Source organism: Anser brachyrhynchus (assembly GCF_964034855.1).
Source record: "Anser brachyrhynchus genome assembly, chromosome: 9".
Classification (NCBI taxonomy): Eukaryota; Metazoa; Chordata; class Aves; order Anseriformes; family Anatidae; genus Anser; species Anser brachyrhynchus.
The window spans coordinates 12,528,962-13,099,244 of NC_137703.1; the positions used below are offsets into that span (position 1 = coordinate 12,528,962).

The 570,283-nt window shown below is 46.8% G+C and overlaps 12 protein-coding genes and 5 long non-coding RNA genes across 45 annotated transcripts; 7 read left to right on the top strand and 10 right to left on the bottom strand.

Annotated features, from left to right (window-relative positions):
• Window positions 1–7,286: 7,286 nt before the first annotated feature.
• Window positions 7,287–63,859, bottom strand: MB21D2 (Mab-21 domain containing 2). Of its 2 annotated transcripts, XM_080604189.1 has the most exons (3): window positions 63,615–63,732; window positions 11,354–11,469; window positions 7,287–10,970 (listed from the first exon to the last, which is right to left on the bottom strand). In XM_080604189.1, the coding sequence occupies exon 3, from the start codon at window positions 10,966–10,968 to the stop codon at window positions 9,706–9,708; it is 1,263 nt and encodes a 420-aa protein (XP_080460315.1). In that variant the 5' UTR covers window positions 10,969–10,970; window positions 11,354–11,469; window positions 63,615–63,732; the 3' UTR covers window positions 7,287–9,705. The 2 variants fall into 2 exon arrangements, with proteins under 2 accessions (XP_080460315.1, XP_080460314.1); XM_080604188.1 differs by lacking the exon at window positions 11,354–11,469 and having other exon boundaries at window positions 63,615–63,859.
• A 29,942-nt stretch (window positions 63,860–93,801) lies between these two features.
• Window positions 93,802–100,124, bottom strand: LOC308199924. Its single transcript, XR_013955093.1, has 3 exons — window positions 99,080–100,124; window positions 97,741–97,909; window positions 93,802–93,904 (listed from the first exon to the last, which is right to left on the bottom strand). It is a non-coding gene; the product is annotated as an uncharacterized lncRNA (long non-coding RNA).
• Window positions 100,125–102,356: 2,232 nt separating this feature from the next.
• LOC308200183 (uncharacterized protein) lies at window positions 102,357–199,068 on the top strand. The gene is given in 139 exon segments (XM_080605443.1): window positions 102,357–102,653; window positions 105,878–108,023; window positions 109,526–109,575; window positions 109,663–109,812; window positions 111,463–111,725; window positions 112,399–112,480; window positions 114,629–114,694; window positions 114,959–115,203; window positions 116,609–116,892; window positions 117,567–117,844; window positions 119,021–119,616; window positions 119,832–120,396; window positions 120,995–121,194; window positions 121,290–121,670; window positions 122,699–122,985; window positions 123,702–123,973; window positions 125,102–125,251; window positions 125,858–126,114; window positions 126,218–126,302; window positions 126,424–126,492; window positions 126,606–126,847; window positions 126,942–127,225; window positions 127,335–127,612; window positions 127,858–128,453; window positions 128,669–129,233; window positions 129,394–129,593; window positions 129,695–130,075; window positions 130,414–130,700; window positions 131,226–131,497; window positions 131,773–131,856; window positions 132,328–132,420; window positions 132,825–133,066; window positions 133,161–133,444; window positions 133,554–133,831; window positions 134,077–134,672; window positions 134,888–135,452; window positions 135,613–135,812; window positions 135,914–136,294; window positions 136,633–136,919; window positions 137,445–137,716; window positions 138,562–138,711; window positions 139,320–139,576; window positions 139,680–139,764; window positions 139,886–139,954; window positions 140,068–140,309; window positions 140,404–140,674; window positions 140,676–141,074; window positions 141,320–141,915; window positions 142,131–142,695; window positions 142,856–143,055; window positions 143,157–143,537; window positions 143,876–144,162; window positions 144,688–144,959; window positions 145,235–145,318; window positions 145,790–145,882; window positions 146,287–146,528; window positions 146,623–146,906; window positions 147,016–147,293; window positions 147,539–148,134; window positions 148,350–148,914; window positions 149,075–149,274; window positions 149,376–149,756; window positions 150,095–150,381; window positions 150,907–151,178; window positions 152,024–152,173; window positions 152,782–153,038; window positions 153,142–153,226; window positions 153,348–153,416; window positions 153,530–153,771; window positions 153,866–154,149; window positions 154,259–154,536; window positions 154,782–155,377; window positions 155,593–156,157; window positions 156,318–156,517; window positions 156,619–156,999; window positions 157,338–157,624; window positions 158,150–158,421; window positions 158,697–158,780; window positions 159,252–159,344; window positions 159,749–159,990; window positions 160,085–160,368; window positions 160,478–160,755; window positions 161,001–161,596; window positions 161,812–162,376; window positions 162,537–162,736; window positions 162,838–163,218; window positions 163,557–163,843; window positions 164,369–164,640; window positions 165,486–165,635; window positions 166,243–166,499; window positions 166,603–166,687; window positions 166,809–166,877; window positions 166,991–167,232; window positions 167,327–167,610; window positions 167,720–167,997; window positions 168,243–168,838; window positions 169,054–169,618; window positions 169,779–169,978; window positions 170,080–170,460; window positions 170,799–171,085; window positions 171,611–171,882; window positions 172,728–172,877; window positions 173,486–173,742; window positions 173,846–173,930; window positions 174,052–174,120; window positions 174,403–174,468; window positions 174,927–175,013; window positions 175,314–175,400; window positions 175,700–175,780; window positions 176,081–176,167; window positions 176,468–176,554; window positions 176,854–176,934; window positions 177,235–177,321; window positions 177,622–177,708; window positions 178,008–178,088; window positions 178,390–178,485; window positions 179,583–179,830; window positions 180,113–180,290; window positions 181,192–181,300; window positions 181,815–181,906; window positions 182,536–182,712; window positions 183,168–183,370; window positions 183,654–183,798; window positions 184,560–184,798; window positions 185,465–185,629; window positions 186,083–186,207; window positions 186,862–187,130; window positions 188,199–188,407; window positions 188,850–188,991; window positions 190,239–190,489; window positions 191,117–191,246; window positions 192,261–192,429; window positions 193,673–193,849; window positions 195,150–195,280; window positions 196,030–196,229; window positions 196,874–197,012; window positions 197,326–197,457; window positions 198,016–198,121; window positions 198,456–199,068. Coding segments are annotated over 138 exon segments (33,786 nt in total). The 5' UTR covers window positions 102,357–102,653; window positions 105,878–107,955; the 3' UTR covers window positions 198,613–199,068.
• Window positions 199,069–200,968: 1,900 nt separating this feature from the next.
• PLAAT1 (phospholipase A and acyltransferase 1) lies at window positions 200,969–204,432 on the top strand. Of its 4 annotated transcripts, none has more exons than XM_080604819.1 (4): window positions 200,969–201,114; window positions 201,533–201,751; window positions 202,291–202,539; window positions 202,913–204,432. In XM_080604819.1, the coding sequence occupies exons 2-4, from the start codon at window positions 201,613–201,615 to the stop codon at window positions 203,071–203,073; spliced, it is 549 nt and encodes a 182-aa protein (XP_080460945.1). In that variant the 5' UTR covers window positions 200,969–201,114; window positions 201,533–201,612; the 3' UTR covers window positions 203,074–204,432. The 4 variants fall into 4 exon arrangements, with proteins under 4 accessions (XP_080460945.1, XP_080460947.1, XP_080460944.1 ...); XM_080604821.1 differs by having other exon boundaries at window positions 200,975–201,114; window positions 202,291–202,559; XM_080604818.1 differs by having other exon boundaries at window positions 200,982–201,114; window positions 201,530–201,751.
• A 138-nt stretch (window positions 204,433–204,570) lies between these two features.
• Window positions 204,571–236,041, bottom strand: ATP13A5 (ATPase 13A5). Its single transcript, XM_080604800.1, has 30 exons — window positions 235,790–236,041; window positions 231,656–231,829; window positions 230,526–230,672; window positions 230,248–230,318; window positions 230,091–230,171; window positions 229,469–229,538; window positions 227,536–227,670; window positions 225,122–225,194; window positions 224,182–224,313; window positions 223,387–223,557; window positions 223,015–223,172; window positions 222,597–222,785; window positions 222,289–222,350; window positions 219,650–219,800; window positions 218,326–218,409; window positions 217,092–217,248; window positions 215,566–215,683; window positions 214,900–215,024; window positions 214,588–214,751; window positions 213,732–213,851; window positions 212,883–212,962; window positions 212,575–212,617; window positions 211,662–211,771; window positions 210,758–210,854; window positions 210,100–210,172; window positions 209,329–209,503; window positions 208,631–208,818; window positions 207,047–207,135; window positions 206,163–206,243; window positions 204,571–205,494 (listed from the first exon to the last, which is right to left on the bottom strand). Exons 1-30 carry the CDS (start codon window positions 235,850–235,852, stop codon window positions 205,300–205,302), a joined length of 3,576 nt encoding a protein of 1,191 aa, XP_080460926.1. The 5' UTR covers window positions 235,853–236,041; the 3' UTR covers window positions 204,571–205,299.
• A 316-nt stretch (window positions 236,042–236,357) lies between these two features.
• On the top strand, window positions 236,358–243,786 carry LOC308199930. Of its 2 annotated transcripts, XR_013955095.1 has the most exons (3): window positions 236,358–236,696; window positions 237,659–238,198; window positions 241,701–243,786. It is a non-coding gene; the product is annotated as an uncharacterized lncRNA (long non-coding RNA). The 2 variants fall into 2 exon arrangements; XR_013955096.1 differs by lacking the exon at window positions 241,701–243,786 and having other exon boundaries at window positions 237,659–241,499.
• Window positions 243,787–244,146: 360 nt separating this feature from the next.
• LOC308199926 (putative cation-transporting ATPase 13A4) lies at window positions 244,147–287,099 on the bottom strand. 13 transcript variants are annotated; one of them, XM_080604809.1, is made up of 34 exons: window positions 286,781–287,012; window positions 286,241–286,326; window positions 285,428–285,786; window positions 284,731–284,818; window positions 284,132–284,279; window positions 276,012–276,185; window positions 273,453–273,590; window positions 271,572–271,642; window positions 271,400–271,480; window positions 270,463–270,532; window positions 269,511–269,645; window positions 269,015–269,087; window positions 268,217–268,348; window positions 266,818–266,988; window positions 266,224–266,381; window positions 263,039–263,227; window positions 262,702–262,763; window positions 261,847–261,997; window positions 260,330–260,416; window positions 259,484–259,637; window positions 258,774–258,885; window positions 256,753–256,877; window positions 255,621–255,784; window positions 254,482–254,604; window positions 253,774–253,853; window positions 253,370–253,412; window positions 252,365–252,474; window positions 251,027–251,123; window positions 250,213–250,285; window positions 249,486–249,660; window positions 248,817–249,031; window positions 247,537–247,625; window positions 245,803–245,883; window positions 244,147–245,322 (listed from the first exon to the last, which is right to left on the bottom strand). In XM_080604809.1, exons 5-34 carry the CDS (start codon window positions 284,198–284,200, stop codon window positions 245,101–245,103), a joined length of 3,624 nt encoding a protein of 1,207 aa, XP_080460935.1. In that variant the 5' UTR covers window positions 284,201–284,279; window positions 284,731–284,818; window positions 285,428–285,786; window positions 286,241–286,326; window positions 286,781–287,012; the 3' UTR covers window positions 244,147–245,100. The 13 variants fall into 13 exon arrangements, with proteins under 13 accessions (XP_080460935.1, XP_080460934.1, XP_080460936.1 ...); XM_080604808.1 differs by having other exon boundaries at window positions 286,739–287,012; XM_080604810.1 differs by lacking the exon at window positions 286,241–286,326 and having other exon boundaries at window positions 286,968–287,099.
• Window positions 287,073–340,252, top strand: OPA1 (OPA1 mitochondrial dynamin like GTPase). 4 transcript variants are annotated; one of them, XM_080604814.1, is made up of 31 exons: window positions 287,082–287,264; window positions 291,117–291,435; window positions 291,755–291,851; window positions 292,970–293,077; window positions 294,304–294,357; window positions 295,016–295,083; window positions 300,661–300,771; window positions 305,511–305,564; window positions 306,024–306,128; window positions 307,069–307,155; window positions 308,089–308,202; window positions 308,566–308,646; window positions 309,077–309,151; window positions 309,457–309,528; window positions 309,683–309,782; window positions 310,346–310,476; window positions 310,981–311,053; window positions 311,145–311,217; window positions 311,530–311,645; window positions 312,296–312,360; window positions 312,986–313,062; window positions 314,396–314,561; window positions 315,136–315,288; window positions 315,775–315,883; window positions 316,469–316,548; window positions 317,868–318,008; window positions 319,077–319,193; window positions 320,357–320,450; window positions 320,901–321,011; window positions 337,604–337,695; window positions 338,228–340,252. In XM_080604814.1, exons 1-30 carry the CDS (start codon window positions 287,236–287,238, stop codon window positions 337,666–337,668), a joined length of 3,045 nt encoding a protein of 1,014 aa, XP_080460940.1. In that variant the 5' UTR covers window positions 287,082–287,235; the 3' UTR covers window positions 337,669–337,695; window positions 338,228–340,252. The 4 variants fall into 4 exon arrangements, with proteins under 4 accessions (XP_080460941.1, XP_080460940.1, XP_080460942.1 ...); XM_080604815.1 differs by lacking the exon at window positions 294,304–294,357 and having other exon boundaries at window positions 287,073–287,264; XM_080604816.1 differs by lacking the exon at window positions 300,661–300,771.
• Window positions 338,450–359,153, bottom strand: LOC308199931. 2 transcript variants are annotated; one of them, XR_013955097.1, is made up of 3 exons: window positions 359,023–359,153; window positions 355,109–355,279; window positions 338,450–353,346 (listed from the first exon to the last, which is right to left on the bottom strand). It is a non-coding gene; the product is annotated as an uncharacterized lncRNA (long non-coding RNA). The 2 variants fall into 2 exon arrangements; XR_013955098.1 differs by having other exon boundaries at window positions 338,450–355,016.
• On the top strand, window positions 355,274–403,851 carry LOC308199929. Its single transcript, XR_013955094.1, has 12 exons — window positions 355,274–356,141; window positions 357,071–357,170; window positions 359,094–359,273; window positions 368,572–368,649; window positions 370,786–370,869; window positions 373,071–373,121; window positions 375,009–379,279; window positions 379,857–379,979; window positions 383,335–383,645; window positions 390,456–398,600; window positions 398,937–399,105; window positions 402,498–403,851. It is a non-coding gene; the product is annotated as an uncharacterized lncRNA (long non-coding RNA).
• A 12,002-nt stretch (window positions 403,852–415,853) lies between these two features.
• On the top strand, window positions 415,854–426,418 carry LOC308199766. The gene is made up of 2 exons (XR_013954917.1): window positions 415,854–419,800; window positions 419,987–426,418. It is a non-coding gene; the product is annotated as an uncharacterized lncRNA (long non-coding RNA).
• Window positions 426,419–451,545: 25,127 nt separating this feature from the next.
• HES1 (hes family bHLH transcription factor 1) lies at window positions 451,546–453,256 on the top strand. Of its 2 annotated transcripts, XM_080604489.1 has the most exons (4): window positions 451,546–451,749; window positions 451,840–451,935; window positions 452,022–452,109; window positions 452,527–453,256. In XM_080604489.1, exons 1-4 carry the CDS (start codon window positions 451,642–451,644, stop codon window positions 453,009–453,011), a joined length of 777 nt encoding a protein of 258 aa, XP_080460615.1. In that variant the 5' UTR covers window positions 451,546–451,641; the 3' UTR covers window positions 453,012–453,256. The 2 variants fall into 2 exon arrangements, with proteins under 2 accessions (XP_080460615.1, XP_080460614.1); XM_080604488.1 differs by having other exon boundaries at window positions 451,546–451,935.
• A 21,366-nt stretch (window positions 453,257–474,622) lies between these two features.
• Window positions 474,623–477,900, bottom strand: LOC308199936 (uncharacterized protein). The gene has a single exon (XM_080604846.1). It carries the CDS (start codon window positions 477,889–477,891, stop codon window positions 474,943–474,945), a length of 2,949 nt encoding a protein of 982 aa, XP_080460972.1. The 5' UTR covers window positions 477,892–477,900; the 3' UTR covers window positions 474,623–474,942.
• A 2,537-nt stretch (window positions 477,901–480,437) lies between these two features.
• LOC308199944 (uncharacterized protein) lies at window positions 480,438–483,743 on the bottom strand. Its single transcript, XM_080604891.1, has 2 exons — window positions 482,736–483,743; window positions 480,438–482,276 (listed from the first exon to the last, which is right to left on the bottom strand). The coding sequence occupies exons 1-2, from the start codon at window positions 483,006–483,008 to the stop codon at window positions 480,651–480,653; spliced, it is 1,899 nt and encodes a 632-aa protein (XP_080461017.1). The 5' UTR covers window positions 483,009–483,743; the 3' UTR covers window positions 480,438–480,650.
• A 135-nt stretch (window positions 483,744–483,878) lies between these two features.
• Window positions 483,879–500,346, bottom strand: LOC308199947 (uncharacterized protein). Of its 2 annotated transcripts, none has more exons than XM_080604901.1 (2): window positions 500,207–500,346; window positions 483,879–486,744 (listed from the first exon to the last, which is right to left on the bottom strand). In XM_080604901.1, exons 1-2 carry the CDS (start codon window positions 500,232–500,234, stop codon window positions 485,021–485,023), a joined length of 1,752 nt encoding a protein of 583 aa, XP_080461027.1. In that variant the 5' UTR covers window positions 500,235–500,346; the 3' UTR covers window positions 483,879–485,020. The 2 variants fall into 2 exon arrangements, with proteins under 2 accessions (XP_080461027.1, XP_080461028.1); XM_080604902.1 differs by lacking the exon at window positions 500,207–500,346 and adding an exon at window positions 487,894–490,740.
• LOC308199942 (uncharacterized protein) lies at window positions 495,929–500,198 on the bottom strand. Its single transcript, XM_080604889.1, is given in 2 exon segments — window positions 495,929–496,108; window positions 496,111–500,198. Coding segments are annotated over 2 exon segments (1,950 nt in total). The 5' UTR covers window positions 498,014–500,198; the 3' UTR covers window positions 495,929–496,061.
• On the bottom strand, window positions 500,246–559,450 carry ATP13A3 (ATPase 13A3). Of its 6 annotated transcripts, none has more exons than XM_080604834.1 (35): window positions 558,673–559,154; window positions 558,360–558,409; window positions 538,277–538,370; window positions 535,818–535,991; window positions 534,781–534,951; window positions 534,387–534,457; window positions 530,473–530,553; window positions 529,566–529,635; window positions 528,600–528,734; window positions 527,714–527,786; window positions 526,855–526,986; window positions 525,702–525,881; window positions 524,675–524,832; window positions 523,828–524,016; window positions 522,833–522,894; window positions 522,105–522,255; window positions 521,522–521,638; window positions 519,927–519,944; window positions 519,676–519,829; window positions 519,461–519,581; window positions 518,593–518,717; window positions 517,594–517,772; window positions 517,008–517,130; window positions 516,846–516,925; window positions 515,999–516,041; window positions 515,794–515,903; window positions 514,849–514,945; window positions 513,937–514,009; window positions 512,872–513,049; window positions 512,000–512,187; window positions 510,847–510,935; window positions 510,334–510,414; window positions 506,864–506,953; window positions 505,198–505,366; window positions 500,246–500,384 (listed from the first exon to the last, which is right to left on the bottom strand). In XM_080604834.1, the coding sequence occupies exons 1-35, from the start codon at window positions 559,099–559,101 to the stop codon at window positions 500,368–500,370; spliced, it is 4,272 nt and encodes a 1,423-aa protein (XP_080460960.1). In that variant the 5' UTR covers window positions 559,102–559,154; the 3' UTR covers window positions 500,246–500,367. The 6 variants fall into 6 exon arrangements, with proteins under 6 accessions (XP_080460960.1, XP_080460964.1, XP_080460963.1 ...); XM_080604838.1 differs by lacking the exons at window positions 500,246–500,384; window positions 558,673–559,154 and adding exons at window positions 546,088–546,223; window positions 559,255–559,450 and having other exon boundaries at window positions 500,982–505,366; XM_080604837.1 differs by lacking the exons at window positions 500,246–500,384; window positions 558,673–559,154 and adding an exon at window positions 559,255–559,450 and having other exon boundaries at window positions 500,982–505,366.
• Between the last annotated feature and the right edge of the window lie 10,833 nt (window positions 559,451–570,283).

A 570,283-nucleotide genomic window follows, 5' to 3' on the forward strand; every position in this document is an offset into this window, starting at 1 on the left:
TTACTCCAGCTTGCAGATGGAGTAAGAAACGGATCCCAGACCCTCGGGGCCTGTCATAACATTGTTCTCCCTCTATGCTTCAGCTGTGTGTTCAGAGCTAATGAATTGGCTTTTAACACAAGCAAATTCCAGGTCCGGCCACTGGTAACCCTGAGTTCACACAGGTCCTGTTAAACTGCTACGAGCAGCAGGTGCTCAGCTACTGGGGCAGGCAGGGCCCAGGTTCAGGATGAGCAGGGGGTCAGCAAATTACAGTGCCAGGCTGTGCACGGGGTGCCCAGGAGCTATACAGAAGGATTTAATGCCCCCGTATGAGTCCAGCCCATGATTTGTAGCAGGGGCACATGTGCCTGATCCGGTCCATGTCAGGGTAGGGGTCAGTAGGCACTAAGCAGCTGGGGGTGACAACCCACTGGCTGTGTCACAGTGTGCCCACCTGCACTTGGGAGTGTGCACAACCCTCACTTGTCCCAAAAAGAGAGGTGTTATTTTGCTAATTTTGGCTGCTGCTACCATCTCCAGTTTCTGCAACTCTTTTTTTTTTTTTCCTTAAGATATGCAAACCATGAGAAAACAACAGGAAATGCTGGCAATCATTTAGCAAATTGAGCAGTCAATCTTATTCCTTTGCTCACTTGAGCAGGCGTGCTCTCTGGTGAGTATTAGTGTTTGCATAAGGAACATTAGAGCTGCACTTAGCAGTTTCAGCCGCTGCAGTTCCCGCTATTGATTGCTACCATTCAAGCCCAGCTCTAATGCATGTCAGCAGACATAAGCTAGGAGGCAGCTATGTCCCCACTGGGAGCAATGATATATTATCGCTCTCTTCAAATGAACCTGGAGAAATTCTATATATATTTAACAGAAATTCCTGGCTCTACCTGACTGCTAGGGAATTTCAGTGGCTGCAGTAGTACAAATCAACATAACGTGTGAGGAGAATGAAAATCGGGTACTAAAAGTGAGTTATGCATACAGGAGATTATTCTACAAATAAATTCATGAATTCTACCCCACCCACTTCCCCCATCCCCCTCTTCTTTGAATTCAGGCTGGTAAACGTGGACATTTGCTGAAGTCCTGTGTGTAAAACAGAACAGCAGAAATCTTCCCCATCGTCACCCTGGCCATCAAAATGTTTGATCTTGCCAGGCACGTGAAAGGACAAGGCCACAGGCAGACAACAGCAGGCTATTTCCAGTAAGAACCGGGCACCTGCAGCGCTGCTGCGAGGCTTTGTTCCTATTTAGATTTGTAAGCAGAGTGGATATTTCCAAGCTGGAGAATGTTGTGCAGTCGAGAGATACCTGAGCTGGCGCTAAAAGAGCTCTTCCCAGAAACAGAAGCTGCATGGGGTCTAATTAGTGCTGCTGAAGGGAAAAGCAGATCAGCGTGCATGGAGAGTGGCAGCAGCAGAGCCGCCCTGGCTGCTGGTCCCGCATGGAGCTGTGCTGTGTGGGCACACCGGCTCTTTCTTCAGCAGGGACCGCGCTTGCTGGGAAGATGCACTCAGAGTTACTTGGGAGGCAGCTCGCTGGATGTGGTTAGCTGAGGTCTTCGTGATAAATAAATCCCACCCCCGGTCACAAATAAACTGCAGAAATTCATAACCCCCCGAGCTTTGTGCAAAGATATGTTTAGGTCTTTAAGCCATGTGCAGCTGTATAGCCGGAGTTTTTCATGCCTGAAATAAAAGCAGTTGACAGGATTGGGCCACTGGGACAGCCAGGCTCCAAGCGGACACGATCACCCAGGCGTCCCCTCTACTCTGCTCCCAGTGCCTCCAGAGCACAGCTGAGACCCTTCTGTGCATGCTGGTGTGCGAAGGCACGGCAGGGCAGGAAGGGCAAACCAGGCAGGACCTCCTCTACAGACACCATAAAGACCCCCTGGCACATCATATGGGAATTGCTTACCGTGCCTTGCCCTCTAACTGCTGCACTGCACTGTCTTCCTGGCTTTTTTAGGCATAAGCACTGAGGTGGGAAATATCTCCTGCAGAGCTTCTCTAATCAGAACTTCCAAGACATTGATATAGCAAGAAACTGGAAGACTAAAAGCTTATGAAGTTCATTTTCCCTCTCAGCTTTGCCCTGTGGAGGGACTGTCCGCAATGCACTGGCTTTTAAATGGTTTGAGTTTTTCCAAGGGAAAGGAGGCATTTTTGAGAGTGTATTTTTTTTAAACATCCACAGCTGTGTGGGCTTATATCAGACTGCAGGCAAGAGACCTGCACTGTGTCTTGAGGGGGGAAGTGACAAGACCTGAGCTGATTCTCAGCCTTCAAAGCACAGCCTGTTTTCCACGAAACCCAGCTGCTCCCATTTTTGCTGTGCAGCTCTCAGGCTGATTGCAGGGATGGGCAAAATAATCCTCATTACTCTGGTTTGCACTGTTCCAGCACTGCCCAGGCATGCACAGGTCTGGGCTTCTTACAGTCTTATGTCTCCTGCAATAGGGTCCAAACTCACTCAGTTCCTCCAAGACAGAGCCATGGTGTCCCCAGTGCAGTAAGATGCACAAGAGGAAAGCTCCAGGAACACAGGAGAGGTGTAAAGGTAACAGCCAGGAGCCTGGCTGGACTTCATGTGTGGAGGAGCCTGTGTCTGCTCCACAGAGCTCTGCTTGCTCTCTTCCCGTACTGATTTCTTTTATTTATTAACAAATACACTTCTCCGGGCTAGGAAACAGCCCACGTGACAAGTCATGTTCCCCCGAGGGGAATCCAGCCTGGAAGAACACCCATGTCTGTAATGGCCCAGTACTGGGCATTATTCAGCCATAAAGCAGCTCCCATCAGCATCCACTGTCCTACTCCCTTTCCCAGTGATTTCAGAGGAAGATGCACATTCCTTTCAACCACAGAGCACTGAAGAGGAAAAACAGGCTGCTGGCTTATTATGACCACACCTCTCTTTTCCAGAAAGCACCAAAACATTCTTCCCTCCTCGCAGTCCCACTGCTGGGTTTCCACCTGCCGGGTGGGCTGCAAAGGGAACAGCCCAGAGGACTGACTGGGTTGTCCTCGTAGCTTGCGTTTCTTTTGAGAGCGTGATTTCTGTGTGTGCTGGACCAGCATGCCTGGCAGCCCTGTGCATCAGAAGAGCAAGCCAGCACCTCTGAATTATTTACTCCAGCTCACATGGACTTGTATTTCTCTTCCTTTTCTGCACAGTCACCATGACGCTCGCCACTCCATGAATAAGCTGGAGAGCCAGATGACACAGACGATGAGGTTGCTGTAGATGATTATAACAAAAAATGACAATGTATTTGCAATCCAGCTCCTCTGAGCAGCATCTTATTTCCTTTTAATTCATTATTGTGTAGCAGAACACCTCTGGAGAGTTTATTTAAAGATGTTTTGAAGGGGAGCATGGGGCAGGTTGGGTGCAATAGGGAGGGACCAGTTGGGCAGCGTTTGCTTTCCATCCCTCCTTGATGCTGGGTTTCACACTCTCTATCTTCAGCGTGGATTTTGATGCTGAGTAGAGCTGTGCCTTGGGGAAAGAACAACTGAAGAACTAGCCTCGTACTACTGACCTGGTAACATACACCTCGGTGGACTTATGGGTCCTTTAGTCACAATTGGCTGATGGTGTTTCAGGACCCTGTGGTTCAGTTTCTACACTTCCCTTTAATTGATGGTCTTGTGCTTTCTCTGGAGGCCTTCTGTAACAACTTCACACCATTGCTCCTTCCATTTCTGTTAGTAGCAGAGACAACGTTTGTGGAGCTAGCTAAAATATTTAGCAATTTAACATCTAAATATACTCAGAGCTGTCCAGGGGTTAACGACATCACTTACAGATGCCAGTTTTGCCACCAGTGGTCAACAAAATAATGTAATGAATCTAACACTGTGCACATTGATCGAGAATAGACAAAACCATTGGCAAACAGAGGGAACCTCAGAGGAAAACTAAAAGGAGGTTGCAGGTTTGGGTGTTTTTGCACATGTACTGCACAGCATGGGAGGCAGAGGGGAAACACGGCCCTCACAGAGACATTGTTCCTGGTCCTCGTTCCTCATTGCCCTGACTCTTGTGCATTAGCTCAGTGGCTGCTGTGTGACACTCACAAGCTCCTGGACACAAGCGTGCCCTCCTGGCAGCACTGGTCGTGGAGTCTTCTCATGGTCACTACACAGGTCACGCTGCTGATGGCAACAGTTAGATTTTGCAGTGGGCTCCCTCAAGGAAGGATCTTCTCGTCTGTGCTGTTTCAGCATCTCTTGCAGTATCTCTTGACGTGGGAGGTGCAGGATGCTGCCCCCCAGCCTGCCGTCATCTGCGGATTCAGACTCAGTGCACCCTGCAAGCACAACAGCCGTGTCTGCTCTGATAGTGCTGACTTACCCTGCAAAGGAGGCACAAGGTCGGGAAGGGGAGCTGGCTGGCTTGCACAACAGCACCTTGGCCTTTCTTCTCTAATCAGCTGAAGCCGTTAGCAGTGGCTATTAACATACTGTGCGCATGAGCCTTGGCACACAGGAGGCAGGAGAAGGACACAAGGTCATTCGCACCTCAGGAAAAAAAAAAAAAAGTCCATTCCTTTCTTCTCACAGTTTTGTTGTGAATTGGTTGGACAGATCGTAAAATCCTCTCCCTGTCCTGCCAATGTCATGATGGGATGAAAAGTAGAAAGGAGCTTTGGAGATAAACAGATGCGTTAATTAAAGTGTCTAACAACCTAAGCTAAATCTAAGATTTGTACTCACTGGGGTAGACAAAATCAGCTCACCTCTCTCCTCACCACCTCCCAAACAGAAAGCTGAAACAAAGGGGTCAGAGGAGATGAGAATCAGGGACAGAAATATCTGCTTGGGTGCAACTTTCACCTTGCACTACAGCTTGCTTAACACTTGAGAATCATGCATATCTTCAAATGGCTTCTCTCTTCCTAGCAAGACCGCATCCATGCCTTGATTATTGATTATTCCTAACGCACAAAATCTGAGGAGGAGAGACAAGTCAACTTGAAAAGCCTGATGCCAAGTCAGTTGAAGAGCCTGATGCCCCCTGCATGCACCCACATCTCTCTGCTTGGCAAACCAGGCTGTCTGGTGAGTGAACGAGTGTGTGTTCCTCTACCACAGAAGATCAGTAAGATAAAAATAACCCCCAAAAGCCCACATTCAGCTTGGAAGCACAGTGCTGAGCCAGGGACAATGATAATGGGAAGACACAATAGTTCCTCACATCAGCCCTAAAATTATAGATTACAAATGGGCAATGGGAGGAGAAGGGATGGCGGACTATTTTGTCACTATTCTAAAAGCATTCAGAGGAAATAAATTGGGATCCATTTGACAGACAGTTCTCAAAATGTGCTAAATATAAAGCTGAATTTCCCTAAATATAAAACATGACAGCAAGAGACCAGCAACTTTCTACTATATATACATATATATATTTTGCACCCTTACCCCCTCCACACTCTGCCCCCTTGTTTAGCCTTTGCCCCATGATGGTTATTTTCCTTTCTGGAGAGCTTAATCAGGAGCTATTAAAGACAGTAACTCTCTAAGCTGTATAATGTTAAAAGTCCATTAGCTCACCCCAAGCAAGCTGGCAGGAGGGAGATGATGTACTTGCTGAAGTTGAACAAGCTATTTGCATGCTGAATATTTCTAATCACCGAGCAGTGCCAGGAGAATCTGAACATCACTGCACTCACTTGCCCAGTGACCTTTCAAACGCACTCGCTTTAATACAAAACCAAGTGGCAAAATGTATCCTGTGCTGAACCTGCAAAAAGGGACTTTTTTTTTATTTAATCAATTCTAGGTTACAGCTATGCACATGCTACCAAAAATTGAAGAAATAATCATTAGCAAAGCCTATCTTCCCTTTCCCTCTGCCACATTCACTTGCACTATGCACAGTTGCTTGCATTATGCATAGGTTAATAAAAGATGACAGATGTCTGCTTACTTTTCACCTGATCACAATCAAGTTGATCCTGCAAAGAATACACACTCAGTTTCAAGCACATTTTCAAGTCCCAGTGGACTTGAATGGGATTTGAAGTCTGTCCCACGGCCCTCCAGTCCCAACTTTTGGGCTTCAGTCACTGACCTGTCTTTTTGTAGCAGACACAAGTCTGCCTCGCAATGTGCTATCATCCTCCATAAGGACACCAAATGCAGAAGGGTGCAGAGCTCAGGTGCCCCTGCCAAGACCAGAACTGCCGTGGCTGCCAGAGCAAGGTTGCTCCCCACTGGAACAAAGCAGTCAGGGAAAGCCCAAGAATTTAAATCAAAATTAGAGCTATTTCTCACAGTGACAGGAGGAAAATAGGAAAGGCAGACCTTCAAAGAATAGCTCTTTCTTTGCCTAGTGGATGGTTAAATTACCAGTATATTGCTGAACCTCCTGCAATGAGTGACTGATGCCCAGCTGTAGCTTTCTAGTTACGGCACTGACATTTCTGCAGACTGGAGTAGTGGAAAACATGAAGAAACTGATTTATCACAGCCAGCCAGAAGTGACCGAGGCTTCACATAGCATGCTCGAAGGAACAGAGATTGCAGCCTTTCACAAAGCTCTTGGGCTCTCTGTTGTCTCCCTGTGCTCTGAGTACTCCCTGCCAAGCTGGTGTTTCTGCCAGCAGCTCAGGTATATAGCCTTGCACAGACAGTCTCCCAGAAGTGACAACTGGAACCAGTTAAATGAGCTGTTTCTCCCATCGTGCTACTGGCCAGAAGCCCTAGGGAAACTGCAAAGGCAAAAGCTTGTCCCAGGAGTAGGACCACAGCCAGGATGCCCAGTGGGATGGGGCGCTCTAAAATGCTTGTGCGAAGCACTTTCTAGAACACCCCAATAGGAAAAGCACTGCAGTCCCCTCGAAACTTGCAGGAGGTAGTGAAGAATAATAGGTCTTTGCTATCTAAACTGCCTGAGTGCTCTAAATCCCACACAGAGACCTATGCATTTTGCAAGTCTGCCCTGATGTGTACTAGGAGGCAAGAAGGGATTAGGAGAGGGAGAAAACTGAGCCTCTGACAGACAGAGCACACAATGCCTCTCTGGGCTGACAACATTCTTCATTAAGTAGCGCTGTAAGTTTGTGGAAAGGAGCAAATACTAGGCTGCGAATCAAAAGCACCTGGAGATTAGGATTCTGCCTCCTTGGAAGACAGACAACCCAGGCAGATGATACAATGCTTCCCCAGACCCACCTGGGAAACTGCTTTCCAGTCTGGTAAAAGGCCAAGTCTACATTCCCCCCACAGAAAAAAACACACACACCTTTTCCTCATAGCGCATGAAGACAAAGATGGATACTTTTCAACATGTTTTTTAATTAAAACTGAAAAGAAAGGAGCACACACCAGAGCTTGACGTGGGCTAGCCAAACCGCTGGTCATCGGGACGCTGAAGTGGCATGAGGAAGGCTGAGAGCTGTGCTCCTGCGCAACGCAGGAGCAGCGCCACAGACGCTGGGGCGCCTGGGAAAGCACCCTGCCTGCCGGAGGGCTTTCTGCTGAGCAGATCTCTCACATGGCGATGGGGAATTGCATCCTGGAGCCCAGCCTCTTTTCCCAACAGACAGAAAGAAGTCCTGGAGACAGGGGAAAAGACGGTTTCGATGAAATCTGCATTTTCGAAGCGCTTCTGGAGAGGATTCCCAGATGGTTCTTTTGCCCCCGCTGGCAGGCTACACGGGCTTACAGAGACTCATCTTTGGCAGTAGCCGCGCTGGTAGGACCCAGTTCTGCTTCCACTGAAGTCAATTCACGTCCTTCCCCGGCCATAACTGCAGCTGCACCGGGGCTCACCATCACCAGCCGATTGTGCTTTAAGGTTAAATCCTCATCCAACATCCATCTAGCCAACAGCTCCTGAGAGCTTCTTCATGCTCGTGTGTACCAGTAGATTCAGGTAAATGTGAACATCTTGGCTGCAGCAATGAGATAAACTTTTCAAGCATGCCCAAGAGATGGAGGAGCCAAAAATTAATTTTAAGTTGTGACCTGGGCACTAGATAAGGTATTGAAACCTCCCTGCTATCTAATAAAGCAATGCAGTTTCCAAAGCTGCTGGTGTGTTGCTCCACCAGCCTGGTTTCTTTACTGGACAGGCTGGGCTAAAGAAGTGACACATTTTTCACACACAATTTTTATCTGTTAGAATTTACTAGATACGCTCCTCATTTGTCTGCCACATATTTAAAAAATACTTCAACCTGCTCTAATAATCACATTTTAAAACATGCATCAAGTTTGGATCAGAACAGCTTCTCTGGGAAAATCAGTAAGCCCAAACTGCTGATTTAAGGCCTAAACATCAGTCACTGGCCAGCCAGCCACAAAAAGCCACTCTATCCTTGAAGCTGGAATCCTTGGAATTATTTTTATGCTTGGAATTATTATCCTTGGTATGGTTATTATCCTTGGAATTTTTTTTTTTGGCTCAGACTAACCCTTGTTAGTGTTGCACTACAAGTTTATGTGCAAACAACTTCTGCAAACACGAGACCAAGGTAAGATCTCGTATGTCCCAGGGTAAGTCAGAAAAGTCCACAAGAGTCACGGGACTAGTAACTGCCGTAAGGGATCAGGCCTAATGCATGCATCAGAGAAGCAAGGTAGCTCCTTTGCTCGAGGTCTGGCTGATTCACTTTGCACACACCACTGCTTTAGCATTAAGTCCTTATCTAATGGCAAATCTGTTTCAACAACATGCAATACATATCAATGCAATATGCACTGCAACACACAATACGCATCCAAAGAAATATGCCAATGCAAAAATCTGACTTCTCAAACATAGCAGGGCTAACAAGGAAGTCTTTTACAAAAGACAATCAAGAAATCACCTGAAACCATGAGACCCAAAGGGCCTCAAGCAACCGGTACCTAATAACAGATGCTAATTCATGAAAGAAACATAAACAGTGGGGCTGAGGTAATGGCAGAGATTTCATTAGTGCAATTAACATTTATAATGGTATGTTCTTTAATAGAATTTAAATAAGGCTTTGAATAATTACACACACTAAAACTAACATTCCATAACCTTATTCCGCATGGAAAAGCAGCAGAAACAACCCTCTGGACTGTACAGGGTCCAATTATGAACAATTACATTCAAAAAGTAGATCAAAACAGAAACAACTCTTCCCCCCAAAAGCATCAACATCTCTAAAGTCAACCTCCTCCCCTAGCGTGAGAAATGTGAAAACAGATGAACTGGGCTTCAGCCCAGTAGATTTGGCCTCATCAAATTACCAGGAGTGCTTTCCAACCCAGAGTCTCTCTCATTTCTTTAGGGTCATGGAAGCTCAAGGAAAAAAACATGTGAATTTCCTAAGCAGCAGAAGGTGAGTGCTCCCTTCTGGGGGCCCAACAGTGTATATTAATTATGGAAGCTTGAAAAAAAATCTATATAACACTGGTATATGTGTTTATGGTGCCTGTCCTCCTTTAGAAACTACTCACAGACAACGGGGATGGGTGCATGAAAAAAAAAAATCAAAGCAGCATATGAAATACTAATATACTGTTTCAAAATCTGCACCGTCCTGCAGAACCAGGAATTATAATTTATTCAGATTGTTCTCAACAGATCCAATCTACGCTGGATATGTAAAAAACAAGAGACTAAGTCATCAAGGAAAACCAACTGAAAAAAACTGCACACTGTTTTGTTTTTAAAAAATGAAACAAAAGAAAAAATCCCAAGAAACATTGATGAAAGCTCAGAAAAATTTGTCGTCGATTCTGAAGTGGGGCCTTGTGACATCATCTGGGTTAATGAAGACAGAGATGGACTTCCCTGGGTTCTCAGTCACTAGCTGCTGCAACTTTTTGGCTAGTCGGTCATCGGGCTGGTTGGGGTCCCCTCCGTCTGACTGCGGGGAGGGGATGCTGGTGGTGCTGCCTCGCCGCTGGAGCTCTAGCGTGAGCCGGTTGGCTGCTTTGACGTGCTCGATGGCAGTTCGAAGGTGTTCGGCAGGGTCTGAGCGGACCGAGGACAGCTTCCGCGCATGCAGCATGACGGTTTCTTCAGAGAGGTGCTCCAGCATGTTGCACTGGGGGATGAAGTAGTTAGGGCACATCTTGTTGACCAAGCAGTGCTGGAGGTCATCAATGAGACCCAGGAGGAAGTGGGCGGCGTAATCCTCCTGGGCCAAGTAATTGGCCGGTAGCCTGTCACACGCCCACAGCATCATGCTCCGCAAGTGATACGGACTGATGGCTTTGGGGCGGGACAGCAACTTGATGATGATAGCTTTGCAGGCCTGATAGGCTTGCATGAGGCTGCTGGAGATGCACTTCTTCAGCTGCACTTCACTTCTGGCAAATGACAGCCTCCATTCATTGTCCTTCTTCCCCTTGTAGGAACATGCAGGCACTAAGTAAAATCCACTTATGACTTCCTCCTCTGTGATCTTCCCATCCCAGAAGTGGTTCTCCATCAGCCAGCTCTGGGCCACAGCTGGCCAGCCTTTGAAGGACACCACAGGAACAATGTCGTACAGCATGCGGCTGCTGCCCACTCCCAAAATGATGGATATGATAGTCCCATTCTTTTCTACCTTCTCCACCTTTGGCATCCCTCGCTGTGGCTTTTTCTGGATCTCAGAGAGGACAATGCTAATGGAGTCATAGAACCAGTCTGCGACTTTCGTTGGGGAGAAGAAGTAATTGGTAGCTCCGTTGATATGGTCCACGATCGTGCAGCAGTCCTTCCATTTGCTGATGGTTCCCTCGTCAAAGAGCCGCAGGCTCAGCCAGGAGTGGCACAACGCTGAGTGGCGCATGTCCAGCGTGACTGGTTGGTTGCGGTCATGCAGCTTCAGCGCGGGCACAAGCAGGGTGAAGTCCATGTCATAGTCTGTGCCTCGGGCATACACATTCAGCTCATCAAGGTCAATGTCCACTACACCTTCCCGCACACCGCCTGAGAGCAGCAGGTACTCATTGGCTACAGGCAGCTTCTGGTCAAGTTTCTGAACCATGCCTGCAAAAAGAGAGAAAGAGGAATCCTTCCATGAGAAGGCAAACAGATTTGGGATACAGGATTTAAATAGGGCTAAAACCCATCCCATGCTCAGCAGGAAAATAACCCCACCGGAGATATCTATCACTGTTAATGCGACACAAACGTACATCGGGCCAACTTTTAGTCCACCCAACTCAAGGCAGGGCCATCCCTGCACTCCTGGGAATGGCTGAAGTCCATCCTAAACATCATATCAGGAGCAATGGAAAAAAGCAAAAGCCTCTGTAAAAACACAGCAACACCGTTTTGAGGAATAAATTCAGAAGGGAAAACATCTTGTGGCAATATTTGGTGTTCCTGTCCAATCCTCCATGTGAAATTTCTTGTAAAATATACTTTACCTGTTTTATTGCTTCCAAGAGCACCGGACCCAGTTCATTTTCTGCCATGAACTGGGATGATTTTCCTGCCAGGCAGGTAAGGGCATAACCTTCTTCATTTCATGCAGCTCCAGAGGCTGCAAGAGAAGGAAATAGCTCTGGAGGAGTGCTAAGAAACTTTTCCTGCTAAGACCTGAGCTAATCCCATTTTGCGATCTTGCCACATGCTGCCCCATTCATCCTTAAAGGATAATAACCAAGAAAAGCTTCTGTCAACCTCAAAGACATTTTCTAAGGCTAAGATACACAGCAAATGACATTACCCTATGGAACACAAAGCCTTGCGCAGGCCAAGTAAGTGGCAGTCACTCCTTCCTTGCACCCAGAAGACTGGGATTTCTAAAGGGTACCTAAATCAATATGACTTCTGGAGACAGTACTGACACAGCTTCCAAACCCTAATGTTGAACCAGTGCAAGCAGTGCACTGCTTTAGACCCTAGTCGATCCTCAGTGCTGTATACCCCAGTCGCAAGTTGTGTTTGAGACCCAGAGGGTGGAGGCTGGGTCAATCACATCACAAGGACGGGGAGCAGTTGCTTTTTTCCAAGCATACAAGTCAGCACCAACCCTTATTGTGGGGCAGCACAGCTATTCAGGATTTGTGGTGTCCCAATGGCCCATCCTGCCTCTACACTGATCCAGAATTTTTCACTCAGGACTGTGATCTGTGGCACCCACCACACAGATCTGTAGATGTTCCTGGGCAAGACAGACAAGACATGACCATCCTATAGTACAAACTGTTCAAACCGACAAAATTCAATAAAGGATGCATTTTTTCTAAATATATATATATATTTTAATTTGAGGGATGAAAAACGTCCTGTGAAGTTCTGTAGTGTCCCCTTTGCATCAAAACTTCTATCCTATGTTACAGTCAGAACCTCTGACTGAAAAAGATCATATAATTTTCTGAAAGGTAGAGATTCTGCACTGGGGAATCTACGCTAGGATGAGTTGCTCTCTGTGACCAGAAGAGATCCTCTGTTCTTATTCAGAAGCAATAAGGCTGATGAACTGACCTCATTCAATCAACAGCAAGTGAGACTGAAGTCTTGCCTTTTTACACGCTCCAAGGTCATCTGCTGGGAAAACAATAATGAAGCTCCAGGACACGTATGATCTACCTCCAAAGCCAGATAAGAGCAGGAGCCACTCCTGCAATGTTAATTCGAATGCCAGCTTACAGTGCCCCCGACTTCACTGGCACAAAGCAGAGCTTGCACTGGACAAAGCCTGGGCAGCCGGCTCTACTGCCAGAGGGGCTGCAAAATGCCAGGTAGCAGAGAAGAGGCTTCTACTCCTGGTGAGTGGAAAACATTTTAGTAAGAACTATCCCACAGAGTTAGAGCCACAGCTGTCCAAGCACTGTCACGCAGACACCCCCACAGAAGAGACACTTCTCTTCCCTATAGGAGAGAAAGAAAAGGAGAACACCAATTTCAAACATCCTTGCAATAGGAAATGCTTTCTGCCCACAGAACGCTCTTCACACTTCCTCTAGAGAGAGGATGTTTGTTGTGCTCTTCATTAAGTCCAGTTTGCAAGGCTGAAGACTCCTGAAAGGGAAAGGTGCAGTACACTGCCAGTAAGTCACTTGCTCTTCTCCCTCCAGAACTCTAGATCTACCAACAAAGGAGGAACATAAAAAAATAATCAGGCAATGGCTACAGGAAACGATCCAATACATCATCAAAACCTCTCTACCTGGATGGCTGCAGAGTTTAAATTCAAACCCTTGAGCCATGCCTGTCACAAATTTTCCCCTTCAGGGCTTTGACCAGGAACATCTACAGCTCTGCCACAAAGCTAGAGAAGGAATTTCTGCTAACAGGTCACAGCAGCATCGCTGATCCAATTAAAGCTGTGGAACAAGGGGTAGAGATGAGGTCCCTTTGAGGAAAATATATTTAGAATAAGCATAGAGTGTTCTATAAATAGCTGGGACAGCCAAAATCAGGATTCAGTAAGGCTTTTGGGGTTTGCGGTATGTTCAAACTGACCCCCTTACTCACAAATCTATTCGATATGTGAAAGGATTTCAAGGAATCCCGTTAGCCAGCACTGCATGGCATACACTACCCTGGCACAAAGCTTTCGTCCCAAGTTCCAGCAACCCAAAAGCAAGCTGCGAGAACCACGTGTATGCACAGCAGAAGCAGGTACTCCAGCTCAGCAAGCACGCAAGTGCAAGTATGTAGAAAAGTAATCAAGATTGGTACTTGACCCAAGTACTTAAGAGAAGAGCACCAGAGAGCCATTGGGATTCTCATCTTCCTATCTTCGTACCATGAGCAGCCAGGAGGGGTTACAGATAACCTTGGGGAAGTTGTAGAAGCCCCATGGAGTTGTCTGTAAGGACTGAACCCAGAACTTGTAGGGTCAAACACAGGATTTTTATCTTAGCAGAAGCACCAGCTCTCATGGCATCAGAGGAGGTTCATAGCTATTTAAGAAGACTCTTGCTGCTACTAGGGAAAACAATTTGCAACCATACCTTGCATAATGTTCTTTTGAAAAGGTTGTTTGGCAAAGCTGGCATCTCGCTAAGAGATCTGTGTTCAGTTACCACTTCTGTCTGAAGTGCCTTAAAGAAGCTGTTTTCTTAGTTGTGTAACCAGTTTAAGACATTCCCAAGATACAAAACTCAGCATCATAACAAGTAACTGAGTAACTAGGCTTACAAGCATGAGGAAAGCAGAGAATACGACAAAATAAGAAGGAGAAACTGTAGGCCAGGCTTGCTGGTTAGTTTTCTAAGCAGTGAATTCAGAGTGGTGCAGGTGAGCAAATGAGGTCTAGAGAGGTTTTCATTTCTTTGCTGTTCCTTCAGTGGCAGGAAAATAGGATTTATTTTTACTCCAAGCACTGAAATACAAGGAGAAGGAAAAAAAAAGGACAGAGAAAAGATATTTTAATTTTACATAACAACTAGATTTGGGATACATCCTTGAATGAACTGGGACTCCGATGCACATGACACAGAGACTGTTCTGTCCATTAAAAGAAAAAAAAAGAAGAAAAAAAAAAAGCAATGCAAAGATGTTCTCCAGCCACTACAGAATTTCAGATGAACTGATTTCACAGTCTTCACAGTGTGTGCTGGGATCTGCTGCTATTTCACGACCAGTTTTGTGTAAATAAGGAGGAACTTACAGACCTGTCTTAGAAGAAACTGACCACAAGAAAAAATTACACAAAAACTTATTTCTAACATATGCATTTCCTTATTTTGGGTTCCTTCTTGATGCCTTCCTTCCTGAGGCCTTATATACGCAGCTGTTACCATTAAAAGAAAATGTGAGCAGAAAATACCAGTATGTTAGCCTGACCTAGTCTCATCAAACTCAGTGCGGAGATGTCCAGGGCAGTCACTGAATTAAGGGACGCTTCTGCTGCATGTGAAATTGAGAGGCCAAAAAAGCACTGGGGTGCTCAGAAAGGCTTCACAAAGGAGGAGCTTTCAGAACCTCGCATGCAGCAGAAACGTATCACAGGAGTGCTTCTGGGAGCCGAGCCTGACCCAGGCACTAACTCTGCACTGCTCCCTGCTGCACCTTACACCCCAGTGCCTGCAGTTGCAGACACCTTGCTCACATTCCACATCAGCCTGCTGGGGAGGAGACAGCCCAAAGACTGCACGGCCTCCACTTTCCTCCTGCACAGCCTGTGGTGCTCCCTGCAAGCTATGGGGACCCAGAGTTACTGTAACATCCCTGTCCTTGCAGGCTTTCGATGCCAGGAAAGGAGGTGTTTGCAAGCTTGCTCAGGAAGCTAATGTGGACCCTCACATACCGTCTTCAAATTCTTCAGACCACAGGTGTGTTCTATACATCAACAGCACAGGAAGCAACAAGAGGCTACTAAACCAGAAAGATACCAAGAAGGACCCCAGGTTAACAGCAAGGGGCTGCAGCCCACAGGCAGCTGCACAAGGGAGTTGAGCAAGTAAAAGCGATGTTAGCCAGCTGCTGCTCCTCATTGCCAAGCTTTCTCTGCTCACCTCTGGACTTCCCCATCTAATCTGATCTGAGAATTTCTGCACAGCGCCAGCTGTTACAAATAACTGCAGCACAGAACAAACATGCCCAGTTCCTGCCTTTTGGCCCCGCACCGGAGTTGAGAAGAAGCCCGTGGGTCCCCTGTCCAACCACACTCGGGCACAAAGCGCTGTGGGTTCAGCCCAGGGACAGGGTGCAGCCCGTGAGGGATCGGAGGAACTTTGATACTCAGATGCTTTACATACTTAACACGCGTACATCGACAGAGGGCTGGGAAGGGAGGACTGGACAAAACTGGCAGTATCCTTCACCCAGCTCCTTTCTTTCACACACACCAGGAAAAAGTCTACAGAATTAAAACTGTGGGTTTCTCTTGTGAAATCCAACACCCAAGCTGGTATTCTCACCGATATCTTCTTGCCCCAGCTCCGTTTTACTTTGCAGGTAACTTGATTTCCACAAAGCAAGGGAGTCGGATGCTCATTTCCTCAATCAATAGCAATGGTGTGGTGTTCTAGCACTCATCATTGGTTGACCTTGCCTTTAAAGCCTGCCCTCTCCAAACCATTAGCCTGCGCTCTAACACAAGTCTCCGGTTACTTGCAGCCAGCATTGCGCAGACCTGCCTACTGTCTTAAGCAACATTTTTTAGCGATCGCATTGAAAGAGAAAGAAAGAGAGTATCAGACTGCTGCAACTGCAGCCTCAACACCTGGGAAGAAACATAGCTACCTCCCCCTCAAAAGAAATCAGCCTAAATCCCCCCTGACATCAACAGGGCTCTATATGTACATTCTTCTGTAGAGCCACCCAGGGTAGACCCATCCAAGGTGCCAGGGACAAGCGAACTCCCACACCAGGAAGCTCTCCAGAGGGGTTCCAGGAAGGAACCACGTCTCTGAGGAGACAGAAATGCTGGCAGCAGTTTTGATTCAACAGATCTCATTTGCCCTCAGTTGTTCAGCACTTGCAGCAAGAGTCCCATGCACGGACGCCTGGTCTGTAGAACTGCATGCCCCAGCTCCAGGCGTGTTTTCTGAGATATGCAGAAATATCTAACAGGGAAACTAGCTATGCTTTATTGGGAAGAATAGCTGAGCCCACCTGTTGGCAGGAGCTGACTTACCAGCTGTCAAAAGCAGGGGTAGGGTTCATTCCTTCCACTAGGGTGGCCAAACAACACTATGCTGGGTGCCTGCCACCCTCATCCCTTGGCAGCCTAGGAAGCAGCCATGTACAACTGATCATCCTTGTATAATGAACTCTTCTACAGGAAGGGCTAGGAATCACCCACATACACCACTTTGCCTCCCTTCTTTACCCTGGTTAATCTGTCCAAAGGACCCAGCGGAATCAGGGCTCTCGAGTCCATCCCAGCTGTACCTAGTTCAATGCTTAACCTTGGGTCTGTTTTTTCTTCTGTATAAAACCACTGCCCCCCTTAGCACCAAAAGCTAAGGAATTTTGACCTCCAGGATGCTCAAAAAGTTCTTGGAATTGCTCAGACAGCATTGAACGCACACCAGATGTTACCAGCAGAGAACCAATTTGTACACTCATGATAAATCTCCGGATCTCTCACTTCGGCCAGCAAATTCTTAACCTTGACTGCCGAAAGGAATCCTATGAAACCCCAAGCCAGTCAAAACCAAAAAGCTTTTGTCATTTTCAGTAAAGACACTAGATAGGCACTCTGCAGTTTCTGGACAATTCTGCTGCAAACAGCAGATCCTGTAGAAAAGGAACATTGTTCAAAGGCAAGCTCCCTGCAGAGGTCTCCCAGCTATGCCCAAGCGACGCGTGCTGAATGTGAGGGGCTTCTTTAAGACAGGGATGAGAGGCTAACTCTGGCGCAGCTGGCTTGCACCGATTCTTCTGTTTCTCCTGCTAATTGCAAATCTATTTATGAGCAGCACGAGTTGCTGTTACGCAGAACTGAAAGAGTCAGCTCTTTCGCAGTGTCTTGAGTTACGAAGCACTTTGTGAGATGGCTCTTGGCGGAAGCAGGCAGGGGGTGGGAGGGGAGCGGGGAGACTGCACCGTGTGATACCATTTAGTCAAACATGGGAGGCGAGCGAGGGAAGCTGCTCTTTGCAGGCTGATACACCAGTGTCCTACTGATTTTGCTCCTTTTAGAAATCTTGTGATACAGTGACAGAACACACTGCAGGGGCCCAGCACCCCCTTGTAAAAGAAACCAGCTTCTTTTTCCAAAGTCTCATTTAAAAACAATCTTAAAAATAGTGTCCCACTTTTTGTGTTTTTTTTTTTTTTTTTTTTGGCTCCCATGTGCACTAGTGGAAGTCACCCAGCTAGCTGAAATTCTGTATGCCAATGCAAAGGGGTATTTCATAGTGCATTGGGGAGGGGGGAGGGAAGGAGAGAGAAAAATGAAAAGAAAGAAAAAAAAGAGAAAATTTTAAAAAAGAGAAAAGAGAAAAGAAAAAAAGAGGAAAAGAAAAAAAAGAAGAAAAGGAAGAAAAACAGAAAAGAAAAAAATATGTTGGGTTTCCTGCCTGCCGATTGGCTTATCCAATGGACTTACAACAGAGTTACATTAGCCAAACTGCAATCAGAGGGTCTGAAAGCCTAGCAAAGAATATGAAGTGCAGGTGAAATAATTGTTTGAATATGTGTGATGGTGACCGAGAGCAGCTGACAAGCAGAAGAAAGATGGGAAAGAAACTATCTGGGTTTTCCCAAACTAGAGGAAGTATTTACAGCTTTGTCTTTAACAGCCCTGACAGACTTATCTGGGAATGTCTCGCTGCTTTGTAAATCATTCATGCTTTCGGTAGAGTCAGTGCCTTGCAGCACTGCTTCACAAGGTCCATGGTGCCAGAAAGCATTTCCTTTTGCTGGTGTGGCAGGAAATGGAGAAACTCACCTAACCGCAGCACCTTCCACAGGTCGCTCATGAGTTTACAAGGCACAGCCAGTCAACTTTTCTCCACACTGGGAAAGCTAGCTTATTTAGGCTTTGTATGCCTGACTTAACGTGTTAAGGTGTTAATGTGTTAAGGTTAAAAGGTGTTAATGTCACACCTGGGTGACCCCTGGGATTGCTGGGCCCTACAAGAAATGAGGTGGCCAACCCTGCATGTTGCACAAAAAGTGACTTCTCTGTGGATGTCTTCACAGGAAAATACCTCAACAGCCCTAGCTGCTAAAGTAGCTCCACTCCACTGCCAGGTTGTTCAATGCAATGGAGTTCTCCCCAGAATTTCATCTCACCTTCAGGATATTCCACCTGGAGAAGCCAACACTGATCTCACCACTTTACAAAGGGCATCGATGACACTGGAAAATAACTGCAAGCAGGACAGGGGAAGGCTTTGGAGACTGCACAGGAGAAAAAAACCCTGATCCTCCTTCAAGCTCCCATCCAGACCTGGCTACTCAGCGCCAGGTGCCTCTCACAGACGATGCAGCAGCGCTCCAGCAGTGAGCAAAAAGAGAGCAAAGCCCTTCCCTTCCCTTCCCTTCCCAACCCAGGAACTCCTCGTGCTGCAAGCCAGTCGGACAGGCACGTGTACATGATGGGCAGAACGTGACTCCAAGGTTGCAAAAGCACTTTGGGCCCCTCTGGGATGGCTTTCTGTTCTTAGTTCCTGCCTAGTCTCCATTTGCCTGTCCCGACAGGGGTCAGATGCTACAACACTTCATGCTCCGGTGCCGGCCGTGGGCTATGCCCAGAGGAATGCCAGCACACCCTCACGTCCTGTAAATAACGCAAGAGCCTCCATCATAAATGCACTGCGAGCTGTTCCTGGCAGGCTTCCTGCTTGCAGTTATCTAGCACACTGGGAATTTTCTCCCCAGCTGCCTAACCACCAGCCAGTTTTCTGTTCCCGTGGACCAGGTGTTTTCTACAAAGACAAGTCACAGTCCGAGCAAATCACAGCACTATTCCTTATGAACTGGGCCTGAACATACACTGCCCATCCTCAGTGCCTGCCTGTTCTGTAGTAACAGCTCTGCCTTGTTGCAGAGCAGCACGTTTGTCCTTGACTGGAAAAACTGTCACTAAATTATACAGGAAAACTTCCTTGTGGGGTGTATATGGCTACAGGAAGCCATAAGAAAGCTGACGGATAACCACAGTTGTAATTCAATTTACTGTTCTGGATTGTGTCCTGAAATCCATCACACATGGCTCCTGGGGTCAATGACATGATCAGAATGGCATCCCATTCAGTCACTATCAACCTCTTCATCTGCCTATGACTAAAATCTGTTTAGCTTTTTTTTTTTTTTTTTTTAAATTATACCATGGGATAGGTTAGAAAAGGGGGAACAAAGGATGATTCCAAGAAACCAACCAACTCTCAAAAGAGCTCTGGACACAGGAAAGCTCCGTTCTCTAAATGCCAAAGGAAAGCACGTGTCTTCAGAAGCCCTTCTGAGGCATCTGGTGGAGAAGACATGATGCAAATCCTCTCCCCATCCCCTAGAATTCATTGGACTGTGCATACATCCCTGGCCTGGCCCCTCTGACAGATCCCATATCCAAAAACTGGGACAAGCCAAGACAAACAGGCCAAACACATCTGAGCCACCCAATGCCAGAACTACAAACCAGTCTGCTTTGTCCCTGCAGATCAGCACAGATTAGACTAGCAAGACAAGGCAGGGAATGCAAATACTCGGTCAAAAAGCGCTGAATTCAAAAAGGCTTAAACACTACCGTGCTGCCTGACACCATGAAGCTGACAGCAAGCTTCCCTGCAGTACTAACCAATTTCCCACTCACCACAGAGAACATTGCCAAAGCCATGTGGAACCTGATCGACTAAAATATCTATACAGAATGTATTTGTTAAGGCCCCATGTACAGCATTAGCTGCACGAAAGAAAATTGCTGCTTGGCTTTGACATTCACGCATACACATTGCCAGAGGAAGAAGTTATAGGCCAGATCTTCTGCTAGCAGAAAACATAGCAGCTCCCCTGAAGTGTGTGGGAACACTTGGCAGAAATTGCAGGGGCATTCCTCCTCCCTTTCCATGGGAGACAGACAGAGGAAAACCTTAGCTTTCCAAACCTGCTTGCACATGTCCCATTGCTCCTACCCTCCTGCCCCAGCCTCATCTTGCAGTGGTTGCATTTGACAGCCCACGAAAGCAAGCAGAAGGAAGGGAATGGATGACCTTTTTTCTAACAGTGACTGTCAGTCCCTAAATTCTCAGATTTTAGAGTCGCTTATGTGCGGCTGAGCACTGTTATCTGCTAAAGAGCATAGCAGGAAGCACTGTGTGGATTCCAGCTCCATCGAGTGCCAAGCCCTCAGCCCTAGCAGCTGTCAAGGATCTCTTATCCCCGCAGCACAGGCAGAGGCCAGGAAGCAGAGAGCTGGGACAATTTCAGCAAGAGAGCAAAACAATCTCTGCTACGACACAGCAGAACCTGGGCCACCTTGAATGAATGCACGCACAAAATTGTCACCGTCTGGCACAGGACTCCGAGGGTGCAGAGCACTGCGATTTAAGAAAGCAGCAGTGAGAAGTCACGTAGCCAGGTGGCCCTGCAGGATCCTCTGCCAGGTGTGAAGTGTTTGGTGGGGAGGAGGAGCAGGGGGAGCTCTGGCAAGGGCTGGCAGCGCTCACAGCTACCTGACGCCCCGCAAACATCTGCGGTGAGACAAGGGATGTGGTTTTGGAGCAGTGCTCTGCTACCAGGAACAGGATTTGGAATGCTAGTGCCAGTCCAGGCATGAGGCACTCACGGTCCTTTGCACAGCACTCTCACTCAGTTTTGCCTGCTCTGCTCACTTGGGAGAAATTCCAGGAGACCAGCCCCACATCTGTCACAAAGCCTCTTCATGCTCACCTGGTGTGAAACAGAGCCTCACAGAGGCATTTAGTTAGAGCGGGCCTGGTGATCTCCCACCTCACCAGGACGACAGTTAAATTGTGAGGTGACTGGACAGAAGGGAAAAGCAAAATTGTTGCTGATCACATAGACAATTCACAAAATATGTTCCACAAAGACATTCTCTCTGAAGTCCTTTCTCATCTAAAAAAATAGTGGAGTGTGGACATAAGCAAGATTTGGGTTCAGAGAACTGTCAGAAAGTTATGCAGAACACCTCATGGAGGTGCTCGAGGCCAGGCTGGATGGGATTTGGGCAAGCTGGGCTGGTGGGAGGTGTCCCTGCCCATGGAAGGGGGTTGGAATTAGATGATCCTTACAGGACTTCCAACCCACACCATTCTATGATTCTATGAAATTCCCTAATATTTCTGTAGCAATAATGAAAAATGCTGAAAAGCTTTGTTGACAAGTGCTGATAAAGAGAAGTTAGGCTTAGAAGAAGCAGGCACATGGAGGATGCAGAACTTTCACATGAAATCAGTCATCAGAAAACTCACTTATATTTTATAGATGTTGTTGTGAAAACACTTTACAAAATTTCCCCATGGACGCTCAGCTCCTGCAGGGCCTTGCCATTCTTTGTATGAAAACACTTCCCAGTCAGCACAACAGGAGTGGATGTTGTCAGAACACAGCCCTGCTACAAAGGAAGCAACAACTGATAGTGTCCTCACTAGTTTCCCACTGACAGCTAGCCCCTCTCCCCATGATTAATGGACAAACAAAGAAGATTATAGACCTAAATTTGCTAACAGTTAATATAATTAATTGCACACGGTTGAAGCAGGAACATGTGGGTGTGGGATGGCCCTATAACAAGGATGTTCGTTCCTGAAGTCAGACAAAGCTGATGTACAGCTCATGCCCCGAAGACATCTGAGCATAATCCTACTTATTTGTTCCTGGCTGCATTTGGGGAAAAGCCTGGCAGAGGCAGAAAGAGAGAAATACTGATTTTTAGCTGAAGCCAATCAGCAACAAAACACAAGCCATACACTGAGCTGCACTGGCCTTCTGGATGGGAAAGATGCTGCTGTGACAGGCAGCTCCACTCACTAATCACCGGTCCTGCTCTGCGTGTGCAGCCCCAACGTGTCACCCCGACGGGCAGATGGAGAGCTTTGCCACAGCACTGGGGCTACAAAGAGCACTAGAGCACAAACAGGCCCACGTGCAGGAAAGAAAAGGAGGCTAAAGTCTTGCCTGGCAAGGAATAATGGGGGATTTGCTTCCTTGCTGTTCTCATCCTGGGATTTTGTATACATCTCCAGATACCTGCTGTCCTCTGGACACCTTCAGACCTCAATTATGTAATTTCTTCTACTCAAACACACGCTGCTCTGCTCTCCCTGCCTCACAAAACAACCCACCAGGAGGAGCACTGTCATTAGGCAAAAAAAAAAACAAAACATCTCAGATTTGCTTCTTCACCAGGGATGGAAGGTCTCATACTGAATAGAGCTTGGGGCATCTCCAAGCTACGCTCAGACATCAGCCAACCTTCACCCACAGGCATAGCCTACAGGAGCACAAAAGCATGCCAATTCCCGAAGAGGCAATGTTTGCTTGCGCTCAGATATGGCATTGGTATTCCCTGCCTACAGACAGAAGCATCTTCTAGAAGGACCCTGTAAAGTAGAATTAGCTGCTAAACCACAACTTCCTGCCCAAAATTATATTCTGAGTAAGCAAAAACTATCCCACAGAGCCTTGGGTTTGAGAAAGAAACACTATTCTACCCCTTGGCAAAAAGATGGCTTATGAAATCACGATGCTAATAAACATCTCTTTGCTTTACTGAGACATCCTGCTTTGCTGCTGGCTCTTAAGAGAATAACATCGAGGTTCAAATCCCCATTCAGACTAGTTATCCAGCCACCTTAACAATAAGACAGGAAACATTCCCCCTTAGTATTGACACATTCATTCTTGTTCTATGTATGAAATCCCCACAGGAGTTGTAAAAAAAAAAAAAAACAATAATCCAGGAAAATCGGGACATGCAATCACCTCTTCCGTCAATAGATGGCACAAACGCATCAGTGTGCCCGGGCTGCAGAGCTCAGCACGCCCCTGGGATTTGAGCAGAGAGAAAAAGAATCGGTGAAAAACAAAAGGCGATAGTTTTCACACTGCAGCATGGGCAAGGGAAGAAGCCACATGCAGGCACACAAACATCTTTCCCTGCCACCTGCTAGGGTTTAAAATGAAGAGAAAGCCAGCTCTGACACAATTATCACTACAAGGGAGAAGATGAGACCTATAGTACCAGGCTGTCTCCTACCAAACCACATTTGGTATACAATTTTCATCCACTGTATGTTAGAAGTCTTCAGGTAGCACACAGAGCATGGGGTGAGAGCAGGATGCAAGTCTAAGCATGGATAAGCCAGAAGACAGACAGCAAACCTGTCCACAAATCCTATTTAATGCCAGATTTCCAGCCTATGAGGACTGAAGGGAAAGGCCAGCGTTCTTCCCAAGCCATCTGTACAGGGAGCCTTTTGTGCCATTTCTCTGAGTATTTGTGCCGCTTTAGCAGCAGCATAACAGAGCCGGCAATGTGCACTGTGGCTTCAAAGCAGAACAATGGCTGGTTATAGAAGCACTGTTAACAATTTATTGCTAATGCATTTTAATAAGTTACGGAAAAAGCACTGCTCCAAATGAATCACAGGTAAATGTAGTTCAACATTTAGATTTTCTATTTCTCCACTGAAAAACAAGCAAACTCACAGCGAGCACCCATGCAGAGGCACAGCTCGTACGTTCGATGCCAGCAGGTACTTCATTTTAAGGAAGAGATCCCTTGGATGATTCTGACTAAACACTGAAAGATGAGGCCAGCACTCAACCAGTCAGTTTCCCTTATTTATTCTCATCCTCAGAGCAGAGCGAATACAACAAAAGTAATCTAGGAGCACTCTAAATTAAATGCAGACGGGGTCATCTACGAACACGCATACATCCACGCTATGTATTTGAGGAGCAGCACTGGGATTTTGGAGCTGTTTCAAGGCAATAAATTGAGAGCCTTCCCAGAGATGGTGGAGAGGAAGGGGAAGCATTAAGAAAAAAAAACAACATGGTCCTTGTAAAGCAGCATTTGTATGTTTAAGACCAGTCTATAAAATTTCTGAACTAAATAAACTCAGGTCTCCTACAAACCCTTCTGAAGCTGCATTTACACAGCTATTGGTACACCCACATGTCAGGTTTAAGCAGCAGAAACCTTCGTGGGTGACACCAACATGTTTCTCCACGTACCCCAGGATGCTCCCCACTCTAGAACCACCGCTCAGAGGCTCTCATGGGAGATGCTGCTGGCATCTCTCTCCTGCTGGCTCAAGGCAAACATTACCACAGGTGATCTATACAACAAGCCCACTTCAAGGTCCAGAACCCATGGTACTGGAACGTAACACCTGCACAGCTTGCCATGGGTTCACTGATGCTCTAGGGCAGGAGCGGGAGATCACTCGCTGCTAGGAGGCTGGGTAGAAGGAGCAGTTCACAGCCGACAGGAGGAAATATTCTCGTTTGGGAGGTCAGGGTGGCAGGGACATTAAAGGTCCCTGAGGGCAGTCACACAACTGCCGAGTACCAGAGGAACCAGAAGATGCAAATGAAATGGCAAGAGCGAACTGAGCCCTCACATAGCCCCAGAACCTGCAGATTCCCTGAGGAACAATTGTTGAACTCTGGGTTTAAAGCAAAATCGTGGCAGCTCGGAAGAGTATTTCAGCTCACAAGCCTGAGACCAGAGTTTGTGTAAGAGAAGAAATAAATGTGGAAACAAGTGAAGCAAAGATTGCTTAAGGCAAGGAGGAAATACAGGAATCAGGCTTCAGGGGAGCCCGCACTGCGGAAGAGCAATCACTTGATTGCGTGAAGGACAAATGCCGGGTGATGGCTGGCTCTTGCCCACTTGAGATGCTCGGCATGTAAACAGCTCTGGTTTAGCAAGCCCCCAGACCACAGCTGCATTCCCCATGTCAGCAGCTTAAGGGACAGCAGCCGCTCTCATCCCCCCCCAGCTCAGCTGAGCTGACCTGAATCCATGGCCATCATGCAAGCCCTGTGTTCCCTGCAAGCAGAGGCGCTCATCCTGCTTTTCCCAACGTGCAGCCAGCTAGATCAGAGGCAGCTCTGCCAACTACTGTGTTCAAAGCCTGTAACAGGAGCTCAAGTATGAACCTGGCCCATAGAAACACACAAGAAACTCGGGGTTTGTTGCTACCTTTGCCTCGAGGCTACAAGCTGCCAAACTGCATTTCCAGACTTCCTTCCTCAGAAAAATAAAACTGGGATTCTCACAGCATCATCTACTGACTCCAGAAGTTGAAGCTTTAATGAGAGCATAAAATTTAATATCACTCTTGATTAAAAACAGAAACAAAAACTGCAATTATGAGCTGGCAACACTGCATGGCACCCAACTGGTATTTTGCCCCCTGCACTGGAGAAAGACAGGAGCACGCCACAACTGCACCAGAATTGCACCAGCTCAGGTACAAATCACCTTGGCCCTTGAATACTCTGGGCAGAGTTGGTGTGTGATGGTGGAGAGCCTGCCCCTCTGCTGCTGCGACAGCAGCACGGCATGCCAGCAGTCTCCAGGATAACAGGGAAGGCATTTTTACCACCTCTCTGTTGCTGCAACTGCCTGCCTCCCCAATGCTGATCCCACTCAGCGCCCTGCAGTCCTTGTGCACACACTGCGAGGTCACACACACACACACACACACACACAAGCCATCCAAGGCAAGGGCTGGGACAGAAAGCTGCACGCTGTGTGTTGCACGCATTTTCTTCCCGTTTTATTGTCTTTTAAAAGCTGTTAAGACGAAGGGGGGAAGAAAAAGAATCGATAGATGGAGGAGTTGCAATCTCTTATGAGTATCTGGAGAGCCTGGCTCTCAGCTATTTTCAGCAAATTAGCGTGGGGCTCTTACACCCTTACTTCTGCTCTCTGCGAGGTGAAAGCAGGACCACCGCCAGCTCCGTGACTCACACAAACACAAGGAAGCAAACATTAAACAAACCGCCTGCTTGCTCTTTCCCAGGGCTTATTCACACCCTTCGCAACTATTTGATCTGCCTGCTCCAGCGCATCCCCAGTCGGTTCACACAGAACCGCTGGCAGAGTTCAAGCCAGATCTCAAACTTTCCAGTGAACAAAGGGGAAAAAAGAGAAACATCTGAACTTTTATGACGGTAGCTATCAACGGCCCCTGGCAGTTGGGCAGAAATCATCATCATGTTCTGCTTCAAACCGTTTCTGGCTATGACACAGAAGACCCATTCTTATCCACCACCTCCGCGTACTAACGTAACAGACACCTACAGACCTTTGCGTCCCAGAGATTTCAAATCTTGAGCCATAAATATGCGTTTGCATTGTGTTTGGGTCCTGTCACTAAGCAAAGACATGCTGGAGGTGCTTGACAAGTTTTCAACACTCAGCATTTGGTCATGTTACCAATTCCTGCCAGCCTTCTGCATCTGTCCTTTTGCTGAAGACCCCAGTTTCTGAAGTCATAAGACTGTGCAAAAGTCTCAACTTAAATTTATGGAAAAAATGAGCAATTTCCATCCATCACAGCTGCAAATAACCAAAAATACCCTGAAGGAGATGAAGCTCAGAAAGATTAAAAAAAGCTGAAGAAAACAGAACAGAAGTAAAAATACACCAGGAGCTTTTATTTTTAGAGTCAAACTTACAGCTTCTGAGTGCCACAGGTTTTGCAAACCAGCTCACTGCTCTTCCCTGTGAGGTTTCCCTTGTTTGGCTGGCATCAGCTCTCTCTACAAATTTACTTGGTAAAACAATGGCAAAGTAAAACTCACTGGGCAGAAAGGTGGCACTGCTAGGAAAGGGGCAGAAGGAACATCACTGATAGTTATCCCCTGGGACGGTGATGCCCTGGGAAAACACACCAAAAGGGGATCTGTCTGCAGCCCTAGGGATGGCAAGAGCCTTGCATGTGCCTCCCAGGACAGACAGCTTCCTTCTCTGGGGAGGAGTGATGCAGTGCATGCAGGGCTCTGCACACCTCCAGGCTCCTCCACCTTCAGCTGAACACCCCAGCACATCCCCCGGGCCGCTGACTAAAGGAAGGGGAGAAGACCATCAGCACCCGACTTGACTCAGCTCTCAGGGCTGGCAGACTCCTGCTGACACCCACAGCACGGGAGCAGCAAACCTCTGTAATGCCACGCTCTGACGCCAACAGCTGCAGCCTGCAGCACTGCTTGGGGATTATCCTCCTGTGACCCCCTCCAGCTCCGTTCTTTGATCTGCCCACCCGGCTCCACGGGCTGGCACAAGGCCAGGCTCCCCAGCCTCCCTTCCCCGTTACTCCATCTGGCCAAGTCCTGGCCTTTCTCAGCACGCAGCTGATGCAGCGGGCACGGGCACTCAGCCCCAGCGCCCAGTCCCTGCTCTCCCGTCCTTCAGACGCCCTTACAAAGGGCTCCTCCAAAGCTCTGAGAGGCTGTGACAAAAGGATGTTTTGGACACGAGGCTCCTTGCGATCACTCGTCTGTCTTTCCACGTGTCTAGGTGCACGCAGGGAGCCAAGAGGCTCCCTGCCTTGCTATTTCTGGATGCAGGCAGACCCTCCTCTGCCTGTGCCACTGAAGATGTCTGAAATAGCAGACAGGCCAGCTCCTGGCATTTGGTTACCTTCCAGGCTCTCTGTTTAGCTTCCATCCAGTGATAACGGATCCCTGCCAAGAAACTTAGTTGTCAAGGAGACACCTTTCAAACAACAGTTCGGTAGAAACTCTGTTATTGTCAAGGGTAGCACATCTCCGAGGTAGAACACGGAGGTTAACTGCCTGCTAGCTCAATTGCAGTTGGAAGAGATGGAAGAGAAAGCCAAAAAGGAGTTGGCAGCTGAGCCAAACCCTGGAGATCGTAATTTCACACACATACAGGATGCTTTGGAGGCAACTGCAGAGGTCACCAAACAGGCCTGTGCCCCTCCTGGCTGCCATGGCTCAGCCTCCCTCTCGCTCTCCCACACTCCAGAATGCAAAGAAACAGATCCCAGCCTTTAGCTGACACAGACTGTCTCTCCTCTGGGAACTGTCTAGGGCCTTGCATCCTACAGGTGGCAATATTTAACTTAGAAATAGATCTAAACAGGAGCACCCATCTGGAGAGAGCACAGGACCAGACAGGTAGGGATCAGTGCTCAGCAGACAGTTGGCAGGCGCTTCCTAACAAAAGACATAGCCAAAGGGTATGCAAAGAACATGCAATTCTCTAGCTCCTGCATGTTTGCTCCCAGTCCTAGCAGAGGACAGATCTTCAGGGCAATAAAAACTGCTTTCTCATTTGCCTGCCTTCAGCAATACCACTTTCTATTTCCTCTTCTATGTTCCCACCTTCAGGGGCTGGGTTAGCTAGGAGGGAGCAATGGAAGTCCCATTTGCCACTTCTAGCCCTCTAACTGCAAATAAAGCCACCTCACAGCAGCATCACTAGCTACCAAAAGCTTCACAAACAGTGAAAAAGCAGCCAGAAAACAGCAGCCAGAAACAAAGAACATATGTGGGCAACTGGGGAGAGTTACCCAAACGTAACCTTCAAAAACAGGCAGAAACGAAGCAGTCACAGGGAAGGAAGATATCTGCAAAACCACCAGGAGTCAGCTGATGCATTTCTAATTGCCTGAAATGACAGCTCCTGACAGCATAAAGCTAATCTTTTATCTCTTGAGAGGAGTTTCAAAGGTAGGAGACATTTCCTGGCATAAGGAAAAAGCTAAGCTGGGAATTCAGGTTATAAGGCACACAACAGAGAGGGAGCCATTTTAAAGTCCACAAGCACTTACTACAACACGTAGCTTTATTTGGTGCAGCCTCTTCCGTATAAAACATGTAAAAATAGCAATTGGTAAGACATGAAAATCACAGACAGCAGGCCTGTGCTAGAGACATTTAAAGGGAATGATAATCTGATGTTACGGTTTCAAGTAGTGATTTAAGACTCCATAATTAATTATTTGCTCTCTGCCAGCCATGAATGAGGAGGGAAGTACCAAGGTTTATAGCTCCATTCTTGAGATAAAGCAAGCCTGAAAATTCAGTGGATGGCGATGAACAAAATTCATCAAAGAACTCAGTCTGTGAAGCTGAGAATTTCTTTCTTACATCAATTTTTTGCTCAGTCTCCCACCATCATACAGAGTTAGGCAGTTAAGCCTCTCATTGTCTGGTAGCTGCAATTCAGCACCAATTCTTCACATGGCAAGGTCTTCTTTGAAGAAACTTCTACTAAAGAAGAAGAAAGTATTAGCAGATAAATTGTTAAATACTTTTTACTGGATATATTTATTGAAGTCCAAGGGCCATTCAGCCTACAGAAGCAAATCAAGAAGTACAAGAAAATTTGATTTTTTTTTCTTTTAGGAAAGATCAGTTGCTACACCTTCACACTTCCCTCCCAGTAACGTGAACTTAGGATCCCTGCGAAATTGTATAAACTCTACAAGTCATCACCACAAGAACTGCTATCTTCTCAGCACCATGGTGAAAACATGGTGACATGTCATCTCAAGTGACACCCTGGGAAAATGGGTTCACAACCATCCCCCAAAGCTACTATCTCCATTGGTAAGCCAATGGAGGCCTCAGAAGAATTAGTGCTCAGTGGAGGGATAAAGAAACCCCAGTGTGGAGAAAGGAACCTGAGAAATGTGACTCTAGTGAAACGGTGGGTCTTATAAATAAATTGGAAACGAAAGGTAAAAATTGTGCCTCTCTATGTTAAATAAATATCAAACAAATCCACAGAGCTGTACAGATGATGAATACATTATGATCAGGATTTAAACATTCTGAAAATTTGACTTCTTTTTGAGTTGAAACAAAGGCCAAAAACCTCTGAAATTATTCACAAAGGGAAGAATCTAAAAATATTTCAGATAGCTGGGTATAGGAAATAGAAAATACGCAAAATGCTTTTAAAACAACTTGAGTGCTCTGTTCCAGAAAAGAAATGTCAAGTCTTGTTATTTTTCCTTTCCAACGGAAACTGAGGCAAAGCAGTTTTGTGAGTTACTCTGTTCAGATGGAAAATGGTCAAATGTTTTTGTAACAGCTGTGTTTATCAGGTGTTTAAAACAAGGGAGCTGAATAGGATGCTCCCATGACTGAAAGGCTGAATGTTCAGCCGTGAGCAGCACAGGCAAGCGTTTCCCTTTTGTAAAGCACCGAAGGACACGTGCATAGCTTCCTCTTCCCTCGCTTTTGCACACGAGAGAGGTAGTGCCCATGTGGATGGACAGAACTGGGATCCTGTCCAGCAATACCAGAAGCCTAGGCTTGGCTTGGCTACCAGGCTTGGCTGCCCCAACACACATGGGATAAAGGCGAACAAGCTGGAATCCAGCCTGGAGCACTTTGCCAAAGCTGTTTGCCAGGGGGAAATCCCAAAAGAGTATGGCCTGGATCCAAGGATGTGGGGAGAGAGAATTAAAGAAGTCCATCTGAAGTTGACCGAATTTCCTTCTCTTCCAACTGCTACGCAGTGTCCTCAGGACTGACGTGAAATAGCTGTGGATCTTTCTGTGAAACAGGTATCAGGACAAGGAGGACACTTCACTGGAGAAACAAAGGAGAATGGAGCAGAAATATGTTTGTGAGCTTGTCCTACCCTCAGCACAAGCCACTCCTTGCACTCTTGCCGGTCTGGCCCCACAAACCCCTGTCTCCATGTGAACACACAGGAGGTCAGCGTCTTGCACACCTAGGCAACATACGACGTGGGCAGGCAGCACCGGCACAGGACTTAAGCCAGACTTGGTGCCAAGACAGACACCAGACAGCTGATTCAGAACGACAGAGCCAGTTGGATTGTCCCCAGAGCAGGAACGGGCCCATACCTTTCTAATCCTGGGAAATGCAACAAAATGAGAGTTTGGAATCCATGGCTCACACCAGGGGTTGGCCCTCTCTGCTCAAAAAAAAGCCCTGGAGAAAATCATTCAGAAAGAAATGAGATAGGGAGGCCAACCAAAAGTAATCAGCAGACGCCAGCCAGAAGGCAGAATTATCCTAGCCGTTAGTGGTGTGCTGAGTTTCAGCTGCAGATGAAGGCCACAAACTTTGACAGTAGGGGAAAATTCGCTTCAGGGCCCCCGACAAGCCAATCCCAAACCACAAAGTTAGGTTCATTTAACAAACAAAACACATTACAACTAGCCTCTTCTCAGGCTTAACTTAGGATTTTCATTTATCTATTTATTTATTTATTTAGTCATTTTTTTGTGAATTTATAGCCTTCAGGAAGCTTGTTTCTCCCAGCCACAAGCCCTGGAGGAACTGAATATTCTTCACCTTTTATGAACAAAGTTAATTGCATTGGGCTGAACAAGCAAAATGACAATCAGGCAAACATCAGCATGTTCTCAAGGCTCAAAGATCCAGAGGGGTGGCAGCAGAAACGAAGAGCTGAAAAGCATGTGGTGTCTGCATCCCCAGCACTCAACAGATCACTTTCAAGAGATACCTCTGGCCCTTCTTTACATGGCCAATTATCCCTGCTCATGCATGTGTGCTGGCAGATACCAATCCTCTTCCTCGGTATGAGAAGCAAGCAGCAGTCCCAAAATAGCTCTACCAATATCCAAGAGATTTCTCTCAGAGTCAGGTACAAGTCAGTGTGAGCAAGGACACTGAACATAGCCTGTAGCAAGCCTGTAGCTCTCCTTCCCTGGATCAATTTATTAATTTCTCCTGTGCTGGTGATTATGAAGAGGGGGAAGGGGATGGGGAGACAGAGACAAGGCCCTTGTGTGCCATGAAATTAAATGCATAGCAGCAGCCATCATTAATGATGCATTATGGAATAACAAAGGGAGCCCGGCTGATTGACAGTCCCTAACAAGTTGTGTATAATAAACACTTCTCTCCAGACAGAACGTTCCTGATTATGGGATATGTTCCCCTCATGTTACTGGCGGATCCATTGTGATAGATGTGCCCCACTTCAAAGGGGAGAGACACCCAAAACAAAAGGAGGATTGACTGTGAGACGCTTGACTGGAGGAGGCAGGAGGCCACCTTGCTGAGGTCTGTACCGAGCGAAATGCACAAGGCCAAGAAGTTGTCCAGGAAAATAAATGGCTGTGAAGCAAGCATGAACATCAAGGTGAAATATCACCCTGCAGTACCGAAGTAAATCCTCCAAATGCCACTACAATTGCTGTGGATTTAGCTTTCTCAGAGCAGGATCAGGAGTGTGCTTTTATGATCTCCTCTGACAGGGGGAGTATTAGCACAGCTCTACACCTGCATCCTAAGAGCGGCACCCCAGTGGAGGAGACAGACTCCCTGCCTTCCCTTGGCACCAGCCTGGTTTGGGATTGACAGATCTCCAAGCCTGGAGCCTTGGCACTGCGCAGGGCCTGCCCACACCTCTCTGGTTACAGACCCAGCCGGCTCGTGCTGACCAACATTCCCGGGCCCCGGTGTCTCAGCTGCCCTGAACAGCCCAAATCCCTCTCCCCTGACACCACTTAGTGCAACCACTGCTGCCTCCTTCCCACACCCTTCTGGCAGTGCTCTCCTGCCCTTCCACTCGACCCCAAAGGCCAGAGGCTGCACAGAGCTCGCACAGGCTGCTGCTGCCCAAGCTACGCCATAGCCCCTGAAGCAAAGAGTAAGCCGCACAGGCAGGGTCCATCAGCAGGGCAGTCCAAGCAGAGGCTGTAGGGTCTTCACAGGACTAGGACAGACACCACCACTCAGACTATGCAGAACTGCTCCAGTTCAGACTCCCCCAACCCCATCCCACCAGCCCAGAAGGTATCTCCAGCAGGAAGAGGCAATTCCTACACCAATTCCTCAGCTACTAGCATTAAGGCTACAGCTCAGCTTAGTTGGGGCAATTGTATTTCCTGGAGGGGACAAATTTCCTTAAGGGGAAAGACAACATCTCTGTAGGTTTTGAACATCTTGGACCTTGCCCCTCAGGACTGAATCCAAACTGAAATGGGATGGAAGGACACAAGCTCAAGAGATGCAGAGGGAGCACTCCTAACCCTGGAAAGTTCATAATCAGAAAGGTGCCTGAGCAAACCCCCCTGACCAAGCCTATTTCCAGGCTGCCTGCAAGGCAGAGGTTAGGCCCTGTAGCACGTGATGAGGAAGTTTGCTGGCAGACGTTGAGAAGAGGGCGTACACTCTGAGTTTCCTAGAGAGCAATTAAAAGCGAAAGGCAGGAAATTTGCCGCTCTGTAATTAATGCCCGTGAGAAGTCAGAACGGAGGGTGACATCACTGCAGTTAATTACAACTAGGGGGAAGGGTAGGACTAATCATTATCCTGACCCTGTGATCCATATCTGACTTACTGCAATCATGCTCCCCGCTGGATTTCACAGGGAGAACGTTTCCCATGCTCAGAAGCATGCTCCAGATGGCTCTGCTCATGCCAAGCATGTGTGAAGCCAGCCCTCACGTATTTCACATGGATGTTAAAACAGGAGAGCAGCCAGTAGTGGGGTCTGGGGACAGACAACAGGGCTGCCCATGGGTGCTGCAGCAGGCCACACACCCCCTTGAAGCTCCTGCTGTAAGATCCTGCAAGGCACTGAGGAGCAGCCAGGCCTGACCTTTCTTCCCCATCCAGCTCTTAACTGCCTAAATCCCTTTTTCCACATCCAGCCCAGATCTGGCATTACTACAGCAGCCAGAAATAAACAGACATCTGGCACCAAATGCAAGTGAAGCACTTCTGCACCCCTTGTGCCAAGACAATTCTCCCCAAGCTGTCACCATCGGTGCCCTGGAAGCTGCTATTTCCACTTCCACACACAGGATGGATGGGAGCTCTCTGCAGCTCATTGCCATGGCTGGGTAGGTGGGTCTCACAGAGCAACGAAAGCCAGAAAAAGCAGGAATTGCACAAGGAAGGTCTGCTCTCATCTGCCACCAAGGCCTGGGAACACACTATTGCCACGTCTTGTTTTCCTGATCAGCCCAAGGAAGGGACTCTGGTTCACTGTAGGAAAAACTCCAAGGTAGCTCCCTTTCTGAAAAATAATTGTCATCATGCTGCACAAGGTCACAAAGTCCGTGGGGTACCAGGTTTTCAGACAAGGTCTTCAGCTGCCCTGTTCAGCCATTGCAGCCAATCCTTGGAATCTTTTCAGCCCTCTGGCTTGGTGGCATTTGGCTCTCCCACTGCCATGCAAAAGGATACAAGACTCTTGTCAAGCGGTCTGCAGAAACACAACACCACAGCAAAGAATCCCTCTGAAAAAGGAACTAAAACAAGGTGGATGGCACGCTACCTTGTGCCCTCTGCCACCCTGGACAGACATGATCCTAGTGTGCAATGTGAAGGAAATGATTTGCAAAACTGTTTCAGAGAAACAGCGTATCGCTACCTAGAACTGTCGGTTCCAAAGAAATCTGCATGAGGCTAAAAGTTACCCAGCTTTTACAGACAGAAAAAGAAAAGCCAGACCCTGAGGGAAGGGAAGGGGAAGTTGCATGTTTTTACTTTTATTAAGAAGATTGTTCTTTGCAGAGAGTGTGACGTTAGTATCCATAGCCACTATTTTGGCACTGCATGAAAGCAACAGGCTCAAAGCAGAAGCAGGGAAAGTAGCCACTCTCTGATGAACTTTTCAAGTGCAGCAAGTTAAATGTGACAGCATAAAGAAAGAAAACCCACTGTCCTCTACTTTGTCTTGATACAGGCGGTGTTATTAACACAGAGAAATGATTTTTAAACTCCTTTTTAAAGTCTGCGTATATGCAGCACTCCACAGAACCTGCCAAAAATATTTAAGTATCGCATTGAAAGACTGTCAGAGACCCCACATATCTTTAAGTCAATGAAAACCTCCTGGTATTATTTAGATACGCTTCAATAATGCTACAAAGATTAAAAATATGATGCAAATCTACAGAATGGCTTCAAAGTAAGACATTAGTTTATTCAGAAAGCCACACTAACAGGCCTGTAATAAATAACTGTTTGTCTGCAAAGGTTCATTACAAATTCTTTTAAAAATCTTTTTCACATTCTCCTCCCCTTTCCCTATTCTGGTTTGCAGAAAGACTGTAGGAATCCCTGGGATTAAGGGAGAACTCACAATCCAGTAGCATGCAATATTCAACCAGTCCTAAGGCTATTACAGCACAGTGCTCCCATGCAGAGATAAGCAATGGTTTAGAAAAATATGTTAGCAGTTCTAAACATCAAGATGATTTCACACCCCAATGGAAAATATGCAGGCTAATATCGCAGCAGTCATTATGGCATTCAGCATACAGTCATGCTAAAATCCACAGAAGAATACGGCTACATTCCTTCACACGCTAAGAAGAGTGATCCAGAGACCACTGAAACCAATATGATTTTTTTTCCCCTTAAGTGGGACCTGGACTGGAGCCTATAAAACATTAAAATCTGCAAGCTTCCACAAGACGTGGAGGTGAAAAACAGCTGCATGGGCACTGCTGAGATACAGAAGCACAAGGGCAATTTGTAACACAAACTACAGTATGTGCTTATTTTCTTTCCTACTAGATGGGAAGAACTGAGTAGAGAATGGGGTCAGCAATAAGGTCACATAGCTGGGCATTGCAAATAACTAATAAATATGAATAAATAACTGAACTCATGATTAACTAGGGAATGAAGCTAAAGTAAAACCAACCGCATCGCTTTTGCAAAGGCCAGAAAGGTCATACATGGAGCTTTTGAGAATGGAGTCAAATTTTAATGGGATGTTTTGAGAAGGGAGTTGAGGTGAAACTAGTAAGTAGTCCTAAACAAGTGCAATAGTTTTTCTTCATGAAAGAGCTTTAGGTTGCAAATTTTTGTAGCACATAGACTAGCATTGTATTACTTCCAAGCACACAGACTCCCTGAAGGTACAGAAACACAGTAAGGTAACCTAACACACAGATATGACCTTAAAAATCAACCTAGCCATCTGCCTCACCTGCTGTTGGAGGAGGAGAGGCTGACCCAGCATGTGTTTGAAACTTTCACCCAGAGCCCCAAGGTGGGTGATGAGCTGACAGGGAGCAGAGCGAGTGCTGGGGAAAAGAAAGGCACACCTATCAGAAGAAAACTGGAACAGAAACCCAGTCACATTGACGTGCTGTGTGAACAGTTTGTGCAGGAAGAAAAAAGCTCAGCAGTGAATGCCATCAGGATACCTTTGCCTAGCAGTCCAGGGCAAAACTTGTCCAACAGCAGCAGCTAACTCTTCACAGACCAGCGCTCCCAACAGGGGAAGCCTCCTCCTTTGATGAAATTTTGCAGCAAGGACACGAAAACCTGAAGCTCCTCTAGGAAGAAGCCCTTTCACCGGAGATCCAAAGCATCTATTGACTGGTGGGTGACATTCCTGTCTACTAAGAAACAGCAGATAAACTTGATGAAAAGCAATTAGCAGAGGGCAGAGTGGTGGAGGAAAACCAACGAGAAGTTATCAAGCTGCAAAACACAACAGTGAGCACATCACAGACGCTCACACAGGTATAAAAAGGAAAAAAAAAAAAGCAGCAAAAGAGCTGATCTGTCTGCACAACTGAACTGCTGTGCCATTTATTTTTAAACACCCTTATTGCTCATGATACTTGTGTCTGCCTTTCCTCTTTTCTCTCTCACCTGCACCGGAGCAGCAGCCCTACTTGCGTGAAACCTGTAAGCTCCAGCACTCATTAGGACGATGCCTCACGCAAGCAGGCGCCGACTGGGATGTCTGCACGACACGTCTGTGCAAAAGGCAAAAGTGACAGGGGTGGGAGAGAGATCTTGACAAAGCAACGGTCAGTGTTCAACACCAGTGGAAAAACAATCCTGGGTCAGTTCATCTGCCGCAGACTGTCTGACCGTGGCAAGTAGGAGAAACGTCAGGGGAAGGTGTGAAGCAGCGGAGAAAACTTAGAGCAATACCTCCTCTGATACACCTTCCCCAGCTTCAGGCAGCGAGTGGCTTTAAGGTTTCGGCATGCAGACTTCTAAATACTAAATAGCTCCTGGCAGATGAATTCTCTCTGAATTTGCACAATTCCTTTTAAACCTGTTTATATTTTGTCCTTTACATGCCCAGGACAAAAAGCTCCATTCTGTAACCACAGGCCATGGGAATTGTGTGTATTTCGCTGGCCACCCAGTAAGTTTATTGGTGCCTGTCATTCCTCTGTGGTGCAGAAAACGGACAGAAGCCCTGTCATAATCACCTTCTCCACACCACTCACTACCATTCCGGTCAGGGGACAAAGGAGGCTGGCACAAAGAAGAGACTCATCTTAAAACAGAGGAGCAAACGCCACAGGTCAGGAGTTCATTATTTTAAGCTGCGGCTTTTCTAGAGAATTATCTCTATGGTTTGGGCCTCTCTACTGCTGCTTTAGAAGGAAGAGGGAGATTATATTCAGGCCCAGGCCTGGCAATCAGAAAGAATCGTCTCTCCCAGCCAATGCCAGGTCCGGGCAGAGTGCTTCTGTGAGCGATATCAGCATTATCAGCCCAGACAAATCCCATTGCATAACGGAGGATGGGGCAAAGGGAGGAAGGCACCAGGGCACGCACATCCCTTCTAGCACTGCTGGCTAATTAGATCTTGCTCTAGGGGAAAGAACTGACAAACTTGCTCTGTCTGGTCCATGCACTGCTAAATTGAAGCTGATATTTGAGGGATTTGTAAGAAGAGCTGTAATAGAAGCATGCTGTCATGGCAAAAGGGATGATACAGGGATTTGTTAGCAAAAAAACAGTTTCTTTGTCCAGCCCACCCTGCAGAGAGCTGGAAGAAGAAGAGGATGGGAGCCCATCCATGGTTAGGGCTTTAGTTGGTCTTGCTTTAAAGAATCTGGATGTCAGCAAAAATAAATTCATGCTTGGCCAACTCTAAGCTGCCTCAAAAGCTAGCTTGTTGTCCCGTACTCCCACGGGTGTATTCTACTCCCACCTGAAGAAAAATCTGTGGACAATAATCTCAGCCCTAATAAAAGCATTATTTTTTTCTTTTTTTGTTGAAGCAGAATAATAGATCTAAGATCTATTTCTCCGGGTGATTTGTTTCCTTCCTACATCCTGACCAAGTCTACCCACACAGTAGCACTTTCATTTAACAGCTCAGGTCAAGCAAGAAGAAGCAACTCCAGAAACAGCTCTAGACTAAACACAGCTCTGAAATAAGAAATAGCTAGCCAAATGGCAAGCAGGGTGCCGAGATGTTCCTCTGCTCATCACATACTGGCCAATGTGAATGGCAAAACTAACACCTGAGAGCACACCGAGCCATAACTGACAGTTTCACATCCAGCCTTCAGCCTGTCGGGCTACAGCAAGGCGAGGCAGCGGCTCTCAGGGCACCATTGCAACCCTTTGCTCTTCCCAGCAGCACCACAGCAGCGTGGACCAAACTGTCTTGAAAGGCAGAGTGAAGAGAGAGCACTGCTGCACAGAGATTTCATTTCCATAAAGCCAACAGCAGTGTGGGTATTAGAGGTGATTTTTCCATCCAGGACATTTCAGGCCCAAGGCTAGCACTTCAAGAAAGGGACAGAGAAGAGCAATACTTCACAGGTTTTGTTTCTCCAGCCTCTCCTTTCAAGTGTCCTCTAAGTCCCCAGCATGCAGTAGAGAGTCCATACTTAGTGGTGGTGCATACAAATCTTAACTACAGACTCAGAACCGGCTGGGGATTGATAGAGAAAAGAACAAGCAAGCCTGGCTTGTTCCAAAACAAACTCAGCACAGGTTGCATTCCTGGTGATCCTGTCAGCTTGGAAGACACCACACGATCCTAACCAAATCCATGGTGTCTATTCCCCTGTCCCTAGGACAGAACATAGTACGTTGTATAACTATGCTGCATAATGTTCGTGTTGCCAGAAAACCTGCTTTAGTGAAAAAAAAAAATATAATTTATTCAAGGTACTTTGCAGTATAAAAACTTCTCTTTTCCACAAAGGTGACTGGGTAGTATTATCATCTCTACTAGGCAGTGTCGTAACCTCCTCCAAATACACCTGTAACGTCTGCTCCCATCTAGTTTTCTTGTTTAGGTTTACTCCTGCTAAGCAATATTTTTCAAGAAAGAGGAGAGCTCCTGATGGTAACACATATAATCAAGCCTTTTCCAGACCGCCCATTACGGTCTATCAGCCTGGACTCCTACCCACTGGGTAGACAAGAGTAACCCATTTTACCTGTGTTTTTTCTGTCCCCATTAATACTAAAACTAAACCAGCCTCTGGAATGTGCTGCAACCTAGCACTGAGGGACCTGCCACTCACGTGTACCCACTTTTATTCATTTACTATAAGGAAACTTTGACCTTCATTCCCTTCCTTCTTGTCTTTGCTTATAGCTTTGCCCTGAAGCTACGCAAACATAGTGCATAAGTGGTACAGTAGCCATCTGCATAATAAGATCAGCTTGTAGTAATATCACGTATTTAATGACAGAACAGCTTCATCCCTGACCTCGGGAAGTTTCCTGGTAGCATCATTCTCCGGCTCAGCTGCTCACTTCGCCCACAGACTTTTACATGCACGCTGCTTTTGACGGCTGCCTCCATCAGTTACATCCTTGGCTTTGTGTTCCTCTCCCTTGATGAGCTCTTGCAGATATTACACCCTTTTGTGCTGGCTTCAAGCAGCCCTCTGTTGTTTATAGGCACTTTTTGCCTCCTCTGGAGCTTTGAGATACATTAGTGTGCTGGGTTTTCCCTCCCATTCCTCTTGCTAAGGCTGAACCTGTCTCCATAGGTCCTTCAAAACACCTCAGGATGCTCCACGACATGAGAGAGAAGGGGGATAAAAACAGAGGGTGGAGAAACACAGGTTTTTTCTATTTATTTTTTTTTTCTCTCAGTCTGCACTCAGAGGGTCCTCCACAAGGTGTGGGACAATTGTGCCTACCAGGGAAATTCAGTTTAGCTACTTAATGGTCTCCCTGCTCAATATTTCAAGTGTTTAATTCAGGAACAAACTCCTATTTAGCTCATAAGATTAACTCAGCTCCAGCCTCTCTTGCTCTTTGCTTTATCAGCCTCACTTGCCCCTCTTCTAACAGTGTTTGGCTGTCACACTTTTTCCTGGCACTGCCGCAGCTTAGCCCTGCTGACTTGCTCAACTTCATAGACCAGGCTATTTGTAACGTTACTTTGTAGAGCCATCTCTTCCCTCCAGGTTATGCCTCCTGTTACAATTTATGAAGGTGTTTGGTGGCTCCTATACTCCTTCCTCACCTCTATCATGTAATAATATGCCTATCCCCAAATCAGAAAATCCCATCAGTTTTAGTCACATCGTCATGCTCCAGTCCCACCTACACTAAGAAGGTCCCCATTTTTCCTCCACTGGGTGATTTCATCAGACTTGCACCTTGGGAGAGAAACTGAAAGGCCAGTGAGATTCCCGACCGGTTCTATAAGGCTGTATGAGAAATTTTTCAGGGACTGTGTACCTGCTGCTTCCAGCTGTGCTGCGAGCCGTAATCACTAGGGGCGCATGCACAAAGACCTTGGCCATCTCATTCAATTCACTCTGGAATTTCTCTCTCGTCTTGAAAGCCTCTGCTTGGTTCAGCTTGGTTTCCATCCCATTCCCTCACATAGAGACACCTTTGTGTCTGTTACACCCCAAGCAGACTTTTCCTGTCCAACTCGGTCAGTTCTGCACATACCCACCGGCAGGCTCACATCACTGCACAAGGCCATGTCTCTTCTCTCCCACAGCTGCCTGCTTGTTACCTCTGGTTAAGGCAGAGCCATTCCCATCCTGAACAAACATCCCAGGTTTATAGACCTCACACTGTCTCCCAGATGGTCATTTCTCTGACAGCTCCTCCCTAGCTAAGGGAGGATATCAAGGAGGAATACACAGGAGACTCCAAATCCACAACATAAGAATGCCTCCCAACCACCTCATTGGTGCAGGTGGGTGCTACAGCCATAGGATTATGCCTTAAGACACTTCTAAGGGCCTGGGAAAACTCTCAGGGTGCCATCTGCCTCTGCACTCTGCAGCTGAGCTCACGAAAGGGTCTGAGATCAATGGTTCCCCTTGGCATTTTTGCCATGCTGTTTACCAGACAGCTTTTGTTTCCAGATATGATAGTTAGAGGGAAACCTAATACTCATGCGTGCACCTGCTGACACAACAGGAAGACTGTGAAGCAGTAGACATGTGCAACCTGATCTCCTGCATCAACTGGCCCAGGCTGAGCACGAAGCTTAAACCCATTAGAGGGGTCTTCGCTGTGACTAAGCAGCACAATGAGATTAGACAGGAGGAGTGGGGGCCAAGGGGAGGGCCCCGCAGCCCTGGGCTTATGGCCACAAGATATTAGGCACTACACATATGAAAAACAAAATGCACATGGGAGGTAGGGCAGGCTTTGGGTCCAGATGACAAGGTAATTTTTTTTCTGCAGAAGTCGTGTTCGGTTTGCTGCAGCCCAGAGCGTGGTTGTATATGGGTAGAAGAAGACTCGTGCAGGAGAGGAGAGTGCAGCATCGGGGTCAGGACAGCAGAGGCACCTACCCTGAGGCAGAGAGGAGAGCGTGGCTACCAGGGAGATTTGCCTCCTCTCCGAAAGGGGCCCAAGGGGATTCTGAGGCTTCTGGATTTAAATCCTGGCAGGGGTCAGTGCCAGCTTCTTTTCAATATCCCCTAAGAAGGTCAACATGATAAAAGCTCACCCCCTCAGTGCTCAACAATCAGCAATTACCAACCACTTGAACAGCAGCAATAGGTTCTCCTCCTCTCCCCGAGTTTTATTACCCTGCAAGTCTGTGAGTGGGTTCAAAGGAACAGATGTCTTCATTGTGCCTTCCCCCTCCTTTTGCTCACAGGAAGAGGTGGGGCAGGGAGAAATGAATTTTCTCCAAATTACGTCCTTAGCCCACTGCATCCTCTCCACTATTCAATGGTCACAGAGCTAGGAAGGGAACTGCAAACTCCTGGTACTGCTGCAAGTTATTCAGAGCACAAGTGACTGGAAACTTTCACACTGAATACACAAACAGCCTCTTTATCCAAACAGCACCCACGCTTCCATTTTAAATCTTGGTGGTGAAAGTAAACACAGGCTTGGTAAATACATTTTACTTCATCTTTACATCCACCCAGGCTTGGGTTTTGTGCTAACAGGGCGGTTTTTAACCTACCAGTTCACACCTCAGCCTGCAATATGCAGCATTACACTGTTTAGCATCAAAGTGTGCACGCTGTTCTGAATGACATTAAAGGGACCACAAAGTACTCCAATATTTAAGAGAATTTGGTAGCAACCCAGAAGTAAGGTCTTCTGCCAGCACAGCCAAAAGGTACAAGAGATGCGTGTGACTCATGATTAACAGAGCTTTGCCACTTAAACACTCACCGTATAAGCCCAGTCAATTTGCCACTTGGTGCCACCTTTTGCTTAGACACAGGTGAACGTAGGAAAGAGCCTTCCTGGCATAAACTGTGAGCAGCTTCGCAAGATTTTGCTGACAGTGCCTGGCCTTACTGACCTGAAAGAAGAGCAAGCTTCCTGCTTTGAAAGCACCAGCCCCTGCACTTTAAGCAGAAGGAAAGTCTTTAGCGGCTGGGTAGAGAACATCAGACACAACATCAAACACTGAAGAAATGAGAGAGGCGCAGCTGGGACCCCAAGAACCTTATTTAATAATTACATAGAAAGTGGCAAGCCAGACCATGCAAACACTGCTCCCCGAGCTGTCGGGGTCTACAGGCACAGAGCTGAGGGAGCACCACATGCTGCTTGAAGGACCACCGTCTCCCACAGGACACCAAGACTGCACCCAGTGGTCTGTGGCAGCCCAACGCTTGGTCTCTCCCAGTTTACTGGGAGAGGTACCAAGGGCATTGAGCAGAGATCGCTGTGTCAGCTGCTCTGCTCACTGGCACTGCAGATCTGGTTTACAGTCTACAGTCCAAACCCGAGGAACAATAGGAAGAAATCCTAATTTGTAGTGAAGGCAGGCAGCGCTGCTGAGCCACAGAGAAAGCTCCAACAGAGGCAGACACAGAGAGGAACTGTTGTGTCAAGGTGCAAACAGCTTTCCCACGGGAACATAATGACAACTCTGCACTTCTCATCTCCACCCCTTTCTGACTCAGCAGTCACAGAAACAAACCACAGCTCTTCCTACAGTTCCCTTTATTAAGGGCAGAATATGGTATGGATTTCAGCAGAAGACTTGACAGAACTGGAGCTCTTCTTGGACTAAGAAGGGGAGACAAGCCCTACCACCACCACCTGTACTTCTCTTTGATGCTTCTATGCGCCAGGCTACTAGCACCCGGCGCTCTGGATGATGGAGGCAGCTGGTGGTACCCTGCAAAAGTTTTGCATAAATGGGACTTCTGACCATCACAGACACAAAAATGTAGAATCCCCATTCCCCAGTGCCAAGATTTGCTACTCTGTGTACACCAGAAACTCCCTCTGTGCAGTAAAACGTCTGGTTCAGTTGTTCATCAGTCGAACTTAACACTTCCTTATTATGGGTTGCCAAACCACCAGTTTCTGCTCTTCGGGACTCCCCAGGCACCAAGAGCAGCACACAGGTCCTTGGACTTAACCCCTGAATAAAAGTTTAAACTGGTTTGGAGTTGAAATGCCCCAATTTACAACATCAACGCTATAGTCCAAAGAGCTACCTGCTAAGATATGGACTAAATGCAACTAAGCACTTGTCATTTCCTGCACTTCTCAGTCTCTATATAAGCAAGTCTTAAACAAACAAATATGCAGTTACAGTGCAAGACTTCAGGCAGCTGCCCAGTCCCATCTTTGCCATGAGTCTGTGTATATATATAGGCGCCCCCCCACCCCCAAAAAATAAAAACTTACTCCAGCAGCTCTCTGGGAGGCTGCCAACTATGACTGCAAAGAGAAAAATAGGTGAGCTAAATCACACATCTATTTATGAAAACAATTTCCTCCATCTCAGCAGAAGGTGGAAGGAAATACAGTTGGCCAATAAGACCCCAGTGATCTCTATGCTGATGGTATTTGACAATAAAGTAACACCTGGAAGGGGAGAAACCGTGTTAATTTGGGCACAGACTGTCTGTAAGTATCTCCATGTACTAACCAGGACTATTGCAAGACGTCTGTGTGCATCTCTCATCCCACCATTCTCCTAGACCTTTGCTAAATCAAAAGGAACTGTACTTGCCATGGCTGCAGTTACAGACGCAGCCCAGCCATTTGATCAAGTTATTACCCTTCTAAACTCGAAAGCCAGCTGAGAGTTCTGGAAGATGTTTTGGCACCACTTTTAGCTGAATCATGTAGTAATATAAACCACATCTGTTCCACGCACGTGATCTGGAAAGCATCTTTTCTTCAACAATTTCACAGGAGGAGAAGGTAAAATTGATAGCAGCTTGGCTTGTGGCCTTGAGCACACAGCAGACTGAGGGAATCAGCTTTTCTAGTCCAGGCTGCAAAAGAGAAATCAATCTAGTTTATTCTCCATAACTCACTAAACCACCTCAATTATCGCTGCAGACAGTGAGCACAGCCCTGCCAAGCTCCTCAGCAGAACTTCCAGGAACAAGTAGGACAACCTCCGAAAGACGATCAGCAGGGATTTTTGCTCAGGTATGAAGAAAAGCAACCAAAGAAACAGTCAAAGGCAACAGCTCAGTCAATGGTTAAAACAACCCAATGAAAGCAAAAGTTAACAAAGGATCACAAGCTGCCGGGCTACTTAAAATGCCACTGCTACTTATATCCTAAGGACATGCTTCAAAGCAAAGGAAACTGTGTCCTATTAATTGTTGCACAGACTTGAGTACTAGAGGGCTCTGTCCCCAACCAAGACTACTGATTGTTACTGGCAATATAAACTAAAAGCCTCTGATTTTCAACATCATATGCTAGTTCAAGCGCTACTGCCAAACATTAACTTGACACTTTTGGGATGGCACTACTGGATGCGTATCGGATGAACCCATATTGCTGGTTCATTTTCTGCCAAGACCCCACTGGAGAGTGTGGGCGCTCCTCTGACTGCAGCACCGGGAGCTACGTGAAGATGTCTGTCAGCAGAACATTCTTCTGGGGCAGAAATCTTGGGTAGCAAAGCCAGCTATCGTGTCGTCTCTTTTTTGAAGCCTGACATTTGGAAATCTGGCATGTACAACATCCCCTGTGGTAAAGATAAGGTGTATGCATCTGTCCTCCAGAAGAAAAGTCTAAGAGATGGAAGAGCCCGAGCTCCTTGCAGAGCACTCAGTACCACCAGGCACTGTACACCATTTCAGGTCTCTCAGCTCTTCAATAGACAGATTAAAATTCCTTGTTGCATTGTCACGGAAAGAAAAACAAAGAAAAAAAGAGAGATTAAAAAGCTTTGCTCACTCACAGGCCTCCTTAAAGAAAAACAGCAAAGAGTTAAGTAAGGACTGACCACAGCTTAGGTTTCGTCCTCATCAACCTTGGCTGCATGCTTTCAATACCAATGAAGACAAGAGTTAGAAACAGAAGAAAAATAAAGTAAGAACAGGCAGATAAGGGGATTTCACAATGATCTAAGCCAAGAGATGCTGCCCTATGCTGTCCTTGAAACAAAAAGTGAGAGATCTTTTCAGAGACATCACTAGAAGCATGAAATTGATCTGTCTAGGAGCATTTTAGGTTGAAAAAACATTATAAACTGAATAATATTATTATTAATAAAAATAATAATAAATCTTCCTTTCCTCTTGCATTTGGCACTGAAAACAAAGCAAGCTTGCAGAAAACGAGTAAAACCTTCCAGTGAACCACAAAGAAGTTTTGTTTGTTTTTTTCTTTTTCTTTTTTTTTTTTCAAGGGCATCTTTTTATTATAAAGTGCTATGGTATAGAGAAAACTGATCCAGTCTGCACAGCAAGTAATATGTGTCTCAAACCATAGTGGACAGAGTGATCAAGGAATGAATGCCGTTCAAAATGACTTCAAGAATGGCCTTATAAGCAATATGGGGGGGGGGGGGGGGGGGAAGGATCAAACACCTTTCTCGGCATCTTACAGGCCATGACACCATTTGTTTCAGTTAAGCTGCAAAACACCTGTGAAAGGACACAAATGCATTTCTGTCACAAATTGGAGCTTCCCGATACTGCTTTACACGACAGATTTGTTTCCCTTACAGAAGCAACAACCAGGAATCCCTGAAAAGCCCAGCCCGGTTAAAAGGACGTTAAGTAAACTCTCAGTCTGTCTCTCTTTGCATAACGCACTGCACATGGTTACTCCTACGTAACTTGCCCAGTTAAATAGCACAACCAATCTGAAGCGATCAAATTCAAAAGATCAAATTCAAATGCTGACATTATTTATTAATTTGATATCACTTTCAAACTACCTGAACTAAATTAGCTGTTTAAGCCAAAAGCAAGAGCTGCTCCGTATTAATCTGAGAAAAAATGCATGTTGCCTGGAACAAGACTCCGGGTTGTTAACCCACTGTACATGAAGCACACGCATCCTGGCTGCTATGCCATCAATTTCAACCATCCAGTGTTTATAGTGAGCCTTCCTGCACCACAGAGATGACCCCTAGCCTACCCGGGTCTTTGGTATTCAGATCTAACTAACCATCCTGATGGGCAGCTGAAGAATGAAGGACACGCTTGGAATTGCCAACCTAAAACATGGAAAAACTCTGAGTTCCCTCCTTATTCCCAAATAAATCTCCCCTTTTTGAATGTCTACTGTTTGTTAGTTCAAGATTCTCTACATAATGGGAGGGGCTGGAAATTCATTTTAATTTTTCTTAAACGTATGAGAAATAATGAACCTCCCCCAAAGCCTCCAAGCTGAATTACCCTCTTTCCAGGAATTAGGAATTTGTACAAAAGTATTCTTGACCTGCCAAAACAGCAGTTTGGAAGAATGCTACATAGCAGCAAAGAAATGGCAGACGACAAAAAGTCTGTTTGCACATTATATGCTTTATGATACAGTGCCATGTACATGCCATGAATCACAGTCCGCCAAATGCCTTCATTACTTGGCTCGTGTATTCGTATCCAACCAAAGCACATCAATTAGCTCTCCTTTCCAAACAGCTAAACACATAATAGTTATTTATGGCTAGAGACATTTTGTTTCAAAATAGCCCAATGCAAAATTTGCAGCATTGAAGCTAAACAATAAGATACTAGTTTGCAAGTAATCCTGCTGGCCTAGGAGATCAGAATTCCTGAATTGTTACCTTTTTATTATTGGAAAGGAAAGAAATTTGCTTTTACAGGAAACAATGAGTACGTAGTTTGGACGGACAGCAATCACACCTCCAGATGGATGGAGAAAAAGAGGGTGGGAGGCAGGGTGAAGACACAACCCCTCCCGCCTCTGAGATGGAAATAACCCGTACTGTTTGCAAACAGCCTTTACATCAGAAGGCTGAGGATGGACAAGTGAACAGACATCTCCTTGGTCTGTGCAGACAGATGCCACCGGGGCAGATGAAGCTCTCCCTGTGTGGCAGAACATGCTTGTGCTGTGTCAGTCTGGTGGCTCTGTCGGATACAAGTGCACTTCAGGTGTCCACAGCAATTCAGTATCAAGTCACACTGTAGTCTGGGTGAGCACTGCGTGTACACATCATTTAGGAGTGCTTTTGGCAATTTGCAGGTGAGGAAAATACGGGTGCTGGCAAAAGCAGCTCATAAATAAACAAGACTATTTAAATATAAAATAAAATGCAATGAAATGCACTCTGTGGCCACAGCAAGTCACTTAAGAATTATGAGACGCTTCCTGACAGATTGCTGGTAAGCACAGACTATTTCACCCTCCTTTAGACAGCTAACAGGATCCAGCCCTTCCCACCACTTAAAATTCAATACTGTCAGAGACTGCCGACTCCTCTGTACATCGGAAGCAATGGGGGAAGCGAACAAAGCTGCTTTACTTTCCTCTAATCTTTCTCCCTTGTGTGGCTGCACCAGATGGTGCCGTGCTGCAGGTTGGAGGGAGATAATAAGCCCAGAGGAAACAAAATGGTAATATTAGGTTATAAAACAGCTGACCTTCAAATATGACGTCAGCTTGTGTTTAATTGATGGGACAGGTCCAGACAGACAGACACATGCACACCGGGATGGCTGTGTGCAGCACCTTCCTTTCTAATATGGGAAGAAGCCATACGGCAGCACTGTTAAAATGGTCTGTTCAAACTTTACAGGTGTGAGAACAAGCAGAGAAAAAGACAGTCTCCATTTCTCTCGAGATGGGCAGACCCACTCAGGGAAAGCATTCTTGCTGAGAGTGGTTTTCCTTTAACCCCTGGTTCAGCATCTCCATTCTCTGCCGTCGCCTGCCTCTCCCACTGCAAGCAAAGTAAAATAACCCTACAGTTAGAGAGCACTGATCTTCTGTAAGAGGAAAATTATCAAATACAAGACGGTTTTAAGTATCTGGCTACTCTGGCCCAGAGCTTTACTTCCAGCTGCCATCACTGCAAACACTGCTAGTGGTTTTATATACCTCGTTGAGGGCTGGGGATATCTTGCTTCGGTCAAGCACTGGCTCGGGAGAACTCTGCCACAGCATGCAGTAAAATTCTGCAGTCTTGTTTGGTAGCTGGCCTCAAGAATTTCCCACCAGGCTAATGCTGAATGATGACTTTGTGTGATGCCCAGCTTTAGGATAAAGAAAGCAAACCACACTACACATGGACACTGGCCCAGCCACCCGTCCAATAGCGCACGGGTCCCCCACCAAACCTTCTTGTCCCACAAACAGCCCTGTAACTCCTCGTTGTCCTCAGAAACCAAGAGTTGTCACAGGCTGCTGGCAGGGGAAATGCCTTCCCAGGAACTCGGGAGTTTTGCACAGAGCTTGGAACTGGGACAGCAGTGATTTAACATCTACCATTAAAAGCAGTTTAAAATTTAATGGTCAGAGCATAATAAATCCTATCCTTACATTTTCAGCTTGCAAGCCAGGCCACCGGTAGGACAGAAATAGCTTTGCTGCAAGGCAATCAAGAACAATTTCAAGAACAAAAGTATTTTACAGAGAACACAAACCTTGGATTGTCTCAAACCATGGCCTTCTCCAGCACCTTTGATGCTAAGACACGGAGTCAGGAAAGGAGGTACTCAAGCAACCAGTAGTTGCCAGTTAGATTAGGTACAGACAAGAAATGAGGAATCAATCCTGAACTGTAGTGCAAAACTGGAGCACTGTCCTCCTTGGTGCAGAACAGAATAGCAACAACCCTAAAAATAACCTTACATTTTACTTCAGGGGTCTCATTTGGGTCTAGTCTACTTCTCATTCTGTTCTTAGCATCTCAGACAGCTGGAATCACTGCCAGGTTACTAAGCAGGGCACTAACACCTGCACGTACAGGCGCTGCATGCTCACAGTTTGGGCGGCACTCCCAGATCATTGCTGGAGGGATGCTGGCCACACGGTTGTTCTGCTGCGCTGAGGACACAAACTGTTTTGCCTTCCTGTGTCAGCAGGTTTCTAAAGCCGACAGGAGGAGGAACCTTTCACCTATCCACCAGACGCACAGACCCATCCCTTCACCCCCTGCTGCCATACCTGTAGCTGGAAAACAAAACCACAGACTCGCGCCACCTTGCTGTGCAAGGCACCAACAAGGCAAAGACACACAACACAGGGCTGTGGACAAAGCCAAGCAAGTGGTGGGGTTTGTGTGACCAGCTTAGCTCCTGACCTTTTCACGTCCTTCAACAGGAAGGATTCAAGTGGATGGATGATAAAAATGAGGCTGCTTTAGCACGGAGAGGACATCAAAAAGAGGTTTTCAAAAGCAATACCACCTCCATCCTACGCACGCACTTTCTCCTCTTACCTCCTTAGGTCAATTGCCCCTGTAATTTAGGGCGATACACCACTAACTACAGCCTCTTTAATATCCCAGTCACTAAAGTTTTAATGCCTTAAAAACAAAGGGATTGGGAGAGGGGGTGGTGAAGGGAGTGGTGTGAAGCTGTGCTGTGCCAGGGAAGAGAAGAGGCCTCTCTGCAGCGTTTTGATGTAGGCTCCTGCTGTTCTAATGGAACCTTACCCAGAAAAATAAATCTTTAATTAAAGAAGGCTGCAAACAACCACAATGGGGCTTTTTCGTGGCGATACGAACCCTACTGCAGTTTCTAAAGCTCTTGGTTGAACAGAGAGCGAGCTGCGGCAGCCCCACATGGTGCTGAAGTCCGCATTCCTAAAATTCCCCGGCACAGGCAGGCATGCTCAGAGAAGGCTGCTCGGTGGCTCAGGGGTTATTAGCTGAGAGTTCAGGTTCAGATGTGCCACGGGACAGAGGTCAGGGCTCCTTGTCCCTCCAGGGTTTGCTTTTGGAAGTCTTCAAGTATTCTCAGCCTGGCACTCTCAGTGTCCTTTCCTCACCCACTATTGCACAAAGCAGTTTCTGCTTGCATTCCTCCAGCCGTTACAGCCCAAGCAAATGCTGTAAGGTCTCCGGGGCAGAAGTGCAGGAGATCTGGACTGCAGCAGCCTCCTGGGAGGTCTCATGAAAACAGCAGCAAGCAGCTTCCACCCTACTCCCCCCCATAACCACTACATCAGCGTGAGGGAGGAGGATCGTGTTAATGCAGCAGGAATCAACAAGCCCGCTTGTTTCTCATTCCAAAGCGAAGACAAAGGTGGGGTTTGTTCAGCTAGGCGATACAGCCAAGGCTTGCAAGGAAGGCAGGAAAATATGTGGGCATTTTAAAATTTTGTTTTGGACCTCGTCCCTTCAAATGGAATGTGTAGGGGAGTATTTTATGGAAAAAAACACGGACAAAAAATGGAAATGCAGATGAAAAATACCTGGAAGTGCTCTACACCTGTTCAGTAACACTGCTCCTCTAGAGAGAAAGGTGAGTGGGAGGAAGGGACAAAGCAGAAAACAAAATCCAGTGCTTTAAGCTTACTTTATCCTAACTTCAGAATGGGAAGGAGTCAATAAAAACTTCAGAGTTTTAGAGAAGAAGAGAAATGGAAATAAACATTTAATTTCCGGGCACATTTTAGAAAAAATACGGCACACTAACACTGGAAAAAACAGAGCTGAAATGTAGCAGGGAAGCCTGGCTGTAAAATAATAAGATATGAGTGAACGAAGGTCCTTAAATTCCCCATGCTTCCAGCAGAGGAACACAAACAGCAAGTGGAGAAAATGAACTGCAAAGGTAGACATTTAATTTCTATTATATGGTAGAAGTTCCCTGACAAATCAGCTTTGACAAATGTGCTAGTCAAATTGCACAATCCTCGTTTTTAAGCTATTCATATGCAGTGTTTAACAGGAACACTTTCAGCCATAGACTCTGAGCTGTATTTGGTAGCTACAGTGCTAATAATAAACTGTTAAAATATCTTGCTCATTCAGCTGACCAACTCCCTTAAAACGTCTTGTGGAAGAAGCCAATGTGCTGTTTGACCAGGAAATGGGTTGTCTTGGAGATATCTTCACAGTCAACAAAAGCTCAGTCAGTCACTTTGAGTGATGCTACCTAGCAATCTGCACATTAACTTCAAAGAGAAAATGAGGATATCAAAGCCACTGAAAGAGAAATCAACACCTGAAAGAAACATGCTGCTCGTCTCCCATGCACTGCTAGCTGAAGGAAAAGCTGCAGCAAGAGGAGAGCTTTGATCTCAAAATGTGCTGCTACCTCCCAGTGTAATTAGGTCACAAGGAGGCTAATGGTGTTCCTGCACATATAGCCATTTAGGTGAAAATTACAATCTATGCTGTTCTTTCAGAACCAGTTTCAGGTCAGACTTGCAGCCATCACTCCTTAAAAAGAAAGTTACCGCAAGGTTAGACAAAGAGGCAATCCAGAAGTGCCACCTAGTTTTGGCTAAACTGCAAGAATTAGGAAGATTTTAGTACTACAAAGCATGCAGCAGCTCTACAGCACTGGGCATCATTTTACAGACTACCAAATATTTGCTTCCAAAATAAATCCCTAAAAGCAGGTTATTACGTAACCAGATAAGAAAAGATGCTTATATCCTAGACCTTTAATGGGATGCTAAAAAGAGATGCCATTCTCCCAAATAAAAAGTGGAGCCAGTCCTGCCCAGCTCAAAGATGCATCAAACTCCCCATCACCAGCACTAGACACAGAGACAAAATGTCATGACAGAAAGTAAGTTGAAAGCCAGCAAGATTAGATTCATGCTAATGCAAATATTACCCCATGCTTGGAATTCAGGATTGTGAACGATGGGCATGAGGTCTCTAATCTCCCCCCAAATGCCTTACCATGCAACAGGCCTTCTGTTGGGCTTTCTCCTCCCCCAAAAGACAGATTGGTGCACTAGCAGGTGCTGGATCTAGAGAAACATGGACCAACACCATCCACAAAGCATCCTAAATTCCATTTAGCACACGCTCTGATGATCCACCATAGTCCAGAACTGATGGATGTTTATTCCCCTCCTGAGCTCCTGCGAGGTCATTGGTACAGGCAGCCTTGAGGTCTGCCGGAGATGGTGTTCCCCCAAGGCCTTATGCAAGCACAGAGATGCACTTAATGGATCAACATCTCTGCTAACTCAATAGCGTCTGAAACCACGAATCCATTAACTGTGGGCCTGCATATTTGTAGCACAGAACTGCTGCATAATTTTCTTAATAGTGCCACATATGACTTGGGAGTAGGCCAATTCCTAGGCAAACAGGGATGTATGCAAATGCTTAGAAACGTCAGGAAGAAAGACACAGTCCCTGTATAGAGCATTCCTGTCATCAGCTCCAGTTAAGGGGAAAAAGAAAAGCCTTGTCCCAGCTGTAATGAAGGGTCCCCCTGGTAGCAAGAAAAGTGGCTTTGCTCAGAGAATATTTGCATCTCAGCTGAATTAGTTAATGTGTGTTGAACACTCTGAAAATTGTGAAGTAGTATATAAATGCTAAGGATTGTTATTTATTATTGTTTTGGTGCACAACAGCGGAAAGCACTGCCATTTACAGACGCAAATTAAGAACAACAGGAGGTCTATGGACATGCTGTGGGTCTGGGGATTTTGTTCATTTGTCTCTCCCCATTCCTACAGAAGCCTCTTCAATAGGACTGCTGCAAGCCTCATCAAGCAGGGCTGTGTGCCACAGTGGAACAGCTTTGCCGAGATGGGACAAGCCCTCCACCTGCAAACCTCAGCGGCACCATCTCTCTACACACACCTCTCTCCTACACTCCAAAGCACTGTCATCGATGCCCTTGATTACCAGAATGTTGTCACCTAAATTATTTGGTTTGGGCAAAGTAAGAAATGCATACGTACATACATAAAGACACGTACACATTCCCAGGGTAACGAAAGGGTTAGTCACAAAGAGCTGAGAGCTCCGAGTGACACGCACTGGCACATTAGAGTGAGGTGATTCATACACACAAGTGATGTCTGACAAGACCGGTCTCAGCATAAGAGCAAATTTTTAGACATCAATTTCTTTACCTGCATTGTTAAGAAGCAGCTTAGATACAAAGATGATTCTAAACCTCCTGTCTGCGGCTTTGGTGAGGGAGTAAGAGGGACTGTCTGGCTTTTAAAGCAACTCAGGAGTGCTCATGTTTCCAGAGCCAGAATTTATATTTAAGAAGATCAAAATCACTTTTTTCCCTTTAATTTTCCAGACTAACTTGTAGCTTTAATGTCTCCAGCTCTGAGTCAAAGAATGCTGTGCTTAAATAGCACATACGACCCCCCCCTTCCCCAAGATAATTAAAATAACTGCAGAGATATTGTCATTCTTTGGTGTTGCAAGTCTGCCAAAGTGGCTGTTTTCAGATAATGCTTCTGCCTCACCTGCGTGCTTTACACATTCACAAAGTTCAGAGGGTATTGGGGAAACCTGGGAGTACAGGGTCAAGCTTTTACAGACAAGTTAGCACATAAAACAAACCCCTCTGACAGATGCTCAGGCAAATTCTATTATCTCCTTTTTCTCAATACTGCACTTAGATGTGCATTACAGATTGCACACAGGAGGAAAAAAAAAAACACCAGGCATTTAATTCAAACGGTGCAGCTTGTTCAGAGATATTGCATTTGCAGAGAGTTGCATTTTCCTTAAGCTAGTGATTGCTTACTTGGTTGCCCTACTGTCTATGATATACAGACATTTCGGCAACTTAAGCTTGGAGGGCCAAATATCAAGGGGCCGATATCAATACCTGATCTGCCATTCACCACGCTTTATGCAACTTCCAAAAGGCAAATTGCAGAGGCAGAAGGCAACAGAGCCCCTGAAGAGTTGTTACAGCAACATTCCCTCCTCTATTTGCAGAGCTGAAAATTGTTTTATGAATACCATTCAACCCAAAGATTAAAATAAACAGTAATTCACTGTCCATGCTGGAACAGAAGCAAGCTGTGCTGGTTGTATGGCAGGGACTGACCACGGGAGAATAGCTGTACAGCTTATCCCTGTGTACGGATCCGCATCCATACCCAGGCTTCAGAACTATATATAACAGAACAGTGAGCTAAGGCACCTCTGAATCAATAAAATCACACCACTCTGAATGCTGGCAAAGGAAGAAGCGTATTTGGAAGCACATTAGGATATCTATCTCATCCCTTCTCCCAAGACAAGCCTTATTCCATCTGAATGAAATCGGCTAGCTCCTGTGCTTGCACTCAGCTCCAGATTCCTCAGTGCACCAGGCAGTGCTGGACAACCACATTCAAGAGTGGCAACATACAAAAAGAGTTCACACGGATCAGTCACAAAGTACCTACAAGAGCTCACAAGCTCCTGCAGAATGTCCTCTAGAGCAGGTTCCTGTCACACGGAGCTAGGGACAGAGATTAGAGTTATCAGCTTTGACACTCAGCAGGACTGTGTCACAAAGGATTAAAACATTATATCATGAGGTGTCAGCAGACGTAGCTTTCCTGCTGTTACACCACTAAGTTATACATTAATTAGTGAGGCACAAAACAAACATGAAGTATCTCCAAGCACCTGCCCCATGGATCAGGCCCAGCCAGAGCTATTAGCACAGGATTCCTTTCCAAGAGGAAGTTCCACTGGGTCCCAGGATCACCCAAAGCATCACCAAGAGAGCCATTAAAATGCAAATGTAGAAGCCTGAAGGGAAAAACACTGAAGTTGATTGCATTGTTTGCCTTAATATTTTTGAGAGTTCTGTAATGCAATCCCTTCCTCACAGTCTCAGCATCTGATTTTCTAAACCAGGTCATATATGCACCAGTGAATAAAAACATCCTTTCTTGAGAGAGGTGTGCAACAGCATCAAAAGACCCTACAACACGAGCAGGAGAGCTGAAATAAGTAATTGTAGAACAGAAAAATCACATGGCCTAACTGTTTTTGCTACAGAGCGAGAACCAACTTACCTATTTCTGGATGCAACTGCTGAGAAATGTTCCCTAGCTACTCAGCAATTCAGGACCAAATCATTTATGAACCCTCACTCCATCAGTGGTCTGACTGAAAGCCACAGTAGAGAAGATCTAAGAAGACCAACAACATCCCACACATAAACCTCTACTTTTCATCTAAATCATGACCTAAGAAAGGTGTCATAGGACACAATAATGATTCTGTCCCAATTTCTTACAGCTACCTCAGCAGCATTTCTAGCTTCAGCTCTGTCTGGCATTTTCCCCTTGCTTGGCATTGCCAGATTCTGCCAAATTACATCAGCATACAGCCTGTACCCAGGTTGTATTCTTTAAACTAATTTACCAGAGTTTTGGGATCCCTTCAGAATAAAATGAGATTACTTGCTACAACTGCCTAACCCAGTCAGGTTGTAATATCTCTCCCAGAAGCTGAGCTGTACTTGATCCCAAAGCCACCACTAGATCAACACATGATGGCAGAGCAACTACCTGTCGTCACTACTGGAAGACTCCCTGAAGCTCTCAAAAGCAGACTTCCATTTCCAGCTGTAGTCTCAGAGGGTTGCACGGTTAAAGTACTCTAAGATGAAGAACAGCAACACCACAACCTTTCACCAACTGCTGAAGCACAGGAGACAGGGGAAGCCTTGTAGTAGCACTGAGGTCTCACATTATTAGCCTCAGAAAGTTGCTGTGTGAACTGGGGGACAGCTCAAAATGGAACATAGTTCTAGGGTGTCTGGAGTCAGTATTTAAGCGTGATTTTCTTTGGGTGAAATGGATACCACCCACCTCCTGTTCTACCAGCCGAAACCACCCAGAGCAGTGCAAACTTCTGCCCAGAGCCCTAAACATGAGCGGGCGGGAGTAGCTGCCACTGCTGTTTCAAAGGCGAGGATGTTAGGAACCTTAAAGGAATGAACTCCCCCCATTCGGTGCTGTGCAAATTGTACTTTTTACAACAGCATGCTCACAACAAAATGCATTAACCACCTTCTAATTAAATACTTTCAATTAGATTAAAATTATACTGTCCGACAGATTAAATATAATGCATTAACAGGACTGTAATAACTTCCTTAGCATCAAGTGTTTATTAAAAGCTCAAAAGTCAAATATGCTGGGGGGGAGGGGGGAAATTAATCTTCCTCAAACTGAATACTACAGCAGATGTTAATTCCAGAAAGTCACTGAAATGGTGCTTTGAAAGAACTAAAGGAAGTCTGTCTGACAAGGGTGTACATGATTCAGGAACCTGCCAGGTTGGCTGAAGTACTAATCCACTAGGTCCAGGACAATTCCTCTTTGCAATGAAAGGGAATATAGCAAAGTGGTAGAAATGAAAGCAGACAGCAGAGTTCTCTGCAATAAAAAGAAAGGAAAATCCATAGCAGCATCTGTCAATTGGAACGTCAGCTGCTGCTGAAAGATTTATTCTGAATGTCTCATAATCTGCCTTCCAGTTGCATTAACAAAAGAAAGAAGCCAAATCCCATATTTTTCGCAGTTAGACAGGAAGACAGGGTTGTGCTAACAGAAGTCATAAAACTTCGCCAGATATAAAATCCATAGGTAGGATGGGGAACCTATGAAGTATAGCTGCAGCTTCCAATAGAGCTTCACTTCAGCCTGCTGAACTCACACCCCATTACTAGTGATCTGAACAAGACTTGGGCGAAGAACTTGAGATATTTATCTAAAGGTCATTTTTCAGCTCTCTCACCCTTGCTCCCATGCATGAACACCTCTCTTTTCTCAATAAGGGAAGTTCTGCAAGTGCAGCATCCAAAGCAGTCTTCCGCTTTATCTCCCGTGGTAGATTGTCTGTTTTTCCTAAGAAAACCAGGGGAGATACCCTTTCCTTACCCACAGCTCCATCTACTCTAGTGCTTGTGTCATACCCTACAGATTGGCAAATTAAAGAAACCTCTACATGTACGTTCTGCGATGAATGGACTGTTGGTCTCAGGAAATTTTAACTCCTCTTTCAGAGGCTATCTCACCAAGATACCAATGGACAGAACTGATGGTTTTATTTTAGCATACAGAACTTAACCCAGCCCAGCTCTCAGTTGCTAAAGGAAAACCCAGCTCAGGAGGGATGTCACCCTGCATAATGCATTCAATTCTTAAAGCTCACTTTTCATAGCAAATAAACTACAGCTCTTGCTTTCCAAGTTAGCACCTACATAGTCCAACGACCAGGTTCATACACTAGCATCACCTAGACGTAAGTAATGGATTCAGTGGCAGACTATTTTTCTTAGACTCCAAGAGAATTGAGAGGTCCATGCCAGGACCTCTACCTGCAGCTGCCACTGCAGGGTCTCACAAAGACATGCCTGGAGCTCCGTTGTCACCTCAGTCACTGTTCAGAGCATCATGCTGAGGCAACCCTGGCGATTTGAAGCCCCCTCGACTGGAAGTGAGAGCTCATCTCTCAGTCTAAACCACATTTTTTTCTAGACTGTTCCCATCTAACTTACCTTGCAGAGTACAGACATGGAGGGTCTGTGTGGACAGAGAAAAGAGAACAGGGATGGGTTTCAGAGACGTACCTGGGAAAACTGTCTTTGCAGCCAAAGGATTGGCTGCACAGGGGCAAAACTGTATGGAACAAGGCCTGAGAAAAGATGCAAAAGTTTTGTCTGTACAAGAAATTGTTAAAGTCATCAGGAACCTGGCTTTTGACAAATCAAAATGAAGAAAGACAATCCACGCTATCCAAAAAACTTGCACAGTTTAGGGGCTCCCTTTGAGAAGACCAGGCCGAACTAGCACCTAGCCTCCTCCAGGCTGGACTGTGCGTGCAGGCTGCTCTGCCTCTCTGACTACACATCTGTCTTGTAAATCACCAAAGCTACAGAAAAACATGCCCTCCAGCCCTCCTGAGCAGTGCTGTACGTGCCTTTGTTTAGCTTCACCTATAATCAGCTGCCGAAAAGAAAGTTGAACAACTGGTTTCTGACTAGAGCTGCTCCAAATGTTCCAGCATTCGTGCAAAGTCATGTAGAAGAAAAATGGAAAAGTCAAAAACCCAACAACTCGTGTATCCTGGTTACCATCCTCCACTATAATTATAAAATTGCCCTTAAAACATAATTACATAATTGGGCTTGGCAAGCATTCACCCAAATCTTTTACAAATATTTCCCCAGACTGAAGGAACAGGCGGTGGGCAGCCTGACAAGCCTGCCATGCGAATTTGTGCCCTTAGGACATGTTCCTAGCTATTACACTAAATACTTTGCATCACAGCCTAATGTTTCAAAACAGTAGTTGAGCAAGTGAAGTACCGGTGTCTTAAAATAAATTGAGAGAAAATGTTCAAGCTATTTGCACCGCACATGGCGAGCGACCCCCCTTCGAACAAAGAGACGAGGAGGCTAGCGGTCCTTTTTGAACTGGTAACAGAGACAGAATCCCCAGGGGAGGTGAAATTGGTTAGCTTCTGATAGCTACAGCCAACTGGAAGCTATCGACGCCTTGCTAGGGTTATACCGCCAGCGTAGCACCCTGTCCCTTAAAATAAAACAAAGAAAAGAAAACACGACCTCAAATGCAAGCAGAGAAACCTGTGGTCTGCAGGGAGTGGGGACCCACCAGAAGCCAGAAATGAAATCTGCAGTACAGTAGGGCTGGTTTTAGCAGCTGTGCATTATGCATTCAGCAGCATGGAGAATGCCAGCAGGGAGCCTTTATTAACATAGGCCTCTGAGTATACAGTGTGCTCCTGTCATGATTGGCCTCTCTTGAGAAAAGGTGCACACATACAAAAGACTTAACCCCAGAGAGATCACACCAATCCTGTTGCTATTTCATCAGCCCGACGCCACAACAGAAACAAGAGAATTTCTGTGATTTATCATAGATGAACAGGCAACAGTTCCAACAATGCCTGAAATCTAGACTATAATGGAAGGTTTCATCGGCAAGTTATACCAAGTAGAGAATGGGAAAAAACGCCACACAAACCCACACAGAGTCACACTACCAACGTTGTCCTGATATACAGACCTCCAGCGCAAGGGAGGCCACGAAATGCCTCTCTTGCAGAAGATGCTAATAAAAGCAAGCTGTTGTCAGGACACCTGTGTCCTCAGCACAGCAATCTGCACCTCCACCACGTTTTAGAGGCCCCGCAGTCCAAGAAGCAGCTGGAAGCCCTGCTGCAGATGCAGGGGCCAGCAGGGTAACTCCATGTGGGAAGCGGGTACTGGCAGCAGAAGGCTTTTGCTGGCACCAGCTCTGCCTCCGCCACAACTTGCCTCCATCGCAAACACTTGCTGGCACACCCAGCTCAGCACCGGGAAAACACCCCAGAAAAGAGGAATCATCAAACCTCAGCGCCAGGAAACGCTCCGAGCATAGGCTCTCCACCTCTCCCGTATCAGGTGCTGATACAGGCTCTCTTGAGGTCTTGTCAGCAGCTCGGAGTGGCAGCTGGCTGCCAGTCCCTGACGTGCAGCCTGTCGGCAGCCCAGGCCCAGCGCTGGGGTGTGCAGCTCCTGTCCTGTCCCACACAAGTGAGGTGCAGCCGCTGGAGCACCAAAAGAGGGGCACCAACTGGAACTAGTCCTTTCCCCGATTCGGGGGGGGGAGAGAGCAACAAGAGCAAAGGGAAGGGCATGAAATGCCCTGAGCATCCCCGTTCTGACCCTACAGAGCAGAAAAGGTCTCATGATAGGAAATAGAAACAAAATGCCAGCCTGAAGAGCTCAAGAACTGCTCTAGACAACTGACTGCTAGTGCGTGCCTAGAGTGGAGGAACGGTCTGTATCTGTTCATAACTCCTTGCTCTATTATTTTTGTCTCCTCTTGTTAAGAAGTAAAACGTGAGAGTCAGTATCCCTAACAGCAGGAGCTGCTGTGAGACAGCAACAGCACTAAAAATTTCAAGAGGCTGTTTAATATGCAATGTTCTAGTTCCCAAGAGCATAATATATGTTTTCCCCCCCCCTTTTTTTTTTTTAAGCCTAGCACATTTGCACTTTACAGCACTTTTTTATTTAGGTGCTGAACAGAAAGAGACAGGTAGTCTTTATTAAATAAGTTTCCAGGAAGTACTTGTACTGCAGGAACAATGCTCTCAAGGTTAGGTACCCCTAAAAGGTTTTGCAATATTAATGCTGTGCTCTCATCACAATTGCAGCAAGTGCTTTAAAAACCAAAATAGCATCATCTGTAACATTATCACTCAATAAAAATAACCCTTTATCACTCCTTAAGCACAAAAAACCACCAGAGTCACGGACAGACTAAGTAATCAGCTCTTTTTGCGACTGGCAGGCAGAGACTTGGTCTCCCAGTCAATCCCAGCCAGCCCATCATCTACGACACAAGACTCTCCTCCACTCCTTTTCTTGATTAATGCAGCCTCCCCTCCCTTGAGGCTCAGTTATACCTGTGTTGGAGACAAGTAATTATCAGGCACAGATCAGCACGAGTATGGGAGGTTACCCAGCACAGGCACGAAAAGCCACCTGTTGTTTCAGGGCAGGGTGCTGGCAGGACCATATGGTTGGTTTTGGTGATTAAGTATGGGATGCCCACGGATAGTCTACATGCAAAAAATAATTCCCCCAACCAATAGCCAGGTCATTTACAGCCCTATTCTAATGCTTGGGGCACAACATTTTGGACAAAGGTATGGCAAGCAGAACCTCTCCCTAATTTTATCGCAGCACAGCTCTTGAGATCTCCCATAGTTCAGTCATTAATAGCTGTGCAAGACAGCACACGGAAGAAAATGAGTTAATATAAACAGAAAGCCAAGATCTGAGCGAGAGGGCAAGCCACACAGAGTACAAACATCTGAGAATCTGTGCAAAGTCTGCTCGCCTATCAGTCATCCATGAATTACGGACCAATGTAATTAAATCAGAAAAGCTACGTTTAATTTTCCTATCATCACCCGATGAGATAAGAGCAGTACGTATGGGAGGGATCAGGCACAGGGGAAAGAGCCATTTATTAATAAGTTAAATCATTTTTAGATTTAAGAGCCTCTCTGGCTAAGATAGGTCTGATCTACAAATGTAACTTCTGGGTCTAAGGCAGACGACTCAGATACCCCGTCTCTATTTCTGTCGTGGGCTTGGTCCTGAGGTCTTGCTTTTTACAGAAACACGTCTCATTGCTAACTGTGAGATGTAACTTCAATAGAAATATAGCTTCTGTTTAAACCCATTTTTAGTCTATACATTGAAAATTGAAGAATGCTTATCTCCCACCGGTTACATTAACAGATAGCCATGTTAATCTATGCTATTCCTAAACAACCCAAAGCTGTTTTCATGAACAGCAAGCCCTTAGGGTGCACCCGCAGAAATACAAGGTACACCACAACCTATTCTTTCTTCTATTGCCTATTCCTGCCAGTGAGACAGGAAAAAATGCCGTGGTCCCTGTCCCCTGCAAAGACAAGCAATGCTTTAACACGATCACATCAAGCTTTTCCTACCTACCAGCCAAACACTGAGAACTGCTGTTCTCACTGTTTTCTGTCCTCTCTGCTTCATCTCATCAAGCCCTTCTTCCTCAGCCAGTTATTTAAAGCCCTGATAGAAAAATGTATCACATCATAATAGTGGACAACTTCCATGGGATCAGGTTTTCAATAACAAAAATCCTACAGACTTTGTTGCAACCAGGGCTTTACCATGTAACTTTTTTTAAACAGGAAGGGAAAAACATTTATAACAGCAACTATAAATATACATGCTACTGACTTTTCAACTTGTTGTCCTTGTTCTCAAGCTAAATTTAGTCTGTTATATCCTGTCCAGCCCTTGGTGAAAAAGCAATAAACAAAATAGTCTGTGCAAATCCCAGAGCAGACAATTATACTTATCCGGGTACTTTATAAGATAACCCGCTGAACAGGTAAATGGTCATTTGGTGAGCGTAGGTATGTTCATGGCTACAGAGAAAGTGGTCTATTTCTGGGATAGGATACCCCCACGATACAGAAAATAATTATGATCACAATGGGATAGCTCTGTGCTGCTGAATGAGAAAAGTGATGTAGGTTATTCACTGTGTACACACAGACCATACATTTGGCTTGTGCCACATATGCTTCAAGGGTCTACGTGCACCTCTGAGCCACAAAGAACCATTCCCTGGCCACACCTGCTGATTACCCGTGTTCTTATTTTACACCCAGAAACGGCTGGGATATCGATTCAAATCCAGAAGACTGATTTAAACTCTAACCTGCAAGCGAAGAGCATCCTTTTGTATCTTGAGGGCTCTCGTTCCTATGAGTTATCTCTTAGTCAAAATAAGGTAAATATTTATCAGGAAATTAATGCCTACAGAACCAGAGTTGTTCGTCATTCCGCTGCTAATCTTAATAAGCCTTAGTCATGCCAGAGCCCAGGTGATTTCTGCAAGGGCCAACGCGTCTCACCCCGGTTTCAGGATCCCTGCCCGCGATTCAAAGTTTCGCGCAGACGAGGACTCCCCCGCCACAATCTGACTTGCTCCACTCGCCGCAAGTTTTGCAACCCAGGCAAGAACCGCAGCTCAGAGGATGCTCCTGCTCAAGCATCAGCCGGTCTAATAACCAAAACGAGTGGAAAAAAATAAATAAAAATAAAAACCTGTGTTTCCTACAGCTTGGATAGCTGGGGGGAAAAACAATACAGGCTCGGGCTCGCCTCGCCTGCAGCCCTGCTGGCTCGGCGTACTCCTCCAGCACCGGCCGGCTCTGCCACCCTGCTTTTCCTCTCTGCTTGTACACACAGCACTGCCGAAGGGGAGGTGGAAGGGCCAGGAAAAAACAGTTTGCTAGCGGTGAGAGCGGCCCCGCGGCCGGAGAGCCCGCAGCGGGGGAAGGCTCTGCCGGTGCTGTACGGCCGGGAGCCCTGCCCCGAGGTCCCCGAGGTCCCCCAGGTCCCCGAGGTCCCCCAGGTCCCCGAGGTCCCCCAGGTCCCCGAGCGGCACCGCCACCGCCCCCGGTCCCTGCCCTACCCAGCATGGAGAAGATGAAGTCCTTCGCCGTGTGGATCTCCAGGGCTCTCTGGTCGTCGTACTCCCTCTGGTCGTGCTTGGTGAATTCCTGGATGAGTTTATTCAATTCCTCCACCCTCGCTCCCGATCGGAAATCCAGCTCCGGGAAGGGAGGCTTGCTGGTAGTGCCGGCGGACCCTGCCTTGCTGGCGAGAGGCGCCGCCATCTTCATGCAAAAAAAAAAAAAAAAAAAAAAAAAGGGAAAGAAAGGCTGGGGGGGGGGGGGGGGGGGGGGGCGGAAAAAAAAACCCACACACACGCACACGGGAGGGGTTTGCAATGGTGCAATGGAAGAAGGCGGGCGGGCAGCCCGGGCGCGGAGGCTGCGTGCGCGGGGAGGTGCGGAGCGGCGCCGGGAGGTGCGGAGCGGGGCCGGGCACGGCGCTCAACAAGCGGCCGCGCTGCCCCCGCCCGCCCGCGGCCCCGCCGAGCCGCCCGCCGGGCTGGGGGCCGGCCTGAGCCGTGCCGAGCCGTGCCGAGCCGTGCCGGGTCGGGCTGAGCCGTGCCGAGTCGGGCTGAGCCGTGCCGGAGCGGCGTGGGGGCCGCCTGCTGCCGGGGGCGGTGGGTTTTGGGGGGTGGTGCGGCGGCTGGGGTCGGAGCTCCGGCTCAGAATCTGATGCCTTTATTTATTTGTTTGTTTGTTTGTTTGTTTGTTTTTAATTTAAATTGAATTGTAAACTTCAGTAAAAGCCTTGTCCTGCAAGTGGGTTAATAATCGGCTTGGAACTCTGCTCTTCCCCCGTGTTCCCAGAGGCATTCTGTGCTTATTCCTTTCTGGCTCCATAAGGCATCCCGTAGGTTTTGTGTGTATATATATGTACACACACACACATGCATACATGAAGTCATTTTATTGTATGTTCGTGAAGCAAAGACCAAGACAAAGTATCCTCACTGCTGCACCAACACCGTGAGCTCCACAGACAAAGGGTAGGGGAGGTGGGGTGTCTGAAGACTTCAAAGTCCAGCAGCTTGTGCCAAGGACCCAAACCTCTGATCTCCATCCATTCCCCCACTGTCAAGACAGCATGCTTTCCTTCGGTATGTGTTTTTGACACCTACTGACTTTTCAACCTGAAGTTACATCCTCCCCTTAGCCTGATATTCTGACCCTGGTCCCATCACGGAGCATATATAGCATGATCTGTTATCTACCTTGCTGCATCCATTTGTCTTCCTGCCCAGGGAACCCACAAATACATTGTTAGCTTCTGCAGGGCACTTCAGTGCTATGGCACTGATGCAAACTGCATCAAAAAGTATTATCCTCTGAAGCTTGGCAGAAAACAAAGCTTTTGTCTCAGTCCCAGACAAAGGTAAACTCTCTGTACCAAATTCTGGAGTGAGGCATTCAGACAAAAACCAGGAAGGTGGAACTAAGCGTTCACAGGCTGGTTTCCCTGATGCATGGTAAATGCAGATATTAGCGTTTAGACCTGTGCTCAGGGCTGTGGCCTGGTTCCACAGGACCACTAACCTTGGTCAGAAATGGGAGCTCAGCACCCCTGGCAGTGGGACCTTATCTGAAACAAGAATGAAAATCAAGGGTAGATTTGGCCCCTGTGGCAGAAACCACAGCCTATTCAAAGGAGAACAGGCACCGCCTGTGGCTTTGTTCTGTATTGCCTTACACAGACTCTGAGGGCACTGATATCTCATTATCTACGAAATTATGTCCCAAAGGCAAAGGTAGGAGTGCCGGAGTGTGCATCCACATGCCCTCTGCTGGGTGCACGGGCCTCACTTTGCACAGACGCCACGCACAGCCAACTGTGACACACATGGACTTCATTCTCCGTGCGAGCCTTTGGAGACCAGCTGCATTGCCACATGAACCTGTTTGACTTTGACCAAGCACCTTTCCTTCATCTCCCTCCCCAGCAAAGCCTACAAATAAAACCAATTTACTGATGGTGTTAACACACTGTGGGACCTGAATTGCAGAGGAGCAATTAGAGGTGTTTGGTGGTGGTGGCCTACCCAGAGTGGTGTTGCTAACCTGGCTCAGCCCATGCGCACCCATGCTGCCCTGCTGTAGTCTGTCTGAGCGCTCAGAACCTCTTGCTTCCTGCCCCTCAGGTTTTGAGAGCCCTGTTGCTATTTCTCTGCAGTGTTTTTGTCTGGGGTGTCAATCTCATGCAGGCAGACAGCTCCCTCTTGTGATAACACCGCTCCCCATCATCAGCATGCACAGAAGTCGCATTAACTCCTGAACCCCAAACCATGCCGAGACCTTCTGTTTTGTTCTAGGTCTCGTATGCCTGCTATAACCACTTCTAGTTGTGTGGGGACCTTGTTCCACTTCTGTGTAGTGCAAACTGCCAGCTGCTATGGTGCATGCGTAGCTGGCACCACTTGGTGAAGTAGCTGGACCTTTAGATATGAGCTGTGCTTTTCAGCCCTAACTCTCCTGCCTCATCTCTTTCAAGCTGATGTTCTCCACAGGCTTCATGGACTGGCGGGCTTTCTCCTCTACCTGTATCTTGGTTGCTGCATCATATTTCAGTACTGGAACTTCCAGTAGTCTCTTCATGAGTGTTTTGTCTCAGATCCTGTCCTTCAGTGGGTCTCCAAATGGTCAGACCAACTCTCCACCCACATCAGTCTCAGACATACTTCCATTCTCTTTTTTTTACCTCCGTTCAAAATGGTTAAAGCCCATTCAGTAAGTTTTATAGCTAGCTTTGACTGCCTGAATTCACGAAATGCCTATGGAAAACACAAAGTACTTCAGAGACAACAAATGCCAGTAGCAATGGAGATCTCAGTTTCACTGTCTTTTTTCATGGCACCCCTGCCTGAAATTATAGTCATTTTCATATTTCCAGAAGGTTTCCATTAGACAAGGGTGTCAACTGCTCCATGTTTCTTGCTCGTCTGGAATTTGGTTTGTTTCTGGTACCATGCATTATTCAGACATTTGTCAGACCCAAAGCATGTGTTCATTTAGTGTCTGAGCTCAAACCAACACTGCTCACCAAGAGCACTGAGCAGTCAGATTGCATTTTCTTCAGGAGTCTGACAGGTACTGAACCTCTCTGTCCCCACCCCAGTGCTAACAGAAATTCACCTTCAAGAAAAGCATTGTACTTGCAAAACAAGGAGCCTCCTTACTGTCTTCCTCAGAAACCTCTGAATGGGCTTGGGTCCCTCAGTGGCAAGTGGGATCTGCTGCACTGTCATATGCTTGTTAATACCCTTGAAACTGCATCACTTTGCAATTTTCCCTCATCACATCAGTGCAATTTAAAATCTCTGAATAAATACACAGTTAATTCAAGTCTTACGTAAATCAAGCACTGGGGATTATTTGAGCAAATAAATGAGAATGAGATTGCAAGTACGGTTGGCCAGGGGTTTTTCTACCAAATCTTTTTTCTTTCTGAAACAGAACTTTTTGTGGAAACACAGCAGCATCCCTAGAGCTCTTTCTGTGGGCATTATCTGGGACCTTGGAAGAACCTATGGCCTCTCAATAGTGGGTCCAAGACTTACCAGTAAGGATACTCACCTTATTTAGGATAGGGATTGAACACCCTGACTACTAAGCTGTTCCTTGCCTGCACTGGAAGCTGTGCCCTCCCTTTTACACATATCCCTCCTTTCTCCTATGTTTTCTCTTTCCTTCAGTGTCTTCCTCTTTTGCTCCTGCAAAACAGATTTCCCCATCTTTTTCTCCAGCAGAACAGATACCCTCTTTTCTGCTCAGTGCCACTTCCAGCACTTAGCAACAGAATAGGCCACAGAGAAATGAATCGAAAGAGAAGAAATAACTGTTCTCACTTCTGTTGCATGACCTGAGACCTCAAAATGCTTTTCACACTTGAATAGGCTTTCTCAAAAAACTGCTGGATAGCAAGTGAGTATTAATACCACCATCCTAAGACTGAGGAAACAGGTCTGCAGTAGCTATGAAGACCAACTGGCCCAGGATACCCAGGGAGAAAGAGCAGACAGCCAGGGCCTGACCCTTGGTGCATCTCACTGAGGTGCTGAAAACTGGTAGGGGAAATTAATTGGAGCAAGACACAGAAATAGCATGGAGTCAGATAAATCGTCTTAGGCTATTTCACTGCAATTGAAATTATGGTATGCCACAGAATGAGCTAGTTTCATCCCTCACTTCATAGGAACTGTACGCAGATTTTCTGAGGCTACAAGTAGACTTGAGGAGCATATTTCCTTTCTGTCCTTAGCACTGAAGCAGCTGTAGCTCAAAGCCTCATGTGGCAAGGGGCTTCACCAGAAACAAAATTATTGACTGGAAATGCTCTATTTCTCCTGCCTGGTGGCTGCAATTGATGCCTCATGTTTTTGTGGTACATCCGAAGGTGTTCAAGGGCCCTTTTTGCCTTGTGTTGCAGAAACCTGGTCCTGGCCTATAGAAGAGGCTGTCTGAATGGATTAGAAGAGTGACATGGAGCAGGGAAGTGAGCCGTGCACAGGCAGGGAGATGCTCAGTGGCAGCCTGGATCCTGCTGTGCCATCCCCCTCCCTCCTTCACTGGCTCTGCTCCTCCAACAGATAGCTGAGCCCAATACAAATTTTCCCTCCTTTCCCAGCACTTTCCCACACTCCTCTTTTTTCCTCCCTGCTCACTTCTTCTGCGTGGCCTTAATTCCCAGACCTGTGACAATCCCGGGAGTAGGGAGCCAGAGCAGCTGAAACCAAAGCTGATTTCACATTTATTGGGAGCTCACTTCCATTATCCTGCCCTGGTAATACCTTGTGTACTTCTGCCGCTTTGCTGATCTTCAGATCTTTCCCTCCACTAGCAGCCCCTAGGTTGGCTCTGGAGTGGGGCCTTTCGGGGGTCCCAGGCAGGACCTCACCAAAGCATTCCCCGTGCTTCTCTACATCAGGACTTCCTCATACTGGTGCTAGAAACTTTGCTTCTGCTGCACACACTCTAAAAATGTCTTCAAAATGGCAGATACAGCTAGCAGGCTTTAGGCTCCCCAAGGCTGGGATCAAAAAAGACCAGGTTTAGTGCAGACTCAGGGCAAAAAGAGACTTTCTGATGAAGTCTGGCAAGACTTGAGGGAACTGTACCGAACATAAACTCATGCAGCCCCACCAGAGCACACCCAGACTTGGGAGATCTGAATCAGTCAAGGAAATGGGCTTCTGCCCTGTATCCACAGGGCTCCCCCTCCCATTTCCCAATTTACAGAGCAAAGTCAGTGTCCTTTTGGCCCGTGGACCCCATTCATTTTACCACCTGGAACTGTCTCCACGTGGCGACATGTGTGGTACCAGCTGTGAAAGTCTGCCAGCCAAAGCAGCATGGATTCTGTTCAGCTCTGTCCCTCTCCAAACACCTGGTGCCCAAGATACTTCCCAGAGACCATGAGATGCTTCCCCTGCCATTGTTCTCTCTCCAGACACCAGAGACTATTTCTCAGAGTCTGTAAGTAAAAATCTGGGTGGTTGCAGGCACAATTGCTGTATACAGAGGATTGTAATAGATCAATAGCACCCAGCACATACCACAGTCTCGAGACTGTTTTAAAAAGGGATTTGTTGCCTCCTTGACAGACTTAAACTTTTCCTCCAGATTAAAAAAAGAATATGTCCCTCCCATGAAGAGTTGTGATGTACATCCTGTCAGCAGAACACAGCATCGAGCCATCCACATGGCACTGGAGCTGTGCTCATTAAAACATTTTGAAACAATGGGATTGCATCTGTCATAGCCAACCTCAAAGTATCCATACTCAGGATGCTTATAACATTTTCTAAAAAAATAGCAGACACTTAGAGCATATCCCAAGCAAGAAATCTATCATTGCAGCTCATATATCTACCAAGGCTTTTGAAGCAGGGTTCTGAGAAGTAGACTCCTGATTCTCAACTAACTACAAACACTAAATATTTAAAGATCTCAGACAAATCATTTACTGTTCTTAGTGTCCTTTAAATATATACATACATATATATATATACTGGTCATCTGTTTATCTCATTGTTTAACATAACTAGATTGTACAATGGCTCCTTTGAAGTTGATATGATAAAGTTAATAGACTCTAAGTGGGTTGGCTCAGGGCCTCTGTAAGCAATGTTTGGAAATATTTCTGCTGCTCATTTCCATGGTTTATGTCAATTTTCTGTCATTAGTTTTATTTATAAATTGGGATTATCTCAAATAGTAAAATTTGGATTCAGATCTGAGCAGTGTTGGGAGTTGTAGTGCTGCACTGGAGCTACAGCTCTGGTACAGGGATATGTCCAGAGCATGAAACACCTGATCCATGTGCAAATTCCCCCCTACACAGAGAGGATACAGATTTGGTGTTTGCTTTTTGTTCCATATAGAATAAATAAATTCTGGTTGGGCAGATTGGAGAATACAAACAGAAAGACACATTCCCTTTCACATCTCCATGCATTATGTATGGCTTGACTACACTCATTGATGTTCGTTTGTAGTTAATTACTTGTATTACAGTAATATCAAAAGCCACAAATGAGAATCAGGGTCCCATTGTACTGGAAATCAGATATAAACATAATGAAGAACTGGTCATTAGCACTCCTGTTTTATTTCACTGTATATACTCAGAGATCTCACTCAACAACTCGCTTCCTACTCCCAGAGCTTAGAAAAATTACCAGCGAGTCTGTGCCTGCAGTGATGGATAGATCCAGGGTGAGAAAAACCAATTACACCATTTCTCCTGCATCATCCCGCTGCTCACAGGGTGGCTGCCGGCAGCAGTTTAAGCCCCACATCAAACTCTGCAGCTCTTGAGCAGATTTCAACATGGCACCCAGCATGCAGACTGTCAAATAGCAACTGTCCTTGTGATTTAGACATACCTGCTACTTCTTTGGAGCCTCATTAAGAGCAATCCCAGACTAAGAGCAATCCCAGACTATGGGACAGTGGTGGTAGTTGTAAAAGATGGGCATTTTTTCCAAGTTTCCCCAGCTACTCTTCTGTGTCCCTGAAGAATGCACTACTTACAAGTTGGCAGAAAGCAGTGGGAAAACAGGAGGTTTGCAGGAAATGCTACAATTCCCTGTAACAGCATCCACACAGAAAATGCAGTCCCTTGGTCATGTGTTAAAAGCCAATACTCCCTTTCCTCTGCCTTTCCCCACCTTGTGCTCCCCGTTAGAATATCCTAATCTGTAACTGATTGTCAAGCCACTGATTTCTCAGTTTCCCATTCCTTAGGATGAGGAGCTAAAAGATTTCTGAGTGTATTTCTATAAAAATACATTAGCATAAATGAAATCCAGGAGACCTGAGCTCTGTCATGTATTTAACTGCTCTACTTCACACATCTTCTACTTCTACCTTTCCACATCTGATGACAAAAGGGAGATTCCCTGGCCACTGCAGACACATTGTTAAGAGCTTTTTTTTCTTTCCTTTTTTTTTTTTTTTTTTTTTTCTGTTGCTGAGAAGCAGAATTCAGCAAAACTCTAGCTGGCAAAAAGTTTCATTCATGGAAGAAGGGAAGACCTGAGATGAAGAGAAACAAAAGACAACAAAAATCTATAATGAAAAAAATCTCCTGTAATGGTTGTTGCAGACTGCCAATGTGTCACATAAAACATTTTAGTGGTCTCTAATAAGGGGTAGGCGTTCGTGTCCTGAACACAGGACTTGTCTGTCTGCCAAGACAGACACTTGCAAATGAAAAATAATGAAAAAATGAGGGGGAAAAGGAAAAGATACGGAAAATCAAGGGTATTGTGCTTTTCACTACAGAAAGTTATTATTGTGCCAGGACCTGGACATGAATGGGGTTTTCTAGTTTTAGTTCAACTTATAAATCAAATAACTAAAATAATTTTTCTACTTTGAGTACTGGGCATGCTATTTCCTGCTTGCTGGAATGATCTGCATTTCCTGATAAGTGTTTCGTGCTAGCAGCTGGCCATACAAATACCTGAAATACACACGGATCCCTTGGAAATGCAGAACATTCTTTGGTTCAAGGTTATCAATCACCTTTTGTCCCATGGACATTCAATGCATGGATGTGCAGTGTTGGGATATTTGCCACAGTGACACTTTTGAAACATTTTCCTAATTGAATTATCCAAACAAAAAAACAAAAACAAAACAAAAACAAAACTGAACAAAACCATATCCTTTGGTTCTAGAATCCACCTATGGCTCCTGTTCTGACAGTTTGGCATGTTGTCTCCTGAGAAGAAAATCAAATAAAGTCACCATGTTTTTCCTTCCCTCCCCAGCTACTTTGCAGACACAGGCAAATCCTGATGTTGCTCCTGTCAGCTTTCTTTCCTATCCCCTACTATGAACATGCAAGAGGTGAATGACGATGGATGCCTGGACATTTGCTCTTACTTTTGTTGTTCTCAGCCCAGCAGACACTTGCATCTGACAGCCTTAGCTGCATGGCTTCAACTCAGGGGAACTGCGGCATAGCGCTAGTGTCAGGCGCTGTTCAGCATGTCTCCCTCCCATCAGGTGGTAAAATAACAAATCTGCTGAAAAGCCTACAACTACAGTCAGCAAGGAGTTTTCCTTCAGGGATTGTATTAATAACAACAGAGCAAAAGCAGTTAGCATAAGCAGAAAAGGGAACAGAAATGCTCATTAGAAATGGAAAAGTCTCAAAACAGATATTGTGTAGCCACTACACTAAGTCTCTTGACCAGTGAGTTTGGAAGAGGAGCTCAGCACCACTCCTAAAATATACCAAGTCCATGACAGCACTCTACCATGCTCTGAATCCAAGAATCCCCCAGGAAAAAAAAATGTGGGGAAGGAAGGAGGAAAGAAAATAGAAAAAAAAAGAATAATAAAAAAAGCAGCAGCTTAAGCAAGGCAGATGCCACTGGATATAGCTTTGCTCCAGGGCTCAGTTCTGGGTACAGCATTCCTGTCACTGTCATTTGCTTGCTGGAGAAATGACATCTCCTCATCATAAGCCCCATCCCCTGCAGCACCAACGTCATTAGGGAGACTGGAGCAGTAGGATATGACCTGGAGGCCTGAGTGCCGTGAGCACCCTCAACAAGTAGGAAAAGTGATGGCTATAGAGAAAACTCCCCAGAGCTAGAAGGGAATACAAGAGTCTCCATCACAAACTGGACAGCCATAAGTGTTCCAGCTGACACCATTAGAGATAACCTTGATGTTGACTGAATTTGCAGCAAACGACTGCACCATGGAGACCCAGAAAACTTTACAGTTCCATGGTGCTATTGATGTCTGTGAGGTGGGAGTGAGGGTGCAGAGCAGGGTTCAGGGAGTCCAATTCTGTTAGGCTGATGAGTACTAGGGGAGAAAGAAACAAGCTGTGGACAGCAAAGTCCACCCAGGAGGGGTCTGTAGTTGCAGCTAAGGGACCAGGCTGCTTAGCTAAAGGAAGCAAACAAGGAATTGATCAGTTGCTGCTGTATGACACATGCAGTCAAGGCTTCTTGCATGCAAGCTTCCAGGGTACAATCAAACACCATTAGCAACTTATACTGTTAGTCCGTGTACTCATGTAATCCTAAGTAAAGCAAGCTCTTTGCACCTCCCTAGAGCTAGAGAGTTTAGGTAGGGTCAAGGGTATGCCAGTGGGAACTCTATGCAGGATCAAAATCTCAGGGTTTTTCTGCCATTTTTGCTATGTGCAATGCATTTTCATGGGGTTATGAGGATGCTTTCCTGTGATTTCATGCTGTCTTTCTTTCTCAGAAACAAGATCACTGTTCTCTGCTGTCTATTTTTGCCTTTCTTACCCTAATGAGTGTGCATTATAAACAGAGGTGTACAGCATAAATAGACCCCCCTGGAAGTATTTGTAAATAAAAGGCTCTTGGAAACCTTTTATAGGGAAGCCCTATAGACATTAATAGATAGTGAACACTCTTCTATAGGCATTGTTTTTCCATTAGTCTATACAATTCAATAGCGAATTACATTCCTGCTATCAAATCCCAAAGGATGATTCAGAAAACCATTAGAAAGGATCTAATTCTCTGTAATTTTCTGTAGTAATTGAGATAAAAGCCTTTCAGGGTGTCCTCTATTACTGTTCATGGGAATTTTCCATGGGAAAATAAATGATCAGTTTAAATTCTCCTTGGTTACTTAAGCAACGTAACACCAGTAAATTCTGGACATTTATTCAGATAAAATTTCCTTTCATTTCTGTGGGAAATTGGCTTAATTTTGGGAGACAGTGGGGGCCAAGGATTAGGTCTACTCTTTGTGATTTTTACAGCTGGACATCAAACTCCACCTTCTGCTTGACCCAAACAACCACAGTGATTTTGCCACTTCTTTCCTGTGGGCTGGCAGGGAGCGTGTGCTTTGTGGAGGCATTGCACTCCATTAACACATGCAGGCTCAGTATTGCAGCGAACCCTGAGCTCTGAGGCCCATGGTATGTCTGGACACCCTCAGAATGTTAATTGAAACACCGCTACTATTTTTTCCAATCGTGATTGAAAGACCTTTTGAGGAGCAACTTTGCTTTGTGCCTACCTGTGTCTTGTCCAGGAAACAGAGATGATGTTTCTACAACATTGTGCCGAGCTCCTGAGAAACCCAAATGTTTCTTTGTCCCTTTTCTCTCTGTTTGCTGCATCACAAGAGGCACTAATGGCCTCTGCAGGGAACTCACTGCAGAGCCTGGGGAAAAGGTCACACATATGAGAGAAGACAAGGTCATAAAAGCCATGGTGACACATGAAAGACCTTAAAGACAAAGATCACTCTTGTGCCATGCTTTGTGGGAGCTCCCCTTGTGAGGTTGTGACCTGTATTTTGGACTACATAAAGTAGACAGTCAGACCTCTGTGAAATCCTGACCTTGCTGACAACAGCAAGAGCTTGTTTGCTGACTTCCCTGGGTTTCTGGTATGAGGGGTTTGTCCACGGACCTACCATGAGCCCCCTCCAGGTACTGCCCTCTGCACATCCTCATGCTTTTTCCTCCAGCCTTCTCCATTCCACCCTGTCCTCCACCACTCTTTGAGGTTAACAGGAAGCTGCTCACAGTAAAATTACAATTATGGCTTCTTCTCGTTTCTCAATCCTACATCTCTTCAGAGCCAAGTGTTTTAATATTGCTGGCTTCTTTACATGCAGCTTACAGCTAGCTCTCCTTTGGAAAAGCCAGAGATGAAGCTGGGTAGAGAATAAATCACTTTAGCTTTAGTCTTCTTCTCTGATTCTTGGATCTGTATTTTTCCCTATCTAATTGTCTGCCTCCCAGACACAGTGTAAAAGGAAGTTATTCCTATAACCAGAAAATGGGCTAATAAAACAAGAAAGTCATTAGAAGCTAGAAGTTGTGAGAAGCCACCCCTTGCCTTACTGAAGAACAGAAGCCTGCAGAAATGTCTTATCAGAGATGATCATCACCTCTGCTTCCAGCAGGGCTTTGGAGGTGTTGGATACACTCATCAGCCACAAGACTTTCTGCTGGAGTTACTGCATCAATTAGCCACATAAAAACATCATACTCTCCCCACTTCAAGCAGATCCTTCCTCTCAGTGCATGGGGCCCTCCTCATCTTTATCCCACAGTCATTTATCTTTTCTGGTGATGCACTGCACAATTCCTGGCCTGTCACTGATATCGGTGACCTGTCTTGCCTCACAGTATCACTGTATCACAGATTTCTAGGTTGGAAGAGACCTCAAGATCATCGAGTCCAACCTCCGACCTAACACTAAGTACTCCACTAAACCATATCACTAAGCTCTACATCTAAACGTCTTTTAAAGACCTCCAGGGATGGTGACTCCACCACCTCCCTGGGCAGCCCGTTCCAATGCTTAATAACCCTTTCGGTAAAGAAGTACTTCCTAACATCCAACCTAAAACTCCCCTGTCTGCAGGGGGACTGCAACTTTAGCCCATTCCCCCTCATCCTGTCACCAGGCACGTAGGAGAACAGACCAACCCCCACCTCTCTACAGCCTCCTTTAAGGTACCTATAGAGAGCGATGAGGTCGCCCCTGAGCCTCCTCTTCTCCAGGCTGAACAAGCCCAGCTCCCTCAGCCGCTCCTCGTAAGACTTGTTCTCCAGACCCCTCACCAGCTTGGTCGCCCTTCTCTGGACTCGCTCGAGCACCTCCATGTCCTTCCTGTAGCGAGGGGCCCAAAACTGAACACAGTACTCGAGGTGCGGCCTCACCAGAGCCGAGTACAGGGGCACAATCACTTCCCTAGACCTGCTGCCTCCACGCACCAAAGTGTGGCTTTGATTACATCGGTGCCCCAGCCACTCTAAATCCCAGCCACTTAGCAACAAACTTAAAGTAGGTCACAATGACTTGGGAAACAAATAGCTTACAAAGCTAAATCTTCAACATGTCAATGGCAGCACTGTATAAGCAAGTAAAGCGTAAATCCTCGCAGCACCACTACAGGATGTCATTGTAATATTCCAGAGACCAAGGAAGAACAGAGCGCTCTCTGAATGAGCTCTTTCTGGTTTTATTAATTTTAAAGGCTTTTGCTCTGCACTTTATGAAATTACCATAACTTGTGAACAGTGCTCCTTCTTCATTTGTCACTGGAAGAGTGAGTGGGTAGGGAAAGGACTCAAGGATTTTCTGTTTTACTCCATACTAAATTCTTCTGTGAACTTAGGCAAGCCACCACACCGTGAGTGTCTCAGTTTCCCCATCTGCCAAGCACAGGCATTATTTGCTCTGCAGGCAAATTGAGCGCTGCTGACCCTAATTCAGTAAAGTCCTTAACAGTCTGCCTACCTTGGAGCTCTTGTTGAAGTCTTTTGGGAACTTTGCTGTGGCTGTTGACCACAGTAGACATTATGATGCTCCAAATCCTCCCAGCCTCCTGCTCCCCACCTCTTCCCCTGTTAAATTGGAGGACTCAGAGCATCTTAAAGTGCACTGTGGTCAACAAGCACATTTTCTTCTCTACATTAATTTGTATTAGGAGCTTGCAAATGGATATAAAATCCTCATTTCACAATGATTTTTTTCCCATGTTTAGAGTGACAGAATTCAGACTGCACCAGTGGTTTTTTTCAGAGTTTCCATTGGGCTTGTTTTAGCTAGCTGTATAAACATTCATTCAGCTGTAGCAAAACCTTCACAAATCATTTCCTGTTATTTTTACAGACAGGTGTTTTGTTCCCACGTGACAGTGAGACCCCACAGTTTCAAATACCTACTGCCCATAGCTGATGTTTGCCTTAGTGCACTGTGTAGGTACACAAGAACTTTCATAGTATTTTTTGTGTGACTTTTCCTGCACGCAGCTCCTTCAGCAGTTACTTTACATGAATGAATTTCATTTAAAAAAAAAAAAAAAGTTTTGAGATTTTGAGCTGAAAAGCACTGTGTAAGCGCCTAGGGTTATTTTCAATTAACAATATCTAATTCCATGCGCACCATGAATCACATTTTTCCTCCCTCTTTAGAGCCAACATATTAATCCTTTGAAACAAAAATGGCTGCATTTTAATGAGAGTTTAAAAGGGTGAAAGTTCTGCTCTAGTACACGGAGCATAATAGATTATTGTTGTGATGTATATCTTCCATCCGCTCACTTTAATGTTCAGAATAATATCTGGAAAGCAGCCCATTTTATCTCTGGTCTCTCCCCATTCACTCCACTTAGCTTTCAGCGTGTGTATTGCAGTTAATTTGAAGCTGATATGTGTTATTCCTTATGGGCAGTACGTTACCATAACACCAAGAAAGATTACAGGGTTGTCCTCTGCACGTTGGCTTGCACAACGAATCTCAGAGAAGTCCTTTTAATTGTGTTTTCCTACATTACTTGGAAGTACTAGAACATAAATGAATCCCTGGTTAGATGAAGTCCTCAGCTGAAGACACTGGGCATGGAAAAGCCTTCCTTTGCAGGTCTGCAGTGGGTTAGCCCACATCTGTCCTCCTTCAGGGGCAGCTCAAGTCACATCCAGGCAATGCTGACTAGCAGGAGCTCCCTCCCAGACAGACCCCCACCCCTCTGACAAGTGTCTGATGTTCTCATTTATTTCCATAGCTCCTGTAAAAGTAGTCAAGATAATCAGGAAGGCCCCAGAGGGAGCCTGTCACCTCTCCTGATGTGGGTTGGAGGGGAAGGGAAGGGATAACCTTGTCCACCCGTGAAGCATGGTAATACCTGGCAAGCAGCAGGAAATTGCCTATCCCATTCATGCAGGACACCAAAACTGATACCTTGTCCATGCACCTGCCTTCATAGGGGTGTGAGAAAAAAGGGAGATGTTTACCAGTACCTCTGTGTGCCCTTTTATCCAGCTGTGCTCTGCTCTAGAGCTGAGAAGCCCTGGTAGGCATTTGTGTTGCAGATGGGGAGGGAAGAAATGTCTATGGAGGAGGCATTTCTGAAGACTTGTTTTGCATTGCATGGTCAGAGGAGAAGGCCATGAGAAACAGGCCCACTGAGCTGTTCATGTCCTGCACACAGATTAAGTGATAGAAAATAAACATGAGAAAACAGATACAGGACATCACAAAACCGATAAGTAATAAGGAAAGATGACCACAGGACTGCTTCCCAATCTGTTTGCCAGTGAGGCAAATTCTGCTTACAAAGAACCTCGGAAGGTCACCATGATTTCCTCTTGGCCCACCTGTAACTAAAACAATAGCATGCATGCATATTTGATTAAACCTGATCAGCTTCCCTATCTCCATTAACTGGACGTGCACCATGGCACGTCCTAATGTAGGCACTATATTGTGTCACCTGATGTCACCAACACATTCTCTCATCCCACCGTGTACTTCTCAACTGGTTGTACCTAGAAGCAAGGGCACGGCAAGGAAACAGTCTCAGACTTAGAACTGTCTGTTGTAGTGTAAAGATGCTTTTATACAGTTATTTTGTATTTTCAGTATCCTGGCTGCAGTAACAAAAGCTCTGCTAAAACATCAGTTTAGGCATCAGAAAATCCACTGGAACAGCTTTAGAAACCTCAACAGTTCAGTTGCAAATTTTACTGTTTTTATGGTTTGTATCAGACTTCTGTATATCAGCTAGGCCCTATGTAAACAGGAAATAAAAGGATTTCCTCATATATAGAGCTCTGAACTAAAGTAGATGAAGCAGGTGGATGAAACTACAGTGGCTGTGAGCCCAGTGTGATAGCAATTCAGTGCAGATGTTTACTTTTCCCACTGATGTATAGACAAACACAATCTGATTTTAAACAGTGTCTTGAGCTGGGCAGAACTGGTTTCTTAATTCTGAGGACAAAGGGAGAATTGAGGTAGATTGTATAATGCTACCCCAAGGTTTAAGGAAAGAGCCTGCCCTTCTGCAGAAAAACAAACTGAATGAACTGACCATCTCTCAACTTCCTTTGATGACTCTGCTCAGGGCATGTTAACAACAACATTCCTATAGGAGAAGAAAATGAAGAGTTTGAGCACGCAGAAGAAAGACTCTATCAGATGCTCATGGAAGAGTAAAGCAGACACCGGACTTGGTTGCAGAATGCTGTGGATAAAACTCCAACAAATCATGCCTTCAGCCAGGGCAACCCAGGGATATTACAAGCAAAAGTTATTGAGTCATTGACGTCTGCTGCATTGTATTGCACAGGAAAGCAGACGCAGGCAGGTCCATAATGCAGGGTTGTTACAGAGATGGATAGATGACTGGCTGACCGACATTTTGGCTATAATACACAGTGGTACTGCTGATCTGTTATCTATGCTCTCCACAGGTAATTTAGCTCCCAACTCCTAGAGCTATCTTGTTCTTACTTTCTCAGTTCTGCTCAGTTATTGTTAATGGACTGTGACTTTTTAGTTTGTTTTGTTTTAAGTATATTTACTCAATTTCCAGCAGGAAAGCTGTAATAGAAACTGTGCCTTGCAGTGTGTTGGGGAGTGGACACTGACAGCTGTGTGTTATAGCCAAAAGATTGATCAGCCCCTCAGTTGTCTGCCCATCTCCCCATACAGCCCCATACAATGAAGATGTCACGGGTAAGTTAAACCTCACTTTCTTGCTGGCATGTTTCTCTAACAACACTAGCTTCCTTTCTCTTAACGAGCCTACGTAGTGTTGGGATGCTCCACTACAGCCTGGCATCCTCCAGCAGAACTGTGTGAGCCTGCCAGAGGAAAGGAAGTTTCAAAGCTGTTATCAGTCTACTTGAGGGTCCCTAAATTCAGAGGGGAATACAGTCTGCAACTACGTGCTCTGCAGTGAAAGCAGAGGGTGAAAAACACCTCTGAATTTAAAATACAGTTTTGTATGTGCAAATCTCTGCAGATACAAGAATTTGTACCTGCTCAGTTACCAAAATTAAGGACAGGATGGAAGAATAGTTATAATTATGACAACCTGTGAATTTCATTCACACCCAGGGGCCCTCAGATGTTCTGTAGTTATTTATGAGGTAAGAGCATGAGGTAAGCAGACTTATGCAAGGTCCTCATGCGATTTTGCTTCTCTGCCTCATCCACATATCCTGTCTGCAATCTCTCACTTCTGTCACTTGTGTCCAAATCAACTCAGGATAGGAGAGAAGCAGTAGACAGGAAAGGACAATGCTACCAGTGTTAGTATGCTAATTTGTAATGATGGCTGGATTCTTGTGGCTCATTTAGACAGAATCAAATGAAAATTAATTTGCTATTGGCAGTTAACCCTGTAGGCATAACATACACCTTGCAAGACCTGATCCTGATATCACTCAGAGATATCAGGAGATTTCAGATGCGTTTTTCATTGAGTTCAACAGAATTTCTCTGGATTTAGCAAGGAAGATCAGTCCTTGCTTTCAGCATGCTGTTTAAAATAACACATGAAAAATTTCCTCTCCATTGTAGCAGAACAAAAGCCCTTCTTACTGCTGTAGCTGGAGAAGCTTTGGGGCAAAATGCACGTCGGCATGTTACCCTCAACTGTCTGATTTCCCTGCTTAAGAGATGAGCAAACTAGGAGTCATCAACTTCAGCTCATCACAGGAGTCAGAGCACCTGTCCCTTTGCACTATGCGTTCTGCATGAGACGAAAGAAAAAGCAAGCAGATCAGTGCTTGTGGAGCACAGCAGCTAACTGAAACAGAGTCTCACAACACCCCTGGCCTGGCTTGGCCAGTCCCTGTTGGCCCAGATTGGCATCTCCATTAGTTCAGATAATGTGCTTAAGCACACTGCTCCTGCTCCCCCCTAACCAGCTTCTTCCCCTACAGCAGAGATGTTTGGCTCTTAATAAGTGGGTAGGATGTTTTATTATTTCATTGGGGTGAAAAAGAAACTGGAAGACAAGACTTTAGAGCATCACTTCCAGGCTGTGTTTCAGCATAGCAAGTGTTTAGCAGCAATGCACACTCACCCCAGCCCTACTGATGATTCCCACTCGCTGCAGTGAAGCCCTCGAGTTGTACTACAGTCTGAGAATCTGCTTAGTGGCCCAGCTATGAATATACAGCTTCACTCTTTAGCCTTTTTCTTCTTCTTACAGACAGATCAGTTCCCTATTCTTAGCATGGGCCTCACAAACAGTTGCACTGATACAACCAAGTGGGTTGTATCTTCCTGCCCTAGAGCAGGAAGAGATGTAGGCATGGCAATTCCCTAAACTGTTGTCTTTGCCACATCTTCAGGACAGGAAACCCTTACCCTTAACAAGATTTCAAAGGACTGGACTGAGTTTACCTGTACACAAAAGCCTAGCACAAGAGAGAGGTGCGTTTTTAAAAAGCTGATCAACAAAGCTTCAACGGTGTTTCTTGGAAGTGTTTTATGCTTCCACACAGGAGTCAAATGCATAAATTCAAACCCCACTGTATATGATGCTGTACAAAAAAATAAAATAAAATAAAATAAAAAATAAAAAAATCAAAAGGAGGATCTCTGCTTCAGAGAGCTCTCATACAAGCATAAGGCAAGAGTCTGTGAAGAAACAATTGGCCAGCGTGACAGATGGAGAGTCCTGCACCCACATTCACCCAACACCACTTTCCCATTGGTGCTGCAGGAAAGGAGACTTCTAAAGAAGTGAAAATCACAAGTTTGTTTTATTTTTCTTCCAGTAATGTGGAAGGCTTGTAGAAATTTCAGATTTCTGTCATCTGTCATAGGCTGACTGACAGATGAATAGTCTTAGCAGACCTTACAACAGATCTAAATTTTTTTGTGAGACTCAGGACATAAGGTAGGCATCCTCCTGCAGTCACACCGTCTTTGAGTCTGATCACCTTTGACCAACCTGGATGACTCCTTCTCCTCTTTTCTTAGAGCTGAGTACTGAAAGCTACAGAAACAGAGACAGGCTTTGGCAATGCTTTATTGGCATGGCCAATAAAAACACACACTTGTATACAGAGTGAAAGACCTAGGAAGTTTTCCAGAGTCTCAAAAGGCCAATATTTGCCTTGCAATACTTCTAACTGCCATGAAATGCTTCATGTTTATTGTAGAGCAGCAGTAAGTGTTGGGATTATGAGCACTAATAACTGTATTTATTCACAGGCCTATCACCCATAAATAAAATATAACCTTTCCTTGTACTACAGGGAACTAACTTCACAGCAAAACTCTATTGACACCTTGCTTATGGCTACAGTGTCACTAACACCAGCCAGCTAAAGCTCTTAGAAGGCTCTGATGCTTCAGCCAGATGCCAAAAGGAGGATTTAGAAGACTACATTTAAGCACCTTTGGAAAGGTTTCCTGGCAGAATTAAGACACGTTATTTAGGAAGACCCACCACCAATTTTGGAGCTGATCTAACAATCACTGAAGACCTTGAAGTAAATCTGAGGACTTCACTCTGCTGTGGATGAGTTCCCATGAGGCAGAACCCAGGATGAAGTAACAGTGTCAGCACGATGGAGAAAGTATAATAAAAGGGGATACATGAGGCTCCTGGCAAAACACTGCAGGCAGGATGTCAGTGAGACTGTTTGGAGTTGGGGGTTGAGAATGGGGCTCTAATCAATAGCCTTGAACAACATAGGAGCCATTTCCTACAGCCTACTTAAATCACCTGAATTTCAAGAGGTGCTGCTTCCACAGACAACCAAAGAGTAATGTATTTAAGAAGGTAAGTAACGGTACACTGTTTTAGCAGTCTTGGCTCAGCAGAAATGCCTAAACTCAGAGATAGGCTATGATGAAGTTTGAATCCAGAAGCAACATTATTCATCTGTCAAGAGAAATGGGCCCAGAGCTAAAGTTCAAAGCTGTGTAGGAGGATGCAGCCATGAAGCACACAACAACAAGACCCCCAGCACAGCAACACTGGGTGCTGGCCTAAGCAGATGGAAAATGGGGAGGTGAGAACAGGGACTGCCTGGACAGGAGCCCCACTTTGTTCCTTGCAGCAGGGCCCATACAATGGGCAATGCTGCATGCTGCAATGCTGGCTGTAGAAGCTTAATTTGGGGATTTTCTCCCAGAAGTCTGACCTAATGAGACACAGCAATGTTTGCATGCTGCTTCTACAGCTACCTTGTCATTAGAGATGCTTATTTCCCAGGTGGGCATGTGGTTTTCTATCTCTCTGGGTTAGGAAAACAATGTGATTACACAGTGAATTCAAGCCTGCTGAGTTTTAGGGAGAGGTAGTGTCTGATATGCATCATTTATAAATGGACATCGTATTGCCATTGCATAGGCAACACTATCAATTTCTCTTCTGCATGATTTTTTTTCTTTAGCATTTCATAAATTCCTTCCATTTTTCTTAATACTTAAAGCCCAGAGTGAATCAATACTAGTATTAACATTGCAAAAAGAAAGTATCCCCAGCAGAAACACAGAAACAATTGGTCATTTTGCTTAAGAGCCAGACTATTTGTACTGGTGACCACAGGAACAAGTGTAATCTGTCAACAGATTTTCACTTTCATGCAGATACATTTCTTTTTTCATTTAATTTTCATTTGCTTTTTACTTTTTTCATTTACTCACCTTGCACTTGACTGTGACAGTGGATATCTCATATTTAAAACATAAATCTGTGAGTCTTGGATTTTACTGTAAAACCATGCAAAACTGTCTTATTTCTAAGGCTTGCCCATTAAAATTTCACAGATGAGAAATTTAAACACTAGGCTTATGCAGACCTGAGCTATAAACAACCCCTCTGGATTGGAAAGGCCCTGGTTTTCAGACACTTTACTCAGAAAGGCTTTGGGCTTTAAATGCCCATAGTTGAGAAATGGAAATTATGTTGTTAGTTGCTAGATGGAGATATGCCAGCTATTTTCTGTTTTGCTTCCATTTCACTGGGCTAGAGGATCATTGAACCAGGGTGGCCTTGAATTTGGATCGAGAGCTCACTTCAGCACTTGTCTGCGGAAGGCCTGCTGCTTCAGGTGAACGGGCACCGTGCTTTGTACAACAGTTCAAACCTCAGGCAAGGGTGAAGTCTACCCCCTTTTTGGCAATCAGATCCCATTCGAGATGGCAGGGTGAGCTCCACAACTCACACTCCTCTCTCCAAATTCTGCTTACATCCCAGCCAACCTCCTTTCCTTCCCTCAGAGAACCCCTCATTGCTTCTACTTCCACAAAGCAGTGTGTCCTCTCCCCTGCAGCATCCCATATTCGTGCCCTACATGCTTTTGCAAGGATTTTCGGATTGCCTCCCTCATTAAGACACAGTGAAGGTCTCCTCCTTGTGTCCCAGAAACACCAACTCCACGCTGCCCTTACAGGCTGCCGTGATACTGAGTACCAGCAGTCCTGCAGGCTCTCTGGGTGACATTTCTCACTCTTGTTCTGCAGACATCTCCTAAGGGCTTTCCTGCTGTCCCCTCCATGTAGTATGATAACTGGACTCCTCTAGCTCTAAGTGGATCATTTCCTCTCTCATTTGTCTCATCTCACAGCAGCCTGGAGGTCTGCTCCCATTTATTTTAGTCTCACACAAAGCTGATTTCCTTGTTTCCGTTTGATTTAACTTCATTCCCAGACAATTTATGTTTTCCCTTGTTAGGGAGACCAGTTCTTGGATTAAATGAAACCAAGCTGTTATTACTGGTGTAATTTTTTCCCCACTCCTCACTCACTGGGACACTGGATAGCCTGTCTCCACCGGTAAACTGACAACTGTCTTTAGTCAGGGTACCCTGACCTATGTGCAGTGAGCACAACTCCCTCTGCAGCTTACAAAAAGCTTGTAGGCTCCTGCACAGCTTGAGCTGGAGGATGGATTTCAAGCATACACAAAAGCCAACAGCCCTGCTTTCAAGCAGGGAGCAGACAGGCCAAGAGATGCTTGCCCCAGCACACAGGGAGTGCCTGGGGAGCTGCTGCGGGGGAGTTCTCAGGGGACCACAGGGCAGGACTACAGCACACTTCACACAATACAACTGGAGGCCTCCTGAGGGGAAAAAAAACCTCATGGTCTCCTGCCTAATCTTGTTCTTCTGATGACCCAACATAGCAATTAGTTTAGTAAATTTCCAGACTGCTCTATTAGTGCCACAGGAGCAGAAGCCAACTGGGTTCATGGGTTGGAGAGCTCAGCTTTCAGCCCGTTGTCCTAACGGCCTGCCGTTCCCTGCGTGGCACTGGAAGCGCTCTGCTGCTGGTGGCGTTTGGGAATGACAACTGCGTACTGCTGCAAAGCGTTGGAGAAGGCCATGTGCTGGTGAAGGTGGAACTGCCTCGTGGCAATCGGGCAGCATGGCCCTGCTCCTCCTCTCCCTGCTCCCTGAGCATGGCCTCAGTTCACCGGATCTGTGTACAAGGAATGGCAGAGCAAATGGGAGACACAAATGTGCTTCCAGGGCTGCTACAGAGCCACCTGAGGGTGCAGCCTCACTCCTTACTCAGTTTGCACTGAAGACAATGCAACTTGGACAGACATAGACATTATTCCTCCACCTCTGTAATACATCTCTAGGATCTGCAGACTGGGCTGACAAGGATGTTACAAGGCTGATTTACTGGTAGGGGAGTAACATGCTTTGCTCCCATGAGGGAATGTATAGTTCATGCCCCACCAACAGAAATTCTGAGCAGAATATTACTCCCTACATCTTGCTGTAACTAAAAGAGCCAGGGAGAGCTGCTCCCTCCCCCTCCTCATGCTTTAAGACAGGGATTATGGTGTCTAAGGAACCATGAAGGAGAAACTCTCTCGACAGTATTTCTAGTCTTCTCTGCAGTCTGTTCTTGCCACTGTCCTGACAAGTGTAAATCATGTTTCAGTGTAAGTCTGGACCCAGTACATCTGTCATGTCCTGGTGGCAATGTTGGCTAGGCTGTCTGTAAATCCACTGAGAATAATGTATTTGTGCTGCAGGATGACATCCCATAATGAGATTGCGATATTCCGTAGCCTATGATTTGCTATTTGTGACAAAGACAGATTTCATGAACAGCAAGGCTGCTGGGAGACCTGCTGGGCTCAGGGGACATTCATAAACTGGGGATATTGCTCACCTATTCAGCGATAACTCAGGTACACAGGAGGCAGTTTCTTATTGCTTTCTAGACCAATTGCTAAACCCCATTAGCTACAAATCTGGCCACATATTTGCATTCAAAACACCACACAACACAAAATAACTAACTGTAGAAAAGCACAGTCAAGAACTGCATGTATTTACGTGCCGGCCTATCATATCAATCCAACTACATTTAATATAGCAAGTATAATAGTAAAAAAAAAAAAATCATTTCCATGTCTTGAACAACTCTGTTTATTCTCCTCAGAGATTTAGACAATTAATCCCTTTCATAATGAAATTCTGCTTCTTTCTTTGCTCCCAGTTGTAGCTTATTTATGGAAAGCTTAAAAAAATTCTTCATCCTTATTTATGGAAATACACATATGCCATGTTCTTCCCTTCTGTGGTGCGAGCAGAAGTTGTATAAGACTGCATTTATGCATATGTACAAATCTGCACATACCTTCATGCTACTCTAGCCCTCTTAGCTGACAATACAAATTAAACCTAACTTATTTTCCCTATTTCATTGGGAATTGTGATATAAATCATACTTGAGACTAGGTGCCTAAGCAGTTTGCAACTCTAAAATTAAATAAATGGATGTACGTATTAAATTCTGCAGAAGATGCGCTGGTATTAGAAAGGTTTTAGTATACATCATTAAATGTTGTGGTTTAATTGCTTTTTGGCAAAGCATGATGCAACAAAACCTGAAAATTGCTGTAGAGTAAAAAACTCACCTTCTGCTACCAGGGAATGAGCACCAAGAGAAATGACAGACGGATCCTACTTTATGGACACCGAGAAAACATCTGCTTTATTTTCACTTGAACTGAAGTTTAACAGTGTTACTGCTGATTGCAATTTGTGGAAGAGGAGAATCGGGCCCATGGTTTAGAGAAGACCTTAATCAGCCCAAACTTAGTAAAGCAGATGAATGAATACATCTACCTCATTTTATGAAAGCAGACTCAGAAATGCTGTCTTGTTCAAAGCCAAACAGCTAAGAGGAAAAATGTTTAAATTCAGCCTCTCTGTGGAGTTTAGCAGAATTAGGAACTCAGCCTAAGTCTCTTGAGCCTCAGGCTTGTTTCTCTGGCACTGAGATCAGCTGTCTCGTCTTAATTTGGCAGGGGGCTGGAACTAGATGATCTTTAAGGTCCCTTCCAACCCAAGGCATTCTATTTAAATGCACAGTCCTTTTAAATGACTGTTTTATCCTACTAGACTTCCTGTTCTCCTTCATTTACATCAACATACGTAGAAACATGGCATAGAGTGTCATGTAAGTCAATAAAATAAAATAGAAGCCAGGGTACAGCAAAAACCCCAAATCCCCTATCCATGCACAGCCCATGGCAAGAGAAATGGATGGAGTGATTGCTATGTTACCAGCAGCTGAGCGCCTTATTATTCTGAACTGAAAATTGAGTTAGAGTCATTGTGAAGTTGATGCTGCCTGGACTACCACATAGTTGTACTCAGTTTATTCCGAGTGTGCTTCTAGCCCTAATTTCCCACAACTGGATCACAGACATCCCATTTTACAGGTGGATAAAAATATGAGAAAGCAAAGTGAAGCCATCTGTCTGTGGACATACAAACACGTATGTAACAATAGAGAACAGATCTCAGTGTCTCCCAAGCCTGTCCTATCAGTCCCTGCAGGTAAAGCTGCACACACTTCACCTGTTCTGGGCACTGTGCATTCACATGTACAAGTAAATGTATTTCTGTTGTTTATTTCCTCTGCTTCCCACCGTCACGTATCTTGCTCTCCCAACACAACAGCTGGCCACAGCTGCAGATGGGTATGAAATGCTTACACGTGACTCAGTACATTTTGGAAAGCTGCCACCTTCCAGTATTGTCCCACAGATGAGGGCATCCAGGGTCAAATCCTACAATTGGCGGAGTGGACAGGGCTTCCCTGACTTCAGCACTGCTGTGTCTCCTGAACCACAGTAGGCACTTAGCTCATTCTCTATAGCCTCCATCAGGCAAAGGGCTTCTAAAATAGCTTAAAAGAACCATTGATGAGTTTTAACATAAAAGGTAGAATCAGGCCAGCAAAGCTGACCGTTTAAATCCAGCAGGTCACTGACTCTTTTGTGTTGATCTGAACCAGCATAATCAAAACCTGGCTGGGTTGCACTGGTGGTCTCTCCATCACATGTTACTTGCCATCTCAATTTCAGAGTGTTTCAGAGAACACTCCCACCCCTTCCTGCCCTGCTCTATGAAGAAACAGTTGGTTTGAATAATCAGATCCTTTTTTTTTTTTACAACATTCTCTCAGAAATCCCAAATGCCAGAGACTGCACATCAGCACATACAATCTCAGCCATTCACTGACTGACTGAATATGACATACTGTTTACAAATGAATACTACATATATTTCTGCCCTGTAAAAACAAAACCAAAACCAAAAAAAAAAAAAGTAGTGTAGTGACACTGCAGTGACAGCCCAGTACATCTGCAGAAGTTGTATTCAAGAAATACTACCTGCAAAGGGTGAGTTTGTCTGTAAAGAAGAAGTTTGTACAGTCCCTGGGCATGGTTTCAAGCCAGTGTTTGCATGAAAAGTCCACGAGGTTTTGCAAAGCAGGTAACAGAAGGACCTTGTAGTGTGTTTTGTGACCCATATTTCAGGCTTATTACTACCAAAGGACAGAAGCTCCCTGTTGCATTACAGATCTTCAGCAAAATATCATGGCCACCACCACTAAAAACACTAATGCTTGATTTATTGCTGGAATCTGGAAAAATGTTAATCCACTGATGTCTCAATTTTTACCATGCCTGCCCAGACCTTTGCCTCAAGCTAATTTCTGTTGCCTTTGGGGGCGATGAAGTAGTTGTGCTACTGTATGTTAGGTGACAGAGATCCTGTTGCAAAGTTGGTTCTTTTGCCCCAGTGAGTGTTTTGCAAAAGAGAAGAAAGTGAGGGTAAAATCTTAGAAAATAATCCAGGAAGACAGACTTCAAAAACCCAGGATACTGCTGAAGACCTCATGGAACGTTTTGAGCCTCCCTTTTGCAGCCAGGCCCTCTCATTTCTACATTTGATCAATGCAGCAGGCCTAAAACTTTGTAGCAAATACGTTCAAAAACTGGTGTTTTCTCCTCTATTAATGGTTGCCACAAATGATGCAATGTTTGGAGCAGCGTCTATGCTACTTACACATTTTTTATTTTAAATCAAGTTTAAATCACTAGGCTGCCTCACATATTCAGCTTCATGTGTTCTGATCTCCATGTTGATAGCTCAGCACGGGTATGCAGAAGCTGTCCCAAACAGAGCCAGTGAGAACAGTGGGAAGGGAAGGCAACGAGCGCTGGCCAGACAGGCATAGATGGTAATTTGGGATGATGAGCTAAGTAAATTAGCTGGATGCTTCTGTAATATGATCAGTGACAAAATGGAACTGACAAATGCACTGCTATGGTAGTAACAACAGTAATTCACTTGTGATGACTGCATGTGGATCTCCCAAAATTAGTTTTCCATGTTGTTTGCAGTCTCAGGTAAGTAGTAGTTTATCAGTGACATATTTTCTGATTATATTTCTTAAGTTTTTTCCACTGCTATAAGCACTTGTGATACTTGTTCTTAGTGATATCTCCACCTGCAGAGGATTGCTGTGTGGCAAGAAGCACTAGACTATTCATCAGGTTGTAGAGCAGTGCACTGCCACATAAACAGGCCTGTGCCTCTTAAGAGATTCCTGCCAACCTTGTGGGACCTGTGCCTGCTTGCATCAGCTCTTAATTCACCCTGAAGAAAGCTTAATGATGGGCTGGATTTGTTCTTAGTACAACTCTCTCGACTTCAGCAGAGTTTCCTTTGCAGTGAACTCGTCCTGACACACTCACATTGTGCAGCCAAGCACAGCAGCAGAGGCTCTGGCTGGCAGGCCATAATCAAATCCCATTTCAAGTAACCTGGCCAGCCTCCTGCCAGGGGGTTGGAGCAAGGAGAGATGCAGCATGCCAAAGCCATCTCCTGCAGAACAGCATTCTTCCCTATTATTTAGTTATACTGATACTGACAAATGTATTTTTGAATCCTTAATTTCTGCTATCTGTGGCTACATCATCAGTGAATTGAGTGTTCTCTTCCTTTCAGAACTTCCCATGAATAAGGTTCTCCCTTTCCTCAGAAAAACTGGTGAGCTCTCTCCTTACCCCGAAGCAAGGGAAACTTGCCATTGCCAAAGAAGAAAATGCTGGGCTTTGCTTATGGAATTCTGATGAAGAAAAGGAGTACCTTTTTACGAGGCACAGAAAATACTTGTAGGAGTTTGTGCCTTCCCCCCACCAAGGAATAAGCCTTCCCCAGTTGTTCCTGTCCCCTCCCTCCTAATCAGTACCAATGAAAAGAGTAAGCAACGAAGGGCCATGGCATTCCTGTAACAGCCCAGCCATTACCCAAGTCAGAGGAGAAAGACTTGGTTGAGTGAAGTTTCCACGTGATGAAAGAGTGATTCCAGGTCTCTCCTGCTTCCTAACAGAGAAGGACTCACAGAATGCGTATCTCAATGATCGCCTAGTTGCTGTGGTTGCAGAAGCACTGGGTTTTGTCATTTTTGCAGCTTCCTTCAGGTCTGCATTCCTATTCTCTGTTGCTGAGAAATAAAGAGATTTGGGAGACAGCCCAGACTTCCTGAATTGTAGCAGTAGGTGTCTAAAACCTACTCCTGAATTCCTGACAGCATTCTACAAATACTCTGCGTTGTATGAACCACAACAACATTCAGTTTGCTCTCTCTGTCTGATCTGTATTCAGATTTTCTGTGCTCTGTTTCTCATGAATGCACCAGAGTAGTCAGTGTGAGTTCCCAAGGTGATGGACTGGAAGCTGTGTCTTGGAACCCATGATTTAGAAAACACCAGCAAAATACCTTTTGATCATTGGGTCGGGATCAGATATGTTTTGCTGTCCTTTTTTTTTTTTTCATGATTTTTCACTTTTTATCATTTAAAATTAAATTTAGCTGTGGTTTAAAAGACCGTCATTATAACTGGGAGAAGTGTTACTGTCCAGTATTGCAGGTACAAAGATGAAGCTTAGTAATAACTCCTTGCTTCTAGGTAAACAGAACTGTGATTTACAAGCTTGTAAGGCTTGACTGTACTCAGAGTCACAGTTCAAGTACTCAAGTATTCGGCAGTACTCAACATTCACAGCTAACTGTGAAACATTAGAGGGAAGGGCTGGTGAAGAGGGACAAGGAACGGAAAGCCTGCTCCACTGAATCTGTTCAGCTTGTCTGCAGCTGATGGTCTGCTGCTGGCGTTTCCAGATTAGGTTCCAAAAGATCACAAGCTCCATCAAAGGCAAGTTCCTTTTACAACATAAATGCTGATGTGTGGCAGGCAATAGTAACGATAGTACTTCAGACAAAGCAGGGTATATTTTACTATGAGACTATGGTACCAAGAACTGATTCAGACAAGTAAAATCTGGAAATGCGTGGAGGAACTAAGAACCGATCAGACTGCTAAAACCACATATGTGGAAATGGATACAGGTGGGATCTTAGCCTGAATGGAAACATGCAGTTCTCCCGGCAGAAATCAACCAGAAAGCCTGCCTATCACATACCGCTGCTAGACTTTGAGTAGCAACATCCAAAAACACAGCAAAGGCTTGTGTCTGGAGAAATAATATTGTTGCCCTTTGCATCCTATGGACCGGAAAGAAATGAGATACAATAAAACCCAACAACATTGTTTGGGGTTTTGTTGTTGCTGTTCTGGGAGTGGCCTTTCAGAGTATATGAACACCAGGGCTGGCTCATGGCAGTCCCATGGCCCCTGATGATTGACACTTGGCTAGTGTCAGCCCAGTTTGCACTGCCACCTCACGGTGCAACCCAGCAAGAGCAGTGGTTTGGTTGCTACTGGAAGATCTGTAGGAAAAGACCCTGCCAGTCCTTCTTAAATTAAAATCCTAGATGGTGGAGGCAAACGAATCTGCACTAGAACAGTGAAAGCAGCAAGGCTAAATGAGCACTGGTGGAAATAAAAAATCTCGTTTTTGTCTCTAATTTACGTTCAGAAGTAGAAATGGCAAGAGACCTTTCAGAACAATGAATGTACTTTGTTGCAGTCCAAGGCAAGCAGAAACGAGGGCTACATTCAGCTGGTGAATGGTCTCCTACAAAAGGTTCCTGAGCATTCATGCAGGCTTGAGCTGTTGGAAAATGTGCTGGTCTGCTACAGGCTGGCAACAGTTCGGACTCCTTTCTCTTGCCATTCCTCTGTCATCATTTTCAAGAGGCATCCCCCTGAGGCAGTCAGGGTGGTCCCTGATGGAGTACCATGGCCAAGTTGGAACTGTGCTGGAGACCATGGAGACCACGGCCAAGTTGGAAGCGTGCTGAGGTCAAGAATTCCTTTCACCAACGTGTTACTATGAGACTTCACCTACTGATGCAGAGGAGTTGGCTGGTTCAGTGCATGCCTGTTTTTCTGCTGTGGATAAATCCCTCTGCCCTTTTACCATCCACAGGGATACAGAGGAAACTGTGCACCACCACACATCTGTACTGCAGCATCAGCAGGCCTTGCTGAGGTTGGGACAATCACATGCCATATTTAACTAGCGGCTTTCTTTTGCCATCTCATTGTTATTCAAGAGTCTATAATTGGAAGGCTGTAGAGTGGGGGTTATTTGAGAGCTGATGCCTCCCACTAGGGAACCAAGATATAGATTTTCTGATTACCTACGTCCATCCTTTTCCAAAGGCTTATACAGCCAGCACTTTCTTACGACTACAAGTTTCCTTGAGAGAAAAATATATTCTAACAAGCAACCCTTAATCTTTCAACCACTGCTACACAGAAGTCTTAGAATAAGAGTTCCTGCAGTATAACACTTTTGAAATGTATGTGCCAGGAGTGATAAAAAAGCTTTTATATACTCGGAAAACAAATCTGTTTCAGTTGGGTGCACTCAGACATTCCTCCTGATTTGTTTAGCATACATCTTCTGTCCAGTCTGTCTGAACAGAGACCAACGTAATGAAGCCCAAAGATGTAAAGATTTTAGATCTTCTTGTTATGTTGTGGATGAAGCAAATCTTCAGTGGGGTGGTGATCATCAGACAACAGAAAAAAACACATCTATATGTGCCTTGATTTATTGCATAGCAGCCATATGGCAAGGTTTGTAGTTCCTGAATAGATAGCAGATTTTTTTTATTTTTCAGAAGTTGTCACATGGGAAATCCATGAAGAATCCTTACAGCTAAGAGGCAGGTGGCTGACAGCTACCATACCACACATGCTGCTGTCAGATGGAAATATCCCCACGAGCTGCAGCTCTCTGCTCCATAGTAGCGACCAGTTCCTGCCTGCCTCATCTAGCTTGGTTCTTTTTCTGCTGTGCAGTCCTGCTCTCTGGTTTAGGTCATCTCCAAGGCAGACACAGTTATGTAGGAGCTGGCAGCACCTTCACCTTCAAGCACTGATTATTTTCCTCATGTTTTGGGGATGAGTTTTTTAACTCCTTCTTCCCTATTGTCATCATTTATTGATAGACAGTGTCAGCTTGTTTGTCGAGTTATCGTGTGGCTTGTATACTTTCATATTTATGGAAGAAGACAAACCCATCTTACATATTAACATTTATTTGACTACAAAAATAAGTTCTTCACACTCAATGACCTGTGTTCTTCCCCACCCCTCCAGGCAGAAGCCTCACCCAAAATATAACTCATGTTTATTGTCCTGTCAATCTATGCAGTCTTGTTAGACTGAGGGAGGGTTTCATAGGCAAAGGCAGGGCTCTAAGTAATTCTTTTGGTTCCCCAGTGTACAGATTTAGTGGAGACGTTCTGCTTGACTGCTGTTGTGGTGATACATTGGCAGAAAGGGGCTCTGTAAGGAAGAATAGATCAAGTCCTGATGGTTTCCTAGGTCAAAGGCAGTGAACAAGCTGCACCACCTAGCAAACTGGAAACCACCGCATTTTATGGAGTTATGACAAGCTGCAGCAAAACTGCATTAATCAGACAAGGATTTATTGCCACCCACAGACAGTGTGACTCTGCTGAGATCAGGCTTCACATAAGACAAGGTGTAGTACAAAAGCACTTTGGCAGAAAGGCAGTGCCCAGAAGACCTTGCAGTCCTAATACGCATCTGAGAGAATGAAAGGATTTGTCTCTATACTAAAGACAGATGATGGAGCAGATGTACCTCCAGACTGTACACTGCAGCTCAGGACCCCAAACCAGCTGATAACACTCAGTGTTAAAATCACCATTTGGACAGGCAAGAATAGCACCCTACAACATTTTCTTGAGCTAGCACACCTCTCATCCTGACTTACCAGATCTGTCCTATCTCAGTATGGCTAGATCACTTTCTTATAATTTCTTTGCATCTGAGTTAGCAAGACCAAGCCAACATCTGGATGTACACTACAATATCCACCCATCACTATATAAGTAGGATGCAAGAATTAGGATTTAACCCTGGGTCTTCTGTCCAGTATCTACCTGAAGGTAAACTTTCAAGTTGTGCCCAGTGAAGAGGAGTGTGTTTCATGGTTGAGGAGCTGATGGAGGGGAATACCCAGTTGCAATCATTTCACCACCAACTCGTTTTAGTCTGAGGGATGTTGAACTTTCCTGCTGGCAATCGCTGGGCTATAAAACTGTGATGCTTATTTAGCAATCACTGTAGTAAAATTAGATAATATGAATACATTTTATTGCTCAGCATCATCCATCATCATGTACGTCACTTAAAGAATCTTGATAAAAAGAGATGAAGAAACACTCTTGGATAAAAAGCTTTTTTTTTCCTAGAAGTTTAAAACCTTTTCAGCAATTTGTGGAAATTTCTTAGATGATCTTTTATGTAGCATGTAAAAGATAATCTTTTATAAATTACTGTAATTATTAATCTTTTATAAGTTACTGTAAAACTTACTAAAGAATCTTTTATACAATGTATTTCATCTCTATACATCTCACAGTATGTCTATAGTATGTCTCTATATTGAGACTAGTTTTTACCCATAGGTTTCAGGAGGTGCTATTGAGCGGCAATGGTGCCATGTTAAGGACCCTACCATGACATACCAGGAAATGCTGAAAAATATTTAAGCTGCCTAAACTGCATCACCCATCACTTTCAATATTGAATGACTACAGTGCTTCTGTTATACCCCTGCTCCGCTTCATTAACCTGGCAACCAGATAACTGCTAAGTTTTCATTCCCTAACAATAAGGTTACCATTATTTTTGAGTTTTCACTTTACATTATGCTCTAAGTCATGCAATGGCAAAGGGAAGCATTTAAGATAATCACGCTACTGTAGAAGACTCCTTTTATCTTTGTACTTTCAGCTGCAATCTGAGGCAATCAGAGAATATGACTCAGGGCATATCTACGCAATGCAGAGATTTTCAGTCTACCATTGATTCACTGCATACAGGAAGTTTCCCCAATGCAAAAAAAAAGAGATTAAGAACAGTTTCCAGAGCTGAGACCTCTACTACTGTAGTCTGGGTCTTGTAGTTCTTTGAAAGCACCAGAGAAAACGTTATTCAACTACAACGAGTTAAATACTGTTATGCATGGACAAATATTTTAAAGGGCATCCTTTTCTTATTCCTAGTCAAAGGCAGCCTAAAATACCAACAGATACCTGGCAGAAATTGAAAGCCTTCCATTTTGAAGTGCCAGGTGATCAGGACACTTCACTTCTGACTAGCTAGAAATTACCTTGAAGCTTATTTTTCAGAAACCAGCAGGAGCTCAGCACCTGAATATCTTGAAAAGGAAATAGCTAGAATGACTACTTACTTTTGAGTGAAACTCTCTGCTGCTTTCTTCAATTACTAATGATATAACCAACCTGAACAGTTTGGGCCAACACTTCCCATAGGATTTCAAGCCCCACGTTTGGTTCTTATGGCATACTCCAGCCAAAACAATGGTTAGTTGAAAGAAACTCCCAGAAAATGAGACGGGGAGTTTGGCCTGTATTTTTAAAATTCTACTGACCTTTTCCTCATTAGAGGCTAATTCTATTTTCACCTTTCAAAAAGAGGCTTATAATTTGGATGGGAGGGATGTGTACTTACCAGAACTATGCTTTTTGACACCACATCTGTCCAACTTCACTAAGAATCAGGCTTCTGGCCAGAATACAGTTTGGCCAGATCCCTGTAACTGAGTTCCCTATTTCGGCTACATTAAGTACATTCAGCAAGCTCCAGCCCAACTGTATATGGGCAAAGTCTCATTTGCCCAGCACCAAAAACGCTGTTAGGGAATAAACAGGTAAGTTATGAGGAATCACTGCTGGCATCCTGCCTCCTATTTACCAAGAGAAAGAGAGCGTCTAGTTCTGTTCTGGGCATAGAGCCACATGGAAGACGTATTGGGACAGAGACCAGTGCAGCAGCTGGAAAGAAAATGAAACTGCAAACAGCAGGAGTTGGAAATATGATTGTACAGAAATAGCAAGGGCGGAACCAGGGGACATCCCATGGAAAGAGCATGAAAAATGCGTATTGGTGTAGAAGTGGGGACAGATCTTGGAAAGCAGTCTAGGACTGGCATAAGGTAAGGACATTAAAGAGCAACCTGAGGCAGGGTGAGAGGAAGGGCAGAACATGGCTCAGGCACATAGAAGGTGAAAGAAAGGACACTGTACTGCCCAAGGTCTGCTCTCAGCAAACAGCAGCAAAAGCAATGGCATAGTAAATAGACCAGCTCACGGGTGAGAAACTAACAAATGCCACCAGTAATGCCATAGTACATCAGTGCTCACCAGTCCCACCTCACCAGTAACTTTAAGGTATCATTACAGGAAAACTTGAGGAAGTACTTCTCATTTTAGTGTGCTCTAACAGAAGAGAAAAATATGACACGGAAGTTTCTACTATATGCATAAATTTGTTAAAAAAAGCAAAAACAAAAGCTCCCCAAAATAATTAAATTCATGTTCTCATACCATTTATAGAATCCAAAGCTTTGTACTTTGATAATGATAAAATTTAAAACTACCTTTTCTACTGTAGTTTGGCCTCATTTTCCATGCACATTGACATTTAATTGCTTTATCACATATTATTTATCCAACAATATAATGTTTTCCAATACTCTAAACATCTACCTATTCTCTTCTATCCATACTTTCAGCAACTTTCTTTACATTTTGGTTCCAGACTAAAATATCATACTTGAACTGAGCAAAACAGCTTAGCAGACTACAGCTCCCATGCACCCCAGCTTTCGCCCAAAAATCATATCAACCCTTCCTTTTATGATATTGAATTCTGCTGACTGTACAGTGTGAATACCCAGTCTTTCAGAAACCTTCCTTTGCCCTGTCATTATCCTTTAAGTATGGACTGTATTTTGGTAACAGAAGTATGACTGTATATTTGACTTAAGTGAATATGCACTGCAGATATTTGTGCATCATCTTCCTTATCTAACATGGCCATAAATCTGTGTCACCTCGACACCTCATCAGTCACAATTTTATGGTGTACTCCAAATCATTGCTCAGAATATTAAAGACTGTACGCCCAAGAACTAAGTCTAACTTAACGGAAACACACCCACACTGTGACAATCCCTTGTTTTTAGCTACCTTCTGGGGTTGCATGTCTACCATTTGCAGCACTGGATTTATCTAGGCATTAGTGCAGACTGGCCCTACTGGATGTCCTCCTCCCTGTGCTCTTACCTTTGTTTTAGGTGGCCTCCTCAGTGTCTGGTGGTGTCCAGAGACAGCAGAGGTCACAAAAGTTAGCAGGAATAGCATCAAACAAGTAGACTAGTGAAACCAGTGTCTTTCCTCAGTTACTGGCTGCAGTCCTGATGACAGTGATTGACTCCATGGATTTGGCTTCAGTCTGTTAAAGAAAATTACTCGTGAAATTCATTCTTAAAATTTGGAGAGAAAAGAGAGGACTGTGCCTAAAGATACTAATGAGGAAACAAAAATGTTTGCCAAACATGATGGAAGGTTATCCTCAGTTTCATAGCCTTCCAGGACTAGAATCAGCAAAATGCTCAAGAGACCTCAAAGCCATTTGAAGCCTTGCCTAGGCTCACTCAGACCAATAGGGCTAAACATAGACCCGACAGAAGACACTCTTAAATGTCTCACTGAAGCAGGTCTGAATTGCAAAAAATTGGAGACAATCTTAAACAGTATGTCCTGGAAAAGGAATCAAAAGGCAAAGGCCATAACGTCTGTCTGTCTGTCTCAGTCTTTGAAAACTGCTCATGCTTTTCAGGCTTATGTAAGCCAAGTTCAGACATTAACATCTAACAGGATAACAGAAACAATAAATCTTGTTTTACTCATTTTATCTGCAGTACCAAAGCAGCCAATAGATTTGCACATATCACATGTAGTGACTTGTGATAAAGAAATCATTTGCTGTGTGAGTGGCAGGAACCAGATGATCCTGATTGCAGCGAGCTAACCACTGGGCCCTGCTGTTCTAATGGCATGTATCACACCTCACCACCTCAAATGCCAGGTGTGGTGACAATGGAACTTGGACTTGAGGAAGAAGTTACTGCCACGGTGCTCGCTGAAGAACAGATCCCCGAACAATCTGAACTAACACAACAGATCAAAGTCAGACCAGACACTGAAAACAAAACTACAAAGCAACTCCAGCACGAACAGAAAATTGCTATCGCATTACAGTAAGATCTACTAAACACACAAGCCCCAGAGGGAATTATATAATAGGTAAAACAACCTCAACCCGGAAGATTTTTTGCTTCATTTAATTCATTGCCAAATAACAAACTTCTAATCACCAATTCAGGAACTGTAAAAAAGAGAACATAAATAATCAAATGCTTAAGCAGGCACCTTTCCTCTCCCTTCCCCATGCTCAGTTCACAAACATCTATCTTCTGCCTCCACCATCTCAGCACCCCTGGCTCTCACTGCACGTTATGCTCTGCCCAGCCACCTCCTGCTCTGAGGAAGCTGGGGTGCTGCGTGCTCGTGCTGTGGTTTCCTTTCACCGCCCTGACGTACCGCTCTTATCTTCACGTACCGCTCTTATCTTCCCTTCTGATCCGCTTCCCTGGACTGCGGCACAGACCACACCGAGCAACTCCTGTCAGCAAGGGCACTGCACCGCCCGCTGCAGCCGGGGCCTGTCACGCTCCCAGCCCTGAGCTGTTTCTGGTGGGTCCAGGACAGTTCCTGACACCCCCAGCTGAGCTGTGAGTCAGCAGAAACAGGGCAGGATGAGGTCCGGTGGGGAGAAGCAGGGTCAGACACAGCCAAGACATGGGATGGAGTGGGATGAGGTGGCTGGCAGCCCACAGGGCACACGGCTGGGCAGAGTAGGGACGTGACAAGGCCCGAGCATGGCCACAGGCTGGGCTGGAATGGGGCTGAGGGCAGGGCTTTTGGGTGGAGGCCTCAGGTGAGGCTAGTCAGGGCGCATAAGTGCTCTTCTTATCCCCAACACTGATCAGCTTTTTCTTTTTTTTTTTTTTTTTTCAGACTTTTTAGTACCAAAACCTCTCTTACCACCCACTTCTGTTATTCACATCTCTGTGACACCTCTCAGCCCCCTGATTGGCACAGGTGAACATACCTTAGCAAGGCCGGCTCTCCCAATGGTTTACCACCGTGAATCCCAGAGGTGATTTACCCTCAACTCACCAATTTTATGCTTAGAAAAGCCAAGCAGTCTGGTAGTGTCTCAACTACCAGCCTTCCAGAAAGAAGCCTCACCCTTCTCTGCACTTCGCAGTGCTTGGAGTTTTCTTGCCTAGACAGCTGGAGCAATGAAATTAAATCACCTTCAAGTCTTAAACATTGCTTCTCTGCTGAGGTACCCACAGCTGGCATCACTGCTGCTGTTTCATTTTGGTGTTTTACAGCTCAGGTGAGTGCTTTGAACTAGCCTGGTAATTTCACTCACATTTTTATTCTGTGGGCCTGCTCATCATCTGTGAAAAATAAAATACCTTTTGGGCTAGAAACACAGACTGACTTCTGTGGGAAACCAAGGAAGATGAGCTCACTCCATTGAGCAGATGCTTGATATGAAGACCTGGCTTCCTTTCCACTGTGACCTCTGCCAAATCCTGTAATCTCATGCTGTTCCATCCTGGCAAATGGGAATAAATCAACAGCTCTGAAATTTGGTCTGTGCAAAGCTTTTTAAGAAATAAGGAGCAAGCCCATGTGGTGAATGTAACTAGAGTAATTTATTACATTTGGCCTTTAAGCACAGCAATCTGGAGATTTCTGCTCCTTGCTGTCTTAATGCAGAGAGCCCAGAAGAATGTGTTAGTGCCTCTAGTTGCTTAGAAGATTTTTCTAAGTATTCTTGTCTTATTATTTTCTTCACTTTATTTCTTTTCTGTATTTACATGTTAACACAAGGGAATAAAAAGGCTATGGGATAAAATGAAAGCTCTTTTCCATAATAAAATTGTAACTAATTAGTATACTTTTTTTTTTTTCATAAATCTTTTCTCATGCTCCTCATTCTGTGATGGATATATATTACCAACTATATATAAAACAGTTTTCACAATGGGAATGCTCAAACACAGGAATCAGAGAGGGACTCAGAAAGGCCATGGTATTTCCATCATGATTGGACAAGGCCCAGTCTAACTTGACATAATTTTGAAGTTACCTGGTCTTTAAGCAGGGAGTAAACCTGGTGACTTTCAGAGTTCCCTTCCTTCTTAAATTATTGCAGGATTCTGCATTTTCTATGTGTTGGCATGGGATTATTCAGCTGGAGAATGTTGGCTGACGTAATTCTAGCTGAATCAAAACATTGCCACATTTTTACACATACAGTTACACACATGGGCATACTATCCTGAAATAAAGGTAGTATGTTGTGATATTATTGATTTGCTTTGGAAACTATTGTAGTATTGTTTATATTCTCTATGCACAAGAAAAGAAGGAAGAAGTAAGATTGTATGTGGCAGATACATTTTTTCTGCACGAGGAATAACTGCAGGGGTACGATGAAAGTATTTTCCAGCTCTGTATTGTTAAATATGAAAAGGTTGCTTATTTCTACAGAAACATCTAAATTTCTGGGTTCATGCAAGTTTTTTAGTATAATGGCAATATATCCTTCTGATAATCTTAATAGCCATTCATCTTGTAACACTTATAGAGATACTACAAATCAATGATGCTCAGCAAGAACCGGACGTCTTTGCTGTTTGCTTCCAAGGTTTGGTGTTCAATCCCAGGCTGCATGCTTCACTCGTGATCTGTCTTTCAACACTGAGAAGCAACATTGGCCTCTCGCCCTCCCTCTACCTGCTGAACTCTAATGTAACATATCCAGAGGCTTTCTTCTTTGGCCCCCATCCACAGTTGTCAGTACTCTTTCTCAACAGATTATATCATATTTAAAGGTTAAAAGAACTCTCACTCTCTGTCTGTCTCTCTCTCTGATCATAAAAGCAATATATATGCATATGTTCTGGTTGATAACCAACATTTACTTCATAGCAGCATGGTAATTGATATTCTTCATGTTTAATCTGTATTTGTTCGACTTTGATTATCCAATTATTTTCAGACTCAGTGGCAAAGAAGGAAGCTTGGAGGTCTGAAATGTTTTGTTTAAATTTTGACCAGCAGAACCCAAAGCAAATTATTTTAGCATGTTCAAAATACAATTATGTTTTCTACATTGTCACATTTTGAGCTTACTCAGTCTGATAGAAAATGCTATCCAACTGTCTTTAGTTTCTGGAGAAGGAAATACCATGCATATGATAAAATCATCATCATCATATGTGGTTAGCTTTACTTGCTAAACTTTGTTCACAAAAATATGGATATATATGTATGCAAACACACTCGTATGTGAGCTAGAGTCTGAAATGCTTTGCTGATGAGGAACCTTGCTTACTTGCTGAGACAAGCCTTGTTTTCCTCTATAGCTCAAAACTCAAATACTCTATTTATAAATACAGTTGACTCTAAAGCATACAGTAGAATGCTGATCTCTCACTCCACACTGTTGATGACACAGGTGGTCTCCTTTCAGTTTAGTTCATTTCAGACATAGAGCTTGCAGAACAAAGTACAAATAGCAGTGCATTTCACAAGCTTCATATCTTGCTAGGGTCTTACTTTGTGATCTGAGAATGGACTGAGCAACAGGTTAATGTCCCTCTCTCTCTCCACTTGTAAAAGCAGTAGGAATTGCCAATCTGGGATTTTAAATTTTATTTTTAGATCAACTCAGTCACCTCTTGGTCGGTTTTCCTGTAGGGATGTGATCTAGTTAGTGGTGAGCAGTAGTGGTTCCAGTAGTTGTGGGAAAAGTAGGATTTAGATCAGCAAAGTCTATATGAAAAAATGTTGACAAGTTTCTTCATTTTTACATAATTTATAACTGCACATCTCTATTTAAATAAAAAGGAAATTGTACTAGAAGATTTTTGTGAAGCAACTGCAGTAACCAGTTTTAATAGCTTAATTGCAGGAGCCATTGGATATTCAGAGAGCTCTCATACTGTAAGAAGTGTCCATACCTTAGGACCATACCTTGAGAAGAAGAAAAGTGTTATCCAGGAGTAACAGATGGAAGAAGTCACCTTTCTCAAACCGACTAGGAAGAGGTAAGAGGTTTGCAGGATTACTCGGGACACAAGGAAGGGGATGGAAAGCAAAGAGCTGCACCAATTCGTTTTTGTGATATATATGAAAAATCAACCAAGGACAAACAGCTGTTTAAAATTGACTTCAAGTAAGGCTTGCTAACACTGGAGTTCTGAGAATGGGAGGAACAATGCAGGCTTCGTCAGCTTCAAAGTAGCTCACTACAGTGAGCAGAAAATTCAAACAAACTTCAGCATTCATTAAGCCAACCTGAGATTTCTGAATTTAGACACAGCTGTGTCTGTAATACCAATTTTATTATAGAAAAGGAGCCAGGAGTCCCTTTAATTTACACTAGAATGAATTAGGACCAGCACCACCAACATACAGTACAACATTCGAAGTGAAACTGTGCAAGAGCAGAATCAGACCTTTGCAGTAATGTAAACTCTTTATCTCTGTAGGTAACTTAATTTAACAAATGATATGATTCAAATAGAATGCACTACTCTACCTCTGAAAGAAACTACTGTTAGAGACTGGTCTTTGAACTCCCCAGGTTTGTTACATATTATAGATCCAAGTCAATAAATATACTATACATCAAATGATATACAGATGTGAGATCACTGAACTTCAGGAAGCCGGAGACAGCTGATTGGATTATCACTGAACAATAAAATATTTTTTAAAAATCCCTGCACAAAGCAGGCAGTGTAAAGAGAACAGTTTCCTTTTGCCAGAGATCTGCTCCCAAAATATATATTCAAAGGTATCCTTTATATCTCTTCAACATATAATATACTAATCAACAGACCTGGGAAAACTTCTGGATTTTTATATACTGATTTACTAATCTCATAATTGCAAGTGTAGCACCCTAAAATTAGAAATAAACTAGTTTTGCCTATCACGGTCTTTACTTTAGACAAATACCCATTGGAATGCCAGCAAAAACATTGTCTCATGTTAAGAGGAAAAACGTTATATTCTCCTCTTTGGTATGCTGGAAATTAAATACATTGTGAGTGTATTTCAATTCAAATATAAGAAAGGCCTTAAAAGTTATAACTTACGTAATACATTTTCTGTATGGTACACATTTGTAAGCACCTAATAAGCTCATGAATATTACCTTAAAAATGTATTTCTGTTAGGTTACAGTGTAAGAGTACTGTTTGCACACAGGAGTTTTGTTCAGAGTCAATTGACAGCTGAGAATATTGACAAAAAGCTGTTACCTTTTTATTTCTGATAGCTCTGCACTGTTCAAAATGTAAAAAAAGAGAATGAAATTTTTATTATTAAAAGTGCATCTATACTCTAATAATGCTATATTTCAATTTCAATATCATTGCAACTATCAGATCAAGAAGTCAGTTTAAATTTCTAAACTAAGCTTCTGATTGGAAAGCCAGCAGTTAGAAAAACAACTTCATTTATTTCTCTACAGAACAGAAGTACACTTTACTCATCGAAGAAACATCCCTTTATTTTCTAGCAACAGATTTTTTTTGTATGTACTTCCTTCTCAGCCTATCAAAACTTGTTGCTCAACAGAGCAAAGGTGGGATTAATTGCACTGATGTGTAATCTAAGTTTCCCTGATTATGGCTTTATGGGTCTTGATTGTTTGTTTCATAACTCCCTAGTGGGGGTTTACCAAAGTGCTGACTTGGGGGTAGCTCCAACCAGAGTCCAAGACAGAAAGCTTTTTCAAAGAACCAGAGGTCTGTCGATGCCTTCTCAGACACAACGTCAATAAAAGCAAAGCAGAGCCCAGAGGGCACTGGGAGTTCCAGAAACTGTGACAGAGGTCTTGCGTGTTGCAGAAACTGATTCACTCTTTTGTTAGGAGAGAGGAGGAACTTACTTATTGCCTGAATAGAAACAAAACGTGAAATTATAGGAAGATCCTTCTACTCACACAAATTGTATCAATTTATCTAAAATTGATGCAGAAACCCAATGAAGTTAAATTTTTACAAAGCCCAATGAGATACACTTCTATTGCCTGAAAATCAGATAAAGGTGTTTAATTTATATGTGCAAGTTTACTGAGCCATATATATTCCAAATTAAGAGAATCTGTGCAGGGTTCTGCCATTTGAAACACACCATTTTGTTAATCTAATTAAAATTTCTTCTAAATATAGCTTCAGAAAGAGTAGACCCTGGAATATACCTGTGCTGCAAAAGCATTCGAACAGGATAACCAGGACTTCATATCAGGAAGTGACATTTCGGCTGTGTGCTAGGTAGCAGTTTCCTTTGATGTCACTATGAGGTTCAACTAGCCCAAACTTGTTAGCTTAGAGGAAAGAGATTTTGTGTAATTTTCCTCATTCTTTAGTCTTGCCAAGCTTCCTATTTTTATACTGTCTACAACATCACAGGTTGAACATAAACAACACAGTAAAGTGAAATTGCTATTCATTGGAGAACATCAGGACTCAAGAAAAATAAAATGGAGTAACAAGGTTTAGATACTTGTGGACAGTAGATATGCTGGAATAAATGTGCAGCAAAAGCAGCAAAAGCTGAACTAGACAGTACCATCTAGAATTAATCAATTGTTGTTTTTTTTTTTTTTTTTTACATTTTTACTGTTTGATTTTTCTTGCTTGGGACATTTTATTTTATTTTATTATTTTTTTTGTCTTTATAGTGCTGTTCCTTTGCTGGGGTATTGAGCTGTTTTTGTCTCCTGGGGCATGTAGCTTCATTCTGCAAACATTAAAAGAGAGTCTCTTTAAGAGTCCCTTTCTGACCACCAGCCAGAAATAAAGTTGTATGCGTTATATTTCAGTATATTTTTGTCCTGTTGAGGATATTGCAGCTCACACTGTTCATTGAAAAGCCTTACTATTTGCATCTTCTGCAGATTTTGTGTTGGAGATCCATTTGTGTCACCTAAAGATGTGCCTGTCAACAGACAGAACGGAGGAGAATTTCTAATGTTGGCTGCAAATTTGGGAGAAATTTGATGTTTGATTTCAAAAAGAAATATAGCAGTATAGAGTATTAGGAAGCCAGTCATAGGGATTAGCTACTAGGTATGTGTCAATTGCATCCTTGGTTTAAGGCAGAATTAAAATACAACTTCTTTGTAAGATTTTCTGTGAATGCCATCCCTTGGAAAGAATTTTAGCTTCATTGTATTAGAAATGAAGAACTGCTGTTCTTCTTCAGGTTGCTGTGCAGTCCAGGCCGGTATTTTTATATAAATGGTTGCATCTCGCAGATTCTTTTCAGGGATACAAAGCATGCCCATGGAAAAGAGAAACATCAGGCCTACAAGGTGATCAGCTTGACTATCGGGACTGCAAAATACTATCACAGCCCAATGGAGTCAAATGGCAAGTCCTTTCCTTTTCATATTCTCCATATGTAAAAGAGGATATTAATATTTGTCCCTCCCTGAAAAGCCAGCAGTACTCCAGTTTGTCATTCACAGAGTACCTGAGCTGGCATCAAACAGGAGTGGCAAGGTGATGGAAAAGGCCACGCAGCATGGCTGGGAGCAGCCTGTTTTGACTGCAGTGTTCATGGTGCTGCAGTGCCGACATTTGCCATGGATGAGGAGGGCTCAAAAACATTGCATCATCGGGATGTAAGGATTTATAAGATGTTGATTTCTTTCCAAAGTGGGCAGCATCTCCTGTCCACGGAAGACTTTTGTGTCTGCTTGCAGATGGACTCACATCTTGTTAGAATCCTACAGAGCAGCATCAGTTTCATGAATGAGGAATCTGTAAACCATCTGCAGAAGGAAAGCATCAGCATACGTGGAGGGTAACTGCTACTCATTATAGCACTAGGGACAGCCATTGCCCAGTTACCACTTGCTGGACCAACATCTCAGCAGCCCTGCTGCTAATGCAGTGTGTTCAATGCAAACTTTATCTGAAGGTCACTTATATTCCACTCCTTGCACTGAGGTCTTCTCAACTGAACTGGAAAATTGTAGCCAATGGTTTTATGCAGCGAATAAGTCTCCTCTGTCTCTAAATCACAGAAATGCTCTTCCTTATGTACTGATTGGCAAAAATACAGATATTTTCTAAGGAAAGGATTTTCTTTGGAGAGGGAAGCTTACCAGTCAAGCAAACATCAGCTGCCCCCATATGCTGACTTTTTGATGAGCTTGTGTGGGGCATGAGTTTGTACCAGAATACAACCCCAGGAAAGAGAAATTAACTTCAAATATATTTATGTTTCTGCTCAGCCTCCTCTGTTCCTTCCTTTTTCTCCTGTTTCTGCAAGCAGCCTCCTCAGTTATTCCTTAATGACAAGTGAATATATTTTGTGCTGAGTAAGGGGAAAGGGAGTTGAAGAAATCCCAGACATTTAAATAGTGAAACCATAATGACCTTAATCCTGAGATTTACCATCACAAATGGAACGTGGTTGTAACCAAGAGGCCTCTCTTCCAGAAATCCCTACTGCCAGAGCCACCTACCTTTAGATAAAAAAACTAATAATAACAATAAAAAGTTGTGGTCTGGGTTTTCCAGGCAATGCAAAGTAACATTGTATACGCTCTGATTTTCCTTTGATTCTCATCACTAATAAAATCTAGGTGACATAAAAAATGTAGCTTCCTTCAAGCCATTTCTTTACAGACTCCAATGCAAGGGATGAAGAACAGTGAAGGCCCAAGTGGTAGAGGGAATGATCAAACTTCTTTTTCTCTGCCTACAACTAACAGAGACTTTATTCACAAGGCCCAGAAAATTATCTTTGATTTTTCAGCAGGGCAATATGCTGGCAATAATATTTCAGCATCTTCATGAATTTTGCCAATGACAATCTGACTGTTCTGAGTAAATTAAAAGCTTGTGGTCTGCTGCGCTGAATGTTAGTTTCAGAAAGGCAGAAAATACAGTGAATATAAGAAACCCCACTTACACTAGCAATAAAAGCTGGGCAGAAGTTTTAAAATTAAGAAAGTTGTCTTGCTATCTATCTATCTAGCTCTATACATATAAACCTATAAAAATGCAAACTAAAGTTTTAAATATACAAAAGCAGCAATAAAAATTTCCAAAATCAAATCAATTTCTCCAATAGGCAACAAAGGGCGTCAAAACAACTCGCACAGAATAGGAGCTTTCCATTAATATGTGCTTTCCTTGAGGAAGATAACCCAGGGAGCCCAGATGGTACAGGATTGGTCAGAATTTTACAATCGCCTCCGCCCTGTGGTCAATATATTCTTCCGTTTCACCGTTGGTCGTCCTCATTTCCCTCTTGCTGAGTACAGCTGGTGGATTATTATGTAGACTGTACCACACAGAAGACTTAACTCTGTCTTCTAGTATGGGGACCCTCTGGCACTTACAATGCACTTTAATTTTATTTTGTCTTTCAGTGCTGAATACCACAGGGTAAGTAGCACAATGCTGAATGTACCTTAGTTCAGGAAGCTTAGCTACTCTTAATGATAAATATCCTTTCTTCACCTTTTAAACATGGAATGTTGTACAATTAAACTGTATCATTTTTAAAAAGAGGAAATAATAGATTTTTTTTTTCCTAATTCTGCACTGGCTGCTGTCTGTGAGAGAAATTTGTAACACAAATTTCTAATGGCACATCTGAAGAGGAGAGATCTTGACAAAATATCTGTTGTAGTTATCAAATGTTTGACTCTCTAAGTTTATCTACAGTATCATTTGCCTTAGGACTTGCCTGATGTGTAACAGTTTAAATAGCACTGAGTGGAGACTAAATGGCAACTTGTCACAGCTTTCCCTTTCTTGTGGAGGAGGAAATCCAAGAAGGAAAACAGAGAAAAGGTTCTTACTTTATCTCTCTTCACACCTCTTTCCTTATTGAGCTTTAGCTCAATCTGTCTTCTAATTGCTTGGTGGATTTAATTGATGAACTAGCTACTGTTCGTGTGATATTTAGTCCTAATCTCCCTAGTCTATCTGAATCTCTCTGCTTAGATTTTGATGGTCTGTTGGGACATTCACTGTGATGGATTTGCTTAAGGATAGATTTTCTATACTGTGTCAAGTACAAGAAGGGTAATTGGGGTGGAGGGCACCACAGAGGCTGGAGCTGGACCCTGCCTCCTGATGCTGTGGACCACCGTCAGAACATGTCAGAACTGCTTTGTAGCCTTGCAGTCCTGGAAATCCCTTTCCTATAAAAAAACACCCAAATAAAAGAGCCATCTATGCTGTGATCTGTGATGGGATTTCAGTCTTGTGTCAGCTCATGTCTGCAGTATTTTTTAGCACCATAAGGAATATACATCTATGTATATGTATATGTGTATGTGTATGTGTATGTGTATGTATATGTATATGTATATGTATATGTATATGTATATGTATATGTATATGTATATGTAATGCTCCTTGCCCTGCAGCATTTTCAGGGTAAGTTAGAAGAAGAACTGAATGAGATGACAGCTTGTGGTCATAAGAGATATGCTGTGGTTAAAGGAAATAGCCTTCCAACAAACAACATTGTTATACAGTACACCAGTTTATTGGCATTTACACACTCTTTTGCAAGAGTGGGGATGACAATGCCATGAGCAAGTTCACAGCGAGTTTTTTTATGTTATCCTGGTATTGTCTGAGCATAGCTGCATCCAGCCATCCCTCCTGTAGATCCCTGTACCTAGAACTGGTCTTTCTATTCAAAGGGATACAGAGCAGAGGATACTTCTACACTCAGATAAGGTGAACATATCCCACCTTTTACTCACTCTCAGAACTTTTTCATGAAGGAGTAAGGACAGATGGGAAGAGAAGGAATCAGATATGGATGAGGCCCTGGGTCTGGGCAGTAATTCAGTAAGAACACCTAAAAACGTACATTGTTCCTGACATTCTTTCTTAAACTGTTTCATTGTGTGTTTTTTTCTTGGCAGTCTCAGACAAAGACCAACTGGTGGCTTGAGAACATGGGATCCTGAAACAGGTAACTGCTTGTCCTTAGCACTATTGATGTCCAAGGCTGTTTTGAATATACTGTATCCTTTTCCTTACTTTAATGTGTGTGTTTCAGCTTACCTCACGAGATGTGATTTTAATAACAACTCAAGACCATTTTGTGACTGGACCCAACCTTGCAATGTGAACCAGGGTGTGTGGATACGAACCAAGCATGACACTCCAACTGATGGAACGGGTCCTGATGGAGACTATCCTGATGGAAGTAAGTGCTTGTTTGTGGTATTGTTAATTTCCTTTTGAAGACAGCCTGACTATCTATCTTCTTTCTATTTTATGAAGAGATTCATGAAATCCTTTGAAATGTGTCAGTTTGGTTGACATGTGTCTTTGGCTTTTCACCATGCTCAGTCACAGGTAAATTAAACTAAGTTGCACCATCGTGTGTTGGAAATCTGCACTGGTAAGTGCAGTAGAAGAAAGCAGAAGAATGTTAGCTACCTCATGCTTAAGACCTCACAGAGAAGGCAGTGACATGCAACAGATCATTATTCACAAGAAATTTTGTGGTCAAGTTACAGTGATACCTGCTAATGACAATAAATGTAATGAGTGCAGTACTGACACTAGGTAATGTTCATGATAGCAAAGTTTTACAAGATCAAGTCAGAAATTAAAGAATGCCTTTAAAAGGCTTGTACTCAGCTACATGTGATTGAAAAACTGAGGTCTAAAGTGCTCATGTCATCAAAAGAGTGCTTAGCATGGCTCCACCTCTACCTGTATGAACCATTATCCTTGTACTAGCAGATCTATTTATAGGAAATCAGTCTGCAGTGATATTTTTTTCTGTAATTATCCTGAGATTGGAATGGTCACCTTCTGCCAGACTCAGTTAGTAAGCAGATTAGGACAGTAGCAGTTTGGATTTTTAGTATTTTGTTGAAAGAAGAAGTGAAATACTTTAAACAGAGATTCACACAACTAAATAATAATGTCTTTTTTTTTTTTTTCCCCAATTGGCACAGACCATATAACTTCAAATATTACTTAAATTTTCTTACCGTCAACAAAGTCCTAAAACTTTTTAATGAGTATTAGATAATTTTTGTGGAGAAATACTCTACAATCTCTACAATGTAGAAATGGTCTTTTTTTTTTTTTTTTTTTTGGATTTCTTTCCACAGTCAGATGGGAGAAACTTGACTAACTGCATTGAGGAAATGTAGCTTTGATCTTAGTACATGGAAGTGACGGGAAGTAAAAAGCTTCAGCCCTAGAAAAGTAAAATGAGTTCTCATATTGAACCAATTCAAACTAAAGTATTTCAAATCCTAAAAGCAAATATTGTGAGATTCTGAATTTTGAGAAGTTTCAGTCATTTTGATAATGTCAAACCTGAACATTTTAATGGAAATCTCTGTATTTCTTTTTTTCTATCCCTCCTGTTTTGAGACAAAAACAAATGTTGAGGGGTTGGATTTTTCCTTGTGCCAGGGATTTGCTTATCTTGAGACCAAAATACTTAGAGGAAAATATATATCCTGCAAGAGAAGTTGTACAGCAGATTGCATAGCAGATCACATTATTTTCCTTTGAGGAAAGAAGAAACTGAACAACCGTCAGTGGGGCACTGTATCTGGATGTGCTGTCTCTTGAAAGAGGTCTAAATTTTGTTTGTGATGCCAAAATAACCGTTCATGTGAGATAAGATATATTTTCTTTGCTGTCTAATTTACACTCCACTTTAGATAGCTATGCAATGCTAACTATTGCAATGTAAATTACAAATCCCTTCTACTTGGCTTCTTTGTAGTGTTGATGCACTTGAGTTCTTCCGGAGTTGTACTTCGGTTTTAAGTTACACCTTACAAGTTACAAAGATTCAGCCCTATTTTTTTTTTTCACTCTGCAGAAGGCTATTTCATCTACCAAGAAGCAAGTAATCTGATCCCATTTGACACTAACAGACTTGAGAGCCCAGATGTTGTGGTTTCTGGAAAAGTATGCATAGACTTCTGGTACTATATGTTTGGGTCAGAAGAAATGAATGAGTTGAGAGTGATTATCCAAGACAGCACAGGGGAGTCTGTGGCATGGAGTCGGAAGGGAAACCAGAGTTCCTCTTGGAATTATGGTGCTGTCATTCATACTTTTCCAACACAGAGAAGGATAAAGGTAATATATTTTCAGAATAAATTTCTTTGTGCAGTGTCAGCATTAATGTTTGTTCTCCCTTTGCAAGCTGTAAAAGATTGTGCATGTAAGCTAGAAAATATAACCAAGAATTTCTTGTTTTACTTTTTGTAAATATAATATCCAAATGCTCTGTGCCAATGAACCAAGAGAAGAAACAAACAACCCTGAGTTTTATTAGTGTTTTTAGCTAATGGGTAAAATATATTTACTTTTCTCTCTCTTTCCTTTCTTCCCACCCTCCCTCCTTCCCTCATTTCATTGTGAAGACAAGGACTTTAGGTGCCTAACTTAAGTGCAGGTTTTTCTGTTGCAAGCTTAGGTTTAAACTTTGGGATGCTGCCTACATTCAACTCTTCTATAGAATCCAGACAACTAATCTTAATAAGTCATCAATCAAAAAATAAATTAAATTAAATTAAATTAAAATAAAATAAAATAAAACAAGCAGAGTGCAGTGTTTCATCAAGTCCTTACCTTGCTACAGAATATATATTTTAGACTTCTGAGGAAAGCTAGGAAAACTGTTCCACCCTCAGTTCACCTGATGTCCTTAGAGATAGACCGGACAGAGTATTTTGAAAACAGGTTGAGGGAAATTCTGTCACATTTGCCTGAGTAATTGTTGCAATGATTCACTTTACATCCTGCCTAGGTCATTTTTGAGGCTGTCCGAGGACTGACAGAGTATGGGGATACAGCACTGGACAATGTGAGAGTAAGGGATGGATCCTGTGGTAAGTTTTATATTTGTGCCTTAGCATACACTCCTTCCTCATCTCTGTTTAAGCTGTTGACCATTATTCAATTCCATATACAGTATCAAAACTCCTTGTAATTCCAAACCACAAAAGAAATGGCAAAAGCTTTACAGCTCACTTCATTTAAATGTTATCTGTTTTGGTGTAGATTCTTCCCAAATCTTTCCTCACTACCTCAAATGTAGAGAATAAGCTATCCGCTTCTCTGCAAATGTGATCATTTTCACACAGTTCAACAAACTTTAAGTTTGAAGTCCGTCTCTAAACCCACCCAAGGATATGAACATTGGTCATGAATTACAGATTAAATGATCTAATCAACATTTTACAGCAAACCTCTGTTCATATGAGCTCAGTAAATAAACAGAACTTCCATATGTAGCAATAAATAAATAAATAATGGTGAGTCAATAATGCTGAATTGCACTACATATACTGTCTATGAATCAGCAGTTTGAACTCGATTCCTGATCCTCTAACAAATCAGCCAAGACTTGCACAAGCTGTGAATGATTTGGATTCAGAAATGAATTACTGTTACATTCCATCTTTACTGTTATGAATGCAAAACTTATAAAATGTGAATTCTACAAGGAACCTGCTTAATATGGTATAGAAAATGTCATTAGGTATAAATAGGTCTCTCTGTGAAACACTACTCATATAATGATGATAAAATGGTTCAAACTACACTAGGCAGGATTTTTGGAGGGTGAAGAGTTCCATTCGGGTCCACACCCTCAGAATATGTAATTTTCTTTAAAATTCTGTGCATAATACTTGGGGCTCTTTTGGAGAGCCAGTTGTTCATCTCTTCCAGGCTTATTACCACACAATTCAGCCACTGGATGGTGCACTAAATGTAACTCCAAGAGGCGAGAGAAGTGCTCCTCCCTCTGTTCAACTGTGTGGCTACTAATACGATCAGTTCAGTGAATTATTAGGTCTTGTTAAAAATAAAATAAAATAAAATAAATCCTCCCAACTTTTTGCTTCTAGAAAAATGCACAATGGAATAAACATTTTAATCAGACTCATAAAAATCTAAATGTATGTCCATTTGTCACATGAAAAATTAGTTTCCAAGGCAATTTTAACAATCAGTCTTTGGGTTATATGTTTGGTACTCATATTGTCACTTGCAGAACTTCTTCACCTTACATCTCGAGAGACAATCTTAGAAAGAGGTTTTCTTTTGTTCCTTTTCTCAACTCTACAACAAAGTTAACTTAAAGCTCGAGAGTAAAAAAAGAACAAAAATAAATTTTTGTGCTGCATATGCGAAATCTTCAGTTGCGCCAGACTAGGGAACTGGATGTGAAGAAGTGGGCATATAAGAAGGAGGTGTGCAAGAAGCCAGTGCATGCAAAGCAGCTGATCCCATTTTGCAAGCAGTTTATTAAAATGTGTCTTCAGCTTTGAAGTTAGAGATCATCAAGTGAATGGGATCATTTTATACAGAGCTTTATCAGTATATACTGAACATCAGTTTATGTGAAGTCTATTGTCTTTTTCTAAATTATAATCATAAGTATCCTGCAAAACCCCCCACTTCCAGCTGAGTCTGAATCACATGGTGAGCACAAAAAAGTATGTAGTTGCTGTATCATAATTTACAAATCTCTACCTTGTCCTCTTATGACTTTTCTATACTATAACTAGACTTGTTTTCTATACTATAAATGATTTTTTTTTATAAATAATGCTATTAGTAATGTCAATAATAAGGTTGGATGGGGCTTTTGGCAACCTGATCTCGTGGAACGTGTCCCTGCCCACGGCAGGGGGGTTGGAATTAGATGATCCTTAAGGGTCCCTTCCAGCCCCAACTATTCTATGATTCCATGAAACACGCATCCAATTGTAAATACACTTACAGTTCCAGAGAAGCATGCGGGGACAAGCTTAGTCACTGTCACCAAGCTAACAGTCAGATGAGCTCCTAAGAACTCAAAGGACCTACGTGTACTCATTTTTAAATATAGGTCATTCCACTTGCTTCAGTGAAAATCTTCTAAGTTTAAGCTGGTGAAGAGTAAGTTGAAATTCGTGTATGTTGGTTAGTATGTAGTGTTTACGGAGTAATGTTATAACTCATTGTTACCTTGTCTTCTCCATTGACAGATGCAGTTTCCACCCCTGTACCACCAACACCTACACCAACAGAACCTATACCACCTCCACTGACAGGTAATTTTATCCAGTCACATATGCTAGTCAAAGCATTTTAGAAAGGCATTTCTACCAGTGCTACTTAAATGCTTTAGTTAATTTCTCTGTGCGTGTTTCTATGGCACTGCCGTATGAATCTGTTTTTTTCTGTTTCTGTCCTTCCGTATGTAATCTATAAAATGAGGGTGACTGTGTTTTCCCACTGCACAATGCAGGTATGTGGTGGCTTTTCTGGATGCACCAATATGTTGATGAGAACATATTCCTTTTTCCTATCTCCAGAAGCAATTTGTAGCATACATGGGGATCCTCATTATTACACATTTGACAAGCAGCGTCATGACTTCATGGGTACCTGCACCTACACCCTGTCCAAGCTGTGTGAGAGCAACAGCTCGCTGCCCTACTTCAATGTGGAAGCAGCCAATGAACACAGGGGAAGCAACACTCATGTGTCCTATGTGCAGTACGTGGATGTCGATGTGTATGGCTACAGGATCAATCTGGGTAAAAACAGAGTTGTTAAGGTAAGGCTGAATGACACTATCCCCAGTAATTCAAGAAATTGTAGTGCAATGACTACAAGCATACAGTGATATTTAGGGGGCAGTCAAATATTTAGGACTAGTAGTACTATAGAGTCCTTAAAGTAAACATTGGGATTTCGGAACTGAAAACACAGATTAAAATGTTGTACTATGTTGCTAGGAGGCAGGATCAGAGCTGATGCTCCAGATAGCTTTGGTGGGCTAGCCTACCTTTCAGGCTTGCCCCCCATTCGCAAACTTATTCTGCAGCAGGGAATAAAAAGGCCGTTCATTAACTGAGTCTGAGCTGGTGATTATTTTCCAGGCCCATGTGGTGGCCTATAAAGCTGCATGCTTATCCGTGATTTCTATTTATTCCACATAACTGCTAGCTTCACTTAATATCTGGCATTTGCCATAAAACAGGGCCAGATGAGAGTCCCAGAGAGTATCTGATGACTCTCCTCAAGCTGAATGTATCACTTGGCCAGCTACTGTATTTTAAGACTTCTTTTTGGCACATTTCCATGAAGGGCCAAGGTAGCAGATACATGTTTGATTCAAAACCCACAATAAATGAATAGCTCACCTTATTTGATTAACACCCTTCTTACTAAAAAAAAAAATAATAAAATAAAATTGCAGTGATCTATGTGAGAGGAGATAAAGGTTTAAATATACACAGAGACCTTTCCCATCTGATCTTTGAAGCACAGTGAATTTGATATCCACATTTCTCCAACAGTTCCTCTTTTATATCTTTCCATTGTATTTACATTTTTCATTACATATGTTCCTAAGTAAACTAAACTTTCTTATGTATATAATAAGAACAAACGTTCAAAGTAAATATTAATTTTATTAAATTAAAAAAAAAAAAACTTTATTTGAACATGTGGTTTCTGTTGTTTGGCATCTCATGTGAAAATGAAGAAGAAAGAGAAAAAAAAAGAAAAGAAAAAAGAAAAAGAAAAAAAAAACTTTTTCAAAATTTGTCCAGTCTGAGACTCCATTCTAGCTACATCTTTTGAATATTATACCATGTTCTTGTTTTATCCAAAATTAAAAGGTCTGCCAGCAGTTACTCCTGAAAGACCCTGCTAAGTTTTGGACTTTTTCCAGCTGGGTCTGGTTCACCAAGCTTGTTTTGACCACAGTCGGGACCTCAAAGCTAAGTAGTTGCATTGCTAGGTCTTAATGCCTTAGATCATTTGTCCATATACAGCATTCATGTTACATAAAACTTTAAATAAAAAACAATAACACTATGGTATGAGTTCTTAATGCTTGTCCAGGCTCACCGTGCAAATCCTACGCTCAGTATAGGAACATGGTCTAAGAGGATCACCATTAGAAATACTTCTTTTAAAGTGATTTTAAGGATTGCTCTTCTCTGTCCCTGCAGGTTGATGGAGTCATTCAGGTGCTCCCTCTGACCTTGGTGCACCCTGTCAGTATTTCCTTAAGCGGGCAGTATGTTGTGGTCGCTACTGACTTTGGGCTGAATGTCAAGTTTGATGGAGATCACAGAGCAGAAATCACTCTTCCCAGTACCTATATGTCAAAAGTCTGTGGAATATGTGGAAACTATAACGGAAACAAAACAGATGACTTTCTTAACCCAGATGGAGGGATGGAAACAAACTCGGCCAGCCTTGGAAACAGTTGGCAAGTTTATAATGACTCAAGGTAGGACTCCAATCAGAATGTTTGGCCTTAGCTATTGGTTATGCAATGAGCAGTATTTTACGCAACTTTTGTATGTAGGCCAAAAATGTCAGGAACAAGGAATAAAATATGTTCTTGTCAGTGAAGTTCCTTCACATATCTGGGTAAACTTTCCTAGTAAATTCAACAGTGCTTAAAAAGAGAAAACTTGAATATAACACCTGCAGATGCCTACTAGAATTTCAGTTACTGTTATAGTATATTAATGCTAATACTTAAAGATCCTGTTTGAACTCTTCTGAGATACTTCACCATTTATTTTATAATTATACAGTATGTTATTTAATGATGACAGATGTTTAACTTTGAATGCTTTTATTTTTTGTTTGCTCTTCCTAGGTGTCTGCCATGTCTAAATCTTGTTTAAACTTAAAAAAAAAAAAAAAGAACCCAAAATGAATGAATTAATGTGGGTTGTTTTTTTTTTTACAGGCCTCACAGAAGTTATAAGGTTGAGATCATATTAAAATCTGAATCTCTATCCTAATTGTTTGAAATGTTGAGCTTTAAAATATGTCATCCTCAGCCTGGGGCCAGCCCTGCAGTTTTGTTAGATGCAATTTGAAAAGCATCTTGGATGCAATTGCATGCAAAGTTTGCCAGTAAATTTTTACACATCATTTTTTCCACACCAGGTGCTTGCCAGATGATGGCCATACCCCAAATTGCACTGATGCTGAAAAACATATCATCCAAAGCAATGACTACTGTGGTCTGGTCACTGATCCCAGTGGTCCATTCCAGAACTGCCATTCAATAGTTGATCCACAGAGTTATTTTGATGCCTGCCAATATGATCTGTGTGAACTTCATTTGAGCAATGCAGCCCTTTGTCAAAACCTGCAGGCTTATGCGGACGTGTGCCAAGCAGCAGGAGTCCAGCTACAACCATGGAGAAATGCAACCTTCTGCCGTATGTATCAAAGATTACTGGAAATTACCACTTGTCAGAAGGATATAATTAGGACTGCCTGAGGAAAGAGCATTATAAGATACTGTTTTAAATTCCTGTAACACTGTGAATCTTGACTGATTAGGATAAAGATTTCAGAATTATGTGTAGTCCTCAATTTGAGTCCTTTAGGAAGACTTCACTGAAACTACTTAAGCTGTTTCTGGATGAAGGGAAAAAAACACTTCCTAGTCCATCTTCAAATAGAGTTGAGGGCTTTTCCATTGAAATCGTATAGTGTCCCTATATCTTTGTTGAGGGGTATTACGTATGTCAGGGACATTTGACTTAGAGTTTTTTTTGCCTTCTGAGGAAGTTGTAGCTAACTTAAGTGTCTTTGAGAAAAAACAAAACAAAACAACAACTTGTTTTGCAAATGCTTAGTTGACATATGAGAGTTTCACGCACTCTACTTGCAGAGACACTGAGCTATCTTCCGCCATTCTGTAGAAAATCAGCTGGGTCAGATTTAATTGATGGGACAATGGACAGAGAGGTGTATAATGTAATTCTGTCATCTCTGTCTGCTTAGGAAAACAGGCTAAAACAGAGCAAGGTTATGTCATTAAAAACTGAACCACAATGAGTAAGTATGCAAAAGCTGGAAAAAGATTGTTCAAGAAATGTTAATTCCAACACCTTATCACTTGAAAATCTCAGTCTTTAAAACCTCTAATTAGCTTTTTTTTTTTTACATGCCCTATGTCTAACAAGGTCTAAAAATAGAATAGGGCACTTGTACATCCTGATTATTTAACAAACATTAAACATATTGAGGAAATTAAAAAAATATAAATCAAGAAGCTACAAGACTAGAATTCAATACCAGACCTATATGGCACATATCAAGGACAAATAAAATGACAGTAACATCCTCAGCCCAGTGCAAGTAACCAAAGAAAACACCTACAAGAGTAAGAGGTCTCCTAAGAAATTCTCACCGTGAGGGAGACATTAAAAAGCTCAAAGCTCAAACTAAATTAAAGGATGTTTAAAAAGGAAAGGCATGCATTAGATTGCCAGACAAATCCAGGATGTCCTCAAAATTTCAGAACAAAATAGAATATGTAATTAAACAACCCCAATATTTCAATAATTAAAAGATAAACCTGTGTATTACTATTTTTCATAATACAGCACTAGCCTGTCCAGCCAACAGTCACTACGAGCCCTGTGCTGCAGCCTGCCCTGCGACCTGTGTTGACCCATTAGCACCCTATAAGTGCAGCCTGCCGTGCGTGGAGGGTTGTGTGTGCGACAGCGGGTACCTGCTCTACAACGACCGATGTGTGCCCAGCCAGCAGTGCGGGTGCTGGCACAATGGGCAGCACTACCCAGTGGGCTCGGAGTTCTGGACGGACAACACCTGCTCCACAAAGTGCACGTGTCCCGCACGGGGAGGCAAAGTCCAGTGCTCCAGCGCCTCATGCCCTGCGGGCCAGTACTGTGGTGTGCAGAATGGGAAACCCGAGTGCCTCGAACACTCCTACGGCATCTGCCACGTCCACGGTGACCCTCACTACGTTACCTTTGACAAGGTGACGCACGACTTCATGGGGAACTGCACCTACACGCTGGCCAAAGTGTGCTCCAACAGCTCCGTGCCCTACTTCAATGTTGAGGCAAAGAACGAGCATCGTGGCAACCCCCACGTGTCCTACGTGCGCGAAGTCCTGGTCGAGGTGTACGGAGAGCGCATTGCAATAGTCAAGCAGGAGAGGAGCCAAGTGCTGGTAAGGAGCTGGGCTGGCACAAGCACGGTGGGTCTGCAAGGCAGGGCTGGCTTTTCTTGGTAGGTTCTTGCATGTACTAGGGAAGAGGGGTCCGCAGAGTGCAGCAGACATATGGCCGGGCAAGCTGCAGGGGTGTCTGTGCGAGTGGGGCTCGTGGTCCCGTGGGGCTGAGTGCCCCAGAGAGACCACGGTCCATTGCGGTGCGTCTGCCCTAGGTGAACGATGTGCGCCGGACCTTGCCGGTGAGTGCAGCAGGAGGTGCCATCAGAGTGAGCACAAGCGGCCGCTACATCGTCCTGGAGACGGACTTCAACCTCAGAGTGTCCTACGACGCCGACCACTCGGTGGAGGTGAGGGTGCCCACCACCTACTCCAACCTGACCTGCGGCATGTGCGGGAACTTCAACAGCCGGCGAGAGGACGATTACATGATGCCCGACGGGCAGCAAGCCGCAGACTCCAATGCGCTGGGGGAGAGCTGGAAGGTGCCGGACGGTGACCCGTCTTGCGGTGTGCCCGTCCCCCCGGAACCCTGCAGTGCAGAAGAGGAGAAGCTCTACCAATCGGAGCAGTTCTGTGGCATACTGACTGCCGGACCAGGCTCTTTTGAGAGCTGCCATGCCGTGATCAACCCCCAGAGCTACTTTGAGACCTGCTCCTATGACCTTTGTGCCCTGAGTGGCAGCCAGGAGGTCCTGTGTGGTGCCCTGGAGGCCTATGCTGATGCGTGCCAGGCAGCCGGCGTGACTCTTCTCCCCTGGAGGAATGCCACCTTCTGCCGTGAGTTTCTGTACAGAGCTGAATCTTTGAATAGTTCCCTTGCTGTCTCAGGAGGCTGCTTTCAGGCACTAACTGACATACAGTTTAGAGATCTTAAATTCTTCACATATTCCCCCACAAAATATGAGCAGATAATGTTCTACAAAATACATCTCATTAATTTTTACTGCCAGAAATGTGAGGAGAACTCTGTTCATTATCCCTGGAATCTATGTCAAATAACTAGCAGCAGGTCACTGATAACGTGGAATCACATCTGAGATTTATAGGTTGTTTTGCCTTTAACAGGTTTGTTCCTTTCCAGTGTACATTTAATGACTTCCATAATTCACATACCAGCTAAGTAGTAGACCTAACATAGCATTAGTTTTCATTTGGATTTTAGGTTGCTAAACATCAAGGATATATGTTAACATTCAAGCCTTTTTCTGGTAGAGTGTTTTTCGTTTTTGCTTTCTGATTTCAAAACAGGAAAGAAAATTTAGTCTCCCATGAAGTTTCTGATAAATTATTGTCACTAGTTCAAAATAATCCCATTTTGCATCGTGGATGTATGTGAGCTGTGATCATCAATGAAGAGCCTTTTACTGTTTTTCAGCTGTTGCCTGTCCTCCTAATAGCCATTATAATCCATGCACCAGTGCTTGTCCTGCAACCTGCACTGACCCTCTTGCATCAAAGAACTGCAGCAAACCTTGTGTAGAGGGATGTGAATGCAACAATGGCTTTGTCATCAGCGGGGGACAGTGTGTGTCCATGAACAACTGTGGCTGTCTTCTCAATGACAAATATTATGAGGTTTGTCTTAGCACATAGTTATGGGGCTTTTTTCACAGTTCATCGTTAACTCTTAACTTTTTAAAATTTTATTATTATTTTGTCATTTCTAACAGAAAGGAGAAGCTTTTTGGCAAACAGACTGTGCAGGCCAATGTGTATGTACTGGAAGTGGGACTATAAATTGTAATTCCAACACATGCAAAGCAAGCGAAGTTTGCAAGGTGCAGAATGGACTCCTAGGATGTTATCCATTGAACCCCAGCACCTGCCACATTTTTGGGGATCCACATTATGTAACCTTTGATGGGAGACTGTACCATTTCCAAGGAGACTGCAATTATACAGTTGTTGAGGCATGCACAAATTCTTCTGAACAGTTTTCAGTGACAACCAGAAATAAACATAGAGGAAACCCGAACTGGACAGCCTTGGACTCAGTTGCTGTCACACTGAAAAATCTTCATATTGTTGTGAGGAGAAATAAAGAGACCTATGTAAGTGTTCTACTTTAAGCACAATCTATCATATCTGTGCACAGCATTTTCCAACCAGAAGAACTGAATCAGGTTTCTCTACTTCATTCACCTTCAAGACTACATATGCCAGAAGGCACATAAGTATTTTTTTCAAAAAGTCAGAAATCAGCATAGCGCCATTATGCATTATGTCCAGTCGAATCATGTCTGCATGAGGTTTTAGGAAAAACAGCTCCATCTGTAACTTCATCCTTAAATAGAAAGCTTTTGCTGAACTAAATCTCAGTCTGGATTTTACTGTTCTGGTCTTTAAATCAGAAGTAATATTTTTGCTATACACTCTCAGACCCATACATACCAGAGATAGCTTTAAGTTAGCTAGTCCAAGTATTGCTATGTGTGTAGCTGTGACAATACAGTGCTCAACTTGTGCTATAAACCCATATTCATTGAATCATAGAACAACTTGGGTTGGAAGGGACCTTAAAGATCATCCAGTCCCAAACCCCCTGCTATGGGTAGGGATGCCACCCACTAGATTAAATTCCCCAGGGCCTTGCCCAGCCTGGTCTTGAGCACCTCCAGAGACGGAGCATCCACAACCTCTCTGGGCAACCTGTTCCAGTGCCTCACCACTCTCTGAGTAAAGAATTTCCTCCTAACAGCTAATATAAATCTCCCTCTTTCAGTTTGAAACCGTTCTCTTTTGTCCTATCATTAACTTCCCGAGCAAAAAGTTACTCTCTATCTTTTTATATGCCAACTTTAAGTATTGAAAAGCTGCAATGAGGCCTCCCTGGAGCCTTTTCTTCTTCAGGTTGAATAAACCTATCTCTCTCAGCCTTCATTCATAAAAGAATATTCAATATATGAGATAAGTATCTAGCTGATTAGTCCCTGGCCAACTTCAAACTTTTTTGTCTATCTTGCTCCTTAGAATAAGGCTGACTTGGTGAAGAAAGCTACAGTATTAGCAGTGTAGACCGCTCCTTTGTTACTGGGAGCTTTATTGACTAACCTGTTTGTGTGGGCTTTGTTTTCTTTAGGTGGATGGATTTCAGGTTTCTCTTCCTGTGGATCTGAAGCATGGAACAAGAGTAGCTGTAAAAGGACATTATGTAGTCATTGATACCTCTCTAGGGATCCAGGTGAAGTTTGATGGCGACCAGGAGCTTTTTATTCAGGTTGATGAAAGTCTCAAAGGACAGCTGTGTGGTCTGTGTGGGACATTCAATGACAACCAGCTGGATGATTTTCTTAAACCAGACAAAGTCCTAGAACAGGATCCAAATAAATTTGGTGACAGCTGGCTAGTGAAGGATGACAACTGGATGTAAGTATCCAATAATATTAAAGGAAACAGCAAAATACCTGGAACACAGAGCTTCTACTTAAGAGATTAACACACATAATATACATTTCATAGAAACCTTTTTTTGATATTACTTGTTGGCTAGAATTTTCACCTTTGAAAAATTCCACATCTCAGTAGAAAGCACTTTATTTTTAAAACTACTCTTCAGTGGTTTTCAATATGAACTTTGTACATTTTATTTGAAATTGGGCTCCTTTTTTGCATGTTAACTTGATTTCTTCTTGTTTCTCTATGCTAAAATATCTCCTTTATATCATCCAACTACAAGAAAGTTAAATATATGCCTCAGATTCACCTCCTAACGTAATTCTACATTGATTAAGATAAGCACTGTCTATTAATGCTTTCATACACAAATTAGCTATCTTACTATCCACAATAGTGAATTGAAATTATCTTCCTTTTGTTAGATATCTGGTTAGCTGGTTTCTTTTGCCTTCAGTCTATGGATGGGTAGTCATACCTTAACAATTCACTATTGTACTCTTAATGGGGAATTGTGAGTCAAATTGTAATATTTCTCACCTTTGGGTTTGACAAACTAAAGATGAGAATACATAGCAAATCCACAGAATTTGGCATAGAGTTCTATTATTGTTGAGGTGTACCTTACAGTGTAGAGCAAAATATAAATATGTATTATATAACCATGATGCTGTTTATTTTTGATGCAGATGTAATCCAGTTGCAGTTGTACCACCCACCTGTGACACAGAAAAAGAGAAAGAATATGAAGAAGTCTGTAAAATTATTTTGAAAAATAGTGGGCCTTTTGCAGTCTGTCATTGGTACATTCCACCACAGCTGTACTTTGAGAGCTGTGTCTATGACCTGTGTGCCACAGAGGGGAATTCTGAACAATTTTGCAAAATTTTAGAGGCATATGCTGCTGCCTGTGAGCTTGGAGGTGTAAATCTGGGAGAATGGAGGAAAGGTACCATCTGTGGTAAGTCACAAGGCCATTTAGCCAATAGCAATGCAATTAAATCCTCATGTTACAAATATAAACTCAAATGACTAAAAAACTGAGAAGAATTTCAGAGAAGGTGATTCAGGAAGACATAGAAAACTTTTGATTGCTCAGTGTCTTACAAAATCAAGCTTCTAATCTATGCATTTAATGGTCTTTCAGTGTTCACTTTAAGCCACAATGTTTGAACATTTTTGACTTCAGAGAATTTTTCAGAATTGGGTCATGAAAGCCAACATATGCTGGCAGTTAAGTGATGAGCCAGGGAAAATTAAGCACTTACTGTTTTCTTTCAAACCAACTTGTTATTTTTTCCAAAAAAAATCACCATTCTGGCTTTAATAAAATATTTTTTTTTTGTTTTTGAGAAGTGTTAATACAACATTTACACCACTAGTCTACAGTTCCAGGTTTTAATCAAGCATGTCAAATAACTTTAGAAGTGTATAAACCAGAGCTTAAAATTAATAAGGGAAAATCCTGCAACTTGACTTGAGCTCCATTTAGCCTCTGAGTCATTACACTGTTAGGGCCTTATTATCTAGGTAGACTAGTTAACATAGAAGTAAGGCTAGAGACATGAAACTGCTTCTACAACTACCAGAGGTGATCACCAGAAACAGAAGAAATGACAGCCTGAGTCTATGACATGAAAAGACATTCCATAACCTCTTTCAAATCTGAGATAATATTTCGTATCACAATTTAGAAACTGTAAAAGAAATGTTAGGCCATTCTCATAATGATGTCTAGATTTCTACCCAAGCTGCACTTTGAGAGCCAGCTGAATACCATTGTGCCAAATAGGAGAGCTTTGAGCAATTTGCAGTGACCAAGGATTAAAACACAGCCTAAAAATAGAGGATATTAGTGCATTATGATAATAATTAAGTAATGGACTTGTAAAGAACAGATGTTCTCAGATACATTTTGACATTTAATAACCAGTGTTTCTGTACGGATTGCTTCTACTCACTCTGTTATAACATCTACCAATCTTTAATGGATATGAGTACATGAGATCTAGAAGGACATTATCAGAACAGTGAAAAGATTCCAGGCCTCATCGTGGAAACTGTTTTTTTCTATCTGCAACATCTACAGCTGCACCAACAGCCTGCAATATATCCTGCACATTTGATGTTGACTTCTGTGGATGGGAACAGGCGATCAATGACAACTTTGACTGGAAAAGGAACAAGGGGCCAACACCCTCACCAGACACCGGCCCTTCCTATGACCACACAACAGGAGGTAGGAACAGCAACCAGTATCTGGCTGTGCTTCAGATAGAGCAGTCTCTGAGAAGACTGCAAAAAGCCTCTTTTAATAGGAAATCCAGGCAACATGTTTCCAGGGCTTTATCCAGAGCCTTCTGCAGCAGTCAGGAATTTGTCTTGGGATAAATGACCAGTGCAGCATGTGGACGAGTGTGTAACATGTTTGCATAGTTACCTGCAGATAGGCTTCAGCAAAGACATACCCAGGCTGAGATTGGATCACTTCAGTTCCTGACCCATAATTTAGGATGCTAGCCTTTCCCTAGGGAGGAGAACAGTGTAATCTGCTGGAAATCCATCTGGGGACAGGAAATTTAATGGTGGTGCTGGGTGAAGGAAAGCTGTAGTATTATAGACTGACTAAAGGTCCATATCCTAACACCCATACACTCACTGGCCAGTGATGTCTAGACTTCTATTCTGGAGAGAACAGCGTTCCACTTCAAGTACCACAAACACTATGTGCAGACTGCTGTCTTCATGTCTCCCACAAAAATGCAGCTGCATTCAAAATGTAACTGAGGTATTTTGTGTTGCCCTGATTCAGCAATATGAGAACTTACCACTCTGCTATTTCCAGATGGCTATTACATATACCTGCAAGGAAGTGAGCACAAGCCAACTGACATAGCTCGCTTGGTCAGTCCAGTGTGTGGTTCGGAAGGACCGCACTGCTTCCGCTTCTGGTATCACATGTACGGGGTGGCTGAAGCAATGGCCCTGCGGGTGTACGTAGCTCACAATGAAACATCAACGCTGGAATGGAAAGAAGCTGGAAACAAAGGGGACAGATGGCATTTAGTAGAGGTCACGGTGCACAGCAAAGGAAACATGCAGGTAAGGGCAGAGGCTCTAACTGCCATCTGAGACAGAGTGTGCTTTGAAATGGCACACAATGTTTGTGGCTGGAGCTAATGCTGGAAACCATCCCTTCCCTTAGATCGTCCTCGAAGGCATGATAGGTGAAGATTTCCGCAGCGACGTGGCACTGGATGACCTGTCCATTGAAAAAGGATACTGCCCAGGTACCTCATCACCCGGCTTGGGAAAGGGCAGCTTGCTTGTCGGGGCAGTCAATGTAGTTTCTGCCGTGAAGAGGATCTGGTCAAGGGGATTGATTTGCATGTGCCATTGTGTCTCTCGTAGGCGATTTGACTACAACGCCTGTCCCCAGCACATCAGCGCCTGGGACACCAACACCCTCGCCAGGCTCAGGTGAGTGGAGCAGACGAGTCATGGGGCTGCAGCGCTCTGGGCAGGGTGGGCTGTGGAGAGGAGGTGGCAGGAGGTGCATCACTGAACGTTTCCTCTGGTCCTTCCTCTGCCAGGGACCTGTGTGGTGGAAGGAGACCCTCACTACCACACGTTTGACAACCAAATACACCACTTCATGGGCACCTGCACCTACACCCTGTCCAAGCTGTGTGAGAGCAACAGCTCGCTGCCCTACTTCAACGTGGAAGCGGCCAATGAGCACAGGGGAGGCAACACTCGCGTGTCCTACGTCCAGTACGTGGACGTCGATGTGTATGGCCAGCGCATAAGGCTGGGGAAGGGCGGCGTGGTGACGGTAAGCGCAGGGGGGAGCAACGTCGGGGCTGTGTCAGGACAGAGAACGTTGCAAACGGGTTGCTCCAACTCTCTCTTGGTTTCTGTCCTTGCAGGTCAACGGAGTGGCAGAGGTGCTGCCCTGCACCCCATCGGCAGGCGTGCAGGTCTCGTCCAGCGGGTTCTACACTGTGGTCGCGACAGACTTTGGCTTGAGAGTGAAGTTTGATGGGAACCATCTGGTGGAGGTGACGCTTCCGAGCACCTTTGGGCAGAAGGTTTGTGGCATGTGTGGGAACTACAACGGGATGGCAGCAGACGATTTCCTGAACCCGGACGGGGTGCTGGAGCCAGACTCCACCAGCCTGGGTAACAGCTGGCAGGTGTCCAACGACAGCAGGTGCGTGTGGCCCCCGCGTAGGCCTGGGGACGCGTCGGGCAAGGGGAGGGGGAGGCACCAGGAGAAGCCCACAGATAACCCCGGGGCCCTTCTCCCTGCCTTTCCACAGCTGCTCAGCCGGACAGCCCGCCCCGCCAGCCTGTAGTGAGGCCGACAAGCAAGTCATTGCCAGCAGCCGCTTCTGCGGACTCCTCACTGACAGCAGCAGCCCGTTTCAGGTGTGCCACGCTGTGCTGAGTCCCAGCGGTTACTTCGACACCTGCCTTTACGACCTGTGTGAGCTGGGGCTGGATGGCGAGGCCCTGTGCAACAGCTTGCAGGCCTATGCGGATGCCTGCCAGGCGCTTGGTGTCAAGCTCCCTGCGTGGAGGAACGCAACATTCTGCCGTAAGTCAGAAGCAGGGAAGCACCCCGTTTCCCTGGGCCGGCTAGCCACCGTGGCAGGGAGCACCCTTTGTCTGTCAGATCCCCCTAGTGGTCCTTTCCCTGCAGAAGGCATCACGTGGGAGCAGCTGGTGGGAGCGGGGTGATGATGACAGTTGCCAAAACATGTGGTGGAGCCTGGCTACTTTGAGGGCATTCTGAGTGTAGGGTTACCGATGGTTTCACTGCTACTCCTTTTGCCTTGGCAGCCATCACCTGTCCAGCCAACAGTCACTACGAGCCCTGTGCTGCAGCCTGCCCTGCGACCTGTGTTGACCCTATGGCTCCCGTCACCTGCAGCCTGCCGTGCGTGGAGGGTTGTGTGTGCGACAGCGGGTACCTGCTCTACAACGACCGATGTGTGCCCAGCCAGCAGTGCGGGTGCTGGCACAATGGGCAGCACTACCCGGTGGGCTCGGAGTTCTGGACGGACAACACCTGCTCCACAAAGTGCACGTGTCCCGCACGGGGAGGCAAAGTCCAGTGCTCCAGCGCCTCATGCCCTGCGGGCCAGTACTGTGGTGTGCAGAATGGGAAACCCGAGTGCCTCGAACACTCCTACGGCATCTGCCACGTCCACGGTGACCCTCACTACGTTACCTTTGACAAGGTGACGCACGACTTCATGGGGAACTGCACCTACACGCTGGCCAAAGTGTGCTCCAACAGCTCCGTGCCCTACTTCAATGTTGAGGCAAAGAACGAGCATCGTGGCAACCCCCACGTGTCCTACGTGCGCGAAGTCCTGGTCGAGGTGTACGGAGAGCGCATTGCAATAGTCAAGCAGGAGAGGAGCCAAGTGCTGGTAAGGAGCTGGGCTGGCACAAGCACGGTGGGTCTGCAAGGCAGGGCTGGCTTTTCTTGGTAGGTTCTTGCATGTACTAGGGAAGAGGGGTCCCCAGAGTGCAGCAGACATATGGCCGGGCAAGCTGCAGGGGTGTCTGTGCGAGTGGGGCTCGTGGTCCCGTGGGGCTGAGTGCCCCAGAGAGACGACGGTCCATTGCGGTGCGTCTGCCCTAGGTGAACGATGTGCGCCGGACCTTGCCGGTGAGTGCAGCAGGAGGTGCCATCAGAGTGAGCACAAGCGGCCGCTACATCGTCCTGGAGACGGACTTCAACCTCAGAGTGTCCTACGACGCCGACCACTCGGTGGAGGTGAGGGTGCCCACCACCTACTCCAACCTGACCTGCGGCATGTGCGGGAACTTCAACAGCCGGCGAGAGGACGATTACATGATGCCCGACGGGCAGCAAGCCGCAGACTCCAATGCGCTGGGGGAGAGCTGGAAGGTGCCGGACGGTGACCCCTCTTGCGGTGTGCCCGTCCCCCCGGAACCCTGCAGTGCAGAAGAGGAGAAGCTCTACCAATCGGAGCAGTTCTGTGGCATACTGACTGCCGGACCAGGCTCTTTTGAGAGCTGCCATGCCGTGATCAACCCCCAGAGCTACTTTGAGACCTGCTCCTATGACCTTTGTGCCCTGAGTGGCAGCCAGGAGGTCCTGTGTGGTGCCCTGGAGGCCTATGCTGATGCGTGCCAGGCAGCCGGCGTGACTCTTCTCCCCTGGAGGAATGCCACCTTCTGCCGTGAGTACCTGCCTTGGATTTGCAGAGGAAAGCGGGCCTCTCCCTGTGCCCAGTTCCTCTGGCAAAGCACCGATCAACGATTCGTTGGTCTTCCCCTTCCCAGAAGGTAGCCCCTTACTGGCGGGCTTTGCAGGTCCTAATTGTCCCCTTCCCGTTGCAGCCCTGCGGTGCCCTGCCAACAGCTACTATGACCCTTGCATGACTGGCTGTCCTGCCACCTGCGTTGACCGACAAGCCCCGCAGAACTGCTCCAAGCCCTGCATGGAGGGCTGCGCGTGCACCTCTGGCTTCCTCCTCAGCGGAGACACCTGCGTGCCCGAGGCCAACTGTGGCTGCCTCTTTGAGGGCAACTACTACAGCGTGAGTGAAAACCCTGTTGTGGCTCGCTCCCCTCCCGAGGCACTGCTTTGCCTCTACTTCCCTGCCTGACGTGATGGGGCTCCGGGTTTCTCTGCCTGCAGGAAGGAGAGCACTTTGTGAACGAGAACTGCACGAGACAGTGCCGATGTGAAGCCAACGGCCAGATGGTTTGCTCTGTGTTGTCCTGTGGTGAGGAGGAGGTCTGCAAGATCCAGGACGGCCAGCGGGGCTGTTACCCGGCCAGCACAGCTCTCTGCCACATCTACGGCGACCCGCATTACAGCACCTTCGATGGGAAGCTTCACCACTTCCAGGGCTCCTGCAACTACACAGTGGTGACGGCCTGTGACAACTCCTCCCTCGGCTTCAGCGTCACCACGCGCAACGAACATCGGGGCAGCAAGAGCTGGACGGCTCTGAACTCGGTGGCACTGTCCGTGGATGGCCTCCACATTGCACTGCGCAAGAACAAGGAAGTCTACGTAAGCGCCCCTCACTTTTAGGCCTGGGAACACAGATATCCAAAGTACCATTAGTAGCACGGTTCCCCCAGAAGAGCTTGATGTTGCCTGAACCTGCTGGCGTGCTCACACGAGAGCACAGCGAGTCTCTGAGTGGGGCAGATAGGACTGCTGGCGCAGCAACAGAGTTTCTGCCTGCTGTCCCGAGCTTTCTGTGTGCTGTCCGTGGGGTAGCTGCTGTTCTCGTAGGGCTGGGCGCGGTTTCTCATGCCATCAGCGCTTGTGACTCGGTGGGCCCTGGCACCACCAGCGGAGGGCCCGTCTTTATGCTTGTGTCTCCCGCTCTCCTCCCTGTTCAGATCAACGGTGCTCTGGCCTCCCTGCCTGCTTCTCCAGCCCCAGGTGTGAACGTTTCCCTGAGTGGCTCCTACGTGCAAGTCTCTACCAAGCTGGGCCTGCAGGTGCAGTTCAACGGGGACCATGAGCTCCTTGTGAGGGTGTCCGAGAAGCACTGGGGCAAGCTGTGTGGGCTGTGTGGAACATACACCGGGAGACAAGAGGACGACTTCACACGACCCGATGGCGTCGTCGTGCCTCACATCAATGACTTTGGAGACAGCTGGAGGGTGCCGGATGACGAGTGGCCGTGAGTCCTTGTTGTGTCGCGTAGATGACGAGCAAAGGGGAGCATGAGAGAGGGGAGCTGTGAGCGGCCCGAGGAGGGAGGGTTGGTAGCGGCAGGCAAGGGGCGGGGGGCAGGAGGCAGTTGCGGGAAAGCGCGAGGGAGCGCATGGAGGCTCCACAGCAGCAGGCCCGTGGCCCTTGTGTCTCACCTCTGTGCTGCATCCACCCGTGGGATGTGCTGTCTGCAGCTGGATTCCAGACATGTGGCTGTTCCCCTTTGTCCTCAAGGCTGGCTTGCTAGTGGCAGTGCCCGGGCCACACCACACGGTCAGGGTGCGTGCTGCTGTCTCCCCGTAGGCGCTGTGCCCTGGGGCCCTCGGTGACCTCCATGCCGGGCCCTGTGTCCCACTCCACACACCGCATCTCGCTGCTCCTGACCTTGGAGAGGGTGGGCCAGGGCATGAGCATGGTGCTATTGCCAAGCTGGTGTGGTCACAGGTTCCTCAGCCATCTGCTTCTGTGTCTCTGATGTCTGTCTGCTTTGCAGGTGTGAGACAACCCCTGAACCATCTCCGCCCTGCTCCCCCTCTGCGGAGGAGGCAGCTAACAAGGAGTGTGCAATCCTCACGCAACCCAGTGGCCCGTTCCAGCCATGCCACGCAGTTCTGCCACCCGAGACGTACTTTGAGAGCTGTGTCTATGACCATTGTGCCACGGGTGGCAGCACGGAGCAGCTCTGCAATGCCCTGGGTGCCTATGCTGCAGCCTGTGCTGAGGCAGGTGTTGCTCTGGGAGACTGGAGTGATGGCACTGTCTGTGGTGAGTGTCCCGTTGATCTCGTTTGGGGTGCGGGTTCAAGGAATAGGGCGGCACGGGTTGCTCTGTGTATCACCAGATGTTGTTGGGACAGTATACTGGTCATGCTGGGATGCATCTAACTTTGTTTAGCGAGACTCCTTGTGACAGGGATACTGTGGCATTCTTGACCTTCACTCCTTTTGCCATGGTATTTCGTTGTCTGGGAAGGGTGGAATAACTGCATGGAAGAAATCACCATTATGAAACACAGCTTCTATACCTCTTTCTCATTGTAGGTCCAACAGTTCCTCCAACCTCGACCCCCTTGCCAGGTACCACAACGCAGCCTCCCCACACAACATCACCTGGGACAAGCACAGGTATGTTTAATTCTTGTCCATGTTTTTTTACTGGCTGTGGTAAGCGCTGGGCTGAAGTACCTTCACTTGGTTGGCCTCCTCACCTGGCCATGAGCATACCAGGGATGTAGGTGTGCCGTGTGGGACACTGGGCAAACACGGTAGCCATCACCAGCAAGACCCACATGGTGCTCAGGTTCTGTCCTGTCCCATGCCCACCTTCTGCTCGTGGCAACTGTTCAGGTCCTTTCCTTTAAAGCCCCCGTTTGAAGGACAGAGGGGCTGTAGGGAAGGGGCTATGCTTCTCCTTTTATCACCCAGCTACGCTGGTGGCACAGCCTGGGAGTAGTGTGCCTCTTTTTGAGGAGTGATCCCTGTGTGCTTTCTTCCCTGGGCTTCTCTTGTCATGGCGTTGGGGTGTTTGGGCAGGGTGGACCAGCTGCCTGGAACAAAATTCCCATGTTGACACAGACCTCTTCTGCCTATCCGTAGGCCCGCTGCCTCCAACAGCCTCGACTCCGTTGCCAGACAGCACAACACAGCCTACACACACACTGCCACCAACCACACCTGGGCCAAGCTCAGGTATCGGAGCCTTCCACCCCCTTTTTTGCAGTTGTTATTAGCTGCTTCAGTTGTCTTCACTACTGTTAGAGGACAAACGGAGCATTTGCGTTGGAGGGGCTGTTACTTTCTTTGTGCCACTCAATTGCTGTGGTAACAGACATTGACTACTTGGACCCTTTCTAAGCTGTTACGGTGGGATCACTGCTCTGGGCACCAGTGCCTGAAGCATTGAGGGGTATAAGTGATATGGAGTGGCACTGTAACAAAAAGTCCAGTGTTGACACAGATTTCCACTAGCTCTGTCTCCCGGAGAACAGCATAGACGAGTTAAGGGGCTGCAGCGTTCTGGGCAGGGTGGGCTGTGGAGAGGAGGTGGCAGGAGGTGCATCACTGAACGTTTCCTCTGGTCCTTCCTCTGTCAGGGACCTGTGTGGTGGAAGGAGACCCTCACTACCACACGTTTGACAACCAAATACACCACTTCATGGGCACCTGCACCTACACCCTGTCCAAGCTGTGTGAGAGCAACAGCTCGCTGCCCTACTTCAACGTGGAAGCGGCCAATGAGCACAGGGGAGGCAACACTCGCGTGTCCTACGTCCAGTACGTGGACGTCGATGTGTATGGCCAGCGCATAAGGCTGGGGAAGGGCGGCGTGGTGACGGTAAGCGCAGGGGGGAGCAACGTCGGGGCTGTGTCAGGACAGAGAACGTTGCAAACGGGTTGCTCCAACTCTCTCTTGGTTTCTGTCCTTGCAGGTCAACGGAGTGGCAGAGGTGCTGCCCTGCACCCCATCGGCAGGCGTGCAGGTCTCGTCCAGCGGGTTCTACACTGTGGTCGCGACAGACTTTGGCTTGAGAGTGAAGTTTGATGGGAACCATCTGGTGGAGGTGACGCTTCCGAGCACCTTTGGGCAGAAGGTTTGTGGCATGTGTGGGAACTACAACGGGATGGCAGCAGACGATTTCCTGAACCCGGACGGGGTGCTGGAGCCAGACTCCACCAGCCTGGGTAACAGCTGGCAGGTGTCCAACGACAGCAGGTGCGTGTGGCCCCCGCGTAGGCCTGGGGACGCGTCGGGCAAGGGGAGGGGGAGGCACCAGGAGAAGCCCACAGATAACCCCGGGGCCCTTCTCCCTGCCTTTCCACAGCTGCTCAGCCGGACAGCCCGCCCCGCCAGCCTGTAGTGAGGCCGACAAGCAAGTCATTGCCAGCAGCCGCTTCTGCGGACTCCTCACTGACAGCAGCAGCCCGTTTCAGGTGTGCCACGCTGTGCTGAGTCCCAGCGGTTACTTCGACACCTGCCTTTACGACCTGTGTGAGCTGGGGCTGGATGGCGAGGCCCTGTGCAACAGCTTGCAGGCCTATGCGGATGCCTGCCAGGCGCTTGGTGTCAAGCTCCCTGCGTGGAGGAACGCAACATTCTGCCGTAAGTCAGAAGCAGGGAAGCACCCCGTTTCCCTGGGCCGGCTAGCCACCGTGGCAGGGAGCACCCTTTGTCTGTCAGATCCCCCTAGTGGTCCTTTCCCTGCAGAAGTCATCACGTGGGAGCAGCTGGTGGGAGCGGGGTGATGATGACAGTTGCCAAAACATGTGGTGGAGCCTGGCTACTTTGAGGGCATTCTGAGTGTAGGGTTACCGATGGTTTCACTGCTACTCCTTTTGCCTTGGCAGCCATCACCTGTCCAGCCAACAGTCACTACGAGCCCTGTGCTGCAGCCTGCCCTGCGACCTGTGTTGACCCATTAGCACCCTATAAGTGCAGCCTGCCGTGCGTGGAGGGTTGTGTGTGCGACAGCGGGTACCTGCTCTACAACGACCGATGTGTGCCCAGCCAGCAGTGCGGGTGCTGGCACAATGGGCAGCACTACCCGGTGGGCTCGGAGTTCTGGACGGACAACACCTGCTCCACAAAGTGCACGTGTCCTGCACGGGGAGGCAAAGTCCAGTGCTCCAGCGCCTCATGCCCTGCGGGCCAGTACTGTGGTGTGCAGAATGGGAAACCCGAGTGCCTCGAACACTCCTACGGCATCTGCCACGTCCACGGTGACCCTCACTACGTTACCTTTGACAAGGTGACGCACGACTTCATGGGGAACTGCACCTACACGCTGGCCAAAGTGTGCTCCAACAGCTCCGTGCCCTACTTCAATGTTGAGGCAAAGAACGAGCATCGTGGCAACCCCCACGTGTCCTACGTGCGCGAAGTCCTGGTCGAGGTGTACGGAGAGCGCATTGCAATAGTCAAGCAGGAGAGGAGCCAAGTGCTGGTAAGGAGCTGGGCTGGCACAAGCACGGTGGGTCTGCAAGGCAGGGCTGGCTTTTCTTGGTAGGTTCTTGCATGTACTAGGGAAGAGGGGTCCGCAGAGTGCAGCAGACATATGGCCGGGCAAGCTGCAGGGGTGTCTGTGCGAGTGGGGCTCGTGGTCCCGTGGGGCTGAGTGCCCCAGAGAGACCACGGTCCATTGCGGTGCGTCTGCCCTAGGTGAACGATGTGCGCCGGACCTTGCCGGTGAGTGCAGCAGGAGGTGCCATCAGAGTGAGCACAAGCGGCCGCTACATCGTCCTGGAGACGGACTTCAACCTCAGAGTGTCCTACGACGCCGACCACTCGGTGGAGGTGAGGGTGCCCACCACCTACTCCAACCTGACCTGCGGCATGTGCGGGAACTTCAACAGCCGGCGAGAGGACGATTACATGATGCCCGACGGGCAGCAAGCCGCAGACTCCAATGCGCTGGGGGAGAGCTGGAAGGTGCCGGACGGTGACCCGTCTTGCGGTGTGCCCGTCCCCCCGGAACCCTGCAGTGCAGAAGAGGAGAAGCTCTACCAATCGGAGCAGTTCTGTGGCATACTGACTGCCGGACCAGGCTCTTTTGAGAGCTGCCATGCCGTGATCAACCCCCAGAGCTACTTTGAGACCTGCTCCTATGACCTTTGTGCCCTGAGTGGCAGCCAGGAGGTCCTGTGTGGTGCCCTGGAGGCCTATGCTGATGCGTGCCAGGCAGCCGGCGTGACTCTTCTCCCCTGGAGGAATGCCACCTTCTGCCGTGAGTACCTGCCTTGGATTTGCAGAGGAAAGCGGGCCTCTCCCTGTGCCCAGTTCCTCTGGCAAAGCACCGATCAACGATTCATTGGTCTTCCCCTTCCCAGAAGGTAGCCCCTTACTGGCGGGCTTTGCAGGTCCTAACTGTCCCCTTCCCGTTGCAGCCCTGCGGTGCCCTGCCAACAGCTACTATGACCCTTGCATGACTGGCTGTCCTGCCACCTGCGTTGACCGACAAGCCCCGCAGAACTGCTCCAAGCCCTGCATGGAGGGCTGCGCGTGCACCTCTGGCTTCCTCCTCAGCGGAGACACCTGCGTGCCCGAGGCCAACTGTGGCTGCCTCTTTGAGGGCAACTACTACAGCGTGAGTGAAAACCCTGTTGTGGCTCGCTCCCCTCCCGAGGCACTGCTTTGCCTCTACTTCCCTGCCTGACGTGATGGGGCTCCGGGTTTCTCTGCCTGCAGGAAGGAGAGCACTTTGTGAACGAGAACTGCACGAGACAGTGCCGATGTGAAGCCAACGGCCAGATGGTTTGCTCTGTGTTGTCCTGTGGTGAGGAGGAGGTCTGCAAGATCCAGGACGGCCAGCGGGGCTGTTACCCGGCCAGCACAGCTCTCTGCCACATCTACGGCGACCCGCATTACAGCACCTTCGATGGGAAGCTTCACCACTTCCAGGGCTCCTGCAACTACACAGTGGTGACGGCCTGTGACAACTCCTCCCTCGGCTTCAGCGTCACCACGCGCAACGAACATCGGGGCAGCAAGAGCTGGACGGCTCTGAACTCGGTGGCACTGTCCGTGGAAGGCCTCCACATTGCACTGCGCAAGAACAAGGAAGTCTACGTAAGCGCCCCTCACTTTTAGGCCTGGGAACACAGATATCCAAAGTACCATTAGTAGCACGGTTCCCCCAGAAGAGCTTGATGTTGCCTGAACCTGCTGGCGTGCTCACACGAGAGCACAGCGAGTCTCTGAGTGGGGCAGATAGGACTGCTGGCGCAGCAACAGAGTTTCTGCCTGCTGTCCCGAGCTTTCTGTGTGCTGTCCGTGGGGTAGCTGCTGTTCTCGTAGGGCTGGGCGCGGTTTCTCATGCCATCAGCGCTTGTGACTCGGTGGGCCCTGGCACCAGCAGTGGAGGGCCCGTCTTTATGCTTGTGTCTCCCGCTCTCCTCCCTGTTCAGATCAACGGTGCTCTGGCCTCCCTGCCTGCTTCTCCAGCCCCAGGTGTGAACGTTTCCCTGAGTGGCTCCTACGTGCAAGTCTCTACCAAGCTGGGCCTGCAGGTGCAGTTCAACGGGGACCATGAGCTCCTTGTGAGGGTGTCCGAGAAGCACTGGGGCAAGCTGTGTGGGCTGTGTGGAACATACACCGGGAGACAAGAGGACGACTTTACACGACCCGATGGCGTCGTCGTGCCTCACATCAATGACTTTGGAGACAGCTGGAGGGTGCCGGATGACGAGTGGCCGTGAGTCCTTGTTGTGTCGCGTAGATGACGAGCAAAGGGGAGCATGAGAGAGGGGAGCTGTGAGCGGCCCGAGGAGGGAGGGTTGGTAGCGGCAGGCAAGGGGCGGGGGGCAGGAGACAGTTGCGGGAAAGCGCGAGGGAGCGCATGGAGGCTCCACAGCAGCAGGCCCGTGGCCCTTGTGTCTCACCTCTGTGCTGCATCCACCCGTGGGATGAGCTGTCTGCAGCTGGATTCCAGACATGTGGCTGTTCCCCTTTGTCCTCAAGGCTGGCTTGCTAGTGGCAGTGCCCGGGCCACACCACACGGTCAGGGTGCGTGGTGCTGTCTCCCCGTAGGCGCTGTGCCCTGGGGCCCTCGGTGACCTCCATGCCAGGCCCTGTGTCCCACTCCACACACCGCATCTCGCTGCTCCTGACCTTGGAGAGGGTGGGCCAGGGCATGAGCATGGTGCTATTGCCAAGCTGGTGTGGTCACAGGTTCCTCAGCCATCTGCTTCTGTGTCTCTGATGTCTGTCTGCTTTGCAGGTGTGAGACAACCCCTGAACCATCTCCGCCCTGCTCCCCCTCTGCGGAGGAGGCAGCTAACAAGGAGTGTGCAATCCTCACGCAACCCAGTGGCCCGTTCCAGCCATGCCACGCAGTTCTGCCACCCGAGACGTACTTTGAGAGCTGTGTCTATGACCATTGTGCCACGGGTGGCAGCACGGAGCAGCTCTGCAATGCCCTGGGTGCCTATGCTGCAGCCTGTGCTGAGGCAGGTGTTGCTCTGGGAGACTGGAGTGATGGCACTGTCTGTGGTGAGTGTCCCATTTGGGTGTGTTTTCATGACTGAGCTGTGACAATCTCCCGCACAGATTCTGTGGGAACGAAAAGTCAGAGATAATGGGTGTTCTTTTCTTTTACATTCCTTGTCCTTAAGTCCTGCGGCTAAGGTTTAAGATCCTGGACCCTCTCATTGCCACAGGAAATCTGCTGGGTGTGCACAATACTTTCCAGACTTGCAGTCCGGGAAGGCTTGTCTTCTCTTCCAGAGGTGTCCTACCCATAATGTTCTTGTGTTCTTGACAGCATTGCTCGTCCTTAGTACGGAAGTGGCCTGTCCAGGGTGTAGTGTCATCAGCGTTTTGGCATTAGAAAGGCAGACGTTGCTTGAGGGATGTTGGGAGATGGCATCCCACTGCCCATCAAAGATGACTAAGACCTTACTGATGACTGTCCCTCTCTTACTTGAAGTGCTGCTTCACAGATGAGTCAGAATGGCCCTGAAGTTGTAGGAAATCATTGATAGTATCCAGCCCAAGACAGAGCCCCTGACCTTCTGGGAGGCATAGCAAGGTACCACCTGTAGAGGTGGAGAGAAGAAGGGGGAACCCAGAGAAGGGAGAGAGGAAGAAGTCTTCACCAATGAACACCGGGGAATGCCCGGGATGGGGACAATGTCTTGGGAGCAGCCTTGCTCCTCAGCCTGTCTGTCCTCGGGTTGCTCTCTACTACACCAGGATGCTGCCTACTTGCACTTGGGTGGCCATCCTCACCTGGCCATGAGCACGCCAGGGGTGTAGGTGTGCCCTGCAGGACACTGGGAAAAGGTGGCCCCACCCTTACTTTAGAAACTCTGCTTTCCTTTCTGCACCGTATCCAGCTCCCCCAACAGCCTGCAATTTCTCCTGCACATTTGACGTCGACTTCTGTGAGTGGGTCCAGGAGGAGTCCAGCAGCATCGACTGGATAAGACACAAGGGGCCAACACCATCGCCAGATACCGGCCCTTCCTTCGACCACACGACAGGAGGTAGGAGCAGCAGCCAGCTTGTGGCGGTCATTCAGGCCGAGGGGTGTCCTTAGGAAGATGGCAACAAACGTTTTCCAACAGCAAATACAGGCCGAATGTATCCTGGGTTTGATCCAGAGCCGTTTGTAGCAGTCTCCCCCAGGGCCAGAGCCTTCCTTTAGGAAGCTTTTCAGGCGTGGAATCAGTCTGTGGTACTGCCAGGACAGGCAAGGTTCTGTCGTGCAAGGGGAAAAGTAATGCAAAGCTTGATGGCAGACTGTCTTGGGGGAACAGGAACGGGTCTCTTCTAGGAGACACTGGCTTCTCCAGAAGCCAACGATGAGTGGGCCCCAAAGCTGCAGAGCCATGCTAGGGTGATGGCGGTGCTTCGGAGGTGATGCCATTGCCCTGCTCAAACCATAGAGCTGGCATGTCCTCTGGGAGCACGGTTTGTAGGTAGACTTGGGGCTGGGCGGTTGTGGCTAGTGAAGGAGCTCTCTTTGCTCTTCCCTCCTTTTGCCTGCCTTGAACTGCAGCAGGAGGTGCTCCCACGACTGTGCCTGGGTTGTCCCTGGGTGCTTTGTCTAGATTTGATGGTGTGCGACAGTGTGGCTGGCACTTTGTTTCAGACGGCTACTACATCTACCTGCATGGGAGCGACTATTACCCGTACTTGGTGTCTCAGCTGGTCAGTCCGGTGTGCAATTCAACGGGACCGCACTGCTTCCGCTTCTGGTACCACATGTACGGGGTGGCTGAAGAAATGGCCCTGCGGGTGTCCGTGACGAAGGACAAAGAACAAGTGCTGGTTTGGGAAAGAACTGGGAACCACGGGGACAGATGGCACTTGGGAGAGGTCACGGTGCACAGCACAGGAAACATGCAGGTAAGGGCAGAGGCTCTAACTGCCATCTGAGACAGAGTGTGCTTTGAAATGGCACACAATGTTTGTGGCTGGAGCTAATGCTGGAAACCATCCCTTCCCTTAGATTGTCCTCGAGGGACAATGGGGGGAAGATTTCCGCAGCGACGTGGCACTGGATGACCTGTCCATTGAAAAAGGATACTGCCCAGGTACCTCATCACCCGGCTTGGGAAAGGGCAGCTTGCTTGTCGGGGCAGTCAATGTAGTTTCTGCCGTGAAGAGGATCTGGTCAAGGGGATTGATTTGCATGTGCCATTGTGTCTCTCGTAGGCGATTTGACTACAACGCCTGTCCCCAGCACATCAGCGCCTGGGACACCAACACCCTCGCCAGGCTCAGGTGAGTGGAGCAGACGAGTCATGGGGCTGCAGCGCTCTGGGCAGGGTGGGCTGTGGAGAGGAGGTGGCAGGAGGTGCATCACTGAACGTTTCCTCTGGTCCTTCCTCTGCCAGGGACCTGTGTGGTGGAAGGAGACCCTCACTACCACACGTTTGACAACCAAATACACCACTTCATGGGCACCTGCACCTACACCCTGTCCAAGCTGTGTGAGAGCAACAGCTCGCTGCCCTACTTCAACGTGGAAGCGGCCAATGAGCACAGGGGAGGCAACACTCGCGTGTCCTACGTCCAGTACGTGGACATCGATGTGTATGGCCAGCGCATAAGGCTGGGGAAGGGCGGCGTGGTGACGGTAAGCGCAGGGGGGAGCAACGTCGGGGCTGTGTCAGGACAGAGAACGTTGCAAACGGGTTGCTCCAACTCTCTCTTGGTTTCTGTCCTTGCAGGTCAACGGAGTGGCAGAGGTGCTGCCCTGCACCCCATCGGCAGGCGTGCAGGTCTCGTCCAGCGGGTTCTACACTGTGGTCGCGACAGACTTTGGCTTGAGAGTGAAGTTTGATGGGAACCATCTGGTGGAGGTGACGCTTCCGAGCACCTTTGGGCAGAAGGTTTGTGGCATGTGTGGGAACTACAACGGGATGGCAGCAGACGATTTCCTGAACCCGGACGGGGTGCTGGAGCCAGACTCCACCAGCCTGGGTAACAGCTGGCAGGTGTCCAATGACAGCAGGTGCGTGTGGCCCCCGCGTAGGCCTGGGGACGCGTCGGGCAAGGGGAGGGGGAGGCACCAGGAGAAGCCCACAGATAACCCCGGGGCCCTTCTCCCTGCCTTTCCACAGCTGCTCAGCCGGACAGCCCGCCCCGCCAGCCTGTAGTGAGGCCGACAAGCAAGTCATTGCCAGCAGCCGCTTCTGCGGACTCCTCACTGACAGCAGCAGCCCGTTTCAGGTGTGCCACGCTGTGCTGAGTCCCAGCGGTTACTTCGACACCTGCCTTTACGACCTGTGTGAGCTGGGGCTGGATGGCGAGGCCCTGTGCAACAGCTTGCAGGCCTATGCGGATGCCTGCCAGGCGCTTGGTGTCAAGCTCCCTGCGTGGAGGAACGCAACATTCTGCCGTAAGTCAGAAGCAGGGAAGCACCCCGTTTCCCTGGGCCGGCTAGCCACCGTGGCAGGGAGCACCCTTTGTCTGTCAGATCCCCCTAGTGGTCCTTTCCCTGCAGAAGGCATCACGTGGGAGCAGCTGGTGGGAGCGGGGTGATGATGACAGTTGCCAAAACATGTGGTGGAGCCTGGCTACTTTGAGGGCATTCTGAGTGTAGGGTTACCGATGGTTTCACTGCTACTCCTTTTGCCTTGGCAGCCATCACCTGTCCAGCCAACAGTCACTACGAGCCCTGTGCTGCAGCCTGCCCTGCGACCTGTGTTGACCCTATGGCTCCCGTCACCTGCAGCCTGCCGTGCGTGGAGGGTTGTGTGTGCGACAGCGGGTACCTGCTCTACAACGACCGATGTGTGCCCAGCCAGCAGTGCGGGTGCTGGCACAATGGGCAGCACTACCCGGTGGGCTCGGAGTTCTGGACGGACAACACCTGCTCCACAAAGTGCACGTGTCCCGCACGGGGAGGCAAAGTCCAGTGCTCCAGCGCCTCATGCCCTGCGGGCCAGTACTGTGGTGTGCAGAATGGGAAACCCGAGTGCCTCGAACACTCCTACGGCATCTGCCACGTCCACGGTGACCCTCACTACGTTACCTTTGACAAGGTGACGCACGACTTCATGGGGAACTGCACCTACACGCTGGCCAAAGTGTGCTCCAACAGCTCCGTGCCCTACTTCAATGTTGAGGCAAAGAACGAGCATCGTGGCAACCCCCACGTGTCCTACGTGCGCGAAGTCCTGGTCGAGGTGTACGGAGAGCGCATTGCAATAGTCAAGCAGGAGAGGAGCCAAGTGCTGGTAAGGAGCTGGGCTGGCACAAGCACGGTGGGTCTGCAAGGCAGGGCTGGCTTTTCTTGGTAGGTTCTTGCATGTACTAGGGAAGAGGGGTCCGCAGAGTGCAGCAGACATATGGCCGGGCAAGCTGCAGGGGTGTCTGTGCGAGTGGGGCTCGTGGTCCCGTGGGGCTGAGTGCCCCAGAGAGACCACGGTCCATTGCGGTGCGTCTGCCCTAGGTGAACGATGTGCGCCGGACCTTGCCGGTGAGTGCAGCAGGAGGTGCCATCAGAGTGAGCACAAGCGGCCGCTACATCGTCCTGGAGACGGACTTCAACCTCAGAGTGTCCTACGACGCCGACCACTCGGTGGAGGTGAGGGTGCCCACCACCTACTCCAACCTGACCTGCGGCATGTGCGGGAACTTCAACAGCCGGCGAGAGGACGATTACATGATGCCCGACGGGCAGCAAGCCGCAGACTCCAATGCGCTGGGGGAGAGCTGGAAGGTGCCGGACGGTGACCCGTCTTGCGGTGTGCCCGTCCCCCCGGAACCCTGCAGTGCAGAAGAGGAGAAGCTCTACCAATCGGAGCAGTTCTGTGGCATACTGACTGCCGGACCAGGCTCTTTTGAGAGCTGCCATGCCGTGATCAACCCCCAGAGCTACTTTGAGACCTGCTCCTATGACCTTTGTGCCCTGAGTGGCAGCCAGGAGGTCCTGTGTGGTGCCCTGGAGGCCTATGCTGATGCGTGCCAGGCAGCCGGCGTGACTCTTCTCCCCTGGAGGAATGCCACCTTCTGCCGTGAGTACCTGCCTTGGATTTGCAGAGGAAAGCGGGCCTCTCCCTGTGCCCAGTTCCTCTGGCAAAGCACCGATCAACGATTCATTGGTCTTCCCCTTCCCAGAAGGTAGCCCCTTACTGGCGGGCTTTGCAGGTCCTAACTGTCCCCTTCCCGTTGCAGCCCTGCGGTGCCCTGCCAACAGCTACTATGACCCTTGCATGACTGGCTGTCCTGCCACCTGCGTTGACCGACAAGCCCCGCAGAACTGCTCCAAGCCCTGCATGGAGGGCTGCGCGTGCACCTCTGGCTTCCTCCTCAGCGGAGACACCTGCGTGCCCGAGGCCAACTGTGGCTGCCTCTTTGAGGGCAACTACTACAGCGTGAGTGAAAACCCTGTTGTGGCTCGCTCCCCTCCCGAGGCACTGCTTTGCCTCTACTTCCCTGCCTGACGTGATGGGGTTCCGGGTTTCTCTGCCTGCAGGAAGGAGAGCACTTTGTGAACGAGAACTGCACGAGACAGTGCCGATGTGAAGCCAACGGCCAGATGGTTTGCTCTGTGTTGTCCTGTGGTGAGGAGGAGGTCTGCAAGATCCAGGACGGCCAGCGGGGCTGTTACCCGGCCAGCACAGCTCTCTGCCACATCTACGGCGACCCGCATTACAGCACCTTCGATGGGAAGCTTCACCACTTCCAGGGCTCCTGCAACTACACAGTGGTGACGGCCTGTGACAACTCCTCCCTCGGCTTCAGCGTCACCACGCGCAACGAACATCGGGGCAGCAAGAGCTGGACGGCTCTGAACTCGGTGGCACTGTCCGTGGAAGGCCTCCACATTGCACTGCGCAAGAACAAGGAAGTCTACGTAAGCGCCCCTCACTTTTAGGCCTGGGAACACAGATATCCAAAGTACCATTAGTAGCACGGTTCCCCCAGAAGAGCTTGATGTTGCCTGAACCTGCTGGCGTGCTCACACGAGAGCACAGCGAGTCTCTGAGTGGGGCAGATAGGACTGCTGGCGCAGCAACAGAGTTTCTGCCTGCTGTCCCGAGCTTTCTGTGTGCTGTCCGTGGGGTAGCTGCTGTTCTCGTAGGGCTGGGCGCGGTTTCTCATGCCATCAGCGCTTGTGACTCGGTGGGCCCTGGCACCACCAGCGGAGGGCCCGTCTTTATGCTTGTGTCTCCCGCTCTCCTCCCTGTTCAGATCAACGGTGCTCTGGCCTCCCTGCCTGCTTCTCCAGCCCCAGGTGTGAACGTTTCCCTGAGTGGCTCCTACGTGCAAGTCTCTACCAAGCTGGGCCTGCAGGTGCAGTTCAACGGGGACCATGAGCTCCTTGTGAGGGTGTCCGAGAAGCACTGGGGCAAGCTGTGTGGGCTGTGTGGAACATACACCGGGAGACAAGAGGACGACTTCACACGACCCGATGGCGTCGTCGTGCCTCACATCAATGACTTTGGAGACAGCTGGAGGGTGCCGGATGACGAGTGGCCGTGAGTCCTTGTTGTGTCGCGTAGATGACGAGCAAAGGGGAGCATGAGAGAGGGGAGCTGTGAGCGGCCCGAGGAGGGAGGGTTGGTAGCGGCAGGCAAGGGGCGGGGGGCAGGAGGCAGTTGCGGGAAAGCGCGAGGGAGCGCATGGAGGCTCCACAGCAGCAGGCCCGTGGCCCTTGTGTCTCACCTCTGTGCTGCATCCACCCGTGGGATGTGCTGTCTGCAGCTGGATTCCAGACATGTGGCTGTTCCCCTTTGTCCTCAAGGCTGGCTTGCTAGTGGCAGTGCCCGGGCCACACCACACGGTCAGGGTGCGTGGTGCTGTCTCCCCGTAGGCGCTGTGCCCTGGGGCCCTCGGTGACCTCCATGCCGGGCCCTGTGTCCCACTCCACACACCGCATCTCGCTGCTCCTGACCTTGGAGAGGGTGGGCCAGGGCATGAGCATGGTGCTATTGCCAAGCTGGTGTGGTCACAGGTTCCTCAGCCATCTGCTTCTGTGTCTCTGATGTCTGTCTGCTTTGCAGGTGTGAGACAACCCCTGAACCATCTCCGCCCTGCTCCCCCTCTGCGGAGGAGGCAGCTAACAAGGAGTGTGCAATCCTCACGCAACCCAGTGGCCCGTTCCAGCCATGCCACGCAGTTCTGCCACCCGAGACGTACTTTGAGAGCTGTGTCTATGACCATTGTGCCACGGGTGGCAGCACGGAGCAGCTCTGCAATGCCCTGGGTGCCTATGCTGCAGCCTGTGCTGAGGCAGGTGTTGCTCTGGGAGACTGGAGTGATGGCACTGTCTGTGGTGAGTGTCCCGTTGATCTCGTTTGGGGTGCGGGTTCAAGGAATAGGGCGGCACGGGTTGCTCTGTGTATCACCAGATGTTGTTGGGACAGTATACTGGTCATGCTGGGATGCATCTAACTTTGTTTAGCGAGACTCCTTGTGACAGGGATACTGTGGCATTCTTGACCTTCACTCCTTTTGCCATGGTATTTCGTTGTCTGGGAAGGGTGGAATAACTGCATGGAAGAAATCACCATTATGAAACACAGCTTCTATACCTCTTTCTCATTGTAGGTCCAACAGTTCCTCCAACCTCGACCCCCTTGCCAGGTACCACAACGCAGCCTCCCCACACAACATCACCTGGGACAAGCACAGGTATGTTTAATTCTTGTCCATGTTTTTTTACTGGCTGTGGTAAGCGCTGGGCTGAAGTACCTTCACTTGGTTGGCCTCCTCACCTGGCCATGAGCATACCAGGGATGTAGGTGTGCCGTGTGGGACACTGGGCAAACACGGTAGCCATCACCAGCAAGACCCACATGGTGCTCAGGTTCTGTCCTGTCCCATGCCCACCTTCTGCTCGTGGCAACTGTTCAGGTCCTTTCCTTTAAAGCCCCCGTTTGAAGGACAGAGGGGCTGTAGGGAAGGGGCTATGCTTCTCCTTTTATCACCCAGCTACGCTGGTGGCACAGCCTGGGAGTAGTGTGCCTCTTTTTGAGGAGTGATCCCTGTGTGCTTTCTTCCCTGGGCTTCTCTTGTCATGGCGTTGGGGTGTTTGGGCAGGGTGGACCAGCTGCCTGGAACAAAATTCCCATGTTGACACAGACCTCTTCTGCCTATCCGTAGGCCCGCTGCCTCCAACAGCCTCGACTCCGTTGCCAGACAGCACAACACAGCCTACACACACACTGCCACCAACCACACCTGGGCCAAGCTCAGGTATCGGAGCCTTCCACCCCCTTTTTTGCAGTTGTTATTAGCTGCTTCAGTTGTCTTCACTACTGTTAGAGGACAAACGGAGCATTTGCGTTGGAGGGGCTGTTACTTTCTTTGTGCCACTCAATTGCTGTGGTAACAGACATTGACTACTTGGACCCTTTCTAAGCTGTTACGGTGGGATCACTGCTCTGGGCACCAGTGCCTGAAGCATTGAGGGGTATAAGTGATATGGAGTGGCACTGTAACAAAAAGTCCAGTGTTGACACAGATTTCCACTAGCTCTGTCTCCCGGAGAACAGCATAGACGAGTTAAGGGGCTGCAGCGTTCTGGGCAGGGTGGGCTGTGGAGAGGAGGTGGCAGGAGGTGCATCACTGAACGTTTCCTCTGGTCCTTCCTCTGTCAGGGACCTGTGTGGTGGAAGGAGACCCTCACTACCACACGTTTGACAACCAAATACACCACTTCATGGGCACCTGCACCTACACCCTGTCCAAGCTGTGTGAGAGCAACAGCTCGCTGCCCTACTTCAACGTGGAAGCGGCCAATGAGCACAGGGGAGGCAACACTCGCGTGTCCTACGTCCAGTACGTGGACATCAATGTGTATGGCCAGCGCATAAGGCTGGGGAAGGGCGGCGTGGTGACGGTAAGCGCAGGGGGGAGCAACGTCGGGGCTGTGTCAGGACAGAGAACGTTGCAAACGGGTTGCTCCAACTCTCTCTTGGTTTCTGTCCTTGCAGGTCAACGGAGTGGCAGAGGTGCTGCCCTGCACCCCATCGGCAGGCGTGCAGGTCTCATCCAGCGGGTTCTACACTGTGGTCGCGACAGACTTTGGCTTGAGAGTGAAGTTTGATGGGAACCATCTGGTGGAGGTGACGCTTCCGAGCACCTTTGGGCAGAAGGTTTGTGGCATGTGTGGGAACTACAACGGGATGGCAGCAGACGATTTCCTGAACCCGGACGGGGTGCTGGAGCCAGACTCCACCAGCCTGGGTAACAGCTGGCAGGTGTCCAACGACAGCAGGTGCGTGTGGCCCCCGCGTAGGCCTGGGGACGCGTCGGGCAAGGGGAGGGGGAGGCACCAGGAGAAGCCCACAGATAACCCCGGGGCCCTTCTCCCTGCCTTTCCACAGCTGCTCAGCCGGACAGCCCGCCCCGCCAGCCTGTAGTGAGGCCGACAAGCAAGTCATTGCCAGCAGCCGCTTCTGCGGACTCCTCACTGACAGCAGCAGCCCGTTTCAGGTGTGCCACGCTGTGCTGAGTCCCAGCGGTTACTTCGACACCTGCCTTTACGACCTGTGTGAGCTGGGGCTGGATGGCGAGGCCCTGTGCAACAGCTTGCAGGCCTATGCGGATGCCTGCCAGGCGCTTGGTGTCAAGCTCCCTGCGTGGAGGAACGCAACATTCTGCCGTAAGTCAGAAGCAGGGAAGCACCCCGTTTCCCTGGGCCGGCTAGCCACCGTGGCAGGGAGCACCCTTTGTCTGTCAGATCCCCCTAGTGGTCCTTTCCCTGCAGAAGTCATCACGTGGGAGCAGCTGGTGGGAGCGGGGTGATGATGACAGTTGCCAAAACATGTGGTGGAGCCTGGCTACTTTGAGGGCATTCTGAGTGTAGGGTTACCGATGGTTTCACTGCTACTCCTTTTGCCTTGGCAGCCATCACCTGTCCAGCCAACAGTCACTACGAGCCCTGTGCTGCAGCCTGCCCTGCGACCTGTGTTGACCCATTAGCACCCTATAAGTGCAGCCTGCCGTGCGTGGAGGGTTGTGTGTGCGACAGCGGGTACCTGCTCTACAACGACCGATGTGTGCCCAGCCAGCAGTGCGGGTGCTGGCACAATGGGCAGCACTACCCGGTGGGCTCGGAGTTCTGGACGGACAACACCTGCTCCACAAAGTGCACGTGTCCTGCACGGGGAGGCAAAGTCCAGTGCTCCAGCGCCTCATGCCCTGCGGGCCAGTACTGTGGTGTGCAGAATGGGAAACCCGAGTGCCTCGAACACTCCTACGGCATCTGCCACGTCCACGGTGACCCTCACTACGTTACCTTTGACAAGGTGACGCACGACTTCATGGGGAACTGCACCTACACGCTGGCCAAAGTGTGCTCCAACAGCTCCGTGCCCTACTTCAATGTTGAGGCAAAGAACGAGCATCGTGGCAACCCCCACGTGTCCTACGTGCGCGAAGTCCTGGTCGAGGTGTACGGAGAGCGCATTGCAATAGTCAAGCAGGAGAGGAGCCAAGTGCTGGTAAGGAGCTGGGCTGGCACAAGCACGGTGGGTCTGCAAGGCAGGGCTGGCTTTTCTTGGTAGGTTCTTGCATGTACTAGGGAAGAGGGGTCCGCAGAGTGCAGCAGACATATGGCCGGGCAAGCTGCAGGGGTGTCTGTGCGAGTGGGGCTCGTGGTCCCGTGGGGCTGAGTGCCCCAGAGAGACCACGGTCCATTGCGGTGCGTCTGCCCTAGGTGAACGATGTGCGCCGGACCTTGCCGGTGAGTGCAGCAGGAGGTGCCATCAGAGTGAGCACAAGCGGCCGCTACATCGTCCTGGAGACGGACTTCAACCTCAGAGTGTCCTACGACGCCGACCACTCGGTGGAGGTGAGGGTGCCCACCACCTACTCCAACCTGACCTGCGGCATGTGCGGGAACTTCAACAGCCGGCGAGAGGACGATTACATGATGCCCGACGGGCAGCAAGCCGCAGACTCCAATGCGCTGGGGGAGAGCTGGAAGGTGCCGGACGGTGACCCCTCTTGCGGTGTGCCCGTCCCCCCGGAACCCTGCAGTGCAGAAGAGGAGAAGCTCTACCAATCGGAGCAGTTCTGTGGCATACTGACTGCCGGACCAGGCTCTTTTGAGAGCTGCCATGCCGTGATCAACCCCCAGAGCTACTTTGAGACCTGCTCCTATGACCTTTGTGCCCTGAGTGGCAGCCAGGAGGTCCTGTGTGGTGCCCTGGAGGCCTATGCTGATGCGTGCCAGGCAGCCGGCGTGACTCTTCTCCCCTGGAGGAATGCCACCTTCTGCCGTGAGTACCTGCCTTGGATTTGCAGAGGAAAGCGGGCCTCTCCCTGTGCCCAGTACCTCTGGCAAAGCACCGATCAACGATTCATTGGTCTTCCCCTTCCCAGAAGGTAGCCCCTTACTGGCGGGCTTTGCAGGTCCTAACTGTCCCCTTCCCGTTGCAGCCCTGCGGTGCCCTGCCAACAGCTACTATGACCCTTGCATGACTGGCTGTCCTGCCACCTGCGTTGACCGACAAGCCCCGCAGAACTGCTCCAAGCCCTGCATGGAGGGCTGCGCGTGCACCTCTGGCTTCCTCCTCAGCGGAGACACCTGCGTGCCCGAGGCCAACTGTGGCTGCCTCTTTGAGGGCAACTACTACAGCGTGAGTGAAAACCCTGTTGTGGCTCGCTCCCCTCCCGAGGCACTGCTTTGCCTCTACTTCCCTGCCTGACGTGATGGGGCTCCGGGTTTCTCTGCCTGCAGGAAGGAGAGCACTTTGTGAACGAGAACTGCACGAGACAGTGCCGATGTGAAGCCAACGGCCAGATGGTTTGCTCTGTGTTGTCCTGTGGTGAGGAGGAGGTCTGCAAGATCCAGGACGGCCAGCGGGGCTGTTACCCGGCCAGCACAGCTCTCTGCCACATCTATGGCGACCCGCATTACAGCACCTTCGATGGGAAGCTTCACCACTTCCAGGGCTCCTGCAACTACACAGTGGTGACGGCCTGTGACAACTCCTCCCTCGGCTTCAGCGTCACCACGCGCAACGAACATCGGGGCAGCAAGAGCTGGACGGCTCTGAACTCGGTGGCACTGTCCGTGGAAGGCCTCCACATTGCACTGCGCAAGAACAAGGAAGTCTACGTAAGCGCCCCTCACTTTTAGGCCTGGGAACACAGATATCCAAAGTACCATTAGTAGCACGGTTCCCCCAGAAGAGCTTGATGTTGCCTGAACCTGCTGGCGTGCTCACACGAGAGCACAGCGAGTCTCTGAGTGGGGCAGATAGGACTGCTGGCGCAGCAACAGAGTTTCTGCCTGCTGTCCCGAGCTTTCTGTGTGCTGTCCGTGGGGTAGCTGCTGTTCTCGTAGGGCTGGGCGCGGTTTCTCATGCCATCAGCGCTTGTGACTCGGTGGGCCCTGGCACCAGCAGTGGAGGGCCCGTCTTTATGCTTGTGTCTCCCGCTCTCCTCCCTGTTCAGATCAACGGTGCTCTGGCCTCCCTGCCTGCTTCTCCAGCCCCAGGTGTGAACGTTTCCCTGAGTGGCTCCTACGTGCAAGTCTCTACCAAGCTGGGCCTGCAGGTGCAGTTCAACGGGGACCATGAGCTCCTTGTGAGGGTGTCCGAGAAGCACTGGGGCAAGCTGTGTGGGCTGTGTGGAACATACACCGGGAGACAAGAGGACGACTTTACACGACCCGATGGCGTCGTCGTGCCTCACATCAATGACTTTGGAGACAGCTGGAGGGTGCCGGATGACGAGTGGCCGTGAGTCCTTGTTGTGTCGCGTAGATGACGAGCAAAGGGGAGCATGAGAGAGGGGAGCTGTGAGCGGCCCGAGGAGGGAGGGTTGGTAGCGGCAGGCAAGGGGCGGGGGGCAGGAGACAGTTGCGGGAAAGCGCGAGGGAGCGCATGGAGGCTCCACAGCAGCAGGCCCGTGGCCCTTGTGTCTCACCTCTGTGCTGCATCCACCCGTGGGATGAGCTGTCTGCAGCTGGATTCCAGACATGTGGCTGTTCCCCTTTGTCCTCAAGGCTGGCTTGCTAGTGGCAGTGCCCGGGCCACACCACACGGTCAGGGTGCGTGGTGCTGTCTCCCCGTAGGCGCTGTGCCCTGGGGCCCTCGGTGACCTCCATGCCAGGCCCTGTGTCCCACTCCACACACCGCATCTCGCTGCTCCTGACCTTGGAGAGGGTGGGCCAGGGCATGAGCATGGTGCTATTGCCAAGCTGGTGTGGTCACAGGTTCCTCAGCCATCTGCTTCTGTGTCTCTGATGTCTGTCTGCTTTGCAGGTGTGAGACAACCCCTGAACCATCTCCGCCCTGCTCCCCCTCTGCGGAGGAGGCAGCTAACAAGGAGTGTGCAATCCTCACGCAACCCAGTGGCCCGTTCCAGCCATGCCACGCAGTTCTGCCACCCGAGACGTACTTTGAGAGCTGTGTCTATGACCATTGTGCCACGGGTGGCAGCACGGAGCAGCTCTGCAATGCCCTGGGTGCCTATGCTGCAGCCTGTGCTGAGGCAGGTGTTGCTCTGGGAGACTGGAGTGATGGCACTGTCTGTGGTGAGTGTCCCATTTGGGTGTGTTTTCATGACTGAGCTGTGACAATCTCCCGCACAGATTCTGTGGGAACGAAAAGTCAGAGATAATGGGTGTTCTTTTCTTTTACATTCCTTGTCCTTAAGTCCTGCGGCTAAGGTTTAAGATCCTGGACCCTCTCATTGCCACAGGAAATCTGCTGGGTGTGCACAATACTTTCCAGACTTGCAGTCCGGGAAGGCTTGTCTTCTCTTCCAGAGGTGTCCTACCCATAATGTTCTTGTGTTCTTGACAGCATTGCTCGTCCTTAGTACGGAAGTGGCCTGTCCAGGGTGTAGTGTCATCAGCGTTTTGGCATTAGAAAGGCAGACGTTGCTTGAGGGATGTTGGGAGATGGCATCCCACTGCCCATCAAAGATGACTAAGACCTTACTGATGACTGTCCCTCTCTTACTTGAAGTGCTGCTTCACAGATGAGTCAGAATGGCCCTGAAGTTGTAGGAAATCATTGATAGTATCCAGCCCAAGACAGAGCCCCTGACCTTCTGGGAGGCATAGCAAGGTACCACCTGTAGAGGTGGAGAGAAGAAGGGGGAACCCAGAGAAGGGAGAGAGGAAGAAGTCTTCACCAATGAACACCGGGGAATGCCCGGGATGGGGACAATGTCTTGGGAGCAGCCTTGCTCCTCAGCCTGTCTGTCCTCGGGTTGCTCTCTACTACACCAGGATGCTGCCTACTTGCACTTGGGTGGCCATCCTCACCTGGCCATGAGCACGCCAGGGGTGTAGGTGTGCCCTGCAGGACACTGGGAAAAGGTGGCCCCACCCTTACTTTAGAAACTCTGCTTTCCTTTCTGCACCGTATCCAGCTCCCCCAACAGCCTGCAATTTCTCCTGCACATTTGACGTCGACTTCTGTGAGTGGGTCCAGGAGGAGTCCAGCAGCATCGACTGGATAAGACACAAGGGGCCAACACCATCGCCAGATACCGGCCCTTCCTTCGACCACACGACAGGAGGTAGGAGCAGCAGCCAGCTTGTGGCGGTCATTCAGGCCGAGGGGTGTCCTTAGGAAGATGGCAACAAACGTTTTCCAACAGCAAATACAGGCCGAATGTATCCTGGGTTTGATCCAGAGCCGTTTGTAGCAGTCTCCCCCAGGGCCAGAGCCTTCCTTTAGGAAGCTTTTCAGGCGTGGAATCAGTCTGTGGTACTGCCAGGACAGGCAAGGTTCTGTCGTGCAAGGGGAAAAGTAATGCAAAGCTTGATGGCAGACTGTCTTGGGGGAACAGGAACGGGTCTCTTCTAGGAGACACTGGCTTCTCCAGAAGCCAACGATGAGTGGGCCCCAAAGCTGCAGAGCCATGCTAGGGTGATGGCGGTGCTTCGGAGGTGATGCCATTGCCCTGCTCAAACCATAGAGCTGGCATGTCCTCTGGGAGCACGGTTTGTAGGTAGACTTGGGGCTGGGCGGTTGTGGCTAGTGAAGGAGCTCTCTTTGCTCTTCCCTCCTTTTGCCTGCCTTGAACTGCAGCAGGAGGTGCTCCCACGACTGTGCCTGGGTTGTCCCTGGGTGCTTTGTCTAGATTTGATGGTGTGCGACAGTGTGGCTGGCACTTTGTTTCAGACGGCTACTACATCTACCTGCATGGGAGCGACTATTACCCGTACTTGGTGTCTCAGCTGGTCAGTCCGGTGTGCAATTCAACGGGACCGCACTGCTTCCGCTTCTGGTACCACATGTACGGGGTGGCTGAAGAAATGGCCCTGCGGGTGTCCGTGACGAAGGACAAAGAACAAGTGCTGGTTTGGGAAAGAACTGGGAACCACGGGGACAGATGGCACTTGGGAGAGGTCACGGTGCACAGCACAGGAAACATGCAGGTAAGGGCAGAGGCTCTAACTGCCATCTGAGACAGAGTGTGCTTTGAAATGGCACACAATGTTTGTGGCTGGAGCTAATGCTGGAAACCATCCCTTCCCTTAGATTGTCCTCGAGGGACAATGGGGGGAAGATTTCCGCAGCGACGTGGCACTGGATGACCTGTCCATTGAAAAAGGATACTGCCCAGGTACCTCATCACCCGGCTTGGGAAAGGGCAGCTTGCTTGTCGGGGCAGTCAATGTAGTTTCTGCCGTGAAGAGGATCTGGTCAAGGGGATTGATTTGCATGTGCCATTGTGTCTCTCGTAGGCGATTTGACTACAACGCCTGTCCCCAGCACATCAGCGCCTGGGACACCAACACCCTCGCCAGGCTCAGGTGAGTGGAGCAGACGAGTCATGGGGCTGCAGCGCTCTGGGCAGGGTGGGCTGTGGAGAGGAGGTGGCAGGAGGTGCATCACTGAACGTTTCCTCTGGTCCTTCCTCTGCCAGGGACCTGTGTGGTGGAAGGAGACCCTCACTACCACACGTTTGACAACCAAATACACCACTTCATGGGCACCTGCACCTACACCCTGTCCAAGCTGTGTGAGAGCAACAGCTCGCTGCCCTACTTCAACGTGGAAGCGGCCAATGAGCACAGGGGAGGCAACACTCGCGTGTCCTACGTCCAGTACGTGGACATCGATGTGTATGGCCAGCGCATAAGGCTGGGGAAGGGCGGCGTGGTGACGGTAAGCGCAGGGGGGAGCAACGTCGGGGCTGTGTCAGGACAGAGAACGTTGCAAACGGGTTGCTCCAACTCTCTCTTGGTTTCTGTCCTTGCAGGTCAACGGAGTGGCAGAGGTGCTGCCCTGCACCCCATCGGCAGGCGTGCAGGTCTCGTCCAGCGGGTTCTACACTGTGGTCGCGACAGACTTTGGCTTGAGAGTGAAGTTTGATGGGAACCATCTGGTGGAGGTGACGCTTCCGAGCACCTTTGGGCAGAAGGTTTGTGGCATGTGTGGGAACTACAACGGGATGGCAGCAGACGATTTCCTGAACCCGGACGGGGTGCTGGAGCCAGACTCCACCAGCCTGGGTAACAGCTGGCAGGTGTCCAACGACAGCAGGTGCGTGTGGCCCCCGCGTAGGCCTGGGGACGCGTCGGGCAAGGGGAGGGGGAGGCACCAGGAGAAGCCCACAGATAACCCCGGGGCCCTTCTCCCTGCCTTTCCACAGCTGCTCAGCCGGACAGCCCGCCCCGCCAGCCTGTAGTGAGGCCGACAAGCAAGTCATTGCCAGCAGCCGCTTCTGCGGACTCCTCACTGACAGCAGCAGCCCGTTTCAGGTGTGCCACGCTGTGCTGAGTCCCAGCGGTTACTTCGACACCTGCCTTTACGACCTGTGTGAGCTGGGGCTGGATGGCGAGGCCCTGTGCAACAGCTTGCAGGCCTATGCGGATGCCTGCCAGGCGCTTGGTGTCAAGCTCCCTGCGTGGAGGAACGCAACATTCTGCCGTAAGTCAGAAGCAGGGAAGCACCCCGTTTCCCTGGGCCGGCTAGCCACCGTGGCAGGGAGCACCCTTTGTCTGTCAGATCCCCCTAGTGGTCCTTTCCCTGCAGAAGGCATCACGTGGGAGCAGCTGGTGGGAGCGGGGTGATGATGACAGTTGCCAAAACATGTGGTGGAGCCTGGCTACTTTGAGGGCATTCTGAGTGTAGGGTTACCGATGGTTTCACTGCTACTCCTTTTGCCTTGGCAGCCATCACCTGTCCAGCCAACAGTCACTACGAGCCCTGTGCTGCAGCCTGCCCTGCGACCTGTGTTGACCCTATGGCTCCCGTCACCTGCAGCCTGCCGTGCGTGGAGGGTTGTGTGTGCGACAGCGGGTACCTGCTCTACAACGACCGATGTGTGCCCAGCCAGCAGTGCGGGTGCTGGCACAATGGGCAGCACTACCCGGTGGGCTCGGAGTTCTGGACGGACAACACCTGCTCCACAAAGTGCACGTGTCCCGCACGGGGAGGCAAAGTCCAGTGCTCCAGCGCCTCATGCCCTGCGGGCCAGTACTGTGGTGTGCAGAATGGGAAACCCGAGTGCCTCGAACACTCCTACGGCATCTGCCACGTCCACGGTGACCCTCACTACGTTACCTTTGACAAGGTGACGCACGACTTCATGGGGAACTGCACCTACACGCTGGCCAAAGTGTGCTCCAACAGCTCCGTGCCCTACTTCAATGTTGAGGCAAAGAACGAGCATCGTGGCAACCCCCACGTGTCCTACGTGCGCGAAGTCCTGGTCGAGGTGTACGGAGAGCGCATTGCAATAGTCAAGCAGGAGAGGAGCCAAGTGCTGGTAAGGAGCTGGGCTGGCACAAGCACGGTGGGTCTGCAAGGCAGGGCTGGCTTTTCTTGGTAGGTTCTTGCATGTACTAGGGAAGAGGGGTCCGCAGAGTGCAGCAGACATATGGCCGGGCAAGCTGCAGGGGTGTCTGTGCGAGTGGGGCTCGTGGTCCCGTGGGGCTGAGTGCCCCAGAGAGACCACGGTCCATTGCGGTGCGTCTGCCCTAGGTGAACGATGTGCGCCGGACCTTGCCGGTGAGTGCAGCAGGAGGTGCCATCAGAGTGAGCACAAGCGGCCGCTACATCGTCCTGGAGACGGACTTCAACCTCAGAGTGTCCTACGACGCCGACCACTCGGTGGAGGTGAGGGTGCCCACCACCTACTCCAACCTGACCTGCGGCATGTGCGGGAACTTCAACAGCCGGCGAGAGGACGATTACATGATGCCCGACGGGCAGCAAGCCGCAGACTCCAATGCGCTGGGGGAGAGCTGGAAGGTGCCGGACGGTGACCCGTCTTGCGGTGTGCCCGTCCCCCCGGAACCCTGCAGTGCAGAAGAGGAGAAGCTCTACCAATCGGAGCAGTTCTGTGGCATACTGACTGCCGGACCAGGCTCTTTTGAGAGCTGCCATGCCGTGATCAACCCCCAGAGCTACTTTGAGACCTGCTCCTATGACCTTTGTGCCCTGAGTGGCAGCCAGGAGGTCCTGTGTGGTGCCCTGGAGGCCTATGCTGATGCGTGCCAGGCAGCCGGCGTGACTCTTCTCCCCTGGAGGAATGCCACCTTCTGCCGTGAGTACCTGCCTTGGATTTGCAGAGGAAAGCGGGCCTCTCCCTGTGCCCAGTTCCTCTGGCAAAGCACCGATCAACGATTCATTGGTCTTCCCCTTCCCAGAAGGTAGCCCCTTACTGGCGGGCTTTGCAGGTCCTAACTGTCCCCTTCCCGTTGCAGCCCTGCGGTGCCCTGCCAACAGCTACTATGACCCTTGCATGACTGGCTGTCCTGCCACCTGCGTTGACCGACAAGCCCCGCAGAACTGCTCCAAGCCCTGCATGGAGGGCTGCGCGTGCACCTCTGGCTTCCTCCTCAGCGGAGACACCTGCGTGCCCGAGGCCAACTGTGGCTGCCTCTTTGAGGGCAACTACTACAGCGTGAGTGAAAACCCTGTTGTGGCTCGCTCCCCTCCCGAGGCACTGCTTTGCCTCTACTTCCCTGCCTGACGTGATGGGGCTCCGGGTTTCTCTGCCTGCAGGAAGGAGAGCACTTTGTGAACGAGAACTGCACGAGACAGTGCCGATGTGAAGCCAACGGCCAGATGGTTTGCTCTGTGTTGTCCTGTGGTGAGGAGGAGGTCTGCAAGATCCAGGACGGCCAGCGGGGCTGTTACCCGGCCAGCACAGCTCTCTGCCACATCTACGGCGACCCGCATTACAGCACCTTCGATGGGAAGCTTCACCACTTCCAGGGCTCCTGCAACTACACAGTGGTGACGGCCTGTGACAACTCCTCCCTCGGCTTCAGCGTCACCACGCGCAACGAACATCGGGGCAGCAAGAGCTGGACGGCTCTGAACTCGGTGGCACTGTCCGTGGATGGCCTCCACATTGCACTGCGCAAGAACAAGGAAGTCTACGTAAGCGCCCCTCACTTTTAGGCCTGGGAACACAGATATCCAAAGTACCATTAGTAGCACGGTTCCCCCAGAAGAGCTTGATGTTGCCTGAACCTGCTGGCGTGCTCACACGAGAGCACAGCGAGTCTCTGAGTGGGGCAGATAGGACTGCTGGCGCAGCAACAGAGTTTCTGCCTGCTGTCCCGAGCTTTCTGTGTGCTGTCCGTGGGGTAGCTGCTGTTCTCGTAGGGCTGGGCGCGGTTTCTCATGCCATCAGCGCTTGTGACTCGGTGGGCCCTGGCACCACCAGCGGAGGGCCCGTCTTTATGCTTGTGTCTCCCGCTCTCCTCCCTGTTCAGATCAACGGTGCTCTGGCCTCCCTGCCTGCTTCTCCAGCCCCAGGTGTGAACGTTTCCCTGAGTGGCTCCTACGTGCAAGTCTCTACCAAGCTGGGCCTGCAGGTGCAGTTCAACGGGGACCATGAGCTCCTTGTGAGGGTGTCCGAGAAGCACTGGGGCAAGCTGTGTGGGCTGTGTGGAACATACACCGGGAGACAAGAGGACGACTTCACACGACCCGATGGCGTCGTCGTGCCTCACATCAATGACTTTGGAGACAGCTGGAGGGTGCCGGATGACGAGTGGCCGTGAGTCCTTGTTGTGTCGCGTAGATGACGAGCAAAGGGGAGCATGAGAGAGGGGAGCTGTGAGCGGCCCGAGGAGGGAGGGTTGGTAGCGGCAGGCAAGGGGCGGGGGGCAGGAGGCAGTTGCGGGAAAGCGCGAGGGAGCGCATGGAGGCTCCACAGCAGCAGGCCCGTGGCCCTTGTGTCTCACCTCTGTGCTGCATCCACCCGTGGGATGTGCTGTCTGCAGCTGGATTCCAGACATGTGGCTGTTCCCCTTTGTCCTCAAGGCTGGCTTGCTAGTGGCAGTGCCCGGGCCACACCACACGGTCAGGGTGCGTGGTGCTGTCTCCCCGTAGGCGCTGTGCCCTGGGGCCCTCGGTGACCTCCATGCCGGGCCCTGTGTCCCACTCCACACACCGCATCTCGCTGCTCCTGACCTTGGAGAGGGTGGGCCAGGGCATGAGCATGGTGCTATTGCCAAGCTGGTGTGGTCACAGGTTCCTCAGCCATCTGCTTCTGTGTCTCTGATGTCTGTCTGCTTTGCAGGTGTGAGACAACCCCTGAACCATCTCCGCCCTGCTCCCCCTCTGCGGAGGAGGCAGCTAACAAGGAGTGTGCAATCCTCACGCAACCCAGTGGCCCGTTCCAGCCATGCCACGCAGTTCTGCCACCCGAGACGTACTTTGAGAGCTGTGTCTATGACCATTGTGCCACGGGTGGCAGCACGGAGCAGCTCTGCAATGCCCTGGGTGCCTATGCTGCAGCCTGTGCTGAGGCAGGTGTTGCTCTGGGAGACTGGAGTGATGGCACTGTCTGTGGTGAGTGTCCCGTTGATCTCGTTTGGGGTGCGGGTTCAAGGAATAGGGCGGCACGGGTTGCTCTGTGTATCACCAGATGTTGTTGGGACAGTATACTGGTCATGCTGGGATGCATCTAACTTTGTTTAGCGAGACTCCTTGTGACAGGGATACTGTGGCATTCTTGACCTTCACTCCTTTTGCCATGGTATTTCGTTGTCTGGGAAGGGTGGAATAACTGCATGGAAGAAATCACCATTATGAAACACAGCTTCTATACCTCTTTCTCATTGTAGGTCCAACAGTTCCTCCAACCTCGACCCCCTTGCCAGGTACCACAACGCAGCCTCCCCACACAACATCACCTGGGACAAGCACAGGTATGTTTAATTCTTGTCCATGTTTTTTTACTGGCTGTGGTAAGCGCTGGGCTGAAGTACCTTCACTTGGTTGGCCTCCTCACCTGGCCATGAGCATACCAGGGATGTAGGTGTGCCGTGTGGGACACTGGGCAAACACGGTAGCCATCACCAGCAAGACCCACATGGTGCTCAGGTTCTGTCCTGTCCCATGCCCACCTTCTGCTCGTGGCAACTGTTCAGGTCCTTTCCTTTAAAGCCCCCGTTTGAAGGACAGAGGGGCTGTAGGGAAGGGGCTATGCTTCTCCTTTTATCACCCAGCTACGCTGGTGGCACAGCCTGGGAGTAGTGTGCCTCTTTTTGAGGAGTGATCCCTGTGTGCTTTCTTCCCTGGGCTTCTCTTGTCATGGCGTTGGGGTGTTTGGGCAGGGTGGACCAGCTGCCTGGAACAAAATTCCCATGTTGACACAGACCTCTTCTGCCTATCCGTAGGCCCGCTGCCTCCAACAGCCTCGACTCCGTTGCCAGACAGCACAACACAGCCTACACACACACTGCCACCAACCACACCTGGGCCAAGCTCAGGTATCGGAGCCTTCCACCCCTTTTTTTGCAGTTGTTATTAGCTGCTTCAGTTGTCTTCACTACTGTTAGAGGACAAACGGAGCATTTGCGTTGGAGGGGCTGTTACTTTCTTTGTGCCACTCAATTGCTGTGGTAACAGACATTGACTACTTGGACCCTTTCTAAGCTGTTACGGTGGGATCACTGCTCTGGGCACCAGTGCCTGAAGCATTGAGGGGTATAAGTGATATGGAGTGGCACTGTAACAAAAAGTCCAGTGTTGACACAGATTTCCACTAGCTCTGTCTCCCGGAGAACAGCATAGACGAGTTAAGGGGCTGCAGCGTTCTGGGCAGGGTGGGCTGTGGAGAGGAGGTGGCAGGAGGTGCATCACTGAACGTTTCCTCTGGTCCTTCCTCTGTCAGGGACCTGTGTGGTGGAAGGAGACCCTCACTACCACACGTTTGACAACCAAATACACCACTTCATGGGCACCTGCACCTACACCCTGTCCAAGCTGTGTGAGAGCAACAGCTCGCTGCCCTACTTCAACGTGGAAGCGGCCAATGAGCACAGGGGAGGCAACACTCGCGTGTCCTACGTCCAGTACGTGGACGTCGATGTGTATGGCCAGCGCATAAGGCTGGGGAAGGGCGGCGTGGTGACGGTAAGCGCAGGGGGGAGCAACGTCGGGGCTGTGTCAGGACAGAGAACGTTGCAAACGGGTTGCTCCAACTCTCTCTTGGTTTCTGTCCTTGCAGGTCAACGGAGTGGCAGAGGTGCTGCCCTGCACCCCATCGGCAGGCGTGCAGGTCTCGTCCAGCGGGTTCTACACTGTGGTCGCGACAGACTTTGGCTTGAGAGTGAAGTTTGATGGGAACCATCTGGTGGAGGTGACGCTTCCGAGCACCTTTGGGCAGAAGGTTTGTGGCATGTGTGGGAACTACAACGGGATGGCAGCAGACGATTTCCTGAACCCGGACGGGGTGCTGGAGCCAGACTCCACCAGCCTGGGTAACAGCTGGCAGGTGTCCAACGACAGCAGGTGCGTGTGGCCCCCGCGTAGGCCTGGGGACGCGTCGGGCAAGGGGAGGGGGAGGCACCAGGAGAAGCCCACAGATAACCCCGGGGCCCTTCTCCCTGCCTTTCCACAGCTGCTCAGCCGGACAGCCCGCCCCGCCAGCCTGTAGTGAGGCCGACAAGCAAGTCATTGCCAGCAGCCGCTTCTGCGGACTCCTCACTGGCAGCAGCAGCCCGTTTCAGGTGTGCCACGCTGTGCTGAGTCCCAGCGGTTACTTCGACACCTGCCTTTACGACCTGTGTGAGCTGGGGCTGGATGGCGAGGCCCTGTGCAACAGCTTGCAGGCCTATGCGGATGCCTGCCAGGCGCTTGGTGTCAAGCTCCCTGCGTGGAGGAACGCAACATTCTGCCGTAAGTCAGAAGCAGGGAAGCACCCCGTTTCCCTGGGCCGGCTAGCCACCGTGGCAGGGAGCACCCTTTGTCTGTCAGATCCCCCTAGTGGTCCTTTCCCTGCAGAAGTCATCACGTGGGAGCAGCTGGTGGGAGCGGGGTGATGATGACAGTTGCCAAAACATGTGGTGGAGCCTGGCTACTTTGAGGGCATTCTGAGTGTAGGGTTACCGATGGTTTCACTGCTACTCCTTTTGCCTTGGCAGCCATCACCTGTCCAGCCAACAGTCACTACGAGCCCTGTGCTGCAGCCTGCCCTGCGACCTGTGTTGACCCATTAGCACCCTATAAGTGCAGCCTGCCGTGCGTGGAGGGTTGTGTGTGCGACAGCGGGTACCTGCTCTACAACGACCGATGTGTGCCCAGCCAGCAGTGCGGGTGCTGGCACAATGGGCAGCACTACCCGGTGGGCTCGGAGTTCTGGACGGACAACACCTGCTCCACAAAGTGCACGTGTCCCGCACGCGGAGGCAAAGTCCAGTGCTCCAGCGCCTCATGCCCTGCGGGCCAGTACTGTGGTGTGCAGAATGGGAAACCTGAGTGCCTCGAACACTCCTACGGCATCTGCCACGTCCACGGTGATCCTCACTACGTTACCTTTGACAAGGTGACGCACGACTTCATGGGGAACTGCACCTACACGCTGGCCAAAGTGTGCTCCAACAGCTCCGTGCCCTACTTCAATGTTGAGGCAAAGAACGAGCATCGTGGCAACCCCCACGTGTCCTACGTGCGCGAAGTCCTGGTCGAGGTGTACGGAGAGCGCATTGCAATAGTCAAGCAGGAGAGGAGCCAAGTGCTGGTAAGGAGCTGGGCTGGCACAAGCACGGTGGGTCTGCAAGGCAGGGCTGGCTTTTCTTGGTAGGTTCTTGCATGTACTAGGGAAGAGGGGTCCGCAGAGTGCAGCAGACATATGGCCGGGCAAGCTGCAGGGGTGTCTGTGCGAGTGGGGCTCGTGGTCCCGTGGGGCTGAGTGCCCCAGAGAGACCACGGTCCATTGCGGTGCGTCTGCCCTAGGTGAACGATGTGCGCCGGACCTTGCCGGTGAGTGCAGCAGGAGGTGCCATCAGAGTGAGCACAAGCGGCCGCTACATCGTCCTGGAGACGGACTTCAACCTCAGAGTGTCCTACGACGCCGACCACTCGGTGGAGGTGAGGGTGCCCACCACCTACTCCAACCTGACCTGCGGCATGTGCGGGAACTTCAACAGCCGGCGAGAGGACGATTACATGATGCCCGACGGGCAGCAAGCCGCAGACTCCAATGCGCTGGGGGAGAGCTGGAAGGTGCCGGACGGTGACCCCTCTTGCGGTGTGCCCGTCCCCCCGGAACCCTGCAGTGCAGAAGAGGAGAAGCTCTACCAATCGGAGCAGTTCTGTGGCATACTGACTGCCGGACCAGGCTCTTTTGAGAGCTGCCATGCCGTGATCAACCCCCAGAGCTACTTTGAGACCTGCTCCTATGACCTTTGTGCCCTGAGTGGCAGCCAGGAGGTCCTGTGTGGTGCCCTGGAGGCCTATGCTGATGCGTGCCAGGCAGCCGGCGTGACTCTTCTCCCCTGGAGGAATGCCACCTTCTGCCGTGAGTACCTGCCTTGGATTTGCAGAGGAAAGCGGGCCTCTCCCTGTGCCCAGTTCCTCTGGCAAAGCACCGATCAACGATTCATTGGTCTTCCCCTTCCCAGAAGGTAGCCCCTTACTGGCGGGCTTTGCAGGTCCTAACTGTCCCCTTCCCGTTGCAGCCCTGCGGTGCCCTGCCAACAGCTACTATGACCCTTGCATGACTGGCTGTCCTGCCACCTGCGTTGACCGACAAGCCCCGCAGAACTGCTCCAAGCCCTGCATGGAGGGCTGCGCGTGCACCTCTGGCTTCCTCCTCAGCGGAGACACCTGCGTGCCCGAGGCCAACTGTGGCTGCCTCTTTGAGGGCAACTACTACAGCGTGAGTGAAAACCCTGTTGTGGCTCGCTCCCCTCCCAAGGCACTGCTTTGCCTCTACTTCCCTGCCTGACGTGATGGGGCTCCGGGTTTCTCTGCCTGCAGGAAGGAGAGCACTTTGTGAACGAGAACTGCACGAGACAGTGCCGATGTGAAGCCAACGGCCAGATGGTTTGCTCTGTGTTGTCCTGTGGTGAGGAGGAGGTCTGCAAGATCCAGGACGGCCAGCGGGGCTGTTACCCGGCCAGCACAGCTCTCTGCCACATCTACGGCGACCCGCATTACAGCACCTTCGATGGGAAGCTTCACCACTTCCAGGGCTCCTGCAACTACACAGTGGTGACGGCCTGTGACAACTCCTCCCTCGGCTTCAGCGTCACCACGCGCAACGAACATCGGGGCAGCAAGAGCTGGACGGCTCTGAACTCGGTGGCACTGTCCGTGGAAGGCCTCCACATTGCACTGCGCAAGAACAAGGAAGTCTACGTAAGCGCCCCTCACTTTTAGGCCTGGGAACACAGATATCCAAAGTACCATTAGTAGCACGGTTCCCCCAGAAGAGCTTGATGTTGCCTGAACCTGCTGGCGTGCTCACACGAGAGCACAGCGAGTCTCTGAGTGGGGCAGATAGGACTGCTGGCGCAGCAACAGAGTTTCTGCCTGCTGTCCCGAGCTTTCTGTGTGCTGTCCGTGGGGTAGCTGCTGTTCTCGTAGGGCTGGGCGCGGTTTCTCATGCCATCAGCGCTTGTGACTCGGTGGGCCCTGGCACCAGCAGTGGAGGGCCCGTCTTTATGTTTGTGTCTCCCGCTCTCCTCCCTGTTCAGATCAACGGTGCTCTGGCCTCCCTGCCTGCTTCTCCAGCCCCAGGTGTGAACGTTTCCCTGAGTGGCTCCTACGTGCAAGTCTCTACCAAGCTGGGCCTGCAGGTGCAGTTCAACGGGGACCATGAGCTCCTTGTGAGGGTGTCCGAGAAGCACTGGGGCAAGCTGTGTGGGCTGTGTGGAACATACACCGGGAGACAAGAGGACGACTTCACACGACCCGATGGCGTCGTCGTGCCTCACATCAATGACTTTGGAGACAGCTGGAGGGTGCCGGATGACGAGTGGCCGTGAGTCCTTGTTGTGTCGCGTAGATGACGAGCAAAGGGGAGCATGAGAGAGGGGAGCTGTGAGCGGCCCGAGGAGGGAGGGTTGGTAGCGGCAGGCAAGGGGCGGGGGGCAGGAGGCAGTTGCGGGAAAGCGCGAGGGAGCGCATGGAGGCTCCACAGCAGCAGGCCCGTGGCCCTTGTGTCTCACCTCTGTGCTGCATCCACCCGTGGGATGTGCTGTCTGCAGCTGGATTCCAGACATGTGGCTGTTCCCCTTTGTCCTCAAGGCTGGCTTGCTAGTGGCAGTGCCCGGGCCACACCACACGGTCAGGGTGCGTGGTGCTGTCTCCCCGTAGGCGCTGTGCCCTGGGGCCCTCGGTGACCTCCATGCCGGGCCCTGTGTCCCACTCCACACACCGCATCTCGCTGCTCCTGACCTTGGAGAGGGTGGGCCAGGGCATGAGCATGGTGCTATTGCCAAGCTGGTGTGGTCACAGGTTCCTCAGCCATCTGCTTCTGTGTCTCTGATGTCTGTCTGCTTTGCAGGTGTGAGACAACCCCTGAACCATCTCCGCCCTGCTCCCCCTCTGCGGAGGAGGCAGCTAACAAGGAGTGTGCAATCCTCATGCAACCCAGTGGCCCGTTCCAGCCATGCCACGCAGTTCTGCCACCCGAGACGTACTTTGAGAGCTGTGTCTATGACCATTGTGCCACGGGTGGCAGCACGGAGCAGCTCTGCAATGCCCTGGGTGCCTATGCTGCAGCCTGTGCTGAGGCAGGTGTTGCTCTGGGAGACTGGAGTGATGGCACTGTCTGTGGTGAGTGTCCCATTTGGGTGTGTTTTCATGACTGAGCTGTGACGATCTCCCGCACAGATTCTGTGGGAACGAAAAGTCAGAGATAATGGGTGTTCTTTTCTTTTACATTCCTTGTCCTTAAGTCCTGCGGCTAAGGTTTAAGATCCTGGACCCTCTCATTGCCACAGGAAATCTGCTGGGTGTGCACAATACTTTCCAGACTTGCAGTCCGGGAAGGCTTGTCTTCTCTTCCAGAGGTGTCCTACCCATAATGTTCTTGTGTTCTTGACAGCATTGCTCGTCCTTAGTACGGAAGTGGCCTGTCCAGGGTGTAGTGTCATCAGCGTTTTGGCATTAGAAAGGCAGACGTTGCTTGAGGGATGTTGGGAGATGGCATCCCACTGCCCATCAAAGATGACTAAGACCTTACTGATGACTGTCCCTCTCTTACTTGAAGTGCTGCTTCACAGATGAGTCAGAATGGCCCTGAAGTTGTAGGAAATCATTGATAGTATCCAGCCCAAGACAGAGCCCCTGACCTTCTGGGAGGCATAGCAAGGTACCACCTGTAGAGGTGGAGAGAAGAAGGGGGAACCCAGAGAAGGGAGAGAGGAAGAAGCCTTCACCAATGAACACCGGGGAATGCCCGGGATGGGGACAATGTCTTGGGAGCAGCCTTGCTCCTCAGCCTGTCTGTCCTCGGGTTGCTCTCTACTACACCAGGATGCTGCCTACTTGCACTTGGGTGGCCATCCTCACCTGGCCATGAGCACGCCAGGGGTGTAGGTGTGCCCTGCAGGACACTGGGAAAAGGTGGCCCCACCCTTACTTTAGAAACTCTGCTTTCCTTTCTGCACCGTATCCAGCTCCCCCAACAGCCTGCAATTTCTCCTGCACATTTGACGTCGACTTCTGTGAGTGGGTCCAGGAGGAGTCCAGCAGCATCGACTGGATAAGACACAAGGGGCCAACACCATCGCCAGATACCGGCCCTTCCTTCGACCACACGACAGGAGGTAGGAGCAGCAGCCAGCTTGTGGCGGTCATTCAGGCCGAGGGGTGTCCTTAGGAAGATGGCAACAAACGTTTTCCAACAGCAAATACAGGCCGAATGTATCCTGGGTTTGATCCAGAGCCGTTTGTAGCAGTCTCCCCCAGGGCCAGAGCCTTCCTTTAGGAAGCTTTTCAGGCGTGGAATCAGTCTGTGGTACTGCCAGGACAGGCAAGGTTCTGTCGTGCAAGGGGAAAAGTAATGCAAAGCTTGATGGCAGACTGTCTTGGGGGAACAGGAACGGGTCTCTTCTAGGAGACACTGGCTTCTCCAGAAGCCAACGATGAGTGGGCCCCAAAGCTGCAGAGCCATGCTAGGGTGATGGCGGTGCTTCGGAGGTGATGCCATTGCCCTGCTCAAACCATAGAGCTGGCATGTCCTCTGGGAGCACGGTTTGTAGGTAGACTTGGGGCTGGGCGGTTGTGGCTAGTGAAGGAGCTCTCTTTGCCTTCCCTCCTTTTGCCTGCCTTGAACTGCAGCAGGAGGTGCTCCCACGACTGTGCCTGGGTTGTCCCTGGGTGCTTTGTCTAGATTTGATGGTGTGCGACAGTGTGGCTGGCACTTTGTTTCAGACGGCTACTACATCTACCTGCATGGGAGCGACTATTACCCGTACTTGGTGTCTCAGCTGGTCAGTCCGGTGTGCAATTCAACGGGACCGCACTGCTTCCGCTTCTGGTACCACATGTACGGGGTGGCTGAAGAAATGGCCCTGCGGGTGTCCGTGACGAAGGACAAAGAACAAGTGCTGGTTTGGGAAAGAACTGGGAACCACGGGGACAGATGGCACTTGGGAGAGGTCACGGTGCACAGCACAGGAAACATGCAGGTAAGGGCAGAGGCTCTAACTGCCATCTGAGACAGAGTGTGCTTTGAAATGGCACACAATGTTTGTGGCTGGAGCTAATGCTGGAAACCATCCCTTCCCTTAGATTGTCCTCGAGGGACAATGGGGGGAAGATTTCCGCAGCGACGTGGCACTGGATGACCTGTCCATTGAAAAAGGATACTGCCCAGGTACCTCATCACCCGGCTTGGGAAAGGGCAGCTTGCTTGTCGGGGCAGTCAATGTAGTTTCTGCCGTGAAGAGGATCTGGTCAAGGGGATTGATTTGCATGTGCCATTGTGTCTCTCGTAGGCGATTTGACTACAACGCCTGTCCCCAGCACATCAGCGCCTGGGACACCAACACCCTCGCCAGGCTCAGGTGAGTGGAGCAGACGAGTCATGGGGCTGCAGCGCTCTGGGCAGGGTGGGCTGTGGAGAGGAGGTGGCAGGAGGTGCATCACTGAACGTTTCCTCTGGTCCTTCCTCTGCCAGGGACCTGTGTGGTGGAAGGAGACCCTCACTACCACACGTTTGACAACCAAATACACCACTTCATGGGCACCTGCACCTACACCCTGTCCAAGCTGTGTGAGAGCAACAGCTCGCTGCCCTACTTCAACGTGGAAGCGGCCAATGAGCACAGGGGAGGCAACACTCGCGTGTCCTACGTCCAGTACGTGGACATCGATGTGTATGGCCAGCGCATAAGGCTGGGGAAGGGCGGCGTGGTGACGGTAAGCGCAGGGGGGAGCAACGTCGGGGCTGTGTCAGGACAGAGAACGTTGCAAACGGGTTGCTCCAACTCTCTCTTGGTTTCTGTCCTTGCAGGTCAACGGAGTGGCAGAGGTGCTGCCCTGCACCCCATCGGCAGGCGTGCAGGTCTCGTCCAGCGGGTTCTACACTGTGGTCGCGACAGACTTTGGCTTGAGAGTGAAGTTTGATGGGAACCATCTGGTGGAGGTGACGCTTCCGAGCACCTTTGGGCAGAAGGTTTGTGGCATGTGTGGGAACTACAACGGGATGGCAGCAGACGATTTCCTGAACCCGGACGGGGTGCTGGAGCCAGACTCCACCAGCCTGGGTAACAGCTGGCAGGTGTCCAACGACAGCAGGTGCGTGTGGCCCCCGCGTAGGCCTGGGGACGCGTCGGGCAAGGGGAGGGGGAGGCACCAGGAGAAGCCCACAGATAACCCCGGGGCCCTTCTCCCTGCCTTTCCACAGCTGCTCAGCCGGACAGCCCGCCCCGCCAGCCTGTAGTGAGGCCGACAAGCAAGTCATTGCCAGCAGCCGCTTCTGCGGACTCCTCACTGACAGCAGCAGCCCGTTTCAGGTGTGCCACGCTGTGCTGAGTCCCAGCGGTTACTTCGACACCTGCCTTTACGACCTGTGTGAGCTGGGGCTGGATGGCGAGGCCCTGTGCAACAGCTTGCAGGCCTATGCGGATGCCTGCCAGGCGCTTGGTGTCAAGCTCCCTGCGTGGAGGAACGCAACATTCTGCCGTAAGTCAGAAGCAGGGAAGCACCCCGTTTCCCTGGGCCGGCTAGCCACCGTGGCAGGGAGCACCCTTTGTCTGTCAGATCCCCCTAGTGGTCCTTTCCCTGCAGAAGGCATCACGTGGGAGCAGCTGGTGGGAGCGGGGTGATGATGACAGTTGCCAAAACATGTGGTGGAGCCTGGCTACTTTGAGGGCATTCTGAGTGTAGGGTTACCGATGGTTTCACTGCTACTCCTTTTGCCTTGGCAGCCATCACCTGTCCAGCCAACAGTCACTACGAGCCCTGTGCTGCAGCCTGCCCTGCGACCTGTGTTGACCCTATGGCTCCCGTCACCTGCAGCCTGCCGTGCGTGGAGGGTTGTGTGTGCGACAGCGGGTACCTGCTCTACAACGACCGATGTGTGCCCAGCCAGCAGTGCGGGTGCTGGCACAATGGGCAGCACTACCCGGTGGGCTCGGAGTTCTGGACGGACAACACCTGCTCCACAAAGTGCACGTGTCCCGCACGCGGAGGCAAAGTCCAGTGCTCCAGCGCCTCATGCCCTGCGGGCCAGTACTGTGGTGTGCAGAATGGGAAACCCGAGTGCCTCGAACACTCCTACGGCATCTGCCACGTCCACGGTGACCCTCACTACGTTACCTTTGACAAGGTGACGCACGACTTCATGGGGAACTGCACCTACACGCTGGCCAAAGTGTGCTCCAACAGCTCCGTGCCCTACTTCAATGTTGAGGCAAAGAACGAGCATCGTGGCAACCCCCACGTGTCCTACGTGCGCGAAGTCCTGGTCGAGGTGTACGGAGAGCGCATTGCAATAGTCAAGCAGGAGAGGAGCCAAGTGCTGGTAAGGAGCTGGGCTGGCACAAGCACGGTGGGTCTGCAAGGCAGGGCTGGCTTTTCTTGGTAGGTTCTTGCATGTACTAGGGAAGAGGGGTCCGCAGAGTGCAGCAGACATATGGCCGGGCAAGCTGCAGGGGTGTCTGTGCGAGTGGGGCTCGTGGTCCCGTGGGGCTGAGTGCCCCAGAGAGACCACGGTCCATTGCGGTGCGTCTGCCCTAGGTGAACGATGTGCGCCGGACCTTGCCGGTGAGTGCAGCAGGAGGTGCCATCAGAGTGAGCACAAGCGGCCGCTACATCGTCCTGGAGACGGACTTCAACCTCAGAGTGTCCTACGACGCCGACCACTCGGTGGAGGTGAGGGTGCCCACCACCTACTCCAACCTGACCTGCGGCATGTGCGGGAACTTCAACAGCCGGCGAGAGGACGATTACATGATGCCCGACGGGCAGCAAGCCGCAGACTCCAATGCGCTGGGGGAGAGCTGGAAGGTGCCGGACGGTGACCCGTCTTGCGGTGTGCCCGTCCCCCCGGAACCCTGCAGTGCAGAAGAGGAGAAGCTCTACCAATCGGAGCAGTTCTGTGGCATACTGACTGCCGGACCAGGCTCTTTTGAGAGCTGCCATGCCGTGATCAACCCCCAGAGCTACTTTGAGACCTGCTCCTATGACCTTTGTGCCCTGAGTGGCAGCCAGGAGGTCCTGTGTGGTGCCCTGGAGGCCTATGCTGATGCGTGCCAGGCAGCCGGCGTGACTCTTCTCCCCTGGAGGAATGCCACCTTCTGCCGTGAGTACCTGCCTTGGATTTGCAGAGGAAAGCGGGCCTCTCCCTGTGCCCAGTTCCTCTGGCAAAGCACCGATCAACGATTCATTGGTCTTCCCCTTCCCAGAAGGTAGCCCCTTACTGGCGGGCTTTGCAGGTCCTAACTGTCCCCTTCCCGTTGCAGCCCTGCGGTGCCCTGCCAACAGCTACTATGACCCTTGCATGACTGGCTGTCCTGCCACCTGCGTTGACCGACAAGCCCCGCAGAACTGCTCCAAGCCCTGCATGGAGGGCTGCGCGTGCACCTCTGGCTTCCTCCTCAGCGGAGACACCTGCGTGCCCGAGGCCAACTGTGGCTGCCTCTTTGAGGGCAACTACTACAGCGTGAGTGAAAACCCTGTTGTGGCTCGCTCCCCTCCCGAGGCACTGCTTTGCCTCTACTTCCCTGCCTGACGTGATGGGGTTCCGGGTTTCTCTGCCTGCAGGAAGGAGAGCACTTTGTGAACGAGAACTGCACGAGACAGTGCCGATGTGAAGCCAACGGCCAGATGGTTTGCTCTGTGTTGTCCTGTGGTGAGGAGGAGGTCTGCAAGATCCAGGACGGCCAGCGGGGCTGTTACCCGGCCAGCACAGCTCTCTGCCACATCTACGGCGACCCGCATTACAGCACCTTCGATGGGAAGCTTCACCACTTCCAGGGCTCCTGCAACTACACAGTGGTGACGGCCTGTGACAACTCCTCCCTCGGCTTCAGCGTCACCACGCGCAACGAACATCGGGGCAGCAAGAGCTGGACGGCTCTGAACTCGGTGGCACTGTCCGTGGAAGGCCTCCACATTGCACTGCGCAAGAACAAGGAAGTCTACGTAAGCGCCCCTCACTTTTAGGCCTGGGAACACAGATATCCAAAGTACCATTAGTAGCACGGTTCCCCCAGAAGAGCTTGATGTTGCCTGAACCTGCTGGCGTGCTCACACGAGAGCACAGCGAGTCTCTGAGTGGGGCAGATAGGACTGCTGGCGCAGCAACAGAGTTTCTGCCTGCTGTCCCGAGCTTTCTGTGTGCTGTCCGTGGGGTAGCTGCTGTTCTCGTAGGGCTGGGCGCGGTTTCTCATGCCATCAGCGCTTGTGACTCGGTGGGCCCTGGCACCACCAGCGGAGGGCCCGTCTTTATGCTTGTGTCTCCCGCTCTCCTCCCTGTTCAGATCAACGGTGCTCTGGCCTCCCTGCCTGCTTCTCCAGCCCCAGGTGTGAACGTTTCCCTGAGTGGCTCCTACGTGCAAGTCTCTACCAAGCTGGGCCTGCAGGTGCAGTTCAACGGGGACCATGAGCTCCTTGTGAGGGTGTCCGAGAAGCACTGGGGCAAGCTGTGTGGGCTGTGTGGAACATACACCGGGAGACAAGAGGACGACTTCACACGACCCGATGGCGTCGTCGTGCCTCACATCAATGACTTTGGAGACAGCTGGAGGGTGCCGGATGACGAGTGGCCGTGAGTCCTTGTTGTGTCGCGTAGATGACGAGCAAAGGGGAGCATGAGAGAGGGGAGCTGTGAGCGGCCCGAGGAGGGAGGGTTGGTAGCGGCAGGCAAGGGGCGGGGGGCAGGAGGCAGTTGCGGGAAAGCGCGAGGGAGCGCATGGAGGCTCCACAGCAGCAGGCCCGTGGCCCTTGTGTCTCACCTCTGTGCTGCATCCACCCGTGGGATGTGCTGTCTGCAGCTGGATTCCAGACATGTGGCTGTTCCCCTTTGTCCTCAAGGCTGGCTTGCTAGTGGCAGTGCCCGGGCCACACCACACGGTCAGGGTGCGTGGTGCTGTCTCCCCGTAGGCGCTGTGCCCTGGGGCCCTCGGTGACCTCCATGCCGGGCCCTGTGTCCCACTCCACACACCGCATCTCGCTGCTCCTGACCTTGGAGAGGGTGGGCCAGGGCATGAGCATGGTGCTATTGCCAAGCTGGTGTGGTCACAGGTTCCTCAGCCATCTGCTTCTGTGTCTCTGATGTCTGTCTGCTTTGCAGGTGTGAGACAACCCCTGAACCATCTCCGCCCTGCTCCCCCTCTGCGGAGGAGGCAGCTAACAAGGAGTGTGCAATCCTCACGCAACCCAGTGGCCCGTTCCAGCCATGCCACGCAGTTCTGCCACCCGAGACGTACTTTGAGAGCTGTGTCTATGACCATTGTGCCACGGGTGGCAGCACGGAGCAGCTCTGCAATGCCCTGGGTGCCTATGCTGCAGCCTGTGCTGAGGCAGGTGTTGCTCTGGGAGACTGGAGTGATGGCACTGTCTGTGGTGAGTGTCCCATTTGGGTGTGTTTTCATGACTGAGCTGTGACGATCTCCCGCACAGATTCTGTGGGAACGAAAAGTCAGAGATAATGGGTGTTCTTTTCTTTTACATTCCTTGTCCTTAAGTCCTGCGGCTAAGGTTTAAGATCCTGGACCCTCTCATTGCCACAGGAAATCTGCTGGGTGTGCACAATACTTTCCAGACTTGCAGTCCGGGAAGGCTTGTCTTCTCTTCCAGAGGTGTCCTACCCATAATGTTCTTGTGTTCTTGACAGCATTGCTCGTCCTTAGTACGGAAGTGGCCTGTCCAGGGTGTAGTGTCATCAGCGTTTTGGCATTAGAAAGGCAGACGTTGCTTGAGGGATGTTGGGAGATGGCATCCCACTGCCCATCAAAGATGACTAAGACCTTACTGATGACTGTCCCTCTCTTACTTGAAGTGCTGCTTCACAGATGAGTCAGAATGGCCCTGAAGTTGTAGGAAATCATTGATAGTATCCAGCCCAAGACAGAGCCCCTGACCTTCTGGGAGGCATAGCAAGGTACCACCTGTAGAGGTGGAGAGAAGAAGGGGGAACCCAGAGAAGGGAGAGAGGAAGAAGCCTTCACCAATGAACACCGGGGAATGCCCGGGATGGGGACAATGTCTTGGGAGCAGCCTTGCTCCTCAGCCTGTCTGTCCTCGGGTTGCTCTCTACTACACCAGGATGCTGCCTACTTGCACTTGGGTGGCCATCCTCACCTGGCCATGAGCACGCCAGGGGTGTAGGTGTGCCCTGCAGGACACTGGGAAAAGGTGGCCCCACCCTTACTTTAGAAACTCTGCTTTCCTTTCTGCACCGTATCCAGCTCCCCCAACAGCCTGCAATTTCTCCTGCACATTTGACGTCGACTTCTGTGAGTGGGTCCAGGAGGAGTCCAGCAGCATCGACTGGATAAGACACAAGGGGCCAACACCATCGCCAGATACCGGCCCTTCCTTCGACCACACGACAGGAGGTAGGAGCAGCAGCCAGCTTGTGGCGGTCATTCAGGCCGAGGGGTGTCCTTAGGAAGATGGCAACAAACGTTTTCCAACAGCAAATACAGGCCGAATGTATCCTGGGTTTGATCCAGAGCCGTTTGTAGCAGTCTCCCCCAGGGCCAGAGCCTTCCTTTAGGAAGCTTTTCAGGCGTGGAATCAGTCTGTGGTACTGCCAGGACAGGCAAGGTTCTGTCGTGCAAGGGGAAAAGTAATGCAAAGCTTGATGGCAGACTGTCTTGGGGGAACAGGAACGGGTCTCTTCTAGGAGACACTGGCTTCTCCAGAAGCCAACGATGAGTGGGCCCCAAAGCTGCAGAGCCATGCTAGGGTGATGGCGGTGCTTCGGAGGTGATGCCATTGCCCTGCTCAAACCATAGAGCTGGCATGTCCTCTGGGAGCACGGTTTGTAGGTAGACTTGGGGCTGGGCGGTTGTGGCTAGTGAAGGAGCTCTCTTTGCTCTTCCCTCCTTTTGCCTGCCTTGAACTGCAGCAGGAGGTGCTCCCACGACTGTGCCTGGGTTGTCCCTGGGTGCTTTGTCTAGATTTGATGGTGTGCGACAGTGTGGCTGGCACTTTGTTTCAGACGGCTACTACATCTACCTGCATGGGAGCGACTATTACCCGTACTTGGTGTCTCAGCTGGTCAGTCCGGTGTGCAATTCAACGGGACCGCACTGCTTCCGCTTCTGGTACCACATGTACGGGGTGGCTGAAGAAATGGCCCTGCGGGTGTCCGTGACGAAGGACAAAGAACAAGTGCTGGTTTGGGAAAGAACTGGGAACCACGGGGACAGATGGCACTTGGGAGAGGTCACGGTGCACAGCACAGGAAACATGCAGGTAAGGGCAGAGGCTCTAACTGCCATCTGAGACAGAGTGTGCTTTGAAATGGCACACAATGTTTGTGGCTGGAGCTAATGCTGGAAACCATCCCTTCCCTTAGATTGTCCTCGAGGGACAATGGGGGGAAGATTTCCGCAGCGACGTGGCACTGGATGACCTGTCCATTGAAAAAGGATACTGCCCAGGTACCTCATCACCCGGCTTGGGAAAGGGCAGCTTGCTTGTCGGGGCAGTCAATGTAGTTTCTGCCGTGAAGAGGATCTGGTCAAGGGGATTGATTTGCATGTGCCATTGTGTCTCTCGTAGGCGATTTGACTACAACGCCTGTCCCCAGCACATCAGCGCCTGGGACACCAACACCCTCGCCAGGCTCAGGTGAGTGGAGCAGACGAGTCATGGGGCTGCAGCGCTCTGGGCAGGGTGGGCTGTGGAGAGGAGGTGGCAAAGGTGCCTAACTGCACAGTGCACTGGGTCTGACTTGAATGGAAGTACCTTCTTGTGGGGAGACTCTTTTTGACAGTGATACAAAGTCATTCTTGCCGTACACACAGTTTTCCATAGTGTTTGTATAATCGGGAAGGGTGGAGGAGCTGCCTGAAAGAAATCCTCATTCTGAAAAGCAGCTTCTATACCTCCATCTTGTTCTACATCCAACAGGTCCTACTACCTTGCCAGATATTACTACACAGCCTCCCCGGACAACAAAACCTGGAGGAAACACAGGTATGGTTGTCCCCTGTTCATCTTTTCTACAAGCTGTGGTAAGCACGGGGCTAGAGTACTTAACTTTGTAGGCCGTTCTAAAGCATACCAGGGATGCAGGCATGCCATATGGGACACTAGGAAAAGATCATGGCCAGCAAGAAAAAGACTAGCAAGGAGCTCAGGAACTGTCACCTGTGCCAATCTCCTACTGCCTGAGGCAACACTACTGTTTGCTTCCTTTGAGGTCCATAAACAGGGGCTAGAAAAACTGTAGTAAAGGGGCTGTGCTTCTTTTTACAACCCAGCTATGCTGGTGGGAGAGCACTCGAGACGTGTGAGTTTTTCCGAAAAGCCACTGTGTGATTGCAGCTGTAGGCTTGTCTTGTCATGGTGTTGGGGTGTTTGGGCAGGGTGGAGCAGCAGCCTGGAACAAAACTCCCGTGCTGATGCACATCTCCTCTAATTCTCTCTTGCAGTGGCTCCATCAACCCCCAAACCTGGGACCCCCTTGCCAGTCACCACAACACAGCCTCCACACACGTCAACTCCCACACCAAGCTCAGGTACTGTCACATTCTTGGCCCTACTCCCACTGCCTGTGGCAACTCTAACATTTGCTTTCTTTGCGGCCAGTGGCCAGGGGTTGGTGGAAAGTCTGTAGTAAAGGGACTGTGCATCTTGTTTACCACCCAGCTATGCAGGTGGAGAGAACTTGAGAGGTGCAAGTTTTTCAGAAGACTCACTGTGTGATTGCAGCTGTGGGCTTCTCTTGTCATGGTGTTGGGGTGTTTGGGCAGGGTGGAGCAGCTGCCTGGAACAAAACTCCTGTATTGATGTAGACCTCCTCTAATTTTCTCTTGCAGTGGCTCCATCAACCCCCAAACCTGGGACCCCCTTGCCAGTCACCACAACGCAACCTCCACACACATCAACGCTCACTCCGAGCTCAGGTACTATCATGTTCCATGTCCAGCATCTACTGCCGGTGGCAACTGTACCGTTTGCTTTCATTGAGGCCAATAGCTAGGGGATGGTGGAAAGGCTCTAGTAAAGGGGCTGTGCTCTTTGTTTACACCCCAGCTATGCTGGTGGGAGAACACTCGTGAGGTGCAAGTTTTTCAGAAGACTCACTGTGATTGCAGCTGTGGGCTTCTCTCATCATGGTGTTGGGGTGTTTGGGCGCAGTTGACCAGCTGCCTGGAACTAACCTCTCATGTTGATGCACATCTCCTCTAATTCTCTCTTGCAGTGGCTCCATCAACACCTAGGACCCCCTTGCCAGTCACCACAACGCAACATCCACAAACGTCAACATCCACTCCGAGCTCAGGTAGTGTCATGATCTGGGCCAATCTCCTACTGCCTGAGGCAACACTACTGTTTGCTTTCATTGAGGCCAATAGCCAGGGGCTGATGGAAAAAGTATGGTAAAGTGGATGTGCTTCTTGTTTACCACCCAGCTATGCAGGTGGAGAGCACTCGAGAGGTGCAAGTTTTTCAGAAGACTCACTGTGTGATTGCAGCTGTGGGCTTCTCTTGTCCTGGTGTTGGGGTGTTTGGGCAGGGTGGAGCAGCAGCCTGGAACAAAACTCCCGTGCTGATGCACATCTCCTCTAATTCTCTCTTGCAGTGGCTCCATCAACCCCCAAACCTGGGACCTCCTTGCCAGTCACCACAACACAGCCTCCACACACGTCAACTCCCACACCAAGCTCAGGTACTGTCACATTCTTGGCCCTACTCCCACTGCCTGTGGCAACTCTAACATTTGCTTTCTTTGCGGCCAGTGGCCAGGGGTTGGTGGAAAGTCTGTAGTAAAGGGACTGTGCATCTTGTTTACCACCCAGCTATGCAGGTGGAGAGAACTTGAGAGGTGCAAGTTTTTCAGAAGACTCACTGTGTGATTGCAGCTGTGGGCTTCTCTTGTCATGGTGTTGGGGTGTTTGGGCAGGGTGGAGCAGCTGCCTGGAACAAAACTCCTGTATTGATGTAGACCTCCTCTAATTTTCTCTTGCAGTGGCTCCATCAACCCCCAAACCTGGGACCCCCTTGCCAGTCACCACAACGCAACCTCCACACACATCAACGCTCACTCCGAGCTCAGGTACTATCATGTTCCATGTCCAGCATCTACTGCCGGTGGCAACTGTACCGTTTGCTTTCATTGAGGCCAATAGCTAGGGGATGGTGGAAAGGCTCTAGTAAAGGGGCTGTGCTCTTTGTTTACACCCCAGCTATGCTGGTGGGAGAACACTCGTGAGGTGCAAGTTTTTCAGAAGACTCACTGTGATTGCAGCTGTGGGCTTCTCTCATCATGGTGTTGGGGTGTTTGGGCGCAGTTGACCAGCTGCCTGGAACTAACCTCTCATGTTGATGCACATCTCCTCTAATTCTCTCTTGCAGTGGCTCCATCAACACCTAGGACCCCCTTGCCAGTCACCACAACGCAACATCCACACACGTCAACATCCACTCCGAGCTCAGGTAGTGTCATGATCTGGGCCAATCTCCTACTGCCTGAGGCAACACTACTGTTTGCTTTCATTGAGGCCAATAGCCAGGGGCTGATGGAAAAAGTATGGTAAAGTAGATGTGCTTCTTGTTTACCACCCAGCTATGCAGGTGGAGAGCACTCGAGAGGTGCAAGTTTTTCAGAAGACTCACTGTGTGATTGCAGCTGTGGGCTTCTCTTGTCCTGGTGTTGGGGTGTTTGGGCAGGGTGGAGCAGCAGCCTGGAACAAAACTCCCGTGCTGATGCACATCTCCTCTAATTCTCTCTTGCAGTGGCTCCATCAACCCCCAAACCTGGGACCTCCTTGCCAGTCACCACAACACAGCCTCCACACACGTCAACTCCCACACCAAGCTCAGGTACTGTCACATTCTTGGCCCTACTCCCACTGCCTGTGGCAACTCTAACATTTGCTTTCTTTGCGGCCAGTGGCCAGGGGTTGGTGGAAAGTCTGTAGTAAAGGGACTGTGCATCTTGTTTACCACCCAGCTATGCAGGTGGAGAGAACTTGAGAGGTGCAAGTTTTTCAGAAGACTCACTGTGTGATTGCAGCTGTGGGCTTCTCTTGTCATGGTGTTGGGGTGTTTGGGCAGGGTGGAGCAGCTGCCTGGAACAAAACTCCTGTATTGATGTAGACCTCCTCTAATTTTCTCTTGCAGTGGCTCCATCAACCCCCAAACCTGGGACCCCCTTGCCAGTCACCACAACGCAACCTCCACACACATCAACGCTCACTCCGAGCTCAGGTACTATCATGTTCCATGTCCAGCATCTACTGCCGGTGGCAACTGTACCGTTTGCTTTCATTGAGGCCAATAGCTAGGGGATGGTGGAAAGGCTCTAGTAAAGGGGCTGTGCTCTTTGTTTACACCCCAGCTATGCTGGTGGGAGAACACTCGTGAGGTGCAAGTTTTTCAGAAGACTCACTGTGATTGCAGCTGTGGGCTTCTCTCATCATGGTGTTGGGGTGTTTGGGCGCAGTTGACCAGCTGCCTGGAACTAACCTCTCATGTTGATGCACATCTCCTCTAATTCTCTCTTGCAGTGGCTCCATCAACACCTAGGACCCCCTTGCCAGTCACCACAACGCAACATCCACAAACGTCAACATCCATTCCGAGCTCAGGTACTATCATGTTCTGGGCCTATGACCTACTGCCTGAGGCAACACTACTGTTTGCTTTCTTTGAGGCCCGTGGCCAGGGGTTGGTGGAAAGTCTGTAGTAAAGGGACTGTGCATCTTGTTTACCACCCAGCTATGCTGGTGGGAGAGCACTCGAGTGGTGCAAGTCTTTCAGAAGACTTGCTGTGTGATTGCTTCTGTGGGCTTCTCTTGTCATGGTGTTGGGGTGTTTGGGCAGGGTGGAGCAGCTGCCTGGAACAAAACTCCCGTGCTGATGCACACCTTCTCTAATTCTCTCTTGCAGTGGCTCCATCAACCCCCAAACCTGGGACCCCCTTGCCAGTCACCACAACACAGCCTGCACACACTCCATCACCACCAAGACCTACACCAAGTTCAGGTATAGTGTTTCTTGTTTAAACATCTGTTATCTCCAGTTTCTATACTGTCCATTTGCTTGAAGGCCCAGTGGCAAGTGTACTTTGTCTCCTGTAACTGGCCTTAGATTCTGCTTGTGTCACGGTCGAGTGCTGATGTTATTTCTGAAATGTCACTTTGGAACCACTGCTTTGGCACCCTGTTGCCGTCATGCAGGGTGTTCTATTAAGCATGAACCAGCTGTTTGGAATGAAACTCCCATGCTGACATAGATCTCTCACTCTCTCTTGTGGTAGGCCCAATTACCCCAAGACCCACAGTTTCCTTGCCAGACACCACAACACAGCCTTCACATACAACAGCACCATCCACACTCCAGCCAAGCTCGGGTATTGTTGTTTTCAGTACCCGTCTCTTATTTCCTGCTTTAACTGTTCAGTTTTCTTACCTCAGTTCTCACAGCCAAGTGAATTTTAATAATGGAAGGTCAGAGCTTTCCCTTGCATCATGCTGTCTGAGTGGTCAGACAGTTGTTCAGTGCAGAGTCTATATGTCACTATGGAAACCTTGCTCCAGATCCCATTTGAGGTAGCTTCAGGGATTTTAGTATCAGTAGACCAGCTGCTTGGTATAACTATTCTATATACCCTTTATTGCCATGTGTGTAAATATTTTAATTAACATTTTCTGTATCAAGTTTTCAACTGTTATATATATGGTTTTGCTTGTAGTATTTTGAAATTTAATTTAACTTCTAAGTCTAGCTTTTATTTTGGATATAATCCAATTATATGGTGCTGGAAAAGGCAGAGTCATTGTGGTAATTTTAATTTTATTACTTAGAAAATACACTAAAATGTCAATAAAGATAAATATAAACTGCTTCCTTCCTCCAGTTTTAGGCACTAAACAGAATCAGGGTGACTTTCAGTTAAAGTAGAATGGTGTTTTCTCCTGTGGAAAGTTTGCATGCCTCTTTTGCACTCTGTTCTTGACTGATTCCACCACTATTACATCTAAGCAGTAATTATGAAATAAAATAAAATGTATGATGGGAACAAAGTTACTGCAGCGGTCAGAGCAGAGATTCAAATGGAACTATTCTGTCTTTCTTCCTAGGCCATGCCTCCTGCAGTGCCTCTGGAGATCCACATTATAACACTTTTGATCACAGAATTCATCATTTCATGGGAAATTGCACTTACACCCTCTCCAAAGTGTGCAACGTTTCTCAGAGGATTCCATATTTTGATGTGTCCACAACAAATGAGCACAGAGGAGCCAATACCAAAGTCTCTTACGTGAAATCAGTGCAAGTGGAAGTCTATGGCAATCAGATTTCTATGCTGAAAAACAAGAAAGTGAATGTAAGAAAATACTTGTTTAAAAGGCAATATTTTTCAACTGACATACAGATAATGACTTTTTTTTCTGATTGTAGAGTTCATAGAGATTTTTCTATTTTTTTCATTTGTTAAATATACCTCTTATAATGAGATTTCAAAAAAAAATTGCTCATATGAAATATTATTTAATTGCTTCCTGTTCTCCTTGTGCACAAGATCATATTGTCCACTAAACTCTTCTACCTGCTGGTATTTGTAGGAGTTCTAGCAGCAGTACGTTAACTTTTACAACTTGCTTTACAGGTGAATGGCAGGAGAATGAACCTGCCCGTATTTATTGAAAGGAAGATCAGTATTCAAAGTAGTGGTGGATATGTTCTCTTGGAAACTGACTTTGGACTGTGGGTGAGATACGATGGAAATCACTATGCAGAAGTCTCTGTGCCCTCTGATTACAGTGGTCTGCTCTGTGGCCTGTGTGGTAAGTCACAGGCTTAGTCGCTTCTTAGTGAGTTGTATAGACTCGTGATTACTCGAACTTTTTCCTTAGCATGTCATAATTACTCTACACAAACCTAGTCCTTATCAAAGGGACTAGAATTTACAGCAGAGAGGAAAAGTTGCAAAAGTTTTTCAGTTTCTATCCACTGCTATAAAATTCCTGGTAATATGTTATCTGTCTGGAATGCTGTGAGGTATAACTACAAATAACATTTTTAGCCAGATTAAAAAAAAAAACCAACAACAACAACAAAAAAACCACTTTAATTCTACAGTGTATATTTGTAAGAGTAAATATTTGCATGCATCTACTCAAGAATTCTACAAGTACATTTTTCTGTTACTTACATTCTGATGATAATGCCTGAACCTGAGCAGATATAGTTGGAACAACATTCTGAAATCTGGATGACTACATGAAACATACTTCAGGATGGAAATGGGATTGTAGAAATTGCATGAGTAGCTTATGTTAGGAGTTTCTGATTATTCTTTGATCTGGATCATCTGAAATTTCCTAGTTCGAGTCTCTCTATTTCAGTGTTTTGCACTTTCAATTCAGAAACCTATCTAAGGATGTAATGGTGCAAATGACACCATTTGAATTTTAGTCCACCAATATTAGAGATTTATTTTTTTTAACTAAGCAGTTCTTTCTGGTATACAATTTGATCTAAGTCTCTGAAAGCCAGCCCTTATCAGTGGTCAAAGTCTAAAACACAAGTGAGCTCTTCTTATGTTGTCCAGTATAAATTGATGTTGCATATATACTCTCACTAGTTCATTGCAGTGTATTTTACAGCCTGAAACCTAGCTTTGTTCTACCTAGGTGTTAAATTCATGTATCCCATAAATCTTTTTTTTTTTTTTTATCCTCTCAGGCAATTTCAATGGTGATCCAAATGATGACAACATAAAGCCCAACGGTGACGTTGCAAGTAGTTCCAATGAACTTGGAGAAAGCTGGCTTGTGCCTGAGAATAACACCATGTATGTAATGGAATCCAAGCACGTTTGCTAATCAAACTCTATAAAATCAAATATCTATCCACTTGCTGGCGTTGTCATCCAGTACCATTTTGCATCTTCCAACTGCTGGTTAGAAGTAGGGAGCTCCCCCTTCACATTGAACAGGGAATGAGAAGAGGGCTTGTATCCTTTAAGCCTTTTTTTTTTTTTTTTTTTTTCCAAAGAACTGTGTGCTGAGTAGGGGTGGGGACTGGGGGTGGGGGATTTCAGTTCAGTTCTCTGGAAATCATTAGCTGATTGTATCCCATAGCTCCTTTTTCACTTAAGAATAAATCTTTAATTAGCCCAAATGGCATTGAAAAGGGATTCCATTCAGAGATGGGCTTTACATCAACCTTTCAAAGAAGCTGGATAAAAATCTTGTGACGGTAACAAAATACACCCTGTTGTGCAGTGTTATCATGTGTCAATCTTCCACCATAGATCTAATAGTAAGAGATGTAAATAAACACTTTATTTTGTTTGCTTTCCCCAGTTGCTCCAGTGGGATAGAAGAAAAATGCAATGCTGATCTGGAGAATGACGCAAAGAAGAACACTGCATGTGGCATGATCACAGACCCAAAAGGTATTCTGTTTGTAGCCCACTTTGAGCCATGTGATGGGGCACTTTTACTTGTGATGTCTGCTCTCTTTTGCCCATTGTTCTGAGCTCATACTGGAAACATATAAAACCTCCAATTCTGGTGGCCAAAATAAAATTCATAGGTCAAGATATGTCAACTATTCAGACAGTACCAAGGAGTCCTTGAAAATTTTCTGGGAATGTTCACAGGGAGTCATAGCTGTTCTTTGATTCATAGTGACTTTCATTCTGCTTTCTAAATGAAATAGTTCAGAGGGCACTGTCATTTCGTGTAGTACAGATACTTTATCTGAAATTCTGTAGATATTCCCTGCATTGGAGATCCCCTGCAATTGTCTAGAATTAGTGGCTTGCCTAGCCAGGAACTCCTATTTTTTGTAAACTATGTTGTGTCAATCCTGCAGAAACAAGAGACAAGAAACAAGCCTGATACAGAGAGCCAAGTTTCATTGCATGTGCTCAGTTTCAAGGGTTGGTTTAACTTACTAAACAGACAAAGTCAGGCTGGAGCACTCAATATTTTTGCCAAGACAGAACATAGATGGTGGTGGTGATGAATTCCTCACTTTTTTTTTTTCTGTCCTTCTACATATCTTTCTTAATTTACACAGGACTCTTCAAGGATTGCCACACCAAAGTGCCTCCAGAAAATTTCTTTGAAAGCTGTGTTTATGACATGTGTTTCACTGAAGGACAGGAAACATCCTTATGCTATGGACTGCAGGCCTATGCTGAGTCATGTAACAATGCTGGAATATGTATAGAGTGGAGAAATGCTACTCTTTGCCGTGAGTGTTGTGATTTACAAATATTTATTCTAGATTTAACTTAAAAAATATGCACATTCTTCTCTACCTTTCATGTATGTTATTTCATTTTATGTAATGCTTTGAGTATAGTCTATCTTTTGTCATGTCCTGGGCCTGCTTCAGCTTACATACTATTCCAGTATTAATATAATTCACTAATTTGCATGAACTTTTGGATACATTTGGGTCTAATCCTTCAAGCTTTAATAATTTCCTATTTGTGACTTGGAAAGGTTTGATTATATATATATATATACAGGTAGGTGTATCTTGTGTGAGCTTCTGCACTGGGAGAATAACTGTTGCTTTGCTCTACTGAAAACCACCATCCTCAATGCAAATACAGCTGATATTTCCAAGGCTCCATAAACAAGTGCTCATTGACATCTTTCAAGATCCTTTCAAGCGATCTTATTTTTTCCTTTTGTCTTTAGCAATGTCCTGTCCTGGAGGCAGCATCTACAAGAGCTGTGGTACCAGGTGTCCCTCTACTTGTGTGAGCACCTCAACCGTCACTTCTTGTAGTTCCTTACCAGTGGAAGGTTGCTTCTGTAAGGAAGGCTATGTTCTGAGTGGAGACACGTGCGTGCCAGAAAGCAGCTGTGGCTGTGTTGATGAAAAAAACCAGTACCACCAGGCAAGTTACTCCAGACATTTTTTAAAGAAAGAATTGAAAGAACAGGGTATCTCAATTGTTATCACTGTGAGGAAAAAATAAATATATATTAATAACACTAGCACAATTATTATTTACACTGTTAATAATAGCAAAATAGATTCACTTTGAGAGCCTTCTTGATCAGTGAGCTGTGTGATCATATATATCACACACATTCAAATGCTAGTAATTTGATTGTCTTTTATGATATTACCTGCCTATTTATCTTGTAGTATATAGTTCTACATTTTTTTTCCCTCAGCTGGGTGAAAGCTGGTTCAACAGTTATCCCTGCAATGAACGCTGCACCTGCAATGCTAAAAACAAAATTGTATGCTCACCCTGGGAGTGTGGAGTACGAGAGGAATGCAGTGTCAAGGATGGCGTGCTGGGCTGTCATTCCAACGGTAAGTCCTCCCAGAAAATTCTGAGAGTCTGTGTCAATTCCATAATCAGATCTGTCTGCTCCCCCTAGCTTTCTCATAAATATCTTTTCATGTGTGGTGGCAAAGATAGTTTCAACTAACTGCTGCCAGTGGTAAGAGACAAAAAGACATGATGATCTGTCTTGCAATCACAGATCCTCTTCAGCTGTAATTTATGTCAGCAAAAATTGATGCTGCTCAAAAGCTTGTAAGGTCACTTGGGTTCTTTTTGTCTTGATAATACAAATTAAAATCCCAAATCACCAGTGCTGTGAGTTCTAAATTTAGGAGTAATTGAAAAGAACTTCTATTTCTGAGAGCCTGTGTGTTGGCAAGTTCTTTAAATATCTAGATATATAGATGCATATTTATTTACATTTATATTTATACTTATATTTGCACAAATAATTAAGTGGTTTTTTATTGCTACATAGGAAAGCTCTGGATTACTCTTAACCACCATGCATCGTAGCTACAACAGCATATGGAAACAGATAAAGAGGTGTTTTTGCTGCAATGTTGCCAGTTTATACATAATTTACGAACTAAATTTAGGAGACACTTTCTGGAAAATTTTCATTTCCAAATAATTGCCATTGTCATGAACCTGAAATACCTCTACAAAAGTTTCTCCACATAATAATAATCAGGATTAGGTTGCTGTGCTAATGCAAATGTCTTTCATCAGTTGCGTCCATGGGGAAATCCAGTCCAAAGTCCTTAGATAATTTTTTCACTTTCAGGCCAAGCAACGTGTCAGGTAGCAGGAGATCCCCATTATTTCACTTTTGATGGATTGATGTACACCTTTGTGGGTACCTGCACCTACACCTTGGTTGAGGTCGTCAGCGAGAGTGTCAACAATATAACCATCCTTGGCAAGAATGAAGACCGAGGGCTACGAGGGGCCACATACCTGAAGGAAGTCTACATAGATCTGTATGGTGTACGAATCACCCTTCAGAAAAGCAAAGGAATCCTGGTAGGTGGTAGTACTCTTTATACCGGCAAGGAGTATCTTAAAATTAGCTCACTACAGCAGCTGTAGGAAAAAGGACCTCTGTGTTTCATAAGGAACACGTATGCATATCCTTAATCCTTACAGGCAACTCCATTATCTTGATGTTGTGGGGAAATACAATTTCTGACTGTTCCCAAGGCTTCCGTTCTGGGTTTACTGTTCTATTGGCTATGTCTTGGGGATGGAGCCCAGAGCCTCCGGAGCTGAGAACTGTCACCTGAACTAAAGAACAGCCCTCTCCGTTTCAATACCTGTCATCAACCCAATCACCTATAGCTAGCTGACACGAGCAGAGGAAAATACAGCTGTGCCATATTGGTCTGGAATAGCACTGGGGATACATGGCAGTACTAAAAGCAGGGAATCCCCCCTATGGGAGGGTAAGAGCTTGCTCAGTACCACAGATCTTTTCAGCTCCCTGTTAAAGGCACAGGCTATGAGTCATGCCCAGCTCACCTCAGCTAAAAAGCTGATTTCTGCAACCCATAGTTGGCATGTGCAATAGTGGAAATGTAAAGGATCTAAAACTGTCACAGAGTCATCTTCAGCACTCCAACGAATATAGATTGTGAACAGAAAAACTTTCATGGAAGAATGTCCACACTGACAAATGATTTATGTCTCCAGTTAAACAATGAGAGAGTCTACACTCCAGTGGAGAACAGGCTGCGGGGCGTGTCCATTGGAAATGTTGGCAAATACATAGTAGTGGAAACTGACTTTGGTGTGGTAGTGAAATATGATGGCGATCACTATCTGGAAATCACCCTCCCACAATCTTACTTCTCAAAGGTAAGATTTACTGTGTAAACATACTGGCGCTCTTTCAGAACTGCTGCTTTGGTTATTTAATTTTCATTTGCTTTCTTCCTTCCTGTATTTTGCTTTTGCATCTTTCTTTGTAGCTGTATTAACACACTTTTCTTCTACTATTTTTTTTCTCTTCGCAACAATTTCCATGTATTTTAAAGGAGTACTTGAACAAGATGACACAGCTAGGGGAATACATCCAGTTTAAAGAATTAAATGGTTTGAAGTCTTAGGGTATCACAGATTTATTGCAGTGACTATTTATTTTTCTATTGGTGCAGCCAGACATCAGTGAGTATGTCTGAAATGTCTAATGCAAGGATGGTTGTTGTTAGTGTTTTGACCACATCATTCCATAGGCAATGAGTAAGACGTTACTGGGGAAGCTGGGGTAGAACAGATTGTGTTTAGAATATGGTTCTTGTTCATTTGCAGGTACATGGTATGTGTGGTAACTTCAATGACAACCGTGAAGATGATCTGTCCTTGCCCAATGGTACAATTGTCAGTATCACACAGTTTGGCAATAGCTGGAAAGTGGAAAAAGACAGTGATGCAGGGTAAGCATAACTTCATACCTTCCATCTTCCTTTGAAAAACAGTCTTTCTTTAATTATTTTGGCCATTTTGCTACTTTCTAACATGTGAACTATAATATATGAGATTTTCCTCTTCAGTTTGAAGCTCAAAGAAAAAGTCATCACTACAGGAAACCACTGTACAGGCCAGATGGAAACCACAGCCATTCTAATGATCTACATACACACTTGGGGAACTAGGCTTTGGGGTAGTCCACAGTGTGAACATAGACTATGTTTAATTTACACTGAAAACACTTAGAGCAGGAGGATGGTGTTGGGGAACAGTGAGGGTCAGCTGAAGGACATGCCCAAGAGTGACAGACAGGGTTAGCCAAGGGTCCAGATCACCACACAAGTTCGCAGTGACACATCAGGTCTGCAGTCAAGCTGGGAAGTCAGTCCTCTAGTCAGGGTCAGGTTTAAGGGGAGTAACCAAGGTCAGAAAGAGCATGGTGATTGCCAGGCAGGTTTACTGCTGCTACTCTTTCAGTCATAGACAGAAGGCAGCAGTCTCCAGCACTATTTATTTAGAACCTTTCTGTAGCAACAAACATTTCAGTTTCTGTCTCAGTCTCATATATGTCCCATATGTCCTTGAAACTCAAATGCAGCTGTTTCTGTGCTTACATGCAGTTGTTTATCAGACTCAAGAGAAGATGATGTTCCTCCTTGCACTGCTGTGAATAAACCGGTCATTGAAAGCCAGTGCGATGTCCTAAAATCAGACAAATTCAAAGCATGTCATAGTCTGGTCAATCCTGAAGACTTCATAAAGATCTGCATCTATGACATGTGCCAGTATAACGGCATGAAGTCCACTCTCTGCGACATAGTTCAATTTTATGTGGACACCTGTAGGAATCAAGGCATCACCATTATATGGAGGAACAGCACATTCTGTCGTAAGTGCAAAAGCGAGTGAAAAATCAGAAGCTTGGATGGCTGATAGCATAAAAATGAATTAGCGGTATTAGGTGGACAAGTTACATAAAAGATAATTAAACCAAAATTCTCATAAAATGTAATTCTATTATTATGATTTTATGACTTGGTTGCGGTGCTGAATTGTGTTCAGGTTGAACTAAACCCATTGATTACTCAGGACTAGACAAGTAATGGATAGTAGTGTGGAGTTAGAATGGTTTTAGTAGCCAAATGAATGTCATGAGATACTGCCTCACTCCATTCATTCAACAAAGCTACCAACTAATTATGAAAAAAAAAAGATTACAGGATGGTAGGTTTAGGGGTTTTGACGTTCCCTCCTCCCCCACCCCCATTCCCAATTTAGTTTTACATTGTAGAATTAATTGTCACACAGTTGTGGAGGACAAACCAGTTATCTGATTAAAAAAGAAGCCAGATGAATTTGAATTCCTCAGAAATTCCTTACTGCCTCCTTGCCACAAACTGGGGAAAATACTGGACAGAGGAACACTCTCTGCTACCCTGTTTCTTGATCTGTCCTCTTATGCATCTCTAGCCATTGGCAGAAGTAGGATATAGACCTAGATTAATTTTCAGTCTGACAATACACGTTTGTTGTTCTTGCACATGTTTATGTCTGTGGTTAAGCTAGACATACTCCTGTTTTGCATCACTGGAGGGACAAACCTAAGAAATTTTCCCTAATGATTCATATTTCTAAAAGTGCTTAGAGAGGCATTTGCAACTGAATATGAATGACCTAGCCCCAGGTGCTACTAGTTCAGACGTGCCTGTAATAAAACTCAATCAGCAGCTCCGTTGAGGGTCCTGGTTTTTTTTGTTTGTTTGTTTTTGCTTTTGTTTTGTTTTTTAATGAAATAGCAAAACTAAAAGATATCAACTGATTGATGATGAAAATCAGCTATAAGAAGGCAATCGTACACTACCATTTTACAGGCCAAGCTGCGGCTTTCAGGCAGGCACAAGTTTGCAGTTTCTAAATGTATTTAATAACACGGGTTCTTTTCCTTTCACCCACACAGCATTGCCCTGTCCAACCCACAGCCATTACACAAACTGTGCCTCCGCCTGCCCATCAACATGCAATGACATTTTTGCCTCTTCCCTTTGTGAGAAGACGGAAGAGTGCACAGAGGGCTGTGAATGTGATAATAATTATGTGCTCAGTAATGGAAAGTGTGTACCTCTCAGCAATTGTGGCTGCAGGGATGATGACAACAATTACTACAGTGTAAGTAGTTTGTGGAGCAAATCTCTGACTGCAAAGCTTGTAGGAAATTGGTCCCCTGTCCAACTGACTGAGAGAGAGAAAAATCTTCAGTCTACCACTTAAAACACCTTTCATCTGTTTAGTAAACTGCAGGCTCAAGTATTAGGAAATGCAGGAGCACTTTGCACCTGAGGCCAAAATTAAGGCATATTGGAAAATAATCAGTTGATCAGAGTTAATAAGGTAACCTATCCTAGTCCTGTTTTATGTTCCAATTCTAACATGAAAAACTGAGGTGTTCCCCCCCCCAGGCTTTTAGTGAGACTATACCTGGATTAACCAGTTGTGGAATGGCCAGCAGGACAAGTTGCACCTAACCAGCCCCCACACCTTTTGCTATTGACCTTCTACTGCATTGCAATGCTGAGCACCTTGGTAACATATTAACATAACTTGTGTCCAGGCTGGGGAGACCTGGATAACTCCACACTGTGCCAAAAGATGTCAGTGTCAGAACAATGGTGTCATCGAATGTACAAGCTATAGCTGTGATTCTGAAGAAACCTGCGTGATCAAAAGTGGAAAATACAAGTGCAATCCAACAGGTATGTGCAGGCAAGTTTTCACTTGCTATTCCATGAAGGCTGGAGAAGGAGGAGGGATGTAGGTGTCTGCTCCTTCCCTGGCCCTTCCAGCCTTTTCCACATGGAAAGGCAGGTGTGCCAGTGCTATTGATGACACATTATTGACCACAAGAAGGCCTCAGTTCTCAGAACAGGAAGTTCCAGTACAAGACAGAGAATTTTAGAGAGGAGTGGAACAAGGGTTTGAAAGTTTATATACATTTATAAAATTGGCAGTTCGGTCTGACTGGTTTAAAATTATAACTCAGGTATGCCTGTGAATCCTTTGGCAATAATCCACCTTTTTTTTCATTGCATGTTGACTTGAAAACACACCAAAAAAATAAAGGCAAAACGGGACAGAACAGATCTCAACATATACTTAGTAGGCCAGTCAAAGAACTTTGGTGCTTTTCAGACAGTACTTGCTTTGGCTAAGCTGCTATTTTCGGGTGTCTACCCTGCTGTGTTATAGCTAATTCCATATTCCCAAGGTAAATTGGACTGTTTAGTAGGTAGCTTGTTCCTTGTTGACTCTGTACTACAATTTTGAAGAATAGGATGGCATAGGTCCTACTATACTGATGATCGGTACAAAAGCATAGTACAAACTGATCTCCCCCCTGCTCCCTTTTTGCAAAATACCACAGCAGAGACACTTCAGCAGTGTTAAAGACAGCTTTGCTCTTTGGATAATGGTTGGCACTCAATGGTCAATGAGAATACTTAGGCAATACTCACTGCATCTGATTGTTAGGTCTGGTGAACCCAATGATCAATTTGGTAACCTCAAAAGAAATCAGTGTGACAGCAGTGTTGCATTTCAAAATTACACACTTCTTGTCATGTTCCAATAATTTTGTAGCAACACATTGCTGAGGATTATGCAACTGACATCTCTAAGAGCTGACTGCAAGCCATGCTGTGTGGCAAAGTCATTCCTCTGCAGAGGACCAATGTGCACAGCTTAGTGCCTATGAAGCCTATAAACCCTAATGCTGTGCTTCAGTTCAATTGGCTCTCGCTGGTTTTCAGCAGAGGATTGAGTTTCTCTGGTTGGCTCTCTGAGTGCCCATTCACTAGGGTGATGCCTGAGCACCTATCTTTATTTTAAGAGAACTGCATGCTAGCATCAATTGTTTTTATCTAACCTATATTAAACTGATCCATGGATAGGACCTTGCAAAGGTGCATGCAGACTGAACAGTAATGAAACTCTTCTCCTTTAGGTTTTGGGACATGCCGCATCATGGGTGATCCACACTATGTCACCTTTGATGGTTTGGTGCACCACTTTCAAGGGAAATACACATATATTGTGGCTCAGACCATCCCTGATCTACATGATACTCTGACACCGTTCAGCATCGAAGGCACGAACTATCCTCTTCATCGAAATTCACGCATTACTTACCTGAAAGAGATTCTCATCAACGTTTACAATCACAAAGTGAGATTCAGGGAGGACAAGCAGATATTGGTAAGTCTCTTACTGACTGCAAAGCACAAAGGTTCTCTCTTGGAATAAAACACATTAGAGTAATAATTGTCTGTTTTGAAGAACTTAAGTATTAAAGCTAACTGCATTATTAGAGCAATGCTATGGGGCAACAAAAATGTGATTTCAGTTGTGTTGATATTTTTTTCTCTACAGCTGTGAAAGATACAATTCTACTTAAAATAAATGAATGAATAAATAAATTGATATTTAGGAATTAAATACCAAATCTCCAAGACTTGCAATAAAGCCACATAAAATTTTATCAGTTGTAGGGAAAAGTGTGAATTATGCTAGGAAAATTTTATTTCCATCCTCTTCATTGATATGTAAAAGTGTACATTAGCTCATACACACACTTTTTAGCTCAGTAATGGAAAATTCTTAGGATTATATGAGAACTGTGTCCAGAGCACTTTCCTTAATATATGATTTCGTTACTTTAAAAAAAATGAATACTGAGGGTTTTTTTTACCTGGTTCAATTACTGAATATATCTAACATAAAACTAGGAAAGACGAATGTTCATTTGTAATGTTTTCCTGTATTGAAGCCACATCTGAATTTGGCTGGTATATTATGAGTTATAACTTATTCTTTCCCTTTTAGTTGGATGGTGTGAGGGTGAGACCCCCTGTTCGTCCCCATGAAGGTATTCATATATATCAGAGGACAAGAAGAATTTATCTGGAGACAGATTTTGGCTTATATGTGAGCTTTGATGGCAATCAAAATGCAGGTAAGTGATGCTAAGATAATCTGCAGGAGTATTTATGCCCCAAGTCAAAAAATGTTCTCATTCTAAAGGAAGTCTAAACCCAAGGGAAAATTAGAAACCTTTACCCTTTAAGCCTGTGGCTTTTTGTGGTATGAACTTCCAGAAAAATTAAACAAAAATATTTCTCAAGAAAGTGTAAAATTGGCATTTATCTGGATGCACCTGAATTTAGGAGAAATTGGATGTAGAATCAGACTGTTCTACTATTTTTCATGTAAAGTGAGGCCTGAGTGATGTAAACAGAAGCAAACTACTTTAAACTACTGATCAGGATGATGGGGCGAAGTCTGGATCTGCCCCTTTGCCAGCTTAACCCAGTCACAGGACTGAGGTCCTCAAGCTAAAAACTGTGACTGCATACTTTTACATGCTTCCTCTCAAGTCTATTCCTGATAATAACATTCTGTAGCATTTCTAAGTAGGACTTTTATATCATGTACCTGATGTACATACAACTCATTAATGTATGTTGAACATGCATTACCTCCTCTGTTCAAAGCAGAGCTACCCGATTCACAACATAATATAGTGATGTTATTTCTGATCATTTCAAATCCTAAAATTCCTAATACAGAAAGGATGTGTCTCTTTTATAGGAATTCTGTTTCTCAACAAGCAAGTGGATAGTAAGTGAAGGGCAAAGATGGGTCGTGCATTCAGTTTGTTGCAAGGCTGTATGCACTAAGAGCACTCAGGTGGAGATGTCGTGCCATAACATTGGAGATTCCCTATTGGCAGGAATAAATTACTTTTTTCATGATCCATATTGCAGAGCACAGAAAACAATCCTGTGAATCCACATATGAACAGTAGTTTAGGACAGTGTTTATAGTGATGTATGAGGCCCACATCACAGTAGCAACTATAATCTGAATTGTGGAAGTACTTTGCACTTCTTTCCACCTCTTCCATACCCTTGGAAGGAAATATTTCTGTGTAATGGCTTTTTTATTTCTTTCTTCTGAACTTTCCTAGATTTAAAGCTGGCCAACACCTACAAGGACAAAGTAGAAGGTTTGTGTGGTGACTTTGATGGGAGACCTAGAAACGACTTCACAAACCCAAATGGCGTTTTGCTGAAGAATGTGAATACATTTGGTGAGAGCTGGAAAGTTCCTCTGAAAAGAAAAACCTCTCGTCTCAGGTACTTAATTTTCTACTCAATACCCATGGCAAGCACAGCCACTGGAAGTCAGTGAACTAAACCATACTTAATATCCAGGACTAACTGCGCTGTCTGATTTCTGTTATTTCTTCTTTCCTTGGTCTGTGTGAAGGGAATTTTCCTGCTCATCACTACAGTGAACTATAACTGCCCCTCTATCTAGCCAAAAAAGGCCTGAACTATCACTGCATTACTCCAGTTCAGTGTCCTTATTTGGCATCACAGCCATTACAACTGCTAGGGGACAGAGATGAATAAGGTCTCTACCAAGCTCGTGGATCCTGGCAAAGATAAAGTGCATGATTTGCTGTATGGACCTGAGGGAGGGCAGATCCCGGTTCAATGTCATCCCTCCCTCGGGAACATGAAAGTATCTCTGAAATCATCAAAATGAATTCACAGTTCCTCTCAGAAGAGGTTCTTTAAGAGTCTAATTTCCTTACTTTCATGACTACACTGTGTTTTCTTCCAATACATAAAAAGTTGGGACAGTCTTTTGAGTAAAAATGAATGCGATATTTGTGGTCAGGCCAATTCTGCGCTAATAAGACTATACAGAACCTTGAAACAGGGAATTAAGTTTCCTTCTCTCCTTCTACTTTCTCAGTTTTCTTTTAAAGGCTTTTGGAGGTTTCCTAGCCAGTAACAGAACTTTTTTGTCTGTAAGTAAATAGAAGTGTATTAGTTGTCAGAATATAATTTGGCTGCAAAAACTCGTCTAGCAGAATAGTAGAAAGCAGTATGTAGGCTAATGTCAAGCATAAAGAGGCTGTGGAAGCCATGCCTAGAGAATAATTCTGGCACTTCAGGCATGCAGCCAGTTCTTCAGTGAAAGTGAGAATATCTCCAAGGAATGGTGGCTTACTCCAGTTATATCATTCTGACTAACATTCAAGTTTTATTGAATGGATTGGATAAAAGAGGCACGGATGAAACCTGTGTCATGCAGAATGTACAAGGAGATGAGTACAGCTATCATTTTTGAATTAAAAATCCACAAATCTCTGAAATGGTAGGAAGTGTTCTAGTACATTTTTTGCTTTATCTATTTCCTTATATCAAATAGATTTGCTTTATCTATTTCCTTCCCATTGCCATAAGCCATGAGAGAGAAATAAACTAGCACTTCTACCACAAGGCAGAAATACTCTTGTGGTGTTACTGGTACAATGAATGCTGGATGTACAGAGAACTGATGGTTTCATAATGAATTCATTTTCAGACGAGCTGTCACTCTAGAAGATGAGTCTGAGGAGGTACAAGATACAGGACTCTTCCAAGGCTGCAGTGAAAATCAGCTGATACAAGAAAACAGAACTTCTGATTGTCAAATTCTGACTAAGTCAAATGGTCCTTTTGCAAAGTGTCATTCTGAAGTCTCACCAGATTTCTATTCCATGTAAGTGTCTACTGCAAACAATCTAGTCTGTTTTTTCCCCATTTCCAAAACAGCTTTGCAGCTTGTTTCTGATAAGAACTGTACATCTTCAGTTTTCAGGAATTGAGGATATTAGGTGTCTTTGGAGAACTGGGGCCCAGTGCTTCCATCATTGATATATTTAGTACCCCTTATTTGCTTTTAAAGAATTGTGACAATCCATCTTTCCATCTATTAAGAGTTTCACTTTTCTGCTCGCTCTAGAAAGTAGCTTTCCTATTTTCCTAGAGAGATAAAGCAGTAGTGTTAAACATTATATCTGTAAACTGGAATTCCCAGTGTTCTTGAAGTTCTCCTCCACATTCAGTACTTGGCTCTATTAGATTCCTTTTAGCAATTCTAGCTTCATAAAATGTATTCTTCAAGCTATAGCCACAAAGGCTGAAGCTGTTAGCAATACTTCTTGAGTCTTTCATGGAGCAGTGCTAAAAATAGGTTAGTGGAGAATAATTAACATGGTATCTGCAATAAAATCCCTTCTGTTCATCTGGCCTCCTATGTACACAGTTCCTATACACCTCCTTTTGAACTGTATGAAACCTGTCGGTTCATCCACACTTTAATCATTCATCCATCATCGGTCATAAAATTGCCAAGTCGCTACCAGTTTTCTTAAGTCATATAGTTGTAACTAACATTTAAAGATAGTCCCACTTCAAGTCTCTCTTAGCTGTCAGAAGAATGTGAAGGTATCTTAAGCCAAACAAACTAGATGACTGTCTTCAAGTTATATACCCTGATTCTTAATGTAAGTCTATCTTTCTCCTCACTCTAGAGAGATTCTGAGATACCATGTATTTGCAGATCCTATTCACCTCAGTTCTCAATGCCTTTTAAAATCAGGCCATTGATATTCAAATGATGATCAAAGTTGAGAAGGTAGCACTAGCAAACAATGCTGAGTAAACCAGAATTCTGCACAACTATTCAATGTATATGAACATGGGGAGGGCACCCAAATATTGAAAGAAGTGAGTAGTCCAGATATAAGACCCAGCAGCACTAAGAAGTGATCCATAAGCAAGATGTAGATATGCTAGTCAGAAACACAAGCAGATAGCAAAAAATAACTTACTTGTTGTTACAAGAAGTCAGTTACCTGCTTATTGCTTCTGTGTGTATGAGTACATCACATAATAGCAGCAGCAGCACAACAAATGACCTGATCAAATGGAAGTAACTCAGAGTCAGGCAAAAAAGCAGCTGAAGATAAGCAATAACAAAGGTATTGGGCATGAACGCTTTCTCATGTTGCAAACAGGAGCTGCATCTTTGATATGTGTGTGGACAGAGACGACACTACTACCTTATGTCGCAGTCTGGAGGAGTACGTGCTGGCTTGTCAGGAGAAAGGAGTCAATATGGAAGGCTGGAGGCAACAGACAGATTGTGGTAAGCACAGGAAAAAAACACAATGTGGTTTCTGCCTAAAAGTCTCTAAAGCTGAGATTTTAGGCATTTCCTAGAAGCACCATATTTCAAAGCTTCTTAGCTTTGATAACATGTTGAGTCACACTTCAATCATTGCTCATAGTTTAGTGCACACCCATACTCTTCTGTCCCCTCCTCTGAGTCTTATGTTGATGTTTTGCATTTAGACCCCAGTTTAGAAAGTTACTTAGGAAAGCAGAGCAGTCAGCTCCCCTGTCACAAGAAGTTTTATGAGAGAAAAAAATGTCCCCATTCCTAACTTTTCTTTAAGACTTAAAAAAAAAAAAAAAAAAAGCTAAATGAAATCTTACAATAATCTCAAATCCTTTTTACCATTTTTTTTTTTCCAAGTTGGGATAGTCATCAAACCATACCCACCCTGCATCACCCATGGTTAGGTGACTTTGTATTCTTGATGAAACACACTTCTCAGAGCTGTGAAAGCTCTGGTACTTTCAAGGATAGCTACCCTGAATGTGTGAGAAGTTATTTGAAATCATTGAAATCTCAGACTGAGAGCACAGCATACCAATAACTTTCACAATGCACTTCCTGATTTTGGAGTGACTCGCTTATGTCAGTAGCATCAGATATGTATGAACTTCTCTGTGTATGTTCATCATTTTGCCTCCTACAAAGTGGATCTGAAAAGACAACATAGAACTAACACACAGCAACCTGTTATAACTGGACTCTCCTTATTCTTACAGAGATGCCGTGTCCAGCCAACAGCAAATACAGCTCATGCATGTCTGCATGCCCAGCATCCTGCAGCGACTTGACCAGCCCCTCTGAGTGTGAATGGCCTTGTGCTGAAGGCTGTGAATGTCTCCCTGGCTATGTTCTTAGTGGTTTTGAATGTGTGCCTTATAGTCAGTGTGGCTGCACATACCTCAACAAATATTATGAGGTACAGTATCTCAGCGGGCCAGACAGCTCTGGCAGTGCTAAACAATATTTTCTTCTGCTAATTATTTTGACAATCTCACTGTTCTCAGCACGTAACTTTACATTAGAAACAGAGAACGATTTGTTTAATAATATTCCGGTCTCTGGAGGAAGGGGAGAGAGAATAGACCCCTCAGTCTGCCTCTGAAACTTTGCTTGCCAGAATACTCAAGGCGGGCACTTGAGGGAAGCATATGATTACTCTCTGACCTCCATGTTAATTCTTCACCTTTATCATACTAAAAAACAGCCTCATACTTTTCCACATTGTCTTGAAGGCCCAATGGGATGCATCTGCCACTTTATTTCCAGCAACCATTAAACATTGTTGGTTGCCCACGTACCCAATCTGGGGCTAGGATTTCACACCCCAAACTCTTCTTTTGCTTTCTTTCTTGAGCCTTCTTTAAGTTTCAAAGAGCTGGGTTAATAGGCTGTTTGCTTGCTTTCTTACTACAAGCTTCTGAAATATATATATATATATATGCCATGTTGCCATTCATCAGGAAGACATTAGAGAGAGTAGCATGGGTCCCCAGCGCTCCATACATATTTTCCTGGCTGATTTTGTTTGGTATTTTTCAACGTTTAACTGCTGTCTTCCAGATTGGAGAAATATTCATCACTGATGACTGCTCTCAGAGATGTCAGTGCACGGAAAGCTCCACTGTCTCCTGCACTACAATAGAGTGTGGTTCTGATGAAATCTGCAACGTTTCAAACTACGCTCGTGGGTGCTACAAGAGTGAGTCAACCACTAACCCTATCACCTTGTCTTTCATGCTAAGTCTTGACTTACTGCTTATAGGGCATTACTGGATCTGGGATAGATGGAATAATTTGAACAGAAGAAAATCCTTTAATAAGCATACAGGGGATCTTTGATGGTCTATCGTAGAAAGTGTTTCTCTCCTGTACTCCTGTTGTCAAGTACAAAATAATAGGTCTTAAAATACAGGGCATGTCCAGCATTAGCAGTCAGTGTAATCTAACCAAGAACAGTTCTCTCAGGGTTGGATTCTCTGAGATTCTCAAGTGTTTCTCCTTTCTTTTTCTAGTTGGACCATGTATGCCAAGTCCTTGTCAGAATGATGGAGTTTGCTCTGAAACAACCAATGGTACCTCTCGCAGCTTCTACTGTGAATGTTCTGAGCTGTACACGGGACAAAGCTGCGACGTTGAAAGAATAGGTAATAAAACTATTTTGGATTTCACCCTGCATTACACACACCACTATCAAAAACATGTGCTATTATGGAGAAGACTGAACTGACTTTTAATTTCTGTGCTGTAAATCAGTAACCCAGGCAGGTGTCAGATCAGACTGGGACCTCATCACATCTTTTTATGGACATCTTGTAATTTAGTCACAGGCAGGACAGAGGCTGACCCTAGAAATAATTACACTGCATGTCCTATCCAAGCCCTTGACACTATTTCTTGGACTACATGTTAGGTGTTGTACCACTGACTAGGTGGTACTGGTGAATCCAAGCAGAAAGAAGGGGGTGAGACCCCTCAGCAAAGAGATGCAAGAAGGGATGACAGCAGGGATGACCATACAGGGCCTGGGTTGGACACCACTCCCGACAGCCACGTTAGTCAGAGAACACAGTATAAACCAAGCAGATAGGCATGTCTGCTTGCTGCCCAGATTCCATAGCGAGCAGCTTTACACTTGGGATTGAGAAAAATCTTCCATTCACAGCACTCTTAGCTTACACTAACAGGGCTCATTTCTTCTTCAGATCTAACAGGGACTTCTGAGAATCATACAGTTGCCATTGCTGTTGGAGTTTCGGCAGGTGTGATTGTTGTCCTCATTCTCATCTCCACCGCAGTGTACCTGCACAGGTAAGCCTTTTCCCATATTTGCTACATTCAGCACAGTCAAAATGCAAACTCCTTTTAGCACCTGTAAACTCTCAAAATTCCCCCTAGTCCCATACTTTCAGGACCAGAAAGGAAGTACAGCATTCAGGATCTCATACGAGGAATGTGAGGGAAAACAGCCTTTTCTACAGCGATGAACATATGCTCTTCCTATTGCATAAGGCATATGAACCATTATCACAAAACTTAGCTTTCTCCAAAATCTGACATTATACATGCTCACACCACTGTTTAACCTCCCACTACAGATAAGAATAGAAATTAAAGACGGTTGTTGCTATTTGTTTTTGTGCAGAAGGAAGAGAAAGATGTGTACGGTTGCCAAAGCAGGGGATTCATCTTCCAACCAGTCCAGGGATACATCGGATGACAACGTATATGAACAAGATTATGGCTGCATAGTGAACACTGCATTTGATCAAGATGAATCTGCACACGATACATACCTATAGTTAGCATATTTTTTAATTTTTAATTTTTTAATTTTTTTAATTTCTTTGTATTACTTTCTGTTCTTGTATCTTAATAGTGTATCTAATACTTTGAGAAGAAACAATAATAAATATTATTGCATTTGCTGAAGATCTTAGAAATTTTGTCTACACTATCTATCAGATTTCATGTGTTAGACCCAAACTGAAATAAGTCTTAATGCACATTACCGCTGTGTTATCCTCAGAAGCCATTTGAATAACACTAAGTCCAGATAGAATTCAGCAGCACAAGTGAGCTGCACACTATCACATACATGCCTCTGATAGATGCACAAACTATGGACTGATGAGGTCAGAATTAATTATAGCATCCCAGGCAGGTCTTCTTGAAATTATTTTACCCAAAATATTCAATGGGAGGGGATTGGTTGATTGAGCTGGACACAGTTCTTGCTCCTCTTCTGACAAGGCATGGTTGACTGGGGAGAGAAATATTTAAGACACCGAGCTTATCTGGTGACAGATGACCCCCCCCCCCCCCCCCCCCATTCTCCCCACTGGGAGTGCCACTCTGAAAGAAGCAGTTGTTTGAATGACAGCTGCCTCCTTGCTGTCAGGACAGAGCGGATGAGAGCAAAGATTGTCATCAGCCCCTCTCTGTGGATGCTAATGGTAAGCAAGAGCATAACTTAACAAAAACTCTCTGAATAAACAGATCCTGTCATAAATTCTCCTTGGGGTCTTAGCAAATTCTGAAGCTGCCACGCTGAATGTGGTTAGAGATTTGCATCAGCTCAGTCCTGGATCATGCTAAGGACTCCCCAGTAGCAAGTTGTTTGCAGCAAGGCCTAACAACATTGTACTGGTATTGGATAGAGGTAATTTTCATCCAAGAAGCTCCTATGGTGCTATGTTTTAGAGTTGGGGGAGGAAAGTGTTGATAACACACCAAGGTTTTAGTCATTCCTCTGCAGTGCTTACACAGAGCCAAGGTCTTCTCTGTTTCTCACATTGCCCCACCAGCAAGTACCAGAAGCAGGGAAACCATACAGGCAGGACAGCTGACCCCAATGACCATAGGGATATCCCATACTGTCTGATGTCATTCTCAGCAATAAAAGCTGGGGTAAAGGAGGAGGAAGAAGGAGGGACAGTGCGGGCTTCCTGTTATTTCTGACACAATGCTGGTTCTTTTTGATTTGCCCCTTCTTTCTCTGCCTACTATATCCAGAATCTCACGCGTGCTGTCAGCCAGAAGAGTATTTGTAATGTCCATGGACAGTCAGGTGGATAAAAGGCCATTCAAGAACATGCCAGCAGTCCATACGTGCACAACCCAGCTATTGAGGAACAGATGTGAATGGAAAGGGGCTTTCAGTCTCATTACATAATGAAAACAAGTTAGTGCGAGGGACCTACCTGTGCACAAATGAGCTATCAACCTTATGCTGCAGTTTCACCACATTCATAAAGGCATCTTTCCTGCCTGTTCAGCAGCAGCTTCCTATTGCTCTCCCATACTTGCTAACAGTGCAATTCTGTGAATGCTGAGCAGTGCTGACCACGCTCACCTCCTGTTGTAGCTGGCAGGAGCACAGCACAATCCATACCCTAGAGGATCACAGCCCTAACTCTCCAATGCAACATGGCTCATCTGTGCCCAGACAGAGTAGATTTCTGGGTTTCCATGGATCCGCTTTGCTATTTCAATACCATAGGAATCACCTTGGTTTTCTACTGCAGGGCCCTGTAAATACTTCAGATTTGAAATGGGGTAAAAGAGAAAGCAGAACTGCAACCCAGTGCTCCACTGACTCAACAACTTCATGTCGATAGAAGCCAGGAAAACGAGAAATGTGACGCTGCTCTGATCCTCTAAGTCAACCATCTCTCTCACCTGACTTTCAAAATGCTGGGCTTTAAATAGACTGCTTAGTTCAACTTATCCAGAGCATGCTTTTGTTGGTAGTGAACCCTGCTTTTTAGCAAACTGTGGCGGCCGTAGCCAAGGGGACAGCCACATCTGCTCAGACTCACCCACTCCTCATCTCAGAGGACTCTTGCTGGGCACAGTGCACCGTGAGACTCCTTCTGTGTCCGGAGAGAAATCCCTGGGCCACAATACGAGAGACACATCGAAAGCTATCCTACATATCTCTTTGCCCTAAAACGGCAATTGGAATTGACTTTGAGCTCCACCTCCCTCGCTTCTCTTTACCAGCACAGTGAAACAGCAGCTCTGCATCGCCTGCCCCTCTCCAGAGGTCTCGGGGTGGGAAGGATGCCCACCTACCCCTCCTCCAGGAGCAGCCCTGCGGGGGGACCGGCCCGGGGGCTTTGCAGGCGGGCAGCTCCCCGGGGACAAGCACGGGGATGGTGCCAGCGCCGCCTGCTCGGAGCCGGCCCGGCTGCTGGTTATTTATAGCGGCCGGGAGGAGCCAGGGAACGGGGCCGGCCTCCGCCGCCAGCCTCGCCCCGGGCCGCAGCCTGGGCACGGCGGCAGCAGGACGGGAGCTGGGGGTGAGCGGGGAGCCGGGAGAGCTTGGGGGGGGGGGGGGGGGGGGGGGGTGGAAGATGGAGATGGGGCTGCCGGCAGGATGCGGCCCCTCGGGGAGATGCAGCCCCCCCGGGGTGCCGCAGGGCAGCGGGAGAGCTGCAACCGCAGCCCCCCGGGGGCTGCCACCCTCCAGCGGAGCCGGCCCCATGGGGCTGTTTTTGGGAGAGCTTCCGAAGGGCTTGGGGGTGGCGGGGGGAGCAGCTCGGCGCCCTTATCCCGGGAGAGGGCCGTGCGGCGAGTGCTGAGAGCTGGCCACAGCCCGCGGTGGCTTCACCCTTTGCCCTCATGGCGTTGCAGGACGGGGTGGATTTCATTTCATGCCCTGTGCCAGCACGTATGTGCCTTGCCCTAATGATCTCCCGCCCTGCCGCTCCCCAGCAGATGCCCTCTGCACGCCCCAGACATCTGCAACGCGTCTCGCGTTGAGCCAGAGCGGCACGTGGTGACCCGGCACGGTGAAGATGGCAGCCCCCGAGAGGTTCAGTGCTGCCCACCCTGGTGACCCCCAGCCCGGGGACCTGATTGAGATCTTCCGGCCGGCTTACCAGCACTGGGCCCTCTACCTGGGGGACGGGTACATCATCAACGTGACGCCCGTCGGTAAGGCTGGCGCAGCCCAGCGGGGTGCAGTTTTGGGGTGACTGGGGCCCTGCCTCCCTCCCGGCACAGGTGGTTGGCCCCACATGGCCTCAGCTCTCCTGGCAGCTCCGTGGTGGAAGTGGGGAAGAGAGCAAGGAAGGGGCAGGGGGTGCAGATATGGCTGCGTTGCCGTGGGCCCATCTTTTAACCCCTGGTGACTTTAAATCCCATGCGGTGAAGCAGGGATGGGCTGGGTCTCCAGACCTTCTCTACCACTTGGGAACATGCTCAGCACCAGCCTGTGTGAGGGGCTTGGGCACTAGGGGAGGCTTGTGGCTCAGGGTGGGGGAATTGCAGTCTGAAGGGCTGTGTGGGCCCCCCCCCCCAGGTCCTTTTGGGTTTTTGCTGTCACCTTCACTGCTCCTGGAGATACACATGTACTCAGGGGCCCTGAGCAAATGCTACAGATGGCAAAAAAAAAAAAAAAAAAAAAACTCATTTAGAGTCTCAGGGGGGCTGTATGGGGCTGGCCTGGCTCACCCTGTGCCTGCCTCCCCCAGATGAGGGGCCCCCGGCCACGCTGGGCAGCGCCAAGTCAGTGTTCAGCCGAAAGGCCCGGGTGAGGATGCAGCTCCTGAAGGACGTGGTGGGAAATGACACTTACCAGATCAACAACAAGTACGACGGCACCTACGCTCCCCTTCCTGTGGAGGAGATCATCCGGCAGGCTGAGTACCTCATCAACCAGGAGGTGTCCTACGACCTGCTGGGCAACAACTGCGAGCACTTCGTGACGCTGCTGCGCTACGGTGAGGGGGTCTCTGAGCAGGTAGGTGACGTGGGGTAGCCTCCTTGCAGAGTCTGCACAGAAATTCCTGCAGCACAGCCCCCAGACTGCATGGGGACAGCAAAGCCCCAGGGCAGGGCCCAAACCATCACAGCCTCACCACAGCCCCTGGGCCAGGTGATTTGCTATGGTCTGTGTGCAGCCTGGCAGTGGCCCTCTTGCTCAGCCCAAAGGTAAGGGCATGGGGAACACCCCTGTCCCCTTCTACTTATAGGGCAATTGTCTCTTGCATTCACTTCATTGCCTTGATTAGCTCTGCCTGCTCTTCATTAGCGTGCCTGGAGGAGAAAATGCTCATCACGTTGCCAGCCTGTGTTTTGCTTCCCCCTTTGCAGGCCAACCGAGCAATCAGTGCCATCGGGTTTGTAACCGCTGCCGCCGGTGCCTTCTCCCTGCTGGGCTTGTTACGGAGCCGATCCAGAGAGAGGCAGTACTGAGGGGCTGCCGGCAGGACACGGGACATGTGGTGGCCGTGGCCACCACCGAGACTCACTAACTGACTGCGTGACCCTTGCTGAGGGCAGCGCTAGCCTGTTTGCCACAGCTGCTTTCATGACGCTGCCTGCGATGACTTTTGTGCTGGTCTGGGAGCACTTGCAAGCAAATTCTCCATCCTCACAGCCCAGGGCTCTGCTGAGGGCTGGTACAGACTTCCAGCACACGCGTTTCTACAGCCTGGATCCTCTGGGCCTTCTGTGAATAACCTTTCTTAACCTGTGTGAAGAAACATTTTTACTTTTTTAAACATTTTTTTTCTTAAACAGAAGCAATGCAAAACTATTGCTGACGGCTGTTGTGTGCCTTCCGAGGGCCCATCCTGGTGGAACCCCGCTGCTGAGCCAGCGGGAGAGGCACATCCCATGTCTCAGAGCTTGCGCTGCGGTTCCCAAGCTCTGAGCCCCTCATGCGAGGTCTGGAGGTGTGGGGGGAGCAGGGCCTACGAGCTGCCTCCCTCAGTGTTTAAAATGGGTGCTTTGGTTTGGGTGTGATGGTGCCTGGCTCTGTTTTCTCCTGCCTGTGAAACTGTCCTTTTGCCTGGCCTCCCTGACTCCCTTTGGGATCCAGAGGCCCCTGGTTTGGCGGTCTGACAAAATCCCCGGGCAGCTTTTCCTCTGGCAGCTGTTTGCCCACACTGGCACCGCTGTGCCACTGAAGTTTCAGTCTCCATCTGTGTAAGTGCAGGAGTTGTTGACATAGGACGTGACCAAGCTTACTCCTTGGTCTGCCAAAAGGCTGAGGTTCAAAGAAAGGGCACCGTGGACTGCAGGGGCAGCTGGGAGCCTGCCTTTGGCTCTGCCATGACAAGACACGGAGTCCAACCAGCGCGTTGCTCCAGCAGGAGGAAGAGCCTCCCCCAGCCAGCAGGATGGCAAAGCCAGTGTCCCTGCACGCCTGCAGAGTGAGCTGTGCATCCCCAAACCTACAGAGCCCCACCATCTGCCAGGCACAGTGTCAATGTGTGGCTGCTTAGGAAAAGTGTGGTTTATTGTTCTTTATGGAGAATGTTTGGCTTGCACGTTTGGAACTGTGCTATTTGCGGGTTGCATACTGAAAAAAAAAAAAGGAAATCCTGTGTTGCCTTCACCACACGCAACTGCCTGGACTGTTATAAGAGATGGGAGCAAAAGCTGTCTGTAAGCAGCTTGCTATTTTTGTCTGCTCTTAACATGTATATAACTGGATCAGAAGCTTTTTTTAAACAGCAGTTGTTTCAATGTTTGAAATAACAAGGCCAAGCCTTCTGGTCGTATTTTGTAGTGCTCTCTATTGTTGCAATTAAATAAGATTCTTTTTAATATGGGAAAATGTATTATAATAAAACTGAACCTGGACATCCTATTTTGGGTCCTGTAAATGTAGCCAGAAGTTCTTTTGAGGCTGAACAACGTGAGGATGACAGAGCAAGCACAGCTGGGCTTGGCTTCCTGTACCGTGCAGCAGCGAGCACCAGCGCACATTAGTGGCTGCCTCTTGGCATGACCTGGTGAAAGCAGGCAGCTGTGGCTTAGCCCTGCTTTCTGCCCAGTGTGCCCTGAAAGTGGCGGTGCCATGTGGCACCAAACGGAGGCCAGAAGCTGGCTGTGACAGGGCACCAAGTGTGGGCAGGGGGGCAGCTTTTCCTTCCTCCCCCTTCAGCAGGGCATCTCCCTGCCCAGCCCCAGCTTGCTGCAATGCTTGAGCTTAAACCTTCCCGGCACTCCGCACGTTATATCTGGAGAGGGAGGGTTAGGTCAGGACAGTATGTGCACCCTCTCACAGCTGTAACTTGCTCTGGAGTGGAAGAAAACCAGAATTACATCATACGTGGAATTTTCTTGTAGTGCTTGGAAGCTGCGGAATTTAATTTATAGCAGGATTTTGCAATTGCACATGTGCTCCTCGTTACGGTCAAGGTTAGGTCACTAATGGGGCCATCTAGCTCAGGGGGTGCATTGACAGGGTCTGGTGGAACAGCAGCCGCAGCCACCGCTTCACTGTGCTCAGTATTGCCGGGCCTTTGTAGGAGGTGCTGGCAAAGCTGGAGAGCTGCTGTTGCCATGGAGTAGAGTCAGAGCTGTTATTTTACCAGCAAGTGAGAGAATAATCCTCGCCCTTGTTCCAGGGCACAGCCAGCCTGCCTCTGAATGGAGGGGTTGTTCAGGGAGTTCAGAAATCTGAGTGATGCAAGTACAAGCTGGTCAGTGCAGGCACGGCAGCCCCATGCCCAGCTGCAGGCTCTCCCCTAGTCCCCATGCTCGTAGCTGGGGTTAACGTAAACCTCAGCCATGCGTTTGGCTGCAAAGTCCTTTGTGTTTACTGGAGGCCAGTTTGGATCCCTCTGCAGCATCCTCTGCCATTTTCGGTACTGGCTCTTCGACTGGTACCCAAAGCAGGCTTTAATCAGCATCCAGAGGTGCTTGTTCTGCAGAAGAACATCCTGTGGAGTGAGATGGCACAGCATCAGTGGAGAGGGACCAAAGCCAGCTCCCGTGCCATGTGCCAGCTCCATTATATCAGGAGAACACCAATCTCAGGCTGTTCTGCTGAAGGGGATAACCAAGGGACAAGTTTATATTTCCTCCTGGGGCTGTGGGACACCTGGGAACGTGCTGCCCTGCAGGGGACAAGACCTGGCATTGGACACAACCCACCACTCCCACCTGGGATGGCCCAGCCAGCCCTGACCCACAACATGCCACTTTGTGAGCCCCTGGACCTGCTTTAGGGCTTAGCCATTGCTGCACAAGCTGGTGCAGCTTCTGGCCTGGCTGCTTGCAGGATAAGAGGGAAATGGTTTTAAAATCAGGGCCAAACGCCAGACCCATGCTGCTCCCTCCTGGGCAGCTGTACGGCATTGCTCACTCTATAAAGGCTTAAGGGATGGGGTCTAAATTTTCTCTGGAGATGTATCAAGTGTATTTGATCAACATACAGTGAGTCAAGTCTTGAGGAAGAAAAAGAGAGAAGAAGGAAAAAAAAAAAAGACCCTGAGGATTTGTGCTTCTGCAGGAGGAGAGCATGGCTGCAAATGGGGGAAGAAAGTCCCAAATGGATGCTGCTCCTGCTGCTCACACAGGGGAGCAGTCGGTAAACAAATGCACTCACCTCTGTAAAAAAAGATACACAGAAGGTGGCCAGGAGCATCAGTAAGACATAAACTCTCCAGATCACAGGAGTGCACAGAAACTGTTGGAAAAGACAGGAGCAGCAATTAGGTTTGAATGCCTTGCCAAGATTTGCATCTGTTCCTAATGATTTGAGGGGCTGACTAACATGTTCCCGATGGCACGCATGGAGGAAGCAGTAGGCAGCAACAGTAATTCCTTGTCACAGAGATCTTGGAGGGTCTGATGCCAGCTTCCCCCTCGCACATAGCTCCTTGACATCTCCACTACTGACACTGCTGCTGAAACCAGCAGATTGGGTGCGCAGGGCAGGATTTGGTGCCCAAATATTCTGGGGAGCCACAGCCGATGCGCAATGTATGCATGTCCACACTAACGGCAGATCTCTGCCTGCCTCCATCCGCTGTCAGACAGCTGGGTTCCCGTTATTGGGGCGGCACAGCTGGTGGCAGCCACCTGTCCTGTGCCCTGGCCAGGCAGAGGCAGGCACAGCCCCACGGGAGCTCACCCTGCTCCAGGAGGGGTGGCAGCAGCAGCCATCCCTGCGTGCTTGCTGCTCCAGCCAGCAAACCTCCAACGTGCAAACCCACACTCCGTGCCGTTGTGCTTTTCTGTTAGGAAGAACAGCTCAGCACGATATAAAGCGCTTTTTCTTCTTCTCCCCATCACCACCCTGTCTGCAGGGGGGAGGAGGATTGCCTCGTTAATCAAGCCCTTGTTGGAGGGATGTTCGAGAAGTCTGAAAGGGCTGCCCAGTCAGCATCAAATCAGCAAATTCACTTCCAAGATGACTGTAGCTGTGGCTTGTGCTCTATTTGTCTATGTAAAGGGCAAGCAAAAAATGCATGTTTTGTTTGGGCTTACCTGCATGCCACGGTACACGGCATCAAAGTCGGCAAAAAAGAGGAAGAGGCAGACTGCAAGCTGGAGGGCCAGGAGGACAGAAAACACGTCTGGGGAAACAAGAGCATTGGTGGGCCAGGGAAAGGTCGGTTTTGATGACCAGACTCTGCAAATAGGTTGATGGGAGCCCCAAATACCAATACTGTAAAACTGCCAGCCTATAATTTTTTAATTTTTTTATTTTTGTTATTGTTGTGGGCTTTTTTTTTATGTGCCTAGAAGAGCTGTGGAATTAAAACCTAGAGGAGCTACTACTCCCCAGCAGCCTGTTGCAAAGCTCACCACCTGCACTGTTTTTCTTGCACAAGTGATTTGGCACTTTCAGATTCCTAAACAAGCACAGGGATCTGCCTCAAAATGGCTCTGCTGTGAGCCGCCCCAGCATCCTTCCCCTGTGCTCCCTGCTCCACCTGCTCAGCTGGGCACCTGGACAGCAGGCAGCGGAGAAGGCAGCTTGCTGTTGTGGCTGGGTGCTGTGCGACTGACAAGTCTGGAGGTGGACAATGCTTGTGTCTTGCATGGGGAGAGCTTGTCTGGATTTGCATCCTTTTCCAAAGGAGCAGGAGGCCATAAAGTAATGGCAAATGGCTCAGGGGTCCAGAGGTGCCAAAATCTTGGCAATTAGCAGGACCTGAGCACATAAAACTAGCTGGCAAATTGGGTCAACAGCTTCCTGCAACCTTCCTCACTACCAGGGTGGAGAGGTGACAGGGCTGAGTGGGTGGCAAAAAGAAGGGAATTGCTCTTTGCTTCCTCCTAGTGATTGTTCCTGAACAGGGATGAAGCACAGAGGTGTGAGCAGATTCCTCAGCTGAGAGTCCTCTCTGCCCCAGGCTGGCTGCTTGAAGGGCAGCTTCTTCTGGCCTCACCTCTCTTCTGCGGGTGATCAGGGCTCAGCAAAATGGGTTTGGGACCTGCCTTTTGACAAAATACCTAATGAAATCAGCTCTGCTAAGGTTAAGCAAAATCCTGTCCTCTCATCCATGAGTAAAAAGCTGCAATTGCAAAAGAGCTATCAGTCAGCTGGAGCCTGGTAGGGGTAAATCATGTCTGCAAAACTCAAACAGAAAATGAAAGGTTTCTGCGAGAGGATTTTAACAGTGATATTATCACAAGGTTTTCTTTCTCATCTCTAGGAATGGAAGTCAGGCAAGGTAAGACCGCATCTCAGAGGAGCTCTTTTTGATGTGGGATTTTGAAACAAATACATCTGATCCTTATATGCTATCTGTGTTCTCAGTAATACACAGTTCTGCACTAAACCCAGTACATCATCTTCTGGAAAGCACATACTTTCCAAGATGCAGTCTCCTTTTTCAGCTCTGCTGCTTCTTTTCTCAAGGAGGAAGCTAACACATGCAGTGCTCAGTGTGCTTTTTTAGAGACGGGGAAGTAGGAGCTTGGATACACAACAGTTATATTGCATGCCAGTCACCGGCAAGGGTACAAAAAAAGCCATGGCATCCCTTCCCTGGCAGCCTCTCCTGCCATGGTTATTTTGGGGCAGGGAGCCTGCAAAGTGCACACAACTCCAGCTCTACTCACAGTTGGTGTAGATGGGCTTCCGGAAGGGCTTTCCCTTGGAAAAGACAAAGGCCACAATGATGCAGTTGATAGTGGTCAATGGCCACAGTGTCGTGTCTTCGTAACTGAGGACAGTGCTCTGGGCACTGCTGGTACCATTCCCCTTGGGGCTGGTGGCGAGCACGCTCTGGTTCCCCAGAGAGCAATGTCTGTAAGGTAACGCTCAGCATTCTGTCCCTGCTTTCTCCTGCAAGAGTGAGCAGCAACAGCAATTCCCTCCTCTCTCCTACCCAGCTTACCGTAACAGCCAGATATCACCCACAGGAATGAAAAACATATTTAAAAAACGAACAAACAAAATCACAAAAAACAACTTAATCCCTGCCCCGCGCCAAAATCTCGTCTCCCAGGCGAGCAGTGAGAGCAGTGCTCAGGACACAGAGATGAGGAAGCATGCCCCAGCTGCCCGCGCACCATGCTGGCACACCATGCTCCCAAACCTGCAACCATTTTAAAGCCAAGCTGGGTTCAAGAAAACCCCAGCCTCCGGGCTGTGTTTGGGTTTGTGTTTTTTGTTTGTTTGTTTGTTTTTTCCAGCAGAGCTTTGCAGCCAGGGGAGGGCTGCAGAGCGGAGCAGCGAGCCGCCATGTGCCCGAGGCTGGGCTGGCCCCACAACGAGAGCTGCGGGCTGGGTGTCCCGGGCGAGGAGAGCGACTCACCTCCGGCTGGCCAGCGCTACATACCAGGGCTGCTGCTTCACCAGAAGGAAGCCACAGGTCTGCATGGTTACAGTGAAGCACACGTTGAGGACAACAGAGAGCAGCAAGGGAGGAGAGATGAGCTGGCCAGGGGGGCGGTAGGGTGCCAGCTTTGGATAAGCTTCGGTCAAGCTCACTGGAGAGAAACCAGTGGTGTTTGTGGTCAGTGGCAGTGCAGCCCACCAGCAGCCCTCTGCACTCACTGGGCAAACAGAGCCACATGCAGATCCCCCATCCCAACATCATGGGTGAGAAATGCATGCCTGGGTCTAACGAGCAGGCAAGAAAGGGCTTTATGTCCACTGTTTTCCATCTGAACCCTCTCTGAATCCCCACCCCAGGGAAACACTCAGGGAAGATGGAGAACATCACCCCCACTTGCAGGCAGGGATTCCCATGGGAGCCCAAGAGCCATACTGGATCTCATGCTGGGACCATGCTGGAGCTGGAGTTACACTGAGCCCCGCTAGAAGCCACCAGAGCAACCTCTGCTCTTCGCATCGAGTCTTGCATCCGAACCCTATCAACTCTGTAGATTCCTGTAGCTGTGTTTGCAAAGGACTATGAGCCAAATGACACGCTCTGTGCCCAAGGGATTGCTCTACCACCGATGGTTATGGTGTTATTGACAGCAGAACTTGGCTTCTCGTTTTAATTTTTGTAGGAAAAAGAAGTTGACTATTTATACTCAGGCTCTCCAACAGACACAGCGGGCTTCCCCATGCTGCTTACTTGTTAGGCAAACCAGAAGGGTAATGACAACGTCTTGTATCAAATACTGGTGATTCCCAAAGATTTGCAGCTGCTGGAACAAAAACACAGAAGAGCCCACCTGATTACCAATGTCAATTTTGAGGACACCAACTGTAGCACCAAATGCCACTTCAGAGCAGCAGCATGCCAGCAACAGCATCCTCACCGCCCTGATGCAACCTTTGAGCACGAGCAAGCCCTTGCAGGTGACCCAGTGGGATGTGAATGTTTTTCCACCCTTCTTCCAGCAGACAGCAGTACCTATGGACCACCCAGACCAGGTCACACACCCCCAACCTGCAGTAACTGCAAGCACAGCCAGAGCTTCACGTTGTGCCAGGCTTGAAACATCTTTGGGTAGGCGAGACATGGACACAGTTGGTACAACCAAACTAGTGGCTGTGGAAGCAGGGTTATTTCATCATTCGTTTCAACTGTTCTGATATTAACTGAAATACTTCATGTAGTAAATTATTATTCAATTATCCAGCTTTTCACATCTTCAAAACTTTATCCTTACTCTATCTTATTCCTTGAAATCCCGTATGCCTTCTCTCCCCTGCTGAGTAATACCACTGAAGATAAAAACCTGTAGTGAGTACAGCATGGTGATAAAAGATTGGCATTAAACACTTACCCAAAACAGCAGAGCAGTACCAACAAACTGAATCAGGCCATACAGGGTCAGGTATTTAACCACAGCAAAGGAAGAAACCAAAGCAGCTCGACCTTCCCTGCTCAAACACAAAACAAAGCTAAAAAAACCCGTAACCCACCCAGTACTGGGGTTTTAGTGCCACAGGTTGTTTCTGCTTCTATGGAGAGTAACTCCTTTTGTTTAGAATCCTTAAGAAGAATGGAAAATAGTTTAAATTCCATAGGCATATTTTGGCCTTAAGATAATGCAGAGCCACCTAAGCACCCCTCATCTGCAATGTTTTGTTTCTTTGTGTTTATTCTCCAGCTACAATTTTAATACCTGGCTTAAGCTGCTGCTTTTTCATTTATAATTTGTTCAACAGTTCTGGGAATCAAGTGCATTGCTACATAAAGAAGTAATTGTCTTTTCATACATTTGGCTAAATGGCATTATTCCTGGCTGCTCAATGACTGCATACAGCATATGGATATCAAATTTTTAAAGTAATGACAAGCAAATCTGTCCTGTGGTCACTGCAATCCCTGCCCTCTTGTGTAACTCTACTCCTGTACTTGTTCCAAAAATATCGGCCTCTATGGGCAACACTCACAGTATTGGAATTTAAGGATTTAAAAAAAAAAAAAAAAAAGCCCCTTATGCTTTATTTTATGCAGTTACTGGGAAACAACTAGGTTTGGTTCATCAGCATCTTTCAGAGTAGCACGTGGACACAGCTGTGTGTGTACGTATATGTTTTTATACACACATATTATAGCCATAAATATTTAGTTTTCATTACCAATCTGTCTCAGGAACCTGCACATGGCTGTGCAACTCCCACTTGCGACCCCGCACACCAAGCTCAGTGCAGGCAGCAGCACCCCAAGACAGCACAACTGACCTGATCAGCTCCGGCACACACTGGATGTTGGGGATCTGGGAGGTGAAAGGTGAGGCCACTGATGCCTCCTGCTCTGACAGTGATATCCCCGCATGGGCCATTTTCAAAGCCTGAAATCCACAGAAGAAGGAAGCTGGAGATGCGTTCCCCCCTCCCACACACACACACACTTTCAGTGGTGCTTCACAATTTTTGCTTCAAGTGTCCTTTGTAATTGATCTTCCTCTATTCTGTGGCCCATCTGATCTCATTTTCCAGGTATCTTTCATTCCCTACAGCTTAAATACTTTGTTTGTTCATTTAATCCCATTGTACCTATTTACAGTTCTTTGAACTACCCTGTATGCTCTGTCTCCCACACTGGAGTTTGTGCATACCTATCCTGTTAAACAATCTGCTAAGCTATTTAAATTAGCATTTTATCCTCTTTCTACTCCTTTCAATCTCCTGTTCATATTTCTTTTATTGCTTTCTTATAAGATCCCCATAACCCAGCCTTGTCACCTCTGCTTTAGTGCTCAGGAGTGGGCTATGGATGACTTTCACCAAACTAGCTAATGCATTGTTATAAAATTATATTATGATAACACATTTATCACAATAATATAATAGATAATAGAATAATTATTTTTTTAATCATTAAGGCCCTCCAATTTGCAATTGTAAAATCTGAGCAAATGTGTAAGAAGTATGCTTATTCTAATATCTGGAGAAAAAAAAGCCTTCTATTATTGTGTGTGTTGGTATGTAAAAACACACATAGGTAGTATTTTACAACACGCTGACCAAGTATACCCACAGGCTAACGTGGGAAATGCTGGTGACAAGTTGTGCCGGGCAGCGTCTCACCACAGTGCGCTTTAGGTTGAAAGAGGTAAAATTTAAGGAAAGCAGCAGATTTGCTCATACATACCCCACAGTCGTTGGCTCCGTCACCGCACATGCCCACGTAGTAACTGTTGGAGGAAAAGGAGGGAAAACACTGATGAAAGGAGGGAAAATGGGAGAGAGGGAAGGTGTTTGTAGGTGCTGGAGGTTGGCTCAGTGTTCTTATCTCAGCCCTGTTTCATGCAGCTTTCCATGCTGTGATGGAGCAGGGGCCGAGGCCACAGCAAGGCCTGCATGGGGCAGGGGGCCTGGGGCAGCACCAGCAGGGCCAGTTACACTTCAGAGAACACCTTCCCTCAGTTGGATACAAAAAGAAAGCCAACAGAACCTTACTTGAGTTTCTGGAGCTCTTCAACAAGGCTGGATTTCTGGCCAGGAGACATTCTAGCAAAGACAGTCGCATTCACCAGTATCTGCAGGACAGAGCAATGGGCTGCCTCAGGTGGGCGTTTGTGCCCTGCCACCCCACTGAGGCAGGATCAGGCCTCCCCGAGGGGTGCCTGACACAGTCCTCTAATGCAGTCTCCCTGCCCCGACCATGGTTTTGTTACACTTAGGATAAGGTTTCTCCTAACGCCACCTTTAGCCAGCTCAGGTTTCCGCCTCGCCCCTCCGTGGGAGACCAGCGGTCACCACACGCACTGCGGCAGCCGTGGAGCAGCCAGGCCTCATACCTCCTCCCCTGGTGCGGCACAGATGGCTGGTGACAGTGGCAATAACACTGCTCAGCCGGGGGGTTTTCCAAGCTGTCCAGAGAAGTCCCTCTCCCAGCACCAGCTCTTTAACGGGAGGGTGACAGGCACTGAAGATTTCTGCTGATGGGTGTGGGTATTTCATGTTCCTGTTGTCACTGCTGAACAGAAGACGTTGCCAGCTCTGGCAGCAGTACATGGGAATGGGGTTGATGTTTTTAATTAAACTGAAATGGAGGAGGTGACTGTGGAGTAACTCCACTGTGCAGCTGCTCACAGCACCTCAGCTACCCTGGTCAGCCGAGGACTCAGCAAATACAGAAAGCCAGCTGTTTGGGCTGACCTTGAGGCAAGCCGGGAGGCTGCTGAGTTGTCAGAAGTGACAACGCTACAGGTACTGACAGAAAAATACCTTTCTCCAGCCAGAACACTACTGTCCTTTACACATAACAGGGAGGACGAGCAAGCACTTTGTTTCCTCTGAACTTACTTTTGGCAGCAAGCTGTAGAAGTGCTTTACGAGAACCTGGTAGGATTTCCCATTCATGGCAAAATGGTAGTTGCAGCTTTCTCCATCCAAGCTGATCTTTTCCTGGGCATTAGCACATACCTCCGAGAAATAAGAAAGAATTTAATCTCAGACTGAGGTCACCACAAAGCCGTGGACCCCAGGACTGACCCATCTCTGGAACTGCCCCTGTCCTGGTGACGACAGGCCCCGAGGTGTCACTCAGCCCATGACAAGGGCAGCATCCCTGCCCTTGGGCAGCAATCCCCCTCCTGCTTTGTATCCAGCTCTGCTGATGGCCCCCAACACACCGCACTGTTGCCCACCACACAAACAGGGACACAGCATCATTTCTGCAGTCCTTTCCTGTAACTTCAGGCCTGGCAGTGCTTGATTTTCTAGCTGTGTTCCCGCAGCTAGAAAATAGCTGTTGCCAATACCTGTTAGCCACAGATGGCTAGTTTAAACACTGAAGTTTGGTCCAGCAAATAATCTAACAGACAAGTATTTTTAAATGCATTAATTAGGCACACTTCAAGCATGAAGGAAGCAGCCACTGCATCTGCAGAGCATTACCACTTATTCATGTAGTTATTTTGTACGCTGTCCTGAGCAAAGAGTCTCTGTATTAATTGTTTCTCCCTAGCAGATGAATGGTCCATATCGCACCCCATATACCCTGAGGTAAGTAGGAACCAGCCCCTTTTACTTCCTCCCTTCCTCAAAGCTGCCTCAAAATGCTCAGCAAGGAACCCATACCCCAAAAGCCAGCTATTAGACATCAAAGCTTTGTTAATTCATCCTGGCACCTGACAGCAACCCCCCCAGCTGCACATACAGGGGCAGCAGCTGTGCTTGCTTTGCTGTCTTCTGCCAGCTGCCAGGCAATGGAAGCTGGAGTGGAGCCCTCTGGTTCACTTGCTTCGATGATGATGGCTTTGCTGGCCTTGGGAATCATTTCCGCGCTCCTGGCCACTGTGACTGCTGTCTGGAGGTTGTCCCCTGCCAATGATAACAGAGAGGCTGGCCCTTTGTGTCCTCTGTCATGCCCCAGGTGGGGGCTGTGGAGCTGCCGTGCAATGGGGATGCTGGAGGAGCGAGCCCTTCCTGCGCTGCTCCTGTTCACCGTGGCTGGAGCTGGGGGATTCACCTGTGACCATGACGCTCCTGATGCGGGCGGCAGCCAGCTCCCGCAGCACAGGCTTCGTCTCCTGCTTCAGGCGATTCTCCATCACCAGGAGGCCCAGGAACACCAGCCCGGACTCTGCCTCCTCTCTTGGGGCAAGGACAGAAACACAGGTGCTGCTGTGCTCAGCTGGAAACAGGCTTGGCTATGCAGTGAAATGCAACTGGCACAAGTTCAGTGCTCAACAAGCACCAGCGTTTCTGCAGCTTCAGCCAAGCCACGGGTCCCCTGCCTTGCGGTCCCCTGGAAGGAGCAGCCCAGCCAAGGTGTGCACAGGGAGGGGGAAGAGATCTGCAGGACCAGGCTGGCTGAAACCTGCAGGCTACAGCATTCAGTATGGCTTTCTATCACAGTCCCAATCCATGACCATACTGAAGCACAATTACCAGCTTTCATTGCCCTTTTATAACAGCTTCGGAAATTCAGCTCAGTGAGCTTTGCAAGAGCAGTAGTTAATTGCAAGGCAATTAACAGCATAATCACCATCTGCTGAGAGGAAGGTGTGATGCAGCTCAGCTTCCCCATACGCTTCCGTAAGCAAGAGAGGAGGGGGAGGGCTGGGTCAGGTCCTAACGAGTTGGTAAGGAAGCAAGCCCGCAGCGATGCTAGCAGCTCCTCAGCACATCTTACCTCTCCAGGTCACTCACGTCTACATGCTTTCCTAGGCTTAGCACTTTATGGGCCAGTGCGATAACTCTGAAGCCTTGGCTTGTGTACATCTTAAGCTCCTTTAAAAAATCAGCTGGGACTGTTTACAGGAGAAAAGTGTCATGGTTAGAATATTCCATCCTTGCTGACTGCTCCTCTGGGGTTAAGCCTGCCCTTTAACACACTGTAGAGCCTTACAGCGCTCAGCTTTGTCATAGAAGTCAGCTAAGGCTGTGTAACTGACTGTTCAAATAAGTGATCTGTGCATCCATTTTCTACTTCTTAAATGCATATTAAGGTGCAGGTAGGTATGATGCATTACCAGGCAGAGAAAAAAGGACTGATTCCATCATTCTGACCTGAACTTTACAGCATACATGCTGAGTACTGCTCAGGGAGTTGTTTTTATGTTAATGCCTTAGTGGAAAATTTCTCTAAAATCCTAAATTTTCAATTCTGATGGTTCCAGTAAAAAGGGGGGGGGGGGGGGGGGGGGGCAAAAAAAAACCTCTAAAAGCAGAGTTCCTTTTAACTTCGCAGTATTTTGTAATCACTACATACTGCAATCACAGCTTTACAGTGTGGTACCTAATTATTTATTAAGCTGTAATCAATACAAGAACAATCAAGACAGGAGGAGAGGAGCTATTTGGAAACCTGAGAAAGTGGAACAATGTTTTTTAAGATATCTTTCCTGCTGATGCTAAATTGTTTGGAGGTTTGTGTCATTGGAACTTACATAGCTTTAAACTAAGTTTTTCCATTGCCCCTCAAAACCATTTTCACCTGTTTTCAGGTCATTGCCATCTCAAATAAGAAACAACAGAGACACAGACCACTGGTTGGCACCCTTCCGAAGTATTCAGTGAACATGACCCAAGTTTTATGTTTGCAGGCAAATTGGAGAACAAGCCTATAATATTGCTCTCACACACACAGAAGAAAAGCCTATGTTTACTTGCAGAGGGAGGACAGAAGTCCTGGCTTGAGTGTTAATAGCAATTATCCTTAATAACAGTAATTTGCATGTCCACAGCAAGTTTCCCATTGCTGAGATTTAAAGCCTTTGTGAGCTGGGTCAATAACTCTATGCTGAATTTACAGGTCAATAAATTAACAGAAAATTTAAGGACTCATGCAGCACAACAGAGCAGCTGTGACACATGCAATTACCGCTATCCCACACCTTCTCTGGGTATTTTGACATACCAATGTTATTTACGAGCTGTATCTTCAGCTGATGCCTGTCAGCTGGGTGATGTATAGCGGCTGAACCACAGGCTGTGCATCTCACTAGCTGCTGGGCTGTGTGCATCCTAACTCACAAACAAGCTTATTTGTATAGTTAACTAATGATATTTAGCTTCTGTACTGACCCCAGGCTTGTTTCTGGGTTGAATTGTACATATGTAGTAGCAGAGTGAGTGCTGCAAACCTTGCTAACACAAGGTCTGGTTTGGATTAAGTCCAAACAAAGACTGTAAAGGTGCCCTTCCCCACATCTGTACCAGTTTCTTGTCTGCATAAGCTGGACACTATTTCTGGTGCTCCTTTCATGTACAGGTCATACTGTTCCTCTCCAATCTTCTGTGAAACAACAGACATCCTCTGCAATCCAGAGGAAAATGGGAATTGATGTAGGATTGCTATTCCTTCCACAGGAGCCTGTAAGAGGTTGGGAAAGGGAGATGTTACTTAGGAGGTTGATTCATAGATTACACAAAGCAAATCCATCCTGAGCTTCAGCTCATTTGAGCCTTTCTGGCTTAGGTGATTTATTATTGTTAGGAGACAATTTTAGTATTTTCTGGCTATAGGATCAGATCACCGATAACAAGTTTAGGAACCACAGTTTCAAAAACAGTGGCTTCCCAGCATACTTCCCAGGAACCTCAGTGTTTTTCTTAATATTCAACTTGTTTTCTGGGCTTTATCCCAGGTTTTCTCTTAGCAACCACATACTGATGCAATATTCCTGGAGTTACAGACAGAGGAACTGAAAATTGATGTTACAGTGACATTACCAAGGGAACAGAGCAATGCTAGAAATAAGATTGTTTTCCGTGTTGCCACAGCACTGTCTTTGTGGTACTGCTGACAGAAATCACCCCTCTTCTGCTGGGAAGAAGCTGTCTGGGTTGATGCACAGGCTGGAAATGTAACAATTTTCAGCCATCAAAACACGGAGCTCCTGCCTGGATTTTCGAGAGATGGGGTGAAGCAAACACCACCATGCTTTGGGGTGAGGCTGGTGAATCTGTCAGTAGGGTTGCACAACCATTAGCAGCAAACTTATGGTCCATGTTCCTAGCTGCAGTGCCCCAACCTTACAGTGCCTCTTCCTGCAGATAAAGTCCTGCTTTAGACATTTTTCTAGATTGCAAGTTTTCTTTACACTGGTCTCCAGTTAGACTTGTCATATAGCTTCATTATGTCAGCAGTTTTATTGGGTGAGGAAGCAGGAGTCTGTATCTGTTATTAGTGCAAATAGCAGAGCTGGAAATGAGAGAGTTTTAGGCACAAGAGCCCTTCTGGAAGCTCAGGAGCAGCTCCCCCAATTTAATCAGAATCTGCTTTTCTGGTCCTCAGCTTCCAGGCACTCTGTTTGCAGGGAAGATGCACCACAGGACCAAGAGTGGAGGAAAGGCATATTGCCCAGGTAAACAGTGCATGTACTAGAAGCTTCACAAGCTGGATGTTGAAAGCACAAAATTATTCATTCCCAGAAAGAGCCGGACTCACACTGCTGGCCTTCGGCCCCGGTCTAACGACACAGGTGTGAAGAGTACCAGCCCCATCCTGAGATGTGTTGGACTCTTCTATCTCCTGTACAGGGAAAAAAAGCATTATTTCTGACGCTTCATGTTTTGTATTTTTTGGCTTCACACCTGTCTGTTAAAAACAGGGATGGCAGCACATGACAGCATGTTTCCCCTTTGCTGTTGCCACCCAGCTGCCACAGTGTTTTGTTGTAATCTATGAGGTCTTTCTATCCATCATCACTGACAACCTCCCTGCAGTCCTGTCCTTAGCAGAAGCCTACAGGGCACTGCATCTTTAGACTTGATGAGAGCAAAAAACCTGTGTCAAATTTTGTTTTCTCTAAATTCAAGTCCCGCAGAAATTTAATGTCATAGCAACGAAAGGAAAAGAGAACTAATCCCTATCTAGCTGGTTTTATCTTCCAGTCTCCTGCTTTAAAAGACTCTCACTGATGTTCTGTGCAGAAACAGGGTGGCAGTTTTAGGTGTAGGATGCTTTAGCCCTCCACCTTTGCTACTTTGTGTACTGCCAAGGTTCATTCCCTCTCATTGTCCCCTTCTGCTGTTGTGCAGCTCTGCTGCTCCTTGTCCTTCCATCAGCCCGATGCCTTCCCGCAGTGCTTCTGCGAGAGCTGCATCTGTTTTATGTATTGATTCAAGTCTCTTGAGGAAAAGCTTGAAGGAGAAGAGATGATGGGGCAGTTAACTGCAGTGACCCCAGGGCCCTTGCAGGCTGGGATGGGGAGAAGCAGCACCTTTCCTTCCCATGCCTTTCCTCTCCTGCCCCCCCAGCACAACCCTCCCCATCACTGCAGGTGTGCCCCGAGGCTCAGCCTCTCACCCCTTCCCCAGCTGTCTGTCTTGCTGTTCATTCAGCCTTAGGCTCCAGCCCTGGCTTCTCCATAGGGATGTCCCTTTGCTAATCAGGGAAAACAGCCCTCAGCACAAGGGCACAGAAACCTGCCCGCATGCTTCCTCGGCTGACCTGTGCTGTGCACGTAGCCAGCAGCGCAGTCTGAGCCCCTGCTTCCAGCAGCAATGCTCCCCCTCTGCTTCATTACAGTCCAACATTTCCAGACCAAATTAAAAGAGCAAACACAGGCTTCCCTGAGGAAAATGATTGCTGGACTATCAAAAAAAACAGTTACAGTGCTGCAAATCTGCCATGAGGTTAGGAGGGATAACAGCAAATTCCAGCTGTTGTGACCAGGAGTGAAAGGGGTTCCCCTACAGACATGCCTTTGAGCTTGGCCTTGACCCGGGGGCTGTGCTTTGGAGGTTGCAGAGGACACGAGTCACGTTACCCAGTGCGTGCCCTCAAACATTTTCAGGTCCAGTGGATCTCCTTGAATCTTCTTATCCAAAACCACCAGGGAATGGCAGCTCGCCATGGCTCCGCACAGAGGTCCCCAGGGCAGAGGAGTGCTGGATGGAAACTTGTGAATTTCCTGAAACCTGGTTAAAAGCAGAAGGTTAGTGGGACTGATAACAAGAAGGATGCAGAGAAGCCCCCAGCTAGCACATACAGGTGCAGCTTTGCTGCATTTAGTGCAGCAAAGAGCATTTAGAGCCCCAAAACAGCAAGCAACGTGCTGTCCTACCCTTCCTTCTGATAACAGCTCAGGGGCACTAAGAAGGCCAAAATGTTCCCAGTAATTAATTGTCAAGAGTTCAGCTTGATGCAAAGTAACTGAGAAGGGAAAACAGAGGGGCTGGTACAGGCCTGCTTAGCAATTGCTGTTTGGTATTAGAGCAGAGAAGACGCTATCAGGAAGAAAACAACTTGCAGCAGAGATCTCCAAGGCATTTAGCAATATGGCCTTGGAGAGCCTCCACTTCCACGGGTAGATCTTCCATCTGCAAACCCACAGACACCAGATGCTTGTCCCTCACCTTGGTTTTAAAAAACGGGTAAGCCAGACTTCTATTGAGTTACTTGAGGCACACTATTAAAGATCCATGTCCCGATTTATTTCTGTGGAAAGCCTTGAGATTTATTCCCTCCCTGGCCCTGCAGTACAGGCTGAGCACGTGTGCAGCTGGGCTGGGTGAAGACTCTGTTATTTCACCACGAAAGTTATTTCTCAAAGTCTTCTCACAGACACATTTTTTCCTTCTAAGAAACTGGCTGGCTGACAAGCTGTGTCTGCCAGACCAGAACACAGCCCATTACCATTTAGGCTGGCATGTTAAGGAGTAATTTAAATAAATTTTATTTACCTTTGATCACCACTAGCATCCCCTGTTTCTAGAACAGGCACAGTGAAATGCATCTGGAAGCAAGCAGCATGACAGCTCGCAGCTCTATTAAAAGGAACAATGAATCCCAGGACCTGTCATCCCTCTGGGCCATCAGAGTCTGTTCTGTTTCCAGCAAATTATACCTTGTTCTCAGGCTGGTCATAATTGGCTTATTAATTAATTAATACTTGAGAGACACCGTGAAAATGCTAAACAACGTAAAACCAACAAACATTTGTATCTTATTAAACATACAATAGGATATTTTGCAAGTGGAATGAAATTCCTTTACTGTCATTGCCTCATGGTATTCAGATTAGCTGACAGCTAGTCTTATAATGTGTTTAAGAATGTGAATATTTAAGAAAGAGTAATTATGTAAATACACTAATGAGATCAACACAGCCAGCGATAGCTCCTCCTTGCATTCTGGCAAACCACCAGCACTGGTTCCCAGCTGGGCATAGATTTGACATGTCAGCAAAGACAGACTTATGTTCTGACACCTCACAGAGTTCCTTATTACAAGGATTTACTCTAATATACCGGTCCAATTTTGCTCTGCTGCCCACATGAGCAGATACTACCTGCCAGGCTACCTTGGTGGAAATCTCTCTGGCATTTGCCTGCTTCCTGGGGGGCTCCCAGCCCATCCAACATCCCTTGCTCAGCATGGCCTCCCTGGGGCACTGGATGGGCACCAAGAAGGGACCATGCTATCTGCCTGCAGTTTGGCCCTGCTGGAAGAGTATTTTATCAGTTGACACTTATTAATCTCTTCTCATTAATTTGCATCAGATAGCAATTTTCTCTCTGTCCTTTGAGGAAGTATTGGGAATGTGATTTTTCTCCCACAATGAATTCATCCTATCATTCATTATAGCATGATTATCTCTGTGGTGTTGAGGTATCTTATATATTAACAGCACCTAATGAAATCCAGGAGTAGATATGGGTGTGTGATTTGTCCTGGCCACTGCAAAAGATTAATATTTTGAGTTGGCTTAACATGCAAGTTGCACTTCAGAACTGAAGTCTGTTATTGTATTTTAATAATATGAATTAAATAGTATAACCTGGATATGGTCAAGTTTAATATTTGCGTACTAGATATATCTTGAGGCTTTCAGTGCTCCTTGGGCTTGGATTTGAGATGGAGCATGCCAGGGCTATGAGGGAGTCTGTAAGGACACCTAAGCTTTTCAGGTCTGATCTGTGGTCTCATGGATTTTTGCAGTGTTTACAGAAGGTAGGCGAGATTTGACAGGCACTGAAGATAGCAACACTTCATTTCAACAGAAGGAGCATTATCCTAACCCTTAAAGGATGAAAGGTTTATTGAACAGATTAAGAATATTTATTGAACTATGCTGTGAATGACATAATTGAAAAGCTCTGTGCATATTCTCCAAATCCCCACGGAGTAATTAAAAGCACTCACACTGCTGCTGGCTTCTCAACCACGCGTTTGTCTTGAATTATCAGCCACACTCTCCACTACACCAGCCACTGTATTTGCAAGGAAGGAGCTGAGCAGAGGGCAGGGATCTTCACCTCCCTGTCTCCCCCAAGCTACCCACCTCTTGCTGCATGTTCTTTGCTGTCTCTCCCTATCCCATGCAACCACCTCCCTGCCAACCTGACTGCTGGGCAATACCTCTGCACTGGAGATGGGTTCCCTCTAAAGAAAATCCTTCCTTACCGGCTTCCCTCAGAAGGGAGGACACCCCACAGGTCCAGTCCATCTTCTGTCAGTGTGCCTGTCTAAAATGAGATAAATAGCTGTTACCCTTTTCCTTCCCACCCCTTCCCCTGACACATCCCCAGAGCTCCTTTCTGGGCAGGGTAAGGAAAGCCTCATGCCCCCAGTGTCACCCTGCCCCACAGGCACCTGCAGAGGATGTTTTCATGGGGGCAGGTGAGGGGAGATTGGGGAGAAATAAAAATAAGAAATAAAATAACCGCTGTGCATTCCCCCAGCACCTTTGAGTGCCCCAGGAAGTGCCTTACTTTGTCAAAGCAAACAAGGTTGATCTGCCCGCAGATATTAATCCTCTGTGGAGTGATGCAGAAAATCTTCTTTTTCTTCAGCCTCCTTTGGGCATAAACAGTGCCTGTGGTCAAGGCAGCGGGGATCGCGGGAGGCACAGCCACGGTGAGGAGGAGGAGGGCCATAGCCACTACTTCTGCCACCGGTTTCTGCAAGCAGCCAGAGCAACAGGCGGTGGGAGGGGGGCAAAAGCCCCCTGGGGTCCCTCCTGCCACAGAGCAATGCACCCCAAGCTCTGACCATGGATTTATTCTCCTTCTTTCTGTCCCATCCCCCCACGCACACACTTCTGGCATCAGCAGACTTGACTGCAGAAGCAGAAGATATTCCAGCGGCCTCAGAGCTGGCACACAGCCTAGGGGCATTGACTGTACTTACTTGATGGTACGTGAACACGCACACGGTGTAGATCAGTCCCAGCACACCGATGGCAGAGAGGCCTATGATGAACTTGAAGGCATCTCTGTAGAGCTGGAAGTTCATGGGCTTGGGGTAGAGGATGGATCTCACCAAGTCACCTTTAGCGGTGTTGAACCCTGCGTGAAGACACGAGCCTTACGTCGCATCGGTGACAAAGCGGTGGCATGGCGAGCCAGTTCTGTCAGAAACGGATGGCACTGCACAGGCCTCAGCTATCAGGTGGCAACGAGGACCGCTCGGGTGTGGCAGAGCTACAAGGAGACACCAGCTCTCCTATCAGCCTCATGGGAAGCCATTTTCCCCAATCTGGTCAAAAAACAAAGGACTTACCAGTTTGCAGCACCACGGCTCTCACTGGCCCTCTGCCAGTTGGCTTCGTCTGTATGACTTCAGTCCCACAGAAGAGGACGTGTCTCCGGTAGTCCTCCATGCTGTGGGTTTTCCAGGGCATCGGACTCTCCGTGAGAGGCAAGGGGGTTTTAGTAACCGGAATACTTTCACCTGAGAACAGCAGCATGCAGCTTCACTTAAAGGGGATTTAAAAGTCTTATCAGATTGTGCATATTAAAAAATAACAGCGCCCTTTTAGGTGCTTAAACTTACCTGACTAATGAGCTTGCTTAAGTACTTACAGATGTGGATTTGTGGTGACAGCCTTTACAGTTTTCATGTCAGAGTCCATCTGATGGCTTCTCTGAGCATTTTCTGTCAATGGGCTTGGGACAAATTGCACCCGTGGCCCAAGTTCAGGCCTTGCAGTGGCTCAGTGTTTACTATAATGCTGACTCATGTGCTCATACATGGCCTGCTTGAACCAAATCACTGCAAGATCAGAATCCAAAAAGCCAGAAAATGCATATTCATTGTATTTGAATTATTTCACTTTCTGCTCCTGACTGTATTTTAATCCTCCTTCTGTGTGTGTGTGGATAAGAAATATATATTACACAATGGCAGTGTTCAAAAGCCCAAGACAACTGTGAATTATTCAAGCCACAGTTTTCCCACCTCCTGCTGCACACTATTCTAATAAATAGTAAACAATTTGCTGTCAGAACAGAGAGACACATCTCCCTGACAGAGAACCTGCACAGGGTGTTAACATTTCAAACTCCAAGGCTGCACCTGTGAGCATCCCTTCATTCACAACGCAGCTCCCATCAATCAGGACGGCATCACATGGCAGAGAGAGCTTTTTTCTGTCTAAAAGAAACACATCTCCTGGGACTAAGTAACGAGACTCCAGCTCTTTGCAACCTGTAGAATAATATGAAAATGGACTTAATTTGTGCTCAAATTCTGAGCTATAAAAAAACAAGTTTCAAAGCACACAGCATCCCAAAACTTCTACGCTGCATGATTTAAGACCAGTGCCTTTTAGAAATAAAACTGGCTGAAAAGCAACAGCACAAAGGTAAGCCTTTGTCTGAACGTCTTCCTCCAAGTGGGTGTCTGCAGTTTTACTGGCTTAGTGTCCACAAAATGCTGACCTCAAAAACCTATCTAAGGCCCTTACATCTCCCATCAACCCTAGGAATTGCATATCCGAGCACCTTTGGGAGGCAAAAATACTATAACCCCTATTTTATGGGCAAGGAACTGAGACACAGGGAAGGAAGCGTGTACCTCAGTGGGAGCCATATATCCAGACTCCACTCCTCAAGACTCGCTCGCAAGCTACTGACAAGCTTGTGAAAGTAGCCTGGATCAGGGCAGGGAAGCAGATCTCTGAAGGCCAGAGTTGTTATCTGGTTGCTTGTTTGGGAAATTAAGTTTTCCAAGCTTTTCTCAACTCTCAACACAAATTACTAGGCTTGCCTGTATCATTACAGATGCTGCAGATACCGGTGATAATGACACAGATGCATCATTACCGCATCGCATAGGCTGTGCCCACAGTTCTCGCTGTCCTGCCCAGCTCACCTCCCTCTGCCCTATTCTCCCTGCAGCTCGCCCTTCACGTTTCAGCCATGGAAACCAAGAGGAGCTGTACAATTCCAGATACATTTCAACACATCAGTTAATTACACAGGCCTGTGAGGAAAATGAGACTCAGATGACTCACCTTCTCTCTTCATGCAGACTGTAACCTGGACTTTGTTATGCTCCTCAACAAGGTCATGCAGCTTAGTAGACTGCTGTTGATGGGAAAGTGATAGCAGTGTTGAAACACCAACACTCAAGCTGAGCAGCATGTTACAATTCACTGATCATGTTAATATCATAGAAACTGAGCTCTGCTGAGTTATCCAGGGGAGTTTTCACATCTCTCTTTAGAAGTCAGGATGCTGATTCATAGTTAACCTAGAACGAGCTGCTGTAGAAACTTGGACCAAATTTTCAATTTGCTTTGACTCATTCCATTGTAACCTCCCTTGTCTTTCCTGGGGCTATCCCTGCTTCATAACAGAGCAAGTCTCCTCAGCTGCAACACTGCTACCTGCAGCCCCTTAGTAAGGGGCTTCTTTTTGCTCAACAGTCTTATCCTTGCTAGGAGGCTTCCAACAAAACAACCCAGTTGTAAAGACTGCCATTACAACACTGCCGTTGCGAGAAGAAAAATTCTAATTTGACTGGGTGTCTGTGCTTTGCGTGTTTTTGCAATCTAATGCGGACAATTATGTACCCTGAGATAATGATGAAGTCAGCTGTCATTGCAAGACCATTAGAGAGAATGCACTATCTTGATTTAGAAGTTGCAATTGAAAAAAAAAAAAAAAAACTAATCCCCAAGTGTGGATTTCTTCATTAGCATTGTTCTTCTGAGGATGTCAAACCAGTTTGAAGAATATCCGGAGGCCCCAAACATTGTAATTTTTCCTGCCAAAGTTATCAGTCACACAATAAAACTGGCCTTGCCAAGAAAAGCTGAACGGACCATATCTGTTCTTGGTGCTCTGCAATACCAGGGCACGACATCACCACTTTAGGGATAAAGGTACTCTTAAAGGGATGCAAGTGCTTGTTCAACACGGGAGTGCTATTCATCCTACATGACACATACAGATTTTAGCCTGAGATACAGAAATGGCATTCATGGCCAACACACCTGTGCTGGCAAGAGCCCCAGCTATTCACAAAGTGCTCGCTGAGACCGGCATGAGGCTGGAACAAGGCAGCAATACAAGCATGCCCTTGGCAGCGAGGGTGCGTGGTGCATGGAGTGCCGTGTCAGCAGAGCACTGCAGTAAGCACACGCTGCCCAAAGGCCCTCAAGCCCAGAGACCCACACAGGAGCATGCTGTGCCCCCCAGCAGCCCATGGAAAAGAGGGGTCAGCTCAGCCCACAGCTAACTCCCCCGAAGACAAATCATTACCTCCCCCAGGGAGCATTTCGCAGAGCAGCCTGCTGTATGCCTGGCTCAAGAAGCCATTCCCATGGCTGAATCTGGCCCCTGACCAGTCATTTAGTGCAGGAAGACTGGTCTGAGCAGTGCCTTTGGAGACAACGTGAGCTATGCCTATCTTTGAAGCAGCACACAAGTGCTCGGGCTGGCTTTGAGCAGGACTGCCAGCCCCTCACACCCCATGGCTGCCTTCCCGACACCCCAGCACCACCTGCAACATGTCACTCCATCCATGGGAGCTGTGCTCCTCAGCACTGTCCACTAATCCCTGCATTCTTCCTGCAGATTAACAAAACATTCACCAGGACTCAGTTCCTTTTTGCTTTTAGATCTTGACAATGCAGAGGAATGCAGTAAGTAAAATCCAGAACAGTCTAAAAATGTTGCCTGCCAGACTTCTGTTCCTATCACTTTACTTTTTCTCTGTATTTTCATTTGTATATTTTCTCTTTTCTTCCTTATCACACCTTTTTTACCATGTGGTTTTTGCCTTCCTTGTTTATTTAAAATGAGCTCAGAGGCTAAGGAAGTGGTTTCCAAATTCCCTGCAAGTGTTCTGCACTTTCAGCAGGAAGCTGCAGACACCTCACCTGCCTGAATGCGGAGACTCAATGGCATGCAGCCACTGTGTAAGGCTCACCTTGATCTATGTTTCTCTGCCACAGAGGCTGAAGATTTCAGCCATCACAGATGAGTGCTTTAGGTCAAAAGGTGAATGAGCTGAGACTACTAGAAAATGCTTCTAAGCAGTAAAATCTGTGACAGAAGTGTTGAACAGCTTTGAGAATTAAAAAAAAAAAAAGTCACGCTTCTTTTTGCTGTTAAGACCCCACTATTCAGCGGACCTTAAAGGAAGTCAAGTCTCCTGAAATTACAGTAGCAACCAGACTCATGGGTGCAGTCCACCGTCTTAAAGTCCTATGAACCCCACGTGTCAAGACTTCAGTCCTCTTTAATTCTTGGGAAGATCAAGACCACTAGGTCTTTACTTTTTACTCTTCTGTAGTAACAAATCTGCAGCAATACATCAGAATACAGAGTAATAAAAAAGAAAAAAATACCCAGAAAGAGCACAGAAATAGCTACTTATTGTGGCTGTGAAGTAGTCGCTAGCAGGCCGCACGGCACTCACCTGTCGAAGGTCATACACGGTTAGGCCAACAGAAATGATCGACAGGACTATGATAGCCACCGAATATTCAATGTAGCCTTGGCTCAGCCACAGCGTGAGGGTGAAGGCTTGGAATACATAGAAGGGGTTTAAAATCTGCAAACAGAAATGTAACAGTTGTCAGGGGATGGATATAACACTGGGCAGCAGAGACGGGGTGTAGGAAGAAGGGAGAACATTTCACTACTGTGTCTAGGAGACTTCAACACCAACTTGAAGGATTGTTTTGCCATCACAAGACAATGTTTTCATGGTTGTTTTAGAGCATTAATAGCCCCCCATCTCTGAGTTTACCAGCTTACATGTTACTCGTGGTATTTGTAATTAAAAGCTGTTGCTAACCAGTAACTGTGCAGCAGCAACTAGGATGGCAACTTAAAGTCAGTCTTAAGGGACTTTTAGTCAGTTGGTTTCTCACTGTATCTAACAAAGGTGACCTTAACATTGCTGTTTCTAAGTAATCTCTACACAGATGGGAGAGAAAGAGGGAAGAAGAATGAATTGCAGTAATTGTCTTTAATATTTTGTGATGTAAGAATGTCAGTGTGGATATACTTACTTACAAGAAGAAAAATCTCAGAAAAAAAATAAGGGTCTGTGGGGCCATCAGTCTCAGACTACAGCTAAATTGAAGGCTTGATTTTCTCTCACTTTCATACTTTTGGCTACTCTACCTTGTGACAGTTCTACAATACTGGTCATCACTCACTATAATGCATTATGCTAAAACAGGCAACAAGCCCCACTGAAATTCAACTCAGAATATAATTGTGGTTATTGTGGTACCTAACTAACAACAAAAGAGTTAGATTAAATTTTTCAGAGAATTGCCCACTATGCGGTGTGTCTGAAGGAGTGACAGACTTTTCTGTAGAACTGATATAACTAAAATAGCCACCGAAAGAGCTGTCTGCATAAGGATTAGAATTGAATTATTCATCTGACAAATTTGGTCCCTCGATGAAAATTTAATGCACTCTTCAACATTCACTAGGACAAAGAGACAGACACTAAATCAGGATGCCAGCCTTCAACCACTGACGCTGTATCTGGACTGAAATACCACCAGCTTACGAGGACCACTCTGCCTTCAGGCACCACCATCAATATTTCAATCACAAAGCTTCAGACTTGGATGGAAGTGCAAAGTTCAGATTAAATAAACTTTTTTAGAGTGCTACACTGGAGTTCTCTTCAAGACCATCTCCAGAGGGCACTGAAAAGTTGGTGATATGAAATCCAACCAATTTCAGGGGCCCTGGAGCTTTTCATGTATTTTGTGGGGTTTCAAAAAACTCCTCTTGAAGTTCAGAAATGTGCTGACAGATACTAGCTTGGAGCCCCATCATTCATAGCTCTTTTCTATTTTAGAAATACTGATGTGGTATCCATAATCCGTTAATGTGAACACTGATGACATGATATCCTGTATGCAAAGCCTCTGCTTACAGGTTGGAAGAAATTTATGTCTACCATTTCTATATGCAAACTCAGCCAGTAACCATCCACGTGTCTCTCTTATCCACAAGATGTGTTAGGTTTCTCCTCTGTGGAGGAAGGATAGTCTTGCAGTATGTCCTTGTTGACAAAGGAAAAGTGTGCCTTGCCTCTATGCCATAGGAGAAAAGGAAGTTGCTAGGTGAATAAAGCAATTACAAGAATTTTGCAAGTGTTTTAAGCACACTCCTGATTTACACTGCTGTTGAGGCCACAAGCCCAGCAGCAGAATTTCTGATGTTTTATACTGCATTTGGACTGTTAAAACATAAAGGAGGTTCATCAACTTTCCTGTCTCATGCCTATGAAGCATCAATTGCTCCATCCCAGAGTGCCCAGGCAAAGTCTCAAAATCACTTCCTACCTGTCCTACTCAACGCCAGTCTGACTTACTAACCTCTTTAAAAAGTAGCTTCCAAATGGGGCGAATTTCAACTTCAATGGCATTAGGCCCACACACCAGCTGCCTGTAGGAAGGGAGAGAAGAGTTCCCCATGTTATAGTTTAGTCACACAGGTAAGACTTCATACAGAAAGCTGTGTGCCCAAATAATATTAACAATTATCTAAACAAGTAACTCCTGGGGACACAGTTGGCTGAGCAGGACAAATAAATCTGTCAAGAAGCTATTGTATCTGAGAAGATTTTACCCAGAGGCGGAAGTTTGCTATTTCCTTGTTGAAAAGATTGTCAGTTTGCTGTTAAGTCCCATGATGAGCTCTCTGGAGGGCTTTTAAGGAGATGCTGGCAAGGTAAGCCAGTCAAGGCTTGCTGTGCCCTGAACCCAAGCTGGAACTGGTGGTGTTTTCCCCAGACTTACTTTGGCATCACTCAGAACACAAAAAGCTCAATAAGGTGTGGGGGATAACGATTTTGCACCTTCCTGAATGCCACCCATGCAGTTTGCACTGCCTTACTACTATGGTGAGTAGCAAGAACCTCACGTGAAATTAATACAGAGAATTAATAGGTCATATGGCCATAATTAGCTCAGGTATCAACTCATATGTAGACTGTACCTGATCTTCTGGTCTTCCCTTGTCAGGCCAGCTCCAAACTTGTGGTGTATGCTGTGACATGTATTGCTGTCTTCTAATGATCTGGGTGAACAGAATAGAGTTCACACAGGGGACTCCCTCACTACAGAGTATTTTATAACAGGTTGCTGACACTCACCCAACTCTCTTGAACTGTTTTACAGAAAAGTCCCAAATGTAACGGATTTTCTGCACCTGTATACATCTCACCTGCAAGATCAAACAGCAGAAATTCCTTTTGACTTTCAGGGAAAACCACCTCGTTATGTTACAGAAACAGTTCCCCTTGTCTTAGGAGAAAGCTTCAGCTTATGAAAACAGGATTTGCAGGAAGATGCTGACAGAGCATTTTGGGGAGCCTCCAGGTGCCTTGACTCCTTAGTTCACCCATCATCTTCCTGCCATGTTTCTCCTTACCTTTAATTGTGGCTTCTTTGCAGCTCTGTTTATAACAGAGTCTTTATCAGCTACGAGAGGACATTCTGAATTACTGCCGTCAGGCAGTGGCAATGCAGACAAATCAATCCAGGTCACCTTCTTCCGGGTGTATCTCTGAAACTCATCCTAAGGAAATAGAGCCCAGTTTACTGACAACCCCAAATGTTGCCTGAGATAATGCTTCCTGACTCTGAGAAGTACATATGAGATTCCCAGAGAACAGCAGCACTGTGGCATCATTGTAGTCATAGCAAATGTAAGCCCATAGCAACAGGGATGCTGGGTATCAGTGCTTTAGCACCGATCAGTAAAGCACTTTGAAGTCAATCACACAGTCATCTCCATTTGCTGTGATTCATGCTTCGGAGGAATTTCAGAGAAGATGAAACTGAGCCAGATGTGCTTCAATAGCTACTGGGTGGATATTCAGTCTATGGACCAGACTAGAGCTAGCTGGAAGTAAAAGCTTTCTGAAATATTTTTAGTGTGGACATTGAATCCTCAGCACCAGCTCCTGTGCTCTGCAGATCTCCTATAATGCTGTGTTACTTCTTACACATCCACAGCTAACAGCAACTCAGCTTTACTGTTACAGATGCACTTGTCAGACTGAATTGTCCTTTAATCACTTTAGTCTCATCTAACTAGTTACAATAAGCAATAGATTACTCTTTTAGTGGTTGGAGTGCATTTATATTAGGGATATCATTGCAATATTGACCATTAAGTGTTTTAAGTATTTGCTTTGATAGAATTGTGTTAGGTTTTACTTTACAGTGTTGGAGTCCCAGAATACAACTAATGCCTAAAATCTAGCTCTCCAAAACCCATCTCCTCAACATTCTCTGATAACTTCAAAGCAGAAAGGTTACTACCAGATGCAATTTTTGAAGATGAGCCCTCCTGCAAAGGCAGTTGGCTCTACCTCTTGTACATAGAGGATGGGAAGAGGCAGAGCTGCACTGAAGTTTGACTCATCCCTGCCCCTACACTTCCAAATGTGGAGTGTTAGTAGCCTGCTGCATCATGCAGGCACAGGAAGACAAGCTGCCCCATTTGGGAAAGCAATAGGTTCTGCAAACAGCAGTAAGGTATGAGGGTGAACCTACAGTGGTTCTGAGCAGAACTACATCCGCCTCTTCCAAGCTGCAGGGGATGCAGTTTGCCCACACATCCCATTCCGGCTTCCAGTAGAACAGCAGCAGCAGAGCCCCACAGGACAAGATGTATCCAGCAATGCACAAGGCCTTGCGGCAGCCTTGGGTTTTGTAGCCAAAAATCTCCTGTACAGCAAAGAGAAAGCACTCTTTGTTAACAAGCTTGACCTTGGCATTTGTTCATCAGAAAGCTCGAGCTTATTGAGAAGAAACACTGGTGACTGAGGCCCTCATAGCAGCCTGAGGTCATTTTAGGAAATTAGAGTTTGCTGATTGACATGGCATAGTTAAGCACGCAGAGCTGCTGGAAGGAGGAGGATGCCAGGCTGCTGCCGACAGAGGAGTGGTCTCGCGTCAGCTCTCCCAGGATTTCTGAGAAATTAACTCTGGTCTGGAGCTTTTAACTTCGAGACCTGTCACGGTAACATGTCTTTCTGCAGTGTCAGCACCTGCCTGCAACCCAGGCGAATGTCTCCATGTGAGCTCAGTGCCAAAGCCCACCTTGCAGAGGAGGAACAGAACAGACTCTGCCTGGGGGAGAGAAAATGGCCGAGCCCCACGCAAGTCCTCTCAGGTGCCAGGTACTGTACCTACCGGTGTGTTACCCTCCACCATGCATGCTGTACCTTGAAAATGAGTACATAAGGGCCCTTTTGGCTTTGTATGCCCCACTCACTCACCAGCAGCCGTGTCTGTGCCTTTCTGCCTGCCCCTGGGCACCAGAGCAGGAACCCAGGCAGCCCCCACGACGGGGCTCCCTCTGTGACACCCACGCTAGTGTAAATTGTGTAAACACTTACTTGGGACAAGAGCTTTTGTTTGTTTAAGGCTGAAGTGAAAACCTAACAAACGATTATTTCATTTTTGTGTTGGAGCTTCCACTGGAAATAAAACCATTGCCCCAGTGAGGTGTCTCCCTTTCTGCTGCAGCAATCCCCTTTGTTTCCCCACACAGGGTGCTTCCTGGCCATCTCTCGGCTCCCTTCCCTGCCCCAAAAAGCCCAGCAACATCCCCCAGGGCAGCTGGCAAGGGCAGGGGTGCAGGGAAGCAGACGCAGCATCACCCTCATTGCTCTGGGGTGCTGCTGGACAGGCCCCTGGAAGAAGCTGCAGGAGGAGCCCTGCACCATCACCTGGGTGAGACACCCGAGCCAGAGCTCACGTAGCTGTACCCACACTGTGTGGCCACTGGAGCGTGAGGCACCTGCCCCCAAGGAGGCTTTCAGTGACTCTGCAGTTGTAGGCAGAAGTAGGCAGTAAAAGGAAATGTTCCTTTATATCTACGTGTGGCTACACTGCAGGGTCTGGGTGTTTTCCAGAGCAGCTTTCCAATTAAACTACACAATGTGACATGGGAGCATAACCTGCTATTGACACAGCATCTGCATTTGAGAAGAGGCAGGGAAGTGTTATTTTAAAATGTGAAAAGTATAAAAATGAGGAAGTCCCACATCTGAATTACACACCAGAGAAATGACAGAAGGAAGGCTGGCACTTTACAGGATAGAATATGCAACAAGGCAGAGCTCCTTGGTGAGGGCTTGTACCAACAATTACACAGGTTCAAGTTCAGGTATAATTTTAAAGTGATTAAAAAGCAGTGGAGTAAGCACCTATTCAGTTTTAAGTGAGCAATTAACTTGATTTATCTGAACTCTGATCATAATCAACATAAACTAAGCTGAAATCAATGCAGTTCAGCTGAAATAAAGATAATCATGCAGCCCTTGTACCAGCTAGCAAAATCCATTACAAAACGGCACTGCAGCTTTTAAAGGTGCAACATGCAAAATATTTTTTTGAAGGGCACCAAAGTTTAAGCCAATAACCACAGATGTTGTTTGCAGGGTTGGAGGGCAAACCAGTGTCCACAGCTAGGGAAACTCACGGCAATCTTCATTTGCTTGCCTTTAAATAGCAACATTTTTATGAATAAATGACAAAAGCACGCCTGGAAAGCAGGAAGGCTGGTGCAATAGCTGGGACCACAGCTCACCCACAAAGCAGTGAAGAGAGTCAAGACCTCAGCCAAAGCTTGAGAAGAGCCACAGTGTTAGGGCTGGGTGGGTGCAAGGCTGGGAGCTGCCCATCCAGCTGTTCAACTCCACAATGGGGCTGAGCCCAGGCATGAGCCCAAGCAGAGGGACAGAGCAGTCAGTTCTGATACAGCCACAACACACAGCTGAACAGCCTGACCACCCTGCACCAGCTGGGTACAAGGGAACCCCTGCTAACACACAGCCCGTTCCCAGAGACTGCACGCTCAGTGCTCACAAGGTTGTGCCAAGAGCCAGAGCTGCGGGAACCCCTGTTCACTGCAGGATTGCCCTGATGAGCCAGCACCTGCCTGCACGAGGAACAGTCCCCAAGAAGTGCAGCACCTGGAAGCAAACAAGACAGGAAGAGGACATGTTACAAAAAGCAATGCCCAGCTCAAGCCAGGCAGCCTTGCACAATGCATGCTGTGTCAGCAGCCTCCAGGGCAGAGCCAGGGCCCTTCCCTGCCAGCAGGGCTGCAGCCACAGGCTGGATGGGGTGAGGGAGGCATCTCCTGGAGGTGGGTGCAGCTCAGCTGGGAGCACTGGTTCCCAGCTAAAGGGCTGCTTGTGGCAACAGCCTCCCCCAGCCACCCTTGCTGGCCCTCCATCCCCATTAGGGAGCTGGTACTGCCACTGCTTCCTAAGCTCATAGAAACATGCATGCTTGCAGGGCCACCTCCCCACACCAGCTAGTGACACCCTGAAGGACACTGCCTGTAGCTATGCATGACACAGAGGATCACTTGCTGAATCCTTACCTGTCTCCCAGGGCACATTTTTGATTTTGTGCTGAATCCAGCCCACTTCAGCCAGCCTGAGCTCCCTAGTCTGAGCTGTACACACAGCAGGCAAAACCCAGCAGGGATTTACCAGAGGCAGCCAGCAGCACTGAAGCCCCACCACTATTAGTAGCCCTGTGAGAAAACCTGGTGCAGAGACACAGGTGTGCTCTGTGGGGCAGCATCTACCCCACCTGTGCATGCCCTCAGTGCCTGCATCGCCATAGTGCAGGCATTTTCTCAGTCCCCAAGGCTGGGCAGTGACACTGAGCAGATGCTGGGAAGCCTCTGCTAGCGTCCATCTGCTTGCAGAGGACAGAGGATCCCACTGTGGGAAAAGATCACTTCTGTGCTTCCAGTGCATGCATCACATATGCATGTAGCCCTGCACATGCATATATGCACATGCATATATATTTTACACCTGTGCAGAGGCATCTACTTCTGTGCCCACGTCATGCACAGAGAACACCTGTGTTCCAGTTGTTCCCTGCACAGACAGCTGGAGGGGAAGGCCTTACTCCCACAATCACCTGGCTCAGAGTAATCAGTCCACATTAGCAAGCAGAGGAAGAGTTTCCAACTCCTTTAGTGCAGCCCTTTCAGGCTGCCGCACATAATCAATGATCAATAGTCAATAATCAGTTACAATCAAAAATATGATGTAGATTCAATTAATATTAATTAAAAGCCCATAAGGACAAAGTTTTGCTCTGTAAATGCTGCCATAAAAGACATAAACGGATTTCTCTCATGAGAATTGCAGTAGACTTCAGTCATCTGCCCAATTTTCCTAGACCTGCTAAGCAGCGGAGACCCTGCATGGCAGAAGAAGAGATTTAAATGCTGCTTCAGAGAAGGATTGAGGATAAAGCTCATTTGTTAGCACCTTCCCTGTGACTTGCTTTCTGGTGACATGATGATATGGGAAGGGTACCTATCAGAAGAGAGAATCACAGTTAGGGTGGAAAAGACAATGGAATAAAGAGGGGGGAAAGGGACACTGCTCCATGGCCAGATGACTTCTGGTGGGCAAAGAAGTCTCTTCCACGGTCCATGCCTCTGGACTGAAGTACTATGTTCCTCAGCCCTTGCTTGGCCAAAATCAAAGTCAGCAAGGACTCATGCAGGGCTTTGCCTTCACCAAGGCTATGCTGAAGAGACGGTGCCCAAATGGTGGGTGAAAACAAAGAAGCAGAGGCATATCCAAAAGAAGCATGTGGGAAAAGAGGTACACAAAGAAACCACCGCAGTCCCCCACTCCTTACCAGCTCATTTTCTTCATCCTTGTTGAGGAGCATGTAATGATCCTTCCAAAACTTTTCCTCCATCTGACTGCCTTGTTTTCAGCCCTGGATGTCCTTGTTGGTGGGGTCATGCAATGTCAAGCTTGAGCTCGGAGCAGCGTTATAGCCAGCTCTCACTGCTGTCCTTTCCACTGCCTTTTGAAAGTCTCATTACGCACACATTTCTTATTATGCTCCCAGGAGAGGGAGGAAAATCCACCCTCACGTGTAAAGCCCTTAAATGCCTGGCTTGTGTAACACGTGCATTTCTCTGCTTCCTGGTATCGCTGTGCTCACCGGGGTGGGACAGGCTGGAGCAGAGCACAGAGGGAGGGCGTCTGTGGTCTGGTGCCAGGGAGAAATCAAGGCACGGGGCAAGGAAAGGGGTGGGAGGGTGCCTCAGCCCCGCAGTGAGCTGGCCCCAGAGCAGCCAGGCCAGCACCAGGCACTCCCTGCAGGATGCCTGTGGTGAGATGCTCCTTACCTCAGGTATGGCACAGGCCAATGCAAGAGCTGGCTGGCACTGTGTGCTTGCATAACCAGCTTATGTAAAGGAACCTGTGATCAATTGTGTGACAGTCTGAAAAACGTTAGCATAAACAATGTCCTCCTCCAGGACATCAAAAGACTATCAGATTTATGGATCACCAGCTACCCAAAACATGCCCAGCTTCGTTCTCAGGCCTTTGTATAAAAGACAAATCTCATGCCATCCTATTAAGCATGCAGTAGCCACGGAGTCTCAATCCCACAAAGAGAGTGCCCCAACACCAGCTCGGGGTAGCTCTCACTGGCTGGTCCAGCAGTGCTGCCTGGTGAAGGGGATGTCTAACATCATGACAGAGAACAGGAGAGGTCAGCAAGTTTCCTGACTCTGGCTCATCAGCACGTAAGATTAATCGTTAACGGTATTGTGCCTGGTGGCTTTTCCCTTTTCCTTTTGCTTATGCTTAGATTGCTCACATTCTGCTCAGGCTTCATTATACTGGTACTTGTTGTATGTAGTTAAAATAAAATCCATCAGACTTAGTCCATGGTCTGTTGCCATTTTATCATCTGATACCCGAAGAACCCCTTTGTCCTGTGAGAGTGTCAGCAAGAGGCATCTCCTCTGGGGACAAGGTCGCAGTGCCTGGGTCTGGACTTGGCTTCAGCACAGTGGACATGCATACTGGGGCACTGACCTGCAGGGGTAGATCTGGTTTGAACCCCCCCACTAGCTCTGAGCGTCCCCTCAAACCTACATTTTGCTTCAAATTCTGCCTGAGATACAAGGCAAGCAAAGGGGCTGGGTGGATCCTCTGGGATCCAGCTGGGCAGCACAGACGCACCACACACCTTCCAGTCTCCTGCGCCCCCGCTGTCAGGGACATTTTCCAAGCATTATCCTAAAATTGCTCTGTCTCACTCCCATTCTCCTTCTGTCACAAAGCCTGAAAATGACCATTTATCCAAGCAGGAGAAATGTGCTGTATGGAATAAACTGGAATAAACTACATATTTGTGTGAAGAGAGGCAATGGCCCTGAGTTTGCTCAGACTGCTAGAAAACCCTTCTTGGCTCAGCCACAGGGAGGCTGTCACTGGTGAGCCTAGAGGATTTAGACCCCATAGAACAGAGACTTTGTGCAATCTTTGTGATGGCAAATCAGAAATTCTTCCAAATTTTTCTTCCCCTAGGTAGGAGAGAGAATGATACCCAGAGACTGCAGAGCTTGTCTGAAGTCCACCAGTTCTCCCTCTATCTGCAGCTTCATCCTGGAAAATATTCCAACAACTGAGAGAAGCATCTTTTACTAGGCAGACTGCTAGAAATAAAACTATTTATCCGTATTTCTTCTCTTTGAAACAGAGCAAGGAGAGGCCAGGCTGTCTGGTACTGTGATGAGCTAAGAGCACTTGTCACTTTGCTGCATCCTCAGTCTACCTGGGGATGGCCCTGCATGGTCCAGCCAGATCCGTGTCTGCAGCTGCAGTGGTATCCATGAAACAGCAAAGCTGGACCAAACACTGAAGAATCCTGAAAAATCAGGGTGATGGTAGGAAAATGCATATTTTTCTTTTTTTTTTTTTTCCCTTCTTTTTTTTTCCTAAGCATTGTCATTTTGAGCCATCTGGCTGAAGTCAGATTTCAACATCAGTACACAGTCCCCTCTGTCTCTCCCTCTCCTCTGAGGGGACATCGCCAACCTCCTCCACCACACTGCTCTGCCTGCCAGCCACTCTCACGCAGCAGCCAGGATGTGATACACTTGCAGGTCACTCCACTCTATTGTTTTAAGAAGAAACACTAATATCTGAGGAACTGTGTAGTGCTGGCACCTTGGCCTTTCATGAGGTCCATCTGTGTCCTCTATAACCTTCTTGTGGCGAAAGGCTTGTACACAGAGAGGTAAAGTACAACCATTGCAAGCATGTGGTTGCTTAACACCAACCAACGCCTCCTGTAACTCTCCAGGGGAAGGGAACTCATGCAAGGCATCATTAGCAGGGTGGTTTCGTTAGATTTCTCTATTTCAGTCACCTGGGGTGAGGTGCGTTTTATTTACATCAATATGATCTCCAGTCTCTGGACTGGAGTCTCAGCAGTCCCCTCGTGTGGGGCAGCAGGCTGCCCACTGCTAGCACATTTACAAAGAGCTCTCCAAGCTGGGTGGGACACCTCCAGCCCCAGTCCCACCAGGCTGTGGTGCCAACATCTTAAAGGTGAAAAAGAGAGGCTCGGGGAATTAGAGACTTGGGGAATTACAGGGCAGTCAGCCCAACCTAAATACACAGAAGGCTGCAAGAGAAAACTCTTAAGCAGTTTGTAAGTAGCTAGGGGATAGTGAAGTGATAAAGAGCAGCTAACATGGATCTGTCAGAGGAAGATCCTATCAAACCAATCTCATTTCCTCCCTGACAGGGAGATGCTCCAGGGAATAAGAGAGAAGCAGCTAATGTGGCATATTTAGACTTCAGTAAGGCTTCTGATAGAGCTCCTCAAGAGATATGAGGGTACTGGGAAATAGGATCCTTTCATGATGGGCTGAAGGGTTGAACTCAAAGTAGCTGTCAGTGGTTTGCTGTCCATCCCAGGGGAACCCAAAATATTCGTATTTTTGATAGCAGCCTGGATAATAGGATGGAGAAGGCAACCGAAATGTGCTCATGACACTGAGCTGGTAGAAGCATCTGCTTTAGAGGAAGGAAAAAAAGCAGCATGATTTGGGCATGTCAGCCATATGGAGTCACCATATGAAATTCAGTAAAACGCTGCACTCAGTAGCTGGAGGAAAAATGTACCAAAAAAATGGGGAGGTGGTCTAAGTGTATGCCAGAGCAGGAGGTGTAGCTAACCACGGCTGAGTATCCCCTTGCCAAAACTGTGGCTGTCATTCTGAGTCACAGATACAGGAGGGCAGTGAGATCCGTGAGACGGGAGGAAATTATTCCACTCGACTTGGTGTTAGCAAGGTCTCGGCTAGAGTTCAGGCTCTAGGAAGGTGTGAGCTAAATGGAGAGAGTGCAAATGGTAACACGATTAAAAGTTGGGAAAACATGACCCATGAGGAAGCGTTGAATAACTGAGATTGTTTAAACTAGAATAGAAAAGGCTGAACTGAAACACAGAAACTCCTATAGTACACAAAAGAAGACCGTCAACTATATTTTTAATCCTATTTTTGTCAGAGACCAGGAGAAACCAGGCTAATTTCTCGTTAGATTAAACAATTAGATTTTTGTAGTTAGGTTCGATATTTAGGAAGATTTTCTAACTTAAAGGGTATTTAAATACTCAAACAGGCTACCCAGGGCAGGGGAAATCTTGTCCCTGCTTTAAGGAAAGCTAGGACAAAATTTGCCAAGGGTGATCTAAGGACAGGTCTTGCCTCAGAGGCAGGAGATGTGCAAAGTAACCACGTCAGGTCCCACTGTGTGATCTCTGCAGGATCCCCCTCAGGGGGAGATGTGACCCCTGCACATACCGGGAAGAAAGTTTGCTCTAAAGTACATCACTCACTAGCAAAGCAAACAAAACATGCAGATGGGCTGAAAGAACATAAAACCCTGTGATGCAACGGGAGCAGCTTCGTCTGCTGACAGCGGCCTTGTCACGCTCAGGCCAAAGGGCGGGACGCCATTGCTGTCCGCACAAGCCCTGTGGACTCTGGGGGGCCGTCCTCACACACTGCTCTGTGCTGGGACAGGATGGCGCTGGGACCCTTCTGGGCAGGGAAGAAGAGCCTGGACAGTCATGAGACCTCTTGATGGTGACAAGCCCTGAGTGGCTGGAGGGGGAGGAAGTTTGTATTGCCTTGGCCTGCTGCCCGTCCCCGAGTCCATCCTGCTAATGAGGGGCATGGCATGGTGCCTTGCCTTGGGAGAGCCGGATGCATAAGGCCCCTTCCCCAGGTCTGTTCACCCGGCACAAGCACCTGCTGCTCTGAGCCCCTCACCCACCAGGATGGGCTGTTTTCGCAATCTCCATTTCACAAAAGAACAATCAAGACAAACCTGAGTCACAGCATACCTGAAAGTCCTTCTCTTCACCTGCTGGTAGCGCTGCCCAGGGCAGTGGTGGGGTGCCTCAATTTCCAGGAAGATCCTGTTGTTCCCATGGCTATTCCCAAGGAATCTCTGTCAGGCAGCGCTGCTGGGCTCAGCCCGGCTGGGACCCTCAGCATCAGCACTGCAGGGCCCTGTGTCCACAGGGGAAGGTGGTGGGACGTGCCCAAGGCAGCACCACAGAGGGGCTCTTCAAGGAGCCCTGGGCACTCTGCGTGTGGTTCCTGGATCTGGAGCTAAAACGCAGTGCTGCCTTGCCCAGGTTCCTTGTTGGTTATCTGCTCACCCCACCTGGCTACCTGGCTGCTCGTGTGGAGGACATTGCAGTGCTCGGGGGGGGGGAGGGGGGTGCAGGTTGCGCAGCTTGGCTCTGGTGGGTCTCTGCCTTTACTTTGGCAGGCACTGAGGATGTACGGCAGAGTCAGGTGTTTCAGACAGCAAGAGAAGGGCAACAAGGGTAAGGTGAGAGACCTGGAGAGCTTGTTCAGAGCTCTGCCTCTGCCACCATTTCCCCAAGATGCCTGGCAAGGGCCCTCATTTTGCACAGGGGGTTACACTGAGAAGCATTTACGACCTTCCTAACCGACAAGCCCAACCAGAAGGCTGGGCCCACAGCTTTGCTGGACTGCAACAGAGAAGGAGACCCTGCTGAGGGGCAATCCAGAGCTCTTCAGTTCAACTCCAGCCCTGCACAGCTCCTGGAGACACATCTCCAGGCCCTCTCCAGCTGCTTAGTCAAGCACAGGGGATCTTGGCAGCTCCTGGAAGAGGCAAATCCGCAGGACAAAGAGCTCGCCGTCCAGAGCCACACCACAGGGCAGTAGGAAGCCCAGAAAGAAAGATGGGTGAGGGACGTGCTGGGGCTTGCCTGCATTTTTCATCCTCTCACATTTCGCAATTTGAACTCTCCTTCTTGGTGCACAGCATGTCCAACCTTACTGCTGTTCAGGTTCTTTTTCTCCTTTGTGCACTTATTAAAGCTCTATTTTTGCCCAAGGACCATGTGTCCATTCAGCTGTAAGGAAATGTGAAGCTGTAGCCATGCCAAAAGACTCTGTTGCTGTATAAAGAAACCAGCAGGTAATGTACAGAAGGCAGTAAAACAGCACCCTCTGTCCCCAAAGAAGAAACAAAACAAAACAAAACAAACAAACAAAAAAAGATTTATAATTAAATTGATATTTATTTCAGCAAATAAGTCAGGCTGTAGTCAGTGTAATCTGTAGAGTTAATCAGGCACAAAATATTCCATTCAAATAATCAATCTCCTCTCCCTAGAAGTTTAAAAGGCAGCTACAACAAGCATGTAAAATCTCTGCTTTGTAACAACCTGGCGTGTTCTCCAGCGCTCACAGTCCACAGAACCAAACACGTGCCAGTAATGAGCCACTCATTCCAGCTGCCTTCCTGGGACATTCTCCATTTCTCCTGAGGATCCTGTCAGTGACCCAGGCCCATTCCCTGTGGCCCGACTTCCAGGCAGAGGAAGACAATCATCAGCCTGTGGCATTGCCGATGTACCCAGAATTTGGAGACAGCGCCATGGTGCCTGCAGCCCCGCAGAGGCACCCTCCATCACCAGGATGTGGCCACCAAAACTGGCATGGAAGGTTCCACGTGTCCTTATGCTGTTCCCTGGACCATATACTTGCCTGACCTCACTGAACACCCAGTCACTGGGGCAGCATGACCGGTCCAGTTGGTGAATGCCCTGCTTACATCCTTGGAGCCAAGCCACGGGCTGGTATGCCCACATTCCTGCTCTTCTGTCTATATGGAGAGGGTGGGATGCTCCCATACCATTTGTGCCCTGAAAGGTCGGAAAGCTTTAGCAGTAGCAATAACAGCACCACGAGGGGCAGCTCGAGGCGCATGTGTGTCAGCAGTGAGCAAGCAGCGAGCTCTGTGCAGTGGCACTCAGGAGGAGGAGTGGGGCTGGAGGGGCCGTGCAGGAAGGAGAGGGCAGCCGGCGGTGCCCAGGGGTGCTGCTGTCAGGGCTGCTGCACAGCCTGGCTGCTGGCCACTGGGCCAGGGAACATGGGCTGGCAAGACCCAGTTTAGATGTTACAAGAGAGAGTAATGAGTCCTCTAAATTCAATTGTTGGCATCAGGCACTTGCACTGTATGGCAACAGAGTTCTTTGCTTCCTTTCCTTGACCTGGCTGCTATAGGTACCAGCTCCTGGTGCCTTGTTTTCCTGGTTGATTCTTGGCAGGTACTTTGTTTCCACAGCCCCGTCTGTAATCCCCCTGAAGACCTGTGATGTGCATCTAGTTCCTTAGGAAAAAAAAAAAAAAAAAAGGTGGTACCTGAGTGGAAAACTGGTGTGTCTTGTAATAGGTTTTGACCTGTTAATATTATTGCACACCTACAACTGTTATTGGCGATGGTCTGCATCTTTTAGCATTTTTCCTCCTTTGCTTGTGTGTGCTGACAAGTGGGCTGGGATCTGGCATGCTGAGTAGTAGACAGAAACTGTGATGATTGTATTAAAATAAACAAGTAACAAATAAAAGAAAGTGGAGCACAAAAATAAAAAAAAAAATCTTTTTTTCATTGACTAGGACAATTGTATTTCAAAAGAAAAATCAAATTCTGACATTAGCTGTTAAGAGTGGCTGCGTGGCTCAGTGGATTGGCTGGGCTCCAGGGAGCCTGCCCTTTGCTTTAGTTTAAGAGAGCTAACCAGGATGGACAGTGCCTGCTGGCGAAGATCACTGGGGTCTGTCCAACCGGTGCCCTCTGCCAGTCACAAGACAAGAAAGTGAGCTTGGATCTTTGGTCCTCTAGGGGATTTTTTTCCGCTGTATTTGAATAGCTTGGACTGCAGACAGGGACTGTCAAAGCCACATCCAGAGCTGTCAATCTGTCTGCCCTTACACAGCCCCAGAATTTGCAAAAAAAGAGACCACCCCAGCATGGGGATGTGGACTGGGAGCTCTGATGTCCCCCCAGAAGTGAGGGAGCAGATGGGAGCTTTGATGTGTCTGTATGCGCAGCTCTCTGCAGCAATGATGTGCGTAACACATCACCTATCTCCTGATTGCCATGGAGTTAAGCTGTGTAAGCAGTTCAGTGCAGCAGTGACAGACCACATAGCTCTGCTGATCAAACTGAGGCTGATGCGAGTGAGGGAAGATGATAAAATATGCCACACTACAACTGGAGACACTGGACTTGCACAGGAGCAAAAGATTGACATCTTAAAGACTGGCATAGGTTAAATGTCACCTAGCATCTTTATTCTGTTTCCTTGCAGGTAAGACTGTATTTCAGCAGTAGGCAAGCAGGTCTTTGTCTTGTCAACCCTACAAACTCCATAGGTTTGCCAAAATTGACACTTCTATACTATTACCAATTGTGACATAAATATTTGCCTAGTCTGCAGCCTACTGCAGCTGCCAGTTTGTTACATGCAGCAACGTATTTCTTGTGTGCAGGAGCTCACAAATAGGACAGTGAATTTGATCTCCAAGGAAATTGTTACTGTACCCCACACAGCAGATGGTGGGAATAACTCCACTAACCTACTCTCATGCTTTCTCCTGAAGCTGCAAGGACTGCATAGAGCAAGAAATAAAACCTCTAGCTTTCACCTACCAATGGGATTTGTTGCAAACTGGGAATGCTTCTTAACTTTGGAGAGATATTCATGAACAAATGTGAACCAATTCTGGTTTGTGTCACATTATGTGGCCTTGTGGTAGGTATTTACCATTAGATAAATTGCAGTAGGTTAGGAGGTATTTAACCCATCTACTTGTGTCAAAGTTGTCTAAAATGAGGAAATAAATTCTGAGTCAAATAAATGCTTTATTCAAGTTGAAACTTTTTCTTTTTAGAAAAATAGTTATTTTTTATGCATGCTAAACACTTTTCAAACACAGTTCTAATAGACAAGTTGAATAAAAACAATGCATAATCTCCAGTGATTGCATTTGGTTTTCCAGTGCTACTTTAAAAGACCAAAGGAGTCTTTACCATGATTCCCAATCTGCCCAACTCCTTGAGTTTCTGTGGCAATGCAAGCCCGGTTTAGCATTGGATTGTGGGAACATATAATCTCCTGTGTTGAAGTGGTCAGAAAGTGCTCCTTAACCCTACCCAGGAAATGCATGGGCAAGCTACAGCTGTGAAAAACAAATTGTGCAGTCAGTTGGAGGGGACAACTTCCCCACACAGACCTTATCCAAAGAATGAACTGTTCTTCTTGGTCCTAAGCCTCACTGACTGATGTCTTGTTGTACCCAGCTGCGGACAGAGCTGTAAAATGTGGTAAGCAGGAAGTCAGCCTAGCATCAGAGGGCTAAGAAAATACATGCTGGTGGAAGCTGATTTTTTTGGTTGGATAAACCTTGCAGGAATGCTTGGTGCTGTTGCATTTACATACTGCAGAAGTTCAGCACAATGAGAAAAGCATCCCTGAAAGACATCACTGCGTAATGCAGCTCATGAGAAGGATGCAGCAACGGTGTTTCAACCACGGGCACTTGGACAATCTTCAACTGGCTACTCCATGTACAGCTGGCCATTCCTATGTGGGTGAAGGGAGAGGAGATAACAGTGTTATGGCTTCATGCTACTAGCCAGCTTTTCTGCATCTGGTTGATTAAAAAATGAGCCAGGACCAGTTAGGCTTAGAATGGGTGGTAGCAGTGGGTCAATCCTTCCTCTTTTCTTATGTCTCTGAGATAGTCCTTCTATAGCCAACTGCAACTGTCCTCGATGTGTCCTCCGCAGTTTCCTTCAGAGTGTGCCCTCATTGCTGTCAAATGTTGGATTGCTATGGCCTCCCATATTTTCCTCTACTGATATTGCCACAGAATCTGAGAAGAAGGTTTCATTCAGAGGTGGCCAGGATGAGTCCTGCTCTAACACCCGCTGCAGCCTCTTGTAATGGCTCTTTGAGTGGTACCGGAAAGTCTTTTTCAGCAGCAGCCACAAGGCTCTGTTCTCAATGACAGCTTCCTGTAAAAGAAAGAGCAAAAGGAAAATTTTGGAGGACTCAGACAGCAGCTTTTCCTCTTCATCCACAGGACACAGGGCAAGTAGTGGAGACCTAGATCTCCCACACTCTCCTGTTCATCCACATCCCTCACGTAGCCTGTTACTGAGGACTTCTCATACCAGCTCTACCAGAGCTCTACACCAGAAAGATTCTGCAGGATTTGAGTAGAAAACACCAAAAGACTCCTCATCGTTCAGTGACTTGGGACAGGGTCTGATACATCCTATTCACTAGAGGAAAGAAAAGGTAGCTGGGCCTGGCATTCCTTACATCCAGTCACTCAGATGTGGGGTTCTGAAGAAAGAGAGGAGGTGTGAGGTAGCAGCAACAGTTTTACTGGATATTCCCCAGCTGGACTGAGAAGGATGGAGAAAGAGTGGGACCTGACCCTGCTGTCTCCCCAGATAGTGTGACAGGCACATTCAGAGAAGCACACTCACCTCGACAAGAAAGGACACGGCGAGTGTGACTGCAAGCATTATCACCATGGAGATCCGCCAGGTGGTGGGGGTGCAAACAAGCTGGGAAGAAAGCAGAAGCCAGTAAGCAATGTGTGCACACTAGGCACTGGTGGGAGCTTGTGTCATCAACAGCCAGAATCCCACACTGGCTGTACATTGCTGACAAACCAATATTGCTACTTATCCTGAGGAATTATTGATAAAGAAACATTTAAACTTATGACCCAGCAGAGAAAACTGTACTCCAGAACAGCAGCAGGAAATCTAAATGTTTCCTTTCTTCCTAATATCAAAATTAGTTCCAAGTATTTCTAATTCCAAACCCAGTTCCAGCTTCCCATAGCTGGCAGCAATGGTTTTCTGGCTGTCGCTCAACTTATTTTGGAGATGCAGCTCAGATCCAAAATTTGGATCAGCAGTTTCTTCAGGGCTAGGCTATTGCGGTTTCTTATTGCCACTCCCTCCTTTTGACTTCTCAGCAAATCCAGTGCAAGCCCCCCAGATTTGCAGTTCTCCCCAAAGGCATTTTAGCCCCTCACGGCTGCAGTGCTGACACTGTCCTGTGCCACCACAGCCCACAACAGGACTAAGACTTGCTTTCAAGTGCCATCTCGTGGCAGAGTCTTTAACTGGGTGTGCCTGCTCAGCCTCTGCTCTCTAAACTGTTAACAAGGTGAGGCAGCTGTGCTTGGCTGCTTGGCGTTCAAAATCCAGGTATGTTACTCTCATCTGTGTTTCTGTTTCTTTCATTATTTCCATTTCTAAATCCACCTGCCAGCTCTCATATACAGATACAGGAGTGGAAGCAGCATCGTGTTCAGTACCTGTTATCCAAAGCCACCACACTTCATCGTTCTGTTAACATATGTACTAAAAAAACAGCTGTGTATTTCTTTTGTTGTTTTGTTCCCTTGACTCCTAGTACAAGGCTGTGAGACAGTCACAGCAGAGGATATTAACATCTTCCTTACAACTTCCAGCCTTAACATATTAATGGCTGGGTCTACTGACAATGCTGTCCTACAGCCGATGTAGATCTTACCTTTCCCTTGCACTTCTCCTAGAATTAATTTGCACAAGGCAACTCCCAGCTTGTGTTCTGCCAGACTAAATAAACCAAGCCCTGCTGGTACTTACCAAGACAAATCATCTGCCATGACAGCCTCACTAGTCTTCCTCTACAGCCGTTCTAAACCCAAATGCTGCTTTAGGAAATTACAGGCTGTCTGACATTTAGACAGGGAGCCTGAAAATGTTGGGGAGTGAGTACCGAAGATTGCTGAGAATGCTGAATTTTCAAGAGGAACTGTGTGCAGCACAGGCTGAGAATCAGAATTGCGTGGTGTTTTAGTTTAAAGGTGCAGGCCCTAGCTCCTTTCTTCTGGCTTCACAACTATCAAGCTACAACATACCAATCATGGTAAGTTTAGCAATGGCGTCTCTTGCTGCATGCACAATTCACTGAAACAATCAAGCTGAAGTATAGCTGTCCAGTTGTCAGAATGCACAGATCTTGGTTTGTTAAATATCCTAATAGTTGTGGGGCTACCACGTCTCCAGAAAGTTCTTCAATCTCATCATCTAAAATCCATCTTTTTAAATCTGATTTGTCACGAGAGGTGCCAAACATCCCTGCAGAAATCTGTGCCTTTTATTAAAAACAGTCACAGTGCAGTTCTACTGGGACTGGCCGTGCAGTGGAACAATACTCACATCCATCTTAGAGTAGAGATCATCGATATCAGCAAACACCAGAAAGAGGCAAACACCCAGCTGCCCCGTGAGCACCAGTATGAACACATCTGAAGGGACAAGAACAAGTAAATAAAACCACGGGTATATGAGCACTTTCAGCTGCTTGCCTTTACTACCGAAGATTGTAACCATAATTTTCCATGTTAAACACTCAAAAAAAAGATAACCCATTAGATAACAAAGAATTTTCAGCAAAAGAAAAAATGAACAGAGTAAAACCCCAGCTTCACTCAGTCAAGCAGATATATATGAGGCTGGGACGAACCTTGCACGCATAGATTTAAAATGTCAAAAGAGTATTTTGATCATTTGATCTGACCTCTCACACTGAGAAGCCAGAGAACCTTTCAGCAAGTCTCACACCAAGCTCATTATCTCCTGTCATTCAGAAAGAAGTCTAGGATGTAGTCTTGCTCTTGTCGATATAATTAGGAGCTCTGCCCTCCATTTTAATAATATCAAGACTTCACTCTTGATCAGAATCTAAAAAGTCTGAGTAATTGAGAATCTACCCTCTCTCCCCCCCAAGGCAAATATTGCAATGATATGCAAATCAGTTTTTTCTCCAGCTGGCATGTGCCAGACTTCACCCTCCATCCACTCACTCGAGTTTTTCCCAATACTGATGACCTTTCTGCTACCTAGGAGGAAAGGCCCCTCCTCACTATTACTGTACCTAAACATCCAAGCCATGAACCCTCCGGCATTAAATTAGTACTTTAGCACAAAAGAGCTGAACACAGCTTTGCCTGAGAGACAGCTTGTCCCACAGACAAAAAGAATAGCCCTCCTATGCCTCACAGCAACTTCCAGAACTTCAAAATCACATGCTGACCTTCCATTCATGGCAGTCATTCAGAGACAGAAAAGGCCTACTAGACTTCATTACAGTTTGCTCTAACATAATATGGCTGCCTTGAGTACCATGATGCTTCTGCAAGACAACTCCACCGATTTTAATCAAACTCCATTTGTTTGTTTCAGAAACCCAAATGTCTGGGCCAAATTTTTAGCAGCACAGAAGCACAAAAAGTAGGCCCAGCTCAGAGAGCTGCTGATTAAAGGATGCCGCTGAGACTAAAACTTCCGAAAAGCTGACCTTTAGTCATTTAGGGATCCACTATTGGGTTCCTACTTTTTTGGCTGGCATCACTTTGGTCAAGTTTTAACTTTGCCCTAGTGAATTGACTTCATGAGCTGACCAATTCGCAGATCCCTCCCCCCCTTCCCACACTTACAGTTTGTGTAGATAGGTTTCCTGAAAGGCCTTCCCTTAGAAAACACTAGAGCAACAATGAGGCAGTTGATGGTACTCAGTAGCCACACTGTGGTGTTTTCATAGCTCTTGTAGCCATTGCCTGCTTCATTAAGGGCTCCATCTCCCATCCCATGGAGGCCCAGGCTGGAAACAGAGGAAGAATTCTCCATGTGGCTGTCTAATGAGAGGCAGGCGCTGTAAAAAAGCATCACTCCGGTCAGAGAATGATCTCTGTCCTGGTCATTTCATCCGGCTTCCACCACCACTATCAGGCATCCTTCCTCATCATCATGATTTGCTCCTGCTGTCCCAAGGATGTAGGTTGTTGGCAGTGCCCCCACTTAGTCTTACCTACTGAACGTGGCAGAGCCTTAGTTCAAACCTACATGGATACTCTGGTCTTCCCAGCAATCCAGTGCTCTTCTTAGTGCTCATCAGAAGTGTTCTTACCACTAGCACTGTGCTGCACTTTTTGGAGAGGTTAGGGACCTGCAGACACCACTGCTTACTCTGTTAGCAGCTGGTGGGGAAGCAGAGGGTCTGCTTGCAGCTGCTCATCCACACTATAGTCAAGCTGATCAATAGTATCATGCAGACCTGTCTCTCTCTGTCTGCCCTGTGCCACCCAAGTCCCAAGAAGGGGACCTACCTGTGTATATCCGTCTTGGAATACCAGGGCTGCTTCTGCACCATCACAAATCCAAAAATTTGCATGCTGAGGCTGAAGAGGATGTTAAGTACAACAGAGAGCAGCAATGGGGGTGAGATGAGTTGGCTAGGAGGCCTGTAGGGAACCAGCTTTGGGTAGGCATCTGTGAAACTCACTGAAATATGTACAGGCATGTTTACTAGTGTGTCCAAAATACCAGCAGTGCTGCTGTGTATTACTGACTGCTATCAATGGCCAGCACTTTTACATTCCGTAATGTTCACTATAGCACATACAAATATTATATCAAGTACAAAACACAGCTTTATTTTCTTACAAAATCTTATTGGCCACAGAATGGGTTAATTAATGGCATCTGTCTATCATGAGGCATTTTTCAAAAACAAATGTTAGATTTTGATTTTATTTGGCTACTGTCAGGCCCAATGCTATAAGGATATGCTCCAGCTCTTCTGTTCTCTTTTGGTCACTTGTCAAATTTGTCTTGGGATTTTTTGTTTCTTTATGCTCAGCAACTGCACCACTACGAGTTACCCATTTCAGAGCTTTCTCTTCTCAAACAAGATGCCTTATTTACTTATCTAAATGTCAAGTAGTCAACACAGTCTCTTTCCATCCTTTCTCTACATAGGAATATACATTTCCAAGGAGGTTAAAAATATGTGAGATCCATTCTCTTAATACAGAGGATGACTAAGGGGCTTACTTGTCACACCAATTACAGTGGTAATAGCCAGATCTTGGAACAAAAATTGGTAATTCCCAAAGGTGTTTAGTTTCTGAAAAGAGGAACACAAAGAAAAAACATTACAAATCAGACATTTGCTGTCGGCTTGTTCATATCATCTCCAGAAAGCCATATTATTTTCACGGAGCTAATGCTCTGCTGTTTCTTCTCAAATTCCAAGAGTACGCTACTGAGCAGATAAAGGGACTGCACAATCCACTACCCTGCCAATAGATTCATCATCACTCGGCCTGCAGTGAATGCTCTCATTTTGTGCATTGTTCGGACTAATGACACTCCCAGTTCACTCGGTGTGATAAAAAAGAAGCCTCTTTGAAGAGACACATCCTTTCTCAGTGCTGTGTGACTTCTGAATGTGAAGCCCTCCTCTCTAGTTGGGAAGGAGACATGTAAAAGTGGCTTAAGGCATTCCAGGGGATTTTGCTTACTGTCAAGCTAATTCATGCTTTAAATGCTGAATAAATTGCAACAGCATATGCTTGTGCCAGATTCTCCCTTTTCACAGACATATGTCCTTATATGAAATACCATTTAATATCTCAGCCTTCTTTTTGCCCAGAGCAGATCCTGAGCCCATTGGCTGGAGTTAATGAGAAGAATTCAGTTTTCAGATAAGTGTACAGAAGGACCATAAGATCATGTCACAGAAGTTTGCAGCTCAGGTAAACCTCTGTATCCTAGTTTTATTGTGGCTCTTATGCCATGTTTCTCCTACAAAGGAACAGTAGCTTATCCCATTCTATTGAACAAGGCCCATATTCCCAAGACATACCCAGTACAGTAGGAGGACACCAAGGTACTGAATGGTGCTGTACAGTGCCATGTACTTGAACATGCAGAAGGAAGTGACCAGGGCAGCACGACCTTCCCTGTGTGAGAATAGGAATAAAAGACAACAATTAGGTGATGGTCTGCTCCCGTTTCCAGTCGTCTGAAAGTGCAGTTGAAAACCAAGGCATTTGTCACAAGGACAGAAGGCTCTACTACTTTCTTTACTGGGAGGTGAAATAAATAAAATCTGGCCTGAACAAAAGTAAAATCTTCACTTGCAGGAATCTTGCTGCAAGCAAAATAGCTTGATTCCAGTAAACCATGTTCCCAACACTACAATTTATCCCAGCAAGTTTTCCTGTTGATACTAATAGTACAGATAACAATTCCACGTGAGGAAAAGCATACAAAGCCAAGCAGTGGCTTGGTGAGTTCAAAATGACAAGTCCTCTCTTCCTGCAGTGACCATGTAGTATCCAATGACAGTAAAAGGCTCTTTCCAAGTCCTTCCGAGTTATTTATCTGGCAACTAAGCAAAACTGGGACCCTGGCCTTCTTCACAGCAATATCAAATGCCTTTGGGATTTTAGAGGAAAACCCACGAGAATAAGGAAGACTCCTATCCAACGTTGTAGATTCCTCAGAAAACTGTGCTTAGTGGTTAGAGCAATGGACTAGGCTAGTTGTTGTGTCTACTCCTAGCTTCACTGCAGCTCACAACATCAGACAGAGGTACTCCTCTGAGCAGCAGTTGGAGGAAGTTCTAGGAAGAGACTCCATGATGAAATAACCTGCAGACCCAATGCTAACGCTATTCCTAATGAAGTTCATGGCTCTAGACAGTGAATTCCTCCAGCTTGTGATATTCACCGCAACAAATGCTTAAGTTTGGCACAGCCCTGCTTCCTTCTACTTTCTTCAGTAAGAAGCAGATAACTTACCTTTTTCAAAACTTAACTAAGGGAGTGGCACAACAGATGCTAATGTTTTGCTTGCATAGGATATTAGAGACACAGCCTAATAGTAGTGAATAGGTTGACATTGTGGACATTTGGTTCAGCAAATTTGGACATAGCATTGTTCATTTTGCATTTAAAATATCGCTAATGACAAAATGCTCAGCTGTAATTGCCCTCCTCCTGTATCTTTGAGGGGAAAGAATTAATTTATCTTAAAGGAATTTCAGATAGTAACTAAGCAAATGGTAATTTCCATATTAAAGACATTTATTTTTCTCCATATATATACATTCTGGCCTAGTGGGGACAGTTAATACTAATATTTGAGAGGAGTGGGGACTGTCTTCTTAATGTAACAGGAAACAAAAATCCATGCTTACCTGATTAGCTCTGGCACACATGCTATGCTGGGGGTTTGGGATGTGAAAGGTGAAGCTACAGATGCCTCCTGCTCTGACAGCGATATCCCTGCATGCGCCACTTTCAAAGCCTGAAAGGCATAGTCCTCTTCAGCACTCACAAGCCAGAAGGACCCAGGAACTGACATGTCAGCCAAGAAACAAGTTCTTATTACAGTATGTGTTCTGTGAACAGCAACCCTTTCTCACCCTGGGTGTGCTCCACCAAAAAGGTTTATCCAATAGGATGTGGCTGGGGCATCAGGTGCAGAAGCAGTAAGGGGATGAGAGCATGAGAAAGTCCACTTGCCACAGACCCCAAAGCCATCCACCAGCAGCTGCAGAAGACAGGTTGGCTGTGCCTCCTTTGTCATGCTTCCATGCAGTCGCATCTTAGGTAGACAGTCTAGCTTCTCTGCTTGCTTACCCTGGGAGAACCCCTGGGACTTTGTTTAAATGCAAGTGAGTGCTTCACTCCCAAGGTGGCATTGCTCCCACTGCCACAAGGATGTGTGAAGTCATGGAGTGAACTAAACCTGCCAGCAAACCCAGCAGGTAGTTATGGACACCTCCTGAGCATGGATCATTCCTCTTGGGAAAAAAAACATTCCTTGCCTTGCGCTTCTAAAACATGCACTTACAACCATCTTGCAGGGCTGTATCTGTTTCCCTGGGAAACCTCCTCCTCGCCCCTGTATCCCCTACCCCCCAAACCTGCAGGTGTTGACAGAAAACCCAGTGGAGGATTTGGAGAATCTTCTGGTGGTTTTTGTAAAGGAAATTAATCAGTCCTCAACACCGCAGTTTGCAACAATATCAGCTCTTGCATGGTTAGGGGGGATCAGGCCTGAATCAATACTAGTGGCAGGAAAATTGCTCTATAAATAAGCAGAGGGCTCCCATCTCCAGCATGTGCTCAGTTTGGGGTGTTCTACTAGCACTGCACTCATTTTTTAAATAACTATATTGTAAAGAATTTTCACTTACCCCACAGTCATTGGCTCCATCTCCACACATGCCCACAAAGTAACTAAAAAATAAAGTGATCTACAGTTCAGTGCTGGGAAAAATAAGACCTATAAACAGGAGGGAAGCAGAGCCTCCTCCATTTATGCAAGCCATGCCAGCTTCAACTCCAGAAAGAGAAGTAAGAATGAAAGATGAACATAGAAAACTCAGAATTATGCAAGTGTTAGGTATTTGTTCGTTTGCCAAACCAACGTGGACTTCAGCGTCTCTTAAATAGGCTTGTGAAACTTAATTGCCAAGCTGTACTTTTGTAGAAGCTTCAGTTTTGTGTACTTCTAGGAAACACTATGTTAGAGAAAAGCTAGCTCTTTAGAAGTCTGAAAATTCATCACTTCCTAACTCAGTGCTTATTAAGAACTTACTCCAACTTTTGAAACTCTTCTACAAGGCTGGATTTCTGACCAGGAGACATTCTAGCAAAAACTGTTCCATTCAGCAGAAGCTGTAAGGAGAAAAAAAAGAAAGTGATTTCTTAAGCACTTGATGTAAGAGTCAGTGATAATCTGGAATAGAAACCACCAAAAAGTCGTATTTCCAATCAACTGATGCTAGACCCCAAAGCAGGAAAGGTTGAGGATCAAAGATAAAAGGTATCTTGATTTGGAAAAATAACAATGACATCTTGGACATGAGGCCTGGTGTGTCATTTATCAGATGAACACATATTACCAAGCAGGGATTTACTAGAAAATAATTCATGATGCTATCTTTTCCAGTAAACTGACAAATCATGCCAAATTGCATGCTGTGTAATACCATGTTTTCTCCTTTTCTTCAACACCTGAGAGAAGCAGTTCTGTGCAAGGGCCAGGCATATGGCCACAAATGTTTTAAGTCATGTCCTTACATTATGAGACCGGTCTGATCCTCTTGTGCAGGAAAAAAAATAGTGAATTTTCAGACCTATCCCCACACATTAACATCAGAGATTCAACCAGCCCACAAGTTATTTCAGGCTTAGAGCTGTTTCCAAAAGATGTCCTGATACAGATCTATTCAGCTAATTATATCAGGACAATTTGAATCCACTGATTGGCAAGCCTACCCCAATTAAATAATCCAGATCTTACCTTTGGAAGTAAGTGGCTGAAATGCTGTGCTATAATTTGATAAGATTTTCCACTCATGGCAAAATGGTACTGGCCTGATCCCACTGCCAGCCTAATTCTTCTTTCAGTCTGACTGTCATCTTCCTGTAAAAAAAATCCAGAATTAGTGCTCTTCCTAAGCCCTCAAAAGCTACTGTGTGTGTTTACAGGCAAAGAAAAGGACATCCCATGAAAAGGGCACTTGTGAAGACTCTGGGAGAGCTGGATTCATGGCACAGTCCCTTTGCCTGGATTTGTAAATATATTTAGGCATATCATGCTATCTATTTCAGTGTGAACTGGGTTCCTTATATGCCTTGAAAGCTGGACCTCAACATTCACAGGTTCGGCAGAATTTATGCAGCAGTGCCAATCTGATGGGCTGCACTGTGAATGAGAGGGGCTACAGGGAACATATAGGCATCATAGCTAGGCATGCCTTCTTGCAGTGAAATACAACGAAGATGCTGCTGAGGCTGGGCTTTGGTGGATGGGAGCCCCTCAACAGCCCCTGCAGAGATTCCCTACCATCTGCCTGACTCTAATACTTCTTAGAGGAGGGTCAGCACCTTCAGCCATACTCTGCAGGGAGAGAGTAACAGGTCTTTGTCTCAGTTCCTTTGTGGAGATGCTTGATGAAATACAATTTCTTAGCATAGCTAGCCTATGTTTCACTGTGTATATACAATTTCTCAACTGTTAATCTGTGTTTTAATTCTGCAGGTATGGGAAAGCACTCTATGTGTTCAAACAGGGCTTGTACCTTCAGTGCAGTACCACTGAGTCCACCCCTCTACTACCGAACCTACCTTGCAGGGAAACATGCTTGAAAAGTGCATCAGTTAAGCATGAGGGCTATAGTCAAATCTTGTGTACAGCTGTTCTCAAACCTAACCCAGACAGTTAGCAAAAATAGTGTTTACAGGATAATATGCTAGGAAGAAAGCTCAAGGGTAGTAAGTACATCATTGTTTTTAAACACTTTTCCAGCACATAACATTCTGACATGCAGATGATGGTGAATAACTGGTCTCTGTTATACTAGCATAATCCCACTGTATTATTTCAAGCATTCCAACTCAGTTTGCTTTCCTGCTGCACATCACCTGCTTTACACTCACCAGGCTTCCATAATCTTCAGTTTTGTTTTCTTCTAGTGGTTTCCAGGTAACAGATGCTAAAAAAGATCCAGGTATTTTGTTTGCTTCCACAAGAATCACTCTATTTGTTGGAGAAATCATCCCAGCATTTTTGGCAACAGTTACAGCTGTTTGAATGTTATCACCTAGAAAAATCAAGGGCAGTATTATCTACAGTGAGGAATTGTTTATAAAGGAAACATTAGCCTTTTCCTGAATTCCAAGTTTTCAAATATAATCACAGGTATCAATAAAATTTCAGTGTCTATGCATAAGGAAGTATTTGATAAAGATCAAAACTTTGCAGACGAGGTCTCTCTCAATAATTAAATATATATTTCATCTGGCCTGAGCTTGAAGAAATCTAGTTGGGGAGTGTGCTTCTAGTTTCTGTGTTTTAGGCAAGAAAAAAATAAGGGATTCACTCTTAACTTGCTGCTAGTATCACTGATTCACAGCAATTGCCCTTAAATGTCTTTGGTGTAAGACAGGTACTGAAATAAGTGAAGCCCAAGAAGACAAGATCTGTGTAATTCCTGAAAAAATGTCTTTGGACCATGGAAAAACTCGGATTTATCCTATTCAAATCCAAACCAGCTCTTCAAGAAAAAAAAAAGGGGGGGGGGGGGCGATAAATAGGGACTGGTAGGCATGAAGTACCAGATGTCACAAGGTTCAGTGTTTTATCCTGGTATCCATGCTTAAACTTGGCTCATTTATAACAAAAGAATTTCACAAGACCCTATAAAGAGGAGATCTGGCATGACATGACTTCATGCACAACACCTGATAACCTTAGTACGGGGAACAAATGGGCTCACTAGAAAGTGTCAGAGGAACAGCAAGGCTGATTTATGGTGAAAGGGGGACAGATAAAGAGTCAGGTATTTGACAAAGCCCGGTGAAGTTGTCAGGGACATAAGCCTGCATAGGTCAATTCATGTGATTATTACAACACAGTTGCTTCTTGGACTGTAATTGTCTGAAAGACACAAATGTCTGTGCCTTCCTACCAGTGGTGGTGATAAAGCAGCAGACTGCTTGTTCATTCACGTATGGTTGAATTCCTTATCTGGGCGAGCAGCCACATAAATAATCCATCCTATTTAGATACCTGTGACCATAACGCTCCTGATGTGGGCAGCACTGAGCTCTTCCAGTACAGGCTTTGTCGCTTTCTTCAGTCGATTCTCCATTATCAGCAGACCTAGGAATGTCAGATCTGATTCCACCTCCTCCCTTAAGAATGGAGATGAGATGGAGAGATTTAATTCCTCTTTTTCCTTTTGGCCTGTTTTGCACTGAATTTGCTGATAGCCAGTTACTACGGTTAACCGTCCTGCCTAATTCAGAAGGATTAAAATAACTTGTTTGCTTTCAGCAGTCTAAGGCTGTCTGTCTTTAGTGGTGTTATTTCAACGCCAGCTGGGTTTGCATTCTACCAGCAGTAACTGGTGCTGATGGTATATGGAGGATCTTCACTTGGTTTTCATCCTTCTATGCTAGTCTTCCCTTGTTCTGAAGAAACAGTTCAGTACATAGCCAGCTTCCACATCATGTTTGCTAAATTATCAAACCAAAACGAGACAATTTGGTGTACCTACTCCACATACCAAAATGAAGCCCGATGGATAAGTTGGACTGTTTTCTATTAATGCACCATCCCCAGCCAGCACGCAAAAAAGACCCTGATTTTCCTGCAGGATTCCCAAACTGGTCTGATGGTCTGATTTGAAAAGTTCATGCACGCTACTCCTCCTCATTTGAGGTCTGTACAATGAAGACACACACCTCAGTAAACTCATCAGCTACTCTTAACAGTAGGACCCAAGCAAACAGCATGTGGGATCTCCAGCTCTGTTCTCTCCTATTCTCTTTTTCACACCTGCGCTATTGCCTTTTTTACAGTTGAACACAAGCAGTTGAGAACGGAATTTCATAAACAATCCCATCACTGAGGCCTAAAATAGAGGTCCCCGGGAACCTCAGGAAGCCAGGGTGACTCTGAAGTGTTTGAGAGAAGTTAAAGCTTTCAAACACTTATTTTAGCCACAGCTATAAGTAGGAGGTGAGGCCAAACACTTGCATGGCAGTAAGAGCAGCCGAGTCAGGTGATGCTGAATAGTCACTGCTTTCATAGCAGGACTAGTGTTTGACATCCTGTCATCCTTTTTCTCCTAGTAGTATATACATCACCCATGATATAATTGCACGCAGAGCTGCAAAATCTGGGCCATATCATACACATTTGCTCATTGGGTTGGATAAGTCTGTTATGACACCTGTCACAAGAATTAAACAAATCATTTGCACTTTGCCTCAGTGTCAATGGCTCTTTTTGCAAAATGAAATACAAACACTGTGAAAAAGCAAGTGAGCCCTGTCTGGATTAGGACCTGCAGCTAGTAAACAAAAAGGACAGCACATGCACCAAATAGCTACAAATGTTTCACAAGTGGTATTTCTGGAGTATCACAAGCAAGAGCTAGAGGGATTTGGGTAAAGAGCCTACAGATTCATCTGGAGGTGTTTTTGAGTGAGGCCTGTGTAAAATTAGTTTCTTGAGAGTAGCAGAAGTTTGCTGACTTCTCTAGAAGCTATAGGAAGTTAAAGCTATAATGCTAAAGGAATGGACCAAGATAGCAGCAGAAGATAGTCTGCTAACTTTGACTGGGCTAGAGAATAGGTAGCATTATGGGGGTCATCTGCTGCCTTTGCTTAATCAAGGAGACAGGAAAACAAAACAAAACAAAACAAAACAAAACAAACAAACAAAAAAAAGAGAGACCGCTTTGGCTGAAAGCCTGGATAAATATGCAAAGAGATTGGTAGAAATGATGGACTGAGAGAAGGGTGTACTAGGCTTCAGGGTGTACTAGAGTTAAACCTCCTATGTTGATCCATTGTTAAGAAATGTGTAAAGATTCTAGGCATGTGCTGTAAGCATGGGGTAGTGAAGTGCCCTCTACTCATTCTCAGATAGACATATATCCAGATTTAAATCAGACTCTCTTTGGCCTGAGTCTAACAAAACTATCTGTACTACAGCCCTGCTCCTAGCAGAGGCTTTGTGGTAACGGTATTACGTGAGGCCCATGGCCGAATGTTGCTGATAAGAAGCAGTCTACTGCTTACCTTGTTAGATCAGTAGATTGCCTCCCTGTCTGTAGAGACTTACATGCCAGTCCAATGACCCTAAAGCCCTGTGCTGTGTAGAACAGAAGCTTGCTTTCAAAGTTCGATGGGACTGTGAAAAGAGGAAAAGACAGTAAAGACAGTTCATCAGGGCATTAGACTGCTTTCTAATAAAGATAGAATGGTTTTGGAGAAGGGAAGGTTTGTTCCCAGAGAACAGGTACAACTAGATACCACCAATAGGCCAAGGGCATTAAAAGAAGCTGCTGAAATGAGCTTTGATCAATAAGAAAATCATTGTGTCTCCTCTGCCACTCTGCACTGAGGATTCTAAGCTGTTCTGCAAAGACCTACCTTATTCTAGGGTGTCATGAATGAGCTGTGCTCTTCCAGCTGCCTACCCAAGGTTTGGAAAGAAAAGAAAACTTTTTTTGGTGTATACTGGACTAGTAGACTACTCTTTCAAATATTTATTCCAGCAGAAACTGCACACCTTTTACAACAATTGGTACTTGCTTTTGTCTGCTAGCCCTGAGAAGGGCTGTATGAAAGCTTACCCTTAGACTTGAAGCACAACAGTGAGACTAACTTTTCAGGCTGAGGTATAAGGTCTTAGACCCAGAAATCTCACTTGGACCTTCCACTTCAACACACCATCAAAGGCATTTATACATACGTGTTTCTAGGAAGCATTTACAAATGTTAGTTACCTGTTTCTGCTCTGCATAATGTGGCTACCATTTCTGGAGCCCCTTTTGTGAAGACCTGTTTTTCCCCACCAATTTCCTGAGCAATGACAGACATTCTCTGCAAGGCTGAAGAAAATGGAAACTGGTGTAAAATGATAACTCCTTCCACAGAGGCCTAGGAGAAAAGCAAGTGGATTAGATATTGCAGCATGGGTTTTAAACTCTGTCCAAAGGAGTTGAGTTCTCTGAACCGTGCTGTGAAGCTAACCATGTATGATGGACTGATTTGTCAGAATGGGGTTAGAAAAGACCAGTGAAATTTGTACAGAAATGTTTAGGTCAAGCAATAGGAAAAGTTCACTGACAGTTTTAGCAGACTGTTAGATATAATTTACTAAAAGGAACTCACTAACCCTATTTCTTTAACAAGACTCTGCTAGGTTTTACACTGGTCTTGCAAAAGAAAAAACGGACATCTGAAAGTCAACCCCTTGTTGTGCATCACTGGTAAAGACGTGACATCAGGTGCTGGAACCCACTGTAGCCCCATGTGCTTTAGAGATTATCATCACTCAGCTGAGACTGGACTGAGTCTGGAACCACCAGAAGAGGTAAATTCCTGGACTGGACAATCTGTCATCTATCAACATCCTATGCAAATCCCTGCTTCTAAGGTGAGCAGCAAGCTCCTCCTGGCATCTCTTCTTCATCAGAGAGAGCATGGTGATCTCCCTGCAGGGAGTCCAAGCAAGACGAAGTGTAGAAGAGATGTCTTGGACTAGGACAACTAAACATTTCTCTACTAAAAGGTAACTCTTATTTAACAGTTTAACTTGATCATGAATGTGAATCTTGCAAATAGCTTACACTGCTGGCTTTAGGTCCAGGTCTAACAACTGTGGCATGTGTGGATCCTTGACCTTCAGTGCGATGTCTGCTGGAATCATCTATCACCTGTGTATTGAAAGACAAAAATCTTTTACATCATAGCAGCAAAGCTGAAAGGAATCTTAAGGGATCATTTAGAGCCTTTCCTTCCCTCAGAACAAGGTATCTTATTCGTTCTTGATAGAGGTTTGTCTGACCTCACACTAAAAGCTCCTGAAAGAGAAAACTCAATGCCTCCCTTGGCAATCAAATCCAGAGCTTCACTGGCTTCACTAAGATATTGCTGTACTCTTGCACAGCAAATACCTTGTGTCACCTCCCAGACAAATATTTTGTCCATTACAATCCACTAAAACATGTAAAAAACATTTTTCCTAGATATAACATACATCCAGTGGAAAAATAATAATAAAAAAATTATGTTAGTGTAGAAAGCAGCATTCACTGCTCTTGAAGTCTTCAACAAATCAGCTATGGTTTTTTTTAATCATCACAACATGACTGTGAGAACAGAACTATTTTATGGTGTCAAAGGGCACACAATTATTCCTGTTTCAAGTAATTTATAGCTTTGGTGGGTTTCTGCCTAAGGCTGAGATGGTGAAGTGATGCCCCAGGGAAAAAAAATAGCAAAGCAAACCAAAAACTCAAATTCCTGACACTACTGGATAGTTTATTCCATGAAACTTGGCTGTTTTACATATTTTGCAAATACAAAACAGACAAGTGTTAAATATGGGTGTTGTCAGCTAATCCAGCCCTGAATCTTGTCTTACATCAGCAGTGGCTTGTGGCTATATCTTCCACCAGGTAATTATTGACTGTTTCTCTTACCCATCCCACATTTGCAGCCCTTCAGTTTTTCATAAATGTTCATTTTTTTCCTCAATTGATCAGATAGTAAACAGGGACATGGATGGCATTTGTAGGTAATAGGACAGAGAATGAAAGCAGAGTGCTTTGAGAGTTACTCTTTTTACTCTGCTCTCATTACTCCACAACTGTAGTAGTTCTTTCCCAGCTGAGAGGCCTTCTACAACCCTTAGGTTTGAAATCCCATGCCCATGTGAAACATCTTCTCATTGACAGAGCTCTAACAAAGGTCGAAGTATTGTATCCATTTCAAGGCTAGCAGAAATCTGTTATATGCTCCGTAAAACCAGTCTGCATCTACATGTAAGTTACATCTGGGGCTTCCTGTCATCTGGCAGCAGCCACAATCAGAGTTAATACCCCAGTAGGGTTTGCATGATATTCGCCACTTGAAGTCAAATGATTTAAATACTCAGAGTACCCCAGGGTGAAAGCTCTAGGCAGAAACAAGGAACATTTCTCTAAAAGCCTAAGCATGTGGTATCCCTTCTGGGATTATTACTTACTGTTTTACTTATGTGTGGGAAGTGGCTTTTTGCATGGAACAGCTTGAGATATTTCTCCTTTGCAATAACATCAAAACTCCCCACTACTATTTGCATAATAGCAAAGCGCAGCATTACCCAGTTAGTTGACTCAAACATTTTCACATCCAGTGGGTCTCCTTGGATCTTGCCCTCCCAAACAATTAGTGAGTGACAAACCACCATTGCTCTGAACAGTGGGCCCCAAGGCAGGCTGTGGTCTGCAGGAAAACTGTGAATGTCCTGGAAACTGACACAAAAGACATCATGAAAAATACCATCAGAGAACACCAAACACATGTGACTAACAGAAAAAAAAAAGAAAAAAAAAAACTTAAGGAGAGTGTTAAAGTCCTATCCTGTGATCAGACAATAAGCCTGTTTCTAGGGACTAGTCCTCCCCCAGAAGCAATTTCGCATGCACATCCCTCGCTAGGATACACATGTTCAGAACAGGCATATTCTGCATACTTAAGAGTCCATTGGGATGGACAGAGAAACAGATTATTATGAAATATCTTACTTGAGGTTTGTGCAAGGATTTGAGCTGTGAGGCTCATACAAGTATGAGCATCTTTGTCCATGCACACTTCTGGAAATGTAAACGGGCAAAAACATTGCCACTCGGTTCCTGCAGTGCCCATCTCACGGGTAACAGTGTCTTCTTATCATAAAGGGTTGGGGCACTGCTGCAGCTTTGAAATCTAACCTAGCATGTCTACTGCAGACTATCCTGCCCGTCTGTGCTCTGCCTAATGCTGACAATAGTGGCTGGGATGAGGCAACCAACCCATTTTCCAAAGGCTACAGAAATAATATTGGTAGTTTAAACATGGGGAACTTCTAACTGTTGTTTGGCATTAACTGTCTTTTAGATTTGTTCATATATCCAAGAGGAGAATCTGGTCACTATTCTACCAAATTTAACTTCCATTGGTTGTCAAAGAGCCTTACCAATTTCTTTCAGAGGGCAGCAAGCCCCAGAGATCCAGGCCATCTTCTGTTAAGGTGCCAGTCTAAGTTAAAATGTACATTTAAATAAAATTCACACATGAGATCTCCAAGAGGAATAAAAAGCAAGACATATTTTAAGAAGTTGCTGTTCAGAAATGCCAGCATGGTGCAGAGCGAAAGTGCTACCAACCAGTTCCTAGATTCCAAGAAAAACAACAATGCACAACAATGTCTGCTCATACAACAATCTGAAAAATGCTTGAGCAAAACCCATACCCTCCCACCCCTAGCATTGCTCCCATTGCTAGCACGAGAGTAACCAACTCATAGCAGTTACTTTGTCAAAGCAGATGAGGTTCAGCTGTCCGCACATGTTGATCCTCTGTGGGCTGATGCAGAAGATGCCCTTTTTCTTCAGCCTCCGCTGGGTATAAATGATCCCTGTGGTCAAGGCAGCCGGCAAGGCCGGGGGGACAGCAATAGTGATAACATCCAAAGCCTTCTTCACTACTTCTCCAGCCTCCTCCTGACATAAAACCAAAGACAGTTATCAGCAAGAAGATGGCAAGGAGTGCTGCTTGGATTGTCTGAGTATAGCTTTCTTCATCTCTCCTCCCCTGCACTACAGGTGTTTCATGATCTAGTGTTTTCTGCCCATGGTACATTACATATTCATCTCCCTCAGAAATGAATTGTTTTGATTTAACCAAAGGACTTAATACTAAAGAGCAGCCTCCAGACCCTCCCTCACTCTCCATGTCAACAAACCTGCCAAAGTTCACAGTCTCCTATGAAGCACATGAGTTCAAACGTGCCAGATATGTTAGTGCACCTTCAGTCAAGCCCAGCTCACCATCAGGCAGCACACAAGAAACTGCCATTTTTATGGTTATTCATCCAACCACCTACAGACGTAGCTCTGGGCTCCATACTAGCGTGATGGTGAGATATGGGATAGTGGTAAAAAGGAGGGCACAAAGGAAATTGTTTTTATGTGCAGGAAGAGACATGGAAGTAAAAGTTACATTTTTAAAAGTAATCTCTAATTTGAAAGCATAACATGTTGGTGTTAAACTGACTGCCAGTGCACTGAATGTTGGCCTTGTTATTCTTGGATCAAAAAAGGATCAAATGCATTTCAAATTGGGGTCCCAGGACAGAGACGCTGCAAACTAAATGCAATTTGCAGTTCAGATGGATCTGAAAACCATCACTAGAGTTCTATTATTACTGCTTCTGAGCTTGGAGTTTTGACCATAAACCATGCTGCTTTTGATGTGCTGAATTTTCATCATGTTCTCATTCTCCCTTCATTGATACTGCTTCAGACCACAGGAAGCTCCAGTTTGATACTATTCTGTATCTATTTTATGTAAGAATGAACCACTTATCACCTTCAGATAAACACAGTCACGGAAGAGAAAGAATGTAGTGTATCGTGACTGAATCTTACACCAGTCTGACAAGAGAGTTTCAGCTACTGTGATAATATCAGCACGTATTTTACATACTACAAAATGGGAAGAGAGTCTAAAAAAAGTAAAAGCTTCAGGGCAGTCGCTAAGCTATGCTCTTAAGCACACTTTCTTTGACATCCCAAGGGGAATTCAGTTTCTGCAGAATCAACCTTGCCGCTCAGCACTTTGGCTTTCCATTGGCAAATAATTATCAATGCATGAAATGATTTCTAAGAAGTTTTTAAAAAAGCTCTGAAACAATTAGGTTTTCAAAATTGCCCAACTATTGTTTACAGCGCATTGACTATGTCTTAGACTGACCTTGACACACGACATGAGAATGAGTGAACTATTTTTAAAAGCGTCAGGCAGTCTCCAGAAATTTAAGGACCTATATGGGAGCCCATGTCTCAGCTACATTGTGGGTGTACCTGCTGCTAGCACTGTCTCCTGGATGGCCACTTTTAGATGGGTGTTGCAGTCTTGTCTTGTCCTATCTTCTGCTTCTGACTAGTCTGTCTGGATTATTTACCATTTCATCTTGCCTGGAACTACTGATGGGCACTTAACTATCACACAGCTCTCCCCACCATGTTCAGATGCTGTGTGACTGTGCCCTGTTTGGTGATGACACTGCCTGTGCTCTGGTCACCCTTGGCTCCTGGCTTGCCTTCCCCTAGGGAACAGCTGGCCCTTGCTTCTTCCTGACACAGCAAGTCTTAGTTCTACACTGAGAAACTTGATTAAAATTACCATATAGAATTAATAGACCCCAATGAATATGGCATATGAGAGAAGAGCTAACACAGTCTTCACAGAGGGAATTAATGCCCCATAAACCTCCTAGAGAACTCTGGAGAAAATAAGTTGCGATGTGGGTGAGTGACTCAATTGATACAAGACACTTAGATTTCAAAAGTTATTTCCCAAAAGCTCTCAAGGATATTAAGCTTAGTGATTACTAAGTGAAGGTTTGCCCACTATACAAATGACTAAACAAAGATAGGAGAAAAAGTGCAAAAGGAAATAGGGAGCTCTTTATAACGTCAGTAAATTTGCGGGATTTATGTTTATACCTGTACTGTTCAGGGCTCTATAATGTGGAAGAAAAGAGGCTGAAGGAGTGGACAAGGATCTGTAAGTCATGAACAGTAGGGAAATATCAAATAGAAAGCAGCTGTTTGCTGCTTCTCTGAATCAAAAATCTACAGTGCCTTCAGTGATTTACCAGAAAGTAGGTTTAAAAACATCTTTACACAGTACATAATGAAACTGTGGGAATCACTGCCACAGGTGTTGTCAAGGCCAAGGCATAAATGAATTTAAAAATCTATTAAACTAGACTCTGGGGGATTTTCAGTGGCTATTAAAGCTAGACAATCCAGACACAATCAACGGCTTACTGAATTCTTAAACCTTTCTGTTCAAGAAGCCAGAAAACTATACCAAGGAAGAATTGTTGTATAATTGGTTCTTTAATAACCTCTTTCCCTAAGTATCTAATACCAGTCACTGTCAGAGACAGTGGATAGGGATAGAGGGGTCTTTCATCTGAACTGAAGTTTTTGGAAAGTTACCTTTTCACAATGGCATGCTAGTCTGTGTCTGAACCTATGACTGACTTCAGATTTTTCTAGGAATGTACAAAAAGTGCCACAAGAACTCTCTAAAAGATACTTGCAGAGTGCTAAGCTCTTGGGATCTCCCATTTTCAGAGATCTAGAAAGCATTCTGCCAATCATATGTATTTGCTCTATGTATCAGCGAGCACAGGGTAGACAACACACAAATAAAGAGGTAGACACTATTCAAAAGGTTACTGATTTATAAGACATGCAGTGCTCACACCAGATTTACTAAGAACTCAGAAGAAATGAAAACTGATACATGGTGTGTTTGGGCACCTTAGAATTAATATCCAAGAGCTTGTGGTGTCACAAAGACAGTTGCCTCATATACTAAAGTGGAAAGAATCATACTTTTATATATAAATGTATATGAAGCCACTCAAGTTCAAGTCTCTTTAAACTGGCTGTGAGTACTTCTCCTGCATTTAGTAACTCACCCCATTAAGTGCAAATACACACACTGTGTAGATCATTCCAATGGCTGCAAATGCTATGAGGCACATCAGGAACCGAAGTGCATCTCTGTACAGCTTGAAGTTCATTGGTTTAGGGTAGAGAATGGACCTCACCAGATCTCCTTTGGCTGTATTGAAACCTGCAAGACAAACTAAAATCATTACAAGGGGAAATGATTTCCAAAAGTTCACTAAGAAAAAATGGAGGATTTTGAAATAACTCAGAATTTATGTAACTAAGAAAGAAGGCCCAGATCCTTCATTTTACTGTATGTGAACTACTCTGCAGAGTATAGGAAAAAAATGTCTTAAGCAGGAGGATTTTTTCAACATCTCAGAAGCAAAGCAAAATTATTCTTTGCAACCACATGCTAATGTTTTTTTGTAAAAGTTATGTCAAGCAAACTGAAACAATGCATAATAGCTTAGCCGAACCTGGGATATCAGTTCCCCACCTGACTGTTGTGAATTTGGGTTAACTCCTTTAACTTAAGGTGCACCAGGGACTTTTTAAGTCAGACTCTGTTGCAATAAGAAAAAACATGAAAGGAAAAGCAAACTGAAGTGTTGACTGACCAGTCCGCAGCACCACAGCTTTCGCTACTCCTCTGTCATCTCCCTTGGTCTGTATGACCTCTGTTCCACAGAAGAGGACATGTTTTTTGTAGTCCTCTGCACAGTGCATTCTCCAGGGCTTCATGTTATCAGCTTGGGGTAAGCAGGTCTTTGTTACGGGAATACTTTCTCCTAGGGAAGATTATCTCAGATAAGGAAAAATGCAGTACACCTTAAAATTAGCCTGCTGACTTTGAAGCCAGTAAAGTATCTAGGTGGACAGCAAACATATTTACTAGAGAAACCAGTTTAGAGAAATGTTAGTTTTATATCGTCACATCTTCAGAGTGAATAGGAATTTGCAGCCTAGCAAACAAAGAACAGATCCTGCCAGAGAAAATCTCTCCTTTGCATCAGTACAGTAACTTCTTGTAAGTCTGAGAAATGAAAACAGCCCAAGGAATTGGAACAGTGGCTGTAGATACAGAAACTTGAACAGAGACCTTAACTGGTGTTGTATGACTCCAGTTGATGGCCACAAGTTGTTCACCTAGTTTGACCTTCAGGTGCAAGCCACAACACTATTCCCTCAGGCAGATTTAACATGACATTAGCTATTTCCCATTCCTAAGAAAAATGAGAGCCTTTACCTCAGTGCTTGACAGCTGACAAATATCCTATTTATGTCAGAGCAGATACATTCAGGTGAAAAAGCAGAAATACTTTTATTGAATATCTGGTATCTCGGGCTTTCTAAATGAAAGGGGGTTCTGGAATTTCTCATATATATTGAAATTTCAGAACTGTTGATTTTGATTTGATTCAGACTGAGACCAAATCTAAAGACAAGAAACAGAACTATGAACATCTCCTGCACCCAAAATCATTTTCTCTGTGAACTCTCCTAGCTGGTATCTCCTCCACTGCTATCATATGAATGTGAGGTTAAGTGCATGCAGATCAAGACAGATACTCCAGCTGGCTGGAGACATTGCAGCAGTCAGGATGAAACATTCAGAGAAATCCCTACAGTCTGAATAGACTGGGTGCCTGTGTGGAAACAGCTTTTTTTCCATATCTACTGTTTCTTTTCCTGTCCTGTTCATTCCTCTTCACTGTCTGCCCTTCCTTCCTTTCTAGTTAAAGGATTACTTGCTAAATATTGTGCCCCAGAAGGGAAGAAATGGATGAGCTGCTCTTCCCAAAGTCCATGTTGTCTATTTAGAGAAGCTGGGAATAACTATTGTATAGTCTTTTTGATAGCAAACATTCCAAAGAATGCCCTTCTAGGCTAACTATGGACTATCTCATAATAAGAATGATACATGATAATGCTAATGCTGTATGTCCTGTGCCACTGTCTGAAACCACAGGGCCGTGATGATGTTTTAATGGTAAGCCTGGGAGGGACAAGCTGTACCTGTCAGCATGCTTTCATTTACGATGCACTGCCCACTGATCAGGATGGCATCACAAGGCAAAAGGGCTTTGCCCTCTTTCAAAACCAGAAGGTCTCCAGGAACAAGATGGTGCGATTCCAGATCTTGGAAACCTGTAGGTGACATGTAAAGGAAACTTTGTGCTTTGCATGTTTCTCTGTGTTAAGAGGAAAAATACAAGGAGCCACCAGCTGAACATATTATTACTTCTTTATAATGGCTGATAAACAATGGACTGCAAGAATGACCTAAGAATACAACGCTCCATGTTAAGAAAAGTCTAGGCACCAGTTCAAACTGCAGAATTTCTTTTTATCTCCCCATACCCCAAATCATAGCTGCTATTCCAATGTCCTGACCTAACTCAAGAAGCTTGGATCTACATTTCTTACTATGACTTTTCTTACTTTGACTCCCTCTTTTTGGATTGTTCTCCAAATACCATGACAATGAACAGACTTTGTATGCAGCAATTAGGTGGACTCATAACCACTAAGTGATTATGTGGTTGGCTTTGTCAGCACAGCTTTAAGAAAAATGGCATCGTTTTCCTGATAATGTTTTGCTAAGGCTGTGCTCACACAATTACAAATATGATTGATGTGCCACAACATACTTCTGGGTCAAACTAAACCAATATGCAGAAGCTAGTTAAAAAGGTTGAGAGACAATAGAGGAAACTGCTCTGGAAGGAATTTGACACTACATATTCTCAGTTTTGATATAAATTGTTGTTACAGAAATGAAACACATAGAAGAAAGAAGTGTGCAGGATTCACCTTCCTTATTTCTGCAGACAGTGACCATGATGTTGTTATGAGACTCAACCAGTCTGTGCAGTTTAACCGATTGCTATAAATTAAAGGAGAACATAAAAAAAGTGTTACATCTTATGTGATGCAATTCATCCACTAGCAATCATTCCTTTCTGTTATTTGTGGTTATGAGAGCCCTCATAAACTGGGGTCTGTCCCTGCCAAGAACTGTACAATCATACAGAGAAAGAAACTCCCCACCCTAATTATGAAGAAGGTGTAACAAAAGGTTACAAAGCAAAGCACTGGAATGGGGAAGGCAGGATGTGGGTAAAGTACCACACAAAGATTATTATGACTAGAAGGCCAGGCCACTGCACCTGCTACTACATAATGTCACGAGACTAAACCTCTGAGTAACTCTCAGAGCACAGTACATATGCATGTTGTAACATATTGGGCTTTCTCAGACATTACAAATAAGACTTCCTTGTGGAGAAAGGTGAGATGTCTCACCTACCTGTCTAAGATCATATACAGTCAAAGAAATTGACAGGAGAGACATGATTATGATGGCAGTGGCATACTCCATGTAATCTTCCGCAAACCACAGACACACACTGAACAGCTGGAACACGTAAAATGGATTCAAGACCTGTTGGAGAGGGAGCATTACTCAAGAGTTAGCCCCATTTAAATGACTCCAGTATACCCAGAAAGCCCATTCTGCTGGAGATGGGCTAGAATAAAAGCTATTGAAGTAAGTGTTGAGACTCCCCACCCTCTTTCTGATTTTGTTAGCAGTAGCTTCAGTCTAATCACCCTGGCCCATCTCCACTGAAAGAAAGGGCCAAATAATCTGGACTAATAAGGATGTTATTTGAGATGTGAATGGCTCACCCTAGTCCTTGCTTTCCTCTACTCTTTACAAGAAATGTAACAGAGGTGAGAGGAGATCAAGATGTGAAGTGAGCACGGAGCTCACATACCATTGGCACCACCTCCACCTTGCTTAGGCCACACGTATAGCCAGCTGCAGTCTAGAAAGGCATATTGGTGCTTTACGCAATGCTGTGCCCAGAGTCATGAGCTCATTGGACCTCTCTGAAGCTGTAGGCATGTGCCAGCTAGTGCTGTTCACCTCTGCTGATTAAGAGACAGTCTTTGCCTGGAAGGTTTGATTCTCAGCACAGCTTGTAAACATTCACTGACCCTTGCAAGGCCAACAGAATGAGCTCCTAGGACACAGATACACACACACACTAAGCAGCTGCACAGGCATGGGGACGGAGCATTTGGAAAAATGGAGAATAAATGAATTAATGGTGATTTTATAAACAGGATGTGAAAAAAGAGTATGCTTGATAGGTGACTGCTAGAAAGCTAATTTAGACATAGGATCCATCATATTCTATATGCATACTCTGCATCCCCAAGTAGCCTTAAGAATAAAAGCAACAGAAATGTTGAACCTCTTTGATGAGTAGTTTCCAAATAGGGATCACTGGAACATCAATACTGTTTGGCCCACATATCGCTCTCCTGTATGGGATAAAGATACATCACTTACAGATAAAATAGTGACGATATAGCTTGCTCAAGAAGCTGCAGCTTTCAATAGTCCAAAGAGCTTGTATCAATCCTAATGTAAACTCTGTGAGGATCTTTCTCCAAGAAAAAAGATAAAAAAAAAATTAATACTCCTTACAGTGCTTATGTCAAAAAAGATGACCACATCCGTGAAATCCACTCAAAAAGACGAGGTATAACACAGCCATTAGGCAAATGTTTCCAACATGCAAAAACACCTTTGAAGCACCATAAAAAAAGAATCCTGCTCCTAAAAATAAATGATCTGAAAACAAAAAATTCTGCATAAAGTTAATCATAGCATGACTTGAATGAAAGCTTCAATGTGAGCTTATGTCAGGAACTGTATTTTCAGTATTCAATCAACAAAAGATCATTTCTGTATTTAGCAGTTTCAAGAGTACCCAGTGAGTACATTTTATAGTGATACAGTAGCTTGTTAGAATAAATTCAATGACCAGAATTAAATAATTTATACGTTCAATATAATTACGTGGAGCCCCACTGAAGAAGCACACACACAACTTATCTGCACTGTCTCATGGAGGCTTTCTCCTATTGCAAACAAGAACTGCTCAGAGTTAATTACAAGACATAGATATTTCTTGACTGAGAACAGTATTTTAAAAACTTTGACAAGGAACACACAACATTCTCTAGCATTTTTCATTCAATTTTTGCATGTATGGTCACTTCATCTAAAATTATGTGCTTATTAATGTATATACATGAAGCTCAAGAAAAGTGCACCAGCAGCAGTAAATTTAAATCTCTTTGAAATCCATACGCTGAGTATTTAAAGTGCTTTAAAATATGTACCTGATATTCTGTTCATTGCAGGTGAGACCAGAACCAAATTTGGCATGTATAGCTGAACAAGTGTGGTGGTCTTCTAGGGCTCTAGAATATAAACGGAATGTTTTCCTTAGGGTGTTATTCCAAAGAAGCTCGACTTCCTCAGAGACTCATGTAACCAGTGCATGAAACTCACCCAACTTTCTGAAACTGTTTTGCATAGATATTCCAGACATAGCGGATTTTCTGCACTTGGATACTTTTCACCTGCAAAATAAAGCAGGGACAGCAATAGCTGAAACCCAGCAAACAAAAATATTCCCAGGCCTGCTCAGAGATATGCCAAGAGACGAGAAAGGCCATTCCAGGATAGCTCCTGAATCACTGCTAATGCTAAGCCCTTGCAGAGCAGTTATCTGTGAGGAATGCATGCTGTCATTTACGACTTGCAAAAGGAGTCTGTCCTGTCCTGTGCAATAATAATGAAGCCTGTTAGAGATAATGGTGTTTCATATCAGCTGGAAGAAGGCAATGCTATACACCTATACACACAAGTAATAAAGAAAGCAGCTCTAGGGGCTCTGCCTACCCAGTGCAATAAGCACTATTATAGGCCAATGAAATCTTCACTCGGCTCATACCCTGATTCAAAATGGAGCTATAACCACAGTCATTAACCTAACAAGAGGTCTGTAGTTAGGAGCAAAGGAGCTGCAATATTTGCAATGCTAAAAACTGGACTGGGAAATGAGGGACTCAACTTGCTGCAGAAGTAGCTCCTTGGGTACTCTCAGGCACTACACAATACTCTGTGGAATTAGGTAGCTTAAAAGGCAAAAAGGTTTTATAACTAACATATAAGTAGGAGCTTTTGAATTGCTAGTGAAGGATTAAACTGATCTTTGCTTCTTGAAATACGTTCTTTTCTACCTAGATGTTTTGACTGATACTACTGTTGCTCAAAGGGCCTATTATTTAAGGGCTATATTGGGCTTTTTTATGTTACTAATGCAATCCTCTGAAGAATGTTACAAATCAGTCTTCACTTTCATACTGTGCCAGTTGATTAAACTAGCTGGCACTAAACTTCCTTATGTACATTAAGATACGGTCACACAAAACAGCAAAAACAGCAAGAGCTTTGCTTAGCTGAAGTTGGGTTTATAATGAAAATATCTCCTAAAAATTGCTGTAGATACAAAAATAAATGCTAACAATATGTAGTTCTTTTGTGGGTTACCCAGTGGAGTGATTTAATGTCCATACTCAAGAGGCAAATATTAGCAAATGTACCATTGCATTCCCATTGCTTACACCAATTTAACATTTGATGCTAAGCAAGACATATAACTGCACTGTCCGGTTTACTTGTTCTAAAATAGGGATAATTGTGTTTACTCAACTCATGAGGGACCTTCTGATTTGCTTGGATCAATTTATCATCTGCCTTCTCCCCAGTGCCTCACTGGGATCTCCAAGCTATGGAACTGGCAGAGACCAGGGTAATTTTTTGCAGGAATGGTTGGCAGCTTAAGAGATGACTCCAACAAACATACTTTAAAGCACAAATTGATGCATACAAAGGCAAGAAAGAAAAACATGCTTCAGAGCCTCCTTGACAAAACATTTCTGGAGATACAGATAGAGTTTTGCCTAGGCACTTTTCTGTTCTATTTCCCCTCAGCTGCATTCACCCCTGTTTTCATATTGCTGTTGGAGTTGTGATGTTCAGTTCCTCAGTTTCCCTTCAGACACACAGGCACCCCTAAGCTCTTTGATTCCTATGCCAAGAATGAGTGTTTGATATGGAAATCTGATTCGTCATGGCCAACTCCAGCGTTTTGAGTGTCTCCTATTTATAATGTAGGTCACCTCTCTTTTTCATATCCCCCTTTGGAGTAAGAGAGGATTTTTACAAAGGTGAATACAGTTCTCCAAGCTTGTCTTTTCACAGCTCACTATGTTATCAAGCTGCAAGTCTCTTAGCTGGATATGTTTCACAGCTCACTTTTACTCCATAAAGCCTGGCTGAGATTTGCTGTCATCTCCCAGATGCTGCAGGCAGTAATTGACTTACTTGTAAACTTGGCTTCATTAAGGCTTCGTTGAAGATTGAGTCTTCTTCAGCAATGCCTGGATAATCCAATTTACTTTTGATAACTGCAGACACAGAGATCCATGTCACACTCTTACGTGAATAAATCTGAAATTCATCCTAAATGAATATAAAAGAGAAGTGTCACAATTCCCCTCCAAATCATACCAAAGTCACTATTACTTTAAAGTGAGTGATTACTGTAGGCCTTTCTAGAACACTGCTCAACTTTTTTAAGGAACTAGCCAACAGCAACCTCCCAGCACCTGTGATTGATAGATACATCAGCAGAAGGGGAGCAGAACCACAGTCCTATCAAAATGTGAGTACTGCAAAGTAATTCACCCAGTGCAGGTCCAGTGCTTGGCTGATAAGGGTGGAATGTGAACACCCAGATCATGACCAATAAACAAGCAAACGGTATAGAACAATCTGAGATTGTGTGATCATACCGTAAAGGGAAGGTCAAAAAGCATATAGCTCTGTACTGCAAGACGGGTGTTCAGTATAATACCTTTTCACCATCATTCATGTGTTAACACTTCATTGGAGTAAATGTGGTAGAAGCCATGACTCTCTTAGAGTAACCTTACACAAGCTCTTGCCACAGTGAGGTCATAATCTTGCTATTTATTTATTTTTTTTATAAAATAATTTCAACATTGGAACTGCCTGATAATTAGTATTGTTGGCGCAGTCTTAGAGATTAGAGCAACTACTGTAATAAGTACCGTCGTGTTAAGTCTCAGACAGAAACACTGGACCACCATGCATTAAAGCCAGCTATGGGACTGACTTATATATCATATTCAGTACGTGAGAATTTTGGCAGATGGAAAAAGCTGATTACCTCAGCTGGCCAGGTTCTCAAAGCAGAGTTATTACACCTTACTTAGAAATGACAGAAGAAATATAAAATTATGAGTCCTTTTGAACAATTTAAGGGTTTAAAAGAAGACCTTTAAGAATTTTTACATATCTTAATTTTTTGTTCACTTCTTTTCTTAAACCCATGTTATGAGTAGAATAACATTTATTTTCTGATATTTATCTTTAATTTAGACTTCAGAATTAGTAGACATTGGGATGCAGATTGAGATGGGAAGCAGTGAATAACACAGGTGTTCATTATTTAAACTAAAGTGAGTCAAACTTCAATAACAGAAGTGAGTTAATAGGCTCTTACATTGCCATTGCAGAGATGATGATAAATTATGAATGAAGGTCTTATGTGAGGCAAAAGAGAACTCCAAGGATCAAGCTGACAGGGTTACTTCTATTCTCATTAGCAGTAGCCATCACATTTAAGAACTAATGTAATCAGAAAGAATATAGGGGGGGAAAAAAACTGTTATTTTCACGCAAAGGACCCAAGAAAGAAACCTGCAATTGCCAAATGCCCAGAGCATATTTTCAGAAAGCTTACTGATAAAAAGAATGTACAATATGATTCAATTCGTGTTTAATTACACGAAGGAGCATTTTAAAACTCATTTATGTGAAAAGTGCTTGTCATGGCAAATCCATTTAAAATGACACATGAGAGTAGGTAATTAAAAATGCAAACTGAATTGAAGATTAAAAAGGGAGATTAAACCTAATATGCTTCCTATTAGGTTGCAGATTGTTTCCGTATAAAATATGCAACAAGCAGATCTGTGATTTTCAAAACCCAAGATTCTAACTGCATACTGTTGTGCTCCTTTAAGAAGGTAGCTCAAATACAATGGTAGCACGTTCCATTTTGTAATTGCACACGCCATTGTTCAGGAGTCTTTGAAGCATAAAAAATCAAACTTGTTGAAGAAAACTAACACTGCCAGCTCCTGGAGTATTCAGGTTCAGCTGGGATTCAGAATCAAGTTTCAGTTTGCTTCTTTCAGTTTTGCACTAGCTTCCATGAAATGAAATCAGGGTTTGGGTATGTGGCAGAGCTTCAGCACGGTTTTCAATGGATAGAAGAACTACTAGCAAAACATAACAGACCTGAAAGCATTATCTGCAGGACTGTGGCCTTATTGGACACGTGAAAGGACTGATGGAAACCGGAGGCACACAGACATGAAAAACAAGCAGTCTATGCTTGCCCTCTTCCTTATACTGATCCCTCATCATGCACTGTTGGACACTGCTGGGGACAGAGCTACACAAATCTTTGGTTTGGTCCAGCGGCTAAATTCTAGCAGAGAGGGACAGCTTCACTAGGATGGCCAAGTGAGGGAAGGAGAAGGACCTCCTGGACACAGCCAAGCAAAGAGATGCTTTAGAATCTGGAGAAAAGATTTACGATGTAGGAAAGACAGGGGTGGTGGAAGGGAGGAGGAAGGGCTGACAGCAAACAATACAGTCAAAAATCCAGTTATCATCTTACACAGAATTTGTAAAATACTACAGAAGTTCTGCAGCTCAGTGGTGCCAAATATATTACTGCATGACATCGACAACATGAGAGATTTCAGCTAACTGGATTCTTTCCAATTAACTCACCTTCCAATTAACTACATACTAGGAATTAATTTAAAGATTATAGTAAGCACCTACTGTTGTTCTAAGCAATACAATGTCCGCTTCTTCCAAGCTGCAGGGGATGCAGTTTGCCCACACATCCCATTCTGGCTTCCAGTAGAACAGCAGCAGCAGAGCCCCACAGGACAAGATGTATCCAGCAATGCACAAGGCCTTGCGGCAGCCTTGTGTTTTGTAGCCAAAAATCTCCTGTACAGCAAAGACAAGGAAAAAAATATTACTATTTGTCTTAACGAAATACCTGGAATACTACAATTTCCCATCATCAATAGCTCTCCCATAGATACTGTTCAGTATGGCACTGTGAAAAAAACAAGTCATAGAACTTACGTTCTTTATGGTCCATGATTAGAAAAATAATTTTGCATACTCCACAGAAATTTTCATACACTTGCACAAAATGTGGACTGCTATAGACTGACCAAACCTCTAATACAGTTTTATGTAGTTGTGAAACTGTGGATGAACAGCGAGAATGAGTTGGAATGATACGAAAACATAAAGGCCCTAACCTTTAGGCCCTGAGACATGAAACCAGACTTGCTTGGTCAGCTGTTTTAAGGCCCCTGGGTGAGACTAGCTGAAGCTGCTTTGTACAACTTGGCATTAACACAGCACTTGTAGGGCTGTTACCACCTTGCACGGTATCTCCAGTGTGAGGATTCTGGACCTTGCCAATGTGCCACTGTCCTAACATCCCAAAATAATAATAACTGTTAGTAAGAACAGCTAATGAACACTTGCGCAATGCCTGACATGTTCAGAAGGCAAAAGGAATCTACTTACTCTAGCTGTATGAGTAGGTATTATTATTCCATTTTTAAAGCTGGGGAAATTGCTACAGTGAAGCAAGGTGACCTGCCCAAAACTTCAAAGGGATGACTGTCAGCAATACAGTTTAAATGCTGTCAGGTCACAGTACCATGGCCAAATTCTCTCTCTGTAGCACTTGCAGGGCTTGGGTAAAGGTGAAACAAAACGTATACAATGATTTTACAGAGCAGACCCAGCCCTGATCTAAGGCAGATGGTTGCACAGCTGCAATTACATCGGATGACCACAAGAATTTGCACATAAGGGTTAAGATTCCTCAATCTCCTTCTTCCTAGTATATCTGCAGCAATTGTGCAATCTGCTTCCCAGTATCAGATATCTGCGGCCACAGGTATTGCAAAATCCATTCATAAGGGGAGAAGAAACGATAATGTAATTGGAAGGATGAGTAATACTTAATTCCTGGTTCTGTGATGGGGTCTTCGCTTGTTACAAGAAACACAGGCCCTACCCAGTGGTTCCACTCACTGCCTGCCCTATGTCATTCCCCAAAAGACAGCCTCCATCTTCCTAGGTGGTCTCCATAGGGATTCTAAAGGGAAGAAATCGGCAACTGTGGGAAAAACAAACAAACAAACAAACATGGAACCTATGTCTGCAAGTGGCCTGCATTGCACAGGACCTGTTTATACCACCTTGAGATGCACATACTCAGCCTTTTCAAAGGTTTCTACAGTCTGACCAGCCCATAAGGCAACTTTATAGCAGACAGAAGGAAGCTCATAGAGGACAGCAGATAGGCAAAGCTGTTAGAAGGTAGCTGATGTGGCAGTCGTGCTACTAGAATTGACTAACTGCTCCTACAGACCGGTAAAGGGCTCTCCATGCACATCTGTCTATTTGTATTCTCAACAAAAAGGTTACAAATTAGTGTCAGCACTGGCATACAGAACAGTACATACAACAATGCAAACTCACTGTTCACAGCAATTGGTTACTAGCAAGATGCAGGTACTTGGCTCCAGACGCTACAGCTTGTCAGCAAGGTAAAGAAACTCCCAAGGAAATAGAGATGCCTAAGGGAAGAACTGTTAAAAGAATGTGCCTTCGGATATCCTCCAGTAAATAGGTGTACCTGGAATAATTAGAATAATCTTTTCAAGCTGGGATGGGCATGGATATCAGGGTGGGGAAGAATGAGATGGCTGCCATGTGCATCTTGCTTCTGTGAATGAATCATTCCTTTAATTTCCAGCTTTTGCACCTTACACCCAAAGTCTGAGAAGTCAATAGGGCTGTAGTTAATACAATTAAAAAAGGAAGAGGGTGGGCACTTAGCACGTGATTGGCAGTCATTTGGGATCATCTTCTGTTGACAGTGTTCTTCTCTTCTGAAATGCTAAATGATTCCCCAAGCCTGACATAACAACTTAACCAAGAGGTCCACCCACCAAAGCAATGTGTTCGGAGGGGTAATGGTGCCTTCTTTCATAATGGCAAGGCTGGGGTGAGTCATGCAGCAAAATGCATCCGTCCAATTTTTTATATTTTTGAAATGAAGCTTCTGCTTTATGCAAATAAACATCCAAAAGGGCGGAAATAAAAACATACTGCAAACAAATCATCCCTGTTCACTACAGAGCATTCACAGAACAGCAAGCAAACTGAGAGCAAACAGGAACCATAGAGCTAGGGCAGATTGTTTCTTTCTCTGCCTAGGAAACCAGGCACCTATGTATCAAAATATGGATTTGAGTTCTACTGACACCTGCCTATGTTTCCAGACCTTTGTTTTCCCCTCAAAAAAACAGTTTGATCCCTTAGATCTCAATACGCTTCCCAGCATCAAGTCAGCATCAGCATTCCTCATTTTTGAGAGCTAGGAGAGAGGAAAAGAAGGAAAATAGCTCAGCTGGGAAGAAAAAAAGACATTCTCTCACGTCACCCACTACTTTGCTGGTTCTTGCTGCTTCTGACAATGGACTCGCCTGAGACAGATACCCTCGAGCTGTTTTGACACTGTGCATGCTCTGCCCTATGAAAACTGGTGTTAGTTCAAGTTGCTTTGTTCATTTCTTGATGAACGTGACGCTTCTGAACGTAGGTGTTCGGGAGCTCTACAAGGAGTGCTCTGGGAAAGAATAAACACTGCTGTTTCATATCTGGATGTGCAGCTTGATTCTAAAGCCAAAGCAAAGCAAGGTTTTCCCAAGGTCTGGAAATGTCTGGAGCAGGTTACCTGGGCTATATCATTCAGAAGTAAAACTAAGCAGGGAAACAGATTGAGCTCCAAAACTGACTTACCCAAAGTTCCCTAGGCAGGAACTTTTCGACACTCAGCTTTAGAATAAAATGTTCTGTTGGGTTCAGGTGTTTTTTCTGACTCTCTGCCTTCAGCAGGAAGGACTATAGCAATGAATGATGGATTCATAAAAACATTTAGTAGGTAAATAATTCCTTGTTGAAACAGAAACAGTATTAGTGAAAATACTTCTCATTTGTCATATAAGTCAACAAGTGGAATTCCTCTTCAGGTAAATTCTCAAAAAAAAAATCTCTTCTCAAAAACGAGGTAAATATTAGACCCACAACACAGGTAACCACAATATGTATGAAGTGGGAAACAGGCACACACATAATGCAAGTTTCTCAGCAGGTTTATCTAGCCACGTGAATGCCTTACAGTAATTAGTGTTTGGAAATCCTTCAAGCTTATTCAGGATTTGCTAGGTCTATACTACAAAAGATCTCCAAGCAAATCTATGTCCGCTATGGGAAACAATACTTCCTGGGCTGGCAAAAACCCTGATGTTGATGTCACCAGTAAGAACATGCCTGTCAGGCTGATTTTATGTTGTTAAGGAAAAGAGAATAACTTTTGCTGGCTTATATTTCAACGCACAAGGAGGCTGTGCTGATGCAGACATGCTTCTTGTGGAGACAGGCCTGAAATATACAGATTTGTACCATGACAACTTTTCTACCATGTGGGCAGGTTTTTAGGGCTTGATGTGTGCATTTGCCATATATAACGTTATACTGCCAAATAACTTGGGTTCATAAGGGCACGAGACAAAGAGATGGTAGAAAACAAAGCTAAGATTAGATATCTGGAATACTCTGAAGGGTTTCTTGCTATCTCACAGGAGATAGCACTGCCTACAAAAGAGGCTTATATTCAGGGCTCATCTAATCTCTGTAGCATAATTTTCAATAAGTCGTAGTGTATTGTAAAACTGTTTCCTTGCCTGTTAGCAACCCCTGTCTCTTGGGACTCCTAACAACCAAAAGTGACAAATACAGAAGGGTTTCAACTCGTGAGTAGAGGGTCTAGGGAGGAGCCATGGATTATTGGACAGAAAAAGCTGTCAGACCTGCTCAGCTGGCAGAAAATATGATTATTCAATGAAAGGCTCTTAGCTGCGTTTACAATCATACAAAGCCAACACTCAAGGGCTTATTACTCTAGTGTAAAGCAAGTCTCTGTTACTTACAGTTAAATGAAAAAATTCCTGTAACTGCAAAGTCATCTGCACAGCAGAAATTAAATGCAAAAGTGAAACAAATTCAGGTACTTTTTTCCTTGGTGTTAATGTGGCCTGTAGCTACCAAAGAGAAAGGATCTTATACAGTGGCTGTGAAATATCATACTTCTGGCAAACCAATCACCAGATACCCTATTACGAATAACCTGTTGCTATAACAACAGATAATAGGATTAGACTTGAAAGACTGGCAAAGATTCACAACAAATTTAATAACAGAATCTCATTCTTAGCAATTGGAACCTGTTTCATTAGAGGTTTGTTTCTGTTCCCTCTGAAGCCAGGAGCAATACTCAATGTTGTTCTATTAGAAACATGGTTGTGCCTTTCAGAGTCCATCTTCAGATGTGAATTTTCCAAATTCAAAGTATATAAAATTCCTGGACCAGATTCCCTTAATAATTTTGGCATTAGGATGCAGACAGCTGCCAACGTGCAGCAGCAAACTGGGGTTCACCAGCTGACTGACTGTGGCTGTCCCTTTCCTTCAAACATAACCAACCTGGGAACGTAAGATAAAGATCTGCTTCTGGCAAATCCTTCCTGAAGCAGCAGCCTGCTGAAGTCCATTACAATCTTTTGCACTCTAGGGCTTGCACTTTGCACTTTAGGACTTGTTCAAAGACAATGGTTAGTTCCCAGCTGTACAGAGAAGACCATCAAATTGCCAGGGGGCATAAAACCTTGATTTTCCTCCCTCTTCCTATTCCAACAAAAATTACTTATTCTCAAAAACACCCTCAAGCAGATCTTTCTGAAGAAAAAAAAAAAAACAAAAAACGGCAATTCCTGGAATAAATCCTGTTACCACATCTCTTAACCCTCTCTGAGGCAAGCTGCTGTGCCCAGTGCTCGCACACTACTAATTCTTTCCAGTACTGCAAATGGTTATACAAAGATATCATTACTCGTGCTCTGAACATATATTGCTAAGTTTCTCCTGGGTAACAGGAGAGTGAACTCTGCTTCTGAAGTACTTGCCCCTGCAGCTCTTGTTCAATTAGATGTGCTTTAGCCGTGTAAAATAATCCCATAGACACATAAAAGGATATATAGGGTAGATTTTCTAAGTCAGACTGACTATTCTTAAATACAGGACCATCTAGCATCTCAGTTGTACAAAGAGACACACAACACTGGAGAAAACTCTCAGTATTTATTCTCATTAGAGTTCCCCAACATTCCCCAGCAAAATCAACAGGGAAAAGCATTGCTTGCCCAAAGTCCAAATTAACAACCTACATGCTTTCAAAATGCACGAGCTATTTCACTCTGGAAGAACTGGCATCTGAACGTCAGCTGTTACATTATTACATGAAACAATATGATCTTGTCTGAAGAGTCAAGAACTGCTTGTTAGTAATTTGGTTCAGGTGGATTAAAATGACCTAAAAATAATGTAGAAAAATACTCTGCATGGCTTAGAATTTTAAAAGAACGTTGCAGGGTCACTGAGACATCATGTGCCAGTGTCACTTGCTGTGGCTTCCAATAGTTTAAAATACACGATTTTAACAAATAAATGTCTGCACATAATTCTCCTTTACCCCATACACTCTTCCTCACCTCTGCTCGAACAGTCTTTTTTTTCTCTTTCTTCAGAACTTAACGTAACCACATACCACTTGCTTTTTCTTTCATGCAAATACACACACACAATAGCTGTTCTTTCTCTTTTGTTTGTTTCTTCCTTGTCTCCTTACAAGCCCTCAGGCACTCTCATAGACCTCTTCCTCTCTCTCACACAAATCTTTTTTCTCTCTCTCTTACACACATGTACCAAGGACAGAAACATACCCACCAAATCTAACAAAATTTGGCTATGGTTTTAATTGCACTTATGAGTCAACTGCTTTTTCAATCTTTTTTTTCTGTGATTTTCATTTGGGACATTTGGGAATCCCAGGCGAATGAGCACTGTTCTTGTTCACTGCAGGCACTGAGAGCAACTGCCAGACACCTTGAATTCACAAGTGCAGACTGATTCCACAATGTGCACACGTATCACGGCACATGTACTGATTATGACACTGGTGAGAAACAAGAACAATACTGGAAAGGTAATGTGGTATAGATGACTCCATGCAAGCATAACCTGGGTGTCCCAGTAGTGCACAGCTGGAACTGGACATGCAGTGTACGATGGTGTGCCTCTACCCAGAACCAGACAGGTCCATTTAAAACGTAATTAGCTCAGGCTCGATTCTGGCATTGCTAGTGACAGTGCCAGTAGTGGGAAGAGAATGACAGGGCGTATACAGTCCTAGAAGGAAGAGGCAGGGTGGAGCACAGGCACAAAACCAGCAAAAGAAGCTGGGGAGCATCAGCACCAGGGCTAGAGCCAGGAGCGGGGTGCTGTGAGCAGGTTTAGTAACTCAGCTGCAGAGCCAGTTGGGTTCTCTATTGCAGTCTGCTAATTAGTCCCCACCCTCAGAGCCAGTGCCTTGCACTTCCTGCAGTGCTCCCTTCATGCTGCTGGATGACTCTGTACCACGTTCTCCAGCACATCACAGATTACCCAGGTCAGCATTTTGCAAAATATGACATCTCTCCTTCTTTGAATGGCAGAGAGCTGACTGAAAATCTCTATTTTTATCTAGGGATAACAAAAAAATCATGCTTTTCCATGACATGCTCTCTTTTTCACTAAAACAGAATTCTCAGTGAGTACATTTTCAAGATTTGTCCAGGATTTCTGGATGTGAACTGTCATGTCAGCTTGTATGTAACTGTGTTTCACTAGGTTTGCTGAGGCTGCTGTACACCCAGACATCCTACATATTCTCATAGCAGAGCTACAGACATTGTGGTTCTGCAGCACAGGAATTTTGAGAAGCACTGCATTTTCTAGACATGCATGACAACTGTTGCTGTACAGCTGCATCATGGGTCTGACATCTCCAGCAGAATCTGTTAGATGGGCATATGCATATGTGACAAATAGCTGATCTGTAACACGTGGTAATAATAAAGCAGCTCAGAAGCACTGAACTTACTACAGTTGTGCACTGGGCTTACTATTTTAAAGCAGCAACATGCAGTAGATCAGATACTTTGTGGAAATATGAGACTCATTTCTACGTTACGGAATGCATGTAAACATAGCCCTCCCTGAAAAACTCTGGGAAGAAATATGGTAGTATTTAGAAAAGCAGCTTTATAAAGCAGAATAGAATAGTGTTGCCAATTCAACAGGCTGCTTATGCTAATACTTTATGCAAACATAACACATGTGGTTTTATGTTCCAGAGAAAGCCGAGGGTCCCAGTCCTCATCCAACTGCAGCTGACTCTAGAGATTCAGCTGTCAAATCGTTAAGAACACCTCTCTAGGCCATCCCTCAAGCTACAACAAGGCCAGCTCCAGCTAATTTTACAATGCCACGTCAATATTCTGCCATCTTCTTCTAGACTCTGTCAAACCATCCCCTGTTGGAGGTGAAAACCAATTAAATCCAGTGGACTCATACAAATTAATTTTCTTTCTGCTAAAGAAAAATATATATATATATATCCCTTTCTAACTGCATGTTTCTGCTATGGAAACACCTCCACCATCCATAACTAAATTACCGACTGTAGCATTTTAATGCTGAACATGTGCCATCTGCTGCTTCAAGTTAAGAAAGACCTAGACAAAGATACAACAACTCACCATCTCGTTCTCCTCTCCCTGGTTAAGCTGTGCATAATGGTTCTTGGCAGGATTCTCCCCCATGAAATGACCCTCTGGAGACTTTCTACAGCACCCTCAGGACAGGTCTTCAGCGTTGTGTGGCTTGAACTTCCACACTGAGGAAGTGCTCTAAGTACACACCTTTCTTATAACTTTGCTGATGTTTGAAGAATGGAGCTCCTCCCTCTCTGTGGGGTTAGCAGGTAACATTCATCCCTCCTCCTCTCATTCTGCTGCTTGGGGTTTTTAGATTGAGGGGTTACCTTCAAACAAAACTCACTCAAAGGCACTGGGAGAAAGAAAAAATTACATCTAACATGTTTTTGCCACGGTATGACTCCTAGTCATAACTCTGATAGTGCAGCAAGTGCTGCTGGCATGCAACTTTCAGGGGAGGGCAAGAGGGGAATATTTCTCCTCGAGAGATTATGGAGTTACTGGGGACTAAGAAGTGTGTCCAAACGAGAAGCAAAACAGGCATTGCTGTTGTTATACTCTTAGTAACCAGCCTGAACTAAGCGTCCAGCTGTGATCCCCTCATATTCCTTGAAGAAAAATTCAAGCTCTGGCATTGCAAACAGTGGCCTCGGTTTGTGCAGGTGGATTTATGCACTGACTGTGTTGGAATCAAGCCATGTAGGGTCTGTAATGTTTTTGTTCATTATTAAGAATATTGTTACAGAATGTCTTCTGACCTCACTATAGAGCATTGGGGAAGGTAATTAGAGTTATTTACTCACTCTTCAGGGAAACTGGAGCTTCAGGGAAACTGATGTCAGTGAGATGGATACAAATTACTCTGACCTCCAAATCAGGACCAAAAGGAAGCTGGCAGAAAAAAAAACAGCAATCAGAAAATCACCTCCTTTTTCACTACTGTGGGCCGAATTGTTTGTTAGTCTTGTGATTCATTCCCAGTACTACTTCCTTGTCCGTTGCTACTTTTCAAGAAGTTATACATCAAATATCGTAGGAATGAGGCAAGGAGAGACAAACCCGTTCTTCCAGAAAATATGTTAAGGAAACTAAAATATTATTTCTAGGGTGACTGAAACAGATCAAGAGGTGTCAAGTTAGTTCCTATTCACCGGTATTTTGTTTCCATGGGGCATGGGCTTGTACTGGTTCCATACACCTCAAGTACCATGGAAGGCCAGTGCCTGTTCCATGCAGTGGCCAGAGAAACTGAAATGGGAGAAATGCAGGGAAGAGAGAAGATAAAATGGGGGAACTAGGCCAATGAACACAAGAGAAGCCAATTTCAATTTGTTCTTTTGAGACTCAGCAACAGGAACTACAGTTATTACATGAGAATCACAATTTTCAGTTAAAAATTAAAAAGAAAAAAATGCAATACAGTCCATTTCTGATAAACCTGTTTATAGGGATCAGTGCTACCTAGAAGTTACAAAGGACAGGAAACAACCACCAAGGTACCTTTTCCAAAGCAGGCTGATGATTTTGGGAAATGACTCATTATTTTGGGAGGTGACAGCAGCAGAAAACAGGAGTGCCACACACACTTTTTCTGCCTGGTCAGCTTTTGCTGCATCTGCAAATGTCAGTCTTGCTACTCGTAGTGTCTGTAGAAGGCTTGGGTACAGTAGGGGTCACTGAGCTGCCATTTCATGGAGAAGAGAAGTGAGCTGCATGCAGGGTATCCCACCAAACCTGGACCTCCAGGGAATAATCAGGACTCATCCAATCTATTTACTGTTTATAGGCCGAGTCCAACTCCTGATGACAATTTCTACTCCTACAGGACACCCTTTCTTGGGAGATTTGGTTGTTCAAAACTGAAAACAAAGGGAAAACAGATTAAAGGTGTAAAACATTCACAATTTCTGTAAGCTGGCAACCTGTCATAACATTCCAGTAAAATCTGTTAATCTAGAACCCATGAAGATTGTGGAATTTGTCCATTTTACTTAAGGAGATTCATTTTCTGATGTAGAAAAGGCCCCTAAAGCATCCTACAGTAGAACCTTTAGTTAAATGATGCCCTCTACTGTTAGAACTAAGCATTGCAGATTAGTTTAGAAATAAAAAAGTTCCTTGTATTATCTCCTATAGATGGTTATCATCATTCCTCTTTTTAAATTGAGATTTGCCTAAAAACACAGATAAAAGCCACAAAATTTATTGGTCAAGTTAAAATGCAAAAGCAAAGATAACAAAGATTATGCCTTAAAAGTTAAAAACAAAACAATAAACCTAAAAGCAAGCAAGCAGGAGATGCACGTGCCTCACCTCATTCTTACACCTTTAATCTCAGTCCTGAAAAAGCATCCATGTATCATGTCATCCTTTGACAATCTTGTGCAATTTAATTTGCTCTGAAAAAAACCCACTGTATAAACAGCAGCCTGGCTTAAAAAACACTCCAAATTTATTTTTCTGCACAGCTCTGCAGCGATAAGGGTGCAGCTCGGTGCCCAGAGAAAGCACAGAGAAGGAAAAGGAGTAAGGAAACATGGTCTGCAGGGAAGGGGGGGCTGGTTAAGCTGAGGAAAAGAAGACTTTGAAAAGTCACAAGGAGCTTTCAAACACCTACGCCCTAGCTGCAAATAAGTAGAATCACAGAATCATGGAATCATGAGGGTTGGAAAAGACCTCCAAAATCATCTGGTCCAACCACACAGCACCATCACCCACTGAACCATGTCCCTAAGCACCAGGCCCAGCCTTTCCTTGAACACCCCTGGAGGCGGTGACACCACCACCTCCCTGGGCAACCCGTCCCAATACCTGACCGCTCTTTCTGAGAAGAAATGTCTCCTCATTTCCAACCTGAACCTCCCCTGGCGCAACTTGAAAATAACATTCTTCGTGTCCAAGCTAACTTGCTGCAAGAAGGGCTTAAACTGGGGGCCAGGTGAAGCCCCTGACCCTGGAGGTCCGCATGGGCAGCCTGGGCACGCACCCCTCAGGCACGGCCTGACCGCGGGAGCCCCTGCCCGTGGGCAGAGGGACAGACCTCCCAAACCTCCTGCTTCCTCCTCCTCCTCCTCCATCATCATCATCATCCCCCGGAACCTTCGTTCAGGCAGGCGCCGTTTCTGGCCGGGCGCTCCGCAGCGGGCCGCGGGGCCGGAAGCGGCGGCAGCCCTGGCAGGCCGGCGGCGGCTCCACCTGCCCTTGGCCGCGGCGGCCCCGGGGGCGCCAGGCGAAGCGGCGGCCGCCCGGCCTCCTCCTCCTCGGCTTCCTCCTCCTCGGCCTCCTGCCGGCACCTCCCGGCCCTCACGATGTGGCGGACGCGGGCGGCGGCGGCTTGGTGAGCGGCACGGGGCAGGGCGGCCGCCGCCGCCTCCCTTCGGCCGCGGCGGAGCCTCGGCCCCGCGCCCCGCTCCGCGATCGTGCCCCGCGGCCCGGAGCGGCACGGGCCGGGAACGGGGCTCCCCGAGCCGGGGGAGAGGGAGGCCTGAGGCCTGCCGAGGCCCGCTGTGCCCGGGGAGGGAACGGGGCCTGGGGTGTCGTCCCTGAGGGGTGTCGTCCCTGAGGGGTGTCGTCCCTGAGGGGTGTCGTCCCTGAGGGGTGTCGTCCCTGAGGGGTGTCGTCCCTGAGGGGTGTCGTCCCTGAGGGGTGTCGTCCCTGAGGGGTGTCGTCCCTGAGGGGTGTCGTCCCTGAGGGGTGTCGTCCCTGAGGGGTGTCGTCCCTGAGGGGTGTCGTCCCTGAGGGGTGTCGTCCCTGAGGGGTGTCGTCCCTGAGGGGTGTCGTCCCTGAGGGGTGTCGTCCCTGAGGGGTGTCGTCCCTGAAGGGTGTCGTCCCTGAGGGGTGTCGTCCCTGAGGGGTGTCGTCCCTGAGGGGTGTCGTCCCTGAGGGGTGTCGTCCCTGAGGGGTGTCGTCCCTGAGGGGTGTCGTCCCTGAGGGGTGTCGTCCCTGAGGGGTGTCGTCCCTGAGGGGTGTCGTCCCTGAGGGGTGTCGTCCCTGAGGGGTGTCGTCCCTCAGGGGTGTCGTCCCTCAGGGGTGTCGTCCCTCAGGGGTGTCGTCCCTCAGGGGTGTCGTCCCTCAGGGGTGTCGTCCCTCAGGGGTGTCGTCCCTCAGGGGTGTCACCACAGGAGCGATGTCGCAGGGCAGCTGGAAGCCCCCGGCCTTCCTCCGTAGATGTTGTGGCAGTGCTGAGTGAGGGAAAAGAGCCCCGTGCTTTTTGTTGGGGTACACTCCAGTGGCTGAGGGAGCTGGGGGTGTTTTTTCTGGGGAAGAAGAGGCTCAGGGGAGACCTCATTGCTCTCTGCAACTGCCTGAAAGGAACTGGTGGGGAGCTGGGGGTCGGCCTCTTCTTGCAGATAACCAGTGACAGGACTAAAGGGAATGGCCTCAAGCTGCACCAGAGGAGGTTCAGGTTGGAAATGAGGAGACATTTCTTCTCAGAAGGAGCAGTCAGGCATTGGGACGGGTTGCCCAGGGAGGTGGTGGCATCGTCGTCCCTGGGGGTGTTTAAGAAAAGGCTGGACGTGGTTAGGGACACGGTTTAGTGGGTGACATTGGTAGCAGGGTGATGGTTGGACCAGGTGATCTTGGAGGTCTCTTCCAACCTTTATGATTCTATGAAAGATTCTTTCACAGTTATAGTTAATAAAAGTATATATAGTATGTCTTTATGGAAAGTTTGTCCCAGCTGAGGGGGGATATTTTAAACTCTTAAACTGGAATAATGCATAAGATGTTAGGTATGCTTGGATATCCTACTATATTAGAATGCTTGGATATCCTAGTAACAGACCGCTATTTTTTGCTCTTTTTTAACAAGGTATCTATAATCTGTGTGATGCTAACGTAGACAGGTCACAGGCCTGTATTCAGGCAGGTTCTAATGGCAGAGCTGCCTGTGTCCGGAAGGCTAATTTTTGGTTTGTTTGTTGTTAAACGCAGTTTTCCAGAAGCTTTATGTTTGTCAGTCATGGAACGCTTCATTTAGTACTGTCAATTTGGCTTTCATTTCAGTATCACTGCACTTTCAGTGAAGATCTTCAGTTAATTTTTTTTGTCAGCTTTTATCGATAGCTTTTAGCAGCAGGAAGAGGAAAGAGTAAACAGAACTTCTGGAATAACAATGGAGTTGTTTGTTTTTAATATAAGATTTTATATGTAGAAGGAAAGCGAATAGGTCTTTACATGAGATAGCACTCAAAAGGCAGTTGTTGTTGATCAAGTTCTTGCCATAACAATTTCTGATGGAACACAATTTTTCATTCAGTTTAATCAGTACAGAACGAATGCAATACAAGACAGTATATTTTAAAAGAACAATCACAGAGAAGAAAGTTATGTACCATTAAAGTACCTTTAATCAGGGTGAAGGCCGATAACCAGAAGTGGCTGCAATAGTATGAACTGAAAAATTTAAATATCTGCGCAATGGTAGTGACAACACAACAAAAGGAAGAACTGCACAGTTAGCTTGCTTCATCGTGGCTTGCCACACCCTGATCAAAACTGTCTTCCAAAGCAGGAGTTAAAATATTTCTAGCATGGGGCATTTTCACTTTTTTTATATCTGTGTGTCCACTTCTTGTATTGGTACTATCTGCGGTTTATTTCTGATGCTTTTGTAATTCCATGTCAAAGAGGAGATACTTGATGTTGCTTGAGGGGTTATTCTGTTCCCGCTTATTATGCTTTTGCTAGATAATGAGTTTCTTGCTGCAAGAGCATAGATAGTCTTCAGAACTATAGCAGCAAGAGGGTAAATTTCAGAATTGCATTGACTTTTGTGAAAGAGGACTTCCAGAACAGTTGGTGGAGTTCTTTTTTTATTTTTAATGTTGCCATTACATTAAAGGAAATTTTTAAACATACACCATCTGCATTTTTTTAAGAAAAGTAAACATCACTGATTTTTAACTTTTCATCCAAATGCTCAATTTCTGTGTCAAAAGTGCTTTTATAATGAAGTCTTCCACTTGTTTGGAGGTAAAGAATATGCCTGCGAAAGAATGTCATCGGTAGTACACAGAAAGACTCAGGGAAAGGACTATTTATTATGGAGCTTTTTTTCAATTTCATATGATTCACTTATGTATTCTCTTTAAAATTCCTCAATATTAAATGATTAAGGATTATGGGATGAATAATTTGCCTTCTTAATAGTTTGAAGCACTTTCTACTTTTTCATTTGTCCTCTTCATAAGTAAATACACCGGAGAATATAACAAATCCTGAAAAAAGCTTTAAGGAACGAGCATTAATTTCAAGAACTGTAACTTCACTTGTATTTTGCATCCAGTAAATGGTTTAATGTTAACTCTTCGGTTGTATTTTCCATAAGCTAGCAAAGCTACCTCAAAATGCTAAAGCATGTAGATAGCATAAGTGAAGGTGTACAAGTAGCTTTATTCCAACCCGTGTATGTAGTTTAATACAGGCAGAGTTGATAAGGTTCATTGTTTTAACGTATTAATTGCTGAGTTCTGTTTTCAGAATCAAATTGTTCACACTGAAATTTCCCAGTGTTTAAATCTGAATTATTTTACTGAAGTCTTCAACAAACACGGTGCAAGCATGTCCACAAGTAATCTTGTCTGTGCATGACACAAGACAAAACAATAATGCTGTAAGCCTAGAACCACAGAAAATTAAAGAAACTGAAAGATTTCTTCAAGTGCATCCTTCAACTCCACAGGAGGATCAGCTTTGCTAGAAAAGTAACATGTATTTTGCAGAGGATGTTTTTGTCTGCATATTGTTTTTTGAAGTCTGAAAAAAGTTAGTTTCTCTAAAAGTTAGTTTTCGGTAACAAGATAGGCCAAAGTATCAAGTTTTCCTTTATGATCCAAGTTGATCATAGTCATCTGTGGACTCTTAGATAATGGTTGCCAAACTGTGTTTTACCATTGACGTGATTTGTCTTAATCCAGTGTGGAAATTAAATTCACCTAACAACAGAGTTCATAAATGGGATTAAAGGTGTTCTTTCTGTAATTACTGGAAATGCTATACCCTTTAATACTGTTTACAGCTTTTTTTTTTTCCTGGTAGCATAGCAATGATTGCTGGACATTCAGAATGATGCTCTAATTTATCTGTAACCAGCTACAGTGTAATGTGAATTGCTTCTAAAGAGGTTATAGAGTTAATGGTATGTTGAAGATATCTGTTACTGAGAGTTTTTCTTCCTTTCTTTCAGTGTCATCTGCCGGAGTCTAGCAAAGAGCAACTATGGAATAAAAAGAAAATCACCACTTCAAAATTTGCATCTTGTTTCCCGAAGTATACATCATCCCTACCATCCAAGTTCAAAATTTCAAAGACCTCCATTAAGGATATCCATTCAGCAGTTCTCTTCTCTTAATCGTCTTCCCTTTCGCAAAACAAAACTTTTAAATGTAAAGTACGGATACCAGTCCTACAGGAACTTTTGGCTAGCTAGACTAGCATCAAGGCTTCTCAGAATTCGCTACATTATATTAGGATCTGCTGTAGGTGGTGGTTACACAGCTAAAAAGGTATTTATCTTTGGAGGATATTCTACGCATATTTATTTTTGTTGTTACGGGTTTCAGAACACTAATTCTTGGTAACCCACAAAAATACAGAATATTGTTGTTCAGTTAATTAATGAAAAGAAAGATGAGTGAAATTGGAAAACAGATTGTTGAGAGAACTAGTATAGATTTCAAAAGACCTGAATAATATTATACGTATCTGAAAGATGGTGGGTTATTATGCTTTATATGTAGGTACCACTTTTCAATAGATGGCTCATATGCTTCTCTACGTGCATTCCTTCTATTTCTACTGTATTTTTTTTCCTTTTTGTATTAGACATATGATCAGTGGAAGGACATGATGCCTGATCTTGATGATTATAAGTGGATTGTTCCTGACTTCATCTGGGAGCTTGACGAACATATTGACTTCGGTATTACAAAAGCTAAAATGTGCATGTGCTAGTGTAACAACTTAAACACAAGGGTGTGATTCTCAGTGCCTGGCTCCAATGTAATAGTAGTGTTATAGCAGTGATTTGGGTGAGCTTGTATTGTTGAAGTGTTTGGGGTACGTCTTACCAAGTTACTTGTATCATTGTGTTTGTCTGAAGAAATTAAGCATTATTTAGCATTGAAGTTCCATAATTCATCTTTTCATTTGAGAACATTCTTGGTCCTTTCTTTTGTCATGTACTCCCATTATTCAAAGCAGACTTCCAGAATGAGTAACAAATAAAAATGTAATTAGACAAGTAGAAGGTAGGTATAATTAAACAACTAATTGAAACACAGGAATTTATAGAAATATCTGCAAAATTATCTTGAAGATGCAGAGTAAAGAAAAATACAGATTTTATTTTCCTGAACCTTCTAGTTACATTAGATTTCTTGCATATTCTCAGATAGAAGTCTAAAAAACAATCACTGAGTTACCTCTTACATATGAGAATAGTTAGGTAGTGTTCTTTTAAAAAATGTTTGTGAACGTTTTAACTACGTGTTTGAGCATTGCATAGGTAGTCTTGAATGTTGGGATTGAAGAAGTGAGACAAGTGTTTTCTTTCTGTGATTGCTAGTGAACACTACGTTTTTATAATACTGTAAAATGACGTTGGTGTTTTTTTGAAACAATTGCAGAGTTGGGTTATTTATGAAATTGAAAAATAACTTTTTCTTAAAACATACAGCATAGTTATGCTGTCCTTTAATTTAAAAAACATTGTCTCTGAAGTATGTGAGGCAATGCATGAAATGTGGTGAAATGCAAGAATAAGTTGTACAGAATTTAAAGTACATAAGGCAACCAAGTTATCAGAAAGTTCGAAGTCTAAAAAAGCAGTTGTTTTTTCAGATCTGATATTCTTTCCCAACACTAATGGGGGGAGGTGTATGTGGAAAGCAACTTTTAATTATTTATTTAATTTTTAAAAGTTTAAAAGATAAAGGTATGCCTCGGAACAGTTACAAGGTTTTATAGCCTAAGCTGTTCCTATTCACAACAATAGTAGGAGAGAAAAACTGCTCACTAGCTTTTGTACTATTTTCCTAGAAAAAATTATCAAAGCCCTTCCTGATGCCGATGACCTTGCCAAACTTCTGCCTGACTTTGACAAGATTGGAGAGAGCTTCGCTTCACTGAAAGGATTTTTTTCTCCTGGTGAGACTAATTTTTCAGCTTAGTTTTAATTTTGAGAACATAAGATATTACAAGATGAGGTTACAGCTATGTCCTTTGATGCTAAAACAAAGTGGATCCTCAAAATGCATGCCTTTCATTGAATTTCTCATCTCAAAGTGGTATGGACACAGGTAAGTGTAATGGATTTTTAAAGGGAAGAATTCTGTTAGCAAGTGCTGGGAACCAAAATGTGACTGTGAATAGAAAAATAGAATTCTTTTTCACTTCTAAACAAAGATAGAAAGTTAATTGTTTCAGTAAGTCATAGAAGCTGCAAGTGTCCTGCTGGAACTTGCAGAAGTTGTGAGTGGCAGTGGACAGTAGTAACAGTACTATGCTATAGCTGTTACAGGAAGACAGAGTTGGATAATTAAGAGAATGATGGTGCTTAATGTTGCAGGCATGTGAGATAAGAGATTTGTAACCTGGGTCATCTTTGGGTTGAGTGATATCTTCTGGAGCTGTGTCCAGGCAGAAAGACTTGCTAGGAGATTCAGGTTAGGTAGGGGCTGCATTTCAATGCAGTATGTGGGAGTTCTAAGTCCTTCACAAAACAGGGGCATGGTTTGTCAATCCACTGTGTCCAGGTACTAGTACACTTAGAGGTTTTCAAATTTTAGATTTAAATAGGACGTTTCTAACCAATGGACTTTATATTTAAAAATTATTGATTTCATCATCGTTATCTGACTTGCTCTTTAGCACAGCTCAAAACTTCACCCAGTCTTTCTTGTAACAGAATGAAAGATTCTTTCTGATGTATATCTTAATAATTACCAAACAACATAAATTCATAGTTATGAAAGATGATAACTCTGGGATATCGTAGTCACCGCTTTAGGTGTTTTTGAGAATATTTGCATAACAGTGTGCCTAAGACGTGTGTTTTCATTTTCTTAAAATACTGTTAATGGTGGAATTAGTTAATTCATCTCACTACAAACTCAGCAGGGATCAAGATCAACAGACTGACAAGTAGATGACAATCTCCTATATATTTTGCCTGTTTAAAACTGTGGTGTGTTATTGACTGGTACTGTGAGGTATCACCTATTATAATGGAATTTGTTAGCATACTCACCTGGGCATAGTTGCCATTTATGGTTTTGTGGTCCTCCAAATGAGATAAAGATCCCTCATCTTAATTTTGCATTTTGTTTTGTATTTATAATTTTTATTTCCCCTCTTCTGCTGATTTTTCACAGGTTACAATTTGGTTAGTGAAGTCATAGGAGCTTCTGATCTACTTCTGTTGTTAGGTGTGTAAAAGCCCTTTTTACTGCCCCTAACCTGCCTCTTTAAAGCAAACTCTTAAAACACTATTGTACTAAGAGGAGTGAATATCAGTGTAAACACATCTATTCACAGCAATTAATTTTGAGTTACAAATACCTTTCAACTGTTTTAAAAAATTCTTAGATCTGCCCCTGTGAGAATGAGTAGTTGATATTTATCATAGTCCTTAGCAGATGCTTTTTGTAGGAAGCTTATTTTGAAAACGTCATTAGAGTAGAAAAGAATGTGTGTGTGTGTATTTATATATATATATATATATATACATATCATTACAACGATGCAATTGAATTTGTATTATCATCTTGTGTATCAGAAAAAAAGTAAAGTTAAAAAAAAAAGCTTTTACAGATTAAATAGTCTAGCTGACGCTGCCTGTTCCTTTTTGATAATAACTACTTTGAGTCGCAAATTAGATTTGATATAAAATTTTCAAATGAGTTTCAAACTGAGTTTTGTTTTCAGTTATTTGTGGTGACTCTTTGGGTTGATAGCAAGGTTATTGATTTAATAATACATAGGGTAATAATAATATGTAGGTTTGTTTTACATTGATTAGGTGTTTTTTTTAATTTTTGAAGTGTGTTTTGCATGTTGTAATGAATTTTTCTAATTGTGTCCTAGGTTCTCCTGGAGAAACAGCATTCAGAGCTACAGACCAGGGATATGACAATGACAAGCAGTACAAGAAGGTAATTACTCTCAAGCAAATATGAATCTCTTAATAACAGGTAGTTTTTTTAAAGTGCTTTAACAGCTAGTTGTAGATACTTATTTGAAGCAGCTTAATAGAATTTATCTTTGAAGAGAATGCATTGGTTTTTTTATATATAAACAGTATAGTGCTAAACACATTTTGGTGTAAGGAAAATTCTAGGCAGTCACAAAAATCTTTAGGTATTACATTCTTCAGAAACTTGGTTTCTAAGAAAGTCATTTTAGTTATTTTGTGTGCATTTGGAATTTCTCAGGACACGCTCTCAGTAGCATTTGAACTGATAGCTTATTACTGAAGTTGCTATAGGCTTCTATAGTTATTTTAATTTTTTTCTGCTTGCAACTCCATTTCTGTTGCCATGTTCACAGTTGTGATTCTTACTGAAGGATCTCTGCTGTAATAAAGAATTTCTGTTTGTAAAAGAAATCTTTTTTTTTTTAATTTATTTAAAAAGTGTATAATCACATTTTTCTTAAGATTTCCTGGAAAAAAATATTACTGTAATTTCATGGAAAGAAAATGCTACTGTATTTAAATAACTAAAAGTGTTAGCATTTTTTCCTTGAGGTAAAGAAGTTAAAATTAAATCTTTTGCTTTAATGAATAGTAGATGTTATTTCTATTTAAATCCTTGATGGTCAAGTTGCTCATTCTCTAAAGGCTTTTCATTTTTCCTCTGTATATTGTGTTTTGTTTTTTTGTTTGTTTTTTTTTTTTAAAGAATTAAAGTGGTACGTATTGGGGAATTTGTAAATTATGAAATATTTATTTTTGCAACTGAAAAAATGTTTGCTGAACTGGAAATAGAGTTTTACGTGAAAGACATTTCTGTATATGCAGGCATGTATACATTCTACATTCATTCTGCATGGCAATATGAAATACAATGAAACCTGTACAAAGCATACTTCTTATATTGTTTTTCCCCTTTGGAACACTGACAGATTTCTACATAAGAAATAAATTTAGGTTTTGTTTCCCCCTTGTCAGTAAGCTGTCCATACATAGAAAATTATTTTCTCTTGAATGATTGCTTAGCACAGGTTTCACTGTTTAAAACGAAACAAAAAACATCCCTTAACTATAGATTTGTGAAGAAATGGTCATCTTAATTTATTGTCATCAGTAAGTAAATTAATTGAGATTTTTACTGAGTGCTAGTATTATCACTGATACTTATTATTCCATTTTCTCACATGCAGTGACCACTGCATTTTAACGTTGCCAGCAAAAATGTAGTTGCAGTAGGGAAAATATCAGCCCATATTAAACCAGTCTGAGTTTTAAAATTTAGTCTGTATAATAATTTTTATAATTCCAATTATATCTGACAAATTCTACTTAGAAGATGTTGCTTTGTTAATTAGTATGATCATTTTTGGTCATAACATTTCAAAAAGGACAGATATGAATAGCTAACATACCACAGTCACTTGGTTTATTGGCAAGCAATATCATTTTCTAGACAATGAGTAAGATGGCCTTTTTTCATACAATGCTTTTTCACTGCCAATCAATACCAGTTTAAAAATTGTTATTGTATGGATGCATACAATGCTATGATATTAAGTATGTCTGATGATCAGCTGATGAGCTGTTTTTCAGCGTTTCATTACGGAAAGATCAGTAATGGCAAATATCCAGGGATATGTTATTTGAAAGAATTCTATTCTGTAGAATTGTTACTGGGCATTGTCCGCAGACAGGGCTATAAAACTTTCTGTAGAATGAGAGAGCGCATAAGAGCAGTGAAAATTGTCCAGCACAAACTACTTTTACAGCTAATGTGTGGTTTAGTTGGTAACTTTTCGTTTGATACAAGAAGTACAACTCTTCGAAAAGAAAACAAAATTAAAATTACTGGAGTGCTCAGATCAGTAATTTAAATAAATGGAATTTAAATCTGTTTCCATGTGGATTCAATAAGAAATTTTGCTTTCAGAGAAAGAAGATAGCTATACAAAGCTCCAGTGTAGTAAAACATTTTATTGTGTTGTATGTTTTTTACTGTGGGAATAGTTCAGACTTTCACTGAAATGGCAGTATTGCCTTCTTGGAAAATTATTTTGCAGTACTTGTCTATCTTCCCTCCCCAGAAAACAAACCAAAACAGGAAAAAAAAAAAAAAAAAAGAGCTCTTTAAGAGTTTCAGCTTCCTATTAAGGCAAACAGGCTCCAAAGTTTAAAATTTCTTTATAGTCTGGGTTATAACCAAAATGCAACTCAACTTTTGATTTGGGGCTTAGAAGCTAGGTAAATAAATAATACAATGTATATTATTCAAAACCAGGCATACAGTCCTTTCTCGGCCTTTGTCACTTTGACACAATCTCATGCCTTAAGAACTTGGTTCACTGTGGAGGATTTGGCAATGACTAAAGTGCCTTGCCTAGCCAGCAGAGGGTCACCTTCAGTAAGTGGAAGCAGCAGCGCAGGAATTCTACATGAGAAAGAGGTTTTGGAAAGGAGTGTCACTTGACTTGGATATCAGTTCCACCCATCATGTGGCAGTTCGGGTGAAAATAATGTTGTACTGTGAATTCGTTCCAGTTCTGTGATATAGTATGATTATGACCTCTTTGAGACCCAACTTCTGGAATGCTTCTTCCGTACATTTTCTTTTTATCTTGTTGTTGATGATTAATATATCCATAAGGACTAATTGTCCACTAATTATTTCTCTGGAACTTGGCTGGCTGATGTCCAAGTGAGCATAAAAATAAAGGAAATTACAGAATCTTTGTGATCCATGTAAACCTCCTTCCTATCCAAAAAAAAACTACATCAAAACAAAACTACATCCTGATACAGCTTGTAGGGGGAAAAAAAAAAACTAATTAAGTTAAAATCTGCAGCTCTTGAAAAGTAGTAAGAAATAACTTTGTAGTTATCAAGTATGGACAGTAATATTACTGTGGACAAAGTTGCAGACATCAGGCATTTCTTTATTTCCCTTGTATGGATAGCTTTCCAGAACACACACATGCTGGACAGGAAAACTGATGCCCATATGTTTGTAAATTCCTTCTTATATAGTTCCAGGGCCATTTTCAGGTATTCTTTGTATAGCTGACAGGTTGTCTCTTGCAGTAGGATGATTTTAATATTTTTTTTAGCTTTCTCATTTTTGTTTTGTTCTTGTTGTTGTTTTCTTCGTAAATTACATGACAAAGTTTACGTAACTTTAATTAACTTTCTCTTCTGTATTCATTGCCCAGTTTCATTCCTAATTTAACAAGGCATGGGCTCTGGATGCTCTTGAAAATGGGGCATACATACAGTTGTGAGGAACTTTTAAATTAAAAATATCCAGCTGCCAAACAACATATTTAACTCTTAATGTAAACTAATGTGTTTTGATTTTTTTCAAGTATCTGCAGTTACAGTATCAGCACTTGTTTTGGGTTATTTTATTTATTGTGCACCCAGATTCTCATGATGGCTTTCCAGAGTTTGTGCCATCAAGTTTGTCAACTAGTGTTGTTCTACTTTCTTTGATAACATGATTGATAATGCTTGTAAGCAATTTATTAATTTAAATCCCATTAATTGGTCAGCATTGATTTTCTAGATGAAATTCTTATTTTAGAATTTTAGAAGATAGTTAGTTTTACATAGGAATGACTGATTTAGGGAGTTGAGGGCTGGGGGGGAACAGTGACAGGGAGATGTGAAAATTTTTATTTATATCCTAGTTCATACCAGGCTAGGTGTTGTGTGTGTTGTTGCGTGCTGTTCAAGCTGCTTCTTGTTTTGTTTTGTTGTTGTTGTTTGGTTGATTTTATTTTGTTTTGGTTTTTTGTTTGTAACTTATGTAGTAAGAAATAGAAAACAAAGGTAATAATGTTATTGGCTGATGTATACAAAGAAGAAAGTGTTACTGAGCAGCAATCTTACCCTTTTAACTTGAATACTCTACTAAGTGGGGTGACTTCACTCTAAAAAGGTTTTTCATATTTTTCTACGGAGTAACAGTCAGAGGTACCTGACCTCCTAGGAAGTAATTTCATATCAAATAGTTACACTTGGTGACTTCAAACAACTTCTGTTACAGTGCTCATTTAAATTCTAAAAGGCCTTCATGGCAGGTTTGTTCGGTGTTTTTTCTGGTATTTTCTTGACCAATAACATAATTTTTAAAGGAACCATGCCAGGTTATATTGAGAATTACCTTGCTTGTGAAATGGTAAAATGTTGTTGTTGTTATTCTAAATATAGCTATGTGGATGTCTCTCTCTGTTGCTGTATGGAAGTGAAATTGAACAGTTGGTTGCTTTTGTTTCACTCAATTTCTTGGCACAGTTCAAATGTGTTTGCCCGTCTTCCAATAAAGAGATTTAATAAATCTCAAAGTGGTTCAATAAAATACAAATGTGAGGATTTTTCTATTCTAGAAAGGTTATACAAATTGCTATTTAACAAATGTTTACATTTGGTCATTTGATTGTCTCTTCTTTTATCCATTCTCTCCTGTGTTGTTTATCCTTCTGTGTACATGCCTGTGTGTGTATTTCGTGCACCTAATGTATAAATTAATGGCAGATGTCTTGAATTCTTTACATCAAAGTTTTATTCCAGGATTTGTTTTGACTCCTGTAGTACATTTTTGAAACTCCATTTTACTGAAAGTTTTCTTAGAAGATGTAACATTTTTTAAAGACCTTAATTTGAATATTTATTTTTTCTTTTATCTACATTCTCTGAGATAAATTGTACATAAGATTCCAGTAGAAGGTAGTATAGTATCTTTGAACCAATGAAGACTTTCTGAAAGGCAACTTACTGTTGCAGGAATATTTGGCATGGAGGAAGAAGAGAAGAAATCTAAGCTTCACAGAAATGCTGAATAGTTAAGAAATCAGAATTGCATTGCAGGGATTTTGAAGTGATCAGGGAGGATTATGATAGCATTATTCTAAACTGCAAATTGTTACAGAAGTGAAGAGAGGGCTTTAACTTTATGCTTTAGAAACTGTTTTGCTTCTCTTACTTTGAAGGCTAAATAGCAGGAGAAGTCATCTTTCTGTAAAGTGTCTGCATTGCTGAGAGCAAGAACAAAATGAGAGCTCTTACATTACTGACAAAGTTGAGCTGATTAACGGTTCTGCGCCAATTTGTGTAGAGTATCCAAAAGACCCTAGTTAAATACCTGCATGGTTAAGTTGTGAAAAATTGCTGATACTTAAGAAATTCTGATATTATTTAGTTGAGATGAAATCCTGAAACCTTTGTCAATATTTTATAGCAATGGTGGTTGAATTTTAATTAATTTATTTATTTAGATGTAGGTGCTCATTTAAAATTGAATATTTTTAAAATCTAGCTAAATGTTTTTATTTTGTTCTTCATGGATTTGCAAGGTGCACGGTTGTGCTGGTTGTATCCAGTTCCAGCTAGCTAGCAGGAGATCTTGATAATAATATTTCGCTTTTGTTTGAACTGACCCATTCATACCTGTTTTTCATCTGTCTTTGTCATGCCCTTTGGTTTAAATTTGTTCTCCTTACACCCCCAATTTTTTCCTTTCCTTTTTATTATAAACTCATGGCAGAGCCTGCTTGGTGAACTCATTCTGTTACAACAACAAATCCAGCAGCACGAAGAGGAAGCACGCAGAGCCGCTGGCCAATATAACACGGGCTCGTACCAGCAGAAGCGAAAGGTGATGGCTTAAGGGACAATATGTACTGTGTTCACACTAATCGAATGCTTCAGCCTCCTGCATATGAGATAGAAAAATCTAACTTCTAATTAAATCATGGGCCCAAATAATTATTATAAACAACTTCGGTACAGGTGTATAGCTGTCTCTCAGTTTAACCAAATTGCTTTTCAAGCAGAGTGTTAAAAGCAAAACAAATATTTTGTATCACTTTGAGTGCTCTCTACCTTTATAAAACTGTTACTTAAAGTTGATATATTAAAAAGTGCATTTAAGGAAAGTATGTGAATAAATATCCAGTTTACTTACTCTGCTGTTACTTGCTGACTATAGCTATATCTTTTGAGAGTATAGCTATATGTAGGCAATACATCTCTGGGAACATTTTTTTCCTGCTTATAATATTACAAATCTGAAAGTGACAGCAGCTCTTTAATTGCCTGTGCAAAATTGTTTCTAAATACTCCTGTTAAAAACTCTGTGTTCATCAAACATATTGCTTGTCTATTGTCTCTCTTAAAACCTAGTTTATATTGATACACTGTGGTTGTTGAACATCCACAAGTGACTTTACTTACTTCATTTATGAACTATTCATTGTTATAGAGCTGAGGCGAATTGGAAATACTTCCTAATTTGGGATATTTTAGTAGTCTATTCTGTTATAGCCTACAATTCTTAACCACGTTTCTTTATTGTTTGCTTCAGTGCCCCCAAAAATATTTGATTTCTCATATCTTTGAACAGCTTTGGAATTGAGCACTGGATACAGTATTTACTCTTCTGTATGTTTGAAGATACTTCCCACAGAAAGAATAACACAGTAAATGGGAATTAAACTTTTAAGCAGTTGCATAGCTGCAGTTTTCATGACTTGCAGTGTTTTAACAGAGGAAATCACTTAAATCAATTAGTTCTCTGAAACTATACTAGCATTTTAAATTTAAGTATTTTTGAAATTTAGTTAGCTAATATTATCTCTGGATTTAACATAACTCTTATGTATTCCATCACCAGTTGTGAATCTAGAGATCATATAACAATACAATGGAAATGCAATTATTTGAGATGATTTTTTATCTCAAAAGGTGTCCTACAAGAGTCAGAGGGATTTTTTTTTCTATCCTCACATTCATTCCCTTCCAAATGAGTATTTAGAAGAGGAGAGATGTCTTCAGCGGTCTAAATGCTCTCTATCTGTTCATGTCCTCTTTTTTTTTTTTTATTAGAGGTAACTCCTTCAGCCTCTGACAGATTGTGTACTGTTTATTCAGACCGCTGGAGTATAGAATAGTAGCTTGAAGTTTATGATCAAGTATACGAAGGCGTAAAAGCAATACATTATTTGATATATAAAAATGTATTGGCATAATAAAGGGAATTGGGGGAAAAAATGAGCTTGATATTACATTTGTTTCTGTTGGAAATTCTACCTTGTTAGCACTTTCTTGCAATTAATTCTACAATTCCCAAGCTGTGAAATAGCTGTAAGGGCTATCCCTGTAAGTGTTATCCTGTCCTCCAAGGCAGGTACTTCTTTGTGTTTTCTGAGTGTTGGAAATCTAACTGCCCTTGCATATAAAAAAAAAAAAATCTTAATTTAGCATTCAGGTGTGGTGTTTGGTATCCACACCTAATGACAAGGAATGTCTCTTTTTTTTTTTTGTCACATTAATCTTTTTGCTTGAAGTAAGTTGAAAGATGTGGTAAAACATTTTCTTTAATATATTGACATGAGGTTATAAATTAGATTCATTTATCCAAATTCATCTTTGGAAGAAGAAGTTGTTACTGTCATTGAAATATGTCATTGCATGTCATTTTGTTGGGGCATAAACTAACCTTGTTTATTTTTTTTAACTTAATTGGCTCTGCTTGCCTACCTGCTAGAGAAAATTACTGTTTCATTTCCGTTCTTTGAAGTTCTGTTGCTTGATTTACTTGCACATTTTCTATTTTAATTTAACTACTCGATGTTAAATCTGCTTCAGTTATGAGATAATTCTTACTATTATTCAACTTATAATCAGGAGAGGGTATTAAAAGCAAAAATGTAATTGCTTCCTGTTGTTTTTTGTCAGTCTTTTGATAAATATTTAGCAGTGTAATTGATTATTCTTGTATAGCTGTGATGCGCATGGTTGCTTCTTGTGTTTTGTGTAGGTATTGATATATTCATTTATAACACTGGAAATAATTGCAGTTCTTCTGTTGAAGATCAATTTAGAATTATTTATAGTCTAGTTAGAGAATAAATAGTAGTTTCAAAGGTACTGAATTTTCAGAGGCACGTACTTATTTTATACAACCTGTGACAAAAGTTGCTGGAAAGCAATCACTGTGCAAAGTGAGCAACTATAAAAGAATAAAATGTGAGCTTCTGCTAATCTTAGTAAATAGGTATCTGCATCTTTATGTGCAGGAATCTGATTAAAAATGGCCCTACAGTTTTCTTCTATTATAAGTCTTTATGGTGGCACTGTGGAAAGAAGGAGGCATCTCGATGTCCAAACCTGGCTGAGCTGGATTAAACAAAATTTTATGTGTGTAAATATATATATAGAGAGAGAGAAATAGAGGTATTTTAGCACTTAAGTTTTTTAAGTGAATAGAAATCCCAGATTAGTCACGTCTGACTGTTAGTACTTCAGAATGTTATGGTAGTTTTAACTTTTATTGGCAAATTAAAAAATAGTTAGCAATATTAGAAAACACTTCTTTACTGTGAGAGTGACGGAGCTCTGGAAGGGGTTGCCCAGAGAGGCTGTGGAGTCTGCTACTCTGGAGATCTTGAAAGAATGCCGTCCTGGATGCCATCCTATGCAGTGTGCTCCAGGTGAACCTGGTTGGCACAGGGGGTGGACTAGATGATTTCCAGAGCTCCCTTCCGACCTCAACCACTCTGCGATTCTGTGATTAAGAAGTGTATGTTGAAAATATTGTATATACTAATTGCAGCTAAATGTTCAAAGGATACCTGAACCAAAAGCTGAAACATAACGAACAGTTCTAGAATGATGTGTATTTTTAACATAACTTACCTAATTGTCCTTGACAGAATTATCATCTAGTGCTAGGTAATTCTTTGCTTCACATCTTGCAATGTGTAGCTGAGTGCAATATTTTTATTTACTGTGTTTAACATAAGTATACTGCACGTAAAAGACATTGCTCATGTGGTTAGAAATAAACCGCCTGTAAGTATGCTCTTCAAAGATGCATCAAGGCCCCAGAAATACTTTCAGAAAGAGCTTGTTTAAGAGCAGAAAGTGGGAAGATGCTAGCTGCTTTGAAAATCTGCACCAAATGGAAACTCTTTGTTCACCTTCTCTTTCCTTTATTTTCTTGCTTTTCCTGATACACTACACTATTCTCTTTGCCTTTCTAATTTTATTTTCCCCTTATGTCTCTTAGGTGTTTGAAGTGTGTGTATATGTAAACAAACAGTTACATACACTGTGCTGTAGCTGCAAGCATCAAATTGTCAGTGTGCTAAACTTCCCTTTCTGATGCACTCTTGCTATCACTTAACTAATCAGCAGAAAAGAAAAGAAAAGAAAGTTAATTTGCAATACTTGCCCTTTGCTGCTTGTGAATAAGAAAACAACTGGATGTTGATGGAAATATGAACTTGATTGCTTCCTGTAAAGTGCATACGTGATCCTGTGTATTATAGGTTTAATACCTTAATGTTGTCAATATGAATAATTTTGATTTATTGTTTAATCTGTAACAACTAGAGTGAAATTATAGTAACTAAATTGATTTATATTCTCTAAATGACAGATGTCATCTGCATGTTAGATAATCAGTCTTTCTGATGTGAAGCTAACTTGAGTTGTAAATGTTACAAGCTTTATTTAGAGATTAAGGCTTTTACCTAATTCATTCTTTCAGTGTGAAAGAATCTTTCAATTATCATTTTTTTCTAAATTAAATTACATCAGTCAACCATTAAGTTTCATGTTGCTTGTAAAGATTTACACCATATGGATTTGTATTGCACAGTTCATGCTTTTGTCTATGATATTAAAAATGGATTCATTTGAACAACTGTCTATTACATCTTGATGAACCAATTTGAAAAGTATCTGACTAAAAATGTCTCTATTGCATTTATGACTTGAACTTCAAAATGTTTTGTGTTCTAATAGCCTAATTTTTCCAGTTTTTTAAAGTAATTTAAATAAATCTAAAACTACCTTTCAAGACTGTCAGAACTATATTTTATGAAGTTGAACATGAATGTTTAGGATTATAATTCTGAAAAACAAATCTGAAATAAAAATCCCCTGAAAGTTTCAGAAATGGTGAACACTCACCTGAAAAGTACTTTCTGTAACAAGCAGGTGTTTTAGTGACTGCATCTTATCAAGTACATGCTAATTCAGGACATAAGCATAAGAGATCCTGGGAGTTTGACCACATAATTGTATTTAGGCTAGTGACCATACAAAGTTTTGTTTTTCCCCTAAGCCCACTTTCCTACTACAAAATCTTGAAGGGTTAGTTTTTGTGTTTGCATGCATTGGAGTTTAGACCTTTTCAGGTGATCCTCCTGTTGCAGATGGAACTTTCCATCAGCATTAAATTTTAAATGCAAATTGAAGAATTTTAGTTGCTTTAAAATGCATGTAAAATCAATCTTATGTGAAATGAAGCTTTCAGTTTATGATTTGGTTACTTGCAGTGGATTAACTAAACGATGTGTTAGTAGCCATGATTATTTTTCTTTGTAGGTTTCTGACAAAGAGAAGATTGATCAACTTCAGGAAGAACTTCTACGCACTCAGGTAACTTTCTGAGTTACTGATGTCTTAAGTAATTATTTGTGTGCAGCAGTTTCAGATTTACTAGATTAATATACATCTGAAATATAAGATATTTGATAAAAATTAAGAACTGGAAGATTAAAAACCACACTTCAGTATTCAGGGTTAACCATGCTGGCCCAGACTACAGGTCAATATAATCTGTTCTTTCTTTGACAGGGGCTGACTGAATGTAAGAGGGGAGTGTAGGAGTAGGGGAAATGCATAATCATAATGTCCCAGAATATCTTCCTTGCTTTCAATGCTATAGATTCCTTAAATGTGGAGTATGCCAGGAGTGGAGTGCTGCTTCATTACAACTGATATTTCAGTTTTTAACTTGTTTTTCATAGGTAAAACTTTGCTAAACTGTACTTAAAACTTTGCTAAAATGTACTATTTCCATAATTATGACACTACATTTGTACCACTGTTTTCTAGCTCAAATACCAACGAATGCTTGAGCGACTAGAGAAAGAGAACAAAGAATTAAGAAAATTGGTACTGCAAAGAGATGACAAAGGAATTCATCAGAGGAAGTTAAAGGTACTTATGTGTTAACCATTAGTATAGAGATACAATGTTTTCTGTGATGGTATTCTAAGTTTTATCTGTTAATTAATATATGAACTTTTAACATTTGTTATGACACTTCTATGCTTTTTTGACATGTTAAGGCTTTTATATACCAGATTTTTTGAACTATATTACTTTGGGAAATGGGTTCAGTTGAAGAGCAGAAAGATTATCAGTTCTAAATAACTTATCTAAATGGAAAATATGAATTGTGGGATATTTTTTGTTTGTTTGTTTTTATGTAGCTTCACTATATTTGCTAATAAATATGCTTCCAGTTTTTCTTACACACACGATCAGGTACCTCCATGCTTTGTAATGAGCATTACTGAGTTTGGTAGGAATTTAGTAACAGTCAAGAAACATCTTTTAATGGTCCTGTATAAATCCATAGAGATTTAACCAGGTATGCTTTTTGCTTTTGATCAATATGGGTCTTCATCTTTCCTCTGGAAACCTGAAGACAAGAAGTTTTTATTTTTACCGAACGAAGTTGATAGTTCAATACCTTCCTTAATGCTTACTGTTCAACTAACTGGAAACTTAAATCTAGGTGTGTAACGGAAGAAACTCAGTTCAGCTTTGTACTTGGAAGCTGTGAAGCCTGAGCCCTGTTGGACTCTTGTGCTGTATATAAGAGCCCTGATTTTCTTCTTTCACAATGCATCTGCAGCTGTAGTATGTTTATCCACAGAAGGCAAGGGGTGACTTTACATGGTATTGTATTTCATAAAACAAATCTGTGCTGCAGTGTATATAGTTTAGGTTTCTAACTGTCTGTTATTCTTTGAGGAGAATATAAACATGCTTTTACGGTTGAATTTATAGTATGTACAGATGAAGTTGTCTGAAATCCAATATTTGTTCTGTTAGTTGGCTGAGTGTATTCTTTCTGCTTTTATTTTTGTAGAAATCTTTGATTGATATGTATTCTGAAGTACTTGATATCCTGTCTGATTATGATGCCAGCTATAACACTCAAGATCACCTACCTCGAGTAAGTCAATAAAAAGTCAGTTGTGGTTTTTTATTGTTTTGTTTTGCTTTTAACTTAAAGACTGATCTTACAATTGGATAGAACACTGGATTATCCTGGAATATAATTAAGAGTTAAAGTTAGGCTGTTTTCTTGGATCTCCAAGGGTTTTGCATAAATACATATTGCCCATTTTAAGTGTTGAAGTTTGAGAGTAACCAGTGCAATATGTTAAGTCTGCCTTGACTTACGGATAAAACCCTGTCTGGATCTGGATATAGCTGCTGTTATCAACCTTTTATTTTAAATGGTCTCACTCGCTATATCCCAGCCTTCTCAACTTTAAAAAAAAAAAAAAAAAAGTGTTTTTAAGGTGTGTATCAGTAGAGCTGAGAAGGTAAAGGTGCCCCAGCTAATTCCCCACCGTAGTGCTGCTGTTGGAGCGGAGGAGGTTGCCTCGTCTTAACTGCTGGTGTAGTGGAGAGATGGGAATGCTTCCTGCTTGTGCAGCCGCCTCTGGCATTGGTGGCTTCTATAATGAGCTGGTAAGATGGGATGTGACAATAAGTCGTCAAGTCTTGGCCTTCTCCAGGGAGAAGCAGCATCTACCATGTTGACTAATGTTGAGCCTTTCACCTGACTGAAAGGACTATGCACAAGCAGAGAAGCACTGGCTGCTGTGAGAACAGCAAGCACTTCTTCCTGTCATTAGACGGCCTGGCAGATTAGGCCCATAGGCTGCTGTATGGAGAGTGCTGTCTGAAGCAAAATTCAAAATTTTTGCTTGAATAAAAGTTAACATTTCTTCAGGGATTCTATATTTAAACAAATGTTTTTGTTGTCAAACATAACACAGCCAGCATTGGTATGGATTAATACATATTTAGTCAGCTTTTGTCTAAGCTTTCAAAATGGTCTGCTGAAAACCAATGGTTGTTTAAACTTTCTCTTAAGGTGGTTGTTGTTGGAGATCAAAGTGCAGGAAAAACCAGTGTGTTAGAAATGATTGCTCAAGCCCGTATATTCCCTCGAGGGTCTGGGGAGATGATGACACGTTCCCCTGTTAAGGTAAGAAATGTCATATCTCTTAATCAGTATTTACTGTATTGTACTATCTCTGATTAAGCTATTACTTGAAGCGTATGTGAACATTCATTTATAAAATGGCCTCTATCTAAGCAGGTGAGTTGTTAGTTAATGAGAAAACTTGGTCAAGCCAATATGAGATCTGTATATACTGCCAGAGTAGTAGTAGTTCTTACTGTAAGTACTCCTGTATTTACAGTGCCCACTGTATAAGTAGTTCTGTGCTGAGTAAGCATTACATACGTATGTCTGCCTGCAGCGGGAAGTATAAAAATGTTATGTACTTCTGATGTTTCTCCATGTTAGTTTTACCATGCTTTCTCAAGTAAGGCTTTTACCATTCAGGTAACCCTTAGCGAAGGTCCCCACCATGTGGCTTTATTCAAAGACAGCTCTCGGGAGTTTGATCTGACTAAGGAAGAGGATGTAAGTATAAAAAGAGGTGACTGGAAGTTAATGTGATTTTTAATTTTCTGAAAATTTTGTATCTTTATGGGCTGTTAGCCCTTGTTTATTTAGAGTGAAGTATGTTCACTGGGGCAAGGTATTATATTAGATGTTACATTGTCTCTTAATAGGATTTTTGGCTAGTACTTAGATGGGTAGAATGATGTAGGAGGAGACATTCTGGGGAGTATACAAGGGTCTGCTGGTAATCTGCAGTTTAGTGCCCCATTTACCAACCTAGTTATTCAACAAGCATGTTTTTCAGATGCGTATGAGACATACTCATTCATGTCTATAAACAGATTTTGAACAATCCCTAAGTAAAGGGTTTTTTTCTATGTTTGTCATTTTTCTTCTGTCATGGTTGGGGGAAATATTATGTCTGATATTTTGCTTTTTCTTGAAACAGCTTGCAGCTTTGAGAAATGAAATAGAAATCAGAATGAGAAATAGTGTGAAGGAAGGGTGCACTGTTAGCACTGAGGTAAGGCTTGTGCAGATGTTTGCTACTAAATGTTTGACATGTATATCTTTTGTAAGTATTCTTCAAATGACAGACTACAGCAAATCCAATTTGTATATACTTAATACTTTGTCCTACACAAAGTGTGTTTGAACTGTTAAAATCAGTTTTATATCACAAATATGTGCATATAAAATTGGACCTCCTATTTAAAATTGCAGACTTGCTGGCTTAAAGTGTGTGTAAATATGTTTATTTTGTGTGTTAAGTACATACAAAGTAGCTCTGTGTATGTATAAATATTTAATTTCAATTTTACTTCACAGACTATATCCTTAAGTGTGAAAGGTCCTGGTTTGCAGAGAATGGTATTGGTTGATTTACCTGGAGTAATTAGTGTAAGTATGCAGTGTTTTAAAAAAAAAAAAATCTTTAAGATCTGTAGGTAAAGTAATGTTATTACTGAGAACATTAACTGTTTTTGTTTGTTTTTTCCTTTTTTATATCTTTCTGTTTTCTTCTTTCCTTTAAATATATATCTCTGTGTAAAAGACTGTGACATCAGGTATGGCTCCGGATACAAAGGAAACTATCTTTAGCATCAGCAAGGCCTACATGCAGAATCCTAATGCCATCATCCTTTGTATTCAAGGTAACAAGAATCTAGATGGATATCCAAGTGTCAGGTTTTTGTTGTTGTTTTTGTTTGATTTTTTTTGGTTTGTTTTGTTTTTAATTCTAATTCTTACGTTCCTTTTGGAAAATTCCTGATTATTTCCATGCATGGAATTTATACAGTGTACAAAGCAGCATGCTATGAAATGCCCGTTTGTAAATTTAGGCATCTTTTCTATCAGTGACAGCAGAAGCTTTGATAAGATTTTTATCATTAAAAAGAAAATGGTGATAGTAATCAAATTCAAGATTTCTACAAAAGTGCTTTTGGAGGTAACAGACAGTGAAAGAGATTAATATTTGAACAAGCTGGCAAGTAGTGTAACTTTTAGTTTTGGTGGGAACTTACACTAGTACAATGAAGTTAAATTTTTATGATACTAGGAACAAAGAAAGTTTTCACTGTGTGTATCCGAAAGTTAAATACATGTGTAATTTTACTGTTTTACAGTTGTAATATGAAACTTATTTGATGCCTACCGTATCTTCAGTACTGTGACTCACCTTATATAGTCCCTAAAATATAACTGTTTATTTTAGATGGATCAGTGGATGCAGAACGCAGTATTGTCACAGACTTAGTCAGCCAAATGGATCCCCAAGGAAAAAGGACAATTTTTGTGCTGACTAAAGTTGACCTTGCTGAGAAAAATGTGGCTAGCCCAAGCAGAGTGAGTTTAAAATTTTTTTTTCATGTTGTGATGGCTAAAGTCACACACAGAAAAATGTTTGAGGCTGTCAAAATTATTGATCTCTATTCAATATGACATTTTTTTTGAAGTGGTTTCTGTTTTAATCTCTCTTAGGCTTTGCTTTTAGTGGTCAGTGACATGATTTCAGTCAAGTTACAGCTTGGGTACAGCATGCTTTTGTAGTGATTCCTTTCAAGTAAGTGACCTCAGGAAGTGGAACCTGCTGGGAAGGCTTTAGGGTATTCTTGGATAGGCTTTTTCGCTTTATTTCATGATTTGTGATGTTATGCCTTATTTGTTTTATGCCTTCTTATATTTCTTTTTTTTTTTTTAAATATCAGTAGAACTTAAAGTCCCTTGACAAACTGCTTCTTAGAGTAATCTATGCTTACATACATATGCAGCTGGCTGTAAAACTGCACTGAAGGAAAGAATATCTCTATGCAAAATTCACCATGTTTTTTTTATCCTTTATCTTCATAGATCCAGCAGATAATTGAAGGCAAACTCTTCCCAATGAAAGCTTTGGGTTATTTTGCAGTTGTTACTGGAAAAGGTAAAGAGAGCTCTGGCTCTGCTTATTTTCTCTTTAATAGCAGAGAAAACTGTCTAAATAGAACTGTTGCAGCACTCTTTTTTTTCTCCAGGAAACAGCAGTGAAAGCATTGAATCTATTAAAGAGTATGAAGAGGAATTTTTTCAAAATTCCAAGTTGTTGAAGTATGTTGGAATTTATTCCTTTTACTAAAATGGGCTTGTGCTGGTAAATGCTAGCATTAGTTTTTCTTGTTGAACATGTTATAAAGATTGCAGTGCAGAAGTGCTATTTGAGATGTTTTCTGCTTAAATTAAGCACCTTGTTGAGGTGACAAAGCTAGTCTTGTTACCTAATACTTACTGTCAGTGAGCAGAGAGAAAGAGAGATGAGAGGATGAAAGAAAAAAGCAAAGCTTTCTTCTTGTGAAGAGAAAACGGGGTCCAGGAAGCTTGGGTGTGCATGGAATAGTTTCCTATAGCTGTCTTTCTTTACAGGACATCTATGCTGAAGGCACACCAGGTGACAACAAAAAACTTAAGTCTTGCTGTGTCAGACTGCTTTTGGAAAATGGTGAGAGAGTCTGTGGAGCAGCAAGCAGATGCTTTTAAAGGTAAACATCGACTTCAAAAGACAAAGTGAAATAGCAACTTGCTGTTAAAACAGTTCTTCCACAAGCATGTAATGCTGTTTAGCCATCATGCTTGGATAATTGTTTTATATATTTTGTATGAGGACAACTTCTCATGACATGACAATTGCTTCATTTAATCTTTACAAAAGCACGGTAAAAATAATTCATGCTGTAAAGGACTTGCTGTAAAAGCTGGAGGAGTCAATAATTGTGAAGAAAACAAATTCAGGCCTTTTTTGGGCAAAGCACAATTCCTCCACTACCTTCAAATGTGTTTGAAATGGCATTCTCTGTACAGATACCATCTGATCAGCTGGGTCAGTGCAGAATTGTAAGTTGAATGGGACTCTTGCCACCCTTTCCACTTTGTGGTGTGTGAATCCTGCAATTTGTAGAAACAATGTATGAGCACAGATGGTGAAAAAAAATCATTCATTTATAGATGCACTTGAAGTTTTTGGAAGGTTTGTCATACGCAATATTTGTTGCAATTTTAGTAACTTCTAAACTATAAATATTTCTAAATAAAATATAAATTTCTAAATAACATATAAATTTCTAAAAATAATCATGAAGCACATGTAGACAATTTAAAAAGTTAAGGCCTGTTTTCTGATTTCTTTTTGCAGCCACACGTTTCAATCTTGAGACTGAATGGAAGAATAATTACCCCCGGTTGCGAGAGCTTGACAGGGTAAATTACACTACTGGCTTAATTTGTTTGCTACAAAGTGCTTTGAAGACTGTGGGTTAAAATTCATGCCCTTTAATCTCATTTGTAAAGGTTTCTTAAAATTAGCATAAATTACCAACACTTTAAAATGTGAGGACAGTGTAAACTATTCTAGGGGAAGGAAATACTGAGTTCTCCCATAGCACACTTCAAAGTTGTAGTAATTTAATGCTTAACAAGTCCTTCACTCATCTAGTATACAGTTAATTGACCTAAACTGCCCACAGGAATACATCTGTTTCTTTGTGATCATGATTAATAGAACTGACAAAGAGACGTTACATTCCCTGCTCTTTCCAACAGACAGAGTAACAAAACAATTATGATCCCGTTCTCTAATTCTTTTATAGAGACCCTGAATATTCAAATGCCATGCCTGGCCAGAGGCATGCAAGAGATGGGTGGGAAGATGCATGGTAAACCAGGGTAGCTTATGACAAGCACATACATTGTCCAGAACATGATCAGAAGGTACCATTATAGGCTTAAAGGCCCAAAGAAAAAGTTTTTTGTTACTCTTTGCATAAAAATGTGGTCAAACTGTACTTAAAATAAAATCCTATTTCCTGTTTTTCCTTTTGCGTAGAATGAACTATTTGAAAAGGCAAAGAATGAGATTCTTGATGAAGTCATAAGTTTGACTCAGGTTACACCAAAGCACTGGTAAGATAGCTTTTCTGTTTTTTAGTTAACTAACAGAATTTACCATTAAAATATAAAGGGTTTACTAATAAAATTATCCAATATAGTTAGGAAACTGTTTTTCTTAGGACAATGTATTATTATTTCCTTTGTCGGTATAGAAGTGTCCAGATTCACAAATACCTGTAGAATCAACTGACTAAAATTATGTGATGCCAGTTAATGTTTTGTTTTGTTGTTTCAATATACAGTATAATGAACAATAGATATTTTTATGATTCTCTTGAAATACCTATTGAGATTTAAGGGAATGGTCATGTTGAAGATGTTCATTTGAAGTTTGAATCAATAATTCCTCTTAACTTCCTGTTTTGGGTTTACCAGCGTGCATGTCAAAATAACACATAGCACCTTGTCGAGGGGAAAAAATGATTTGTATCCCTGTGAATTGGAGAGTTGTAAGTTGAAAGATGATTTAATTCTTGCCTGTAAAAACAGCTATCTCCTTGGTAGCCAAAATGAAGTAGCACCTTAATATACTACCCTGCTCCTCTGTAAGGCACACTTAGGTATGAGAAAGAGAGAACTTAGCCTAAGTATTTTAAGTGTAGCATCATTTCATAGTAAAATCACTCTAGATGCAGTCTTAGAGGAGAATGGCCAATGAAAAGGATTGCTTTGACAGCCTGTTTCATAACAGATAATTACAGTTTCCTTTAATGCCTTTGCCTTCAGTGACCTGAATTGAACTGTCACTTGGTTATTGATTAAGAACCAAGGTAATATGTCTGGCTCTTAATGTCATTAAAATAAGTCCAGGCATGCAAGTGTGATCAGAGAAAGTGGTGTAAGTGCTGTATTAGTGTGGATTTCTGTTGTAGTCCAAACATAATGCAGTTTTGTCATTTTGTTATTTGCTGCTATTGGCTATGTAATAGGTGCTGAAGTTCATTTTATGTTGTGGATTGGGTAGGTTGAACTTCTCAACTTGCTTCATTATTTATCAAATCTGGGATGTTTGTTGGCATGTTCCCCACCTGCCGTGCATATGGACACACACAGTTTGCATGGTTATACTGTTACAGTTAAAAGGTGCAAGGAACCCTTATTGTGCAGTAGGAGTCAAAAGTCTTGTTGAACTGAACTTCTGAAGCTGTCTTTTCTACCAAAAACATTGTGTAGCTTTGTCCTCAAATCCAAGTGGATTTGAGATGAAGTTGTGCACTGATGTTAAGGAGTATTTCCTGTGTTCTATAGTCCTTTGTCAGTGTTTCTAAGAAATTGAATTCACACCCTTTAGACAGTTTTGTTTTGTTTTGGAAGCCATCATAGATATTATAACTTTCTATTTTAGGGAAGAGATTCTTCAGAAGACATTATGGGAGAGGGTATCTACTCATGTGATTGAGAATATCTACCTTCCAGCAGCACAGACAATGAACTCAGGGACATTTAACACAACTGTGGACATCAAACTGAAGCAGTGGACTGACAAGCAACTGCCTAATAAAGCAGTAGAGGTTAGAATTTAAGTGGATTAAGATATTTCAGCTCTGTAAATAAAGTTGTGCTTCATTTTCCTATTTACCATGTCTTTTACTTAAAATTTAAAAATATATATCTGTGTAAAGTCTGTTAAAATGCAAGCATAGGTCCAGAGAAGTAAATTGATGGTTTGAAAGGCTATCTGCAGTTCTTACCAGCTTACATGTCAGAGAAAGCTAGCACAGTCTTGATGTCAAGAAGAATGTACAGCATGAACATCATATTTTGTTCTTCTGACGAATTTCTCTGTTAAAGACAGGAGGAAAAAAAGCTTTTAAAAGCTTAAACAGCTCCTTCAAACTAGGTATGTTCATATTTTATAGATTTATGCAAGTTTAACAGAATTTAACTCGCTCCATAATGAAGTAACCTTTAGAGTTGACCTTGTAGTAATGGATAAGACAGCAAAGGAAAAGTCAGTGACTTATGCTTGTACTTTGCTTTCAGAATGTATGTAAATTGTTGTAGGAACTGTAACAAGTGTTCCTTTACAGGTTGGTGCATGGTATAGTGGTCTGCTTCAGTAGGTGTTGTCTTCTGACTTTCTAGGTTGCATGGGAGACGTTGCAAGAAGAATTTTCCCGTTTCATGACAGAGCCAAAAGGAAAAGAGCATGATGATATCTTTGATAAACTGAAGCAAGCTGTCAAAGAAGAAAGTATTAAGCGACATAAATGGAATGAGAGAGCAGAGGATAGTTTGGTATAATGTAGTGGGTTTTTTCATATTGTTGCTAAGTGCTGTTGAAATCATTTGACATAAGTTGCATGTTCAGTATCTTTGTATTCTTTAAATGTGAGAATCGTTCAGTATTAGCTTATTTGCTCTGTTAAGTATAGCCACATAAAAAACGTTTCAGTGCCATTTTTATAGATTCTACTATCTAGAGGGATTTCATGTTGTTTGTTGAATTTTTTTTACATTACTTATGCTAGGCTATACCAAAGGGTCAAATTAAAGGCACAAGAAAATATTTTTGTTAGTGCTTTGAAAGCCTTTTGAATAAATCATGTGTGTCCAATAAATGCTGTTGTTTTAGACATCAAAAGGTGAAGAGGATATCAGAATTAATTCTGTGTTGCTATATTGCTTTTTTTGTGGTTGTGTGTTTTTTTGGGGGTTTTGTTTTTTTTACTAAATCCTGAATAAATTACTTATTTTATGCTAAAAATGTGTTCTGTATTGCAGCGAGTGATCCAGCACAATGCCTTAGAAGACCGGTCGATATCTGATAAACAGCAGTGGGATGCAGCTATTCACTTTATGGAAGAGACGCTCCAAAGTCGTCTCAAAGACAGTGAGTTGTGTGATATATTCTGGTTGTGTTCTTTTTAATCTGGGCCAATTTTCTCATCACTGCAGTGCAAGATTTTGTATGAGTACAACTGAGATAGTAGAGACAGTTTAAGGTGGCACTGATACTGATGCAAATACTGGTCAAAATACAGCCTGAATAAGCTAGTAGTGCTCTTCCTTTTGCAATAAGTAAGGCAACCAGTAGCTAAATGATAGAGAGACAGAGAAGCAAAAAATGGCACAGAACTATGTAAGAGGATTGCATAAATTCAGGAAAATAGTTGGTCCAATTATGGTTATCAAGCATAATTAATTTTGATGCAAGTTGCAACAAGTATGATTTGAAATTCATGACTTGAAATATGGAAGCTGTAAACAACGCTGTCTCAGTGGAGGGATGACATGTTTCTTATATACTTCCTTGAAATATCTACCAGTGCCCATTGGCAGTCATTTTTTAATTTTAATAAAAGATATCTGACTTGTGGCACAAAATATCTATTCTTCATCTTGAGTCTATTTTTAGAACTATAAATTTAGCTTGTTGCATATATTTCATGTGATACTACCATGTTTCTTTTTGTAGCTGAGTCTGTTATTGAAGATATGGTGGGTCCAGACTGGAAAAAAAGGTGGATATATTGGATAGGCCGCACCAAAGAACAGGTAAAAGAATAGGGACTGGGGAAGAATATAAAGGAAAAAAAATAAAGTTAAAAAATAGAAATAAAAAAACCAGTTCCTTACATTTAGAGAACTTTGATTATTACTGGGTCAGTTTTCAAAAATACCAACCCTCTTCACAGAATTTATGATTTCAAAAACACTCTTAGGTTTAAATACTTGGTAATTGTTGTTGCTTTTAATTAAGTTTTAAACATTACACCCTCTATATATTTATCTTACAGATAGATACTGGTTTGTAAACTGTCTTCTATTCTTCAGTTGAATTACATCTGTACTATTATACTATTGACCTGGATTTTATTCTTTCAGTAGAGAGAAATTGATGAAAACAGGGTAGAAGTCACTTTTAAGCAGAAGTCTTGTGCAGTTTTCTATCGTGCTCCATTTGGATTTCATTAATATGTGACAGCATTATCACTGGTGTTGTCACAGTTGTATCTTCTGATTGACTGTTTTCGTCATAACCTCTCTTCTCATTTACTCCTTTGGAATTTGCTTTTTTTAAATTTAAATAGCACCTTCATTTCAGTGCCCAGTGATGATGGGCTTTTTATGTTACTTTTTCTAGACATTTCTCAAACTGAATCATACTTTAAAGAAGTAAGTAAAATTTAACAGAATACACTAGAGAGTAATGTTTCAGAGGAAGGAGTTTTACAGTTAACTGTGCAGCCAGGTATGGGAGAAAGGCAGTCATTTCAGCCTATCTTACTTGAATTTTATGAACAACGACTTAAAGATATGAGTCCAGTGAGCTAAAGACCATGAAGACTTCTTGCTAGCTGATAGGCAAAGCTGACAATTCTTGTTGGTTTCAGAAAGCCTATGGTCTGATTTTTGTTTTGATTATTCTTTTCCTCCTCCAGTTAGTATCAAAAGAAAACGGCACAAAATTTCATGTAAATTTTTGGTTGTATGTTTACTGAAGGGGGCAGATACAGTTCAAAACTAAACAGGAGTTTGCAGAACAGCAGAATCATTTAATTAAACATATGAATGTGAACCACACTAACTGATATTCCTGAAGGGGAAAGGAAGCTAACAGCTTTGAGTTTTTTCTAACCTTCCATTCCTCTTCTACGTTTCTGTGCATAATGAACAGAAAAAAATAGACAATTAGCCATTTATAATTACTCTGTATTAGATGTCTGTACACAAATACACTTTCGGATCACATAAATGTAATAGTGTCAGAGATATTTGACACTGGCTTATTAGGAGATAGATTGTTTATTGAGGAGGTGATTATGATCTCCAAATCTACAATAATCAGTTCCAACTAATCATTCTTATCCTAGAATATTCGTAACGAAACAAAAAATGAACTGGAGAAGTTAATCAAATGCAATGAAGAACATGCAGCTTATCTGGCAAATGATGAAGTGACAACTGTCAGAAAGAATCTTGAAGCAAGAGGAATAACAGTGGACCCCTGTCTGGTAAGATGCCATTGTGATAAAACATATGGAAGCTCCCTGTGAACATTTGGATGTTCTTTCTAGATAGTATACAAAAGATTGTGTCTAAATACTGAGTTTGTAGTCCAGATGTTTGCTGCAGATGTTTGCTAAATGACTGCTTGCACGCAATTCACAGACTTCTGTTGGCTGTCAGACAAGTGCAGTACAACACTTTGGAATCTGTCGGTTCAGTCTGAACTCAGAATCTGCTGAGTTCTCACCAGCAGCACAGGCCTGAATTGTGACAAGGCTTGTTTAAAATTATTGTTCATATGTTATACAGTGGAATCAAGGCCCTTATGAGCAAGATATGATAAAAACATGTTGCACAGTCCTAAGCTTTCATTGTGGTTGTATATACAGTTCATAACTACATCCAAGAGAGGGGAAATTTGTAAAAACACTTACAAAAAGGCAGTTTTATTAGAGTGCCCTGAGGGAATGTAATGTGGGTTTAAAATGTTCTGTAGAATGATTTATCTTTTTGCAGTGTAAGGCTCTTAACTATAATTAGACCTTTTATCTAATTAAAGATTAATTTTTAACTAAATGAAAATTCAAACAGTAAGTAATAGATGTGGATATTTTAATGGTGATTTTTTTCTGCATTAACTTTAGCTACAGTTTCGATATTCATGCATGTGTTTATTCAAGGTAGAAAAGTTATTTAAATACCTGTTACCTGTTTCTTATATAGCATTTATCATCTCTCATTTTTAAAGGTCAGCATAGTAATCCACATCTGCTGTATGAGTGCTAAGCAACTAATTTTTTTTTAAGAGCCTTGTTTTCTAAGTGTGTTTAATTTTGAAGAACTGGAACATAAATATGGAGAAAATGAAGAAAAGTTAGCCATTTTTGTTTACATAAGACCCATTAAATATTTCTTTGTGCTTTAATCTGGTTTAACTAGCAAATTAATTTGCATGACTCAAAAATGTATTCTTAACGTTAAGGTGAAGGTTGCATCATGCCAAGAGCAGCATAATTTGTCATATTCTGTAGTATATAATTTAAAAATATATTAAGTACTGGTTTTTTTTATAGATAAAAGACACGTGGCACCAAATTTATAGAAGATATTTCCTGAAGACTGCTTTGAACCACTGCAACCTTTGTCGAAGAGGTTTCTATTACTATCAACGGCATTTTGTGGACTCAGAGGTAAAAATGTAGGACTGATACACATTGTTTTGCCTTAAAATTTTCAGTTAAGTTGAAAACATCCCACAGATACTTCAAACTAGTCTAACATTTCTTTTGTATCCTTTATCTGAATGTAGCTGGTAATCTTGGATGTTTTCTGTGAGGCTTGTGATTTATTAAAATTCCACCCTGGTGGTAATTATGTAAAATGACCACTAGAGGTCACATACGAACTCAGCATCTGCGAATTTGTCAATGTGCATTGAAAATACACTGTTAAAAGCAGTATTGTACAACTAGTGATATCTTGTTGGCATCCATTTTTCCCACTTTTACATTGATATTTGTTTTTTTTATTGGTACTAAATGTTCAGAGAAAACATTAAGTAAAGGTGTTTTTATGAAATAAGCATGGTAAGTAAGTGTTTAGAGTCGATGCTTGGAACCCCATGTGATCAACAGGGGAAAAAAACAACAACTGCATTTTAAGTCAAAGAGAAATTACTGAAAGGGTGGAGCTCCTGACTTTCTGTGGAGTTTTGTTTTGCTTCTAAATGAGAAACAACTATCCTCATGGAGCCAGAAATGTTTACTGCTGCAGAAATATCTTTGTCTCTGAGAGACAAGAGAATGAGGTTGTAGGGTAGAGAGCTGCCACTCTGTGATGTCCAGCCACCTCTTTTTTTTTTTTTTTTTTGTCTTTTAAGGTGTCCTTAATGTGATGTTCGTTCTCCTAGCAGGTGTAGAAACTGTCTCTTCTGTTGTTAATTAATACAGCCTTTGCTCCAACACTGTCTTCAGAAGCATTTACCAGATAGGGAGTTACAATATGGAATTCAGCTGTTGTCTTTCAATGTGTTACAAACAAGTGTGGTGTTTCAGTGGGTATTAGGTTATACTCACAACCTCGCTTATGGGATGTGTAAACTTTATTATATCCCTTCATATGTCAGTTTCTGTTGAAAAATAAAATTAATAGATTGAAAGGAGATACAGTGTATTCAATCGGGCTGATATGTTTTTAAAGACGTATATTTGGTATGTTTCTTTGTTACTTCCAGCAGTTATTCTGTGGGATTTTTATGCAAGATCAGGATGTACATACATATACGTAGGGCCTTGTAATTGTAGGATATTTACTGGACATCGGAGGTCTAACGGTACGACTTCCTTCGTTTCAGCTTGAATGCAATGATATTGTCCTCTTCTGGCGAATTCAGCGAATGCTGGCAATTACAGCAAATACGCTGAGGCAGCAGCTTACTAATACCGAAGGTAAGGCTCACAGTGAATTGAGGTGTTTGAAATAAAAAAAAAAATGTTTAAAGTTTTTTAGCATTCCTCTAGTTCTCCGTTCCTGTCATGCTCAGCATGACTGGTTGATTTTTATGTCCTGGTTGGGTAATAAAAGAATGTAAAGTAACTAAAATTTGACATTTCATTTACATTAAATTAGAGTGATTAATGATTTAACAACATTAAATTAGAATGATTTAATATAAATGGAATGTCAAAAATTAAGATACTTTCCAATTTAAAGTATTTTCAGCTTATCTGATGCCAATTGTCTATTTTTCCAAGCAGAAAAAAATTCAATAAATAGTGACTACATTTTTCTTTCTCAAGTCAATGTTGCTATATATTTTAATTTTAAAATATTTGATATTTTAAAAAAATGTAGTTGCAGAAGTGCTATTGCTCACCCCTCCTTTGTTTTTCCGCCAGTAAGACGCTTGGAAAAGAATGTAAAGGAAGTGCTTGAAGATTTTGCTGAGGACAGTGAAAAAAAGGTTAAGCTCCTAACTGGCAAAAGGGTCCAGCTTGCAGAGGATCTCAGTAAGTACCTGCTTTATAGTCTTTGGGAAGTTGCTTGAAGTGAAACAGATTCTGACCTCTGTCCCTATGAATGGGAAAGTAAGGTTAAGAACACCTAATGCTATGTGGCTCACTCACGTACTAGTGTTTTGTAAGTATTAAAAATGGATTTTTTTTAAAATATATAGTCAGATCTTACTGATTTAAATGTGGACATGGGCAGTAAAATGTGATAGAAGAATATAATTTACACTAGACGTATACTCACTGATATAAATACATTGCACCAGTATATTGAGAAATATAGTTAAAACACAGTAATGTCATAAAGGGTGGTTGCTGTTTTTCTAGTACAATATGGTTAATCCACACCTCTGAGACCTACCTGTCTCTGGGTCATTTGGTCTTGACTATATAAGGAGGATTTGATCACACGTACTTTTAATCGTTGGGTGCCTCCCACAGATCTGACGCATTTAACGCAGATTAGTTGGAAATGCCTTTGACTTACTGACCAGCTGTTTTTAGTCCTTGCATACAGAACCAAAACCTGTCAGCTTATTAAGCTGAGATGACCGTTATATTAAGAGACAAAACAAGGAAGAAAATCTAGCAGATATAACCTTCTGGAAGGACTACAGTTAGTGTAGTGATTTGAGTCACTCAGCAAGTGTTACGGAGTTATGTTGTTAATATATTAAGTTCTTAAACAGTGAAAGGTTTGAAGGGGACAATCGAGGCTGGGGTGCTACTTGTGCTAGCTACCTCTGCATCCATTGAGGTTTAGACTGACTTGTAGCTGCTGGGGCTTCCTCTTGCACATGCATTGTTTCCTTGGCAGCATTCTGCTGTTGTTCTGTGAGGCTTCCACTCAGACCCTCTCTGTACACCCAGACTGGCAGGAAAAAAAAGAATGTTGTGCAAAAGGAGAAAAAAAAGTTTATGATAAGTAAAATCCATGTGAATACATAAATATGTGTGTTTGGAGATCACAGATTGTTATTATTGAAATCTCAATCAATTACAGTATTTGTCCTTTATAAAGTGTTGCTGTAATAGTTTGGAATTGTAGGTAGGAGTTGTAGTGAATCTAGGACAAATGATCTGTCTCTTAGGCTGTTTGGTCTCTGAAATAGCTAGTGTGACTAAGTTTTATTATAGGTTCACAATTCTCTCCACGCATCCTGTATTGCTTTTGAAATCCTGTATCAGCCTTCTTTCAGCCATTCTTTTGGATGGAAAGTATTTTACAAAATAAGGTTTCCCCCTCCCCTTCCTGCCAATGTTGAGGTAAAACTAGTGGTGACCTGTACAGCGAAGCACAGATATTTAATGAGGTAATGATCTCCTTTTATTACTGAACAGCGCTGTTTGCTTTCTGACAAATTGACTTGGGATTTTTGTGTTGTCAGTTTTACTTCTCACCAGCATAAGGAACAACCTTCCATTTCAAAGCAGTAATGGCTGGAGTTTTTATTTTATAAACTCAGATTAGACCTGTAGGAGCACACTATCTGTGTGATTATAAACGTAGGTATCTGTGCTTTAGTATGTATGCTTCAACTTTGTAGTATATATTTCATAAATTACCATTTAGCAAAAACACCATCATTGCACCAAATTTCTTTAGATTCGGGAGATCACAGATCCCAGGCACATTTTTCTAATGAAATAATCATTATTCAGTGCAAAATGATGTATGATGACCTGCTCTGTTTTATTGTACCTATGGGAAGATTTTAAAACCACCACCGATTAGCTCTGTTAGTCAAATCAGCAATGTTCTCTCTACTTTCTGCATGCTTTTATGGCTAAGTGGTGATAATTTTTATGGACAAATGACAGGGAAAGGGGATTTCTTTGCCTTTCCCATAGTGAATAGAGTGCTTGTCTGTGTTGCAGTTTTTTTATCCTCCCAAGTCAGACTTTGATAGTGTAATGCATTGAACTCTCAGGTGGCTTTACAAGTAATTTCATTCTTACAGCATTGAGTGGTGATCAGAACTCTGCTTAAGAAAGTCATCAGTCCCACAATGCACATTCATAAAGTATTTGTATTTTAATTAGGAATGGAATGGAAGGGATCTACTGTGTCATAAAGCCCAGTCTCCCTCTGTTATAGACAGCTGCGTTTATATAATCCATCTCATTCATTTATTTTGAGCTCCATCTTTAAATCAGTTGACTTTTGGGGGCTTGCTATTCATACTGAAAACCTGTTCCAGTATATCATTCCTCTGATGGCTACAAACTCTTTTATTTTCCATTGTAAATTTGTTAATATGAGGCTCTGCTTGTTAATAGAGTTTCCTATCAGGAAGCTCTATAAACTCTATCTATAAATCTAACTTCTTTATATACCTGAGGTTGGGATGCTTCTTTTTAATACTGATGATACGGCAATCCTGCCTTACTTCTGTCTGTCAGCTTTTTAATGTTGAAGCACTGAAAGTGTTTTATTGTTTGTGCAAGATACTGTTTGATGGCAAACTATAACATGGCAACCCAATCTCATAACGAGAGCTCACATAAGTCTCAAAATTTACTTCAGCAGGTTTTGTCTATATTCTGCATCCTGGAATTGTATTTCAGCCCTCTGTGAATTTTCCTTGACAGCCTTTAGGTCCTGAGTCTTGCTGCCTTTCCGTGTTTATTTCAAACAGTTTCTGACAAATTACATGTTTTGTAAAGTATTGAAGGTTTTCTTCAAATAGAGGCCTTTATCTGTTATGGGCTCCTCCCCAGGAGTATCATTTTGATACTTGTGCCAGTGAACAAATACTAAGATTATGGAAATAAAGAAGCCCTGGGACTGGAGACATCTGGAAGAAATGGTTGTAAGATATAAAAAGAGGCAGAGCAGAAGATGAATATCTGAACTGGGAAAAAATGACTTTAAAAAGTTTTCAATTCCGCCATTCTTACAGATTAATAGCTTTTGAAAGAGGCCTGCAGTGGGTGTACCCCAGAGTCCTGCCCCTAGCAGTGAGCAGGTATGGGTACCTAAGGAAAAGCATAAGAGCAGGTTAAACATACAGCAATGCTTCTCTAGTGTGGTCTTTCAGCATCTAGCAATCTGTGGTTCCAAGATTTCGTAATCCTGAGGTAATATCTTTGTGATTAATAGCCCTTCATGATTTTTTTCCCCCTGTGAATTTCTGTAATTGCTTTTTGAACTCATGTAAACTTTGGCATCTGCAACATCCTGTGGCAATTAGTTCCAGAGTTTAACTACACATTGTGTGAAAAAGTACTTCCTTTTGTTTGTTTCTGAGCCACCTGCCAGTTTCATTTGGTTTTCCTTAGTCCTTGCACTGTAAAAAAACATTCAGTAATCTTTCTCCCTTCATTTTTTGTGCCTCTTATGACTTCACAGATGCTTATGCTACCAGCACTTGCTCTTCTTTTTCCTGGGCTGAAAAATTCTTATCTGTGTAGTTGCTCCTTGCAAGGACGTTGGCAGGGCTGATTGAAATCATGAAACACCCTTTGTAGTTCTACTAAAACCTTTTTGAATTGAAAGAGCAGAACTGCACACAATATTTGAGCTGTACCTGCCTTCTAGATGTATACAGTTATATTATGATGCTTTCTGATTTTTATTCTGGTCTTTTACTAATAATTAGTAAGTCTGTTTCCTTTCTTGACTGCTCCTTAGCAATGAGCTGATGATTGCACAGGGCTACCTGTTACAACCCCAGGTTATTTTGAGAGAAGTAACAGCCAGTTCAGAGTCCATCAGCCTAGTCATTTTCCATGCTATATTCAAAACTGTAGAGACAGTTGAAATGTTTGTTTTGCTGACGATGTGGAAACAAGAGGAAACTGCTGTCTGTCTCTTACTTGTATAACTGGGTACTTGAGGCATATTCAGCAATTGGTAGGAACCTCTTCTAATGTAGTTGTTTACAATCTCCCTCACAACTCTGGTGCAATATCTGTCTCGAAGTTCTTCACTAAAGTCGTCTGACAGTTGAAAATTGTAGCCAGGTCTTTCACCCCGTGTTGACTTATCAGCAACAACAAGATTTATATTTGCTTTCCAGTTGGTAGATGCTTCTAGATTGTGCTGGCTGCCAAAGGACAAAGTATTTTGATATGAAACTTATGTTATACAGGACTTGGTATTTTGCTACATGCTTAGCTAAATCAGTATCTTAAATACATCATGTGCTAGGTTCTGTAAGAAGTAAAATAAGGTAGAGTGAGCTAAAAGTATTATGGCAGACATTAATCTTTTAAAGGAGAATTTCCGCTCATAAAAATGTCAAGACTGCCTTATTTTTATTGCATGCTTTAAGGCACTGCCTGTGTCTTCTTTTTAGCAGTTTTGTTCATAATAGAAATTACAGAGTAGTAATTTTAGTAGAAATATTCTGTAGTTCAGAGCAAAACTGACTACGTGAATAAATCTTAACTTCCTGTAGATTACTACTTAACGTGGCTACTTTTGTTTTTGTTGAACTCCCAGTGAAGGGCTTCCCAGAACTATCCGTTTTCAGAATGCCACTCTGCTTGGACTTGCTTCTTTTCTGTAGAAGGCCAAAGCAAGCTTCCTCAGTAGCATGAACTCTGTACAGTAGTTCAGTTGCTTTACACCTTTTCCAACACAAGATGGCAATGATTGACCTTTGTGGGAGTGGGGAGGATTGGCACCAGCTCTGCTGCCATGCTAAGCCTCCTGTCCCTGGTTACTATTTCTTGTTTTTTGATGCATGCACATAGCATACGCAGTGGGCATTTGTTGCTTGGATAAGCTGTTTGTTTTTTTTTTTCCTCTGGGGGAAGATGCACTTGCCTAGCCTTGTCCCTCTTGTTTTCCACGTTCTGATTTATTTATTTGTTTTGTTTTTCCTTTGTATATGAAGATTACAATTTATGAAGATTGTAAGGGATGATAATTTTTTCTCAGATATATAATTCTCGTTAGCAAATGTATGGCAAGCTTTAGTTTAATAAGCTTTGCTACTAAATAACTGTTAAAATCTGAATACTTTAATCATTTCGGAAAGGAAATGGGATCTTCCAGCATTTTATCCTAAATCTGAGCTACAATTGCAGTAGCATTTAAAACATGCTAGGTGGTGCACGTGTACGTTGTATACTTAAAGTGGATCTTACTTTCAGGCCACCAATGGGAGCTTTGCCATTTACTTCACTGGAGACAAAATACTTTACTGAGCCTAAGAAAATACACATGTGATCTATCTTCCTGTATTTCCTCTCCTTTTTTCCTTTCAAACAGCTAAACTAAAATGCAAGGGAAAATTTTATGGAAAATTTATGGAAAAATTATTTCTGTACAGGATAATCACAGTAGGACACACAGTACATGCAAAGCATCTTTCCTAGGCCAGCATGCTATTCATCCAGTGTCCTGTTTCCTCACAAGCTAAAAAACAGAGAAAGAAAATGCAGAACTTCACTAAATTATATGTGAAACCACATGCATTTCCATGGGATGAGTCACTGGCAGAAAGTGGGAAGGAGCTTGCAGAATACCTGTGGAAATGTGGAAATTTGATCCAGAAATTACTAGGTGTGAACGTGAAGGGGTCAGCCTCTGAGTTCATTTGTCAATAATATTGACACCTGTACAGGTGTCCTGGGCTAGCTGAGACTTCATTCTGCACAAAAGCCTTTTGAAATATGTAAGTAGTGAGCCCTCACATGAAGAAATGAGAGTCCTTACCTTAGGGTGATTTGTTTAAATTCTGTCATACATTTGTAATGTGTAAAATATAACAATTTGTGGAACTTAATTATTTTCTTGTAAAGAATAGAGCATACAAAAACTAATAAACCAGCGTTGTAGTAAAATACTTTCAAGTTTTATATCTGAAGACGTTACTTTAGAGTCCACACATAAAATCCTTACCATATTACTTCTTGTGTTGAATCCCTTACAGTTGAGTGCAAACCTTGCAGTTGTGCTGTGCTGCATTCTGTTTTGCAAACCGTCTTTGAGCATGAATGATTTAATATCGTGTACTTAATAAACTGTAATGCAGCTAGCTAACAGTAGTTAAGGTTGGTACTTTCAAGTTGCTGACTCAGGATCTGGGATTTCTGTGATGTATTTGGCTAAGCTGAGTGGGCTCTCTTGTGTCTGTTGTATGTAGCAAACTGATTTAGATCCAAGTGAATCTCCTTTTTTCATTATTCATTTATGCGAAGTTGAGGAAAAAGTCTTTGAGCAGTACTTTGCAGATAATGACTTGCTCTGTGGTTGTTGGTTTTTTGTGTTTATTTTTTTTCTCCTTTCATCGCTCTTAGCCGCAGAATAAAAATGCTATGTGAAACTAATCCTATGTTGTGGTCATTACTGTAGCCTAATTAAATTTCAGTCCTTTGAGATGACTGTCAACAGTATTTTGATTTTACCTCTATCTTATGTGACATTGTTGATGACATATGCTCATGACTTAGCTTTGACTTGGCTTTCTGAAGCCTTTGCTTCTCTTTTCTTTGCTGTTATGGGCTTCACCTTTTTTAAAGGTTAAAAGTTTCATAGGGGAAAAAGCTCAGCTATAGGAAGAAAGTTCTTCTCTCAAATGGGCATATATCAGATAATTTCCCCTAGAAACCAAAGGCAGACAAAACAGCTCAAAATGCAGCTGTTAGTAGTCTTTAAATCAATGTTTAAGGTGCTTGTTGAGAAGCAACATGGTTTTCAGTGTTTACAAGAGAGAGGAATAAAAGGTATAATTTTTAAGATATTTGAGTTAGAGCCCAGATGTTATCCCCACTGCACAAGGGATTCTCAAAGGAAGGCATAGAAGAAAGGAAAGCATCCTAGGAAATCCAAATGGAGGAATAATTTTTTAAGAATCTTCAGAATTATAATTTTGTGCTCTCATTTTTTCCATGATGCCTAACGATTGTTTGAGAAGCTACTGCAGTAAAAATGTGGTCACTTCATAGTTGTGAGACATTTCACAGAAAGGCAGCATTTCTTCTTTTGCTCCATTCAACTGGTCGTAGCAGTGTTCCTGAGGAGCGTGTAGTTACAGTCTGATCCTGAGCTGACAAGCTTGCACCAGGAGGTGTTGTAGCCTTCTATTCACACAAAATCAGAGTGGCCATTTCTCCCTGGGAATCATCAAACACATCTTCAGGCTCCTAATAAGCATGTGCAGGGTAGCTGCTGTCTTCACAGTCCCCTACCAGCAGCTCCCACCAGGATGCAGGATATGGCCTGCATCTTTTCAGAGGCTGATTGTCACTTCGAACACGTTCATTTCTGCCCACATCTCAATCAGTCCAATAAAGTGCTTGTGTGGGCCATATGTGTCTAATGAGTTCAAGATTTACTGGCGGCAGCCCCGTGCAGGTGGCGGTGTGACTCCTGGGCTCCGTGTGAGCTCTGTAGAGAACCTGGAGCTCCATGATGCAGAAAGTTGGGGGCAACACGCTTGGAATTCGTTGGTGCCTTCGTGTCTTCCAGTTCCCCTCCTTTGAATATGAGCAAGTCAACAACATGAAACTAAAATGCATCCTGTTAGTTTAGTAGATTTGCTAACTTGCAGTTACTAGGATAGAATGCAATTCAATTGTTTTTCACATGGTTATTGATTTTAATTCCACATAAAGAGTTTATGAAATTAACCTAAGCGTGCTTTGATATGAAAGACCCTGGCTGAATGTTTTTTATTTTCTTTAAGTTCTGGGGCAGCTGCACAAAACTGACGAATTAGAACCAGAGGAATGTGTAGGATGGTCTCTGTCAAAGTGCAGATAAGGTAGTTCCTGCTTTGTATCATGGCAGAAAGTGCTTTAAAAGCTGCGTCTTCTCAGAGAGGGAAGTAATCCTCAAGGGAGACCATCCATCACGTGTAAACCTCCTGTGATGGAGTGATGGTTTACTTAACTTAAGAATCCCAGGTGACCAAAGTGCGTCTGCTACGATTCCTTGAAGTTATTGATGAAGAGTTAGGCACTGGTGTCCAGGTTCCGAAACGGGTGCTTACAAAGTTCAGCGCATTTGTCACTGACTAAGCGAAGTCTATCACTTAAAGTTGACGTTGAAAAATGATGATAAACTGCCACATGAGTAATGACGTATTTAATCCCTGTTAATCTAGACCTATGCCTAGATCCACATTTCTGGTAATCGAGGGCCATTCTTTCCTATGCCAAATTTATTTTTTTTCCTAAAATGCTCTTAACGATGCAACTATCAAAATATTTAATTGGATGCTATTTTCTTTTCAGAACTGGTTATTTGAGGGTAGCTATTAATCAAGTTTTAAGTAAGTACTTATCATGTAGGGATTGCTACTTGTGGAAATGCAAAATTTTAAACTTACCGGTGTGGGTATTTGCTTAGAACTAGTATGGGACTGTGGAGTGTTCGCTTCAGAACCTGAAGAAATCAGTGAAATGGGTGCTATGCATTTTTAATATTGTAATGGATTCTACTTTGCTTCTAATGTGGAACTGTATACAAATAGATTAATATTTTCAGTTACGAATGATAATAAACTAAGAAACTCATAGCAGAACAATCTGTTTTTCCTCAGAACATGATGACAAACTTCATTTTTGATGGTCATTAACTTCATTATTATTGTGATCTAAAAATTTATCACAATCTAATTTTCTGATAGAGTTTCACATAAATATTCCTGATAGCATATCAGATCATTATTTAATTAAGTGCTGCGTACATTTTATTTTGGGTGGAGAACCAATGTATATCAGTTATTTAAACTGTTACAGTCTCCTTACACTTTCATAGCTCCAAGGGTACGGTAGCCTTTACATAAGTAACTTTATAGCTGTATGTGTCTTTTCTGCATCAGTTAGAAAAAAGTAAATTATTTTACAACACTGGATGAATCATTGGGTAATATTTCTGGTTTGCCTTTACCTTCTACTTTTTGCCATTTCCACCCAAAATAATGAGTGACATTGTGTTCTGATACATGCTAGGTTAATTTTCTTGATTTTGAAATGAAAACTGTGTCTGTAAGTCTGATTCAAGAGGTGAGTCTGTTTTATGAGGTTTCCTTGTCATTCTGCTGCTAAGCTCCTTCTAGCTGTCCAGTAGGCAGCAAAACTAAATTCTGTTGAAAGATTGAGTTATTAGAACAGTTTTAATTAAAAATCTAAGGTAGAGACAGAGGACTGGAAGGAGCCCAAGTCCTACCTTGCTACTGCAGACATCATGACTCTCAAACTCGATTATTAATCTTTATTAAGCTGCATTTGTACGTTAAGCTAACCTTAATGGCAGTATAGAAATGTATACTAGTCTCAAAATGTGGCCTCACATTTTGCAGTGGTAATATTTAGTTTCTTTCCTGTAGACAAGAGGGACTTGTGTAATAACCTGTAGAAACATCTTGTATAAAGTCAGAAGTCTGCTTAGTTGTCACTTCTGCTTCAGGCACATACCTCCGCTCTATGTTCCTGCCCTGCCAGGGACAGAAAGACTTCGTGCTTGCCAGTCTGAAGAGCCCTGGGGACAGCTCCAAGAAATACAGTGAGCTTCTGTTCTGTTTGGCTGAGGAGCAGGGAAACGTGTTGTCGAAGCCATTTCATTAAGCTGCAAAGGTCCCACTTGCGAATCTGGGGCAGCTGTAGGTCAAGACATTGATTGATTGGTAACCTACAGTTTCACCAGCACAATGCACAATTCCCGTTTCTGGTGCTAAAAAGCATTATTAGTAATGCTAAAAAAATGTGGCAAAGCTCAATACCTTGTAAAAATAGCTGAAGTGTTTTCAGATTAGGTTATCTTCTACTGCTACCTGGTTCTCTTTAGTCTGAAATAAAAGTGGTAACTGATAGCTTTGCTCAGATAAAATGTGTAGGGGGAATATGATATTAATACTTGCAACAGAAGCAACTTCAGTGATGGCAGCTTTTATTTTTACTTTTATTTTTTTCTGTCTAAAATGACTTGAGATTAAAATTTTATTAGGTTCTTAGAACAGGCTAAATTTACAATCTAATTGATCTTTTCCTGCTTTAGAGGCAGATTCACCTGTAAAGAGGGAAAAGAAAAATTTTCACTCTGTATGTCTTTGTAAGAAACACTTTCTCTGTTTTCTCCTGTTAATGCCATGCTAAAGGAAACTTTTCAACCAGGTCAGTTACAGATGAAGTCATATCTGTGAAAATGAGATTCTGACTGACCCTTGGAGATCTTAATAGTGGTATTGAAAGAATATGACTGGTGCCTTCTCTCGTTCTAGGGTTTAAAATAAATATTTCTGAGAGGACGCTGAAATACTGTCTTTATTTTGTAATGAAATTATCTCGCCTGATGCACTTCAGTAGTTAGAGTATGTCTCTGTCTTTCTGGGACTGATGACAGGAGTACACTGATTCTAGATGTCGTGTGGATTAAAATGCCAGTTGGCTCAGGATGGCAAAGGGATTTAAGGCGGCAAGTAGAAGGGTTGTAACTAACTGTGAATATAATGGTGGCTATATGTCTGAGAGGGGAAGCCTTATCCATAAATGTATTTACGAAGCTTAGTATCAGAATTATCCCGTTCCAGTGAGCATACTTTGAAATCAGAATTTTTAGAAAGAATTCAATTAATCTGGCAGTAAATTCAACTCTTACTACAGATTGCAGTAGGTATAAGAAACATGGTCATAGTGAAGGCAAGCATCAGTTAGCATCTTCATTCAAACTGCTAGTAACTGAAGAGTATGCTAGCTGTTTTCTGCAAGCTTGCATTTTAAAGGCTGTCTATTTCTAATGATTCAGGGATTGACTACGTGAACTATTATAAATTCCATTTAAACTTTGCCGAGTTCTGCAGTGCTTTTATTACACTAATGAGCCAATTGTTTAAGAATCATTCACATGACTCATCCTCCTGTTCAGCCTTTAAAAAAAAAAAAAAGATGCTGAAACTCTCTTGACAAACCAATATTTATAACAGTTTGACAGCAGGATGAGGAACAGCGTTTGTCTTTGTAACAGCTTAAAGAAAAGGCCTTTCCAGCACCCAGCCATGCAGTTACAATCTTGACCTCTTTCTTATGCTGGGAACATACATAGAGCAGACAAGCAGCACCTCCCGTGTGTTTTCTTGACCCTTTGACTGTCCATTCACTTCCCATCTGTTTTGCAGCCTTAAAGGAACAGAGGGGGCCCTCTACTTATAAATCTGTCTTTGCAGCTGATAAATGATGTTCTGTCTCTTTAAGGGCAGCCTGGGTGGTTTTGCCGTTTTTTTCCCTCTTAAAATTTTAGCTTTCCTCTTGTCCTCAACCAGAGGAAAATATGGTATGCGAACAAGAGGAAACTGGCAAAAAGTGCAATGGGTGGTTTCAAAGGATTGTCTAAATTTCAGCAGGACATGACCCTGCCCCGATCAGTGACTTACAGGAGCTGTTAGACTGCGGTGGGGTGAGCCAAGAGAAAGCGTGTTGGTGCAGGTCTGGTAACTGTGGGTGGAAAGCCTGCTCCTTGCGACGTTATTTGGAGTGCCTTTTAGCACGCTGCCTCACGCTGTTTCAACAAGAGGTCTGGCTTTTGCGTGGCCTTTAGAAAGTTCAGGAATGTGGTGCAAATGGTTGAACATCAGGGAGATTTTTTTTTCAGTTCTCCACCTGGAAGGTTGTAGGGGGTTGAGTACAAGTATGGGGTCTGTGTCTTAGGTAGCCCTAAGCGAAAATTCAGCTTTCAATAGGAAACTGTGGAATGACATTTCCAGCTTTTAATAGCGTGCTTCTGGGCATCTTGGTGAAATCTGACTACAGACTGGGCTTTTCTTTTTGCTCGAGGAAAGATGATGCATTCACAGCAGTAAATTCAACATTTTTGCCACTATGGTTAATTAACCGTAACACACAAGTAGCACAGCAAGCAGTGACAATGTTTATAGGCAACGAAGGGATGAAGAAAGGAAGATTAAAAAAAAAAAAAAAAAAAAGCAGAGGAGGGGGGCTAAAACCTAAGTAAAATCCAGGGCAAAAGGAAGAACCATGAGCTTACAGATATTGACGCCATTTAAGTATTAGTCAGAAGTAGAAATCACTTTAATGTAGAACAGGATTTATAATGAAGTATTAACAAATTTTATCATGCCTTTTCATGCTATGTGCTTCATCGAAGTACAGAATAAAGATGCATCTCTGTCCCGAAAGAATTTACAATTTTTCTTGATGGTGCAACTGAAAATCATTGCCATATTGGCAGACGTGTAAACAGGGGAAAGGGAAGCATTTTGATTTGCCTTATGTAACAAAATCCTCATGCAGTTTTCTCCAAGTTGTGAGACAGAGAGACATGGTTATCTTAAAAATTCTGTGCTAAATCCACTGCTTATTTACGTGTAAGTATGTTTGATTTGAATGCCTATAATTTCATTTATTTTTAGAAGCATAAACAAGATCAATTTTGTGGAGAGAGGTCACATCTTATAAAACCAATTAATGCAGCTGGAAAATACCTAGAAACCTTTTTCTTGCTACGTAAAGTATTGCTGAAATAAGTAACAGGCTTTATTTTAAGATCTGTTTAACGCTATTTTTAAGATTATTTGGCCTTACTTCAGGAGTTTTGTTTGTTAGATTTGATATTTTAGTTGTTTCACTTTAGCAGCGATTCTCTAGCCTCTGTACTGTTAATTGGTAGATGGCCTGCAACCAGTGAGCAAGCAGTCCTCGTGAGAATGAATATTTGAGTGGGTTTTCTTCTGAACGTCTCATGATGTTAGAAAAGCCAACTTTATCTGTGGCTGTGGGGTTTTTTTTGGTGTGTTCAAAGCATATCCAAATCCTAATTACAGATCAATTAGTCTGGGTTTGAGCCTTTTAGATCTAGTATCACAGGATTAATGAAAAGAAAATGAGTAGGTAGCAATATCATTTCTTATGGAGATAAGGATAGACTGTGCATGAATGAGGATCTCAAGACATCCGAATAAAGAATTTCCTCATTCTGTCAGTGAAGTTTTATGGGATATGGAAGGAGGATTATGGGAATATTCACGACCAGATCAAGACGCATAATGAGCCGATGTAAGAACAGCTTATCTTTTAGGTAAACACAGGGTAAATGGGAAATAGAATAGCCATTCATTGCCCCTAGGCCTGTGAATTTTACTGGTCTGAAGATGGAGAAAAGGGTTCAGTTACAGTTATTCTTCATTGATACCATTTGATTTTTTTTATCACTGCTTAAGTGTTATTTATTTGTAACTTCAATTCTGCCTCAAAACTGTCAAAGACACTGTGTTCTTTCTAGAAACTATAGTGCATATTTAAACTTCTGAAATACCATATAATAAGATTGCAGTACTTCAAAGCCTTCTGTGACACTGGAGCATGGCATAACAGTACTGAGCTAGTTTAACATCTTACAGAAGTTTGCTAGCAAGCTGAATGCTTTTAATCCAAGATTTACTTCTACATGGAAAAACACAATCAGAACACACGGGAAGGGCAACAGGTCACTTAGTCTGTCTCATAATTACCTTTTGTAGTAAGTGTTCTTACCTGAAACCCAAGTGATGTTCGGGTTTGACATGTTCATACATACTTGTAAATTAAAGCACTTTTTTTGAGGAAGTTTTCTATCAATAATATTTTGGTGAAGCTGTCAACGATAACCCTGCAAATCTGACTACACAGATTGTGTATTTCACAGAGAAGAGAACTGCATCCAAAAACTTCCTCAACTAAAGGCAGGTAAAATCTGACTCTTGAACTGCAACAATACATTTTTGTGGCAAATGCAGTGTCATAAAGTGCTGGGGAACCTACTGGCATCTATCCTAGAATTGCAGCCCCTGCACTTGTACTCTTCAGAAAAGTTCTGCCAAGCATTTATATTTACTGGTTTATTAAGATGTGTGCAGTGTCAATGTGTAACTCTGCAGTTCCCCTATTTAAAAGGTAAGCTGATTTAACATACCGTTTCTCTGTGGTACGGAATGGACTTGTGGGGTCAGTCTTACAGGTTGGCTGGTATCTGCTGCGGCAGGAGGCTTTCCTACTGCTAGGAATGCAAGGCATAGCATGAGTAATTGCAGCTATTTGGCAGTCATTGTAACTGTTGTTTCTTAAGAATAGCTAGCATGTTTTTTCAAAGTATTAAATTACCCCAAGACCTCATAATTATTACAGTTAAGCAATCATTTCAATTCAGTCCAAGTATAAAAACTAATAAAGTTCTCATAATATGGAGGCAGTTTCAGTGTGTCTGTTCTCTGAGCAACCACAGCTGATTCAGTACATTCTGGTGGAATAAATATTTTCTATCCTGTTATTTTAATATGCCCTAATCAGAAAATTAAAATAGCTTTTGTTGGCACAAACCTTTTTTTTTTTTTAAGGGTGAAATAATAATTACAGATTTTTGCTGATGCTATTAATTTTCAAGACTTGAATATTTCATTAGCGAGGAGTTGAAAAGGGAAAATATTTTCATTTAATACTGCTAAATCTGCCTGCTTTCGCTGAGTCTAATAGCTTGATCAATATGAAAAGTATATTTGGGGAAAAATGTACTAATTTATAGTTACTATATAAATATATATATATCCACTCCAAAAACAAAGCTATTAAACAACATGAAGAGACCATCTGAGCGGTGAGATTGAATCTCCAGTTATCACTGGCAACTGCTGTTCATTTTGGAGAGGGAGATACAGGATTAACAATTCCCAAAAACGTGTTGACTCTCTCCAAGATAATAGGACACTTTTTTCAAATGTTAATTTTGTAAACATACGCAGCAGCAATATTAGAAGCTGTGCTAAGCAGCTGCCTAATAAATGCCAAATTATTGTTTTTGTTACATGAGAGGTTTATATCCTGACATGCCAAAAAAATCAAACTACTTTTTTCTGACTTAAGGATAGCAAATGAACACTTCAGACTTAGTGAGAAGAAGTGATTGTGTGAATTCTTTTTTTTTTCCATTGGCAGCGTTCAAAGGTTGTCTCTGCTGAACTGGATCAAGACTTTTTCTGCTAAAAAAAAATAAAAACCGGCTACTGCTGTTCTGTAACTTCCAAAAATACAGCTTTCACCCTCAAACTGACTGTAATCTTCATTTAATATCAAAGTACGTTAAAAAATGAAGGCAGCTGAAACTAGAGAAAGTTCTTTGGTGTTTTCTTTAGGACCCAGAGCAGGATTCATGTTCCCTGTGCCTCTGTGCTGGTAGATAAGCACTGCTGGGGAAGGGGACACTGAAGTGTTGAAAGTATAAGTGATTTGCCTTTCATCACCTAAAAATTGCATGATAAAGATGTAAGTTAGAGATTTCTTCATTCCCATACAGGCTATTTTACATATTTTATTAAATGCTAACTAAAATTCTGTACTTCTGCTAGAACAGGACTACAGGATTTTGTTGAGTTTGGGTATTAGTACTGCTCTAAAATGGTTTTCATAATTATCTGTGGGATTGGCACTTTGTTACTAGATGAACTTCTAGTTCCCTTGGCTACATTCTGATATTCCTGTTTGAGGACCTACTTCTTTCTCCCATAATGCTTATGTATCCCCATTTAAGGATAATAGCTGTATTTTTCGTTCTGTTTTGCTGTTATTTCAGCTCAGCAAAGCAAGTTTATAACGTATGGTATTGGCAAAGAGAAGAAAACATTAATAGAAGATAGATTTAAGAAAAAAGGAAAGAAAAGCCCAAACCTTGTATATCAAGCAACATACAGGTTTAATCCAACAGTATTTTTTATCTTGGAATGCGGGGGAAAGGGGAGAGACAGGACATTTTTTACATGTTTATTCTCATTGAACTTATTTTTGTCTGTCCCCCCTCTCATTTTTCCAGTGTGCTTTTTTTCATGGCTATAATCACACACAGAAGGAGCTTCTATGAGGATGTGGTGAGAGAGAAGGAGGAAATCTTGTAGGCTTTAGATTCCAGCTAGGTTCTAAACCTTGGTTCATGAGTTGTTTAATAAATCAAATAGGCTATATGATGACAAGTATTGTGTAGAATTCAGAAAAGAGTGGAAAAATGCCTAAAATCCTGTATTTTTCCCAATGTTACCTTTTTATTCATAGTAGTTACTTGCAGTGATGTTCCAGTCTTTTTTTTGTTGTTTTTTTTTGTTGTTGTTTTTTTTTTTAGAAATAAGCTCCCATCTTTAGTGTTTGTATAAAATAAGGTTCTGCCTACATCCATCTGGTTACTACCGATATGCAAGGAAATAAAGAGTAAATGTTAAACATTTTTAATATTGTATATGCCCTTTTGTATAGGGGTATTGAATACTGTTGTTTGGTTGGTTCCCTGAAATTCTGCCTGCTGAAAGGTCGCTTCTTTTTAACTCTTTTTAGGATGATTTGTGGTTTTTGTGACGCTTGTTGTAGATAATAAGGATATTTGATTAAAAGAGAGGTGGGTTAGTGGACATTAGTTAAAGGGTAACAATTCCCTACATGTAACAGGTGTACGGTAGTTCTGCTGTGCATGACGTAATGGAAGTTTCAGGTTTTTGAAATACAACAATATGGGATTTCTTTGGTAAATTATGGAATTATTAGCATGATAATCATGAAATGTATTTGTAGAAGTTCTTTGTTCAAAGGGAACAGTTTCATTTCTTCTGATGTGGAAAAATGTAAGTAGCTAGATATTTAAATTACCATCTTTTTTATTTCTTCAGAAAAAGTTCGGGAAATTCAGGAAAAACTTGAAGCTTTCATAGAAGCCCTCCATCAAGAAAAATAGATTTTAGACGAACAATTGTTCAAGCAGGTAATCATGTTTAGATCATGAAAGAATTATTATACTTTTCTCATTGTTCAATATAAAACAATTATTCATAGATTATTCATTCTTAGATGCACGTTTTCATAAAGACATTGTGAAAATTCCTTTTATTTTATTCCATTGCATGGCTACTGCTGCTTCTTGCTTCTAATCTGCAAAACTATAGTTTCAGCTTTTACACCACAAGTGAAAGTGAAACTTTATAGAAATACAATTAATGGCTAGTTATTCAGATATTGTGAAACACTTCAAGCTATTTGATTACTCTTTGTTTGTTATTTTTGTCCATGTTAAGAGAAGGGCTGTAACTAGCTGGAATGAAAATTAAGGAAGCAATTTTCTTGTCTGTAAAGCATTTTAAAATCTTTTCCTTATAGGCACTGCATATTGCAATCAAAAATAATACACATTCAGGTCACTTACAAATATTGTTCTTCAGTATTAATTGTCAAAAACAAAAGCCTATGTGCTGTGATGTATTTGCATGCATTTTAAAATAATCTCCTTTCTGTTTCAGAAGCAACTTTACACAAGAATGCAGCCTTTTCCAGGATACCTTGCACAAAGAAGACCGAATAAAAATGGCTTTTGTGTCCCATTCTGTTTCCTATCTTTTGGGGAGCATCCTGAAATGTTGGAGGAGAAAGAAAATAATGTCTTATGGGATTGAGAAGTTCAATTAAAACCTACCTGCTTTTTTAATTTTTGAAGCTAAATGTATACAGCAGAAGAATCTGACTTGTGTCTCAGTAAGATAGCCTGAGAGCTCGCTGAAGTTGTACATTTAAGGTGTTTTTTTTTTTTTCCTGATAGGAAAAAAGGCTTTCGTTTTTGGCATCTGTCTTGTACAGTGGAGCTGGATCAGATTGATAAAGTGATTTTATCTGTTGTTGGTTTTCTGCCTGCAAATGATCCTGAAAGTTTGACGTAAAGTTTAGTATTTGTATGTACATTAAACCACCCTTCCAAGTCATGCCACTTCTATTTGTTAAGCTGTGTTGAAACCATTTGTGATCACTCTGGTACAGAATTTAAAGCATGGCATTGAGATCTTGAGAGGAAGTTGTGGATTTTGTTAAAATCCTAACCTCCTGAGAGACGTCATCCAAGGAATTCTTCTAGTGCTTTCAAGTGAAAGTACAGACTGCTATTCACTGACACCTTAAAAGGTTTGGCTCAGGAAATAATGTCAACAGCTGTTCCTTTTACCAATTCTTTCCTAATACATGTTGTTACTCTGAATCATAGCCGATTACATTTCATTTCTGGGATTGCACAGACTTTGATTTCCTTTTTAACTCCTCTCTTCCCCATAGGTACAAAGTAAATTGATTACATGGAAAATGTAGAAAGATACTGTGTACAACTCGAACTTGTCCAACCTCCTTAACTAAAAAAGCAAAAATATAATTAATTTCATTTTTCTAATAGCTACTCTAAGACCAAAATCACTTTTATATTGAAGTTAAACAAAAGGTCCATCCGTACCCACTTGATTTCTATCATTCAATACAGTAAAAATAATCAGTAAATATAGTCTTTTTTTTACTGTTTTAGTTTTGCCATAGAAATGTCACTTCTGACAAATTTAAGCATGATTTAGGCTCTGTGTCATAGGTGCCTGGTGATTAATCACCACAGTGTTTTTCTGCCCACACTTTGCAACAGATGATCTGGATACACTTCTGAATGCTTCTGTGGAAGAAGATATCAGGCTTATTAGGCTTACAACAATTTGTTTTGCAGTTGTCTGATTATGAAGGTTGAAAAAATGGACATAGCTTTATTTTCCTTTCTTGAAAAGGCTATTGGTTTTTGAACTTTCGGCAATTAAAAGAGAGGATTCCAAATATTTTATGACAGATACTTTTTCTGTTTGCTGTCACTGAAAAACAGAGAAATTTGTGTAAAATTTGGTAAAATTTGTGAAATTTTGGTAAAATTTTCCCTAAATATTCAGACAATAAAGTATTTAGTCCCTTGTACAAAAAGTTAATATAGAGCTATTCATAAAATGTTGTTGAAAGGTTAAATATTTCGAGGTGATCTAACTATGTTTGGGGATTTTTTGTTTTTGTTTAAAACTGCTTTATGAAAATGAGTTTTTAAGCGTTGAAACAATGAAGAAAAAGCTTGTATCATCATCATTTTCTGACAGTAACTTTAGAAATGTATGTTTGCACAATTGTGAAGACAGAAGACAGATTCCATAGGCTGTATAGCAAGCAAAATAAGTCTGTACTTGTGTTAAATTCCTCTTTGTATTAAAAAAACAACAACAACAACAACAAGTTTTGCATTACTTCAAGAGATCACTGTTTGAAACTTCTGTGTAATGTAAATGTTGCGAAATTTTGCATCCAGTGGTCCAGCATTCATCTCTTTCAGTGTGATGTTCCTATAGTTTTAGTTCTGACTTCTCTGTGCTGCTCATCTAAGACTTAGCATGATGTATTCCATGAAAACTAGGTATTTATTGAATAAAAATGTAACCGAAGGAAAAATAAAACGTGGGTTTTGAACACAGTGCTATTGCACCTAACTTACGAAGTCACTTTGGCCTTCTTTTTCTCTTTTGTTAAACTGTGAAAATGTATGCTGGAAGTTAAACATAGTTAATGGGACAATGCTTATGAGAAATATAGAGTATTTAGTTTACCAACCCATGCATGAATTCAGAAAGTATATCTGGTTTTTTCAGATGAAGAAGAATACTAAAAAATTGATTGCAGAAATACTGTAAAACTCTGATATGGAAGGTGCTGTGTATTTGCTCCACAAAGCTTAAATTGCAGACATGCTTATCGGGAGCAGTAAAGAATTATAAGTCTGCAGTAATTTGATTTCATGATTAGATTCAATTAACCAGAAGTGATCTTGGCAAATAAGGAGGAGGTAATTCAATGCTGTTTTTATAGGACTTTACCATAACTTTTTACTTCCTCTAACCTTAATATAAATTATGCTTAAATCTAGTAAGTTAGCATCAATTAACAAAGTTAAAAATAGAGTTGGTAAGCACTATTAGCGAGACACTTTAAAATTACTCTTTGTAAGGATTATTGTAATAAATAGTTATGTGTAATCATGTTAAGCAGCATGAGAAGCATGTGCTGTTACACATATTTTTAGATAACAAACACAATTATTTGAACTGTCTTTTAAGATTTATATGATACAGAGAAATGTAAGTCATTCCAGACTGTGGGTCTTGCAAAATCATTGTAGCCACACAAACCAGTTTTAAAATTAGGAAAATTAACGTGTCAGATTATTTTCCAGTAAAACTGCAAAAACCTTCCTTGTTTATTTTTCAAATTCAGGATATTTTTCTATATTACATAAACTACCATCATAGTCTACGTAAAGCAATTTGTCTGTTATAAGTAGCAAAGACTAATCTGTAATTTCTGTGGTTTTCTAAGTTTTGAGAGGGAGGCATCAAGGAGTGCAGATATCATTATTACATGAGTGAATATCATTATTACATAAATGAATATTTCATTTCCAAACCATGTTACTTATGTCATGTAGATATGGTAATATATTTCAATTTTCTATAAACTGAGTTTATGAGCCATGGTTTAAATATGAATGGCCAAGGATATTTTTTCTGTCATTTCTTCATGAAAAGGGCACGGATGGTGCTTTTTCACGTGTCAACAGAATTCTTCCTTCTTAGTGGTTTCAAGTAACCTCATACTAAGTTACCAGACCATGAGACATACGAAAAACTTGGTAAGTGCAGTAAGTTAGAGAGTGAAAATGTCAATCAAAACCCTTATTCCAAACCTACTAGTATGTTCTATTTCAACATTAAGGATCATTTTTTCTGAGCATGTTTTGAACCTAAACCGAGTTTTGATCTTGTATTCCCAGAGCTAAGGTTTAGAGCACTGAATTTTCATGTATCTTAAAACTTAACTCCAACAGTCATATTAAAAGGGCACAAGAGATTTCATCACTTCTGTTGAGAAACGTTGAAATATGGAATCTAGAAATCTGACCCAATGCCCTTTGAGTCATTTAAAACTCTCCCTTCTTGGTAGAATTTGGTTCTGGAGATGTTTGCAGGATCCTTTTGCCAGAGAAGGTGTTGCTGGTCTGTGATGGTCTCCACATTGTTGCAGCAGAAATTTTCTTTGACTATTTGGGGTGTGTTTCTGTTTTTTGAGATGTTTTAGGAAATGTTCCAATCATGCCCCCTCACATGGAAGAGGGGATGCACATCGATAAGATTACTCAGATAGTGGGGTACCTCACAAGAACTTGGTATGTATGGCTATCTGAAAAAAAAAAAAAAAAAAAGGGCAGCTAATAAACTAACTTCCTATTTACTAACTAACTTACTATTTTCCTTTTGTTTTCACTTCCGCAGGATGCAGTTCCATTGACTGCAGTGAACTCCATTGACTGAGAAGTAGAAACCTGCATATTTCCAAAGCCTGGAGAGAAAGAAGAGGTTTGATACAAACTAGCCTGGTAGCATGAACTATTGCTTTTCCAGTTATTGCTGTCTCGTGTATAGACATGACTCTAGAAGCTTGATTTCCAGGCTACAAGTCCTTTTATGAGCACTCTCTGATCACCCACACAATGGAAATATATTTATTTTTCTGTAGAGCTTAATATTGGCTTAAAGAAAAAAAAAAGTTTAGTCTTAACATAAAGATTTTGAGCAATCTTAAATCTTGAATGATTCTGTCACTTTCCTTGATAGGATGCCTTTGCAGTGACTTACCATCTCCAAGGTACTTGTTTATTTTTTATTTTAGTTTAGACCTATTGGATCTTGTTCTATTTTGTAATTAATTCAGTAATCCATCTTCCCTTGCAGAAATCTTTACAGACCCTAATCAACCACTTGCTAGTTTTCGTTCAACAACATAAATAAAATGCATCGTAAATCCCTTGCAAGATACATTATACAGTCAGATAATTCTTAAAGATGTGGTTTGTCAAAACTGCTATTTGCTCTATATGCCTGTTATCGCATAATTATTTTTATAGAACAAGGCTGTAGTTCAATATTTAAGTATATAAAAAGGTATAAAATATATATACAGAAACAAAGGGAAGAAGCTGAAAGGATACAGAAATTGTAACAATTATTTATGCTGTGTGCTGGAATGTAAAAAAAAAAAAAAAAAAGATTTCTGTGCATACAAATCTTGTTGACATCTGCCATCACCTCTGTGCTGCAGCAAGTCAGAAAGTGAAAATATCCAAGCTGTCATTCTGTAAATGAATGGTAAAATTATGGGTGTGACATTAATTTGACTATAGAAGTGATTCAAGAAATAGTACTTGACAGTACTTCTGGAATAGCTCTTGAAACAACTGCAGAGTCAACCTCAGAAACAGTTTGAGAACCATTTCTGGAATTTACTCTAGGCAAACTTCCTGGGTTGGCATCAGAAGTTAGCTGGGAAAGGTTTCCAGAAGTGGCTCTAGAAGTGATTCTAGCAAGAAGGTTGAGAGTTGAGTCTGGCAGATATTGTAGCAGTGTTTTTGAATCAACTCTCAATGGGGGATCCAGGCATGGTTCTTGAGCTGAATCCAGAAACGAGCCTGCAGTTGGCTGTGGGATTTATTCTGGAATCGGTTCTATTGGTGCACTTCTAGAACCAGTTCCAGAATTATTTCTAGTCACTTCCGCTGAAAAGTTGTTTACTGTGCATAGATACAAATGGTTTGTTTGTGTTACAGAACACTGATAGAAGTCTTTTTCTTGCTGCTGCTGCTGGAAGTCTGTAGGTTGTAAGACAGTTTCAGGAGCAGTGCATCCTATTCTGTGTGTTAATGTCACTTTCTGACTCAAAAATGGTTTTCTATCCTTGATAGTGACAACCAACAAGATAAACTTAGTTCAAGTTTTTCACCCCAAGAATGACAATGAGCCTCTTGAAGGTTAATCAGAGTGGTGCATTTATTAACGTCTTGGATTAAACCATTCCTAATGCAGGTAAATATTTGAAGTTTCAATTAAAAGAGTACTTTATAAAAGAAATAGCTAAAATACAGTATGTAGAATAGAATACAGTAGATAACATAAGCCTCTTCAGCTCTAGAATCATAAAATCATAACCAGAGATCATTTTCACTTCCATTTCAAGAAAGTGTTTTCTCTTTTCTAGCCTTACAAAACAGGTGTCAAGCTAACAGTATGCCCTGTATGTTTAAGAGCATTCAAAGCAATGTTTTGCTTCATCTCCACAAGCCAATTGCCTATGACTTTTGATGTTTAGAGATGGAACATTCATTGCAACCTTCCGTTCAATGAGCCTGTTCTGGTTCATGTGAAAATCAACATCCTTTTTTGTGTTGCTGCCTGACAGGATGCTACAATACTATTAGCATTTGCAAAGGGTTTACTCCGTCTAATAGTGCAACCCCCAGATCACAGGCTGCTCAGTTTGTGTTTCTCTATTATGTGAAAGACACAAAGAAGCTGAGGGCTGGCAAAGGCCTGTCAAATCTTGTAATGTAGCAAGCGACCCCAGAGCTTCATTCTGCTTTATATCATCCCTTGTTCCCCATCCCACCCTTTCCCTTGAATGGGCTCTGAGGTAGGTAAATGAATTCAGCGGTATGGTAGGCGGATGATTCCTTTCTGACCTCATTCCTGTACCATTTGTTTCCAGGCTTGTTGGAGGGAAGGGGACATATCTGAACCTTTTGTTTCAAATAATTTTCTTGCAGGTTGGGGAGTTAATGCAGACCTTGTCTGAACTCACCCGAGCAGAAAGTGTTCTGGATACATGTCCTGACACGCTTGGTCCCTTGGAATTGCCACATTAAAGGAGGAAACTGTGAATTGGAATTCTTTAATGTTTGGCATTGCTTAAACACCTGGACACCTTTTTTTTTCTTTTTTTTCCCCAATGCATGTGTGTTTATATCCTGTTTTATGCTTTGAAACATCCGTCTTAAGAGCACGCAAGAAGCAAACAAAGAACAAGCTTTGAACAGCCCAGTGTTAACTTGTTTTAGTCGGGAAGAAGTTGTTGAGGCTGAGATACAAGCTGAGTACAGCGTACACTGAACAGTGGCTTGCAAAGGGGCATTTCAGATCAGTGTCTGAAATTGGCAAGGTAGTTCTTAGCTTTGAACAGAGTCATGATGGTTTGTTTAGGGATTGATCTTGGATCTTGTGTTTCATGGTAAGGAAAGCAATGGTTTCCCACATACTAAGACTGAATTTGTGAAGCAGTGAATCTTCTAATGCCAGAGATTTGCCAGCACTGTGCATCCTTAAAGATACTTCTGTGGAAGGAAGAATAGAGGAATGTGACCATCAGGAGAACATGAGGTGGGAATATCATTATAGCTGTCCTGCATAGTTGGGAGTTTGTCCTCTGCACAGTCATTGCTGGAAGATGTTTGGAAGATCTTTTTTGCCTCTGAAGTAACATATTATGAAGATGTTATATATAACACGAAAACGTTAACACCCTTAAGTCTTAAGTATATGTAGTAGTAAGTATACAGTATCTGAAGTGTGAAATCATGATTAAACCACAATAGGAAACAATTTACATTATTTCACGCTCAGTGTTCTTGGAAGTATTCGGCTGAAGAGAAATGTTCTGGATAATTTCAGCTGCCACAGTAGCATGTATCTGTGGGAGGAAAATGGGAGATGTACAACCACCTCCATCTATCTAGTCTAGTAGAAATATAATGAGAGGCCTGCTTATGATCTGAGCTCATCGCTTTATATTGCACATATGCTTTACAGAAGGCTCCCACAAGCCAAATGAGACATTGGAACAAGTCTGCTAGAACTTCAGCTAGTCTAGTCTCGCAGTTGATGTGAAAAATACAGACATAAAGGGATTGAAAAAGGATGTTCGTATCCCAGGTAAGGGTGTTGCCTTAAAACCATAGATGTGTTAATGATTTTATGTTGATGTTCCGTAGCTTGAGTGTACAGACAGAAGGGATGTTTATCATATTGATTCCTGTACATATTAACAGATTTTCTGCATGTGCTTGTAAAACTTCATGATAATGACATTTTATGATACAAGTAGTGTTACTCTTGAAATCAAAATTCCACATCCTGCACAGATTCAGGGCATTCCCAAAACAAACTCTTTGTTCATGCTTCATTTGTGACTCCTCTGTGGCATGTTTATGTATCTCAGGTGGGAGATGAGTTTATCTAATAGTTGTAATCCCAAACCCACCTAACCTGAAAGTTATTTGCATGTGCAAATTATCTTTGTAGTTAGGACTAATTACAGACTAATTATATCAGCCAAATAGGATAGCTTCCCTGACCCCTCCCCCATTGCTAAAGGAGTTTGTACTTTCACAGGCCTCCAGTGCTGATGATACATAGCTTTGTGCAAGTCCTTGTCTACTTTCTCACTAGCAAGGCCAGCATGAATATTGGCTGTATAAAGCCCTTAAAATCAAAAAATGATCCTCCACCAGTAACCAGGAAGGCCATCACTTCTGTTCTTATCATGTAATACCTCTGCTCTAACCAGTGGAAAAAAGTCTGATTTTTGTCTTGACTTTTATATGGCTGGTCTGATCAATTGGATCTTTTTTGCACAGAAGCTTTTTTAAGCTATTAAATGTTTGTTTCACTGGCTGCCAACGGATACTATTTCCCCAAGGAAAATAAAAGCATACCCTAAAAACAAACAAACAAAAAAAAAAAAAACAAACTTTTTTTTAACCTCCTGTCAGTTTATGCATGGTCCATCCATCCATTCAGCTGGAGAAGATAGCATTTCCCTTTTCAATAAAAGAAAATGATTTTCCATTGCCCGGTGCCTGAAAATTAGAATTCAACAGGGCTTATGGAAGTGCAGCTGGCAATAGGTTATCTTATGAAGGTTTATCTCAGTGCACTGCTTGTTACAGGTTTTTACCCACCCTGTTTGCTTTTCCTGCCTGCACAACTTTCTTCCCTGTTCTCATCTGTCCTATTGGCATGTAAATTACTCCCACACCAGGTGACATCCTCTGCCCTGTGATGTGCTGAAGGTCAGATTAGATTTTCACAGTAGAGCCACCTGGCTTGAAAAATGTATACAGTGTGATTCATGCTACTGCTCACATCCCTTTTCAGTTTAGTTTCTGGCATCCTGGTTTTAGCTGCAAGTGTGTAGCACATACTTTGTGAATATACCTATATACCTATATCTCAACTTACATACTATGTATGCAATGAAAAGAAACATGCTACATCAGAAATTCTAACTTTCTGCATGGTCTATGCATAACCCAGAACAGAATTTATATAGGTGTATAATCCAGTCTGAAAGACAAATGCTATTAATAAAGAGTAGCAGAGAAGAAGCATTGGAGATGGGTTGGTGGCAAGAGGCTGTTTTCATGTGGAAACAAGGGAATATTATACCACTTGCTGAAGCTTAAAACAACTCCCGGATCCTCACTGAAATTGAGCGTCGTGATGAAAAGACTTGTAGCCTGTTGGGACAAGAGATGGGGATTATAAGAATATTAATGATTCCTGAGAATCAGCAGGTGAGACCTAATGCACACATTTGTCCCTTACCCCTACCCCAGTTCATCCTTTTGGTAAACAGTACATAAAGGCTGGGTTCCCAGAGTGACTGAACTAAGTTCCTGATTTTTTTATTTTATTTTTTAAATAAAGAATAGAGGAAAAGTGAGGGAGGGGGGTGAAGAAGATTGCAGTGGTTTTGCTGCTTGTCCCAAGCAGAAGCACGGACTCTTCCTTTCATTTGTAAAGAGTAACTGTGTGGCCGAACCAGAAGTCTTGTGACATTACTTAAGAAAGCAGAATGGTATCTTAGCATCCAAAGCCTCATTTAAAACATAAAGAAAAGCCTGCCTTAGAGCTTGGATAAGCTGGAGAGGAATCTCTGTGACATATGTGCATTGTCTTAAGAAAGTGTAGGATAAAGCCAACTGGTGGGACACAGCCCTTAATACACTAGGGATTTGTCATGCCTATTTTAGTGTATTTATTAGCCAGTAAACACCCAGCATGTAGAGTCCGTGCAGTGACAGTATGTGATGCAGCACACTGTTACAGAGAGTGAGTGGCAGGGGTTACTGTATGGGACATTGATTCCTTGGGCAAGGTGGGCAAAGTATTCTTACTGCATCTCCCAAGTGAAACACAAAGATGCTGTCAATAGTAGTTCTCACAAATTAAGACTTTGCAAAATTGTCTCACTTTTTCCCTGTGGTGTGGGCTAAGAGGGATTCTCATGGATGCTGATCTTGTCCCAGTTCTGACAGATTTCACCTGCAGGCACAAAGTAGCACGCTCAGTGTAGCAGGGGGAGGGAGGGATGGCTGTCAGCTCTTTAGATGAAGCCTGGGTGTTGTCAGCCCTTTGAGGCCTGAATCAGTGACTGCACTGAAAAGAGAAGAACGTGCTTGATTTTGTTTTAATTCAGTGTTGTTTCCTGCTTTTTCTTTGCAAAACTGGGTCTGTACTGTTTGCTCTGTCCTTTGATCTAGCACAACCCCATTCTACTAACTTTTCATTCTCCTGTCCATGGATTGCAGCAGCAGGTAAGTGACAAAGTGATATGACAGTGGGAGGTGTCCTGATGAATGCAAGGGAGGGACATTTAGGCTGCTTTCAGTCTAGGACCTGTGCCACTTACCAAGGGCTGGGCACAACTGGAGTACTAGTCCTCCATATATCTGCCTCTGGAGTAAGGCAAGTGCAAGCACTTTCCCAGGTTCATTAGGCTTCCTGGAAGGGATACTCAGGTGAAGCCTTTCTGGCTGTGCTGAGACACAGATGACTGAAAAAAAGTATGGTTTGGTACAAACATACCGAATATACTGCTGTGCCAACATCTGATGTAGCCTGAAGCTTGCAGAACATCTGTCAATGAAGCTGCATTAAGGTGAAGGTAACGTTTTTGTAAGTTTTTCAGCCTTCCCAGGAAGGCTTCTTTACAGCATTTTAAATCCCCCTTGAAATTTCAGTCTGCAAGAGCAGTAGTGCCTGACTCTGACAAAATTGTTGTTACACTTATTTTGGAAGTGTCTAAGCATAAGGACACTTGTTTGTTGTATCCTGGTGACAACATCAGAACAAGATTTCAACAGTGTTGATGTTAATCTGAATGTAACTCAACAGCACTGGCTTTTGTGGTTGGATTTGAGTCCCCAGCAGTTGAAACTGAACTGCTGCCTGCTCAATATAGTTTTTCTAGTAACTGATGCATCTAGGTCAACAAATTGACAGGCATTGCTCATTTTACTGCTTGGCAAATATTGAACTAAAGTCTTCAGCACTGTAACACTGTTGACAATTGCAGGATAATGGCATTGTCCTCTTTTGTTACTGTGAAGTGCATCTTTGCATCTGATTCTGGCATATAACACACTCTGTAAACAACAAGGGATGTTGTCATCTGGAGTCGCAAGTGTTTGCTCTGACAATATAAACTTAGTGCCTGCTCTCTGAAACCAAACAGTCTGTGTCTGCCATGGTTACTTCAAACTGATCATGAAACAAGCCACTCTCTTCCTGAAAACATTGGAGGGCAATGGCAAAGCTGTTGTTGAAGTTCTTTTCTGTTTGGAATGCTGTCCTTACCACACTCCTTTATTACATTGCAGGTCTATGTTGAGGAGTCCAGACTAAGCTTCAAGAGCCTGAAAGTGGAGAAAAATACTTGGCAAGAAAAAAAAAAAAGATTAAAAAAACCCACTGAATTAGTACAGTTAACGTTGGTCTATCTGGTAAGGAAATGCTTTGTTGCAAACACACTATCTGTTCTTTCTTTTCCATAATAGCATATTAGAGGAAATGCAGCTGACATGAGGTTCCATCACACACATCCTGTTACCTGAGCAGAGCACTGTTCCTTGCCTCCTCCTTATCTTCTCAAAAATTAAACTTTAGCCCTGCTTCTGTGAAGGTCCGGCGTCACTTTAGTCCCAGCCACCCGTAGTTTCATTTCAGGGTCTCTCCCTTCCGCTTCACTAGTATCTCTGGCTTGCTTGTTTGCTAACATGAGTCATCATTCAGGATCAGACTAGAATAATTCAGCTGCATGCAATTCAATGGTAGCATGCACCAGGAGAATGGAGTCATTAACAGATTTTCTTCTGTGCTACCTTTCCGTGCTATATTGTTCGCTATAGCTTTATTATTTATTTCATGTTTAGGTCCAGGGTGAGGATTTAAAGCAGAACCACCTTTCTTCTGTTTCACACCTCCATTTTCACCCACAGTTTTTATTTTGTATGTGAACTGTGTGGAATCTTTGTTTATGCAATGGTTTGCAAGCTAAAATGGCAGAGAACCCTAATCAGAATGAATCTGTTTGGCAAGTGTCTACTGTACATCTGCTGTTAAGATATTACATAAGAAACATTAACCCAAATGCTGTTAGGAGGTGAATCTACAAAGAAAGGGAGCCTTTGTGGATGATGGATCCTGCTACTCTCGACAGATGTCCACCAGCTTGCAGGATTGGTCCCCTCCACAGATACATTCAAAAATTAATCCACAGCTTTTTATAACCCTAGTGGGGACACAGATAGGTTGGCCTGTGCTGCTTACTGCCTTTTGGGGTTGAATTAATGGTGTTTCCTTTTTCTTCTGTGTCTCAGAAAAAAAAAACAACAGCTCTGCCTTTGAGGTTAATGCAGTCACAAGCTAAAAAGAAGCCTAAGGTCAAAGAACAAGAAAGAGGCCAGCATGCTGTTCCCAGCCAGGTGCTGAGATGGGACAAGTTGTATGATCTACTGTCTGCGTTTTGCTAGACTTGTCTGTGGTTGTCTCTCGTTATTCACAGAGCTGGGGGCTATGGGAGATGGGATTGTAATTGTGTTCCCAGCAAAAAGGAGAGACAAAGCTCCACGCTTCAGGAAAATGCCACCGTAATTCTTCTTATATTAGTTCAGAGAGGCTCGTTGATCATGAGGCTGGAAGCTTTTGTGACTGATGTCAAGTGACTGCTTTTGGGGATGATTCACTTATTGTCTATAAGGCTCTTTTTACCATAAAGCAGCTGCTGAAGCCTCTATTTCCCCTAAACAAAACTGTCTTGAACTTCCAGGGGAGAACAAGGCTTTCACTGTGCCAGCCTTGACTGAAATCACAGCCAGGAGGGAGAAGTAAGACCAGTTTTCTTGCTTTTGCAAAAGCAAACTTATTTTTTTTCCCATCAGTAGCTGTGAAGTGTACAAAGGAAGTAAACAGCCACCAGCCCTATGAGAGAAAAGAGCCTGTCCATTTTGTAAAGCTGCAGTATTTTCGTGTCCACCTGCAAATGTGGACAGCAGAAGTGGCTGCTGCTCTGGCTAAGCCTACCAAAATTGTGTACTGCAGAAGCTTATTTCCCAGCAGCTATACAGTTCAGGTGTTGGGTTTTTTTCTCATATTTAAGGCTGACATTATCTGTTCTTTACAGAAAGCTCAACTCACGCAATTCTTGCTTTTTGATGACATGTATCCCCATACACTGTTCACTAGAGAATGGGGCTTGCAACTAACTTAAAGATAAGGAAACAATTCCCAGAAAGGTTCCGCTGGAGCTTTTGGGCCCTTCAGGTGAAGGGAGTGGCAGGGAAAAGGACAGGCTGTCACTTCAGTAGGGGACAGCAGTGAGTTACTGTGAGCAAGGGAATGACAGCCTCCTAACGAGCAAGTTGGACTCTTGGTGAGGCAGCATCTTCCAGCTTCCCTGTTAGTAGGAGCTCAACAGGCCAAAGAGCCTGGCAGCAGCCCACCACTCTGTTTGGGCTTTGGATTAGGACTTTCTGCACGGTGACAAACTACCATTCCTGTACAGATGGGGTCAGCTGAGTGCTGTTATAAAACAAAGTGGAGAACACTTTATATTGCCATTTAAAACATTAAGCTATTCATTTAAAAGGTTTGGTGTGTGGCCTCCTCAGGCACTGCACATATGTATGTTACAACCTGGGCCTATCCATACTAAATAATATCAATTCATTATCTCTGGTCCTTCAGAAGCTGTTGGCTTCAAATTTGTTCCTCAGAATAATAATCAGTTGATTTTTAGAATGAGAAATAGCTGTAAAACCCTGAACAAAACCTTTTCTCTATCAAAAATGTTCATTCATGGAATTCCAAAGTACGTGGTAGAAAGGTTTTTGCAGAATTTGTCAGGTTCCTTGATTGTGATAATTTTATGATAAATGTTAATGTGAAAATTTCCTTCTGCTATAAGGAAATACTGACTGAACAAAGGCTTCCGTATGACCTGAACTAAGTATTTCCTGGAGTCTACCAACACCTGATCCTAGGCATCACCAGAAACACTGCTCAAATGCAGCAGAGCAAAAGCACAGCTTCTTTCCAGTGACTAGGGAGAAACACATTTGCAAGGAACTGTCTTGGGCAGACAGACCTGCAGAGAGAGAGAATAAGCATGGCATGCCACGCTGAACACTTTGAGCTGTTCCGGACCCCAACAAAGCCCTGGGAGAATCTATTGAGTTTTAATTGTACAAACCCACGTGGCTGAAGAGAAATACAAGGGTGGCTTTTTTTACTTATTAGAATTGTAAAATCGGTGCTTTGGTATGGCCTTTTTCTCTGGAAATGTCTCTCTGTGGCAGTATGCTGTGTCTGAAATCCACTTGCTCTGAGCCCTTCTTGAAATAGCTTTCCTGTACGTAAGGCTTAATTTAGGGTAAAGAGACAAAAGGATTCCCTTGGAATCACATCACATCGTATTAGGTGGTAGAGGACTGAGGGGATGTGCTAAGACTTCTGTCAAAAATCTTTTCGGAGAACTATGTCATGAATTCCTGCTCTCTTGTAGAATTCCTTTCCAGTGATTTTGCCAGTATTCAGGTTTTCGGGTCCCCCAGAAGGTCATTCCCATTAGTTACACATTGCTCAGCCATCACTGTGATTCTACAGTGTTGTACAGTTTGTTTGCAATTACTGTAATGAACAATCAAGACAAGATTAACTCAGAAAAGACCGTCTAGACAAACACCCACACACAAAACTTTTTTTTAAGGTGACAATAAAGAGGAAAGGGTTGGCCAGCCAGCCATATAACTTTTCAAGCAAACATTTTCAAGACAGCAAACATTGATTGCATTTGTAATAACATGAAAACATATCTGATAGGTCTAAGATACATCTGAGGTGATGGTTTTTTTCTTGGTCTACAGGGGAGAGATCCTGAGGTATAATGCATGCTGATGGTCATCTTGGTTTGTCCTGTCAGCGCTGATCTTGGGTTTTCACGGTTGCTTGCTATGGCATGGGTACGGGTCCTCTGATTTATATGAAGTTTTTCCTGCTGTTTTTTTCCACTGATACTGGAAGTGAAAGGAGCTTAGCAGTCTTTGGCATGAAGTATTTCGGCTAATATCAGATTTTGTGCTTTTCCTTGTTTAATTGTTTGTTTTTACAAGGCCAATTTCTAGTGTAACATACATACTTCACAAATAAAAGTATTTTACATCTTAGATTTCTTCTTTATTTTCTTATAATGGATTGTCTTGGGCGATTTAGAGACATCAAGGAACAAATAAAATTCCCTTTCCTGCTTATATGCAGTTTGTTAAAAGTATTCTTACTGCTCAATATTTATAGCTGGTAAAAACCGGAACATGCCACTGTGATCATTTGCACCAAGCTTCCAACTTCTGTCTGGGCTAAGAGACCTGCAAGAAAGAATCATTGAGGACTGATTTAACAACTCTCTGTGATGGATCTTGTCAACGGGTAAGTTTGTTAAGCTTATTACTGTCGTTGATAAATGTTACCACCCTGCTTTGGCCAGATTTGTTCTGTAGCTTCCAGCACTGAGATCTCATTCTGCCTTTTATGTGCTGAATTAGAATCTGTCTTGAATTGAATGTGTTTCCCCAGAGCGTTACTTATGACTGAATGTTGAACTTAGAGGCTAGTAATTCTGTTCCCTCTCTGCATAAGCGAAGTTACTGAAGATAGCTTTCTACGTAGACTCTCCCAGCTTCAGCCATAATACTTAAATGTACTGTTGCTTTTCAGTAATCAGAGCATTCTGTACCTGCAGACAGGGTACCCTGCTTTGCTGATGGAAAATAAAAGAGTGGCTGAATGAGCCAAAAGTGCAAGTGCAGCTCAGGAATTCTGCCTGCTGCCTCTGCCGTACCTGACCCCGGGCCTACGATCCTGGTCTGGATTTGGATCATGGCTTTATATCTGTTGTGGACATACCCGGTCAGCTGCCATCCTTTGTGGAACAGACCATGCAGTGGGCCTTCTCAGTTGCTGATGAGATTTTTGGTGCAGTCAAAATAAAAATCTTTGCTCAGAGCTAATGATTCCCCAGAGCACCACCCTGGTCATCTGAGGGGGACTGGCAGGTGCACCCCCTTCATCCTTGATTTTTTTTTTTCAACCAAACTTGCGGGGTCTGGCAGAACTTGAAATCACTTTACTTTTCATTTGGCATAAGCACAGTTGAAGCAAGAAAGTTTATGTCTGGAAACGGTTGAGGTCTGAAAGTAGAAAATATTAAGTCCAGGCAAGGAGAGCCTTTAAAAGAGAAGGAATTTCATGGAAATAAAAACAGTCTAGTCCGTTAAGTTCCTCTCATGGACTTTTATGAGGACAATTATTAATACTGTTGAAAATTACTCTCGTGAAACGTGTTAATGGGAGCTGAGCTGGCTGCTGCCAGAACAACTGCACCCTTTACAGCTCATTTGGAGACAGAAATATTCAGCGAAGTAGCCTACAGGGTGCAAAGGTTCGCGTGGTGCAGGCTTAGACTAACTTAACATATGCCCTCTGTAGCCTTGGTATTGTCCAAAGCCTAATGCTCATAATAAAAGAGAGAAAAATTGGACCCCAAGTGGCAAGGATTGTAAGCCCCAGGAATTCTCCTAATCAGAGATATTCAGCTATTTTTAGTTTATAATGTTTAGCCAAATAGCAACAATGATTTTTCTTCTTTTTTCTAACTCAGCTGCACGGTATGTTGGAGGGGGTCTCGATGGCCTGTGACCTTGCCTTTATCTGTCGGTCTGTCACCACTGGTCTTCAAAGCGCAGCTTAAAGGATCTGAGGCTTCTGTGTGGCCTTGATGTGATCTGCTTTCCTGGTAAAGTTTTTCATTAGCGGGTGCTTTTTTAAGCTTGCTGGAGCTTTCTTGGCTTGCACTGTGGGATGCTGCTGGCTCTGGGGCTCTCCTGACCCCACAACCATGCTTAATAACTCTGTACGGCCTGTATTTGTAAGCTTTGTGTGCGTGGTGGATGCTGCTTCTGCATGGTGGATACAGCTTCCTGCCCCATTGAACAGGCTTTCTTTTCTCGTCTTGCCTCCAACATATCCATCAAAGACTCTTCAAAAGAGCAATTATTTTTGAAGTACAGTTGGTTAGATACAATGACTGAGCAACACGGCCATCCATTTGCCCTTCCAGTGCTTACTCACCTGATAATGGTACTGCCCTTCCTTCCTGTTGCTGCTGTTTCAGTCGTACATTTCTCTTCCTCTAAATCTTGAGAGAGAGAACACATCTAACAAAAGAGCAGTCAAGCTGCATCAGACCAGTGGTCCGGGTAGCCCAGTATCCTGTCTCAAACAGTTGCCAGCAGCACATACCTAGGATAGAGTGAAAAACAGGGCAAGTGTACATGCTGCTCCAGCATAGTCTGCCAGCTACATGTGGCTTGTGAACTTCTTATGCCAGAGTTGTTGTCTATGTATTAATAATGGAGTTTTCTTCTATAGATTTGTCCATAGCCTTTTTCCAGCAGAAGTAGCTTCCCTGGTGTCTTTAACAAAGGACAAAAATTTGGTTTTGCTTTCATGGTCCCTGCATTTGAGTGGCTTTCTGTGGACACCTGGAAGCAATTGTTGGCATGGCTAAAAAAATCTGTCTCAGTCAACAAGAGAAAGTTGTTCATTTATGTATGCAAGTCTAGGGCAAAGGAGTTAGGTGCCCCTGTGCAAAATGACTGGAGTGTTTAGAAAGAAAAATGCTAACAAAACTGTGGCTAGGCCTGGGAGATGCTGACCTTTCACTGATAGGGCAGGTAGGACCAGTTAGTTCTTCCCAGTTAGAAGCTAACTGCACCATTCCTACAGTGTGTTCTTGCAAAGAGACCTCTCTGATTTCGCTGCAGCACAAAGATAGACAGACAGACCTGTGTATTTCGTCCATCAATAAATGTGGGACAGCAGACTGATCGGCTGGTGTTCCTGCTCAGCAGGTTCCCCAGGAAATAGGTTTCTGTTTCTTTACGTAAGACTTCCTGCAGTCTCAGCTGGTTGAGGAGCCCTTGGAGCACTTCTGGAGCAGTTCAGACAGGTTACTGTGCATTGGCGTGAGGAGAGGCAGCCCCTAGCTATGAAAGAATATGCTGGGCCCCCCTTATTGCAGACCTAACCACCTACACATCAGAGCTCTTCTTCCTCAGTTCCAGCAGAAGGGTATGACAAGCGCTAACTGTAAATCCATGAGGTGAGAAGGACACCTCCAAAACGTTTTGTTTGCTTTAGGGAGGTTTGTGTAAGGGGTAGGCCAGAGCAATTACCAGCATGCAACAAGGTGCCTGCTATGTTCATTGGAGTGTGTTTCTTTACTACGTGTCAATACAAACGTAGAGCCATTTTTCAGAGTTTGCCAATGGCTATAATTGAAAAGGCATGAATTGCCCTCAAGAGATTCCCTGTTGCTCTGCGTTATTATCTGCTGGATGGCAGCTCTATAGGCCATGTATCATTTTTTTTCAAATAACCAGTTAATTACTAAATAAAACAACCCAGCTTTCAAGCTGATTAGCCTAGATTAATGACCAGCAGCATGTTTCACTCTCCTCCACAATTTATCATGGAAAAGAACTATGTCTTTAATGATTTAGGTACCTGGTCTATTGAGGCTTGCTCCAATCTGTGCAGCCTCCAATTTGATTTAATTGCTCTTCTTAGTTTGTGACCTGGAAAAAACCAAGTGACAGCTCCCATTAGTGAAGCCCAGCTTGCAACTTGCTTGCACTGTTACAAAGGCTCACTGGGTGTCTTTCTATGCTGACTTCATTAAGAAGATATATAGAGGTCAAGTGTCACTTTGGCACAGAACAAGTACCGTGCCGTTTATCAGCTGAAACAGGTTGAATCAACCTGTGTATTTTATTTAAGTTTATATTCATTCTTTTTTCCCCTCTTATAGTCTTTAAAAGATGTTTTCAGAAGTTTCTTATTTTCTTTAAACTAAGATTGAATTTACAGACTGGCCTTAAAGGCATTAATTGCACTTCATTTATTGTTACTTTGGCATGAAAACTTTGGCATTGCACTCCTCTACAGTTATTCAATAAAAGGTCCTTTGTTATGAGGACCTATTCAGAGCCCTTGAGTTTGCTTCCTAATTAATATTAGACTTCCTCACAGTTGTGCTCTGGAGTACAAATGCTCACTTCCCAAGGATGTTGCTGCAAAGGCACATTGAATGTGTCTTTAAGTGCATCCTGAATTACTGACTTATTATTGGGTAAGTCCCTGAAGTCTTCACTTAGCCAAAATTCCCATTTAAGACAATGGACCTATGGGAGTTGTCTCATCATTAACTGAACTCCAGCAGTTGTCTGGCACTCAGTGAACTAAGTCATGGTCACTGCCCCTGCGAGTTTACCATCTACGCTGGAGACAAAGACTAAACAAGGCTGAGAAGATAATGAGGCAGCATGAGCTGGAACTGGGCTCCTGCATGCAGTATCACACTTTGTTCTCTAGGTGTTTGTGAAGGGAGCGGGTGACCACTGGAACAACGCCAGTCACTGTAGTGGTATTAAAGGCAGATTTTGGCATGTGCTGTTGCTGACTGGCTCTTTCATTGTGCTTTTCAGCAGAGGCCAAGACAGACAAGGTCCGTGCTATGTTGCCTCCTCCTAGGGGGATTTGTGGCCCTCCTGGCATGGGAGCTGCTGGAAAGGGTTGCTTTACACTGTCTTGTTCTGGGCTTTTCCTTCTGAGGGAGAAGTACTGTCATGCTGACACTCACTAAGGTGTTAAATCTCCGAGGTTAAACTTGCCTGGTGACAAGACCAAGGCAAGCTTGGATAAATGTCTGTGTGGTACACAGCAGTCCCTAGCTGCAGTCCCCTCCCAACTCCCTGAGACGGGCTCTGCAAGTCACCAAGCAGGATACCTGGGCAAAACTCTCTTGTGAGTAATAGACACAGTCACCACGTCAGTAACATTGGGTCAAGTGGCAGGAGCACATCCTGCCCATGTCAAGGCCAACTACATGGTGCTGGTGACCCATGGGAGCCTGGAGGAGAAGCCTGGAGAAGTAAGGGGCACCAACAGGCTGGTGAGGGAGAAGGTTTGGAGAGAACAGGAGCTGTGGTTTGCAGCTAAGGAAAGCAAGGCGGGAGGTGGTCAGTGCTTTCACAGGTACATTGTTACCTTGCTGTGGGGTGTAGGCAAGCTTACAAGGCTGCCCCATAGCCCAACTCCCCTTCTTATTTTTGGCTATCAAAACCATAACAGGCCTAGGAGGCGATGGCTGTTACTGCCTAACATACACATTCATAGGGATCTCATAGGGATCTCAAATCTGTGATTTATTTCTTCCACGCCACAGGCAAGTGTTATTGGTAATCCCTTTTGCAAGGAGTAGGCTCTTGGGGAACTATGGATGGGGTTGATTAGTACTGGTATAAGAATCATTATCAATGCCATGGGACCTGTGCTGTGTGCTGTAAAGATTCCTGCCAAACCTACTAGAAGGCCCTAAAGCTCTACAGCTCCCTTGATCTACCCTCTGCATAAGCCTTATTACTGCTCTGTCCCCCTTGGTGCTGTCCTTCATTAACACGTGAGCTCTCATACTGTCATTGCTGGAGAGGGAACTCATCCCTACACAGAAATCCGTTGCAAAGAAACACGTCATTATTTTGTATAGTCCTTGCCACTACTCTCAGAGTGGGTACTAGGAAGAACAGAGGAAAAACAGGGCCTGTGTACGGTAATTCCCTGCAAGACAGCCTTGGAGCTGTTTTTGTGCCATTGATAGGTACACGTGTATACCTCCCCACCCTGTGGCTGAATGACCCTGAGTATAAAACTTAACATAACTGGGCAATTGAAGGTCACTGATTTATTTGCCCAGCATTTACATGAAATATGGGGAAAACCTGGTCAAGTTTCTTTGTTTTTCACCGACGTTTATTCCTGCTGATGGAAACTGAAATGTCCCCAAGGTGTGTGACCCAGTGCAGAAAAGCATAGGTCTGTTCCCACAGCCAGCCCTTGCCCTCGGGGTGCTGGTGCAGGAACCTCCCCAGCAGTTTCCCATCCCTCGGGCTGTGCACTAGGACAGGGACCCGCGGGTGGGATACCTGCAGCAGTTGCAGAGCACAACTGCTTGTGGCTGTGCCTGATGTGGGTCTTTGTCTTCATCTTGCAACAGCTTCAGCCCCAGCCTCTTCCCTCGCCGTCTCTGCCTGCTGCTCGGAGCTATTTGGCTGCTGTATGAATCCAGCTGTGAGTGAATGCGTGCAGGTGTAAAGCCCGTTCCTAATCCCCTGGCTGTGCACCCGGGTTCCTTTGGTACGCTTTGAACACGTGCCTCAGATCTTCATTTCAGTAGGTAAGACTGTTTCTTATCTGTGCAAGTTGATGTCTTATGCTTTTTGGGTTTTCCTAAAGCAGCCTAAAGTCTCCTAATCCACCCTTTCTGCCCCATATCTCTTGCTGGCTGTGCTTCTGAGCCCTGGTGCCCCACAATGGCTCACTTCTGTCCCTAGAGAGCGGGGGGGTTGCTTTGGGAGTGGAACAGCTGCTGCCAGCTGGCAGAGGGGATGTGTGACAGAGCCAGCATGGCTCCCAGCTGCTGGTGTGGGCAGCATTTGGGTGAGGACTGACACAGGGGGTGCACCAGGGCACAAAGTTAGCCAGATCCACCTTTGTGGCCTGCAAGCGGCTATCAGTGCTGAGCAGTGCAAACCTCTCGAGGGGGAAAGAGGAGAAGGGGAGGTTTCTCCCATTTCAAACCCTCTCCTGTTACTAATGGGGACAGGTTATGGCCATGGGAATAAGGCATGAGGCATTGATTCATTGAGCTTTTTCTTGTAATGCTGTAGATCTTCATTAATGTTCCCAGTTGTGCTTTCTGCTGCTCCCAGTGGGGCCACTTAATGACGTAAAGAGCTTAATAAGGAGAAGCTGTGGTCACAGCTGAGGGGAAGGGTCTGCCTTACTGCTGCCAAGGGTTGTGCTGTTTATCACACGCAGCATCAGCCTCTAAATATTTCTTACCATTGGGACTGAGGGAATCACTTTGCAGAGGTTATCCAGTAAATCTGGCAGGGCAGAAGCAGAGACCAAGGTCTTAGGACCATACTGAGCTGTAAAAGTATCTGGCAGGTTTCCGGATGGGGCTGCTTGCTGTTGTTCCATTCTCCTTCCTGGGGGATCCCAGAGCTCCAGGCAAGGAGCTTGCTGCTGGGCCCAGTGCCATGGAGCTAGGGGAGCCTGGAGCTATGGGAAGGCCAGGGGAGTAAGTAAAGGGAGGAATCCTGTGTAACTGTGAGAGTAAGTGGCCCCAGAGAGGGACACATGGAGACCTGAGCCTGGGAGAACGAGCAGGCATGCAGACAGGCACGAAGGGACAGCAGGAGTCTGTTGGCAGTCCCTTAAATGACAGATATAAGGGGGCTTGACACCAGAACCTGAGTGGGACTGTGGTGTGTGGGGATCATGGATATGTCTTTGGCTTGACCTACAGAAATTTTGGAGGCTTTGGCCACGCTCTTTGGATCTGTGAATGTGCTGTTATTCCCAGAAGGGTGACTGTGCATGTGACTGCCCTGCAGTCACTGCTCTGAAAACTCTTCTTTGTGCAAATCCATGAGGGAGGAAGGGCTGTGTCTGTAGCCATGCAGAGTCATTTGCTTGACCCCTGGTGGAAGAGCATCTTCACTTTCCAGCTGGACAGGCAAAGCAGCCCCGGGCATGTTAGGATAGTTCCAGACCTGGAGGTCTTTACTTCAGCAGGAGAAAGTCATTGTGTGAAGACACAGCTCAGATGCACACTTCAGGGTCTTCCCTCTAGGTGTCCACCCAAACACCCCTCGAGCAGGGCTTGTTGAGCCTTCCCCATCATTCAGGATGCTTTTTTGTTTGCTAGGGCACTGGTGTGCAGGTGGACAAATCTGCAGTCAGGGTGGCTGCGGGGTTCTCAGTGCTCTGGCATGTTAAACATGGATAACATGGGCATGTAGCTGGGTGTGAATTGATGTTCAGCAGTTAGTGCAGAGCAGGTGTTAATAGAAGGTCATCTGAGGCTTCTCTGCAGCATAATTATGGGGCTATTTCAAGCTTTCTGCTTTGGTTTTAATGCAGATCAGTGCTGTAAATTGTCAAGAATCATGAAGTGAAAGCGTCTCTGTGGCGACTGGACCAACTGCCTTGTAGAAATGCTTCTTGCATACTAAATTTAGAAGTTCAGCACCTGAGGCTCCAGTTTCCAAGTGTTTGGAATGCTTTCCAGCATTGAAAGCATTACCAGATGCTAAAGGTTAGGTCATGACACTGGCATAAAAAGCATCCTCCTCCTTGTTTAACCCCTCTGTGGTCCAGGCTCAGCACAGAGAGCAGCATGCAGCCAAACATCTGTGCTGCCCTGTGACTTTGAGGACTCTCTGAATAACCCTGCACTGCAGAGAGCGGAAAACATTGCCGCCTTTCTCCCAGCTGAGGAGTTTCAGGGAAGAGGGACTGCTGATGTCAGATGTATAGGGCCTCTGTGGTTCCCTACTGGTCCCTGTACACAGTACGAGGGCAGGCAGCTCAGCCTTCGGGAGCTCAGCTGATGAGCTGAGATTTGGCTGCAGTCAGCAAGTCAGCTGGACTCAATTCTCACGGCAGGGTTATAAATGGGGGTTCTGGTTTCTTGCACTACATGCCTCTAAGTTATTTCAGTTCCTAGAGTGATAGCTGTCATGTCTCTTCTCATCTCCATTTCTTTGTTCACAGCCTGCCTGTGTCTGAGTAATACACCCAGGAACATCCTTCTATTTCCTTCCAAGTGCCCAGGTGTCTGCAGAAATTCCTTCTGCTGCTCCCTACGTACATGGTTATGAATTTTGTCTTATGCTCCTTGTAACCATCCAGTTCTCATGACTTCTGTCTCATCGTAGTCCCTTTCCCTCTTGACAGTACTCCCAGATTTTTTTTCCCTGTCAGATTTCCTTAGGACCACCCTCCATACTAAGGTTGCCAGTGATAACACTGAAGAAATCTTGTCCAAATTTTGTCGATGAGGTGCTCCATTAGTTCCCTATTACTGCTCAGCATTGTTCTCCTTCCCCTGCAGTCACTTGCAGCCAACTCCTTCTATTCATACCTGCCTATAGCTCTTAACCAGGCCCATCTTCTCCAGCTCAGCAAATACACTTCCCATTTGTTGCGGTGCCAAGGTACTGTAGCATATGCGGAGAAAATCTCACACTCGCCTGCCCTTTCACAGGAAGACCATAGGTGACACGTAGCATCAACTGGTTTGGGTAAATTATTCCATTTATACATGTATCTCTGATTATACTGTCCTTACATGAGGATGGCCACGTGGGGTTAGAGCAGGAGTCTGGAGGCCCGGTGTCCTCTCTGCAGCAGATGTCTAGGGCAGAGCAAGACGAGGATGAGTGCATGTGACTCTCCTTCTGTGGACTGTTGCACCTTTTAACTCATCTGTTTTCATACCCAGGGGTTTCCTTAGATTGCTGTCTCAGGAGATCAGATCTCTCTTCTGAATACTTGCCCCGGCATCCATTCTCTTTGGGGAAGGGCTTCACAGGGTAGGTACCACTGCTGCCAGAACGACCACTTCTTTGCTTTCTATCTTTGGGGCATACCTACATTCTCATCAGTTTCTACCCCACACACAGCAGTTCAGCCCTCTTGATTTAAAAAGTTAAAGAATATTAAATACTTAGTTTCATATCCTCTACACTGTGTAGTTCTCATTGCAACGAATCCGACTTTTCTCCTGCAGTTCTTGCTCTCCAACAGCTTTCTTTGCTACTCTGGCCTTTCTTATGCTGCAAACGTAAAAGCACTTTATTTAATTTCAAGAAGTTTTTTTTTTGGAGGAAAAAGGGGTGATTGTTGATTCAATGAAAACCAGAACTCCTATCTATGCTTTTTCTCCTAGTTTTCAGGTGCAACATCCAGTTGTCCTCTGTGCCCTCAGATTTGCTCTGAGCGTAACAGCACCAGGAAAGTTCTCCCTGCCTGTAAGTTTTCTGCAGCAGGCTGGTGATTTACTTGGTTGACAATCGTGCGTGTTGTTGCGCTGCACGTCACAGCTCTGCTGCATCCCCTTTGCACCAAGCATCCTCCCATCACCCTCCTTCCTCTCATGTTGCTGCTCTGTTGTTGCTTAAATGGTTTTATTGCAAGGAACAAAAGTAAGTCGAAGGGGAATTGTTTTTAAAATCAGGCCTGCTCCCTAGACTTTGCAGGGCTCTGAAAACAGGGTTTCCCTTTGCTGGGGCAACCGTAAATTTTCTGCGGTGATGTTGCTATAGCAATGGTGTTCGATCCCTCTCTGTTAATATTGCCCTTTTGGAAGGGCCCTGAATAGGCACTGAGGTAGGTAAATGTATGCGGTGACACCGAGCGGGTGATTCTATTCTGACAAATTCCTGCACCGTTTGTTTCCAGGCTTGTCTGAGGGCTGGGACGCAGTGTTGGGCTTTTTGTCCCACGTGCTGCCCTCGCGGGGACGGAGTTAATGGAAGCCTTGTTCGGAGCCGCTGGGGCAGAAATTTTTTTGCTGAAGGAGACAAAAGCAGAACAGGCCACCTCAGAGGTTGCTTTGGGAAGGCTGTCTCTTGGGGGCTCTCAAAGGAAACGGGAGATAACGCTCAGCCCAGGGGACTCATCCAGTATTTTCAGGCGCCTTCCTCTCTTCCCCGCCACCTTGTTCTTGCACATCTGCCTCCTACAGCATCTTTTCTAGGGTGGCAGGGAGGGGGGATCTCCAGAAGGCATTAGAGTTCATTTTTCACAGCCTGACAAGAGAATAATCACCAGCATTGTGCGACACAACCCGGAGATGCTATCAGGGCAGGATGGCTGCAATGGGGCTAGCAACAGAAAACAAGAACAGAAAAGGGCACATAAGGCCAGTGGCCAACTGTGGGTCTGTGCAGGACTGGTCCCAGCACAGTGGGGCTGTTGCTGTCAATTTTCAGCTGTGGTTGTACCAGCAAGTACAACTGGGACGCGAGCATGGACTGAACAAGCAGCGTGTAGGCTGACAGCACCCAAAGCTGCATATCGCTAGCTCTCTGGGGTTTTATTTGAGGCTTTGGATATTCATGTGTTTCCTGGATACTCGTGTCTTCTCATGAATGCTGCAGTTCCTGGTGTAATTCATTTATGACAGACCATCAGCTGCATTAGTGGAAATACATTCATGGGGGCCAGGTAACATTGCACACCGTGAAGGGTCTGAGGTGCCCACCAAAGGTACCCTATGATCACTTCATGCAGAGGCAGGATCCCCACTGAGCTCCTTCTAACCAGGCCCATGCTCTTAAGATTTCAACGGTCAGCTGCTGCTTCTTGTAACCCTTGGAGCTGGGAATGCGATAAAAGCAAGGTGCATTAGGGCAGCTGAATAATCCCATGAGGGTAGAGGTAGGTTGCTCTCATGTGGAAGACCTCCAAGACAGAGATTCAAACCTGAAGTCATGCTGCTAGTGCTCAACGTCCGTTCTCTGGGGACAGCAGCGTTTTCACCAAAAGGGAAATACTGTCAGCATAAATTTATCAGAATATAGGATCTTTAGAAATGAACAATGCTTTATCACTATAAAATAGGACCTTTCGATTCTATTGATTTCTAAAAGAGGAAATAATTTCTAAAGAATAAATTATTGGATTTAGTCTGTTTCTGCTCTGCAAGTGTTCTAATTTTTCAGATGTGCTATGTAAGTCTGGGGACTCATTTACATGTCTGCCTAGAAGGAAGAGTGTTTTGTGGTGAGTGGAATGTGAAATAATTTTTTTCTAAATTTTTCTAATTAGCAATACAGTCAGTCTTATCACTGTTCTTCTGACTAGGACTGAATGTCTCTGTAGTACAAATAACTCGATCAATCCAACTGGATGTTGGCATTTTTAACAACATATTTGGACATTACATCAGTTGTAAGTATTGATGCAGAGATTATTGATCAAAGGCAGCCCATGGACTCTGATCAATAGAAGACTGCTGCTGGGTTTTCTTTTTTCTTTTTTTCGAAGCGTATCTTTTTTTTTTTTTTAATTTCCTCCTTAAGCTTTCTTCCCTTGCAAAGCTTCCTTTTCAGTGCTGCTTTTTTGCAGAGAGAGGAACCTGTTTTTCAGAGATATCAGCACACAACTAGTTGTTAACTCAGAAGGACAGGAAGGATGCTCAAATGTTGGCTGCAGTTTATGAAATGCTCTGAGGTGTGTCAGGAAGGAACCATGCTATGGAAGTGTAAAACCTGGCTCTCAGTATGATGACCATTGTCTGGGGGAAGCAACACACCTCCTGTTATTGATATAAATTTACTAGGAGCAAACTGGAAAAGAGAAATGTATCTGTTTATGTATTTACTGCTTAGTGGCTGCTGTGATGCAGAGTGAGGAACAACGGCATCTTGAGTGTCAGCTCGTCTCTGTTGGGCTGCGTTTTGTCAGCTGGATGACAGTTCGACAAACACTTGTGTCAGTGCCAAGGCCTGTATTCACGTGAGTTGTACTATTGAACGCGGTGAGACTTCTCGCGTGCAGATGCTTTTGCAGAATGAAGACCCTAATCCAAGGGATTTTGTCAGGGTTACTAAAGACTTGCCCTGGGCCCAGCCGCGCATGCCTACCTTAGAGGGCGAGCAGGGTTTCTCTTGCCTTGAGCCTGTTGCTGAGAGTTGAGAGGACTGTTGGTTTATTTGCTTCTTTTTTTTTTTATGAAAGGGTTCACTCTCTCTAAATACACATGCATAACTTCCATTTGCTTTCCTGGGACTGATGGCCCACAGAGGACTTCAGGGCCTTGTTTCTGCTCACACAATGTACGATTCTTTTGTCATGCAGAACTGAGTTTAAACTCCAAGCCCAGATCATTTACAACCTTACAGCTAAGAAAGAAACCACTCTCAATAGCACATAGTAACGTTGTCAGCCCCTGTAAATAATCCCCTAAACCATACAGCACTCTTATGAAATAAGTCTGGCTGAATGACTTGGGGATACTGTGCTTTATGGATGACACTGACCATTCAACAGCCTGGAATTAAAAAAAACTTCTAATACTGCCATTTAAGAGAAATCAGAACTGAAAAGCAGCTGTCAAACTTTAATTTGCTGGCTAATGAATGACCATGATTCTATTCTTTAATGATTCTTGACCCTAGAAACAAAATGTATTAGCACTCTCAGATTTTGCACGGTAGTGCTAAATGGGGCATGTAATGTACTAATTTAGTGCCTCTTTAGCATAATCACAACCTACATGCACAGCTACATTTCCTTGGCAGGCAGCTTTCACAAGACCTGCAAAGAACTTACGTAGGACATTTCACCCTATTATTCATTTCACTGATGTCTGGGAATCGATATATGTGATTTTTTTTCCCTGTCCTCTCCTTCTCCACAAAAAAGTATAAAATCATCCATCGATCTTCCTGGGGTGATTAAAATGCCAAGAATACTTTGCTTTTCTCTACCTGCAATGGGGAGGTATGTTTTTATTCTGTGTTCAACCTTTAAATCTAAGAGTCCACAAAAAGGTTGAGTTGGAGTATAAATACTACTTTCCAGAAGAAATACAGGGTCAATCAGAATAAATTGTGCTAGCCAAGGGCTGTATTTAGCATGTTACTTTGAAAGAATCACACGTGATCAATATTCTTGGTTAAAAAATAAATAAATTTGAAATATACAGTTTTCAAGATCATCATCCTAAAAATCTGTTTAGCAGCGGCTTGGCCTGGCTATCCCATTCAGAAGAAGAGCAGCATGAGAGACTCAAGTATTCTGCTTGTTGACTACCAGCTTGCTTATTTGTTTCTTTATTGAGGATTCCCTTGGGTCCCTGTTTGGCTTTTTGACCACAGGAAAAAAAAAAAAAAAAGCAGAGTTATCTTGTAACATCTGTAAGCCAACAGCTGCTTCCAATTTTTTTGTGAATTTTTTTTTTTAATTTCTAATTTTTTTGTTGTTTGCCTGTTCTCGTTTTTTGGTTAACACCAATACATGGGGGATGTCCACAATGATTTTGTTACAATATCAGGCTCTCCAATTTCACAGTGCAGTTGAGCTAATTTTTATTTATTATTTAGCATTCGCTGTGTCTAAATGATACTGAGGAAGGAGTTCTGCATATCTGGTGTGGTCTACAGTGAGCAGAAGCTGTGCGTGCCATGCTCCTACTTGGGGTTTGTAATGAAATCAATCCTTCCTGAACCTTATTATCCCTTTGCATGTGTGCAGCGCTGTCTGGCCTGAGACCTCAGACAGCCCTTGCCTGCTGCCCTGTGGGGGATCGATTAAAAACCGATAGAGCGGGCTGGGAGAGAGACAACACACAAGCAACCTTGCCTTTCCTTGCTCTGGAAACAGGCTGTCTTGGTGGTTACAGGAGAAGGCGTGAAGCTCCGCACCTCTGTCTGTCCTGTGAGCGTCTTGGCACTGCTGGAGGTGTTCAGCCAATTAGCGTGGCCAATCCCTTCCTAAATGTTTTTATTTCCATGTGTAGGCTGCACTTTAGAGAGAAAATCCTGGAGAAACGCCAGTCTCTTTCCAGAAATTCAGGAAAAGGAAATGGGATTGTTAAATAAAATAGACCGTGCTGAGGTAGGAGTTCCTCGGGCAGGCCGTGCAGCCTACCAGCGCTTGCCCCCTGAGCGCTGCCACCCAGGCAGAATGGGGCTGCCTGTGGGCAGCACCCTGCAGGGCCGGGGGCTGATGCAGCAGCTCGCTCTGTATATAGGACACAGGTCTGCTCCTGGTCATGCAGGTGAGATCCTAAAGAACAGGCCAGATCGATGTGTTACCCTGCATTTTTGCCGTGTGACTGGATACTCCAGCAGTGATACAGAGTTTGAAACAGCGTGTATGAAAAACTTCCCTTTGGTGAGAAACTGAGTCCTGCTGCCCTCCCAGATAAAACTGACTTCTAGGGAGGGTCATCTATGCTCGAGGCACAGCTCCATGGAGCATTTGATTGATGTTCATTCTCAGGGCCTGGTGAATTGCTCCAGCTGGGTCTATTGCTCTGCAGCCTGTGATTCCCACAGATGTTCAGGATGAGGACTTTGGAGGCAGGAGAGTTTGTGGGGTTTGAAGGAAGCAATGCAGGCTGGCTTTAGAAGAGATTTTCTGTATGTCAGTGAATCATTCATGAATGCAGAAAGAAATATAACACATAATTGCTATATCTGAAGCTCTTGAGCTCTGTTATTAGCAACAAGTTAAGAAGCAAGCAGGGGCTTCAATTGTTGCAGCTGTTTTTAATAACAAATACTGATAACTTGCATCTCTCCAGAGGTGATCCATAAAGAGTATAATCTATACTGAGTTGACCAGGTAGCAATTTTTCTTTCATCTGCAATAATAATTAATGTTAATACTTAATTACACAAACACTTATAGACTGTAAGGAGGTTCTTTGTGGTAGGTGCTGAATTGCTATTAAAATACTAAATAAGTAGAAAAATGAATGGTTCTTCTCCATAGTGCTGCCTTGTGACATGCACACAAATTCCTGCTGACCATCACTGCAGAGGCAGAATCCAGCCACTTCCTACTGATGTTTGTTCTGCTCTGAATAGAGTCAAATCTGTCTACTCCAGTTAAGAACCCGATTGCATATTTTAGTTCTTAAGGTGATGGCTGTATTATCATATCTACAGGCCCTGAAGTGTGCCTGAGCCTGAGGAATCTCCAAGACAGCAGGGGCCTGTTCAGCAGGGTTGGGTCCCTATTAGTAGGTGAGTAGGGAATTCAAGCTCTGTGCAATACCTGGGAATGGGGTGGGAGGCTGCAAACTGACTTCACAGAGCAAAAAACGTTGTGCTTGAGTGATGCCCAGAGCCTTGCTATTGTTTGGAGGCTTGTGTGAGGTATGCTGCCCGTTGGGAGGATAGGGAAGAGGTGGTGCTGTAAGATAGACTGTCACATTTGTCTTTTGGGGCCACAGGCTGCAGAGCCCAAAATTCTGTGTGTCTATGATTCAGGACATAAGAAAGTCACAAATGATGCATATAGGGCCAGGTTTTCTAGGCACATTCTCCCCCTTGTAGCTGTCTGTGTTGGAGATCTCAATACCTTTGACAAAAACAGGCTTTGTTCTTTAGCTGGACTTAGACTTGACCCCGTCACCATAGCTCAAACCTTATTTACCTGCCAGTCCTCTCCCTACAGCAGACTAACTCAGCAGATGGTGGGTGAAACCAGCTCTTGTTGATGGCAAACGAAAGCACTGAGGTGTGAAGGACCAGGAAGGCAGGCTGAAATCCCAGCAGTCAGCCCAGCAAAATGCTGCCTGTCCCAGTGGCTGCTGGCCTGGCTCTCAGGGCGAAGGTGGGAGGGGGGGAGAGCAGTGCCAGGACTGTGGGTGAGGTTTCCTGCTAGCAGAATTTACAGTTCGAGTACTCCATATGATCCTGGGCACAGTCCAGGCCAATACTCAGAGCAACCAGGCGCTGGTGATGGAACACGTGGGTGTATTGCATTGTGAAAAACAATGTGTGAACGGCAGCTGAGCTGGGCAGCACGGACTGCAGGGATCTCTTCTTCTCAGCAGAGATCACTCAGTGCCACCACATGTGTCGAGGCATCAAAACTTACCTATGCCAATGCTGCATCTCCCTTTTAAAAGAAGGCATGGGTTCTTTTGCACATGTAGTATTTAGTTAAGAAACCTGGGTGTGGTTGCCTGGGACTGTTCATATGCATCCCTGTAGCTCTTTAGGAAAGCAAAAGCAATATCCTGGGATGCTCTGAGATCCTCTGGTTGATGCAGCAGATCTCTTCAGAGATAAAGGAGTCACGTAAGAAGCAGCCAGTCTTGCCCTTTATGGGTGCCAGTGGCACCCAAACCTACAGCTAAATCCATTCAGTTCCATTGCAGTCAGGAAGGAACTGCAAGTCTCAGCCCTGTCCTGATGCCTGTAACCCAAAGAGGTGCCCCCCTCCCCATGCTGGGTGCCATGTCCCACTCGTACTCTCAGCAGCTCCTATATTTCTTTGTGACAACAGAGGGCACCAGCGGCCCTTGGTAATGCTGGGCTCTGCCCTCCCTGGCTCCCCAGGACATGCAGGGCTGCTCCTGCACCTTCGGACACGTGGGAGAAAACAATCTTCAAACCAAGTACATCCTGCTCCTCAGGTCTGGGGAGATGTGTGCAGTGGGGCTTGCAGCTTGCTCCCACTGGACCTGTGTGGGTGTTTGTGATAACGTGCAAATCATCTTCTGCAAGGAGTGATGGCTTGGATACAGCTGGTGGAGATGTGTCAGAGCAGTGCACATGCATGGGTTGGAGCAGGGGAGGCTTGCACCCAGACACCTGTGAGCCTTTTTGATTCCTCCAGTGGCCATTCTGCGCCTCCAGCCCAGCAGGGCCTAGCCCTGCCATCTGCACCCAAGCAGAAGCTGCCGAAAGGTGGGGATTTGAGGTTAGCCTGCAATGAAATGGTTCAGATCAGGGCAGATCAGGGGCTATGCCTAGATCTGCCCTGCATTACCCCAGAGTTCAGCCTCACCGACAGCTGTAGAACACGTGAGGTTTGCCTACTGTGAAGCCCGCAGGGACGACCCTGAGCTAGCTCTGAGCTACTCCCTGTAAGCTTTCCCACCAGAGTGGGAAGGAGCCCAGTGCAGGCTGGCTGTTTGAGCCTGAAATCCCCAGCAAATCTGGCAGCCCTCCGAGCTGTTGATGTGCAGCAGTACCGCAGCTAGTCCGTTTAGAGGTAACCCCTGTAAGCTGCCCCAGGCTGCCCCAGGGGCGGTGTAGGCACACTCACACCCCCTGAAGTAGGAACGAGGCTGCTTCCAGTCTGCTGTGCCACTGATGTGCAAATCCTCTCGCCTTCCACTTAACTGCTTATGTTTATCACCTCTGCAGGTGCGTTCAGTTGTAGGCTGCCTGTGGAGAGATGCAAAGAAGTTCAGGCTGTATTTGTTACTTTCCTGAAGCACGGCTAAGCAGGTAAGCAGCAGGCACTGTTAGTGATAACCCACTGCGTTTGATCACTATGTCACAGGGCAAAATAATCAGGGAGCAGAGCAACAAAGTACAGGCACAAGTACTTCTGATGGACAGCCCCTCTAGCAGAACATCCTGATTTATTGCTGTTGTGAAAGCAGAAACAGGCGGTGATTTTGTTCCTGCTTTCTTCCACGCAGCGCTGGGAAGGAGTTCCTCTCTGCTCTGGTTTGTGGGATGCTTTTTCTTTGTTTCATCTTAATTCGTGTGAGGAAGATGAAGGGAGAAAAACAATGATGGAGGGAAAAGGGCTTTGAGCAAAGAAACAATGTGTCACACACTACTAAAAATGTCACCCGACTCAGTGACATTAACAGGACTACTTGCAAGAGCTCCTCACTTGATCTAGTCCCTCAAGTAAGGGTTGAGTGTCTAAGTAGACAGATCCTGGCAATATCAGGCCACAGAGCTGTGCATATGAACCACAACCTAGAGTCTGTACTGGGGCTTCATCCTTTTCAGTCCTGCAAATTTGATGCAGCAGGACCATTTGCATACCAGAAGATTTACTCACATGAGCACAGGACATTGGATGCTCTATTTATCTGCAGCCTAGAAACATGAAGGTCCCAAGTTTCTTCCACTGCCAGGGGACATGTGAAAGCTTTGAGCACATGCTACAGAGATAAGTAGAGACATATGCTGTATGCCAGGCCAGGATGTTTTTATAAAGAGTTTCAGGCCATGTCTGGTAAAACATTTAATAACTTTTCTGCCAGCAGCCAAAAGGCAGTCAAATATTTAAAAGCAGCAATAAAAGTTCCTGTGTGAGTCAGAGTCCTACAGAAATCCTGCTAGTGAATTTCCCCATGGTAGCCTGCAGGACTAGCTGGAAAAAATACCACAGAACTCTGTTGGTATGAAATATTTTTTTAACAAGTCCTTGGAAGTGGCATGGAATGTCCCTGCAAAGCCCCTGAAACCAGATCCCAGGCTATGTGCAGCCTAAACAGCAATTCTGGTATTTTTTACTATGGCCACAAATCCTATTTCACTCCTAGGGAATCACAGAGAGGCCAGTTTCAGTGTGACCTTTAAGTGGCATCCTGTTTGCTTATAGAAGACTATGCACTCGTGCATATTCCTTTAACCTGGAATCCAGTACACTCAAATGTCCGTGCCACAGATAGAGCAAAATGCTGCCCTGACACACGTGTGGCCTGGACTCAACTCTCCTTTCTCCTTTCCTGCAGAGCTCTGCTCTTGTAGTGCTAATGAAGTACATCTTTTCCTTTCAAAGTCCTCAGGTGATCCCTTTCTGCAACGAGACCCTGGGCTTTTTTGGAAATGAATCTCATTAGGACCCAAAGCCATGAAGGCTTCTCTGCTAATTCTTCCTGCTGCTAAAGCCTCGTCAATAGCCAGCACGCCCTGGCTTGGCTCTGCTGTGGGCAGCAGCGCTGGGGTCCCAGGACTAGGCAGGCACTGGGATCTCAAAGCAGATCACTCTGATCCCAGGCACACATGCAGGTGTTTGCCACACTGCTGCTCACCCACTTGGACAGGAGATAATACTAACAGAGGGAGCAGAGAGGGAGAGGAGGGACGATGCTGCAGGCACCTCCCCGGCAGGTTGCATGCCGCTCCATTGCTATGCTGCAGTAGTGCAAGGTGCTCTCTGATCTTATTTTGCAAATTGTTTCCACACTGCAGTTCAGGTCTGCTTTGGATGCTCTTCTTCTGGAGCAAATCTGTGAGCCCTGTTTAGCCTGAATTACCCCTCACCACCCCAGGACCCTGACACTTCTTCTCTGGCTGAAAATGTGCTGGGAGCTGTCTGGGTTTCTTTGGGGTTTCCAGTGCCTTTACCCATCGAAATGGGAAGGGGAAAGTCGCTTCCTCAAAGCAGAACATCAGGAAATGTTTTCCTTCAGCTTGGCTCTAAAAAGGGGGCAGTTGGTAGGGAAAATAAGTCTTTCTCAGAGCTGCTTTGCGGATCCCTCCACAGATGCACTAAGCCAGCGTGGCAGCATCAATGAGCATGGGAAACCTCACTGGAGAGGCTTTGAGCCAAGCAGGGTCAGGCTCCTGCAGACACAGATTGCCACCATGCACAGTGGAGCCTATCAGTAGATTTGCAGCCCTGAATGTCCTAATGCCCAGTCCTGTGCTCTAACCACAGCCCCGTCCTCCTCATCTTGCAGATTGAAGCCTGAAACAACCTGCTTGGCCTCCTTCCCCACTTGCTGTTCAAGGTGAGTGTACGATCTTTAAAATAACCTGCAGGCAGGGTGAAGGCAGTACTCTCCCAGCTGTGCATGAGGGCAGTGCTTCTCTGTGTGGATGAAGAACGCCTCTCTGCCTCTGGGCCTACAGAGGGGGCCTGCGAACTGCAGCACGGGTGGTACGGCCGAGCCGGGGAAAAGCAGAGGGTTTGGCACCGAGGGCATGAAATAACCTCCCCGTCCCCCTGGCCTTGTCCCAGGCAGAGACCCCAGCTCTGCGTGGTGCTTCCCGCAAGCCTGGCGAGCAGCCGTCCTCCAAAGGTGTCTGACCTCTGAAGACGTGCCCTTGGCTGCCTGCTTTGAGCACGCAGCAAAGAGACACCGAGGCAGTGTCTGGTTACTGGCCTCAGCCTCCTCCCTTCTTCCTCCAGGGCACGAGGTCTCCCCTCTTGGGTGTCAGGAGAGACTCTTCCAGGAGAGTGTTTGGCAGGGCAAATTTATTACCAGCCTGTTGTGACTTGTTGCAGATTTGGGCAACACTTGAAGAAAATGCTGTCAGCAACTGCATGCTTCTCGCCTTGGAAGCCCCGGAGAGCCTTTGTGGGCTCAGCTCACTGCCACAATTCGTCATTCCCAGAGGCTGAGGGAGTAACAGGGTCCGAGTGCCAGGCCTCCATTGCAGCATGGGGATGCCTGCCCGCAGCCTGCCTCAGGGTTGCTCCCTCTGAGGATGGACGTTGTGCCCCAGGCAGCTGCAACCAGTTCTTGTCAGCATGGCTGTACTGGTCTTGGGTGCGATATTCGGCAGGACAGCAAATGAAGGCAAGGTCCCTCCAGCCTTGGGTCAGCATAGGATCTATTGAGCAATTCAATGTGTTTATCTCATGATGATAGTGCAAGCCTGGCTTGTCTCTGCCAGGCCCTCGCCAGTGCAATGCCTGGCTGTTACATCAGAGCTGATGTTCAGACCAGTGGGTCATGCTCCCAGGAGAAGGCACGCTGCTGGCAGGTTTGTGTTTGTCCCAGTTTGCATTTGCATTTTTGCCCAGAGGAGAAGTGCCAGAGTCCTAGGGTAGGCAGGGGGATTCAAGCTTAGCAGAGCTCCCAAATCTGTTCTGTTTAAAATCCTGCACATCTGGGATGGCACTGGTGACTCCTGCACTTGCCTCTGTAGGCACACGCATTGCTCTTAGTGAATCAGTAAGTACATTCCAGCATAGGTAGCATAGAGCATTTTTTTCCCTGCTTTTGCTGATAATAGGCAAGGAAAAAAACCTCCATTTGCCTGTAGGATGCTGAAGCATCCTTGCTCAGGCTTAAGCACTGAGCAGGCAGCATCCATCCCGTGTGCAAGATCTCACTCCTCCAGCCTCAGTGCCCAACCTGGGAGTACTGACAGGAGAGGATGGTGTCCTGAATGGCTGCGGAGATGTGGTGGTCACCTTTGGCTGATGGGATGTGCAGATGCTGGTGTTTCCTGTGTGGTGGGGAATTCACGTTCCGCAGCAGCCTACGGGTTTGTGGTGATTCATGGAAAACAGGAAAACCTAGTCTTATCTTCAGGGGGAAAACTGCTGCGCTTCAGGTTTCAAAGCCCTTGGTTCAGTGGAATTACAGGTTCAAATCCTGAGAGGGTCAAACAAGGTCTTTCTTCTTCTGAGACAGATGGAGTGTCACGCAGTAAATTGCCTATGATTCTCTTTGTTAGATGCTGTGTTACTTTGAAAACGGCATCATGACAAATCTTGGCTTTCTGCAAAATAAATAACTGCATCATTTATCAAAAAGGTTTGCTTTCAGAAATGTCGCCACTCTTTTAAAGCATTAGAGACTCCTGGGAATGAAAGAGACCAGAGGAGCACAAGATGCCACTTTTCTTTACTTACTCTATTGTATTTGACATTTTGCTTTTTACAGGTTACTTGTAAAAGCCCCGGTGAGGAGTGATCCCCATCTGGGGCATGTTCCAGCAGACGTGGTGGGGTGTGACAGCGAGGAACGCCCGCTGCCTGACTCGTCCTCAAGCTTGCTGCATCCTCGCTGCCTGCCGTCACCCTGCACAGGAGGAGCTCCAAGGTCGCACGTGTCCCCACGGCAAGCCTGCTCCTTGTAATGCAAGATATGGCTCCTTGGGGGCTGGCAGAATCATGCCATCAGGACTGAGCGGTAAATAATCAGCCTGTTTCTGCCTCCTTAGCTTAGATGACACATCCGGAGGACTGATACCGGCTGGGGCATGAGGTCCTGTGCTCATTTCATACAGACCATTACCGCAGAGCAACACGTCTGGCTTAGCTGCGTGTAGCATCACAGACAACACAAATATACTGCTCCAGCAAGGCGTTTGTCAAATGCGGAAAGTATCACAGGCAAATTCCATCTTGGGACTTCTTCAGGGACCAACGCATGCAAAAACATCTGGCAAGGCAGGGGAATAGTTTTGAAACTTTATATTTTTTTCTAAAGATGTACAGTGTTCAATCATAGCCTTATAGTTATTCTTTGTCTAGGGTAGAATATAATGCATGAAAAGTCAAAAAGCAGCAAGCTCATTCAGCGAGATCAACAGTAGTTCATTTTATAGCATGTGCAACAGTGTCTTATTTTGTGCTTGACACAGCAAACATTCCTAGTGTCCAGCCAGCGTCTTAGAAGCTTTATAAAGAGACAGACGAAGCAAGAAGTACTGCAAGCTGCTTTTGTGTCTTCTGCTGGATGCCCTCAGTGCCTTGCAAATGCCTGGGAGTCCAAAGCAGGAGGCAGGAGTTGGCATCCCCTGTTTACACGTGGGAAAACAGAAGTAAGAGAGTTTGACTCCTATTCCCAAATGCAGTCGCTAGCTTTGTGTCTCTGTCTTTTTCGTGCCAAACCGTGAGAGTTTTTAATGTTCTGGCATGTGTGCAGAACAAAGACCAACTGTTCGCTGGTTTAACTGGTTTGACTTGTACACAGCTCCGTTGAAAAGGTACCTTAGTGTGAAGTCTGCGTAGCACAGTGAAGAAGCAGATGTTCCCTCCATCCCTGCTGCCCATCAGGTCTGGATTTCAGAAATGCCCCAGCCGAAGCCAACAGTGTTTGCACTGTCCAGCACTGCTGAGAGCTGGGCCAGGTGTTAGATCAAATGTCTGGAGCTGAGAGTGTAACATTTTTTCAGATGTGCTTCTCAGTGATTTTTTTCCAGACAGATGCGGGAAGTCTGTGGTAGAGCTGGGAACAGAGCCTGTTCCTGTGCTGCAGGAGGCTGTGTGTCTGACAAGACACAGGCACGGCCCTGCAAAGTAAATGTTGTGATTTCACAGGGGGAGCTGAATGGCACCCAGCAGTTGCACCAGGGATTTTTCCTTCTTTCCAGGCTCACAGGGGTTTGCACTGTGGCTAAAGCCTCAAAGCCTCTGAAATTCAGCAGGAGGAGGCTGGTGCTTCACGTTGGGTCAGTTGTGCCAGCGCATCTTTCGAGAGGGTACTGGTGTTTCTGTGTGCAGCTCAGCTATGGGATGGCCTTCCTGGAGGATAACCTGGCAGGAAGGCTGGTGAGACACAAGTGAAAAGCACATCGTAAGGCTGATCTTAATACCAGCTTTCACAGAAGAGTGTTTTACACCAGGAGCAGTCTGTTGACTCCAACAGTACGTAAAAAGCTTCTTTCTTAGCTGAGCAGTGGAATGAGGACTGGGCTTATGAATGGTTTTGCTTGCTTGTGTGTTTTCCAGAAGAATCACACATTTCTTTCCTTTCTAATTCCTTAATTGAGCTTATCCGTAATGGGAGAGCTTGTCATGTGCTGCGTCTGAATGTCACATCCCCTGCCTGTGCTGGCCATATGGCAAACCCTGGGAGCAGCACTGGGGCTGCCAAGCGTGGGCAATGCCTCGCTGGCCCTTCTGCAGCTGGGTGACATTAGTAAGGCTGGGACGGCCACATGTTGTGGAATGGACTGGATGAGCAGCTCCCCGCTGGTCTGTCTTTTCCGTGTTTGGATGGGAGCAACTCCATGGCATAGACTTTTCTGGCCTAGAGCTTGCATGAGTTCACATTCAAAGATTACTTTCTCAAGACATTCTCTGTTATTTGTTTAAAATGTGCCATTTCCGTAGGTTGCACCTGCTCTCAAGGATACCACCCAAGGGTAAATACGGAGAGGGCACAAAGCCAGCAGCGTGAGTGCAGTTTCCATGGGAAATGCAGGCAGGTATCTCTACATGGAGTAAAATGCCAGGCTCTGGGTGTCTGCTCCATTCCCCTGCTCTGGGATGTGGCGATGAGCACCCAGTCTCCAGAGCATGGAGACTGCTTGGGTGGCTGAGCTCCCTTAAAAGAGGAGTTCAAAACTGCATCTCAAGCACCCCTTTGCCAGAACAGATCAGGAATTGCAGCTTTTCTTGAGTAAAATTTCAGTCAGGCTTAATTTTCTTTTCATTTCTGTTTTAAAAAATACTAAATATTGAGCTCTCACTGTGTAAAGAGAGGAATTTTAGGTTTAAAAGCAGGATTTAAACTCTTCATTTAGAGGGGAAAACTGGAGGTTTTTCCAGTGAAACTGCTTCCATGGAAAAAGTTCACTGAAGAACATTATGGTTAAAAGTATTTCAGCCATCTGCCATATGAAGGAGGTTAAAACCTCTCAGACCTCTCCCACTGTGAATATGCAGGATTTTCTTCAGTAAAAGGCTGCATCTTTCACCTGTGGATGAAGTCTCCATTTTTTGATCGATATCCGTGTCATTGAAACATGCAAATGCAAAGGAGTTTGGGTGTAACTCTAGCCGATATGTGGCAGAGAGCACTTGTGGGCTGGCAGCAAGATAGAATCAGTGACCTAATCAACCATTTCCCTCTCTAATTGCTTTGATTGTATGGTTTAAAGAATTACACGACGTGTATTTTAGTTGGAACAAGACACTATTATTGAGTAAAGTGCATAATAATTGTGTTTCAGGAGGTGAAATAAACGTCGATCACCAGGCACTTTAATCCATCATTGTACTTGGCTAAATTACTGAAATTGCACTACATTCAATACTAAAATTACTTGTAATAAAGTGATTGCTGAACTGACACTCACAAAAAGATGTCTAGTACCTACATTTGTTTTCCTATTTGACAATTTTAGGCTTCAATCTAGGGAGGGAGGACTTCCTGCAGCCTTCATTTTGGTTGATAGGAATGGAGGGCACGTAGAGCCTTGCAGAGGCAGGGTCTTTTAGCACCGAAGGACCTGCCTGCGTGAAGTACCTCCAATTTCCTTTAGCTTTCAAGTCCTTGCTTAGGTCACTGGATAGGTCCATTTTCCGTACATTTACAGAAACATTAGAATTTGACACAAACCTTGCTTGTAATGATACACCACTTGCTTGTATTGCTGTGCAATTTCTTCACTAGCCCTTCGCTAATTAATACCACATTTTGCAGCCTGGGATAAGTGACTTGGCAAAGGATCTATAACATGAACCTCGCTCCTGAGTGGGGGGGAAAAGGCATGTTCCTCATGCTGAATCTCCAATAGCACTTTGGAGATGACCGTGACTTTTGTTGATTCTTCTTCCTGCAGTCCCTACACGCTGCAGGATTTTAGTTAGCAAAAAGCAAAACTAAAAGCAGAGGTCTTGATTTTGGTTTCTGGGTATGACATTTAGATCAGGCCCACCTAAAAGGACATTACTTTTTGTTTGATGTAGTACTCCAGTGATGTTAACAAACTGTATAATTAACTGATGCTGAGCTAAACTAGGCTTTAAAAAACAAAAAAAAAAACCTTTAGGTGACGTATGTGGCCACACGCTTGGGAGAATACATAGAATTTTTTTCCGCAGGCTAAGCAATATCCTTTTGCAAAGGTATATAACTGCTTTCTCGTGAGATTGAGCAGCTGAGGAAATATCTGTTTTATACGGGGAAAAACATTTTGTGGTAATATGGAAATGATCATTTGATTATAGTTTACAAGAATTTTGTTACTGACTCCTGTCCTTGGAAAACTGACTTGCTTTCTGAAGACCAAAGCCTTCTTTTCTTTCTCAGAGGTTTTCCCAGCCTGGCTTAGAACAGATCTTCAAGAAATTTAATTGCAACATGTTAGAATTTCTCTTTGGAAGAGAAACACACAGTACATCCAGGAAACACTGAACTTAAACCCTCTCTTGATGTTTCCATGGCCTCAGCCAGAGGGATGAAACCTTTCTTCATGGCAGGTGACTTAATCTGTAGGTTTACTGACTGTCTTAACAAAGTATCAAACGCTCTTATAGATTTTTTTTTCTGCCTTTCCTTTAGATGAAAGGAGATGTGAATGTCGTCTCCATCAGCAGTCACTGCATAACATATTCACATACTGTACAGTCTATTAAAAAGTTTCAATAAGCTAAGCAAATATGAGGAATTCTGATGGGAAGGAATTAAAGCTGTCCATTTTTTTCTTCCCAAATAAATATGCGAGTTAATCTGAAAAAGTGAGGAGTGCCAAATATTCATCCTATGTGCTAAAGTGAGTCATGGTAAAGGCAGACAGTTTTATAGTGCAATTTCTTTACTTGTGCTGGAAATGGATAGCTTCCAAGTGACACTTATGAAACAATTAGCTGTTCATGGATAATCTGATTTGTATGGAAATGTAAAGATAAGCGATTTAGCTGTGATCTCAGCTGCAGAGTGACTGAGGGTGGTGGGCTATACTCAACAGTAAAAATCCCTTTTCTTTTATCAAATGGCACTTTCACTGAAATGTGCTGGATTCAAGCAAGTAACAGCTCCCTTGTCTTTCTTTGCTAGGATGACACACTACTGATTTGCATCATTAGAGATCCTTGCTGATGGCTAAACTGCTTTGCATCTAAATGAGACCTAACCTGAACAGCTGTTCAACTGGTACATGTGAAGGATTTACAGTGCTGGGTAAGGTCCCCTCTCACCACCAGTCTCCAAGGGAACTCTGCTCTGGGCTGCTAGAAAACATGCAACTTTTCATACCTATGTGTCTGCAGCTTGGGCAGGGGGCAGAGGTTGGGGGACCAGATGGCCAAAAAACATCTTGAAGCCTTTTTACATTTTAAAGCTAAAATGTTCATTTTTCAGTCTCTCTCTTTTCCTTGAAATTATCATGCATATGATGGAAGTGATGCAATTTTTATTTTCCATGTGTTGCACATGCCCATTGTCCGTGCCCAGAGAGATGATGCTGCCTCTGAGAGATGAGCTGAGGACCCAGCCAGTCCACCTCCATCACGCCCAGAGCAGCCAGGCTTTGACTGCCACTGTTCTCTGGCCCCATGGATTTGCCGGCCCATGCACAGCTTTGTAAAAATGCTCACACCTCCTTTGACCATATAGCACCAAGCTAGTTGCGTGTAGAGGGATAGTACTAACTGTATAGCAAAGGTCTGTCCTGCATCCTAAGATGCTGCTTGTGGAAGAAATTGTGATGAGGGCTTGCCTTACTCAAGCTGTAGACGAAGGCCCTTTGGGAAACTCTTTTTTTTCTGTGATATTTTCAGCTTAGTTTCCAAACCCACAGAGGCCTGGCAAAGACTGGTAGGCAGCCAAGCCTTGAGTGACTATTCATCTGCCTGAACCCTCCCTGTAGGGCTGCCTGTCTGTGGAGCAAACCACGTCGTCAAGGGCATTGTTAACGATGCGTCAGAGATAAGAGTAGTTCTCAGCCCAGAGAGAGCCTTGAGATGGTTTGGATCCTTAGCTAAAGCACCAGGGAGGCCCATATCCCTAGAGCAGAGGCAGTAGTGCCCTGAAATCTAAGGAGCAGAAAAATACATGCACTCTGTTTAATGTTAGAGGTAGCACTGCCAGTGGCCAGATTCAGAACAATATTTAGAGGGCTTCTAAGACAGCATTTGTAGATCTGGGTGTAAAAGCCTGTAAAAGTGTTTGGTTGCCTAGCAATGCTAGCAAAGGCAGGCAAAGCGTCTTGGTCTGGAAGGGATGCTTTAACGCTGCTTATTCCTCCGCTGAAGCTAGAAGAGAAGGCAACGAGTGCTGTGATCCCATCAGCTCTGCAATAAGTCCCTGATGATAGGAGGGCTCAGGGGTGAAATCCGGCACCTGGCACCTCTGCACCAGGTGTTAAGTGCAGAACTACTGATGGTAAAATCCTTCTGGTGCTGCTTAGTGGGGAGGCAGAGCTCAACCTGTTACAAACACATCTTCCTCTCTTGAGTGTGGTTGGTTTTATCTCCAGGTTAAGAGGGTCTTGGGATCCCAGATGGAAGAGGAAGCTGTTTGGCTTTCAGAGCTTTGTTTACTTATATGAGACCTAACAAACATCGTTGTTAAGGCCCCTCAGGAGGTCTTTCTTATGAAGCTGGGGCCTATTGGATTAGGCAAATGAGAGCCAGAGATTTCCCTAATAGCTTGACAGGCCGTGAGGGATTAGACTCTTGTGGGCTGGTGTAAACTTGTGGGACAGAGGTGCTGTGGCGCGGGTCTCTTAGCTGTGGATAAATACCTTGTCAATGCGGGTTAATCTTGTTTGCCTTGTCTTCCGTAATGCCGTGTTACAGGACATAACCTCCGCCAATTTAATCGCTGTTGGGATTGAACTGTAGGCTTTTGTTTGGTGCATGCACCTCCTCCGTTACGCAGCGCTTTCGGCTTTACAAGGGTCAGTAATTAATAGTAATTTTTAGCTCACATTGGTTCAAGCTCCTGAAATAGTTGCTCCTTTGGGACCAAAGGTTCGATTGCAGCTGACTGAAGGCAGCTCCCTCTGCAGAGGCCCTACTGCTGCCCACGTGCTGCGGATCTGCCGCTCCTTTTTCAAACAGTGGTGTTAGCTCTGTCTGCTTCCCCAGATAACCCAGCAGTCCCTTCCCCGGGACTGGGATCCTGCCTTGTCATTATGCTGTGCTCAGGGCAGCGCGCCAGCACTGGCACGGCACCCCGCAGTGCCTGAAGGACACCCCCAGGGAGCACACACCCCTCCCTGGCACACTCTGGCACCTTTCACTTAAGTGAAAGTGGGAATTGGTGGTGACTGTCCTAAAAGGCAGGGGACAGTTAGCTGCAGAACTGAAGTGCAAGGGCTGTTAAGGGGTTGTAAAGAAGCTGCATGTGGGACTCCTCTGTTCCTGGCTCCCTTTACCTAGCTCTGATAAGTAAAGGGCTGTTAGTGTTCAGAGCTCACAGAGCTTCATGGCTTTTGTAGGATTTCCCATGGGTTGAAGACTTCTACTTGTGGCCAACCCAGAGAAAAGCAGGCTCCTCTGCTGGGCTAGGTTTGGCCCCCTCTGCTCCCAGGGCACAGGCCAGGATTGTCTCATTAAGGTGCAGGGTTATCCCATCCAGCCCCAGATTTTTCACACTTTTTAGGTGTCTTCACATTCTCCCACTCCATATCTTCCCCCGTCCTCCTTACGCATACACCAACAGCCTAGCAGAACTGGGTCCACCACAGGAACTGGCTCCAAAAATTCACAGCCACTGGGGACACGCAGCCCCACGTCTTCCTTGGTGGATGCTTGCTGGAGCTGGGGCAGCAGGGAGGTTCACTGCAGCACATCCCCGGCGCAGAAGCAGCCTCCTCCGGAGCTGATTAGCATCTGCAAGGCTCTGGCAGGGGACAGTGCAGGTGGGAGGAAGAGCTCAGGCCGGTTCCATTTGCTCCACAATAGGCGGCATCTCTCTCAGTTGTGCAAATTGCCCGTGCACTCCGGGGGGCCGTAAGCCCAAATTGCTCCTCAAAAAGCCCAGCCCCTCCTTCCCCTGCTCAGCGCAAGGCTCAGCCCTGCGCTGAGCGGGTGGCAGAGCCGCAGGGAGTGGGGCAGATGGGGACAGCACGTGTCAGCGGTGCTGGATGCCAGGTGACAGCTTCCCAGCGGCAGCGACAGGAAAGGCTGCCCTGTGTGCGTGTGCTAATGGCAGGCACCTGGGCTCAAAAACAGCAGAGACGGGGGTGTGAAAAAAAAAGAGGCCCTGGTCTTGTCCCTGACACCTTCAGTCACCCAGAAGAGAAAAGCTGCAGGTGCCCCACGGTCTGTAAATAGAGACCTTGTAGGCTGGTCTTGTACTAACACATCCCTGAGATAGCATCGAGTCTTCTTGCATGAATGAAAGGAGCTGTGGAGCAGTGGTGTGTTGGGGGGGTAACAGCAAGACCCTCATCAGCTGCACACAGCATGCTCTTCTGTGCCACGCGTGGGGTGCTGGGCCGTGTCAGGCCCTGGGGCTTTCCTGGCTGTCCCACTACATGAGGTGCCATCCATCTCCCATCCATTTCTCTGTCTTCCTTTCCTTACAGGTAGTGGGAAGTTTTAAATCACCGTGTGAGCACAAAGGAGAGAAGCTGTCACGAGAGCATGTGTGATGGGGGATTTTCACTCTGTGCTGCAGACCTCCATTGCCTCCCTGGCTCTGCTTTTTGCACATCACAGCACCTACCTCTGGGAAAGACGAAGCTGAGAACCAAGAGCCGTCCAGCACAGAGCCCCAGACAGACTGGAGCATTCATGATATGGTCTCAGGAGACCCTGCACTAGCTTCTAAATTGTCTGTGGAGTGGGACCTGGCAGAGTGAGGCACAACAAAGGTTTTGGACTGAAACAATAAGAGGTAAGATTCCCCCTGCACGTGCATTACTGGCTGCATTCCTTTGTGCTACAGCTGATGTAGGCAAGCTGCTTGGGAGAAACAAGCTGGGAGAAGAGTTATACTGGCTCGTGTTAGCACTGCTTAGAGCAGAAAGGCTTCATTTGTTTTGAACCTCCTACCAGACAAATGCTGTGCCCTGGCTGCAGACTGAGATCTGAGCTAAGCAAGCTTACAGCTGCACCCTGCCATAGATGAGTTTTCCATGGCTCCAGAGGAGCAAAGTTGGTCTAATGTGCTTTATTACTGCTCTTTATTCTTAGTGTGCACTAATGAATTCTACTAACGCACAAAACCCTGCATGACAAAGAAGCCCTTGATCTTCTTCCACACCCCTCCTTGTTTCTAACCCCTTTTAACATTTCCTGCTGATAGACAGCACACCTCAGCAGGTGGCAAAAAGCAGTCTGTGTGCGGTGTATGCTCCTGAAGTGAGCTAGCTGAGTCAGGGTCTTTCCTCTCCCAAGATCTCACCCTTGTGTGGTGAGGAAACAGTACTCTTTACCAGGCCAGGAGCTAGCTTGCATTTTGACCTGGAGCTCTGGTAGCAGCCCCTGCTTTGTGAGGCAGGCCCAGGAAATTCTTGGGTTAGGGCTAAGAGAGCAGTTGCTATCTAACTGATGCAGCTGTGGATATCATTCGTGTTCCCACAGCCATCTTTTATCAAACACAAAGCTTCTGCCACCCTTCCCTCCCTAGGCACGGGAGCCTCATGGAGCAGAGCCATGAGCATTTGTATAAAACTGACCCGAGAAGGAAAAGGAGAAAGAAGGAGAGGGCTCCTCCTGTTCTGGACAAGATGCTGGGCAGCACAGGACACACATCACTAGGACAAGTCAAAGTTTTCAGTCTGAGTGCTAGGCTTTATAAACAATTAAAAGTCATGCAGACAACTGCTTATATATTGTCTGTGACTGCCATATCCTGCTTCAAGAGTCTACCAGTTGCATAGTTCTAGGGCTGGCCTTTCTGCCTAGCAGGGAGCTATTGGGGTAAAACTTCAAGTTCCCAGAAGCAAGTTCTTTGGCCACCTCCATCTGTACAGTCCAAACGTCTGTGGAAGAAATACATTGGGAATACATTGTCACACTGTCCATCATCATCAAATTCTGTGGACTCTTACCTCTTATTGTGCCTTTAGAGACCGCTTTGTTCTCCGATTCCTTTTCTTTAATGGGTTCTGTCTTTACTTGCTGGAGTCCTTGTACTTAGACAAGATGCAAGTTTTGCATCATAAAGGGCTTCCTAATAGCCAACAGTGTGTCCTGCTGCTCCATGTCTCCCCTTGCTGAAAATTAAACATTTTCAAATAAACTCCTGAAATTAGGAGCTGAATGTCTCTGTATCTGGGGGGCCTTGTGCATGGCTGGAAATGAGACGTTTCTGGCTTTTCCCAGGAATTGCAATTGAACGGTTCAAAAAATGACAATCCCTAACAAAACTTTTTACAAAGTATTTTGCTTTAAATACTTTAAATCACATTGGATGTATACACTTTTGCTCATAGCTTTCCTTGCTTCTCTTGACAGCACACTCCAGTGACATCCCAGATCCCTCACTGAGAAGGGCTGTTGGGTGCTCCATCCTCAGCTAGACTTTCAGACCCCTAGGAAGGGAACAAGAAAAGAGAAGGGAAGGCTCACTGCGAGCAGAAACGTTAGCAATTCTCCTTCACCACAGGAGACGCTGCAATTCTGCGTCTGCAGGCCCTAGTACCGTATTGCCTCGAGTAAGTAATTGTCCTAAGCGTGATCTCCAGGCAGAATCAAGTCCTGGTCCAAAGCAGTGCACGCCACCATTTTCCTGGCAACCTCCAGTCTGTCTCCTTGTAACAGGCTTCCCAACTGACAGGCTTCATTTTAGGATGGTAATCACATAGAGAGGCTGTAGTAAGTGAATTTAATTTCTTTTCTGGCCTAGCAGCAGAGCCTCTTGGATGAATGGTCAGAGTTTGCATTTAAAAGCTCAGTGCAAAAAGTAGTATCTATGGGTGATTGAGCTCACAGTGTATCCCGTAAATCTGCACTTCCTCACTGTATATGAGAATGCTGGGTGTTGGGAAACCTTCAGAACTGTAAGCGGAGAAGGAGCCCCATTAATTCCTGTCTAGACTGGCTTCTGAGCCCAGGTTCCAGAGATGAAAGGGCACTTTATTAAGACAGGGCATAAATCCACCCTGCCAACAAGTCCACACTCCTCTGGATTATTTACACCTCTCTCCCTCCCTCTGGTCATTGCCTGTCCCTATATAATCTACATTAAAGTTCTGACAGGATTAAGCCAATATATCTTAACTTTTGAATATCAGGCTCTGTGTGCTTTCGTTTCCACCGTGTCACAAAAAAAAAGGACTTCATGTTTTCACAGATAGACTGAAAAAAAGTAGGTGTCTAAGGAAGGGAGCTTGTTGGACATTGGTCGTGGGGGTGCAGAGAGCATGGGCGTTTTAGGACAGAGCCTCTGAGGAGAGCAGGCCATTTTACTACAGAGATCTTGTGACTTTTCATTGCTATTGCTTTATTTCTTGTTGTTGGAAAGTTCCTATAGACAGTCCGTGGTTTTTTTACTGGTTATAGAAAGAGCCCCAGCACTGTAGGAGCCTGGTAGATCCTGTCGTCTTTGTGTTTGCGTGAGCTTTCCCACCTTTCCTTGCAGCCAGGCAATGAGGAGCAAGCAGTGCTTGTGGAAAAGAACCTCAAAGGGACTTTGACACAAGTATTTTTAGGCTGGAACAGTAAAATGTGCACTCACTGTATCAATGTCTCTGCAATGCTGGCACATGGTTCATTTCACAGCTCCTCTTCAGAAACAGGAGTGCGGGCTGGGGTTTATAGCAGCTAGGTGGGTGCTATGCACTGAAATGAGAGGCAGGCACGGTGCCTGCAGCTTCATTCAACAAAATCTGTGGATGGCATGGTAGAGTTGCAGGACTGCAGCCTGCAAGGCGACATCCAGGCCCTGCTGCAGGACCGGAGTTCATTCTCCCCAGGCATTACCTGGAGCATTACCAGGCGTTGTAACCAATAGCAAGGTCAATACTTTGGTAAGAGCAACAGTTACTTTGGATTCATTTGTTTGGAAGGAAATTTGAGTTCACGAGCACTCTCTGATGCAGGACTTCCTTCCTGGGGCATGTGATGATAGAGCTGTACAATGCTCAGAGCTGTGTGACTGAGGCATGCTGCAGATTTCAGCACATTGTGGCAGTGGCAGGCTAAGGGAATGACAAGTCCTGTTGAAAGGACACGCTTGAATTTTTGTGCAGAGATCTGAAGAAATCACAGTGTCACAGTCTGCTCAGGTCTGCGTTTCAGCTGCCTGCAGTACTTGCAATCCTTTTGTATTCTCTTTCTGTTGCAGATTTTAGTAAATGAGCTTACTGGTATGTTCAGTTTGAAGTCATTAGCAAATGTTTACTTAGAGTGAGTTTGAAGCCTATAAAAAGGACTATCTGAAGTGTTTCCAAGATTTACATTCATTTGGCCAAAGAAATCATGATACCTGACTTACGTGTACAGTCCAAAATAACCAGGCTGCTCCATTTTTTAATATCAAGGGCTTGCACTAAACTTAAAAAAACTGCTTCCAAACCATGGCTCAGTCAGACTACAGAAATATTTCAAATAGGTACACTAAAATAAATGAAAAGCTTTTCACATACCTGGGGAGGAAAAGAGGAAAAAAAATCACTGAACGTATTATTCAGCAACTTTCATACTCGCAGAACAGTCACTTTTTCAGCAGCGTTAAAGGCCAGCTTAATCTCTTCATTAAGTAACCAGCTTGGTCTCTCCATGTGCTGCACCACCTGAAAGTGCAAGTAAAACACCTGACTTTTGCCTTTTTGCCCTTGTTGTCTAGTTTATTGTTACATTTGGGGCCTCAGTAAACTGCAGTTGTTAAACAGATTCTACCCTTTCCTTTCTAGCAGCTTTCTTTGAGCTGAATGAGCTCAGTGTAATCCCCACGTCCTTTCTGCTCATATAGCTGGATGAATTTCCTATGCCTTATCATCCTTTTTGTTCTCCTCAGTGCAGAGCCAGGTTTTTGTCAGGATAAGCAGAGGGCTCCATTGCTCAGGGCCACAACTGAGCACAAGCCCAAGAAAGACAAGAGCCTTATTGAACCTGCCCCAGCCAGGACTGTGTCGCCCCAAGCCCTCCGGGCAAGGCACTCATCCTCTGTGCGGGGAGAGCACCTGGCAGCTGCTGGATGCAGGGATGGGGCATGCTGCGTTTGTGCTAAGGACAGAGCAGGAGCAGTAGGGTTTTGTGTCGCAGAAATAGCCCACAGAGTCCCAGAATTACTTCCCACTGGCTTTACTTTGGTTCATCAGTTTCTGTGTCTCAGTGGGTAGAGTCAGCAACAAGTCTCAACAGCCAGCTGTTAGCATGGCCTGGGAGAAAACACTCAAATACTCAAAAGTAGGCAATATAGGGAGAACAATCTTTAGAAAGAAGCTGATTTTTTTCATTTTGTGGGGCATATTTTTACATTTTCTCCAGTCTAAATTCACCAGGAAGCAGGTTTCATGGTAATCTCTTATATTCCATCTTTTTATACAGAGAGAGCCTTGCAACAAATATGAAAGATGGTATATGTATAAGGACCAAGTCTCTATTTACCTGCAGAACCTGATTAACAGTGATATTGTTAATATGCCCTGTGTTGCAGGCAGTGCTCTGATGGCAGTGTGCGTGAATACGCCAGATTGCTTGAAATTAGGGGCTGCTGTTAGTGGTCTTGTTCCTGCAGCACAGAGCACAGCAGGGTGCTTCCAAAATACAAGGTTATTACAGGGACAGGTGACCCAGGGAGGACCTTCATCCGCTGCCCTGATGATAACTGAGCTAGAAAGTTTGACACCATCATGAGTGTCCCTGCGTTGCCACAAAGTCTTGTAGTCGGCTGCTGTTTAGACATGTCCTGTGCAACTATTTTCAGCTGTGTTTACAGACGTAAGGAACAGAGGTTTTATCATCTAAATACTCAAATACCTTTTCAAATAAGGGAAGCAGACAGGTTAGTTTGAATTACAGGAGCAAAAAGTTTCCCCAAACCTCCATCCACTGGCTGTTCCACTGGATTTCTTGGTTGTACCTAGAATCTCCCCTCCTTTCTGCAGGGCACAGCACACCAGTCCTGTAGAAACCCAGTCAAGTGCTGGAGTACCTCTGTTCTGCACCAGCTGTAAAAAAGGTATTTCCCCCGAGACACTGTGAAATAATAAAATGACTGAAAAAATCAACAATAAATAGATAAAATTGTAATACCTTCCCATAAAATAAGTTGTTGTTTTATAATCAACCATCCTTCATCAGATAATACTGCTGAAGGAAGAGCTACTTCCAGCTGGCATCTGGCCCATCTTTCATTTTCATCAGAAGGAGGTGAGAGAGAAGGAAATGGTTGGGATCTTCCAAGAATGCCAGCATGGAAAACCCCAACACCTTTGTACTGGAAAGATGCTGCCATTGGCTCTTTTAAAATAACACTAAATAAGAGCTGGGGAGAATTATCCAAAAGGCAGAGAATTTTTGTAAACTTTTGCTATCTAGCAATGTGGAGAGACCCTTTTCTTCTCTGTTTAACTTGCTTGTTATTTCCTCCTTCTGGCATTTATTAATCTGACTGGTTAACCATTGAGTCCAGCCTGCAAACAGATCTCGTCACAAATCCTGTTCTCCACGGTGTACTGGGAAAAGGCTCTGGCTGAACAAACTCATGTCTTCATTCCGAAGGGCAGAACTAAATGATGGAGATAGATGTTTACCATGAAATTCACACTAAAGCTTTCCCGTTTGGAGCAGCCAGCAATGCTGTGATGACACCAGGATTTCCATTTGTAGACAAGCTGCATTTTGACAGAGCCCTTTGCAATTCATCGACAATTTGGGTGCTTCTGGCTATGCAGTATTCACTGCACCCATCCCAGTCCTGATAAGACAAATCTGGAGCCCTAATCACAGGGGTAGTGTGTTCAATAACCATTGCTCTTTAATTGTTTCTGATCTTTATCTCCATCTCTCTCCCCTAAGGTTTTTTTTTTTTCCTGTGGGAGGATCAGTGCTTCTCTTTGAACTGACTTTTCCTTTCAACATTTATCATTCAGGACTGCTCTAGTGCTGTTCCAGCACAGAAGCTGCTTGCACACTATTTGTAACAGCTGCTTTTTTTTGAAGTTTGCTATTTGTGGTGTGATCCCTTGCTTAAACCACTCGACATTGCCTTTCCTTTTCAACTGTGCACGAGACCCCCCCCACTGCACAATGTGCTGCTGCCAGAGCTGGGCCTGACCCCAGCCCTCCTGCCTCCAGTGGTTTCACATCTGACCCAGGGGGAGCATTTCCATGTGCTGCAGGGTGACCGGGCTGAAAGCACAGCCTGAGCACTGTGCTGTGAGTGCGGGAGGTGAGCCACAGCCAGGTGTGATGTTCAGGTGGGGGCTGATCCCAGCTCCAGGGGGATCTGCACCTCTGGAGACTGGCCTTTCAGTCTGGGGATTTTGCAAAGAAAACCTCAATGCGCTTGAAATATGAACAAGTGTTTGGGATAATGGAATAAGTGAAAAATAGTGTGAGGCAGAAAGAGAAATCAAAGCTACAACCTGATTCCATCAGTGGAGTCGTCATGTCCTATGGCTCATGCATTATTTTGTAGCATGGGGACCAATTACTGGACAGCTCTGCCATTTGCATCTAATTATTAAAATAAATAATGTATACATTGACCCGAAAGTGATTTACTCTCACAAATCACCCTTTGCGTTGGTAGCTGACAGGACTGCTCATGTCTGAGGAGCTGAGAAAGCCCGTGGTGCTGTCCCTGTTCCTGTACAACATGCTCTGCGGCTCCTGTTGTTTAATCTCTGTCCATCCCCACCTGAGCGGGTGCCAGAAGAGAACCTGCTGCACCCCTGGGAGCCCCAGCCACCAGGATGCAGCAGGGCAGCTCAGTCAATATTGACTTTACTGCAGGCTTTGGTGCACAGCGATGGTTATCTTGTTCACTGGGTAGGATTTAGCCCATTAGTACAAGTGTCTTTGAAGCCATTAAATACACAAAATGAATGGACTTGAAAAGTGGTGTGTCCTTTCAAATGGGGGCATGTTATCAGCCCATGCAGGTTATAAAGACCAAGGCCTGTTCTTAGGGCTGCATACTGGGCAACAACTGTAAATGGGACTCTTACGGGGTGATCTCTGTCTGCCACGCTTGTTGGTTTGGCATATAACTCTCCCTTGCATTGTTGGCACAGCACTTTGCAGGGTTTTCTTTGTTGGTGCAGCTGTGCAGCCCTGCTTTTCTGGCTCTGGCATTAGACTGGCTGAAAACTTTCCACCCATGCATGTTTGCCTTATGGGAAGGAGCGTTTTGCACAGCATGAAACTTTCCATTGTATTCATGATCAGTTCTGGGCAAACTCGTTCAAGGTAGGAAAAAAAAATCTGGTCCACGAGAGCTGACTCCACGGGCACAGGCACCCCAGGGCGCAGACAGCCCTGCTCCTTGCTCAGAGGCAGGATTGCTGCCAGCAAGGGGTGGCACAGCCTGACCTTGCGAGTGTGCCCACAGAGGCACGCTGCTCTGGGCAACGGAGTTCTGCTGGCCCGGGTCACGCCAGCCAGAATTTCAGGAGACAGCCCAGCGATGATCTGACCTGCTGTGTGCAAAGCCGCGGTCGCTTTCCCCAGCTGTGAGTGGGAAGCTCCCAGGTAGCAGGATTTCCTCCCCTCTGCACAAGTATTTGGCAGCCCCTGAGCTGGGGTGGTATGAAGGTGGTATCTCTTGAGGAAGGCCATAACGAGCTAGCCATTAGCACAGGAAAGGTGTTTGCATGGTGCATGCAGGCTGAGCTCCTTGCGTGGTGACTACGGACAGGTAGTGCTCTGGGTTCACTTGGTGCTGAGAAATACTCTTCCATGACCAGCCAGGGGAACAATCCTGGGGAGAGAGAGAGGAATACCCCTGGAGGGGTGGGGAACCTCCAGGGACCAGGTAGGAAGCAGCACAGGGCGCTCTCACCCCCACGTCTGCCTGCAGAAGCCCAGGGTGCGTACACCTTGCCAGCCCCCAGCTCTGCCTGGTGCAAAGGGCTACCTCTAAACCAAGAGAAGGAACTGCAGCTGGAAAATAGGGCCCATGGTGTGCTGCGTTAAGGGTGGTTGATCTCACCTGAGATGGGTGGGCTGCACGGCTGTACTGCCAATAAATGCTGACTGGGGGAGCAGCTTGGCTTGCTGCTGCACTGATGGGGTACTCAGGTAGGGAGCCGCGTCTGGAAATGGGAGTCTGTCTGTCTCTCTTTAGCTGCAATCTAGGAGCTTCTGCATTAGGAATGAGAAGAAAGGGAAATGCGGGAGGTGAGAAAAAGTCTCTGATACCAGGCTTAGGGCAGCAGAAAAGGGATGGACTCCAGTGAGGCTCCAAACAGAAAATGGAAATAAATCTGTGGTGGGTGGCACCAGGCCTAGGGCTGTTCATGGGTGTCTCTGGAGAAACAGAGCCTCTTGCTCACCATCCTCTTGTACTGCAAGTAATCTTGTCCTCCTGGAGAAAAAACTAGGGACAGGGTTGTGCTTGGATGAGGAGAGGAGGCAGCTCTCAGAAGCTTTTCTGAGAACTGCGTCCTGGTGGGTGTGCAGAGCTCCTGTGCTCGTTTGACCTATCCTGCAGGGTGGTGGCATGGCAAGTGCTCCAATATTCGTGATGCCCAACTGAGAATGAATTCTGATAACTTTATAGTGCTTCCCTATATTATAAACCAACCTTCAATTCATGTTAATAGCTTGATATGGGATTTAAATGCTCTAAATGAGGGAGAAGAGAAAAAAAAAAAGCACTGGTGCCTCTGTTATTAGGAGGTCTTTAGCAACCAGGACAGGTTTAATCATCGAGTGGATAAATCTGCAGTTGGATTAAAGCCTAATTGCCCTGTGATGAATCCCTCTGCAATATTTCATATCAAGCACTTGGTTTACAACCAGGCCTGAGTAGGGAGCTCTGCAGTGCCTATTGCTGCGCTCGGGACACTGATGCAAATGCCTGGTTTAATTTTATTCTGGTGCTTTAGAGAAAAGCAGAGAAAATAAATAACTTACGGGCTCTGGCAAAGCAGCACGAAGGTGTTTCAGTGTAGCTTTTTTCCCAGCTAGAAAACAAGCGCCTGTGTTTTACCCTCTTTGCCTGCTGCGGGCCAGAGGCCGTTTCAGGTCTGCTTTTGGGCTGCTCTCTGAAAGCTTGGCTGCAAGGCTGGCTTGGCAAAGGCTGGAGCAGCACCAGGCAAGCCGGCTTATGTGGTGACCTTAGCGCTGTGGTTGCTCTTGCCAGAGGCAGTTAATTTCCCTAAAAGCCATTCCTCAAGGTACTTTTGAGGGGCTTGCTGCTAACGACCTGCTGGCTGTGAAGCGTTGCCTCTAGCCACCAGATCCGAGGTTTCTCAGCGATGTCCAAGGGTAAAGCTGAGGGCTGTGTCCTTGTGCGAGCTAGGAGAGGGAAACGTGGCCCTGGACTTGCCCTGTTTGCTACGGGAAGGAGGCAGCTTGTGCTTTGCTGGGTTTTCCCATTAACTCCCTATCTCCTAATAAAATACTACCAGGAAAAAAAAAATCATTGTTCCTGCCAAATTTAACAGGAAATTGAGAATAAATATTTTACTCCAGCAAACTTGGTTTTTAGCAGCACAAGCTTTTCCTGGGGGTGGGTAGACGCCTGCTTGGTCTATCCTTTAAGCCAGCCCTGGCAGAGCAAGTCACTGCGGGGAGCTGGGCGCTGCTGCAGCCCACACGGGAGCCAGGTTTGCTGGAGGGGATGTAGCTGTGGCTGCTGTCACACCTCCCCATCCACCTCTTACAGGCTTTTCTCACAGCTAGCCATATATGCAAGGGGATGAATGTGAGTTTTGCTTCCAAATGTGAAATCAGCTTCGTGTAATACCAGTTTGGGGCAAAAAAGGAGCGTTTTTAGCCCTAGTCACATCAGTAGAGATGCCGAGGGTGCTGCTGTGCCATAGGAAAGGGGCTGAACATACAAAAGGGGTAAATGAGCTGAGGCAGAGCAGCAGACGCAGCGTGGCAGCTATTGATAAGCCCTGGCCTGGGCACGGCTCTCCGAGGAGGCTCTCGGCTGGTCTGCGGGACTGCTCAGAACAGGGCAGTGCTCCTCGGCCCGTGTTGTGTGGAGAAAAACGAACAGCCATTAAAAGTGATCAGCAGCCCTGGCGTCACATAGAAAGCCCAGAGAGTAGGGAACAAAAAGCAGTTTTTCTACATCTACTGGCGGGAGGGGGAGCGGGAACACACCTTTTTTAATCCAGAGGGAGAAAAATTACTAATGCAGTCCAAAAGCAAGGGGGAAGGCAAATACTGCACAATGAAGTAAATAAACTGCTCTGAAATAGCCTCATTAAAGCAGCCCACGATGTTTTTACAAGTGGATTTTATTTTTTTTTTTTGCAGAGGTGGCAAGGTGGCTTATTTGGAAGGGGTGATTAGTACCTGGAAGGGCAGGGTGTGGGCAGCCTGCAGCTCACAGAGCGGCCCATGTCTCCATCCAGCCCAGCTGCCTCGGCTGGGGGAATAAAAGCTATCCCTCCCACCTCCTGGGAAGGAGGAAATGAAGTCCCCAGGCCTTTGTGGGCTCATCCAGCTCCTCCTGCGAGGGATGGAAACAGCCAGGGTGTGGGGTAGGGCACAGCAGGAGTTGGCCAGGCGCCTCCGGCACGCAGGGGTGAGCGAGCTGGAGGAGGGTGCTGAGCCCCAGCAGCATCTACACCTCCTTGTAATCAAGGCTGAGTCAGAGCTGTACCAGGTCATGTTTTTTCCAGCCGAGGGGAAACTTGTGCCATGCATTCACCTGCATCTCAGTGCCTGCCAGCTCTTACACCAGACGTTTGAAAGCCCACACGTGGTATTTTCACCAGCTGAGCAAAAGTCTTCTCTGAGCGGATAATATCTTGTTGTACAGCATCATTTCTGAGAAAGTCTCATCCTGGAGAAAAGCTCTGTAGTTTACCTCTCTGTTTTAATTTCCTTGCCTGACGGCAGCAGGCCTGAGTCTGCCAAAAGGCACCGTTGAGCTCCACAGGCTGAAGTGCCTGGGGGCATCTTGTTTCTGCAGGTCTCCCGAGGGACTAAAACCAGGGCAGCGCTTCATCTGCATCACCAGCCAGGGTCCTGCAGGGACAGACTCCCAGGAATGGAGCCTGTACCTCTCCTTGAGCCCTGCTGCTGCCGCTCAGCTGCACAGGGGCTCGTGCCCTTGCTCCATCAAGCCCAGAGAGCCCAACTCTGCCCTGCTCAGCTTCCAGGAGGTTACTTGGGTGGCACAGCCACCCTGCCCGAGCTGTGATATGGGATTGTCTTGGCAGGTTTTTCTGCAGTCACAAGCCTCAGACGTGTGAAGTGTCTAAGCGCTGCTTTGTGTGCTCAGCTCTGGTTTGGATCACCTCGGGCAATCTGTGAGCACAAGAGCTCCGTCCTGTGAAACCTGAGTTTCTGCGAGATTAGGGGCGTTCAGGTTAAGGCTTTAGGGTTTTTGATGTGAAACCATCCAGACGGTCTGAATGTCCTTCCAGCTGGGGCTGTGCTCCTTTGAGGGCTTGAGGCTCTGCTGAGCTTTGAACATCTAACAAAGCCCCAGACCAGACAAGCTGTCCTCGTTCAGTACAATGTTTGCTCGGTTGTAAGAGAAATATCTGTAGTGGGATGCTTTCAGCTCCAGGGAAAATCAGGCAGGTTTTCCATAAGATTTTTAAAACAACCTATAAATTCATCCATGGAGGCGAAACTCCCTGTCAAAGCCATAGTTTCTGTCTAATACCTGCTAGAAAAAGCTCTGCTTTCAGCTGTTGAGACAGCTAATATCATTCCTGTCTGACCTGCAGGTTTCATCCTGCTATGTTCTGTGGGGACTTTTCCCAGACTACAAGTTAGACTAGATAAACAGTTTCATATGGACACAAGAGAGGTAATTATATCTAGGAATGAAATGGTATTTCTCCTGTGTTTGACAGCAGTAAAATGCAAAAGAGCAGTTGAAAACCAAAGGGGAAGAATATCAGAAAGAATGAAAAGTAAGGGATAGGAGGGATTTAGACAAATTCACTAGAAAAGGCACCTTCCTCTGAGGGATTTGGAAATGCAACCAACAGTTACATCAGGGAGAATGCAAAAAAAAAAAAAAAACACACACAAAAAAAACCTGCAGTCTGTAAAGATCTGTTCTTTTTTACTCCTAAGCCCACATCAAGGGTGATTCAAGCACCCTCCTAGAAGAGAGAAAATCCATTGGTGAATGTTAGTGAAATCCTGGATTTATGACAAACAGCTCTGCAAATCTCCTTTCTCTGGCCAAGCCATCCTTTGGACTGGCCTGGATGAAGAAGACTGGGAATGGCAGGGAAAGCTGCCTGTAGAGCTTTTCATGTGGTTTCCATGGCTGGAAAAGCATGGCTGGGTTCCCTGCCTCCTTGTAAGTGGTCAGAACAGCTGTTTCATTTAAAGTGGGGCTTGAAGTCTCAGGTATGTTCCAGGAAACCAGCGTGGCAGGGAGCGAGACCAGACAGCACGTGGCGTGCGGCTCGGGGAGATCGCTTGTTTTCCTTGAGGGTCTTTGCGATGGGCTGGGCTGAGCAATCCTGCTGCTGGCAGCCCTTTGCACACCTGGGATGCTAGGAAGAGACTGCATGGACGCCGTGGTGCTGTGCACACGTGCTGCGTTGTTTTTCTCTGCTCCGGTTTGGTTCCACTGCCAATGGGAACAGCGCTGCTTTGCTTCCAAGGGACAGAGTTCATTCCTATGCTTCCTTATTGAGGCATTTAAATGCAAGCCCCCGCTGAGATAGCTGGAGAGCTGGTTGATGTTGTCTTGGTTCTCAGTGACCAGTGCCCTCTGCTCGTGAGCAACAGATGAAATCTGTGAGCTCAACGTGCATTACTGGTTGTGTGGGGAGAAAGAGAAGGCCAATAGCAGGTCAAGCCAGGAAGACTCAGCAGTCCTCTAGAAATAAGAGGGGAACCCACCAGGACGCGGAGGCAGTACCCCTGGCTGTGCTGCCTCTGGGAGCTGTGGGCAGCAGCCAAGGGAGCTGTGCTCAGCTCCCTTCTGCCTGCACCCTGCTCCCCCTGCTCTGCCCACGCTCACAGGAGCACCGTACTGGACTCATCCCAGTGCCTGCACTGGGAAGGGCTCCTGCAGCCTTCTGCTGTCCCTGCTCTGCCAGCGGGTAGAGCTATTCCTTCATTGCTCTCAGTACTTTTTTCTCTCTGATGGCTCCTGCTCCCCATGTGCACGGCTGGTTGTCCCTGCTGGTGAGCAGCAAAACCTCCTGCAGTTTCACTGCTGAGCAGATCCTGCGGTTGCTCTTGGCGTGCTCCTCTAACTTTGTTTTCCATCCTGCTCCTACTGGCCCTCCTTGCAGTCTGATTTGTTCCGCCAAGTGCCTTCCATGAAGAAGGGAAAGAAGGCAGGAAGATGCTTTTCACCCGGCTCTCAGACATGAAGTCATCAAGCTGCCTGAGTCCAGCTTTCTTGCGCTCACTGGCAGCACGGGACATGGTCTTGACAGCCTGGATGCGCTGTTTCTTCAGCAGAGTACAATGCCCCTTTGTGCAGGGCTCCTGGGCTGGCCAGGTTAGGTTTTGTTTGACAAAGCCTCTTTAAATTTCAATTTTTTCTCCATGGGGTTGTGAAGAAAAAGATTTCTTTCTTCTTCCAGTCAAATCTTAGCCTGAGTTTGTTCAAAACAAGTCTGTGACCCTAGAGCTAGGTTTCAGGTTTGCAAATAAACCTGTAACCCAGGCAGCCCAGGCATTTTGTAATCAAATTTGTGCATAATAAGATGCTCTGATTTCAAGCCTGGAGAGAAAAGATGGGGCTGGGAGGCCAGAGAATTGCCTTTTACTCCAGCTTCCCCTGCAAGCTGTGTGTAGAAAATTACACCATGGCTCTGTTTGCAGCTCCCTTGCTTGTCAAGTGGCACCGAGCAGTTGAGATGTCTTGCAGGAATGGCGTAAACCTCTCCCCACGCTTCCAGAATGCCTGAGGTCCTTCCATAAAGACGATGAGAGAAGTGAGGGGGATGGAGGGAGTTTCCTCTGGAAAGGGGAATCCAGAATGAGAAACACATTCAGCCACTGCACAGAGTAAAAACACACGCGCTTTGATTGCAGGAGCCAGACCGTGCGTGCCTCACATGTGCAGCTGCCCAGATTTATGGCCTGTTATCCTCCTGGCAATTACTGGATGTTGTGGTGGGCTCTGCATGAGCGATGCACAGGTTGCCCACACAGCCCGGCCTTCTGAGAAATGACACGGCGCTTGCCATGTGCTGCGGCCAGCAGCAGCTGTGCTGGAAAACCACCACGGAGGAAATCACAAGTTAGTGAGTCACCGAGACCGCTGCCAGCCTGTCAGGAGACTCTCCATAACTCAGTTTTCGTGTGCTTGTGCTTCTGCTCTGAAGCAGGCTCAGATGCCACCTCGAGCAGCGGGGCGGTCGCTGGAAGGTGGCAAGATGGACCTGGTTTTCATTCTCCTACCCCAAAGGGATGTGAGTGCCGTGGAAATGGGAAGTCTCCCATGCAGACTGCAACACACCCCTCAAAGGCCAGCAGAGATGCTGCCCCATGCCCCCAGCCCTGCCCAGGAAAGGTGCTGCTTGGGACGGGGACAGGAGCACGCTGCTGCCACGATGCTTCTGGCCCTGCTGCAAGCATCAGTATCGAGGTCTTCCCAGAGCTTTGGTCCAACTCTGAGGTCCAAGTGGCTCAGGCTTTATCTGTGCATTGGGAGATCCCTTGCAGCTGCTCTGGCCCAAGAGCACGCTGCTGTGCCTTGGACACAATTGCACTTACATCATTTACATCTATGAGAACGGGCAGAAAAGCTGTTGATGCAAGTGTGTCAAGCAGGCAGAAGGTTTGTAACATAAAATGCAGGCGTTTATCCAGCCAGCCGGCAGAGTAAGGGTTTTCTTAGAATCCTAGAATGGGGTTGGAAGGGACCCTTAAGAATCATCTAATTCCAACCCCACTGCCATGGGCAGGGACACCTCCCACCTGCCCAGGCTGCCCAAATCCCCATCTAGCCTGGCCTTGAACACCTCCAGGGATGGGGCACCCACAGCTTCTCTGGGCAGCCTGGGCCACCCTCTGAACAAAGAATTTCCTCCTAACACCTGATTTAAATCTCTTTCAGCTTATAACTGTTCCCCTTTTTCCTAACACTATCTTATTTTCCTTCTGTGCTGCCCAGGGAGATGAGGCTGGAGAGCAGTCAGGCTGTGAGGGCGCCTGGCTGAGGAGCTGGGGGTGCACAGCCCCAGGCAGAGATGTTTCCTGCACACCGAGGAGGATGCTGGAGCCCATGCTGGGGAACAACCCCCTGGGGAAAGGGCAGCGTTGTGCTGTGGGACACAGAGCAGGTAGGGACGGTGCCGCTGTCCCCCTACGGAGCTGGAGCTGCCGCCCCTGCCTCCCAGCTCGTCTCCCCCACCCGTGGCTTTAAATGCCTCTCTTCCTTAATCCCAAACAAGTGGGAGTGGGATGCGGAGCAAACCATTTCCAAATGCTTGTGCTGGGGGCTCTGGGCTGGGTTTTGCTCTCCTTAAAGCCAGAGGCAAAATCCACAGGAGACAGAGGTGCTAAGATACTCCCTGGCTGAGTATCAGATGCTGTTTTCCTTGGAAAAGAGAGGGGTCCATGAGGTGCAATTTTGTCAGTGAGCAAGACCAGGTATTTTCAACATCAAAACAGACAAGAAAGTAGAAGCATTTTCTATGGAAACGTAGTTGGATAAAGACTACGTTTGGGATTTGTGCACATAAATGCTTTTACTGCTTTCTTTTACAAAAGCTGGGCAATAATTCTTGTTTCGGAGCTAGAAGATTTTCAAGCAATGAAAACACTCCCTTAAAATCCCCGTTTTAAAAGCAGCCCATTCTGCAGTGAGTTTTTGGATGACTTCTCACCGCGTTTCCCAGCCGGGGCTGTGCAGCACATGTTCCCTCGCGGCAGCAGGCAGAGTGCTGGGGCTGCCCGATCCGCCCAGCACTGCCTTCTCCGTTTTTAGACTCATTTCTGCCCTTAGCACCGACATGTGCTGTGCCTGCCTTCAGCAGGAGATCCCCTGCGCTATGGCTGCTGGCTGGTGACAAACCCCGGGAGATCACAGCGCCGGGGAGAGGTGCCTGGGAGGCAGCTTGACAGCAGGGCAAATTCCTAGCTAGCAGTAACGCGCTCGTGCGTTGTTGCTCTTTGATCAACCATGCTTTAAATTGACACTTGGACTTAACTTGCTCTGACTTCCACGTGTAAACTAGCTCGATGTAGGCAGGTCCCTCAGGCTGTGTAAGGATGCCTCCAGATGAATGTTGGTGTGTTTTGACGAGGCAGCCCCCCCATTCTCTACCCTCTCCGTCCCCTCAGCAGGGAGCACCCACCAGCGCAGCCGGACACGTATTTCAGCTCCTTCAGCTGCCCAAAGCTCTCTGCAAAAGCCCAACGTGGGGCCCTCCAGGTTGAAAAGCTTGGTCTCCCCTTGGACAAACCTCCCAAATGGTGTCAGAAATGCTCATGAAGCATAAGGCGGTATTTCCTTGGTGGTAGGAGTAATGCTGGGTGGCACTGAGCTCAGTTTATTCGGTGAAAAGTAAACGTTCGTACCGGCTGAAACTGTTTCTGAACTGGGATCACGTTCAGTGGGCAATCTGGGAGGGGAAAAAGACAGAGAATGAATGGCAAAACAGCCAGACTAGCAGATGGATTTTGATTTGAGAAAGTTCTCTGCATTGTTTCGGGCTGGTGTTCCACTGCGAAATGTGGGATTTGCTATTTCTGCATGAAAGAATGAGTTTACTGTTTTTAAAAAATATGCAAGTGAAACAAATGAAAAGGAAACTGATTCTCGTGGATTAAGGTAAATGCTCTGTTTGACCAGGTGTGGTTGAGCTTTTCTTACTTTAGTTTTGTTCTCTGTGATGCCTTGTTTTGGAAAGGGGGAAGGGGAGAACACATTGAAAACATTTACGCTAAATCCACCCAAAACAACTGCTTCCTGAGCTAAAAATGACCATTTCCCATCGGTCCCCTTCTGGTCAGACACAGCGACGGAGGGCTCTCCTGCACACACCATCAGTGCAGAGAGAGCTGGCTGCCGTGTGTGACCTCTGGCAGTCACACCATGGCCCGCACCGAGCCCTGGACCATCCCGCAGCTGGTGCAGCTCTGGGTGGCTGCTGGTGTCGTGCCTGCTGCGTGAGCTGCCTGCCGGGGAGCCCTGCTGCTGCCACGGCCTGCTGCAGTGGACAAGGGCTCCCTCCCTGCGGCTGCTGGCGCTGCTCAGGTGCCACTCTCAGCTCTGGGGTGGCCGCTCCTCAGCGGAGGTGACATCTGCGTGCATCCCCAGGGGACAGGCTGCTTCGGGTTAGATGGAAGCTGGGTGCCTGGCACCCCAAGCCCTCCTCCTGCGTGCCTGCAGCTGGCAGTGCAGGTGATGCTGGTTATGCACATGACTTTGTGGTGTGAGTTGGGCTTGATCTTCTCACTGAGCGCTTGCACAGATGTCCTCTGGGTCTCGTGAACATGTGTCTTCAATTAATTCTCATCAGCAGGGCTGAGGTAAAACACTTTTCCAGTTGGAAAACGAGATGCCTGGTGTACTTACTCCAAGTGGCAGATTTTCAGGCCGGGTCTGCTCCCATTCAGACTCCTAAGGGCAAATTTTCCACCACCGTGCTGAGAGGCAGCTGCGGGGACAGCGCGGGGCTGTTTGCATCCAGCACCCAGAAGGTGGGACGGTTCGGGCAACGTGGATCCCACCAGGGGACTGCCCTCCTTTAGCTTCCTCACCTGGAAGCTGGCTCGACGCAAATGTCCCTGTCTCCAGCATATGCACAGACTTGTTAGCAGGGAACACGTAGGAAGTGACCCTTCATTGTTCCCAGTGTCATTTTACTGCTGAAAAGCACCGAGGTCCGTGTGACAGGTCAGCTTTGTGTGCCTGCTAACGCTCGATGCTGCCATCGCTCTGATTTCTACTGGCCCTTCCCTCAGCACTGGATTCCCTTCAGCAGGGCAGATGTGAGGGTATACAAATCAGGAATTAAAAAGAACAAGCCAGCCCAGGCTGGCAGCCTGTTCATCAGCCTCCGTAGGCTAAAAGAGGCTGGCTGCGCACAAGTCAAAATAGCAGCAGTGATTTGATTCCTGTGTTCAATCTAGACACATCCAATCTGTATTTTCTTTCCTTTCTCTTACCCGAAGGATGGAAATCTCGCTCCGAGTGACTTGTTTTCCTTTGTGCAGGTCACGTAAAATGCTGCCCCTGCGCTCCTCCGCCTGATGGCCTGGCTTCGCTCCGCAGAGCCCCCTGGCAGAGCTGGAGCAGGGCGGAGATCAAAGCTGGAGCTTCTCCTTAATGGCTTTCCTCTTACAAATTTCTTCTCTCTTCTACTTCATTTTTTTTCCATAATCAGAGTCTCGACTCCTTTTTTGTTCCTATTCAGGCTCAGGATCAAACAGGCCAGACGTCTGCTGTGGTATTTTTTTTAATCATTTTAATGATTTAATGATTTGTGGAGGTGGGGGGGGGGAGAAGAGGGAAATGAAAATAATGATAATACCAAAGAAATGACACCATTTCTTTAATTCAGGCATGGTTGGGAGTACCTTCTCTTCCCTCTTCTTCCTTTTTTTTTTTTTTTTTTTTAATCTTGAGGAAATAATCACGATGATTGTAGCCGATGTATGTTGGCAAAATATTTAAGCAGACTTGTGCCTGAAAACATGAATCACATCTATGTTCTTTTTCTTTTAGGAAATACACTGGTTAACTCTTTTTCATCTGAAAATACAAAAAAAAAAAAAAAAAAGCTATTTGAAGCCCTCCAGGCTTTCATGAGTCAGCGGGGCCAGGCTCTGGAGGCAGGTGTGGGAGGCAGATTGTGGCTGGGAGGCGTGCAGGATGCAGCCCCTGAAGCCGGGCTGCTGGCTTTGTGCACAGATCCGTGCTGCTGTGCTACAGGGAGCCTCAGCTCGCAGAGAAGTCTCGTTTTTCAGTCAACATGACACCGTTCACGCTCTGAAAGTTACAGGCATCTTTGGGTTACATACCAGCACCAGGCCAGCAGATTATATGCAAACTCACCCACGCTGCTTGTTTTGGGAGAGGAGGCGCTCAGCATGCCAGCCGTCTCTGGGAAGAGGTCCTTTTGCAAAGAGTGATGGATGGTGGGAATTTAGGCTGTCATTGTGGTCCCCTTATTTAAATTTAAATGCACGTGAAATGTTTTCTGATTACGAAGAGGTCATGTTAATGTACCGACCGTATCCTGTCATCTTGCTTTTCATTTTCTTGTGGAAAAGCTAAAAACTTGAAGCAGAAAAATCAATACAAGCAAAACATCCAAATGTGGTGTATAATTCCCCTTATCTGCATGCCATCGCTCAAAACAAATGCATCAATCTATTTTATGTTCCATGGTTATGAGCTGCCCTGAGGATAATCAAATGCACCTGCAGGAGATAAGGTCGCTGATGCCAGTTCCCACCCTCTTCCACTCTAGCTCCAAGTTTCTCTGCAGCTGCCTTCGCCAGCTACTTGTCCTCTCTTGGTTCCATTGCTATTTCTTTCAAGATTGCTTTTCCATATGGATAGGTTAAGTATAGGTTTTTTTAATGCCGCATACTCTGGAGAAATGAGACTCGCTGAAAACCCAGCGATCGTAGATGCGATCCTGCGAGTGAGAAAGAGCACGGAGAAGTGCACGGCGGGCCCCTGGCGGGAGGGCTATTGATGTGCCTCCATCTCCCTGGCCCTAATCAAGTTCTCCTCTCAGCCCGTGTCCTGCAGGCCCCTCACTCCCTTCAATGAGGTGAAATTTGCAGACAAATTTCTGCCAGCAGGACGCTGGAGCTCTCCTGCGTGGCGGGATAAAGATCCCTGCAGCTGGGGAGTGCGTCTGGGCAGCCCCCTGCGTGCTTGAGACCAGCATTTTGGCATCCCCATCGGAAAATGAAATAAGACTGAGCTCCCCGGTGGTTCTGCAGCCCGGCTGACCAAGGCAAACAAGTGTGTAAATGGTCCCACATGCTGGGGGTGCGTCAGGAGGAGATAAATTGAGCTTTGTGCTTCTGGTCGTGGTGCTTTGCCCTGCTCTGGAATTGCTTCTCTTATCTCGGGGCAGCTGCCCTCCCCGAAAGGCGTGCGGCTCTGAAAACATGACCTTCCCCAGCTGGTTACCTGGGAGGAATATTTGAAGCAATGCAACCACCGTTTTCTGCCCTGGTATGGAGGGAGATGGGAAAGGTTTGGGGCTGCAAGCGCTGCTGTCGCTGGGCACCTGCCAGCAGCAGCCCTTCCTTTACACTTGTCATCCCTTTAGCTGCTCCCCGTCACCAAATGAAGACTGTAAGTGCAGGATAAACAAAGAGCCCCTTTATACGAGGCAAGTTTTGGGGGCAGAAAGGACTGAAAGGCTCAAGATACGGCCGGGCTTAATGCCGTAAATCTGATTAATTTACCTTGTGACAATCGTAACAAAACAGCGCGGGCTCGGAGCCGTGGCTGCGGGCTGACCTTTGGCTCGCGCTGAAAGGCAGCGCAACGGGGGCTGGGGCTGGCCAGGGGAATGCCCCAGCCTTTCGCTGCTACCTGCTGCTTCCGACAATGCAGTCGGACACAGCTCTCAGGGCGATGAAAAACGCCTCCCCGCCGAAGGCCCCTTTTTTCTCCCGGCCCTGGACGGGGCCAGCCCAAGGGCGTTTGGCTGGGGCCGAGCTGACAGCGTGCTCGGTGCCTGGACGGGCATCAGGCACCAGGCAAAGCTCCCCTTTGGGCTTCAGGGCTGCACCCTGTTTCACCACCTTATGGGGTGAGCCTTGTCTGAGCTGCCCAGCGTGGTGCAGAGCTGAAAGCACGGATTTTTCTGTGCATCCCCCGAGGAGCATCTTCCTTGGGTGCCCTCTCGCTGCCCGATGAGCACGGGGTCCAGCTGGTGCCCTGGGCTGTGCTGCACGGTGTGAAGGTGGGTCACTAAATGCCTCGTGTCCCCATCCCACAAACCGCTTGTGCTTGCGAGAACTGCCACAAGGAAAGGTTCTCCTGTGTCCTGTGCTCGCCAGAGGGGGATCGCTGGGACCTGATGCACGTGCCAACACTGGTTACTGAATTCACATCTTGACTTTTGCTTACAGACCCAAATCCTGTCCTTTGACCGTGCTGGGGACAAACACTCGTGTCAGTAGATGCTGCATACTTTCATCTGGGGCTCTGCTAGACCCCCTGGGCAGGACTAGCCATGCGAAGAAGTCCTCTCATAAAAAAAATAGGCTCAAAGCACAGCACCCCCACATAGGCAGGAATTATGCTTTACTTTTTATTTTTAAAAAATCCTAACAGATTTTCTTTCTTTCAAGATTTCCTGGAAGTAACGTTACACATGCAGTGAGGCAGGTACCCACGCAGCGGGGCGATGTCCTCCCTGCCTGCCTGCACTCCCTACCCCCTCCATTTGGGTTTGTGGCCAAACTCCTCATTCACATTTCAAGCTCCCTTCTTTACACTGCAACTGTTGGCTTAAGTTCTTTTTGCAGAGTAACTGTCATGAAGAAAGTTTGGGGGATTTCATAGCTTATTTTATTTTTATCAGCTTAAAAGTAATGGAAACCTTAAAAAGGAGATGAAAAATAACTCTAGATTTTAATGGGACCGTATACCAGCAAACAGTTGTCTGCCTTTAAATGCCTTGGCTGGTATCTCCTGATGTGCATCAAAAATAAGTAGTTAATAAATGCATTTTGCCTGGAACATCTGCTGCAGCTCTTGGTTGTTAAAGTTTAATTGCAGAGTAGAGCATCAAACTTTTAGACAGTTTGGGGACAGAGATTGATTGGGGTCACCAGGTTCTCCGGAATAAAATCCCAGCCCTTATCTCTGAAATGCAGCGTCCAATTGACTTTCTCTGGACCGTTACACAGCCCACGGTGCTGGGCAGCCCAGAGTGGCCGAGCATCACGCTTCTCAAAATCCTCTCCAAGCAAATGCCACGGCCCTCCGAGGGCTCTTGGAGGCACAGCTTTCCCCGCAAGGACCGAAGAAGTGCTGATGACACCGGTGGGACGAGGGCTCGGCCATTTTCCACCCTCAGGCTGTATCCAGAGAAGCGTTGTTACCTGCAGGACGGCATTCTCAAGGTACCCAGCTACACGGGGCTGTGTGATTAAAAAATGCCAGTTGTTATTCAGCCAAGCTGAGCGTTTCCGTGCAAATCACTGAAATCCATTTAGTCCGGGATTCTAGCCTGCAGGACGGGGAAAGCCTCAGCCTCTGAGCAGAGCTGGGCTGAGCGTGGTGCAGTTCGTCTGACAGGAAAATAAGGTTAAAGAGAGCACTTCACACCGAAGCTGTGGCTCATGCTGATTACTCACCGACTCCCAGACAGCTTGGATTTGCCAATCAAATCATTTTTAGCCAAATGTGCCAACGCCAGCCCTGGCCGCCCTCTCCCATGCCGCCCAGCGCTTTGCCAGCCCTGGGGAAAGCCGCCTTGGATGGCCCTCCTGCTGAAGCCTGGGGGGTTTCTGGCCCCCTTGTCTGACAGGCAGGTCGCCCCTTTCTCCCCAAACCCCCCGATGGGGTGCAGCCTCTGATGGGACAGGTTTGGGAGGACAGGGGGCTGGGAAAGCCACCAGGGCTGGTGGGCAGAGGGGACCCGGAGCCCTCCCGGTGCGTTTTGTTCCCCAGCCCCTAATCCGCCCTTGTGTGCTTTATGGTCCTCCACGTACTTCAGGTTTGGGGAAAGCAGATTTCCCTTGTGCCCCCATTGATTTACCAGCGCCAGGGTCTGGCTGTTGCCCTGGGTAATTGGCAGCAGTGACATATCTGGGCTGAACTTTATTGTATGTGTTAGGGAAAGTCAGCAAACAGAGCTGAGTGCGCTGTCAAGTATTGCCTTTGACTTTCTATTGCTGCCGTTTGGGGCCTGTTTTGTCCCTGCACTGAGAAAGCCTCTGTTCTGGTGGGGGCTTTGTCTGGGATGCTGGAGGTTAGTCTGAGGAGAGCCGTCTGAGAGACCCCGCTAATCCCTTTTTACTTTTTGAACAAGAAAGTCAAGTGTTTTTTATAATAATAATAATTTGAGCTAATAAGTAACATGCTGGCTGGAGCCGCAGCTGCCTGGGGTGGAGCAGATTTGTTTTCTCCATCTAATTAGGAAGCCTGAGCTAACGTCTCACATGTCGCCGCTCGCAGTCCCTCTGGAGGGGCCTGGGGGTCCCACAATTATCTCCAGGCTCAGGGTGCCCAAGTTTTGCCATCCAGGTCCTGCCGTGCCCTACACGATGGGAGCCCCCGGGCTCTGCCGTGTCCCCGGGGCAGGACACCCACCCAGGCACCAGCCCGGGTAAGGGCAGGCTCCTCCTCCTGTGGGCAGAAATGATAATTCCATTATTCCTGTAATTCCTCCACTCTGCGTTTCTGCCTCATCAAAACACATTAGCAAAGTAAATCTCCGTCAGGCGGGGAGCTCTGCCCTCCTCCCCGGGACAACCCTCCTCTCAGCCTGTGGGAAGATTCAAAGCACGGCGCTAAGTGAAAAATCATGCAGCTGGGGCAGGCAAATGCCCGGACCTGTGTTCATTAAGAGTATTGTGTATCATCTAGATGCAAGAAAGTTTCAGGGCGTAATGATTTCCTCTTCAGCGACGGGCGCAGTTTGGTGCCAGCTCGGAACACGGGGAAAGCCTGACCTGTTCTTCTCCTGCCCGGCTTTGGTGGCTGTTTTGCAAACACTTCAGGAAAGTGTTCAAATTCCCATAAAAATGATTTTCGGTGGAAGATGAAAGAAAAAATATATTTTCTATTCAGCGATTTTTTTCGGTAAGATTAACTTCTTGAGACCTCAACTTTGGCCCTAACCGGCCTTGACAATGGCTCCTTTTTCAGAAGGTGATGCAGCTATCTGTAATTAGCCACGGCTAGTTAATAACTCATCTGTTAACGTCTGAGCCCACAGACGGAAGGCTTCGCTGTACAAGGAACCAAGGTTAGGCCAACAAGGATAAAATCACATCTATTTAGGTCTAATGAATTCCATTTCCATTGTTGCTGCGTGGTGTTTGGACAGTCGGATGGATTGCTCAGCTCCGCCACCGCCCCCCGAAGGGCTCTGGCTGCCGGCGGCTCAGGAGTTCCCTCTCCCTCTGCTAGCCTCCTGGGCGAGGATGTAACTGCAGAAAATGGTGAGAACAATATTCTGCACTCTTTAGTTTGACCAACAAGTTGTTCAGAGTTTTATTGGTGGTAGCTTGTTTAAATTTCATTATCTGTTTTTGTATCCCCTGAAGTAACAGAGAACGTAGTTCAACTCCAGCCCCCTGTTGAACATAGTCCTTAACGCAGTCCTGTTATGAGATGCTGTGCCCTGCGAATTTCTGCCTTCAAATATAAGAGCAGGGTCCTAGCTCTGGTGCCTCATAGCCTTTGGTTTGGTGATTACGTTTGTTCTTTTTCAAATGCCTCCAGAGCTCTGAGATACTTGGTACGGCACAGCTGAATGCTGACTGCCTTTGAATAATCCTGATCTTTCTGTGTCTGCATTTCACAGCAAGCACCCAGCTCCGTTCGTTGTGAAAACCAGCACACAACCAGGCGGTGCCACCACGAACAGCCCCAGCTGGTGCTGGCGCCGGCTGCAGCTAGCAGAGAGCTGGCGAGGAGCCTTCTCCTGGTAAAGCTTTAGTGACCAGGCCCAGTTCTGGTCATCAGTTTGAGAAAAGAGGTGACGAGGAGCTCCACAAAGGGACATTAAACTCTAAGACACCGAGGCAACTTCTGTCTGAAAGTTCTGCCTGCAGACTGTGTGGTGCTTGAGGGACAGGAGCAGTGATGCTGCCCCGAAATTTCCGAGCAGGACGGCTTCCTGCTGCATCTCCGTGCTGCCGACGTCTGCCCCACTGACCTGCACTCAGGAGAGAGATGTACTTGGAAATAAATCCTTAGGAAAAAACATATTTCTAGCTAGGAAGGGCACGTTGAAGTAGGAGGAGCAATGGCTCTGCCCTGCAAAGATTTCAGATTTTTGAAAGCTGAAAACTCTCCTGGTCTGCACCTAATTAAAAGACTAAATCTTGATGAGGATTACTTTATATTTTTTGCAAACTAGAAATCTTAAACCATTACAATCAAAATGAAAGTTCAGCTTCGACAACCTTTTAAATGTTTGCATTTTTGACTAGGGTATTTCTAAACTGTATTCCCGTTTGTGTGACAAGCGCTTGACACCAGAAGTGTGCCTTTTCCCATTTCAAAAACTGAAAGAAAAATCACATTTCAAATTGCACCCAAACTGACCCTTTCCCCGAAACTTTCTGCTTTGACGTGCTGTTGAAAAATTCCCACCCGGCTTTAGTCATGGGAAAGAATTTTCTCCTTAATGTTGTTTTGGTAAGAAAAAAAATAAATCTTTGTTTGCATGACTAGGTCTCAGTCATGAAAATCTGACCCCAAAAAATGCTGCTGAGGGTTTCCTCTGGCTGCAGAGAATCGCAGCGAGACAAGCCATTAGAGAAGGTGCGTGCTTCAGCGCGGTGGGACCTGGTGGGATGGGGGGAGAAGAAAACTCTGGAAGCTCCTTGCTGCTCACGGGGTGTTTTGGTCAAGGTGGAGCACTTGAAGCACACGAGCTTCTGAGGTCGGGCTGTGTCACATCCCACCCATGTGCACACGTGCCACGGTGACGCTGCTGAGCAAGAGCTTTGTGAAACAAATCCTCTTCCAGGCCTTGGGGGGACCGACGCTGCTGCTTCTCGCTGCCTCCAGCAGGACACGAGGCCTCCTCAGGACGAGCAGTTTTGGGATCTCCACGAAGGACAAGCCGCACGTTGTCCCACGTCCCTGACGTCCAGCCCGTCCGTGAGACAGGCAGGTGTTTATCAAGGGTTTGGGTGATTCCTTGGTATTTCTCCAGAGTTCTTGTCGTATAAAGCCAGGCAGGAAATCTTGTAGCAATGGTTTTTCCGGTCTGACTCGCAGCCAGGCCCGTTTTGAGGGCTACCTGGAAATAGCTGGAAGATGGTCTTGGCAGGAAACCTTCCCGCAGCGGGAGCCCTGGCTAGGAAGTGGAGTTGGGCAGGGATTAAATCCGGCCTTGTCAAACCTTGGGAAGCTCTGGGGTGTGCAGGAGAGAGAGGATGCAAACACAAGCACTGCCCCGCTGCTTTAAGCTGTGTTTCCCAGAGGACATGAGCTCCCGTGTTACTGGGACACGAGCCTGAGCTCCGCTTGGCTCCCCTGGAAATCCCCCGGGTTCCCGGGCTTGGCCATGCCTGCTTCTCTCTCCCCCGCTGGAAACCAGATTAATTTCCTTGTGTAACTGTGCTTCCTCCCTCCTGAACTCAGGCTTTTCAACATGCTCTTCCCTTTTGGCTGCGTGGTCAGTGCCGGGTGAGCTCCTCTCTCTGGGAAGGATGCTAAAGTTTGTTTTTGTGCCGAGTAAAACCAGAGTGACCCTCAGATCGCTCCCCAATCCACTGTCTTTAGCCTGGCAACAAGAGGTAAATCTTGTTACAGTCACAGTCAGCCCTACAGAGGCTGGTGGTTGTTGCTGGCTTTCCCGCTGGAAAATGCTGTGTGACTGATGGACAAATTCTTGGAGGTTTCAGGCATTTGGCTCCTTACAACACCAAGCATGCAAAATCACCCGTCGTGTTCGGTCCAAGCTAAGCAGACCGAACCGCAGCCTCTGTGGTTAATAATTGGAGCTACAGATAGGAAGGGAAGAACAAGAGTTCCGACCTATACATGCTAAGTATCTGAACTTGAAAAATGCTCAGCATTCAGCCTTCAAGAGCACTTTTGAAGCTGCCTGTGGAGAAAATAATTAAAGAGATGAAAGATACAGTGACTGATAGCAATAAATCACACGCGGCTGTCTTTGCCCTCTCAGCAAATGTAAATCACTTTTGCCTTTAAAATACGGCAACAGGCATTCTCCCCAGATTGCTCCGAATTTATTAGACAAGGTCATTAGGAATGTATTAGGGCAAAATCTGAATTTATTAACTGAGTTGCTTAATAGCTTAATTGTTCAGCCAGCGGCGGCTGCGTGCGCTGCCAGGCTCGGAGGCGCGATGCTGTCCCGGGGGACGCCGCTGCGGCGCGGGCATCGCAGCTCCACGGGGTCCAGGGCTGGGGCCATGTCTAATTAGGCAGGTGTGTTTGTTTCCCCAGTAATTGGCTTAAAGTTGTCCAGGGCGTCTTTTGAGAAGGAAAACCGTAGCAGGGGCTGCAGCTGGACCGTCCCAGAGCTGGTCTCGGGCTTCGTGTGCGTTAATTTGGGGGGGCGGTGGTGATGCTTGGTGCCAGTCCCTTCTGGGACCCGCCTGCAGCACGCACATCCCTGAGCCCTGGAGCTCGCTTCTATGGACTGAAATGTTTGAGTTCAGCTGGATTTGTGTGTGTGCATGCAGGAGGCCCTTCTAGCCTCGAGCTCGAAGGAGCTGGGGCTGGAACTGCCCTGCAAGGAGTCCTCCTCGTGCCGCCAGCCCCTGTCCCTGCTTGCAGGGGGTGCATGCCGCAGCGTTGCCCTCCCCATTGGGACCAATCTCCAGGAGAGGCGTTTTTGGAAGCAGCCAAGCCCAGCAGCTCATCGCACAAGTTTCCCTGCCCCAGGGACAGGACCGGGGAGCGGGGCTGAGTCACAGGGCTCTGGCAGTGACCGCACTTCTGAGGTTTTGGTTTCACAGAGCGCTGAAGGATGGGGACCGGGCGTGCCTCACTCATCTCTGTGTGTTCAAAAAGCACGGAGCTCAGCTCCAGCAACAGGAGAGAGGTAGATAATCCAAATACCAGGTTTAGCATGGCTTCCTGCTCACAGAGAAGCTCCAACTGCCTAGGCACCTCCAGGATCCATCCGATAAAATCTCAACACCCACATCTGCTACCCTCTCTCTTAGCTTAGTCAAACACAGCTTTGCATTTGCTTGGCAGGCAAAGCCTCCACTGAGCCTGCCAGCCGAGACAGCAGCTTCTCCCAGGTCAGGAGATGCACAAGTGAAGACTTCCAGCGAGGACCGGTTCCTCCTGGGATGTCCAGTTCCATGAAGCGACACCATTTGCTTAGTTTTCCTCCATTTCTGGGGGATAACTTGGAGTCTTGTCTTCCTCCTGCTTCCCACTCTTGTTCTGCCTGCCCAGGGGTGTGCAGGTACCCCAGAAGTTAATGTAAGAAGGGACGGAGGTAACTCTCCTGAAATCACTGGATATTTTGCTTAGCGGCGTACTCCATGGTTAGACCCCCGAAGTTTTCACTGAGGCACGTTTTCTCTTTCTCCCTGGTGATGGGTAGTGCCAGAGTAAGGAAGAAGGCAAGAGGAGAAAACATGAGGTTAATGACTGCAGTGACAAACTTTATTACAGCAGCTTTATGGGGGGAAAATGTCTCACAGTCTTTGCCACACAACAATGTCCCGACAGACATGATGTCATTGCGTCTTAAAAGGTGTTTGAGTTGGAAAATCTTTTCAGCAGTGTTTTAAGGGGCTGTTTAAATGATTAATAAGGTTTATGCATGTGATTTATTATCTCAAAATAAAAACGTACAGTAGGTATAAAATGTATTTGAAAGGGATGACTGTGTTTATTAATGTTACAGGTGTTATATTCCCAGACATTTATCAAAATAAATAAGCTTAACTCCAAGAGAAGAATCTGGTCACACATCTGCAACCCGGGACTATTTACGTCAGAAGGAGGAAGTTTAGGGCAGAATATTATTTTGAACCTTGAATCACAAAATACTACAAACATGAGATTTCTCCTGTGTTCCCTGCTCGCTGTAGTATCACCCAGGTATTTGACGTGTACGGTCATTGTGTACTCATTAAAGCTATATTAAGTGTTTATTATTGCACATCTGAGAACTGTATTTCCTCCAAGCATGGCTCGTTTAGGTTAAATTCTTCATCCCTGCCCGGCAGGCAGAGGGGAGGGACAGCTGCTGGGGGTGAGGACCGCACACGGCCAGTACCAAAATCAGCCTCGGTCGGCTGTTTGCAGCCTTTCAGTTGTTTCTCTTTCACATTCCTCTTCCCCACATGTAGTCTCTTCCAAGAGGCCAATTTACGTTTGTAGCACAGTCTTTCTGAGCCTGAGTCCTGTGCGTGTTTCGTTTCAAATATTCAAAGAAAAAAGCAAGACTTCCTTTATTTCCAGTGTAAGTTTTGCTTTTGTGGAAGTTTTCAGTGACAAGACGGCCTTGCTCAGACACAGCTCATTCTGTACATCTCTGCATGGCAGGAAACCAGCTGAGATGATCAGAAATGATGAGGCCCGGGATCTCCTCACACACCGGCTGTGTGACAGCTCCTTGCCTCTTTCCTCACTGCCGAGGGACGCGATCCCCCGCGGCTGTGCCCCTGCTGCCCTCAGAGCCTGTCCGGATCCTGCGCTGGCTCGAGGGGCTTCACTTGCCCGTGGTGGGGAGAGCCCAGGCTGTGCCATGGCACTCAGAAATCTCAGGCCTGACTTCCCCAAGACGTTGTTTCCTCCAGCACGAAACAAAGATAAGTATTTCCCTGACCCGGCGGCACTGAGGGTAAGGGTGCTTCCCCCTATGCACGCATGCGCAGATAGAATCAGAACCTAACAGAGACCGGCTGAGAAGCCCCCTGTCCTCCCCAGGACTTACCTACAACCCTCTCACTCCCCCAGGGACACCGGTGTGCCCCCTGCCCTCCTCACATCTCCGTCCCGTGCCCCCAGCCCTGCTCACGGCACGGCTGCCTGCCCATGCCCGGGGGCCCTGCTGCTATTGCCTACAGCGCCCTTTGGGCACCCCCTGGCATTTCCAATTTTTATTAAAATAAGCCCGAGTGGAAATTGCATTCTGCCTCCTCTGGGGTTTCCATGGAGCAGATCTAATTATCTTTCTTTAATAGCACTAATTGGTGGGCTTACAGAGCCGGCCACTGCCCCGCTCCCCCTTTATCCCTCGCGCGGCCCCGGCCCCTCGCGCCGGCTGGGATTTGAGCACGGCCGGCCGCCTGGTGAAACCGCTTTGACTTCTTGCCCTCAATTCGCTCGTGCTACCTGAGCTCCCCAACCTGTTGACAGAGGAGCTTTCCTTTGTCTTTGCAAATTGACACAGCTGCATGCTCGGCAAACAGACTCAGACGCTGAGCTTTGGGCTGAATGGATCCTCCAGATTAGCGCGGGGCAGAATCAGCTTTAAGGCAGCTAAGCTGGAGCCAGCGGCAGGAGAATGGAGTGAAGCTCTTTATCAGGATTCACTGCCATAGAAAGGGGCTCCTCGCTCTCGCAGAGATATTTACTTCCCTTCGGGGACGGCATTCCTGGAGCCGATAGCTCGTCGTGACCCTGCACCGGAGTTAATTAGCCTACTGTATAATGGGGAGATTCGCCCGGAGATTACACGAGGTGATCCCTCACCACACACACTGTTTGCTGAGTGCTTTGGGGCTCTTGGCAAGCACAAAAGCACAAATGCAAGCAGCAGAAAATCTGGCAGGGGGTGGGGGCCGACAGCGTTCGGACACAGAGCCCAGGACAGGGGCTGAGCCCTTCTGCACCCCGTGCATGAGGGTTTTTTGCAACCCCCTTTGGAAGTGGGCACAGCAGTGAATGTGGCAAAACTGGAGAAAAGGGGCAGAAAAGACAGGTGATGGGCAGCCGTGTTTGCTGCAAACTGCTGGCTCAGCCCGTCTCACCCAGGGTTTATCAGCACATGGCACGAAGACCAGGCACCCAGCCGGTCACCCCGTGTCCTGTAGGGTTACTTTGAGCATGCCCTGCAACAGACCCTAGACCTTTTCACAGTCCCTGTAGGACCAGGCTCTGCCTTGAATTAAAGCCAGGCTGGGAGTGCAAGGGGGAAAAGCATCCCTGCCATCTGCCTGCCCTGCCCTGCCCTGCGGCACGGGACAGGATCGCAATAGAGGCAATTAATGCCGAACAACTTGTTAATGCTTTTATAGCAGGTTAAAGAAAATGCCCCGTATAAAACTACAGGAGACCCTCTATAATTCTACACGGCTGTAAATATGCATTAACTTAATTACTATCAGCAATTACATCTCAGTTTGGGAACAGTTAAAGTGGGTGCACACGAAAAGGGATTATTATTCCTAGAAAATGAGTGCGGAGATGAAAGGGATTTATTTCTCGCCAGCTAATGAGCAGGGGCAGAGGTGCAGGGCAGCATCCCCTCGCTCTGCAGGGCTCACACAGCAGACACAGGCAAGAGGAGTGCACGGGGCAGGGGTGAGGGCAGCGAGGTGCAAACGTGCTCAGGGCTTCCTCGCTGCTCGCACCCACCCCAATGGCAGGGTGAGGAGCAGCAGGGCTGGGGACAGCAAAGAGTGGCTGTGGCAGCTCCCTGCTGGGCTCTTTTCTTCATTTCTCCCCTGGGCTTACAAGCTTGTGTTGCTTACAGCTAAGGGAGCTGGCTGGAGTTGTTTGGGATGGATGGTCTGCATTTCACAGGCATCAGATTTTGCCCAGAAATGTCTGAGTTGAGCCCAGAAAGAGCTAGGAAAGTATCTCTCCTTGGACTGAGAATCTGTCTCCTCCTCATGCCTTCTTACAGATGTTTCTAACCCTGCTCCTTAAAGATAAATGCCTGGTTCCTGCTAAAGGTGCCCCGATTCCCTTCCCTGGTTTTGTGCCTTGTTGTAACTTTCTCTACGAAGTTCAATATTTGTTGTTTCTCCTTCCTACCACGAGTTTTGGATGTGTAAGAGATGCTCGTTTTTTTTGGTGTTGCTCCAAATAGTTTGAGAACTATGTGCCTCACCCCAGAGCACTCATTTCTGCCTTCAGACATTTTTTCAGACCCTTTTGGTACTCACCAACGTTTCAGCACAGTTTGCAGTGTGAGCACCAGAAGGAGGTAAGCACTTCCCCGTTATCTGGCCCAGGAGCCCCGGGTGTTTAGCCACAGCACCACTCTGCTGGAGCCAAATCCTCCACACTGATGGTCTCACATCAGGTTTTGCACTCTTTCTTCCTGGACATGTAACTTCACATTGGCTTACAGGGCCCAGTCACATCGGTCATGGAGATGCACAAGGTTCCCAATAACTTCTATGGCTGACCAGGACGCCCGAGGAGGCAGTCCTGGTTCTGCAGGATCCTTTGTACAATGTGTAAAGCAGCTCCCACACACATCCTCGTGTCTGCCCCGCTCTCTGTAGGCTCCAGCTCCAAGGCCCAGAGCTGGGTTTCAGCCCCCCAGGGAGGCATCGTGGGGTCTCCGGGGTGCCCTGGGCTGGGCCTGAAGCTGCTCCTGCTCTTTGAAGATGCAAAGTGCCCTTACTGACAATCCCCAGCCTCAACATAGCTGGAGATAAAGCTCCTTTGTGATTTCCAGTGCTTTTGTCATGCACGGGGCTGCCAATACAACTGCGATTATCAATTATCAGCCCAGCCAGGAGCTGGAGGCAGAAGGCAGATGGGGAAAGCATGGGGAGGTGGGGCTATGGACAACACACCGTGCAGCAGCCCTGAGAAGGGGAAAAGCTGAAAACGGGCAGGCTTCAGGAGTGGGGAAAGGGCAAGGGGCGTCTGGATGTACCCAGGCACTTCTCCCGCCCAGCTGCTCCTGCCCTGGGCTGCCACCACAGGGCCCTCCTAGCCCACGGTGCTTCCTCACCGTGCTGGTGAGGGCTGGGGCCTGGCTTCAAGTCTAGTGCACAATGTGGCACGACACAACAGGACACAACACAACATGATGCTACATGAAACGAAGGTGCTCAGAGCACAGGACCCCTCCCAGAGCCACCCAGCACCCTATGGGAGCCCCCACGCCAGACAGCAGCGCAGCCGGCTCAGGCTCTCCAGTGCAAGCAGGGCTGCGTGGCTGCCTGGCAAAACCCATTTGTCACTAGAGAACATGACTTTGTCACATATCATCTGCTTTCAGTTCTTGATCTACTTCTGAATGCTGAGCTCATGCATGTGTAGTGCTGCTTTGCAATTCGTTATCCCTGCAAATGGCAACCTCTCCTGCCACCATCTGCAGTCAGAAAGCCGCCCAGGAGGAGCCTGGGCTCTGGAATGAGACTTGGAGCAGTAGCAACGTTTGAGTGCAATGGTATTTCCTTCTGAGCAAAAAAAAAAAGGACCTTCGACTTGTTTTCTCTCCCCCACACCCCCCTCCTGGAGGAGATATTAGCCAAGATGCACAGATGGGATCGTTTACAGTTTCCTTTGGAGCTGCCTTGGCCCTTTCAGGTTTTGTTTATTCGAGCTGGGCTGTCAAACAGCCGGGCGGAGGGGACGGGAGGGGACATCTCCTGCGTCCCAGCCTGGACCAGGGCTGCTCAAGTTCCCGGTCTGACAGGGGTGATGGATGAGGAGGGTGCTGGCTGCAGCCCGGCAGGGCTGGGGACCCGCGGCTCGGTGTTTTGCTGGGCCTTACATCCCTGTTGTCAGTGATGGGGGAAGGCACCCGGGGCAATCACACACCGGCAGCGGGAGAACCCCCTCGGATGGAAGGTGCTTCGGTTCTACAGGGGGACGTCTGGAGGGGTGCTTGGAATTTTTGTTTTGTTCTGCTTGTGAAAACGCACGCGGTTGCGAGCTGAAGTCAGAATGTGCCTACAAAAAGCAGGGTCTAGAGATGATGGAGAGACCTGCAGCAGCAAACCATGGGGAAAGCTGCCGAAAGTCAGGGAGCACAGCCCAGGAGGATGCCATGCACAGCTTTGGTAGTACATTTGGCAATACACACTGGTGAGGAGCATGAAATCAGCTGGCAACCATGCAGCCCAGGTCCCTGGGAATGTCTGAAGCCCCTGTTACTTGCAGCCCGTGTGCCAGGCAGGGGCTCTGCAGGGCAGGAGGTGTGAGAGATGAGGGCAGCAGGGCTGTGCCAGGCAGGGATGCCCGTGCCCACGCAGGTTGTTGCTGCATCGGGCAGAGGGCCACCAGCTCCTCCTTTCCGAACGGAGCCTGGCTGGCACCAGCTGGCACCGCTTTTCATTGCTGCCACCGAGCAGAGCCGTCCTGCCCTGAGCTGCTGGTGTGAGACCGAGGCTGGGTCCCCACAGCTTTACTCACAGCTGCAAGCACCCCGAAACCCCTAGGCTGGAAATGGAATGAAAACAGGAGACCCGAGCTGGAAGAAAGCAGCCAGGGGTGAAGCAAGACCTTAGCTGGATGCGCTGGAGGAACTGCTCCGGTTAGCCGGGGTGGGAAGGAGGGGATTTCCCCTCCCTCCGCCTGCGCTGCTGGTCCCAGGCCAACCGCAGCGGAGCAGTAAATACGAGTTCCCACCCGGCAGCTGCCGGCCGGCCGTGTGCGGTGAGTCAGTGAGCCCTGGCCACACAGCCCTGCAGGCAGCGGCAGTGGAGGAAACCCAGGGCTGGAAAGCAGAGACCTTCTGCTTCGGGAATGTGCTGGGACGTGGGCGAGCTCCGTGGAGCTCCGTGCGCACCGGTGCTGCGGGTGCACCCCGGGACGCAGCGCTGGCACTCAGCACAGCAGCTCACGGCCGGGAGGAGCAGGGCTGGCAGCACAGCAGCAGTGGCACTAAAGGGCCGGGGTTGAAGCAGAGCTGCCTTGCAGCTCCCCGGAGCAATACATCAACAGCAGAAGAGCCGTGGTGCTGCGGCTGGCCGGCGCAGCTGGCAGCAGCTTGGGCATAACCATTGCTGCCTCGGTGGCGGTGGGGCAGGGTGGGTGTCTGAGCACAGGGAGGATGCTATTTAGTGATAATTCCCCAGTTCCCCAGTGTCTCACAGAGCTAACAAACAGGGGGATCTGAGGGGCTATTCCACGGGCAGAGCAGATTTGTTATAAGAGACTTCCTCTCCTGGGCAGATGGGACAAAGGGGGATAAAGCCAAGCAAAAGCACACGGCCGCTTATTTCCCACCGACATTCAGGAGAGCTGAGCCATACACACCTCCCACCGCGCCGGGGCTGTGCAGGCACACGAGGAGCCGCAGCTCCTGCCCTGGAGCCTGCAGCCTCAGAGGAGGAATTAAAAAAAGAAGGAAACCCAAGCTCGGAGGAGCAGCAGCTCTGCAGCCCCTCCACAGATCTCCATCTGGCAAAAGAAGTGCAGACAGGGGCATGTTCCCTCCACATCAGCTGCACAGCGAGAGCAGCTTAGATGAACTCTCCTGGCTGGTAATAAAATGATTTTACATATGTAGGAAGCAGGATGTGCAAAGCCCAGGAGTCTGATCTTGTTTCTGAGATCAAACAGAGTCTTATTGTACAGGGGTGTGGAGCTGATGTAACTGTCTAGTGTGCCGGACACAATCGCCGTGGTTACGCAGCTGGACCGGAATAAAGCAAGTCTGTATCTGAACTCATTAATTTTTACAACCAACTGAACTGCTCTGCCTTTTTCTTTGGGCTTTTCGGTGGCTGAGGACCATGGCTCTGTGGCAGAGGGGTGCTCTTGCCACACCACACGGCAGGATGGGGCCAGCCCCCGCCCGGGGATGCGGCACGGGTCCCCCCCGAGACTGGCCAGGAGCGGGGGGACCAGCGATGGAAATGTCGGTGTACACAGGGGCTGTTGGTGTCTCAGCTACAGGTTATGTCAATGTTTCCATTAGAAACCCCCTTTTCCATGTTTATAGCTTGGCTGTGAAACTACTCTCCAGGCTGGGCTCCGGCAAGCGGGGAAAACCCAGGGTTTTCTGCTGAAATATTCTATGCGGCTGCTCCTACACTACTTTTTGACATGGCTTGCACAGTACCCTTCACTTGCACACACACCAAGGGTGCCTACGGGGTACACGGGTGGCAGTGACTGGCCAGCAGACCTGGCAGCCCCTTACCAGCAGGGCTGCCATGCAACAGCAGCATAAACTCTGCGGTAAGAGCTGCCCCTCTCTGCTAACGAGGTAATTGGTGCCATCAGCCCATTAAGAAGGCACCCCCTGCAAGGAGCTCAATTAAGCCAGCTACATAAAACGCTTTACAATCCCTCCCTCAGCCAGGGCCCTGACCCTAACCTGGCTGAGCCCTGCAGAGCACCTTGGCAGCCACCATGTCCCTGGCTACAAGCACTGTGCTCCCCCCCTGCCACCCTGGTGCCGGTGGCAGCAGCCCCGCCTGCATGAAGCATGGGCCTGGGAAAAAAAGGTAAAGCGTGGAGGAATTTTCAGATTTTTATCTGTAAGGAATCAAAATGTAGTAATTCAGATTTATAGCTAATATTGGAATATTGTCAATGGCTAATTTAGCCTTGTGTTGCAGCACAATGCATTTTTCAAAGCTATAAATCAAAACAACATCAAGAAGGCAGGAATTTATTTTTATTTTTTTAAGGGTGCTGAGGTCCACAGGCAGCTCTCAGACAGGCCAAATACAGCGACTCCCATCAAGGCGCTCCCAGGTAGGATGCTGCCCTGGTTAACCCTTACCCCAAAAATTCTGTGGTCAGTGCGCAGCCTGAGCATGTCCCCACCTGGCTGGGACCTGGCAGCCCTGGGTCCCCAGGGGCAAGCTGTCCCCTCCACCTCCTTCCCTCCCAGACCATCGCAGGGGCTCCATCCAGCAACTCATCCCCCAACAACCGATGGGGAAAGAGAGGGGGGAACAGCCTGCCCCAGCTCCTTGCTGGCTTTCTGCTGCCTTTCCAGCATGCTGGAGTTACCATGGTTAGTTTTCCACTGTTCCCCTTGACCCCTGCAGATTTCCCTTATGAGTTAGTGTCCTGGAATGCCTCTTTATTAGGTGTCTCGAGAAGTAAAGCTGACCTGATGCCAGTGCCCCCACACTGAGGACTTTATTAGTTTTTTAATTTTCTGTCTGGGTGCTCTCGCTGCCTCAAACTTTCCACAGCTGTGAGGATTTATTAATGAAGGAGGCTCGTTTGTGTCCTGCCTCCCCTTCCCCTGCTTCTTAATAAAACCAGAGAGTTTGGGGCACTGGCACGTGGAGGGGCTCAGAAGGGACTTTGTGTCCCCTGTGAGGACGTGATGCTGCCCGCAGAAAGGGCCTTTGTGCTGGCAGGAGGTGGCAGCATGCTGTCCCCGCGGCGTCACCCTGTGCCACGCGTGGCCGAGCCCACAAATGCCTCCCCTCTTCCCCATCACTGCTGCTCCTCAGGGCAAAGTATGCTTTTTTTTCTTTTTTTTTTCTTGCCTCCTTTCTCCCCAGACAGGCAGCTCCCTGTCCAGGAGGAGCAGAGCCCTGCTTTTCCCTGCTGCTGCTGGGCAGGGGACACTGCTGGAGCCAGGTGGCATACGGGTTGCCGTCCCTGCGGGGACAAGGGCAGGTACAGGGGAAAAAGTGTGGGTCAAATGTTTGGTTGTCTGGGTGTTTAGAGGGAGCAAGGAGCAATTTTGACCCAATTAAACTCATCAGCTGCTGCTGGAAAGAGTGGAGGAGGTAGCTGAGCGTCCTGCCCTAGGGGCAGCTGGAAAACGGGCACAGGGAAGGGAAGAGGAAAGGAAGAGGAGGAGGAGGCAGGGATGAAGGCTGTAGAGAGAGCGGATGTGCTGCACGGGCAGGAGAGGAGGATAGGCGAGGCTGAAGGAGCAGAGACACCGCAATATAAACATGCCATGGGGATGCAGGGGGAGAGGGGATGGACTGTCAAGGCAAGAGGAAAAAACACCAAATATTTATTTGTCCACAAAATAAGTCTCCATAGCAATGAAGTGCCTCACAACTCATTTCCAAAACAAGCGTGGCCAAGTGGTGCTCGGACAGAGCTGTGGGGCATGGAAGGGCGGGGGGGGTCCTGCTGTGTCCCCGGGCAGGTGTGAGGTGCACAAACCTACCAGGGGTTTGTTGGGCAAGGGATGGAAAAAGCTTCAACAGCTATCGGGCTTCCAGGGGCTTAGGGTTACACCTTGCCCTCCACGATGGCAGGGGCAGGATTGGGCCCCAGCATGTGGAGGGTCCAACCCAACACCTCCATGGGAAGAGCTGGCAACACCGAGCTCCTCAGACAAACATCACCGCGAATAATCTGGCTCTAAACCTGCAGGGCCATAAATCCCATTATTTTGCTGCCAGCTGAACAATTTGTTCCTGTAACAAGGTGCTTTAACCTTGCTTCGCGCTCATTGTTCTGCCCTCTTTGATTTTACTGTAAGTGACTGAATTCGCTTCTGGTGTGCTGCCAGCGCCCCATCGATCGCAGTCCCATGAAGACTGCCGAGTGCCCCAGTGCTGCCGGCAGGGCTGCGAGCCCTGCTGAAACCCAAATCTCTTCGGGGACTGCAGGATCCCCCCAGGAACCGACCAGCACTTCGAGCTGGCGAGGAGAGCCCAGGCCGAGCGCGCTCCGTGTGGTTTGAGGTTTCGTCTGCAGCGGCTGGGGAGGGTTTTGGTTCCCAGCACCTCTCCCAGAGCGTGCTGGAGGTAACAGGGGCAATAAAACCGCCCCCACAAAACCCACACTTAACCGAATGTTTCCAAGCCCAGCAGCCACTGGGGGGACTGATCCTTCTCCTCTTGCTGCTGTTGCCAAAATTCCTATTAACCCCGCTGGCAGCAGGAGCTGACTCCCATTTTCCAGCCTGTAATGCCGCCTGGTTTCTGTCCCTCAGTGCCTGAGGGCTTCTGCCTGTCCCCCCCCGCCACACACACACTAAAGGCAGCCTGGCGAGTTCTGGCAGTGCCCTGGCAGGAGGCTTTGTTCCCCGGAGCCCACCTGCCCTGGAAGCCTAGGGTGATGGCCGGGCTCGTGACCGGGAGGAAGCCGTGGCCCTGCCGCCAGCGAACAATCGGCGGAAACGGGCTCGGCGTCCTGGGGCTGGGGAGGGCGGCGTGAGGATGGGGCAGGGACACACCGCCCCCGCAGGGGACAGTCCTGTCCCTGTCCTGGCGCTGCCCCACACGCGTGCGCCCCTTCAGAGGGAAAGGGCTGTGGCTCCTGACCCAGCTCCTGGTGGGGGAGCATGGGGGATCGAGGTGGCGCATGGTGCCCACGACACGATCCGTGTGGCACGGTGCTGGGTGTGCGCGGTGCCTGGTGTGCTGCACGGTGCCCGGTGCCTGGCATGCTTGGCGTGTTGCACGCTGCTGTCTGAGCATGGCACAGCGCCCGGTGCGTGGCGTGCGGCGTGCGAGGCCGGGCGCACGCTGCGTGCTGTGCGGCGCGCTGACCTCTCGCTGCCTCCGGCCCTGAGCGGGGGCCGGGAAGGGAAGTGCCGCCGGTCCCGCTGCTTTCATCGGGAGATCTGGAGCGCAGGAGCCTGCCCAGATCCTAATCAGTGTGGGAAAGAAACGGCCGGGCCCGCTCTCGCCGCAGCCTGCTGGAGACGCCTTTTATTTTCATAAACTTTATCGCAGCCCGCAGCCCCTGATAAACCGCCGTAAATAAGCGCAGGGGAGCGTGGCGCACGGCCAGCAGCCGCTCGCAGACGCACGCGCTGGCGGCCGCTCCCGGGGGACGCGCGGTCGCACGCCAGCCGCCCAAGCCTTCTTTCATCCCCCGCCGCGGCGCGGGGACGCCGCATGGCCCCGGGCCCTGGCCGAGCTGGGGGCTGCTCCCTGTGCTCCCACCCCAGCCCCATGGGGCCCCGGCGGGGCAGGATGAGGCCACGTCCTCTCCAGGCGGCGAGAAGGGGCTCGCATCCCAACTGAAGGCCGAAAGCAGCAGCAGGTCTCCGTGCCTCCCCCAGGGCTGCGCTGCTGTGGAGTTTGAGGATTGTTGGGCTATGCCACAAATTAATAGCTTGGGCTGCTTTCTGTTTTCTTCTATTTTTTTTGCTTTGCTAGAAAAGTTTGGGTTTTGTTTAAAAAAGTTTACATTCTTCTGGGAGCACGGAAAAAACAGGATCTGGGGGGGGTGTTTGCATGCTCGTTCCGCAGGCTGACAAAGACAATTTTCCATTTCTGTTTGCAGTTGCTGGGGGTGGAAGCCATCCCTGCGTGCTGGTGGCTGCCCTGGGGCGCCTGGCTCCCCAGCACCCTGCCCCCACTGCAGGCAGGGGCTGGGGGCACGCGTGTGCTTTTCTTTCATTTTGCACCGTGACTTGTGGTGGCCACCCGTAAGGGACTGTCACCGGGGTTCGGCCAGGCATGTCCACCTCTGGCAGGGACACCCGTCGGCACGCCGTCCCCGCTCTCCCCCAGCACTCCTCATGGCGTTTCACCCCGTTCCCCCAGCCTGCCACAATCCCTTTTCTGTCTGCAGCCGGGATAAATACGCTCTCTGTTCCGCCGCGCTGGGAGCGCTCGGCAGCGGCTTCCCCACAAGCGAGCCATTGAGAGCAGCTCCCTCAGCGCCATCACCCGCAGCTCCGTGCCCGTCCCAGGGCACCCTGCCTGCACCCCCTGCCCGCACCCCCTGCCCACTGGCAGGGCACGAGCAGAGCCCCCGGGAACACCCGTCCCTGCCATACCCCACTGGAGGAGGAAATGCAGCCGGCCTGACATGTTGGTTCTCGACAAACCCGTGTCAGATGTTACTCATCCCTGCGCTCGCTTCCAGATGCTGCCCAACGCGTGCTGCTGGGTTATTCACGCAGGGTTTTCCGAGGGGTGCCCTTGGACCCCATACTGCTCAAAGCCGCACACCTGCCAGCCCTGTACAGCAATTTTTTTAATATTGACATTTTTGTGCGATGTTTTAAAATGCCGAGGGGCTGTTTCTCCTACGGCCATACTGCTTGCGCCTCTGATAGAGGCGTGTTGTAGGGGGAATGAACCCTCCAGCTACTGCAAATGAGAACTACTTTATTTTCTGGGCTCACCAGAAGAAAAGCTTTCAGAGGCAAACACAGCGACTCTCCGCAACTGTTTCAGCTCTTGGAAGAACACCCACTTCTTTCAGCAGGAACGTTTTCGTGTCGGATGTTCCAGCTATGCTCTGTGCAATCTTTCACACGAGGACCTCTAGAAGCTCCGCTCCTCCTTGTGCAATGCCTTGGCTCTGGGTCTTGGCTCTGCTGAAAGCGGCGGAGTCTGAGGGCTCCTTGGGGCCGGGCAGATTGGGCCCCTGGGAAGGCTGAGGAAAACATCCAGAGCTACGGCTGTGTTTGCGAGAGCCCTCGGAGGGCCACTCGGTGGCTGCGTTACTCACCTGGCCACGCTTCAGCTGGGGAGCTCGGGAGCTGCTTCGCCAGCGGGTTTTCGGGCCTGCAGCAGCTCTGCCAGCTCTCCAGAGGAGACACGGCTGCAGGGGCCTGGGCCTTCCCCTGGGGTCACCGTGACACAGTGACACACCGAAAATCAGACACTTGGAGTGCCTGACGTCCTCTAAAAAAGCTGAGGAAGGGGGTTTGTCAGCCGGAGTCCTCTTGGGGAGCTGGGCAGCATGAGGGCTGGTCCCCCCTGTGGTGACGGTGCTCACCGAGGTCATGCCCGTGGCAGGAGCCACCCCCGTGTCACCACCTCTGCTCCATGGGCTCCTTCTGGAGGTCTCTGGTCATGAGACGAGCTGAGGCCCATCTCCGGTGTCCTGTTCACCCCAGAGCCTCCAGGGACTCTCTGAAACGTGGTTTTGTGCACATGACCAAGGAGTGTCCTTGAACCTTCCTCTCTGGGGTTTTATTCTCCAAGGTGCTGGCAACAGGAAAAAGCTCTCCGTGCCCTTCCCCCACCCCAAAGCATCCTTTACAAAAATAAAATGCCCAAAATAGCCCTAGACAGTGCTTGACATTTGCCAGACAGCTGCTCTGGGTAGCGCTACAAAGGTTATGGATTGCTCCGTGCTTTCCTCCTCCTGCCACCCCGCTGCCGCCCGCGTGAGCCTTGGAGCAGGGCCAGCTTCCACGGGAGCTGGGGAGAGGTGGCGTGGAGAGAGCGGGGACAGGGAGGCACAGGGGCACCCACCCACAAGGTGCTGGGAGCCTCAGCTTGGTCATCCAGGTGGCTGGAGACAGGCAGAGGGGCTGCCCCAAAGTCCCCACCTCACCCCAGGACACCTCACCTGGTGTGGGGTCACAGCCAGAGCTAGCAGCTCCCCAAAATGTGCTGGCTTGGCCCAGGAACCCTGCAGGAAGGAGGTCAGGGCTCAGAGGAAGTTGTAGGAGGCCCCTCGGGACACAGCATTGAGTCAAGCCATCCGGAGCAGGGCAGGGAGCAAGGAGGGTGCGAGGACACCCCGTGCCGACATGAGCACCTGGAGCAGGATGTGGCACCATGGGGAGAGGCCGCAGGAAGGGGCTGGCACGGCCAGGCTGGTGCTGAGAGGCAAAGGACAATGTTGAGAGGTGATTTAACCATCTGCAAGTCAAGATGGCCTTCCTTTGGTGGAGGAACTGAATTTTTTCAATGAAACTCATAGAGGCTCTGCCGTCTTAATCGAACTGAGAGTTGAGCAGCAGCAAGGCACGACCCGCTTGTTTCAGCTAGCAACCTAATAAATATACACGCGTGCTTAAAGCAAAAGAGTCAACAGCCTTTAAATAGGAAAAAAAGGATGTACACGGGATGGAAATTTATCACTTAGAACAGGGCCCTTGAGATGCTAAATGTGGTGAAAACTGCTTGGAACCATAAGCGAGGAAGGGGGGCACTGGAGGAGAGCACATGAGTCCCCGCAGCCTGGAGCTGAGGCAGCGTGGGGGGCACAGCACACAAAGGTAAGCATGGAAAAGGTGATGCAGGCCTGCAAAAGCACACGAGGGAGCACACCGCTGTTTTTCCAGGGAATTTAATGACCAAAGCTAATGAGTAGCAAGGCCCAACCTCGGCCATGGGGCATGCAGGACACTCCCCAGCCCAGAAATGTTTGGAGCCCAGTGAAGTTTCCCTGACTGGCGGGATGGATCCCCAGTCATAGCCCCGAGCCTCACACACAACCTTGTTATTTTTTATTTTTTTTATCTTCATGTTTACTAAACAAAGGTTTCCAAGGAAGTGCTGGTACCAGCTGAGGCCGTGCTGCGAGTTTTCTGCGCCATCTGTCTCGCTCCCTGGCCCGTGAGACTCTTTTGGAGACTCCTCAGATCTCCAAGAAAATGCACTTTTGAGACGTTTTTCCGTGCCTGTTGATCCAGCCTGCACATGGATCGGTCCCTGCAGTTCCACCACCCAACGACTTTGATGTCTGCAAGTCTGACACGCTCACCTCTGAAGCATTTCCCATCACATGTCTGGCTGTTTATACCTTCGAGGCACGCAGCCGCTCTCTTCTGTTTAAGGGCTGTCTTGACCACATCAGCAGAGTGAGAATTGCTAAAAATAGACGAACTGGCAAACTTCATGATATGGAAAATGACATGCTTTTGAAACCTCTGGAAAAGAATGGATTCTTTAAAGTGGAGTTTACAAACACTGATCCCATTATTTATGGTAGCTGTAAAGCGCGGTGCGCTCTGGAAGCACTGTCCCACCGAAGCAGTGTGTTACTCATTACGGCGGCGTTAGAGTCCCCCCGGCTCCTCAGCTGTGAGTTAGCCGAGAGATCAAGCTCAGGGCATGCACGGGGACCAAAGGGAGCTGCTTCCCACTTCGTCCTGTGCAGGGGTGATGAATAGGAGAGGGGGGTGCAGGGGCATCTGCTGGAGACTCTTGCAGCACCAGAGGACGAAAGCCATGCAAAGAAACCAAAGAGTGGCAGAGACGTCTCTACTCCAATCCTTTGAAAAGTACCCAGATCGCCCAGGAATCTTTCTCAGGATCTCAGGATTTAAATTTCCCTGAGACCACTGCTTTTCCCCAGCCAATATATTGTGTCTCACCCACTCCGATTTTTTCATTCTTAAAGCCCCCTGTAGCCAAGGGAACGTGCTCCATTTTATGCCAGCTGTCCTGGTTGCATTGTTTCTTTTAAAAGATTTATTGCACCACTGCTCCCTGCTCCTCTCACTATTTCCACCAGAGGATTTGCAGACGTGGGTGAGTGTTGCAGAACTGCCTGCACCTGTTCCTCCGAGTCCTCCTTCTCCTCCGCATCTTGCCCTTCTGTGAGGCTCTCCTGCGGGAATTCCTCTCCCAGGCTCGTGTTTCACTTCCAAGCCGTACCTTCGGAGCTGGGACCATGCTCCGGAGTCTTGGCACTGCAGAAGTGAGAGGTTTCTCAGGAATGTCCTCCGAGGCTCTGGGATCTGCCTCAACTGTCGCAGCCACGTTTAGATGTATGGGTATATACACATGGAGGACATTTCTGACATCCCACCACAATGGCAAGCGATCCCCGCTCAATTCGAGGGTGACCTCTCCGCGCAGCCGGCGGTGTCCCCAGCCCCTCTGCCTGTGCCGTTCCCTGCTCCAGCTGCTGAGCTCCTCGCATGTCCTTGCTCTGGGACACTGCCTCGGCTCTGTTTGGAGGGGATGCTGAGCCCTGCAGGTCCCTATCCAGACTGGGCCGGTGCTGCAGGACACCAAGGCTCTTGTGGTGGTGGCTGGAGCTGGGATCTTCAGGACTTTTCCCATTCCTCCTTCAACACATGTGCGTGGGCCTCCCCACCCACGGTGCTCCGCTGCACTGCTACGAGGAGGCTCGGCAGGGAAATCCCTGCCATTAGGACACAGCTCCCCCAAAATCCGACGGGCCGTGTCCTCGGCTGCTGCCTCCCATGGTCAGCATGGCGGGGCACGCTCCTGCCCTCTGATCTCCCCCGGAGTGAAGCGGAGCACACATTGCCTGTCAGCGGAGCAAAGTGCACAGAAACCCCCCCGGGATGTCCCCCGACTGCCCACGGCAGCACACAGCCCGGCTGCAGCAGCGGTGTCACGCAGCACAGGTGGCGTTTGCTCTGTTCCAGCTGTCCCTGGGGTCACCCTGTGCCTGGGGGGCTCTCTGCTCCCCTCTGCCATGCTGGGCATGGGGGGGCGAGCAGCACCCCGGCACTGGGGTCAGTGCTGCTCTGTGGTTATTTGCTCTGCTGTATTTTTAACTTTTGCATCTACCTGACATTTTATGGCCAGACGACGTTACAAGGGACAAGTGCTATCCATTACACACTGGAACAAGCTCTTGCTCACTGCCTCACAGCTCCTGAGACACAATGCCCCCGTGGCCCCACGGGCCTGGTGCTGGCTGCCCCGCACAGCAGGGACACCCCGGCATCCGAGCAAGTGTCACCAGGCACAGAAACGTCCCTCACATCCAGCCAGCCCCGGGAGAAGCACAATGACATTAAATGACAACAAATTCCCAGGGTGGCTCACTGCTGCTGCCATCCCATGTGAGGCTGCATGAAAAAAGGAAAATAAAAATGTCTGTTAGGGGAGGGCACCAGCCCCTTCCTTGGTCCCTTTGAGAGAAAGCTCCCACCAGGATTAAAGTTTCCATGGAGGGGGACGTGCACGTGGCCCTGCGGCCGCCCCAGCTTCGGTTTCAGCCACCGGGCTGCCCCCCCGCCGGCTCAGCTGACACGGGGACAGCGAGGACTTTGCACCATCTGGGCACGGGGAAAGTGTGACCGAGGGACAAATGCCACCCGCGCTGATGGCACCAGAGCCCGAGCACGCAGACGGCTTCGCTGGCCGCCCTGGCTGCAGGGGGGAGGTAAAAGGACCCCGCCGGTGGCCGCGCACGGGTCGCTGCCTTGGCACCAGCCCCTCGTTGTGCCTCCTGACTGAAATTTTCCAGCCTGCAGGGGCAGACACCATGCTCGTCCTCTGCGGAGAAGCCAGACCCTGCGAGTGGCTCCCTCCCAGCCCGGCTCTGTGCCCGCTGCCAGGCTGCCGGGCGGCATTCCTGCGGGGTCTGCGGCCGAGGTGACCCCTGGGGACAGCCTGGTGGCAGCAGCAGGCGACGGCCCTGCGGGGCTACCGGCCACCCGCATCCCCTTGGGCTGGGTGCTGCCAGGACGTCCTTCACCTCCAAGGTGACGCTGCCCTGTGGTACGCTGGCAGGGCCCAAATGGGATGGATAGGATTAAAACCCACCCCGCTGTTCAAAATGCCCCCACCACCAAATCCCATCTGCTGATGGCAGCCCCCAGATGGGAAACGGCCGGGGGGCGGCGGGGGCGGCTCTTTCTGGAGGAGCAGCTGCAGCCAGGTGATTAATGGCCATTGCCAGAGCTCGGGGCTTGTGCCATCTGATAAGATGACAAACCAGCCCCGTTGTGGGGGAACCCATCACGCCTCACTCAGCAGCCATCAGATAAGAGCGGCCCTGGAGGAGCCCCATTCATCCTCCTCACTCCTGCCCCCCGCCCTCCGCTTTCACCCTGCTGGGAGCTCTTCACAGCGCAGTGTGCAGGGGAAAAGAGCCAGGACTGAGTGGTTTTAGGGCTTAGGGGAGGGGATTCCAGTCTTCCACTGTATACTAGTGCCCTTGTAGGATCTCGCCAGCCGCGGTGGTCGTGGTCGGAGACGTGTGACTGCTCCATCGGTGACACGTACCCAGCAGTGGTGACCTGCAAGCCTCTGCATGGTGCTGAGCACATGGAGACGACCCTGAGGGTCCCGGGGAGCTGGGGGGGTTCAGCCCCCAAGGTTCAGCTGATGGAGGCAGGCATTAATCCCTCACAATTCAATCCCAACCTCTCCATGGCTCTTGTCGTGGGATTTGTCATGCAGCAGGGGCACTCAGTGAAATTACACGTCTCCAGCAACCCTCGGGGTACATTTTCCTCCCCCGTTGTTCCTGCTGGATGGGGAACAGGGACGGTGGCGGGGGGGCACCCGTTGGGACGCAGGGCAGCAGGGCGCACAGCACCCGCACACCCCACCCCGCTCCTCCTTGTAAAGGCTTTCGCAAGCGATGCCCTGGGGCGGATTGAATTAGAGCCTAATAAAGCAGTGGTAATTTGCAAACTGGAAATGCTCCAGAGCGCCCAGGACTAATTCATTAAAATCCTCCCCTCCCTTCCCCTGGAGGTGTGCGGGTGAAGGTGGCCGAGCCGCAGCCCTGCTGCTCCGGCTTCCAGCGCTGCCCTCGCTGCCACCGCGCCGCTTTGCTCCCAGCCGGGCCGACCCGGGCAGGAGCCATGTGCAAGTGCTTTGTTGAAGTGGTTCCAGGTTACAGGTAGGGAATTTTGACCAAAATAAAAATTCCACATCAAAGAACCAGCTTTTGGTTTGATGATTTCGGTATTTAAAAAAAAAAAAAAATCATTGCAGAAAGTGTTTGGCAAAAATTTCAAGCACAAAACTGCATTTGTCTTTTCACACTAGTATTGGAATTAAAAGAGATATTCTTCAACAATAACTCTTTCGTTTAAAAAAATAGAAACTAGAGTAGGAAATACTTTTTAAAAACCAAAATTTCTGGGTGAAATGGCTGGTTTTGAGCAGTTGGGCTGATGCCCTCCTTTCCCAAAGAAGTGAGAGTTCCCTGCACGTGGCAGGGCAGGGTCTTTGTCGCAGCATCCTGCTCCTCCCTTGCTATGGTGGGAAGGAGATGGTGACCCCAGACCTCTCGTAGGGCCAGGGGGTGCCAAACCCCCCCCCCGCCCCCTGGGGACAGCATCCCAGTGCGGGGGCTGGACTGCCAAACCCAGCCAAACACCCACAGGTCCCTCATAATTTTGGGGTAGCCGAGGGGCCCTGGGAGCCGCAGTCCTGCTCAGCCCCCTTGCTCTCCCTGAGCTGTGTGTGGCGGTGCAGGGGCTTGAACCCACCGCTGGGGCTCCGATCGCAGCCCGCTCCTTGGCTGAGCCCCGGGCTGCCTGCAGGCAGCAGGTGCCTTGAATTCGAGCCGGGGGCTGAGCCCGGTGCCTGGGGGCTCGGGGCGGCTCTGCCATCCCAGCAATGTGCCCACTAAGCAGGGATCGGCAGCGAGCAGAAACGCTATCCAGAGTTATCCGGAGCTGCCCAGCCAGCGGGCAGCAGCTGAGGCCGGGCGGCCGGGAGGCTGCCCGCAGCCGGCCAGGCCCTGAGCCCCCATCGGCATTTTTTGTGCATCGCCAGCCAAGCTGTCTGCCTCCCAGTTGGCTCCTGCTGCCGCTCGAGCTGAGGGAGATGCCGGGCTTCCTTGCCCTTGCCCCTAATTTCCGAGCCTGCAGCTCACGTTGCAGGCTTCTCCCTGCGACCGTGGGCACTTGGCCGTCGCCTTTCCCATGGGACTGCAGCCGGAGCGAGCTAATTCACCCTCCCCACATTTGCATCCCACAAATGATGCCCAACAAATACAACCGGTACAAAAACAAGGTCGTTAGCACCTATATGCGTTTACACATGTGTGTATGCACGCACCCATCGAGGCGAGGGGTGAGGAAAGCTGCTGCCCGCGGGGCTGGAGGCAACAAAACCCTGGGTGGTGCTGAGCAGGGTGCTCCTGGGCCCTGCTGGCACCCAGCTTGCGTGGCTGCAGTCAGACCTCTGCGAAGTGTCAATAAGGCCAACGCTCAGTTGAAACTGAGCCTCAAAGCCTCGGAAAGATTTGGCTGGTGCTTATTGAAGATTTGACTGATGTGTTTGGAAAGTGTAACAAAACCCAAAGGAGAGGAGGGCCGCACGGGTTGTTTGCTTTTCTTGCTCGTTTCTGGCAAGCAGAAACTGCTGACCCCAGGCTTCCAAGTTCAGTTCCTCCACAGGCAAACTTCCCCACTTCAAGGGCTTGCAGGGGAGGGTTTGGGTCCGCGCCTGCAGCCAGCTGTAAGCGTTTTCCCCACTCGAGAGGCCGTGCGGGGATGCTCGCGGGTGAGAGGCGGCGTGGCGAGCAGCCTGCCGGGGGGACCTACTGGGAGGGGACGCAGCTTGGCAAGAGGTGCTGCAGCAGGTCTTGTCTGACACTGTCCTCACGTCCTTCCAAGATAAAATCCGCTCTGTTTTATAAACACGGTGTTTGCTAGAGGATAAGCCCTTCTTCCTCACCCATCTCTGGGAGGGGGGAAGCAGAGTGAGGAGGCGCTGCTCTCGCCCGAGGAGAGGTGAGCAAGTCCCGGAGTGGTCGCAGCCATAACAAGTGGTGAAGAAGTGTGGCAAGGTGCTGAAGCCCCAGATTTTCTCTCTGTGCTGGATCCTGTAAAGATAGACGGGGCTCAGAAAGGCCATGCTGTGGTCTCAGGTCCACAAAGACAAGGCCATGTCACCCTCTTCGGTCGGTGTCTGGGCCAGAGCTTTTCCAGGGGAGGGTTCCCATCTGACACTCGGCTCGACCCGTGGTCTCTACCACCCCGTCTCATCCTTGTGTACCCAGAAACACCACCGTCTGCCTGCAGCAGATGCCCATTTTGCACTGACACAGTACAGGGGAGAGTCCCAACACATTTCCTTAGAGCTTTGCTTGGTTTGATTCGGTCAGATTTAGCAGTGGATGAAAGGGCTGGGATTCTCAGCTCTTAGCTGGTTTTCTCCACCCAGGAACAGCTTTTGGGTCCCTTCAGGAGCTGAAAGCAAGGATGTGGAGGCTTCTGGGTTTGTGTGGCTCTGGCTGGATAGCCAGCACCTCTCGGTGAGGGTTCCTGAAATACACAACAGGGCACCACAGGCAGACGGAGAAGTGGGTGGCAGGGCAACAGCACGGACACCCACCTCTTCACAGGCTGTGGGGCATCCAGACCTCTTTCTGGGGGAAAAAGGGGTGACTGCCTTTCTTCTTATACCCTTAACACTGCCACTGGCAATGGGCAGGTCAGAATATTTGACTGAGCACAGTGAGAGCCGCAGGACGGCCTCAGAGCTGAAGCAGGCAGTACCTACCCCCGAGCGATGTCGAGGGGCAGCACTGCGGCAAGGGGCAGAGAACCTGAGGAGCTTCCTTTTAATTGATCCGAGTTCGCTGAGCCTGCCAAGTTAATGAGTCCCCAGCAAGCAGCTTTAACAGGAGCCCACGGCAGGCTTAAAGGAACGAGATGAAAATGAGGGCAGGAACAGAGGCTTGTCTGCAGAGCCTGATCCACCGGGGCCAGCGGGGCGTGGAGGAGCCGGTGAGGGCTGGGGCAGTGCGGGGGCACAAGGTGGCTGCCGAATGTGTGGCTTCAGCGCTTTGCACCTCTGCCCCCTGCCAAGCACAAACCCCATTCCTCTGGTCCCCCGCTGGCCATTAATCCCCCGGGGCAGAGGGAAGGGTAGCCCCCACCCTCCATCCCCTTCGGTACCACTTGTGTGCAACTTCAGCGCTGGGGGGGCTGCAGGAGCACCCGTGGGTGCCGTTCTCCTGCCCCCATGCCATGCCGCAGCCCCACTGAGCTCAGCCCCAGCCAGCCGGGCTGACCAGGGCCAGCTCCAGGCACTGAAAGGGGCCATTGTGTGCCGCAGGCTTTGAAGACGAAGGCCTTGTACCCGTGCCAGGTGGCAGTGGGGTGGCCACGGCCGCACCACGGCGCTGGGGCAGCTCCCGGCTCACGCGGCTCCTGCTGGCAGCATCCCCACAGCCGCTTCTGCTTCCTCTGCTTAAAAAAATAACACCAGCAACAAAGTTGGGGGAAAAGGTGAAAGCAAACAAGGCAGCAGCCCTTCCTTTCCCCATCCCTCCCACAGCCCCTGCAGCCGTCGGGGGCTCAGATGTTCTTTGCCACCCGCGGGGCTGGGGGCTGGCAGGGCACCCGCACGGAAGCGGCCGGGAGAAGAGGCGGCGGCGGCGGCGGCGAGGGCTGCGCGCCCCAGCTCCTGTTTGTCCCGCTGCACGGCCAGGCCGGGGCAGGGCAGCTGCTGCGAGTTCACTGGAGCAGCACTTTCCCACAGTCGGGAGGAGTGACACATGGCTCTCACACATTCCTGCGCCGGCAGGCTCGGCCGCGCTTGGCCAGGAGTCAAGGCAGGCGGAGGGCTGCCGCGGGGAGCTGCTGATTAGCAGGTTCCGACTTTGGCACCGGCCTGCGGAGGGTGAAGGAGGCGGAGGGGGCAGAGCAGGCGTGGGGGCTCCGGGGTGGCTTCGCGTGAGATGTTTAACCCTTTGGAGGGCCAGAGCAAAGCCTCCCCCACGGGTTTTGCTTGGCTTCCTGAGCCTGCAGCCTGCACGGGGACCAGCAGCGTCCTGGGGGGGCTCTGCCAGGCTTAGATTTGAGGACACCCGGCATTTCCCATGCTGGAGAACCCTGCTCCACCACAGGGCTGGAGACGTGAGCAAGGGGGTGTCTGATCCAGCCCTGGCCCACTCTGCCTGTGGGAAAGTGGTTTCGTGCTCGTTTCCACTCCTGCCGTGTGTGTTTGGGCAAGGAGCTCTTCTCTGCGGAGCCTGGAGCGGCTCCAGCCGCAGGTGGGGTCTCTGGGTGCTGTAATGCAAAAGCTGTGGCAACGGCAGAGCTGCAGCACCACCAGGAATCGCATTCACACGTTTCCCAGTCCTCCCCCAAATAAAGAGGAGCTGGTTTCGTGCCTTCCTCTCCGCCTGCTCTCGTCGCCTGCTGGTTGTGCTTGATTCCAGACTAACCATGACCTCCTCCTAGGCTGGAAGGAGTTTTGTGCCAAACAGCCGGAGGCAAACCTTGGGATGTCTGGGGGAGCCCAGACAATGCAAACGCTCTCTTTTATCTCACCTATGTATTTTTCGCTCCTTGCAATTAGCCGCCTGCTCTGTCTGCTCCCCATTTCCCTGCAGTTCCTCCCAGCAGCCCTGCCCCCGAAATGTCAGGAGGGAGAGCCACATCCTGTGCCCTTCAGCTCTTCCGACAGCTTTCGGGTGGCCGCGGGCGCTGCGTTGGCTGAGCTGCGGGCACGGCGAGGCTGGGTACTGCCAGCACCACCAGCCTCCTGCCCCAGCCCTGCGGATGGAGCCTCTCCCTGCCCTCCTGCAGAGGGACACCAGCCGGGCCTGGGGGCTGGATGCGGCCCCCAGGGACCAGCAGGGCCCCCAGGGACCAGCAGGGACAACCCTGGCAGGTTGTCCGCAGCCGTTGCCTCCTGGCGCTCTGTCTCCTCTTTCTGCCCATCTTTTGGAAGCCTCCAAGAAAAGCCAAGGGAAAAAAAGTACGGAGGGGTTGCATGTCGTGCCGAGCTGGAGAGACATCTGGTCTCCAGTGCCCAGCGTTGGGGCGGACGGGCTCTGGAGGAGCACAGCATGACTTTCTCATTCCCTGGATCTGGAGGAGGCAAGAGCAGCTACCTTTTTTTTTAAAGATGTAATTAAAAAAAAAAAAAAAAAGATGAGGGTTCCCACTGGCACTGCTAGCTGGGTCTCAGAGAGGTTTTGTTTGCTTGCCACGTGTGATCCCCAGACCGGGGGAACCATGGCAAACAGGACCGCAATTTTCAGTCCTTCTGAAATAGCGAAGGAAGCAGGGCAGCCTAAAGCCCTTTAAAGTATTTGCTTTTACAAGAAACCAGATAGCTGGATCTGTGCTGTACAAGTGCTGCTGATACGTCCTCTTCCTGCACTTGGCCGTTACCTGGCCATTTCAAATATTATTTCTCAAAAACCACTTCCATAGATCAACAAAGGCAGCCCGGCAGAGCCGTGCAGCTGGAGAGCCGGTGGTTTTGCCAGTCGCTGGAGCAGAACAAACCAGCAAGTACACACAGAAACATGATTAATGAAAGACAGACCACAAAGCCTATAAAAACATATTTCTTGCTTTTATTAGACCAACGCAACTGTACGAAAAGAGCAGACAATCCCGGGACGCCTGGACCGAGGAGCACAAGGGCTGCCACCACCCGAGGCAGCACGTGCGCGTCTCCTGCCTGCCCGGGGCATGGGGACACACGGGGTGGGTGGTTGTCACCAGGGGTCACCCTTGTTGTTTTGGCCTCTCCAGGCACTTCTTTTTGAGGTTAAAAATAAAATATCCCGACGGGGAAAGGGAAATGTTGCTGCCCCTGTTCAGCTCCACGGAGAGAGAGAGATAATGGTGGGGAGTCAGGGGGGGATCGGCGGCACCCCCAGTGCCCTGACACCTCGCTTCTTGGGTGGCCAGATAGATGCCTGAGCATAGATATTAAAATACAATATGAAAAAAAAATCAAAAAAAAAAAAAACAACCACCACCTTTTCCCACTGTTTGAGGCAAGATCTCCTGAGTGAGCGCTGGCAAAGAAAGGCATCTTGTTCGGGGGGCTCTGAAAGGCAAGATGAAAGGGGAAACCTACATTTTTCAGCCCAGCCTGTTCCTGACATGGGAAAGTAGTGCAGACAAGAATAGATAGCTTGTTGGCTCATTTTTTCCTTGACAGATTATCTGTGTGAATGCGCCGCACTAAGCCGGCAGTCAGAGGCCAGGATGCCCCAGCCCTGCCTCTGCCCCCCGGCTACCTCGAGCGCCGGGGGGAGCGCCCAGCCGTGCCCCCCACCTGCGCGGCAGCCTCCTGCCACCACGCTTGGGCTCCTGCGGCCGTGCGAGTGTGGAGATCTCCATGCCCAAAGCCTCCCCTGGGACACACGGGATCACGGGGTTGTTAAAATAAATGCAGGCGCCACGCGGACGTGGTGCCAGCCTCCCGCAGCCCCCGTGCGCGGGGAGGCGGCAGGGATGTGGCAGTCCCGCTGCGGGGTCACGCTCTTTGCTCCCGTGGATATATGGATCCCTGCCAAAGGGCGGAATTAGTCGCTGGATTGCCCGGCCCCGGGCAAGTGCACTGAAAATCGTAAAGGAGGCCAAAAGCAGTGTGCTAGTTTAGCAAAATGCAATTAAGGTACAATGCGTTTGGGACCGCCTTTGTCCCCGTTTGAGCCATTTGGGCCGCGCTGGCAGGTTTTTACCCCACGCTGAAGAGAAAGAGCCAGAAACGTGCTTAAATCACGATTCCCCTTCCTCTCGCAGGGGCTGCGAGCCGCAGCCTCCCCAGCTGCAGCACAAGCCCTGAGCACCGAAAGGCGCAGGGCAATGCAGGGTGGGTCCCTGCCGGATCTACGGGATCTGTATTAGGATCTGGCTGTGCCTGGCTGTGCCGTGGGTCCCGGGGGGCTCCCAGCCGCCCGGTCCCAGCCGCAGCCTCCCCGCCGCAAGGTGAGGCGCAGCCCGCGCGTGTGCGTGCACCGGGAGCCTGTTTGCATATGAAAGTGGCCGTGTGCTCCGCGGGGCTGTATCATTTATTGTATGATCTTATCTGGCGCGTGCCTCAGCCGCCCTTTCCCACACTCTGCATGCTCGGCTGCCAAGGCCCCGGGCTTAGCCTGTCAGCATTACCCGGGCTCAGCAGGCAGGCAGTAATTCCCTGAATAAAGAAAACATTTTAAGGTTTGACAAGTCCAGCATTTGCATGTCTGTTTTCAGAGAAATAACCATCTCAGGGGATTAAGCCCTTTTTTTTTTTTTCCCATCCAGCCCAAAGTATGAAAACATTCTTGACATAGTTGCTTGAAAAAAGGATTTCTATAGAGTAAAATACCTTGCGTCCTGTGTGAGTCCAGTGATTTGCTTTGAAAAAAAGAAAAAAAAAAAGGAAAAAAAAGAAAGAAAAGAGCCGCTCCAGTCCAATGGGTTGTTGGTTTTAAAGAGGGAAACGCGCCAGCAAGCGCCGCAGCGCTCAGGCGCCGCGCGCACTGGGGAGGATTTGTGTCCCCCGGCCCCGCTCCATCAGTGCCACCCCTGCGTGCTGCCCCCGCGGGCTGCAAACCTCCCACCTGGGTCCCCAGGGGGCTCGCTGGCACCCCTCTGCAGGGCTGTTTTGGCCGGCCGGAGCTCTCTGAAGTGCCAGGACTCAGCTGAGCCACCCAGGGCTGCAGGGTGCCGAGCTGGTGCGGGTGAATCGCCGCCCGAGGAAGGGCTTTGCCCGGCACACCGGGGAGGCACAGACTGCTGTGGGAGCTCCCGCAGCCAAGGGGAATCGGAGCAGGACCTGGGCACTCCGCGGTGCAGGAGCACAGCCCGGTTTAGCATTTTAAACACCTATTTTATTTGCTAGAAATAAATCGGATTTCCAAAGGATGAGCCACCCTCTGACTCCGAGGAGGAGGTTGTGCTTTGCCAAATCCAGGGATTTAACCCGGGATTTAGCCCTGTGCTGCAGGCTGGGCGAGACGAAGCCAGAGCCCGCCGGCACGGAGCTGCCCGTGGGGGCTGCGTGGCGGGGCCGGTGCCGAGCATCCCTGGGGACGCCGAGCAGCGCTGCTCCTCCAGGTGCCAGCCACGTGCCCACAGTCCTGGGCTGCTCCCGGCCCCTCTGTCTGCCGAGGCTGTGCCGGCTGCTGACAATTTGTCCGGGTGCTTTGCCTTGTCCCCGCCTCTCCCCCCGGTTTTCTTCACAGCTAAACGGGGCTTTAAACTGGGGGATAATACAGCTTTAACACGGGGAGGCTTAAAAAGCAAAAGTGAATCATTCCTCAGTTCTCCTTCCCGTAATCTCTCCTGGTAACATTAATTATGAGTTTGCGCAGAGTGCCCCAAGGCAAGCGCCGCTTTCCCAGGACAATTAAAGTTACTTAATTATTAAAAACCGTGTGTGCTGTTCCTGCGCGCTCCCCAAAGCACCGTGAGGCAGGCGGGCCAGCTCGGCTCACACACTTTCTCAGCGCGGCGATTGAAGCGTCTGTGGGAAAGTCTGCTCCTTTGTAACTCCTCCGGCATAATCTCCCCAAATCCCACCCCGACGGGCAAGCGCCGCCACCGGCCCCGTGCGCGGGAGGCGTGGGGCACCCGGGCTGGGGACACCGGGTGCCACAGCCCCTGGCAGGATGCTGAGCTGCCACCTCTCACCCCACGCCCAGCAGAGGCCCTGTCATCCCCTGGCGCACGCCCCGGCGCTTTTGCCTTCCCTCGACAAAGCTGAACCCGAAACAAAGATTTTCCCCAGCGCTGCCACCGGCAGCCGGTTTGACTCCTTGAAGTAATCGCTGTAATTGACCCTTGCAGGCGCTGAGCGCCTGGGGAGCGGGGCCATTCATCAGACTGATGGGGTGTGAAAGCCATAAACTCTTTGGTGGAGCTCGCTCCCGGCCTGTCGGCTGCGCAGCGCTCCCAGCGAGCCCTGACACCCCCTCCCTGTTAACCGGGGGCCACGAGGGGTGCCCACAGTGGTACATCAGCCATGAGATGCTGGGGAGAGCCCCGGGGGTGCAGAGGATCCCACTGGTGCATAGCCATTTTTTCCCCCAAATCATCTGTGTTTGGGTCAGCAGCTCCCAGGCATGGTGTAGGCAGGCAGCCCAGTCTGAGCACCTTCCCCTGACTGCCAGGAGCACCAGGAGGGCCTTGCTGTGCTCCCCCCGGCCAGGCTGGCTCCTGCATCCCCTAGGACGTAGGGTCAGACCCAGCTCAGCGCTGATGCTCTGCGCTGCCGGCAGCACAGGGCACAGGGTGGTGTCACCACGCGCTGGTCCCTGCTGGGCCAACCGCACCCCATCCGGGGCAGCCGCCCTTCACCAGCCCAGGTACGGAGCACACAAATGGCTTTTCCTCGGGTGAGGAGCATCTTCAGGGCACAAAGCTGGTGTAGGAGGTGACAAACGCAACACAACCCGCTGTGAGAAATAGCGCAGGTCTGGCTGGTCCTCCCGGCGCTCCCCAGCATCTCTTCTACATGCTCGCAGCGAGACGTGAGCTCGTGACACTGAGCGAGCCAGGTTGAAAGAGGGCCACGGGGACACAGAGCACAAGATGCCCACCCTTCCCCACGCCTCTCCTCGCAGCCCCACGCCAGCTCGTCCCTCTCACACGTGGCTCGGGCTGCAGCTGCCCATGAGGCTTTTCTCTGGCTGCTGCTCTTCCCCTGGGAGCTGCTCCAGACACTCCCGTCTGGATGATCCTTTCAGCCCCATTTGTCTTTCCACCAGTTCCTCTGTTCCCTCCAGTGTTTTTTTGCTCCGTCTCTGGCTGCCTTCAGGGAGCAGCCCCGGCCTTCACCTGCCCAGGCGTCTCCATGATATGCTGGGGGCATCTCAGCAGGGCAGGATCCCTGCCTGCCCAGGGCAAACACTGTCCCTGAGCTGCCCCAGCACGTTGCTTCCGATGGGTGATTCGTTCCTCCTCCGTGATGCTGCCTCTCCCAGGTCTGCAACATCCACATCTCACCAGCAAATGCTCACTTTTGTGTCCAAACCATAGAGAAAGAAGGTCAGATCCACTGGGGCTCCTCCCCCAGCCCCGTAACCGCCCTGAAAAACAACAACTCTCCGTCTCTCGCTCCTATCCCTCCCCATCCTGCTGTTCCCGGGCCAAATTCTCATCTCCTCCTTTTCAGATAGCATCGTTTCATGGTGCATCTAAGGCTGCAGGGGACAGCAGTCTACCTTCCCATGTCTGAAACTGGTGCCTTAAGAAGGCAGACCTCAGGCTAGCAGGACACAGCATGCTAGATGGATCTTCCCTTCACCCCCATTTCCCATTTACACCTCTTCCTTTCATTTGTTTCTTCCAAAATGCACTGAACATGTTGCACAGAAGTGAGAGTGTTTTAAAGAGCTGGCAAAGGGTGAGCTGTGGTTTCGTGCCCTGGGTGATGACTGCCTCCCTGCCCACGTCTCCCAGAGACAGAAGATTTGGGATCCCTGGATGCTCCTGCACGGGATGCCCACGTGGCACAGGGAGGCTGCGAGAGGAAGCCCCCTTTGGGGGGCTGCCCCCCAGGGACCTTGGTGTCTGCTTCACATCGTCAGCCTGGTGCAGATGTCCTGGGCTTCAGCAGGACTTGTTTCAGGCCATCAGGGGGACAGACGGGCCATCCACGTGGCCCCGCAGTGACACACTGCTTTGAGGGACATGAGGCGGTGAGGACAGCCCCGCAGGGGTTCAGGCACTCTGCAAACCTCTGCCCGTTCCCTGTCCCCATGCGGGGCTGGTCCTCTGCAGTCGCCCCAAGCCACGACTGCTTTCCCCATCCTCCAGAGGCCGTTTGCTTTACGATCTGTGAACATCAGGAAGAAATGAAATAGCAGTGGAGAATTCCCTTCAGCAAAGCTTTGATGGTGAATGATGTGCTGCTGGGCTGTCTGTTCCACAGAAAAAGAAAAAAGGAAAGAAAAAAAAAAAAAGAAGAAGAGGAAAAGGAGGAGGAAGGAAAGAGAGAAACCATCTGCTTTTTTTAGCAGTTCCTCACCACAGGCTCCATCCCTGCCGCTAGGAAAGGCCGTTCCTCCTCTCCCCTCCACTCCCGTGCAATCAGATAGTCCCCGGCTGCCCCCGGGTTAATTGAAACCATACGCCGCTGTCACTTCCAAGTGTTAGCAGCACAGCGGCCGCAGAGCCGAGGTGTTTTGCACAGGATGCTGTAAGCGGGGCTGGCGCTGAAAGGCTCGCTGACAGCCTGCAGGACGGCCCCGGCCCCTGCTCTGCTGCCTCCGCGCCCAGGGGGGGACAGGGCCGTGCCCCGCGTCCCCTGAGCCCAGCCACAGCTGCTGCAGGGCGAGGCCTTCCCTCCTAGGGGAAAAAAAAAAAATAAATGGATTTTTGTAAAGAAATGATTCCCGGAGCGAAAGGAGGCCCTGAGCCGCTCGCGGAGGGCAGGAGCAGGTGGTGCTGTGTGCCAGGCCTGCCTTTAAAGTGCGAGCGGCTAATCTCACCCCCATAAACCCGGCGTCGTGCCGGAGCAATCAGCGGGCCTAAGCGCTTTCATGTCGCTGGCAGAGCCCCAGCGAGGCTCAGGGGTTATCCGGGCTGAAGTGCATTCCCACGGGAACGGCAGGCCGCGCTCCCTGCTCCAGGTGAGCTTCAGGCGGCCGCGGGGTGCCGCGAGGCACGCGTTGCCCTGCTGCCACCGCTCCTTCGCGTGCTGCCCGCTGGTCACGGCCATTGCCACAGCCTGTCTCCGATGCTCACGGCAGCGGGGAGGTGACGGGGACCTGCCGGGGACGCAGCCCGCGCCGCGCACCCATCCCGTCGGCGTCAAGGGCAGGCCTGGAGGAGAGCCGGGGGGGAGCCGCCTTGATTTAAGACGTGAGAAGGTCAAAAGTTTTCTGGAGCGGAGCTGCTATCATGGAGCCGAACACTTCATCCCCCTTTTTATCTGCCCCAGTATTTATTGTCCATGAGCAAATACTTGCGTTTTTATAAATTCCTGCAGAGTGAATCACCCTCCTCCTGTTTAAACCAGTGAAGACCACATCAAACGCTATCACTCCATCTAGAATTAATCATTAATTTGAAGTATTTGACAACATTTTGCCAGCGTTATTTTGTCCTCCCCCCCCCACCCCCTTAATAAAGTCTAAGCCTCAGTGCTAGGATTTCTGTGGGAAACCCCGGGCTCAGTGCTCGCCCTGCCCAAATCCGCCCTGTGAGCAGGCAGGCACGGGTGGGACCCGGTGCTCAGCATCCTCAGCCCCAAACGCGGCCGTGCTACCAGCCCAGCACACACGCTGCAGTGAAAAACCGAGGGTTTTCCTCTCTCGGGGAACCACAAAAATGTTGCTCGGGGCTAGAGGGTCATAAAAGGAGACGGAGCCTTCATTTGCCTGCTCTCACCGCAGCCTCTGCGAACAAAGTTTAAAATCAGGCCAAAATCTGATCTCAGATGCATGCATGTGGCTTCTATTCACTGTAGACGGAATCCAGCCTCTAAACGCCACATTTTGTGCTTTGGGTTTGTTTTATGTGTGAGGCATGTGTTTTGCTAGGACACTGCATTTCATTTAGAAATTATTTTTGACAGGCCGTATGTTTCGTAAATTCCTGCACGCCAGGTCCTGCAACACGCATTCCAGATCTGCTGGCCTCTTCAGAGTCAACAAATCGGAGTGGTTTTGCTTCCTGCTCACAAACAAGCCATGAAATGACCTTGATTTTTCCAATGTCTGCGTGGCTGGGCATTCTCTAGACTCTTTCTATGCCGCTACGTTGCAGCCTGGGGATGGTTTGTAATCTCGCCTGTTATTGATGCTTTGCTATTTAGAGAGCGTGGCTGGTTGCTGGAGTCACGAGGCACTGCTTCTTGCTTTGCAGCAGACGGGTGAAACGTAGCGACACACACGGGCACGCGACAAATGCCAAACACAGCCTGCTGTCCCCGAGCAGCACGAGGAGCAGGATCGGCAGGCACCACGAGCTGGATGTGCCAGCGCCACCGCGGCGGGCTGAGCCAGCTGTGGGTGCTCGGCATCTCCCGAGCACGTTTGGGCATTCATCTGGTCTTTGAGTTCAAGAGGAGCAGGCATGGGACTGTCTGGCAGGATTTTCGCTTTTCAAGGCTGAGCGAGAGCCCCTGGGGAGCTCTGGGGGCAGGCAGCACAGGCAGGCTGGCTCCTGGAAGTCTTTGCTTGTCCTCTCCTGCCTCTGGCATATGGGGTGCTCACATCTCAGGGAACCGCAACTGCCTGGGGCCGCGATGGCTCGCACGCAGCACAGCAGGACACACGCGGCACCGCAGGACACACACGGGGCTGGTGACAAGGACGGCTGCCGGCCCCGGAGGAAATCACCTGCCAGCCCCCCCCCCAGTTACATCCCGTTTTATTGCAGGGCAATAGCGGAGGGAGCGGGACAATAGCGCTCCGTAACAATGTGCCAGGACACCCTAACATCCCTGCAGCGAGCATCCATGCCCACCCTCTGCTGGCATTTCTCCACCGGGTTTATCACCTTATCAGCCACTTGAATACACCTTTTTTATGGCATGAGCCTTTCAGTGGACCTTCTGAAAGACAATGATGGGCCTTTGAAGGTCTGGCCGATCCTGTTTCCTGTATGCTCCTGAGCCTTGTATACATTTAAATTCGACTTGTTAACTTTATAAGGATACTTCAGCCTCGTATTGTACTGAAATTGGCTGGGATCTCAGTATCTCCCTTATTCCCACGTACTTTTTCTTAGAATTGCTTTGTAGTCACGTTATTGCTGTTGGGAGGCTCGCCTTTAACAGCCTCCAATAAAGATATGAGCCTGCGAGAGGGCACCCGTAGCCCAGCACCGCTCGGCAGCCGCAGCCTGCAGGTGCCTGCAGTGCGTCGGGCTGCCGGGGCCATGGGGAGGCAGCGGGGTGGCTGAGCACCCCAAATGACATCCCCCATCTCTGCCTCTCCATTCTCTCTTTGCATTTTCTAGCATTAAAAAACTCGCAGCTGCATTAACGCAGCGTGATGTGCTGGGGCTGGGCTTGCTGCTCAGCTCCCTGCGCCGCTTTGGGGCATTTCTGCCTTCCCCCTGCGCTCCCGCACGGACGTGTTTCCGAGGAGGGCGGTGAACACGCTGCCCTTCGCCGCAGAGGGGAAGGACAAGGCCCTTGGAGCCTTGTTGCAGGACGTTTCGGAATTTGCTTCGATGTCATTTCCTACAACACTCCAGGTTACGTACCCAGATCTGCCTCTTTATGCCTAAACTTCTGGAATCAGTGCAAAGTGAATGTTGTACTTGCAAATGTATTTATTCATTACACTTAGCAATTAGCTCTTGGTGTCAGTAATTAAGCTGTAAATTATCCCCTTGTTTATAAAATAACAACATCCTCCGAGGGATCATGTTTTCTATTACAGTAATTAGTAACACATCAGTTCTTGACTAGCATGTAAAAGATCTTCACCTTTTTTCTCCTGGCATTAGCTAGCTTGAGAGAAACTGTTCTCCGGTGAGATCTCAAGCACGTGCCCTGCACACACGCATGGAGACAGGGTCACCAACCTAAATGACATACGACCGTCCGCATATTCTTGGACTAATTTTAGTTCTGCTGTCACCTCGAATCATAAGTATTGATCTCAGCGATGTAGCATTCAAATTACATGCACATTACGATATTAGTTGGTCTCCGAAACACCGCCAAGCTCAAACAGCACTGAAGGCATCAGTGGGATCAGGCGCCAAGTGCAGGTGATTGATCAGAGGCCCCGGATTGATCAGGTTAATCGGAGTCCATCTGCTCACCACTTACAGAAAGGCGCTGGCTGTGCAGAGGCTGTATCCTACAGGAGCAAGGTGCCGCACTGAGGTATGCCGTGTTTTCTTGAATAAAGTGTTTTAAACTGAAAAGCTGGAGGTAGCGGACATTGGTGGCGCAGCTCTTGATGATGGGAACGCTGTAAAATCCTTCTTACCATCCCCGAAGGAGGATATTTGCTTTTCACAGCCTGTGTCTGCCCCTTAAAGCACTAAAGTCACCCTGTAGCTCTCTCTCTGACTCCCTAGCAGCAGCCCTCTCCCACCGCTCCTAGCCCGTCAGCCCTGATTTATAAATAAGAAAATCAATATTTATAACTTGCAGCCTGCTGACAGTCTCAGAGGTGTCCCGGTGTGTCAGTGCTTGACCCCGGCTGCTCAGCACAGCTGGCCTGCAGGAACGAGCAGCAGGACCGAGGGGGCCAAAATGAAATAGATATATATTTGTATTGTTTTATTACATTGGTGCAATCTGTGACATGCTACACTGCTTTCAGCAGAAGAGGTGGGGGGAAAACATGTTTCTGCTTCTAAAAACCACCAGGTTTTAGAAGCCGGGGGCTGGTGCAGCCACCGAGGGATGCTCTGGGCCCCTGACCGCCCACAGAGGGACCGGTTCCAGCAGCAGCCGCCCAGCACCGGTGGGTGCCCGGCTGCTCCTTCGGCTGCCTGCACTTATGTCCCCAGGCCGGGGGGCTGGCACCCTCGTCCCTGCCCTCCACGGCAGGCTGGCACTCGGCTGGACTTGGTCCAGCAGGAGGGATCTGGTTGTTTCTGCATCTGCGCCCATCCCGTGCCCTCCAGGTGCAGATGAAGAGATGCTAAATGTATTTGTTACACCGCAGCAACCCGATTGCTGCCCTGTGAAGGACATTTGCCTGCCAGCTGCCACTGCAGGGCCAGGATCCTGCCCCAGCACTTCCCAAAGGGTCCAGGGAACCCAAATATTTCCTGTCTGTGCCTCAGCTGCTGCCGGGGCTTTAGGATCAGGCGCGGTTTGCACACCGCTCTCCCTGTGCTGATTCATGGCCTCATAAATACGAGAGGACGATCAGCTGGTGAATCCAACGGGGAGCTGAGGGCGGCGATAAGTTCAGCCTCTTTCCTCGGACTGATTGATGATGAGGAGAGGGAAACGTGTTGGAGAATAGGATTGATCACTGCGGAGGAGCGCAGAGGCTGCGGGCAGGAGCTGCTAGACCCTGTAGAGTTTCGGCACCAGGGCTTGGGGAAGGCTGAAGGGCCCAGGAGCCGCGATGCTGGGCACCCATGAGGCCGCGGCAGAGGCAGCCAGGATGTATGCCTGCTCTCGGAGCCACAAAGGCTGGTGAAGCTCCCCCCCCGGCCACGCTGCCCCCTGGCCCTGCTGATCCAGCTGCTCAAAAAACGGAGGCGCAAACAGCATCCAGGAAAGGGGTGCTTGGCAGACAAGGGGCTGACACAGGGAACCCCATGAGGATCAGCCCTGCAAGCACGCAGGCACCGTGACACAGAGACGGCAGCCTCAGGCAGCGACACAAGTGGGATCCTAGTAAATAAATAAGTCGGCTCGCGCTGCCAACACCTCCCACCACGCACGGAGAGGACAGCAACCGAGAGACGCTCCTCTCCTCCGGGATTTGTGGCTCTCAGAGGGCTGCAGGCTAAGACGTGCGTCCTGCCAGCTGGAGCTGCATCTTGCAAAAGTCACAGACTTGTGCTGGAGCAGGGCCGCCCTGGCATGGCCAGCAGGCTGCACATTCATGGTCCGGTGAATTCAGGTCATACCCCATGGAAAGAGCATCTTGGAGAGGAGGGTATAAGGCAGCTCACAGCCTCCAGCTGGCAATGGCGGTGGCAGATACAGGTCCAAGCCCTGCAAATAGGCTGGGGTTAAGGGGAAAAAGCTGGGGCTGCACTATCTTCTGCCCGTTAACACGTGAGGCTGCTCCAGCCCAACCAGCACTGCGAAAATCGTGATGGTTATCAGGGCAGGAAGGGAATTCCCATCCACATGGGTGGCATGCCGCAGCTGCCAAAACTCCCCCCCCCCGGCCCTCCCCAGCTCCCAGGGCAGCGTTTCCCTGGTTCAGCAGGATAGGAGCCTGCCAAGAGGAATCAGCTCAGAAAGAGATCCAGGTACCCTGGCTCGTGTCCCAGCGCCCTCCCTGGTGCGGAGCTGTGCAGCAGCCCGAGCCCGGATGGGGAGGTGGAAATTGGTTGGTTCCTGCCCTGCGAGTCACCCGAATTTCTCAGGGTGGTGCTTTGCTACTCCAGCAAAACCTCGGCTGCTTCACCCCATGGCTTTCTGCATCGGGATGGCCATGTGGGTGACCGAAGGACGGGTGCAGGTCTCTGGAGCCCACGGGTGCCCTCCCCAGAGCTAGGGCTGTTGCTGTGGGATGGCTGCACCTCCCCACACCCAGCCTGAGTCACACAGCTTGGAGCAGGATGAACAAACACGTCAGCCTCTTCTCTGCGGCGGCATCCAGGCAAGAGCTGAAGGCACCCCGCTCCTGCAGGGCATGCACCGAAGGAGCAGCCGCCGGCTGAGAGCCCCGAGGCTCCTCTGCCCCTGCCCCTGGGGTCCTGGGTCTCAGCAGATCCTGGGAACGGGTCCCCAGCGTCCAAGAAGGCAGGATCTGCTGGAAAAGGGGGCTGCCGGCCCGCCCAGTGAGCTGCTCCTGCCAGCAGGACCAGGCAGCGGTGCTGCTGCTGAAAGCTGTTCTGCCCTTTTTACCTTGAGGACCCGGTGTGCAGGAAAGCAACGTCCGTGAAAGCTTTGCTTTGTCTAGGGAGCTCCATCAGGAAGTCAGTTTGAAAGTGACCTTGCCCAGAGATCTGGCAAACACTCACGGAGGGGAAAAATCCCTGAAAGCTGTCCCGAAGCTACCCGAGACCGCGTCTGCCAGCAGGGTGGCTGCGCAGGAGCCCACGTGGAAGCACGTGTGCGGGGCCGCCCAGAGGAGCCGTCTGCAGCAGGGCCACGTGTCCCCGGGACGCGGCACTTGTTCTCCAGCCTTCAGGCTGGTGACGACTTCCAGCTGTGGCCGGGCTAGGATTTCAGTCCATGACCTGCAGGTGAAAGGCTTTCGGTGCCGTTCCTGGTCCCCAGCTTGTGCCAGGGGTTCTCCCTGCCATACCCCAGGTCTTACAAGCAACTTGCTTTCTGTATTCTCTATATTTCCTGCTACCTTTGGATATTAATGCTCTTGGATTTCCAGATGCACACTTTGGTCAGGTCTGGGCTGCTTTCTAAAGGACGGGAGAGCAGGCACAGCCAGCTCTGCCACCTCCTCGCCTCCTGCGTGCCACACCGGCAGCAGCACCCTGTTTTATTCCACCTCCCTGCCCCTGGGCCTGTGCCCAGGACTAGTCTAAACTTCTTTGCCAAGGCGTTTTCCCTCCAAGATGTTCTGCGAGTCAGTAATGCCCCGATGAGCTGTCTACATTTTTCTCCCAAATCTTCTTTGGACAATTCCCAATTTGTAACCCAAGATTACCGCCTGAGCAAAGAAAACCATTGCCAGACGACCACAGGACAAGGAACATGCCAGTACCTGGGGCAGCCCCTTATCTCGGGACAACTTCTCCCCCTTGACCGCCCTTTCCCAAGCAAACGCAGGGCTGGAGTAGCCCAGAGGATCTGTTCCAGATCCCCCGGTGGTTACGAGCCTCTTCGCCACCTCCTTCCAGCTGGAGCTTGGCCTTGGCCACTTCATTTCCAGAGACATCCTTCCATGTAAATCCTCCCCTTCCTCTCCTGATCCCCAGGGAATTCACACGCAGGCACGCTTCCGCTGCGGGACCGCAGCCCTCGCACGTGTACGGCATTTCACAGCAGGCAGGCAGAGGCGGAGACCCACAGCGGGGACGCCAGCGCCGCTGCCACCCGTGCAGCGGCCAGGTCGGGGCTGCAGGATTTCAAGGCCCCGAGAGAAGCTCCCCATGAGAAAAAAACCTCCTGTGGGCTGCAGCGGGCAGGGATGGGGCCGGGACCAGGCCCCACGGCCCTCACTTGCAGGAGGGGAGCTGCTGCCAGCTCGCCCGGCTGGGGCGAGCGCTGGCGGCCCGTAATTACAGCCTGCGCTCCCCGCCTGCCCCGCTCCATCCCCAGAGAAACCGACCTGTTGCCAGCAATTAGAGGTGGTTAGCAGCTCCTGGGCTACCATAAACATGGACGTAATTGCAGCCTGTTCTCACTCCCAGCCCAGGAGGGACCGGCTGCCCGGCTTCCCATTTCCTTTGCAAATCCCCGTGGGAGGGAGAGGACTCGCTCAGGAATCGTGGTGACCTTATTTTTTTTCACCCCCAAGTATTAAAAAAATATTGGCCCACCCAAACCTTTTAGGCTGTTCAATAATGTGTTGCGGTTTTCATGCTAACCAGTTGTCTCAGACTGCTGCATGACGGCAAGAAAAGACTTTTCAGTAGCTCCCTGATGCAGTCTCAATATTTTCTCCGCTCCTTTTTGTCCGAATGCCTAGATAACTGAAGCTTACCTCAAATATTGCTCATCCAAACTTAAATCTTACAAGCTGAAGGCTGCTTTTTGTTTTTAAATTACGACTTGTGGCTTGACCAAGGAGCTGAAAGAAAGCCTGGATTTGTGCTTTTCTTGTAGTTTTAAACATGACACTCTCTTTTATTTATTTTTCCTTTTTAAAGCTCTCGTGGCTGTGCAGGCAAGCCTCTGCAGAGACAAGGGCTTTGCCCCGGTGAGATCTGCAAACATGTCTCTTCTTTCTTGAACTTTATTTTTCTCACGGTCTCTGAAAAGGCAAGATCAGGTGATATGTGTGGGATTGGCCCTGTACAGGTGCAGATCAGGTACTGGAGGAGGTGGAAAAACATTACTGTGTATACTCAAAAAAAAAAAAAAGAAAGAAAGAAAGAAAAGAAAGAGAGACAGAAAGAGCGAGCGAGCACATTTTTGAATAGGCCAGGTCTAGTTCTTGGCAGGATGACTCAGGCTTAGCTGGCAGACTATGGGAATAGGAGTGTGAGAAAGCCAGTCAAGCGGAGGGAAAAAAAAAAAAAAAAAGATTCAAGTCCCCAGGCAAAATACCTTTTTTTTTTTTTTTTAAAGTAACCCCACGAGCTGCGCGGGCCAGCCGGAGGTGGTAGAGGCGCAGCTGCAGCGGGGCCGAGCGCCGGGCACCACGCCGCGGTTTCGCGCTCGCCTGGGCGCCCTCGGGAGCGCACGCACCGGTGCACCTGCGGCCGCGCCGCCCGCACAGCACGGCGTGCCAGCGCCAGCAGCGTCACCGCGGTCACCTCGGCGTGCCCGTGCCCGTGCCGGTGGCGGTGGTGGCCCCATGGAGATGGGCACCGCGGGCACCGGTGGGAGCCGGAGGTGTGAGGGCCCGCGGTCTGCTCCAGGTCAAGGGGGGCAGAGCTGCTGGTGTGACAGGCATCGTGACAGGACAGGGGCATTGTGACAGGACAGGGGCATTGTGACAGGACAGGGGCATCGTGACAGGGACAGGGGCATTATGACAGAACCTGAGGCACTGCGACAGGGACAAGGGCATTGTGACAGGGCCAGGGGCACTATGACAGGACAGGGGCATTGTGACAAGCCCCAGGGCACCGTGACAGGACCTGGGCACTGTATATATAGGGTCGGGGGCACTGTGACAGGATCTAAGGCACCGTGACAGGGACTGTGACATCATGACAGGGCTGGGGGCACTGTGACAGGGACATGGGCATTGTGACGGGACCTGGGACATCGTGACAGGGACAAGGGCATTGTGACAGGACTTGGGACATTGTGACAGGACCTGGGAACTGTATAGGGTCTGGGGCACCGTGACAGGCTCCGGGTATCGTGACAGGACCTGTGACATCATGACAGTGACGTGGGCACTGTGACAGGACCTGGGATATCGTGAGAGGACCTGAGGCACTGTGACCGGACGTGAGCACCGTGACAAGACTTGAGATATCGTGACAGGACCTGAGGCACCATGACAGGCTCCGGGCACCGTGACAGGACTTGAGATATCGTGACAGAACCTGAGGCACTGTGACGGGCACCGTGATGACAGAGCCCTGCCGCCCCCCGCCTCACCCCGCAGGCAGCGGCCCCCCACAGCGCAGCTCCCCCCTCCCCGTCCCCCCGCCCCGCTGCCGGCGCCCCCCGCGGGCTCCAATTAACCCGGCAATTAGCGCCGGGCCCTCCCAGCGGAGCGGCGCCTAAGGGGTTAAACCCGCGGCCGCCCTCCCGCCCCGCGCGCGGCCCCGTTGGGCCGCCCATTGGCCGGCGCGCGGCGCGCGGCGCGCGGCCAATGGGCGGGCGCCGTCCACGAGCCGGGGCGGCGTGCGGGCGGCGCCCATTGGCTGGGCGCGAGTGTGGGAACGGCGGCGGGGGACGTTTCACACGAGCCGCGCGCGTGCGGCGCGCGCTATAAGTAGGGGCGGCCAAGGGCGCGCGGCAGCCGCGCCGCGCCGGTCCCAGCGCCCGCCCGCCCGCTGCCGCACGGCCTCCTCCGCGGCGGCGGGCGCGGCCGCACGATGCCGGCCGACCTGATGGAGAAGAGCAGCGCCTCGCCCGTGGCCGCCACCCCCGCCAGCATCAACGCGACGCCCGACAAGCCCAAGACGGCGGCGGAGCACCGTAAGGTAAGGGCCGGGCCGGGCCGTGCCGTACCGGGCCGTGCCGTGCCGTGCCGTGCCGTGCCGTGCCGGGCGCTCACCGCCGCTCTCTTGCAGTCGTCCAAGCCCATCATGGAGAAGCGGCGGCGGGCGCGCATCAACGAGAGCCTGGGGCAGCTGAAGACGCTCATCCTGGACGCGCTGAAGAAGGATGTAAGCCCTGGGGTGGGGGGGAGAGAGCCGGGGGTGCGGGGTGCCGGGGGGGAGCCGTGCCGGTGTGAGCCGCCCTCTGCCCGCAGAGCTCGCGGCACTCCAAGCTGGAGAAGGCTGACATCCTGGAGATGACCGTCAAGCACCTGCGGAGCCTGCAGCGGGCGCAGATGACCGGTGAGAGATGGGGCTGGGGGGGGCGGAGGCGGCGGGGGGTGCTGGGGTGCTGTGCATGGGGTGCTGGGGTGCTGGGCGGGGGGTACCGGGGTGTCCGACCCCATCCCCGTGCTGTGGGAGCGCCGTGCTGCTGCCCTGGGTGCTCCCCGCTGCACCCTGCATGCGTGATTCTGGTGCTGGGAGGGCTCCGGTGCCCCCTGCCCAGGGGTGCTGGGGGGGCGGTGCTCACAGGATGGGTCCCCCAGTGCTACGGGGTCGGGGGGGGGCAGCAGGGGTCTCTGCTCGCCACCTGGGTCCGAGGTGCTGGGGGGCGCGGTGCTCTCTGCCTGGATCCCCCTGCTCCGATGGAGGCTGCAGGGTGCGATGCTGGGGGGCTGTGCAGCCCGCTGACCGCCCCGTGTCCATCTCGCCCCGCAGCTGCGCTGAGCACGGACCCCACGGTGCTGGGCAAGTACCGCGCCGGCTTCAGCGAGTGCATGAACGAGGTGACGCGGTTCCTCTCCACCTGCGAGGGCGTCAACACCGAGGTGCGCACCCGGCTCCTGGGCCACCTGGCCAGCTGCATGACCCAGATCAACGCCATGAACTACCCCGCGCCCCCTCCGCCGCCCCCGCTGCCGCCGGCCGCAGCCTTCGGGCCACCCCTGGTGCCGCCGGGCGGTGGCGCGGGGCCGCTCCCGGGCATGCCCTGCAAGCCGGGCACCGACGCGGCCAAGGTGTACGGCGGCTTCCAGCTGCTGCCCGCCTCCGACGGGCAATTCGCCTTCCTCATCCCCAGCACCGCCTTCGCCCCCGGCGGGGCCGTGCTGCCCCTCTACGGCGGCCCCCCCACGGCTGCCACTGCCGCCTCGCCGCCTGGCCCGCCACCCGGCACCGCCGACTCGGTGTGGAGACCCTGGTGAGGGTGGCGGGCACCGGACTGGACTGAGCACCGCACCCCGTGCTGCTGGCACGGCTGTACATAGGTTATATGTTCATATTGGATTGTGCCTTTGTACCATAGCACTCCCTCAACAGCGTTTCGTGTTTTACACGAGATCTTTTTTTCTCCCTTCCCTCCCCTTCCTTATGTGACACCAAAGATTTTTTTTTTTTGAATGCTCTTAAAATAAAAGTCTCTTCCATTTTGGAAGGCCTTTGGAGATAAGTCAGAGTGCTGGCGTGTGTGCGTAGGAGGGAGCCTGGCTCCTGGCTTGCTCCCAGCCGCCCGTGGATTGATTGTGCTGCTGCAGGGCTGGAGCTGTCAGTCAGACCCTCTGTCCCCTCGCCGCCTTCTGAAACCACCCGGCCCCTCTCCCTGCCCCCGGGGCAGATGTAATTACTGCTTCCTTGGGAGCAGTCCAGCTGATCAGACTTGTTAAAAAGAGCTTATGTTTGCAGAGCTGGTGAATGCGCTGAGGGAGGCACCTCCGCTCTCCTCCTGGCTCCCGGGGCTGGCCGCGGCGGAGCAGCCCAGGTAAAGCGAGACGGATTCGGCACGGAGCCCAGCTCTCCGGGCCCGAGGTGGAGCTGCTTGCAGGATCCTCCTGCCCGGACCCCGAGGGGCCCGCTCCCCAGCCGCGGTGTAAATCACAAGTGACTCCAGTCCGTTGATTTACAGAAGGGTGCCTGCCAGCGGCTCATGTTACAGAAACGCCGGGCTCTGCGGGACAAACTGACACGAGGGCTCCGTCTCCAGGCTGACAGGCTGCAGCAGGCGCTCGCGCGGCGCTGGGTACCACCTCCACCTGGACTTGAAAGCGCAGAGCCCTTCCCAGCCCTGGGCACGAGGCAGGCTGTGCTGGATGATTAATGCTCTGCATGTGGTTTTGATAGAGTCGGGCATTTCCTCTGCTTTAATATGGAAAACACATGTCAGGGGGAGCGATGTGGGGCTGCGCGGACTACCTCCCCTCCTAACTGCGAGTGGCAGCTGACCCCTCTGACTTGGTCATGCCCCATTTCCAGGCAAGATGTGAGCCCTAGATAGAGGCAAGCGGTAGTCTCGGGTTACAGCTTGCATCACCCTTCCTAACAAGTCCTAACTCAGAGCGGACAGCTTTAAACCGTGCCAGGATCCACTGGGGATTCCTTCCAAATCCCACCGCAAAAGCTTGTTGGGTTTTGCCTGGCTCAGCCAGGTGCATGACTGCAGCCAGGTGCTGGGGAAATGAAAGCCGTGGAGAGCAGGGGAGCAGGCAGATGAAACCTGCTGGGCTCCGGAGCCCTCCCTGCCCCCTGTGTACAAACAGAGCCTCCTGTTCTGAAACGCTCCTTGGGATGGATTTTGGAGGGGGAGGCAGGGGGATGTGTCTGGGATCCATTCCTGCAGGGCTTGCTAATGAGGACGTGGCTGGTGATGGTTGTCTTCTAAAAGCGGCTGCAGAGGATGATCTCCTGAGCACCTGGGTGATGAAGAATGTTCCTCTCTCCTTTTTCTTTTTTTTTTTTTTTTTTAAGATAGTTTCCCCTCCTGAATCTCCTCGTGCCTTTGCTGCTCTGTCTTAGTGCTGCCTTCACGGTGGCTGCAAGGCTTGGGAATACCGGATTTGCTGCCTCCAGGCAGGCGTGCAGCCTCCCACCGGCTGCAGGTCGCCTCGCTGCGCTGCAGGTAACGTGGGCGGGCCTGAGCCCAGCTTGTTTTTGGGAAAACACCAGTGGGACCTGTCCATCCGGGAATCTCACCACGGGGCTGTAGGACATCACCTGCCACAGCCAGGCTGCTCGAGGCCACCCCTTCTTTTGGAGCAGTTGGTTTGGAAAGCATTTTAAGGGCTTTGCGGTAGGTTCCTGGAGAACATACAGCAAATCCAGGAGTGAAAGACAAGACAAACCCATTTGCTGATGGGGTTTAAATAGCCTAGCATAAAGCAGATATGCCGTGCTTGTACCGGTTCATCCAAAGCTTTGTTTGTTCTATCCCACAGCCTGTTGACATGAGAGATCTGCTCGAGTCTGTGAGATTTGAGGGGATCAGAGCAATTCCCAGGAGCCGTGCTCTTGATGCCAGCTCACTCAGACCGTGACAAATTTGGATGACAAATAGGGCTGGGGGTCTGTGGGCCCATAAGCTTAGGAGTTACCCTTCAGGTACAGCAAGTGCCTTCGCCCTTGATCACGCTAATGCCGTGGGATGAGCTTCCACGGGAAGGGAGGGACGGGGTGCTGGGGAGGGACAGGGTGAAGCTGCTGGACGGTGGCCTCTCATTGAGGACCCTCACCCCTGGAGGTCTCACAGACGCCTTCCTACAGATACCAGCGGGGCTGCACAGAGGCACTGAGCAGAAAGCCCCATGACCAGCTCCGACCCTCGCTGCTGATTGCACTCCAGCTCACTTTGCTGCCGCCGGCTGCACGCACACGTGCCGCACACCTGCCCGCGGCCCCCAGCACCCCTCCGTGCCCCCAGCACCCCGCTGTGCCCCCAGCACTCGCCGTGCCCCTGCCCTCGCCTCCCCGCCTGCCCCGCGGCCGCTCGCTCCCGCCGGGCGCTGCCGCCCACCCGGGAAACCTGTCATTAAAGTCAATTAACTTTTCCCACACTCCTCGCGAGCGGCGCAAAACCCCTCCTCGCTTCCTCCTTGGCTCTTAAGTGCTACCATATGGCACGGGCCCCGGCCCCCCCGCACCCGCCCTGCCTTTGATTCCAGCCAGACAGCCCCGGCTTTATGATTTAAGCCGAGAGAGCCCTCGTACCAAGCCCTGGGCCGCGCTGCGGCCAAGGTGGTTTTTTTAGCAGGCAAGGCTGTTTTCTGGCAGGAAATGAATAGCTCCCAGATGAGCTCAGGAACCTGAGAGGTCGTGAGAAAGGAGCGAACCCCCGGCGCGGTGGCGGGCTGCCAGGCGGCGGGGAGGGAGGGAGCGCGCCCGCGGCACACGAACCCGCTCCGGCCCCCGCTGCCGGCAGGCGCCGTGGCCCAACGCCGGCCGAACGCCTCCGCACGCCGCGCTGCATGGCCTCAGCCGCCCGGCACAGGCCTCGGCCTCGCTCGTGCCAGGGGCCGCCGGCCTTGGGCTGCCGTCCAGGCCTCCAGCCCCGGGGGCCGGTGGAAAAGCAAGCTGGCGGCACGGCTGGGGAGTTCTTTTAGGGGGGGACTGAGGGTGGGCAGCATGGGGGGGACCCCCCACGCCAAGCTGGGGGTGCTCCCGCTGCCCACCGCAGTGCTCGGGGACGGGATGCTCCTGGCCCACAGCTCCCAGCCGGGGTGCGCAGCCCCCCCCTAACCCCACGGAGGGGCCCGATCCCCCCCAGCCCCTGCAGCCACCCAGCACCAGCGCCCGCCTTCGCTCCGCTGCTGCCCCCGGGGCAGGGTGGGGAAGGGGACCTGTGATTTACAGGGGTGACATGTGTTTTACTTAAAACAAGTCAAACAAAAGCCTGGTTTGTTTTGCGGAGCGCAGACTTCCTGGTGGGGTCAGCCCAGACAAATGACTCCGCTCCGTTTCATTAAACATTTGCGGCCGGCCACGCCATCAGCTGGTGCTCGGGGCCGCGTTCCCAGCTGGGACGGGGCGCGGGGGGAAGCCGTGCAGCTGGAGCCTCGGGGCGCCTGTCCCCCCAGCCGCTGCACTGCGTCCCCCTGGTCAGCAGCATCCCCTGCCCCAGCTCTGCTGTGTCCCCCTGGACACAGCCACATCGGTGCCACACGGGGAGAAAGCCACGGGAACCATTTGCAGGGGCGAGTGCTCCGTGCCCCGGTCCCGGTGATTTCAGCCTCACAAAGGCAGCACCCCACTGAAATAAAAGCAGCATTTCCATACAGACCTGCCAGCAGCACAGCGTGGATGGGGCTGGGACAGCCTGGACATACGAAGGGGACACTTGGTGCGCCCAATGCCACTGCTGGGGCAGGGTCACCCCGCAGGTGACACCCCTCAGAGCCACGTCTCCCACCCCCTGGGGTGGCACGGGGTGCACCAGGGTGCCCCGCAGCCTTTCCAAGGGCACCCCGAGTTCTGTCAGTGCTTCTGGCTGCCGTGTGCCAGGGGGTCAGAGTGCTCCCGGCAGCGACGTGGGGCTGCGGCGGCTTTTCCTGCTGCAGAAGATGGGCTGCGGTCCTGTTCTCTGGAAACCATTATGAGTTCTCGAAACCGTAAAACAATCTGGCTACTCTCTCTCCTGCTGACGTTGGAAATCTGGACAGTGTTTGTACCGAGAGAGAGAGGCAGGAGGATGTAAAGACACATGCCGAATCCTGCAGCCGCGTATCGTGCCTGGCTCCGGCTCCGCAGCCCCGCTGCAGCCCCGGCACAGGCGCAGCCTTGGCAGTGCTGAGGCGTGCGGGTGCCAGCGAGGGGAGGCTGGCTTGGGCCCGAGCCCGCCACAGCCCCGCAGCATCCTCCCCGGGGCCAGTGACTAATAGAAAGTAGGACCAAAACACGCTCGTCCCGCCAAGCTCGGGGAATATTTGGCTCTGTTTGCAGCTCCAGCATCAGGCTGAGCCCTGTCCCCAGCTCCGTCGGCAACGCACTCGGCTGCAGGCCTGGAGGATAACCTGCCCTCATCCCAGCAGGGGAATTAATTGTTTTAGGGGCAGAGAGCACGTGGCCCCTTGCACCCAGAGGTGCAATTGCAGCGCGTGAATGGGGGGCAACACCTGAGCTGTTTCCATTTAGAGGAGGGGCTGGGGCATCCTTCAGTGCTTCCCTTCTGAAGGCATCCACACACAGGGCCAGGTTCTTACTGGTGCGAGCTGGAGCCCTTCTGCTCCCACTGGTGGGGCTGAGAGCCGCGTGAGGGTCTCACGGCGAGCACCCCGGTGGCCGTGACGCGGACGTTTCCTTTCTCCTCGCTCCTCACCGTGGGGCGGGCGCTGGCTGGTCCCACAGCACGGAGCTCCGCGCTTCCCTTCCCACGGGACCGCCTGCGTTCAGCCATCCCCTAGCTGTTATTGTGCTCGGGAGCAGCGGGGCTGGCAGCCCGACAGCCCGTGCTGGTGTTTCTGAGCGGGCTCCAAGCAGCTGTTAGCGCTCGCAGGCGGCGCTGGCGCAGGCTGGCCTCCCCGCTGGGCTCAGCTGCGTGGCCAGGGCTGGGGGGCTCGGGTGGGCGCTGAGCTGGCAGCACACAGCCAGGGGACGTGGGGACAGACCCACGGGGACAGGGTGTCCGTGCCACCTCCCCGCCCGCGCTGCTGGGCGGGCAGCGGGATCATCCCGTCCAGCATGGAGGAGCCAGCGCTGGGTTTTTGCCCTCTCTTTTCGGGAGCACAATGAGGTTTATCTCAGCTGGCTGGAGGTGCCGCGGCCCCCGGCAGGCTGAGCGGCATTGTGTTTGCTCAGCCAGCGGCACGGCAGGAGCGAGGGCCGGATCACAGCGCGCCTCTGGGGAGCTGCCGGGGCAGGCGGCGAGGCAGAGGCGCTTCCCCTGCCCAGCAGCATCCTCCTGGGAGCGAGGATCCCCTTATCGCCCCCATTTCCCTGTCTGGGGGATCCCACAGAGGCCGTCAGGCTGCAGACAAGGCTGGTTTTAACCATCACCCCCTGGCAGAAGGACGAGAGGACCTGGTGGGACAGGCAGTGCACAGCCTCCATCTTTCACGGGGGGAGGCGGAGCAGCAGCCAAGTTTCACAGCTCAGAGTTGTCCCCCCCTGCTAGAGCCCACTGAGACCCCCCTCCCAAAGCAGGGCTGGTTTGTCACTTGCTGGGGTCGCGTCCTGAGGAGGTTGGGCAGGCTCCTGCTCGGACCCATCCCAGTCTGCTTCGCCAGGACCAGGCGTTAGGAGAGCCTGCGCCAGGGCTGTGCGCTGGGGAGGACACACGGCCAGCCCTGGGGCTGCCTGCAGCCTCAGCTGAGGACAAAGTCTTGTTTGTCTTCCCTTTCTGTGCAGGGTGCTGTGCTCTTGGCTCCCCTGCCCCGCTGCTGCCTGTTTGTTTGCGGCGCTGGTGCAGAAAATTGCCATGTCTGTCACTGCCAGTGCTTTGCTAACGGAGTGGCCGCCTGGCTCACGGGGCTGGAGGCAGGGCCCTAAGTCCCCTGGAAACCTTCTCATCCCAATGGGCGAGGAAGGGAAGGGCTTTAAAATGCATTGGTTTAGAGGGTGCCTGAAATTAAAATAAGGCTATGAAACGAGCAGGCTCCTCGAGGCGACCGTGCCCACTGCACCGAGCCCTGCTCCCACCTTCCTTGGTGCCTGCTGCTCACGCCGTGCCCTGGGCCCAAGGGAGGTGACACCCACGGACCCAAATGTCCTCCTTGCTGGGCTGTGGCCACCCAGGTGGCATGTCTCCAGCTGTCTGCCTGCGCAGGGGCTCACCGAGTGCCTGAGGCTGGGTGTGGGCTCAGGGGATCGACGCTGTGCCCAGGGGAGCCCGGTCCCCCCATCTGTCCCCCCGTGGCTTGCAGCACTGCCCTGGGGGGAGGCAGGCACACAGCAGCCTCTTGCTTATCGGGAAGAAGATCAAGAGGCAGCTTGATTACAGCCACAAGGGCCTGGGTGCACAAGTACCTTGGCAGAAATAACAGGGCAGGTACTTCAGAGCTCTCCTGAGGGCACAGCTCTCGATGGCCACCGCCTGTCCCCTCGTCCCCCCACGCCTGGACACACTTCCCCAGCAGGCACGGAGGCTGCAGGGATCTTTATCCCGCCACGCAGGAGAACTCCAGCATCCTGCTGGCAGAAATTTGTCTGCAAATTTCCCCTCATTGAAGGCAGCGAGGAGCCCGCGGGACACGGGCTGAGAGGAGAACTTGATTAGGGCCGGGGCGGGCGGCATGGGGAGAAGGAGGCGGCTGGCAGGGAGCTGCTCCAGCCCTTAACCTCTCCTCGGGAGCCTGCAAATTATATCTGCTAATGGTCCAGCCCCCTGGTACCCTACCAATAAGTCGTCTGGCTAAGTGCAAGGCAGGCATTTGCAGGAGGATTTGCTGCATTGTCATCGCATTTAATTTATCTTGCGATGATGTTAACCCAGTGAGTCCCGGGGACAGCAGGTAAGGAGCCTTATCAGCACAGCTGGCGGAGGAAGGAGGCTAAAGGGTTTCGAGGCGCACAGTTTTTCCTCTGTGTGTCAGATGAAAAACCCCAAATTCTTTCAGCATAGTCCTAGTCCCAAGGCCCCAGAGCTTTCAAAAGCCCGGTGGCAGGCTCAGCCTGGGCTCCGTTTAGGGCATCACAGCCTCTGCTGCTGCCTCTGTGGACCAGGGCATGCACTGCACCGTGCCACCACAATGTGCCACCACCCAGCGCCACCACCCAGCGCCACCACCCAGCACCACCACCCCATGCCACCACCCCGTGCCACCACCCCGTGCCACCACGCCTGCCCTGCCGGCAGCAGCCCCGGACACGGTGCTGCCGTGGGGCTGGGGCACACGGGGCAGCTCCCTCGGTGCCAGGAGTGATTTACACAGTGTGCCCAGCAGCAGAGTCAATTAAGGTCACATTTCTGTGTCGCCAAACAACAGGCAGCTCTGGGTTTGGTCCTGCTGAAAAGAAAACAAAAGCCACCCCTTGAAACGGGGTCTTTGAGGAGGTTCAAAGGAGCGCAAAACAAAGGGCAGGCTTTGTGGTCGCCCCTCGTCCTGCGCTGCTTCCAGGGCCCTTCCCGACCAGAGACACTGCTAATGTGGCAAGTGGGAGTTTTTAATTGTCCGGCACAAACAATGCTGGCATATTTAGGCCGGCCTCATTAGAGAGCCATCCAAAATGCTTGAGAAGCATTCCCACCGCTTAGCATAAATAGCAGAAACGCTCTTTCACAAACGGAGCAGGTCCCATCTGCTCCCAGCCCGTCCTCACCTTGACTCCCAAAGGCATCCCTGCCTGCCCACTATGGGGTCAGCGCCGCCGCCCCGTGGATCCCAAATCCCAGCACGGGAACCCGCCTTCCTGCCCCTGGCTCTCAGGATGCTCCGTGCGTGGCCAGAGGTGGGGAGCAGAGGACAGGGGCCACCAGGATTTGCAGCAAGTGGTGCTGGAGCAAATTCCAGCTGGGAATTTGCCCCATCCAGCTGGGAGCCATGCCGAGTGCCCCTGAGGTCCCTGTAGCCAGCAGCTCGGCCACGTGCCCTGGGGACCTCAGGGGCACTCGGCATGGCTCCCAGCCGGATGGGGTGGCTCACAAATGGCCCTGCCGTGCACTGGCTGCAGCCCTGCACACGGGCTGAGATGGATAAAGTGTTGAGGAGCTTAACCAACCATGCTGGACCTGTGCTGGGGATCAGGAGCTGGTTCCCCCCAGCACTGCTGACCCCATTGCTGGTCCCGTCCCGCAGTGAGATGCCGTGGCAGAAGCCCCACGCAGGGCAGCCGGGGCGGTGAGCCTGTTTTCACAGCATGGGTCCTGGCCAAGAGCCTCATCAGCAGGCAGGGATCAAAGCGAGCTGACCGATACCTGATCCTGGAGCTGGAGGGGAGCCGGGGGGCTGCCGGTGCCTCCTGCCCCGCATCTCCCTGCCCGTGCCGCCGGTCCCACGGCCCCGTGCTGCCCTGTACCGCACAGCGGCTTTCGGCTGCCTCTTCCCCCTCTGCCTCCCTCTTCTTGGAGCCAACCAGCTCCCCTCGCTCCGCAGTTTATTAAAAACCCGAGGTACCTTGGAAGAGCCGGCACAATGGTGAACTCGATACAGCTGCCTTGTATTAATGGACTACCCCTTTTGATTTTAGAGTGGAACTTTTGGCAGAAAACCAGCCTCAAAAAAGGGAAAATGGCTGTAAAACTCAGCAAAAGGAGGGGGAAAAAACGGCTTTGATCAGAAAGGCTTGAAGATGAACGGCGGTGGTGCCCGGACGGCCTGCTGGAGGCTCGGCTCGGTGCTGCAGAGGGGAGTGGGGGCTGCCCGGGGAGCCGGCGGGGCTCGGGGGCAGCAGAGCCGCAGCAGCGAGAGGTTCAAAGGGCTCCGCACGAGGAGCAGCACCGGAGGATTATTCACTTTCTATATTTTCACTCCTGCAGCACACATGGGAATCTAATTGGCCGGGATGAGAAATACAGCCAGACAGCTTACAAGCAGGCTAGAGAAGACAGAAAAATATTTGCAGCTGCAAGCCATTAAAGGCAAACCCAGCCTCGCTCTTACACTTTAATTACCCTTCTGTATGCTTTCCTCCGCGCACCAGAGCTAACGTCAGTTCAAAAACCTTTCTGATCTTAAAAGGCCAAGCGCGGTGCCTCGCTGCTCCCGGCACCGGGCTGCACGCGCCGGCACGGCCAGGGCTGTGTGCTCGAGCCCCGGCGGCACGTCCCCTGCTGCGGGGCCAAAGCTGCCCCATTGCAGCTCCCGCGGGGCCAGCAGCAGCCCTGGGGCACCCAACGGGGTCACTTGGCTTTTTTTGGTGGGAGACTGGTTTTGTGCCCATCTCCCAGAAGCACCGGTGTGAGCTCTGCTGCTCCAGCTCCTTTGCTGCTCGTTTCCCTTCCTGCCGTCAGCCGGTGACAGCGGCGCTGTTATTGCAGGTGCTGTTAGCTGCTGGCTCTCCTGAAACCCAAGAAGAGCCGTGCTCGGTCTGTGCCACTTCATTTCAATGCTCCGGGAGTTAACTCTGCACCAGGCAGTTTTAATCCAGCTATAAACACAGGAGAGGGGCCACGAGGTTGCTTAATGGGGCAATTTTCATCGATTATTTTGAACCTTTGAATCAACCTCCTTCCGAATGCCCCAACAGGGTTGAGTCTGGGTTAATTTTACAACCGAGCTTAACATTGCTTGGCTGCACCAAAAGGGGCATCACAGGACTCGTGTAAGAACCCTGAAAGTCGTGGAGGCCCTCGGATGGAGGACCTGAAATTCGTATGTGCTGTTTGTGTTATCATTTATGACTCTGAGTCATTAAATCCAGCTGTGTACATGGGACGAGGGGAGAGCTGCCTGGAAAGGCTTTGGCACGGCTCACCGGGGTTTCGGCAGGGAGGTCGCTAGTCCCGAGCTCGGTTTTGGGGTGCTGAGCCCTGTCCCTACAGGCAAGGGAGCTCAGGGGCAGGGTGGGCACAGGGGGACGGCTCTGAGGGAGGCCGTGGGGGGCACGTGGGGGCATTGTGCAGCAGGGCCTTGCACGGGGCCACACGCTGCCCTGCCCCAGGCAGCATCAGGAGGGCGCTGAGCGGGTGCGTGCCCACCAGGGGCCGGGGAGCGGGCGGCCCCGATCCCGCTCACAGCCGGGGAGGCCCCGTGAGGACTAAATAAGGATGCTGGCAGCTCCTGGCCACCCGCCCGCTGCTCGCCCCACAAATCACCCAGATGGAAACCGGGGCGCGATGGACGGCGGTGTGCAGGGCCCCGCAGGCCACGCTCCGTGCCCGTGGCAGCAGCGGGGTCGCTCCCGGCTCTGCCCCCCTCAGACGCTTCCCCGGCCCCCGCTGAGCCCGGGGGGGTGGTGTAGGGAGGGGGGGGGGGGCGGCAGCTCCAGATTGGAACCACATTGAGGCACATTTGCAACGAATTAGGCCGGGAGCCAGCAGCGCTTGCTTGGCCGTGTGTGCAGCCAATCTTTGGGGATTGTCAGCTCCTCCCAGGTTTCCACAGCGGATGTTCCCCGGCCAGAGCGCAGCTGGGCTCCGGCGAAACCCTCGGCAGCTTAGGAGGAGGGGGGCACGGGTGGGGACCCCCGTGCTCGGCGGGGATGTCCTGGTGGTGCTGGGCCGGGGGGTGCACGGGACGGGGAGCGCCACAGCGGGTGGCACAGCTCCCTGCTGATGAACCACCCTCGAGATGTGCTTGAAATTGCAGGTGCTGGTGTGAAATCCCGCCTGGGAGGTACCTGAGGAAAGGGCTGACCCCAAAGAGGGGGAGCAGAGCTCCAGCAGGCAGCCCTGCCGGGGGGTGAGGGGATTAAAGCCGCCGTACAGAAAGGCTTTGAGTGTTCTTGTCAAGGACTGACGCTAACAACTCATGTGACAACCTGCCAGGAAAACTTTTCAGATCATAATTCGCATAGCGTTTGTATCGTGTTCCCTTCCTGTTTAAAAAGGCAATATGGAAACCTTGCGAGGGGTTATTTGCTGGTCAGGCTGGTTTGCTGGTTGTGCTCCCGGTCACGCACGTTCCCATAGGAAGTGATGCCACCACGACAGGCACTATCTCTCAGAACAACTCTATCCCCTCTCCAGTTCCATTTTTTCTAATAATTCATTCCCAATTAAATAATAACAGCTAATGATTAGCGCTGGGTGCATATTAAGCCCGTGGCAGAGCAGGAAATTGGGCTGCCTCCCCACAAACCGCAGCACCACCTTCCTGTGTGGCATGTCAAACGGACAGCGGGGGACAGGGAGGGGACACTGCCTTCCCCTGCCCACCCCGGCCCTCACAAACCCATAGTTTTTCACCAATCCAGCCCCCAGTCCCGTGCCCAAAAGGCACACCCTGGGTGCAGCCAGAGCCCCCCACATGTGCACAACCACGGCACGGCGCTCGGCCACGGCTGGATGCCGGGGGCCCCAGCAGCACTGCGGCTCTCTGATAAGGCCATGTCTGCTGTAAAACGACCTTGTGTTTCGTGAGGAGGGATATTTATGAAATGACAGACAGCCGTGCTAATCTCTCGCTGGCAAGCGAGGCTCGCCGTGCTCCCCGGGGAGCGTGCTAGCCACCCAGCGGCCGGCCCCAGCCTTCTGCCCCAGCCAGGGCAGGTGGGCGCTGGGGAGGAGCTGGCAGCCTGCCTCTCCTCTGCTGGGGCTCACCCCCCGGGCAAGAAAATAATGAGCTCAGTGGCGAGCCTGAGCCACAGCGCCAGCACTTGGCACAGCCCCGGGCCCTGATGCCCATGCACGGCCCCGGGCTGCAGCACGGGGGGGGGTGCTCCAAGGGAGCCTCGGCTGCCTGGGCAGCCCCAGCTGTGGGGGCCGAGCCACCTCCCTGCGTGCCAGAGCCCCCGGTTCACTCTCACCAGCAGCGCTGCAGCAGCAGCCTCCAAAACACGGCTCCCCCTTGGCTTTTTATCACCCGCGCAGCGCTGGCGAGGGGAGGGAGGCCACCGCCGGGGAACATCTGGGCTCCATTGCTCATTGTCTGGCAATTAATGTCAGCGCTGAAGACAGAAGGGACGTCAGATATTAAATAAACACAACCGCACTCTGCAGACCAAAACAGTCCCGCCGGGGGGGAGCACACATGCGCACGCACAGGCGTGCCGCTGCGGCACAGCACGGCCAGGGCGCAGGAAGCGGGCTGCTCGCCGCACACGTGTGTGCACGGCCACGCACGCTTGCAGGCTCCCACACGGCTCGGGTTTCACCTCGGTTAAGACAGGCAGGGAAAAAAAAAAATCCTTTTTTTTTTTTTTTTTTCCAGCAGGCAAATTACAGCTGCAAGTGCGGAGACCTCCTGAAGCTCTACCCACAGCGCGCTGCCTGAGGGGGTTCTGTACATCCAGCAAGCAAAGCAGCAGGGATGGAGGGTCCCACCCTTCCACCCTCCCATCCCCAGGGCTGATTAAAAGCCATCTTCTCTCCCCCAGGGCTGATTAAAAGCTGACTTCTCTCCCCTGGAGCCTTCCCTCCTGCTCCCACCTCCCTTTCCCCACCCGGGGGGTTCCAGGACCAGAGGCAGAGCGGAGCATGAGAGCGGCTGGGCCCCCGGGGATGCTGTCTCAGGACTAAGCCCCATGGCCGGGTCAGCCCTTCCCCGCTGGCAGCCTCATACCCAGCCGAGGATGTGCAGATTTGCTGCCAGCTCCATCCCAGCCCAAGCTCGTGGGCGGTGAGGAAGAGGAGCGCCGCAGCGGGGCCTCATGCGGTGCACCCCGTGTCCGGCTCCTCCTGCACACCGAGAGGGCTTAGGGCTGATTTAGCCTCCGGAAGCTTTTGTTCCCTTGCAGAAGCACAGTCTCTCTCTCTCTCTCTCCCTTGTCCTTAGCCCCTTTTAATATTAAGGTCAATAGGTTGATGATTAAGCAGGAAAAGGGCATGAAGAATCAGCCAAATTAAATCTTGTGTGCAAACAGGTGGGTGTGAAATTTCAATCAATGGCTGGTGTTAGCGGGGACCCCTGGGATCCCGATTTCCCAGGGGAAGGCTGGGCAGCCCAAGGGGGATTTGGTACAAAAACTCCAGACGTGGGAGAATAGAAAAAAGTCTTCTCAAAAACCAATATTGACAAGGTCCCTGTGTTTGCACCCCGGCTTTCCCCGGGAGCACAAAGGGAGGTGATTGTCCCGGGCGCGGTGGGGAGGGGACGCGGGGAACTCAAAGGTGAGCGGCCCCCCTGGCCCCCCAGCCCCAGCCCCTCTGCTTAATCCCCTGCTCGCCAGAGCTTTGAAGTCACCAGAGGTCGAATATGGGATGTAAATCACGTTAGCCGCGCTGCGTGATCACAACGCCATGCCAGACAATGCCGTGTCCCCACGGTGCCCACGCACCCTGACGAGTCAGGACACACCGGGGTACACCAGGACACACTGGGACACGCGGGGCACACCAGTTCAGCCACCCCCCAGCAGGCACTCAGCATGGTGCATGGAGTGCAGGCACGCGAGCAGGGACAGGGAGCAGCCTCAGCGGGGCTGCCGATAGCGGGTGGCTTGTCCCTGGGACTCATTAGCAAGGGCTGCAGGCGCAGAGCTGTGTACAACACGAGCTGTTTGCTGTGGCGTGGGGTACTGGGGCCATCCCGCAGCGCTGCACATCTTGTAAGCATTAGCGTCACGTAAGAGCAGCCTGCACAGAAGGATGTGGGGTTTATGGGGCTGTAAAGCGCGCCGTCCCCGTTACAACAACGATGCTGCCGTGCAGAAAGGCGCCCTTCGCGCACGGGGCTCGGGAGCCAGGTGTGCCGGGAGGGAACACGGGGGGCTTGGAGGCTCTGCTGTCGCTCTGAGGATAACAGAGGGAGAAAAAACAGGCACAGGACAAAGCAGGAGGAGGCACCCAGGAGGTGCTGGCGGTACCTGCAGGGCTGGGGGACCTTTTAGCCAGTTGGGTGAGTGAGCACGAGGCTGCCGGCATCTGCCCTCTGTCCCACACGGCTTCGGTGGCCTCTGCTCTGCCCTGCCAGGGAAGCAGCCTCCAGGAGAACTGGTGGCAGACCCAAACAATCAACCTATTTCCTTTCTTCTAGCCACCACAAATGCACTATTTTTGGTGGGCTTTTTAAGCATCTTTTTTCACCTTTCCACACAAAAGCTATGGCTGGTAGTTCGAGACCCGCACGGGAGCTGCTCGGCCCTGGTGTTACGACGTGCCCCGTCAGCCGGTCTCCAAAGCCCCCGCGGGCAGGCAGGAAATATCTGCTCCCAAAGCTTTTCTCCTTCTGCTTAACTGGGAGGCAGCTTGTGGGTTGTTGTTGTTTTGGTCTGGTTTTTAAACAACAACCAAAAAAATGTTGTTGCTGTGGAAAATATCTGCTCTCCATGGAAAATGCCTCGTCCTCACTGTACACGTTGTGGGCTGTACCAGAAAACATCTGATGTGCTTCCAAAACAACTGGGGCATTTATTTTCCTATTAGAGTGGAATTTTTTTGTTGGAAAACACAGTTTTACCTAGTTTGCACTGACACTTTCCGCCAAGCAAACTGTCCCCAGAGCACCCTCCACCCCCCGGAGGTGACATCGTGTGGCCTTACTCATCCCAGCATGCAGGAAACACGGCTGGCTGCCCTCTTGGGGTGAGAAGACGGAGGAAAAGATGTTGTTTTAGGCCATACATGGTGCGAGGAACAAGCGTTGAGCAATGAAACGCACCCACCAGCCTGCCAGTATGAGCCGGGGTCGGGCTGACCTCGGACGGTTTTGGAAATGCCCTTTTCAGCCCTAGCACGTGAGCCACCCGGTGCTGTACCTCTGCTCCTTGTCCCAGAGCAGAGGAAGGTCTGGCAGGTAACTGTGCTGTGGAGTAGAAATGTTTAACTATCAGATCTGGAAAGCTGAACTGATTGTGTCCCTGAGTTACCAGCATTTCACAATGTAAGGTATCAACGGGGCAGGTGATAAATATCTAACGTATTTATATCAGCTACTACAGCTGTCGAGTATCAACATAAATCAAAAGCTTAGAAACTAAGCCAAAACCCAACACTACCTTTCAGTTTAGCATTTTCCATGATTATTCTGTAGAAATGAACCTGTTACCTTCAGTCTTTGCCTTCAGAGGAACAACTTTCTGAGTGGAGCCTTACACTGCTTGGAAATGTCGGGGCAGCTCTGGCAAACATTTCCTCTGCAGTCCCAACAGGCAGCCTTATGGGGAGACAGCTGACATGAGTTGTTCCAACAACTGAGTCACGTCGGAGGTGGCACGCAGGGTGGAGAGCGCCCACAGAAGAAGCCTCAAAGAGCACAAGCCCGACTGCAGCGCTGCAGCAGCGCGAGGGCATCTGTACTTGTTTGGCTGGGCAGGCTGTGCTCAGAGCAAAAACAGTGGTTGTGCAACGACACAGCAAACATTTCCAGCTGAAACTGCATCGCTTCTGTTCTAATTTGTGGGGAAAAGCCACAAAATTTTGCTCAAAAGTGAGTCTACTGTCCTTAAAATGAGCCTGCCATTAGCACGAAGGCAGGGATGGTGACGGCAGCACCCCTGCGGGTCTGTGCTCCTGTGCAGCACGAGGTAGGCAGCACCCAGGGGTGGCTGTCGTGGTCCCTGCACAATAGCTCTAGCTCAGCTCAAACCTTACAGCTGGGGCTTAAGCCCTGCCCTTGGGAGGAGATGCAACATTCCCAGCTGGGGAATATCCTCTAGTACCACACAGAGCGTCACAGCAAAGCCTCAGGGGGGCAATCAGGAAAATTGCCTGTGCCTTCCCACATGAGCCACAGCACCTCCTGCTCCTCGAGTGTCTGCAGGTCCAGAGCCAACACAGCTCGCCGTGTCCAGGGCTGGTGAGAAAAGGGATGACCCACCGGCACCCAGCCTGACATAGGAGCCACGGTCCTGCGTGGCACGGCAAGGCATGGCACGGCACGGCAGGGCACAGTATGGCACGGCACGGCATGGCACGGCATGGCGTGGCATGGCATAGCATGGCATGACACAGCAGGACATGGTACAGGATGGCACAGCATGGCACGGCATGGCATGGCATGGCAAGGCAAGGCAATCATGGCACGGCACAGCACAGAAAGACACGGCACGGCACGGCACAGAAAGGCACAGCACGGCATGGCACAGCACAGCACGGCATGGCACAGCAAGACACAGCCCAGCACAGCATGGCACAGCACAGCCGCTGCACAGCCGCACTCTGCATGGCTTTTTTTTCCCCCGAACAGCCTTCTAAGGAAACATCTGCTGTGCCCCCACCCTGCACCAGAGCCGAAGATCAAAATAAAGAACTTTTGTCTTTTTATTAAGCATTTTAGTAAACGTGACTATTACATTCATATTATATTTCCCTGTTTTGTACAAACACATTTAAGTCAGCACTAAGAGGATTACGTTTATGGCGCACCAATCTCTGCTCAAATGGGCTGACTAAAGAAACTCTTGTTAAACAGTGTTTTCTCTAATGCCTGTTGCTTTTCTTCCTTGCCTTAGTGCTCAGACATCTATCCAGGCTCCCTAAATCCACCCTCCTCGTAAGCTTTCAGATCAAGACTCTTCCCCCTCTGCCCCCCTCCGGATCCTTTAATGCAGCTGAAGATGAACATTAGCGCTTGGTTCAACTGCACTGGAAAGGGAAAGGGCAGATTCATCAAAATCTTTATACCTCCATAGAAAAATGTAGCCTTTTGCCTTTCCTCGACTGAATGCCTTTTCTAGAGGGTATTCATTAGGGGTTCGGTCTGTTTTTGCAGACAGCTCCACAGATGTTGACATTTTTTTTCTTCGCTGGGTTAAGACGCCTTCTATAGGCTTTCATTCTTCATTTGTTACTTCTTTATTATCCAAGAGTGGGGGTTCTTTTTTTTTTTCCCCCTTTTTTTTTTTTTCCTTTTTCCTTTCTTCCCGAGGAGTTGACTCGGCTCTCTGAAGAGAGCAGTAGTAGCCAGCCTCATTATTATCTCGGGCCCTTTTTCATCGCCCCGGCAGGCCGGCCGGGGCCGCGGGGCCATTGTGGCGGAGCAGCAGGTAGCTGTGGCACGGCAGGGTCAGCGCCGCGGCCGCCACGGTGCCTTTGTGCGCCCGCCTCGTGCTGCCGGCCCCTGGGGACCGCGCTGGGAAAGGTCGGGAGCGCGCCGCCGCGCGTACCTGGGCTGCTGTCCTGCTGGGAAATAGCTGGTTGGAGAGGAATCAATGGACGGCAGGGAGGAAAAAATACAAAAATTGATTTAAAAATAAGGAAAAATAATAAAGCATGGGATGGGAGGCAGAGGGGATGGCATATTGGCAGGGCTGGCGGTGGTGCTGCTGTGCATGGTAGGTCCCGGTGGTGCCACCATCGCCTGCAAAAAGCAAACTGGGCAGTGCTGCTGCGTGACAGTGCGAGTCCACAGGGTGCTGGTCAGGGAGCTACGGGCTCGAGGCTTGTGCCTTCGGGCACCAGGCTAGCCAGTTTTGCATGGTGAGCTCTCCAAAGACAGTGATTTGGCTCAGCGTGGGGCTTGGTGCTCCTTGTGCCCCACTGCCGAGAGCAGCCACACCGTGCCTCTCCTGCAAACCTGCACCAGCCAAATGCTCCGTCCCCAGGGCCAGCAAACGTCCCAGTATCTGCACCCCTGTCCCCAAAGGAAATATACGGTGTATCTAGAGATATTTCCCCAAAAAGACCTCGAGGAGGGACACAGGTATTGGCAAAGGCATCATAATAACCCAAGTGGCACTTCAGGACCTGCCGTAAGGGAACCCGGAGGTAACAGTTCCAGCCTATTCACAGATGGGCTCATTGTGTCGCGGTGCCGCCGCAGGCCGTGCATTATCTCGAGGCAAAGAATAGCCCCGCTCAAAGAGCCTCCGGCCCTATTCCCACACCCCCCAGTGACCAGCCCCAGGCTGCCCGGACGCGCAAACCCGGCAGGGCCGTGCGGAGGCTGCAGGGATCTTTATCCCGCCACGCAGGAGAGCTCCAGCGTCCTGCTGGCAGAAATTTGTCTGCAAATTTCCCCTCATTGAAGGCAGCGAGGGCCCTGCGGGACACGGGCTGAGAGGAGAACTTGATTAGGGCCGGGGCGGGCGGCGCGGGGAGACGGAGGCGGCTGGCAGGGAGCTGCTCCAGCCCCAGCAGCACGGCTGCCAGCGAGAAGGGAATATTGATGGGACACTTAAACCCCCACCATCGCGTTCAGCCCTGACCATTATGCTAAAAGCTCCTGGCACGTTCCCTGTCATCATTTCAGCAGGACGGCTCACATTATCCTTACACATCGTCCCCAGGGAAGTGGCACTAATAGATGCGGGATCTCAGGCAGGTGCCTCCTCCTGACATCGCTCGTGCTGGAGGAGCTAAAAGCATTGTGAGACGTGGCCAGCCCTCGCTCCCTGGCACTGATCACCCCGGGGTTATGCTGGATGCCTCCTGCCTCACTTAGGTGACCAGGGGCCTGGTGGCACCAGCAGGATCCCCAGGACAGGGTCTGGCCCTGGCCACCAGCGCTGCAGGGCTCTCTCCTGGGGGCTGGACCCCACCTTGCAAGTACCAGTCCCCTGCCCCTCGCAGCAAAACCCCAGCCCCAGTCAGGGGCAGCTTTCCTAAACGCACCGAGTGACGGCATCCGTCACTGCGCCTGCTCCTTCTCATCCCTGTTTGTTTGTCTCAGCCTTTGTCCTCCCAGCTCACACGCACCCCACGGCATTAGCGATGCAGAGGCGCCCAGCAGCAGGACCCGCAGCTTTCGCACGAACACTGCGGGCGCTGGGGTTTATAACCCAGAAAATCCGGGCTCTAAAGGGCTCTCCCTCGCGGGGGAAGGAGGCGTTCCGCCCTGCCCAGGGCGACTTTTATGCCATTGTGCCTTTTCAGCATTGCATTAAGGCGGCCAAAGAAGGGGGATTTTTAATGGTTCCCCGGGAACAAAGCGGGAACATTCGGCCCAACTTCATTACAGAATCATCTGAAACGCTTGAGGAGCGTTTCCCACTAATTATCATAAATAGCCGAAAAAAATCTTTCACTCCAAAAGCAGGTTCCATCTGCCCCTCTGTGTTTTCTCACCTCCACTTCAAACGGCACGGCAGTGCCCCCGCACAAAGGGGAGACTCCATCTCCGCTCCCCTCTCACACGGGCGCTCTAAAGAAATACAAACAGGCAGCAGATTAACATAACTTGTTTGCACCTTAAACAAATAGGCAGCTTCCGCCCCTCCGGCTCTCCCGCTGCCCCAAGGGAGGATGTGCCGGCCGGTTTGCCTCGCTCTCGCTCTCATGCCCGAACCCCGCATGCAGCGCGGGCTGGTCCCAGTGCCTGGGCATCCCCTCGCTGCCCCAGTGGCTCAGAGGGCAGCTCAGGCTCCGGCAGGGATGCGAGGCCAAGGAGCCCGTGCCGGGGACACGTGCACGTGCTGGGTGGGCACACGGGGTGGGCACGTGGCGAGGGAGCTGCGACCACAGCAGGGGCAGGCTCCCTGCAGCAGCAGTGGGACTTGCCCACGGGGGCTGGGGTTATTTTGCGATTTCCCCCCATGCAGGTGTTTGTTCCCCCCTTTCCGCCAGCCACAAGAAAGGGCTGTCACCCGAGGGCCCCCTTCCTGTCCCCTGGGGTCCCCACGGCTCCTCCAAGGGGACTGAGGCAGGTGGCAGGGGCAGGGCACTGTACCCACAGTGATGGGACAAGGAGACTGCGGGGCCAACATCTCCTCTGCACGGAGCAGGAAAGGGGCCAACAAGGGCTGTGGGGTCCCCAGGCCATGCTGGGGACCTGCAGGCCCAACACTGCTTGGGGGCACACAGGGTGTCCGGTCTCTGCTTCAAACTGCTCATCACCTGAGGTTAGCAAGGAGCTCAGGCAGTCACGGCAACAAGGAAGAGGTTTACAGGACTTCCAGCAGCTTGGAGATGCTGCACAGGGATGCTCAGTACTTTTTTTCCAGTCCGAGAACCAGAGGCATCAGGTGCAAAGAGAGCAGAAAGCAGGAGGAGAGCAAAGGGTGGTGCGGCTGCATTGTGCTGCTGGTGCTAAAATCTTTTCTGAGTTCGGAAAAAAAATATTAAAAATTAATCGGTGAAAAAATCATCAGGAGCTGGCCAGTACAATGGCTGTCCCATTGTGAGATGCCTGGGCTGCCCACAGCAGAGCAGGGAAGGGCATGCAGGGGACATGTTGGGGGAAGCCTCTCCTTGGCACCGCAGCGAGGTGCAGCCCAGCAGCCACAAGCCTGGCAGGATGTGCTGGGCACGGTGCTCCCGCAGCACGCCCCGGGGCTGGGCACAGCCACAGCCCTGTCATTGCCACAGCCTGGCCGGGAGCTGCCGGGAGCTGCCTGCTGCCTGCGAGCCGGTGGGGCCAGCCCTGTATTTTCCTTGCAAATTGGAAATCAATCACAGCAGGAAATTCCCCCGCTGGGAAGCCCTGGCTGTGTTTTACAGCACTCGGAGGTGTTCCAGGAAGGAAGGCAGGGCCCTGGCGGGGCGTTACGTGGCCGGGGAGCTGCGGGGATGCTGGCCGTGGGGTGTGCAGCTCGGCAGGGCTGTGCCCCTGCCGGACCCACGGACGCAGAGGACAGATGTGCTCCGCAGAGAGGGAACCGGTGCGTTCTGGAGCAAACACCTCCAGCCTGACCCCGGCTTTATTAATAACGAGTAATTAATAGGAGAGCAGACGTGCCTTATGTCTCTGAAGACCTTTTAAGATGTGATTATGTTGTGCTAATCTCACCCCCAAGTACTTCCCTGTTTAGACTGCACCGGGCCATTAAATATCCACCAAACCAAAGGAGCCCCCCCTCCAATCCCACGGGAGGTGCTCGGGGTCTGCTCCCCGGCAGCCGGCCCCGCTTTCAAACCCTCTAAATCAAGCACGAAGCTGAGCCCATATGGGCTGCCAGGAAAAACACTCCCTTCCCCTCACCTGCATCTCATTACCCGCAGTGCCAGGCTCTGGGGCCGCTCGCTGCAGCCCGTGCAGATGTGCTGCCCCTGCTCACCTCCCCTATTTCACAGCCGTCATCGGGATTTGGCGGAGCAGCCCGTGACACTGCACAGGCTTAGCAGAGGTGTGTGTGCAGGTCCCCAGCGTGCCGCCACGGGCACGTACCCTAATGCAAAGCACCGGTCCCCCTCCTTTGCTCTTGCACTATGTTGGTGAGAAGTGTCCGCTCCCTGCTGCCTGCTGCCTTCCAAGCCCACAGGGTCCGGCTCCCTGGGCTTGTGCGGGTGGCAGTGGCAGGGAAGGTGTTTCTGTGCCCGACAGGAGGTAACAGCCAGCCCCCAGGCCAGGTCTGCGAGGGGAAGGCTCACTACGAGGAGTGACACGCTGGTGAGCGGCCCACGCTGGGGACAGGTTCAGCTGCAGCCTCTCCGTGCGAGCAAAGTGGCTGGCTGTGCTCAGATGTCACCCTGCCAGGGGACAGGGCAGGCAGCATCCTACAGAGGTTCTGGGGATGCAAGATTTAGAAATTGCATCTCTGTTTTGTCACTGGGTCGCAGTGTGTAACCTGCTCCCACCCCGGCCTCTGACCGCCGGCACCACCTGGGGACCGCGCGCTCCAGCGGGAGGCAGAAAATCCCCGCTGGAGGTGACGGTGAGGGCAGCCCTGGGGTGAAAACACTCCTCTGGTCAGCCCTTCAGAGCGTGGCAGAGCCGCAGGGAAGGCTTTAATATCAGCAGAGAGGAAGCCGAGACAGAGCGGGCAGGAGGCAGGAGCGTTGCGGTGGCCGTAGCGGTTCCGGCACGTCCCGGGGTGCTGGGCTGGGAGGCAGCCGGGGCTGGGCACGGTGCCACCACCACCTCGGTGTGGTGCCCCACGGCCACTGCTCGCCCTTCTGCCCCCCGTGGCCCCGCGTGGCCGTGGACAGGCGGTGGCAGCCACTGCCTGTGTCGGGATGCCACCTAGTGTCGCTCGGCAGAAGGTCCCATCCAGCAGCGACGTGGTGCAGGCTCCCCAGGCTCACAGCATCTCCGGGGGCCACCTGGGAGGCACCCCAAAACCACCCGGGTCCTGCGACACCCACCCCTGGGGGACGGCACCCCACTGATACCTCTCCACAGCCCGGCGTGGGCGCACGGTGGCCATCGCTCGGACGCTCAGCAGCCTCACCGGTGGCATGGGAGGACCACGGCCACGGGTGGTGTGGTGGAGGAGGAGGACGAGCTTCACGCCCAGCAGCGTGGCCCCCACCTGCAGCGCCAGCACAGCCAGCCCCAGGGCGAGGGAGACCCGGCAGTGCCGCGGGCTGGGCCGCAGGGAGAAGGCCCTGGGGTGGTACCCACCAGGGGACGTGGGTGAGGAGGCCGGCTGGGGGCTTGTGTGGCCTCGCAGTGGGGGTACAGGGGGTGCTGGCCTCGCCGTGGGTGCCAGAAGAGCAGGAGGCACTTGTATGGTGGGAGCTGCCCGTGGGGTGGTTGGCATCGGTGGGGTGGCAGGAGCCGGAGTAGGCAGAGCAAGATCTGGGCTATTGGCCTCAGGAGGCTGCAGGCTTATGGCTGCTGGAGCTGAGCAGAGGCTGGAGGCCTCCTGTGGCACAGCTGGTGACGGGGTGCTGATGGAGGCCTTGGGTAGCACAGCTGATGATGGGATAATGATGGAGGTCTTGGGTAGCACAGTTGGTGGCGTGGTGGTGATGGAGGCCTCAGGCAGCCCAGTTGGTGATGGGATGGTGGTAGAGGTTTTGGGTAGCACAGCTGATGACGGGATGGTGTTGGAGGCCTTAAGCAGCACAGTTGTTGGAGGGGTGGTGATGGAGGTCTTAGGCAGCACAGTTGATGATGGGACAGTGATGGAGGTCTTGGGTAGCACAGTTGGTGGTGGGGTGGTGATGGAGGCTTCAGGGAGCAAAGCTGTTGATGGGTTGGTGATGGAGGTCTTAGAGAGCACAGCTGATGATGGGATGGTGATGGAGGTCTTGGGTAGCACATTTGGTGGTGGGGTGGTGATGGAGGCCTCAGGCAGCCTGGTTGGTGATGAGGTCTTGATGGAGGTCCTGGGTAGCACAGTTGGTGGTGGGGTGCTGATGGAGTTCTTGGGCAGCACAGTTGGTGGTGGGGTGGTGATGGTGGTCTTGGGTAGCATGGTTGGTGATGAGGTGGTGATGGAGGTCTCAGGAAGCACAGTTTGTGATGGGATGTTGATGGAAGTCCTGGGTAGCACAATTGGTGGTGAGGTGGTGATGGAGGTCCTGGGTAACATGGTTGGTGATGGGGTGGTGATGGAGGTCTCGGGAAGCACAGTGGGTGATGGGGTGGTGATGGAGGCTTCCCGTGTCACAGCTGATGATGGGGTGATGATGGAGGCTTTAGACATCATGGTTGGTGATGGAGCAGTGTGGAAGACCTCAGTTGGTACAGTTGGCAACATGGAGGAGGTGGCCATAGGTAATGGCATGGCTGGCAGTGCCATGACAGGAAAGGTCACCGATGGCAGTGCAGTCTGTGCTGCAGTGGGTGAGGCTCCGGGTGACAGCAAGGCTGACATCCTCTGTGATGATGCGGAGGTGAATGGCAGAGATGGGGTGAAGGAAACTGAAGGAGGCAAAGTGGCTGGACAAATCAACTGGTCGTCCCTCAGGGATGCCACCGCTTGCCCTGCCAGGTGGGGTGGAGTCTTGCATGACACTTGGGCGGACAATTTTACCTTCTCACTGTTCTCCTGGATCCAGACATGCAGGTAACAGAGGTTGCAGTCACACCTCCATGGGTTCCCGCTCAGATACACTGAGCTGAGCCTCTTCAGCGGGTCCAGGAGTCCTCGTGGGACACTCCTTAGCTGGTTCTTTCGAAGATTGAGGGTTTTCAGATTTGGGAGAGGAGCAAAGACCTTGTCATCAAGAGCAGAGAGCTGATTTGTTTCCAGCTGGAGGTCCGAGAGCTTGCTGAGCCCCATGAAGACTCCTCTCGGCAGGGCTGACAGCTGGTTGTGGGACAAAATGAGTTTGCCAAGAGACGTCAGATTGACGAAGATGCCAACTGGAAGTGTGACTAAGCTGTTCCTGCTCAAGTCCAGCTCCCACAGGTGTGGCATGCTGTCAAAAAGGCAGCATGGGAGCTCCGTAATGTGGTTTGAGCCTAGAGTCAGCAGCTTCAATTTGTTTAATCCAAAAAAGCCCTGGGGTGGGAGAACCCTGATGAGGTTGTTGTCCAAGAGGAGTTTCTCCAGGTGGGCCAGGCTCCTCAGAAGCGTGGGTGGCAGTGTCCTGAGCCTGTTCCTCTGGAGGCTGAGCTCCAGCAGCTCCTGCTGGGCATCCAGCAGCCCCTCCGGGAGGTCCTGCAGCTCGTTCTCGTACAGCCGCAGGACTTGCAGGCGGGGGAGTTTGCTAAAGACATCTCCAGGCAGAGCCGCGATCCTGTTCCTAGCCAGGTCCAAAAAAGTTAGATTGGCAAGAGAATCAAAAATACCTTCTGGAAGAGACGAGATCGCGTTGATGTACAGGGAGAGCTCTCCCAAGTGCTCCAGCCCTTCAAAGAGCCCTTTGGGGATGTGGCTGATGTGGCTGTCCCTCAGCTCCAGTCTCTGCAAGCTTGGGAGGTTCTGGAAAGTGCCCACGGCCAGTTCTTCCAGGGAGGCACCAGAGATCTCCAAATCCCTCAGTTTCTCCAGACCATCAAAGGCTCCAGGTTCAACCGCCTTGATCTTGTTGCCGATAAACAAAATCTTGGTCAGGTTGGGCATGTACCTGAAGGCACCTTTCCTTACAGCAGTAATGCTGGTTTGCACAAAGACCATCTCAGAAATGAAGGGCTTTGCAATCTTGGGGATCTCTTTGACATCATTTTTTGTCCCTCTGTAGACCTCCTGGTAGTCCTTGGGCATTTCGTATGGATCTTCACCCGGGGTTTGGTCTTGGCATTTATGGGGGTGGAAGAGGAGGAAGAAAATGAAAAGGAAATGCTGGTACATCATCCTGAAAAAGGGTTTCAAATGTCAGATTTGAAGAACAGTAAGACCTGCATCCACAGCTCTCAGAACCATTCTGTTCACATATCACAAGTCATTTTACTTGAAAGAGAGAGGTTGTAGAAACCAGAATATGCTGCATTTACAAGAGTTCACTTGTGTTGGTACCAAGGGATGGAGAGGAAGGCAGAGAGCCAGCTGACAGCATGGCAGTGGGGGAGGCTCCAGCAGAGCTGGGTGGTGTCTGCTCTGAGTCTGCTCGCCCCGCGTTTGGGCTGTAGGCTCAGATGCGTCTGGATGAAGCAGGCAGAGAGCTGCTGCCCCTTAGTGCTGCCCCAGCAGGGCCAGGACTCAGCAGGGCCACGGATCGCTCACACAGCAGCAGCGCCAACCAGCCCTCTGCTTGCTGGCAGCAAACCTGAGATCAGACATGGTCCCAGCAGCCAGCCAGCACCAGACGACCTTGTTTACACAGCATATGCCAAAAAAACTTAGCCTGTGGAGCAGCTGGCATCCCCACAGAATGTAACTTTGGAAAATCTAGCATTACTGTAATTTAAAGAAAAAAAAAAAAAGAGCCAAGCCCCAGCACAGGTGTGAAAGCACCAGTCCCTCTCCATGAGGCAGGACACATCTTCCCTCGTCTTTCACAACGGCACATAGTGGTGCCACCACAGCCCTTCGGCACAGCACACGGGAGGGCTGCCCGGTGTCCCCAGGAGCAGAGACCTGAAGCGACGATGCCTGGTGTATCCCTCTGCCTTCCTCTTCCCCCTGCCTCGCTGCAAATCCCTGGATTTTCTCTGGCCATCCAGGTCAGACAGCTCCACAGAGCACTGTGCTGGGTGGGCTCCCTGTAGGTGCTTCTCTCAGTTCCAAAGGGTTAGTTAAAACATTACTTTAAATGCGTCCTTTTCAGGACCCCTGCTAATCACATTATATTTTGGCATTAGTTATGCAGCTTTGTCAGGTAGAAATGGTTGACTTGTAAGCAGCAACCACGTTTAGGACTAGGCTCACTAAAAGACTTGGTGATGTCCGCAGATTTCCTGTCTTAAACCCAGCATCTAGGGCTCCGACCAGCAGCTAGGAGCTGAGCTCACTGGCTCACATCCACCAGCAGCAGAAAAAAGAAAGAGCCATGGGCTGCTTCTCAGGCATCCATCAAAGCTAACCACGCAAAAGCTAACTCCAGGAGGCTAAATTTGCTTTGAAAAGACCTAGATATTTTCTGAAAGATGTCGAGAGGTCAGCAAAGCCAGGAGGCTGCAAACCATTGGGTTTGGACAGAAAGGGCTGAGAGGCGAGGTGTGCGCCAGCCGCCCCACGGGGCTGCACACCCTGGCTCCCTGCACACCCTGGCTGCGGTGTCCCTGCCTGTCCCTCTCCCCAGCAGCAAGGACACAGATCAACAGCTCCCCAGAACCACCCTCCTGGCACACTTTAAAGCATTTCGCACCACCGACTTGCCTGAGCGCTCGGGAACGCGTCCAGCCGCCGGAGCTGTGCTGTGTGAGGCAGGGGACGAGGGGTCCCATCACCTGGGGAGCTTTATCCACGGCCCAGACACGGGGCTTGGCTTTGCAGGGCTGCTCGGGGAGATAAGCACGCAGCACAGAGCCGTGGGGAGCAGTCCCACGCACCCCAGGAGAGGATGCACGCGCTGCCAGGTGTTATCTGCTGGCACCACGCAGCAGCTCACATCAAGGGAAGCCCGAAGATCTTCAGGCCAGCCTGTTTTTCCTTCCTCGAGAAGAGGCTTATGTAGCTGAAAGGTGCTGCTGTGAAGCCGCTTGGTCAGGCTGGTAACGGCGGTGACTTCTGTGGCCCTGCTGGGCAGACACAGAGCCCCGTCCTGGCGGCTGGCCGCGGGGCTGTGGCTGGCCGGGGGGCTCACCTCCGCTGGGCACCAGCCGGGGACCCTGCTGAGCACACTCTGCTGATGGGGCAGGCTGGGAGACCACAAACCTCCCCCCTGCTGCCTCCTCTCCCTCTGGGCAGCGGTGGGGCTGAGGCGGTGGGGAGCGGCAGCAAAGCAGCGCGCCCCCGAGGGGGGACCCCGGGGCCCCGTGGCTGCGGGCAGGCCGGGCAGGACGGCTCGGGGGAGGGCGGCCGGGCTGTGGCAGGGCCCCCCCGGCTGTCCCCGGCCCGGGACACCCCGAGTCCCGCCGGCCACCAGATGGAGCAGCAGCACCGCGCGGCACAGCCCCGGCCGCAGCGCCGTCGGGGAGAAGGGTTCAGCTGGCTGGGCGCGCACCCACGCGTGTGCACGGACACGCACACACACACACACACACACACACACACACTCACACACAATCACACACTCACACACACACACACTTAATCCCTTAGGGCAGCACCGGTGTCCTCTCGGACCCCCATCTCCCCGGGTGCCAAGCCCTGCGGGCAGCACCCAGCGAGCAGCACCCCCGCGCCCCTCGCAGCCCGGCCCAGGGCCTCCAGCCACAGCCCTGCAGGATCACGGCCACCTTCCCCTGCAAGACAGACGGCGTCTTCCCCCTCTGCACCTCGGGAACGGGCTGCACGGAGGTGATACATACACTTTAATAATATTTGAAACACACAGGAACGCACGGCTGGGTGAAGAGGCACCACGAGTCCGGCTCCCACACAGCGCATGGTGACGGTGGCCACGGCGGGGACATCAGTGCAGGACACGGGGCGTTGTTTCTCGGGCTGATTTCAGTGTAGCTGCTGCACCAGCCCGATGACCACGAGGAGCAGCAGCACATGCCCGAGTCCTAGGGTGTAGCAGGGAGCCCAGGTGGTGTGGTCACCTCCGGGCCCTGCGCCGTGACAAGGACGCTGACCTGCAGCGTGCCGCAGGGGGAGCGCAGCACCCAGGCGCCCCGGTACTCGGTCCCCGGCCCCGCCGCCCGGCTGGGAGGAGGAGGAGGGAGGCGAAGGCTGAGCCGCTGGCAGCTCGTGGCGTTGCAGGACACGTGCAGGGTGCCCTCGGGGTTGCTGTAGGTGCACTGCCCTGGCACATCCTCCCCGGGCACCGCATCCCAGCCCTCATCTTTGGTACACGCCAGCTGCCTGTGGGTCACCTCCAGGAGGGGCCGGCCCTGGAGGGCGGCCGGGCTGGCGCAGAAGGCTTGCACGTGGAGGAGGGGGTCGGCGAAGACCTGGAGCCAGCCCAGGAGGTAGGCGAGGCGGCAGTCGCACGCCCAGGGGTTGTCCTCCAGCTCCACACGCACCAGCTCCTCGTTGGCATCGAAGAAGCCCGGGGGCAGGCGGGACAGGCGGTTGTGCTCCAGCCCCAGCGTGGCCAGGCTGGGCAGCCCATCCAGCAGCCCCGGCGGCAGGCTGGAGAGGTTGTTGTGGCCGAGCTGCAGCGCCGTCAGCCCTGCCAGCCCCCGGAAAGCCTCGGCGGGGAGGCGAGCCAGGGCGTTGTGGGAGAGCGCCAGGCTCTGCACCGCCGAGAGGTTGGCGAAGACGCCCAGGGGCAGCGCCTGCAGCTGGTTGCGGGCCAGCGAGAGGTGCAGGAGGCCCGGGGTGCCCTGGAAGAGGGCGGCGGGCAGGGAGGCCAGCTGGTTGCCCTCCAGGCTGAGGAAGGTGAGGTTGGGGAGGCTGGCGAAGGCGTCGGGGCGCAGGCTGCCCAGGGCGTTGTGCTGCAGCTGCAGCCGCCGCAGCGCGCCCAGCCCCGCGAAGGCCCCAGCCGGCAGCTCGGCCAGCTGGTTGCCGTCGAGGTGGAGCTCGCCCAGCCGGGACAGCGTCCTGAAGGCGCCGGGTGGGAGCCGTGCCAGCATGTTGTCGCTCAGCTTCAGGATGCGGAGGGTGGCCAGCGGGGCCAGCAGCCCGTCGGGCAGCTCGGCCAGCAAGTTCTGCGAGAGGTCCAGGGCCTGGAGGCGGCGGAGCGGGCGGAAGATGGCGGGGGGCAGCACCTCGATCTTGTTCCCCCGCAGGCGCAGGTCCTGCAGGCGGCAGGCGGTGGCAAAAAGCCCCGGCTGCAAGGAGTGGATGGCGTTGGAGCTCAGGGAGAGCACAGTGAGGCTGGGCAGCCCTGCCAGCAGCCCCGGGCTGATGGCTGGCAGCGGATTGCCCGAGATCTCCAGCTCAGCCAGGCTGGGCAGCCCCCAGAAGGCGCCCACCTCCAGCTCCTGGATGTGGTTGTTGATGAAGACCAGCTTGGTGAGGGTGGTGCTGGAGCCCAGCGCCCTGCTCCTGATGCTGCTCAGGGCTGTTTCCACGAAGAAGAGCTGGGTGGCGTTCCCCGGCAGGCCCGCTGGGATCTCCCTCATCTTCTCCCCCGAGCAGAAGACCTTGGAGGTGTCGTAGCACTGGCAGGGTGGGGGGCAGGGGAGGGGCAGCCCCCCCACCAGCAGGGACCCCAGTCCCAGCACCACGTAGACCATCACCCTGTGCTGGAGAAGGAGCCCAGCATCAGCTGCTGTGGCTGCTGCAGCAGGGCCACCAGGCTCACCTGCACCCAGCCACACAACGAGGGGGCCCTGCTGGTTGTGTTTCTGACTGCCCATAGAGAACGTCCTTCTGGAAGGAATGTTTCAGAGCCAGACTGTCTGCTAAAGGAGGGAGGGTACGTGCCTGTGCACAAGCAGGGGCTGAGCAGAAGCACCCAGACCACCACCATTTCCTCCATGCCTGGGACACCTGCTGGTGCTGCCTGGTGATGGGGGACAGTGCCCATCCCGCTGTGACACCCACCTGGGGCATCCCATGCCATGGGGTGTTTTGGACTTAGAGCCGTGCCCCGGAGCACCGTCGGGCCTCTCCCTCCCGCCACCTGACTTGTTTCCAGCACTTCCCACCCACCCCAGGCCCCCAGCAAACCCATCCCAAACCCCCTGAGCCCTGCCACTTACCGTGAGCGGCATCGCGGGGACCCCCACCACGGGGACTGCCACCACGGGAACCGCTGCTGAGCCCGCTGTGAGGAGCGAACCCCGCCGAGAAGGGAAGATGTTTTGTGGGGCGGATGTGGAGGCAGCTGACAGACCGTTCCTGCTGGGGCGGAGCTGCCCCTTTCTGCTTATCGGCAACAACAACCCGTGTCCTTGGAGCGCTTCAAAAATCAGCCCGGCCCCAGGGGACCGGAGGTGAACGCACGCAGGGCACGGGCCAGTTGCCATGAGCATGTCCTGGCAGGGAAGCGGGGCCGTGGCCCTGGACGTGCCCTGTGGCCATGGCAGGGCCCTGCTGCCATCAGTGGCACCGGTCCCACACCGAGCTCAGTGTCAGCCTGCTGCAGCCCCCCAGGAGCCTCCCCGGACTCTGTTAATTCTCATTGAGAAGTGAGGCTGGCAAACGTCCCTTGCACAACAGAGGGGACCAGGCACAGCGCAGCGAGGCAAAGCAATGCCCTGGTGAAAGAGCCCACCTTGGGACCACCGTGCTGCGGCGTGGAGGGCAGAGCCACCAGTGCTTGGCAGCCCAGGATCCAGCCGGTGCGTCCAGGCAGCGGTGGGGTGGCCAGAGGGACCCGCAGACCGGCTGAACTCCCCAGGAGAGGCAACCTGCCTGGAGGAGCAGTGTACAACCCTGTGAGGGATGCCCTGCAAGGGCAAAGGTTGGAATGGGCTGGGATCGCACCCAGGACGTGGAGGGACCCCCGGGGAAGAGGAGGAACACTTACATGCACTCAGCTGGGCAGACGGTGATGTGTGGGGAAACTCAGCGCAAACCCTCAGAGCTCTGATCTGAGGACAGGGCTGCACAGGAGGCGGTCAGCAGCTCCGGCTCCATCAGGGAGCTCATTGAGGTCTCAGCTTGCTCTCCAAAAGCCATCCTGCTGCCGTTGGATGGCCAAGCCCTCCCATACCCCAGGCCAGCCTGGGCTTTGCAGCCACAAACCTCTGGCCCTCTCCCACCCCCAGCAGCCTGCTTTTCCCCAACATGAAAAAAAAATCACCTTGGAGAGGCAGTAAAGCAAAGCTCCTGTCCCTGCTGGGTTATTCCAAGGACGCCACTCAATGCAGAGGAGCAAACAAAGAACTCTTGGCACTGGAGATGGACAACCGTGCTTTAATGGGCGATCACAGAGCAGTACCAAACAGCCCCAAGGCACAGTCCCATGTTTCTAGCCGTTGTGCAGGTCCCAGCCCGAAGAAGCATCCCATCACATACACGAGCACGGGTCTGTTTGCACCAACACTGCCTCACAGAGCACCGTGGGCAGCCCAGACGATGGGGTGCGCACCCACTGCGACCCTTGTCCTGTAGCACCATTCCCGTGCAGCCCGGTGCCGCTCGTGCTGCCCCGTGCCCCAGCACCGCTCAGGCTGCCGGCAGGGCCAGGCGCGGAGCAGGGGCACCGCGGGGCGGGAGCAGGGAGAGGAGAGGCTGCAGCTTTGCCAGGCAGGGACACAGGAGGGCTGGTGGCAGCGCGCAGCTGGGTTGTGGCCATGCTGCAGCACCCAGGACACGCAGGCAGCCCCGCAGTGCTGCTGGCAGGGGAAGCACAAGTGTGCGGGGCCGAGAGGCCGCCCGAGGCAGGGCAGGGCAGGGCGCTCTGCTCTTGCCGTGCTGCCTGCAGGCAGGGCGGGCGGCGTGGACGCGGCCAAGTCACTCGGCTGTGCTGCCGTGGCGCCCGCCTGGGCTGGGGGCCAAGCGGAGGCCGCCCAGCCCCTTTGAGCTACAAAGGCACACGGCCTTCCTCGGGGCGAGGGCGTGCGCCCGGCTCCCGGCCCTGTGTGATGGCTTCGTGCCCGTGTGCCCCGGCACGGGCAGAGTCTGAAGGCGTGGGGGGACGAGGGGACAACAGGCAGTGCGGGGCAAGCAGCAGGCGTCACTCCAGGGACGATGTGAGGTGAAGGAGGAGAAGTCCCAGTGCTCCATGGCCAGGCTGCGGCTCCCTGCTCTGCTCCGGGCAGCCCCTGCTCAGAGCTCAGCCCCCACGCCCTGGCTGCTGGCCCCCAGAAAGGGAGCGAGCACAGGGGCTGCGCAGGAGGCAGGAGGGTTTGGGGACAGTGCAGACAAGGGGGACACCGGCGGGTGACACCCTGCTGCAGAGCAGGGACACGGCAAAGCAGAGCAGCAGAGGGGGATATGGCACGCGGGGTGATGCTGGCCCGTCCAGCTCTCAGGTCCCTTGTCCCCACGGGGAGGGGACACCCCCCCAGCACCGCTCCCCAAAGGGTCTGCTGGGGACTCAGGCTTCGTTGGGCGCCTTCATCCTCATCAGCACGACGTGGCTCTTCTTCCTACAGCTGTAAGCCACCAGCGCCACCAGAGCGCAGAGCAGGGCCACGCACACCAGCACGATGACGGCCACCACCACCCCGCTCTGCAGGCGGGTCAGCCCCCAGCGCCCCCCTCCTTCCTCCTCCTCTTCCTCCTCCTGGGGCCTGGGGGTGACCGGCGGTGGTGCCGTGGGGGAGCCCGCCTGGGTGCCCCCCGGCGATGTCCCCTTGGAGGGGAGGGCAGGGAGCGGGGTGCCGGCGGTGGGGCCGGGCGGGGTGGCGGGGAGCTGGTCCTGCCGCAGCCCGGCGATGGGCGCTCCCCGCAGGGCGGGCGGCTGGGCGCAGAGCGGGGGGGTCTCACCCACCTTGTGGGGGTTGGCCTCCAGCCAGGCGCGCAGGGGCAGGATGCCCTGGTCGCAGCGCCACGAGTTGTTGTGCAGCTTCACCTCCCGCAGGGCGGCCAGCGGGGAGAAGATGCCGGCGGGCAGGTTCTCCAGGGAGTTGGCGTGCAGCTGGAGGTGCCGCAGCCCCGGGGTGGCGGCGAAGAGGCCCCGGGGCAGCGTCTGCAGCCGGTTGTTCTGCAGGGAGATGTTCTGCAGCTTGGGCAGCCCCCCCAGCGCCTCGGCGTCCAGGCGGCGCAGGGCGTTGGAGTGCAGGGACAGCTCCAGCAGCTCGCCCAGGCCCCGGAAAGCCCCCGGGGCAAGCGTGCGGAGCTGGTTCTTGCTCAGGACCAGGAGCTGCAGCTGGGTGAGGTTGCTGAAGACGGCGGCGGGGAGGGAGGCGAGCTCATTCTCGTAGAGCCACAGCTCCCTCAGGTTGGGCATGGGGCCGAAGGCCGCCGGGGAGATGTCGCGCAGGCGGTTGACATGCAGGGTGATCTTGGAGAGCGCGCGCAGGGGCAGGAAGACGCCGCCAGGCAGGGCGGTGAGGAGGTTGTTGGAGAGGTAGAGCTTCTGCAGGTTCCCGTTGTGCACGAAGAGCTCTGGGGACAGCGTCTCCAGTTGGTTCTGGTGCAGCCCCAGCTCCTGCAGCTCGGGCAGCCCATCGAAGGCGCCCGCCGGGATCTGCCGGAGCCGGTTCTCGTAGAGCCGCAGCACCTGCAGCCGCGGCAGCCGCTCGAAGGCTTGGGGCGGCAGGCGGTCGATGTTGTTCCGGGCCAGGTTGAGCTTGGTGAGGCTGGCGAGCTGGTCGAACACCCCCTCCGTCAGCTCGTGCAGGTTGTTCCCGTGCAGCTGCAGCTCCTTCAGGTTGCTCAGGTGGGCGAAGTGCGAGGGCTCCACGCGCAGCAGCTGGTTGCTGGAGAGGAGCAGCGATTCCAGCTTGCCCAGGGGCTGGAAGACCTGCACCGGGAGCTCCTGCAGCTTGTTACTGGCCAGGCTGAGGTAGCGCAGGTCGGGCAGGTGCCGGAAGGCCCCGGGGCTGACGCGTGACAGGTCGTTCTTCTCGATGCGCAGCCCGATCAGCAGGGAGGCGTTGCCGAAGGATGCCTCGCCCAGCTCGGTGATGCGCGTGTTGATGATCTGGAGGGTCATGGCGTTGGCGGGGATGGGGCTGGGGACGGTGGTGATGCCGGCGCCGGAGCACTCCACCTGGGCGGTGCGGATGCACTGGCACTGCTCCGGGCACTGCCCGCGGGCAAGCTGGAAGCCCACCAGCAGCAGCAGCAGCCGCCAGCTTCCCTGCTCCATGGGGCCTGCGGCAAAAACAAAGGAGGAGGCTCAGCACAGTGCTTTGCCAGCCCCGCCAGGGATGGTGCTGCCTCCCTCTGCGAAGTGGGGCTGGCCGCACGCCTCCCAGCACGGCTGGGGACAGGCAGGGCAGAGCCGGGGCTGCGGCGCCGCGCTGCCACACCACAGCTATTAGTGGCATCCCTGGCGTCCCCCGTGCCTGCTCTCCCAGCGGCAGGAGTGTGGTTTCCTGTTTTGCAGTGAGCGCGGTGAGCTGGTCCCAGCAGCACAGCCCCGAGCGGCGGGGAGCCCCCAGCCAGCGGGTACCAGCCTCAGCTGGGATGGGTTGGAAGGGACCTTAAAGTTCATCCAACTCCAACCCCCTGCCATGGGCAGGTCCCTGAGCACAGCCATCATCTCTCAGCGCACCAGGGGCACCTTCCCCAACCTGGGAGCTTCGCACGGAGTAGGGCATCAGCCTGGTGCCCGGCTGGCAGCTCCCAGTGGCACAAGGCAGGAAGAAACCCGTGGCTCCCCCAGGCACGAAGCAGGGCTCGGCCAGGCAGGTCTGGGAGCGCAAAGCGCCGGGGAAGCGCCTGTTGCTGCAGGGGAGGGAGGAGCCCTCGGAAAGCCAGCGCAGCTTGTGTCTCACATATGGAAACAATATGCATCCCAGAACAATTTTGTTTATGGCAAGCCGTTTATAAACTTCACCAAACGCTTTGCACATCAAAAGCCCTGCTCATGTCACTCCCTGTTAAGCGAGCGTACAGAGCATCCAAGCTGGAGCACGGTTCACGAAAGACAGCTGAAAACAATTTCTCTCCCTTTCTCTTTTTAGGGACAAAAACTTACAGACCGAGGAGATGAATATCTAGCCCCTCAGCATCCAGGTGGTTCTAACCGCAGGCCCCCTAAATTTTGATCCTGCCCCCACTCCGTATTCTTTACAGGTTATTATTTAATATACTTTGCCTCTATAACTATATCACCTCCCACAATGCGTAAGCAGACTCAGTTTATTGGAGAACCCCTTACAAGACAAACATCTCCATCTAATCCAAAGGTGCTCAGCATGCACATCACTCTGCCACGCTCCCACCTCTCAGAACTGCCCCAGGGGTCCGTGGGCCCGGGGTGATGCTGGCGGGGCCGGCAGCGGAGAGGAGACTTACCCGAGTGTCCTGCAGCCGCGAGCGCCGAGTGAGCACAGCTCCGTGCTGGCAGGAGAGCCGAGTGTGGTTCACGCTTCCCCTCCCAGTATATAACCCGTCCAAATCAATGAATCAGCACAGGGGCAGCGGCGGGGTTACGGAAATCGCTGCAGCAGAGCCGTTTCCAACTCGCATTTCCTCAGCAAACAGAGCAATTGTCTCGAAGACGGAGATGCTGGTTTCTCACTCGTGAGCCCCAGGCCCCTCGCCTGAAGCGCAGCAGCCAGCCCCGAGAACACGCCGCACACGTCAGCCAGTGCCCAGGGTGCAGCTCGGCCCCGGGAGCCCCCAGAACACAGCTGGGGGCTGTGACCCATGGAGGCAGGTGAGGCCAGGTCCCCGTGGCCCCGTCCTGCCCCTGGCTGTCACACAGTCACCGGGGCTCCTCCACGGCATCACCTCGGTGTATGCCCAGTGCTTTCTTCATTTGCTACAGCCCCTGCGAGATTCAGGACCCGTGGCCATGCCCGGGACCACCCCGCAGCAGCACACTGGGGCTATCCCGCCACAGCAGAAAGGGTTGGGATGAGCAGCTGGGCTCCCTGCAGCTCCCGAGGTGCCCCAGCATCACCCACCCACGAGGTCACGTCCACCCGGGGTTGCAGCTCTCATCTGCTGCCCCAAAAGGAGAAGCAAACCCACAGGGTGCCCGCAGGCTCTGCCCCACGCTGCTCTCCTTCCTCAGCAGCCCCGGCACAGGGGGATGGAGACCAGCACCCAGGGGTTGGGGAGCAGGGAACAAGCTCCCCTCCCAGCCCCGTCCTTCCTTCGGGGTGCCCACTGCCAGCCCTCCCCGTGCCCCCCAGCCCACAGAGACCCATGGGGGTGGCTTTGGTCCCCGCCACTGTCCCCAGCTGCCCCCTGCCCACCTGTCCCTGTCAGCCCCATAGGCCCGATCCAGCAGCAGCCAAGAGCGGAGGTTTGGGAGCCGACAGCGAGGGAAAACCGATGTGCGTGGCCCCTTTTTCCGAGCCAGCAGCAGCCCCGTGCTAACCACGGGGCAGCTGGACTTCCCTACAGCCTCTAATCCCGTCTCAGCCCACCCACATTTCCAGCAGGCCCTGCTCAGGCCCCAGCCGGCCCTAAAGAGCTGCCCGAGATGGGAACCACGCGGTGCTGGCTCCGAAGGCCGGGCGCTGGGTGCAGCCTCCCCCTGCCCGCTGCCGCCCCGGGAGGAAGGCTGCTCCCATCCCGCGCAGCAGGGTGCTGTGAGGCCAGGGCTGGCAGCACGCAGGGGACAGGGACCCTGCTCACGGTGGGGACAAAAATGAGGTAAACAACACAAACTGCAGGGCCGGAGAGGGGAGTTTCCAGCCACACTCAGACAGGGATCGTGGGAAGAGGGTGGGAAGCAGGACCGCAGCTGGAGGCAGCCGCCGCTGACATGCCAGATCTAATAGGTGCCCCATGGGAGCCGAGCGTGGGGGGCCCGGCGGCTGTGGGACATGGTGGCCGCAGGCCCCTCCCTGCCAGGCAGCGGGCACCCAGGCTGGTGCTACCCTCACAGCATCCCCTGGTGCCTGTCTGCCTGCTCCCAGGGCAAAACTTGGGGATTTGGGCACGGAGAAGGGGCATTTTGAAAACACTGCCCACGAGTACTTTTTGTACGTGCCATTGACACAGCAGATTTTCCCAGCACCACAGTTCCCAAACTAAATTCCCCGTTTCCTTCAGAGTGATGCAGCTGGAGGTCAGGCAGCGGGCCTGGGAGCTGCCCCTTCCCTGCAGCCCTGGCACGGAGCAGGGCTCGCCCAGCCCTATCGCACCCTTATCGGCCAGCTCTGTCTGCCCACCGCCAGCGCCAGCGCTGCTGGGCTCCTGCCTGCTCTGACTCACCCTCGAAGCACACAGCTTTTCAGCAAAACAACACAGAAATCAAAACCCAGCGCTGCTGGAAAACCACCGCTCCGAACCCAGGCCGACAGAAGAATGTCGGACTCAGCTCCTTCCAGCAGCACAGCCCCAGCAGTAGTGATGGGGGGGGATGCAGCGATGGGTACTGCACCGTGAGAGCTGGGGCATGGGATGGCTGCATCCCCAAACACCCTGCTCCCAGGAGCAGGGGAAGCAGATAAATCACAGGTTATGGTGATGACTGCCCTGTAACAGCACTGCCTGAAACCCAGCACTGACAAGCTTCCTTCTGGGGTGACTGTGGGCTCGTGTATGCTCTCCCAGCGGGAGGAAAGGCAAAGAGCTGCCAGCTTCCAGAGCCCCACACTGCACCCCAGGGACCAGGCGCACAGGGAACAGTCCCATCCACCCCAGGGGACACCCAGCTGGGAATCCTAGTGCAGAGCAGCACCTACACGATAGGTGGGGAACAGAGCAGAGATGTTCATGCATGAACCAGTAAAGGGCCGGGAGGGGCAGTTGTGGGGCACCCCTAGAGGGACGGCATGAGGAGAAGCCAGCCTCACCACACAGCCCCAGGCTACACACAAGGAGAGGAGTGGATGCAGGCAGGGAAGGGGAGCTCGCCCTAAGCAGCCCCTTTCTCCTGGTACCCCCAAGCCCCAGCAGAGAAGCATCACACATGGCTGGGTAGGTTTGAGCCTCGCAGCCGTACAGCGGGACTGTCCCGGCTGCATCCGTGCTGGCACGCTCCCAGCACATTCACACGGCCGGGGCTGCGGGCGCAGCAAAGCTGGGCGGCTCTGAATCACCAAGGGACTCAAGACAGCTTGGAAAAAATCAAGTAATCACTAAAATTAGCAGCTTGTGGGCTTGGCCAGAAAGGAGCATTACTCATCTGCCAAACAGCTGAGCATGCTCACCCACACAGCACTGCTGTGCAGCCCAGCAGCCACATCCCCACCCCATGGCCGGCCTCATTGCCGTCCCCGTCCCCATCCCCCCCCCCCCCCCCCCCCCCCCCCCAGTCCTGGGGTCCCCCTCTGCAGCAGAAGGATGCAGGGATATGCTCCTGGGGTTCCCTACTGAACAGCCCTGGGACCTGCAGGAACCTGCATCGGGCATGTCTGGACCCCCTGCCCTCTACAGCACCAGGCTGGGACCCCCCCAGGTATTTTGTACTCCTGCAAACCACCCGTGGTGCTCAGAGGAGCCCCCACCTCCTCCCCAAGTGCTCGTGGAGCGGCTGGCTGAGGGCACGGGGCCAGGGCCTGCTCTGTGAAGCAGAGGAGGAGGAGGGCTGAGCGCTGGGCCGTGGGCCAGGGGAAGGGTCCCCGCCGTGCTCCAGCCCAGAGCACGGGAGGACAGACGGCCCCAGCCGTGCTGCAGCTCACGTAGGCTTGAGCGCGACCGATGGGTGAAGTGCACTGGGTCCTCAGAAAGCTGTGCTGAGCCCTAACCCTCCATGCGGGAGGCACTAGCAGCCCCTGCCCCAACGCAAACACACCCCTTTTAAGAGCCCAAACAAGAGATTTCCTCCACAGGACCAGGGATCCAGCCCCAGGCTATTTTTGGGCACCTGCTTGAGGCACGCAGGGCTCATGGTACTGCTCACGGTACAGGACATCCCACTGCGGCCGCCTCGAGGGACAGGCACGTACCCTGCCTTCAGGGCGCTCAGGGGCAGGGCTGTGGAGGGGGTACCCAGGAGCATCCCTCCCTCTGGGGGAGCAGCAATGTGGGCCTCAGGCTTGCCCTTTCCACCCAGGCACCAGCCTAAGACCCAGCAAACCCCTCAAGGTGAGCGTTTACAAACATGAGCCCCAGCAGGGCTCGCCTGGCCGGCAGGACCGCGGCAGCGCTGGGGCCGGTTCCTCCCTGCAATAGCAGCACGCAGGGCTTGGCCCGGGCCCAGGGCAGCGCTAGGCTGGAAGGAATGCGGGGCCTGCAGCCAAAGCCGCCCGGAGGAGCGATAATCCGAAGCGGAAAGAGCTTGTCCGATGGCGGCGCGGGCGTCAAGAGCCGGGGGAGGACAGGGCAGAGCAGGAGGCAGGGGAGGCCTGTGCTGTGAGGTCGTCCCTGGAGCTGCTCCGGGGGGGCTTCGGACCCTGCTCCCAGCCCTGACAGCAGCGCAGGGGGCCAGGCCCTGCCTCAGGCCCCCCTTGTCACCCACTCAGCTCTCCCACCTCTCTGGGAAGGCCCCAGCAAGCCCCAGCTCCCTACCCTGGGCCTTTTTCCATCCAGAGAGAAACAAACGCACAGCTGACATCTGGCACAGCACAGAGAAGGACGAGGGTCTGACAGTAGCAATAGCTCATGGGGGGGCCAAGCCTGGTGGCAGGATGCCCCCTGGTGCAGTTGTGAGACCCCCACCTCACAAAGCTAGCACACAGCAGCCCAAACGGCTGGGTGAGGGCTCACGGGCCTGGGAACACCCAGCAAGGGGCTGCGACCTCAACCAATTTGACCCCAGGGCTTGCTCGCCTCTGCAGTGGAGCTTCAGGCCTCCAGCTCACTTTGAGAGTTTGTAAACACTGGCGCTTACAGCCTCAGCCCCTGGGTGCGTGGCGTCAGTCCCATCTCCTCCCCGGCGATTCTGTAATCCCTAGGAAATGCTGCGCTCCCCTCTCCCAGCTGCTGAATCAGCTCCCCCAGGCGAGATGCTCTGGTCCAAGGCCTGGAGGAGGGACACAGCCAATTCTCTGTAACATCAGCCAGAGGATCCCAGAGCTCCTGCCTCTCAGCTGGCTTTTGCACGAATTCTTGAACGCCGGAGCGCTGCTGGGTGTCTTCTCAGCCAATGCCTCTGAGCACGTTTGCCACCACCCTGCTCCTCCTTGCCCCTGGGACAGGGAGGAGCGGGATGTGAACGCAGCCCCCGATCCAGCGGCTGTGTGCTGGAGAGCTGGCACAGGAGAGGACGCACCAAGGGAACAACCTGTACCAGGCTGCGTGCCCGAGCAAGCTGCAGTGAGCAGGGCACTTGAGCTCGCTCACCTCTGTGAGCAGCAACAAAGGCCCTCAAACAGTCGCTGATCTCATGGGGCAGAGGCAAAATGGGAAGGGCAGAGGCACCAGGGGATGCAGGACAGCAGCCAGGGACCAGGCAGGTTACAGGGAGAGGAAAGGCAACAGGGACTGGCTTCCTCACCCGTCGGGCTGCTAGGAGGGGACGCAGCAGGCTCGGCCCCGCCGAGCAGAGAACAGCACCTGCAGTGACATCGCACTGCAAGCACGCTGCGTGCTCCCTCTGCCCCGCACGGCTGCTGCGGCGTGGAGAGAGCAGGAGCCGCAGCCACAGGAAAAAAAGCCTCAGAGTACATTACAGAAAACCTTGGACAAGCCCCACTTGACGTACTCCAAGCACGCCTGTGAGGATTCAGACCCCGAGGCGATTCCTGGACACAGAGGTCTGGTTAACGCACAGCTGTAAACCACGGCTCTGCGTCCCCTGCCTGTACCGCAGCCAGGGGCGTGGGGCTCGCTCCCCGGGTGCAGCACGTAGTCACGCCTCACCCCCACCTGCACCCAGCCTGGCAGAGGATCGGGCCCCCCCAACCTCTTCCACCTCTCGGTCCCCCCCTCAGGAGCTGCAGGCTCAGGAAAGCCTTGCCGTGTGCTTTTTTCCCCAGGGAGCCCTCACTGCTGCCTGCCCTTCTGCCACATCTGCGGTCACGCTGACCTGCAGGAGAGTCCCTTTGCCAGGATAGACGGATACAGGATATAAATAAGGATTTCCTTGGATTTTCCAGGCCAGAGGAGATTTCCAGGACAGGCTGAGCTATGCTGGGCAACAAGTAGTGAATCAGAAGCAGGACAAAACATGACATCCCTGTCACAGGGGAGAAAGGAAGGCTTGGTGAAACACCCCAAGGTCGTATTGCTCCAGCCTTTTGTTGTCTGCTGACTTCACTTCCCCTGTCTGGCTCAAGAGTGGGGAAAGCCCGATGACAGCATGCAAAGACAAATCATCCTCCTCTTAGTGCCTGACTGTACACAGCAACATGCCAAAGCCCCCACGTGCCAGAGCTGAGCGATTGCAGCAAGTGAGCCAAAGGAGACCGAGCTGGCCTCATTTGGGGGCTGGGGCAGCCAAATGAAGACTCAAAAAAGCTGGGAGCTGCTCCTTACCTGCTGCTCTTGTGCACCCTGCCCACTCAGGACAGATTGGACAAGCAGAGAGCCTGCTGTATGTCAGCACAGCAATTAAACTCTCGCTTTTTCTTAGAAACCAGCACGCATCCAAGTGCCTTACGCTGTGAGCCCATTCCTTCAGTGCTCCACCAAGGAAAGCAGCGACCAGCACAGCTTGTACAATTTCCTCGCTAGCCCAGATTACACTTATCTCCTGCCTGCTGAAAGCAGATGCTTGCGTGGCACCAATATGACAGCCCTGGAGCTGGCAGAACCCTAAGTGGTCATTACAGCTGTCCGAGAGGAACCTAAATTTGTACTAATTGCCTCTTTTTAAGTGCTAACTTGCAACGAGCCAGAACCGCCACCCAAAGCTTTCATGTTGTTTTTGTGCTTCCCATCTAAATACATTGCAATAAAATATTCTGGGGCTTCTGTTCATGAATCTAACCCCAGTCTGCTTCACACTAACTGCAGTCACATTCCTCCTCCTTCAGAGATGTCTCTAACTACTGCCAGGCCTGCTAAATTTTAGACCTCACAAGCAAGACAACTGCTATTTAACACCCCAGGAAAGGCCTCTTAGTTCAAATATCAGCAAGGCTACAAAAGGACTCCTAGATAACAGGGTTTCATACCTGAGCAGGCAAGCCACATCCAGGGGCTCTTTAATCCAGCCCTAGCTTCTGAGCGCAAGGGCAGAGCTTTTAAGAACAAGCTAAGTAATGTAATTAAGATAAAAACTAATAGTTAAATCTAAGAGCCACCAAAGAAGCACACGCCACCCAACAGCTACCAGTCTACTTACAACCTAGAATATTCATATAATTCGAGATATTCATCAGCATTTCAGTAGGAAGACCAAAACCCACACTGTTGTCTAGTGGCTGCCTTTGTACATCAAACACTTGAAAGAGCTGGAAGTCAGGGCGCAAGGCTGCGTCCCGGGAAGGTGTAAGGAGCCCTGGGACTGAGCATGCCTTTCTCACGCCTGCACGCCGGGTGACTCTGACGAAGCACAGCTCGCTTCTGACTCTTTGCAGAGACAAAGCCACAGCTATTGCCTCCTGAAGTCAGACAGGCGTATGCGCCGCAGCCAGCTTCAAACAGGCGCTGACACCTCAGGGCCTCAGATGAGGCCAGCCTCCTACGCTGTGCTGCATGCCAACGGCTCGCAGCCGAGCCCAGGAGGGACCATCAGTGCCAACTCTGTGACCAGCCATGCTGCTGCGGAGCTGAGCTTTGGTCCTGTGCATCTGCCTTGTATTCCAGCTTCCAGACACTGCAGCGCACAGTGAATAAAGCCCTGCTTTTCAGACGTCCGGTCAGAATTTAAGGATTAAGGCGTTTACTTAAAATTCAGATTTGTAGTGATGGTACAAAGTTTCAAAACCAACCAAACAACAGAATTCACCAAGGTTATACTTCTAGACCAACATCTTTCTTAGCTTCCTCTGGCTAACAGGAAAACACAATCAGCTGTGAATGGTAACAGACATCACCTTCTTCCTCCTACATGCTGGAAAGGGGCTGAGAATAGAAAGCGAAAACAAGGACATACCATTCTCCCCCCTCGCCTCCACTCCCTCCCCCTGTCCTTTTTAAAAGCTATTTTCCAGCACGTCCTCCCCAAAACACCATTTGCTTTCTCAGGAAAGAGATAAGAGGCGAAACAGCATTTGGAGTCCTATAGGCAACCTTTAAACAAGTTACAGCAGTGCTCCCACAGAAGCCTCCCTACGCTGATCCCATTTTTTTCTTCCAAATGGAGAACTTGTTCCCGCAAGCCAGTCACTCAGAAACACCTCTCCTGTCGAAGCAGCACAAGCACAGCAGCAAAGCAGGGCATTTGGCAGGGACAGGGCTGCAGGAAGCCAGCAGCACGTCGACCAAAGGCCTGAGCTCTGTGCAGAGGTGACCACAGCTTTTCTGTCAGCTCTCCCTCTGAGTTTGTACACCAAGTGCTGTAGCAACGTACAGTGATTACAATCAGCTTTGGCAAACACTGTAAGGTATATAAAAGCATATTTTAATTACGTTGTACAGACACAGCATTTATGGTTCTTGCTGTGAAGATTTGTAATCCATATCTGAACCAAATGTGAACCGTCCGAACGCTCAAATTGAACAGAGCAACGCTCCTAATCCTCTCCATGGCTGGTACCCTCTACCTTTTTAAAAAACTTGTCAGAACTACAGGCTGAGCAGAAATCTTTCTGGAGTGGAAGAGTTGCCTGATTTTGCCCACTACACAAAGACTGAGCACAACGGTGACAGTCTGGAGTGCTAAAACCAAACTGTGAAGGCAGAAGAATAGCTGACAATAGACAACCCTGCTATTAGTAAGTGGCTCAGCACTCTTGCGGGCTGGCAACTCATCCCACCAGGCAAGAGTAGTTAAATCTGTTCCTCTGACACTGTTGGTTTCTACTATGGTGCTGGGAGAAGTTCGGGTTGGAACACCTGAGACATGAAAGCCTAACTGTTCAACACCTTGAGCCTGTGAATAGGTAAAACCTGGAGTTGCAAGAGGAATTGACGTGGGTGTGCTGGCACCTATGTTGGACGCTGCTGTCACAGTTGTCTTCCAAGATGATTTCAAGTGCTCTGTCACAAGAGAAGTCACAGCCTGGGAGTAAGTTGACCCAAACGTCTGGTATGCGGTGGCTGTGGCTGGCAGGCACTGCAGGTGCTGATCTGTTAGAGCCACCAGAGAGATGTTCCTTAGAGAGAGTGGGCTGTCACACACTAGAGATTGCACTTCTTTTACTATCTCCTTGCTCTTCTGGAGCCACTCTTGGAAGCCAAGAATCTGGCAATCACATCTCCAAGGGTTGCCATCAAGGAATACTTCTTGCAGCTCAGGTAAGGCGACAAAGAAATCTCCAGGAAGAGACTGCAGCTTGGTACTATTGAGGTAAACTTTCTGAAGGTGCTTGAGATTATGAAAGAGGTTTCTCGGAAGAAACTCAAGCCTGGAATCAAAAAGGGAAATGTTCTGCAGTTTCTGAAGGCCCAGGAAGATACCCTCCGGCAGACTGGAAATATTATTTGTATGCAGAGAAAGGCCCCGCAGTTCTTTCAGACCACTGAATGCGTTCCTAGGAAGAACACTGAGCTCTGGATTAAAACTCAGCACGAGAAGCTCTAAGTTTGTCAAGTTACTGAACACAAAATCTGGTATCATTGAGAGCTGTGTGTGATACAGCCACAGGCTACCAAGATTCCTCATTTCTCCAAACAATACTTCTGGAAGAGACTTCAGTGGGTTCCTGTACAAGGTCAATTTAGACAGGTCATGCAAGTGCAGAAAGAGCCCGGGAGGCAAAACCTCAAGTTTGTTTCTGGAGAGCGTTAGTCTTCTGAGCTTCTGAAGTCGATGAAAGGCATCAGGGGCGATGGACTGGATGTCATTGGAATGCAGGAAGAGTTCCAGCAGTTCCCTCAGGCTATCAAACAAACCAGACTCAATTGAAGACAGCCTGTTAAAATACAGTATCAGCTTCTCAAGCCTGGTTAATGCACTAAATATATTTCTAGGCAGTACTGCCAAAAAATTTCTTGACAAGTTCAGTACTTTGAGTTTGGCAAGTTTCTTCAGCACGCCACTAGGAAGTGCTGTTAGTTGGTTTTTGTTCAAGAAAAGCTCCTCCAAACTGGCTAGTCTGTCAAACAGATTCTCTTTGATGGATTTCAGCCTGTTACTTTTAATGATCAATTGCCGAAGGTGTACCGTGTCATCAAACACTTCCGGAGGAAGTTCAACCAGCTTGTTATCTAGCAGTCCGAGGGCTTTCAGCCTTCTCAAGCCTTTAAAAGCCACTGGTGAAATGAGAGTGATATTGTTTGAAGATAAGATGAGATGCTGCAGCTCTACCATCCTAGAAAAAACATCCTGCAAGTATGTTACGTTAGTGTTTGTTATGTGAATTTCTGTCACGTTGCGAGGCAGATTTAATGATTCCAGGTCTTTTATGTGAGGGCCAGAGCAATGAATTGCGTTTTTGAAAGAGCAGTCACATTTCTCAGGACAAACAGATGCATCCAGCTGGAAGAAAAGCTTGATCATCACTGACAAATGAAACATCAACATCCTTGCTGAAGCACCAGAAACATTAGCTGTTACAAAAGATAAGAGAGTGTCAGGATTTGATCACAGGTAGTTAATAACTAAGCAGACAAAACTGTGTGAAGATACCACAAAATGTGGAAATACATATGAAATTTCTCTTGGCTTGAAAACAAACTTCAAAAACCTATTGCTGCTGACTGCAAATATTTCTAAGGCGCTCAGCTTACATGGAGAGTAGAGACAAAGCCCTATTGTAAATCAAGTACTCTCTATTAATATTTGTACTCGTCAAGTATAATTAAAGTGTATGAAAATCAAAATGAAACTGCTTAAGTAATCAAAAGGCGTGTATTTATTTGAACAGAAAAGCACTACGCTTTTATACATAGAAAATCTTAAAAGATCAGAAGGTCCCGCAACAACAATATTTTTCTTGTAGGTTATCTAAAATTTAAAAATAAAGTTTAGCCTGCAAAAATAGATAACGGAGGTAAAAAGGGCATCCTATGACTCCCGTGATATTTTAAGTAACGCCACACAGTTCTGCTAAACCATTTCTCAGCATTTGTAAGAGATCACTTCTTGGAAAAGCTCAAGAACACACAAGAAGCAGACAGACTATTTTTGATGTAGCCTGAAAAAACACCCAAGAGCTCATCCATTAAAGGACAGCAGTGAGCCTCTAACAATGAACGAGTCTCATCTCTACAACCTAACACAACACTAAATTATCAGAAGTATTAGAAATAATGAAACAAAGTGAGAGGAATGAATTGTTATGATGCTAGCTAGAATGCTGCACCAGTAAAGGTGGATCTGCATGAAACATACCCCGCAGTCTGAAAGCTGCATATATTCCCAAACCAAAGAGGTACAGGAAAGCAATCATTAAAACATTGTAGCTGTAATGATAATATTTCAAAGACCAAGTCAAACAGAAATCCTTCACAGTTTAGAATTACTTTAGAACTGCCCCCCTTAGTGAAACCAGCAAGTTCAAATGCATCAGAAACCTGAGAGTCAAGGAAATGGCTGATCCGCAGGAGAAGCAGCAACTGGGACTGCTGTAGATGTAACTGGAATTGCTAAAACTGTGTCAGTCTTCAGTACTGGGAACACTGGGAGAGAGGAGGGCTCCATCCTAGCATACCCTTTTCTAGGGCCATGGATAAACCTGAGAGACGTGTACAAAGCCAATCACTTAAAAAAGAGTCAGGTAGGACAGCTGAGCTTCTCCTGTGCCTGAACTGCTGACAAAAGCATAAAACCATGGATAAAAACAACTGCTGCGTCAAAAAAAGCAACAGGAAGTATTAATTTTTTTGTTGTTGTTGTTAGATTCAGAGAACTGAAGACTGGTAAAATCAGCATCCCTTCCTAGGGAAGGAATGGACATGGCACCCAGTGATATCAACTGCTGGCACTACGGTGCTGCAAAGCTAGCTCTCATTGGGCTTTCTAAACCTCCTCAAATGACACCGTCAGGAAAATTAAGAAGCTTGAAGATTTCACATTTCCTAAGTACTTTTCCACGCCAAACAATCTTCAGGACAATCTGGGAATCTCGTCTCACCAAGTAATTGCCACCACCCGTAATAGTTCAGTAATTTAACATGGTGCCTAATTTCCTTTTTCATGTTCAGATGAATGTAAAAGCTTGTAAAAATGATTTTGAACCTTTGTACTTTAGAAACTTATCTGCTTTTCAGAGGCAGATAAGAGGGAACTTCTCAGAAGCATAGCAGGCAATTGGGCTTCACCATGATTCTGCACTTTAAATGGGAAGTAAAAGAGCAAAACGCATCCCCTAGATAACAGCACTTCACTCGTATTTGTGTAGCTACCATGAACAGCCCAAGAACATTACAAGCTTCAGAGCAGATTTTGCCTACGCTCAGCTGTGGGAGCAACTAGTTCCCATAGGCTGTACACAGCTCCTACATTAGAATTTGAGACCACTACAAAACAGGAGAAAATCCGAAGTCTCAACAAATGCAAGAGCACAAGACACTTGTAGCTTCTTCAACAGTGAGAGTAGAGTACATACCTCAACTAGCACAACGCAGATCTGGTTAAGAGTCAAAAATCTGTATTTCAGCATGAATTACGGTTGGTAAGAAATTTCAAACGTGTAGCAGTCTGATACACAGACACATTAGATGTCATAGGAGTGGACATGTTAATTTTAAGCTATCAAGTGCAATTGATATGTACCTTCACAAGGCTGCTCTTTCCCCTTCATGCAGGATTGGAATCAAAACAATTTGAGGAAGGAATGAAGTTTTCTACTGAATGCTCTGGCCAGATAGTCCAGGGTTGACCCGCTTGGCTTCTGTTTTTCGTTCAAGTCTTCTGCAGTCACAGACCAGCAAAACCTAAAGTCTGAAGCACGCTGAAGAGAGAAAAGCTTTATGTTACCATAATCTTAGCTTTAAATTGAATGATTAAGGTTTTGTAATTAAGTAATTTGTTAACCAGGCATTTCAAACGCCTTGTCTTCAAGTTGAAAATAATGAGTGCTTAAACGAAGGTAAGCTGCAAGATGGAAACGACGTCTTTACTTCTGTGTGTTTTTTGTGAAGATGACTGTGACAACAGTGACAGCTCACAACCAGGATCATTCACTCAAGTGCCTTTGCAAGATAATACTTCCCAGGCATCAAAGAACAGAAAGACTATCTGGATGGCAGAGGGTAGGAACAAGTCTCTATCATGTGTAAAAGGTCTGGCTTTAAAATGGCTTTCATAAGGCAGCAGGTGAAATTAAGGCTGCTATTACCATACGGCAGAAGAGCAGTGCTCCCACCTGCACTGCTAACACATGGCATACATACATCACCACCCCTATCTTCAAAAATAGAGGCACTGAGCAACACAACCCATGACAGCAGCGGGAGTAAGCTTATGTTCTGCAGCAAGCTTTGGAGTAGATCTTACTGTGTAAGAGTAATTAAAAACAATTTCATGAGACTAATGAAAAGAGTTAAAATATCTTTTCATTTTAATTTTATTTTCAAAGAGCTTCAGTCACAAAAATGATTTACAAGGCTATTTACAATTCTATTGTACAGTTCTTTATGTATGCTTCTTGACAACAGGGTACCATTCTAGAGCAGCAATACATATTTTAAATACAAAGATGTTGTATCAGTTCAGATTTAAAAATAAAAACAAAGCTGAGCTTCTAGAGAGCACTGTAACGATGAATCTTTTTATCTGTGTTAGGCTTCAGAAATTCACGACAAACTAAGTAGTTTCTCGTTCACATAATTATCAAAGAAGATGCAGTCTGTTGAAAATAGCTTTAAAAACCTGAAGCTTTACTGTATAAAATCAACATATTCAAGACTCTTAAAAATTGTCAAAAACCCACAGCTTTCCCTTAGACATACAAAAACCTAAGTTTACAATTCAGAATTTCATGGGAGAAATCCTACAGAACTTTAGCTCTCGCAATTTGTGATGACCAACATAAGCATTAAAAATTTGCAGCATAAAAAAGGACTCCACATCTGCTTAGTATTGTACTGTATACACAGATACAGTACAGGATTTCTTTTTTTTTTTTTTTTACCCAGTTTGGGATGACTGTTCAGCACAACCTTCATGAAGAAAGAAAAAATAAATAGAATTAAAAATCCAACAACTTCTAAAAAGTGCAACAGTAAAATTTCCCAATTTAAAGTTACAATGAATATGGCCAGTCAGTTCTGTGGGTGTTTTAGCCATTTCTATTCAAGCATTATTCGCAGCATTTTCTTTTTACAGTAGATTTAGTTCTATATTACATGAAACTAGTTACTGCTAATTAAATCTGAAGGGAACAGGAAAAAAAACTTTAAAAATAACCCTGAGGGATATACAATTTAATGATCTTGCAATTTACTTCTAAAAAGTAACATTTATTATTTAGCAATTGCTTTGCTGGGTAGACCAGTCCTTTATGTATGTGCATAAATAATATTTAATTTTTTAAAAAAATATTTACAAATCCTAATACATCAAAGCAAAATACGTACAGATTGAAGTCTGCATACACAAATAATTTAATAAATCAAACTCCTCAACGTAAGGCCAAAATATACAGCAGGAAGAAAAATGTCTACCAAGTATCTAGTGGAGCTCACTAAATTGGTCTGTTCACCTGAATTCAGACTTCCAAGATGAACACGTGAAGAGATTTTTCACTACAATATGAATTTCATCTTACTTCAAAGCAGAAACTGAATATGCTAGTTCAGATCTAGTTTGTTGCATTTCTGAAAACCAGAAAAACTAAATTGCTCAAAATGAGAAAAATTATAGGTGGCCAAGCTCAGCTTTTGGGCAGGAAGGCATCGATCCCAGTAACTGCAGAAGATGCAAAAGCTCATTCTGTGGCTGAACTTACAGCAAGAAGAAAAATTCTTGGAAAAGCTGATTTATTATACTTGACTAAACGTCAGAAGCAAATAGGTCACAGCTCAAGCACGCAACCTCAAAAACTTTTTACTAATTCTGAATGCAAACCTTGAGGAAGCTAACTCCCATTTGCAAAATTTTCAAGTTTAGTAAGTTCATGACCTATTAACCACTCAAACAAGTGGAGACACTTGGCAATTTTGGTTTTAAATTGAGTGCCCTAACATGTTCTCTGAAGACAAGCCCACCTTAATAAGCTGTTCCCTCTTCACCCTGTAGATAAGTCTAATGAATTAGAATGATTGAAAGATTAGCTGCAGAAAACAAACGAGCTGAGAGAAATTACCAGTTTAGAGAAAGCATTAAGCAAAAGCATATTAGAGGGGAAGATTTTTTTTCTTTCACTTTCTGTTGGAACAACCAAGCTAAAATGATCAAAGAAATGAAATGGAAAAAAAAAAAAGCTTATGCATTTAAGGATAAGTCACAGCTCCCAGGTCCAAGATGCATAGCTTCACAAGAGTTTTCAATTAAAGTATTATTTTTCTTTAAATCTGAATACTACTTACGCAGCCAAGAATTCTTCATCAATTATTCCATGCTACAAATATTTCATAAAATCAACACTGACAAAAATCAGCCAACTGACTCAAGTTCATGATTAACAAGTTTATCCGAGTCCATGATCTCAGACCCCTTAAAAGCTACCAATGCTGTCCGAAGTTAATAACCCCGAGAAGCCAGGCTAACAAGGCTTGTACATCGCTCTGCTGAATGAATGCTAAGAAAAGCACTTCCCCCTTCTTCCTATTCTACCCCCGAGAAAACAAACAACAAAAAAAATCAGGAAGAGTCAACAGCTGGACTGGAGGATAGCACATAAGCACACTATTTATGAGCAGCAAGTGCTAACAACTTAAATCCCCAAGTTCCAGGAAAAAAGTCTTCCAAACCACGTAGCACCACTTTAAATTCCCCACTGGCACAGTATGTCCGACACTGCAGAAACCATAACATGAGCGGTGGGGGATGCTGCCTATACTATCTTACAGAAAAGCACAAGGAAATTAGGCTTGACCTGAAAAATTCCACTTATGAGAACAATTCTGGAAAGGAATTATTTCCACAGGAATTAAAAAAATAAAATATAATCCAAATACACACAATTCAAATTAATCCCAGCTAGTCAGGGAGCTCAGGGCCCTCCTTCCACTCTTCACGAGTGCTCTAAAGGACCCAATTTCCTTCCTTAAAGTGTCTCTAAAGTATCACAACTCATCTGGATCCAAGATCCCTTCCCAAATGTTACAGAAAACTGAACAAGTCAGTTTTATCTGGTCGGAACAGACTGATCAGAAGTCAGTACTTTTATCATCTTCCCAAAGACACCAAAGAAGATTTTTCTGAAAGTTTAGCAAGTTGAAGATGGATGGCAATAAGTAATTTGTGGTTTTGAAAAAAAAAAAAAGGAAAAAGACTTAAAAACTTTGCATGTAAAGACGATGCCCTATTCTACATTGCTGTAGATCTATTTTTTCTAGTGGTCTTGTGTTTTAACACCACCTAATGGCAAAATGATGTATCGCTATCCAAAGTGCTTAAGCAGCATTATTAGTGATACAACTTTGTGTGTATGTGGTTTTTTTTGGAAAATAATGTCGACATAAGCCTTATCGCTCTGCAGCAAGACAGACTTTAGCTCATGTATTATTTCTTAGTTTTGTTTTATACAGCTACATATAGTGCTTAAGACGCTGGCAGACTCTTTGAAATGCAGATGTTCTCAACATGCACAAATCCCAAGCACGGGCATGTGAAAATATTCCTCCCACCCCACCCCACACACAGCAGTAACTCTGGCCTTGCTACTTTCAGGAATATAGGAAAACTACCTTAAGATTTACAAATAAAACATGGTCCACAAAGTGATAAACCAGCCCTTCTGCTGGCAAAAGCAAGGTCTGTGGAGAAATGCATAGCTAAATGTAATAAAACATGATACAGAATGAAGTGTTATATTCTCCAGCCTTCCTTCTCCAACAGTTTTAAGAGTGTAGCCAAATGCCTCCTCCTCTGAAGTCTACTGAAGCCCTTCCTCAGGTTTAGCTAGAAAAGCAGCTAAGAACCCACTTGAAAGCAATGTGCTTTCTTCTTAAGGATGGGGCATATTGCTTCTACAGCATTTCCAGTTCCTGCTGTGGCAGACTGAAGTACTAAAATCCAAACGTTATACCTGGAAACACTCCTTACTAGCATGGACAAATTTAGAGGTACACACACCAAAACTTTAGAACCGTTCTGAGGCACAAAATTTTTCAGCAGTGAATATTAAACAGAAAACAAACCAAAACAAAATGTATGACAAGGTTTTGCTTATTATGTGCCTCTAGTACTATCATGAAACCATTACATTATAGACCTTATATTAACACATGCCCAGGTAAGCAAGTTAGAACAATGGTTAAGATACTCCAGGCAAATAAAGTGAACCTTTTTAACTGCCCTGCAGTTTAAATCTTCAGATGCATCTTGTTTAGGAATAATGAAATTTGAAAGGTAGAAGGAAACACAATCTTTTTTTTCTGCCTATAGTAACCTACATTTTTAAAATGTATATCCGTAAGATGTCTGGCTCTGAACTTTGTATTCAGAGAGATGAAGCAGTTGGAAAAATCTGCATTAGAACTTGACATTTAGTATACTGCGATTTCAAATAAAGCTTTAAAATTACATTCTTCTCAATACTACAAAGATACATGCCACCAAGATCCACTGTTACGTTAAAGTGATGATTTGATATGAACCATTTTCTTGGGATGGTACTTTAGCTTCTGTTGTTGTTCTGGGTTTCGGTGGCCATTCTGGATCAACCATCAGTTCCTGAGCTAGATGCATATACTTGGCTTTTGGCGCCTTCTCTCTGCAACCAAACAGGGAAGAAAGGAAACAGACTCCACAGCGATCCACAGCCTCCTGCAGAAGTGAACATATTTTAAAGTTAGATTATCATAGAAAAAAAATAATGCAACAATACAGTAAATCACTAGAAAAAAAATCTAGTATTTTAGTTTCTAAGTTACTGTGCCATTGTCACGTGGGATGTAGAAAATATAGTAAAGAAGCTCTTCCGTTGGGTCATCCCTTCTATAATGCAGTACCAATGACATTTTAAAAACACTAAGAAAATCCAAGTATTCTGTATTATAGCAACATCTAAGGTCACCAACAGCTTTCATGCATATTTTAAAATAGTTTAAATAAATACAGGTAAAACAACAACCATTAAGTGATGTTACTATTGAAGAGTATCAACCTAGTCCAGAAAATTAAGTCAAATTCTCAGTCTCAAAACTCTTTTTAGTTGAAGGCATCCAGCCAGCCACAAGAGGCAGAATTTAACTTGCTGATACAGTGAGACCTGACAGTGCATCAATAATAGGAAAGAAGACCCATAGGCAGGTAAAATCCTTATTAAAACAGACAAATTACAGAACGTCAGTATTCTCTCAATCCTCAATACATGTAATTTAGCTGGAGAAAAACACTATTCCTCATTCTCAGGACTGGACTATTCTCACTTCCCAGACAGCACCTACAGTCTGTACACCTGACATTTTAATGGAGAGACATTCTCTAAGGTCTTCTTCATGTTCTGAATATAAATCGGCGATCTAAACCAAATCAGAGTCTTAAGCGTAACTTTCATTCTTCAGTGACCACACATCAACATGTTCTTCAACAGCTTCAAAAAGGCAAACACACTCCTGAAGTGAATACATTTAATAAAATTTAGTGCTACAGAATAACCCATTGTAATGCTTAGCAAGAACACACATACAACCCGCTAAGAGCAGTAAGTCAGAGGCTTAAAAAAGAAAAAGCTAGTTTATACATAATTCACACAGATTTCGTTCACATATTAATGACAGAGGGGCAGACTCAGCTAAAATTCACGGTCACCTGAAAAGCAGAAACTAAGACGTGAATTCTCCTAAACCACCTGGGGTAGTAATAAAGTACTCTAACTTACCCACCTTCTTTGTTTCATTTTTACCTGCTGTAAATTACTGCTCACAGTGTTCTAAGATACTAAATCAAATTAATTTAATAAAGAACTGGGTAAGACCCAGAGTCAGCAGTTCTGCTTCCATGCAAATCAAGATACTTCCAGCCCTATCATGCTGATCTGCGACAATGCAAACAAAACTTGCTAACATGCAAACTGATGATGAAGTGGGGAAAGTCTTAAAGGCCATCCTCTGGGTTTGCTTCTTGATTCTTGGAAAACAGAGCTAAAGTCTGTGTCAACAAGGAGAGAAATATGAAACCAGAAACCTTTCCTTTTAATATCCAAGCTAGAGAAATCTAAACAATCTTAAGATAAAACAACAAACACATAGATCTTAAAAAGACAAAACTGAATTAATGTGCATGCACTCAAATGACGACAGCAAAAAACTAGTCTCCAACCTGAGGCGGCTGGGGTATGGTGAGGCGATATTCTCCTTGTTTGTCTCGATTGAACACAACCTTCCAAAGGATCATATCAAGGAGGACAGTCTGTGAGACATTGCAGTGAGTAGGAAGAATTAAAAAAGTTTATGATCATTGGTTGTTAGTGTGCACATTACAAATAAAACCTGAAATAGCGTGTTAAGGATAGACTAATTCAGTGCCAGGCAAAACAGAGCTTACGTTATTTGTCAGTACTTAAGTGATAAACATTTTCAAGTGCTGACATGAGATATAAGAATATGAACACATACTTTAAACCAATAGCAGTAACGACCAAAACTGCATCCACCAATACAAGTAAAATTCATTAATTCACATTGTTAATGTGCTTCAGTACTCTTAAAAAAACAAACATGAAGCACCAGAGACTTTAGTCCTTAAAGCCATTTCCCCTCAAACCATCTTTAACATTACAGCATACTTCATCCTATAGCTGTGCTTTGTCTGTTTTAAACCCATGGCTTTCACAGAAAAGCTTTTCGTGTGGCAAAGCCAAGCCATCAGTAGGAATTCTGGTGGCTCTGGAAGCTTCACCAGCAGGAACTGTTCCGGATTTTGGAAAAGAGGGTGGAAGTCGAACAGTACGCTCTGTACATCTGGTTATTTTCCTATGACTGTGTGGGTGCACTTCAGAGCCTTGAACAAATCTAGCCATACAGGCCTGAAGTCTATGACTCTCTGATCTTCAGACAGAATCTGTGTTTGACATCTGACTGACTTCTGCCATTGAAGAAGCGGAGCTGATTGACTAGACTTCTATAATGGGCTTTAATACCTGGTAGAAACAATGTGCATATGTTGCAAATCTAGTCTGGCATCCACATGGAAGGAGCAAAAGCTTCACACAGCATTTCAGTAAATAGGTTTGTAACAACCACATTTGGAAATAACTCCTGCTGTAGAAACAACTGAAAAACTACACAGAAGCAGGGACAAAAGTGTCAAACTGGGAAGCCTGACAGAAGAAGAGATCAAATCCTTCCCTGTATCTCATCATTGTGAGGCACTTGAGGGGCAGTTACCAAAGAATTAGCCTGAGCAGAACCAAGTATAGGTGATACACCTACACAGTCCATTGTTGAAAGAAAAATAATATGCCAAGAGCAGGTTTTCCTTAATACTTAGAATGTGGACTGTTGCACGCAATAGTTCTGTAGTGAAAAGTCTGAGAAGAAAATGCAGGCAGGGACACAAGGCCAGGAGGGCAGTGAGCTATGCTGGACGCAAAGGAACGAAACAGACTGCAATTTCTACATGACACACTGGAGCTAATGACTTGGCACCACATTAAAAAGCTTCAGGAAGCCCAGAGTAGTACACTTAGAGGTGGACAAATACAGTTCAAAAGGTGGGACATAAGAAGGCTGAAATTATGGAAGGTGAAGTGTGCACTGTAAAACTAGATGTGGGATTTGAGGATCACTAGACAGGACTTGAATACTAAGCAAGTTTTCCAACGACACTAAATTGAGAGGAGCTGTTGAGTCCCCTCTCTTTGACTAAACAAAGCACTAAGATAGCAGTGAAAGTGGAAGAAACAGGCTTTTAAGTCAAATGCAGCATGTCCCAAACAATTAATGTCACAAAAACCAAATTTTACAATTCTACTCCGCTACTAAAGCATGGGCAACAACATAAATAGGAAATTCCACATAAAGAAATGTGACAAATCATCCCACCAGTTTTGCTAATGAAATTAACTAAAATGTTGTAAGATACCACCTAAAACTTGCAGAGGAAGAAGAGAGTCTGGGGTTTGAAATACTTTGTGAAAGCAATGCTTTACAGGAAATATATTGCTTAGGTCATGCATACTAGGAACTCCAAAGTTTACAGGTGGATGCGGCTACCAACAAGGCCCAGGAGCAGAACCTTACAAACATTTAAGCCAGAGGAGAATCACTTGTCCTCAAGAGACACGTGCTAATACGTGGAGGAACACACTGTGCTAGATCAGACTTTCTACTAGAAAGGGAAGGGGAAGAGGGAAGGGAAAAAAAGTCAGTCTAGGAGGTTTACAATTTATCAGAAAACCAAAAAGCCATGATTCTGCAGAATAACTATATATTTGCAGAGATGGCAATATACACAAAATTCAACAAACAAAAAGGGAGGTAAAGAAGAAAACTAAGAGTTTAGTAGCACAAAAAAAATGGAAGCATGAAGGGGAACATTAAGGGAAGGCTCCATCACAAACAGGGTTAAAGTAACTACAGAAAAATCTTAGAAAGGCACAGGATCATTAAAGAAAGATAAATTTGTGAACAACAAGGCAAAGGCCAAATAATTTAGTATCTACTGTCACGTCTTTTGGAAAAGACAGGTTATCACTTACATGAAAGCGATGAAATATATGTTCCTATCAGGAAGAATGTAATAGCATACATTGCACATTATACTTGGAACACATTTTGATCTCAAAGCCTTGATCGCTTTTATTAAAGTATCCTCAAAACTTTGGTTGATGTTACTTTTAATGATGTGAACAGAAGGGAAAACTTGGTCAACTGGAAAAAGTATTAATGCTGTAGTAATCTTCAAAGGCCAAAGTGGTATGAGCCAAGCAAACATTATGCTGGTTACCTTGATAGCAATCTCTCACATCGTAATAGAAACACTGACTAGAAGGTGCAAATAATATTATATAGTAAAAATGTATACTTGTAAAGTACTAGATAATGTTAAAAGGCTTTTTCATCTTGCAGAAGAAAAACAATAACTAATGGCTGCAACCAAAACCCAAATGTATTCAGGTTGGAAATAAGGCATCATTTTATCAGGAAGAACTAACCACAGGAATAAATGACTAGCTTTGCATCCAGACTTCCTAGAAGATGTGTCTCTTTTAACATAGATTCTCAGAAACAACATGGGTGTACCTGGACAAAAGGCAGGGAGTGTTTCTGCCCATGTTAACTCTTGATTCACAGAAGAGGAGGTTAAAATATCCTGAATGACTGACTTTGGACAAGATCAGGGCTAAAAAATGCAAATCTGCACAAACTTCTGCACTTAGACCAGATCAAGTTATATAGACAGACTTGCATTATTCTGAACATTAAGCTATGTTTATGATCCAATTGAATGAAGATAGGCTCCCATAATGATTTTATATAGTAATATGTTATTCTGACTTGATTTAATGCAGCAAATAAATATGGAGAGTATTCTTGTATGAACTAGTTGAAATAAATTGAGTTTTTCCTTGTGACTAAAAAGGGTTTTAAAGTTATGCTTGTAACACGGAAAACACTGACACCTTAAATCCAGCCTGGAAGGATGTTTTTAGAAATGTAAATCTAGAAAGAAAACAGTGGTCCACTTCCACTGATGTTATGTGAAGAGAAACTTTATAAACAAAAGACAAACCAAGCCCCTAAGAAAAACACTTGATAAGTATTTTTTTTTCCATTTGAATTTCTTACCTCTGTCAACACGGACACAGCTGCATTGATGATAACAATGAAGAGAATTCTTAGGCGCCACTCGTATGGCACACACACGAGCTGTGAAAAAAGTTGCCAGAGGTTAACACCGCAAACATTTAAAAACTTATTCAAAACTGACTCCAAGTTATGGATTCATATGCACATGTAAATATATAACTACATATGCACATAAACCCAGATGTATTAAAACATATTAATACTTAATGCAAGTCCATTAGGTTACATTGCTTCTCATTCTTCTTGTCTCCCTGAGAACATTTTAATGCCTTTAAACACTCATCCAGTTGAAAATTCAATGTGAAGTTTTATCAAAAAAGAGGGATGCTAATTTAAGCATTTCAGTTGTGTCTCTACATCCTGATTTTGAATAAATTACCTCCCCTCCCCCAGAGATTAGAAATTAAAACTCTAAAGGGTCAAGTTTGCTCAAGAGGCAGCCAGCCAGTTATCCCGAGAAGTACAAATACCCACATGTCTGCTGAATCTTACCTCAAGAAATGTGTCAATAGATTCAACGGGATGCAACATGATGAAAAATATGAATACATAAAGAACTATCACAGAAGTAACAAACAGAACTGTAAATAAAAAAAAAAAAACATTTTATTCAGACCATCCCGCAGTCAGAGTTTGACAGGTCTTACATATATCATAGGTTTGCCCTCTAAATATCAGCATCTAAACCTCATGAAGATACTTTTTTTCCACAACACAAGCTATGCTAATATTCATAGAGACAGAACAAAAAAGGACTGAAGTATCTACTTGCAAGAGTTGGGATTTTTTTTGTTATTTCTTTTCGTTTTTGTTTGTTTTTCTTTTGAAACAGGTTAAGACCACAAAGCCAGAGTGATTTAGGAGAAAATTCACAGCAAGCTTTCAGCTGAGTATCTCCATTATCCCTCTCCCAAAGTACTTTATCCTCTCCTTATTGTTGGAATATATATATATATAGATATACAGATATACACAGCCTTATATCTTTGTCTCTAGTTATGCAATAAGTCACAGGTAAACAGAAGTATTTGTTAACAGACCACAACTAAGCACACAACTTTCTACTGAGCAGTTTTTCCCAGTTTGTTACAGTTAAGCTTAAAACAGAGTAATGAGTTCAAGATTCTGAAGACTAGCCAGCTGATTATTAAAATATACCAGATATCTTTTCAACAGAATTATAAGAACATTAGCAAGCAAATACCGCAAACGTACAGGCCAACCAATTTAACATTAGATTATTACAAAAAGCAAAGAGTTCAGTCTTATCAACCTGCCAGAAATGCCATGAGTCAATGAGAAAACTTCAGACAGTGCCATGGCCCTGCCTGCGCTTACAGCATTTCCCAGCTGCATTCTCTTTAAAAGTATATTATACATAATTAACTTTGAAGACATAGATACTCTTGTCTTATACAAACAAAATAACTATTACACCATTGTTTAATACTTCCTTATTTCTGTCTGTGATTACCAGAGGACAATTATACTATGTTCTTCTAGGAACCCTATTCCTGCTGAAGCAGCACATCAGAACTGCAAGCAAGCCATGGATGAGTAAGTGTAAAGTAATTCACTTGGAGTTTTACTTAACCGTATATAATAAGCTAACATCTTATATAGCTGTATATAAGAAAGGACTTACAATTTTTGTAGCATGGTTGTCTAAAGGGCTTTCCTTTAGAAAAGACAATTGCCACTATGAGGTACTGAAAGCTGGATATAAAAAACAAAGTTGTGTTTTCATAATTTTTAATGTTATGTTCATCTTGATGAGTCTCATTCCCATCATGTGCAGAGCTGGTGTTTGTGGCATCCAATATATTACACGCACTACAACACAAACATTTAACACTGAGTTAAGGAGAAAAGGCAAACAAGGCTGAACTGTAGTCATTAACAAAAGAAATGGCAGAACAAATTACTGCAGTAGTTAAAAAAGCATATCCGTGAACACCTACTATACATAATGAGAATTAAACTCAAGATTGTGGCAGGGAAGTAACAATTTTTGTGAATTCTGTGCTTCAAGTTCTTTTATGCTTCCAGCTTGTAAGTTCACTACATGAACTGTATAGGGACTGTCACTGTGGATAGACTCTGAAGACAGGTAAGAAAATACTGTAAACTAGAAAAAAATATTAAAATGAAAACACCTCTTCATTTTCAGAAATATGAATTTGATTTACTGGAACTTTAACAGGAAAACAAAACTTTATATTATAAAGTTGAAGTAGATCTGAACTATGAACTTAAAATTTCAATCTCAACTGTCCCAAAGATGAAGAGTCTTCAGACCCTGCAGTCTGGCTCTGACCCAATCCTGCATCTCAGTCATTGTATAGCTCCTATCTATTAGTATGCTTTTAACAAAAAGAAATGATCAGTAGACTAACAAGTTGCCATACAGAAGTTTAATGTACAAAATCTCCAAAGTAGGTAGATAAAGAAAGAGCATTACTGATGACCCCTTTCTGATCATTACTATATCACATACAGCATCACTGAAACACTTACTCGGATTCTGTTGTCCAAGGTTCATACCAGGGCTGCTGTTTGACCCAAAAAAATCCAAAGGTTTGGAAAGCAAGACAGATGATGATCTGAGACAAAACGGAACACAGAAGTGGACCTGAGATAAGACCTGATGGAGGCCTTCGTGCGACAAGCTCCTTCCAAGCAGGGTTCAGACTCACTGTAAAAAGAAAAAAATATATATTGCATCATAACGGCTTTCAACAGTTAGCCTGTTCACATTCTGTGGAATTAAAATGACTTGCTGATGACCTCTAGAGCTTTACACTTTGGAAATTTACCTGCATAGTCCCAAACTAGGAGTGAGAGACCACCTGGAAAAGATTATACATCCCTAGATTAATGCCACCGTGCCTTATATAGGCCAGTTACTCCTTGCAGCACAAGACTATAATATAAACCATAAGACTTAAGGAATTAGTGCGTCTGGCCAAACTCCAGATATGCCAGTCATAAAATTCTAGGGTGAACTTCCCATTTGTTTCGCACAAGAGCTTATAGCTAGCTTCCTTGATCTTGGTCTCCCATTGCTTCAACGCAGCAATTTCTATTAAACTCGAAAAACAGAATTCTGCTGTTAGTTGATGAAACGAGTGCCAGGGTCGTATGTGGAATTAAATACTTCACCAGATAATAGTTTGCAAGTGTAACAGTTTCTGGACAGAAGTTCAACTAAAAATGCAAGAAGTCAAAACATTTGAGAAAGATCATGTTGGAACAATTACTGTTTTGGATTCCAAAAACAGCTTCCTCACATCAGGTAAGATTTGTGACTTCCTGTACTGTAAAGAGCTACTTTTCTAAGCTCATGCCCATGACCTGCTTTTTGCATGAGGACATTTCACAAACATCAGCTGAATCTGATCCAATACGGAGGTTTGGTGTCTAGTTAGTTTGTTTTTAAATGCAGATACTGTAATAGCTGTAACACCTTAACTGTACACAACCCAGTGCTTATTCCAGTGAACAGTAAAATGTTAAAGAGAATCTGACCACATAAAAATTGCTTCATTGAAGCCAGCAGGGGTAGTTCAGCACAATACTTACTAGTGAAGACAACCACCAAAATGATTGCCAAATCGATGAAGAGAAACTGGAAGTCTCCCAAATTGCTCAGGATCTAGACAGAAACCACAACTGAAACATTGGTAATTTCTTCACACCAAGAAGTATCTTACAGAGAAACTTCATTGCATCAATTGCTTAAATTTTACTCTATACATCAGGCAGTCTCTTGCCAAACTGGATTCCTTTATCTGCAAATTTTGAGTACTCTACAACTGATAGATTAAGAAGGTATGCAAATTTCAGTTTCAAAGTGCACAAGCTTTTTTGTAACTGAAAGCTGTTTCAATTACAACTTACATTACTGAATCTTATAAACCCATGAAATATTAGCTTAGGCATACAGTTCTCTAAATACCATAACTTCCGTATGGAGTCACACAGTTGTCAAAATTTCCACCTCAAAGGTCCATTTGTATTTTGTGATCCAAGTTAAACAGGTCACATGCCATACTGAGAGTCTAATCGCATTAAAAGGAAATACTGCTTGCTTTTTCTCCCTCCTAACATTATATCTGTAGCTGCTCTATTTCAATCCCTGCTTAAAGGGATCATACCATTCTTAAATAAAGCTAGGATATTTTAAAATGTTGACCATTTTTAAGTAATTGAAAAATGTATATTTAACTTTTATGCTTATTTGGACTCCAACTGTAGAGACTCTATTCACAGGCATTAATTATTGCCTTTTTAAAATATATCGTGTTTTTCCAACAGTTAGCACAAAGAATGCAAACAATGCTGAGACTAACATTACTTTTAATCCAAAGACAGTTTTTAGAATGTGAATGTTGCACATTCGCAAAGAAACTTGCAACTATTTCTTAAATATTTAATGAACTTTTGAATCTGAAATACATTGACACTGTGCTTTAACCACAATTAAATACTTACAGAATATAGCAGAGTAACACTGATGTACTGGATAATGCTGTACAATGCCATGAATTTAAATACACAGAAGGAAGTTATTAAAGCAGCACGACCTTCCCTGTCAAAACAAATGCAATCATATAAGTTGAAAGCTTTCTGTGCAAGCAGTTACACTCCACTTAGCAAAACATTAACTGCAATTAAATGTATCCTCAAGCCTTCTGAGTGACACTAGACTGAAGACAAGCGCTCAGACAGAAAAAACAGGGTTCAGAATGGTACAATTTCAAATACAGTCGCTAGTATGCCCACTGAAGTGAGCCACCACCATCCTGCAGTGTTCTCTGCTTTTACATGGCTTTCTAACAGAGGTTTTGAAATGAAGGTTGGCCTGCAAATGCTTCTGTGTAACATAAATTTACTACATGTATTAAATGACCATGCAGTCACAACTACTGACTTCAGAAATGTTTCTGTATATTCATTACTTCGTTAGTTCCACATAGATTAAATTAGATTCTTCTCTGGACCTCTGTCCAAAATTATTATCTAGCTTACAATTCTAGAATCAAAATTGGTCAAACTCCACCTAGGAATTTTTTTTTCTATTTAATATGGTGCTGAAAAGCAAAGACATAGGAAGAATTTTATTGCTTGCAATTACACACAGCCTTTGTGGAAACTAAAGTAGTCATTAAGACATCAAATTAAGTACTAACACATAGAACCCTCTCTCATGCTGTAAGAAATGAGCTTTCTATGGACTAAAGGATTTAAAACAAAATACTAAAGCATACTTTTACAAGTCCTTACTCAGAGTACCTTCAGTAAAGAAACATTTACTTAAAATGTACTGCTTGACCTTTCCTTCAAATAGACCTCCTGTAATATCAAACATATATACTAACACGGCGTAAATAGAATGAGCTACAGAGACACGTTTAAGCTCACAGCAAGTGGCATTACCTGATCAGCTTTGGCACGCAGGAAATATTAGGTGTCCTGGAAGTGAACGGTGATGCCACAGAAGCCTCGAGTTCAGACAAAGATATACCACCATGTGCTCTCTTTAGCGCCTGCCAATTAGTATTGAAATAGAGAACATTTTAAAACATGCTTTGAGCTGTAAAACTTAACTGAGCAGTTGTACACACAAAATAGAAATACTTACACCACAGTCATTTGCACCATCACCACACATGCCCACATAGTAACTATAAAAAACAAACAGATGTTAGGATTCTGGACTATTCCCTAATCATACTACGCTTAACTCACTTCACCAAATACTTCTGTATTATTTGACATGCTCTGGGTTTGTGCAAACAAATAATTCTTGGTGCTAAAAGCAATTACTGTTCCTATTATACATATAAGGAAGCAGACTGAAAAGTAATATTACTCATTATTCATTTGATTAACCTGGCTATCAGCCCTCTATCATTCCGAGAAGGTCTATAGCATCTTTACTGTAAGCAGGACAGACTTTTGTACTATTTTGTATAGCTACGAAGTTTTTTAAAAAAATAATCCTACAAGTGTCAAAGAATAAAATAAAGCTTCTGAAAAATCATGAAGGAAAGAAGTAGTTAAAGGAGTAACAGTCTCTAGGTTAACAGTTTGAGCCTTGACGCTGACTGACAATATATTGACAGTAAGTGAATGGAAATCATCCCATTAGTACTTCTTTAATACGCAAGTTTGATCCATTTGTTCACTAAGCCAAACAATCAGATAAATAAACATGCTAGTCAGTTTAGTTATTCAACACAAAGTTTAATGAAAAGTCTGAAGCTCACACAACTTAGATACCCACAGCTAACCAGTAGATGGTGGTACTCTCATTCTAGGTCAGCTAATAGGCTTATTTACCAACCCTGGGAAGTGATCTTAGCCCAGTCTTTCATTTGATATAAGAGTTATCAGCATACGTTGTTTTTTTTTTTTCTCCTCATCACACCAAATACCCTGTATGTGGATAACCCACCATCCTTTTCTATACTCGAAGAAATACTTACTCTACATTTTGTAAAGCTTCCACCAACTGAGTTTTCTGATCAGGTGCCATGCGAGCGAACACAGTGCCACGTAACACAAGCTGGAAGACAGAAATTTCTTAGTGCTTACAGGACACAGTCTGTTCACCATCAAAAGTGCTCACATTCAAGTAAAATGCTCACCTTGGGTACCAGGTCCTGAAAATGCTCCAAAATCACTGCAAATGACTTTCCATTCATCGCAAAATGGTATTTGGTCATCTGATAATCCTCAAGGCTTTCATGGACCAATTTAACTGGAATATCCTATCAAAAGTAGTTTAAATCTCTAGCTGTAGTGCATTTAAATAGGTACTTTGTAATTTCAAGACAATACACATAGGACTATTCCTCAAGATACCACCCTAGTGCAGGCTTCCCAAAGTTGTACTTGAAAGAAAACCTCATACAACTAAAGCATTTATTTACTAACAAGAATACATGGCGCCACGTTTCCACTACATGTAGCTAAAGCAGTCTTGACAGACTGAAATGTGGAAAAAACCTTCTGCACAGCTACAATGTCAAATCTCTTATTGAAGTTAAAGTAGCTCCTCAAGCTATTTTACTATGCCTCGATATTTTAAAAACTGTAAGTTAAATAGTACAACAGTTTTGAGTTGCTACTTAATGGCAGATTTCCTATTTAAAGGAATAATAATAAGGGAAAAAAACTGAACAGGAAAACTAATTGTTTATACTCTTAAGGGTGTAACAATGCTCAAATTACCTCTGAGTTTATGGCTGGTGATGAACTAGTGCATCTTGCAAGGGTATCTGCATAATGCCAGTTGATTCTGGCAGCCTGCCCATCCTTTGGAGGTAGTGCTTCAGCAATAATGACCTTATCCTGAGGTAGAATCATTCCACAGTCTCTGGCCACAGAGATAGCAGTTAACATGTTATCCCCTGTGAAATAATTGCATTGTAAAAGGTTTGAGTTAAAAAAGGATCTATAGCACGTAATGATATTTAACACAAAAGAAAAAGCTGTAACAAAGTCAGTTTTAAGCCAGGAGGAGGACAACTGCTGAACGTACCAGTAACACCCTTAGGGCCAAACAAGTCTACAGGTACAGATGTCATGGTTTTATCTGTTAAATTCCTCCCCTGCACTAGCATCACGCCTTTTTAAACATGGTTATAGGTCATGCAAAATGAACACAGTCCTGTTGCTACCCATTATAAATTTGTTCCAAAGTTGTAATATTTGTGATTTTAAAAAAGCCAAAGCTCATATCTCATGGAAAACCTAGCACAGATAAACCCAGCCCACAAGCAGGATAAGAAGCTATTCTTACAAAAAATCCAGAGTGACTTACCATAACATAAGTCAAAACAGTAGGGACAAAACCTCAGGAGGTCATGAAGTTCAATCTCCCCTTCAAGGCTAGTTATGAGATTAGACCTGAACTTTCCCCTAGACCAAAGACCTCCAAAGATTTTTCACCCTTCAATTCAATACAAAGTAACTTGTGAATTCTATGAAGTAGAACTGGAATTAACCCCTTTTACTGATTTCAGGCCTCTGACTTGCCAAAACACCTTTCAACCAAAATGAAAGGTCTGAATAGTTTCACAATAGTTTCCAAACTTCATTCTTGCATACATACAGGATAATCCCAGCCTACTGACACTAAAATTTTACTTCATACACTTAGAATTAAAATAAGTCAGTCCAAAAAAAGACTAATTTTTATATTTGGAATATGAACGTTTACATGCTAACCTGTAACCATGACAGTGCGAATGTTGGCTTTACGCAAATCTTCAAGTACAGCAGGGGTTTCTTTCTTTAGTTTGTTTTGCATTATGATTAACCCCATAAAATCCATGTTGGTTTCAATAGCATCTCTGTATAAAAGGAGGCAAGGAGAAGAACATCGGAAGAATTACAGTTATTCGATGTAGTCTAAAGAACCTGTTTCTGGTTATCAAATTAAAGAGAAATTTTTATTTTAATGTGAAAAGGTGTGAAGAATTCACTTTATAAAAAGCGACCCAAGAGAGACCATCATTCTCATTCACTTCTACTCATTTCTTTTGTTTAAATTTAAAATAAAAGCAAAAAACAGTATAAAAAAGCAGTGTTTCTACTCAAGCATAACTGTATGTTTTTTCAATGAGAACTCATTCTAGAAGTTACATTCTCAAAAAGAAAGGTTACTACTGGAAAAAAATGCTCTGAAACAGCATTTACAACCAAATTTTAAGATGTTTAGAATGCACAGCTAATTTCTTTTCCAAATTAGCTGAACCTTAACGTAAAAAGACACCAAATTCCATTGCCAAAGCTACAGATTAATATACACTAAGTAAAGCGACTTATTAATTTTATTTTACATGAAACTCAGTGTATTTACAGGTCTCATGTATTCCACTGCTACTGTAGATTTTAACACCTTATCTTAAATTCCTAGGTTCTGAGCAGAGCACGTATAATGAATACACAGAACAACATGTCAAGACAGAAGCCAGCTAAAGAAGAGTAATAATTGGTTTAAGCCAAAGTAAACTTTATGTGATTAACACAAAGCATGCAGCATTTAAAGCCTGTTACTTAGCTAAAAAATAAAATAAAGTGAAATCACTCTTACCTATTAATAGTTTGAACTTTGTGCCATGTAAGCTTAGACTCCAATTTTCTGTGAGCAAGAGCAATAACTCGAAAGCCCTGCTTAGTGTATTCTTCCAGGACACTTTCAAAGTCAATGGGAACTTAAAAAAAAAAAAGGTCAAGTTTAGAGTTATTAAAATTAGTCACTTTACAGCTGAGCTACACAGGAAAAAAAAACATTAGCTTGTTCCTTACCTGTTTCTGGCTTACACAAGCTGGCAATCACTTCAGGGGCACCTTTCATATAAGCATCCATTCTCTTTTCCCCAAGAGTTTTTGCTATTACACACATACGTTGCAGAACTGAAGAAAATGGAAACTGGCGCACAATTCCAATCTCATAACCGGTCTGTGTAATATGGGACAGAAGAAGAAAAAGGTTATATACATAAATGCTGAAAAAAATAAGAAGAGAGGTAGATGCTTAACTGAAAAATCATACTTACTGAAAGCTCAAACAATTCCTAAAAAAAAGAGAAACATTTATTGTAAATATTTTGAAGTATTTTTCCAGATACAAAGTATTTAAACATAAAACGTTAAATAAATGAATCTATACAACATTCCCAATATAGTTGCACTGCTTCTGTAATGGATTTCATAGAAGTTGAATACGAATGTACTACATCTATTTAGTACCTTTTAGATTAAATGAGACATATCAGAATTTGATTTGTTGATTAGAAATTTCAAGACCTTTCACAGTCCAACCCGTGTCTGCTTAGCCTGTGCAAATGTCGTGGTTTTGGCTGGGATAAAGTTATCTTTGTAAAAGCTTGTATGATGCTGTGTTTTGAATTTTTGATGAAAACTGTGGTAACGCTGCGATGTTTTAGTTGTTGCAGAGCAGTGTTTACACAGAGCCAAGGATTTTCTAGTTTCTTATGCTGCCCTGCCAGCCAGCAGGCCGAGGGTACACAAGAAGCTGGAGGGGGCACAGCCAGGACAGGGGACCCACACTGACCAAAGGGATGCCCCATACCACGTGGCATCATGCTCAACAATAAAAGCTAAGGTAAAGAAGGGGGAAAAATTCAGAGCGATGGTATGTCTTCCCAAGAACCTTTTACATGTGATGAGCCCTACTTTCCTGGAAGCGGCTGCACACCTGCCTGCCAATGGGAAGTAGCAACAAATTCCTTATTTTGCTTTGCTTGTACATGCAGCTTTTGCTTTACCCAGAACTGTCTTTATCTCAGCCCACGAGTTCTCACACTTTTAACCTTTCTGATTCTCTCCCCCATCCTGCCTGGGGGAGAGCAAGCAAGCAGCTGTGTGGTACGTAGCTCCTTGCTTGGGTTAAACCACAATGCTAAATTATAGAAGTACCAGGATATTTCAGAATGAGGCCATGGTTGCTGATTTATACCACAGAAAAATCATGTAGTAAATTTTAAGAATGTTCATAATTTGTCAATTACTGCACGTTAACGACTGCTGTGCACGTACGCTGAGTTCTGAACAAGCTTCTATCCACTGCAGGAGAAGACTCATAGAACAACCATCCTGCTATACCCTCCTGCTAATTTACTCTGTCATAATCTGTGTATAGTCACTCACTCCAATTCCCTGTTTACAAAAAATCTGCTAGGTAAATTTTATTTAACCTAGCACTTAAAACATCCATCTCTAAAAGTACAGGGGTGGCACAAATTCCATACCATGCAGTGACTTTAACAAAACATTATTCTAACTGAAGATGCAAGGTAAGCACACCTAAGTACTTTATTAGCACATTAAGAATTTGGTAATGATACTAACTATAAAATGCCTAGGCTCAAAAAGCATAACCAGCATAACCTTATAACCAGTCGATAAGGGTAACAGTGCTGGCAATCAGTCTGCTCATCTTGAAAGTGCCATATACTTATGCACTATCTTCAACAACAGATTAAATGTTTTCTCTATCTTTGCCATCAAAAAAAATCCCAGTTCTGATAATGTTTGAATTATATCATCCAGGAGCACACCATATAGTAAAAGGTATTCATTAAACACAAAGGATTAGTTTAATTTAACAAATTGCTTTGAATTTTTATACCATTTCTTGATCAGTTGATTGCTTGGATTCTGGAAAAAGTTGTTTTGAAGGTCGAACCACTGTTGGCATGATTCGATTATGAAGGGCTGTTTCCTCTTCTGTTGCTTCTTCTAAAATCTGTATGAATTAGTTGGTTATTTTTAATACATTCATTAACATTGATTTTCTCATAATGTAATTTTCAGGAAAACAACAGCCTTGGAAATCAGCCCAAGGCACAATAATCCTTCTAAACAAGATTTACCATGAGTGTTAAGTGTTCTAATTCAGCAGTTAACTTGAGATCCACTTAGTTATTTTACATTTTTATTATATACAGTAAAATCTTGCCAAGCATCAGAAAGCAGTAAAATCAGCTGTTCAGAGGCTCTCATTTCTATGAATTGTTGCACAGAATAAAATTTAGCAACACTTACATATTAAGACTTCCTTTTCACATTGACATACAGGCATTTTCAAAAGCCTACTGTTTTTAAGTTACGGCTTTCAAAGTCACATAACGACATATCTTGTATTTGAAAGTGCAGGAAACACCAGATTGCTGGACTTTATGCTACTTCTCTTGAAGAAAAGAGACACTTACCCATCCTATTGCTTCAAACATCTTCAGATCAAGTGGGTCCCCAGAAAGTACCCCTTCAATTTTTGTAAGCGAATGACAAGTTGCCATGCAAGCAACAAACTCAGACTTCAGCAAACTTTCGCTGCAAGCCCTCTCTTCCGGCAAAAGGAAACTAAAACAATGAAGTTATAATATACTTAGCACCATAATTATTTAGTATGAGCCAATCCAAAAGGTTTGTTTAGATTAACAGACAAGAATTGACTGTACAAGTCTCTTCACTTCTATTTTTACACATCACAGAAAACAGATTAAGACTCTGCGCTGGAATCTTCAGAAATAGTCAAAACTTTCACTCAAAAATTCTGTTAACTCACACTGTAGTTTGATTTCCTTGTACAAAGGCTTCTTAGCACTTTATATGCAATTCAATTAGCTAAGTCAATTTGTTTCAGCAGCCCAAAAAGTCAAGAGTTAAAAGGGTAGGATTAAGGAAACATGCTGTACTTTAACTGCATCATTTCTGCAGTATGAAATTAACAGGATCTCAGATTTTAACCAATTAAATTCTGCCTCAGCTTTTTAAGAGTTATAACTTTCAGTACATCTCAATCTTATTTTCAGTTGCATTTCTATAGCTCACTGCAGAAACACAAACATTTGATCACATTGAATATTCCATTCTATTCTGCTGAGGCTGTTAGAGCACAACTACGTCTCAAATTTGCTATCAACTCTTTTCTCCTTACCAAGCATTTTCTACCCGTTGAATTCCCCAAAGATCCAAGCCATCCTCAGTAAGCGTGCCAGTCTGCAAAACAAACCAAGGGGAGTGGCAAGAAAAAAAAAAGAGCTTTCAGAACCAAGTTATCCTTGGGCAGAGCAAAAAATTTACAATTAATGAGACATATTACATCTGAACAATGTTTTATTTCATTTTCACTTAAAAATCAAGAATTTAGGACAGAAGATACAAATATCTGCCTAACTTTTTTGCTAGTAATTAAGTTCCAACTTTGTTAAATACCTTAAAAAACATTCAAAGCAATTGTGCCCCACCTTAGGGGCAGGACACAAGAAACAGATCCATAAAATCCACACTCAATAGCTCAACATCTCTGTATTTGGGGGGTGAGGGCACCAGAAGACTTACTTAACCCTTAGTACTACTCTCTTACATAGTTAAAACATTAACTGGAATATATTTACAACACTATTACAAAAAATATTTATAAGGGAAATAATAAATTATGTTTGGATATTTAAGATTTCAGATAAAAATCTCTATGAAAGAAACCAGTGGATTCTGGATGGTGGCATTACTGTCTTTCAATCATGTCTCTGTTAAATAATAATAATAATAATACACTGGATTGGCTTTTCATTGAAATAAATGTAAATGAGAAACAAGTCTGGCCTCACAGTTCAGACTTCAAGAAGCCTGTGTGCAAAATAAAAGCTCTTAAAATCCACAACACTCGCAATTTTGGGTCGCCAGTAAGTCAGGACTTAGCAGTCTTGAGATAAAACACAAACTGCATATTATAAAAACTTTTTAGAGCACACTGTAAATTAATTAAGTTAGCCGATGCTAAACATTTAATACTTGGAAGTTAAAAGGACAATAGCAACCTAACTTATGCAGAAGTAATGCATTTCCCTGTAGTTACTAGCATATACGAAATCCCTTTTATTACACATTGTCTTTTCAGGTAGCAACACAAAGTTACAAAGTTTACCCAACCTTATCAAAACACACGAGATTCAGTTGGCCACAAATATTTATCCTTTGTGGGCTGATGCAGAAGATACCAATTTTTTTCAACCGTCTTTGTGCATAAACAATGCCAGCAGTCATGGCAGCAGGGAGTGCTGGAGGCACCGTGATAGTGATTATGTCAAGAGACTCGATGATGATGGTATGAGCTGGAACCTGCAATACGGGTCAAATTTAATGAAGAACTCAACACTCAAGAGTGTCACTGTCTCAATGAAGCGCTACATCACCGTTACCAAAAGCAAAATCTACGCAGTGCTTTCACTAGCATAGTGGGTTCTGGAGTGCCCAGAAAACTAGCACATCTTTCACCCACTCAGTATCAACCATGATAATCCAGTCCTAAAATACACACAGTCCATAACTTCAACTTTCCACTCTTTTCCCTGCAAAACTTTAAAACAGCAAATGAATAATGCAAAAACTTAAAAGAAAAAAAAATGAAGTTATCAACTAATCAATTATCAGTTTCTTGATGAGACTTCTTCACCCACAGCATACTTTAGATTTGCCGTACACAATTTCTTCCAACTGATTATCAGTCAGATGGCAATCTTACGTCCAAAAAGGAAGAAAAGATCAGGTCGGTAACAAACTCAAATTTCATCATAATATATCCAAAATTCTGCTTTTCTACTGAATCTTATTTTCATTAAGCTTGCTTTACTTGTTCCATCAACAGAAAATAAAGCAAAGACATTTTCACTTAAGATCTAATTGTTTCTCATCATCTGAAGTGTGATGGAAATCATAATCAAATGTTTTTTTAAAATAAGGTGGTTCTGGACAAGAATATAGTGAAACAAAAACATACCTCATTTAAGATGCTATTGACAATCGTATAAAGAAACCCAATGCCTGCCACCACTACCAGAGAGAGGAGAAACAAGTAGGCATCTCTGTAGAGTTTAAAGTCAGTTGGCTTTGGATATAGTATGGAACGAACAAGTTGTCCTTTAGCAGTACTAAAGCCTAGAAACAAAAATGAATGAGTTATCAGAAGTATAAACAAGAAAAAAAGCTATTCAAAAATATTAAAGTCTTCAATGAATCCGTTAAGCTACTCATTTCATTGAGACTTTTTCAACATACAGTAACGTGTTTTGCAATACTATAATTAAGGTGCTTCAAAAATGTACACGTATGTCATACTAAGTGCTCCTCTCCTGTGACAAAGACATGCAGCTGATGTAAATCAACTCTTCCTCTACAGGGGCAGTAAACATTCAAGTGGTTTATAGTTTACTATCATCCTATTTCATGATTTTTTTCTGAATACCATCTTTGTAAAACAGAATCCCTAACTACTGCAGCCTGCATAATTGTTTTTAAATAGAAAAAACATTTATCTAAAGCTAAACCTTTAAAATATTAGTATGAGTAAACACTTCTGTAAGAAGGGCTAGACAGAGCAGATTTTAGGCCAACGTTATGTGCTTTGACAAAACCATGGACCAAGAATAGCATTTTGTGTTGTCAATGACTCCATTAAAATAAGTGGAGTCCACCACAAAGCCAATCCAATAGTATACTAAGCCTTTGAAAAGAGGCATACATAGTTCAACCAACCCATTAAAAAAAAAAAAACTTCTAAAGGGCTTGAAAACGCACAAAGCTGGGTCTAAAATTAATGCTGGAGACTGATTCACATCCCTATTTGCCAGCTGATACTCCCCATACCATTATCTAGCTCTGTTACTGTTCTAACAGACATTTATCACATTAATTGGGTTATTGATCCACCCGTAGCAACATTCAACACAATACACTGAAGTATCAGTTGACATACACCTAGAAAACTGAGTATTAGGTTAACAAGTGGTAAACTTAAAAGTCTATACCTGTTCTCACTACTAGAGCTTTGACTAATTCTCCGGTATAAAAACGGGTTTGAATTACATTGGTTCCACAGAACAAAGTATGCCGCTTGTGCACTTCTGGACTGTATATTTCATCTCCCATTGTTTTGGGGTATTCCGAAGGATTTGGCAGGTTAATCTTCGTGACAGGAACACTTTCACCTTAAATGGAAAAGGAGTCTATAAGCAAAGTCAAATAAGAATAGGCACTTTTCCCTTCACAACTTCAATTAGAACAATACAATTTCACTTCAGCACAGATACAGACTTACAGAAGAAGTCTTCTTCCTTACAGCAAACTATCAGACAATCCTTCACCTATTAACCTCAGCTCATCAAGTTCCTTACCCAACCCTTACTTCAAATTAGACAAGTGCAAAATACAGCTCAGAGAAAAACAGAACAAGCTTCCTTCTACTGCAATGCATCACCCCATCTTCAGTAAGAAAAACTAGAAGCTGATGGAAATTATTCTGAGCTCCTTTAGTGACTCAGTATATTCAAACCAGGACAACAATTTTATCTGTTGCTAGCAGCAGGAAGAGGCTCAAATATATTAAAAGAACTGAATGTGATAAAATGCACAATCTCTGAAGTACAATTTTCTAAACGCTGCCAGTTTCGACAGATTATCCTAGGAATAACAAAAAGGCCATTCTATTCATTCAAGCTGTTCTGCAGTGACATCAGGTTTCTGGTCTCAGAATATACAGGCACCAACTTGAGATAATTATTTTGTTTTTATAAAAACAGGCAGAAAAAGTAGGCAGAAAAGCCTACTCGCTACCATCGTTCTTGACAGTGGTTAAAAAGTTTGTGCTAAAATTTTCTACAGAAACACACTGCACAATTCAATCTGCACTGAGAACACCAAGTCAAGAGGCAGGAAGATATACCATTAAAAAGAAAGCTTTTCAACAAGAAACCACCACTCATTTTTGGAGTTGCCAAGCTCTACCAGGCAGCTGTTGCAGATACACATAAATACGTTAAGTACTTATGAGTGTAACTAATTGCAAGAACATACACAATTGAAGCAACATAAGCACTTCTACTAGAGCACGCTGCAAGCTAAGCATGCACAGATATGAAATAGTGTTTTTAGCCACACAAAAGCGTACCAAATTGACTTTACCTGTTAACATGCTTTCATTTACAATGCAAGTACCACTGAGAAGTACTGCATCACATGGCATAATTGTCCCATTAGATGGAATCAACATGATATCTCCAGGCACAAGATCGGTGGAAAGGATTTCTTCTATTTCTAAGCATCAGAACACAAACAATTTTACCTGAAAATAGCCACCAGCTACAGAACCCAATAGATCCTCACAGATAAGATCCAGGTGGTGATATATAAGATTCTATTCCACTTTATTAATTGCACTATGAAAAGTTTTTAAAAAGATCAAACAATAGCCACTGATAAAACCAGTTTTATCAGGGATTAAACCCTAGAGTACATAAGTATAGTTCATCGTAACAAAAAAAGTAGTCAAGATCATTTAAAAAATATTAGCAATAAAGTTCATTGTAAAGACAGAAGTCCAATACAAAGGCATGCCTTACAAAATGGAATCTCACATCACAGCCTAACCATCTTTGGCTACTGCAGCATCCAAATGAGCAGACGTCCAGAAATTAATTTGAAGCCTCTGCTGTGTAATAAAATGTAATGGAAACCCACAGCATGCACATTCTGTAGACCAAAAAAGAAATTACAATGATAACCACATACCTGGAATGGCAGGTATGAGAACAGGAAAAGCACCTCATCTAGAGCAAACCCAATAGTCTCTAAAAATACCATCCAGAAGAATAACGCTAAACAGATGACTACCCTATCTCAATTCCACTTCACAAGATCTTATTTTCTCATGCAGTTTTGCTAAGAAATGCAAACATTTCAAGCTGATCAAAGAACAGATATGATAACACTCACACGTAATGGGCAATTTAAACTCAACAGTCCAAACACCTGTGAAATTTACCTTGATTTCCTCTGCAGACAGAAACCCTGACAATGCTGTGAGCTGCTACCATGTCATGTAACATAACATATTGCTACAAGGGAAAGAAAACATGTCATTATTTCGAAGCACAGCTCCTCTTCTTCTAAATGCACATTATATCTCTACAAGCAAAAATTACGAGATTCTTTACTAATACTTTTAGAACAAAATATTCCTTGAAACATTTTTTTAAAATTGTTTATGAAACTATTGGCAAATAAGGTTCAAGTGCATCAGCCTGTACAGGTTCCTACTTTTAAGAGCATTCTGCAAAAAATACACTGTCACAAAATATTATTAAAAAATTTGCTCCTTAACATACATAAGCAAAAACTGCAGTATTTGTATGAACTTAAATGAGGGAAATGATTTATCTTTTTCATGTGTGTGCATGTGTCTCTGGTCTGAATTCATGGGCTGCAATGTAAGGATAATTACTACTTTCTTTTTTATTGCCTACTCCTAAGTCTACACAGAAAATGCATCACTAACTTCATCTACAAGTTTGGCTGGTGCTCAATTACATCAGACTTTTCACATAGAAGGAAACTATGCAAGATGGAACCAATACAATCAAATTCAACTTCCTATATAGATTTGCATCTGAGTTTTACTTAAGTGAGGCAATATTTCCGTTATCTGAGAAGGAGGCAGGCCAACCTGCTGATTCAACAGCATGGGAAGTCAGCAGAAAAGGGACTCAAGAGTACCACAGGTCCAAATTCTTCCAGATCAAAGACAGAAAATCCCTAACAAGATTCTACCTATATACTTCTGAAAAATTCTTAAAGATTTGCAACCAATTTCATATGAAAATAGCCTGATAAATAAAAGCTGAAATGATGCATGTTTTATTTGAACTTACCTTTCTAACGGTGTAGAGCGAGCTAACAATGGATATTACAGACATGATCACAATTGCTAATGCATAGTAGTGATATTCATCAGTGATCCACAATATCACACTGAACAACTGAAAAATGTAAAAAGGATTGAGAACCTGGAAGAATGACAGAACAATAAAGTTACACCAAAAGGTCACATGCTTTCTCAGTCAGAAGAGTTCAAATCCTCCTCAACAGAAGACAGAAAACTATCAGTCCTTTACACCTGATTTTTGCCTGTTTTGCCAAACTGCTCCCTCTGTTTCACTGACTCCTCAACCCTTCGGAGGTACAGTTCTCATTAAAATAGCACATGAACACATACTTTTAAGATTGCATGCACCTTCCCCTACACAAAGCAAAATTATAGATAACAACTTCCAAATTACTTTAAGAATTGTAACTTACAACACATCAGATATTTACTTTTTATTAGTAAATATATTCTTACCCATCAGCTCAGGTTTGAGAGTTTTTGTTCAAAATGTTCTAACATGTATTACCACATGAATAACGTGTCAGTTACTCAAATCCATTTAATACAAGGAAAATGAAACAAACAAGAGTATATGGAAAAATAAATTTGATTCAATGAGTAAATTGTAATGCATGATCTCCAGGCTGATAGTGCAAAACACAGTCAGTGGTTTTAAGTATGAAATGAACAATAAGAAAATAACATTCATAGCCTCACAAATAATTCTGACACTTCTTTAATGTCCTTAGTAAGGCAGTACATTGTAAACTCTGAAGAGCTTGCAGCAAAGGCCTCTTAAGTTTGGAGCTCTTGAGAAAAAAAAGTCCATATCCTTTGGCTTTACATTGCCGGGCTCTGGAGGAAGGTTTTCATTTCATGTTACTATTTGAGGACTACTCTAAGAGCCACTGTACTCCAAGTAACTTTTAATTATACACTTTTTTGTGTGTTTGTAAATATAAGATCTTACCTCCTTAATCAGAAGCTTAAAAATGTAAGGCACTTTCACAGCAATTTCATTTACTCCATAGAATGCTTTCCTGCATTAAAGAAGTATCAAAAAGACACTTAAAATTTTAAAGATCTTATTCATTTTTAAATTCCATTAGCATGAGAAAGTATAAAATATCATTTAACCCATGGCCCTTTTTACCACATTTATCATTTCAAAAGGCATTCATCATAAAAGGTCTATCCAGTGAGATATTACACATTTCAAATATGAAAGTAATATTTATTTCAATTGAAACTGCACCTTCATTTTTAGGTTCTTTCACAATGAGATTTCTCTATACAGTGTGCACAGGTCCAATCTTAATGAATATGTCATTCTGAAAGCCAGTATGGGGTTCTAGCTAAAGCTCAAACAAATGTTAACTCCTACCCTGAAGTAAGATACTGTTTTCAGGGTTCTGTGTCTTAATTTTATCCTTAGCATAACGAAATGCAAATCATGAAAAGGGGAAGCAAGAAACATTCTGATAGGATCTGAGTTGGTTTAATGACATGAAAAGCTTCATCATGTCAAAGTGTGCTCTTAAGGACTTGTAGGAAAAGCCACAAATCAATAGAAAGTGGAAGGATCAAGCAGATGCTTCCATATTTAAAACTCTGAGAAAGTCTCATTTGGAAAAAGAACAACAAGGAAGGCAACAAAACCCAGAAGTAATTCAGAATGGTCTCAGAGACTGGTTTTTACCCAGCGTACACATAGGAAAAAGCAGAATTCCCTACATCTCCTGACAGCCTTCTTTGAAGGAAGTTTAAGAGACTGTCTGTAAATACTAACCACTCTCAGTTGCCTTCTAATGCTATTAACATTTGAAGCAAAGGTAATTGAATGAAAACAACTCTTCCCTCCAGTACTGTAACATTACCTGTACTCATGCATCCCTTTCGTCAGCCCTCTGCTGTGTTCATTATGAATTGCAGAACAGAACGTAGATTCATCTAGTCCTCTAAGTAACGGAAAAAGTCAATGAGTTATTTCAGAAACCTGGTATTTAAAATCAAGTGTACAGCAACAAGAGAGTGCTGGGCCCTTGCCAAGAGCTACACTGTATTAGAAAAGAACAGTCTATAGATTAATGCTTTTCTAGCTATTTTTGTCATGTTCCTATGGATATCAGCGAGATGTTAGAAGCGTTCCTCTTACTGACATGTCTTACACCGAAGGATAGTCATACCTTCATTTCAGTTATGAGCTACATGTCAAAAACTAACTAAAATACTAGCCTAACTGGCATTCAAAAGCCTGTTAAAAGAATATGTGAACAAGTTATATAAAACATATGAAACCAAGAGGTATTATTGTTTCTTCAAATTACCTACTTCATTTACTTCTAACAAGTACTAGAAGCATTTCAGAAACAGTATCAATCAATTTATCTGATAGCCCTATACTGAAGCAATTCTGCAGCTATCACAATTCTTGCTATCCAAATTTTATCCATGACTAGGTAAAAATACAGTCTACATTTCAAGTGCTTCCTCAGCACTGGAAGACTCATCTTCATAGGACTCCTACATGGTGCAAGAGGAAATACTATGATTTAGAAGACCTGCAGGTAAGAAAGCATACCTGAAACAATATCATGTTCACCGTTATGGGATTGCTGCAATTAACAAACTCATTAAGGACATATGTCCAACGTTCAGATATATTATCTAGCAGATATGTTTTGGATGCACAGGAAAACATCATTGCCTTCCAAATGGTTTTCACAGACATGAAAAAACAGCACAAGGTGTTTGTGGTTTTTTTTTATATTGTGTAACCATTAAGTTACCTACTAAAAAGGATTCAGAGATGTCCCAGTGAAGAAAAAAGATATTGTGCATAGATAGTACAAATTATTTCCATTCTCTAGAACATGGGGAAAGAAGTTAAATAGCCTCACTACTGCAAAGACTTGGACCATGTTTCTGGCAGCTTCTGGTAACACCTTCATATTCTCTTAACAATTTGTGTGTGTAAATCTGGTCACAGGTTTACCAGGTTTCCCTGAAATATTTCAAGGTCAAGGATTTTAAATATTTTTATATCAATATGTAATTGTCTTTTCATAACTGTGCCTTTTGCCCCATTCTGTCTCAAACAATTTTTCTTTTTCCTGAAAAGTGGGAAGTGGGCTTAGGAAGGGCCCCTGAAACAAAGTGCTTTATATGCAATGTGCTTTATATGCAATGTGCATATCTGCATGTGCAACGTTCATGCTATGACAAAGCTTTTAGCAGGGTGTTATCTCAGTCCCTAGCTCCGGTTCTCAGCATACACATTATCTTCCACTCTCCCTTTCGCTATTTAGACCCGGAACCGCCTTCTACTCTATTTTCTCCTGGAATTTTTCCTCAGAAGCTCTTCTCTCCCAGTTTTGCCCAGAAAAGGAAAGTATTTCAATTCTCAGTCCACAGTGAGAGAAATAAGTATCTCCACCTAAGTGTTACAGAACTGAATTCCCAAGGCATTAAATAAACCCCTTTGGGCACATACTTTATTACATAAAATACTCATCAAATCACCAAGGGATTCATTTGACATTAGCTAAAACAAAACAGACATACAGGGTCAAAGCTGCATCCTCTTTGGTATGTGGCCAGGTCTGATTTAGTTTAAGAACAATTACACTTGCGTTTCCTGTGTTTAAAACAGGGACCTTAATGTTACATCACTATGAAAAGAACAATGATACAAAACTCAAGCTCTCATAACTGAATTAGCTGCCTAAGAAATCTTAATTTGCTTCCCTTCTGTATTGTGATAAGTCTTTAATTATGTGATCAAACTGTTCTGTCTTCTGGATACCTCCATAATTAACTGCACAGAGTAAACTTATCTTCATTATATCGTATTGTGCTTGGATGCCAACTACAACTATATTGTTTGCCTTGGGATTTTATTACAAAGCCCTCTGTCTAGTGTCCCATTTCTTTACAATCTGATTCTCTATCAGGTTATTAGGTAACACTGATTTCTGTTTTTACGTAAGAACCTGAAGAGTAGCTTAAGAAAAGTATCTCAGTGAAAGCATCTAGTCTGGATGTAATTCTGAAAGGCTTCTCAGAATATTTATACTCGTAAGTTCAGCTATTATTTCCCAGGTGGTATCTAGAACTTCACTACATGATCATACCTAATTCACTTTAGAGAAAAGTTACACCAAACTCACTCATATATGACCTTGTACAAAAGTGACTTAGTACTCTACAAGTCTCAGGTGTGTCTCAGATGAGGCTCTTTCCCTTCTTCATTATCCGGCTGCTAAATACTGGCTTCTAGAGCTCAGCTACAGTACCTGATTCAACCAGTGGTCAGGCTGAATGGTTACTAACACATCACACAAGTGAGAATTTGGCATATTAGCAAGAATGTGATTGAATGAATGCTCACAGAACTTCACAGACATATCTAAGATTTTTCAGAGGCTTACAACTTGGCTGAGTTATCACAAGGACATCAAAAGGCACAGTCAAACAGTGAGCAAATACCAAATTTCAAGTCACAGCTTTCATGCTAAGGAACAACGCTTATTACTAAACTTGTGGGGTTGTAAAAATTTCGCTTGTACCCATTCTCAGCAGAAAGTGTAGTTTCAATTTGGTCTTTTTAATCTCATCTATGGGAAATATTCTTTTTGAACAGTTTATACACCTGTAGTGTTGCTAAATTTAAACAGGGCCCCATAATGTAAAATGACAAGCATCACTACCTGCACCGGTATAATTCATGAGGCTTAACATAAAAAATGTATACAAAGCTATTAATTATTTACACACAAAGTGAGACATTTCCACCCTCCCAGATGAGTTCTCAATTTCGTAACTGCCTGTATTATGATCGTTTCTTGTAATTGTTGTCATTGCTGATAACTTTCTGAAATATTTGCACACACTTTTTTGGAAAACAGAAGAAACATTGACAGAGCAGGTTTCTTCTTATAACGTTTTGGTTGCTTTTCCTTCAGTCACTGGTCATTAATTTTTTTCTATATGCAGTGCTTTTCTACATGATGGCTCAGTGCAGCGATCAATGATTCAAGTCAAAAGGAGAGGCTACATTTCTCATCTGGACTTCTGCTTTTGAAAAGTGGTTGTCAGAAGTGGAGAAGCCTGCGTTCATTTAACTTGTTAGCACTATGGAAAGGCCTCAGCAGCAGCACCAGAAAACAGAACTTTGTTCTTCATCCCTGATGCCATGCAACAGTGCTGCTGGTAAGAGAAATTACAGCACTTCACATTCAGCAAGCACAGCTGCTTTAGCCACTAAGAGGCATTTCTATCAATGCAACACACCTGATACTGTTACTGAAGAGCCATCAGTTTCAGCTCAGCTGGACTAAATGTAGCTGCACAGACCTACACAAAGGTGAGCAACAAGGTATGCAAGTGAATTCCCCTCTTCCTAGATACTCCTTCTGGATCTAGCTCAGCAGCAACTCAAAAAACAACATATTCCATCAAAAGGGAAGTTTTTACAAGTTTATAGGAGAAGAACTGCTGCCTAAAATCAGTTGCTCAGATTCTCATACACACCTAGAACAGGAAAGAAGCCTGCAGTGGCATGACGCGTGTCACCCTATGTAAGTCATGCTCAATAACGGTAAATTAAGCGAAAGCATTCTTTAACAGTGTGACTCTTGGAAAATCTCTCTCCTCTCAGAGTGGTTCAAAGACTCAATAAGCTGAAACAGCTAGTCAGAATATGATATTATTTTTCACCATGTTTTTAGGTAAGTTATAGTTACCAAAAATGCAGTTTGAAGTAAAATACAGAAGGAAAAAATATTCTTACCGTACAACATCAAAACTTTGAACTGAATCATTCCAGAAATACTTCACACTGTGATGCGTGAAATAACGAATCTGCAAGGGCAACAGACATCAATATTAAACTGGCACCACTTAGCACCTCTCTTCTGATTGACTTTATTTTGGACAGTGATAGAAACTGAATTCAGAAAACCTACACTGAAAACTGAAAATTTTTCTTTCAAAATAATCTTTCAGAAATTCCACAAGGTTCAGTAGTAAGAGTTACTGAGGAAAAGATCTCTGTTCCACCTAAGGAGCCAGTTAGCCTTTTAGACAAATGAAGTAACTCACATACTGTACTGTGTATGCTTACTCTAGGTAATATTTGCAGATCCTTTGAAAGTTATCAACTGTAGTACTGAAGGTCTACTTACAGGCAAGTATTTTTTCAAATCGTTTTTATTCTCTTCTGCAGCAGATTCACAGAAATGAACAGCATGGCCATTTGAAACCTTGTGTACAATAGGGTTAGGATTCTGTAAAGGACTGGCTCCCAAGGAAGGCATAACGCGAACTTTTGCACAAAACCATATCTTGAATTCATCCTTAAGGAGAAAAAAATGAGAAAAGGTTGATTAAAAGAGCATTTCAACACCACGTTACTGCAGTGGCTGTAGTAAAGTCAAGCAAAACAAGTCAACAGGTGACAGTCTATACAGAACTAAAGAAGTTATCTTCAAATTAATATTAGATGACTTAAGAATACATTTCTTTCCACAATTCTGAAAGAATGTTTTCTGCACTGAAAGGGTTGATTTTTTTTTTGTTTTTTTTTTCTTTTTTTAAAGCCATGAATCTTAGTACTTGAATTTTGACATTTTCAGCCCTTGAAAAATATTACATTTGTTCTGTAGTAGATGGGACTACGAGATTTCTATGCATGCAGCTTCACCCACCCCGCAACTTAAAAGAACTAAGGATATACCTGATGATTATAATGTAACAAGGGACTGCACATAGCAATAGTGGAGGAAAAATATAATCTGAAATCATACCACACTTGGACCTGTTCTTTTACCTTAATTTGGCAAATATAACATTGCTGACCAAGACAGGAAAAAAACTGAAAATCGTGTATCAGGTTATACAAACAAGGTAACTGCTCTGTAACCTTTGATGAAAATGGTATCCATTCATTTAATTCTTAGAATCAAAATCAAGACACTTTATTTTCACCATGTTCTCTGCAAACAGCTGTTAGTCTTCCCATATGGGCAGCAAGGCTATGTATAGTAGCAAGGAGCATAGTTCTGCATTACTATAAAACATAATAAAAACAAAATCATATAAAAAACTATGAAGTTAAATCACATCTACCTGGCAGGCAAGAATCTGTACAATTTAGCACGCAGCAAGAGACATGAAACAACTCCCAACTTGCAGAAGCACACCCCCGTATCTATAGACTTACGGTTGTTCTCAGCAGAACCACTTCACAGTCTTTAAGCGTTGTCCTTTTGCACGTTGCTTTCACACGCCACTCAGGCATCCAGTAGAGGAGGAGGAGAAGAAAGCCACCAGAACAGATCACTCCTACAGTAACTAGCACCAACTTCCATCGACATAGCTCATAACCATAGATCTCCTGTATGGAAACAGAAACAAATAACAAGCAATGAGCCTGGAGCAGAGAAGACAGAGGGGACCTCCCCAACATATACAAGTAACCAAAGAGAGAGTGTCAGGAGGATGGGGCCAGGACCTTTCCAATGGTGCACATCAACAGGATAAGAGGCAACGGGCACAAACACAACAAGTTCCATCTGAATATGAGAAAATACTTCTTTATTGTAAGGATGACAGAGTGTTGGCATAGGCTGCACAGAGAGGTCGTGAAGTCCCTATCCCTAGAGATGTTCAAAAGCCACTTGTGCGTGATCCTGTGCAGCGTGCTCCAAGCGACCCTGCTTGAGCAGGGGTTCAGACTAGCTGATCTCCAGAGGTCCCTTCCAACCTCAGCCAGTGTGTGCGTGTACATGACTCAGTCTTAATTGTTCCAGCTTGGGAAGCCAACATTAATTTTTCATAAAATGCAATATTTAAAGGGAACCAAATTTCAAAACTATTTTCTCGTTTTCCTCTTCTGGAGGAGGAAAAGATTTTTAAAAACTTACTACATGATGGGGAGGTAACAAAAAGGACTGGTTGGCTCAGTCAGCAATACAAAGATCTGTAAAAGCCCCGCAAATGCAGAACATACACACTGTTTAAAACACTTCATTATAGGACCTATCTCCTTTCTGGACTGCTCCATTAAGATGTAGTCTGAAAACCTCACCATAAGTCTCAGAGAAACATCATGTTTTTGGCCATGACCAGCACACAGCACAAGCAAGTTAGGCATTTAAGAAAAAATAAAAGCAAGCACATTTGGTTTTTCTCAAGTGTAGGTTTTAGCAGATTAGCATTTGATTAGCTAACATACACAGTTTTGGATTACTGGTGAGAACAGATTTTCATAATACTTTCTAAAAAGCTATGTAAAAATTGTAAACTTGTACGTTTGTAAAATATTACTTCTTAGTAAAGGAACTGGATCATTTTGTCTGCTATTTAACAAGAAATGCTATTGTGAAACATTAAGAGACCACAAGCAGCACTATCCAAGGTTATGTACCTTGCACCAGCCGGAAAAATCCTCTTCTCCTATTAAAAAACCCGCAGAGTATTAAGTGTGCCTTGGTCAAAGGCATGTACCAACTTCACCTGATGACAGCTGGGAACAGTACATAATTCAGTGGCTTACTAGATGCCGTGCTACATTCCTGAGTTTCACATTACATCACTAGATTATATTTCCTGCTGCAAAATGGCAATGAAGTTTCCCATTGAGTCCCATCTGCATTGTTTGTATTAACATCAACTTTTTGCATACTTTTGAGAATTTTCATTAAACAATATTATGTTTACTAAGAAAACACTTTTCAAGATGTTTGTTTCGTAGCCTTCTCAGCTTACGAAAAACAGAGACCAAGCCCATTATTCTCTGATACCCCCAAAACACTGGAGGCAATATTAAATTCTTACCATGAAAAACATGGAGGTGAAAGATAGAGGGAGAGGTTAATGCTTCTTTTGGGACAAAACAAAGTTATTCCCTCCAAAAAGCATTTATTTTAACGATCAAGACATAAGCAGTGCAATTTGACTTTCTGATGTCAGGTGCATTTACCTACTCTGTCTGAAAGGTGCTCTAATGAACAACTTTTCCTAGCAGTGTGCATGAAGAAAGAACAAGGAATTCAACTTGCAGGAATTCATCTTTTTAAAAACTAGAATCCCTATATAGCCCGAGTATTTTCTGCTGTCTGTAAAAAGGACTGGAAATTTAAAGTTCAGCTGGTGCTGTATTTGTCAAATCTAACTGCGGCATCTTTCAGGAAGAACAATAAGAGATATCTTTGCTCCACCAGGAAGTAAAGTTTAAATGCTACCAAACACCCATAAAACTGCTCTCCACGTTTTAGGGAGTGGGGTCTTACCCGAATAAACATGAATATGCAAGAGTAAGCAGAACTAGATTATGGATAATTAATTTGTTTTAAACAACAAGAAAAAAGCTCCAGAGTTTGGAGAAAATAAAAAATACCTTGTTCCACGTCCATTTTCCTTTAAAAAATTGCTAAATAACAGTATCTGTTATCTGTTGGATTGCTGACCTAAACACAGCCAACCCAGCACCTTTGCAAAGGCTTTCAGCAAAAACATTCCTTATCCCAAGATTAGATTTCATAATACCTGAAAAGATTAGAAGTACAAAATTCTTGTTTTAAACTGAGACAGTATGCTTCCTGGTGGAATATGCCCTGTCTAGACAAAATCATAATCTGTTTCTTTCACTGTATAAAAATAGAGTACAGAATTACTTACCATCTCGTCCTCCTCTGCTTTATTGACAAATTTCTTTTCTTCTTTCTCCATCTTTAGTATGATATGGAACTTCTCAACTTGAGATATGGAAGACCTTTAAAAACAAAATAATTAAAAATCAAAGCAACATTACTGATTCTATACCTAAGTATTAGGATGATTAGAGGTTTTTTTTCCTTGAAGTGCATACCCATAAAACACACTGACAACATATGAATATAGATCTTGAATTTGCACTGTACTAGTTTCCAGCAGTAATGACCCAAAGAGCTCCAGTAAAATATCAAGATTTAACACAGGATGAATATAAGTGAAATATTGCAGAAATGGCTGGCTTTGACAGAGAGAAGTGCTTGTACTGATTTACCTTACTACATTCTACATATAACAAACTGAGAGGGTTTTTTTTTTGTACATTCTACAAGCTTCACGATGGAAATGTGAACTAAATATGTTACAAAAAGCTTAAAAATAGGTGAAGATTACACACTCCTTTCATTCTACGCTGTAATAGCTTCAAATCAGATGGTTCCAGAATCCAGGCTATCCTCAAGGAAAGGTGTTGTAGCCCTAAGATGTGCATTTCTCATTGAAGCAGAAAATTGATATGTGTTAAAAAAAAAAAAAAACAAAGGGCAGAAAATAAGGACAATGCTAGAAAGATCACATGGTCTTCATGTTCCCAGCATAATATTTCTAAATCAAGACATGCTTAATGGTTAATTAGTCTTTTGCCTGTTTTCCTCCTTTTTTTTTTTTTTTTTACTATTGTTTTGAGCAACCTGATCTAGAGGAAGGTGCCCTGCCCATGGCAGGGGAGTTGGAACTAGATGATCTTTAAGCTCCCTTCCAACCCAAACCGTTCTGTGATTCTATAATTTATGAGTTTGCTTCTTATAGCAAATTCCTGATAATTACAAATCTTGACAGGTGCTTTGAGGATAGATTATAAACACAAGTTTCACGAACACAGAAAAGTAAGAGAGAATATCAAGACGTCTACGTGATGAACGTATTGCAAACAGATCCCCATTCCAACAGGGAAGGACTACAGACAAAAGGCTACCACATACTACAAGGCTCACCAGAACTTTCAGCATCACAAAGAAAATCAAAGCTGCCAAGTCCAACAGTGAAAAAACACTGAATAGCCAGTGCTCACCTGCCAAAGTGTGGATGGATTAAGCATCATTCTTGCTATTGACACTACAACCCTTTTCTCACTTACTGCACATATATTAATCTGTCTAAAGACAGACCTTTTTACCATAGCACATAAATACTCCTCAAGCATTAAGGATGCACTTTAACAGGACAGCTAGTATCAAGGTTATTGTAATTGTCATTTTTCAGACAAAAAGCGATTCCAAAAAAAAATCAAGCTGAAAGCCATCTGCTTAGCTTCACCTCAGCTGTCCATTGAAAGCTCGGAGACAACTGTTCAGATACTTAGCATTAAGTAGCATTATGATAAAAGCACAACTATTACCAGGTTCCTTGCTATCATTAAGTCCTTGACATTTTTGCTCCTCTCAAAGCCAGCCCCTGGACTGAGGCAGATCAATTCAGCAATGCCAACCTCAACAAGTCCTTGCAATCCACTCCCACATCCAACATCATCACATCCTTGCATAATTTGAGACCTACTGCCATCTTTCTAACTAAGCCAACAAACGAAGGAGGAATCCAACAATGGTTTGCTGCCCAAATTCACACCTCCTCTGAAATCTGTTCCTACCTCTGACTAAAGGTTTAGTGGAAGAAACACACACAAAGCTGAAAGCTGCACCACAACACGGGGCTCTGCTACAGATGAGAAACTCGGCACTTCGGTTTGTTTGGTGAAGCTTTTTTTTTTTTCCTGTATCACAGGAGGCTGATTTGTTAACAACTATCCCCTTTGATAGAAAGCCCAGCTTGCAGTTCTTTCGTTAAGCTGAAAATTTTCTACTACTGTCCAATACTGAACGCTAGGACTATCTTTCTCCTTGCAAATTAATTTGGAAACTGAGCCAAAAGATATGCATTACTGATACCTCCTCAACTGCTACGTATGTTACGCAAGTTCTAAAACACATTTTTGGCTAACCGCTACTTTCATTCACTAAGAAGTTTTATCATCTGGGGAAAAATATTTATGGAAATCAGTTAATGAAGTCTGTCCTAAACCTATACAGGGTTGCTACAAAACCTTATGAGAACATTTTTTGAATTATTAAGTCAAAATTTTTATGTACACTACACAAATTACACACTTAATGAAAAAAAAAAGTCACGTACCCAGAAAAAGTCATGTATTTACCAAGTGATGTTTGTAACAGACTTCACAGTTCCATGGAGAATTTACTACATCTATCAAACTTGAACTAGTCTGCTCCTACACAGACAGGTATTCCCTGTTACATACTGCAACATCAAAAACCGTGCCTGCAGGCTCAGCCCCAGCCTTGATAAACAGACCTAGCTACAACCATACTCGATACAGGAAAGCACCGGGTTGCAAAATAAACGTTAACAGCTTGCAGACCAATAAACTTAAACGGAGTGCTTTCCCTTCAGCCAATACATCAGGACAGGCAGCACCGCGGGCACAAAGATGACTGCTGGAGTTCAGGGCCGTCCCGCAACGAGAAAGGAGCATCAGGCTGTGAGCCCAAAGGAGCACGAGGGGAAATCTCAGCACTTAGACCGACAGCAGCAATTCCTGTGTTTTAATGAGTTCTTTGAGCAGCTGGGTAGAATCACACAGGGAATACACGAGGAACATTAGGAAAGGCTATTTCTGAATCACGTCATTAGCTCGATCTGCATTGTTTCATACAAACTCACCTTCTGAGCAACGTTTAACTAATACATGCAATCTGATATCTCACATACTGCCCCAAGTCTTCCTTGCTAAAGTGAAGCACAGATTTCTAACCTTAGAAATCATTAGAAATCTTTTCTTAGCTGGTAGACCCTGAAAATCATGACTGTTCAGCAATGAAGAACAGTACACTTTCTTCTCTGAACTTATCCCCTCCAGCACATCATCAAGCCATGCTCAGCATCAGGGGTTCAAATGCTAGCTAACCTGGGTTTGCTTCTCCCTAACCTCCCAAAAGCTAGAGGTGACCACCACCACAGGGTTGCCTTCCCTGGATTCAGACCTCAGGCTGCTGCGTCGGACTGAAGAAAGTAGCAGCAGCATCTCACCCTACTACCGTAGGGATCTGCATTCAATCTTCACTTCCTTCCTCCTATGACGTGATGGGAAATTAAACATTTCAATACATTAAATAATTATTTAATTAAAGACTTAAATGTAAGCCCTGGACTTCTCAACCTACAAGAGTATGCCAGCTTGCTAGTACTTAAAGTGAGTACAAACTCGACTCGCAAGAAGCAGCGTGGACTCAGCAGTATTCAAATACCAAGTGCCTCTGATCCAATTCCCCAGAGCGAACACTAGAGAAATCCTCTCCCCATTTAACAAACCAAGAATAGCAACATAAAGGCAATATCTATTCATTTTTGAAGGAGCCAAAAAACAATGCAAACAGTGAAAGTTACCATTGCTCCACTGCGCATAAGCTCGGGTAATTTTTATTCATTGAGCTATTGTATCAGTCAGAAAAGTAGGAAGTATCAAAAAAGCCTGTCGCAGAAATGCTGTTTGCCACAGGCTACGAGAATGAAATCACTCAGTCTTTTAGAAGAACAGATAACGTAGGTATAACGTTAACAAATGGCACAGAGAGCAGCTGAACGCTGACTAAATTATAAATACTTTTAAGAGAACAAGCTTGAATCACAGCCTTCAGCAGTAAATCTGCAACTTTATTAAAACAGCACATACTTCAGAGCTAAAGCAGATCACAAATAGATCGTTGGAGAAATTACAGCAGTATGCAGAGCCCTAAAACTACATGCATCCCCAAAAAGCAAAGAAAACGTTGCATCTTTTCCTGAATTATTGCACTGATAACTATGTGTTGATCTACCCTGACTAAACAACCAGGATGCTAAGAAGTTTCACCAAAATATTTATAGGCACTTTGTAGCAAGTGTAAAAAGGTGCAAATAAATTCATAGCAAACTGAAAAATGTTAAGAACCACAGTGAGTCTCAATCAAGAAACCTGAAGATTCTGCAGGTCCTAATTTCTGAGGACTGCTAGCTTAGCTAAGTCAGCTAACAGGTGGCATAATTAACAAAATATTGCAGTTCAAATCTTATCTGCCAAGTTTGATTCAGGGAGAAGACATTTTCCCTGTATTCTCCCCAGCGTTTGTCCCAAGTCTGTAATCCTTAAAAAACTAATTCAGCTTTAGTATACATCAGTGCCATCAGTTTATTCTTCCAGTTTTTCAGTTCAACTGGAAAAATCATAATGGCAAAAGAAAAACGTCAAGCGCTGGAAAGACTATAGTTACAAAAACAGAAACTTGATTCCTCCTGCAGTTACTGGATAATTTAAAGTAAGTTTCATAGATGAAAATAAATTTTGACAGCTCAAGACATAAAATCCATGTATGTACACTCATAAAAAATATCAAGTTTCTGTCTATATATTTATACTGTGCGATCATTTGTCTATTTAAAATACACAATTAACTAAATTTACAAAATTTTATCTTACACATTCCCTATTTTATTGTTTTTAGCTATCTGTAAAAAGCCTGAGATAACTCAAAGTTTCTCTTACCCCCAAGCAGCCTAGCAGCCGTCCTCTGCACTTGCTTTTGTCATCATGAGTTGTGAGGCCGTTCTTAATAACTCAGACCCTATCTACAAGGGAAGTCCTGACAAATGAACTATTTTGTCTAAAATCTAAAAAAAGTCTCCAAGGGCCTTTCAAACTGTTATCAAAAGATTAACATATCAAAGAAAATTTGGCACTGCTTGGAATGTGCTTTTTTTTTTTTTCCTCTGCTGTGCACGAACAATTGCAATACTGTAATTGGGCTCGGACGGAGGCTGTGCTTCCAGGCATCAGCCTGCCGGTACAGCTCATTCTATTCAAGCCACAAATGCCTCCCAAGGATCCTACAGACAGCTTCAGGTCTATGCATGAGCCCTGATATTATCTGCATAGCTGAAAGCGTATGTTTCTGACCAAACCCTTCCTTGTATTTACAGCTGTCATGAGGAAAGACAACAAAATTCATTTTAAGCTGCAAATCAGTGATAAAGAAGGCAGTTGAAAAACACACATTTTTCATTCTAAACATTTTACATTTTGTCACAGGGCATAACGATGTGATCGCATAGATCAAACTAAAAGAGGTTTGGACATCAAGCTGTACAGAGCTAGAACAGGTAACTTGGTCGCTGCCTCACCACTGCAGAAATCAGTGTCTTTTCTGTACAATGATCAAGCAACACTGCTTTGGTAAGCTGACAAAGGGCAAATCCAGAGATACTGCAAAACAGACAGGGAAAGCTAGAGACGTGCATGAAACAGGCTAAATTTTAAAAACATGTATGTGCAGAGATTAATACAAGTTGATCTTCCTCAGCTCCCTACATAATCACTGTAGCTAAATAAGCACCTAAATTTCTACAGGAAAGAATTAAGACCAAGAAAATCAATTGGCTCATCTAGAAAAAGATCATAAAATATAGCTCAAACATAAATTGTGTTCCTGAAACCTAATCTAGTGTCTTAACAAGCAACCCATCTGGCTTTTCGGGGTCCAAAAAGGGTCCATTATGGTGTCGTTAAGGGTTACTGAGACACTAAAGATTCCTATCCAGAACTTACTAACAACAAATATATCCTCCATTAAGAGATACTTCACAGCCCTGGAGTTGAAAATTAAGTTTCTAAATGACCTGATTTCATTACAGGTCTTCCAAATATCTAAATTAAAAAAACATCACGAACAGTCCTCCTTAACCATAAATACTGCCTGTTGCATAGCAGACATCTTATTCAGCTGTACCCTGACTAGCTGTCAAAACACAGAAAATCCCTGTTTTGTTCTGAAAATAGAAAGCCAAACATCATTTCAGTCACTCAGAAATCAAACGTTTCTGCCATTTACAGACGTGCTCCCAATCCTTTATCTCAAGAAGGAATCAACCTACCGCGGTAGCAGACCTTACAAAGGCAACATTTATTACCAGGTTTTATTCTTGTTCCAGGAGCATGCAATCCCCACACATTTAGAGCAGTTACCAAACTGAGTGCAGTTTTCCATGCATTATGGTAAAGGCTTTCAGCGTTCCATACAATGAACCTACAATTTGTAAGCAACTGCTTTACATGTATAAAACACCAGCTGATGTTCAATCTCTGCCATACAGGCAGCTGCAAAATGCAAAATTGAAGAAACAAACTATAACTGGCCAGTAAGAGGTGATTATCTGAGAATACATCAGATTTCAAATATGTTCAATTTCTTTGGAAAGATGAGAATGCAGCCTGGGTCATGGCTGTCCATTAGCAGAAGAGAATGGCAGTACATTTTACAAGGAATTTTTTACAAGTACATTTTACCGGAGGAAAAGCACTGAGTTTCCACAGAAGTCAGCTTTTCACATGTGGATCAGGTGCTGCACAGGCATACTTGGCACATCCAGGGTGATGGTGCTTTCAAGGACAGCTCTCCGTGCGTACCTCAAGCCTAATGCCGAAAGTTGCTCTGAACAAGTTTATTTTGGAATTTGAATCTCATAAGATGCTTATATGTATCTCTCTTATCCAGCCCCTAGCAATACAAAACAATTAAAATGCTCCTTCAAAATTATTCTAGACAGATTAGGAATGTCTAGGAAAAAAACTTTCTTCACAGGAAAAAAAAATCTGTTCTTAACCCAAGGTTTCCTTTGCCATCCTGCTAAAGCGACTGCCTGGTTTACGCAACAGTTGGCAGCACTGACCACGCAAGGTTGCATTCACTAAGTTGTTCTTGACTTGTGTAATATTTAACCTGATGTCAGAACTGCTATCAGCAGACAGGAAAGAAGTTCTAGGTACAGTTTAAAAGACCACAATCTAGAAAAAGCACACTTATAAATGGGGCCATAAAAATAGTAGGAAAAGTCTTATCAGCTATTACTACTCAAGTCTGCAGCTCCTGCCCTTGCAAATTGCCAGTGAGTGCCACAAACAATACCTGAGCTGAGTCTGAAGCCCTGAGCTCATTCAGAATGAGCTGCACCAATAAATAAATGGACGAGCAAACAAGGTTAAGTTGTAAAAAAAAAAAAAAGAAAAAAGACAAATGAATTAGAAGCACACTCTTCTGAAACTGTATCGCGTAACACATTGCACACTAAAATAAATCACTGAAAAAAGCAAACTTGAATAGAACATTTGAAGCTTTCAAGAGCTAAAACCAAAGTTTCAGCCCACAGTGCCTTGGAGAACAGTCCCGTATTTACATTCTAGTCGTCCTCTTTCACATAAGAGGTCTTATTTTAGTATACGCAAAAATAACGTTGTCCTTACTAAAATTTCTCCACTGGCTCCTTTTGAAAACATTGGCAGAATCTGCAACCCCTGAAAATGAGTGAAGGACCATTTTTAAACAGACTTGGAATTACAAATGCTCAAAGGCTATAGGAATGCCCTGCTAAAATCCACATTAAGACATTTTGTCTCCAAACAGCTTGTCACCAGGATTTATCCGTCCTTCACTCATCGGCCAAGGCATCTCCTCAAAGGAAAGCTTCCAAAGCTCCAGATTACAGCTTCTCAGTTTCTAAGGAGCTTCCAAACACATCTGTGCCCGCACTAGGCATTTCTGCACCTCTCATGTTCACCGCTATGGCCCCGTCAACAGTGACAACTTCCACCTCGTTTCTGTGACCAGAGGCACGACCTGTGACAGACGGGATCATGCGACGCCTCTGGCTAGGAAGGATCCACATCTGAGCTGCAGCAGCAGGCTGAAGACTTCTTGCACCACCTGGCAAGCACGACACCATGCACGCACAGAGTCTTGTCTTTGCCTGCCCCTGGAACGTAAAGCCACGTCACTCAGAGATCATTTCCAAACTGAAACAAATCACACGCTTCATACCTGTTGCATAACTTAGCCTAAATCCTAGGGAATATTATGTTTTTATGACCTTAAAAAACAAAGGTTACCACATTTTTACTTCCACATACACTATTACGACCTTACCTGTGTTAACTTAAACTTGTTAAGTCTTTCAGTATTGTTTTAACATTAATGTTTATTGCTAGTTTGTAACCCAAATTACAAAAACAAGAGATACTCTCCTTGAAGGGCACCTTCAATCTGAGAAACACCTTACACAAAGGGAAGCTGTTGCCATTTACAGTTCTCCAGTAGCTTGTGGCTGCACCCCTAATTATGAAATTAACCACATAACATACAATAAACGTTTGTACACAACATACAGGCTGAAAGAAGTATGGAAGATCAAAAATCCTCCAGCTATATTTTGAAGAGAGCTAAGGTTATAATTTGTACTACAAACAAAGCTTAACACTTTAGTCAACTAACCCAGTTCTAACAATAAGAATGACATAATAGTTTCATGAATACATGGAAATTTTACAAGTACACGAGCTAAATTTTAACAAAGCCCTCCACTCAATACCTATTTTATCACTTCCCATCTTGGGCTTTCTGTTATAATACAGGCTTTTGTTTCTGTGTTTAGGCTTAAGGAAGACCATTGTATCCAACAATCACCAAACCAAAATCGTATTTACATTTGTGGAGTGTATTCTTTGTAAAGTATACTTTCTTCAGGCTGTAATAGCAGTTGCAATGTTTACAGTAAAATACATACTACATTAAGTAAAGATAATCCTATATCTAACAATGACCTCATATTGTAATACATCGTGATAACAAAGTACTACAGCCTATACTATACGGAAAACTTACTTTCTAACTGGTCTTCAGATCCTTTTGTTCAGATCAATTAAAAATTTTCTACTACTGTAATAGTATATGCAAAAGTTGAAGACACGTTAGAAGAGGATTTAGGAAAACAGTCGGTCATATCAAGGACAGCTAGTCAAGCGCTTCACCACTTAATCTTCCTGGAATCTCATTTATCTTACTTCAAGCAGCACCTACTTACATTAATGAAAATTTTCATCTGAGAAATCAAGCACCAAAAGCCAACATTCCCTAACGCATGTCCCCACTCTCAGGCACATAAGAATAGCCTGTCCTTGTTTTTAAATTTCTGGACCCCTTACCTGGCTGCCATACAGGAAAGAAGGTCTGCACCACAGTCAAGGAATCCAATAAAGCATACATTTATTTTAGATACTTATTATTCTCCATTCCAAAATAGGAAAGAAACACTAGACTTTTGGGTTAGAATTCAGGGACTCCGACAACAGGGACAATGAAACGTTTTCTTTATTCTTGGAAGGGAAAGTTAAACTGTTTCAAACACCTTGGGTAAGGCACAGCGCCGTTACACCCAGTGTTAGCCATCAACAGCTGAGCACTGAAGCCCCTTCCAAAAAGACCCTCCTTTTTCACAAGGCATGAACTTGACTCGGACCTTCTATTTCATTAAACAACCAAGACTACCATGGTTAGATAACAGAGATGGCAAAGATGCCCCATCCCAGCACCAAGAGAACCGCAAGCATTCCAGGCGGAGAACTGGGAGTCTGAAGACCCAAATGCAGCAACAATGGGTCCTTTCAAGGAAGCATTTCCCCTCAGGGGCTGTGCCAAGAGCCCAGCCTTTCCTGCGTGGCTGCCGCCTTATTGTGTGGTGTAGAGTATCTACTTCCCTGGGATGTATTTGCTTTTGTAGTATGGATGCTCAGTAAAAGGAGGCAATGACTTTTTTTTTCCCCTCTTCCTCTGAATTCTTGGAAAATATTTTGAGGGTAACATCAGAACATTGGAATCAAATTTCAAGGAGATGATCAAGCAAAACCTAATTACATGAGATGAACCTTCCCTTAAAAGTTCAGACATTTAAACTTCATTTCTTCAGAAGTGCATCTAGGTGGCATAGGTATGACTACAGTATATTTAGAGAACCAGTCATGTTCATTATAAGCAAGCCAACTGCTTTGGCGCTTCTATTTTCTTTCTCATCATAAGTACAATTGAGTACCTTTTGTTGCTCTCTCCACTGAGCCTTCTGAACGAGACAAAGTTCTTCTTCATACTTTTCTAACTTCATGATGTACAGTTTAAGATTCCTGAAGTTCAGCTTACGTGACTGCTAAATGCAGTGTCTTCCAAATTAACAAAAATGACAACAAATTATACTCCCTTCTATTTTTTTCTTAATGAAGTGAAGGTATTTCCATGCGTATAGGTTAAACTTAAGCACTTAAACCTGGGTTTTCTAAAGTTTACTGAAAGTGCACTTTTATTTTCAAGTCATACTAAACTGCTATAAAGCCTTAATCTTGCATCACATTCACTTTAGTTAGATCAGAAATGCTTCAATGGATAGAGTTCTTCTCCTTATGTGCAAACGCACCATTCAACAGAAATACTACACACAACATTGCTAAAACTGTAAAAATAACAATGTAAAAAATTAAAGTTAAATTATGTTCTTTGATACAACCTTTTTAAGATGTTAAGCAGGACAGCTTACCATGTCTGAATTCTAATAACCAAAATTATACGTAACAGAAAAATCTGCAAACCAGTTTCATTCAGAGACTAAACAGCTATAGAAGAGTATTTTCTCAAGCTCAAGAACGTACATAACCTGACAGCTTAGTTCCTGAAAATGATTGATTTACTCTCAAAAGTACCATATGAGGTAAGATGAGAAAACAGAGAGTGATGAGTTATGTTCTCTGTCCACAGACTTAAGTTTAACAAAGGCAAGAAGAGAACAGGAGCGCAGGACTGTAACATTAAACTCAGTTCTGCCACGCCTGTAATGTAAACTTTGGCCCACGTCCACCTAGCTACTATGTCCCAGTCATTCAAAGAGAGTCCTACAAACCCAGAAGAGCTTTAGTTATTTAGTGAACAGTTATCCCTCAAAGAAGGACTTCTACAATCAGTGAAATTAAATGAACTCACAGAAGCCTACTACAATACATTTCATCGCTGCCCTTAAATAACTCAGTCTAAATGGCACTCGTGTACCTCTTGGGAATGATTTCTACAACATCAGCAGTGGGAGACATCTCCTGTAAATGGAAACAGGCTGCAAAAATCTGACACTTGATCTCCCTTCAACTGCTGCAGTCTTCTCAGCACTGACTCTGACAGTCAGTAAAGGTCTTCACAACTGCTGCTTCCGCTAAGCAATAGCTTTGGGTCACCGTTGCATTAATATTTAACATTTAATCTGCATAATTACCTAAAAGTAGAAATTCTCCTTGAACAGATCAAATCTGGAGCAATATTGATGTCAGCATTTCAGCCACCATTTACAAATCTTCTTCCTTCTCAAACTACAAATGTTACCTAAGCAGTACTAAGAGAAGTAAGAGTACCAGGCTTCTCTGCCATAAGGAGGGAGGTTAATTTTCTTAAAGGCAAGACAGGAATGCTGTAATTAAGTACATTAAATGTATCAAGGAGCACTCTTTCGTCTTTAATTGCTGACCTCTAAAACTGGAGTATTGCCAGTGTCTACTCCAGTATTCAGAAGCAGCCCCTTGTCAGATACCACAGGTCCAGATGCTCTACTCGGATCTCCCCCATGAGCCTTGTTTTTTCCAAAAATGTTATGTCAAAACAGTGGTCGGCTTTCTAAAGCATGGTACAGGTTGCCACCATCCTCTACATACATCATATGCTTAAATAGCTTTTGCTTTATATGCTGTATTTAATAAACACGTTACAAGGCTTCCAAAATGAAGAATATTGACTTAACTAAAAATAATAATAATATAAAATTAGCATCCTAAGCATTACGATGTTTCTTGATGGAGTAAAACATAGATATAAAATCCACATTTCGGAAATCTAGAAAAGATAAGATGTGAGGACAGAGTGAAACAGTAAGACAGACAGCTTCTGTTGAAAGGAGCTCACCAACCAGCACAGCCACTGCCCAACTAGCCTGTGTAAATCCTCCCATCACATCTGTCTTACAATCAGCAGCGTTACTTGACTTCAGATGGACAGACAGTTATGGCACTTAATATGGCATTGCTTCCCAAATGTTTATGCTATGTGAGGATAGCAGCAGGCACAAGAAACAGAGGCACTCTGTGTGTGTTCCATGCGCAAGACGTAGGCACAAAAAAAAAATTTCTTTGCACTAAATGAGAAAAACACTCTCGTGATCCCACCCTGCCAATGGAGTTATGTGAACAAACAACCGAGCCAGCACAGAGGCAGCAGCCATTTAAAGCACCAGATAATCATTACTAAAATGGGCACAGGCTAAAAACCGGTGTCACAAGTGCTAGCAGCATAGCAGTACCAGCCTGAGACACAAAAACTTCATAATGCAGGCTCAGAAGGCAGTTATGCCAGCAGTCCCACTACAGGAGCTCCTACGAAGCGGTGTAGCTGGGCAGGTGAGGGGCTGGGACAGCAGAGAGCTCCACGAGGATATCTGCACTAGCACAGGATATGGTAAGGATTCTGTTAGGCTGACCGGTTGTAAAATCTGTAGATAACGTAACGAAACTTACAAAGGCAGGAGCCTGTGCACACCTCCAGCCAAAGGAGCCTACACAACAGTCCTTCGAAAGCACGCCTGTTCGCTCAGAGATCTTCCACCCACCTCTGCTCCAGAGACGTGCCTTCATCCATGGGCTGGCCCCACCCCAGTGCAGGGGAAACTGCTGCTGCAGGACAACCATACGGAGTAACAAGCAGGCAGAAGCTGTGTTTCATACACTCACTGCTGGCACTTAAACCTGGGTGTCAAAACCAGGACCTTTAACACTGCCGGCATTAAGGCTCAGTAGATTGCCTCTAGCAATAAAACACGCCTATGACGCAGAGAAGTACTGTCAAGACCTTCTCCTGAAACAAGTACCTAACTTCTTTTCTGGTCCTTGCCAAACAGACCAACTGAAGACAGCATCGATCCAAAGAATGCGCCCTGCAAGGCTGCCCATTTGACAGCTCTTTTATGTACCCGTCTGAATTACCAGCTGGCCTGAAAAGAACTTTTTGCTGGCTTGTCAGACCTGGATTTCTGCTGTAGTGACAGAAGCACCAGTTTTAGACAGTAGACAAAGACCGTTCAAGCCAATGGAACAGCCCCTTCGAATTTACCGGGCTTTGGATCAAGCCTTCACAACAACAGCAGATAACATTAAGATTCCTCCACTCCCTGATATAAAAACATTTTTTCTATTTGGAAAGCATGGATAAGAAAAGCCATCCTTCTGCTCAGAGAAAATATTATTTAGCAATTCAACAGCAAAAGGGCTGTTCAGGAAATTCACCTGTACCCAGAAAAGACATACAGCTCAATAAACACTACTACAGGGTGAAGATAAGGTAAGATAGGTAATGCAATCTAACTGCAATCTAACTGCAATATACTATTGCAACCTCAATTATTGGAGGCCAACCCTCAACTACATCATTGAACTTTCAGCTCCTCATGTCTACTACTGCATTAAATTTGTCCTGCAGAAGATAAACTCTTGCTGCTCTTAACACCAATCACTCGGGCAGATCTAAAGGACGGAGTTATAATGTAACTGTAATTTTCTTTACTGATTTGGAGGCATGGTATTATATCAAAATGCATAGGATTGAATTAATTTTTCCATACATTCCAGTTATCTTAAGAATAAGTCACCAAAAGAGAAGGACTAGTTGGATACTTTGTTTTGACATGAAGTCTACTGCAGACAATTAAAAGCAATTCTAAGAGGGCATGAGAATAACAATGCTTAAAATAGGATGGCTCTGCTGGCAGTTGGACTTTCTGCTTTGAAAGTTATCTGTCCTCACTAAGACTTCCTCTACCGGTGTATGTACTGAAGTATGTGTCCTTCAGAGATCTCCAAAGGCAAAGGTGGACCTTTCTAGCGACGATTAAGCACTAAGATCACAATTTAAGTCTAAAGCAGTAATTTGAAGCTACTGAAACTTCCAGAATAACTGAAGATTTCTCAAAGCTCTACTGCACTGAAGTGACAGACACACACTCCTATGCCGTAGAGCTTCTACCACAGAGAACCTCCCGGCAGCATGAGAACCTGCTCCATTTGCAAGCAGTGACACGAAGCACAGCATCTTTCCACACTGATCCAAGCAGCGTGGTCCAGCCATCAGAACGTCTGCAAGGTCTAAACTCACTTTGTATGACCACAAAGGCATACATTTTGTATGACGGACAGAAAGCGTCCTCTGCATTTTCGTCTCCTTGTCCCAACACAAACTAAAATTGGAATCCTTTAAAGTGGGGTAAAAGGTACGGCAGTAGAGAGCTTAGTCTATTCCCCAACCCAAACCAACTATGCTTGCCTTTCCCAACACATACTAGCTTGTTCTTAATGGCCACCCGTAATAAGACTTCTTGAAGTACTATTTTACTGTAAGCAAGCTAAAAGCACAATCCGTGCTTTCCTTGAGTAAACTTAATCCCATTTCAACCTGTCCATAACAGTCTCAGAAAACAGCATTTCCTTCTTATAAATTTAAAACACTTGAAATCTGTTACAGTCCCCTTCGCCTCCTCATCTCCTGCCAAAATAACTGATTTTCTTCCATCTTTATGATGTTGTTTCCTCAAACTCCGATCATTTGCATTTCTCTTCTCTGAACTCTTTCCAAGTGGTCTGAATTCTTGAATTTTGGCATCTGAAACAGATACTGTGTGCACACCGAGGCTACCAATAGTAAACAAAGCCAAAGGATTTCAGCTTTACATCTCACTGACAATATTCATGTTTAAACATCCCAGCACGATATCTGCCTTTTCTGAAAGCAGTGTGACACTGACTCATGTTCAACTTGTGATCCAGTACACCCCCAGGTCCTTTTTCTAGTACCTAACCAGTTATTTCTCACTCTGCATTTGCACAGCTGATAATTCCTGCCTAAATGCAGCAGTCTGCATTTGTCCCTATTGAATTTCATCCTATTTTTCAGGTCATTTTGAACTCTCATCACATCTTCCAACACATAGTCCCTCAGAATTTAATAAGCACGCTTAATCAGCCAGTTGGCTGATGCTTTCATTAAAGGCAACTGTATCCAGGACACAACCCTTCAACATAACCTCTCATTTCAACACTGAATCATTAATTACTGTTCTCTGAATAGAATTACCTTCCCAATTTTACACTTTCCCTAAACTACTTTCCTCCAGATCATGCCTCCATTTACTTATGAAGCCATTAAGATGTGGAAAATCTTTGTTGAAAAAATAATCAAGAGACAAGACTGCCAATGCTTCTACCCACAAACTCTTCTGCTCTGAAATAAAAAGATATTAGCCCTTTGATGTAATTATTCTCCCACAAAACAGTCCATGCTGCTATTCTACTTATCTTCCAAGAACTTGAAAATATGTAAGCTTATTTATCTCAGTTTTTTTCCATTAGTTGAGATGAAGTGAACTCTCAGACTTCCAGCTCCTCTTCTTCAGCTCTCTTCCATTCTACGTCTCTGAAGACTCGTCCTTTGCCAGATTTTTAGTACTTGTGAGTACTTCTAGGTAATCTTTTAGCATTTATTGAGCTTTTTAAAGTCATTTTAAGAATTTTACAGTGAAGCTTATCATGGCCGGCTGATGAAGAACCATTTAAGCGAACTACTCTCCAGTGCAAAATCACAAATATTCATGCAAGTATTAATAAGATTATCCACCTGTGTGAAGCTGTGTTAGAGGACAAGCAAATTAGGCAATGAGCACCTTAAATGTTTGCATCTTCTGCACAAATGTAAGTTCTCCACTGAATCAAGATCACTTTTTTCCCATCTTCCTCCTACTAAAAGTGTACTTTTTACAGGAATGTTGCCTCTTGCTCGTTGCTATTCCGTTTGCATTTTGGCCTTCCCAGTATCTGTCCCCACTGATTCTTACGACCCTTTCCTGAACGTTCTTTATAGGGCAACTTACTTTCTACATTCAATTTTTCTTGCATCCAAAGTCAGAAAAAGCTAAGAGTCAGTCTTACTACTTTTTCTATTTCTCAAAACCCTTTCCATTTTGCTGTTGTCTCCCACCCTTCATAAGGACCAGGAGCTCTGATTTCATAGCTGTTCTCATTTTTCGCCTTTCATTTTAACATCCTTTACCTACACTAAAATCTAAAGGAGATGCCATTTTTGTTGTTGCATGTACCTTCTAAACTGAAAACACATTACAGAACTTTGATAAAGGTGAGAAAAAAAACAGAATCGGGTACTTTTGGTTTGGGGGATGGTCTACGGGTAGTAAATACTACAAAAAATCTCAGTCCAACTAAAGAAGCAATGGACTTACTACTATTTCCAGTACCTGGTCCTCTTCCAAAGAGCTGTTTTAAGATGACCAGTGTAACGCCAGAACTCTAATAAATCAGAACTACAAAAAGAACTCAATTCATTTAAAGGAAAAGTACGTGATCCATGCAAGGAAGATGAATCCCAAGTGCAGCGATTTCTGGTAAAACAGACAGGATTATGAACACGATGACACTGCACCACTTTGGAGCAAGCAGCTGGACTGCCCAGCCATGGACACACTGCCAAACCCATGCACAGGGCTCCACGCAGAAGGTGCTGAAGGTTAAATTTCCTTGTTTAAATAAGAAAAAGAGCTGCAACATACAGCACTTCAGATTTTTGTGTACGCCTCCTTCATAAATCCCAAGCAGTAACAATGAAACACCTATCGTTTGTTATTTAAGGCTGCCTTTCGGCTACCAAAGATTAAAGTTTGCAGTGTTATTTCACTCAGGAATAAAGGTGTCAGACTTGAGGCTATAATACAACTACAGTTTACTACAAACTGAACATTTGTTCTCTGCTAAGCAGATTACTTAACAAAGGAAATAGCTTTTTTATGAATGAAAACTATTTTTAGCTCATTGTATAACAGTGAAAGGGAAACACTTCAGCCTTACTGCTATTTCAAATATTTTTTAAAACATCTAATTAGGAAATTTGATTTTTGAACTAAGATTTCTTTTGTACTAACTCTACCATGATAAACATGGCCAGATTCAAGCACTAGTCAGAACGCTGGGCTTCCTTCCCCACAGAGAGAACCCAAGATGTATTAATTGGCACACCACCACACCTACAGGCCCACAGCAGGCTTGCCTGTACTATATACCACACTGCGGTCATCTCCACCCAAAAAAGTGCACGCTCACTCAATTCTCCAATGCAAATTTCTAAGTACTTCAAAAGCTGAGTCTAACTGTATGCTGAAGAAGCATTTATTTGCACTTTACTCTGACAACGTCTGAAAATTGAGGAAATGAAATCTGAGAAACTCCATTTTTCTAGTTCCCAAAAGTTAAAGTTTTATAAGAATTACTTAAAGAACTTTCTTTCACAACATCTTAAAGGAATGCAATCTCTTCCTTCCACGCCAGGCTCATACCAGACAGACATTTAACAAGGAAAGTGTTAAAACAGTTCTCTCCAGCCTCTGATAAGGACACTTAAGTATACCTCTCAACTCAGAAATTCTGCACGCCAGAAGGACAGATTCCTACAACCAACTTTAGACAAGCTAAGTCAAAGTAATCTACTGCTGGCATTTACTGAAATAAAGCAAACAGTATCTGAAGGTTTCCAGGAAAAAAAAAGAAAGGAACAAGGGTCCAACAGTTAACATGCTTGATGAATACCTGGCTTTTCCACGTCAATCCCCTGTTCTAGTACAGATTGCATCTGTGACATGGGCAACCCACTTCGACCTGGCTTTAACAATAAAAAAGCATTTCCACAGAATGCCCCTAGAATGAATGGAACTTGACTCCATACCACTGAAAGTCTAGGTCCTGTTGGCTACCTTTTACCCCCCACAAAAGACAGTGGAGACACCACCTCCTTGAGGCAAACAAGAAAAGTTCTTCTGAAAAATTCATCAGTACATTTATTTTTTTTTTTTAAAGGATTCATTAGGTCCTCAGCAAAACAGTTTGCCTGATGCATCATGCCTGTCACATGGCGTGCTGGCCATGAGGAGGCCTGAAACATGAAGTTTCTCAATCTTACTCAGCCACCATGATGCAACTTCCCCCACGCTGATCCCGGCAGGGCCCTGCTCAGACACCTCACTCCTTGTCTTCCAGTTAGAGACGGATTAGTGCCTGACACAGACATCAAGCCCTCTCTGGAGGAGAAGGGCTGAATTAAAAAAAAAACACAGGAACAAACTCTTATTCTAGAAGACAATTAACAAAAAAAATAAAGCATAGGGTGAGAGCATGATGAGTTCAGTCCGGAGAGTGCTACTGAAGACACCGAGCAGAGAACCCCGAACAGCACCACTACCAGAAGACTTTCAGGAAGCCAGCAGCTGCTGTCCAGCAGCTCTGCTGGAGAGAGATTGCAAAGTCGCTGGATAACTTCCATGGAGCTTCTTTTTCCTCCTCATGAGACAGAGGGACAGCTTTAGCCAAAACCAAAGTTAACAACATCTCACAGCTTTATGGGACCTCAGATGGGGCAGGTATAAATGGAGAGGTGAAGGGAGACAGGCAGCCAGAACCTCAGCAAGAGATTCTGAAGGAGATGAAAGCTGAGCAGATACAAGCCTGGAAAGGGATGAGCACAGCTTAGCAGGCTAAATCCAAATGTAATACCCTATATGCTCGTGAAGTTGGACAGAGTTCCTCTAAAAGACTGAGACAGTAAGTTACCATGGTAATTGGAGCACTTTAGGAATCCAAGCAACATCAAGTCAAAAGGCGTAACTAGTAATAGCAAGGCACAGGAGTACAATAAAAACATTCCACTTGAACAGTCTAGCCTAGAAACTGCTTTTTATTTCAGCAGACGCACCTAGACAGAAAGGGAGCCGTATCAAAAAGGAAAAACACGCAGCAGCAAATTACATGCTAAATAGAAGGGTTTAACTGAGAATTAGAGATGAGATAAAGATTAGAGATATGGAAGTACAGCAAAAGAAAGTGTAACTGGAAAGTTTGACACTGACTTGCACCGGAAACATCAAGCAGCAGAAGCTGGAACTCCAGCCACTGACTAAGAACAAGCAGATGATGGCTACCTCCCCAGCTACACCAGGTCAGTATCACCACCTCCCTGCAGGTTGACAGTACGTTACGTCAGTACTTGCTCTGAAAAACCTTAAAAAAAACACACGCTGCTCCTTCAGAGACTGATCTTGGTGACATGACTTGCTGCAAGTTATCTGTGGCAAGGTAAGTCTTCCTGCTTTGGGTTTGAGCTGCACAGAACACTTCGGGTGGCAGAGTGCAGAGGTACAAAAAGCTGCCAAGGGAAGAGATTCATTTTCGGTAGCAGTGCCAGCTTGAACAAGAACCTGGGAAAAGGCCTGAAGTCTGCCCCGAGCTGTACCACATTGCACTTGGCCTTCTGAACCACTTCTCTGTCCCTCACATCAGCATCACGACTGGAACGCTTACCCTTTTTCTGAAGCCCTTCAGAAGCCGAATAATTCCGATCACATCGGCTTTCCCTAGCTGACCTAGGCGCTCACTCTGGAACATCCCAAGCTGTCAGAAGCCAGTGTTCTCGTGTTCTTCCTCACGGGTGACTACACTGCTGCTAATACACAACACTGGTATTCCACCAAGCCATCTTATCAGCGTGTTTCTTAGAACTGAGGAGAGTTAGATCAATACTAATAAATTTTCCAATCAATCCCCATTTCTAGGTTTACATGGTTCGTGTTCATCAAAAACTGTAACGCTGCGTCCACAGATCACTAAGAGAAAAAGCAGTGTACAAAACCAGCAGCATGGAGCCCTATGGCCATGCGACGTACCACGACAAACAAACATTTCCTCAGTGTACACGCAGTCAAGGTCTGCTGCTGTCACCTATGACACCGATACGTGGACACTGAGTTTAGCAAGGCCTGACTTATTCCATACGCTGCATTTAAATAACGCCAAAATAGATGTTTCTCCAGAGATTCAAGAAATTCAGTGTTCTGCAGTAGACAACACAGGACCTTACAGAAGACAGGTTTATGTTAATGAAAAGAAAAATCAGCTATTCAAATATGATGAGACCGACGGCAGAAAGATATAGCTAACCTGTCTGAAGAGCCAGTGTGTGGACAAATCTCATACAATGGCTGAGTCACCTAAAATTAAAGAAAAAAATACAGTCAGAGAAATGAATAGGCTCAATGAAACTTAATCTTAATCGCACCTGCTGGGAAAATAGCTTACAGTTCTAGGTAGCATTTACAGCAAAAAACACATTCTGAAGAATTCTAGAACTGGAACAAAATTCTCAATAACCAGAGGTTAAGAGAAGACAGCCAGCAGTACAGCCAGGCGCATCAACAGCCGTGTCACAACACTCCAGATGTCAACCACCTCCGACTGCTGGAGGCTGCGCTACCTGGGCTGAGGCAGACAATCGCTTCTCCAAGTGCCCCAGCAGGAGCGAGCAGCCGTCCAACCACAACACCTGCGGGCACAGCTCGCGAGCCAGCACGAGCGGGCTTTGGGAGCCAGCGCTGCACGTATGGAAGCTCTTCCCCTTCACCTTGAGTGATTCAAAGAAATTCTGCTGCGTTAAAAAAAAAGTAAAGGGGGGGGGGGATACCCTGCAGGAGGAGATGCCTCGCGGGGGGAGATGCCTCACGGGGGCAGATGCCCCGCAGGGCTGAGCCCACGCTGGGAGCCCCGAGGCGAGGCATGCGGCCCCCTCGCTCCGGCTGCCCGCCGCTGCAAATGGTGCCGGCGGTGGCGGCGGATGAAGGTGCCGGGTACCGGCGGCGCTCCCGGCCGTTCCGCAGGCCAGCGGAGCGCCCGCGGCCGCCTCCATGCCGCCAGCCGAGCCCCCCGGTGCCCGGCGGGGCCGCCCGCGGGGCGCTGACTCAGCGCCGGGCCCTCCCCCTGGGCCAGGCTCTCCCGGCGGCCCCCACCGAGCGCGGCCGTGCCGGTTCCGGCGGTGCCCGCCGCCCAACCCCGCACTCACCGGCGGCGCCTCAGCTCAGCCCCATGCCGGCGGCCGCCCGCGGGACCGGGACCGGGACCGGGACCGGGTCCGGGACCGGCGCTCCCCGCCCCGCCCCCCCCCGCCCGCCCGCGCGCGGCTCCCTCGCGAGCGGATCCCGCCGCCACCGGCTGCACGCGCTGGGCGGGGCAGGGAGGGACGGCCGCCGGAAGTGACGTAGCCCCCGCCGCCGCCGCGAGATGCCCCCCGCAGCCCGCCCGGCGGAAGAGAGGGGAGGGGAGGGGCTTGGGAAGGGAGGGGGAGAGGGCAAGGGGAGGGGCGGGGCTTGGGGAGGGGGCGGGGCTAGCGCCGGGGGACACCGGGGGGGGGGGCAGGGCCTGGTACCACTGGGGATGCCCGGGGCTGGGGGGGGCACAGCTTCATTAAGTTGGGCGGGGGGGGGTCACAGAGCCATTAATGTTGGGCTGGGGGGCTCACAAAACCACCAAGGTTGGGCTGGGGGGGTCACAGCATCGCTGAGGTGGGGCTGGGGGGGTCACAGAACCATTAAGGTTGGGCTGGGGGACTCAGAGGATCCCTGAGGTGGGACTGAGGGTACCCACAGCATCATTAAGTTGGGCTGTTGGGGGGGTCACAGAGTCATTAATGTTGGACTGGGGGGCTTGCAGAGCCACTAATGTTGGGCTGGGGGGGGTCACAGCATCACTGAGGTGGGACTGAGATGGGCACAGAACCGTTAAGGTTGGGCTTACAGAACCATTAAGGTCACAGCATCTTTAGGGTTGGCCTGGGGGGGGGCGGTCACAGAACCACTGATGTTGGGCTGGGGGGCTCACAGCATCACTGAGGTGGGAACAGACCTCTGTGACCGTCCCATCCCACCGCCCCCCCCGCCACCACCACCCACCGAACCACGTCTCTCGGCCGCTGCCGGGCCCGCAGCAGAGCCAGTGCCATCCCCAGCACGGGCCGGCAGAGCTGGAGGAAGCCGGGTGAAGGCGATCGCCAGCCCCAGCTCCCGTGGGCCTCGCCGGCAGGCTGCAGGGAGCTGCGTGGTCCCGCGGGCCCGGCATACTCTTGCCTCCAGCTGCTGGGCTGATAGCATCTAAAACCACGCTGCCACTTTCCAAATATCCGTCCGTAAAGGCACGTGTGGCCGCAAGGATGTTGGAGAGCGTTGAGAGGGAAGAGGGAAACAGCTCATGGAAAATCGCCCCGTTGGAGGTGATCATCCCTGGGGTTAGCACCAGGAAAGCCCACAGAAAACTCCTGCAGAGGGGCCTGGCAGCACCTGCAGGGGAGAGCCGAAACCCAGCGCTTTATGAAACCAGTCCCAGGTCACCCAGGTCCTGCTGGCTGGACCCCAAGAGGAGTGCGAAGGGCTGGTATCTCCCTCTGCTTCCACACGTGCCGCCAGACACACGCCTGCCTTTAATAACCCATCTTACTCCGCTGCTGCCAACAGCGCCTGCAGCCACCTAACGATAGGCTTATCTGAGCATAGCGGTGCCCGAGCAGCTCGTCTCTCCTCGCAGGCAGCCCTTTTCCGTGTCACTGCTCGCCGCGACACGCTCGGCTGAAGCTCGTGTGCTCTCTGTTCTCGGTTCCTAGAACCCGGTGTTTAGCTCTGTCAGATGCGTGTGCTGCTCAGATACACCCAGCCAGGAAAGCCAGCTGGGGCGGCAGGGCTGATTTGACCTGCTCTTGATTACTGCCCCAACGTGTGCATCGTTCCAAGCACTGTACCAGAAATGTTTCTGAATGTTTCCAGGTAATCTATAAACACCGGTGTGACTTCACTAAGTACACCTTCGGGTTCATTTTCCGGATGCATCAGTTTAAGATTCTGAAGAGCACCATAAATCACTGAGGGGTCTGTAAGCCATACGAGGATCTATATTTTCCACATAGTACGTTTTTTTCCAGCAGTTCCGCTTCCTTGCAGATCAAGGGAATCAGTCAGCATTGCATCTTTTGGCGTGCAGCCAGAGCAGGTTCCGGAGGGGAAATGGCCCAAGCCCATCGCATCGCCCCGGTGGCACACTCACGGTGCTTCTCACACAGCCCCCGGATGAGTCAGCCCAGCAAGGTGAGCCAATATGAAACTCTACCAGTGAAACGTGGAAAAGAAATGGTTTTCTGTTGGTCGAGAGTTGAACTGATTCACCAGGCAGGCACATGACCACTATTTAAGGGAACAAGAGGAAAAGAATGGGAGAAACAAAAGCGCCCGTTTTGGCAGCCGCCCAAAATTAGCTGTAATACTGAACTGGTCTGACTCAAGTCAGAATGATCATCTTCCTACATTCAGCGCGTCTCCTCACCAAGAAAAGTTAAAAACATTATTTCTGGAGTCAACGCATTCACAGAAAATGTTGGAGTTTAATTCTGTGTTGGCCGCATACTTCATCAACCTCCTTACTGCTTTTGCCAAGGATTGGGGTTAGATTAGCCAAGTTTTGGTTAATGCTTACCTAGGACATAGCAGTTACTGTTTTGGGATAATGACTCAACAGTTATTTCCCCTGATTCTCTGGAAATTCAGTGACACAGTATTTGCTGAGAAATCAGTATTAAAGATTTGATGGCCATGTTGGGCAGCTTTAAAAATACTTCTGTGCGCAAGTTTTCCAGCTCTAGTTTGATGGATGGTCATTAACCAGTTCTGCATACAGCCTGGAAGAGAAAAATATCACTGTTAGATATGGGGACACCATTCTGTTCATTTTCCAAACGAAGAACAGAAAAGCTTACTGAATAATTTCAGCTTTTCTCACCACTGGGTGGGGATCAATCATATTGGCCATATATATTTTCACTGAATTCCCCTAATTAATTACCCCCTCTTTCCGGACCATTGATCTACCCAGTGCTATCAGCTTTCCAAATGTTCAACTATATTTAATTCATTATTATTGCCTACACCTCCCCTTTTAAGCAGGATGTTTTGTTTTATTTTAAAACCAGAAAGCCTCCTTTTGTGACATTGAAATGGTGATGGCTGAGTCATCTAATAACACATTTGTGAAGAACTCCCCCAATTTCCATTTGGATTGCACCGAAGCATTTCCTCAGACTCTCCCTTATTCATGCTTTTAGCCTTGCAAATTTGGCGTTTTTATAGCACTGCGTGCCTATACACATGGTGCCTGTTGGAAGTCGTCACTCAGCACATTGCAAACGGACCAAACTGTGGTCACTTCCAGAGAGCAATGCACAGCACAGCGTCTCCCTAAGCTGGCTGTTGTGTCCTCTATGTGTGCACTCACAATTGTTTGCATTGCCTTTGTAGCTCACCCTAAAACTGTTGCACAGCTCCCATCACACCTCACACAAAGCCAGTCCTCTCCTCGCGTTGGCTTGGCAGAGCAGGACGAAGCTGTCCTCCCTCCCAGGCCATGCAGCGAGCAGCGGTGCTACAGAGGCTGCAGGGAGGGCACGGGGCAAGCGGCAGCTACGTGGCACTGCCAGAACAGTCACGTGAAGGCAGGAGCACCGAAATGGGTACCGTTCTGCCGGGATATTGAGAGAAAACCAGAGGCAGCACACATAAATGGGAGTAGCAGGCATCCATACATACCCAGAAACGAGACTGTGATGAGGAAAAGTCTAAGATCCTTTTTGGACTTAAGTACTGACTGGTGAAAGAGCCTACCATATGACTCAAAGGAGAAATATTATGAAGTTATTACTGCTATTAAACAGAAGCTCTTATTCCGTCATTCCCTATTAGTAATAAGAGTAAAAAGATTTGCTCTGATACATACTTTAACATGTTCATCAAAATTCCTGTAGTCATTTTCAATTAAAGGTTAACTTCTCATCATCTTTTTCAACCCATTGCGTATTCCAACGTATTATCTTTATCCACATTAGAAGGTTTCCCTTACACCTAATTGCTTTTCTTTTTCAGTCTCTGGCAAATTTCAACTTGTTTATTGCTTCACAAACCTCAAACCATGCAGGCTTTTATTAATTCAAAGATTAATTTTGTGGTTGGCCTGTTCCCTCCACCCATCTCCTCAAGCTGTTTCAGCTGCTCTCCAGCTCCCTTGGCATTACTCTGGTTTGGAGCACTGCAGATGCCTGGCAAGCTCGGCTCTCCAGCAGCACTGCTAGCTACATTTTGTCTAGGAAAGGGACAGGTCACAGGACAAATTGAGTTATGGCTTAGCAATAGATCACTGTGTTCAGTTCTTTTAAAGCATCAGGTCTTCAACCTGGTAGAAAAAAAAAGAGGAAAAAAAAAACCACACACAGTAGAAATAACAGTCTTTCTCTGCTCAGTTCACCTTTGTGAAACTTGCTAACACAAGGAACTGATCCAGAGCACACACTGCAGTGCTGTCACAGCTTTTGGAAATGTTACGTCCATTTACAGCCAGCATAATTCCTCGAGACTTTGCTCAAAAATGTGGGAACACAATAGCAGCCCAGGGCTGGAGGACAGAAGCAGCTCTGTCAGCCTGCTTAAATCAAGTCCAGCAGCCTTTCTTAAAAGCTTTCCCATGACTATTTGGGTTTCATAGGCACATATATTCTACCCAAACATGTTTTCTGGTGGATCTGAACTGGGTGCAGGACCCAATAAAACTGTCTCACCGGCTCCTTTACAACTCCTGCAACTAGAAGAGTTGCCACATGCGACATCTCGATCGCTCCCTTCACAGCCTGATCCCCACGCAGCAGGTATGTGCTCCTTGGTGTCCCTGCATGTTCCCTGGTGGATGTGCTGAATGATGCCAAGAAGATACATGGTGTTTAGTGAGTGCCCTTCCTCAGGCTGACTGATCGTACTTTATATGTTTTCCCCAGTCTGAATTTATCTACTGTTATCTCATCTTAAACTGCAGATTCTTGAGGGCAGAGATGTCAGTGTTACCTGCTGTACAGCACCTAGCTGCCAGGGGCCAGCTAGGTTTATGTGCTTCTGCAGCACAGAGTATAAAAATAATTTCACTTTAAGAATATTTGCAAGGTTTTTTCTCCTTTGTGCATGATTTCTAAATCAGCAAACACAAAAGCCTAACTGGAGATCACATTGGTGTACAAAATCTATCCTGTGCCAAAACTAAGATATCCAAGTAGCAGAGAAAATAAATCAAAACCTACTGTTTATTTATTCACTCTCCTTAATGTGTATATGTTAGCGTGTTCCACCCTGCCTTTTCTGGTAGGACTGTATAAATATGTGCCTTAGCTCAGAGAAGGTTCTGGGAAGGTTTCTCCCAAGTGCACGGGCATGCAGCTGGCCACACCTGGCCACCGAGGCTGCAAACACACCTCTGCTAGCCCTGTGCCACCCAGTCCTCCCTGGGGACAACCGCGGGGCCTCCTATGGGACTTTCCTGGCAAGGAAAGCCTCTTCCTACCTTTCCTACCTTTGTTTGCTTTTCCTGACCTCAGCTGCTTGCAGGCTGGGGCTCGCTGCTGGCCGATGTTCCCAAGGTCAGCGGGCTGGCAGCAGCACCACGGCCGCACGCTGCACTCCTACGCGCATCTGGCACCTGCACGGGAACATCAAACCCCGGCCAAGTGCCTGAGCTCCCGAAGGCACAGCCAGGTGTACAGAGTGTCCTGTGAAATGGGGGCTGGCAATCTGCAATCACGGTTTTACTGTTCAAGATGAATCATCAGCAGTTGAGAGGCACAAGTCTTTAAAAGCCTCCTTTTAAAGCTCCTTAAACTAAATTGGCAAGTCTGAGTTGTTAACAATTTATTATCACTTCTCTGCCAGAAGGTCTTGAGAAACAGCTTAAAGAGCAAATAGTGCAAAGTGCCCAAGATTGTCACAGCTGAGGCCTTTCTTTTCTCTCGTGTCACCCTATCCTATTTTTTTTTCCTTTCTCCAGACATTCAGCTCTTCTTGGATTAAATAGTCTTGCTAGTAATTTCCATTACAACAGCAGCATATCTAATAAGTCATATGTCTTCAGCAGCAGTCACAGTGAAAGGGGAATTCATCTCTCCATTTATTAGAACAAGATCTTAAATAGTCACTTTTTATAGCAGACAGAATAAATAGTATCGTGCTTTCCCATTCCTCTTGCCATCCCCAGGCCTGCCATGGAAAGCAGCAGGGAGGCTGTGCCTGTTTACAGCGTACTGCTCAGGCCCTTCCAAGATGATTCCCTCCCCAGAGGTTCCTGCCACAGCCTTAAATGAACCTCTCTGCAGCTACTGGGCACGTCACTGGCTTTCTTGGTACTTGTCCCTGTTTTTTTCTGTCTCTGTCTTTAATGCAGAAGTCTTTTCAGCTAGCAGGACATCAGACTTTCCCTGACCTGCACTGTAGCTCAAGGAAAGGGATTGGTGAGCGCCTCTCCTGCTTCCACGACTGCACCGAGCTGTCCTGTAATCTGCCGTGCTGAGCACACCCAGGTGTCTCCAGTGAGGACGCCGCTGTCCCGAGGGTTTGCACAGGGCTTGTCCCGTCCAGATCCAGGCTGGGCAGAAATCTTTGGGTACCATGGCAGCTCTGGTGGGGGCAGCAGCAAAGCGGAGGCTGCAGCATTTTCTCCTGCAAAGGAGGGTTCAGTTTGGCAGCAGGTATCCCAGCCACGTGGAAAAATTGCCCAGGGGACCTGGCAGGTCCTGCTACAGCTACTGACTTCGCTAAGAAGTATTCCAGTAAATGCAGGGAAACTCCACCCACGACAGGGAAACCCAAGCCAGCACAGACATACCAAAGCAAACAAGTAAATAGGTAAAATGTAGGCCAACCTCAAAGGCAAGACTCTTGAGAAACCATCGCTTTTATCTAAGAGGGTACATTTAGCAAAGGGCAAGTGCTCCTGCACTTATTATTTGGCTGTAAGCAAAGCGACTGCGAAATTAACCTGCCTCTGCCCACCCGGCACAGAGGAAAAATTCAAGCTCTCGGGCAGCTTTCACAACTGGAAAAGCAGATATGCTTTTGAGCTGAAGAATGCACACACACCGCTAATGGACCTCACTATCTAGCAGCACGATGTTTTGATTTCATATTAGAATTGCTTGAAAATGGAGCGTTTAATACCTCTATCATTGTACATTTCTCCCTCAAAGTATGTTTGAAGGACTTAATCAGACTCGTTTCCTTAATTTCAAGCATATCTCTGAAAATGTATTATCCCAGGCTGATGGCATCAAAGAGTGAATTAGGAATAAAGCCAAGTGAATAAAAACAAAGATATATTTCCTTTCAGTTACTGTGCAGCCTTCACAGGCTACAGAGCATTAGATTACTGAAATACCACTAACGCATTCTTCAAGATCTGCAAATTAGTGCCTTGCTTTCATACCCTTAGTATGAAGCAAGAATGCAATCCTTGTTACCACTCAGCCCAGCGAGAGCTATGCTGTGATGAGCAGCTTTAGGTTTGCAGCACTGGAAAAATGTCTTTGAACTAGTGCTGTTTGCATTCCCAGTTTCCGAGACATATTTGTCATAGCAAAATTCCCCTATTGAACTGAAAAAAAAAAAAAGAAAAAAAAAACTGAATTTGATGACTGTTTTGAGGAGATAACTGACAGTGCATGCACCGCTTGCTTTCATCGTCTGTTCTTTGACATCAGCCGTGGAGAAGCAGAAGCCCTTGCTGCTGCCCTGAGTCAGGCTGAAGGTCCCCACACACCCACCCACCTCTGATGGGAGGTTGCTCAGAGAAGACACGAGACAGGGGCAGGCACGTGCTGAGGAGATGGAGTGAGCTGAAATTGAGGGTGAGAAGACAGCTCCCATTCCTGCCCATCAGGGAATCAAGCACAAACCCCCCTTCTAGTGCTATGCTAACAGCAATTGTAATGGGGGCAGAGCAAGGAATGTTTGGTATCCATGGCTTATCCAGAGTTTTAACACAGAGCTTAAACAAAGAATATCCCTCTTCTGGCAAATTAAGAGACATCTCGTGACCGCTGCTGTGGCTGGACACAGAATGTGATTTTAACAGTGTGGTCCAAGAGAAATGATTGCCACACTATCCATGAGCAATAGCACCCAGTTTCATAATCCTGGCAAAATTACCATATAAATATAACCTGAAACAGCACCCTCACTGTACACACAACTCGCTGTTGTTATGATAGCATTCCTACACCATATTGTCAACTTCTACTACTCCCTCCTGAAGCCTCTTCTGGACGGGACTTCACAGCACTGCCGCCCTCCTTTGTGCATTTGTGCAAAGTGGCACTTCAGGGCCCTTCAGGGCCCGGGGCTGTCACAGGTCCTGCTGCTGGCCCAGGTCTCCTGCGGGGACCCGCAACCCCAAGGAGAAACGCAGCTGTACAAGTGTCACCTCCAGCCTGGAGGCTGCCCATGACCTCACTGCAGCAGAGGGTTTCTTCCCATCCAAGCCCCCACTCTGCTCCTTGCGACACTTGCTGCACAGAGCTGACCTTGCACCAACAGAAGCAGAGTCCTCACTTTCTTACCATCGCTCCTACGTTCTCCTGTGCAGCCCCAAAGCTGGAAGGAGCAGAGGGTAGGAAGCAGGCTAGAGGAAAGCCGATCACTGCTGAAGTGCTCCCATCCCGCCAGTTCCTAGGGGGATTTCTCTGCCTCTTGGTTATGTCAAATTACTGCAGATGCATGGATTTCCTGATTTCCCTTGTAGATGGAACATTTTCCAGGCCCCACCTCACTTCAATGCCACTGACAGAGGATTTTCTTTTAGCCAGTCTGAGACCACAAAGGCCTGAGGGGTCCGTGTGCACTAGTGTGCTGGTTTGGACCAGGCGCACGTCTTTGAAGCAAGTTGTGTGATCAGCCCGATTAGCACCGTGCTTTGCTTCACATCAAAGTAGCCGTGGAGCAAAAGAACCAGGTTCCCTTTGGGTGAGCTAAGCCTGCAGCTGCTCTCCGGGATCCTGCCTGATGTGGTGCAAGTGCTAAAGCAGCTCAGCCTCCAGAGCCAGGCTAGGGCCTGTCCAAGATGAAAACCCTCTGGAACATACCTGCGGCCCCTCCTCTGCGCTACAGGCCTGGTCCTGCTGGGCCGCACTGCTTGCTGGTGAAGGCACGGATATCGGCTTGCTGAGGTGCTCCAAGGGGCATCTGTAATCAGACCTATTAACCATAATCAGACCCATTATCAGGTGTGCTGTTTCCACCACTGTCCCTGCTCACCCCACTTCAGAGACAGACACCTTCGCCCCCTCACCACTGCCCGTGCCCGCACAGGACACACCAATGCTGTGTCCTTGCCATGGGTGCCCATGGAGCTGTGACACATGGGGACGAGCTCTCCCCACCACCAGCAGCTCTGTGGGCAAGCCAAACTGTCAAAGGGAAATCTGTGGGCCCAAAAACTGGGCCAGAGACACCGCAGGGCTTGGGCCCTGGCCCAAGGAGGGCATGCTGCAGTTCATTAGGCACAGGCCGAAGCCATGTCTCCAGCACCAAGCTAGTCTCTTGAGCCATGCCAGACAGACAGACTGGTTTATTTGTGCCTGCATTCCCCCAAAAATTTCTGAAGAGATTCTGAAGTCATGAGGCAGGAGGAAGATTGGAGGCACATAACCACGCACCAAGCCGGCAGCCTCTCAGCTGCAGGGCGAGGTATTCTCAGCTCTAGGACACTCGTGATGTTTCCACAGTTTTGCCAGACAGTAAATACACGGTGTCTAAGTAAGGATGAAAGCAAGCCTCTGGCAAGAAGGCAATGTTCTCTCACTGGCAGTAATTAAGCTGAAATTACAAATGGACACAAACTGCTAACATTTTTTGTGGCTAATTCTGTGTCAGACATTTATGTCTGTGGCAGACTAAATTCTCCATCCAACCTTAAATTAAGCTCCGTTAAAGACAGGGCAGGGAGAGGGCTGAGAAGCTTGGCGCAGCAAGGAGGCGATCAGATTGTCACGGCTGCTCTGCCTGAAGCAGAGCTGCACTGGGGAAGCCTGGGGCTGCAGTCAGCCCCACACACTGACACGCACGAACCAGCCTCGCAGAAAACAGATCATGTCTGAGGATCACTGTGCCTTTCTGAAATTGTACAATAAAAGTTACCTGCCCACTCCTCGCCCCCTGCTCTCCAAGCCACCCTGCTCAGGCTCACTGCATTACTCCAGGCTTTCCTCAGTAACAGCCAGGCCTGGGGGCTGCAGAGAAGCCAGCAAGGGTAGTCGCTTGCTGTCAGGAGTTAGGGATTCCCATCCCCACCCCAGGACAGCGCCCAGCAGCCCAACAGAAGTGCTCTGGACTCTCCTCCCCCAGGCCCACACCAGAAGAGGGCCTCTCAGGTGCTCTCCCTCCCAGGGCTCAGCAGGGCAGCAGCTCCAGAGCCTCCACTTCCAAGCAGCTGCTCATCACGCTGAACAAGAAGCTGCTGGATCCTTTCCACCATCCTTTGCCCTCTGGGGTCCTTTCTCTTGAATCTGTAAGGTATTAGCATAAGAAATGACTAATTACTTTTGCAGCTCCACCCTAATGAAGCAAGCTCACCTGCCTCCTCAGGACAGGTCATGCCCCAACAGCCACCTGGCTGCTGGATTGCTCCAGACACCTCCCAGGGCTCTGCAGACAGCGCAGGCTCCAGGGCAGGAGGAGACAAGTGGCTGTGAATAGCAAAGGGGTGAAACAGCTGCTCCCTGTGGCTTTCAACCCCCTGCGCTGGGTGAGCGAGTGGAAGCATGCTCGTGGTGGCTGGGAAACTCAAAGGGAGGAATGTGCAATTGCGTGACAGCGCTTCCCACTGCTCACACACATGCAAAGGTGCAGACCCACCTACGTGCCACACTGGGTCCTCCTCTTCCTGAGAAGCAGCATGCCAGGTGCCGATGGAGACCTCACCCAGTGGGCCGTGCCTGTGGCAAGGACGTTGTTGGCACCCTGGTGTAGCCCTGGACCTGTCCGTGCCAGTGTCCTCATCTGCGCCTCGCTTCCCCAGAGCATCCCCTGCACTCCTCCCAGAGCAGGAGCAGAAAGATGCAGCAGCAGCCCCTCAGGAAAAGCCTTCTCCAAAGCTGTGCCTGCTTGGAGCATTCCCACCCTCACCATTGTTTTGGGAATAGCTGGAAAATGTCAGCAGGGCGCTGGGTGCGGGTGGGGGGTGGGCAGGAAAAAGGA

Excerpts from the sequence above, each read along its gene's own strand:
- ATP13A3 (XM_080604833.1), bottom strand. The coding sequence starts at position 559,101 with ATGGAGGCGGCCGCGGGCGCTCCGCTGGCCTGCGGAACGGCCGGGAGC. Across the intron at positions 510,936-511,999 it reads ACAACCATGCTACAAAAATT|TTCTGTTTGTTACTTCTGTG; the intron begins GTAAGTCCTTTC and ends TTTTATTTACAG. Across the intron at positions 505,367-506,863 it reads CCATACCCCAGCCGCCTCAG|GAGGCTGTGGATCGCTGTGG; the intron begins GTTGGAGACTAG and ends TCACTTCTGCAG.
- MB21D2 (XM_080604188.1), bottom strand. The coding sequence starts at position 63,825 with ATGAAGATGGCGGCGCCTCTCGCCAGCAAGGCAGGGTCCGCCGGCACT. Across the intron at positions 10,971-63,614 it reads CTTCATCTTCTCCATGCTGG|GCATGGTTCAGAAACTTGAC; the intron begins GTAGGGCAGGGA and ends CTCTTTTTGCAG.
- LOC308199947 (XM_080604901.1), bottom strand. The coding sequence starts at position 500,234 with ATGAAGGGGAAAGAGCAGCCTTGTGAAG. Across the intron at positions 486,745-500,206 it reads GAAAGAGCAGCCTTGTGAAG|GCCCCATGGAGCAGGGAAGC; the intron begins GTACATATCAAT and ends TTTTTGCCGCAG.
- ATP13A5 (XM_080604800.1), bottom strand. The coding sequence starts at position 235,852 with ATGGAGGAAAAGTTTTGGAAGGATCATTACATGCTCCTCAACAAGGAT. Across the intron at positions 227,671-229,468 it reads GGAAGCTACTTTTTAAAGAG|ATTTTAAACCCCTTCTATGT; the intron begins GTTAGTAAGTCA and ends TTCTGTTTGCAG. Across the intron at positions 223,558-224,181 it reads GAATGAAGGGATGCTCACAG|GTGAAAGTATTCCGGTTACT; the intron begins GTGCAGCCTTGG and ends TGCTGTTCTCAG.
- LOC308199944 (XM_080604891.1), bottom strand. The coding sequence starts at position 483,008 with ATGCTCATGGCAACTGGCCCGTGCCCTGCGTGCGTTCACCTCCGGTCC. Across the intron at positions 482,277-482,735 it reads TCCCCGCGATGCCGCTCACG|CACAGGGTGATGGTCTACGT; the intron begins GTAAGTGGCAGG and ends CTCCTTCTCCAG.
- LOC308199936 (XM_080604846.1), bottom strand. The coding sequence starts at position 477,891 with ATGATGTACCAGCATTTCCTTTTCATTTTCTTCCTCCTCTTCCACCCC.
- OPA1 (XM_080604814.1), top strand. The coding sequence starts at position 287,236 with ATGTGGCGGACGCGGGCGGCGGCGGCTTG. Across the intron at positions 293,078-294,303 it reads GAAAGGATTTTTTTCTCCTG|GTTACAATTTGGTTAGTGAA; the intron begins GTGAGACTAATT and ends GATTTTTCACAG. Across the intron at positions 314,562-315,135 it reads TGCCTAATAAAGCAGTAGAG|GTTGCATGGGAGACGTTGCA; the intron begins GTTAGAATTTAA and ends CTGACTTTCTAG.
- LOC308199926 (XM_080604810.1), bottom strand. The coding sequence starts at position 284,200 with ATGTTACCTGCTAACCCCACAGAGAGGGAGGAGCTCCATTCTTCAAAC. Across the intron at positions 249,032-249,485 it reads TCCAAGACGGATATACACAG|CGCCTGCCTCTCATTAGACA; the intron begins GTAGGTCCCCTT and ends GCTTTTTTACAG. Across the intron at positions 245,323-245,802 it reads CCGTGTCCTTTCTTGTCGAG|GAAGCTGTCATTGAGAACAG; the intron begins GTGAGTGTGCTT and ends TTTCTTTTACAG.
- PLAAT1 (XM_080604819.1), top strand. The coding sequence starts at position 201,613 with ATGGCAGCCCCCGAGAGGTTCAGTGCTGCCCACCCTGGTGACCCCCAG. Across the intron at positions 201,752-202,290 it reads CATCAACGTGACGCCCGTCG|ATGAGGGGCCCCCGGCCACG; the intron begins GTAAGGCTGGCG and ends TGCCTCCCCCAG. Across the intron at positions 202,540-202,912 it reads CGTGACGCTGCTGCGCTACG|GCCAACCGAGCAATCAGTGC; the intron begins GTGAGGGGGTCT and ends CCCCCTTTGCAG.
- HES1 (XM_080604488.1), top strand. The coding sequence starts at position 451,642 with ATGCCGGCCGACCTGATGGAGAAGAGCAGCGCCTCGCCCGTGGCCGCC. Across the intron at positions 451,936-452,021 it reads TGGACGCGCTGAAGAAGGAT|AGCTCGCGGCACTCCAAGCT; the intron begins GTAAGCCCTGGG and ends CTCTGCCCGCAG. Across the intron at positions 452,110-452,526 it reads GCAGCGGGCGCAGATGACCG|CTGCGCTGAGCACGGACCCC; the intron begins GTGAGAGATGGG and ends CTCGCCCCGCAG.